This window comes from Dendrobates tinctorius, unplaced genomic scaffold (genome assembly GCF_039654945.1).
Source record: "Dendrobates tinctorius isolate UK_male_01 unplaced genomic scaffold, ASM3965494v1 ptg000087l, whole genome shotgun sequence".
NCBI lineage: Eukaryota > Metazoa > Chordata > Amphibia > Anura > Dendrobatidae > Dendrobates > Dendrobates tinctorius.
The window spans coordinates 8,359,058-8,935,773 of NW_027361755.1; the positions used below are offsets into that span (position 1 = coordinate 8,359,058).

The 576,716-nt window shown below is 44.4% G+C and overlaps 2 protein-coding genes across 6 annotated transcripts; both read right to left on the reverse strand.

Moving 5' to 3' along the window:
* Positions 1-9,130: 9,130 nt before the first annotated feature.
* Positions 9,131-10,646, reverse strand: LOC141098154 (speedy protein 1-A-like). Its single transcript, XM_073585729.1, has 3 exons — positions 10,259-10,646; positions 9,908-10,079; positions 9,131-9,538 (listed from the first exon to the last, which is right to left on the reverse strand). Exons 1-3 carry the CDS (start codon positions 10,327-10,329, stop codon positions 9,482-9,484), a joined length of 300 nt encoding a protein of 99 aa, XP_073441830.1. The 5' UTR covers positions 10,330-10,646; the 3' UTR covers positions 9,131-9,481.
* Positions 10,647-12,576: 1,930 nt separating this feature from the next.
* Positions 12,577-475,981, reverse strand: SCAF8 (SR-related CTD associated factor 8). Of its 5 annotated transcripts, XR_012234161.1 has the most exons (25): positions 475,651-475,981; positions 438,944-438,988; positions 374,243-374,326; positions 370,940-370,984; positions 369,545-369,706; positions 368,541-368,694; positions 356,698-356,828; positions 354,455-354,631; positions 348,811-348,875; positions 339,338-339,455; positions 328,863-328,991; positions 327,077-327,186; positions 326,446-326,639; positions 326,255-326,355; positions 325,509-325,622; positions 321,851-322,007; positions 320,514-320,668; positions 320,146-320,290; positions 319,779-319,847; positions 314,322-314,519; positions 308,492-310,136; positions 105,638-105,728; positions 55,725-55,804; positions 53,525-53,713; positions 12,577-12,765 (listed from the first exon to the last, which is right to left on the reverse strand). XR_012234161.1 is itself a non-coding variant. In XM_073585726.1 (21 exons), exons 1-21 carry the CDS (start codon positions 475,678-475,680, stop codon positions 308,506-308,508), a joined length of 4,014 nt encoding a protein of 1,337 aa, XP_073441827.1. In that variant the 5' UTR covers positions 475,681-475,981; the 3' UTR covers positions 307,873-308,505. The 5 variants fall into 5 exon arrangements, 2 of the variants coding, with proteins under 2 accessions (XP_073441827.1, XP_073441829.1); XR_012234162.1 differs by lacking the exon at positions 53,525-53,713 and having other exon boundaries at positions 12,579-12,765; XR_012234163.1 differs by lacking the exon at positions 12,577-12,765 and having other exon boundaries at positions 49,884-53,713.
* Between the last annotated feature and the right edge of the window lie 100,735 nt (positions 475,982-576,716).

The following is a 576,716-nucleotide window of genomic DNA, read 5'->3' on the forward strand; positions in this document are numbered from 1 at the left end:
TGCATTTCAATGGAGAAGGCCTGCTTGATGGAACTCATGCCGATTACATCGTACCTGATATTTTCAGTATTGCTTATTAGAATTGATTTACTGGGAAATTTGGTATCTAATAGTATAGTTAGTGCTCCCTTTTTATTAATCAATAGTTTTTAGCTGCCGTCATGAGAGCTCTATCCTTTTAATCTGTACCGCCTGGTGAATTAAACTTTTGAAGTCAAGTTGTCCTTTCCATTGTGAGTAAATCTGCAGTAGCATCTGATGATTATGATTCTAGAGTCCACCTGTCTTTCCTTAATCCAGAACCGAATGCATTTGGCTTCAAATTTCATGCTAAATTGGAAAAACAACAACATACTCTGTTTTTTACTTTTCTCTGCACCAAAGCCCTAATATCTTTCTAATTTGAACAGATAATATCACCTATATTATTTTTCAAGTTTAAAACAAGGTATTCAAAAATAGTCTTTTTTTGGTTATTTTTTATTTTTCAATTGTAGAATTTGTTTTCTATTGTCAATGCATGAATACGGGGGCAGTCATTTTGCTTAAACACACAGAAGCTGCAGAGAGAATGTAACTTCATTTTCTCTCTGTAGCTGCACTTACAATTAGTCTGCCGGACATTTTTTAAGAGAACCTGTCACGTCATGATAATCAGTGTATATAATGAACAAATAAAGAGGAAGTATATAAAGTTCCAGGTTTCAGCGGCCACGTGGTACTGCTCATTAAAGTCATGAATATGCGCATATTCATGACTTAAATGAGCAATACCTCGTGACCGCTGAATGCAGGAAGAACTGGGCCGCCAAGACCATGAAAGAAGCAGGGGTGCTGCAGAGACCGCGCCAAGAGGGGGTGAGTATGATCTCTGACACCCGCGCTCCCGCTCCCCCACTGACTCCTGATATATGATCCGAGTATAAGCCGACGCCGAGAGGGGCACTTTCAGCCTTAAAAATGGGCTGAAAATCTCAGCTTATACTCGAGTATATATGGTATATTATATTTTTATTCATATCCCTGTCTCTGAGCTGTTGCTAGAGACAAACATATCTCGATGAACACTTTCTGGCTTCATATCTATGAACATGTGTTCACCCCTCTCTTTTGTTATTTTCTTTCATAGGTAGATTCACATTTTTTATTTATTTGTTTGATTTCAGTATGATTTATCATTATGTCTCCTCATTCTCCAACACTAGATCTACAGGGTTAACATGTTCTGTGCTGCTACAGGCAGTCCAGTTTTTGGGCCTGCCCCTGATGCTCCCTGTATAGGGGGGTGGTCCTCACTAGGTCACCTCGCCCGGGATGGGCTGGTATCATGGCCCAGAGAGTCCACTCCAGGAGTCGTCACACGAACAAGGGTGGGTGGTTTTGCTGGGCGTAAAAGACTTGTTATGAAAAAGGTTGAGGTGTACCCAACAGGGGAACATATTTGCCAGCCAACACACTTAGTGTATGGGCATTACAAGTCTAGGAGACACGCTCCTTTTTAATGGGACATTTTTTGTTAAGAGGCCCTCCTACATTTTTCTTCCAAGGTGGGAATGGGGTTATTGGGGTGCATATGACTTGGTAGCAGGGCAGGCCTTGCTGTCAATACATAAGAAAAGAGTATGGAAGTACAAAATGAATAATGTGAAATGGATTTTCCTGGGCCCATCCAGTATGTGGGTTCAAAGGCTTATTTGGGTGCATATGACTTGGTAGCAGGGCAACAAATATGAACCTAGCACTCAACTTAAAGGTATTTGTAAGGCGGTTTATTGTAATACACGAAAAAGACGTTTCGGTCAATGTGACCTTCTTCAGTTACGTGTGGTTTATAGATTGTGTAGAGCTTATAGGCATCTATCAGAAAGGACGATGGTGCTTTAGGCATTGAGGAGAATGATCTCTCTAAGGTAATGAGCTTGTCAGTATATAGGAGAGGGGCAAACATGCCTCCAGATGCGGTCACATTGACCGAAACGCCTTTTTTCGTGTACTACGATAAACCGCCTTACAAATACCTTTAAGTTGAGTGCTAGGTTCATATTTGTTGCTTTAATGGTTTGGAAACCTAACCTTAGCACCATCTTGCGTTGTGCTCATGGTGTTTTTTCTATTGGTGGCAGGGCAGGCCTTGCATTCAATGCAGCATTTTTTAGGGAAGCCCTCATGGACATCTCGTGAAAGGGGTATTGGGATGTGTCGTAATTCTTGGCAGCCCATCCACTCACTGCATTGGATATAACAGTTTAGGAGACCCACTTTTTAATAATGGCCCTTTAAGCTGATTAATGCTGCCTGATGCCCCAGTAAAAATAAGCTTTGTGACTTTAAGAGTCCCTCTTTCATAAATGAAACAAGATATGTCTGCTTATTTGTAACACACCACATTGCCAGCTAGGGTTGGTAAATGTTATAATGACATTTCCCAGTGAATGCATTTGTTTTGGTTGAAAGCAATGCTAAAGTTGAAAAACACTTCAAAAACGCTGCGTCTGAACATAGCCCAAGTGGGGGAGGAACATTTTGGTCTGGGGTTAATTATTTTGCCTTATATACAAGTCATTAACCTGGAAAGGATGAACATTAACATATTTCCCAGCAAAATCCGTTTTGGTTTTGTTTTTGGTATGTTTTTTGGTGGAAAAATGGCATGAAACTCTGACCACATTGTTTAAAGCTGTGAACTAGGTATCAAGAATGCTTCCAGGAACGATCCCCATGATGTCCCTGTGTCATTTGAGCAGTGTTTCCATCATTTTCTGACGTTTTTAGACCTTAAAAGGACCAAAGGGGGGATTGCGGTAAAAATGCTCGGGTCTCCCATAGACTTACATTGGGCTCGTTGTTCTGTCCGAGTACCCGAGTATTCCAATTTGCTCGAACCGAGCAATGAGCACCCGAGCATATTGATTATCAGATTTCAACCAAAGTGCAGTGTACACAGAAATCTGTCAATCAGTGGTTTAGGCAGAGCTCAGCATTCAGATAACTGTTAGACCTCCATCAGATGAGACAGTGATTTTATCAAAATAACAGCAAGAAATCCAGTGAGTGGCATATTGCTGGAATAAGGGTCTCTGCCCCTGCATTATGCTGCTTTCAGATGGGGTAGAAAAAACCTGGCGACAGATTTCCTTTAAAAGGGGTTGTCCAGTATTGGAAACAATCTTTAAAGCTATAGCCTTATTTGAAACTGCAAGGTAGCTAGAGCCCTCTTAAAGTAAAAACACTCGTCCATATATACTGTATATTTATTTTAGTTTTATTTTTGTGAGGGATATTGTGTACCTGATTATTTTTTTACCAATATTCAATCTATATTTGTCATGATCCCAGTGCAGGTTTTTGAGCTGCACGTCAGGGGTTAATGTTATGAATGAGTCACCGGAGGAACACAAGCTAAGTCCAGAAAACCGGAGAGGTTGGTAGCTAGCGGATTGCAGACCCCTGATCCTATTCACCACAACTAACAGTAGCCGTGGGGGGTTCCTACGGTGCCCTAGACCCCTCGTCACAGCCGGAGAGCTACATAAGCCTAAAGAAAGAAAGGGGAAATCTACACTGCCCCAGAGCAGACCCCAAAGCAATAGACAGCCCCCAACATGTATTGTCGGTGAAAAACAGATGAAAACACAAACACAGACAGAAAGACAGGCTGAGCAAATGATGGGGCCCAACTAACTAGATAGGAAAGGACAGAAAAGATGCTGGCTGCAATCATGCAAAAAACCCTGCCAAAAATAATGTCCAACACGTCTGATAGAAAAGGCCCTGAAGTCACTAGACTTCAAAATCACTATATCAGCACTCAGGTATATTCTGAAGACAGAGCAAAGAGATCAACTGATCAGAGACAAAAATGGAGTTCAGCCCGTCCCAACCATTGAAGGCTGAACACAAACACTAAGTAAACAGACAAAATCTCATGGAAAAATAGCAGAGCAAAAACTTAGCTTTTAGTAGACAGGAACTAAACTGGATGCCAGAGCTCAGAGCAGAAAGGATCACCAGCAACTTTGCAGGGCGTCAGCTGCCTTATATCCACTCAGAAATTCCGGATGTCCAATCACACTCCACCTGTTCAGATGACAGGTTCTTCCCATCCAGATCAATTTCACTACCTCCTTTCACCAGCAGAGGGAGTTCATCAGCCATCAGAGGTGAAGGAGAAAATGAACTCATAACAGGTTAATGTCTGGAGCTCAGTGCAGGTTTTGACCTGCACACCTGGGGTTAATGATTGTGGCCTCTCTTTGATTCTGGGAGAGCTTCTTAAACCCCTGGGAAGCTCCAATCCCTGCCAGTTATACTTTTGCCTTTGACCGAGTGTGGTGACCTCTGTGTGCCTGTTCGTTGTTATAGCTTGTTTATATGGTTCTGACCCGGTTCTGTTCCCCGTTGTGAGTTTGCCTGTTGATTCTGTACTGTGCTACCCTCTCTGTGTATGACTCTTTGCCTGTGTTCTGACTACTCTTTGCTCGCCCCTCTTGTACCTTGCAGCTATCTCTGTGTATGACTCATTGGCTACGTCCTGACTATCCTCCCTGTCTATGCCCCTTGGTAACTTTGTCTCGCAGTTACCCTGCTAGGAGTTATCTTGCAGCTACTAGCTCTCTGGAGTTTAGGCCATGCCCCTAGTAGTCATGTGCTTCAGGTCCTGCTCTTCTGAAGTACGCATCTACTCGGCTGCTGCCCGCTCCAAAGGTATGTTTGAGCACAGTTTGCTTTACTCTGGACACGCGCACTGGCTCAGTGAGCAAGTTCAGTGTGGTGTTCCTGACAACATTCATGTGTATATGTAAAATTCTTATTTTGTAAAACTATAATTTTGAAGGGGTATGGGGGAGAAGCTGACCGAGATAATTTGTTTGCTGAGTGTACAAGTCTGATTACCCAAATAAGTCACCTTAAGTGTAAATTATATATCAACACCCAAAATTTCTCTTCTCATAGCGATATAAGATTTCTCAGTCTTTTGCATAGTGTAAGATTTTTATCCCTTTGAGAAAGAGTTTTAATCATTCAAAAGGGGATAATCAGAATAAGTCCCGACAATACTCAGACGTTTTGTTGGTGATTCTTTTTTCTGCTGTTTTCCTTGAGAAGATCTTCTCTGTCTTTAAGAAAGTCTGATGCTTGTTCTGCTGCTGAAAATGTTTGTGTTCTTCCTCCAGGTAATAACACTTTAAGATTCGCCTAGAATTGTAATGAGAAGCGGGTTTTCTTCTATACTAGTTCAGTGCATATTCCACTAAAGACACGTCTTTCTTTGTTACTTCCACTGAGTAGTCACTGAAAATTAACGTTCTACGTCCATCGAGCACCAGGGGTGGAGAGGATTTTCTGTACCTTTGTAAGATGTCCACTTTGTCTGCATAGCTCAGGTATTTCGCAGTACCAGGCCCGGGCTTATAAGCAGGAGATTCTTGAGGAGGTGGTGGTGGTGGGCCGACTCTGTGAGCACATTTCACCTTCAATGGTGTATTAATGCCCAGAGCGTTTGGTAGGTCTAGTGTGCATATACTTGTAAGCTGGCTACGGGTAATAGATTCTGGTAAACCCATGATCACAAGATTGCTTCTATTCTCCAGATCATTAAATGCAGCAAGATCACATCTTTAATATGCATTTAATTCATTTATTTGCTGATATAAATTTATTCAGATGAAAGTAAAATTCTCTCTCAAATTGGCACCGGCCGCTCCTGTGCAGTAGCATCTATTGGATCACCAATCTTGGTGGAGACAATTTTTTTTTCTCTAGCAAACCGCCGGCGTCTGCCTGCTGAATGTGAATTTTTTTTTGCAAAGCATATAGTCAGTGTGTAAAATAAGGGGCAGATCACTGAGGGATCAGTGACCTGACATAAGCCATCGGTATGAAAAGCTAAGAAGAGCACCACATGAAGACCTCCCCACAGGCCCACCCGGAGTGGAAAGAGATGAAAAACATTCTCCACAAGAATTGGCCTGTACTAAAAACAGACCCAATTCTAGCAGCACAATTACCAAAAAATCCCCTTATAACGTCCAGAGGGGTAGGAGTCTGAAGGACATGTTACTGAGGAGCCATTATACTGCCATGGTGTCCAATCCCTTCACCTCTTCCGAAAGTAAACCGAGACGGGCTGTTACCCCTGTGGTGACTGTCGGGCCTGTGAAAATATCATCAGGAGTACAGAATTTATGTCCTCTGATGGGTCGTTATCTTGACATTTTAAGGTTTTTCATGGATGTGATACGAAAAGTCTAAAGGTAAGGGGGATTGATTGTGTTAATGGGGGAATTAGGGGTTGTGATTTAAAACAGATATTGGCACAATTAGAATGCCAATGGATCAGTCATTTGGAATCCATGGCCCCCAAAGGCTTAACTGAAAAATGAAACTTTCTCCCATTTCTTTGAATAATCCATTAACATCAACAATGTCCATTGTATAGGGAATATTCAAGGTTCCTGATATCTCTGTGCTTTTATTTTAATTATGTGTGTTTTTTGTCTGTTTGTAGCTGATACATTATTGAAGATTTATCTTTTCCTTATGGCTATTCATGAAATGTATGTGTGATATGGGATTCTTGTGTGACCATCATATGAGGACCCCTCTGGTGTCAGGATGAACACTTATGAACATTCATCTTGAACGCCATATTATTGGTTGACACAGTAATAATAGTGTTGTTCATGTACTCTTGTATAATAATAATCTTTATTTTTATATAGCGGTAACATATTCCGCAGCACTTTAAAGTTTTTGCACATATTTTCATCACTGTCCCTGACAGTCTAAATTCCCTATCAGTATGTCTTTGGAGAGTGGGAGGAAACCGGAGTGCCCGGAGGAAACCCACGCAAACACGGGGAGAACATACAAACTCCTTGAAGATGTTGTCCTTGGTGGGATACGAACCCAGGACTCCAGCGCTGCAGACTCAGCTAACCACTGAGCCACCGTGCTGCCCTGTGATATGGGATTCTTGTGTGACCATCATATGAGGACCCCTGTGGTGTCAGGATGAACACTTATGAACACTTCATCTTGAACGCCATATTATTGGTTAACACAGTAATAATAGTGTTGTTCATGTACTCTTGTATATATAGCTATTAACATTTTTGCACATGTGCACCTTAATTACAGTCATATGTTAAAGTTTTGGCGCCCCTATTAATGTTAACCTTTTTTCTTTATAACAATTTTGGCTTTTGCAACAGCTATTTCAGTTTCATATATGTAATAACTGATGGACTCAGTTATATTTCTGGATTCAAATGAGGTTTATTGTACTAACAGAAAATGTGCAATGTGCATTTAAACAAAATTTGACCGGTGCAAAAGTATGGGCACCCTTATCATTTTCTTGATTTGAACACTCCTAACTACTTTTTACTGACTTCCTGAAGCACTAAATTGGTTTTGTAACCTCATTGAGCTTTGAACTTCATAGCCAGGTGTATCAAATCATGAGAAAAGGTATTTAAGGTGGCCACTTGCAAGTAGTTCTCCTATTTGATTCTCCTATGAAGAGTGGCATCATGGGCTCCTCAAAACAACTCTCAAATGATCTGAAAACAAAGATTATTCAACATAGCTTTTCAGGGGAAGGATACAAAAAGTTGTCTCAGAGATTTAACCTGTCAGTTTCCACTGTGAGGAACATAGTAAGGAAATGGAAGAACACAGGTACAGTTCTTGTTAAGCCCAGAAGTGGCAGGCCAAGAAAAATATCAGAAAGGCAGAGAAGAAGAATGGTGAGAACAGTCAAGGACAATCCACAGACCACCTCCAAAGACCTGCAGCATCATCTTGATGCAGATGGTGTCACTGTGCATCGGTCACAATACAGCGCACTTTGCAGAAGGAGAAGCTGTATGGGAGAGTGATGCGAGAGAAGCCGTTTCTGCAAGCACGCCACATACAGAGTCGCCTGAGGTATGCAAAAGCACATTGGGACAAGCCAGTTACATTTTGGAAGAAGGTCCTGTGGACTGATGAAACAAAGATTGAGTTGTTTAGTCATACAAAAAAGCGTTATGCATGCGCTGTATTCTTGACCGATGCACAGTGACACCATCTGCAGCAAGATGATGCTGCAGGTCTTTGGAGGTGGTCTGTGGATTGTCCTTGACTGTTCTCACCATTCTTCTTCTCTGCCTTTCGGATATTTTTCTTGGCCTGCCACTTCTGGGCTTAACAAGAACTGTACCTGTGTTCTTCCATTTCCTTACTATGATTCTCACAGTGGAAACTGACAGGTTAAATCTCTGAGACAACTTTTTGTATCCTTCCCCTGAAAAGCTATGTTGAATAATCTTTGTTTTCAGATCATTTGGGAGTTGTTTTGAGGAGCCCATGATGCCACTCTTCATAGGAGAATCAAATAGGAGAACTACTTGCAAGTGGCCACTTTAAAAACCTTTTCTCATGATTTGATACACCTGGCTATGAAGTTCAAAGCTCAATGAGGTTACAAAACCAATTTAGTTCTTCAGGAAGTCAGTAAAAAGTAGTTAGGAGTGTTCAAATCAAGAAAATGATAAGGGTGCCCATACTTTTGCACCGGTCAAATTTTGTTTAAATGCAGATTGCACATTTTCTGTTAGCACAATAAACCTCATTTGAATCCAGAAATATAACTGAGTCCATCAGTTATTAGATATATGAAACTGAAATGCCTGTTGCAAAAACCAAAATTGTTATAAAGAAAAAAGGTTAACATTAATAGGGGTGCCCAAACTTTTACATATGACTGTATATTTATTATATTATATATATTAATCTATTATATATTTAACATATTATATTTATATTATATATGTATTATATTATATTATATTAAATTATATTATTATTATTTATTATATTATATATATTTTAATATATTATATATTTAACATGTTATATTTAAATTATATATTTATTATATTTTATTATATATTTATTATATTAAATTATATTATTATTATTATTTATTATATATTTATTATATTATATATATTAATATATTATATATTTAACATATTATATTTATATTATATATTTATTATATTATATTAAATTATATTATTATTATTTATTATATTATATATATTTAATATATATATAAATATATTATATATTTAACATGTTATATTTATAGTATTTGAGGTTGAAGGGAGACTTTAAGTCCATCTAGTTCAACCTATAGCCTAACATGTTGATCCAGAGGAAGGCAGAAAAAACCCCATGTGGCAAACAGCGCCACATTGGGGAAAAAAAATTCCTTCCTGACTCCACATACGGCAATCAGACTAGTTCCCTGGATCAACGCCCTATCAAGGAATCTAGTATATATCTCCTGTACACCATACCAGCATACTTCTCTACTTTCTCCAGTTCTTCATCCGTCACGTCTTCTATCTGTTCTTCTAGGACCGTCAGCCATGTTTCTCTTCCAGCCATGTTCTTCTCCTTGTAGGTCCTGCAGCTCGGTTTCCAGGCATTAGAGGATATTCCTCTCTCTCTTCCATGCCCAGTGGTCAGGGTCTTCTGCCATGATCTAGAATAAAATAAGTGATTATAATCAGAGTGTAAAGGGTATATGTCACCATTAATCATAATCCAATTTGCATATATTTTAGGCCTGATGATACTGGTGTGATGACTGAAAATCCATGGCAGAATGACTTTAAAATCACTTATTAAAATTTTCTTGCTTGACATTAAAACAAACATGTCATGAGTCCAGCTATGGCTGCAGTCATAAAATGCTCTGCCTAATATCAGGCTTACATGACCATTTTGACGTGGATTTACAGAGTAAGTACAAGTGCCTCATCAGGTCTAAGGGATTTATTTAAGCATACTGTTTATATTGTGATCTCTATTTACAGATCAGCTTTATATTATTATGGTTTCTATTGCTCACCAGATCACACGTGTCCCGATCCACCCAAGCCTGGAATCCCATCCTGGTGAGCAGAACATTGCGGCATTGTAGCAGTCGGTCCTTCTTCATCCTCCACTTCCGTCCAAGGGCCCAGCGGTAGATCTCCTGTCGATATCGCACATCTTCTTGCTCAAACTGGTTGGCTAAAAACCTTGGAGGGAAGAGAAATGAAACCAAATAAATTACAATCCACTTCAGAAGAAAATACAGACAACAACAAATGCCGTTATCATGTATTTAGCCGAGTGGCAGAAAAGAGATTTTGGTTTTACAATAAAATAAAACAATGTTATTTATAGACGTGAATGTGTAATAATAAAAGAGACTCACAGAGCTGGAAAGAAGAAGGTTCCATATTCTGAAGATGGCAGTCCTGCTCTCCGGAAGTAAGCGACGACCATGGCGAGGAGATACTGGAGGGAGGAGAAGCCGAGTTAGAGTGATATATTATGCAGCACATATCTGTCAGTAGACTCCTAGGTTTGGTCATATCTGGCCACTATTACAGAAGAATAAGCCCTTTATTTCCCTATGATGGATCTTCTCAGATCTGGAGGATTTCTTATCCTTCACTACAATAATACCTTGTCCGAAATCTTAAGACAGCTGTCCCTGGCTAGAAAACATCTGATGTATTCTTCTTCTACAAAAATGAGAAAATAGAATTATTTCACTATGAGCTTTGTAATGAAATCCTTTTTAATGCTATTAATTCTAAATTAATGGGGTAGTAGGGCACCTCATCAATGATGGATTATCCTCAGGATCGCTCATCAGTGTCAGATTGGTGGAGATTTGGCGCCTGACACCCACTGATCAGATACTGAAGAATTGTCCTAAAGACATGCCATCAGTATTGAGGAGACACCAAAGCCCCGACACTGCTCACCACATAGTGTCTGCTGTATCATACTAGGTGTGATTATAAGGGGAGGAGGGAGAACACTTCCCTACATGTTTCTCCACCATAATACACAGAAAATAGATTAATATAGAAATACATGTCATATAATCTAACACTTTGTATCTGGAAACCTTGGAAGGTGCAATGAGTCTCACCAAGGAGTGCGGTGAAAGCTGCCCGCTCTTCCGGCTGGGGGATTTCATCTTCTGTCTTCCTTCTCTTGGCCTCTTCCTGGACAGCAGACCGTGATCTGTAATAGAAGAGGTAGATATTATAGTATTAGGCCTCACGCTCATGGCCGTACTGTGGCTACACATAAGTCACTGACATCCTGATGGGTGTTGTCCTCATGGGGATCTGACATTAGTTTTGAGCTGTACATGGGATAAATATGTGTAGTGGTGATGTGTAATGGTCACTATGGACTTTCCAGGGTAAGTGTATGGATTGTGATGACCGCAGTGATGGAACTTCATCTACTTACCACTCCTCTTCATACTGGGCGATCAGTTCTCTCTTCCGCTTCCTCATGGCCATTCTTACTCTTCTTCCTGGAAACTGCCATACAGCAAAAAGGAAAACCTGAGTATGCAGAGGATTGCGCTTTCTATAGGATCTCTTGTAGAGTAACGCTATCAACCTAATGTGTAACCAAAAACGTAACTGCCACGGCCTACATTACATGTGTTGCAGTATTGCAGCTTCTTGATTTGATTGGTATTTAGTTGTAATACCCAACATGACCCACTGGCAGAAGTGGCGCTGTAGCTAGTAAACAAAGCAAACCCTATTTTCTACTTAAAGCACCACTCCAGTGTTTTGTTTTGTTTGTACAGCTGGACTGGCACTTTAAATGTAAGCCACCTGACCACGTTCTTATTCCGACGGTGCTCCGCTCCTGTGGTGCCATCTTGTGCCTGTAACTTCTGACTGGCTGCAAGTGAGAAGTTATGTCACAAGATCTCAATGCAAGTCTATGAACGCCAGAACTAGGCTCTCATACAGATGTATTGAAAAGTAACCTCTGCGCCGCTCCATGTAACACTGGCGCTGATGGTAGGTCACTTTTCACCAGAGACTGATGGGATCAACACTGGAAAAGGATTAAAGTAGTGACAGATGAGGATGACGCAGGGTCCAGGAGAATCACATATAAGGCACCACTCCTGCGGTGCACTAACGAGAAAGAGAACCGCTGAAGTGGTGCTTTAAAAGATATATATATAATCGGTCATCTATGTCTAACCAGATTGATTTTATGCCCTATGGTAAGAAAAGACTACACATATCTACATTATACTGACTGCACTGTGACCCGCCATATAAACCTCTGCATATATCCGCTACCTCCCTGTATAGTAACTGATGAGCCAGTAACATATTCTTCATATCTCCACTATATGTATTATATAACTTTTATATACAGGCTAATAATGTCCATGCACTTCTAAATATTAGATCAGGGAATTTCTAGGAGAAATATATGGCCCCGTATTTTTCAGATTAATATTTACACATCATTATCCACATTGTAAATATTTACTCAGAATCCCCATATTTTATCCCATTCATCCGTTATCACCCCGTTATCTATATTTGGGTCTTTATGGTGAAATCATTTCCTTTTTTCTATGTGTTGCTTCCAGTATAGATCCCAACTGTCAGTATCCGGGATGAGATAATCGGCAGTTAACTCATCACACAATGATTCTCACCTCTGTAGAGCGGCCGGTGGCGGCTGTCTCCCCCAATCAGCAGGTAACGATCCGGGTATAAATGCAATAAAGTGTCGCTTCTAGGAATCATTAAGGAGCCGATCTTTTCTCTAACAGAGCAATCGCAGACTGGCACCAACTGACGTTTTTTTTCTTTCTTTGAATTCAAATCCTGCGATGTGATTGGTTGATGGTTGAGACACATGATGCATGCGGCGCTAAATTTAAAGAGACAGCGCATTCTAGTAATGTTATAAGGAGATGCAGTGTACGACTTTTATCTCTGTCTTTGTAGTTTCCCTCTTTATTCCAATTAGTGATATTTGGGGAAGTTGTCATGTTATTCCATTTATTAACTGATGTTTGGGAAATGGCAGCAGTGAAAACCCCATGTAATAATGATGATACTAAAGTCATGTGATGAGAGAAGTGTGATGTGTAGCATGATCACTAGATCGTCCAATGGAAAAGAGTAATTGTCATCTGCTTTCTTGTTCCCTGTAAAGTCATTATTTAAGCCCCTTAACAACAAGATCAATTTTCATTTTTGCGTCTTTGTTTCTTCCTCCACTTTTCCCAAACTCACAACTTTTTTATTTTTCTATCCACATAGCTATATGAGGGCTTCATTTTTTTTGGGGGGGAGAAGTTGTACTTTTGAATGACACCATTCATTTCACCACATAGTGTACAGGAAAACATAAAAAAATTCCAAGCGAGGAGAAATTGTAAGAACAAAAAAGGAATTCTCACATTGCTTTTAGGACTATAGGGTGCATTATACTGTATGGACTATAGGGTGCAATATTCTGTATGGACTATCTGGTACATTATGGTGTATGGATAATGGGGTGCATTATACTAAACAAAGGACTATGGGGTGCATTATACTATGCAGAGGAAAATTGGATAATAATAATAATAATTTTATTTCTATAGCGCCGACATATTCCGCAGCACTTTACAATTCAGAGGGGGTTTGTACAGACGATAGACATTACAGCATAACAATAGCCACATAGATCATAGCAGATACCAAGAGGAATGAGGGCCCTGCTCGCAAGCTTACAATCTATGAGGAAAAAAGGGGAGACACGAAAGGTGGGTGGTAACAGTTGTCTTCATTATTCAGACCAGCCATAGTCTTGAGTATGTAACAGTACGGACACAGAGAGATAATAGATGCATAAAGCATGTGGGAACATGATGCGGGGAACCTGGTTATGATAAAACTTTTGACTGGGCCACCCAGGGATAGTTAGGTTAATGTATTGAGGTGGTAGGCCAGTCTAAATAAATGAGTTTTAGGGCACGCTTAAAATTGTAGGGATTGGGGACTAATCGTATTGACCTGGGTAGTGCATTCCAAAGAATTGGCGCAGCACGTGTAAAGTCTTGGAGACACGAGTGGGAGGTTCTTATTATTGAGGATGCTAACCTCAGGTCATCAGCAGAACAGAGGGCGCGGGTAGGGTGGTAGACTGAGATGAGGGAGGAGATATAGGCTGGTGCTGAGCTGTAGAGTGCTTTGTGGGTGAGGGTAATACAGTAAGTTTGTACTGGATTGTGAAGTGGATGGGTAACTACTAACCAGTGTAAGGAATAGCACAAGGTAGAGGCATTGGGGTAACGATTGTTGAGGAATATGATCCTGGCTGCAGCATTTAAGACAGATAGGAGGGGGGAGAGTTTGGTAAGAGGGAGACCGATTAGTAGAGAGTTACAGTAGTCCAGACGAGAATGAATAAGAGAAAGAGTAGGAGTAGGAGTTTTTGCAGAATCAAAAGTAAGAAAAGATCGAATTCTGGAAATGTTTTTGAGATGCAGATGACAAGAGCGAGCCAGTGATTCGATGTGGGGGGTGAAAGAAATCTCGGAGTCAAGTATGACCCCAAGACAGCGGGCATGTTGCTGAGGAGTAATACTGGAACCACACACCAAGATGGAAATGTTGGGCATAGGTACATTAGTAGAGGGAGGAAACACAAGGAGTTCAGTCTTTGACAGGTTCAGTTTCAAGTAGAGGGAGGACATGATGTTAGAGACAGCGTTTAGACAATCACTGGTGTTTTCTAAAAAGGCAGGCGTGATATTAGGAGAAGTAGCGTATAATTGGGAGTCATCAGCATAGAGATGGTACTGGAAACCAAATCTACTGATTGTTTGACCAATAGGGGCAGTATACAAAGAGAATAGAAGGGGTCCTAGAACCAATCCTTGAGGAACCCCAACAGAAAGTGGAAGATGAGAGGAGGAGGAGCCAGCAAAAGATACAGTGAAGGAGCGGTCAGTGAGATAATAGGAGAATTAGCATGGAGTAGTGACCATTAGATTTAGCTGTTAGTAGATCATTAGAGACTTTATTGAGAGCAGTTTCAGTAGAGTGTAAAGAGCGGAAACCGGATTGTAGAGGATCGAGAAGAGAGTTATCAGAGAGATAGCGGATAAGATGGGAGTGGACCAGGCATTCCAGGAGTTTAGAGATGAAGGGAAGATTAGAGACAGGTCAGTATCCGATACTGTTTGATAATCGGACTGCTCAATACGGTGTATGGAGAAATGGAAATGTCCGTATATGTATTTACGGAGTCTCACAGACACACACTGACTCTGTGTAGATGTGACCGTAATAAGAACAGCAGATATCCGATACTGTTTGAGAATCAGACAGCTCAATACGGTGTATGGAGAAATGGAAATGTCCGTATATGTATTTACGGAGTCTCACAGACACACGCTGACTCTGTGTACATATGACCGTAATAAGAACAGCAGATATCCGATATTGTTTGAGAATCGGACACCTCTATACAGTGTATGTATGGAAAAATGTTAATCTCCGTGTATTTTTTTACGGAGTCACACACATATAGCATGTATTTGTCCGTGATACCAGCCGGTACACGGTAGTGTGTGAGGAGCGTACACCTCTATACGGTGTGTGCAAAAATTTACGCTCAGTAACTACTGTGCAGAAAAAAAGGAATAAAAGTATTTTTGCTTTGAAAAAAGCAGTCTGCACAGCAGGTAGCCTTATAAGGCAGCCTAATAACCAACAGCGCTGCTGCACACAAAAGTGTGAAAAAATGAACGCTTCATAACTGTGCAAAGAAAAGGAATAAAAGTTTTTTGCTTTTAAAAAAGCACTTGGCACAGCAGTGTGCAAACAGCAATGCAGCTATCAGGGAGCCTTATAAGGCAGCCTAATCACCAACAGAGCTGCTGCACACAAATATAGCCTCTCCTGTCACCGCACACTGTATTGTTGTGTTGTACAGTGAAAATCGATATCAGCAAAAGCACTTTTTTTTTTCTTTTCCTGCCTAAATACTCTCCCTATTGAGAACGAGCAGCAGCAACCTCTCCCTATGCTAAGGGTATGTGCACACGGTGCGGATTCTGCTGCGGATGCGCAGCGTTTCTGCAGCTGCGGGTCCGCAGCAGATTTTGGTGCATTGTACAGTACCATTGTTTTCAATGGTAAACTGGAAAACGCTGTGCACATGCTGCGGATTTTCCGTGCGGTTTTGCTGCGGTTTACAATCCGCAGCATGTAAATTCTTTTATTTAGAAATGCTGTGGTTTCACAACTCATCCATTATGAGGTGTGAAACCGCAGGGCAAAACTGCAGGTTAATACGCAGATAAACCACAGGACTTTAGTCCTGCGGATTTATCTGTGGATTTTACTACAAAATCCGCACCACCAAAAAACTCCGTGTACACATACCCTAAGATCGGCAGAAGTAAGATGCCGGTCGGCGGGCACAGCCTTTTATAGCCACTGTGACGCCACACAAAGCCAGCCAATCACTTGGATGCCCTTCTCTAAGATGGTGGGGGCCGCTGCCTATGTAATCGCGTTGCCCACAGTGTGCGTCCTTGATGATTGGCTGAGAAAATGTGCAGGAAGCATTGTGGGAAACGCGACTTTGGCGCTCAAGTCGGTGACCTCATGGCTGACCTCATGCTATTTTCGGATTTTGATCGGCGAAACCCGACTTTAGCCAAAGTCGGCGAATTCTGAATTTGGCCGACCCGTTTCGCTCAACTCTATTTATAGGTATATTTTTGAGTAAAATGTAAATTACTCTTTTATTCTATAAACTACTGACAACATGTCTTCGAATTTCAAAGCACCAAATTTTGTATTTATTTTCAGAAAATGAGAAATGGTCAAAATAACAAAAAATGCAGTGCTTGCAGACCTCAAATAATGCTAAGAAAACAAGTTCATAATCATTTAGAAACAACAATACTAATGTTTTAACTCAGGAAGAATTCAAAAATCAATATTTTGTTAAATAATCATGATTTTTAATCACAGCTTTCATGAGTCTTGGCATGCTTTCCACCAGTCTTTCACACTGTTTTTGGGTGACCTTATGCCACTCCTGGTACAAAAATTTAAGCAGTTCTTCTTTGTTTGATGGCCTGTGACTATCCGTCTTCCTCTTGATTACATTCCAGAGGTTTTCAATCGGGTTCAGGTCTGGAAATTGGGCTGGCCATGACAGGGATTTGATGTGGTGGTCCTTCATCCACACATTGATTGACCTAGCTGTGTGGCATGGCGCATTGTCCTGCTGGAAAAAAACAGTCCTCAGAGTTGGGGAACATTGCCTGAGCAGAAGGAATCAACTGTTTTTCCAGGATAATCTTGCATGCAGCTTGATTCATACATCCTTTGCAAAGATTAACCTGTCCAATCCCAGCCTTGCTGAAACATCCCCAGATCATCACCGATCCTCCACCAAATTTCTCAGTAGGTGCAAGACACTGTGGGTTGTACACCTTTTCAGTTCTCCGTCTATCCAATAGACGACCATGTGTTGGGCAAAGCTGAAAATTAGACTCATGAGAGATTACCTTACTCCAGTCATCTGTGGTCCAATCCTTGCCCTGCCTCTATGAGCCTGTTACGAACTGTTCTTGCCGTGCACTTCACTACAGCTGTCATATGCCATTCCTTTTGTAGGTCACTTGATGTCATCCTTTCGGTTGCTGAGTGACATTCTAATAAGACGACGGTCATCCCGGTCAGTGGAGAGTCGTTTTCGCCCTCTGCCGGTCTGTACCTTTGTTGTCCCCAGTGTGTGCTGCTTGACTTTGTTGTAATGGACTGCCATCTTAGAAATATTAAGGATGGAGGCAACATGACGCTCAGTGTATCCCTCTGCTAGTAAAGCAAGAATTGAGCCCTTTTTTTCTCACTCAAGACTTTTCCTTTCAACTCCTTTGGCATGGTTAAAATTATTTTTTCATTCCTATTACTTTTTGGATATTACTAACACTTGTTTTGCCATCCAGCTTGTCCTATTGCAAGTGGATTGTGAACACCACAGCAGGGCTTTTTATACTTTCCTTTGTTAAATAAGATTTGGTTCATGTCATCACCTAATCAGAAGGACATTAAGTAGAATGAGGTGTAGTGTGGTTGGAATTCAACTGACACTGGAATGGAATGGCTGTCACACATGTAGCGAAGCTGATATTTATAAAACTGTGCAGTGGTCTCTTAATTTTTGTCAGACCTGTATATATCACTCCGATTAATTGTGAAAAAAGTGACGGACTCTTTATTGGACCATGTGGCAACGTGTCAGATCCATAACAGAACATTTCTCTGATATGGGACTGAAATGTTGCCACATGGTCCAATAAAGAGTCTAAAAAAATCAGTTTCATTTTCCTCCAGAAAAGTGGTACGATTTTCTTCTCACTTGCTATTCGTGTGCGGTCATTTTTTGTTTCTCAGCAGTTGCTACAGTTCGATACACGGTGAGTCAGACCATTGAGGAGATGGAGAAATTAATTTTTCTTTTCTCTATCTCCTCCGCACCTGTGCTGCATTTCTCTGTTGCAAGAGCATAGGAGCACAGAGCACTGACATTCGGCTCACGCTCGCAGCAGAGCAAGAGCAGAGTAGCATTAGCATATCACATCCAATGCCATATGCTAGTGTAGTGATGGCGAACCACTTGGAGACCAAGTGCCCAAAATTCAATCCAAAACCCACTTATTTTTTGCAAAGTGCCCTGAATACTGAGGTTTTAGAATAGAAAGACAACTCGTACATTAGCACGCTATAGAGTCAATATCAAAGAGCTTGTAAGCGCTGCACTACAGTACAAGCCTAAGATACTAGCCACCAATTGAAGTGAAGGTCTGTTCTTGAAAATGGAGAGGATTTTTAATCAAAAGCAAAATTGCAATTGTAACCCTTTGTCATGATGAGAACAAACCCTTTAAGGCAGGAATATCAAACTCAAATACACAAAGGGCCAAAGTTAAATGCCTGCAGAAAGTTGCAGGCCAACCTTGATATTTATTAAAAATATTTCTACAATTGAGGTTGTTTTACCTTAAAATAAAACGACTAACTTTTTGAATTATAGTTTAATAATATAATATGTTATGTAATAGCAGTAATACTCATATGGCTCAATGGCCTAATTTACATATGTAATAGCAAAGGATGAAAAAACCTTGAAAAAAACAGATAAAGTATGATACAAACAAAAGTCCTCCCAAACACAGTATGATACACCCATAGTGAACGCCTCCACACGCACAGTATGATGACCCTACTGTACCCCCCCGTTTCCCCAACAAAGAATGGTGACCCTATCACAGTATGATTCTCCAACTGTAATCCCCACACATCCATCCATACAGAATAATGGACACATAAAGTCCTCCATACAGTGCAATGGCTCCACAGAGATCTCCATATAGTATAATGGTTCCACATAGTGCTCCATACAGCGTAATGGCCCCAAATAGTGCTCCATGCGGTATTATGGCCCCACATAATGCTCAATACTTTATAATGGTCTCATATAGTACTCCATACTGTATAATGGCCCCACACAATGCTCCATACTGTATAATAGCCCTATGTGATGCTTCATACTGTATAATGGCCCCATGTGATGTTCCATACTGTATAATGGCCCCACATGATGTTTCATACCGTAGAATGTGCCCATATAGTGTTCCATACAGTAAAATGGCCTCACATAAAAAAAAAATACTGTATATACTCGGTATAAGCCGTCCCAAGTATAAGCTGAGGCACCTAATTTTACCACGAAATACTGTGAAAACATATTGACTCAAGCATAAGCCGGGTATGCATTGTCCCCTAATCCCTATTCTGGCATAAATTGCTCCTTATCCCCAACCTTGTATGCATGGCTCCTTATTAGACATGAGCGAATAGTTCAATGTTCGGTTCGGATTACGTTCACCGATCAATTTGTCGTACATTCGCTGAACATAACGCCATTCACCTCAATGGTAGGCAAAAACAAACGCACGCACAACACCTTAGAATGGCTCCAAATGCTACCAAAACACATCAAATTAGGGATAGACACCAAGAACGTGGCCTCAGTTCACCCAGTACAGATTTTAGCATGGCACTGCAGCAATCAGCCAGGCATGAGGTATCGGGGTCTGGGACTGCATTTACAGCTTTCAATTGAACGTCACAGTAAGGCGAGGTGGATGAGGGATCAGTGTAGGGCCGCTTTGCTGGGACCCATGATACCACATGCAACACCTCTACCTGCTTTCATACTGAGCCACACTCAGGTGGCTCAATTATCAGTTTTTTAGACTACCATTGTCAGAAAAATGTAAGAATAGTAACACAGGTAGTTGAGTCCAAGGGAGTGGAGGCCTGACGGTGTCGGAGGCCTGCTGCTACAGGCAACACGCTTTAAGGAGACCCAACCAGGAATGTTCACATTTCCAAAAATCACTGACAGACACCACAAAAGTGGCATCAATTTCACCACAGTAGAAATAGTATAATAGGGACTGACAGTACTTCCAGTACAACCAATCAAGCAGATGGACACCCAACCAGTAGTGTTCACATTTCCAAAAATTACTGGCAGACACCACAAAAGTGGCATCAATTTCACCATAGTAGAAATGGTATAATAGGGACCAACGGTTCTTCCACTACAACCAATCCAGCAGATGGACACCCAACCAGGAGTGTTCACATTTCCGAAAATTACTGACAGGCACCACCAAAGTGGCATCAATTTCACCACAGTAGAAATAGTATAATAGGGACTGATAGTTCTTCCACTATACCCAGTGCGGCAGATGGACACCCAACAAGGAGTGTTCACATTTAAAAAAATGAGGGCCTTACACCACCGAAGTGGCATCAATTTCACCACAGTAGAAATAGTATAATAGGGACCGACAGTTCTTTCACTACAGCCAATAAAGCAGATGAACACCCAACCAGGAGTGTTCACATTTCTTAAAATTATTGTCAGACACCACAAAAGTGGCATCAATTTCACCACAGTAGAAATAGTATAATAGGGACCTACAGTTCTTCCAGTACAACCAATGCAGTAGATGGACATCCAATAAGGAGTGTTCACATTTTAAAAACTGAGAGTCTTATACCACCGAAGTGGAATAACTGTCACGAAAATATAAATACTATACTTGTCACTGAGGCATCTTCCACTAAAGCTAACCAAGCAGATGTAGACCAACCATGACTGTTCACATTTCCACAAATTTGTGCTAACATCAGCAGCAGCGCAGCCACAGCAGGCACAGAAGCCAAACTAAATATATCACAGAGTGCAGTTACATGACATTAATGCATCACACTAAAAAATGCAATGTCACCTAGTCTGTACAGTCTGCGATTGGGGTGCAAAAGTCCTTGGAGATCCATGACTTGTTCATCTTAATGAAAGTTAGGTGGTCTACACTTTCAGGGGACAGCTGGCTGCACTTATCTGTCAGGACACCACCAGCAGCGCTGAAAACACGTTCTGAGAGAACGCTGGCTGCCGGGCACGATAAAACCTCCAAGGTGTGTGAGGCAAGGTCAGGCCACTCATCAATTTTGAAAGACCAAAATGTGAAAGGGTCCAAACTCTCCCTGATGGTTTTGATATTTAGTTCTAGATACTCCTGCACCATCCTCTCCATTTGTTCACCACATGTAAGACTTGGATTCTGTTGTGCTGGTGCACGAGTTGGTCAAAAAAAAAGTGTCAAAGGACTCACAGAAATTGCTTATTTTACTTCCACAACTGCTGTTGCTGCTAATGTTTTGGCGTTGATGAATTGACGTGCCTGAGGTTGGAAGTATACAGCTGCGATGCGAAATGTGTGCTTCACTGCTGTCTTGGGGAAAAACTCTCTTAAGGTTGTGTAAAAGTGTGTTTCGATACTCCAGCATTCGCTGGTCTCTTTCTAGGGCGGGAATCATCTGACAGAATTTGGTTTTATAATGTGGATCTAACATAGTGGCAGCCCAGCAGTCAGCATTATTCTTAATCATGACTATACGGGGATCATGTTGCAGATAGTGCAGCAAGAAGGCACTTATATGTCAGGCTCTACCATGAGGTCCAAGCCCATGCTCTGTTGGTGGCTGGGTAACAATGAGGCTCATTTCCTCTGTCTCCCCGCCAACCTCGAACAACAGAGAGGGGAGGATTATGCTCTTCATCTGACAGGTGCTCGCCCATCACCTCTTCCTCCTCCATTTGTTCCTCAGATCTTGCGCCTTTGATAACAGTTTGCTATCACCAGCCCCCTCATTTACAGTAATCCACACTCCCTTGGCACCCACCTGTGTGACGACAGTCTTGAACTTAAAGACAATGTTATCTCTTCCGCATCCTCCTCTGCGTCCTCCACTTCTTCTGGGAACACCATCTTCTTCCACAGGCTATTCAATGTCTGCTCCAGCATATAGATGACCGGAATAGTGATGCTGATGATGGTGTCACCAGGGCTAACCTTCTTAGTAGCCATTTCGAAACTGTATGGATGGGTGCAGATGTCCTTAATCTGTGCCCACTCTGTAAACTTGATATGCGCCTCATCTGTGCTGTGTTTGCCCAGGCTATATGACATGACATACTGCGTCAGGGCTCGTTGCTGCTGCCAAGGTCGCTGCAACATGTGCAGTGTGGAATTCCACCGTGTCGGCACATCGCATATCAACCTGTTACCTGGCATGGACAAAGACATCTGTATCGATGCAAGTCAATGACCAAAGGGTTGCGAATGGCGGAAATGAGCACACAGCTTATGTGCTTTCTGGAGCAGCTCACCCAGGCCAGGATAGTGGTTGAGAACACGCTGTATCACCTGGTTGAGGACGTGAGCCATGCAAGGCACATGTGTGAGCTTGTCGCGCTGTAGGGCCGCCACCAGGTTCGCACCGTTATAGGACATGGCCTTCCCTGGATGTAGGTTCAGAGGAGACAGCCATTGATAAAATTCAGCCTGGAGAGCTGTCCACAACTCTTCAGCTGCATGACTGCGATCTCCAAGGCATATCAATTTTAAGACTGCCTAATTGCGGTGAGCCCTGGTTGCACAGTACGGAGATGGTGGGGGTCCGCTCTGCACTGTTGGAACGTGTGTCTCGTTAAAGCAGAGGTTGAGGGCGCAGGTAGAGGCCCTAGAGGAGATAGAGGAGGCAGAAGCAGTGGAGGAAGTGCTGAATGTAGAAGTTTGTCCTGCAAGCCTTGGGGATTCCAAGACTTGTGGAGCAGCACCTGTCCCCACAGCCACCAGTCAGCGAGATGTAACGCCCTTGGCCATGCTTACGCGTCCAAGTGGCTGTGGTGAAAAACACCCTGGCAGACAGAGATTTTGTCAAGGAATGGGTGATTTTGTCTGCAGCATGCTGATGTAGCGCAGGCACAGCTTTTTTAGAAACGTAATGGTGACTGGGAAATTGGTACTAGGGGACTGCGATGGCCATCAGCTTTCGGAAACCATCAAATCAACAAATTGGAGATGGTGGAGTTCAACCTCTTAGCTTTGTCATGTGTAGGAGGAAACAATCTTTTACTTGACCCCAACTGCGGAACTGTGGGCTGGCTGCAGTGTTGAGAGAGGGAGGAGTATGGTGAACTGGACAAACTGCTAAAACCGTGAGAGAGGTGCAGGAGGATAAGTTACTGTGGATTGAGAAACTTGTGGTGTGCTCGTTCTCTAAGATTGGTCAAAAACAGCAGGTATGTCCTCTTCCATTACAGCTGAAGGCAGCCTCTCAGTCAGTGTGACCGGAGTGGGTAAAGAACCCCAAGGTCCTGTGGTTGAAGACCTGCGTCTCAATAGCTGGCATGGTAACAGAGGAGGAAGAAGCAGCAGATGCGATTCATGAGGTGACTGATGGTTGTTGAGGTTCGCTGGTCCGCATTTTTTGCTCAGTGAGATTCCCACAGTAAAGCTTGTTGATTGTGCATGGTTCATACATGTAGTAATCAAATTATTGCACTTTTTATCTCGATTCAGTTGTTTTTGCAAAGTTGGCAGATTACATGAATTGGCTCATCCTTTCCAGTGTCAAAAAAGACCCAGGCTAGGCAACCCTTGCCACCACTGCAAGCTGCATACTCGCAGACGCTGCTGGTCAGAGGCACAGTTGTGGCTCATCGTGGCTGCATCACTATGTGTCTGAGACGGATGGTGCAATGTAACATCCTCAGATCCTCAGATTCTCAGATTACCTACTCAGCTGTGTGCCTCTATGTTCACGCCAACTGGGATCTAACACCTCATCATCATCATCATCCTCTGTGTTATCACATTCCTCACCCTTGGAGTCACCCTCCTCCTCTTCTTGCCCTGACAGCACAGTACAGTCCACATGAGCCTCAGATATCTGAGTCTTATTAGGATCACCTCCCCCCCCACAGGGGTTAATGTCTGATGACGCGGGTCGGATGCTGTTCGGACCGTACTTCGTCCTGCTCCAGATCCAAGCTAAAAAATTTTGGACATCGGTGCAGATTTCCTCCTCTTGACTCTGTGAAGCTTTTGAGTACACTTCTGATGAACCTGGTGTAGAATGTGTGAACAGCTCTTCATACTCACGCATCTGTGGTTCCATACAGTCAGTTGAATGGTTGGGTAGTTGGGACGCGAGGGAAGCAAGGGGAATTTTGGTGCCACAACTGTGGTGGACTGTACTGGGTGTGTTGTTGTGGTGATGGTAGAGGAGAGGCCTCTTGAAGCTGCACTTGCCATCCACTCGAGTGCATGCTCTTTCTGGGCATCATCAACAAGGTGTACCGCTGTGTGTCTGCCAAAGAAAGGTAGTGGTGCAGCCTGTTCAGTATCATAAGTTGTCAGTTGTCTTTGCATAGGACGTGATGCTGCTTCACTAATGCTTTCACAAACATTACCACCTACCCCACGTACACCCTAAACACCAAGCCTAATTCCCTTTCCACCACAGCCTCTCTTTTTCCCAGTCATGTTGCTTAGATAGTGTGGTAGGAGCAAAGTATTACCAACCAAAAATTATATTTTAAACTCTGCACCACATCTGCAAATAGCTGAATTTCAGCAACAGTAAATTCAAAGTTGAAATATGGCGTGCTGTATTGTGTTATTCACAGAAAAACTAACTGAGTGTAGATGAGACCTGTATGAGAAATAAGTTATGCTACAAACAATTTTAAAGTCAGGTTCCCTACTGTATGACACTAGGAACAGAAGAATTTTTTGGGGGCCTATAGATCAGGCCGTTATAAAACACTAGATGTTACAAACTATTTTTAAAGTCAGGTCCTTTACTGTATGTCATTATGCAAGGGGTACGTGGGGCTAGTTTAATGCCCTGCACTCCTTGCATATGTTCCTGATAAAAGCGGTATATTCCATATGTTGTGAAATGTTGATTTATTGTGTATTGCATTGTACCTATGTTTATGTGTTGCAAAGATATAGGGATAGTGTAGGACTTAGACCAGTAGGGGGAGCACAGTAGAATAGGATAGGGATTAGTTAGACCAATAGGATTTGTCTGGTTAGGAGGTTCTAGGGAAGAGTATTTGGGGAGCTTCCCGAAGTTAGTGAGTATGAGTCGGGAGCAAGGACAGTACAGTCGTGTCCGGGGGAACATTTAAGCAGCGGAGCCCAGCAGTCTAGGGCCTAAGAGTTGGCAGTCACACGGTGGTGGAGGACTATCAGGGCAGCATAAGAATGGTAGCAGCTAACTTCGTGGGAACAACCCTTAACGTCTGAAAGGAATGGAAGAGCCATCCTTCAACTTCACCTTCGGAGAGGGAAGTGGGAGTGAAACTCCTGAAGTAGGTTAGTCTGACCAGTCAGGAAGCTGCGATACTGGCGGACACGGTACAGAAAAGTGATATTCCTGGAGAAGTGAGGGAAAGTACAGGGAACGGAATGGTTATATTCTGCGAAGAATCTTGTGCTGTTTCTGTGACTAAACTGGACAAGCTGAGTAAAGTTGTTTTGCTGAAAATGAACTTGGAATCTTAGTATCATTGTGTGGTGCTAAAAGAAAAGGAGCCCTGGCAGTTTGGAACGGACCCTGACTTAAAAGTGAGTGGACTAATGTGTTAATGTGGCGGGGAGCCAGGGTGTGTCAGTACTGCCACCGTCAGCCACGACTACCCCCCTGGCCTCCGTTGCAGTTAATAACAGAAGAATTTTTTGTGGCCTATGAATCAGGCCTCTACAGTTTAATTTCAAACCAACCAAATGACAAAGTGTAATATGGCAGGTTGTCTTTCTTTATGCAACTGAAAAATTATACTTTTTAATGTGCCTTAGGTCTGCAGACAGGTTCATATCTCCATCACAAAATGACAATGTGGAATACAGCAGGCTATTTCACATTTAGCAACAGAAAAAAATCAAACTTTTTTTAATGTGCCTTTGGTCTGCAGGCAGTTTTAGGCCTCTTTCACACATCAGGTTTTCGCCGTCAGGCGTGATCCGGCGCTTTTGACAGAAACCGGATCCGGCGAAATGCAATGCCGGATCCGGTTTCCCCCCCATTGACTTGCATTTGCGCCGGATGGCCATGCGTTTCATCCGGTTTTCGCCGGATCCGGCAATGTGTCGCGATCCGGCGTCTGGAAAAAACGGCTACTGTAACGTTTTTTGTCTCCGGCGAAAAAGCCGGATCCGGCGCGTCCGGCTTTTTCACACAATGAAAGCCTATGAGCGCCGCAATGCGCCTGATCCGGCGAAAGCCGGATCCGGTGGCCGGATCCGGTTTTTTTGGTCTGAGCATGCTCAGTAGCTCTGCCCACAAGACATATATAAAAGCAAGACAGTGGGACCCACAGCCACACCCAACATGCCACCCAAGAAAGCAACCAAGCGCAGCAGGAGAAGGCAGGAGACCACTGCAGCACCATCAGCAGCACCACCACCCCAAATGGAGCAGCAAATGGAACATGCTGAGGAGGGGAGTCCAGCAGCAGATGAGAGACGGTAATTATCAAATCCCCCATTCCTCCAAACTAGGGCCATGGAATATCAAGATATTCATTGGCCCTTTGTTTCTCTTTATTCAACAGCCGCCCAAGAGATGCAGCAGCAGCAGCAGAAATGGCATCACTGGCAGCAGCAACAGCAGCAGCAATACCCACAGCCATGGAGTCTGGCCATCAACAGGACAGCACATCTTCTTCTGGGAGCCCTCCCTCGCATCGTCAGCGTTTGACGGTAAGTTTTTATTTCCAAAATCCATCATCTCTGTAATATATGTCTATTCATTGCCTTTTATTTCAAAACAGGAATCACAAGATGAAGAGGAGCTCTCAGAAGAAGAAGGAAGGGGTGGACAGACACCTGGAGTGGGCTCACAATTGGTACGTTTTTTGCATCAAACGCAGAAACACAACATCACACTACACACAACACATAGAAAACAATGTTCTGCAGACCACACACAGCAAACAAATGCCTACATCCAAAGACATAACATTTTTTGTTTTCTTCTCTAGTCTTCCCAATCTGGTGCTCGGCCAAGAGGTCCTCGCAGTGCCTCCCAGGGTCGTCGGCGACAGCAACGCGGCGGTCACCAGCGTGTAAGTATAAATATTTTTGCTTTGTTTTTTTGCACTTTTTATTTCATTTCTTTTGTGGAGGCTAATTATGTTATTTTTGTCTTTTTCTTTAACAGCCTTCACAGCGTGCTCCCGACTCTGACGGTGAGGATGGAGGACTCGATGTGGACCACCTCTTCGATCTCGTCAGAGAAAGGGAGCCGCTCTGGAATATGGCTTGCCGCCGCCACGCTGACCTTATCGTTACCCGACGACTCTGGGAGGAAATCTGTTCGCTCCTTGTGGGCCGCTGGGAGGACCTCGATGTTCGGGCCCAGATTAAAGAGCGTAAGTATATACAGTACCGGTTGCTTGATGTAAACCAGTGTTTCCCGAACTCCAGTCCTCGTGGTCCCCACGGATCATGTGTTCAGGATTTCTATTTACTATGGAAATCCTGAAAACATGACCCCTGGGGACCATGAGGACTGGAGTTTGTGAAACACTGATGTTGTATACTAACCACTCCTTTCTCGTTTCAGGGAACAGAATTGTGAATCGGTGGCGGTCCTTGAGGGATTGTTTCAAGAAGGAGTTCAATAAAGAGATGCGGGCCCCGAGTGGATCTGGAGGACGCAGGAGCAAGTACAAGTACGCACAAGCCCTGTCGTTCCTCCGGGAAACAATGGTCACTAGAAGGTAAATATTACACACCACATGTGAAAAAAAATGTTAGATGTAACTTTTTTTTTTCAGCCAGGGCCATACCATGTCAGTATTTTAATTGTTTTTTTTTCTCTTTATTCCACAGCACGGTGAGCAGCACTCGGGAGCCTGCCCGATTGGACCCTTCTGAGGCGATCCCTGAGGAGACCGGCACCGAGGGACACTTCGACCGCCCCGGTACATCTGCACCTTCCCAGCCTTCCCACACATTCGACCCATCTGTCCCATCCACCAGCACAGGAGCATCGTGGCCGCCTACATTACATGAAGCTGCTGGTGAGGAGATCGCTTTCCCTTTACTCCACCCTTCTGCCCCTGCCACCTCTAGTACACCTGCGGGTACTGGGCGACAGCGGCAGAGGGGTCAGGAAAAGAGTTATGCGCAAGAGTTCTTGCATCTGAATGCATCTTTCCAGAACTGTCTAAAAGTCTTGTCAGAGCAAATCTCCGCAGGCTTTCAGCAGATCAACTCCAGCATTCTGGAGGTGAAGACACTTCTGCAAACCATGCATTCAGAAGCAAGATCTTCGCCAAACCACATCTTTTTCAGGTCTGTTGTGGAGCGCATGGCAACACTATCTCCTACCCAGCAGATGCATGTAATGCATTCGTGCCACGGTGCTCTACAGCAGGTTACCTCCCAACCTCCACCTCCCACCACTGTAGTTCCTCCACCTGCACCCCCTCCAGCCACTTTCCATCCTCCCCCTCCTATTACATCTGCACCCCCTCCAGCCACTTTCCATCCTCCCCCTCCTATTACATACCAGCAACCTCACCAGTACCAGCAACCTCCCCAGTACCAGACATCTCCCCACTTCCAGCAACCTGCCCCGTACCAAACTCCTTCCCCGTACCAAACTCCTTCCCCGTACCAAACTCCTTCCCCATACAACTTTCCATCAACATCATCTGCTCCTACAGTCCCTGCCCAACCCTCCACTCCACCGCCCACCACCTCTTCTGCCTCCCACATGTCCACCCATTCTGTAGCTTTTTCCACACCTTCACCTCTAACTGTTCCTTCCCCACCACGATCCCAGTCCTCTCTCCACACACCCAGTGTCGAAGTGTCCCGCAGCCCCTCCAGCAGTATTTCCACCCCACACTACACAGATTTGTAATGTGTGATTTTTAATAAAAATGCCCATTGGGTTTAAAACCTTTATTAAAAAAGTTTTTTGCACTTTAAAAACATTTTACAAAAAAAAAAAAAATTTTAAATAAAAGTTAAATTATCGTTTCACAATGGTTGTCTGTCATTTCTTTCTGCGGCGAACTATGTTTAAAAAAAAGGTTAAATACAGGGTATTTCAAAGGTAAAAAGGTATTCAAAACCAGGTATATAACTGTGGGTAAATTTTAGCTTTTTGCCACAGTTGTGTTCCTGGTTGTGTTTGAAGCAAAGTATTTCACCTAAAAAGTTGTGTTTATTGTTGGTGATTTCCTAACAATGTACACAACTTTTGTTAAAAGGTGAAATACTTTGCATAAAACACAACCAGGTACACACCTGTGGCCTAAAGCTAAAAATAGTAAGACCATGACAAGATAGCCAACTTTGGTTGGCAAAGGTATATACTGTTGGTCCAGAAGGTACACAAGTTTGGTTAGGGCACAAATCTTTCACACTCTGTCATCCTGCCAGTGTACTCTGCCTTGAGGTGACATAAAGTATAGTGCAAAATTGTCCCTCATTACTGAAATCGTCACAGAACTTCTAGTGGTAATATTTCCAATGACAACATCCATCTTCGCCAGTAACTTGCTCTTCTCTCCAACCTGCACTTTCTTCTCTACAACCTGTCAAAGAAGGGCTGTAGGAACATGCTATATATAGTTTTCCAGTAGCCAATCCCGTTCGGAAGGCCACAAGGGTCAATTTTAAAAACCGGATCCGGCGTAATCCGTCGAAAAACGGATAGAAAAACGGATGAACCGGATGAGACGGATCCGGTTTTGTCTGTCAAGAACAAGACGGATCCGGCAGAAAACCGGATCCGGCACATCAGGTTTTACAAAACATTTGCCGGATCCGGCATTCCGGCACGACGCCGGATCTCGCCTGACGCCGAAAACCTGATGTGTGAAAGTAGCCTTATATCATCACAGCACTAAATGACAAGGTGGGATACAGCAGGTTATTTAATATTTTTTCACTAACTACATGTGAATTAGAATGCTATACTTGTTTATGAATCACAGTAGAAGCAGTGCACAACATGTGCCCTGCTGGCTTTCTTTGTGGACCTCTCTAATGTCCAAAAAAGAAAAAAAAATGCTGGAAGATAAATTTAACAGCCACACCGGACAATAGGTGGTACCTACAGTATCTGAATGATATACAACCACCTAGCTAACTAGCTAAAATCTGGGATACAGCAGGCTTTTTCACATTTACCTAGAGAAAAAATATTAATTAGACTGGTATACTAATGCACTGAGCACAATAGCAGCAGTGCACAACACAGGCCCTGCTGGCTTTGTCTGTCAACCTCAGTAATGTCCAAAAAGGAAATAAAATGCTGGAAGGCAAATTTAACAGCCACACTGGACATTATCTAGCTACACTATCTGACTGATATGCAACCACCTATCTAACTAGCTAAAATCTTGCTGTTAACAGTGGCCGCGTCAGGAGCAGCCTCTCTGCACTGTTACAGTGTCAAAATGGCGCTAAAACAAGATGTCTGATATTGCTATGGAGAGGGACATCTAATTTGAGTAGCCAATGACACAAGCTGTTGTGTCAGGACATTGTGGGTGTTTCCTGCTCCCTGATTGGCTAGCCGCAATGTGCACGCAAGTTAGGGGAAAAAAATGACCGCTGTGCTGTGCTTACAAGAACGACACACCTCTGAGCTCTGAAAACACCCTCCTGAGTGCTGAAAATATATTTTTGGCAAAGCAAATATTTTCCCGCACTTTTACAGAATGTTACCAATTTTTACCGATTTTATAAAATTTTCCTCGGGTTTCCGATCACAAATCCGAATGTGCCATATTCGTGCCGAATTTATGTTTGGTGATCGTTTTCCGAACAAATTCGCTCATCACTACTCCTTATCTCTATCCTTGTCTGCATGGCTCCGTATCCACATCCTTGTCTGCATGGCTCCTCATCCCCATCTTTGTCTGCATGGCTCCTTATCTCCATCCTTGTATGCATGGCTCATTATCCCCATCCTTGTCTGCATGGCTCCTTATTCCCATCCTTGTATGCATGGCTCGTTATCCCCATCCTTGTCTGCATGGCTCCTCATCCCTTTCTTGGTATGCATGGCCCCCATGAGAAAAGCATAAAAAAATCCTACTTACTTTCCCTGCGCGCCCTCGCAGCATCTTGTTCCTGTTACAGCATCATCTCCAGCCGAGCGATCATGTGTCGCCGCTCATTAAGGTAATGAATATTCACCTCTCTCCACGCCTATGGTAGTGGACAGAGGTGAATAGTCATTAGCGTAACAAGTTGGCACCCATGATAGTCAGGCAGCTGCTGGAAGCCGGTGATGGCTGCTGACACTGTGCATGCTTTAGCCACAGCCACCGGCTCCAACCTCCTGTGACCCGCTGCTCCGCCGCTCCCCCTACCCTGCTATCCTGAGGAGATGGCGCATGTGCCCACCGGGAGGGCTCTATGTGCCCCCTCTGGCACACGTGTCATAGGTTCGACGCCACTATGCTAGTGTGATTCCACCCAAATTCTGCGTACTTGTATTAAGCCCACGTTCTCACGTTCAGTATTTGGTCAGTACTTTGATCAGTATTTGTAAGCCAAAACCAGGAGTGGGACAATCAGAGGAAAAGTATAATAGAAACACGTCGCCAATTCTGTATTTATCACCCTCTCCTGGTTTTGGCTTATAAAGACTGATGTGAAATACTGACCAAATACTGAACATGTGAGTGTGGCCTTCTTCTGTATATATACACTACACAGTACCACTCCTCCTGTCCTGTATATATACACTGTAGAGGAACACTCCTCTTGTCCTGTAAATATACACTGCACAGTAACTTTCCTCCTGTCCTGTATATATACACTGCATAGTACCACTACTCCAGTTCTGTATATATACACTGCACAGCACCACTTCTCCTGTCCTGTATACATACAGTGCACAGTACCACTCCTCCTGTCCTGTATATATACACTGCACAGTACCACTATGTGGCACCCCATTAGTTCGGTTGCCACAATAGCCTTGCCTCCCTCCAGGGGGGAGTGATGTCATGCCTGGAAGCAAAGAAGGAATCCCCCTTACCAGGTAGTTCCAGCATATAACACAGTTCCTGCTCAAGGCCAGCAGAGGGAGCTCTAAACCCGACTTCAGGGGAACTGCTCTCTCTGGTCAGGAGAAGTTAGTGGTGTTAGAGCCTGAACAAGGTTGAGAGAGGACATGTGGAGAGGTCCTGGGAGCAGAGCTGTAGCTGAGCTCACCCCAGGCTTGCGCCAGTGACTGGGCATCGGAGCCTGAGGCTGTGTGGGTACTAAAGCCCCAGCAGCAGAATCTGAAGGGTGGCAGACCATAGATCCTCTGTCCCCTGCTGATACTCTCCGACACAGCAGCACGTGTGAGTTGGAGACATCAGACAGGAGCGACCCCTGAAGCAGGCTCCAGCTGCCTGTCATGCGAGTGGAGTTCCACCTAAGCATCAGACAGAAAGAGGGACTTGAATAGAGTATACAGCAGCAAGTACCTCAGAGAATAGCTCTAGAAAGGAGGCCTCACAACCCACCTGACTAGGGAAATTCCCAAATTGCTTCCAGGCTGACTGGCTCCAGAACTATCTGTAACCTGAGCCCTGCACTGTACCTGCATTGCTCAGTAAAAGGTAAAGGAAACTACACCCTGCTGTGTGCTCTGAATCATTCTTGCACCACACTCACCACCAACATCACCTTTAATATCCTAACTGCCCTAGGTTACAGCTCTACCCGTGGACAGTTTAACTATTTCTGCTGCCCTATCATCATCCCAGAGGATCTGCATTGCAGCATCGGTCCGCTGACCGAATACCACGTGTCGCGTCATGAACACTTTATTACAAACTTTATCCCTTTTTCACTATCTCCCCTTTTATTGGACGTCCAGGGCCACGGACTGGGTCACTGCTGCCGTGACACTGGCCCTTTAAGAAGCGGCCCTGTACCGAGTATCGCCACTGCCCTGGCAGGCGATCCAACTACTCCTGCACAGTACCACTTCCCCTGTCCTGTATATGCACTGCACAGTACCACTTCTCCTGTCCTGTATATATACACTGAACAGTACCATTCCTCCTGTCCTGTATATATACACTGCACAGTACCACTTCTCCTCCTGTCCTGTGTATATACACTGCACAGTGCCACTTCTCCTATCCTGTATATACACTGTATAGTACCACTTCTCCTGTCCTGTATATACACTGCACAGTACCACTCCTCCTGTCCTGTGTATATACACTGCGCAGTGCCACTTCTCCTATCCTGTATGGTACTGTATACTACCACTTCTCCTGTCCTGTATATACACTGCACAGTACCACTTCTCCTGTCCTGTATATATACACTGCACAGTATCACTCCTCCTGTCCTGTATATATACACTGCACAGTACCACTTCTCCTCCTGTCCTGTGTATATATGTGGTGCCCCTGAGGGTTCAGTCGCCACAGAGGTACTGCTCTTCCTCCTGAGGTGTGGTACCCCACCATCCAGGTAAGGTGGAGACACCTGACCACACTCCAACACCTGCACCCAACACCACAAAGTAGTGTAGCAAAGCACTTTCGGCGGCTCCCTGCTTGGAGTGTAGCATAGCATCCCTTGGTGGCTCCCTGCTTGGAACACGAAACGTGCTGGGAGGTGGGTGGAGTTTAGTTCACATAAAAGAGCGGGAAGAGTTGAGTCAGTCGTTCAGCCTTTCATTCAGTCAGTGAGTGAGGATGTAGAAGGACAGAGAGTGAGAAAGAGAAGATCCCCGGGAGAGGGATGGACGAAGGAAGTGCTGCAGCAGGCCACAGTGATCTGGGTCTGCTGGCACAGGAAAGAGACAGAGAAAGGAAGCTTGATTCTCCATTGGGAAGAAGGATTAGCACGGAACGTGAGGAGAATAAGAGAACAAGGGCCAGGGTTAGAGGAGAACCCTTTTCAAGTTCTAAGCTCAAAGCCGGGGTCCAGTCCCCGAGGTTGTACGGATACTAATGGTCCTGCAGCAGACACCGGAGGAACAGAAGTAGTGACCACTTTATTCCCACTCAAGACTTGGGGGCACAACAGCAACATATTAGTGAGCCGGGACTTAGTAGCAAGGAGACCCCAAAGCAGGCTGCAGCTGTCTGCCGTACAAGTAGAGTTCATAGGAACATCTGACAGGAGGAACTCCAGTGTAACTCAGTACTAGGAGTACTTAATTCAAAGGCGCTATAAGAGGAGACGTTCAGAAAAGGCACATATGTTGGCGGAGTGTTGGAAGGGAGTATTTCATCTGGCCTGGAAGTTGGCTGAGCTCCTGACCCGGAGGACACATCACGGATGCGGGCACCTGTACCTGCAACAGACTGTGAGTAAAGCTTTGGAACTACATGCCCTGGTGTCCTCCTCTTATTCCTGCCAAGCACTGCTACATCCCTTGCACCTGACACTACACCATCTACATGTCACTTCACCTACACTGCCCTGGGACTACAGCCCTGCCTGTGGAGGGCTATAACATCACTGCTGCACCACACCATCTGTCCCAGAGTATCTGTCTGCAGCGTCGGCTTACATCTCTATTGCCGAACACCACAGGTGGCGTCACGAATCACTCATCATAAGCACACTGAACATTTCCCTTTTACAATGGGCGTCCAGAGCCACGGGCCGGGTCCCAGCTGCCGTGACATCTCCCATTGTAGCTCATCGGGCCTGGTACCGAGTACCCCACAGCTCTGGGAGGGCGACCCATATACACTGCACAGTACCACTTCTCCTATCCTGTATATACACTGCACAGTACCACTTCTCTTGTCCTGTATATATACACTGCATAGTACCACTTCTCCTCCTGTCCTGTATATATACACTGCACAGTACCACTCCTCCTGTCCTGTATATATACACTGCACAGTGCCACTTCTCCTATTCTGTATATACACTGCACAGTACCACTTCTCCTGTCCTGTATATATTCACTGCACAGTACCACTTCTCCTCCTGTCCTGTATATATACACTGCACAGTATCACTTCTGTCCTGTTGTTGGAGAGGCGATATTGGTCTTTGGGAGGGTTAATATGGCTTTATTATTTTCAGTATTCCTATGGGAAAATAATAAAAAAAATATTGGAAAACCCATTCAAATGGATTATCCCAAGTAATCCCATATCCCGAGAACTTTGCAGTCACTTGGGTCCGACCGCTGGGACCTCCATGATCCCGAGAACCTGCGCTCTAAAGAGCACCATGTAAATTGACCTGTGGACGATCATGCGTACTCCGGCGCCATTCACACATAGCTTTTCAAATAATGCCTTTAAGGCTAGTTTCACACTTGCTTTTTTTTGCAGCGCGTTTTTCCCGCAAAAAAACGCATTGAAAAAACGCATACAAAAGCATACAACTGCTGCGTTTTTTTCAAGCATTTTTATGAGCATGCATGAAAAAAACGCAGCGTTTTTATGCGTTTGTATGCGTTTTTAGTGCGTTTTTACCGCGTTTGCGTTTTTTTCCAACATTAGGTGGCCCCTCACACTAACCCAAACCATGATTTTACTAACCCTAACCCTGACCCTAACCCTAACCCTAACCCTGACCCTAACCCTTAACCAAACCATACTTAACCCTAACCCAAACCCTAACCCTAACCCTGACCCTAACCCTAACCCTAACCCTGACCCTAACCCTAACCCTGACCCTAACCCTTAACCAAACCATACTTAACCCTAACCCAAACCCTAACCCTAACCCTGACCCTAACCCTAACCCTGACCCTAACCCTTAACCAAACCATACTTAACCCTAACCCAAACCCTAAACCCTAACTAACCCTAACCCTAACCATGACCCTAACCCTAACCCTAACCCTGACCCTAACCCTTAACCAAACCATACTTAACCCTAACCCTGACCCTAACCCTTAACCAAACCATACTTAACCCTAACCCTGACCCTAACCCCAACCCTAACCCTGACCCTGACCCTAACCCTAACCCTAAACCCCCTTAACTAACCCTAACTCTAACCCAAACCCCTAAATTCCATGGTTAACAAAAAAAAACGCATGTGCAAAAAAACGCATACATGAGCATGCCAGTGCGCACGTATGCGCATCCATAGGCTATAATGGCCATTTTTAGCGCAAAACGTGCGCATGCGCTTTTTTGCAGGGCCAAAAAATGCAACATGCTGCGTCTGGAAAATACAAACGCACACCCCAAAAAAACGCAGCGCATGAAAATCGCATACGTGCGCTTACCAGCGCGCAGGTATGCGCACCCATGTTAAATATAGGGGAAAAAACGCATGCGCACGTATGCGTTTTTTTCCAGCGCTAAAAAACGCAAATGTGAAACCAGCCTAAGAGGAGTGTTGAGGGGCACAGCAAAGTATAGCAAAATCCACTGATCGGGTGTGGAGGGAGTTTTATAGTATGTGGGCTGGGGGGGGTTTGTGTGGCAGTGCTGCTTTTTGTCCCAGTCCGGCCCTGGATGGCATATTTATAAGGATTGGCCGTGGACTAAAAACATGGAGAAAATTGTGAAGCATACAGCATCTCAGTGTAGAAACTAAATGTACATCTAAATGTAGACACTAAAACGGAAAATCTAAGAAAATACTAACATTTAAGCATATTGCTTACCCCATCTTCTTGGGAAGACAACAGAATTTGGATTCTAGAAACCGTTGTTTAGGAGTATTCAGGCAATATGGTAATTGACATTGTTTTTTGTAAAGTGTATCTCTATAAATAGTCCATATAGAGGAAATAACACGTTAGCGTTGTTTTCACAGATGGGCTTAATTCTTTGTTTTACATTTCACAAACATTTTAATAGTTTGTTAAAGGTAAACTGCTGATATAATACAATAATGGCCAATCCACATGACTATTTTTTTCCTATTTTTTCTATTTCTAGAACTAGTAGTAGAGCTTCAGCAGATAAACAATGATTTTATTAAAGCAGCAAGCAGTCCGTGACACATCGCTGGAATCAAGGCCTCTTCCTCATCATGCTGTTCACATGACAGATTCCTTTTAAAGGAAGCAAATCTTTACATTTTCCTAGGAAAACAATAGAAATGCAAACGCTTAAGGGCGCAGTCAGGCGGTCTTATAACTCAGATGATGATCGCATCGCAATGCACATACTGGCCGTCAGCTCTCCTGACCCGAGCGTGAGAGCATGTATTTCTCTGCAGCTGTCACACTTGGGTCACGAGAGCCGCCTGCCAGTCCGAGCATTGTGATGCGATCGCCGTCCTTGTTATATTGCTCCCTAATGGTTGCTACAAATGTGGTCGGGAAGCTTCCTTTTGGGACAACAGCCATAACAGAGGAAGGTAATGAAACCCGGCGTATGTGACATGTGGGCAACAAAAGGCTCAACAAATTGAATCTAATAGAATTAGTCACCCACATGAACACCACAGGACTATATGACCAGTTGTGATAAACAACAGCACACGGGGGGGGGGGACGAATCCAAACAACAACTGATGGTCCTAATAAAATTACTTTATTTCACGTAATGAGGCAAGGTACAAATACAACGTGATAAAGAGCATAAAACTAATAAAAACAGCGAATGAGGACACAGGGGCCCAAGTAGGCAGAACTGCACATGAGTACATTGAGAATTATTCTATAATCATATATACCCAGCAAGTAGTATTATATATTGTAGAATTCATGCTATACTAAAGGGTAGACAGTCTGAATAGTATGGAATCCAGGCAACAGTCAAAAATATACATATACACAATGTGTAGTACATGGACAGAAATGCAGATGGCAGACCCAGGGTCCCGGTGTCCTCCCTAACGCGCGTTTCGGAACACCTTCGTCAGGGGGCGCAAGGAATGGAGTGAAAAGCGCTGATTTTATAGTGGGCATAAACCGGAAATGGGACTGACGGCGAAACCGGAAGTGGTCACCGGTTACCAAGCCGACGCGCACGCTATTGCGTGCATACATAATGTGCATATGCGGCAGCAAGGTCCGTTGCCTGGGGGACACACACGCCTCTCCAGGCTTGACAGCAGGGAGGTGTGACGCCCAGATCTCGCCGGGCCCCACGAGACTGGACGTCCACAGCCCCCAGCGTCAGCACAGGAAGTGGCGAGGGAGCCGCACAGGCGCAATGGAGAGTAAGAACATCAATGCCACCATGTCAAAAAAGGGCAAATACACAGTTTTCTTCAGGGACATCCATCAATATGACGATATGGAATTTCTGTTCTGCATATCTACTTTTTATGCTGTGCTGCATATGTGTTTTGGATTAATTTATACACATGGATATTGGGCTGTCCCCCCTTTCCCCTTTCCCCCCTCCCCCCCCCCTTTTTCCCTCCCCCCCGCTTTTCGATCCAGCATCTGGTTTATTGTATAATATTATGCACAATGATTGTATAGAGATATTTCTATGTTCAGATTATGATAACACTACCTTGAATGTATTCAGTCTACCTTTAAATGAATATGTATATTTTTGACTGTTGCCTGGATTCCATACTATTCAGTCTGTTTACCCATTAGTATAGCATGAATACTACAATATATAATACTACATGCTGGGTATATATGATTATAGACTAATTCTCAATGTACTCATGTGCAGTTTTGGCTACTTGGGCCCCTGTGTCCTCATTCGCTGTTGTTATTAGTTTTATGCTCTATATAACATTTTATTTGTACCTTGCCTCATTATGTGAAATAAAGCAATTTTATTAGGACCATTAGTTGTTGTTTGGATTCGTCCTCCCCCCCGTGTGCTGTTGTTTATTACAACTGGTCATATAGTCCTGTGGTGTTCATGTGGGTGACTAATTCTATTAGATTCAATTTGTTGAGCCCTTTGTTGCCCACATGTCACATACACCAGGTTTCATTACCTTCCTCTGTTACTATCTTGTCATTGCTGTGTTTCGCACAGGTATCGGTGGTGTTAACATGGACTTCAGAGCCAAAGAAAAATGTTGGCTTGGACAAGTGGAACAGGTGTTTGGTACAAATACGGGGATTCCGCAATCAGATGATTCTAAAGTTGATGAGCTCTGTTCCTCGATCCAGGATTTATTGATCAACAGGACTATATTATGGTGGAACAGGGCGTTCCTTATCAAATACGTAACCAGTAACATGATACCAAGGGGGTTAAGGGTGAGAGTTATTCCCACTTTCCCCATTGAGGATGCACAGTTCATCACCAACTGGGAAGAAGCGTGTAATACATGTTCACAGACTCTGATGAAACTTCTTATCGGCCTCAATAATCAAAATATCAGTGAACTTGACAAGCTTATCGATACTGCTCAAAATGAGCTGCATTCTAATGCCTCTGCTGAGAAGATACGTCTTTTTGATGCCAATCTGGAAAAAATTCTTGACACCACGGTGAAGAAGATCCATGTGTCCCAATCGAGTAAGTTTGGGAGAGACCAGAAGGACTATCAACAACATATGGTATACTTGTGGAGGAAAAATAAAATTTCCCCACAATCATTACATCATGCGTCCTCTGTCACATCTCTTTCTTCTATGAGTGGTCAATCAGACACTTCATCTATCTCCATGACAACTAGATCGGGTGCTACTATGAATAGATTCCGTACTCGTAATTACCATCCATATAAAAGACGACAGTCGACTTCACCTGACCGCTCTACCAGAGACAATAAGGTGATTAATCTGAGTCATCATATTCTGTCACCTGCTGACATTTCCTTGTTAAATAGGGGGTTATCATTTTCGCCCACAGCTGGTTTTGACACCTTTATGGCTATTAAAGATTTACATCTATTTGCCAGATCCCTGCTGTTCAAGCGCCATTTTTTTGATCGTGATTCCCAATCTTCTCTTCCCACAGAGGAAGAACAGAATGCGGTGAGGATCCTGGAGGAGCTCGCCGGTGAAAACACCAGGGAGGGAGGTAAGATACCACCATCGATTAGACCCCGCTCCAGAAGGTTCCTCCCCCTTTCCACCTGCACGAGCATCGATATGTTCGTTCAGGTGGTAACACAAGATCTACTGAAAATTCCACAACGATTTAGTAGGGATAATTTGGATGGGGATGAAAGATCGAGGTTGCACCTCCTTAAAAACCTCCAGGATGTTGTACTGAAACCGGCGGACAAGGGTGGTAATGTGGTTATATGGCCTAAGACTCTGTATGAAAAAGAGACCTTTCGCCAACTTAACAACACAGTTTGTTACAAAAAACTGACATATAACCCCTTGTCCTCCTTCAGTTGTAAATTAGACAACATCATTAATCTATCTGTGGAGGACAACATTATTACTAAAAATCTGGCGGACGCACTTCGAGTCCATGAGCCTGTGATCTCGACCTTTTATCTCCTTCCAAAGATCCACAAGGATGCCAAGACACCGCCAGGTAGACCTATCATCTCAGGGCGGGGGGAACTTTCTGGAAAACGTGAATCGATGGATAGACTATCATCTTCAACCCTTAGTTGAGAACTTGCCTTCCTTCCTTAAGGACACCGGAGAGCTCCTCAAGAATGTGGATTGTCTGAATTTAGACAATGACACTGTCTTAGCCACAGCTGACGTCGAGTCGCTATATACTAGCATAAAACCTCAGGATGGCTTAAGGGCAGTGCACTTCTTTCTTGAGCAATCTGGATCCTCTTTGCATTTTGGTGAACTTATTTTGGATTTATTAGAATTTTCGTTAACTCATAATTTTTTCGTTTTCAAGGGGTCCTTCTACCTACAGCTCCAGGGAACAGCTATGGGAGTGGCCTTTGCGCCCTTCTATGTGAATCTGTTTCTGGGGCTGTGGGAAAAGGACCTCTTCCTGTCGGATCACCAGTCATCAATGGACCGGGTCCTACTCTGGACCCGGTACATCGATGACATTTTGCTGATCTGGCAGGGTTCTCCATCTGACCTTTCCCAATTTCTTTTGGACTTGAACAGCAATGATCTGAATATCCGGCTGACATTTGTACATGATAGTGAGAAAGTGGAGTTTCTTGACACTATAGTCAAGAAGGACAACTCGGGGATGGTACAAACAGACATCTACCGCAAACCCACAGCCACTAACTCACTTCTTCATGCAACCTCATGTCATCCAGGACATGTCATTAGGGCGGTACCTGTGGGACAGCTTCTTCGCTTGCGGCGAATCTGTTCCTCAGATTCAGATTTTGAAAAACAGGCTGAGGAAATGAGGAAGTGCTTTCTTGATAGAGGGTATAGCCGATGCTCTTTGAAAAAGGCATACAATAGGGCCAAGCATAGTTCACGTTCGTCTTTTCTATATAATAATAAGCGGGATATAACTCCTATGAAAGAAACTCAGGTTAGATTTATTACTGGTTATAACTCTCAAGCAATTAAGATCCGAGAAGTTCTCCAGAAGTCCTTGTCAATCCTAAAAGTCGATCCTATTCTATCTAAAATTATACCTGAGAGACCTGCGTTGACTTTTAGAAGAGCTAGAAATTTGAGGGATCACTTCACTCGTAGTCTCTATGCTGGCGAACCTAGGACCACGTTTCTGGATAGTAGGACCATGAGGCGTGGATGCTATCCATGTGGCCACTGCGTTGCTTGCCCAAACATGGATCGTGCCACCACCTTGTCTGAATCTAGTGGTAAGATTTATAATATTAAGAAATCTATCACATGTGATACACGGTATGTCATCTACTATGCTACATGTCCATGTGGCCTTATCTATGTTGGCCTTACTTCACGTCAGTTGAAGGTGCGTGTGCGTGAACATGTTTTGGGCATTGAGGCGTCAGCTGGCCAGATGCATGCATCCTTGCTGAAGACTATTCCTCGGCATTTAAAGCTTTGCCATGAAAGTAATGGGAGCCTGATTAGATTTAGAGGCATTGACGCAATTGATGTCAATATAAGAGGCGGTAAGTTATCCACTAAATTGGCACGTCTTGAATCCCGGTGGATTTGGACATTGAGAACTGTGCATCCTCTTGGGTTGAATGAGAATCTCAGCTTTGCCCCCTTCTTGGATTAAGGTTTTTATGGAACCCCACGTGTTGTATTGTCTTTATTGTTGTTTATTGATTTTATTTTTTTGTATCCATTTTTAACATATCATATTTTGCTTGCGGGCTATCGGTGGGATTTGTTGGTGTGGCTGGACATTGTTATGAAACTCTTTCTCCTTCAATGATGATGTGCCGTGGTTTATGCGGTTTTCTTCAGGGACATCCATCAATATGATGATATGGAATTTCTGTTCTGCATATCTACTTCTATTTTTATGCTGTGCTGCATATGTGTTTTTGATTAATTTATACACATGGATATTGGGCTGCCCCCCCTTCCCTCCCCCCATCACCCTTCCCCCCCCCCCTTTTTTTCCCTCCCTCCCCTCTTTTCGATCCAGCATCTGGTTTATTGTACAATATTATGCACATTGATTGTATAGAGATATTTCTATGTTCAGATTATGATAACACTACCTTGAATGTATTCAGTTTACCTTTAAATCTAGATGCTGTTCTGTGATAGTCATCACATGTGGGGGTTTAATCTTTGTGTATATATCACATTTATCTTTATATATATTATGGCACCACATTAATATAATGATATAGGTATTTTTTCTATCTCTAGTTTATGACAATGTTTTCTGATAATTTTTATATGTGGGGGAAGAATTTCTGTGTTTAAATTATGTTTAGTCATACAGTACAGACCAAAAGTTTGGACATACAGTACCTTCTCATTCAAAGAGTTTTCTTTATTTTCATGACTATAAAAATTGTAGATTCACTCTGAAGGCATCAAAACTATGAATTAACACATGTGGAATTATATAATTAACAAAAAAGTGTGAAACAACTGAAAATATGTCTTATATTCTAGGTTCTTCAAAGTTGCCACCTTTTGCTTTGATTACTGCTTTGCACACTCTTGGCATTCTTGTGATGAGCTTCAAGAGGTAGCCACTGGAAATGGTTTTCACTTCACAGGTGTGCCCTGTCAGGTTTAATAAGTGGCATTTCTTGCCTTATAAATGGGGTTGGGACCATCAGTTGGGTTGTGCAGAAGTCTGGTGGATACACAGCTGATAGTCCTACTGAATAGACTGTTAGAATTTGTATTATGGCAAGAAAAAAGCAGCTAAGTAAAGAAAAACAAGTGGCCATCATTACTTTAAAAAATGAAAGTCAGTCAGTCCGAAAAATTGGGAAAACTTTGAAAGTGTCACCAAGTGCAGTGGCAAAAACCATCAAGCGCTACAAAGAAACTGGCTCACATGAGGACCGTCCCAGGAAAGGAAGACCAAGAGTCACCTCTGCTGCGGAGGATACGTTCATCCGAGTCACCAGCCTCAGAAATTGCAGGTTAACAGCAGTTAAGATTAGAGAACCAGGTCAATGCCACACAAGAGTTCTAGCAGCAGACACATCTCTATAAAAACTGTTAAGAGGAGACTTTGTGCAGCAGGCCTTCATGGTAAAATAGCTGCTAGCAAACCACTGCTAAGGACAGGCAACAAGCAGAAGAGACTTGTTTGGGCTAAAGAACACAAGGAATGGACATTAGACCAGTGGAAATCTGTGCTTTGGTCTGATGAGTCCAAATTTAAGATCTTTGGTTCCAACCACCGTGTCTTTGTGCGACGCTGAAAAGGTGAACGGATGGACTCTACATGCCTGGTTCCCACCGTGAAGCATGGAGGAGGAGGTGTGATGATGTGGGGGTGCTTTGCTGGTGACACTGTTGGGGATTCATTCAAAATTGAAGGCATACCAGCATGGCTACCACAGCATCTTGCAGCGGCATGCTATTCCATCCGGTTTGCGTTTAGTTGGACCATCATTTATTTTTCAACAGGACAATGACCCCAAACACACCTCCAGGCTGTGTAAGGGCTATTTGACCAAGAAGGAGAGTGATAGGGTGCTACGCCAGATGACCTGGCCTCCACAGTCACCAGACCTGAACCCAATCGAGATGGTTTGGGGTGAGCTGGACCGCAGAGTGAAGGCAAAAGGGCCAACAAGTGCTAAGCATCTCTGGGAGCTCCTTCAAGACTGTTGGAAGACCATTTCCAGTGACTACCTCTTGAAGCTCATCAAGAGAATGCCAAGAGTGTGCAAAGCAGTAATCAAAGCAAAAGGTGGCTACTTTGAAGAACCTAGGATATAAGACATATTTTCAGTTGTTTCACTTTTTTTTTTAATTATATAATTCCACATGTGTTAATTCATAGCTTTGATGCCTTCAGAGTGAATCTACAATTTTCATAGTCATGAAAATAAAGAAAACTCTTTGAATGAGAAGGTGTGTCCAAACTTTTGGTCTGTACTGTATATATGATGGCACTACTTTTGTACTACTTGTAACCTGTTAAAATTATATAAAATATACTTAGCATTTGGCAATTTTTGGTTGCTATTTCTATCTATGCTATATCTATATATTTTTTGACATATCCTTCTTTTTTGAGGTGCTTCTAACTGTCCCTGATCACCTGTGGCAATGGATGTGTATTTGCCCTTTTTTGACATGGTGGCATTGATGTTCTTACTCTCCATTGCGCCTGTGCGGCTCCCTCGCCACTTCCTGTGCTGACGCTGGGGGCTATGGACGTCCAGTCTCGTGGGGCCCCGCGAGATCTGGGCGTCACACCTCCCTGCTGTCAAGCCTGGAGAGGCATGTGTGTCCCCCAGGCAACGGACCTTGCATTTGTACATTATGTATGCAAGCAATAGCGTGCGCGTCGGCTTGGTAACCGGTGACCACTTCCGGTTTCGCCATCAGTCCCATTTCCGGTTTATGCCCGCTATAAAATCAGCGCTTTTCTCTCCATTCCTTGCGCCCCCTGACGAAGTTGTTCCGAAACGCGCGTTAGGGCGGATACCGGGACCCTGGGTCTGCCATCTGCATTTCTGTCCATGTACTACACATTGTGTATATGTATATTTTTGACTGTTGCCTGGATTCCATACTATTCAGACTGTCTACCCTTTAGTAAAGCATGAATTCTACAATATATAATACTACTTGCTGGGTATATATGATTATAGACTAATTCTCAATGTACTCATGTGCAGTTTTGGCTACTTGGGCCCCTGTGTCCTCATTCGCTGTTTTTATTAGTTTTATGCTCTTTATCACGTTGTATTTGTACCTTGCCTCATTACGTGAAATAAAGTAATTTTATTAGGACCATTAGTTGTTGTTTGGATTCGTCCTCCCCCCGTGTGGGACAACAGCCATGCAGACCCATTTGATGCAGTGTGTGCGGGGTATGGTCTGAGTACTGACAAGCTGACCCCCCACTCCTTTAACCTCTGCAGCAATATGCTGGCAGCACTCATACATCTATTTTGAAAAGACAACCTCTTGATATGATGGTGCAATCAACTTCTTTGGTCGACCATGGTGACGCTTGCACATCCTCAGAGAGTTCTTCGCCATGAGGTGCCATGTTGAACTTCCAGTGACCAATATGAGAGAGTGTGAGAGCAATAACACCAAATTTAACACACCGGTCCCCAGTCACACCTGAAACCTTGTAACAGTAATGCGTCACATGACACCGTTGAAAGAAAATGGCAAATTTTGCAATTTTGACTTGGGGTGTACTTACTTTTGTTGCCAGTGATTTAGAAATGAATGGCTGTGTGTTGAGTTATTTAGGAGGCACATCAAATTTGCACTGTATACAAGACGTACACTGACTACTTTACATTGTATCAAAGTGTCGTACCTTCAGTGTCGTCCCATGTAAAGATATTAAAATATATGCGGTATCTATAAAACGTATATACACAGTAGTCACAGTATCACCTATAAAATGTATGTAGACTGCTGTACATACACTATATAAGTAATACTGTGATTATACACAACAGTACCACTTATATATTGTATATACAGCAGTCTATATACAGTGGGTACACAAAGTATTCAGACCCCTTTACATCGTTTCACTCTTTGTTTCATTGCAGCCATTTGGTAATTTCAAAAAGTTCATTTTTTTCTCATTAACCCCTTAATCCCATATGACGTACTATCCCGTCCATGTGCCCTGGGACTTAATTCCCAGGAACGGGATAGTACGTCATAGCGATCAGCGGTGCCCACGTGGTGAGTGCCGCTGATCGTGGCTGGTTGTCAGCTGATTATCACAGCTGACACCCGGCACAATGTGTCAGGGGCGGTCACGGACCGCCCCGACACGTTAACCCCTTGCACACCGCGATCAAACACGATTGCGGTGTACCGGGGGTTAAAGGGAAGCATCGGCAGGGAGGGGGCTCTCTCCGTGCTTCCCTGAGCCCCCCACGGTAGCGCAATGTGCAGCGCTGCTGCAGGGGGCTCCTTCCCTGCAGGCCCCCGAATCCAAGATGGCGACGGGGACCTTCGGGGGCCTGTAGGGAGCTAGCTTCCTCAGTGCCTGGAAAGCGCAGGCATGAGGGAGCCTTCTGCACTGCCTGTGACAGATTGATGATCTGTCACAGTGATCTGTGATGTGGCAGATCAGCGATCTGTCACAGGACAGTGATGTCCCACCTGGGACAATGCAATAAAGTTAAAAAAAAAAAAAAAGTGTTAAAATAATTTTTTAAAAAATCGCCAAATAAATTAGAAAAAAAAAAATATTCCCCCAATAAATTCATTTTTTGGAAATAAAAAAACCCAAAACAATAAAACTACACATATTTGGTATCGCCGCGTCCGTAACGACCTGCCCTATGAAACTGTCCCATTAGTTAACCCCTTTAGTGAACCCCTTAAAAAATAAAAATAAAAAAACGAAGCAAAAAATAATGATTTTTTATCATACTGCCGAACAAAAAGTGCAATAACGCGCGATCAAAAAGACGCATATAAATATCATGGTACCGCTGAAAACGTCATCTTGTCCTGGAAAAAAACGAGCTGCAATACAGCATCATCAGCGAAAAAATAAAAAAGTTAGAGCTCGCAGATTAAAGCGATGCAAAAATAATTATTTTTTATATAAAATTGTTTTCATTGCATAAAACCGACAAAACATAAAAAAACCTAAATGAGGTATCGCTGTAACCGTACCGACCTGAAGAATAAAACCGCTTTATCAATTTTATTGCACGCGGAGCGGTGTAAACGCACCCCCCAAAAGAAATTCATGAAACGCTGGTTTTTGTTCATTCTGTGTCCCAAAAATCGTAATAAAAAGCGATCAAAAAATGTCACGTGCCCGAAAATGGTACCAATAAAAACGTCAACTCGTCCCGCAAAAAATAAGACCTCATATGACTCGGTGGGTCAAAATACGGAAAAATTATAGCTCTCAATATGTGGTGATGCAAAAACTATTTTTACAATAAAAAGCGTCTTTTAGCATGTGACAGCTGCCAAACATAAAAACCCACCATAAATAGTAAATTAAACCACCCTTTATCACCCCCTTAGTTAGGGAAAAATGATAAAATTAAAAGAAAATGTATTTATTTCCATTTTCCCATTAGGGTTAGGGGTTAGGGCTAGGGCTAGGGTTAGGGCTGAGATTAGGGTTAGGGGTGTGTTGGGGTTAGGGTTGGAGTTAGAATTGGGGGGTGTCCACTGTTTGGGCAAATCAGGTGCTCTCCAAATGCAACATGGCGTCTGATCTCAATTCCAGCCAATTCTGAGTTGAAAAAAGTCAAATGGTGGTCCTTCCCTTCCAAGCTCTGCCATGCGCCCAAACAGTGTTTTATCCCCACATATGGGGTATCAGCCTACTCAGGACAAATTGCAAAACAACTTTTGGGGTCCAATCTCTCCTGTTACCCTTAGGAAAATAAAAAAATGGGGGCAAAAATATCATTTTTGTGGAAAAAATGATATTTTTATTTTCACTCCCGGGCGTTATAAACTTCTGTGAAGCACTTGGGGGTTCAAAGTGCTCACCACACATCTAGATAAGTTCCGTGGGGGTCTAGTTTCCAAAATGGGGTCACTTGTGGGGAGTTTCAATAGTTTAGGTACATCAGAGGCTCTCCAAAAGCAACATGACACCCCCAGACCATTCCATCAAAGTCTGCATTCCAAAACTTCACTACTTCCCTTCCGAGACCCGACGTGAGCCCATACAGTAGTTTTTGCCCACATATGGGGTATCAGCGTACTCAGGACAAATTGGACAACAACTTTTGGGGTCCAATTTCTCCTGGTACCCTTGGGAAAATAATAAAATTGGTGACTAAAAGATCATGTTTGTGGAAAAAATACGATTTTATTTTCACGCCCGGGCGTTATAAACTTCTGTGAAGCACTGGAGGGGTCAAAGTGCTCACCACACATCTAAATAAGTTCCTTGGGGGGTCTAGTTTCCAAAATGGTGTCATTTGTGGGGGGTTTCCACTGTTTTGGTACATCAGGGGTTTTCCAATCGCGACATGGTGTCCGATCTCAATTCCAGCTAAAAATGTCAAATGGCGCTGCTTCCCTTCCGAGCTCTGCCATGTGCCCAAATAGTGGTTTACCCCCACATGTGGGGTATCAGCGTACTCAGGACAAATTGAACAATAACTTTTAGGGTCCTGTTACCCTTGGGAAAATAAAAATTGGGAGTGAAAAGATCATTTTTGTGGAAAAATATGATTTTTTAATTGTACCGCTGTACGTTATAAACCTCTGTGAAGCCCTTGGGGGTTCAAAGTTCTCACCACATATCTAGATAAGTTCCTTGGGGGGTCTAGTTTCCAAAATGGGGTCACTTGTGGGGGGTTTCCACTGTTTAGGTACATCAGGGGCTCTCCAAACGTGACATGGCGTCCGATCTGAATTCCAGCCAATTTTGCATTGAAAAAGTCAAACGGCGCTCCTTCCCTTCTGAGCTCAGCCATGCACCGAAACAGTGGTTCCCCCCCACATATCAGGTATCAGGTACTCAGGACAAACTGCACAATAAATTTTGCAGTCCAATTTCTCTTGTTACCCTTGGTAAAATAAAAAAAATTGAACCTGAAGTATTTTTTTTGTGAAAAAAAGTTAAATGTTCATTTTTTTTTTAAGAATTCAAAAAATTCCTGTGACGCACCTAAAGGGTTAATAAACTTCTTGAATGTGGTTTTGAGCACCTTAAGGGGTGCAGTTTTTAGAATGGTGTCACTTTTGGGTATTTTCTATCATATAGACCCCTCAAAGTGGCTTCAAATGTGATGTGGTCCATAAAAATAAAATGGTGTTGCAAAAATGAGAAACCGCTGGTCAATTTTTAACCCTTATAACTTCCTAACAAAAAAAAATTTTGGTTCCAAAATTGTGCTGATGTAAAGTAAACATGTGGGAAATGTTACTTATCAAGTTTTGTGTGTGCCGTATCTCTGTGATTTAATTGCGAAATTTTCAAAATTTTCGCCAAATTTCGGTTTTTTTCACAAATAAACGCAAGTTATTTGAATGAAATTTTACCACTAACATGAAGTACAATATGTCATGAGAAAAACAGTGTCAGAATCGCCGGGATCCATGGAAGCGTTTCAGAGTTATTACCTCATAAAGGGACAGTGGTCAGAATTGTAAAAATTGGCCCGGTCATGAACGTGCAAACCACCCTTGGGGCTTAAGGGGTTAAATAATGTCAATACATGAAATAACCAAAACATGATTTTTTTTTTTAAGTATTTTATTATCAAAACAGAAGAATCACATAAACGTGCAACAAGTTGCTATTACATAGAAAAAAAGGAATACATGATTTGGAGTATTTGTATCAGTGCTATAATGAGTCTATAATTGAGAGTAAAAGGTCTCATCACATACAGTGAAGTAACACAGAGTGTTACTTTTCTTGGTTCCATTACATTGTATAAAAAGCTTGTATTTGACCGATTCATGATCAACACTAAATAACTCCCCTGAGGAGCTGCAGACTGTGCTCCTATGGATATAACATGTATCTCACTCCCTGACCAGCATGTTCAGACTGTGTTTAGCGTGAAAATGTGTCCATTTCAAAATGATTTGTCCAGTAAAGTGTAATGTTATGTTTTACACAGCAGAATAAAACGAGGCACAGTTTGAAGTAATCTGCAGTCATTACCTGTGTGATCAGGGTAAAATACAGCATAGTATAACAATGGATTTGTATTACCTGGCTCTGGAAATAGTACTTGGGTAAATGGCAAAAAGGGAAAAAGTGGATTGCCCTGTAGTAGATAGAAACTCTATCAACTTGAATGTAAATGTGTGCACATCTCTATATATAAAACTGAATGTATGTATGTATGTACAGTATGTATGTGTGTGTGTATCACCAACCAATCACGAAGCATCTTTCATTTCACCAGAGCTGTTCAAAAGAAGCTGAGCTGTGATTGGTTGCTATGAGCAAGTTTTATCACTTGACAACACCTCAGCAGACACTGACATGGTGGGAGAAATCTAGCATCCCCGGGAACGTAAGCTCCCAGCCATTATCTGCCCCCCAGAAAGGAGCACAAAGCACATGACAGAAATGAATCCCCCCCCTCCCGTGGATCATTGTTATGCAAGTTAGGGCAAATCCACTCAGTATTTGGTACTGACCCCATGCCTCTCTTAAAGGGATCCTCAGTATGGAAGTCAGGGCAATTGCCTTCAAATGCTCTGGTACTGACCCCAGGCTCTCTTAAAGGGTTCTCCTGTACGGAAGTTAGGGCAAATCCCTCAGTGCTCTGATTCTGACCCCAGGATTCTATTAAAGGGATCATTGGTATGCAAGTCAGGGCAAATCCATCCAGCGCTCTGGTTCTGACCCAAGGCCCCTCCTTAAAGGGATCCCCAGTATGGAAGTGAGGGCAAATCCAATCTGCACTTTGGTACTGACCCCAGTCATCTCTTAAAGGGATCCCCAGTATGGAAGTCAGGGCAATTGCCTTCAAATGCTCTGGTACTGACCCCAGGCTCTCTTAAAGGGATCTCCTGTGTTGTGAGTTCATTTTCCCCTTCACCATTGAGGTCTGATGAACTCCCTCTTCTGGTGAAGGAAGGTAGTGAGGCTGATTACCAAGCACCTGAGCAGGATGATGATGACTGGGTGACTGGAATTGCTGACTGGATATAAGGCAGCCGACGCCCTTCTGCCTTGCTGGTAATCTCTCTGAGGGATTCTAGGAGACCAGTCTGATTCCTGCTCCTCAAAAGCTAAGTTTTCTGCTCTGCTTTTTGCATTTGTGTTTTGGTTTTGTTTTGCCTTGTTTTTCTGGATTTCTGCTATTCCCTGCTGGGGTAGGCTGAATTCCTTTTTGCTCTGTCTTCAGAAAATACCTGAGTACTGATATAGTCTTTTTGAAGCCTAGCGTCTTCAGGGCTTTTTTCCCTATCAGTCTGTTGGCTCTTGTTTTGATAGGGTTTTGGCGGATTGAAGACATCAGCTTTTCTATCCTGTCCTATTTAGTTAGCTTGGGCCCCATCATTTGCTCAGCCTATCTTTCTGTGTGAGTGTTTTTTCATCTTGCTTCACCGTCATTATATGTTGGGGGCTGCCTATTGCTTTGGGGTCTGCTCTGGGGCAGTTTAGATTTCCCTTTCTGTCTTTAGGCTATTTAGTTCTCCGGCTGTGATCGAGGGGTCTAGGGCTCCGTAGGAACCCCCCACGGCTACTGCTAGTTGTTGTTGATAGGTTCAGGGGTCTGCAGTCTGATAGCTGCAAACTTCTCTGGTTTTCTGGACTTAGCTAGTATTTCTGTTTTTGCCTCCTACGGTGACTCATTCATAACACTCCTGTACAGAAGTTAGGGCAAATCCCTCAGCGCTCTTATTCTGACCCCAGGGTTCTATTAAAGGGATCATTGGTATGCAAGTCAGGGCAAATCAACTCAGCGCTCTGGTTCCGATCCCATGCTTTCTTAAAGGGATCTCCGGTATGGAAGTTAGGGTAAATCCCTCTGCGCTCTGATTCTCACCCCAGGCTTCTATAAAAGGGATCATTGGTATGGAAGTCAGGGCAAATCCACTCAGCGCTCTGGTTCTGACGCCAGGCCTCTCTTAAAGGGAGCCCCGGAATGGAAGTTAGGACCGTTCCACTCAGCGCTCTGGTTCTGACCCCAGGCTGACGGGATGATGTGGGATATTAAGGGCCATAGTCCAGTGGCTCTGGCTGACAGGATGATACAGGATATTAGGGGTAGTAGTCCGGTGGCTCTGGCTGATGGGATGATGTGCGATATTAGGGGTAGCAGTCCGGTGGCTTTGGCTGATGGGATGATGTGGGATATTAGGGGTAGTAGTCCAGTGGTTCTGACAGGATGATGTGGGATATTAGGGGTAGTAGTCCAGCGGCTGTGACGGGATGATGTGGGATATTAGTGGTAGTTGTCCGGTGGCTCTGGCTGATGGGATGATGTGGGATATTAGGGGTAGTAGTCTGACGGCTGTGACGGGATGATGTGGGATATTAGTGGTAGTTGTCCGGTGGTTCTGGCTGATGGGATGATGTGCGATATTAGGGGTAGCAGTCCGGTGGCTTTGGCTGATGGGATGATGTGGGATATTAGGGGTAGTAGTCCAGTGGTTCTGACAGGATGATGTGGGATATTAGGGGTAGTAGTCCAGCGGCTGTGACGGGATGATGTGGGATATTAGTGGTAGTTGTCCGGTGGCTCTGGCTGATGGGATGATGTGGGATATTAGGGGTAGTAGTCTGACGGCTGTGACGGGATGATGTGGGATATTAGTGGTAGTTGTCCGGTGGTTCTGGCTGACGGGATAATGTGGGATATTAGGGATAGTAGTCCTGTGGCTTTGACGGGATGATGTGGGATATTAGGGTGTGTGCACACACTGCGGATACTTCCCTAGTTGGAATGGAAACCGCTGTGCAGACGCTGCGGAATTTTCCGCTCGGATTATCTGCGGTTTCTAAACCGCAGAAAGAATTGACATGTCAATTCTTTCTGCGGATTCTGCAACAGTTTCCTATCTCCACCATTGTAGAGATGGTGAAACCGCAGGGCCAAACCGCAGGATAATCCGCAGATAAACCGCAGGTCTTTTGATCTGCGGATTTATCTGCGGATTTTTCAAAATCCGCGCAGATGAATCCACAGCAGATTCCGCAGCATGTGCACGTACCCTTAGGGGTAGTAGTCCGGTGGCTCTGGGTGACGGGACGATGTGGGATATTGGGAGTAATAGTCCGGTAGCTCTGGCTGAATGGGCGTTGAGGGATATTATAGAGAATGTGGCTATGCGGAGTGGGCGGGGCTCTACACTCAGCTTTATATATATAGATATAATCATTATAATTTGTTATAACTAACCGTAGTTAGTTACTATGCCCGGGCAGCGCCGGGCTCTTCAGCTAGTTTATTATAGAAATGATGAAACTAGTGTTGAGGCCTGCAGAATCACAAAGGTCTCCTTAGATGTAGTTACAGGGGGTTCATATCTTCCTGTGGCCTTCTCTGCATTTCACCTTGAAAAAGCAACAATTGAAACTTTTAAAGCAGCTGTAAAAATAGAAAAAGAAATAACATTGTAAAAATAGATCACATACTTTAGATTTCTGCATTTCAGAAAATGCATCCCAAAATTTACATTTGGACTATGTTATTTAATATAACAAATACAGAAAACTTGCAACTTACAGTTAGCTTCATTTCATGAAGCCATACCGTAGGGAGCAACTTCACCTCGAGAGGAAAGTTAAGAAGTATTCATAACATGTGAACTTTTACACTTTTCTCACGCTACTCTCACAAACGTAAATGCATTTTACTGGGATTTTAAGTGATATTCCATCAAGTAGTAAGTATCTGTGAAATGGAAAGGAAATTATACATGGTTTCGTAATTTAAAAAAAAATATAAATCTGAACACTGGGAAATCTGAAAAATGGTCCTAAGTGACCAATTGCCTCCAGAAGTCACATATTTAGTAACTTGAGTCCACCTGTGTATAATTTATTCTCAGTTAAAACTACAGCTGTTCTCTGAAGGCCTCAGAGTTTATTTGAGAACATTAGGGATCAAACAGCATCATGAAAACCAAGGAACTCACCAGACAGGTCAGGGATAAAGTTGCGGAGAAGAGTAAAGCAGGGTTAGGATATCAAAAATAGCTCACCTCTGAACAGCACACGGAGCACTGTTCCATCCATCATCCAAAAATGGAAGGATTATAGCGCATTTACAAACCTACCAAGACCTAGCCGCCCACCTAAACTGACATCCCCAGCAAGGAGAGCACTAATTAGAGAAGCAGCCAAGAGACCCATGGTCATTCTGGAGGAGCAGCAGATATTTAGAGCTCAGGTGGAAGAATCTGTCCACAGGACAACTATTAGGGAGCAGTCAGACAGCCGAATTACTTGCACAAGGATCACATTGAAATCCTTGGACTGGCTGTTGGCTCTTCTGACCTGAGCGTGACAGCTGCATAGAAATACATGCTGTCACGCTCAAGTCAGGAGAGCTGCCATCCAGTTTGAGGATTGCAATGTGATCCTCGTGCGAATACTGTGGTAGTCTCTCTGCACCCTAAGTCATGTACTCCAAAAATGTGGCCTTTATGGAAGAGTGAAGAAAAGAAAGACATTTTTGAAAGCAAGCCATAAGAATGCCATTTGCAGTTTGCAAAAAGCAATGCAGGGGACATAGCTAGCTAGAAGGTGCTCTGGTCAGATGAGACCAAAGTAAGACTTAGTGGGCAAAATGCTATACGTGGCGGAAAACTAACACTGCACATCACCTGCTAGGAAGTGCTGCTCTGAAGCTTGTGGGGTCCAGATAATTTCCACACCCCGAGACTCTCCAGATGATACAGAGATAAAGGTAACTCTGCTTGCAGCATCATAGAGCAGTCTGAGGCAGCAACATGGAGCACACCACCCCAGCTTGCAGGAAGCTGGGAACAAAGCAGTGTTGACAAAGGCACATGTTTGGGGCATACATGGGGTTTTATTTTGCTTAAGTCATTAGAACACATACAAATAAGAAACGTTTCTTACTACCTTATTAGAGAAATACGCTTCTTTCTTTTTCTGAACTGATCATTGGCTCTCAAAATTATTAATTCACAGGTAAAATCTGTCTTCAGTTAAAATAGGTTTTCCCATTACCGAGATAGATGACAGTTGGTGCTCATAAAGTTCTATGGAATACTGTAATGATGTTTCAGGAGAAGCAGAGAAACTCTGTCTGCCTCTAGCTCCTCCCTCCATAGACCATTACAAGCACTAACTGTTATCTTAGAAATGGGAAAACTTGTTTTCACTGATAACAAATTTTATGCATTAATTGAAAGTGAAAAATCAGTCCAGGAGGAGAAAGAAGCAGATTATTTTCAAGTGTATTATTGATTTCTGAAATAAAAGTGTAAACAACAGTAATTTTTTAAGTGATGTGCATGAAGCCTTAGATGTAAGACTGTACCCCATGAACCCTTTCATACTCAAAAAGAAGTTATCATTAGTTTAACAATTAATTACTTTTCTTTCTCCTGAAAAATGGAAATACCAACCTTTTCAGTGGATGCCCCCGCCTCAGATGTAATCTTCAAGCTTTTCATCACCCTTGTATAGCCAGTTTCTGTTCAGCTGCCTAGTAAAAATAAAAGAATACTTTAACACATAAGACTAATACACAGAATAGTCATACACATTAGACGAGTGTTGGCTGCACAATTAACCTGTGCCGGACTGTATATGGGGGTTTCCTGAGTGTCCCGATAACAGATGTTGGGGGAAAGAAGGATTTTCCATGCTGGTTTTAAAATGGCCAATCCTTTCATTATCGCAGGAGATAAGCAATCATCAGAAGTGTTAGGCAGTGGTTCAGCCCCCTCTCTACAGTGATAATAATAATCTTTATATAGCGCTAACATTTTCCGCAGCGCTTTACAGTTTGCACACATTATCATCACTGTCCCCGATGGGGCTCACAATCTAAATTCCCTATTAGTATGTCTTTAGAATGCGGGAGGAAACCGGAATACCTGGAGGAAACCCACGCAAACACGGGGAGAACATACAAACTCCTTGCAGATGTTGTCCTTAGTGGGATTCGAACCCCGGACCCCAGCGCTGCAAGGCTAGCCACTGTACTGCATACCTGTCTGAGACGAATATTAGGAATAGACCCCTTGGCACTGATTCGCCATTCAGACTTTTTTTAAAGTCACTTTTCTTTTTTTGTCTTGTGGTATTCATTGCCTTCTTCGGTGTCAAGTTCCTTAAAATGGCTCATGCAGTGCAGTTTATGAATTTTGAACTAGGTAAAAAATGTTTAATATTTTTGTCTTTAACCCCTTACCAACGTGTACATACAGGCGCTTCTTGCAAAATTAGAATATCATCAAAAAGTTAATTTCTTTCAATTCCTGATTTGCTGGTGTTTGTTCATTCTACCTCCCAAAAATCGGAATAGAAATAGAAATAAAAAATGTGCTCAAAAATGGTAACAATAAAATCGTCAACTCGTCTTGCAAAAACAAGCCCCCACATGACTCTGTTGACTGAAGTATGTAAAAATTATAGCTTTCAAAATATGGCGATGCAAGTTTTTGTAAAAAAAAGCGTCTTTTAGTGTGTGACAGCTGCCAAACATAAATAAAATGACATAAATGTGGTATTGCTGTAATCGTACTGACCCAAAGAATAAAGTCATCTAATCACTTATACCGCACGAGGAATGGCGTAAAAAATGGATAAGACCAATTCTTCACTTATTTTATTCGCCTTTGCAGCAGCTGCCTGGACACTGGCCATGAAATGGGAATTTGTCGTCCACCCATACACCCAGGTCTTTTTCAGTGACTGTTTTGCCCAGTGTTTTACAAATAAGCACATAATTATACATCTTATTTCTTCTGCCCAAGTGCATGACCTTACATTTATCCCCATTAAAGGTCATTTGCCTTTTATCAGCTCAAGCTTCTAGTTTACATAAATCTTCCTGTAATATAAAATTGTCCTCCTCTGTATTGATTACCCTGCAGAGTTTAGTGTCATCTGCAAATATAGAAATTCTACTCTATATGCTCCATACAAGGTCATTAATAAATATGTTAAAAAGAAGCGGGCCCAATACTGACCCCTGTGGTACCCCACTAAACCGCAACCCAGTCCAAGTGTGCTCCATTAATAACCACCCTTTGTTTCCTAACCATGAGCAAGCCCTTAACCCACTTACACATATTTTCCCTATCCCCATTGCTCTCATTTTATGTATCAACCTTTTGTGTGGCACCGTATCAAAAGCTTTGGAAAAGTCCATATACACCACGTCCACTGCATTTCCTTGGTACAGTCCAGAACTTACCTCTTCATAAAAGCTCATCAGATTAGTCTGACAGGAACGGTCCCTCGTAAACCCATGTTGATATTGGGTCATGAGGTTATTCTTCTTCAGATACTCCAGTATAGTATCTCTTAGAAAACCCTCTAGGATTTTACCCACAGTAGAGGTTAAGCTTACTGGTCTATAATTTCCAAGTTCAGTTTTAGTTTTTGTCCCCTTTTTGAAAATTGACACCACATTTGCTGTACACCAGTCCTGTGGTACAGACCCTGTTATTATGAAGTCTTTAAATATTAACAATAATGGTCTATCAATGACTGTACTTAATTCCTGCAGTACTTGGGGGGGGGGTGTCCCATCTGGGACTGGAGATTTGTCAACTTTAGTGATTTTTAGAAGCCGCCATGCTTCCTGCTGGGTTAAGCAGGTGACATTTAATGGAAAATTTTTGTTATCACTGATCATGTTATCACTCATGGGATTTTCTTGTGTAAATACTGTTGAAAAAAGTCATTAATCATATTGGCTTTTTCCTCATCCACAATTTCACCGAGACTATTTTTAAAGGGTCCAACACTATCATTTTTTTAGTTTCTTACTATTTATGTAGTTAAAGAATATTTTGGGATTATTTTTACTCTCTCTGGCAATTAGTCCATCTCATTCTTTGCTGCCTTGATCTGCATTTTACAGCATTTATCTAATTTTCTGTATTTATTTAAAGCCTCAACACTATCTACTTGCTTTAATTCTTTAAATTCTTTAAATGCTTTCTTTTTGTCACTTTTTGTCAGACGTCAAGGTTAGGACTCAGACGTCAAGGTTAGGACTCATACGTCAAGGTTAGACTTCAGAAAGGCAGATTTTAAGGGACTCAGAAAGAGAATCGGAGGGATCCAATGACTGGATATCCTTAAGGACAAAAATATCCAGGAAGGATGGGAAATTTTGAAAAATGAGATTCTCAAAGCACAATCATTAACAATTCCAAAAAGAGGGAAGAATAGGAAGCATTTAAGGAAACCAGGATGGTTGAACACAGAACTTAAACACATGCTAAAAAGGAAGAAAGAAATGTTTATGAAATGGAAAGAGGGAGGCATATCTAAAGAAGAATATAATGCTGTCTGCAGAACCTGCAGGGCACAAATCAGATTATTAAAGCTGACAATGAATTAAGGCTGGCAAGAGACGTGAAAAGCAATAAAAATGGATTTTGGGGATATATCAAAAGTAAACGAAAAGTCAAAGATGCTATAGGATTTTTACAGGATGAAAATGATGAAATGGTAACAAAGGATGTTTTTAAATTCCTATTTTGCATCTGTTTTCTCTCAGAAAAGGCCTGATGAAGTGAGCTGGGACTGGCTCAGGAAACGCGTTGGCAATAAAGATATCTTGAATTCTACCACAGCAGCGCAGTCTCTTATTGCTCTACCAGCCTTCTCTTTGTACCAAGTCCTTGGACCTCGTGCAGACTGCTGCAGCTGTTTTATGCGAATATAGGTGTTGTGACTCTCACAACCCCATCAGGTGAGCCTAACATTTGCTGTGCACTCATCTACTTTCCATACAGACCTACGCATTGGAAGCGCCCTGTCTCCCCTTTTTTCTCTAAGAAAGAAAATGTAACATCAACTGATCTTCATTGTCCTATTAAGGGAATAGAAGAATCCAGGATATCTATAAACAGAAAGATAGGGAGGAAGCACTTACCTAACATAAATTAATTCAAGTCTCTGGGTCTAGATGAATTACACCCCAGAGTACTGAAGGAGATAGCAGAAGAAATATTTGAACCACTCTCCATAAAATTTGAAAATTCTTGGAGAGCAGGAAAAATTCTAGAAGACTAGTGAAGAGCAAATGCTACTATCTTCAAAAAGGAGAAGAAGATGGACCCAGGGAACTATAGGCAGGTGAGTCTAACTTCTATACCAGGAAAGATCTTTGAACAAATTATTAAGCAACATGTATGTAAATACCTGGATAAGAATGAAGTGATTAAACAGTCAGAATGAGGTTGTAACTAATATGTCATGTCAGACTAACTTAATTTCCTTCCATGACAGAATCACTGACTGGGTGGATCAGGGAAATGCTGTAGATATAGTATATCTTGACTTCAACAAAGCATTTGACAAAGTATCTCACACCATCCTTATTGAAAAAATGTATAGAATGGACAAGGAAACTGTTAGGTGGATTCATAACTGGCTTAGTGATTGGACCCAAAGAGTGGTCATAAATGGCTGCACATCCAGTTGGAAGAATGTCTCAAGTGGCGTACCACAGGACTCTGTCCTGGGCCCTGTATTGTTCAACATCTTTATCAATGATTTAGATGAAGGAATTGAGGGTAAACTGACTAAATTTTCTGATGACACAAAGCTAGGAGGGATAGCTAATACTAGAGAAGAGAGAGGATTCAAAAAGATCTAAATATACTGGAGCAGTGGGCAGCAACTAACAGAATGGTTTTTAACAGGGAAAAATGCAAAGTACTACATCTGGGCAATAAAAATGAAAAAAGAATATACAGAATGGGAGGAATAGGGCTAAGCAACAGCACATGTGAAAAAGACTTGGGCATACTAATAGATCACAGACTGAACATGAGTCAACAGTGTGATGCAGCAAAAAAGGCAAATACAATTCTGGGATGTATTAACAAAAGCATACAGTCTAGATCATGTGAAGTCATTATTGCCCTCTAATCCTCTTTGGGGTCAGACCTCATCTGCAATACTGTGTCCAGTTTTGGGCACCACATTTTAAAAAAGACATCAACAAACTGGAGCAAGTTCAGAGAAGAGCGACCAGAATGGTAATCGATCTACAAACCATGTCCTATGAGGAACGGTTACAGGAATTGGGAATGTTTAGCTCACAAAAAAGAAGACTGATTTGCACAAGGAAAGACTAGAAACAATGGGAGGAAACTTAATGGGAGGAGACACAGACTACATATTAGAAAAAAACTTTTGACAGGGTGATCAATGAGTGGAACAGGCTGCCACGAGAGGCGGTGAGTTCTCCTTCAATGGAAGTATTCAATCACAGGCTGGACAGACATCTGGGAAGATTTAGTGAATCCTGCTTTGAGCAGGGGGCTGGACCAGATGACTCAGGAGGTCCCTTCCAACTATACCATTCTATGATTCTATGACTTATTGCACCCCTTACAGCTTTATTTAGCCACTAGCTGAAGAGCCCGGCCCATTGTAACTACGGATAGTTATAACAAATTATAATGATTATATATATATATATAAAGCTGAGTGTATAGCCCCACCCACTCCGCATAGCCATGTTCACTATAATATCCCACATCATCCCATCAGCCAGAGCTACCGGACTACTACCCCTAATATCCCACATCGTCCCGTCAGCCAGAGCCACCAGACTACTAATATCCCACATCATCCCGTCAAAGCCACCAGACTACTACCCCTAATATCCCACATCATTCCGTCAGTCATAGCCACCGGACTACTACCCCTAATATCCCACATCATCCTGGAATGGCCCTAACTTCCTTACCGGGGATCCCTTTAAGAGAGGCCTTGAGTGAGAATCAGAGCGCTGAGATGATTTTGCCCTGACTTCCATACCAATGATGCCTTTAATAGATGCCTGGGGTGAGAATCAGAGCCCTGAGGGATTTACCTTAACTTCCATACCGGAGATCCCTTTAAGAGAGACCTGGGGTCAGTACCAAAGCGCAGAGTGGATTTGACCTCACTTCCATACCGGGGATCCCTTTAAGAGGGGCCTGGGGTCAGAACCAGAGCGCTGAGTGGAATTGCCCTAACTTCCATACAGGAGATCTCTTTAAGAGAGGCCTGGGGTTAGAACCAAAGCGCTGGATGGATTTTCCCTGACTTCCATATCAATGATCCCTTTAATAGAAGCCTGGGGTCAGAATCAGAGTGCTGAGGGATTTGCCTGTTGTGAATTCTCTTGATGTGACTTCTGAGTCGGGGCTCCCTGTGGTGGTTACTGCGGATAGTGGAGCTGGCCGGGTTGACAGAAGTCTGCCACCTGACGACGATGATTGGAAATCAGGGGTTACTGACTGGGAGGATATAAGTGAGCAGGCTTCCCTCAGTTGCTGCTGGTGATTAGTTTCTTCCTGTGCATTTCGAGGTCTGCTGTCTCCTGCCTGATCCTGCATTTTTCAGTTAAGTTGTTCATTTGCTAATCCTTTGCATATGATCTGGTTTTGCCTCTTTTTGCTTTGCTGTGAGGGTTCAGCGTGTCCCCTGCTGGGGCAGTACTGGACCCCGCTCCATATGTTACAGCTTGTGTCAGTTTGTTCAGTCCCCTGTTGTATTAGTCTCTTTTGATTTGCTGCCGGTTCACACCAGAATGCTGATATAGTGGGGGAGAGGTCGTGAGACCTCAGTGTTTTTTGTACATCAGACGTGTTGGATTTTTTAGGGTTTTTGCGTGATTACAGACAGTGTCTTTCCTTTCCTATCCTATCTAGACAGTTTGGGTCCCATCATCTGCTCAGTCTATTTTCTGCCTGTGTTTGTGCCTCATCTTGTCTCACCGACAATATATGTTTGGGGGCTATTTCTTTGGGGTTCTACTCCAGGGCAGTTTAGATTTCACCTTTCTTGCTTTAAGCTTAGTTAGTTCTCCGACTGTGACGAGGCGTCTAGGGCATTGTAGGTATGCCCCACGGCTACTGCTAGTTGTGTTGATAGGATTAGGGGTCTGCAATCCGCTAAGTTACCAACCTTTCTGGTTTCCTGGTGGCCTAGCCAATTCCTGCCATCCTCCTCGGTGACCTATTCATAACATTTGCCCTAACTTCCATGCCAGAGATCCCTTACAGGCTAGTTTCACACTAGCGTATGGCCGAGGTGCAGAGGGCTGCGGGCTTCCTCTGTGAAGCTCCACCCCCTGCCGTGCCTCCTCCGTTCAGCCCCGCTTCTGTTGGCATGCGGCCTACATACCCTATCTTTAGCATTAGGTACGCAGGTCATGATGATGAACGTGGATGCTGCCGCATGCATCGTTTTGATGGTGCGGCGACTGAACCAAAATGCAACACATTCCGTTTGGTGCAGGTCACAGCACCGTCAAAAAGACGCAGTGAGACCATTCAAATGTCCATGAAATGAAGCCAGGTGAGTGAGAGAGGGGGGAGGAGAAGGGGGCTGGATGACAGTTCACAGCAGGGAGCAATTAACAGATCGCAGTTAATAGGACATTTGACTAGCATCAAAGCTGGAGAAAGAGGCAGAATAAGATGGAAGGATAATACTAGGTGTGAGGAGCATGGGCATATCAATATGCATACAGTAAGTTTGAAGTATGATACATGGTATTAAAGTCAGGGGAAAAAACAGAGTACAGCTGTACCAATTAAGAAACAGAGGGTGAGGAATGCATGGGGATTCAGGGGTGCAGTGGGTATTATGGATTAAGCGGGTTCAGACGTACCAGTTAAGAAATAGAGGGTGAGGAATGCATGGGGATTCAGGGGTGCAGTGGGTATTCTGGATTAAGCGGATTCAGACGTACCAGTTAAGAAACAGAGGGTGAGGAATGCATGGGGGTTCAGGGGTGCAGTGGGTATTCTGTGTTTATTCTATGATATTGTTGTTTTGGGTATTTTTTGTCATATAGGTCTTTCAAAATCACTTCAAATTTGATGTGGTTCCTAAAAATATGGTTTTGTAAATTTTGTTGAAAAAAATTAGAAATCGCTAGTCAAATTTTAAACCTTATAATGTCATAACAAAAAAAAATTATGTTTCAAAAATTGTACTGATGTAAAGTAGATATGTGAAAAGTTATTTATTAACTATTTTGAGTGACAGCTCTGATTTAAGGGCAGAAAATGTAAAAATGTGAAAAATACTTAATTTTCTAAATTTTCGCCAAATTTCCATTTTTTTCACAAATAAACACAAGTCATATTGAAGAAATTTTATAACTGAAGTACAATATATCATGAAAAAAAATCATCTCAGTGGGATCTGTTGAAGCGTTCCAGAGTTATTACCTTATAAACTTATTGTGAGAATTGCAAAATTTAGCCTGGTCACGAAGCTGCAAACAGCATTGGGGCAAAAGGGGTTAATTTGTACTTTTCTTTATATTCTTTTTTTGTATGTGTTCTCCTGTTTCTTAATTTATGTAATTGCGGCAGTGGTTTGTAGTTTCCAGATTATGATATAATATTTCTCAACAACAAGACCGTTAATATGAGGCATACAGGTAGGACTAGTGTAACATTTCTATTACTGGTATGCCCATATTAATAGGTCATATACATCCCGGGGATGACAGATTCCCTTTAAACTTTTCCTATCTGTAGTTTAGTTTATATCTCCACAGTGTGGCACCCCCTTAAATCTCCTCCCTCATTTCTGTCTATCGGCCTAGCCAATCGCTGCACTCTGCAAATGACTTTCTACTAAACTCTGCACTAATCCGTACCTACCACTCCAGACTCCACGACTTCTCACGTGTTGCGCCCATCCTCTGGAATGCTCTACCCCAAGAAATTAGGACCAGTCACAACTTGCACAGTTTTAGGTGCTTCCTCAAAACAAATTTGTTCAGAGCAGCCTATCACGTTCCCTAATCAAATTCATTTTATGTGTAAGTGTGTGTAACCCATTCACTATCTCTATCTATCTCCCACTCCCTCAAGATGGCTGGATCATCATTGTAAACACACACCTGTACTTTGTATCTTCCCCACCTCTTTATAGATTGTAAGCTCTCACGAGCAGGGTCGTTTTATTTTGCTTTAATTATTGTATTATTGTTAACGTTGTTACTTATGACTGTTATGTTTGGAACTGTAAGGCGCTGCGGAATATGTTGGCGCTATATAAAAAAAGATTATTATTATTATTGTCAGCTTAATCATCAATTGCTCCGTGTTAAAAGACTGCACAATTTTTGCAAAAATGTGCTCCAGTCCGCCACTGAAATTATTTTATGTATACCAGGATTTTTTTTGCAATTTTTTCATCACCTTGCAAAATGTGCCAATTTTTGCTTTTAAAGGGAATCTGTCACCCCACGGACCTATATGACCTATTAATATGGGCATACAGGTTATAGAAATGTTACACTAGTCCTACCTGTATGCCTCATATTTATGGTATTGTTGATGAGAAATGTTATATTCTTTCTTTAGGTTAATGATTTCTCCCAGGCTCTGGGGGGTGCTGTAATACTTACAGTACCTCCTCCCATTAACGTGAGTTAAAGCCCCGGAAGTCTGTGCCTACACCCTGCACTTCCTCAGAAATACATACCTTCTGTGGGCTCTGCATTCACGGATCTTCAAGGATCTTCTGCGCATTTGGAAATCAAGGTCCCAAAATCGGGAGGAAGAGTGGAGAGGCACACAATCCAAGTTGCTTGAGGTCTAGTGTGAAGTTTTCACAATCAATGATGGTTTTGGGGAGCCATGTCATCTGCTGCTGTAGGTCCACTGTGCTTTATCAAGACCAAAGTCAGCGCAGCCGTCTACCAGGAAATGTTAGAGCACTTCATGCTTACCTCCAAAAAGCTTTTTGGAGATGGAAATTTCATTCTCCAGCAGGATTTGGCACCTGTCCACACTGCCAAAAGTACCAATACCTGGTTTAGAAATAACATGATCACTGTGCTTCATTGGTCAGCAAACTCACATGACCTTAACCTCATAGAGAATCTATGGGGTATTGTCAAGAGGAGGATGAGACACCAGATCTATGATCTGCAAATATTATGTATCATCTGCAAGTATTGATATTTTACTGTGTAAACCTTTTACCAGATCGTTAATAAATATGTTGAAGAGAATAGGTCCCAACATCGACCCCTGCGGTACCCCATTGGTCGCTCTGACCCAGTTAGACAATATACCATTTCTAACCACCCTCTGTTTGTTATCACTAAGCCAGTTACTTACCCATTTACACACATTTTCCCCCAGTCCCAGCATTCTCATTATGTGTACCTACCTCTTGTGTGGCACAGTATCAAACACAAGATATACCACGTCCAATGACTCACCTTGGTCCAGTCTATAGCTTACCTCTTCATAAAAACTGATTAGATTGGTTTGACAGGAGCGATTCCTCATAAACCCATGCTGATATGGAGTTAAACAGTTATTCTCATTGAGATAATCCAGAATAACATCCCTCAGAAACCCTTCAAATATTTTATCAACAACACAGGTTAGACTTACTGGCCTATAATTTCCAGGTTCACTTTTAGAGCCCTTTTTGAATATTGGTACCACATTTGCTATGCACCAATCCAGTGGAACAGATCCCGTCACTATAAAGTCCCTAAATATAAGAAATAATGGTTTGTCTATTACATTACTTAGTTCTCTCAGTACTCGTGGGTGTATGCCATCCAGACCCAGAGATTTATCTATTTTAATTTTATTTAGCCAGCTCTTCTTGAGTTAGATTGGTGACCCCTAATAAAGGGTTTTCTTTGTCTCTCGGCATTTCACCTAGCATTTTATTTTCCACCATGAATACCATGGAGAAGAAGGTGTTTTTATTAGCTTTTTCCTCATCATCTACAACCATTCTTTCCTTGCGATTTTTTAAGGGGCCTACACTTTCACTTTTGATTCTTTTACTATTGAGATAGTTGAAGAACAGTTTGGGATTAGTTTTACTCTCCTTAGCAATGTGCTTCTCTGTTTCCTTTATGGCAGCTTTAATTAGTTAAATGGGGCTCCTTCTATTCCAAGCTCTGCCGTGTGCCAAAACATTGGTTTTCCTCCACATATGAGGTATCGGCGTACTCAGGAGAAATTACACAACAAATTCTATTGTGCAATTTCTCCTGTTACCCTTGTGAAAATAAATGGAAAATTTGGTACTAAAAAACATTTTTTGTGAGAAAAATGTGATTTTTTTTATTTCATTGCTCAATGTTATTAATTTCTGTGATGCATGTTGGGTTCAACATGCACACCACACATCTAGATAAGTTCCCTGAGGGATCCAGTTTCCAAAATTGTGTCAACTGTTTGGGGTTTCCACTGTTTAGGCACATAAGGGGCTCTCCAAACGAGATATAGTGTCTGCTAATTATTTTAGCAAATTTTGCATTGAAAAAGTCAATTTATGCCCTGCCGTGCACCCAAACAGTACCAGCATGCTGAGGAGAAATGACACAACAAATTTTGGGGTCCATTTTTCCATATTACTCTTGCATTACCCTTGTGAAAATAAAAAAAAATTGGGTCTAATGTAAATTTTTTGTGAAAAAAGTTAAATGTTCATTTTTTTATTCCAAGTTTTCAAAAATACCTGTGACACACATGAAGGGTTTATAAATCTCTTGAATGTGGCTTTCAATACCTTGAGGGGAGCAGTTTTTATGATATTATTATTATTATTTATTTATACAGCGCCAATTCCATGGTGTTGTACATGAGAAGGGGGTTACATACCAAGTTATAAATATCGTTAACAGTAAACAAATTTACAGTGACAGACTGGTACAGAGGGGAGAGGACCCTGTCCTTGCGGACTTACATTCTATGGGATAGTGAGGAAGAGACAGAAGGTTGGGGGTGCAGCAGCTCTGGTGGTTTTGAGGCGGCAGCTTGGGCAGTGGTGAGGCGGCAGAATGGTCATTGCAGGCTCTAAGCATTCCTGAAAAGATGGGTTTTCAGGTTCCGTTTGAAGGATCCGAGGGTGGTGGATAATCGGACGTGTTGAGGCATGGAATTCCAGAGGATAGGGGATATTCGGGAGAAATCTTGGAGGCGGTTGTGTGAGGAACGAAAATGTGTGGAGGAGAGTAGGAGGTCTTGGGAGGATCGAAGATTACGTGAGGGAAGATATAGGGAAACTATTTCAGAGATATAGCGAGGGGATAGGTTGTGGATGGCTTTGTAGGTCAGTGTTAGTAGTTTGAACTGGATTTGTTGGTGAATTGGAAGCCAGTGGAGGGATTTGCAGAGGGGAGAGACAGGGGAGTAGCGAGGAGAGAGGTGGATTAGTCGGGCAGCAGAGTTGAGGACAGACTGGAGTGGTGCAAGAGAGTTAGCAGGGAGGCCACAGAGGAGAGTATTGCAGTAGTCAAGGCGGGAGATAATGAGGGCATGTACAAGAGTTTTAGTAGATTGAGGGCTGAGGAAGGGACGGATTCTGGAAATATTTTTGAGTTGGAAGTGAAAGGAGGTGGCAAGAGTTTGGACGTGTGGTTTGAAGGAAAGGGCAGAGTCGAGCGTTACTCCGAGGCAGCGGATTTTAGGTGCGGGAGAGAGCGTGATGCCATTTACCATAATAGGTAGATCGGGTAGGGAAGATACGTGTGATGGAGGAAAGATAATGAGCTCAGTTTTGTCTACATTGAGTTTTAGGAAACAAGAGGTGAAAATGGAGGATATGGCTGAAAGACACTCCGGGATTCTGGACAGCAGAGAGGTGATATCTGGGCCAGAGAGGTAGATCTGAGTGTGGTCCGCATATAGGTGGTACTGGAAGCCATGGGACTTTATGAGTTGTCCTAGGCCAACAGTATAGATGAAAAAAGTAAAGGCCCCAGGACAGAGCCTTAGGGAACTCCAACAGAGAGAGGGCGGGATGAGGAGGTAGTGTGGGAGTGGGAAAACGCTGAATGTGCGGTCAGAAAGGTATGAGGCAATCCAGGACAGGGCAAGGTATTTGATGCCAAGGGAAGAAAGAATCTGTAGTAGTAGACAGTGGTCGACTGTGTCGAAGGCAGAGGACAGGTCGAGAAGGAGGAGGATGGAGAACTGTCTGTTGGCTTTGGCTGTGAATAAGTCATTAGTAATTTTGGTTAGGGCAGTTTCAGTGGTGTGGTGGGGGCGGAAGACAGATTGGAGGATGTCGAGGAGGGAGTTAGATGAGAGGTGGGAGGAAAGTTGAGCATGGACATGCTGTTCAAGGAGTTTGAAAGCAAACGGGAGCAGTGATATGGGGCAATACCATTAAAGTGCATTTAAAATCATACGCATTTCACAATGATTAAGGCGGCACGACCACGGAAACATGTATGATTTTAAATGCACTTTAAGCCTGTGACTGTCACTGGTATGAATTATCCATTTTTGTGTCTCTGGATATAAAGATGGATTTAGGACTTACCGTATATACTCCTGTATAAGCCGACCTGTGTATAAGCCGACCCCCCTAATTTTGCCACAAAAAACTGGGAAAACTTATTGACTCGCATATAAACCTAGGGTTATGGGTGGTCTAAGAAGATGCTCTATAGATAAAACCCCCCATATGCTGCTGCACAAGGGTTAATGCTGCCCCATAAGATGCTCCATAAATACCCCCATAATATGCAGCTGCACAAGGGTTAATGCTGCCCCGTAAGATGCTCCATAAATACCCCCCATATGTTGCTGCACGAGGGTTAATGCTGCCCCATAAGATGTTCCATAAATACCCCCATATGCTGCTGCACAAGGGTTAATGCTGGCCCAAGAAGATGCTCCATGAATACCCCCATAATATACTGCTGCACAAGGGTTAATGCTGCCCCATAAGATGCTCAATAAATACCCCCATAATATGCAGCTGCACAAGGGTTAATGCTGCCCCGTAAGATGTTCCATAAATACCCCCCATATGCTGCTGCCCAAGGGTTAATGCTGCCCCATAAGATGCTCCATAAATACCCCATATGCTGCTGCACAAGGGTTAATGCTGGCCCAAGAAGATGCTTCATAAATACCCCCCTAATATGCTGCTGCACAAGAGTTAATGCTGCCCCATAAGATGCTCCATAAATACCCCCATATGCTGCTGCACAAGGGTTAATGCTGCCCCATAAGATGCTCAATAAATACCCCCATAATATGCAGCTGCACAAGGGTTAATGCTGCCCCGTAAGATGTTCCATAAATACCCCCCATATGCTGCTGCCCAAGGGTTAATGCTGCCCCATAAGATGCTCCATAAATACCCCATATGCTGCTGCACAAGGGTTAATGCTGGCCCAAGAAGATGCTTCATAAATACCCCCCTAATATGCTGCTGCACAAGGGTTAATGCTGCCCCATAAGATGCTCCATAAACACCCCCATATGCTGCTGCACAAGGGTTAATGCTGGCCCAAGAAGATGCTCAATAAATACCCCCCATAATATGCTACTGCAGAAGGGTTAATGCTGCTCCATAAGATGATCCATAAATACCCCCATATGCTGCTGCACAAGGGTTAATGCTGCCCCATAAGATGCTCCTTAAATACCCCCATATGCTGCTGCACAAGGGTTAATGCTGGCCCAAGAAGATGCTCCATTAATACCCCCCCATAATATACTGCTGCACAAGGGTTAATGCTGCCCCATAAGATGCTCAATAAATACCCCCTTAATATGCTGCTGCAGAAGGGTTAATTCTGCCCCATAAGATGCTCCATAAATACCCCCATAATATACTGCTGCACAAGGGATAATGCTGCCCCTTAAGATGCTCCATAAATACCCCTTATTTGCTGCTGCAATAAAAAAATGACATACTCACCTCTCCGTCGCTGGGGGCCAGGTGCCGGTGTCCTGAGCTCCCGGCACAGCGATATTTACTATTTACCAGCCCCTGTTCCATCGCCGTGCACTGCTGTGTCTCCCGGGTCTCTGCAGTGACAGCAGACGGCGCACACTGACTACTTCATCGCGCCCTCTGCCGTCACAGCAGGAGGACCCGGAGACACAGCGGTGCACGGCAATGGAACCGGGACAGGTGAATATTACTCTGCCCCGTCATGCTCACCCCCTCCTGGCACAAGGTCTTCGCTGCAGTGGCAGCCCCTGCTTCTCCCTCTGTCATCTGCTTCCTGCATTCAGCTGGTAACATGGTACCGCTCATTAAGCTCATAAATATGTGCATATTCATGAGTTTAATGAGCGGTGCCACGTGACCGCTGAACGCAGGTATCAGACGGCAGAGGGAGAAGCAGGGGCTGCAGAGATGTGCCAGGAGTTTTGAGTATGGTCTCTGACACCCCCGCTCCCCCTCTCCTGCCAACCCCCGGTATGTGACTCGCTTATAAGCCGAGAGGGGGACTTTCAGTCCCCCAAAAATGGGATGAAAATCTTGGTTTATACACGAGTATATAGGGTATGTACTTTTTAATGAAAATGGAATAAAAGGTTTTTTTATGGATATCACCCTTGCTGGACTTCTGCTTCACCTTCATACTACTTGCAGCACTGCATGATCCACGCGGTGGGACTGGAGCGGAGGTGAGCTGATCTTTGTTGCTTCTTTTTTGTGCTTTTATGTACGCCTAAAAAGACATCATAGACAAGAAGACGTCCACAGTATCTTCTTCTTCATTGTAGGGAATCTACCGCTGAGGGTTCCCAGTGTTTCAGAGATTTACATGGAAACTCCAATTTAGGTGCTCAGCACAGAGTGCAGGATAAATGTAAGTCAAGCCTTACTGCGATATTTAGGAGGCAGAATGAACAAATCAACAGCAGGTGAAGAACTGGTTTTATTTATTTTTTACGCCGTTCCTCGTTCAGTATAAGTGATTAGGCAACTTCATTCTTTGGGTCAGTGCGATTACAGCAATACTAGATTTATATTGTTTATTTTTGTTTGGCTGCAGCCACACACTAAACACTAAAAACTAAACTAGTTTTTGCTTCACCATATTTTGAGAGCTGATACAGTCATGTGAGGTCTTTTTGTTTGGGGGCGAGTTGATGTTTCAATTGGTACCAATTTCAGACACATGACATTTTTTGATCGCTTTCTATTCCAATTTTTGGGACGCAGAATAAACAAAAACCTTTTGCTATGCTTTACAAATGCTCTGAGCATGGCAATGATCGGCCCCTCACGATGACGTCGCTGGAGCGCCAAATCGCAGAGCAAAGGAAGCTTCCTACTTTTGCATGCCTGCTAAATGCTGCGATCGATATTGACTGCAGTATTTAGGGGGTTATAGAGCCAGGAGTCATGCGGGTACTGCTCCTGCACTTAGTGCGGGGTTTCAGCTGTCAGAATCAGCTGACACCTGGCAGCGATGACGTATCCATACGCCCAAGGTCGGTTAGTACCAGGCGACCTGGAAGTATGGATATGTCTAAGGTCATAAAGGGGTTAAACGAAGAAAAAGGTGAAAATTAAAACAGACGAAAAACACCAAAAACTTACCAAAAAGTCTCAGATACAAAAATGAATAATGTGCTATGTTTCTTGAATGGGATATCCAAGAAGCTCACATTGATTTAAAGGGAACGTGTCACCTTGGAAAACACTACCTGCAGATATGGAGTTAATCTTCATGTAAATAGTGTTACAATGCTTTCTGGCCACCTTACTGAAAGTGTGGCTACCAAGAGAAAATGTATTTATCTCCTCCTAGGAGTCACTGCCTTTCAGGCATGGGGAGAGCGTGGAGCAAATACAGTTATCACTCACAGCACTGATTGCTATACTGTAAGCACATCCCAGAACTTAGGTTGACAGACAACTCTGCTGTGCATCTGCGCAGAACGAGCTGTGTCAGTGCTGGTGTGTGCTTACAGTCACCAATCACAGTATAGAGAAATGCATCCGCTGTATCCGCATAGCCCTATGACTAAAAGACGGCGGCTCTCGGAAATAAATAATTTAATTTTCTCACAGAGAATGCAGTTTCAATAGGTGGCCTGGCAGCATTGTTACACCATTTATCTGCAGACTTACCCAATAACTGCAGGTAAATAGCATTTTCCAAGATTATACGTTCCTTTAAATGGTCAGGTGTCCACATACTTTTCTGCTTCTAGTAGATTCTCATGCAAGTACCTGTTACTGATATCACTTGTATCAGAGTCTTCATGAAAGTTCGCTAATAATTGTATCACTTCCACCCATGGCATTGTTTTTCTACGCCAGTGTAGGGAAGGTGACCAGACGGACGGACTTGTCTGTAGGGAGAAGGGACGGTTGGTGCACTGTAGACGGATGTTTGTAATGACAAAAGGGAAACAGCTGGGGAAAACGGAAAAGGAGTGCAGTACCTCAGTTTGACCACAAGATGGCAGGAGGGAGCATGAGAACAGGACTTCACAGCAGCTTAAGGCTATGAAAACGCTTAGTCATGGGGGGCGGGGAGACAGAAACCCAGGAGGGAAATTCCAGAGGAGGGAGATATATAGGACAGGAGAGGGTTCCAGAGGGTTCCAGTCCTGGGAGGAGCTCAGGAGGAGAAGAGACAGTGAAGGAGAACGAACAGTAGAGGAGAGCTCGACCAGAGGACTGAGGAGAAAAGAAGTGAGGGGGGTGACCCCGTCGCGAAGAACCGCAGAACAGATGAGGCACCGAGGGTACCAAATTGACGATGACCACTGACTGGTGAAGCACTGGCGGTAGATAGGCCTAGGGCAGCTCCAGTGAAAGAGCCGCGATGAATGTCACTACGACAGAAGGAAGGTGCAGGTACCCGGGCCTGAGTACGGAGAGCTGTAAAGGTGCTGCGGTGTATTGCTACTGTCGTCAGAAGGATGGCCAATAAACTCGGACCTGTTGTACCCGAAAATCTGCCTCCGTCTCGTCTCTGTGTCGTCTGTGCGCGGTAAGCAGTGGACTACCCCCCCAATCTGGCCCTTACTATACCATGCCTGCCAAATCTCACATACTGTGGTAATTCTCATGAGAACACACTGAAACAAAGACATGCATTTCTGAACTCTGCTGTTTGCCTAAATATAAACATGACATGCCTATATTCACAACGGTATAAATAAACGAGCACTTCAGAGCTTTTTGGAGGGTCTTGGAGATTGCATGCCTGTTCTCTTACTTTGTTCTCACTGGCGTCACCCGAATCCAGAAACTTTGGAGATAAAAATGTTGTTTTAGGTTCTCCTTGGAATCACCATATTTCCAATCACCTGTGACAGGTTGTTCTATGTATGATCCATTTTGTGACTTGATTAATAATAATTTTTATTTATAAACTGCCAACATATTCTGCAGCGCTTTACAATTAAACAGTTCATATACACAACAGTCATAGATAGCAAAGCTAAAGGTGATAGAATAATTAAAGCAAAGATAATGACGACCCTGCTGGTGAGAGATTACAATCTACAATGAGGTGGGGGTGACACAAGGTACAGGTGCGTATTTACAATAATGGTGCAGCTAACTTGAGGGAATGGGGGGTAAATAAAGGCTGCAAGAGCTGGTCACAAGCCAGTATTTGTGGTGCTGTTGGGTGCGGTGGCGTTTGATGGTGAATTTTATTCAAGGAAGTAGAGAATAGGCTATATATAAAAGGAGTTAGATTAGTGAATGTGATAGGTCGTCATAAACAGATATGTTTTTAGGGCGCACCTAAAGCTGTGTAAGTTGTGGCTAGTCCTAATTTCTTGGGGTAGAGCATTCCAGAGGATTGGTGCAACTCTGAAGAAGTCTTGGAGCCAAAACTTGATTATATTTTTTCTTCCTTGTTTGCTTACATTGCAGCAGCTGGAACTACATCTCTGTAAGGCCGGGGTCACACTAGCATATGGCATCCAATGTGAGAGCATCAGATGCGATATGCTAATGACCCTAGGCTTCTGCTCTGCTGTGAGCCGAGCATCATGTGTCTGTGCTCTGAGCCTCTCACACAGAGAGGATCGAAGCACAGCTGCGGAGGAGGTAGAGAAACTAATTTCTCCATCTCCTCCATTGCTGACGTCGGCGTATAGCGCACTGCACTCAGATGATATCCGAGTGATGTGCGCTGTGTCACTCGCACCCATAGACTTATATGGGTGCGAGTGAGCCAAGACTCGGCCGAGTGTCGGTGACAATCGCAGCATGCTGTGATTTCACTAGGGTGCTGAAAACGGCCGAGGAAAAAAAACGTTTATGGGAGCTGCCCCATAGATGAATACTGGTCTGAGTGCTATGCGATGTTTTACCGCATAGCACTCGTCCGTATTCATCACAAGTGTGACCGCGGCCTAAAAATACCACTCCATCAATAAAAAGAACAAGAAAAATAAACTGGAATGGGACCCGTGCCTCAGTCGGTCCCTGAGCTCTGCACTATGTGCACCTAATATGTACTTTTTTTATCGAATAACAAAGGAAGAATTTTTTTTTGTATATCTAATTTTGGAATGCACAGTACAACTGCTGAAGTTAGGGAGTATATTTGTAATGTTTCATATTGCATATTACTGTAACTTTGACTTACATGTATTTTAATGTTTGTGCATGCTGATTGATGGCCAAAAGTCACTTAAGGGGGATGTCTCATCAGAAAATGACCTATTTTTAAATCAGGTGTCTGTGTCACATGTATTTTTTTAATCTTAGCAATGTTTTTTTTTCAGATCACAATCTGTCATAAAAGTAACATGAGAAATCATGGAATTTTCACATTGGCCTCTAGGGATCTGGAACAGTTTGCGGCCAGTTCCTTATTATCAGAGTCAGCAATGACAGGTAACACCTCTATACACAGCTGATAACACTGGATCTACCAGTTACAATGTCACAGCTGACCCTGCTCTCCCTCCCTACACAACATCAATTGTACTTGCTCATTAGATGCTTCAATACAAAAGATAGGCCAGAGGCAGTGTACTGCTGCTAATGTACATGTGAAATTCCTGCAAGAACCCCATTGGCCAGCGTGAAAATTGTAAGATTTCTCTTTTTTTTTTTCAATACAGATTGTGATTTTAAAAAAAGCCAAATAAAAGAAAAAATACATTTGGCTCAAAATCTTAAGTTAAACAATAGGTCATTTTCCGATGACACGATAAGTAAATTAAAGACATTTAATACAGTATATTCAGGCTTGAAGTTGTAATGATAATAATAATAATAATAATAATAATAATAATGTTTTAGAGATGTTAGTTACATTTATCTGAAAAGAACAAAATACCAACTTCAGGAGGGAAGAAAAGTCTCCTTCGTCACACCGCCATATTGGGACAGAGGATATTTTCAAACCAGTCATTTAGAAGTAAATGATTATACAGTAAATTGTCAAGGAAAGAGAATGGAGATTGCGTCGTCCATGAGTCAGAACATAGTGTGGAGTGTGGTGCCCACGCATGTGCCAGGAGAAGCAAATGATTCTTTTCAGTCTCGCCTCCCATAGGCGCTGTACCGTTCCCGGGATTAATTCTCAGAAGATTCCCGCTGTGTCTGTAGAGGGCATTTGTGCTGTGGGAATAACGTGGAGGTAGAGATCAACACCAAGTCCTTGTCCCTTGCGTCGCCTCCAGGTTTCATCCCATTTCTGTCTGATTTACTATCTCACTGAATGAAGTTCTTGCTATTTGCATCGTGTTCTGCACTGCCGCTCTATAACGAAGGGCAGATAATGTAGCAGAGCTCAGTAAGCGATTCAGTGCTAGTGTGCCACAAACATTAGATCGCCAATACAATATTGCTTTCTTAGCTCTTAGCTTTGCTCTGACAAGCACAGCTACCAGTAATTATGGGATTCAGGTCAGCCATAGCATTCTGTTCCTACCGTTAAACTTACACATCAGACCAAGGAGTTTATTTTTCCATCTGTGTAATATACACTATTTGTGATTTGGAAATTGTTAATAGTGTTAGTTTTAAAAAAAAAAGTGCAGTTTACAGATTATTGCCCAGAACTACATATGGGTGTGAATCTGTGTGGAAGAAGTGGCTCAAATATCCAGTGCTTTACAGCATTACAAATAGCGACATCTAATGGCCAAAAGTTGGTACTGCTGCTGAGAAACATGACCTGCATTTGGCATCCATACTGTTTCTTTATTCTAGACTTCAATATTACAATGTAATTATTAATGTCAAAGAGATTATACAAGAATATGTTATTGGTAGTGAGATATACGATAATTATTTATTCTTAAATAAAAAAAAGATTCGTAGACGTAAGTTTATAAGAACAGCTTTATTTAGCAAGTTTCTAGCACCTATTAATTCCAATGTTGTAATGAGCCAAGTGATTGTCTGCAGTGGTCACGTACTGTATGCTCGACATCAAATCTGCAGACTGTCAACAACGAGTGAGGACAGAGGCAGAGAGGCAGCGCTGGATGTGCGGTGGGTGAGGAAAGCTCACTTTATTATTTTTACACTGGGTAAGTCTGAGGAGTAAATAATAAGCCCTGGAAAACCCCTACAACCCTTTAATGACAGGACATTTTTCATTCTTGTGATTCCATTTTTTTTTTCACTTGTTATAAAAGGAATACCATTTTTTATTTTTGTGTTGACATGTCCCACAAACAACAAGCCTTCTTTTGTCTAAGTTGCTGCTTTTAACAAAGAAAAATATCCAAGTACAGTGAAACTGTGCCAAAAACATGCAATTCCGACATTGTTTTGTCAGTTTTATTTTAACACCATTCATTATGTAGCAACGATAACTTGGCAACATGATTCTTCACATCCGTAAGATAATGGTGACAGCGAACTTGTGCTTTATATATATAAAGGGCTCTTCAGCTAGTATATATATATATATATATATACTAGCTGAAGAGCCCGGCGTTGCCTGGGCATAGTAACCAACTGGGGTTAGTTATAACAAATTATAATGATTATATTGCACATAAAAACATTTCACATCATATATTCAACACTTTGCAGATTGCAAATATAGCAATATTCAGTAAATCATAGTGAGTACAGTTAATTCATTAAAGTTTAGCATAGGATATTAACATTACTGATATTTTAATCCTATTAATATATTCTTTTATCAGTATCACTGATCACTACAAGAAATCACGAATACAACATCACAGGCGAGGTATCCGCCAGACAAACGCCCTATATCACTAAGAATATTCCTCAAAATCCCTTCAATTAAAAGTAAGTATTGGTTTATAAACCCCCTCTTTCCCCCCCCCCTTTTTTTCCTTGTCCCTTGGTTCTGTTCTTTATATCTGCTCAGTATAGCGCGGTAAGGTATTTAATTATACAATTCTTTGGCTTTAAACAGGAATCGACACAGTCCTGTCTCCCTATCCGCTGCATCTGAGCTGTTTTGTGGCTGGGTAGCGCCCGTGTATATTTCGCTCTATCCGATTGATAGTATTTTATTTTCAACTCATTCAAGAGCCTTTTGATAAACAACATGTGTACCTGTGTATCTAACCTCTAACCCTATCCTGTGTGATAATGTCTGCTGAGCTGTGTACCTAATCCTCTCCTGTGTGATACTTTCTGCTGAGCTGTGTATCTAATCCTATCGTGTGTTACTGACTGCTCAGCCATGTATCTAATCCTATCCTGTGTGATACTGAGTGCTGAGCAGTGTATCTAATCCTATCCTGTGTGATACTGAGTGCTGAGCAGAGTATCTAATCCTATCCTGTGTGATACCGTCTGCTGAGCTGTGTATCTAACCCTATCCTATGTGATACTGACTGCTGAGCCGTGTATCTAATCCTATCCTGTTTGATACTGACTGCTGCGCAGTGTATCTAATCCAATCCTGTGTGATGCCGTCTGCTGAGCCATGTATCTAACCCTATCCTGTGTGTTACTGACTGCTGAGCAGTGTACCTAATCCTATCTTGTGTTACTGACTGCTCAGCCGTGTACCTAATCCTATCCTGTGTGATACTGACTGCTGAGCCGTGTATCTAATCCTATCCTGTGTGATACTCACTGCTGAGCCATGTATCTATCTAATACTATTCTGTGTGATACTGTCTACTGAGCTGTGTATCTAATCCTATCCTGTGTGATACCATCTACTGAGCCTTTATCTATTCCTATCCTGTGTGATACTGACTGCTGAGCCGTGTACCTAATCCTATCTTGTGTGTTACTGACTGCTCAGCCGTGTACCTAATCCTATCCTATGTGATACTGACTGCTGAGCTGTGTATCTAATCCTATCCTGTGTGATACTCACTGCTGAGCCATGTATCTATCTAATACTATTCTGTGTGATACTGTCTGCTGAGCTGTGTATCTAATCCTATCCTGTGTGATACCATCTGCTGAGCCGTGTATCTATTCCTATCCTGTGTGATACTGACTGCTGAGCTGTGTATCTAAGCCTATCCTGTGTGATACTGACTGCTGAGGTGTGTATCTAATCCTATCCTGTGTGATACTGACTGCTGAGCCATGTATCTAATCCTATCCTGTGTGATACTGGGCTCCCCCTGCAGTCTGTGTCAGAGGGTGGTCTGTGTTGGCATGGTAATAAATTGTTATTTCCAGCTTTACAGAAGGACGATAACACCATAGAAATGATAAGAATAATAGGCAAAATTGTTTGGTGAATTGGAACGCCCGGGGTTAAAATTTCACCTCACAACATAGCCTATGATGCACTCGGGGTCCAGGCGTGTGACTGTGCAAAATGTTGTGGCTGTAGCTGTGACGGTGCAGATGCCAATCCCGGACACACATACATACATACACTTTTTCCCCATTATGTACATAGGGGCAAAATTGTTTGGTGAATTGGAACACGCGGGGTTAAAATTTCACCTCACAACATAGCCTATGACGCTCTCGGGGTCCAGACATGTGACTGTGCCAAATTTTGTAGCTGTAGATGCGACGGTGCAGATGCCAATCCCGGACATACATATACACATTTTCCCCATTATGTACATAGGGGCAAAATTGTTTGGTGAATTGGAACACGCGGGGTTAAAATTTTGCCTCACAACATAGCCTATGATGCTCTTGGGGTCCAGATGTGTGACTGCGCAAAATTTTGTGGCTGTAGCTGCGACAGTGCAGATGCCAATCCCGGAAAATACACACACATATATACACACATTGAGCTTTATTTATTAGATTTTTTTTTTTTTTTCAAATTGAGGAAAAAGAATATTTTCACTCACGTTTTTATTAATTCCAATATGGGGTACATTACATGTGTCTCTAAGGCTAGGTACATTGATGGATACATACGCCGTTGAAGTATACGCCCAATACTTGTCACTGTCAGGATGAAAGCCGAGGTATCCATCCACTATAAGAACCAATTATGTGAAGAAACCAGATTATATCTTAATTACCCAGACAACTATGTTTAGCAAACCAAGAAGAATAGACTTTTTATCTGTATATCTGTATATTGGCATTTGGATTTAAGTGTTGATTTTTGGTGAGTCAAGAAAACAGACTCTTGTTTGTGTAAGCCTGGAAAATTGACTTGTAAGCTCATATTTGATATAAAATAGTGTGCTCTTGTCTTTGATGCACAGTAAGGTCTACTGATATGCTAATTATACATTGTCTAGCCCATATAGTTTGTTGATTTTTAAAACCAAGGAGGAAAATCTCTGCAAATAGATTACATAATCAAACAAAGCAACTTGGTCATTACCATCCTTCTCCTTATCTGTGAGGGTGGACTGAAGAACACTTCAGTAACTCTAAAAAGAGGTTACATGCCTCTGCATAAAGAGACTCAGAGACTGAGAGACTCAGAGAGAGCGACAAAGCTGGACATTCTGCAAAACATCCAAAGAACCAGAGACAGGAAAGCAGCCATTTTACATCATGGCTCCATCACGAGGGACACGGATCTATCATGCTACAAGAAACAACCAAGATGTTTTCGGCTCCGGTTTGAAGGATTCAGATCTGCTTCACTGACCATCGCTGAACCATGGATACATTTGGAAAAAGTCAGGAATGGGATCCACTGGTCGCCTGGCTCCATGGATATGTTGAGAGAAGCCAGGTGATGACTCTCGTGTCAACAGGCCTTGTAGCTTGTATGGACTCAATGGACTGTCATCTTCCTAAGCTTGCCGTTACCTCTTCTCTGTGTGTGTACCACAGGTGGGGTAGTCGACCCTGGGAGCTCTGACATAACATCTGCCATTATCCCGGCGGGTCAGCGGAAGGGTGAAACTCTGTAATGTGCACCATTTTGGGGAATTTTGCTGGGAGTCTGCTATGTGTTATCTGCCCATTTTTTTGTTCAATAAAGTATTTCCACACTGTTTTACCCTCACCCTGCATTGTATAAGTAGCGTTATGCCCACATTAACAGGAGAGCGGACATTTGGCAAGACGATCCCTGGTCCATGCAGTTCCAGCTTGGGCGCCCACTGGCCCCCCGTTTCCCCACAAATTATAAAGAAACATATACAGTAAGGCCCTAGGTATGGTACTGTGCAGCCTACAGCACTGTCCTATACAGGAAACAGACAGTACCCAGCGCATACTAGCCTTACAGAGGCCCAAGAACACCCTTTTGGCTGTTGTCTGATGAAAGGTAACATTACAGTATACAGTACGTTGGGAAAATCTCCTGATGTATAGTGTAGGCTTTGCATAGATGCAGCATGGACCCAGCATTCTAGGACAGCGTTCCACTCACTGCTGTTTAAACATTTAGGTGCTACTGTTAACCTCTATCAGCTCTCCATGACGTAATCTTGGGGTACCAATAAGTTACAATGGCAGATGGGAACCATCTACTATTCTGACCTTTTTCCGGCTCCCTTTTTCCTACCCCTTCCCCCATTTCCTATGTCCTTTCAGCATGTTCACACATATCACTTGTTTTTCTTATATTCATCACATCCACTGTCTTTTGTACAAGTCATATTACCACTTTTGCTCTTTTGAAGGTCGGATACACGTCACATATTACTTACCTTTTTTATTTCTTTTTTTCACCCTTCTAGCTTGGTCTATATTTTTTATTATTTTTCCTTTCGATTGGTGACATTGTGATAATGACCTCAGCGCCAGCCAAATACAGCAAGCCTATTAGACTATACCAGAAGCATGGTCTAAGAGGCTTCTGCCAGTGCAGCACTGACAGTTGCAATGCATTGCAAAGCTTGTGAATTGCAATGTATTATATCAGCGATCAAACAAATAAAAGTTAAAGTCCCATAAAGGAACTAAATAAAGAAGTAAAAAAAGTTAAAATATTTTTAGAAAACATTCAAATTATATCAATTAACAGGTATTTTTATGTATAAATAAAAATAAACAAAAAAAGTACACATATTTGGTATTGCCGCATCCGGGACAACCCAACTTATAAGACCATCACACTAGATAACCCTTTCAGTGAACACCGTAAACAATAAAAAAAGTGCCAAGAAGAGTATGCAAAAAAACTCATCATACCGCAGAACAAAAGGTGAAATTAAATGTGATTAAAAAGTTGAATGGAAATAAAAATGGAATCCCTGAAAATGTCATCTTGCCCCGCAAAGAATAAGCCACTATACAGCTCCACCAGCAGAGAAATAAAAAAGCTGACGCTCTCAAAATAAAGTCATGCTAGAACATTTTCTCTGTATAAAATTGTTTTTATTGTGTAAAAGCGGCAAAATATAAAAAAAAAATATAAATATGCAATCACGAATCATACTGACCCGAAGAATAAAGCAGCCTTATCAATTTATCATATGCTGAAGACCATAAAAAAAAAATTCTTGAATTGCTGGATTTTGTTCATTCTGCCTCCCAAAATTGGAATAGAAAGCGATGAAAAAAGTCATGTGCCCGAAAATGGTACCAATAAAAACTCATCCCATAAAAAACAAGCCCTCACATGACTCTGTCAACAGAAATATAGAAAAATTATACCTCTGAAAATATGGTTATGCAAAAACTTGTTTTTGTAAAAAAAAGCGTCTTTTAGTGCTTGACAGCAGCCAAACATAAAGAGCGATATAAATCTGATATGGCTGTAATTGCACCGACTCGGAGAATAAAATCGTCTAATCACTTACTGTATACCGCACGAGAAACAGCGTAAAAAAATAAATAAAATCAATTATTCACCTGCTGTTGATTTATTCATTCTGTCTCCCAAAAATCGCAGTGAGGCTTGGCTCACATTTATCCTGTGCTCTGCACTGAGAGATTACACCAGGTTTCCCTGTAAATCTCAGAAATACATGTTTCAGATAGAACCTCTGGCAGAAGATACGCTATAATGAAGCAGATGGAGACACTGTGGACACCAACTGACCTGTGATCCAGTGCTGTCTGTCTTTTAAAAAAAGCGCGATCAGGACACAGTTCTGTGCACCTTTGAAAAGAAGGACACCACTGAACAGGGGCCAGACGAAGTACAGAGTAACTCTGCTGTCTCATTATAGCGAATGTATCACTAGGGGATTTCATCTTAATCACGTAATTCAGAGATTTAGATGGCAACCCCGATATAAGTGATCAGTGTAGAGCATAGAATAAACGTGATCACAAATGTTATGGAATATGTTCCCAACAAAAGTTTCAACTAAAACCATAAAAAAGCAAGTCCCCACTCAGGTCAGTCATCTATCAATGGAAATATAGGGGGCTTCTACATTACTGGTAGCACAAAGGCTCTGGAATAACGCTATGGCTCCTTGCCCCCCAAAAGAAACAAGCAAATTCTTTGCTATCAAATCTAAATGCCCCACAGTGTGCCTAAACTACAATTAGCGTACACATGTTTGGCATTTCTATAGCGATTAGAGCCTGCTTAATTTACGGGTGCATGTCTCCAGAAGGACAAGCTGGGCACAATGTATGGGCACTACAACATAATAATAATAATAATAATAATAATAATAATAATACATTTTATTTCTATAGCGCCGACATATTCCGCAGCACTTTACATTTCAGAGGGGACTTGTACAGACGATAGACATTACTGCATAACAATAATCACATAGATGATAACAGATACCAAGAGGAATGAGGGCCCTGCTCGCAAGGTTACAATCTATGAGGGAAAAAGGGGATACACGAAAGGTGGGTGGTAACAATTGCCCTGATTGTTTGGATCAGCCAAAATGTTAAGTGTGTAACAGTACGGACACAGAGGGCTAATAGATGCATAAAGCATGTGGGAACATGATACGGGGAACCTGGTTATGGTAAAACTTTTGACTGTGCCACACAGGGATAGTTAGGTTAATGTGTTGAGGCGGTAGGCCAGTCTGAATAAATGAGTTTTCAGGGTACCCTAAAAATTGTAGAGATTGGGGACTACTCGTATTGACCTGGGAAGTGCATTCCAAAGAATTGGCGCAGCACGTGTATAGTCTTGGAGACGGGAGTAGGAGGTTCTGATTATGGAGGATGCTAACCTCAGGTCATCAGCAGAATGGAGGGCACGGGTAGGGTGGTAGACTGAATCAAGGGAGGAGATGTAGGGTGGTGCTGAGCCATGGAGTGCTTTGTGGGTGAGGGCAATAAGTTTGTACTGGATTCTGGAGTGGATGGGTAGCCAGTGTAAGGACTGGCACAAGGTGAGAGGCATCGGTGTAACGATTGGCGAGGAATATGATCCTGGCTACAGCATTCAAGACAGATTGGAGGTGGGAAAGTTTGGGAAGAGGGAGACCGATTAGAAGAGAGTTACAGTAGTCCAGACGAGAATAAATGAGAGAAACAGTAAGAGTTTTTGCAGAGTCAAAGGTAAGAAAAGGTCGAATTCTAGAAATGTTTTTGAGATGCAGATAACAAGAGCGAGCCAGTGATTGGATGTGGGGGGTGAATGAAAGCTCGGAGTCAAGTATGACCCCAAGACAGCGGGCATGTTGCTGGGGAGTAATAGTGGAACCACACACGGAAATGGCAGTGTCGGGTATAGGTGCATTAGTTGAGGGAGGAAACACAAGGAGTTCAGTCTTTGACAGGTTCAGTTTCAGATATAGTGAGGACATGATGTTAGACACAGCGTTTAGACAATTGCCGGTGTTTTCTAGAAAGGCTGGCATGATGTCAGGAGAAGAAGCGTATAATTGGGTGTCATCAGCATAGAGATGGTACTGGAAAACAAATCTACTGATTGTTTTACCAATAGGGGCAGTGTACAAGGAGAAGAGGAGGGGGCCTAGAACCGATCCTTGAGGAACCCCAACAGTAAGGGGAAGATGAGAGGAGGAGGAGCCAGCAAAAGATACAGTAAAGAAGCAGTCAGAGAGATAGGAGGAAAACCAGGAGAGAACGGTGTCCTTGATGCCGATGGAGCAGAGCATAGTGAGGAGGAGCTGATGATCCACCGTGTCGAATGCTGCAGAGAGATCCAAGAGAATTAGCATGGAGTAGTGACCGTTAGATTTAGTTGTTAGTAGATCATTAGAGAAATCGGATTGGAGAGGGTCGAGAAGAGAGTTATCAGAGAGATAGCGGATCAGACGGGAGTGGACCAGGCGTTCCCGGAGTTTAGAGATGAAGGGAAGATTAGAGACAGGTCTATAGTTAGCGGCACAGTTTTATTCGAGGGATGGTTTTTTTAAGTAGTGGATGTATGATGGCATGCTTAAATAAGGAGGGAAAGATACCAGAAGAGAGAGAGAGGTTAAATATTTTAGTCAGGTGAGGGGTGACAGCAGGGGAAAGGGACTGGAGCAGATGTGACGGAAATGGGTCACTGGTGCAAGTGGTTGGGCGAGAAGATGCAAGGAGCCTGCTTACTTCTACTTCTGTGACTGGTTCAAACTCAGAGAGTGAGCTAGATGCAGTGGGGGAGGGAGGACAGTGCATGGTATAAGATGATTGGGAGATAATTTCCTGTCAGATATGATCAATTTTTTCTTTGAAGTAATTGGCCTGATCGTCAGCTCGAAGCTCTGTGGTTAGGGCCTGCACTCTTGGGTTTGAGCAGGGAATGAAAGGTGTCAAAGAGACGTTTCGGGTTATTGGACCATGAGGTGATGAGGGTGTTGAAATAGGTTTGTTTGGAGAGGTGAAGGGCAGTGTTGTATGTTCTAAGCATGAACTTATAATGGATGAAATCTTCGTGTAGATTGGATTTTCTCCATAGACGTTCAGCACACCTGGAGCACCGCTGCAAGAAACGTGTTTGCAGGGTGTGCCAGGGTTGTCGCTGTCTTTGTCGTGTTGTTCTATGTATAGGAGGTGCAAAATCATCCAGGGCAGTTTGAAGTGTTTCATTGTAATGCTTCAGTGCAGAATCAGGACATGAGAGGGAGGAGATAGGGGCCAATGAAGAACATACTGGGCATTACAATGTACAGGAACTGCAATGGCAGATTTGCAATTTTCACTTGGCAAAATACACTGCTGCTTGTTTCTGGAAGACACCAATGGAGTCAGAGAGTTGTAATTTCCAAAATGGGCTCAGCTAAGGGGGAAGAATTCTGCTATTCTGGCACTTAGGAGCTCTTTATATGGAATCTGCAAACTATTCTATGATAATTTGTTCTCCAAGAATCAAATAGTGTTCCTTCCCTCCCGAGTCTAACCATGTGGCTAAGCAATACTGTACAGACCCATATGGGGTATTGCCATAATGTCACGACCCATAAGGGTAGGTCCAGCGGATGGCACAACAAACACCAATAATGGGGATGGAAAAAGGGAGAGGAAAGCACTAACAATAGGGAACGAGGGATGGGGCACCTCCTAACATAGCCTGTGCCTATCCCTAAGCTCCCCTAATGCCCAATGTGGGTCCTTCCCCCGCCGCTGTAACGTGCCTAGTCCCTAGCTGTCACCTCACTATACCATGGCTAGTGCACTGGCCGGCAAGGACACTAGCATCACCACTGCAGATTGTCTAAACACAGGGGGTAGTGGCAAGCACGAGACAGACAAAGACAGGGAACAAGAAAACAGATTCCAGCGCACCTGCGCCTTAGATTATAGGCTACAAAGTCAAGGCGAAGGTGCACTGGACCTCCCCTGGACCCAGGTGTCCTTTGCAATCAGAATATCCTTTATACCATTCAATGAATCTTGCCAACAGCGACTATATGAATAAGACCCTGTGAGGGTCGAAACATTGTGCTCTTGTCGCCTCACCATTTCCTCTATCCCTTCATCTGAATTGTGTTTTTGCTGCATTTATACAATAAAATTTTCACAAGCATCTATCAAGAGTGTGCGGTGATTTAACATTTCTCTACTATGGGGACTGCCATCCCACTTTACCAGTACCTCGGAACTCTCCAGGCAAAAGTGCTTGCCACACTACCTGTCTATTCCAAAATGGTATCAGTAAAAACATCCGCTCAGGGCGCAAAGAAAAGCCCTCACCCAGGCCCATATCCCAAAAATTGAAAACGAGTCTTAAAAAATGTACTGACTAGGAAAATCGTACTTCTCGGTCAATTTTATCATATAGTGAACATGGTAAATAATAAAAAAAAAATTTCAATGAACTTGATTTTTTTTTTCCTGTTTTAGGCTGAGTTCACAAGTGGCGTTTTTTTCACGTTTCCGCGGCGGTTTTAACCGCGCGATTTTGTCGCGAAAACGTGAAAAATAAGCATCCCATGCATTCCTATGGGATTCTGCAATGCTGTGCTAATGCTGCGGTTTTTACTGCGGCGGAATCGCTTCGCGGTAAAAACCGCAGCATGCTCATTAATTTGCGGAATTGCGGCGATCCCGCACCCATAGGAATGCATTGTTCCGCTTACTTCCCGCATGTGGCTGTGCACACCATGCGGAAAGTAAGCAGAACATTTGCGGATGGTACCCACGGTCCGGAGGAGAGGAGACTGTCCTCCGGGCTTTGGGTACCATATCCCTGTAAAAAATAGAATTTAAAAATAAAAAATATTGTTATTCTCACCCTCCGACGTCCCGCGCAGCCTTCCCGCTTCTCTCCACGCTCTCGTTCCCAGTAATCCTTTGCGAAAATGCCCGCGATGGCGTCCGTTCTCGCGGGATCACGAAGTCTCGCGGTCATTCGCGCGACGTCATCGCGAATTACCGCGAGACGTCGCGATCCCGCGAGAACGGACGTCATCGCGGGCATTTTCGCAAAGGATTACTGGGAACGGCTGCGCGGGACGCCGGAAGGTAAGAATAACACCATTTTTTATTATTTTTTACATTCTATCTTTTACTACTGATGCCGCATAGGCAGCCTCAGTAGTAAAAAGTTGGTCACACTCGTCAAACACTATGTTTGACGAGTGTGACCAACCTGTCAATCAGTTCTCCAAGCGATGCTAAAGATCGCTTGGAAAACGCTAGCATTTTGCAAGCTAAATACGCTTGCAAAATGCTAGTTTTTCCGCGGGAAAATCGCGGGAATTTAAAATGCGATTTTCGAATTCCGGAATTCCGGAATTCTCGTGGTAATTTCCGCGAGAGTTCCGGTACATGTGCACTTAGCCTTACAGTGCCCGACATGATACAATGAAAGGTGTCTTACAAGAGAACAACAAAAAATCCCTCATACAGCTATGTGGATGGAAAAATTAAAAAGCTATGGCTCTTGGAAGAAGAGGAGGGAAAAATGAAAATAAAAGATGGAAATCGGCCACAGCGTGAAGGGGTTAAGAAAAATATAGTCTTACACAAACTGAGGAAGAAGAAGAGGTGCTCTTGTAGGAAAACCCTCCATCCTGTTTAGTTTTTATGTTCACGTCTTTTATATGGCTTCAGATAATACTGGACAATACGATTCACTGATGGATCTGTCACAAGATCATTTCCACAATCTTATGGATCTCACTGGCTTATTATTGGGTCTCTTACATTCTACGACATCCTTAGTTTTTTCCCGGAAGTTTCAGATCATCAAACAAATTAAATTATTTGACAAAGATAACACATGTAAATACAAAATGCAGTTTTTAAATGAAAATCTTTATTGTTAAGGGAAGAAGAAATCCAAACCTACAGGGCCCTGTGTAAAAAAGTGATTGCTGTCATGATCAGGACATGGTTAATGTCCTGTTCTCTCAGGGTTAATTTTGCTGGCCTCCCTTTGGATCTGGGAGGGGTATTTATACTCACTCCAGACTAGGATTCCCTGTCAGCTATACTGTTGTTCTGACTGTGTGTCTGACCCCATGGTGTGCGTGTATACTGCATTGCTTGATTGCCTCCCATGTATGACCTGGTCTGTCCGCTCACTCTGTTCTCTGTCTCATGTTTTGGTACTATTGTCTTCTTCGTTTCTGACCTCCTGGCCTGGCTAGTGTTTCTCTGTTACAGTTTGGACCTATTGTACCGCACTGCTCGTTCTGGCTTTTTTGACCTCTCGCTTGCCTTCTGACAATCCCCTGTCTAACCCCATTGGTACCTTGTGATCTCGTGGTCCTGATCTTAGCTTGTTTGACTACTCTCCTGTGTTTATCGTCTCCTCTGCACCCCGGCGTCTGGCTCCGCCCCTGGCCACCTCCTACTCTGTCACATGGTTCAGGTCCTGGTTGTTACCTAGTTATTTACCCGGCGCTTTGCTCAGCTCCCTTGCTGCTGTGTGCAGATCTCCCCACAGCAGTAATACCCAGGAGTCGTGACATTATAGCTGACCTTACAGTCTTTCAATGGTGGTGGGGTGTTAGTTTGTTATGGATCCAGTACAAGCTCTCACGATACAGGTTAATGACCTCTCCCAGCTTATGCAGAAGCTGTCCCTGGAGCAGCAAGCCCTGGTCCACTAGCACCAGAGAGATGTGGCAGGTGCTTTACAGGGGTCTACTCCGTTGGGGTTCCAGGAGGGGGGCCCCACTGATATATCCGTAGCAGACCCCGAGCCACCTTTAAAGTTACCCCACAATTTTTCCGGAGATAAAAATTGTTTAGGGTCTTCAAGGAGAAATGCAAGCTGTTTTTCGAATTGCATCCCCGGGCCTCTAGAAATGAAAGGCAGAGGGTGGGGATCGTAATTTCCTTGTTAAGGGGGGCCCCACAGGCATGGGCTTTCTCTCTCTCTTCCTCTGCTTCTGAACGTATGTCTGTGAACCTGTTCTTTGAGGCTCTGGGGCACATTTATGATGAGCCTAATAGAGTGCGTCTAGCAGAGGATATGGTGATGAGTGTGACACAGGAAGAATGGTTCTGCTCAGAATTTAGACGTTGGGCAGCCGAAGTATCATGGATAGAGATGAGCGACTTTGCCTTTTCTAGGGTTGAGTCAGGTTTCATGAAACCCAACTTTCTCAAAAGTCAAGTCGAACGAAATCGGCCGACTATCAGGAAAAGTCGAAGGTCCGACTGAAACACGAAACGCAATACAAGTCAATGGGGAAGCAAAGTTGGCAGGGAGTGGAGGACAGTAAACACACCTACATGCCGGACCGCTTTCTTAAAGTGCACGAAAACTCTCTCTCTCTCCCCGGACGCTGCACATGTCATCTCGTTGCCCACAGTGTACGTCCTTGCACAGTGGCTGAAAACAGTCACGTGCAAGCATTCTGGGAAATCAGACTTTGGCGCTCGCTTTGCCGACCGCATGGCCGACTTCACGCTGTGGTCGGGTTCCGGTCGGCGAAACCCGACTTTGCCATTTGCGACTTATGAATCTGGCCGACCTGTTTCGCTCAACTCTAATCATGGAATGACAACACCCTGAGGGGATTGATCAGCAAGGGCCTGTCTGACCATCTAAAGGATAATATAATAATAATAATAATAATAATAAAAAATTTTATTTTTATAGCGCCGACATATTCCGCAGCACTTTACATTTCAGAGGGGATTTGTACAGACAATAGACATTACAGCATAACAATAATCACATACAGTAGATTATAACAAATACCAAGAGGAAAGAGGGCCCTGCTCGCAAGCTTACAGTCTATGAGGAAAGAGGTAGACACGAAAGGTGGGTGGTAACAGTTGCCCTGATTGTATGGACCAGCCATAATGTTAAGTGTGTAACAGTACAAACACAGAGGGCTAAAGGATGCATAAAGCATGTGGGAACATGATGCGGGAAATCTGGTCATGATAAAAATTTTGGCTGTGCCACACAGGGATAGATTAGGTTAATGTGTTGAGGCGATAGGCCAGTCTGAATAAATGCGTTTTCAGGGCACGCTTAAAATTGTGGGGATTAGGGACTAATCGTATTGACCTGGGAAGTGCATTCCAAAGAAGTGGCGCGGCACGTGTAAAGTCTTGGAGACGGGAGTGGGAGGTTCTGACTATTGAGGATGCTAACCTCAGGTCATCAGCAGAACGGAGGGCGCGGGTAGGGTGGTATACTGAAACAAGGGAGGAGATGTAGGGTGGTGCTGAGCTATGGAGGGCTTTGTGGGTGAGGATAATAAGTTTATACTGAATTCTGGAGTGGATGGGTAGCCAGTGTAATGACTGGCACAAGGTAGAGTCATCGGTGTAACGATTGGAGAGGAATATGATCCTGGCTGCAGCATTCAAGACAGATTGGAGAGGGGAGAGCTTGGTAAGAGGGAGACCGATTAGAAGAGAGTTACAATAGTCGAGACGAGAATGAATAAGAGAAACAGTAAGAGTTTTTGCAGAGTCAAAAGTAAGAAAAGGTCGAATTCTAGAAATGTTTTTGAGGTGCAGATGACAAGAGCGAGCCAGTGATCGAGTGTGGGGGGCAAAGGAAAGATCGAAATCAAAGGATGCTCTGGTACTTCATTCTCCTCCTGATACCCTGGAGGACGCCATGACGCAGGCGCTCCGGATGGACCGGAGACTCCGTGCTAGAGAAGTGATGCAACAAGAGTCTCCCATGTACTCCAAATTGTGTGACACTGCACCTGTATCTGAGCCCATGGGGATTGGGTCAGTCTCGGTTAAAGAGAAAGAGAGAAGGCACCGTAGAGACAATCTACTATGCTTTTACTGTGGAGCCTCTGGACATTGGAAAAGGAACTGCCCCTCCTGCCCTTCTTCAGTGAACCGTCAGAGAAACGACTGAGTCTGGGCAACAATCAAGGAGGTTGTTCAGACTACCAGGTATATTTTTCTCGCTTGCAAAAATTGTGCTCCAGGTGGAATTGGAACTTGCTGGAGGTCCTGTGGTGACCACCACCTTTGTTTCCTGTGGTTCTTCCATTAATTTGATTGATGCCCAAGTTGTGACTCATAATAAGATACGGACAGTCAGGCTGAAAGGTCCTGTTAAAATTGTGGCTGTTGTTTCATCCCCCCTTACCTGGGATGGAATTTGTTTCAGGACTGATGTCTTTTCTCTGAAAGTGGGTTCCACTCACGTGGAAAAATTAAGTTGTTTCATTATGAATAATCTGCCTACCGGACTAGTATTGGGGATTCCCTGGCTGCAATGTCACTATCCAGCCATTGATTGGGTGGCGGGGGAGATCACTCAATGGGGATGTAAGGATAACGGTCCATGTTGTAACCTGGGGCCTTTTGTTAATTCGGTAAAGTCTGTATCTGTGTCGTCAGTCGGTCTGGAGGGTATTCCGGAGTACCTGAAGGACTTTGAACATGTGTTTTCCGAAGATGTGTTTTCTGAAAGCGAGGCGGAGGCGCTTTCACCACATCGACCTTGTGATTGTGCTATTGATTTAGTCCCAGGAGCCAAATTACCCAAGGCTCATCTGTACAATTTGTCCGGACCTGAATGCCAAGCCATGAAAGAGTACATCACAGAGAGCCTACGCAAGGGGCATATTCGGCCCTCTGTCTCACCCATGGCAGCAGGGTTTTTGTTTGCGAAGAAAAAAGATGGCGGCTTGCGACCATACCTTGACTTTCGGGAACTGAATAAGATTACTGTGAAAAACACGTACCCTCTCCCTCTGATTCCCGATTTATGTAATCAACTCATGGGGGTCAAATGGTTTTCTAAGCTTGACTTACAAGGGGCTTAAAACCTTATAAGGATCCGGGAGGGAGATAAATGGAAAAAAGCGTTTCTAACGACCGAGGGGTTGTTTGAAAATTTGGTTATGCCCTTCGGTCTCACTAACGCCACTGCTGTTTTCCAGAATGTCATTAATGTTGTTTTTTGTGACCTGATTGCATGCTATCTGGTCATTTACCTGGATGACATCTTGATATACTCAGAGGACAGTCAGTCACACTTACATCATCTACATACGGTTCTTGTGAGACTCATGGAGAATCATTTGCACGCTAAGCTGGAGAAGTGTTCATTCTTTATGCAAGAACTGTCTTTTCTGGGTTTAATTGTATCAGGGGAGGGATTCCGCATGTATCCGGGAAGGTTCAGGCCATTTCAGATTGGGTGCAACCTCATGAGCTGAAGGGGTTGCAATGATTCCTGGGCTTCGCTAATTACTATAGGAAATACAATAAAGGGTTTTCGCAGGTGGTGAAACCCTTGACGAACCTCATTCTCAAAGGGGCGGATGTAAAAAATTGGTCCGTGGCCGCAAAAAATTCCTTCCAGACACTGAAGAAATGCTTTACTTCCAGCAACCGTGTTGATACAACCCAATCTGTCAAGACCTTTTATCGTGGAGGTCGACGTTTCGGAGGTGGGGGTGGGAGCAGTGTTGTCCCGGGGTCCGTCCACCCCTGTCTCATCCCATTGGTACCTCGTGATCTCCTGGTTCTGATCTTAGCTTATTTGACTACTCTCCTGTGTTTATTGTCTCCTCTGCATCCCGGTGTCTGGCTTTGCCCCCGACCACCTCCTACTCTGTCACATGGTTCAGGTCCTGGTTGTTACCGAGTTAGTTATCCAGCGCTTTGCTCAGCTCCCTTGCTGCTGTGTGCAGCTCTCCCCGCAGCAGTCATACCTGGGAGTCGTGACAATTGCCCACTAAACCTAATAACTGGTTGGGCCACCCTTAGCAGCAACAACTGCAATAAAGCATTTGCGATTATTGGTAATGAGTCTTTTACAACAGTCTGGAGGAATTTTGGCCACTGATTTCTGCAAAAATTATTTTAATTCAGCCACAATGCAGGGTTTCCAAGCATGAATTACCTTTTTTTAGGTCAGGCCACAGCATCTGAATAGGATTAAAGTCAGGACTTTGACTAGGCCACTCTAAACTATGAATTTTGTTTTTCTTAAGCCATTCAGAGAGGTGGACTTGTGGTGTGTTTGGATCATTGTCCTGCTGCATAATGCAAGTGCACTTCAGCTTGAGGTCACAAACAGATGGCCAGACATTCTCCTTCATGATTTTTTGGTAGACAGCAGAATTCATGGTTCGGTTTACCACAGCAAGTCTTCCAGGTCCTGAAGCAGCAAAACAGCCCCAGACCATCACAATACCACCACCATATTTTACTGTTGGTATGATGCTCCTTTTTTTAAATGCTGTGTTACTTCTACACCAGATGTAAAGGGACATACATGTTCTAAAAAGTTCAACTTTTGGTTCATCAGCCTACAGAGTATTCTCCCAAAAGTCATGGGGATCATCAAGATGTTTTCTGGCAAAACTGATAAGAGCCTTTATGTTCATATTGCTCAGCAGTGGTTTTTGTCTTGGAAATCTGCCATGCAGACCAATTTTGCCCAGTCTCTTTCTTATGGTGGAGTCATGAACACCGACCTTAACTGAAGCAAGTGATGCCTGTAGTTCTTTGGATGCTGTTGTGGGGTCTTTTGTGACCTCTTGGATGAATTGTCGCAAAGCTATTGGGGTAATTTTGGTTTGCCAGCCAATCCAGCCCGTGGAAGGTTCACCACTGTTACATGTTTTCACAATTTGTGGATAATGGCTCTCACTGTGGTTCGCTGGAGTCACAAAGCTTGAGAAATGGCTTTATAGCCTTTTCCAAAAATTGAAAATGAGTCTCAAAAATTGTGCTAATTAGGAAAATCGTACTTCCCAGTCAGTTTTATTATATAACCTTTTCCAGACCGATAGATCTCAATCACCTTGTTTCTCATTGTTCTAGAATTTCTTTGGATTTGTGACATGATGTCTAGCTTTTGAGAAGCTTTTTGTCTACTTCACTTTGTCAGGAAGGTCCTATTTAAGTGATTTCATGATTGAGAACAGGCGTGGCAGTAATCAGGCCTGCATGTGGCTTGGGTTATCACATCTCAGCTTCCCAAAGATGTGATAAACCACAGTTAATTTATGTTTTAAGGGGAAGAGGGAGGTAATCATTTTTTCACACAGGGCCCTATAGGTTTGGATTTATTTTTCTTTTAATAAACAAGACCTTCATTTAAAAACTGCATTTTGTGTTTACTTGTGTTATCTTTGTCTAATATTTATATTTGTTTGGTGATCTGAAACATTTAAGTGTGACAAACATACAAAAAAATAGGAAATCACAAAGGGTGGAAACACTTTTCCACACAACAGCAGATGATGAAAATAGAACAACAAGTACTCCACCTAACAACATATATTAATGAACTGTGCTAAAAGTTACAATTTGTATGTTATAATAGGTATATTAGGGTGATTTTTTGTTTTTGTGCTTTCATTTTTTTCCTCCCCATCTTCCAAGAACCACTTTTATTTTTCTATCAACATATTCATATGTGTGCTTGTGTTTCACTGGGCGAGTTGTTATTTTTAATGACATCATTTATTTTGCCATATAATAAACTAAAAAATGGGAAAAATCTAAATGGAATGAAATGATGAAAAAATTGCAATTCTGCCATATATTTTGGCGGTTTTGTTTCTAAGGTGTTTACCGCATGGTAAAATGATCTGGAAATATCATATTCCAGGTCAGAACAATTGCAGCAATGACAAATTTTCATATTTTTTAAGTGGTGAATAAAAATTCAAATGTTAGCAAAAAAAAACCCCCAACAAACAGGTTTCTGTCATCATTTTCTGAGACATTTTTATTTCTGGGTCAACATAGCTGTGTGAGGGCTTATTTTTTGCATATTGAGCTGGTTTATTGATACCATTTTGGGGTACATACAACATTTTGATAGCTTCTTATTACTGTATATTCTTTTAGGGAGGTGTGGTGCCTGAGTTTTTTCTCTTTACAGCATTTCATGTATGGGTTAATTAAATATTTTGACAGATTGAACTTTTAGGGTATGTGCACACATTGCGGTTTTTGATGCGTTTCCGTGGCGTTTTTGGATTCGCGGAATTGCATCAAATCCGCAGTGCAGAGTGCACACAATGTTAATCAATGGGAAATCCAAAAACGCTGTGCACAAGCTGCAGAAAAAAACACGCAGATTCATAGAGTTTTATTTTCCTCGGCATGTCATTTCTTTGTGCGGGACTGCAGCGTTTCTGCACCCATTGACTTGCATTGAGTCGGGCACTTCCGCAGCAAAACCGCAGGTCTAAAAAAGATCTGCCGTTTTGCTGCGGATGAAACGCTGCAGATCGGGAGGAGGGAAGTGTGTAGACGGAGTGTGTGCTGTGACTGTGTGCGTGTATAGTGTGTGGGCGGTGACTGTGTGCATGTATAGTGTGTGCGGGCTATGTGTGAGTGCGTGTGGGGGGGGTCTGCGGGGCTGTGCGGGGCTGTGCGGGGGTCAGCCGGGGCTGTGCGGGGGTCTGCGGGGGCCTGCCAGGGCTCTGCGGGGCTGTGTGCGAGGTCGGCGGGGCTGTGTGCGGGGTCGGCGGGGCTCTGCGGGGGTCTGTGCTGTGGTCTGCCGGGGTTCTACGGGGCTGTGTCTGTGTGTGTGTATGCAGGCATCGTCCAATGGGACTACAAGTCCCATCTGGCTATGCCTGCTACAGTGACTGACACATTAGCCAATGATGGGACAGTAGTAGTCCCATCATCCGGCTAATGTGTTGAATGTAAAAAAAAAAAAAAAACACATACACACATATATAGTTCATGCTTATCATCTACACCTAATCCCCGAAGCCCTCGCTCACCTGAAAAAAAATGAAAATAATAAACAAACAATATACTCCCTGTGTCCAACGTAATCCCATTACTAATGATTGTCCCACGACAATCGCCCGTGGAGAGCTGTCACGTTAGCTCTCCCTATTTTAATAGCTTGTAAAGCGGTGCTCCTGGTGTGCCGAACGTTTATGGAGAAAATCCAATCTACTCAAAGATTTCATCCATTCTAAGTTTATATCTAGAACATACAACACTGCCCTTCACCTCTCCAAACAAACCTATTTCAACACCGTCATCACTGTCCAATAATCCTAAACGGCTCTTTGACACTTTTCATTCTCTACTCAACCCAAGAGTTAAATACCAACAGGTCTGATGAACCCACATGGTTAATTAACCATGCTGTGATAGGATTATAATGGCCTATCATCAAATACCACATAACATACATATAGAAGATCAAAAGGCAAAATATATATAATTAGTACAATTTTTATTAGTACACAATTAAAATCACATGGCCAATTATTAGTGAAAAATACGAAGGTGCAATGGCTGACTTTACTATGCAATGGCTCCCTTTTGGTCACTATATGAGGGTCTGGCGGGGTGATACATGGATGTGAGCCAAACATCATTGGCAAGGTGTATAGGTTGATTGGGTGTTATTGTTGCGATACTTAACCCATTATGGGGGATTGTAGATAACCCAACTCCTATCTTTTTGCCCCTTTAAAAAGGGTGATGTATGCGGTATACCAGGTGGCACCAGATATATACACATCTACTGCTGTACTTGGATATTTTTTGCAGCAATAACCTCAGTATTAATGATTGTTTAATTCAACTTTATTTATTTCATTTTGCCGTCCGTATATGGTGATATATGTGGGGCACACAGTGGCGCCAGTATAATAGCACGGCCACCTGTTCTAGCATATATACTTATAATCTATTGCCAGGCATAAGTAAATTAATGTACTATAATCTGCATTATTTTTAAAAATATTCTGTTGTGACTTCCTGGACCTGCGTGTCCTTGAGAGTTGTGAGTTGTAAACATTTTTGCACCTTCATATTTTTCACTAATAACTGGCCATGTGATTTTAATTGTGTATTAATAAAAATTGTTCAACATATATTTATTTTGCCTTTTGATCATCTCTTCTATATGTATGTTATCAACCCAAGAGTACAGGCCTCAACCACGGAGCTTTGAGCTGACGATCTGCCCAATTACTTCAAAGAAAAAATTGACCACATCCGACAGGAAATTATCTCCCAATCACCTCATACCATGCATTTTCCTTCCTCCCCCAATGCATCTAGCTCACTCTCTGATTTTGAACCAGTCACAGAAGAAGAAGTAAACAGGCTCCTTGCATCTTCTCGCCCAACCACCTGCACCAGTGACCCAATTCCGTCACATCTCGTCCAGTTCCTTTCCTCTGCTGTCACCACTCACCTAACTAAAATATTTAACCTCTCTCTCTCTTCCGGTATCTTTCCTTCCTCATTTAAGCATGCCATCATATAGCCAGTACTTAAAAAACCATCCCTTGACCAAAACTGTGCCGCTAACTATAGACCTGTCTCTCATCTTCCCTTCATCTCTAAACTCCGGGAACACCTGGTCCACTCCTGTCTTATCCGCTGTTGTGAATTCTCTTACTTCTGAGTCGGGGCTCCCTCTGGTGGTTACTGTGGGTAATGGAGCTGGCCGGATTGACAGAGGTCTGCCACCTGATGATGATGATTGGAGATCTGGGGTTACTGATTGGGAGCAGGCTTCCCTCAATTGTTGCTGGTGATTAGTTCTTACTGTGCAACTTGAGGTCTGCTGTCTCCTGCCTGATCCTGCATTTTTCAGCTAAGTTGTTTATTTGCTAATCCTTTGCTTCTGATCTGGTTTTGCCTCTCTCGGCCTTGCTGCGTGGGTTCAGCGTGCTCCCTGCTGGGGATGTGCTGGACTCCGCTCCATATGTTACAGCTTGTGTCAGTTTGTTCAGTCCCCTGTTATATTAGTCTCTTTTGCTTTGCTGCCAGTTTACACCAGAATGCTGATATAGTGGGGGGAGGTCGTGAGACCTCAGTGTTTTTTGTACATCAGACGTGTTGGATTTTTTAGGGTTTTTGCGTGATTGCAGACAGTGTCTTTCCTTTCCTATCCTATCTAGACAGTTTGGGCCCCAACCTTTGCTCAGTCTATTTTCTGCCTGTGTTTGTCCCTCATCTGGTCTCACCGACAATATATGTTTGGGGGCTATCTATTTCTTTGGGGTTCTGCTCCGGGGTAGTTTAGATTTCACCTTTCTTGCTTTAGGCCTAGTTAGTTCTCCGGCTGTGTTGAGGCGTCTAGTGTTATGAATGGGTCACCGAGGAGGAAAAAAACAAAACAAGCTAAGTCACAGAAAACCAGAGAGGTTGGTAACTATGCAGATTGCAGATCCCTGATCCTAACCACACAACTAGCAGCAGCCGTGGAGCGTTCCTACGATGAACCTAGACGCTTCGTCACAGCCAGAGGACTAAATAAGCCTAAAGCCAGAAAAGGGGAAAACTAACTGCCCCAGAGCAGACCCCAAAGGAAAGACAGCCCCCACACATGTATTGACGGTGAAATAAGATGAAAACACAAACACAGGCAGGAAAATAGGCTGAGCAAACGATGGGGCCCAAACTAACTAGAAAGGATAGGAAAGGAAAGACACTGTCTGCAATCTGCCAAAAACCCTACAAAAATAATGTCCAACACTTCTGATAACAAAATTAACCCTGAAGTCACTAGACTTCTCCCACTATATCAGCACTCTGAAGTATTCTGAGACAGAGCAAAAAGAGGCCAATATAATAAGGGACAAAAAGCAAATTGGCAAATACAGATAAATAAGAGTGGAAATTCAGCACAGCCCCAGCCGGGGCTGGCTGACCACACAAAAAACTGAATAGACCAACAAAATCAAGTGTGAACATTAGCAGAAAAACTTAGCTTGAGCTGACTGGAACAGAGCTGAGAACCAAGACCTGACAAGCCAGAAGGAATCACCAGCACCAGAATAGGGCGTCGGCTGTCCTAAATCCAGTCTGAGATTCCTGAGGTCCAATCGTCATCCTCCTGAAGGAATCACCAGCACCAGAATAGGGTGTCAGCTGTCTTAAATCCAGTCTGAGATTCCTGAGGTCCAATCGTCATCCTCCTTATCAGGTGGCAGATCTCCACTGATTAAATCAGCCTCACTACCTCCTGTTACCACCAGAGGGAGCCTGGAAGGAGAACTCACAACTGGTAGACCAGAAAATGAACTCACAACAGTCTAGGGCATAATAGGTACGCTCCACGTCTACTGTTAGTTGTGTTGTTAGGATTAGGGGTCTGCAATTCGCTAATTGACCAACCTTTCTGGTTTCCTGGTGGACTAGACTATTCCAGTCATCCTCCTCGGTGACCTGTTCATAACAATCCACTATCTCTCAGATAACTCTCTTCTCGACTCTCTCCAATCCGGTTTCCGCTCTTTACACTCTACTGAAACTGCCCTCACTAAAGTCTCTAATGATCTACTAACAGCTAAATCAAATAGTCATTACTCCATGCTAGTTCTCTTGGATCTCTCTACAGCATTCGACACTTGTGGATCACCAGCTCCTCCTCACTATGCTCCGCTCCATCGGCATCAAGGATACCGTTCTCTCCTGGTTCTCCTCCTATCTCTGACCACTCCTTTACTGTATCTTTTGCTGGCTCCTCATCCCCACATCTTCCACTTACTGTTGGGGTTCCTTAAGGATCGGTTCAAGGCCCCCTCCTCTTCTCTTTGTATACTGCCCCTATTGGTCAAACAATCAGTAGATTTGGTTTCCAGTACTGTTATGAATGGGTCACCGAGGAGAAAAAAAACAAAACAAGCTAAGCCACAGAAAACCAGAGAAGTTGGTAACTATGCAGATTGCAGATCCCTGATCTTACCACACAACTAGCAGTAGCCATGGAGTGTGCCTACGATGTTCCTAGACGCCTCGCCACGGCCGGAGGATTACATAAGCCTAAAGCAAGAAAAGGGAAAACTAACTGCCCCAGAGCAGACCCCAAAGGAATAGATAGCCCCCACACATGTATTGACGGTGAAACAAGATGAAGGCACAAACACAGGCAGGAAAATAGGCTGAGCAAATGATGGGGCCCAAACTAACTAGACAGGAAAGGAAAGGCAAGTCACTGTCTGCAACCTGCAAAAAACCCTACAAAAATAATGTCCAACACTTCTGATAGCAAAATTAACCCTGAAGTCACTAGACTTCTCCCACTATATCGGCACTCTGGAATATTCTGAGACAGAGCAAAAAGAGACTGAACTAGTAAAGGACAAAAAGCCAATTGGCAAAATACTGATAAATAAGAGTGGAAATTCAGCTCAGCCCCCAGCCGGGGCTGGCAGACCACACAAAAAACTGAATAGATCAACAAAATCAAGTGTGAACATTAGCAGAAAAACTTAACTTTAGATGACTGGAACAGAGCTGAAAACCAAGAGCTGACAAGCCAGAAGGAATCACCAGCAACTGAATAGGGCGTCGACTGTCTTAAATCCAATCTGAGAATCCTGAGATCCAATCATCATCCTCATTCTCAGGTAGCAGATCTCCACCGATCAAACCAGCCCCACCACCTCCCATCACCACCAGAGGGAGTCCAGAAGGGGAACTCACAACTGGTGAGAATGAACTCACAACACAGTACCATCTCTATGCTGATGACACCCAATTATATGCTTCTTCTCCTGACCTCATGCCTGCCTTTTTAGAATCATAGAATCGTAGAGTTGGAAGGGACCTCCTGGGCCATCTGGTCCAACCCCCTGCTCAAAGCAGGATTCGCTAAATCATCCCAGTCAGATGTCTGTCCAGCCTCTGTTTGAAGACTTCCATTGAAGGAGAACTCACCACTTCTCGTGGCAGCCTGTTCCACTCATTGATCACTCTAACTGTCAAAAAGTTTTCTCTAATATCTAATCTGTGTCTCCTCCCATTCAGTTTCATCCCATTGCTTCTAGTCTTTCCTTGTGCAAATGAGAATAAAGTTGATCCTTCTACAATGTGACAGCCCTTTAGATATTTGTAGACAGCAATTAAGTCTCCTCTCAGTCTTCTCTTTTGCAAACTAAACATTCCCAAATCCTGCAACCTTTCCTCATAAGACAGGGTTTGCAGACCGGTCACCATTCTGGTCGCTCTTTTCTGAACTTGCTCCAGTTTGTTGATGTCTTTTTTAAAATGTGGTGCCCAAAACTGGACACAATATTCCAGATGAGGTCTGACCAAAGAGGAGTAGAGGGAAATAATGACTTCACGTGATCTAGACTGTATGCTTCTGTTAATACATCCTAGAACTGCATTTGCCTTTTTTGCTGCTGCATCACACTGTTGACTCATATTCAGTCTGTGATCTATTCGTATACCCAAGTCTTTTTCACATGTGCTGTCACTTAGCCCTATTCCTCCCATTCTATATATGCTTTTTTCATTTTTATTGCCCAGATGTAGTACTTTGCATTTCTCCCTGTTAAAAACCATTCTGTTAGTTACTGCCCACTTCTCCAGTTTATTTAAATCTTTTTGAATCCTCTCTCTCTCTTCTCTAGTATTAGCTATCCCTCCTAGCTTTGTGTCATCAGCAAATTTAATCAGTTTACCCTCAATTCCTTCATCTAAATCGTTGATAAAGATGTTGAACAATACAGGGCCCAGGACAGAGCCCTGTGGTACCCCACTTGAGACATTCTTCCAACTGGATGTGCAGCCATTTACGACCACTCTTTGGGTCCGATCACTAAGCCAGCTATGAATCCACCTAACAGTTGCCTTGTCCATTCCATACTTAGTCATTTTTTCAATAAGGATTGTATGAGAGACTTTGTCAAATGCTTTGCTGAAGTCAAGATATACTATATCTACAGCATTTCCTTGATCCACCCAATCAGTGATACCGTCATAGAAGGAAATTAAGTTAGTCTGACATGACTTATTAGTTACAAACCCATGCTGACTCTGTTTGATCACTTCATTCTTATCCAGGTATTGACTTACATGTTGTTTAATAATTTGTTCAAAGATCTTTCCTGGTATAGAAGTCAGACTCACCGGCCTATAGTTGCCTGGGTCCACCTTCTTCCCCTTTTTGAAGATAGGAACAACATTTGCTCTTCTCCAGTCTTCTGGCACTTCTCCTGTTCTCCAAGAATTTTCAAAGATTATGGAGAGTGGTTCAGAAATTTCTTCTGCTATCTCCTTCAGTACTCTGGGGTGTAATTCATCTGGACCTGGAGACTTGAATTCATTTAGGTTAGCTAAGTGTTTCCTCACTATCTTTCTGTTTATAGATATCCTGGATTCTTCTATTCCCTTAATAGGACAGTGAATAACAGTTGGTGTTACATTTCCTTTCTGAGGGAAAACAGATGCAAAATAGGAATTTAAAAGTTCAGCCTTCTCAACATCCTGTCTTACCATTTCATCATTTTCATCCTGTAAAAATCCTATAGCATCTTTGACTTTTCTTTTACTTTTGACATATCCCCAAAATCCTTTATTATTGCTTTTGACATCTCTTGCAAGCCTCAATTCATTTTCAGCTTTAGATAATCTGATTTGTGCCCTGCAGATTCTGCAGACAGCATTATATTCTTCTTTAGATATGCCTCCCTCTTTCCATTTTATAAACATTTTTTTCTTCCTTTTTAGCATGTGCTTAAGTTCTGTGTTCACCCATCCTGGTTTCCTTAAATGCTTCCTATTCTTCCCTCTTTTCGGAATTGTTAACAACTGTGCTTTGAGAATTTCATTTTTCAAGATTTCCCATCCTTCCTGGACATTTTTGTCTTTAAGGATATCCAGCCATTGGATCCCTCCAATTATCTTTCTGAATCCCTTAAAATCTGCCTTTCTGAAATCTAACCTTGACGTCTGAGTCTTCACAGGTCTTCCGCCTCTAGTTATCCAAAATTCTAAAATAGCATGGTCGCTACCTCCTAGGGTTCCAGCCACTTTTACCTCCTCAACCATTTCCTCCCTGTTTATAAGGATTAGATCCAAGGTAGCAGTTCCCCTTGTTTTCTCCCCTACCTTTTGGAAGATAAAGTTGTCAGCAAGAGAGGATAAGAATTTCCTTGACCTGTTAGTTTTGCCTGAGAGAGATTCCCAACAAATGTCTGGATAGTTGAAATCTCCCATGACAACTATGTCATATTTTTTGGAGAACTTGGCCATTTGATGCATAAAGAGTTCATCCATATCTTCAGCTTGCACAGGCGGCCTGTAGTAAATGCCTACAACGGTGTCCTTTCCATTGTTCTGTCCTTGTATTCTTACCCAAACAGTTTCCACCGAACTCCCAGTCTCTGAAGCTTCAATCTCTGTGCAGATATATGCGTTTCTAACATACAATGCAACACCCCCTCCTCGTTTATCAAGTCTGTTTCTTGCAAATAAGTTGTATCCTTCTAGTCTTGTATTCCAATCATGTGTATCGTCCCACCAAGTTTCAGTGATTCCAATGACATCATATTTCTTTTCCTGTGTTAGTAGTTCCAATTCTCCTTGTTTGTTGCCCATGCTTTGTGCATTAGTATAGAAACATTTTAGTTTGTGATTGGTTTCTCTTTCTCCAATATTGTTATTAATTAGATTCTTTCGTCTTTGTTCTTCCTTTCCACTTCTATTAGCAGAGTTCTCAATAGCATTTGTCAGGTGTATGGCTTTTTCTGGTCTTTTGCTTCCCTTCCCATGTTGTTCTAGTTTAAAGCTCTCCTTACAAGTGTAGCAAGGCGACTTCCAAATACATGCTTTCCAGTCTTCGTAAGGTGCACCCCATCTCTAGCAAGTAGTCCATCGTATAAGTAGTTCACTCCGTGATCCAGAAATCCAAATCGTTGCTGACGGCACCATCGACGTAGCCAGTTGTTCACCTGCAGAATCTTATTCCACCTCCTTGTTCCATGGCCATCCACTGGGAGGATGGAAGAGAAGACCACCTGCGCTCCCAGTTCTTTCACTTTCTTGCCTAAGTCTTCAAAGTCTCTGCAGATGGTTTCCAGGTCGTTTCTTGCGGTGTCATTTGTCCCCACATGTAGAAAACACCAGCGATTGTCTAAATGTTGTGTCTAACATCATGTCCTCACTATATCTTAAACTGAACCTGTAAAAGACTGAACTCGTTGTGTTTCCACCCTCCACTAATGCACCTATGCCCGACATTGCCATTTCCATGTGTGGTTCCACCATTACTCCCCAGCAACATGCCTGCTGTCTTGGGGTCATACTGTACTTGACTCCGAGCTTTCATTCACCCCCCACATCCGATCACTGGCTCGCTCTTGCTATCTGCACCTCAAAAACATTTCTAGAATTCGATCTCTTCTTACTTTCGACTCCACAAAAACTCTTACTGTTTCTCTCATTCATTCTCATCTGGACTACTGTAACTCTCTTCTAATTGGTCTCCCTCTTACCAAACTCTCCCCCCTCAAATCTGTCTTGAATGCTGCAGCCAGGATCATATTCCTCGCCAATCATTACACCGATGCCTCTACCTTGCGCCAGTCATTACACTGGCTACCCATCCACTCCAGAATTCAGTATAAACTTATTACCCTCACCCACAAAGCACTCCATGTCTCAGCACCACCCTGCATCTCCTCCCTTGTCTCAGTCTACCACTCTACCCGTGCCCTCCGCTCTGCTGATGACCTGAGGGTAGCATCCTCAATAATCAGAACCTCCCACTCCCGTCTCCAAGACTATACACATGTTGCACCAATTCTTTGGAATGCACTTCCCAGGTCAATACGATTAGTCCCCAATCCCTACAATTTTAAGCGTGCCCTAAAAACGCATTTATTCAGACTGGCCTATCGCCAGAACGCTTTAACCTAACTATCCCTGTGTGGCACAGCCAAAAGTTTTTACCTAACCAGGTTCCCCGCATCATGTTCCCACATGCTTTATGCATCCATTAGCCCTCTGCGTCTGTACTGTTACACACTTAACATTAACAATGAAGGCAAATGTTACCACCCACCTTTCATGTCTACCTTTTTTTTTCCTCATAGATTGTAAGCTTGTGAGCAGGGCCCTTATTCCTCTTGGTATCTGTTATGATCTATGTGGTTATTGTTATGCTGCAATGTTTATCGTCTGTACGAGTCCCCTCTGAAATGTAAAGTGCTGCGGAATATGTTGGCGCTATAGAAATTATTATTATTATTTATTATTATATTAATCCATAGATATATCAAAAGAGAGATATATCTATGGATATATCTATAGATAAATCTATGGATATATCTATATATATATCTATGGATAGATATGGATATATCTATAGATATATCTATCTATTTATAGAAATATCCATCTATCTATCCCATATCTATCTATCTATCTATCTAGCTATCTATCTACTGTATCTGTCTATCTATCTATCTATGAAATGGAGTGTGGGTTGCACAAATGTTAAAGAGGAGTTTGGACCAGAAATGTGTTTTGTTCTTTTTTATGTACACGAAGGCTTAGAATTTTTGACAAATTGCAAAACATTTTTCACCAATTATAGCGAAATATATGTTCTTTGTTTTTGCTGAACGCCCTTGTCTTGACCATAAGCTTTCTATTTATAATCATTTTGGGATTTCTGCACTGAGGCTGTAATCTTTCTAATATTATGAGTATTATAATTTATGACATCGATAAAACAAAGACATTATTCCAGACTTACATCAACCGTGTGATCACGTGTCATCCCTGCCATGTGGACGTCCATTCTCATCCCAGAATTTCACTTATTTCTTCCCAGAAACAGATATCACCTAATATGGAGGAAGAACACATTCCTTATTAAGATCACATCACGTGGCATGAGCTATGTAAGAATACATCTCTAACATCAGGCATAAAATGATTTGTTGTATTATTTTGTTTAAAACAACATTCCAGCAACATCCAACCAAACACTATTATTCTCTACCTGCTATATTTTCTTTTTGACTTGTGCAAATAAGTACTCATGTGTTGGAGAAGGCAAGGGCTACATGACATCTGTTACCATGACACAGATGGAACGGGCAATGTGTCGCTGCTACATCACAACAGAATTACAAGGGTCACAAGGCGACCACATTCACTTTGCATTGTGCTGCGATGTTAGCAGTGACACCTATCAAATAACTAAGATCACATTACCAACATCCAGCTATAAAAAAAGCTCAAAGGGTCATTCCAATCTCGTGAAGTGATGCCATACTTGCATGATTTGTTATACATTTATGATCAATGGATGTCTTGAATCCATACAAACTTTGTTAATTATTCTTTGCTTATATTGCACCATCATTTTTTGCAGCGCTTTCCATACATTCAGGGCAGGTTTTAGACAAAGTGGGGCCCTGGGCAAAAGTTTAAAGCCGGGCCTGAAATGCTCACATATTGCACCATCACACAGAAACATTTCTGTTGTATTTACAAGCACTAAGCTCATGTCGCTAAACGACCATGATCGACAATTTTGAAGTCGTTCAACCCTTGTTTCCTGGTCTCTTTTGGGTATGTGCACACGTTCTGTAATTGGAAGTGCTTTGAATGCAGCATGCTGAACAAAGGTGAATCCGTGCGGATTCACAGTGTCTAATACAATGTACGGGTGAAATTTATCTTGTGAAGACTCGCATCTTCCCAAGATAAATAGACGTGCTGCAGTCTGGAGAGACGCACCACATGTCCATCTCCACAGGAATCTGTGCACGCATAGTGGACATGGGATTTCTTGAAATCCCATCCACTATGCTGTAATATCGCACAAGTATGCAGCGTCCAACCCGCATTGTTTACTGACCGTGTGCACTTACCCTTACACTGGCTGAGAGAGAATGATTGGTACAGATAGTACTCAATACAGTATAATGCATGACCCATATAGTACATGTAGTAAAATGCACTCCACATGGTCCATGATAATGTATAATTCAGCCCCCCTCATAGAGCATACTGCGGCAGCCCTCAGAGAGTATAGTGCAGCCCCCCTCATAGAGTATACTTTAGCTCCCCTCATAGAGTATAACGTAGTCCCCTCATTAATATTATTATTACTAGATGGAGGCCCGATGCTATAGCATCGGGAGGGCACAGTGCTCTGCACGCGGGATTTCCGTTACAAACAGAGAGATTTACTCACCTTCCGACGGCCTCCCATCTCCTCTCCATGCTCCTGGCATCTTCCGGTCCCAGTAATGCTTAGCGCAAAGGACTGGAGATGACGTCACTTTTGCGAGAGCGCGACGTCATCAGCGGTCTTTTGTGCAAAGCATCACTGGGACCGGAAGATGCCGGGCGCGTGGTGAGAGGAGGGAAAGAGTCCGGGGGCCGTCGGAAGGTGAGTATATCAACATTTTTTTACTTTAATTCTATTTTTTACAGGTTTATGGTACCCAGGGCTTGGAGGAGTCTCCTCTCCTCTGGACCCTGGGTACTATTCGCACATTGAGCGCTGCGCCGGTCATCTCCCGGCTGCGTCGCAGCTGACCTCCGTGAGGCAGGAGATGACCCTCGGCAACTGTCGGGAGATCAGCGGCTAGCGCCGCAGATCTCAAGATGGTAGCGGTGGCGTGCGTCGTTCGAATGCCGCACCAATTCGCAGCTGGAGTGCGCCTGTCAATGATTGGTCGCGGTCGGCCGGGAGCGACCAATCAGCGATGTAGGATTTCCGTTACAGACAGACAGAATTAGACGATTATATAGTAGATTATTCATTTTTATAGCACCATTTATTCCATGGCTCTTTACATATGAAAAAGGGGCATACAAAGACAAGCACAATAAACATGAGCAATACAAGGCACACATAAGTACAAAAGGAGAGAGGACCCTGCCTGCGAGGGCTCACAGTCTACAGGGGATAGTGAGGATACACTAGGAGAGGGTAGAGCTGGTCGTGTGGCGGTTCAGTAGACTGAGGATCACGGCAGGTTGTAGGCTTTCTTGAAGAGGTGGGACTTCAGGTTCCTTTTGAAAGTTTCCGTGGTAGGCGAAAGTTTGGTGTGTTGGGGTAGAGAGTTTCAGCATATGGGGGAAGCACGGGAAAAGTCTTGTATGCGGTTGTGGGAAGAAGAGATAAGAGGAGAGTAGAGAAGTAGATCTTGAGAGGATCGTCGTTGCGTGTAGGTAAATACCAGGAGACCATGTCACAGATGTATGGAGGAGACAGGTTATGGATGACTTTGTATGTCATAGTTAGGGTTTTGAACTGGAGCCTCTAAACAATAGGAAGCCAGTGAAGGGCTTGGCAGAGAGGAGAGGTTGGGGGATAACGTGGAGGCAGGTGGATTAGTTGGGTGCAGAGTTTAGGATAGATTAGAGTGGTGCAAGAGAGCTAGAGGGGAGGTCAGAGAGAAGGAGGTTGCAATAGTCGAGGCAAGAGATGATAAGGGCGTGCACGAGCGTTTTAGTAGTTTCTTGGTCAAGGAATGTACGGATCCGGGAAATATTTTTGAGTTGGAGTCGGCAGGAGGAGGCAAGGGCTTGGATATGTGGCTTGAAAGAGAAGGTAGAGTCGAGGATCACCCCGAGGCACCGAGCATGCGGGACTGGGGAAAGTGAGCAGCCATTGATGTTGATGGATAGTTCTGGTGGAGGGGTAGAGTGAGATGGGGAAAAGATAATTTCTGTTTTGTCCATATTCAGCTTTAGAAAGTGAGCAGAAAAGAAGGATGAAATAGCGGACAGACATTGTGGGATTTTGTTCAGCAAGGAGGTGATGTCAGGTCCAGATACAGTTGTGGCCAAAAGTATTGACACCCCTGCAATTTTGTCAGATAATACTCAGTTTCTTCCTGAAAATGATTGCAAACACAAATTCTTTGGTATTATTATCTTCATTTAATTTGTCTTAAATGAAAAAACACAAAAGAGAATGAAGCAAAAAGCAAAATATTGATCATTTCACACAAAACTCCAAAAATGGGCCAGACAAAAGTATTGGCACCCTCAGCTTAATACTTGGTTGCACAACCTTTAGCCAAAATAACTGCGACCAACCGCTTCCGGTAACCATTAATGAGTTTCTTACAATGCTCTGCTGGAATTTTAGACCATTCTTCTTTGGTAAACTGCTCCAGGTCCCTGATACTAGAAGGGTGCCTTCTCCAAACTGCTATTTTTAGATCTCTCCACAGGTGTTCTACGGGATTCAGGTATGGACTCATTGCTGGCCACCTTAGAAGACTCCAGTGCTTTCTCTCAAACCATTTTCTAGTGCTTTTTGAAGTGTGTTTTGGGTCATTGTCCTGCTGGAAGACCCATGACCTCTGAGGGAGACCCAGCTTTCTCACACTGGGCCCTACATTATGCTGCAAAATTTGTTGGTAGTCTTCAGACTTCATAATGCCATGCACACGGTCAAGCAGTCCAGTGCCTGAGGCTGCAAAGCAACCCCAAAACATCAGGGAATCTCCGCCATGTTTGACTGTAGGGACCGTGTTTTTTTCTTTGAATGCCTCTTTTTTTCTCCTGTAAACTCTATGTTGATGCCTTTGCCCAAAAAGCTCTACTTTTGCTCATCTGACCAGAGAACATTCTTCCAAAACATTTTAGGCTTTTTCAGGTAAGTTTTGGCAAACTCCAGCCAGGATTTTTTATGTCTCGGGGTAAGAAGTGGGGTCTTCCTGGGTCTCCTACGATACAGTCCCTTTTCATTCAGACGCCGACGGATAGTACGGGTTGACACTGTTGTACCCTCGGACTGCAGGGCAGCTTGAACTTGTTTGGATGTTAGGCACGGTTAGGATGCTTGGCACAGTAGACACAGGAACATTCAGGTCTTTGGAGATGGACTTGTAGCCTTGAGATTGCTCATGCTTCCTCACAATTTGGTTTCTCAAGTCCTCAGACAGTTCTTTGGTCTTCTTTCTTTTCTCCATGCTCAATGTGGTACACACAAGGACACAGGACAGAGGTTGAGTCAACTTTAATCCATGTCAACTGGCTGCAAGTGTGATTTAGTTATTGCCAACACCTGTTAGGTGCCACAGGTAAGTTACAGGTGATGTTAATTACAAAAATTAGAGAAGCATCACATGATTTTTGAACAGTGCCAATACTTTTGCCCACCATCTTTTTTATGTTTGGTGTGGAATTATATCCAATTTGGCTTTAGGACAATTTGTCTTGTGTTTTTTCATTTAAGACAAATTAAATGAAGATAATAATACCAAAGAATTTGTGTTTGCAATCATTTTCAGGAAGAAACTGAGTATTATCTGACAGAATTGCAGGGGTGTCAATACTTTTGGCCACAACTGTAGGTAGATCTGCGTGTTATCGGCGTAGAGATGATACTGCAAACCATGTGACTCTATGAGCTGTCCCAGGCTGAAGGTGCAGATGGAGAAGAGAAGGGGCCCTAGAACTGAACCTTGGGGAACACCAACAGACAGGGGGCGAGGTGCTGAGTTGGTGTGGGAGAGGGAGACACTGAATGTCCAGTCTGTTAGATATGATGAGATCCAAGATAGGGCCAAATCTGTGATGCCAAGAGATGAGAGAATCTGTAACAAGAGGGAATGGTCTACAGTTTCAAAGGCAGAAGACAGGTCCAGGAGGAGGAAGACAGACTAGTGTCGCTTGTCCTTGGCGGTTAGTAGGTCATTGGTGACTTTAGTTAGGGCAGTATCAGTTGAGTGATGTAGTCAGAAGCCACATTGTAACCCGTCAAAGAGGGAGCAGGAGGAGAGGTGGGAGGACAGTACGGGAGAGGTGATATTGGGCGATGGCTGGACACAGAGGATGGGTCAAGGGAGGGCTTTTTGAGGATGGGTGTGATTGAGGCATGTTTGAAGGCTGAGGGGAAGACACCATTTGTAAGTGAAAGGTTGAATAGATGTATTAGGGTTGGGTGGAGAGCTGATCTTCTGTCATGATGGAGAAGCTGGTTTTGGAAGAACAGGGCTGAGCAGTTAAGAGCTTTCTCTGATGTTATCGATCTTCTGCTTAAAGAAAGAGACAAAGTCTTCAGCAGAAATGAGAGGAGAGGGAGGAAGTGCTAGGGGATGGAGTAGAGAATTGAAAGTGTTGAAAACCTTTTTAGGGTTGTTACACAGGTAGGATATGAGAAATGAGAAGTAAGTTTGTTTTGTGGCAGTGAGCACGGACTTGAAGATGGCGAGGGACTGCTTGTATCTGAAAAAGTGCTCGGCAGAAAGGGATCTCTTCCATCTCTGCTCAGCAATCCTGGAAGCCTGTCTCAGATCTTGGTCAGACTGGTCAGCCAGGGTTGCCTGTTGATTGTACGAGTGTTGGTGTGTGTGAGGGGGTGGCCGAATTGAGTGTTGCTGTTATTGTGGTGTTATAAAAAGTGTCAGAGGCATCTTTGTCATATAAGGAAGCTATGCCTGTAAGGGGGAGAAGGGACTTAGAGCGTGAGTGTAAATTGAGGTGTTTGAGATTTCTGCAAGGGTGAGTGAGTTTGTGGATTAGGGTTAGCACACTAGGATAGGAGAGGGAAGAGAATGTCAGTATGTTGTGGTCAGACAGGGGAGGGGTGAGTTATTGAGATTAGTAAGGGAATAGAGGCGGATGAAGATAAGGTCCAGCATGTGGCCATCTTTGTGAGTGGCCGTGGAGGACCACTGAATGAGGCCAAAGGAGGCAGTCAGTGATAAAAGTTTAGAAGCAGGTGAAGTGGAAGTGTCAATGGGGATGTTGAAGTCACCCATGATGATAGTGGGGATGTCAGCAGAAAGGAAATGAAGTAGCCAGGTGGTGAAGTGGTCAAGGAAGGTGGAGATGGCTAGCCCTGGGGGGCGGTAGATGACAGCCAGCTGGAGGTAGGAGGGAGAGTAGATGTAGACAGAGTGCACCTCAAACGAAGGAAGAGTAGCGGAGGATAGGAGTGGAAATGGGGTAAAGGAGCAGGTATCAGACAAGAGCAAGCCAACTCCTCCACCACGTTTGTTGCTGGGGCGAGGGGTGTGAGAGAGATGGAATCTGCCATAAGAAAATGCAGCTGGAGAGGCTGAATCAGAGGGGGTGAGCAAGGTTTCAGTGATGCCAAGGAAGGATCGTTTGTTACTAGTTAGTGTTAAAGAGGTCATGGAGATACGACAGTTTGTTGCAGACAGAGCGTGCATTCCGTAATGCCCTCATAGTGCATTATGCAGCCCCTCAGTGTATAATGCAGCCCCACACACAGTATAATACAGCCACCCACAGTATAATTCAGCCGCGACCCACAAACACACATATAGTGTATAGTGCAGCCCCCTACACACAGTATAGTGCAGCCCCCACACAGTATAGTGTAGTCCTACCACACACAGTATTGTGCAGCTCCCCACACACATTATAGTGCAGCCCCTCACACACAGTATATTACAGCCCCCCTACACACAGTATAATGCTGCCCCCACACACACAGCATAATGCAGCCCCCCTCACACACAGTAATGTGCAGGAGACAAACACACACACACTTCTCCTTGTTCCCTCGCTGCTCTGACTTCTGCAGTGCATCTCAGCGTCTCATCAGCTCCACTGCTGACACACAATGAGTCAGAGGCAGAGGGGGAATGATAGGAGAGGAATGCTCTCTCGTCCATCACCGCTTTGAATGCAGGGTGGGGGATGGGGGCAGCCGGGCCCCTCTTACTCACGGTCCCCATAGCGGCCACGTGTTGTGCCGCTTAGCACACCACGCTTAGCAGCATACCACTGGCTTGGGGACCCAGGAGGAGCGGGGGCCCTAGGCGGCTGCCTGGTCTGCCTGCCCCTAACGCCGGCCCTGCATACATTGTAGCCAAGGGGCCTCACAATCTAAATCCCTATCAGTATGTCTTTGGAGTGTGGGAGGAAACCAGAGTACCAAGTGGGAATCCATACAAACTCCTTATCGGTGTTGTCCTTGGTTGGATTTAAACCCAGGACCCCAGAATTGCAAAGAAAAAGTGCTAACCACTGAGCCACCGTGCTGTCTTGTTTAACACTACATTTCCCTCTAAGTTTTTCCAGCAGAGCAGCACTTCCATTCACTGGTCTCTGTGAAGAACTCTGGCTGGCCCCATTCATTCGAAAACAGCAGCACTACAGGTCCATGCACTACAGGTCCATGCACTACAGGCCCATGCACTACAGGTCCATGCACTACAGGTCCATTCACTACGGGCCAATGAACTATAGGCCCATGCACTACAGGCCCATGCACTACATGTCCATTCACTACATGCCCATGCACTACAAGCCCATGCACTACAGATCCATGCACTACAGACCCATGAACTACAGGCCCATGCACTACCAGGTCCATGCACTGCAGGCCCATGCATTACAGGCTCATGCACTACCAGGCCTATGCACTGCAGTTCCATGTACTACAGGCCCATACACTACAGATGACTGAGATGCTGCTGTGAATGAAAAAAACTACATGGGAAAGCAGTATACACCAGCGGTTAGGCTATTTCAGGATAGACACCAAAAGAGAACCAAAGAAAACGATTATGTAGCCCAAGAATAATGAAATAATATATACATTCTTTACTGACATTCAAGAATAAAAGAACAAGTTGAAAGAAAGGGGGGAAACCACAAAGTGCATATGTGCAATATACAGAGAACAAGACAGAGTGTGCTGGAAAAGGTCAATATGGATTATCTAAATTATAGTTAGCTAATAGCCATATTTAGTAAACAATGATCCAGACCAAATGCCCCATAGTATAGATCTCAATTATATGGTGATCACAAGATATCTTATTTATGCAAGAAAAGCACAACAGTGCTTATAAATGAGAGGATGCATATAATACAATAAAGTATTGATACACATACCTTACTTGAACACCATAGGAAGAGAGAAGGAGTGGGGCCCAGCAGCACACTCGTCACCCCGACACGTGTTTTGGCGCTGCCTTCGTCAGGGGCATCGCATAGAATATTGATAACCTATTTCGTTGATAGGCCATTATCAATATCAGAACGGTGGCAGTCTAACATCCAGCAACACCATCAATCTGCTTTCAGTCTTTCAGGAATTGCTGCCAAGAACTGCAGATCAGCCACTATCGGCAGAGGCAGCCACAACATTGAATGGAGCAGTCTAGTTTCATACATTGTATACATCAGGCTGCTGGAAGAGCCATTAGCCAATCAGCGAGAATGCTGGCCCTCCACTGATCTCTTACTAATAGCCTATCAATATCATGTGACCGTTCAATCAAAACAGAATGCAGCTTATTCTGGATAAACAGAATTTATAGCTTGTCAGTAATTCATAACGTTATATGTAATTTCCTCTCTCGAGTCTTATCACTTGCAGTCATGCAATGATTTAGTCAACGGGCCCCACAGAATGAAATCCATGTAAGTAAATGTGCCTATCCTGGGCAGCTTGTGGTCTCGGACCCATTCTGTCCACTTATGCCTCACACAACCAAGATAGGAAGATAAGACAAAGTTGAGCAGAAAAAGTATTGTAGTGGTGCATGAAATGTGATAGATTTAGTTAATTTTAGGATTTCACTTTGTGAGAAAATAGTGGCACACACCAAAAATTACATTTGACAGCTCTAGAGACTCCTCTTGGCCAAGCCTTTTTTGTTACACACACGTGACAAATATGGAAGAATTTTCACCAGATTCTTGACATAGTTCAAATATCCGAGTGAAGGACTTATAAAACAAGACACAACCTAAGAAGGGGACAATATCTGAGTTACAAGCACCATTGGGTAGTGAGGTCATGCCATTGCTGTGTTCTGCCATCACTCTTGTGATGCACCACAATCCGCACTGTTCGCCAGGGCAGCCATCAGGGCATTACTGCTCTTACAGCTTTATGGAAAGTGGTGAGCAGAAGGAAAAAGGGGGCCCCTCTTGTACTTCAGCTCACCGTGCCCCGGGTTTCACTTGCTGGAGCGGCGCCATTGGCGGTTCACATCTCAGCGCAAGGAGACTTGGAGCTCTCATGACCGTGTAGATCCAGGGCTCCCTCCACCTTCTCTGTGGCATGATGGTGAGTCTGAAGGTGCGTACGGAGTGTACGACTGCCAGGATGTCAGTTTAGGAGTGGAGCTGCAGGGGATCATATCAGAGGAAAGTATAGAAAACTTTTTTCTATAATAGAATTAATTATATGGTCTTGGGAAGGGGGATCAAATGATGAATTGGGAATGTGGGGGCAGAGCAAATTATGAATTGGGAGTGGGAGGGCAGAGCAAATGATGAATTGCCAGTGGGGGAAGAGCAAATGATGAATTGGGAGAGGGGCGCAGAGCAAATTTTAAATTGCCAGTGGAGGGCAAAACAAATGATGAATTGGTAGTGGAGGGGGGCCAAAGCAAATGATGAATTGGTAGTGGTGGGGCAGAGCAAATGATGAATTGGTAGTGGGAGGCAGAGCAAATGATGAATTGGGAGAGGGGGGCAGAGCAAATGATGAATTGGTAGTTTGGGGCAGAGCAAATGATAAAATGGTAGTGGGGGGCAGATCAAATGATGAATTGGCAGTGGGGGGTGGCAGAGCAAATGATGACTTGGCAGTGGGGGGGCAGAGCAAATGATGACTTGGGAGAGGCGGGCAGAGCAAATGATGAATTGCCAGTGGGGGGCAGAGCAAATGATGAATTGGGAGAGGGGGCTGAGCAAATGATGAATTGGGAGAGGGGGGCAGAGCAAATGATGAATTGCCAGTGCTGGGCAAAGCAAATTTAAGTGGTAGTTGGTAGGAAGCGCAAATGATGAATTGATAGTGGGGGCAGAGCAAATGATGAATTGGTAGTGGGGGCAGAGCAAATGACAAATTGGCAGCGGGGGGAAGAGCAAATGATGAATTGGAAGTGGGGGTAGAGCAAATATGAATGGACAGAGGACGCAGAGCAAATGATGAATTGATAGTGGGGGCAGAACAAATGATTAATTGGGAGTCGGGGACAAAGGACAGGAAATGATGAATTAAAGGTGGGGGGCGTAAATGATGATGAATAGAGGGTGGGAGAGACAGACAACATGACATAATAAATTGGAGGAGCGAGAGGTACAGAATGGGGGTGTTGAGGATGACGAAGTGTGACAGGAAATGAATTGGGGGAACGTACAGTTGCTAATTAATTTTAATATTTATTGAGTGAGGAAAGTGGCTATTTTAGTTAGTGGAGGCACAATGGTGGATTACAATTTATATTTCAAATGGTGGGTATAATGGTTGCATAATAATTAACTATTGTAACGGTCAACGTGGGACTGGACACAGCGCCTCCAGCAGGGCGAATTTATGACACACGTGACCCTGGATACAGCGCCTCCAGCGGGGCGAATTTAAATAATACCGGGACGTGCAGCCGGATACACCGCCTCCAGCTGGCGAATTTAAAAAGTACACGTAAAACTGGATACCCCGCCTCCAGCTGGCGAATTTAAATAATAAGGGGAAACACAGGAACAATTACAGTGGTGGGCCCTGTAATAGGGAATAGGGACATGGAAACCTCCTGAGCTCCCCTGAGGCAGCGTCCCTGCACTCCTTACATTCCCTATACAGGCTCCGAACCTGTCGCCGCACGCGAACCTTATGCCCTGACTCGCCCTGAACCTAGTCCCTCGCTAGGGCATTGGCCGATGCAGAAACTAATCCCACCACTGCACTAGATCACACATAAGGAAAGTCACAAACAGGGGAAATAGAACTTAGCTCTCTCTGTGCAAATGCTCCAGCACAGAGTCCAGCAACCGACTGCAGCCTTCCTCCTGAATAGCTGCCACCAAGTTCAGTCAGCGCTGCAAAGAACTCCCTTCTGTGACTCCTTCCACACCAGGACTCAGATTGAGCTGAGCAATCTCTCCAGCTCCTTCCACCACCAAGGTTGGTTGCAAATGAACAACTATCACCAACAATGATTGCATACCCTGAGCACACCTTTATAGGGTGTCACACCTGATCCATAATTAAGTGAACATTAACCTAAACCTAAGGTGCGATACCAATTCCCCACCACCGGGCAACTTAGAATGAACGACACCACGTGTGATAATTCTAATGGCCACTGGGGGCTATCACGACACACTTTGGAACCAAAGGAAAAAAAGTTCACTTAATGCATTTAATACCGCCAGATCCAACACTGGATCATGACAGTACCCCCTCCTTAATGAGGGGCCTCTGGACCCTCAAGACCACCCCTCGTTAGGGAAACCCCTACAGCGGGGACGCCCAGACCCTGAGTTCACCCCACCCTCACCTGAATTCAAATTTATGACAAACACGCAGCTGGTAATGGCAATAAAGTTAATTTTGGAGGCACCACTCATCTCCACAGCGCCGACCTGGGGAACGAGTTTATGTATGTGTATGTTTGTTTGTTATGAGCTGATCAGGCTCCACAACACACTTCCACAAGATGTTTTTTGGTGGCACCCATACACGCTCGTTCACACACAGGTCCGGACCTGAACGTTTATTGCACACATTCGTTTGTCATAAAACTTGGTGAACTCATACTGGACCTGATAACAGAGGCGTCCCCCTGTGTCACCACACTCACACCCCCGCATTACACCATAGGGTACACCACCCTCCAACCCTTTCCACCACGAGGTCTGCCCCTCACAGGGTTTGCTAGTGGCGAGGGCTGGAACTTGCCCCTACTCCCCACCGCACAATCGCTGCTCTCACTGGAGAGGAAGGGGTCCCCTGAAGAGAGATGGCAGAGACAGTGGTCTCAAGGCAGCAGCCCCCACACGACTGCCCCCAGCTGACTACTTCCCTAGCTCGCCAATCTATCCCCGGGTTGTGTTTTTTCAGCCAAGGGAAGCCTAAAACGATAGGTACTGGCATTCCCTCCAAGACGTAGCATGACAAGGACTCCTCATGATGTCCTATACGCAGATGGATGTTTTCTACGACTTGGGTAAGGCTCCCCTGACTCAGTGGAACAGAGTTAATGGCCTGGACGCTTATAGGTTGGGCCAGCGTCCTACACTTCAGGCCATGAGTCTGGACAAAACGAGCATCCACCAGACTGACTCCTGCTCCGCTGTCCACAAGCACCGGTACCACCTCCGGTACCCCGCCAGCTAACACTTCTGCTGACATAATACCTTGGGAGGGCAAAATGGAGGAAATGTACACTCCCTGGTTGCCTCCCTCCAAACGACCAGGGGTCTGCGGCTTCTGAGATGACACAGATATTTTGGCACGTAATGGGCACGCCTTAAGGAAATGACCAATCTGCCCACAGGAAAAACATGCCAACCCCACTCCCTGAACCGTAGGCAGGCCTGAACACAACCCAACACCTCCTACTTGCATAGGTTCGTCCGGAGACTTGGCACGCCCTGGGCAGATTCCCATGAAATGGCCCGGCTTCCCACAGGAAAAGCATACCCCCCCACCACGGCGAACCCCAGGCAACCCCCTATTTGTACCAACAACACCAGGCTGCCTGGGTTCCACCAACCGTACCGGGGGGTCCTCACCCCCGGAGAGGACTACAGGGGGCACATTTTGTGTATGTCTTTCCCTAAGGCGTCTATCCACCCGGATGGCGAGGGACATGGCGGCCTCCAGCGACCTGGGGCGGCGTACTGCACCAGAGTGTCCTGCAACTTAGGAGACAGACCCTGCACAAATTGACTCCTAAGTGCAGGGTCATTCCACTGAGTGTTAGTGGCCCATCTCCTAAACTCAGAGCAGTACTCCTCAGCAATCCGGGCTCCCTGTTTACACCTACGGAGTCGGGATTCCGCCAGAGAGACGCCATCAGGATCCCCATACACAAGCGCCAAAGCCGCAAAAAACTCGTCCACGGACTCTAAAGATGGTGAATCGTCCGGCAGGGAGAAGGCCCAGGATTAGGGATCCCCCTTCAAAAGGGACATAATGATTCCCACCCGTTGCTCTTCGCTCCCTGAAGAACGAGGGCGCAGCCTGAAATATAATTTACAGGCCTGCTGAAAAACCAAGAATTGATCTCTCCCTCCAGAAAACCGGTCTGGGAGAGATATCTTGGGTTCTGGCTGAGCCTGTGCCTGAATCAAACCTCCAAAGCCCACCAACAGCTGCAATTGCTGCACCATCTCACCGCGCAGCCCCCTAATCTCTTCAGTAAAGGTCTGCAGTACCTGGGTAAAGGTTTGCATTAGGTCCATAACTCAGCAGAAAAGAAAAAATGTTATGGTTGGTGATAATGTAACGGTCAACGTGGGACTGGACACAGCGCCTCCAGCAGGGCGAATTTATGACACACGTGACCCTGGATACAGCGCCTCCAGCGGGGCGAATTTAAATAATACCGGGACGTGCAGCCGGATACACCGCCTCCAGCTGGCGAATTTAAAAAGTACACGTAAAACTGGATACCCCGCCTCCAGCTGGCGAATTTAAATAATAAGGGGAAACACAGGAACAATTACAGTGGTGGGCCCTGTAATAGGGAATAGGGACATGGAGACCTCCTGAGCTCCCCTGAGGCAGCGTCCCTGCACTCCTTACATTCCCTATACAGGCTCTGAACCTGTCGCCGCACGCGAACCTTATGTCCTGACTCGCCCTGAACCTAGTCCCTCGCTAGGGCATTGGCCGGTGCGGAAACTAATCCCACCACTGCACTAGATCACACATAAGGAAAGTCACAAACAGGGGAAATAGAACTTAGCTCTCTCTGTGCAAATGCTCCAGCACAGAGTCCAGCAACCGACTGCAGCCTTCCTCCTGAATAGCTGCCACCAAGTTCAGTCAGCGCTGCAAAGAACTCCCTTCTGTGACTCCTTCCACACCAGGACTCAGATTGAGCTGAGCAATCTCTCCAGCTCCTTCCACCACCAAGGTTGGTTGCAAATGAACAACAATCACCAACAATGATTGCATACCCTGAGCACACCTTTATAGGGTGTCACACCTGATCCATAATTAAGTGAACATTAACCTAAACCTAAGGTGCGATACCATTCCCCACCACCGGGCAACTTAGAATGAACGACACCACGTGTGATAATTCTAATGGCCACTGGGGGCTATCACGACACACTTTGGAACCAAAGGAAAAAAGTTCACTTAATGCATTTAATACCGCCAGATCCAACACTGGATCATGACAACTATATACTCTATTAATGGTGTGTGCACGTCTGTATTCAGCTGTGTAGTGTAGTAGCTGGGGAAGAAGTGGGGAATGTGCTCTGGAAGCGGTGCTCTAGATAACTGTGTTTTTTTTATGTAGAGACAAGTACTAGCTGGAAGAAGTGATGGCGGTTTGCACTGAATGAAGAAGAAAAGCGAATATGAAAGACTTCAGCTAGAGACGTCACCGGTGAGTCAGTGTGTTATCTGTACACTGACATTATACACTGTACACTATATACAGAGCTCCTGTGTATGTCACTGGTGATCACTGTCTTACCTGTACACTGACACTATAAACAGAGCTCCTGTGTATAATGTCACTGGTGATCACTGTAGAGACGTCACCGGTGAGTCAGTGTGTTATCTGTACACTGACATTATACACTGTATACTATATACAGAGCTCGTGTATAATGTCACTGGTAATCACTGTATTACCTGTACACTAACACTATATACAGAGCTCGTGTGTATAATGTCACTGGTGATCACTGTATTACCTATACACTTAGATATACAATGTATACTATGTACAGAGTTCCTGTGTATAGTTGCACATATGGTAATATTAGTATTGTGGCTTTTTTTAGTAATGATCAGTATTGTACTCTTCGGTCACTATGTGGTGGTAATATGTGATTTGATCACGGTGTGAAGGCATTTGTCCCTTGCATGTGGTATTATTGGTCATCTTAAAAAAATGTATGTGAAACATTTCCTTAAAGAAAAATAAATAAAATATACCTAAAAAGAGTATTGGACATTTTAACAAATGTTTAATAGGGTCATGCCAAAATAGTCTACCTTGTCATGGTGGTGGCTTAAAAAATCTTTTGGCCAAAACAAAAGCTTCTGGCTATGTATGTGATCTGGTGTTCGAAGGGAACTGAAAGGGTATGTGCACACGTTTCAGATTTTGATGCGGATCCACATCCTTTTTTTAACTCTCTCTCTCCCTTAATGTGTGCCTGCTGAGGATGTGGTACAGAATTGGAGTATTTCAAAGAGTGAGTGGTGGAACTGTGGAAGGTTTGCGGGGACCGGGGTGGAGCCTGGGCGGAGTCCAGGGGGTCCAAAAATTTTACCAGTATAGGGCTCTGAAATTCCTAGTGGCAGCCCTGCTGTTCTCTGTTGTAGATCTGCCACAGATTTCACATTTTACATAATAAGGGTTATTTATACAAATATACCCAATTTATATAATCTAATACATTCATTTTACCACCTGGGCTTTATAGCCATGCCTGTGCAAATAGATTTACTAAGTTACTGATCAGTCTAATAAAATAGAAATATTTGATTAAATAAAAACTTCTATAGGCAATCAATCCTTCCATTTAGCATCTAGCTATGCAGATTCATTCATAATGAAAAATGTCCATATGTCCTAGAATGAGTCACACTGAACAAATGGAGATAGCAAAACAAAATCAAATTGGACAGCATGTGATAATGCCGAGTATAATATAATGTGTTCAGAGCAAATGGAAGGTTGTATGGCACAATCTGATGTGCGTATGTGGGAGGAAAGGATATGTAGGATGCAGTGCTACATTTAAAGAAGGATAAGAGTATGGAAAAAAGGTTCCAATTGTGTATGTGTGGGAGAAGGGAAAGCTACAGGAGAAACTGTGAATAATGAATAGAAATGATACAGGACTGAAAGAGTCAGGGTTCAGTAATAAGCTTGCAAACATAATACATACTGTATATTTTCGCCATTAATGGTCACCTTACAACCTGGAGCCTTGATCATAGTCACTGACACACTTAGGTGAAAGAAGGATTATTTTTCTCTCTCTCTTCAGCATATACTGGAAATATACAGTATATGTGTGAGCACCCAGGCAAATACATTGAATTGAAACTGCAGAACTATATGGTAAAAATCATGGAATTATGGAAATGACAGGATGGATAGACATGTTAAAGGAGTTGCCTTGGTCTAAAAGGACTTGTGACTCCTCACATGCATGGAATGCATGCTCTGAAGATTCTCCGATGTCAGTAGCGGGAATGGTAGTCACATGACCACTAGTATGTTATTTGCATACTCCCAGCCTAAATCAGACTAGACTATTTCCGGCATTCTCAATGCAAGGGTATTGCGTGAGGCTGGAAACAGTGCAGTCACATGACTGCTGTTCCTGGAGCAAACACCGGGGAATCCTCACAGTGCACAATGTGTGCACTGTGAGGAATCTCAAATCTGCTGCCACATAAAGTGACTGGAGACTTGTCATTTTAGACTGGACAACCCCTTTAATAAAATGCAAAAGATGAAAAAATGGACACAAAATTTTCAAAACATGTCGATTTATTTAGCATTGAATATGAGCGCCATGTTAAAAAAATAAATATATTATTGGTTGTCTGAGGAATGTCCTGCTATGCTGAATGTATGTGGGCACAAATCATTTAGAAATAGCCTACCATTGGTTCTGCAACCAAACCAATGTAACGAAGAGCTATTAGTGTAACTCAAAAAAAAGATTAGGGGGATCTGGGTACTTTACATTATGACACTCCAAACCATAATCCCAGAATGAAAACAGAGTCCTTCATGTTGGTCTCCTCATGGTGTTGCCCACATGGTCTTGTCAAATTTGAAGAATGGGGCATAGTGATTAGTGATGAACGAGCGTGTTCGCCACTACTTGGTACTCGCGAGCTTTGAGCATTTCCGGGATTACTCGGCGGGAACTCGGGTCTCCACCCAGCTTTTTTGGCGGACTTTACAGAACCAATTACGATGCAGGGATTGTCTGCCAGGCAATGAAATGACGTAGCCATCTTTGTTGTGGTCGTGCAGTGATTGGCTAGCCACACAGCATCATCAGGGGTATAAGAGACCGGACGCCGCCCTGCTCACCGCATTCAGCTCCGGATTGAGAGTGTAGGCTGAGCTGCTGCCTTGATAGGGTCAGAATTGGGGATTTATTATTGAGTGTGGAGTCTACCATCCTAAACAACTCATATCCAACTAAACCAACAGTCCTTCTAAGGGCTCATACTCACTTGCGAGAGACTGCCGCTGGCACTTGGACTGGAGCGCGTGGCTGCATAGAAATACATGTAGCTGCATGCTCTGGTCTGAGTGCGGGCGGCAGTCCCAGGTTTTCATGCGAGAGACTCGCACAATAATCGGGCAAGTCTCTCGCAAGCGAGTATGAGCCCTTAGGACTAATTCCTAGGTTCTAGTGTTAGGCAGGCAGGGTAGTGTACGTCACTGTATACACATCAGTGCAAGGCCTGCAGGCACTGTATGTGTGTACATACATATCATTGCATATATCAAGAGGGTCCTGTGTTCTGGTGCTGTTGCTGCTACCTGTGGGATATATTGGCCGTATATACCTAGCCCCAGGTGTAATTGGCTTTGAAAATTTTTTGGGCCAGGGCTAACAGAGCTTTTTTTTATTGCAAAGCAATCCAGAGCCCATTATTTTTTCCCTCCATCTGCCTTTTGACAATGCACAATATAGCCAGATCCTTTTCCTAGCACAGCGTGAAAATCCAGCAATTTTAAAGGGGTCCCAAACATCCCTTTTGAGTTTGCAGAGAAATATTTATTTTTTATGTGGTACGGTTGAGTAGTTTTTTTTTATTTGTGTATTTTTAGCCCTAAATTTATTTTTTTTGGCTGTCTGGCACTGTACTTATATACAGCACACTTTAGGCAAAAAATAAAAGAAAAAAAAACAGGCCACACATTTTTCGGTGTGGTATCTGCATGCCAGCTCATATTTGTGTGTGCTCAAAATTTGGCCAGTTTACGGCTGTTTTCTTTTTTTGTCTGGGGTGTCACTGGACTTATATACAGCAGTATTTACCCCAAAAATTAAAAAAAATACCGGCCACACATTTTTCGATGTGGTATCTGCGTGCCAGCTCATATCTGTGTGTGCTCAAAGTTTGGCCAGTTTACGGCTGTTTTCTTTTTTGGTCTCGGGTGTCTCTGGACTTATATATAGCAATATTTACCTCAAAAATAAAAAAAAATACAGGCCACACATTTTTCGGTGTGGTATCTGCGTGCAGCTCATATCTGTGTGCGCTCAAAGGTTGGCTAGTTTACGACTGTTTTCTTTTTGTTCTGGGGTGTCACTGGACTTGTATACAGCAGTATTTACACCCCCCCAAAAAAAATTGTCGTAGTGTTATCTCCTTGCAGCTCATATCTGTGCGTGCTCAAAGTTTGGCCAGTTTATGGCTGATTTCTTTTTTTGTCCAGGAATGTCACAGGACTTATATACAGCAGTATTTACCCCAAAAATTAAAAAAATACATTCCACACATTTTTTGGTGTGGTATCTGCATGCTAGCTCATATCTGTGTGTGCTAAAAGTTTGGCAGTTTATGGCTGCTTTCTTTTTTGGTCCGGGGTGTCACTGGACTTATATGCTGCAGTATTTATCCCCCCCAAAAAAAAAAAAAAAATGTTGTAGTGGTATCTCCGTGGCAGCTCATATCGGTGCGTGGTCAAAGTTTGGCCAGTTTAGGCTGGTTTTCTTTTTTGTTCCTGGGTGTCACTGGAATTATGCACAGCAGTATTTAGCATAAAAAAAATTATAAAAAACAAAAATACATTTGTAGTAGTCGTATCTGCATGCAGCTCATATCTGTGTGTACTCAAAGATTTGCCAGTTTATGGCTGTTTTCTTTTTTGGTCCTGGGTGTCACTAGACTTTGATACAGCACTATGTTACATTATTTTAAAAAACAGCCCACATTTTACAGTGGGGTATATCAGAGACACGCCTCATACATCCATGTCTCAAAAATTGAGGCATTTTTGGCCTAAATTCCCTTTTTTTCGCCAGTGTGTCACTCTCGTTATATCCAGAACTCTTTTGCATCCAATAAAAAAATATAATATTTTACAGTGTGGTATATCTGTGACACGCCTCATACGTCAGTGTGATTAAAATTTGGGGATTTTAGGCCGGTATTCCAGTGTTTTCCTGTCTGTTACTCCAGGTATATACAGCACTCTGTTGCTTTTTTAAAAAAAACAGGCCAAATTTTACAGTGGGGGATGTCGGTAAAAAGAATTTGGTTTAAAGTTGCTATGGCAGCTTCATGACTGTGCTAAATGCTTCAAATACTACCACCATCATCATCTTCCACCTAGAGGCAGTCACTGTGCAGATAGAAAGTCTGAGTAGCAGAGGGTGAACGCTTAGGCGCTGTTGTACTCTGTCTTGTACTCTGTCTCTGTATTATGAAGGCTAAATCTTCGTGATGAAATCATGCCTGGAAGAGCCAGAGCAAGATTACGTGGAAGTTCACGGGAACAGGACTCACAACAACTGAAGCCCGGTTTTCCTGGGCAGGATTCTGACAAGCCCTCACCTACTAATACTTAACTGGTTGGCCGCTGACGTTTAAAAGGAGTCCATGCATTGTCTAGAACTGAAGATAGAGATTTTGACATTTTGGCTGCATTTCAAGAGATGTCAATTGGAGAGTGTGGAGGTCGGAGATGTGACCTTTACACCACCACACGAGCTGCTGCCTCTCCACCACCCGGTTTGTCGCACCCCCCACCTTCTGTCTCTTTCCCATTCTCTGGCAGAATCAAAGTCTGCAAGGACAAGGTCCTCTCTCCTCTGTAACAATCTGTCATTGTAAGTTTTTTGGTTTAAACGATATTTATTCCTTTGTATGTAACCCTTTGTCATGTACAGCACCATGAAATTAATGGCGCTATGTGAATAACTAAATAATAATACTAACAATAATACTATATAGGTGACAATCCATCAAACATGTTATTGAAGGATTTTTTTTATGACAACTCTGTTCAGCTAGGCGCAAACTATGTCAAATTGGTAGCTATAGTAGGTGTTGGCACAGTGTCATGTTGACTACAGGCCCCAGAGGTTATGTAGGTCCCTAATCTCACCTCTACTTCAGCAGCATGATGAATTAGTTGGAAAAGCACGTGGTATTGGTGTAGCTGTTGTTGTTTTGCCAAAGAAACTCAATAACATCAATGAGGTGGTTAGCTGCACACGGAATGGAGAAATAATAAAGATGACAATTGACAAGTAGTTTCACATTTGAGGTAAAACACAATTCAACAATTTCCTTTAACTCTTACAACACAACACATTATATTCAAAAGCCTTGAAGAAAAAGAATATATTGTGAAGCTAATAGGTATGAATAATTAATAACACTAATGATGTTACATAATTCTAAACATACACAACCTGTGAAATTATTTTCCACCGAAAATTTAAAGTATCAGACTAGTGTCATCTTGTGGAATGAGACACAAAGCCCTTCAAATTGAAACTGTTGTGGATTTACTATAGAATTTTCTCTGGAAATTTGGAAGTACATGAGCTCTAAGCTGCTTGCATTAACCCCTTAAGCCCCAAGGGTGGTTTGCACGTTCATGACCGGGCCAATTTTTACAATTCTGACCACTGTCCTTTTATGAGGTTATAACTCTGAAACGCTTCCATGGATCCCGGTGATTCTGACACTGTTTTCTCGTGACATATTGTACTTCATGATAGTGGTAAAATTTCATTCAAATAACTCGTTTATTTGTGAAAAAAATGGAAATTTGGCAAAAATTTTGAAAATTTCGCAATTTTCCAAATTTGAATTTTGGTGCCCTTAAATCACAGAGATACGGCACACAAAAAACTTAATAACATTTCCCACATGTTTACTTTACATCAGCACAATTTTGGAACCAAATTTTTTTTTTGTTAGGAAGTTATAAGGATTAAAAATTGACCAGCGATTTCTCATTTTTGCAACACCATTTTATTTTTACGGACCACATCACATTTGAAGCCACTTTGAGGGGTCTATATGATAGAAAATACCCAAAAGTGACACCATTCTAAAAACTGCACCCCTTAAGGTGCTCAAAACCACATTCAAGAAGTTTATTAACCCTTTAGGTGCGTCACAGGAATTTTTTGAATATTTAAAAAAAATGAACATTTAACTATTTTTCACAAAAAAATACTTCAGGTTCAATTTTTTTTATTTTACCAAGGGTAACAGGCAAAATTGGACTGCAAAAGTTATTGTGCAATTTGTCCTGAGTACGCTGATACCTGATATGTGGGGGGAACCACTGTTTCGGCGCATGGCAGACCTCAGAAGGGAAGGAGCGCCGTTTGACTTTTTCAATGTAAAATTGGCTGGAATTCAGATTGGACGCCATGTTGCGTTTGGAGAGCCCATGATGTACCTAAACAGTGAAAACACCCCACAAGTGACCCCATTTTGGAAACTAGACCCCCCAAGGAACTTATCTAGATATGTGGTGAGAACTTTGAACCCACAAGGGCTTCACAGAAGTTTACAATGTACAGCGGTACAATTAAAAAATCATATTTTTTCCACAAAAATGATCTTTTCACTCCCAATTTTTATTTTTCCAAGGGTAACAGGACCCTAAAAGTTATTGTGCGATTTGTCCTGAGTACGCTGATACCCCATATGTGGGTGTAAATGACTATTTGGGCGCATGGCAGAGCTCGGAAGGGAAGCAGCGCCATTTGACGTTTTTGGCTGGAATTGAGATCGGACACCATGTCGCGTTTGGAAAGCCCCTGATGTACCAAAACAGTAGAAAACTCCACAAATGACACCATTTTGGAAACTAGACCCCCCAAGGAACTTATCTAGATGTGTGGTGAGAACTTTGAACCCCCAGTGCTTCACAGAAGTTTATAACGCTCGGGCGTGAAAATAAAAAAATCGTATTTTTCCACAAACATGATCTTTTAGTCACCAATTTTTTTATTTTCCCAAGGGTACAAGGAGAAATTGGATCCCAAAAGTTGTTGTCCAATTTGTCCTGAGTACGCTGATACCTCATATGTGGGAGAAAACTACTGTATGGGCACACGTCGGGGATCGGAAGGGAAGTAGTGACGTTTTGGAATGCAGACTTTGATGGAATGGTCTGCAGGTGTCATGTTGCTTTTGGAGAGCCCCTGATGTACCTAAACAGTGGAAACCCCCCACAAATGACCCCATTTTGGAAACTAGACCCCCTAAGGAACTTATCTAGATGTGTGGTGAGCACTTTGAACCCCCAAGGGCTTCACAGAAGTTTATAATGCCCAGGCATGAAAATAAAAAAATCGTATTTTTTCCACAAACATGATCTTTTAGTCTCCAATTTTTTTATTTTCCCAAGGGTAACAGGAGAAATTGGACCCCAAAAGTTGTTGTCCAGTTTGTCCTGAGTACCCTGATACCTCATATGTGGGAGAAAACTACTGTATGGGGACACGTCGGGGCTCGGAAGGGAAGTAGTGACGTTTTGGAATGCAGACTTTGATGGATTGGTCTGCTGGTGTCATGTGCGTTTGGAGAGCCCCTGATGTACCTAAACTATTGAAACTCCCCACAAGTGACCCCATTTTGGAATCTAGACCCTCCACAGAACTTATCTAGATGTGTGGTGTGCACTTAGAACCCCCAAGTGCTTCTCAGAAGTTTATAACGCCTGGGCGTGAAAATAAAAAAAACATTTTTTTCCACAAAAATGATATTTTTGCCCCCAATTTTTTATTTTCCTAAGGGGAGAAGTAGGACCCCAAAAAGTTGTTTTGCAATTTGTCCTGAGCATGCTGATACCCTATATGTGGGGGTAAAACACTGTTTGGGCGCATGGCAGAGCTTGGAAGGGAAGGAGCACCCTTTGACTTTTTCAACGCAGAATTGGCTGGAATTGAGATCAGACGCCATATTGCATTTGGAGAGCCCATGATGTGCCCAAACAGTGGAAACCCCCCAATTATAACTCCAACCCTAACCCCAACACACCCCTAACCCTAATCTCAGCCCTAACAGTAGCCCTAACCCTAGCCCTAACCCTTACCCTAACCCTAGCCCTAACCCTAGCCCTAGCCCTAACCCTAATGGGAAAATGGAAATAAATACGTTTTTTTAATTTTATTATTTTTCCCTAACTAAGGGGGTGATAACGGGGGGTTTGATTTACTATTTATGGCGGTTTTTATGTTTGGCAGCTGTCACACGCTAAAAGACGCTTTTTATTGTAAAAATAGTTTTTGCATCACCACATATTGAGAGCTATAATTTTTCCGTATTTTGACCCACCGAGTCATGTGAGGTCTTATTCTTTGCGGGATGAGTTGACGTTTTTATTGGTACCATTTTCGGGCACGTGACTTTTTTTGATCACTTTTTATTCCGATTTTTGGGATGCAGAATGAACAAAAACCAGCGTTTCATGAATTTCTTTTGGGGGGGTGCGTTTACACCATTCCGTGTGCGGTAAAATTTATAAAGCGGTTTTATTCTTTGGGTCAGTATGGTTACAGCGATACCTCATTTAGGTCTTTTTTATGTTTTGGCGGTTTTATGCAATGAAAACTATTTTATATAAAAAATAATTTTTTTTGCATCGCTTTATTCTGTGAGCTATAACTTTTTTATTTTTTTGCGGATGACGCTGTATGGTGGCTCGTTTTTTGCGGGACAAGCTGACGTTTTCAGCGGTACCATGGATATTTATATGCGTCTTTTTGATCGTGCGTTATTGCACTTTTTGTTCGGTGGTATGATAATAAATCATTATTTTTTGCTTCGTTTTTTATTTTTATTTTTTAAGGGGTTCGCTAAAGGGGTAAACTAATGGGGCAGTTTTATAGGGCGGGCCGTTACGGATGCGGCGATACCAAATATGCGCTGCACATTGCACTGCCGTGGGGGGCTCAGGGAAGCACGGAGGGAGCCCCCTCCCTGCCGATGCTTCCCTTTAACCCCCAGTACACCGCGATCGTGTTTGATCGCGGTGTACAAGGGGTTAACATGTCGGGGCGGTCCGTGACCGCCCCTGACACATTGTGCCGGGTGTCAGCTGTGATAATCAGCTGACACCCGGCCGCGATCAGCGGCGCTCACCACGTGAGCGCCGCTGATCGCTATGACGTACTATCCCGTCCCTGGGAATTAATCAGGATGACCGGTCTGCTGGTACCTGTGCTGCGCCAGTTCTGGACCTGTTTTGGCTGCGTCCCCTGTTTACTGGTGGAAGGAATAGGGGAATGGACAGGCCCCATTACACAGAATGAGGGGTTGTGTTTAGACAGGGAACAAGTCCGGAAGCTGAGGGGAAAAAAGAGAAGGAGTGAGTCCCCAGCTGTGACCATGTGAGCAGTGCAATATGCACCCGAAGCGCCGACACTGCGGCAAAATGCAGCAGACAAACCTGGTGACCTAGAGGCAGGGGGCCAGCTTAAGAGAAAGCGGGCAAGACAGCAATGATTTTTTGGTGTGGACAAGCTGCGCATAGGGGGCTGAGTAGTGTGCTCTGTCCTTAGAGCAGTGGCGCTGCAAAGGACTGTTCCCAAAAGCAGGGGACGGATTAAGACCACCAAAAAATCAAATATTATATATATATCGATTGATAAATAAATATATAAAAAATCTCAAGACAGGGAATTTAAGTTTTTTATAAATAATGCCTTTATTGAAAATATTGGCAACAAAAAAGTGCTTAAAAAACGAAGGAGTCTTGCGAAACACGCGTCAGGGCATGCATCCGCACCATTCCAGGACCGTCACCCTTATTAGGTAATCATACATGCTGCTTATGTTCACCGTTATTGGAGCCCTAATCTTATGCCTTACAGGCTCATGATTTGATTCAGTTGCTGGGACAGAGCAATAGTATTTATCTATGTTATATCAATTGTGGTGTATTAATTATTATTTATATGCTCTCACTGTAAACAATTTTAATTATTATTAATTATTTGGCTCACTGATATTTTAGCCCTAATCTTATGCCTTAGGCCTGTTTCACACTTCAGTTTTTTGACGTCAGTCAAAATCAGCCACTTTTAGAAAAAAACAGATCCGCCCATCTTTCAGCAGATCTGCTTTTTTCCCCCATAGACTTGCATTACCGGTGGATTTTGACTGATGTTCATCCGTCAGATCCGTTTTTTGACAGATCCGTGAAAATTTTAGCGTCTCCCGGGAGGAAGAGACCGACGATGTAACGTTTTTTTACAGCGACGGTCCGCTATTTTGTAGTGCGCATGTCCGGCAGATTTCCCCACCCTAAATACCGTTCTGGGAGCGCCGAAAAAAAATCTCTCTCTCTCTTCTTCCCGGACCGCAGTTCCTTTAAATTTCGCACACATACCGACTCCAGCGGATCCGTACACAACACAGATCCAGTGACGACCGTTTGGCCCACAACGGCAGCGGATCCGTTTTTAACAGCTCTGGCGGATTTGGCCTTCCATCAAGAAACGGAAATGTGAAACAGGCCTTACAGACTGAATATTCAATTCAGCTGCTAGGACAGAGCAATTGTATTTATTTATGGAATATCAAGTGCGGTGTATTAATTGTTATGATTTATATGCTCTTATTGTAAATAATTTTAATTACTATTAAATTAACTATTTGCCTCATATTTGTTTTACAACATAAATTTGCTTATAGCCTAATCAGCATGTAATGATCCCTTTAAAAGAAGCCTGGGGTGAGAATCGGAGCGCTGAGGGATTTACCCTAACTTCCATACCGGATATCCCTTTAAGAGAGGCCTGTGGTCAGTACCAAAGCGCAGAGTGGATTTGCCCTCACTTCCATACTGGGGATCCCTTTAAGGGGGGCCTGGAGTCAGAACCAGAGCGCTGAGTGAAATTGCCCTAACTTCCATACTGGGGATCCCTTTAAGAGAGCCTGGGACCAGAACCAGAGCGCTGAGTGGGTTTGCCTTAACTTCCATTCCGGGGATCCCTTTAAGAGAGGCCTGGGGTCAAAACCAAAGCACTGGATGGATTTGTCCTGACTTCCACACCAATGATCCCTTTAATAGAGGCCTGGGGTCAGTACCAGGGAATTTGAAGGCAATTGCCCTGACTTCCGTACCGGGGATCCCTTTAAGAGAGACCTGGGGTCAAAACCAAAGCACTGGATGGATTTGCCTTGACTTCCATACCAATGATCCCTTTAATAGATGCCTGGGGTCAGTACCAGAGCATTTGAAGGCAATTGCCCTGACTTCCATAACAGGGATCCCTTTGAGAGAGGACTGGCGTCCGTACCAAAGAGTTTAGTGGAATTGCCCTAACTTCCATACCAATGATCCCTTTAAGAGACTCTGGGGTCAGAACCACAGCGCTGAGTGAAACGGTCCTAACTTCCATACTGGGGATCCCTTTAAGAGAGGCCTGGCGTCAGAACCAGAGCGCAGGATGGATTTGCCCTGACCTCCATACCAATGATCCCTTTAAGAGGGAAGATGTGCCTATGGGATGGAGGATGTTTGATGGGGATATAGGCAGGTGGAGGTGTGTGCTCCCTGCTCCTTTCTGGGGGGAACAAAATGGCTGGGAGCTTATGTTCCCAGGGATGCTAGATTTCTCCCACCATGTCACTGTCTGCTGAGGTGTTGTCGTGGAGTGAGAAAACTGTTGCTCATAGCAACCAATCACAGCTCAGCTTCTTTTAAACATCTCTGGTTAAATGAAAGATGCTTAGTGATTGGCTGCATGGAAAACTGTTGCTCATAGCAACCAATCAGAGCTCAGCTTCTTTTAAACTCCTCTGGTGAAATGAAAGATTGTTATGATGAGTCACCGAAGGAGGAAAAAACAAAATACTAGCTAAGTCCAGAAATACCAGAGAGGTTGGCAACTATCGGATTGCAGACCCCTGAACCTATCCACAACAACTAGCAGTAGCCGTGGGGGGTTCCTACGGTGCCCTAGACCCCTCGATCACAGCCGGAGAACTACATAGCCTAAAGACAGAAAGGGGAAAAACTAAACTGCCCCAGAGCAGACTCCAAAGCAATAGGCAGCCCCCAACATATAATGACGGTGAAGCAAGATGAAAACACTAACACAGATAGAAAGATAGGTTGAGCAAATGATGGGGCCCAAGCTAACTAAAATAGGACAGGATAGGAAAGCTGCTGTCTGCCATCCACAAAAACCCTATCCAAAATGTGCCAACCGACTGATAGGAAAAACAGGCCCTGAAGTCGCTAGGCCTCAAAAGACTAAATCAGCACTCAGGTATATTCTGAAGACAGAGCAAAAGATCAACAGATCAGAGACAAAAATGGAATTCAGCTCACCCCCGGCCGGGGATGGCAGAATTCCCAAAAAAACAAGGCAAAACAAAAACAAAACTGAAGTGTACAAAGCAGAGCAGAAAAACTTAGCTTTGAGACGCAGGAATCAGACTGGTCTCCAAGAATCCAGCAGGATCACCAGCAAGGCAGAAGGGCGTCGGCTGCCTTATATCCAGTCCTCAATTCCAGCCACCCAGTCATCATCTAGCTGCCCAGGTGTTTGGTAATCAGCCTCACTACCTTCCTTCACCAGAGGAGGGAGTTCATCAGACCTCAACGGTGAAGGGAAAAATGAACTAACAACAGTACCTCCCCCTTGAGGAGGGGTCACCGAACCCTCATCCATGCCACCAGGGCGATCCGGGTGAGCCCGATGAAAGGCACGCACCAATCTTTCGGCATGAATATCAGAGGCAGAGACCCAGGAATTATCCTCCTGACCATAACCCTTCCACTTAGCCAAATACTGGAGTCTCCGTCTAGCTAGACGGGAATCCAGTATCTTCTCTACCTCATATTCCATGTTACCTTCAACCAATACAGGGTCAGGAGATGCCACCACAGGAACTACTGGTTCAACAAACCTCTTCAACAAGGACTTATGAAACACATTATGAATTTTAAATGTGACAGGAAGAGCCAACCGAAAAGAGACCGGATTAATAATCTCCAAAATCTTGTAAGGTCCAATAGATCTAGGCTTAAACTTAGGAGAAGCCACCTTCATAGCGATATTTTTTGATGACAACCAAACCATATCACCCACCTTAAACTGGGGACCAACGGTCCTACGCCGGTTGGAAAACCGCTGGGCCTTTTCCTGGGAGAGAGACAACTTATCCACTACTTGGTCCCAGATCTGGTGCATTCTCTCCACCACAGTGTCAACACATGGGCAGGCAGAAGGCTCCACCTGCCCTGAAGAAAATCGAGGGTGAAACCCAAAGTTACAAAAAAAGGTGACATCAAAGTGGCAGAACTAGCTCTATTATTTAAAGCAAATTCGGCCAAGGGCAAAAATGAAATCCAATCATCCTGATCGGCAGAAATAAAACATCTCAAATACGACTCCAAAGACTGGTTTGTTCTCTCCGTCTGCCCATTGGTCTGAGGGTGAAAAGCAGAGGAGAAGGACAACTGAATTCCCAGCTTGGAACAGAAAGTCCTCCAGACACAAACTGAACTCCTCTGTCAGATACAATGTTCTCAGGAATCCCGTGCAAGCGAACCACCTGTTGCAAAAACAAGGGCACCAACTCAGAGGAAGATGGCAACTTAGGGAGTGGTACAAGATGGACCATCTTAGAGAATCTATCACAAATCACCCAAATAACAGTCATTCTCTGAGAGACAGGCATATCAGAGATAAAATCCATTGAAATATGGGTCCATGGCCTCCTGGGCACCGGCAAAGGCATCAACAAGCCACTAGAGCGAGAACAAGGTTTAGACCTGGGAGCAAGTCCCACAGGACTGCACAAAATTCCTGACATCATGAGACAAGGTGGGCCACCAAAAAGACCGACTCACCACATCTCTAGTACCAAAAATACCTGGATGACAAGCCAATGCAGAGCAATGAACTTCAGACATCACTCTCTTCCTCCACTGGTCAGGAACATACAACTTTCCACTGGGACAACGCTCAGGTTTGTCCTCCTGAAACTCTTCCAGAGCACATCTCAAATCGGGCGAGATGGCAGAAAGAACTACCCCCTCGCCTAAGATGGTAGCAGGCTTAGTCACAACAGGAGAATCAGCAAGGAAACTCCTAGAGAGGGCGTCTGCCTTGACATTCTTAGTGCCCGGAAGAAAAGAGACCACAAAATCAAAACGTGTGAAAAACAAGGCCCACCTAGCCTGTCTAGGATTCAAGCGCTTGGCCGACTCCAGGTAAATCAAATTCTTGTGGTCAGTAAGGACCACGACTTGGTGTTTGGCTCCCTCCAACCAATGTCTCCACTCCTCAAATGGCCATTTCATGGCCAACAGTTCCCGATTCCCCACATCATAGTTACGTTCGGATGGGGAGAACTTTCGGGAAAAGAAAGCACAAGGATTCATTTTAGATGTCACAGGATCTTTTTGGGACAACACCGCTCCTGCACCAATCTCAGAAGCGTCCACCTCCACCTGAAATGGGAGTGAGACATCAGGTTGCCGCAAAACCGGAGCAGAAGTGAATCTTCGCTTCAGCTCCTGAAAGGAAGAAACAGCTTCCGGAGACCAATTCAGCACATCAGCACCCTTCCTAGTCAAATCAGTCAACGGCTTGGCAATACCAGAAAAATTAGCTATAAATTTCCGATAAAAATTAGCAAAACCCAAAAACTTCTGGAGGGCCTTCAAAGAAGTGGGCTGAACCCAATCATAAATGGCCTGTACCTTGGCCGGGTCCATTTCAATAGTTGACGGAGACAAAATAAATCCCAAAAATGAAATCCTCTGTACCCCAAAAAGGCATTTCGATCCCTTGACATACAGGGAATTCTCCCTCAAAATCCGGAACACAGTCCGAACATGTTCCACATGAGAGTCCCAATTCTTGGAGAAGATCAAAATATCATTCAGATAGATAATCAAAAATTTATCCACAAAGTCTCGGAATATATCGTTCATGAAGCACTGGAAGACAAAAGGGGCATTAGTGAGCCCAAAAGGCATCACCAGGTACTCAAAATGTCCCTCTGGAGTATTAAACCCCGTCTTCCATTCATCCCCATGCTTAATGTGAATAAGATTATACGCCCCCTGAGGTCAAGCTTGGTAAACCAGCAAGCACCTTTAACTCTGGAGAATAGATCAGAAATCAGGGGTAACGGATACTGATATTTAACAGTAATTTTGTTGAGGGCACGATAGTCAATACAAGGCCGTAATGAACCATCCTTTTTAGCCACGAAAAAAAAACCAGCATCTAAGGGTGAAGAGGATGGTCTAATATGACCCTTCTCTAATGACTCCTTAATATAGGATCGCATAGCCTCGTGCTCGGGTACAGATAAATTGAAAAGCCGACCCTTGGGGAATTTACACCCCGGGTTCAGCTCAATTGCACAGTCATAACTCCTATGAGGAGGCAAAGACGCAGACTCATTCTCACTAATTACATCATAAAAGTCAGCCAAATAGTCAGGAACATCATGCGACTGGGGAGAGGTGGAAAAAACAGGAGCATCACTAAGGGCACACCGACAACCCCAACTCACCACAGACAAAGATTTCCAATCCAGAACTGGATTATGGATTTGCAACCAGGGAATCCCCAGAACAATGGTATCATGCAAATTATGCAACACCAAAAATCTGCAATTTTCTTGATGGTCTGGGGCGACCCGCATTACCACCTGGGTCCAAAACTGAGGTTTATTCTTCGCCAAAGGAGTAGCATCAATACCCCTCAAAGGGATAGGCATCCGCAGAGGTGTCATAGGAAATCCACAACGTTTAGCAAAATCCAAGTCCATCAGGTTCAGAGCTGCTCCCGAATCCACAAAAGCCTTGGCGGAAAATGTGGACAAGGAGCAGATCAGAGTAATTGCCAGAAGAAACTTAGGTTGAACACCACCCACAGAAAACGTGTGTGCACAACGTTTCTCTCGTTTAGGGCAGACAGAAATAATATGCGAGGCATCTCCACAAAAAAAACACAGCTTATTACGCCTTCTGAACTCCTGATGTTGCTCCCTAGACAAAACTCTATCACATTGCATAGGTTCAGACATTTGTTCAACAGGTGGCAACACCTCTCGTGCAGTTTTGCGTTCACGTAAACGCCGATCCACCTGAATGGCTAATGACATAGAATCGTCAAGACCAGAGGGAACAGGAAATCCCACCATAGTATCCTTTACAGTTTCTGACAAACCCTTCCGAAAGAGGGCTGCCAAGGCACCATCATTCCAGGTAGTAAGGACCACCCACTTTCGGAATTTTTGACAGTACAACTCTGCTGAATCCTGACCCTGGCTTAATGCCATCAGGGTCTTTTCAGCCTGATCAATAGCATTAGGTTCATCATACAACAACCCCAAGGCTTGAAAAAATGCGTTCACATTATTCAGAATAGGATCATCAGGTTTCAAAGAAAACGCCCAATCCTGGGGATTGCCGCGCAGCAAAGAGATGACAATTTTAACCTGCTGCGCGGAGTTCCCCGACAAGTTAGGCTTCAAGGCAAAAAATAATTTACAATTATTCTTGAAATTCAAGAATTTAGACCGATCCCCAAAAAACACATCAGGAGTAGGAATCTTTGGTTCAGCAGCATGTGAATGAGCAAGATAGGTGGAAATTCCCCGCACTTCAGCAGCGAGCTGCTCCACACGATCAGACAATTGCTTCATCTCCATTGAGAGAAGAATTCCCCCTACGGCCTCAGAGATATAGAGGAAAAAATCTGCACGAAAAAAAAAAATTCTGACACACTTTTTTTTTTTTACAATTCTCTCCTGCTATTGAGTACCCTAGGATCTGCGGTATAGCTGGTGATTCTGTTATGATGAGTCACCGAAGGAGGAAAAAACAAAATACTAGCTAAGTCCAGAAAAACCAGAGAGGTTGGCAATTATCGGATTGCAGACCCCTGAACCTATCCACAACAACTAGCAGTAGCCGTGGGGGGTTCCTACGGTGCCCTAGACCCCTCGATCACAGCCGGAGAACTACATAGCCTAAAGACAGAAAGGGGAAAAACTAAACTGCCCCAGAGCAGACCCCAAAGCAATAGGCAGCCCCCAACATATAATGACGGTGAAGCAAGATGAAAACACTAACACAGATAGAAAGATAGGTTGAGCAAATGATGGGGCCCAAGCTAACTAAAATAGGACAGGATAGGAAAGCTGCTGTCTGCCATCCGCAAAAACACTATCCAAAATGTGCCAACCGACTGATAGGAAAAACAGGCCCTGAAGTCGCTAGGCTTCAAAAGACTAAATCAGCACTCAGGTATATTCTGAAGACAGAGCAAAAGATCAACAGATCAGAGACAAAAATGGAATTCAGCTCACCCCCGGCCGGGGATGGTAGAACTCCCAAAAACAAGGCAAAACAAAAACAAATCTGAAGTGTACAAAGCAGAGCAGAAAAACTTAGCTTTGAGACACAGGAATCAGACTGGTCTCCAAGAATACAGCAGGATCACCAGCAAGGCAGAAGGGCGTTGGCTGCCTTATATCCAGTCCTCAATTCCAGCCACCCAGTCATCATCTAGCTGCCCAGGTGTTTGGTAATCAGCCTCACTACCTTCCTTCACCAGAGGAGGGAGTTCATCAGACCTCAACGGTGAAGGGAAAAATGAACTCACAACAAAAGATGCTTCGTAATTGGTTGGTGATACACACATACACATACACATACACATACATTCAGTTTTATATATAGAAATTTAATTTTCATTTTTCTTTTTTGTATTTATATTGTGTGGCGCACCTTTTTTAAGCACTTTTTTGTTGCCAAGATTTTCAATAAAGGCATTATTTATAATAAATTTAAATTCCCTGTCGTGAGATTTTTTATATATTTATTTATCAATCGATATATATATATAATATTTGATTTTTTGGTGGTCTTAATCCATCCCCTGGTTTTAGGTTTACTATTTTTGAGTCGTTTCCACTCATTTTTTCTTTTAGGGTGGGCGCATAGAATTAATCTTTGTATATTTAACCCTACTTGTATATATAATTTTGCATTACATTGAATTTTAGGGTGATTTATTATAATATATATATATATATATATATATATATATATATATATATATAGTGCCTTGCGAAAGTATTCGGCCCCCTGGAACTTTTCAACCATTTCCCACATATCATGCTTCAAACATAAAGATACCAAATGTAAATTTTTGGTGAAGAATCAACAAGTGGAACACAATTGTGAGGTTGAACAAAATGTATTGGTTATTTTAAATTTTTGTGGAAATTCAAGAACTGAAAAGTGGGGCGTGCAATATTATTCGGCCCCTTTAACTTAACACTTTGTTGCACCACCTTTTGCTGCGATTACAGCTGCAAGTCGCTTGGGGTATGTCTCTATTAGTTTTGTACATCGAGAGACTGAAATTCTAGCCCATTCTTCCTTGGCAAACAGCTTGAGCTCAATGAGGTTTGATGGAGATCATTTGTGAACAGCAGTTTTCAGCTCTTTCCACAGATTCTCGATTGGATTCAGGTCTGGACTTTGACTTTGCCATTCTAACACCTGGATATGTTTATTTGTGAACCATTCCATTGTAGATTTTGCTTTATGTTTGGGATCATTGTCTTGTTGGAAGACAAATCTCTGTTGCAGACTCAGGTCTTTTGCAGACTAGAGAATGGTCCTGTATTTGGCTCCATCCATCTTCCCATCAATTTTAACCATCTTCCCTGTCCCTGCTGAAGAAAAGCATGCCCAAACCATGATGCTGCCACCACCATGTTTGACAGTGGGGATGGTGCGTTCTGGGTGAGCTGTGTTGCCTTTATGCCAAACATATCATTTGGCATTGTTGCCAAAAAGTTCGATTTTGGTTTCATCTGACCAGAGCACCTTCTTCCACATGTTTGGTGTGTCTCCCAGGTGGCTTGTTGCAAACTTTAAATTACACTTTTTATGGATATCTTTGAGAAATGGCTTTCTTCTTGCCACTCATCCATAAAGGCCAGATTTGTGCAGTGTACGACTGATTGTTGCCCTATGGACAGACTGTCCCACCCCAGCTGTAGATCTCTGCAGTTCATCCAGAGTAATCATGGGCCTCCTGGCTGCATCTCTGATCAGTCTTCTCCTTGTTTGAGATGAAAGTTTAGAGGGACGGCCGGGTCTTGGTAGATTTGCAGTGGTATGATACTCCTTCCATTTCAATATGATTGTTTGCACAGTGCTCCTTGGGATGTTTAAAGTTTTGGAAATCATTGTGTATCCAAATCCGGCTTTAAACTTCTCCACAACAGTATCACGGACCTGCCTGTTGTGTTCCTTGGTCTTCATGATGCTCTCTGTGCTTCAAACAGAACCCTGAGACTATCACAGAGGAGGTGCATTTATACGGAGTCTTGATTACACACAGGTGGATTATATTTATCATCATTAGTCATTTAGCACAACATTGGATCATTCAGAGATGCACAATGAACTTCTGGAGTGAGTTTGCTGCACTGAAAGTAAAGGGGCCGAATAATATTGCACGCCCCATTTTTCAGTTTTTCGATTTCCACAAAAATTTAAAATAACCAATAAATTTCATTCAACTTCACAATTGTGTTCCACTTGTTGTTAATTCTTCACCAAAAAATTACTTTTAATATCTTTATGTTTGAAGCAAGATATGTGGGAAAAGGTTGAAAAGTTTCAGGGGGCCGATTACTTTCGCAAGACACTATATATTGGACGTCTCTCCTAGTATTTTAGGTTTCTAAAGGACTGTTCCCGTAGTCTCCTGCTACTAAAAGCGGTACTGCCATTTAGCAAGGCGCCGTTTGCACAGTAACTGCCAGAGAGCGAGGAGCTGTGCGCTCCTTGACCGTGAGTACAGCGCATGTGCACAGTAGAGAAAGCCGGTTCATGCCACATGTCCAGCTTGGATAACCAATATTTATAGTGCACAGAGGAATGACAGAGGACAACATTGTTACAGTCAGCAAGGGACTCCCTTAGCATCTTCCAAAACATTGCATTCCTTGTGACAGTACCCTGCGCCTCTGTGTCAGGGTGATGAAACGGTCTGTTAAAACTCTAAAAAGAACTTTGCCACTGTTCCACTTCCTCTGCTGGATTGGAGTTGTGTCTCTCTCACCTGTACTCCTTGGTTGGCCAATGAACTGCGTCTTCTGCCATCAGCGTTTGAGATAGCAATTTTATTAATAATTCCGCTATAAGAGCCCTCTTGTACTGCAACATTTTAGTACACCTGTCTGCCTCAGGACTAAGAGATATAAAGTTCGCCGATTACTGTGGGTCTAGAAGTGTCACAAATCATTATTGCCTGTCTGTCATCCAAAATTTTGAGAGCTCGAGGGTCACGGGAAAGGCAGCGTAACATAAAGTCTGACCCAATGCATCCCAGACTGCTAACAGGCAAGACTTCCGTGTCATCACCAAAGGGACGACTGACCATGCTGTCCTCCTCATCCTGTCCTCAGGCCTACAATACTTACAATGAACCACAGTAAGATCAGAGTACAAACATCATTGTAAATACCTTCTTGTAAATACACCCCTGTATTTTTTATCTCCCCCACCTAATTTTAGATTGTAAGTGTCACGAGCAGGATTGTTTTGTATGGGTTAAATTATTGTTATCATTGTTACTTAGTGTCGATTTTAAGCTGTCACGAAAAGGGTAGTTTTATTTGGGCTTAATTATTGGATTATTATTATTGTTATTTAGGACTGTTGTGTTTGAAACTGTTAAACTGTAAATATGTTTTCGCTCTATAATAACTCTCAATATTCAAATTAGAACACAGATAAGCAGGATGGAGACCTTAATTATGGTGTCATTAAGGCCTCTTTCACACATCAGGTTTTCGCCGTCAGGCGCGATCCGGCACTTTTGACAAAAACCGGATCCGGCGAAATGCAATGCTGGATCCGGTTTCCCCCCCATTGACTTACATTTTCGCCGGATCGCGCCGGATGGCCATGCGTTTCATCCGGTTTTCGCCGGATCCGGCAATGTGTCACAATCCGGCATCTGGAAAAAACGGCTGCTGTAACATTTTTTGTCTCCGGCGAAAAAGCCGGACACGCCGGATCCGGCGTGTCCGGCTTTTTCACACAATGAAAGCCTATGAGCGCCGCAATGCGCCGGATCCGTTTTTTTGGGTCTGAGCATGCTCAGTAGCTCTGCCCACAGAACACATATATAAAAGCATGACAGTGGGACCCTCAGCCACACCCAACATGCCACCAAAGACAGCAACCAGGCGCAGGAGAAGGCAGGAGACCACTGCAGAACCATCAGCACCACCACCACCCCAAATGGAGCAGGAAAGGGAACATGCAGAACAACGCGAGGGGAGTCCAGCAGCAGATGAGAGACGGTAATTATCAAATCCCCCATTCCTCAAAACTAGGGCCATGGAATATCAACATATTCATTGGCCCTTTGTTTCTCTTTATTCAACAGCCGCCCAAGAGATGCAGCAGCAGCAGCAGCAGCACTGGCAGCAGCAACAGCAGCAGCACCACCCACAGCCATGGAGTCTGGCCAGCAACATGACAGCACATCTTCTTCTGGGAGCCCTCCCTCGCATCGTCAGCGTTTGACGGTAAGTTTTTATTTCCAAAATCCATCATCTCTGTAATATATGTCTATTCATTGGCTTTTATTTCAAAACAGGAATCACAAGCTGAAGAGGAGCTCTCAGAAGAAGAAGGAAGGGGTGGACAGACACCTGGAGTGGGCTCACAATTGGTACGTTTTTTGCATCAAACGAAGAATCACAACATCACACTACACACAACACATAGAAAACAATGTACCGCAGACCACACACAGCAAACAAATGCCAACATCCAAACACATAATTTTTTTTCTTTTCTTCCCTAGTCTTCACAATCTGGTGCCCGGCCAAGAGGTCCTCGCAGTGCCTCCCAGGTTCGTCGGCGACAGCAACGCGGCGGTCACCAGCGTGTAAGTATAATATTTAAATTAAATTTTGGTACACTTTTTATTTCATGTCTTAAGTGTGGTGACTAATTTTGCTATTTTTCTACTTTACTTTAACAGCCTTCACAGCGTGCTCCCGACTCAGACGGTGAGGATGGAGGAATAGATGTGGACCACCTCATCGATCTCGTCAGAGAAAGGGAGCCGCTATGGAATATGGCTGACCGCCGCCATGCTGACCTGATTGTTACCCGACGACTCTGGGAGGAAATCTGTTCGCTCCTTGTGGGCCGCTGGGAGGACCTCGATGCTCGGGCCCAGATTAAAGAGCGTAAGTATATACAGTACCGGTTGCTTGATGTAAACCAGTGTTTCCCGAACTCCAGTCCTCATGGTCCCCACGGATCATGTGTTCAGGATTTCTATTTACTATGGAAATCCTGAAAACATGACCCCTGGGGACCATGAGGACTGGAGTTTGGGAAACACTGATGTTGTATACTAACCACTTTGTCCTTTCTCGTTTCAGGGGACAGAATTGTGAAGCGGTGGCGGTCTGTGAGGGATCGTTTCAAGAAGGAGTTCAATAAAGAGATGCGGGCCCCCAGTGGATCTGGAGGACGCAGGAGAAAGTACAAGTACGCACGTGCCCTGTCTTTCCTCCGGGATACAATGGTCACCAGAAGGTAAATATTACACAACACATGTGAAAAAAAAATGTTTAGATGTAACAATTTTTTTTCAGCCAGGGCCATGCCATGTCACTATTTTAATTGTTTTTTTATTCCACAGCACGGTGAGCAGCACTCGGGAGCCTGCACGATTGGACCCTTCTGAGGTGATCCCTGAGGAGACCAGCACCGAGGGACACCTCGACCGCCCCGGTACATCTGCACCTTCCCACACATTCGACCCATCTGTCCCATCCACCAGCACAGGAGCATCGTGGCCGCCTACATTACATGAAGCTGCTGGTGAGGAGATCGCTTTCCCTTTACCCCACCCTTCTGCCCCTGCCACCTCTAGTACACCTGCGGGTACTGGGCGGCAGCGGCAGAGGGGTCAGGAAAAGACTTATGCACCAGAGTTCTTGCATCTGAATGCATCTTTCCAGAACTGTCTAAAAGTCTTGTCAGAGCAAATCTCCGCAGGCTTTCAGCAGATCAACTCCAGCATTCTGGAGGTGAAGACATTTCTGCAAACCATGCATTCAGAAGCAAGATCTTCGCCAAACCACACCTTTTTCAGGTCTGTTGTGGAGCGCATGGAAACGCTCTCTCCTAGCCAGCAGATGCATGTAATGCATTCGTGCCACGGTGCTCTCCAGCACGTTACCTCCCAACCTCCTCCTCCCACCCCAGTAGTTCCTCCACCTGCACCCCCTCCAGCCACTTTACATCCTCCCCTCCTATTACATACCAGCCACCTCCCCAGTACGAGCAACCTCCCCAGTACCAGCAACCTCCCCAGTACCAGCAACCTCCCCAGTACCAGACATCTCCCCACTTCCAGCAACCTGGCCCGTACCAAACTCCTTCCCCGTACCAAACTCCTTCCCCATACAACTTTCCATCAACATCATCTGCTCCTACAGTCCCTGCCCAACCCTCCACTCCACCGCCCACCACCTCTTCTGCCTCCCACATGTCCACCCATTCTGTAGCTTTTTGCGCACCTTCACCTCTAACTGTTCCGTCCCCACCACGATCCCAGTCCTCTCTCCACACTCCCAGTGTCGAAGTGTCCCGCAGCCCCTCCAGCACTATTTCCACCCCACACTACACAAATTTATAATGTGTGTATTTTAATAAAAATGACCATTTGGTTTCAAACCTTTATTAAAAAAGTTTTTTTCACTTTAAAAACATTTTACAAAAAAAAATAATTTTTAAATAAAAGTTAAATTATCGTTTTACAATGGTTGTCTGTCATTTCTTTCTGCGGCAAAATATGTTAAAAAAAAGGTTAAATACAGGGTATTTAAAAGGTAAAAAGGATCTCAAAACCAGGTATATAACTGTAGGTAAAAGGTAAATAAATTTTACCTTTTTGCCACAGTTGTGTTCCTGGTTGTGTTTGAAGCAAAGTATTTCACCTAAAAAGTTGTGTTTATTGTTGGTGATTTCCTAACAATGTACACAACTTTTGTTAAAAGGTGAAATACTTTGCATAAAACACAACCAGGTACACACCTGTGGCCTAAAGGTAAAAATAGTAAGACCATGACGAGATAGCCAACTTTGGTTGGCAAAGGTATATACTGTTGGTACAGAAGGTACACAAGTTTGGTTAAGGGAACAAATCTTTCACACTCTGTCATCCTGCCAGTGTACTCTGTCTTGAGGTGACATAAAGTATAGTGCAAAATTGTCCCTCATTACTGAAACCGTCACAGAACTTCTAGTGGTAATGTCATGGTAATCTTGCAAGGTGGTTTCTTCAGAGGTGTCCTCAATGGAAATGGGTTCCTTGCAGATAACAGAATTGTGGAGTACCACGCAAGCTTTGATCACCTCGTCCACAGTTTCTGTCTTGAGGTTGATCGCAGTCAATAGGACCCGCCATTTGGCTGTCAGAATACCAAAGGTACATTCAACCATTCTTCTTGCTCTTGTGAGGCGGTAATTAAAAATGCGTTTTGTTCTTGACAATCCTCTGCTACCGTACGGTTTCAAAAGGTGTTCTGACAGCTGGAAGGCTTCATCCCCTACACAGACAAATGGCATAGGTGGACCAGATGTTTGCGGCAGCGGTCTAGGGGATGGGAACTGGAAGGTGTTTCCATACAGTTTACGCCCCATGGCAGACAGTTTGAAAACTTGAGAGTCATTGGAGCGGCCATAGGCCCCAATATCAACAGCAATAAATTTGTATTCCGCGTCAGCGATGGCCATGAGGACAATTGAAAAATATTTCTTGTAATTGAAATATTCCGATCCCGATCCGGCTGGCTTTACAATGCGGATATGTTTCCCGTCCACAGCACCCAAGCAGTTCGGAAACTGACATATCTGTTGAAACTTTTCTGAAATTTCAATCCACCTCTCTGTTGTGGGCTCTGGTAAAAACTCTTCAGCTAAGGAGTCCCACAGTGCACGGCATGTGTACTTCACTATTCTAGATATGGTGGAAATCCCGAGTCTGTACTGGAAATGCAGTGACGAAAGTGATTCTCCAGTTGCAAGAAATCTGTGGGGAATTAAAAAACAATCAATTAGTTTAAAATCACAGAATTACATACCAAAACTCAGCTATAACACTTGGAGATGCAAACTACCACCAACAAGATTGCAGTGATAGTGTGCTCTGATGCGAGCATATCCAAGAAATGTGGCTTACCTTAAAGTCACCATCAGACACTCTGCGGGTGAAACAGAGAAGCGGCAATAGGTATCCGATTTTCTTATGAGGTGTGCAATGCGCTCCACCAAGTAATCAAAATTCTCCATTTTCATCCGAACATATCCAAAAAATTTATCCGGGTTTCGTCTAAGGTCCATGCAGAGTGTAGAATAGACCCCACGCGTCATTCTCTTGGCTGTGATGGGGTGGATCCACAAACGTCGTCTACGATGCCTGATGCGCTGCTGTCTCGCTCTCTCCTTCTCCAGAACAATCACCCTCAAACGATTCGCCTCCGCTGTAAAATCCGCCAAATTCTTCAAAATATTTCCAATCACAACATCCATCTTCGCCAGTAACTTGCTCTTCTCTCCAACCTGCACTTTCTCCTCTACAACCTGTCAAAGAAGGGCTGTAGGAACACGCTAGATATAGTTTTTCAGTAGCCAATCCCGTTCGGAAGGCCACAAGGTGCGATTTTAAAAACCGGATCCGGCGTAATCCGTCGAAAAACGGATCGAAAACCTGATGAACCGGATGAGACGGATCCGGTTTTGGTTGTCAAGCGCAAGACGGATCCGGCAGAAAACCGGATCCGTCACATCCGGTTTTACAAAACATTTGCCGGATCCGGCGCTCCGGCACGACGCCGGAACGCGCCTGACGCCGAAAACCTGATGTGTGAAAATAGCCTAACTCTCACCCTCTTGGTGGATTCCTCAAAGTTTTGAAGGATGGTACACATGTCAGACATCCATGTTCACACCTCAGATGTTATGTGTGAAGACAGAACTGAATACCGACAACCTTGTTGAAGCTGGTAGATTAGTCACCAGCTGCCATCTTCTGCTCAGAAATTCTTTCCTACATCTGCAGTAAAGAGTTCCAAGGCCAAGGGGCATCACACACCAGTCGGTGAGCCAGAAGCAGCAAGCGCTGCTGAATCACGGCAAGGGTGGATGAAGCTATAGCTGACTTTCTAAAAAAGTCACTTTTTAAAAAATATTGACCAATGGTTAAGTGCATGAGCCAGGCATGGCACGTGTGTAAGCTCACTTCGCCAAAGAGCAGCCACCTGGTTCCACCCATTGTCACACACAAACATGCCTGGCTGTGGGTTCACCGGTCTCATCCACCGATATGCCTGCTGTTTCAGAGCTGTCCACAACTCTTCGACATTGTGGCCTTTGTCACAAAAGCATATTAGCTTCAGCACAGCCTGTTCCTGCTTTGATTAGGCAGTGCTGCAGTGCTTCCAGCTTGTGACTGATGTGCTCATTTCAGAGATGGAGGCTGAAGAGGAGGAAGAGGTGCAGGAGCTGTAGACTTTAGGGGCAGCTTTGATTGACATAGGGTCCGCAATCCTTGGCATCAGGAGGAGGTGTTCCATCCCAAGGTCTCACTGGGACCCGGCTTCCACTTTGTTAACCCAGTATGCCATCAGCGAGATATACCATCCCTGCCCACAAGTACTTGTCCATGTGTCCGTGGTTAGGTGGACTTTCCCAGTAATAGCATTGTTGAGGGCTTGGGTAATGTTGTATGACACGTGCTTGTCTAATGCCGTAACGGCACACCGGGAGAAATAGTGGCGTCTGGGGACCGAGTATCTTGGGACGGCCACCACTATCAGGTTATGGACAGCTTCCATCTCCACGAGCCTAAAAGGCAACATTTCGAGCACAAGCAGATGAGAAATGTGTGAATTTAGTACTGTGGCCTGTGGGGCATTGGCTGCATATTTCTGCTTGCGCTCCAATGACTGGGGTTACACTGAAGGCTGCACTGGGACAAGGATCTGCTTGATGATGGTACAATTTCACTGTGGTCAACGACAGGTGCAGGGCAGGAGGCATCTTCACATCCACCGTGGACAGGGGATTGGTTTGCATGCACAACAGCGGAAGAAGCAGTGGTATCACCCGCAAACACCTAACACCTGTCACCTAAGCATATTTGCCTCAGCACAGTCTGTTCCCACTTTGATGAGGCAGTGCTGCAGTGCTTCCAGCTTGTGAGTGATGTGCTACCTTTTGGAGCTGGAGGCTGAAGTGGAGGCAAAGAAGGAGGAGGATATGCAGGAGCTGTACACTGTGGCGGCTACCAAGATTGATGTAGGGCACCCAATACTCTGTGTTTGTGAGGACAGCCACCATACCAAGATCTGAGTGAGTCCCGTTTTCCACTACATTAACCCTGTGTTCCCTCAGTGAGATGTATTGTCCCTGACCACAAGCACTTGTCCACGTGTTTGTGCTTAGGTGGACTTTCAAAGTAACAGCATTGTGGAGGGCACGGGTAATGTTGTGGGACACGTGCCTGTGTAATGCCAGGATGGCACACCGGGACAAATATTCCCGCATGTTCGGGGCCTCGGGGTGATCCTCGACTCTGTCCTCTTTCAAACTACATATCAAAGCCCTTGCCTCCTCCTGTCCATTACAACGCAAAAACATTTCCTGGATCCGTACATTACAAGAAACTTAAAAAATGTTTGCGCACGCCCTCATGATCTCCCGCCTCGAGTATTGTAACCTTATACTCTGTACCCTCCTATCTAGCACTGTTGCACTACTCAAATCTATCCAAAACTCTGCTGCCAGAGTAATCCAACTGTCCCTCCATTATTCCACATCCTCTCCTCTCTGCCATGCCCTTCACTGTCTTCCTATTGCCCATAGGTTGCAGTTCAAAACCGTAAACATGACATACAAAGCCTTCCCCAAACTGTCTCCTCCATACATCTGTGACATGGTCTCACAATATACGACTGGGTCATGACTTTTTCTACGCAAATACAGTGTGCCATCAGCAAGATGTACTGTCCCTGCTCACAATCACTTGTCCACGTGTCCAAGGTTAGGTGCATTTTCCCTGTACCTGCATTGTGTCATGATACCAGTGCTGGGTGACCGGCACTGCTGGGGTTAAGGTTCTGACCTCAGTGCAGACTCTCACCTGTACACCTGGGACCTATTATGGTGGCCTCTCATTGGTTCTGGGGAGGCTTCTTATAGCCTCAGGAAGCTCCCATCCCCCGTCAGTTATACTTTTGCCCTTAGCATTGGGTGGTAACCCCTGAGTGTGTTAGTGCTGTGTTCTGGATGCATGATTCTCTGTGTATGACTCGGTCTGTTCTCTGGATATTGCTTTGGATTCTGCCTGGTACCTTCTGCGTCTGTTTGGTTTTGATCTCTGCTTGGCCCTGACTATCTGTTCTGTCACATCCCTGGTACTTTACTGATATCTTGTGTATGACCTTTGGCTTTGTCTGACCTCCCATCTGTTTATCCCTCCTGTACCTCGCTAGCCTGTATTGTGCATGACCTCCGCTTTGCCCGACTTTGAGTTTTCTACCTTCTTTGAAAGCAGGACGTTAAGCCCTGCCCCCTTGCAGTCACATGACCGTTCACATGACCGTAGGTCCTGTGCTGGCTTGCTAAACTTCTACATTCAGGTCCTGTGCATCTTTATTTTCCGGCTGTTATTGTCCCCAGGGGTCCCTACGGTGCGGGTGAGTCCCTGCTTAGCGGAGGCTGTACGCCGGCGCTGTCAGGACCCTGACACATTGTTGATGGTACGGGTAATGCTGTGGGACACGTGCTTGCTTGTCTAATATCGTGACGGCAGACCGGGAGAAATAGTGCCGGGTGGGTACCGAGCACCTTGTTACGGTCACTACCATCAGGTTACATAAAGCATCCATTTCCCAAGAGCCTAGACTGCAACATTTCCAGCTCAAGCAGAACACAAATTTGTGAATTTAGTACTGTGGCCTGTGGGCCGTTGGCTGCGTCTTTCCGCTTACGGTCCAATGACTTGGGTATGGACAACTGAAGGCTGCGCTGGGACAAGGACATGGACGTGCTTGATTATGGTGCAATTTGGCTGTGGTCAACAACAGGTGCAGGCCAGGAGGCATCTTCACATGCACCGTGAACAGGGGATTGCCTTGCACACACAACAGCGGAAGAAGCAGTGATATCACACGCAGACACTGTTCATGGAGCCTGCTGTTCAACCAACAAAGTCTGTTGCTTTGCTGCCATGTACCTGATCATGCTGGTGGTGGTAAGGCTGGTAGTTTTACTACGAAATGTAAAGTGCTGCGGAATATGTCGGCGCTATAGAAATAAAATGTATTATTATTATTTCCCCTGCAGATGCGGCCATGGCCGGTGGTGCAAATGTCCTTTTTGGGGTTATCGGCAGAGTCTTTAAAAAACAAGAAGACTGGTAGGGGGACATTCATTGTCTCTCTCTACCGCACCACCTCCTCACCTCAACACTTGTCTTTCATTGTTCCCCAAGACTCTGTTCTAGGACCCCTATTTTTCTCCATCGACACCTTCAGCCTGGGCCAGCTGATGTAATGGCACAGTTTCCAATATCATCACTACGCCGATGACACGCAGATCTACCTATCTGTACCTGACATCACCTCCTTACTGACCTAAATCAATCGTCTTCCCGCATAATCATCCTTCTTTTCTGCTTGCTTTCAAAAAGTGGACATTGGACTTCTTGTTCCGGCGCCGCCATGTGCAGACGCATGTGAGGGAGCTCCTGCTGACTGCCGCAACTACTCTGTATTTACACAGAGCCCTGACTCACAAAAGGTACTGGGATAATCGTGAGACCATCCGGGACCGTCCGCAACATGGATCGGTTTGTCACGAGAGGCGCAAGGAAAGAGCAGACGGAAGAGGAGGTCGGAGGAGGCCTGCAAAGTGGGAGCACAGTAATGGCGACGGAGACACAGGCACAAACAGGGCAAGCACATTAGGAGATAGAACGGGAGGAGGAAGCCCCAGAGAAAGAAGGAAATTTCAGCCAGGGGGAGACAGTGGAGGCAAGAGGCACATTGGAAACGCAGCTACATGCTCATGGCTCATTAAACTTTAAACAGCTAGCAAAAGAAATGGCATCATACCTTGCTGAAGACTTTAAGCAGGCAGTGGCTGACATGACATGATCCAATCTACCACTAAAGAGCTGCAAAGCAAGGTGACTCATCAGGAGCAGAAACTGCAGGAAGCCGAGCAGAGAATTTCTGAGGCGGAGGACAAAGTTATTCAGCTAGAAAAACAAGTCAGTGACTTAAAGAAACAAGCCTCCTACACTGTGGATAAACTAGAGGATCTGTAGAATAGGTCCCGCAGAAGCAATCTGAAAATGATAGGCCTCCAAGAGACAATAAACACACAGCAGCTAAATGATATCTATGAGGTGGAATTGCCAAAAGCATTGGGACTGTCATATAACTGCAGAGTGGAGCATGCACACAGGATAGCCCCCCCCCCAGAGAGGCCTCTGAGACTGAGAGGGGCAGGAATAAACAGAATAACAAGGAAGCTCAGAGACCACGCCAGGCAGTGTTTGGAGACTATTCAGCAGAGGTGACACGGAAAAGAAGGGCATTCAGCGAAGCATGCACTCTGTTGTTTAAACGCAACATCAGATTCCAGCTGAACTACCCAGCAACGCTGCGTTTTAGGACAAGAGATGGTGTGATGAGGTTATTTACAGATCCCAAGGAGGCCATGAAAATTATGTCCCAGCATCAACCTTCATCTGGCCAACAATCACCTGAAAATACCAGCCCGCCGATAGAGGAGACAGAGGGAGATGCTGAGGACGAAAGGGGGAGACCCTATCTGTATAACCTGAGGTCGGATTTGTATTTGGAAGGAGATAATGAAAGAGAGACAATGGCTAAGGAACAAAGAACCCCAATGACAAGGGCGTTCAGGAAGAACCAAACAAGACAGAATACTAAATGATCTAATGCTTATGAGATTGTGTCAAGATATATCCTGGGGTCAGCATAAGTGAAAAATATGACTGGAATACCTCACATGATAATATGAAGATGGAAGGGAGAAATTTTTGTGGTCCAGGTTGAGCTACAGAAAGACTACTTACACTCCCAATCACCTAAAATAGGAAGACGTACAGTTATAAGGGATATCATCTGTGAACCACATGGTGGTGTACAAAACTTACAAATTTACAGGTATATTCACCTGACCGGGTCAATATCAGACGGAACTATGTATGTTCAAGGAAGACTACAGGACAGCTGGTGGAGAGATCCCCCCTTCTCCTATTTCTTTTTTTTTTTTCCCATCTTATTTCTTTTCACAGGTTCTGTTGGACTGAATGGAGAATTTGGGGTGCTGATTTAATTGGTCTGCAAGCTGATCATACTGGCTGACGGCGAATTTGTGACTTCCAGGTTTATGGACATTGTGAGGTTTTCACAACAAAAAGACATATATAAAGTTGGGATAATGATGACCAGATGTGATGTATATACTAGGTAGAAGACAAGATCTTCATTGAATGTTGATGGGAGTATTTTGTGTTAAATTAAGATATCTTCCAGGGGAAAGTATCATACAAATGCTAGGTTCACATTGGGAGATATTGCTTGGGGTGATGAAGGGGGTGGGAGTAAAGTATTTTTATAACTCTCTGACATCAAAAAGGAGAGATGGAGAAGGACTTTAAGATAATGTGGTTGTGAATATTAAGATGTTAGGAAATTGATATGATAAATTAAGGGAAATAGATGTTGATCTAAGATTTCAGAGTTTCAAGGTTACATGAGGGTCAGGGCTCAGATAGAGAATGGATATAAAATAGGTACAACATGATAAATATGGGATAATAGGCGGGCGAGAAATTGTTTCTCTTTTGGTTTGGATAATGGCAGACAAAAGAGGAGTCAACAAAGAGGTTGTTATATGGAGGGTGAGATGAGAAGGGGGGGAAGGGAGGGAAGGAAGTTAAAGTTCATGAGCCCACTGCTATTGTAATAATTAATTTATTACTGACTGAGAAGACATTGACTGGCAGTCCATACCTGAGAGGGAGAAGCTTCACACGTCCTCGCAGAAGAAACCATTTTGCAATTAAAAATGGTTAGATTAATAACATGGAATATAAAAGGGTTGCGCTCACCACATAAAAGGATGATGATACTTCGTCACCTGAAAAGATTGAACTCAGATATAGCCTTGCTTCAAGAGACACACTTGGGTAAAGAAGACTTTTTTAGAATGAAGAAATTATGGGTGGGAGAAGTTTATGGTTCCAGCTCGGTTGACAGAAAAGCAGGAGTCCTAATACTTATACATAATGCATTGGCACACAGTTTCATCTGCAGAAATGGACCAGGAGAGTAGGTTAATCCGTTTGAAATTAGAGATAAATAATGAAAGTATTACCCTGTACAATATATATGCCCCAAATATAAATCAAAATAAATTTTTTATGTCCTTACAGAACAAAATACTGGCTGATAGTGGCAACACCATACCGTATTTTTCACTTTATAAGACGCACCTTTGTTCCCCCAAACTTTTGGGGGAAAGTGGGGGGGTGCGTCTTATAAAGCGAATCTGTGTGCTGCTGTGCTATAGAGTGGGGGGGCGGCTCTGGCATGGAGTCAGGGGTGGGCTGGATGGGGGCTGCAGGGGGGGACAATGTGTGTCAGCAGGGGGGAATATATGGAGGGGGGGACAATGTGTGCCAGCAGGGGGGATTATAGGACCGGGGGGACAATGTGTGCCAGCAGGGGGATTATAGGACCGGGGGGACAATGTGTGCCAGCAGGGGGAATATAGGGATGGGGGGCCGAGTGCCTACCAACAGGGAGGCATATAGAGAGAGAGGGACCATGTGAGTGCCAGCAGGGGGGCATATAGTGACGGGGGGGCCATATCCAGGATAGGATGGGGGGCTATGTGCCAGCACAAGGGGGCCATGTGCCAGGATGGGGGTTATATAAATACTAGGATGAGGGACATATATATGATTTGTAAGACGGACACTGGCATTATAAGACACACCTCCATTTAACATAAAAAAAACATTTTTTTCTCTTTTTCTTCACCAAATTTGGGGGTGCGTCTTATAATCAGGTGCGTCTTATAAAGCGAAAAATACGGTAATCATAGTAGATTGTAATGAGGTGCTTAAGGAGGAAGAGGACGGAAAAGGGAGTTTAATAAGATTAAATCCAGGAGAAGGGAAGAGATATAGGGGGAAAACGGTTGGAAGATATGATATCGAATTGGCAGCTGAAAGATGCGTGGAGAACGTCACACCCTATGGATCGGGAATTTTCACAATACTCTCATGCACACAAGACATGGTCGAGAATAGACATGTTCTTTGTGTCAGATAAGATACTACACAAAATGTGTGATGTCAATATTGAGGACATGGTAATATTTGATCATAGTCCTATATCTCTAGACTTAGCTGATGCATATCAGAAAGGGACGGACTATTTATGGCGACTTCCAGGAAACATGACAAAAGAGCAAGATTTTGTGAAATAGATGGGGGAATGGTGGACAGAGTTTGCAATGTATAATGAGGAGCACAAATCTAACCCTAGACTATATTGGGAAACAGCGAAGGTGGTGATAAGGGGAAACATCATGACTTACACGCAGAGAATAAAAAAACGAATAAAAGAGCAGTACTTAGCAGCAAGCAGCGAATATCAAAAATATAAGAACTCACTACTGGATGAGGATAAAGATAATTGGATGCGGGCCAAAAAAAACTGTGAAAAATGGGTGGAAAAAAGAGCAATTATATAGAAATCACTGGGAGGTAGAATTAAATAGGTATGGTGACAAAGCAGGGAGAATACTGGCTAATTTGGCTAGGGGAAGATATGTGGGTACATCTATAATGGCAATTAGAGATAAAAAAGGACAATGACTGACTAATCCCAAAGATATAAACAGTGCTGGGCAAATTCTATGCTAGGTTATACAAGGATGAGGATCATCAAGATGTAGCGGGGGAGACATGGCTGGGTAGAGTTGATATCCCTAAACTGACGGAGGAGGAATTACAGGATTTAAATGGTTGCATCATGGAGGAAGAAATTAGTATGGCAATAAAAGGACTGGGGGCCAATAAGGCTCCAGGGCCCGATGGATTTAATGGTTCATTTTATAAGGTGCGGAGTGAGAAAATAGTTCCCACGCTTAAAGATTTATATAATCACATTTTGCAAGGGGAAGCTATGTCAGAAGGGATGCATACGGCCTACATAAAGTTTCTCCCGAAGGGAGGGAAGGATTTGGAAGACCCTTCGGGATATAGACCGATATCATTAATAAATCAAGATGTTAAACTTCTCTCAAAAATAATGGCAGACAGGCTGGCTAGGATACTGCCTAGATTGATAACAAAGCAACAAACAGGTTTTGTGAAGGGAAGATCAGCCGTTAATAATATAAGGAAAGCCATGTTATTGCTAGACAAGATTAGAGGGAAGCATTTGGATAAGGGAGAGGATTCAGCTATGGTCACACTGGACGCAGAAAAAGCGTTCGATAATGTGAAGTGGCCATGGTTGGGTCAAGTGTTGGATAAAATAAATCTGAAAGGTCCGGTTAGACAATTTTTGGCGGTACTATATCAGAATCGCAAAGCAAGGGTATACACGCCGGGGTTTCTCTCAGGCAGGCGCTGGGAAAGGTCAGAGAGGTCCAGCGCCTGCGCACGGCAGTACTTTACTCTGCCCTTAACAGGGCAGATAAAGTATGCCTGCACAGGAGCCGCAGCAGAAGTAAGAAGGAGGACGTCATCATCACTAGAAGATGGGAGGTGCCGGACCGGACCACGACACCCATCGGCCTGGACCGGACCCCTGTGTGAGTATAATCTAACTCTTTTTTCTTATCTTTCAGGTTACATCGGGGGCTTAGCTACAGCATTACAGAATGCATCTCATCGGCCAAAAATGAGGTGACAGATTCCCTTTAATGGGACACTTTTGGTTAAGAGGCCCTCCTACATATTTCTTCCAAGAGGGAATGGGGTTATTGGGGTGCATATGACTTGGTAGCAGGGCAGGCCTTGCAGTCTATGCATAAGAAAACAGAATGGGAGTACAAAATGAATAATGTGAAGTGGATTGTCCTGTACCCATCCAGTATGTGGGTTCAAAGGCTTATTGGGGTGCAGATAACTTGGCAGCAGGGCAGGCCTTGCAGACAATGCATAAGAAAATAGTTTGGGATTACGAAATGAATAATGTGAAGTGGATGTTCCCGTGGACATCCAGTACATGGCTTGAAAAGCTTATTGGGTGCATGTAACTTTGGGGCAGGCCATGCCTTGCATTCAATGCAACATTTTTTCAAGAAGCCCTCCTGTACCTCTCGTAAAAGGGATATTGTGGTGTCTCGTAATTCTTGGCAGCCCATCCTCTCACTGCATCGGCAATAACAGTTTAGGAGACCCACTGATTAATAATGACCCTTTAAAAAGATTAATGCTGCCTGATGTCCCTGTAAAAAATAGGCTTTGTGACTTTAAGAGTCCCTCCTTCATAAATGAAACAAGATGTGTCTGCTTATGTGTCACACACCACATGGCCAGCTAGGGTTGTTAAACGTTACAATGACATTTCCCAGTGAATGCATTTTAATTTGTTGAAAGCAATGTTAAAGTTGAAAAACGCTTCAAAAACGCTGCGTCTGAACATAGCCCAAGTGGGGGAGAAACATTTTGGTCTGGGGTTAATTATATTGCCTTATATATAAGTCATTAACCTGGAAAGGATGTACCTTAACATATTTCCCTGCAAAATCCGTTTTAGTTTTGTTTTGGTATGATTTATGGTGCACTGTTAAAAATGGCATGAAACTCCGAAAAAATTGTTCAAAGCTATGAACTAGGAGTCAGGAATGCTTCCAGGGGCGATCCCCATGATGTTCCTGTGTCATTTGAGCAGTGTGTCCATCATTTTCAGACGTTTTTAGATCTTTAAAGTACCCCCGTGGGGATCGCAGCAAAAATGCTCGGGTCTTCCATAGACTTACATTGGGTTCGTTGCTTGGGTCGAGCACCCGAGCATTCCAATTTGCTCGACCCGAGCAACGAGCACCAGAGCATTTTAGTGCTCGCCCATCACTAACAGTGATCCATTCTGTACTGCAAGTGAAATTAGATGTCACATACCAAGCCTAAGGCATCAATATCTACACAAACCATCAGAAGGTGTTTGCATAACACAGGGCTCTGAGCTAGACTTAAAGTTACAGTTGTTCCATTGACATTACGCCACCACTCTCCAAGGCTATCATGGTGCAGAACAAGACAGCAATGGAGGTCTATCCTGCTTTTGTCTTGGATGCAATGATAGCCATAAATTGGTCTGGAAACCACATCCGCAAACACCATGAAGAGGCTTTCATAAAGCTATGTGAAAGTGTCCCAAGAGCCGTTTTTCAAATCAAAACCACCAGGCTGCATGTTGCTCATGCTTTGAGCAACTTGCAAAGCCTAAACGTGTTACTATGGCCTGCGGCATCTCCACACTTGTCCTCCCTCGAGCACATCTGGTACAACAACGGGAGCTGCCAGCAACGGATCTTGATGATTTGCCTAAGTGCATTCAGTGTAGCAGAACGTTCCTCAGACAGCCATTAATAACCTCATCGATAACATGCCAAGGCATGAAAGTGATTGTATTTCTGCATGTGGTCGCTCATACATTCATTGAATGAACTGAGATGTGTTGAAAATGTAGTAATGAATATGTCTATCGATTCTGTACTTTCCGTCTTTTGCTTTTTGGTGTTGCAATTTCCATGTTGCGTATATAATGATGCTGAATCAATTCAGAAAAAAAACTCATGCAGAAAAATCCAATTCAACAGAAAAATGGTTACTGCAAAATGAAGTCCCCTTCCTCAGTAAAATCAGTAATGACCAGCATATACTTCGTTTTATAGCAGTTTGCTATGGAACACCACTTATAGACTCACAAAGCTTCAGATATTCCCAGGAGCCTTTTTCTCCATTTACAGATCCTCCATGCCATTTTAAGGTTCAATTATGAGTTATAAACAAGATCAAGCTAGGACCAATGAGTATTTCATTCATTTGCCCGAGTGGCAAGAGATTGTTTGCAGAAGAGATTATTCGTTTTGGGGTCTGGCCTGGAGCCTACATTTTCTGTCTGGGCCTGAGTTCATTTTGTGTGAGGAAAAGTTCATTTGTGCTAATTGTGAATCAGAGGAATTAGGGGAGTTTTTGGTTATGACTTCTACAAATAAGAGGGGCATTAGTTGATTTCACTCTTCAAACATAGCTAAAGGATTAGTCCTAAAATAAATAAACAAAAGTATCCTCAGTGACCAGCAAATCATACCCTTCTCTACTGATAGAGCAGAACTACTTTTTGTGAATAACCCTCTAGGTATGGATAGCAGTGTTAGGGCTCATACTCACATACGAGAAACTCGGACGAGTCTCGCACGTCAATACCCAGCACTGCTGCCAACACTTGGATCGGAGTGTACAGCTGCATTTATTTCTATGCAGCTGAACGCTCCGATCCAAGTGCCGGCAGCAGTGCCGGGTATTGACGTGCGAGACTCGTCCGAGTTTCTCGTATGTGAGTATGAGCCCTTAGAGCCACTTTTATCCTTATAAAGTAATTGATGACAATTGTACATGAATCCTTGCAATCCTTTTTTCGGTTTAGGTCCCTGTAGAACATTAAATAGAGGGGTTGTTCAGGTAAAAAACTAAACTTTTTTAAATGTGTTAAATGTGCACAGAATACTAAGCTACGGAACGGACTGACATAGTTTGCAAAACCTATAAACAGGCCAACACCCAGGCTCGGACTCGCCCATAGGGTAACAGGGGAATCCCCCGGTGGGCCCGTGCAGATCTTGTCCCCCAACCCCACTGTATGGGCATTACTTGGCATAATTCACTTGATTCACTCTGTACAGAAAAATGCAGCAACTAATCATACATTAACCAAACTACCCAGTTTATTATTATATAGAGATGTAATTAAATTTGTGAACGAGGGTAGTGTAATATTTGTATACAGGTGAAAAGTGGGCCCCCAAAGTCAATGTTACTGGTGGACCCTTGACAACCCAGTCCGACACTGCCAACAACCACAATGAATATGCTGATCAAATAAATGTATAGAGGTGGAAGGATGAGTAAGGAAGGTTCAGTGTAAAGATAATATAAATCATACCAGAGAAAAAGCACCAAAAGGAACCAGAGTACTAAAAATGTGAAACTTTATTGAGACAACAGTAAAAAACATATATTACATACTGTAAATGGGATAATGAAAGTGGTAAGCCAAAGGATGGAACCACAGAAATAATCAGGTGAACCCACAGGCAATGTAAACAAATCTATATATATATATACAGATTTGCTCAAAAGTGCATGGCATTGTGCAAAAATGAGTACCCATCAGTATAATATAGATGTAAATGTATCCAAATATAGAGGTACACAAAGGAGCAGAGAGCGTTTAAAAAGGCTGTTTACCGGAAATGAAAAACATTTGCCTAGCAAAACTGTAAGGAGAGAGTACATAGATGCCTATGAGGTTACCTGCAAGACTGTGGTGCCACCCTCTCCAGGGGGGCAGCCAGATCTACAGGCTCTGGTGACATCGGCGTCCCGTGTTTGCACCAGACCAGAGCAGTGTGTGAAGAGGACCACCTTACTGCTCACTTTAAAGAGAACCCGTCAGGATGATTTGACAATTTAAACTAATAAAATGGCTGTGTAGGGAATAGAACAACAATAAAAAGGATACCTATTTTGTATTAATCCAGTGTGCCAGTGCTGAGAAATCAAGCTTTGAAGTCACATGCAAATGAGTGTGCAAGTGCAATGGAGGTGTCAGTGCATTCTGAGTACATCAACAAGCTTGTAATGCACTTCCAGGCTAATTAGCTGGATTCTACAAAGCTTGATTTCTCAGTGCTGACACATAAGGTTACTGCAAAACAGATACCAGAACCTATGTGCAGTCATTTCAGTTTCATAAACAAAGTCATTCTGGCAGGTTCCCTTTTATTCGATAAACCAGCCCCTTTCTCTGTCAAAGTCAATCTGTACACAGAAAATGGGGCTGGAAGAGCTACTGAATTTAATAGTTAACTAGCCCAATATAGTTCGATATATGTCCCTGAGGACAGGACTTGCAATGATCCTCCGGCAAAGACAGCGTGACTTTAAAGGGAATCTGTCAGCAGGTTTTTGCTACCTCATCTAAGAGCAGCATGATGTAGGCAAAGAGAAACTGAATCCAACAATGTATCACTTAGTTTAATGGGTGCTGCTGTTCGGACACAATCAGAGTTTTCAGATCTAGCTTGTAGCAGAGCTGAGGAAGCTGCTCCCACCCACACCAGGCTTTCTGTGCACATGGTGTATAGAACGTGAGCTGCCTATCACAGGAAGAGGCAGAGTTGGGTTAGCAAGCACAAGCAATGATAATGTCATAGTGATAAAAAATTTGTTATAAGAAAACAGCACACAGCTTGAAAAGAGACATATTGATGAATTCTATGTTTTAACTAGAGACGAGCGACTTTGCCTTTTTTCGGGTGGAGTCGGGTTTCATGAAACCCGACTTTCTCAAAAATCGGGTCTAACGAAATCGGCCGATTATCGTGAAAAGTCGAAGGCCAACTGAAACACGAAACCCAATGCAAGTCAATGGGGAGCCAAGGTCGGCAGGGAGTGGAGGACAGGAAAGACACCTACAGTGCCCATTTCAGTGCCAAAAGCATCAATTCTTATTACTTAAGCTTGTCAACCTTAATTTACTTTATAATAATAGTTAGGCATTGAAAACTGGGGGTTATTTGGCTAAAGTTGTGGGGGGGTAGGGCTGGCTCCTGATTTTCGTGGGCCCTGGGCCAAAGAGTGTCATTGGGCTTGTTTAACACATGCCACAATTCATGATCCTCTGATACGGCAGAGAACTAGCGGTATAGTACAATGAAAAATACTTCACTTCTTACATCTCATGACTGATATCCATTTTAAATTCTCCAATAGCTCCAAAAACGGACAGTATATTACTCCATACAGTATTATGGCCACCGCATAGTGCGCTATACAGAGTAATGAGGCCCATATATTTCTCCATACAGAATCATTGGTCCCATATAATGTTTGAAACAGTATATGATGAGCTCCACATATTGCTACAGTATATGTTGGTCCCCATGGATGAAGCTCTACTGTGTTATGGGCCCAAATAATGCTCGATATATAATGGGCCCCATTTCTAATGCTCCAGTGCATAATGGGCCCTGTAAATGCTGCTCCAGTGTCTGATGTCCACCTTTGGAATGCTCCAGTGTATGGTGGGCCTCATATATCATTCTCCAGAATATAGTGCTCCCCAAAAATAGCTGTCCCAACATTGAAAACAATTAAATAAGTCTCCTCGCTAGGGAATCCCTGTACTAGTCTGGACGCCTCGTCATCCCCATCTTCCATCTCACTGCATTTGGACTGTTTAGGCAGAGGGTGTACAGATGTGATGTCATCGCACTCTCTGACCAGAATGTCACTGTCAGGAAATGCGGAAGACGTCACGGCGGTGGAGCAGGGAGAGGTAAGTATTTCAACTTTGCAAGTGCTTTGATCTTGAGCAAGCAGGGGGGTCCACTCGTTGGCGACGGCACTGGCAAAGGGCCCCTCATAGTACGGCAGTGTGTCTGACGGCGGGTGGGCCCTCCCGGTGGGCCCTCCCACCTGCAGAGACACTTTTGCGTACTATGAGGGGCCCTGTGCCAGTGCCGTCGCCCATGAGTATGCCTCCCTCACCTGCTCAAGGAACCTGCACTTTCATCTGCACCTTCCTCTTTGTCACCGTGTAAGGTGGTATAGTATGCAGGAAGGGGAACATGAGTTTCATCAGGGTCAGATTCTGGCTGTGTAGAGTGCGAAGGGAATGTAGTGGTCTGGGTCAATGTACCAGCAGAATCATCTAGCAGTGGCTGGGCATCAGTGCACTTGTGGCGCTCCCAGGAGTACGGTCGCCACAGTGGCATTACCTTCCTCCTAGGGAGTATGATGTCATGCTTGGGAGCAACGAAGGATCTCTCTAGCAGTTAAACCAACACACAACACAATTCCCACTCCAGGCCAGCAGGGAGAGCTCTCAACCTGACTGCTGAGGAGCTGCTCTCTGTGGTCGGGAGGAGGGAAGTTAGGGCAGTCTGTGAAGGGAAGGGGAAGTGTGTGGACGTGAGAAGGGGAGCTGGAGGATGAGCAGAGTTAAGGCTCACTCCTAGCTGGAGCGCATGGTCGGGATTCCGGTCTCCAAGTTTGTAGGGACACTGGCGGTCCTGCAGCAGAAACCGGAGGAAGTAGCAGCTGTAAATGCTCTGTTCCCAACTAAGGCTCGGAGGCCCCAGCAGCGACGTGTGTGAGCCTGAAGGAAAAGGCTATGGCTGCCTGCCATATGAGAAAGTTCCAAAAGAGAGTCAACAGGGGGAACTTCAGTGAACTCAGTACTGCGAGTACCTCAGATAAGCGCTAGAACAGAGGCCACACTACCTATCTGCATAGAGAGAATTCCAAATTTGCTTCCAGGCTGACCAACTCCTTCTCCATCTGTACTCTGGGTCCTGGAGGGCACTTACCAAGTACAGGTAAAGGAACTGCAGGACTGTGTCTGTCATCTTTCTCCTGCGCCTGGCGCACAGCTCTGCTACATCCTGCACTGCACACCATCTACCAACTCTTTCATCTGCCCTGCGACTACGGACCTACCTGTGCAGGGCTTCTACATCTTAGCTGCACCACAACATCTGTCCCAGAGAAGCGGCACTGCAGCGTGGGTCAATCTGATCAGAAACCACAGGTGGCGTCACGTATCATTCACCTATAAACGTTATTCACCCCTTTGCATGGACGCCCAGGGCCACGGAACGGGTCATCACCACCAACATGACACATCCTTCTGAGACACCGGCCCGGTACCGATTAACCCCACTGTCCTGGCTGGCCACCCACACTCCATGTCAGATTCATCTTGGACTGGGGAATTCACGATTTGACTTGATAACCCAGGCATGGTATGATAGAAAGTGCTACATGGACTAATGTGAAGTGTGGCCTGCTGCATCATTCACTTTTGGTGGGGGTGAAGGACACAAGGAAAGGGGGTCTTCCTGACCAGGAGCCAGCACTTGACGACTCAGTGCTTGCATTTTTTGAAACTTCAGAAGAGGAGGGCATATTTGATGGAGTCTGTTTCAGCAATGTAAGCCAAAACCAGTTCCTGATGCTCCGGCTTTAAAAGCGGTTAACCTACTCCCAGAAAAGGTAGCCTTGCAGGCGTTCCGGGGCCAGACCATGACGCAGGCTCAACACCTCCTGCCTTAGCTGCTATTGTGCTTTTGCCACTACCAGCAGATGCAACACCACCATCAGCACCAGCTGGCCCCCCACGCCCACGTCCGCGGCCTCTTCCACCAAACTTCAAAATGTTGCAGAACATGAACCCAAAATAACATCAGATATATGGTACTGTATCAGAAGCGTACAGCTCTATACAGTCAAAGGATGATTGTCAATCTCCCTATATATACCATCAGTCACACAGAGACGCTCACAGGCTCAGTATGGATTAGAAAAGAATATAAAAAGTAGAAAAAAGTGTACAGTATCATCAGATAGCAGGTATATATAGTATAGTCTAAATCTCCGTAGATATTTCAGGAGGCAGACACAGACGCTCTCAGGCTCAGTATGGATTACAACACAATATAAAAAGCCGTAAAACGGTAATGGATCTGAAGAGTACAGCTGTACAGAGTGTAGTGGTCATTGTTGTCAATCTCAGTATTTATTTCCACAGTCAGAAAATAACTCTCACTTAGTCAGTTTGGATTAGACCAGAATATAAAAAGCAGTAAATGGGTAACGTATCACAAGCCTAGAGCTGTATACACTAGTGTTGGGGTAATTTTTAAATGTACATCTAAATTGCAGGAGTAACTCACAGACTGTCACACGCTCAGGGTGGATCACACCACAATATAACAAGAAGATCCGCAAGAAATAATCACACATGTGGGACAATGTTCCAGGTGTCAATGATACACTTAGAGTGGTGGGTGGCGGACGACTTCCTGTCAGAAAGGGTACAGTATCACCAGATACCAGGTATATATAGCATAGTTTAAACATTAAAAATGTACGTCAATATATTCAGGAGTGGTGTTGAGCCACCCCGCTAGTGTTCCAGTTCGTTTTGGTTTGTCGAACACGAGGCAAGTTCGTCGAATGTTTGTCGAACAACGTCGAACACCATTGAAAACAATGGCAGGCAAGCACAAGCACATACAAACACATAGAAAACAATTACAAAACACCTTAAAAGGTGTCCCAAAGCAGACAAAATGCTCAGAATGCAAAAATAACATATGGAAAACGGCAACTACATATAGAAAAGCTGTGGAGGAGTAAAAGGAGGAGGAGGAGACACAGATATAGGCATGCCATGCCCTTATGAAGTCAAGAAAGGCTGGAATAAAATTGTAAAAATCTGAAATCGAAGACGATCATATACCGTCGGACTTCCCACCATAAATTAGGCCAACTGCTGATTGGGCGGCGTTATTCCCACGAACCTCCGAACAGCGTCCATGAAGGCAAAGTGTTTGGTTTCCGGGGGCAGTATGGTTGCAAAGTTGAACCTTAAAGGAATGTCCAGAAGGGCACCACCAGGAGTGGAGCCTGCGGCTTAATTCGATTCCATTCGGGAAACTTCAACCATGCCAGCTACAGAAAAGATTGACAGACTGCAAGCTTTGTTGATTCTGTGGGTGGTGGTGGATGTCCGTTTTTAGTTGTGCTAGCGATTTGTCAGCTTAATTCCGTTAACGAACGAGACTCCGGCATGCCCCCGCGGTATGCTTACTAGAGGAACACACGAGGCTCTGGCACGCAAGATCGATCAATAACAGGTCTGTCATGCCCTTACATGTCCGGGGCTGCATGCGCGCTACACTGAAAGGTCCAGCGTGTATCGCTTACAGGTGCAGATAACCCGCTGAACCCCGTTAGTGATGGGGATCTGGGATTACAATTCTTCCCCGCGAACGAGGATTTCCCAGTAAGTGCAGGTTTTCCGGAATTAGGCCTAATCGGCATTCCAGAAAAAAATGAAAGAATTAAGTGTCCAAACCACAGGTGCTGTAGGTTGCTTAGCAGCTGGGCTCCTATGCTGAGTAGCACGCAGTTCTTACATAAACAGGCGGCTTAGCTTGGTTCACTGGTGGGCTCCTCTGCTGAGTAGCAGACAGTGCTACAAGGCCTAAAAGGATTTTCTGGACAAGATGAGGTAAAAAATAATTAGAAACACACACGGTGTAGCTCCTTGACAGGTGTACTACACCGCTTGCTACCACACACCACTACTATGCCATGAAACAGTCTGTTAACATTCTAAACCATTATTAATGTGAAAATGAAGTTACGCTTTAGGTGAACGAACCGTTCTCGAACGGAACCTCGAACTGCCAAATTTTAAGCAAAGTGTTCGAGTTCGACGAATGGCTCGAACACCGCCCAAAACAGCTGGAATCTTAACTTGGCGAACAGGTTAACTCGAACACCGCTCATCTCTAATCAGGAGGCAGACTCAGACGTTCTGAGACCCAGTATGGATTCGACAAGATTGTAGAAGGTTGAGAAAGGGTACAGTATCACCCGATAACAGGTATATGTGTAGCATAGTTTACACATGAAAAACCTATGTCTATATATCAGGAGGCAGACTCAGAGGGTCTCAGGCCCAGTATGGATTTGACGTGATTGTACAAAGTTGAGAAAGGGTACAGTATCACCGGATAACAGGTATATATAGCATAGTTTAAACATTAAAAATCTGCATGTATATTTCCGGAGTCCGACAAAGACACTCACAGCCTCAGTATGTATTAGACAAGAATCTAAAAAGTAGAAAAAGGGTTATGTATTCGAAGCGTACACCAGTATACACTGTTGTGGTATTTTTCAATCTTCATATATATTTCAGTCTCAGTAAGACAGTCCAGACTTTCCACAAGAGGAAACGAGATGGATACAAGTACAGACGGAAAGTCGACTGATTGCAGAAATTTTGGAATTACTAATCATGGTAAAAACACCCGGGAGTATTCTCAGAGGCGATGCTAACCCTCAATTACTTTGTCTGTGGAGACAGCGAAAACAGTTCTTGTGAAGAAAGGTTTGCTGTATCGCAGTACCGTGGAACCCATCACCGTTACTCATCTCCATCAAATTGTTATCACAGGGACAGATGTAGACATTGTCCTCACTGCCTATCATGATCTATCAGGTAACTTTGGAGTGCAAAAGACACAAGCCACAGGCCGTAGGCGATTCTATTGGATTGGCATGAGAGGACACATTTTAAAATGTGGGCAGGAATGTCACACGTCTGTGAGTCGGAAAACCGTGAAAGCTGATGATAAACCACCACTGCATCTCATTGTGAGTCGACGTCCATTTGGAAGCCATTGATCATCTGAAGATAGAGCCCAGCAGGACAGGGCATAGCTACGTCTTAACCATCATCTATCATTACACCAAATTTGTATTGGCAGTCCCAGTGAAGTATTTAACAGGCCAGACTACTCAATGGTGGAGCAGGGAGAGGTAAGTATTGCAAGTGCTGGTGCCCTGAGCAAGCGGGGGGGCCCACTCGTGGGCGGCGGTACTGGCACAGGGCCCCTCATAGTACGCCGGTGTGTCTGACGGCGGGTGCGCACCCCCACCGTCAGAGAAACTTGATTCTACTATGAGGGACCTTTACCAAAGAGTGTGCCCACCCACCTGTCCAGGGCAACGGCACTCGCACGGGTGTGTGCGCCTGGTGGTGACCCTGGCCCTGTGGGGGGAGGCAGCCCGGTTAGGGAGGTGGGAAAAATGGCATATGTTGATGTTGGACATTCAGCAGCTGCAAATGGAGTAATTGGAGAAGTCCACGGAAGAGGAGGACAAAAGCAAGCCATTTTTCTGGCAACCTACGTGTCAGCAAGGGAGGGTGGGACAAAATCCTTTGAAACCCATGCATGGTTCATTTTAATGAAGGTTAGATCATCAACATTTTGGGTCGACAGACGGGTCCTTTTTTCTGTCAGGATTGATCCAGCAGCACTGAAGACTCGTTCAGATAACACACTAGCAGCAGGGCAAGCGAGCTCCTGTAAGGCATATTGTGCCAATTCAGGCCAGGTGTCAAGTTTACTGGCCCAATAGCCAAAGGGGAATGACCGGTGAGGGAGAACATCGATATGGGAGGAGGAAGTAGTTTGTAACCATAGTTGACAACTGCTGTCTCCTGTCACTTTCGATCGATGCAGTATTACCAGTTATGTGAGCGGTACTTGAAAAATCAGTCCACAACATAGTCATGAAACCCCTGTGTCCAACGCCACTTCGGCTGTGTGCACCACGAACACCTCTTCCACGTTGCCCCCTACAGCTCGTTGGAAAAACATCACCGCCGCTGTGTGCTGGGAATGCCTCAAGCAAACGATTTACCAGAGTTGCTTGTTTATTAGCCAATATTAGCTCTAGGTTCTCCTGTGGCATGATGTTTTGGAATTTGCCTTTATAGCGTGGATCCAGGATGCTGGCCAACCAGTAGTCGTCATCGTTCATCATTTTGGCAATGCGGGGGTCCCTTTTTAGGATCTGCAAAGCATAATCAGACATGTGGGCCAATGTTCCAGGTGTCAATGATGCACTGCGAGTGCTGGGTGGAGGAGCACTTTCTGGCAAATCAACATCCCTCCAGTCACGCACAAACCCTGTACCTGACCTTGCCACGCCAACATTTTTTCTTGAACCCTGAGAAGCATCCTCCTCCCCAAAATAATCATCCCCATCATCCTCCTCCTCTTCTTCCTCCACCTCGTCCACGAGACTTCTCTGAGCAGACAATGGCTGACTGTCATCAAGGCTTCCCTCCTCCTCTTCCTCCTCGGCTGCAGACGCCTGCTCCTTAATGTGCGTCAAATTTTGCATGAGCAGACGCATAAGTGGGATGCTCATGCTTATGATGGCGTTGTCTGTGCTTACCAGCCGTGTGCATTCCTCAAAACACTGAAGGACTTTACAGAGGTCTTTCAGCTTCGACCACTGCACATCAGACAACTTTATGTCTGCCTGCAAACTGCCTGCTCGTGTATCCTCCCACAAATGAACTACAGCCTGCCTCTGTTCGCACAGCCTCTGAACCATGTGCAGGGTGGACTTCCACCTTGTTGCAATGTCGATAATTAGGCGGTGCTTGGGAAGGTGGAGCAATCGCTGCAGCTTCTGCATATGACTGGAGTGTACGGGCGACTGGCGGATGTGCGAGCACAGTCTTCGCACCTTATGGAGCAGGGGTGTTAACTCCGGATAATTATTGAGGAAGCACTGCACCACCAGGTTCAAGGTGTGAGCCAGGCAAGATATGTGTCTGAGTTTTGAAAGGGCTATGGCTGCCACAAAATTCCGGCCGTTATCACTAACTACCTTGCCTGCCTCAAGATGTAGACTGCCCAGCCATGACTCAGTTTGTCGCTGCAAGTAGTCGGCTAGTACCTCCGCGGTGTGTCTGTTATTCGCCCAAACACATCATCTTCAACACAGCCTGCTGACGCTTACCACTAGCTGTTCGATAGTGGGACACCTTGTGTGCAACACTGGCAGCTGCGGATGGAGTGCTCGTGCGACTGCGCTCTGTGGACGAGCTTTTGCTTCTGGAGGAGGAGGAGGAGGAGGAGAAGGAGGGTCGAACGCCTACAGCCAACTGTTTCCTATACTGTGGGCTAGGCAGCACTGTCCCACCGCCGCTGTCCCCTGTGGACCCTGCATCCACCACATTAACCCAGTGCGCAGTGATGGACATGTAACGGCCCTGGCCGTACTGGACCATGCAGCTGTTGTGAGGTGCACCTTTCCACTCACTGATTGCTTGAGCGCATGGACAATGCGGTCTTTCACATGCACATCGAGGGCTGGGATGGCTTTTCGTGAAAAGAAGTGCCGACTGGGTACGTCATAGCGTGGTACTGCGTAGGCCATGAGCTCGCGGAAAGCTTTGCTTTCAACCAACCGGTAGGGCATCATCTGTAACGAGATTAGTTTGGCTATGTGGGCGTTCAAAGCCAGTGTACGCGGATGAGTACTTTCTTGTCCTACTCAGAGTCTCTGGTAGGGTGAGCTGGACTTGAGAGCTGCATATGGTGGAACTAGCGGTGGACATGGCGGACAGAGAGGGTTGGTGATGGTGATGGTGTTGGTGGTGTTGCTGATGGCCTAGATTCAGTCTTTCGTAGCAATAACATTGTGATTCCATGACTGCTTTGCCCTTGCGACGACACCTCAACATTTGCTGCTGGTAGTGTGCTAACCGGTGGGCTTACAGTGGGGGAAGCAATGTAGCGTTGCTGACTACCTTCATTCGGAGCAGGTGCACATGTGGTACGTGAGGTTTGGTAGTCCGTCCACGCTTGCAAGTGCATGGTGGTTAATGTCTAAGCATGCAACTGGTATTCAAATTTCTCAGATTTTTCCCTCGGCTAAAGGTCTTTGCGCACTTCTTACAGATAACCTTGGCCTGATCATTAGGATTTTGTTCAAAAAAGTGCCACACTGCACTCTTCCTACTATGGAAGACATTTTGAGACCTTGCACGCTGTGCTAATTTGACCGTCTGGCCAAGCTGTCCTGCAACTCTTTTGGTTTTTGTAACATGTTTTTGGATTGCTACGGTCATGCCAGATAACAGCTGTTGCGATGTCGTTGCCGACTGCGGATCCTCCTCCTCTGAGCTATTGGCAGCGGCACCCTCTTCCCCCAATGGATGCCAATATGGGTCAACAACTGGGTCATCCATCACCTCCTCTTCAATTTCATGTGCACCTTCCTCTGTGTCACCGTGTAAGGTGGTATAGTATGTGGGAAGGGGCACCTGAGTTTCATCAGGGTCTGATTCTGCCTCAGTACACTGCGAGGACAATGTAGTGCTCTGAGTGAATGTACCAGCAGAAAAATCTAGCAGTGGCTCTGCATCAGTGCACTCCATGTCAGATTCATCTTGGACTGGGGAATTCACAATTTGACTTGCTAACCCAGGCATGGTATGTGAAAAGAGCTCCATGGAGTAATCGGTAGTGTGGCCTGCCACATCCTTCACTTTTGGTAGGGATGAAGGACACAAGGAAAGGTGTTGTTCCTGACCAGGAGCCTCCACTGACGACTCAGTGCTTTTATTTTTTGAAACTTCAGAAGAGGAGGCGAGAGAGCTGGAGGCTGTGTCAGCAATGTAAGCCAAAACTTGTTCCTGAAGCTCCGGCTTTAAAAGTGGTTTACCTACTCGCAGAAAAGAGAGCCTTCGAGGCCTTGTGGAGCCAGACGATGATGCAGGCTCAACACCTCCTGCCTTAGGTGCTATTTTGCTTTTGCCACTACCAACAGATGCAACACCACCACCACCACCATCGGGACCAGCTAGCAACCCCCGCCCACTTCCATGGCGTCTTCTACCATACTTCCTCTTTTTTGTGAAAATGTACCCAAATACCACCAGCTATATGGTACTGTAAAACAAGGTAGAAGGTGTATCTACTATTGGTGAGAATTTGAATCTCACTATAGATTTGAGGACGCAGAACTATTGTCTCAGGCCCAGTAGAGATTACACCTCAATGTAACAGGCTGAAATTGTTTGGTGTATGACAAGGTGGAGGGTGTCTATAGGATTGGTGAGAATTTGATTCTCACTATAGATTTGAGGTCGCAGAACTATTGTCTCAGGCCCAGTAGAGATTACACCTCAATGTAACAGGCTAAAATTGGATGGTGTATGACAAGGTGGAGGGTGTCTATAGGATTGGTGAGAATTTGAATCTCACTATAGATTTGAGGACGCTGAACTATTGTCTCAGGCCCATGAGAGATTACACCTCAATGTAACAGGCTGAAATTGGATGGTGTATGACAAAGTGGAGGGTGTCTATAGGATTGGTGAGATTTTGAATCCCACTATAGATTTGAGGACGCAGAAATATTGTCTCAGGCCCAGGAGAGATTACACCTCAGTGTAACAGGCTGAAATTGGATGGTGTATGACAAGGTGGAGGGTGTCTATAGGATTGGTGAGAATTTGGATTTCACTAGAGATTTGAGGACGCTGAACTATTGTCTCAGGCCCAGGAGAGATTACACCTCAATGTAACAGGCTGAAATTGGATGGTGTATGACAAGGTGGAGGGTGTCTATAGGATTGGTGAGAATTTGAATCTCACTATAGATTTGAGGACGCAGAACTATTGTCTCAGGCCCAGGAGAGATTACACCTCAATGTAACGGGCTGAAATTGGATGGTGTATGACAAGGTGGAGGGTGTCTATAGGATTGGTGAGATTTTGAATCTCACTAGAGATTTGAGGACGCAGAACTATTGTCTCAGGCCCAGTAGAGCTTACACCTCAATGTAACAGGCTGGACTTGGATGGTGTATGACAAGGTGGAGGGTGTCTGTAGGATTGGTGAGAATTTGGATCTCACTAGAGATTTGAGGACGCTGACAATGATGCTCTCAGTCCAAGTATGGACGCAGGCAGCCTAATAAGCAAGACTGCTGCACACACAAAAGGGTGGAAAAATGAACGCTTGGTAACTGTGCAGAAAAGAGGAAGAAAGGTATTTTTGCTTTTAAAAAAGCAGTTTGCACAGCAGTATGCAAACAGCAATGCAGCTATCAGGGAGCCTTATAAGGCAGCCTAATAACCAACAGAGCTGATGCACAAAAATAGAGCCTCCCTTGTCACTGCACACAAAGTGTTGTGTTGTAAGTGGAAATCGCTAACAGCAGAAGCAGTTTTTTGGTTCTTCTTCCCTAACGCTCTCCCTTATTCTGAATCAGCAGCAGCAACCTCTCCTTAATGCTAATATCAGCAGAAGTAAGATGGCGGTCGGCGTTCACACCCTTTTATAGCCTCTGTGACGCCACACAAACCCAGCCAATCACTTGCATGCCCTTCTCAAAGATGGTGGTGACTGATGCCTATGTCATCGCGTTGCCCACAGCGTGCGTCCTCCATCATTGGCTGAAAAAGGGCGCAGGAAGCATCTTTTGAAACGCGACTTTGGCGCTCTGGTCGCCGACCTCGTGGCCGACCTCACGCTATGGTCGGGTTTCGTTTCATGAAACCCGACTTCAGCGAAAGTCGCCGACTTTTGAATATGACCGATCCGTTTCGCTCAACTCTAGTTTTAACCCTATACGTTATGCTATCCTCAGATACATAGCAGAAACTAGCAGACAAATTCCCTTTAATCAGTAGTCTCTCTTGAATGGATACAACTCATTTGTAAGTAACATGAGAAGGCATTAAAGGGGTTTTCCGTTCAAAATCGATGAGACCCATGGATCCCGCCAGCGTATGCACTGTGCATTATGGGGATCCGCTGGCTTCTAACCCCGAACCAGAGGGTATGTATGAGTTATACATACTTCTGGCCAGGGCCCGTGTAGTGGACGTGGTCTTGCTCGATACACTTGTATTAAGGGAGGCCGTGCCCCGTCTAGTGATGAGCCCATCTAATGGCCATGTCCAACTAGAGGGTGTGACCTCGCTCCATACAAGTGTATGGAAGAGAGGCTACACCCACTGGTTGGGAGTATATATAATGGTTACTTGTATTAAAGGAGGCTGCCCCATCTAGTGATGAGCCTGCCCAGTGGGTGTGTCCAACTAGATGGTGTGTCTGACTTGAGTGTGTGACCTCACTCCATACAAGTCTATGGAAGTGTGGCTGCGCCCACTGGTCGGGAGTATGTATAACGCATACATAATCTCCGGTCCAGGGTCAGAAACCGGCAAATCCCCACAGAGCACAGTGTGTGTGCTGGGGAATTCATAAGTCTGCACAGAGTGACCGTTTAAATTAATTTGATACAAAATGACACCTGAAATTGGGCTAATATGGATACCTTGAAGACTGCAAAAACTGAACTGTCAAGTTCAAGGAGAAAGAAAGATCCGACAGCGCCCCTTTGAGACAACTGTATAATAAAACAGCATATAAGCATTATTGCTTAGGCTAGGTTCACATTTGCATTGCAGCCTCCAAAGCAGATCTGTCACATTTACCAGAGAACACAATGCAGCACGCTGTGCTAATGTTCCCAGTGAAATAATAGATGCCATGGCCAAATCTTGATGGATCCCATTAGAATCAATTATTATTAATAGAATCAATGGGGTGTGTTGGTGGTCACTAGAGACCACCACGTGACAAGTCTGCGACTGCTAATAGTTATGTGTTTCTGTACCTAGCACAGAACAAATGATGAAGATCTGAACCTAGATTTATTTGCAAATGTTCACCGTGTTAGTTGAGCAGATTATGTTATCTATAAAGCCCGTCCGGCTTTCTTAGAAGGTGCTGTCTCTTCAGTCCAAGATCGATAACTCCGAGCTTTTTTCAATTTGCAGCTTCATTTTTCTCGTGTTCTATCTAGTTGTGACACATTATAAAGAGGCCTATTCTTAGGCTGCCACATGGATGTATAGGAAGGATGGCATGTGACAGAATGAAGATAATGTTACCGAAAAACCCAATGTGAAAATCCTCCTCTGGCACGCACAGGGACAGCCAAAGCGCTTTAATGATGCACATTTCATTTTAATTGGCACATAAGAATGGAGAAGGACCAGGTGCCGCTCCATCTGTGGTTACAGAAAACTGAAACAAGAGATTCAATGTGATGTAATGTAATAAAAGAATCTACACACTTGTTTATTACCGATTAAGCCGCATAATTCGCTTACACCAGGCTTCTTACACTTTGGCAAGGGTCCTTTTTTTGACCATTTGGTTTTTTGCTAAGATGAGCTAGTTTACCAAAACCGGGAAACTTAGCAAAATGAAGCTGCATGAACCCAGACAGGTTCACACGTGTTATCTATATAATGACCGAAGCATAGGATGCCTTAAACCACGTATAGTAGAAACAAACCAAACTCGTAGAGGGGAAACCATGCTTGATTGAATACGCCCCCGGAAGTGAGGTAGGACGCCCAATATGGCAGAGGGCCATTGAAGTGCAAAGCAGGCTGGCGGCATCAGGCTAAGTGCAGACGTACTTTTTAGCCCTGTGAATTTTTCCGCGCAGAATTGAAGAAATCCGCAGGTCAAATGACCTGCATTTTTCCTGCGGATTTCTTGTGGTTTTCTTGTGGTTTTTGTGCGGTTTTCCCCTGCGGATTTCCCCTTGCGGATTTGGAGAATGGAACAGGTGGAAAACCGCACAAAAGAAGTGACATGCTGCATATTTTGAACCATGGGTGAGATCCAAACCTTTAATATGCACTGGCACTTTTTGATTTTGGTATGTTTCTACTATACAAGGTTTAAGGCATCCTATGCTTTGGTCAGTATATAGATAACACGTGTGAACCTGTCTGGGTTGGTTGCCAATTGTCCCACTATTTTATAGAATTATTTAGTAAAAGTTAAGTTTTTCCATGTTCCTGAAAAACTAAACCTTTTAAGTGTAAACCGGGATTTACCAGTTGCTTTCTACCAAACCCCTGCAAAACGGGATTTGGGTGTTTGTGCCAACCGGCCATTCACTATAATGATGCAGACGGAGTTACAGTGTTCCCCGTCAAGCATCATATTCGTTTGCAAGAGAAGCAGCCAGCAAAACTTAGTTGACTACATCTTGCAGTATGCTTCCAATAGGCGTAAAAGGCCAAAAATAATGCACAACAGAGAACACTGTGACTTCATCTGCATCATTATGTTCAATGGCCGGTCGGCATATATGCCCGAATCCTGTTTGCAGGGGTTTGGACATTAGCCACAATGGAGGCACGGAACATAGTGGCAAACACTATATGTTCCCAGCCTTATCCTAAAGTGGTGCAGTATTATTGGGAAAACATTGTTCAAAGGGAAACTGTCAGCCGAATCATAGTATTGGGGAAATCCTCAGAGGGCCCTTGCCGAGGAGAGAGGGAAAAAAATATTTTTCGGACTATAAGACACACTTTTTTTCCTCCAAAAATTTGGAGGAAAACAGGGGGTGCGTCTTATAGTTCAGATGTACCTACTTTGGCTGTTGATGGTGAGAGCAGCAGAGCAGTGGGTTAAAGGAGGCAGGAGCCGGCTGCTGCGGTTAACACCTGTACCCACTGCTAAAGAGAAATTAATATTCAGTGCTCTCCACACCCATGGAACTGGAGAGCAGTGAATATTCATTCCCTTTAGTAGTGGGCACTCATGATCGCCCAGCCACAGGAAGGCTGCAGCTGAGGTTACTGTGGCCGCTATTAAAGTGAAATTAATAAACTGCTCCAAATGCTCATAGTCCCAGGCGCAGGAAGCAGTGAGTATACCAGCAGCTGTACCCTGCACGTAAGTAGCGCATGATGTCCCTCCCATGTGCTGCTTACAAGCATAAATCAGCTACTGGCATCAGAACAGGATGCTGTGAGGGAGCGCAGAGAAGGTAAGAAGAATGATTTATGTTTTTCTGATGGGTTCATGCATATCAGGATAATGATGAGGGGGCTAAATATACCTTGATTGGGTACATCTAAAAATCACTAAAGTTGACAAATCTCTGGGCCCGGATGGGATACACTCCTGAGTGCTGCAGGAATTAAATACATAATATGAGAACCATGGAGATAGGGGAATATATGTGTAAGTGGGTTAAGAGCTGGCTCAGGGATAGGAAACAAAGGGTGGTTATTAATGGAGCACACTCGAATTGAGTCACAGTAAACAGTGGGGTACCACAGGGGTCAGTATTGGGCCCGCTTCTCTTTAACATATTTATTAATGACCTTGTAGGGGGCATAGAGAGTAGAATTTCAATATTTGCAGATGACACTAAACCCTGCAGGGTAAATCAATACAGAGGAGGACAATTTAATATTACAGGAAGATTTATGTAAACTAGAAGCTTGGGCTGATAAATGGCAAATGAATGGCAAATGAGCTTTAATGGGGATAAATGTAAGGTCATGTACTTGAGCAGAGGAAATAAGATGTATAATTATCTGCTTAATTGTAAAACACTGGGCAAAACTGTCACTGAAAAAGACCTGGGTGTATGGGTGGATGACAAACGCACATTTAGTGGCCAATGTCAGGCAGCTGCTGCAAAGTCAAATAAAATAATAGGATGCATTAAAAAAGGCATAGATGCTCATGAGGAGAACATAATTTTACCTCTATACAAGTCACTAGTGCGACCACACTTAGAATACTGTGTACAGTTCTGGTCTCCGGTGTATAAGAAACACATAGCTGAACTGGAGCGGGTGCAGAGAAGCGTGACCAAGGTTACTAGAGCACTGGGGGGTCTGCAATACCAAGACAGATTATTACACTTGGGGTTATTTAGTTTGGAAAAACAAAGGCTTAGGGGTGATTTTATTACAATGTATAAATATATGAGGGGACAGTACAAAGACCTTTCTAATGATCTTTTTACTCTTCGATCTGTGACGGGGACAAGGGGTATCCTCTACGTCTGGAGGAAAGAAGGTTTAAGCATACTCACAGACACGGATTCTTTACTGTACGAGCAGTGAGATTATGGAACTCTCTGCCATGTGATGTTGTAATGAGTGATTCACTACTAAAATTTAAGAATGGCCTGGATGTCTTTCTTGTAAAGTATAATATTACAGGTTATATATACTAGATTCCTTGATAGGACGTTGATCCAGGGAGCTAGTCTGATTGCTGTATGTGGAGTCGGGAAGGAATTTTTTTTCCCCAATGTGGAACTTAGTGTTTGCCGCATGGGTCTTTTTTGCCTTCCTCTGGATCAACATATTAGGCTATGGGTTGAACTAGATGGACTTAAAGTCTTCCTTCAACCTTAAAAAACTACGTTACTAAAACTATGTTAGAATTGACCACATTTTTTTTTTTTTCCTCTTCTAAAACCTAGGTGTGTCTTTAGTCCAAAAAATATGGTACATATATATATAATACATTATTATTTATGGCGCAAGCCCTTTAAAAGTGCAAGGGCATGTGCCACGCTCAGGACAATGGCGGGCTGGGCCAGGGAAGCCAAGTAGGGGCTGAGTGCACAGCTAGGGGCCCTTTTGAAGTGCCTCTTTCTGTGTGTGTGTGTGCACATGTGTGTCTGCATGCCTGTGTCTATACACGTGTGGATCTGCACACACGTTTGTGTGCTTACGTTTATGCGCGCTTCTGCATGTCTGCGTGTGTGTCTTTCTGCATGTCTGCATGCTCTTCCAAAGAGTTATGATTAATTGGGGAAAGATGGGGGACAAATTTTAGAAGGCAGCATGGAGAGAATGTGTGGAGAAACAGTATAGTGAATGGGAGCGGGAACAGAATGGGGAAGTGGGATGTATGAGGAGACATTGTGGAGTGTGGAGGGGCATGCGTGAGAAGACTATTGAGGGGAATGATGTGAAGAGACAGCATGGGGGAAGAAAAGTGTGAGGGGACACAGAACAGATACTAGATAGTGTGGGGTGAGGTATAGAGAGGGGGCAGTATGGGGGGACAGTGGCACAGCAGGGAAGTAACAGTATGCTAAGGAGGGGTAGTGTGATAAAGAGGTTCAGTATAGAGACTAGACACCGGACACATAGAGACTGGCAGTATAGAGCATGTTCTAACTGAGTTTTAGAACATGCCAGGTGAAATAAACGCGTCCAGTTTTCCATTTTTTAGGCACCTTCCACACCCCGACTATACAGTATATACCATTATGTCACGACAATTGTCTTTGTCTTAAATGGCTCCAATAAAGACTTCATGATTTTATACTGTAGAAGCTGGATCTTTTCTACCCATACGAACATACAGTGAAGGAAATAATTATTTGATCCCATCATCAACTACAAAAACGCCAGACTGCTGTGATTGCCAGCAAGGGTTCTGCCACCAAGTGTTAAGTCTTGTTTGGCAGAGGGATCAAATACTTATCTCTCACTGCAAAATGCAAATACACTTATATAATTTATCCAATGTGATTTTCTGGATTTTATTTTGGATATTCTATCTCTCAATGTTAAAATTAACCTACCCTTAAAGTTATAGCCTGTTCATGTCTTTGTCATTGGGCAAACTTACAAAATCAGCAAGGGAACAAATAATTATTTCCTTCACTGTACAAAAGAGAGGACAGTGTGGAGGACAAGTACCATAAGTGGGGTAGAGTGTGAGATCATATTTTTTGCAGGGAGCATTATGAGAGTTAGTAGTCTATACAGCTGCTCAGTGTAGGGTAGATATTTTTATTCAGGAGCATTATAATGACACTGTTATCTTTAAGCGCATCGTGTGGAAATGTTTTGCAGAAGACTGGACAAGATGGAAGTCTGCAGAGACGAGCTGTAGATAAGAAAAGTCATGGCATCTGGACAAGATGGAGACTAAAAGAAAGAGAACAACTCTAATCAGAAAAGATGTCTCAGGTAAGATACCAGGATGTAAATGCTTATTTGTAATACTGCCTGCGTCTCGTCAGTACTGTGGATCCTGTATGGTCCGCAGTTTGATGGTGACTGGTAACAACTACCAGTATCTCCATTTTTATGGACATACTGGGAGTTGTCATTTTCATGCTATACAATGGTATATGGGGTTGACCTGGCATTACAACTGATGTACCATGTACTGATGGTGGTTCAGGTGATGTATTTATGTACTGATGTGTGTCTGCGTGCTTGTGCGTGTCATGTGCAGACATGTCTGTGTATCTGTAAGTATATATATTTTTGTAAGATGCATGTATGTATGCATTGTGGTGTAAAAACATTCATATGTTTGGCATATTTACTAAATCTGTAAGGGCTCTTTCACATGTTAGAGAATTCCTTTTGCCTTTCCATGTTTAGGAATAGACAAGTGAAATTTGCTAACCTTGACATAGCTTGCACCTTAGGGATGTGAATTTATGGAGTGAGTTCCCGAGCGGAGCTGAGTCTATACCAGGAAGATGATGGCTGTGATACATAGCTGGCGTCTGTGTGTAAAAGCAGTGATCAGAGCTCGCCTTGATTGCTGCCGTTTTAAGTATTTAAATGCCCTTGTCAATCGCTGACAGCGGCACTTAGGAAGCACAAAGGCCGATGCATGCACTAACCAACTCCCATCAGCCCCCTGTGACGCAGTTGTGGATTGCTGATGATTGCCATGTGTTGCTGCCATTATAGTCGTTCAATAAAACCCAGCCTGAGGTTGGGCACCTTATGCGATGTTACAATCAAGGTGGCGGGACGTTATTACAGCACGCTCATTTTGTAGTTAGTGGTGACTGTAATGTTACCCTCCTTGCATCGACCCTATGAAAGGAAGTGAATGGTGGCAATGAGAATAAAACCTAATTTACTTCCTGTAACCAACGCTTTCCCATTAAGTCAGCTAACCAGACTTTAAACCCTATTTACCGGCAAATTAACCACAAATCTGCGATAAATAGTGTTTCTTAAGGTGACAAGATACCATTAAAGGGAATCTCTCAGTACAGAATGGCTGTTCAAAAGATGTCCTGCTTGTTTTACCTCAATCGCCACCTCTCCCCTCTAATTTGATTGACAGCTCTGGCTTCATAGAGCCAGAGAAGGATGGAAATAGATGGAAACCAGCAGGTGGCAAGGTGTATGTAAATGACACACCAAGCGCCTGTGCTTGGTTTGAACAGTCATTATGTGCTGACAGAATCCCTTCAAAGAGGAGTCCAGTAAACCTGAAGGATTCACTCTAACTCATAACATTGTATATAATGCTCCCGGCATTATACAGTGGGGGAAATAAGAATCTGATACACTGATGATTTAGCAAATTTTCCCACCTACAAAGAACGGAGAGGTCTGTAATTTTTATTGTAGGTACACTTCACCGTGAGACAGAATCTTAAAAAAAATCACATTGTATGATTTTTCCATAATTAGTTTGCATTATATTGCATTAAATAAGTATTTGATACAATAAAAAACTGCACTTAACATTTGGTACAGAAACCTTTGTTTGCAATTGCAGAGGTCAGACATTTCCTGTAGTTTTTGACCACATTTGTACACACGGCAGAAGGGATTTTGGCCCACTCCTCCATACAGATATTCTCCAGATCTTTTCAGGTTTCGGGGCTGTGCTGGGCAACATTGATTTCAGCTCTCTCCAAAGATTTTCTATTGGGTTCAGGTCTGGAGCCACTCCCTAGTTGCCCTGGCTGTGTGTTTCAGGTCATTGTCATGCTGGAAGACCCAACCACGACCCATCTTCAATTCTCTTACTAAGGGAATGAGGTTTTGGGCCCAAATCTTGCGATTTATGACCCCATAAATTCTCCCTTCAATACGGTGCAGTCATCCTGTCCTCTTTGCAAAAAAGCAAACCTAAAGTATGATGTTTCCCCCACCCTGCTTCATGGTTGGGACGTGTTATTAGGGTTGTACTAATGCTTCTTCTTCCTCCAAACATGACAAGTGGAGTTAATACCAAAAAGTCCTATTTTGGTCTTGTAACGGTGACCAGGGAGGTAGTCGTGGCAGATGGTGGTTGCTGTGTCACACCCTGGTCTCCCACCATATTTATTTGATGTCTCTTTTGTAGCATACCTTTCTTCCCGCTTTCAGATCCATCAGGCTCCCTTCTGATCTGCTGAGGATTTCCTTCTGACGGTTTCAAACAAAGAGAGACAGAATCCAGTTCCAACTTCAAATAATCGATTTTACTAGGTTTCAATCTCAGTATGTCCAGCTCAGTCACAGAAGCAAGATAAGGTTCATCACAGAGTTCCCGATGCCACTGTTTCAGTTCCGGCGGCCGGCGGCACCGCTCCTCTACAGGTATGGGGAATTGGACGGTCCAAAATTCGTTGCCGACTCCCCTCAGCCTTCCAGGTGGGGTCTTTTCTTCTTTCTGCTGGCATCTCCATTTAATGCGGCCTATGCCACCACAGTGACATGTGCATGAATGGTCCATCGCTGCCAGTGCCATATCTCGTAATGTCACCGCGCAGCTGCACACGGGATTTTCTTCTGGACCCCACCCGCTCCAGGGTGGGGACACTTCTGACTGCTCCACCCATCTCCCTGAGGCCTGTTGCAAGGGGCAAGACCTCCTCTTCCTCCATCATGCCCACCATGGGCGGGCCGGGGGATGCATCTTAGGCGTACTACTTTGCCTCTGCCAGGCGGAATTTCGCGCCAACTTCAGGTCAGGACACCCACGAAGGTGGGGTTACACTTGTCCTCCATTTTTGCAACATTTTCTGCCATATTCAGAACCACCATCTTTGTCATAATCAGGGTATCAGTCACATCCAGGGTATCATTCACATTAAAGGCATCTTCACGCTTCAGGGTATCAGTCATCACGTTAAAAGCATCCCCACATTGCAAGGTTACCGGATCCTGTCGAACTACGCCAAGTGTAACGGTGACCAGGGAGGTAGTCGTGGCTGATGGTGGTTGCTCTGTCACATCCTGATCTCCTGCCATATATATTCGATGTCCCCTTTGTAGCATACCTTTCTTCCTGCTTTCGAAACCTGCAGGGTCCCCTCTGATCTGCTGAAGATTTCCTTTTGACGGTTTCACACAAAGAGAGACCGAATCCAGTTCCAACTTAAAATAAATGATTTTACTAGGTTCCAATCTCAGTACGTCCAGCTCAGTCACAGAGGCAAGATAAGGTTCATAACAGAGTACATCCTCTTCTTTCCCGTTGCTTTCCCTCAATTCTTCCGGAATGTCCCAGGGTTGTACTGACTCGTCCGGTACCGTACCGTTCCTTCTGGACAGCCTCACTAACTTCAGGGGTTCCCCTGTCCGTTTCACCCCAGACATAAGGGCATCTGCCCATGTAGTTGGCTGCCGCATATTGGAACTGCCCTGCATTCCTTTACTGCTGTGACTTTCAGCCCACAGGCCCTGGATGATTGGGCTACTTGCTTACTTGCTGAACATTACGTTGCCAACTGATCTGTCCGGGCTCTCAGGCCCAACTGACTAAAATGGGGGAACTCACTGACTTACCCACAGTTGGCCCCTCCTATGTTAACTATTTCCTAACCTAGTCTATGTGTGCTATTGTGTCCCCCTCTAGTGGGCTAACTTCATTACTACACTTTTCCTACATTTAATCACATGTACATTTTCTTATGCATAACAACATATATATATACAGTTGTGGCCAAAAGTATTGACACCCCTGCAATTCTGTCAGATAATACTCAGTTTCTTCCTGAAAATGATTGCAAACACAAATTCTTTGGTATTATCTTCATTTAATTTGTCTTAAATGAAAAAACACAAAAAGAATTGTCCTAAAGCCAAATTGGATATAATTCCACACCAAACATAAAAAAGAGGGCGGAGAAAAGTATTGGCACTGTTCGAAAAATCATGTGATGCTTCTCTAATTTGTGTAAATAGCAGCACCTGTAACTTACCTGTGGCACCTAACAGGTGTTGGCAATAACTAAATCACACTTGCAGCCAGTTGACATGGATTAAAGTTGACTCAACCTCTGTCCTGTGTCCTTGTGTGTACCACATTGAGCATGGAGAAAAGAAAGAAGACCAAAGAACTGTCTGAGGACTTGAGAAACCAAATTGTGAGGAAGCATGAGCAATCTCAAGGCTACAAGTCCATCTCCAAAGACCTGAATGTTCCTGTGTCTACCGTGCCCAGTGTCATCAAAAAGTTTAAAGCCCATGGCACTGTGGCTAACCTCCCTAGATGTGGACGGAAAAGAAAAATTGACAAGAGATTTCAACGCAAGATTGTGCGTATGTTGGGCAAAGAACCTCGACTAACATCCAAACAAGTTCAAGCTGCCCTGCAGTCCGAGGGTACAACAGTGTCAACCCGTACTATCCATCGGCGTCTGAATGAAAAGGGACTGTATGGTAGGAGACCCAGGAAGACCCCACTTCTTACCCCGAGACATAAAAAAACCAGGCTGGAGTTTGCCAAAACTTACCTGAAAAAGACTAAAAGTTTTGGAAGAATGTTCTCTGGTCAGATGAGACAAAAGTAGAGCTTTTTGGGCAAAGGCATCAACATAGAGTTTACAGGAGAAAAAAAGAGGCATTCAAAGAAAAGAACACGGTCCCTACAGTCAAACATGCCGGAGGTTCCCTGATGTTTTGGGGTTGCTTTGCTGTCTCTGGCACTGGACTGCTTGACCGTGTGCATGGCATTATGAAGTCTGAAGACTACCAACAAATTTTGCAGCATAATATAGGGCCCAGTGTGAGAAAGCTGGGTCTCCCTCAGAGGTCATGGGTCTTCCAGCAGGATAATGACCCAAAACACACTTCAAAAAGCACTAGAAAATGGTTTGAGAGAAAGTACTGGAGACTTCTAAGGTGGCCAGCAATGAGTCCAGACCTGAATCCCATAGAACACCTGTGGAGAGATCTAAAATGGCAGTTTGGAGAAGGCACCCTTCAAATATCAGGGACCTGGAGCAGTTTGCCAAAGAAGAATGGTCTAAAATTCCAGCAGAGCATTGTAAGAAACTCATTGATGGTTACCAGAATCGGTTGGTCGCAGTTATTTTGGCTAAAGGTTGTGCAACCAAGTATTAGGATGAGGGTGCCAATACTTTTGTCTGGCCCATTTTTGGAGTTTTGTGTGAAATGATCAATGTTTTGCTTTTTGCTTCATTCTCTTTTGTGTTTTTTCATTTAAGACAAATTAAATGAAGATAATAATACCAAAGAATTTGTGTTTGCAATCATTTTCAGGAAGAAACTGAGTATTATCTGACAGAATTGCAGGGGTGTCAATAGTTTTGGCCACAACTGTATATATATGTACTTACACATATACCAGCTGAAACCAGGATGTGCTTAAGGTGGATGGGGCATAAACCAGTCTGTGAAACCCCTTACAGTCTCATCTCCGATGCCTCCTCTGGATCATCCAGATGGTCATCGGCGAACTTCAAACAGGCCTCAACATGTGCTGGTGTGACCAGGGGGACCTTGCGTGACCTGCAAGATTATAATCAATGATGGCGTAGTGTGCTACTAACGGTAATGTTTGAGACTGTGGTCCCAGCTCTCTTCAGGTCATTGACCAGGTCCTCCCGTATAGTTCTGGACTGATTCCTGAAATTTCTCAGAATCCTCCTTGTTTCAGAAGGTGAGACCTTGCATGGAGCCCCAGACCAGATTGGCAGTGTTTCTTCCATTTAAAAAAAAAAAAACACTTTGATATAGTGCAGTGCAAATTATAGTTCTTTTGCACACTGTATAGCTTGCTAAAAGGCACGTTTTAGTGAGGGAGGCCAAAAAATGAACAAATAATAAAACAGCTTATGGTAGCTGATGTGTGGGTCCCTAGAGTCAATTCCCCTGGTGGGCCCTAGGCACCTCAGCCCGACCCTGGATACAAAAGTTCCATGTGCATCACTTGAATCTTGGATTTCAATTTACAAACTGAGACTATAACTTCCGCGTTGCCATGCCTGACGCCTTTAGCTGCAGCATGTATAAAATGGCCACAGGAATTTTTTTAACCGTTTTTTTACCACCCTCAGAAATTGAGTTGCAGATTGTTTGAATTAACTGGAAACATTGATTTCTTGAAATTTTACTCAAAATTCAATCCTCTGTGGATTGATCCGCTCATCTCTAGCAGCTACCTGGTACTAGCAAGATAATTTTCTGTCTTTCTGAGAGAGAGCTAATTTGCATGTTTTTTTTCCCAATGGAGCATTGCCAGTCAGACTCCATATTCAATTAGTTTCCATAAGAAGAACCAGCTCATCCTCCAAAAGCTTTCTTATGGTCATCTCACTCACTCTCCCTGTGAAACTCTGCTCTGAACAGATGAGGGGCAAATATCCCAAAACAGCTGTCTGTAGATTGATGCCTGGCTTGGCAAATACAGCAGGTGATAAGTATTGAATACTTTACCAATTTTCTAAGTAAATGTATTTCTAAAGGTGCTATTGATATGAAATTCTCACCAGATGTTAGTAAGAACCCATCAAATCCATAAAGGCAAAGAAATCAATCCATAGATGTCCATAACTTAAGTTATGTATAATAATGAGAAATTACACATGAAGAAAAAGTATCGCTTACTGAAATTTAATTAATGCTTTGTACAAAAGCCTTTGTTGATTATAACAGGTTCAAGATGTCTCCTGTATGGAGAAACAAGCCGCATACATTCCTCAGGTGTGATTTTAGCCCATTCTACCACATACTCTTCAAAACCTGAGGGTTCCATTGGCTGCTTCAATTAACTCTGAGCTTTAGTTCCTTCCATAATTTTCTATTGGATTCAGGTCAGGAGGTTGGCCGGGCCATTCTAACAGATTTATTTTCTTTCACTGAAACAAACTGAGAGTTTCTTGGGTTGTGTGTTTGGGACCATTGTCTTGCTGAAATGTCGACCCCTGTTACATCTTCATCATTCTGGTGGATGGTAGCAGTTTTTTTTTTCAAACCTGTTTTTTTACATTTGTCCATTTATCCTTCCTTCAATTATATGAAGTTTGCCCTATGCTGAAATACAGCCCCACACTTTTTTGCTCCCACCTCCATACTTCACTGTTGGTGTGGTGTTTTTGGAGTGATATGCAGTGCTTTTTGTCCTCCAAACATACACTATGAATTATGGCATCCAAAGAGTTACATTTTGGCTTCATCTAACCAAGCTATATTCTCCCAGTATTTAAGAGGCATGTCTAAATGTTGTTGAACAAACTTTAAATGCGCTGGAGTCTTGCATGGTGAGCATGCATACAGGCCATGGAGGTTGAATGTATTACTTAATGTTTTCTTTTAAACAATTGTACCTGCTGATTTCCAGGTCTTTATGTAGCCCTCCACAGGTGGACCTTTGCTCTTGGACAACTCTTCTGATCCTCTGACTGAAATCTTGTGGGCAGCACCTGGTCGTGGCCAGTTTATGGTGAAATGATGCTCCTTCCAAGCTGGACACATTGGTGTGAGCTTTGAGCCCAAGACCTTTAATCTCAGCTAATCCATAGGAACGCAGGCACATTAACTTTGCAGACTACCTAACCCTGCCCAGTGGTGCAACCTGGACCCATTTGAGCCTACTATTGTGGCTCAGGGTCCCAGCGACATTGTGGCCTACCTTAAGGTCTGAAGCCGTGGCCTCTCCTAAGGAAGCGAGGCTCATCTCCTCCCTGACAGTGATCCCACCCTTCTCCTCTTCTGCCGGCAAGATGGACCCGAGGCTCGGCTGTCTGCTGCGTGAGAGAGCTGCAACTACGAAGGCAAAATATCTCTGCTCTTTGCTGAAGGGGGGATTCCCCGCAGTCCTACCTCCAACAGGATGAGTGCTGGCTTTGGTGGACGTTGAGACTTGAATGGTTTGCAGGCATCCTGCTCCGATCGGATCCCCTCTCCTGCATGGAGTGCTCACTGAGGTGTGAAGCCTTCAGCTTAGAGGGGCACACCATAAGAGTCAATGTTGGCCCACCTAGCGCCCTGACTGTACCGCCAGGCCTGCTTTCTGCCTCCAGACACCTGGCACCATAAGATCATCCTAAGGAACCCCTAAGTGACTCCCCATGCTGACTGTTAGGTGTCGGGTTTCTCCCTCTGCACAGGAGTCTTGCCTTCTGCGGTCTCCCATTTAGTCCTGGCCGCAGAGGAGCCTGCTCAGCAAAGACATCGTTCCCGGCGCCTTGCTCAAGCTAGTGCTGTCAGGTTGGTTGCTGCTGCCATCCCTGATTCAGCTATTGCAGTCTGCACTAGCCAGCGGCGAGCAGCTCCTGGGACTAAGTCCCTTTTTTGCTCCACTGAGCATGCCCGTGGCTCAACCTCCCATTAGAGTTCAGGGGTCACATGCTCAGGTCCCATTCCTGTTCCGATTGGATCATCAGGAAGGTCTCGGAAGGACACTGCTATAAAAGGAGCGACCATGCGCTAGTATAGACTAATATTGTCAGTGGTATGTGTGATGATTGATGCATGAGACTGGTGACTGACTCCTTATGACTCCCTCCCTCTGGCTGTGCTTGTTATAGGGTTTAGAGTTAGAGTCAGCGCCAACGGATGGCTATGCTCTCGCCACCGTGCTCTTAAGTATCAGCACACACTAGCGTCCGGTGGTGTCGTCCTGTACATGACACTGCCGTACCGCGCCAAGCCACAGCACCCGCCAGTGCAGCGCCGTGCTCAAGTTGTTCACTGGTTATCCCAACCCTGGGCAATTAGTGGCGTATGCCAGAGCGGCGCCGTGCACACTTGCACGCTACTTGTATATTTATATCCCTTTCTTGCTGGCACCGCAGCAGCGGCGCTGAGTGCTGGTGGTCTAGAGGGACTCTATCCCTTGTCTCTGGGGAAAGGTCCTGTGACCGTTTAGTAGCACTCACCCTGCCGAGTCCTGTGAAGTTAACAGGCTCCGGCATTTGTTCCAGCGGCTCTGTGAAGTAACAGAGTTCGGTCCTGTACACACCGGGTCAGTGGTTACCACACTGGTGTTCAGTTAGTACTCTGCCATTACCGAGCAGCAGTATACCATCTCTGCACGGTGAACCCCGGGTTGCGATCGCACTTTCTTATATTTTATATTTAATGCGAACTGCAACCCTAACACTGACCCTCTAGGCCTGAAGCTGTGGAACCCCTAAGCTTCAGTTAGCACCTGGATTGGCACATCCATGCATAGTTCAGCACCATAAGAATAGAACACCCAAACGCTATATATCCTGATGGGCTCTGCTACCTCCTAGTGGTCATTCATTATATATATGTCATCAACTGTAAAATAAAAATTTCCAGCCTATAATCTCCTATACAGCCAAGACAAACACTATACTAACAGCTACCTTACAATTTGGCTATACTTTATTACTTCAGACCAAATCTCTTAATTTTCGTTAAATTTTAATGGGCTGAAACCCAATACTTCCGTAATGACGTAACCTTCTCCTTCCCACCATGTAAAGCACAACGTACAATATGCTTTTCCTCTAGCCCATTTAAGTTTTTGGAGGCCATAAACACCGGATTTTCCAATAAGTCATATCCAAACTCATGCAGAAGTCACGTCAAACCACTTCAGCAAATCCTAAACTCAGGAACCAGCCTCCTGAAGACCGAAATAACGGCATATCTCCTGGACCACTCTCCCCAGAGGAACCATCAAGCTCCTCTTCTCCAGATAGGGCAAATTCTGAATTAATTCCAGAGTCAACAACCAGGATCCCACTCACTTCCATGGCTGATCAGGCTGCCTTACTATCACTGTTTCAGTGTATCCTTCAAACTGAACTTTCTCAAAATGTCAGATAAATTGACTAGACAACTCTCCTCAAAGAACTGGGTTTTCATACATTAGATCTCGAAGACAAGATGGACTCCCCTGTTGTAACCTTCCATATTCATGAAAATCCGTCTTGTGGTTGTTGTTTAATCTTTATTTTCAGTTTTAAGTTAATGATATGCTCGTGCTTCGGGGCGGCATGTGGGGGGGTCTTCATGTGGTGCTCTGATTAGCTATTCATAATGAAGACTGCTGACTGATCCCTCAGCGTAATCGCATATGTACTGTGTATATAATTAATATGTTTGAGGTTATACTGATATTCAAGAAAATAAAATCCATTTGAAAATGGCTCTTGCCGCGCCTGCACAGTAGCAGCTATCAGTGATCCGATACCTGCTACTATGCATGCACCGGCGGCGCCATCTAGCTAGAGAAATTTCCTCCTCTAAAATGGCGCTGCTGGCGCATGCTCAGTAGCAGCTATCGGCGATCGACAATAGCTGCTATTGCGCAGGCGCTGCCATCTTGCTAGGGAAGAAAAAAAATTCCTCCTCCAAGATGGCGCCGCCGGAACCTGCGCAATGGCAGCTATTGGCGATCACCAATAGCTGCTACTGAGCAGGCGTTGCAATCTTGGAGGAATACATTTTTTCTATAGCAAGATGGGCTACCAGCGCATGTGCAGTAGCAACTATCGGATCACCGATAGCTGCTACTGCGCCGGCGCCATTTTCAATTTTTTTTTAATGAATATCAGAATAACCTCAAACACATTACTTACATACACAGTACATATGCAATTATGCTGCAGTGCAGGTGCCATAGCCGGTGCCTGCCTGTAGAAAAGTTTTTTTCAATATGTATATATAATATTCATTATGTAAACTAGGGGACAGGTCACTGAGGGATCAGTGACCTGTCAGCAGTCTTGAATATGAATAGCTAATCAGAGCAGCATATGAAGATCCCCCCTCCCCACACTGGCCGCCCAGGAGTACGAGCATTTCATTAACTGAAAACTGAAAATAAAGATTAAACAACAACCACAAGATGGATTTCATCAACCAAGGTATCAGTTTAATCAGTATAACGGCGCCGACCTGCCACTGTCTGTAAGTTACTCAGCATTATCCTGCTGACAGGTTCACTTTAACAACAAATTAGAAAATCGTGCCCATAGGAGCAGAATATGCATTAGAGGCCTCCCTGAGACAATCCTAGACCTCCAATCCACAGTCATGGCTTTATTCCAAGAACTTCTACCCAGAATCTCTCCACCTTTGCTCCCCTTTTTTCACCCTACTTTCCCTCAACCAAATGTTCCCAACCCTCAATCCCCTATCTAGCCTGAGAAAACAAAAAATAACCTTTAATTTTGACACGTGGACTACCGATTCCAAACATAGACCACATTTGGGGCATGTGTATGCGACCCAACTTATGCTTAAACCATGCCACTAACCATTTTATCACACAATGAGCGGAGCTTTAACTGCCCATAGAAACGAAACAAGGCTTATCACTACTACAGATCTTTACAAGATGATGTGATATGCCTCCAAGAGACACACTTTTCTAAAACATTCGACATTTACGTTTCAGAAAACGCAGATCAATCTCTTCGCTGGTCCTAACAACGTTTTCACACCCTTATTAACAAAAATAACTTCCACCCTATACGACGCCTGAAGTGACTCCCAGTACCACGTACCCCAATAAGACTGTGAAAAAAAACAGGACTCACATCCAATCCCAAAACAGATCACTAGCTTGTTCCAACAGCAACTTGAAGAGTTATATAAGGCTTCTTCCCCAGTCAACACAGAAAATAGAAAAGTTCCTTAGCACTATTCCCCTTACGGAGCTCAACACAAACATGATAGACTTTTTAAATCAACTCATCACCTCTTTGGAGATAAAAAACGGCTATCCAAAAACTTAAAATAATTAAAAAAAACAGGCCCACACAGATTTTCTGTGCTCTATTACAAAAAGTATGCCGCTGTCTTTACTCCTCTACTCACAAATTACCTCAACTCTCTGAGACGGACAAAAACTGGGGTCTGTCTCTCTTACAGCAGCAATATCGATGTTACCCAAACCAAGCACAGACTACACATTGTGGTCAAACTACAGACCAATTTCCCTGATCAATAAAGACCTCAAACTTTTAGCTAAAATTTTAGACCAATGCCTGAACTCTTGGTTGGGCTTACTCATACATATGGATCAAGCTGACAATATGCGACAGATCTCCTACTTCCTACATCACTGCAAGTAGCGTAAACTGGCAGGCATGATACTGTCACCCAACATTAAGAAAGCCTTTGATCTTGTCTCGTGGCCTTACTTGTTTGCAGTATTACGGAAATGTAACTTCGCTGATAAATTTCTCTCTTGCACCTTTACAGCCATCCCACAGCTTAAACTCGCAACAATGGTTTTACTTCTGTGCCTTTCCATATTAATAGAGGTACTCGCCAAGGGTGTCCCATATCCCTGCTATTATTCTTCCTCGCAATTCCTCCACTAACAATTTAACAATTCACCTCTGTCTTAACCCAGACCTTCAAGGTATGGAAAATGTGTCAATTCCCCATATACTCTTTATGTTCGCAGAAGACATCTTACTTTTTAACTGCCCCACAAACCTCCTTGCCTGCCATGCTGCAGGGTTTTACCAGACATTATAAGGGACTGGGTTTGGGCAGAGGGGGATATGTGACAGGGTCACTGACACTGTTTGTGAGGAGAGATATGTGTCACAAAGATTGCTTTCTTCCCTGATATGAAATCCATAAGCTTCTCTCTTACATGCTATGTGTTGAAGGCGTTAACCAACCATTATAAGGGACTGGGTTTTTGGTGAGTAGGCAAAAGATGGGCGAGACACCTACTCACCATACCTCCACCTCAAGGATGTTGCTGGGGAGTTAAATGTCCAGCCACTGTTTTTTTCTCTGTATTGTGTTTGGATAGGAAAGTCTCCAGACGTGGCTCCACGAAGATCAGAAGAAGAAGATGTAAGGTGGTCTGAGCAGGCGAACACCACAGAAAAAAGGACTTTGCTGTAAACTTATCTTTTATTTTTATGTTATGCCAGAAAGGCCATGTTTATTTTGTTAAACCCTGCCATGGTTTATGATGTCCCATAATAAACCAGCGGGTGACTTACCTAAAAAGCCTTCTAGTGTCTACTTTTGAAAGCAGCAGAGTGAGTAAACCCCTTATACTTGCTATGGCTCCTCTCAACCCAGTGCACAAAAATCTCCAAGCTCATTATAATATACTCACTCAAAATCTGGGACTCTTTTAAATATTCCTCAAACCACGTTTCACCCTTTTTACCCCTCGCCACGCTATAGAGTAACAAAAGTGGTTGCAACCAGAGACTTCCACTCCTGCCCAGATGGTCGAGCATGTGCTGAAGTACAGATTCATTCACTCCCTTCCAAGGCCAATATAAAACTGGGTTGCCCAGGGCGATCCTCGGAATGCAGACGACCTGGTTAGCTTAGTGGAGAGATACCAGTTTGTCGAGAAATCCCTTGGGAAATCAGAAATCACCACTTCCTTGTACTGCAATACCCAAAGAGAGGCGGGTTCACCATGGAGGGCATCTAGACCCACAAATAAGGGGCATACCAATCCCACTGAAGGGTCCCCTAAGGCTGTTATTAAGGACATGGTCTGTTGGCAATGTCACAATCCTGGACACGTAGCCGCCCAGTGTCATATGTCCCCTGAACCAATGTACTGCAGCCTAGGCCGGCATTGCTCCTATTACGCCCATCTGGCCTGCAGTTTGAACTGTCAACCCAATGAGGGTCCGCAAGCTTGTACCATGTCCGTCAATGGGGTACTGGTTCTTGGACTTTTGGACTCTGAAAATCTAGTGCCTCTAATGTCTAGTATGTCATCCTGTCATCCTGGGGCGGGATTTTTCATTATTTTGAAACTTGTGGCAAAAGGGGGCTGTATAGAGTGTCTCAAACAGAAGCCATATCCCTCAGCAAGAGACTCCATCAAAATCAAAGATGGAGGAGTTTCCGCTATGTGTCCTCGCTGAAGAGGGGGGATGAGATGGTGACAGAGGAGCCCAACTTCCCTGAGTTAGAAGTGCCTGAAGAGAACTTTGTGACTGGTCAAGCTAGGGACCTTACTTTAAAGTGGGCATTTGATAATGTTATCGTATGTAATGGGGTTACTCAAGAGCTGGGGGCTGATACCAGGTTCCCACACTTTGCAAGTAATGGTGATTTATTGAATCAGGTGTCTAAACTGAGGGATGTGAGATAGTGGAGCAGCTGTTGGTTCCAGGACCCTAATAGCGAAGGGTTTTGAACATGACCCATTTGCATATTTTGGGGGGACATGTGGGGGTATTGAAAACTCAGGAGAGTAATGCGGAGGTTCTATTGGCCAGGATGTGTATATGAGAATTATAGCAGGTCCTGCCCCACCTGCCAGATAACTGCTCTCTCTTCTCACTTCATAAGTCCCTTAGTACCATTACCTGTGATTGAGGTCCCCTTCGAGAGGATTGCCATGGACCTAAGTCTGCACAGAGGCATCAGTACATCCAAGTGGTAATGGGCTATGTGACCCGGTACCCTGAAGCAGTGTCACAAAGGAACTCTTCCGCCAAGAGTATCGCCCTGGAGCTTGTCCACATCTTTGCTAGGACGAGCCTGCCAATGGAGATTTTGATGGATCAGGGAACCCTTCATGAGCAAAGTGAAGAAGGAGTTGTGTAGAGTCCTCTAGATTGCCCAGCTGCGAACCTCAGTTTACCATCTGCAGATCGATGGCCTGGTAGAGCACTTCAATAAGACCTTTAAAGTCAATGCTCATGAAGGTCATTGAGAAGGACAGCCGAGACTGGAACTATATGCTTCCGTTTCTGCTCTTCTTCATCAGTGAAGTTCCTCAAACCTCCACTGGCTTCTCACCGTTTGAGCTCCTGTATGGTCGACATCTGCGAGGGCTCCCGGACATCGCCAAGGAAACCTGGTAACACCACACCAGAGTGTCATAGAGCATAGAATCATAGAATGTTAGAGTTGGAAGGGACCTCAAGGGTCATCGTGTTCAACCCCTGTGGAGCCTCTGTTTGAAGACTTCTATTGAAGAACTCATCACTTTTCATGGCAGCCTTTTTCACTCATTGATCTAATATCTAACCTGTATCTTCTACCTTTCAGTTTCATTTCATGTGTATATGAGAATAATAATTGTTATATCCGCTGCCGCCTCGCTCCCTGCTGCCGCCTCGCTCCCCGCAGTCGTCCCGCTAACCGATACTTACCCCTCCGCTTCAGCGCCTTGGCATCTGGTAGGTCGGGGGTTGCGCTAGGTCCCTCCCACGCTGTCGATCTCTCGGCCGGCGGCGGGTCTCCTTCCTGTGCGCAGGTGTCTTAGGAGGCAGCCACGTGCTTTGCCGGTCCTTTGACTATTCAGTGCTTCCGGGCCTATAGGCTTGCATTCCAGGGTATATCAGGCCGTCCTCCCTTAGTGGTGGCACCTGATTATCGTGTACCTATTGTACTTGCTACCAGGCTTTCCTCTACGTGTCCCTGTCCACCTTCCTTGTTAACCCTTTCCCTGTTTTGTCTTCCGCAGTCCCTGGTCTCGCCCTCGTAGCCTCCTGGTCCCCTGCATTTGACCACGCCAGTGGTCTCACAGCTTTCGGTTACAGCCTAGGGTTCCAGTCCTTCAGCTCCTGTCTCCTACCATCCTTCTCCTTGTACTTCCGCAGTCTCCCAGATCGTCATCCCTTCTCAGGATTCCCCGTGCCTGTGCAGTCCTCCCGGTCCCAGTCTCTGTTACCTCTGCCTGCGCCTGTCCAGTCGGCTCTAGCTCGTCTCCGTTTTTGTCCGTTTTTGGAGCCACCGCTTCACTGGAGCCGCCGCTCTTGGTACCGGTAGTCATGGTATTCAAATCTCCTGGGCCTGCCCCAAACAATCCCTGTATAGGGGTCGCGTCCACCTGGCTAGCTCACCCAGGGGAGCTTCGGTACCACGATCCAGAGGGTTCACTCAAGGAAGCCTGCCTCCCTAGGCGTGACAATAATCATCCCTCTACACTGACATCCCTTCAGATATTTGTAGACAGCTATTAAGTCTCCTCTTAGCCTTCATTTTTGCAACCTAAACCTTCCGAAATCCTTTAACTGTTCCTTGTAGGACATACTTTGCAGTCTGCTTACCATCCTGGTAGCGCTGCTCTGAACTTACTCCAATTTTTCAATGTCTTTTAAAAAAAATCTGGTACCCAGAACTGGACACAGTATTCTAGATGAGGCCTGACTAAGGAGGAATAGAGGGGGATAATTACTTCACGTGATCAAGACTTTATACTTCTCTTAATACATCCTAGAACTGTGTTTGCCTTTTTTGCTGCTGCATCACACTGCTGACTCATGTGCAGTCTGTGATCTATTAGTATACCCAAGTCTTTTTCACATTTGCTGTTGCTTTGTTCTATTCCTCCCATTCTGTAGATGCAATTTTAAATTTTCTTGGCCAGATGTAGAATCTTGCATTTCTCACTGTTAAATACCATTCTATTAGTTGCTGCCCATTGTTTAAGCTTATCTAAATCCTTCTGAATCCTTTCTCTGTCTTCTCTAGTTTTAGCTATCCTTCCTAGCTTTGCAACGTCTGCAAATTTGATTAGTTTACCTTCAGTTCCCTTATCTAGATCATTTATAAAAATATTGAACAACACTGGAGCCAGGACAGGGCCTTGTGGTACTCCACTTGAAACACTTTTCCAATTGGATGTGCAACCATTTATTACTACTCTTTGAGTACGATCACTAAGCCAGTTATAAATCCACCTAACCGTAGCCTTGTCAATCCCATACTTGATCATTATTTCAATAAGGATAGCATGAGATACTTTAACAAATGCTTTGCTGAAGTCGAGATACACTATATATCCACACAGTCAGGGATTCCATCATAGAAGGAAATTGCATTATTATGGTATGACTTGTTTGCTAAAAACCCATATTGGCTCTGGTTAATTACTGCATTCTTATCCAAGTACTTACATGCTGTTTAATAATTTGCTCAAATATTTTTCCTGGTATAAAAGTAAGGCTCACTGGCCTATAACTTCCTGGCTCTGGCTCCTTTCCTTTTTTGAAGATAGAGACAAAATTTGCCCTTCTCCAGTCTTCTGGGATTTCCAGAATGTTTCAAAGATTCTGGCTAGTGATTCTGCAATTTCCTCTGCTAACTTTTTCTGTACCCTAGGATGTAATTCATCTGGACAAGGAGTTTTAAATTCATTTAAATTAGCTAAGTGTTCCCTCACTTTATCTCTGTTTATGGATAGAGTGGATTCTTTTATGCCTTTGTTGGCACCATGAAGATCAGTTGATGTTACAATTGCTTTCTTAGAGAACACAGATGCAAAATAGGAATTTAAAAGTTTGGCCTTCTCAACATAATTTTTAACCACATTTACCAATTCACCCTGTAAAAAATTTATAGCATCTTTGACTTTTCTTTTGCTTTTGACATACCCCAAAATCCTTTTTTTTTGTTGCTTTTGGTCTCCCTTGCAAGCCTTACTTCACTACTGACTTTAGCTCTTCTAACTCTTGCCCTGCATTTCCTGCAAACAGCATTATATTCTTCTTTAGATATGTCCCCATATTTCCATTTGATAAACACTTCTTTTTCTTTTTTAACAAGTGATTAAGTTCTGTGTTCATCTACCTTGGTCTCTTTAAATACTTCTAATTCTTCCTTCTTTTCAGGATTGTTACCAATTGTGTGGAGAGAATTTCATTTAGCAAAATCTCCCATCCTTCTTGGACATTTCATTCCTTTAGAACATCCAGCCATTGGACCTTTCCTACCCTATTTCTGATTCCATTAAAATCTGCCTTTCTTAAGTCCAAACTTAAAGTCTGAGTTCTCGCTGGACATCCTACTTTAGTAATCCAGAATTCGAGGATAGCATGATCGCTGTCTCCTAAATTCCTAGCCACCTTTACTTAATCAACGATTTCCTCTTTGTTGGTAAGAATTAGGTCAGGTCCAAAATTGCAGATCCTCTTGTTCTCTCTTCGATCTTTTGAAAAATAAAGTTGTCAGCAAGAGAAGATAAGAATTTTCTAGACCCATTACTTTTGCCTGAGAGAGATTCCCAGCAAATATCTGGATAGTTAAAATCTCCCATGATCACTATGTCGTATTTTTTAAAAAACAGAGACATCTGATTTAAAAAGAGTTCATCCATATCTTCAGTCTGTCCAGGTGGCCTACAGTAAACACTTATAATAGTGTCCTTTCTGTTCTTCTCTCTTTGAATTGTAACCCAAACAGGTTCTACAGAGCTACCAGTCTCTGAAGCTTGGATCTCTGTGGAGAGAGACATTTTCCTAACATACAATGCAACACATCCTCCCTTCTTGTTAATCCTGTTTCTAATAAATACGTTGTAGTCTTCAAGGTCTGTATTCCAAACATGTGTCTCATCCTACCAATCTCCATATCTCTCTTCCTTTGTTAGTAGCTCCAATTCTCCTTGTTTGCTTCCCATACTCTGTGCATTTGTATAGACACATTTTACTTTGCAGTCTGTTTCTCTTGTTCCTCTATTTTCATTCACAGTTTGTTGTTTTTGTTTTTTCTTTCCATTTCTAATAGCAGGGTTCTCAAAACAATTCATTAGCTGCATATTTCTTCCTGACTGTATATTTCCCTTCCCATATTGCTCTAGTGTAACTCTATCCTGATGAGTGTAGCAAGGTGTCTACCAAATATGAGGTTTCCTGTTTTTGTAAGATGCAACCCATCTCTAGCAAGGAGTTCATCATACAGGTAATTCACTCCATGGTCAAGAAACCCAAAACACTGCTGATGGCACCATCAATAAAGCCAGTTGTTAACCTGTAGAATCCTGTTCAATATCCTTGGTTCATGTCCATCCACTGGGAGGATGGATGAGAATGAATGAGAAGATGACCTACACTCCCAGCTTCTTCATTATCTGGCCTAGGTCTTCAAAGTCTCCACCTAGAGTTTCCAGGTCTTCTCTTGCTGTGTCATTTGTTCCTATGTGTATTAATAGACAGGGGTAGTTGTTTTTAGCAGAGGAGTCTTGATACCCTATCAGACACATCTTTGATTTGGGCACCTGGAAGACAGCACACTTCTAAAGAAGTAACGTCCAGTCGGCAGATAGCGGCTTCTGTTCTTCTCAGTAGTGAATCCCCCACGACCACCACTCTACTTTTCTACTTTACCACAGTGCTTCTTTTTCTCCGCTGAAGAGCCTTCTGATTTCTTACTTGGGTGTTCTTTGTGGGCAAAGCACTTTTTTGATGTACATCTTCATAATTGTCCTGCATGAGAGCCTGATAGCAGTTCTTCATCAGTATGGGTGCTGACTGCCTCGTCATCCACCTGCTTCTTTGGGTCACATGCTTCCAATTATCTTCTTCTGTAGGTACATTGAAAGGTTCTTCACTTTGAACTTTCTAAATAGATCTTTCTACTCTGTCATTATCTTCTGCAGTAACACTGAAAAGTTCTTCTCTTGGAACAGTCTGAAGAGATTCTTCTGCTCTGTCAAGGAAATCATTATCTTCTTTTACGAGCTTCAGTGTAGCTTTTCTCTCCTGAAGACTTTGCAACTTTTCCTCTAACACAGTCACAAGGCTGCATTTCTGGCACGTAACGTTTCTCTTTTCCTCTGAGAAGTTTGTAAACATATAGCACACATAGCAGCACACCATATGGGTAGTCTCCTTCTCCATATTGAACCAAATTTCTGTGGCATCACCGTAAAGATTTGTGCGCAGTTAGCCAGTCCAACTATACCCAAAGATCCTCATACTCATGGCGACTCTTGGCGACTCTTCTCTCTTCCCAGAATGCACCAAGAATATGCAAATTATCTCTCACAGCCTTCAATTACTGGTTTGAAAATTTCCTTCAAGCAGCTCGATCAAGGTATATCATGAAGGTATTTCCAAAGATCCTCAGACTTGCGGCATGTGACCTTGCTCAAGCCATGGCGAAATCGGGAATCGCTAGAAGCTCCTTGCCTAGGAGCCCACCAGACACCAAAGTGAAGGAGGTCACAGTTGCAGTGACTCTAACAGTGGCCCAGAAGTAACAGTGTCGGGAAATGCTGCAGCAGAACCGTGACCTATTCTCGGAGTTGCCAGGACATACACAGGTGGTGGAGCATGACTTGCTAACTGCATGTAAGGGTGAACATCAAGCCCTATAGCATTCCCGAAGCACATCGGGAGACAATATCAAATGAGGTTAAGGGAATGCTAGGCTTCTGTGTGATAGAAGAGTCAAAAAGTGGATGGTCGAGTCCCAACGTCCTTGTGCCTAAGCTTGACAGTGAGTGGTGGTTTTGTAATGACTACGGCAGGCTGAACGAGGTGTCCAGTTTTGATGCGTATCTGATGCCCTGTGTGGACGAACTCATTGAGAGACTTGGACCCGTGAGGTACATTACAACCCTCGACCTGAAAAAGGGCTACTGGTAGATCCTCATGTCCCAGAGTGCCAAGGAGAAGACGGCCTTCTCGATGTCTGAGGGGTGTTTCTAGTACACCAGAATGCCATTCGGACTGCAGGACTCCAGCTACCTCCCAGAGGGCTATGAACCGGACCTGGCTCCACATAAAAAGTATGCATTGGCCTACCTTGATGACATTGTGGTCTTCAGCCCTGACTGGAGTAGCCTATCAAAGGTAAGTGTGATCCTGGATGCATTAAGAAAAGCTGAGTTCACCATAAATCCGAAAAAGTGTTCCATAGGAAACGAAGAGGCCAAGTACTTATGCTAGGTCATCAGGAGAGGCAAAATCAAGCCACAGGTAAACAAGATCGAGGCGATTCAAAAGTGTCCGCAATTGCTTTCCAAGAAGCAAGTGAGGGCGTTTCTTGGAATTGAGGTATATTACCGGCGGTTTATCCCAAGTTTCAGCATAATTGCCATGCCATTAATGGATCTCCTTAAAGGCACTAAGTTGACGATGGTTAAATGGACTACTGACACAGAGATGGCATTTCAAAACCTGAAGCAGGTGCTGTGTAAACATCAGGTTCTGGTTGCACCAGACTTTACCAAAGAATTTTTGTTCCAGACTTCAGAAGTTGGGTTGGGAGACATGCTGTAACAGGAAATAAATGGGAAAAGCACCCCATCCTGTATGCCATTGCTTAGGAGTGCTTTGTTATAAAATGGACCGTGGATACACTGAAGTATTACCTACTAGCCGTAGGTATAAGCTAGTATCAGACCATGCCCTTTTTGAGATGGTTAAGGGAAAAGAAGAGTAAGAATGCCCAGGTGACAAGGTGGTTCCTAGCCCTCCAAGATTTCAGATTCCACATAGAGCATAGACCAGGCAAGTTACATGGTAAATCGGATGGGGGGATCGGCTTATACACGAGTATATACGGTAATTTATGGACATCTATGGTTTTATTTCTATGACTGCGTTGATTGGATGGATTGTTACCGACATCTGGTGATAATTTCATGTCAATAGCACCTTTAGAAATATATTTACTTAACCCCTTCTCGACATGCGCTGTACTAGTACTGCTCTGTGGGAACTGCGTTCCAGCAAACCACAGTACTAATACGGTGGCAGGATCACGCAGCCTCACGCTCTCCCACCGGAACAATACGATGTGATCGCGTTGTTCCGGTGGTCTCCATGGAGACCCTCCAAGATGGCCACGGGGTCCTTCCAGGTCCTGCAGGGAGGTGGCTTGTGAGTGCCTGCTGAGAACAGGCGCCGGCAAGCCACCTTCACTGCATGTCAGATTGCTGATCTGACACTGTGCTATGCAAAGTGTCAGATCTGCGATCTAACATGATATAGTGATGTTACAACCTGGGACAATGTTATAAAGTAAAAAAAAATTGAATGTGTAACAATATTTTTTTGAAAACTCCCCAAACAAAGAAAAAAAAGAATAAATATTTTTCCAATAAATCCATTTATTTATGTAAATAAAAAAAACAATAAACGTACGCATATTTGGTATCGCTGTGTCCATAATGACCTGCTCTATAAAACTGTCCCACTAGTTATCTCCTTCAGTGAACACCGTAAAAAAAAATAAAGAGGCAAAAAACAATGCTTTATCATCATACCACCAAACAAAAAATGCAATAAAACGAGATAAAAAAGACAGATGTAAAAAAAAATGGTACCGCTGAAAATGTCATCTTGTCCCGCAAATAACAAGACCCCAAATGATTCTGTGGACCAAAATATAGAAAAATTATAGCTCTCAAAATGTGGTGATGCAAAAACTATTTTTTGCAATAAAAAGCGTCCTTTGGTGGATGACAGCTGCCAAACATAAAATCCCGCTATAAAAACCCACTACAAATAGTATATCAAACACCCCATTATCACCCCCTTAGTTAGGGATAAATAATAAAATAAAAAAAATGTATTTATTTCTTTTTTCCCATTGGGGTTAGGGTTAAAGTTAGGGTTAGGGTTGGGGCTAAAGTTAGGGTTGGGATTATGGTTAGGGTTGGGGTTAGGGTTGGAATTAAGGTTAGGGTTGGAGTTATAGTTAGCGGTGTGTTAGGGTTATGGTTAGAGTTGGGATTAGGGTTAGGGGTGTGTTGGGGTTAGGCTTGGAGTTAGAATTGGTGGTTTACACTGTTTAGGCACGTCAGGGGCTCTCCAACCGATCTCAATTCCAGCCAATTTTGCATTGAAAAGTCAAATGACACTCCTTCCCTTCCGAGCTCTGCCATGCGTCCAAATAGTGGTTTGCCCCCACATATGGGATATCAGCGTACTCAAGACAAATTGCACAACAACTTTTGGGGTCCAATTTCTCCTGTTACTCTTCGTAAAATAAAACAAATTGGATCTGAAGTAAATTTTTTGTGAAAAAAAATTAAATGTTCATTTTTTTTAAACATTCCAAAAATTCCTGTGAAGCACCTAAAGGGTTAATAAACTTCTTGAATGTGGTTTGGAGTACTTTGCAGTTTTTAAAATAGTGTCACTTTTGGGCATTTTCTGTCACATAGGCCCCTCAAAGTCACTTCAAGTGTGAGGTGGTTCCTAAAAAAAATGGTTTTGCAAATTTTGTTGTAAAAATGAGAAATCGCCGATTAACTTTTAAACCTTATAAATTCCTAACAAAAAAGTCATACTATAAGGCTTATTAGATAGTCAGACACAGACTTACAGTCTAGCCATTGATATGTATGTATCGTTTTACTGTGCTTTTTATTGTGCTTTTTTGTAACCTATCAATTTGTAGTTTATCAGTTATAGTAGTCTTGAAGAGTAGATGAAAGACAAGCTAAATTTTGTTTAATTAACGTAGTTAAAGCTAAATTTTAAACTGATGTGAAATGAGAATTGGCGTGACATTCATTTACCAATACACGGTAGTTCCTTTAAGCCCTGGTAGCCACTAATTAAAATTAGTGCTCCTTATAATAGAAAAGCTAGTTGAGGAAAGATAATTTAATATATCCAAATATAGAGTATTGATCGTGATGGCAGCGAAGATCCCAGAATAGAGATGAAAAGTGATACAGTAAATGGGTTTGCTTTTTTTCCCCTTTAAAAAGCCCCATATTTGTGTACTAGTGCTCTGTACTTATCCCCAGTTTAAAAAAAAACAAAGAAAAGAAAGTAATACTGCTGTGATAGATATTGCTTTAGGATGAAAAGCTGGCTAGCGGAAGTGACAAAGAAGGGGGTCTTTTTTAAATATGAAAATAATCTGTGCGCCAGCCCCCTTCACACACAGCTCCAGTCCCGTGCCAGCATAAACTAAGAGAGAACTTGCTGGGAATTGGGACAGTAACTTGTATCTGAAAATTGGGGCACATGTCAGATGAAAACAACAGCAGCAAGCTGCACATCTTACCAATATAAGCATTGCTAACAACATTTTTAGCTGAAAACCCCTTAAATTAAAAAAGAGAGAGCAGTTGTTGGCACAATCTATAAAGATTTGACCTTAAAAAAAATATAAATTTGTTTATGTATCCAAGTATATGGAGTATAGGGACCAATACATGTAGGCTCATATTGTGCTTTACACTTACGTCAGAGGCTCGTACGGGGCTGAGGCCCTGGTAACTGGGATTTGGTCGCATGTGCTGACAGGAGCCATTGACTGTAATTATGTGGACGGAGTCACTGTGCACTGAAACAGGCATAATTTTCAGTCGTATACGACTATTTGAGATAGGCTGCAACTCCAACATTACAGTCAATGGCCCCAATGCAGATACCTGTGAGGGTAAAATGTTACACGAACATCGCCTAAAGCCTGCCGCTGTGCATGCCAGTTTTAAGAAGAGGCTCGCTGGAGGAGGACGCGCCTATTTCATTAAGAGTTGCACACAGTTTAATGAATTAGGCGCATTTCTTTACTGCCAGTAATGATTGGAGTAAGTTACAGCCCTAAAATAGTATGACCTTCCATTACTTTGTCAGGCAAGCGTAGTCATGCCCCATTGCACCTATTCTACGTCCATAACGGTGTAGCTGGCCGAGACGCATGCATCAACACCAAGTGTCACAATACTTTTATGCAACTGAGTGGCACAAAAATGTAGCAAATTATTCAAATGTTTTACATACCGTACATATCTTAATTATCAGTGCCATTGTGTCAGGTGGAGATGGAGCTCTGATAGAGCTCTGCAGGAGCAGCCTAGGCAGTCATACTGCTACTTTGGCACCAGAACAGATCTGTTTAGCTCTGCATTTCCAGATCGTGCTAGTTGTGGCTAGTCATTATTGACAGAGGTATGTTTTTTAAAGTTTTCTTTCCAGCTGAGGAAAACCCATTTTATTGAAAAGACAGTTGTTAAATATATGTATACCGTATATAGCATATATATGTGTAACTGTAATGTGTCAAGAGTCATACTAACACAAAGGACTCTCAGAATTTATATTAGCAGTAATGAGATCACAAAGATATAACCAGGCTGTTTATTCAGTTATGTACATACACAGAAAAGGCATTACATGCATTACAATGAAGGCTAAAAAAGCAAAAAAGCATGATTCATATTAACCATCTTACAGCAAATATTCACAGGTTAAATGGCAACAAGATTCTTTAGAAATTAAATTTGCTAAACGACATTTTAGTTTTTGATTTAGAATATTTCTTATATTTTGTCACAACAAACTATTTTACCCAAGGTGCATATGATTGTGCAGGAGGGGAAGGAACGGCCGAGCTGACTGAGCAGAGCACATTTCTTTCTCTATACATATTAGAACAAATATTATGATTACCACATAAAGCGAATGTCTGAACTCAGACATCCTTTTGCTTTCTTTTTTTAATTGATAACCAAAATTAGGGGTTGATTAACTCCTTACTACAGAGGTCAAAGCTCTTTTTACGAATTGAGCTTCAAATACATTATCTAGACATAAAAGGGAACCTGTCAGGTGAGATAACACCGGCTTTCAGTCATGCCGTTGTGCTGGCGCGGATTCAGTCTTCACTCACTCTACTGAGATCAGTGATTGTAAACACTCCGACACATTGAATGATAGCCGGCTCCGTACTAATGAGCTGCTGTCACTCACAGTCGAGCGGCGTGTTTACAGCCATCACTGACAGTGGTGAGTGAGGACTGTAGCGCACTATCGATAAAGCAGCCGGACACCTTCATAACTCTACTAACCTGCAAGATAATCAACAGCTTAACAGTGTTATCTGGCCTGACAGATTCCTTAAGTTTTAAAATTATGTCTATTTGCAGCTACCACTAGGGGGAGTTCTGTCAGTAACTGCACTTGATTTATACATATAAAGGGTTATTCCAAAAATTGCATTATTTTTAACAAAGCACAGTAAATGCATACTTATTGTTCAAATACAGATTAAGCCCAACATAAAGTTTCTTCTTGCACCATTGTGACTTTTTTTCATCTCTACCTGCCCTTCTGTACATCCAGTTTCACATAAGACAATGAACTGTCCTATTCTTAGCTGCTAAGACTATATATTTCCAGCATTGCTTGCTTCTCCTCAGTGCTGCACACCCCTCCCGTGTGTGCTCATGGAGATAGTCCCATTTCTCAGAGTTATCTACAGTCATATGCAAAAGTTTGGGCACCCCTATTAATGTTAACCTTTTTTCTTGCACAGTGACACCATCTGCAGCAAGATGATGCTGCAGGTCTTTGGAGGTGGTCTGTGTATTGTCCTTGACTGTTCTCACCATTCTTCTTCTCTGCCTTTCTGATATTTTTCTTGGCCTGCCACTTCTGGGCTTAACAAGAACTGTACCTGTGTTCTTCCATTTCCTTACTATGTTCCTCACAGTGGAAACTGACAGGTTAAATCTCTGAGACAACTTTTTGTATCCTTCCCCTGAACAACTATGTTGAATAATCTTTGTTTTCAGATCATTTGAGAGTTGTTTTGAGGAGCCCATGATGCCACTCTTCATAGGAGATTCAAATAGGAGAACAACTTGCAAGTGGCCACCTTAAATATCTTTTCTCATGATTTGATACACCTGGCTATGAAGTTCAAAGCTCAATGAGGTTACAAAACCAATTTAGTGCTTCAGGAAGTCAGTAAAAAGTAGTTAGGAGTGTTCAAATCAAGAAAATGATAAGGGTGCCCATACTTTTGCACCAGCCAAATTTTGATTAAATGCAGATTGCCCATTTTCTGTTACTACAATAAAGCTCATTTGAATCCAGAAATATTACTGAGTCCATCAGTTATTAGATATATGAAACTGAAATAGCTGTTGCAAAAACCAAAATTGTTAGAAAGAAAAAAGGTTAACATTAATAGGGGTGCCCAAACTTTTGCATATGACTGTAGCTAATCTAAGTGTATTAAACAAATTCACCTTGTGCCTCTGTAAATTCTTTGATTCAGTACAGTCCCCTGCCTGACTAATTTTATCTTCTGTCATTTACATCTATTACATTAGTTATGTCGTTTTACATCATTTTCTAGTTTTAGCAGAGCCAAAATCTCCTGCACTCCTCCATAACGGTAGTGCAGACTTGTGTTTGCTATGTGCTGCTGACAGGTTAGTGATGTTACACTGCAAATGCTGTACTGTTGATGCACATAGCAGAAGATAATCCTTTGCAATAGTAAACTCTCAGAACAGGAAACAAACAGCTCAACTAATCTCAGCTCTCATTTCCCACTATATAGGTCATTCTGCAGTATCTTTATCCTTTCTGTCCTTTCTATATAAAACGCATCCTTAGTATATCCCTACTGTTTGTACCCTTGTTTATGCAGGCCATCCTGCAGTACATCGCTTTTTAGCTACCAGCACACAGACACCCCTTTCTGACATCATCCTTCACAGTAGAAGCTAGGTCTTAGGACAGTTCCAAGGGCAACTGGAGAGTAAATGGAGGGACATTTTTAATGAGTAGATATGTGGAAAACGGGACAGATTTAAAATAGGTTATACTGGCACAATGAATAAATATATGTGTACATTATTTTAAGACCACATTGTGATTTTGGGAATACACCCTTAAAGGATTATTCTGCGTTTTGCAAGTTATCACATATCTACTGGATGAGTGATAACTTGCTGATTGCTGGAGGTCAAACAGTAGAATGATGGCCACACATACAATCATTGTTTATGGGACTGCTGCATATAGCCAAGTACAGCACTCCACTATCTTTGTCAGTCCCATGCATTCCTCCTGATTCCTATGACAACACTTCTGGTCTATTCCTATCAGTCCCCTATGTACATTGCTATCAATTGTAATTTTCCTCTATGGTAGTGCATCTGATACTGCTGTTGCCCCATGGGACCCGAGAGTGCTCTTATCAGACAAGGAGGAAGATGCTTTACACAGGGCATTTGATCTTCAGAAAAGTATCAGTATACATAGGAACATCAACAGATTATAATAAATAGGTCAGTTTACATTCTTTGGTCCATACATTTAGAGAAAAAACTCCTAAAGAGTAAAGGTTTTAATTTTTTATTCCTTAAATGAATAGTAAACATGAAAATAAGCAACTTTGTAGTAAATGTTATCAGAAAAATCGTCTTCTCTTGGATTGATATTTCACTCTCAAAGAGATGACATTTGGTACTTTTACAATTCTATGGAGAGAGAAGCAGGGAGGTGCTAGAGACAAGCAGATATTGTAATGCAAGTTCTCCATAGAACTTTATCAGCACCAATTGTCATGTCCTATCTCTGTAATAAGAAAGACTGTATTGATTGAAAAGAGAATATTGAGAATGCTTGATCAGTCATGGAGGAGAAAAAATACATTTCTCTGATATGATATATTACAATGTATCTTATGATTACATGTACAAGTGCTCCATGGGGGGGTGAATGAAAACAAAAGTTACTACTTACAGCCATATGTTAAAGTTTGGGCACCCCTATTAATGTTAACCTTTTTTCTTTACAACAATTTTGGTTTTTGCAACAGCTATTTCAGTTTCATATATCTAATAACTGATGGACTCAGTTATATTTCTGGATTCAAATGAGGTTTATTGTACTAACAGAAAATGTGCAATCTGCATTTAAACAAAATTTGACTGGTGCAAAAGTATGGTCACCCTTATCATTTTCTTGATTTGAACACTCCTAACTACTTTTTACTGACTTCCTGAAGCACTAAATTGGTTTTGTAACCTCATTGAGCTTTGAACTTCATAGCCAGGTGTACACAGGTACAGTTCTTGTTAAGCCCAGAAGTGGCAGGCCAAGAAAAATATCAGAAAGGCAGAGAAGAAGAATGGTGAGAACAGTCAAGGACAATCCACAGACCACCTCCAAAGACCTGCAGCATCATCTTGCTGCAGATGGTGTCACTGTGCATCGGTCAACAATACAGCGCACTTTGCACAAGGAGAAGCTGTATGGGAGAGTGATGCGAAAGAAGCAGTTTCTGCAAGCACGCCACAAACAGAGTCGCCTGAGGTATGCAAAAGCACATTTGGACAAGCCAGTTACATTTTGGAAGAAGGTCCTGTGGACTGATGAAACAAAGATTGAGTTGTTTGGTCCTACAAAAAGGCATTATGCATGGAGGCTAAAAAACACAGCATTCCAAGAAAAACACTTGCTACCCACAGTAAAATTTGGTGGAGTTTCCATCATGCTTTGGGGCTGTGTGGCCAATGCCGGCACCAGGAATCTTGTTAAAGTTGAGGGTCGCATGGATTCAACTCAGTATCAGCAGATTCTTGACAATAATGTGCAAGAATCAGTGACGAAGTTGAAGTTACGCAGGGTAATGGATATTTCAGCAAGACAATGATCCAAAACACCGCTCCAAATCTACTCAGGCATTCATGCAGAGGAACAATTACAATGTTCTGGAATGGCCATCCCAGTCCCCAGACCTGAATATCATTGAACGTCTGTGGGATGATTTGAAGCGGGCTGTCCATGCTCGGCGACCATCAAACTTAACTGAACTGGAATTGTTTTGTAAACAGGAATGGTCACAAATACCTTCATCCAGGATCCAGGAACTCATTAATAGCTACAGGAAGCGACTAGAGGCTGTTATTTTTGCAAAAGGAGGATCTACGAAATATTAATGTCACTTTTATGTTGAGGTGCCCATACTTTGGCAGCGGTCAAATTTTGTTTAAATGCAGATTGCACATTTTCTGTTAGTACAATAAACCTCATTTGAATCCAGAAATATAACTAAGTCCATCAGTTATTAGATATATGAAACTGAAATAGCTGTTGCAAAAAGCAAAATTGTTATAAAGAAAAAAGGTTAACATTAATAGGGGTGCCCAAACTTTAACATATGACTGTAAATGATCCTAGGAAGTGACAAAACAGGCTAATCATTTTATTACATATAGTCCATCATCTTGAAGGAACCTCCAGCCTTTGAAAAGAAAAAAACAATAATCCTGTATAGAATCCCTTTGGTATTTAGAGATTTCCAGAAATCAGGCACATTTAGGAGTGTTAAATATTGGAAAGTGAGAATCCACCGAGATGTCAGAACCTCCTGTATAATGAAATAACATGGACAGTTTCACAAAGATTCTTCAAAGTCCTTTTCACAAAAGTTAAAACAGGTGAATGCATTTCATCCTCACTTAAAATGATACTCTCCTTAGTTAGTAGGGTACTTAGATACAAATAATCACATTGTCTTCCAAGTCACTCAGACTTCTCATGACTGATAACATAAAGGAAGAGAAAGCAGGAAAAAAAAAATCTAAAAATCAAGAGGGTGTCTGATCGGAAGAAGAAAAGTGATTGAGCTGCAGTGAGTAAAATATACAATTTCACCGTATGGAGAACAATCATGGAAAGTTGTGTTTGTGAAGAACGGCTACTTTTCCATGTGTAAGCATAGTCAAAGGGATTGTCAAGTGTCAAAGGTTATGTAAGGTTGCGTCTTGGGGAGAGTGACATAGCGGCTCTGGCGTGTCAATGTAAGGAGACTTATTCGCCGTGCAATGCTCCTCTGGGAAATTAAATATGCTAATTTCCTCTTTAGAGAGGAAGAGGACTCTATAGCACCACCACAGACATGTGAAATTAAATATGCTAATTGTCTCTTTAGAGAGGAAGAGGACTCTATAGCGCCACCAGAGACATGTGAAATTAAATATGCTAATTGTCTCTTTAAAGAGGAGAAGAGAACACTATAGCGCCACCACAGACATGTGAAATTAAATATGCTAATTGTCTCTTTAGAGAGGAAGAGGACTCTATAGCGCCACCACAGACATGTGAAATTAAATATGCTAATTGCCTCTTTAGAGAGGAAGAGGATTCTATAGCGCCACCACAGACATGTGAAATTAAATATGCTAATTGTCTCTTTAGAGAGGAAGAGGACTCTATAGCACCACCACAGACATGTGAAATTAAATATGCTAATTGCCTCTTTAGAGAGGAAGAGGACTCTATAGCACCACCACAGACATGTGAAATTAAATATGCTAATTGCCTCTTTAGAGAGGAAGAGGACTCTATAGCACCACCACAGACATGTGAAATTAAATATGCTAATTGCCTCTTTAGAGAGGAAGAGGACTCTATAGCGCCACCACAGACATGTGAAATTAAATATGCTAATTGCCTTTTTAGAGAGGAAGAGGACTCTATAGCACCACCACAGACATGTGAAATTAAATATGCTAATTGCCTCTTTAGAGAGGAAGAGGACTCTATAGCGCCACCACAGACATGTGAAATTAAATATGCTAATTGCCTCTTTAGAGAGGAAGAGGACTCTATAGCGCCACCACGGACATGTGAAATTAAATATGCTAATTGTCTCTTTAGAGAGGAAGATGACTCTATAGCACCACCACAGACATGTGAAATTAAATATGCTAATTGCCTCTTTAGAGAGGAAGAGGACTCTATAGCGCCACCAGAGACATGTGAAATTAAATATGCTAATTGTCTCTTTAAAGAGGAGAAGAGAACACTATAGCGCCACCACAGACATGTGAAATTAAATATGCTAATTGCCTCTTTAGAGAGGAAGAGGACTCTATAGCGCCACCAGGGACATGTGAAATTAAATATGCTAATTGTCTCTTTAGAGAGGAAGAGGACTCTATAGCGCCACCAGGGACATGTGAAATTAAATATGCTAATTGCCTCTTTAGAGAGGAAGAGGACTCTATAGCGCCACCAGGGACATGTGAAATTAAATATGCTAATTGCCTCTTTAGAGAGGAAGAGAACTCTATAGCGCCACCACAGACATGTGAAATTAAATATGCTAATTGCCTCTTTAGAGAGGAAGAGGACTCTATAGCGCCACCAGGGACATGTGAAATTAAATATGCTAATTGCCTCTTTAGAGAGGAAGAGGACTCTATAGCGCCACCACAGACATGTGAAATTAAATATGCTAATTGCCTCTTTAGAGAGGAAGAGGACTCTATAGCGCCACCAGGGACATGTGAAATTAAATATGCTAATTGTCTCTTTAGAGAGGAAGAGGACTCTATAGCGCCACCAGGGACATGTGAAATTAAATATGCTAATTGTCTCTTTAGAGAGGAAGAGGACTCTATAGCGCCACCACAGACATGTGAAATTAAATATGCTAATTGCCTCTTTAGAGAGGAAGAGAACTCTATAGCGCCACCACAGACATGTGAAATTAAATATGCTAATTGTCTCTTTAGAGAGGAAGAGGACTCTATAGCGCCACCACGGACATGTGAAATTAAATATGCTAATTGTCTCTTTAGAGAGGAAGAGGACTCTATAGCGCCACCACAGACATGTGAAATTAAATATGCTAATTGCCTCTTTAGAGAGGAAGAGGACTCTATAGCGCCACCACAGACATGTGAAATTAAATATGCTAATTGTCTCTTTAGAGAGGAAGAGGACTCTATAGCGCCACCACAGACATGTGAAATTAAATATGCTAATTGCCTCTTTAGAGAGGAAGAGGACTCTATAGCACCACCACAGACATGTGAAATTAAATATGCTAATTGTCTCTTTAGAGAGGAAGAGGACTCTATAGCGCCACCATGGACATGTGAAATTAAATATGCTAATTGTCTGTTTAGAGAGGAAGAGGACTCTATAGCACCACCATGGACATGTGAAATTAAATATGCTAATTGTCTCTTTAGAGAGGAAGAGGACTCTATAGCACCACCATGGACATGTGAAATTAAATATGCTAATTGTCTCTTTAGAGAGGAAGAGGACTCTATAGCACCACCACAGACATGTGAAATTAAATATGCTAACTGCCTCTTTAGAGAGGAAGAGGACTCTATAGCACCACCATGGACATGTGAAATTAAATATGCTAATTGCCTCTTTAGAGAGGAAGAGAACTCTATAGCGCCACCACAGACATGTGAAATTAAATATGCTAATTGTCTCTTTAGAGAGGAAGAGGACTCTATAGCGCCACCAGGGACATGTGAAATTAAATATGCTAATTGCCTCTTTAGAGAGGAAGAGGACTCTATAGCACCACCACAGACATGTGAAATTAAATATGCTAATTGTCTCTTTAGAGAGGAAGAGAACTCTATAGCGCCACCACAGACATGTGAAATTAAATATGCTAATTTCCTCTTTAGAGAGGAAGAGGACTCTATAGCGCCACCACAGACATGTGAAATTAAATATGTTAATTGTCTCTTTAGAGAGGAAGAAGACTCTAAAGCGCCACCACAGACATGTGAAATTAAATATGCTAATTGCCTCTTTAGAGAGGACTCTTTAGAGGACTCTAGCACCACCATGGACATGTGAAATTAAATATGCTAATTGTCTCTTTAGAGAGGAAGAGGACTCTATAGCACCACCATGGACATGTGAAATTAAATATGTTAATTGTCTCTTTAGAGAGGAAGAAGACTCTAAAGCGCCACCACAGACATGTGAAATTAAATATGCTAATTGCCTCTTTAGAGAGGACTCTTTAGAGGACTCTAGCACCACCATGGACATGTGAAATTAAATATGCTAATTGTCTCTTTAGAGAGGAAGAGGACTCTATAGCACCACCACGGACATGTGAAATTAAATATGCTAATTGCCTCTTTAGAGAGGAAGAGGACTCTATAGCACCACCACAGACATGTGAAATTAAATATGCCAATTGCCTCTTTAGAGAGGAAGAGGACTCTATAGCACCACCATGGACATGTGAAGAGGCATATAAACTATATGAGTTCTCTTAGAAAAAACAGGAATAGAACTTGTGCAAGATCGTCTGAATGAGCCCCATATGTGACTTGATTATGGCCACCCAAGCATCAAAACATGAGTTTCATCTGGCCAGTGAATGTGAAAATGTTCAAATCACTTTGATCATTAGCAATTGGTGTCTTGCTGCTGATCCAAAAACTGCATACAATTTGTTATGTTCAGAAACTGATATGTCTGTAATTATGTAATCCGTTTTGGGATTTATCTTCTCACTTTGCTGTTTCATGTAATATGCCCATTTCATACCCTGTGAACATAATTGTCTTCCCTGAAAAAGATTCTCTATTCTACAAATTTGAAAAATAGAATATAATATCATTTTCATCCATAACCCAAATGGTGACCTGATGTTTAGGCTGGCACATTTTGACATTAGATCTTCCAAATTAACTAGAGATCGGCATGGAGAATCACACTGTAAATATTCATGTCAATGGAAAACATGCATTTATCCAGACAGAGTGACAAACGGAATACAAGGCTTTGAAAGGAAAGTTCCCTTACAGATCTGCCCTGTACAATTACCAAGAGATTCTCCTATTTTTCTTTTAGCCTAGATGGGATCCGTTCTTTTTTGAGCCAGGCATAGCATTATAATGGCATTTAGCTAACCTTTTATTATATTTAGAGAATACGAGAAGATCTTTAGTTTAAAATGACAACAATGCCCAATATGTATTCATTGTGTATGGGAAAGGGAATGATTGATCTAATCATGACTACTGCTTTGACTGAATGTATTGAGGGGATTATATGGATTGGATTCAACAACCACATAACAAAATATAGAATTATAATCGAATATGGTTATTTACATTCTATTAGTACACTAGCTGCAGAGCCCGGCATTGCCCGGGCATAGTAACTAACTGTGGTTTGTTATAACAAATTATAATGATTATATTGCACATAAATTGTCGCTGTTGAACATAGCAACGCTCCCGCACTGGTACACGGAACACAACCGGCGCCATTTTGTTGAAGCAAAAATTTTTCAAACACAATATTAATCCCTTAACGACTGCCGATAGGACTTTTAACGGCGGCAGTTAAGGGGCCTTATTCCTCCTGCATCTCATGCTCCTTCTTTTTACCCAGCCTCTTCCTGAACCTCATGCTCCTCCTTTATACACAGCATTTTTCTGCAGCACAGCTTTTCTCCTTTATAGTCACCTACTCCGGCAGCACCTCACACTCCTCTTCCATATACAATTGGAAACACTTGATCTCGAGAGAAATTGCACTAATTGCAATAAGGCGTATCGTATAACCAGCCTACTTCTTCTGCAGCACCACACTTTTCTCCTTTAGACCTAGTTCACATGTTATTTGGTCAGTATTTTTACCTCAGTATTTGTAAGCTAAAACTTGGAGTAAAACGATCAGAGGAAAAGTATATTAGAAGCATGTCACGACCTCTGTATTTTTCTCCCACACATGGTTTTGGCTTATAAATACTGGGTTAAAATACTGACCAAATACTGAATGAGTGAATGTGGCCTTATACACAGCCTCCACCTGCAGCACCTCACTCTTCTCTATACACAGCCTCACACTGCAGCAGCACCTCACTTCTCTCATTTTCACCTCACACCTCTCATTTTCCAATCACTCCACTATTTTTCCCTCACTCCTCTCATTTTCCACTCACACTTCTTCATTTTCACCTCACACCTCTCATTTTCCCCTCACTCCACTATTTTCTCCTCAGTCCTATCATTTTCCCCTCACGTCTCTCAAATGTGCACAGCAACTTCCTGTTATGAGCACAGAGGTGTAATCTATGAGGCTCCTCCCTCACAGAAGCAACTCCATTTTCTAGACATGACAAAGCTAGATATGGCCTGTGCCTGCCACACACTGATACTCTGAAGGTGGCGTCCCTGATTGTAGCTTGCAGCAGCTGGGATGTCGCAGCCGGTGAGTTTTGCAGGGTGGCTTTCGAGGTGAATGTGTCTCCGCCCGTGTGCGCTAACAACATGGGCCGTGTGGACGAGGCTTTGCATGTGAAGTGAGTGTGGCTATGCAGAGTGGGTGGGGCTATGTGGAGTGGGCATGGCTTGATACATACACACACATACATACATTCAGCTTGATATATATAACTAGAGGGGGTACAAAAAATGTGAAATATTTATATATGTGCATATACCACATCAGATATGACACCACTTTATTACTGGTTCAACCTCTGATATCCCCTACTGATTCTAAGATTGAAGAGGATGCAGTGCTGGACTCCTTGAAGGGAGCATGACACCAGATTTTTCCTATATAAACTACATACAACACCATTAAGTTGTCTTTAGTAGAACTCCAGCAACCTGCTCATAAGTATCAGCTCCCCCATACATATAAGTATACCATATGCTAACTGGCGGGATCTGGGTCAATGAGTGTTGCTGGTCTGTCCTGATGGCTTATACTTTATCCAGAGAGTATGTTCAATTTGCACAGTAGAGAACAGGAGCTCCGCAGTTACACCAGACCCTGTGGGTGATGTAACAGGTGTCAGCCACATCAGGTAAGGCAGGAGGGCTGGCGATTGCAGGGACAGAGGATGCGCCATGCACAGTCTTGCGACACCCATCAGACTGGACTATGCTGATTAGCATGCAGCGCTGGAGGATTATGAAAGGTGTAAGAAGCATGTAGAAAGACTATATGAGTAAGTATAAATCCCTCAATGCCACAAAGGCACAACATTTGGAGCAATGCAAATTTGCACTTCAAATTGCAACTTTTGTCCTTTTGTCTTGAGATTTTTCTAAAAAAAAACTATGAACAACATGGAGTGGGGTCAACAGCCAGGACAAATTTACTATAATGTACACCAGAAAACTGACAGAGATCTGAGCCATACACATTCTCATTATGAAGAAGGCAAACAGCCGAAACGCGTTGTGTATATATTTTTTGTTTTATATCAGTTTGAATAAAATTTTACCTACAAGCAACCTGATGTTCCTGCACCTTAATTTCTCTTGGTGGCAAAGACAGCGCCATTACCTCGTACTCCTTTCTGACATTCTCATTATGAAGACCCCACTAATTTAGATGTAATTCACATTAGTTTACACCATTCAACAAATAGTATATTTCATTGAAAGTAAAATAAGTTAATAGAATGTGAATACAATTATCCTTTATTGTTTGATATTAAAAACATAATAATTTTTGTGTAAATGTTAAAACAGGTATGTTTTTGCACTATGTCCTTGCAATTTCTGCACATAGGATAATAGGAGTTAAACCACACATTGCACTATATATTGTATGTGTGGTTATAATATTCCACTAAGGCTGTGTGCACACGTAGCGATTTTTAAGCGTCTTTGCCGTGATTTTCGGCGCAAAAATGCTTAAAAATCGTGTACAGAACGCCCCCCATGCATTCCTATGGTATTCCGCACATGCTGTGCTAATGCTGCGCTTTTTTCCGCGGCGGAATCGCATCGCGGAAAAAAATCGCAGCATGCTCATTCTTTTGTGCGGAATCGCAAAGAATTGCCGCGATTCCGCACCCATAGGAATGCATGAGAATCGCTTACTTCCCGCATGTGGCTATGTCCACCATGCGGGAAGTTAAGCGTCTCATGTGCGGTTGGTACCCACGGTGTGGAGGAGAGGAGACTGTCCTCCAGGCCCTGGGTACCATACCCCTGTAAAAAAAAAGAATAAAAAATAAAAAATCGGGGTATATTTACCTTCCGATGTCCCGCGCTGCATTCCCGGGCCTCAGCGTTCCCAGTAATGCCTTGCGGCAAGGCCCTGTAATGATGTAGTCTCGCGTGACTCTAGCGGTCTCGCGAGATCGCTATAGCAACGCGAGACTATGTCATCACAGGTCTCGCAAGGCATTACTGGGAACGCTGAGGCCCGGGATGGCAGCGCGAGACGCCAGAAGGTAAATATACCCCGATTTTTTTTTTTTTTTTTAGCATTTTAACATCCTATCTTTTACTATTGATGCCGCATAGGCAGCCTCAATAGTAAAAACCTGGTCACACTTGTCAAACACTATGTTTGACGAGTGTGACCAACCTGTCAATCACTTTTCAAGCGATGCTTCAAATCGCTTGGAAAGTGCTTGAATAACGCACGCGAAAATCGCGGCAAATCGCGATCATAATCGCGGTAAAATCGCGGTGAAATCGCGCTGAAAAAAACGCGCGATTTCTGGGAAGGAGTCCGGTTTTTAGTGAGCGTTTTAAAACGCTACGTGTGCACATAGTCTAAATCTAGAAAAAAGGTGGCAGATAAATTATTGACTGGCCCTAGGGAGAGTAGCCAATAACTTCTTTAATTTATATTATATTGATTGGCTATTACGGTACATTATATATAATGACAGACAAAAGCATTATTTTCATAGCGTCCAATCCGCAGCAAATACTGACCGTGGAAACATATCCTAAGAGAATAGAATGAGTAAAATTTTCCTTTATTATTTGATTTCAAAACCATAATATTTGTGAAAATAAGTACATTTTTGCATTATGTCCTGGCAATTTCTGCAGTTTGAAGTGATGTTTGCACTGTGCTACGCAATTCGGATTACAGGTGTGATAGCCTTTAGGCTCCAATAAGCGAATGTTAAAATATACATGGTCTCTAATTACAACTGAGAAAATAAATCATATAGTGTGTCAGTTCATACACAGGAAGGAATAGATTATCCAACAATGAAAGATAGTGCAATAATTCGTAGCACTTTTGATTATACTAGGGGATAATCCTTATGGGGGTTAAAGCACATTGTATTATCCCAAAGAATTGGGTAATATTATACATAATTTATTAATTCACTTTATAGCTATTTTATTTCATGGATATTTACATAAATTAACCTTTGGTAAGGGAATCAATTGCAATACATTAAATTAGTCTGTCCTCAAGTGTAATACGCATTGTGTAGCAGAGTGCATACAGCACTACAAACTGCAGGAACAGCCAGGACAAAAACGTGCAGAAACATACTTATTTTCACAAATATTATGGTTTTGATTTCAAATAATAAAGGATAAATCTATTCACATTACATTCTCTTCTTTGCCTTTCCCTGAAATCTAAGCCAGCTCACAACTACAAGTTTCATACATAACAATCTTAATGACACACTTTAGCAGTATTTATTTTGTAATGACTAAAATACATGTCGGTTTTTTTCCAGTATTGCCGTCTACAGTTATGTGACTTACATATTAATACCAATGGAATGTTATTTGAGACTCAAAGCAAAGGAAAATATTAAATACATCTTTTTCATGGTAAGAAGATACAAGTAAATACTATACAGTTACATAGGTGCATAGCTGTTAAGTTTAATAGACCATGCCCACTAAATTCCACATTTCCTGGTCCAACACACATTTCCCACAAAGTGACAGTTAATCATAACCGAAGAATACAAAAAAACAAGCCTATAAAATGTCTCCTTCCTAACCTCAATTTTCCCTAATCATATCCTGTCTACATAAATCTACATGCACTGTGTGTCACCACACTGCAACTAACGAATATATGAATTCCAATATTACTACACATGTAAAAAAAGTAAGGTCCTTAGTTAACATTTTTTGTTAAAGAAATGAAAAAGTCATCCAACCACGACAAGGTGTACCTTCATTTTGGATGGTCCCTAGCTCCAATGACTCAACTCTTAATGTATCCAAACAGACCTTGTGTGACCTTGGAAAGAGATGGGCTATTATAGCTAAGCCCGGGCCCCGTCTGATCCCAAGGTTACATGAGATCTGTTTGGACACATGGCGAGGCGAGTCATTAGAGTTAGGGACCATCCAAAATGAAGGTACAACTTGTCGTGGTTGGATGACTTTTTCATTAATTTGACAACAATTTTCTAAGTACCTTACATTTTTAATCTGTATAGCAATATTAAAGTTCATGTACCATATTTATTAATTGCAGAGTGCTGACACATTGTGTACAGTATGTATATGTTTGTATATTGGGCACATTTGTGCACCTGGGCATTAACTTTATACTAAAAGTGTGTGAGCTAGATTTTTTATACTTTTTGTCATAATCCCATTTACATGACACGCTTGAGAATAAAACCAGTTTAAGCATTAATACACAATGTTCCCTTTCATCATAAGCTCACACATTTTCATTGCAGGTGTCTATCCTCTTCTTGCTTCTTCTCCTTTACTTGCCATATCTTAGACGCATAAACTAATAGTTTCCCTACAGCTTTCTCCCTTTTGTGAAACATGGGAAAAAGAATCGGTCAAATAATTGACAGAGACACACAATGTTCCTGTTTCTTCCATAAGGCAGTTACAATTTGTTACGGGCTGGTGGAACGCACCAAATAATAAAGATGGTATTTAGGTGCATTCACAGCCTGGGGTCCACCGTGCAGAGGTGTTAACTGCTGCTCGGTAATGGTGGACGCGATATGGCAGTATAATAACGGAACACACGGGGTTAACCTCACCCAATGTGTACAGAGGCGGACTCTGTTATCTCACAGAGCCGCACAACCACCAAATAATAAATGCCGTAGCCTGTCATTGCTCACAAAGCTCGGCAGTGTGAGCGCTAGGGTATAGTCACAGAACTCAGCCCTTAGACAGCAGGTCTGAAGTCCCTCTAGACCGCTAGTGCTCGGCACCGTGACTGTGATGCCAGAAAGGGTTAAATAAATCACACGTGCAAGTGTGCACAGTGCCGCTCAGGTAGACGCCACTAATCGCCCTGGGTTGGGCCAGATAAGCGCACAGGTTGCGCAAGGTGTTGCACCGGCGTAGCTGTCATTTGCCGCGGTTCGATAGTGCCTGCAGTGGGCGACGCCATCGAACGCTAGTGTGCAGACGGCTGGTATGCACTGTGGCCTATAGACTAGCCACTGACAGGCGCTGACTCGGACTCTAAACCCTACCAACATACGTATCAAAAGGGAAGGGGTTTCATAATGAGTCAGTCACCAGATACATGCATCCATCATCATACACACCAAACTATTTGAGTCTATACTAGCGCATGGCTGAGCGGCCATGCAACCCTTTTATAGCAGCGTCCTTCCGGGACTCTCCTGACCTTCCTGATGGTCCAATCCGAGCTGGAGAAGGACCTGAGCATGTGACCTCCGATCTCCAATGAGAGATCGTCCCACGGGTATGCTCAGTGGACCGAAAGGAGGACTTAGTCCCTGGAGTGGCTCGCTGTTGACCAGCCTGCGTTGCTATAGTTGGTCCAGAGGTGGCAGCAGCAACTAAACCTACAGAGCTGGTCTGAGCAGAGCGCCTGGATCGACGAGTCTGCTGAGCAGCCTCCTGTGCGGCCGGAGAGGAATGGGAGACTGCCGAATGCAAGGCTCAGGATTCCTGCTGTGCAGCGTCCGGAACCCGACTCCTAACACAATTATTGCAATACTGCCACTTGAGACTAGCTTAACAATGTTATTTTCGATATTGAGCCCTTTTCTCATCATGCATCGCCCGATCTGTCCCTGACAAATGCTGTTGCCATCATATGAACCACTTATGGTGGAGCTACCAAGTAATACAAAGACTCTGAAAGGCTGTCTTCAAAATACTCATATTGACTAAAATGGCCTTACCCAAATCCTCTGAAGAGGTCCTACTCCTTGCATTTCCTATGCCTCCTCATTTATATAAACATTGTATTATCTGCCACCTCTAACAAGCTACCAAATCGATTATTCTGCTTAAATGGGAGTCTACTGAACTCCCAACTATTGAAGATTGATTTCTCAAAATAGTAAAGACCCGAAGGTACACTAATTTTAAAATCCAGGAGAAATCCAACAGGCGTATGAAGACTCCATTGGCTATCTTTACACACAGCCTCCACATATTGTACTATGAAAAATTAAGTCCATCAAATCCATTATCATCAAATGGAAAGGACATGAAACCACAACTAACCTGCCAAGAGCGGGCCGCCCACCAATACTCTCAGCTTGGGCAATGAGAGCATTAATCAGAGAGGCAGCACAGAGACCAAAGATAACCCTGAAGGAGTCACAGAGTTCCCAAGCGAGAACGGAATGACTATAGAGGACTTAGAAAAAAAAAATTTTTTTTTAACTTTGCTACTTTAACTCGCTAAAGACTTTGCAAATTTTTGTTTTCGCAGTTTTGTTTTCTACTTTCTCTCTTCCACGAGACATAACTTTAATAATATTAATAATAATAATCTTTATATAGTGCTAACATATTCCGCAGCACCTTACAGTTTGCACACATTATCATCACTGTCCCCGATGGGGCTCACAATCTAAATTCCCTATCAATATGTCTTTGAAATGTGGGAGGAAACCGGAGGAAACTCACGCAAACACGGGGAGAACATACAAACTCCTTGCAGATGTTGTCCTCGGTGGGATACAAACCCAGGACTCCAGCGCTGCAAGGCTGCAGTGCTATCCACTGAGCCAACTTTCTTATTTTGCAGATGAATGTCACCTGAAGACTTGCATTATTGGGGAATGAATTGTAGTTTTGTATGACACCAATGACTTTTCATTTAATATCCTGGAAAAGGGAAAAAAAATTCTGAGTAGGATAAGATGGGAAAAAAAATTGGAATTCTGCCATTGTTTTTAGGTTGGTCACTCAGTGATAAAATTACTCTAAAACATGATTCTCCAGGACATTATGATTATTACTACTGATGGGTGAACCCCCTGGATGTTTGGACCCAGCAGGTACGGCTGAACATTTAAAAAAAAGTTTGGTTCAGGTACCAGAACAGTACCTAAACCCGGACCCCATTCAAATGAATTGAGGGCCACATCTATTGTTTGTCATGCTGTCATCTGCATAACAAAGCAGCAAACCACACATCTAGATCAGTTCCCTGAGGTGTCTAGTTTCAAAAATGCTAGGGATACTATTGAAGAGAAATAGTGCAATAGTGCATTATCCAGTGTAAGTATATCAATTTAAAAATAATGCACTCACCAGATGGAGCTTGTAATAAGCATGGAGGATTGGCTGCTGTAGAAACCACAGATCCACGAGGGACCGACGTCGAAGATGCAGGATAGGAAAAAAAGTGGTCAGACAATCCGCGCTGCGAATCACTATAAACGATTATTTTTACACTGGTCTTTATTCGACGTGTTTCAAAGTTTCACAGAACTCCTTCCTCAGGAAAAAAACACATACAAGTATCATGAAAAGGTCCTTAAATAGAAAAAACAGTATACTTGTCATTCACGTGCTCGGCGTCTAAGGCTACTTTCACACATCAGGTTTTCGGCGTCAGGCGCGATCCGGCGTCGTGCCGGAATGCCGGATCCGGCAAATGTTTTGTAAAACCTGAAGTGCCGGATCCGGTTTTCTGCCGGATCCGTCTTGTTCTTGACAGACAAAACCGGATCCGTCTCATCCGGTTCATCCGTTTTTCTATCCGTTTTTCTATCCGTTTTTCGACGGATTACGCCGGATCCGGTTTTTAAAATTGACCCTTGTGGCCTTCCGAACGGGATTGGCTACTGGAAAACTAGATATAGCATGTTCCTACAGCCCTTCTTTGACAGGTTGTAGAGAAGAAAGTGCAGGTTGGAGAGAAGAGCAAGTTACTGGCGAAGATGGATGTTGTCATTGGAAATATTACCACTAGAAGTTCTGTGACGGTTTCAGGGACAATTTTCCACTATACTTTATGTCACCTCAAGGCAGAGTACACTGGGATGACAGAGTGTGAAAGATTTGTGCCCTAAACTTGTGTACCTTCTGGACCAACAGTATATACCTTTGCCAACCAAAGTTGGCTATCTTGTCATGGTCTTACTATTTTTACCTTTAGGCCACAGGTGTGTACCTGGTTGTGTTTTATGCAAAGTATTTCACCTTTTAAAGGGAAGGTGCCATCCAAAAAAATTTTTTTCAGCAATTGAAAAAATGTAAAGAATTAATGTTTACATTTTCTTAAAAAATATTATCATTTGTTTTTGATTTTGCAAAATATGAAAAATAATTTTAAAAAGTTTGGCATTTCTACTTGTTAACACTAGGGGGAGCAGCTACTGAAATCTGGCACAAAAACCTATGACATCTAGGAACACAGTGAGCAGCCATTTTGATGGGGCCTGCAAGAGTTACTGACTGTCTTTGCATGTAAACTCTGGATCAGAACGGCCATCAATCAGCCTGATCCAGACTTTGCAGGCAAAGACCCCATTCCCCTCCTCAGATCCTGTCCTGGCAATGTGTGAAAGCGAGGCGACAGGCGCAGTCCGGGGTGACGCTGGGAAGCAGGATGGGGGAAATGTAGCCATACAGTAACGATAAAAATGAGACCCCTCTCTTCAGCTGCCTCTCCAGCCCTCCCCTGACTGCACCTATTACCCCTGACCCGTGTGCAGGGGCTCAGCCAGAACCACCCTAGAATGGGTCCCCTTTTAGCAGATAATACTGCCATAGTGTTCTCACATAATACCGCCATATAGATCATACACAATACCGCCATGTAGATCTCACACAAAACCAGCAGGGTGACAGCAGCACAGAGTATTTCAGGAGAGCAGTATCACACAGGATAGAATTAGATACATGGCTCAGCAGGCAGTATCACACAGGAGAGGATTAGATACACGGCTCAGCAGTCAGTATCACACAGGATAGGATTAGATGCACGGCTCAGCAGTCAGTATCACACAGGATAGGATTAGTTACACGGCTCAGCAGTCAGTATCAAACAGGAGAGGATTAGATACATGGCTCAGCAGACAGTATCACACAGGAGAGGATTAGATACACGGCTCAACAGTCAGTATAACACAGGATAGGATTAGATGCACGGCTCAACAGTCAGTATAACACAGGATAGGATTAGATACACGGCTCAGCAGTCAGTATCACACAGGATAGGATTAGATACACGGCTCAGCAGTCAGTATCAAACAGGATAGGATTAGATGCACGGCTCAGCAGACAGTATCACACAGGAGAGGATTAGATACACGGCTCAGTAGTCAGTATCACACAGGATAGGATTAGATGCACGGCTCAGCAGTCAGTATCACACAGGATAGGATTAGATGCACGGCTCAGCAGACAGTATCACACAGGAGAGGATTAGATACACGGCTCAGCAGACAGTATCACACAGGATAGGATTAGATGCACGGCTCAGCAGACAGTATCACTCAGGAGAGGATTAGATACATGGCTCAGCAGTCAGTATCACACAGGATAGGATTAGATACACGGCTCAGCAGTCAGTATCACACAGGATAGGATTAGATGCACGGCTCAGCAGACAGTATCACACAGGAGAGGATTAGATACACGGCTCAGTAGTCAGTATCACACAGGATAGGATTAGATGCATGGCTCAGCAGTCAGTATCACACAGGATAGGATTAGATACACAGCTCAGCAGTCAGTATCACACAGGATAGGATTAGATACACGGCTCAACAGTCAGTATCACACAAGACAGTATTACAGATATGCTCACACTGGTGAAACTTCCAGCCCCCCCATACACTAGACTATGGGCTGTATATGTCAATGTCCTCCTCAGACAGCCATAAAAGCTGTCATAAAAGGGAAGGTGTCAGATTACCGGAGATCACTGGGGCTGTGTGTGAGTGAGGAGGCGGAGACAGAGCAGAAGAACACAGTAGAGCAGGAAGCACAGGGCCGAGCCTGGAGTAGCAGGACAGAGGAGCATAGATGAAAGTCACCCGCACTCACCACTCTCCATCCTCCAGCTCCAGTGAGCGCTTCTCTCCTCTGCTGACCACCTTCTCCATTTCTTCAGCCTCTCCTCACAACACAGGACCCGTTATGCCACAAGTGGTCCTGTGATAGAGGGTAAGTGGAGCTCAGCAGATAGCACTGGGCTACAGTAAAATGGCGCCCAGCCACACCTACAGCAGTGAATGGTGCAGCCCACAGGGGCGTGCCCAGTTCACTGCTAATGAGGCTGCAATGTGGGGTCGGGAACCATCCGCAGTCTCCTATGTCCAGGGACGGCTTATTTGCAGACTGTATGAGTCCTCCACAGATCTGCAAATCAAGATGGCAGCGCCCAGTGGCTACATTAAACATTATTACAAACAAACCATAAATCCTGGTTAGTACAACATTTGCTGAAACAACATGTTTTGTTACTTACTATTTTTTTGCAAATTATATAAAATTGCGGCACCTTCCCTTTAACAAAAGTTGTGTACATTGGTAGGAAATCACCAACAATAAACACAACTTTTTAGGTGAAATACTTTGCTTCAAACACAACCAGGAACACAACTGTGGCAAAAAGCTAAAATTTACCCACAGTTATATACCTGGTTTTGAATACCTTTTTACCTTTGAAATACCCTGTTTTTAACCTTTTTTTAAAACATAGTTCGCCGCAGAAAGAAATGACAGACAACCATTGTGAAACGATAATTTAACTTTTATTTAAATTTTTTTTTTTTTTATGTTTTTAAAGTGCAAAAAACTTTTTTACTAAAGGTTTTAAACCCAATGGGCATTTTTATTACAAAAAAAAAACCATTACAACTCTGTGTACTGTGAGGTGGAAATACTGCTGGAGGGGCTGCGGGACACTTCGACACTGGGTGTGTGGAGAGAGGACTGGGATCGTGGTGGGGAAGGAACAGTTAGAGGTGAAGGTGTGGAAAAAGCTACAGAATGGGTGGACATGTGGGAGGCAGAAGAGGTGGTGGGCGGTGGAGTGGAGGGTTGGGCAGGGACTGTAGGAGCAGATGATGTTGATGGAAAGTTGTATGGGGAAGGAGTTTGGTACGGGGAAGAAGTTTGGTACAGGGAAGGAGTTTGGTACGGGGCAGGTTGCTGGAAGTGGGGAGATGTCTGGTACTGGTGAGGTTGCTGGTATGTAATAGGAGGGGGAGGATGGAAAGTGGCTGGAGGGGGTGCAGATGTAATAGGAGGGGGAGGATGGAAAGTGGCTGGAGGGGGTGCAGATGTAATAGGAGGGGGAGGATGGAAAGTGGCTGGAGGGGGTGCAGGTGGAGGAACTACAGTGGTGGGAGGTGGAGGTTGGGAGGTAACCTGCTGTAGAGCACCGTGGCACGAATGCATTACATGCATCTGCTGGGTAGGAGATAGTGTTGCCATGCGCTCCACAACAGACCTGAAAAAGGTGTGGTTTGGCGAAGATCTTGCTTCTGAATGCATGGTTTGCAGAAGTGTCTTCACCTCCAGAATGCTGGAGTTGATCTGCTGAAAGCCTGCGGAGATTTGCTCTGACAAGACTTTGAGACAGTTCTGGAAAGATGCATTCAGATGCAAGAACTCTTGCGCATAACTCTTTTCCTGACCCCTCTGCCGCTGCCGCCCAGTACCCGCAGGTGTACTAGAGGTGGCAGGGGCAGAAGGGTGGGGTAAAGGGAAAGCGATCTCCTCACCAGCAGCTTCATGTAATGTAGGCGGCCACGATGCTCCTGTGCTGGTGGATGGGACAGATGGGTCGAATGTGTGGGAAGGCTGGGAAGGTGCAGATGTACCGGGGCGGTCGAAGTGTCCCTCGGTGCCGGTCTCCTCAGGGATCGCCTCAGAAGGGTCCAATCGTACAGGCTCCCGAGTGCTGCTCACCGTGCTGTGGAATAAAGAGAAAAAAAAACAATTAAAATACTGACATGGTATGGCCCTGGCTGAAAAAAAAAAGTTACATCTAACATTTTTTTCACATGTGGTGTGTAATATTTACCTTCTGGTGAGCATTGTTTCCCGGAGGAACGACAGGGCTTCTGCGTACTTGTACTTGCTCCTGCGTCCTCCAGATCCACTCGGGGCCTGCATCTCTTTATTGAACTCCTTCTTGAAACGATCCCTCACAGACCGCCACCGATTCACAATTCTGTTCCCTGAAACGAGAAAGGAGTGGTTAGTATACAACATCAGTGTTTCACAAACTCCAGTCCTCATGGTCCCCAGGGGTCATGTTTTCAGGATTTCCATAGTAAATAGAAATCCTGAACACATGATCCGTGGGGACCACGAGGACTGGAGTTCGGGAAACACTGGTTTACATCAAGCAACCGGTACTGTATATACTTACGCTCTTTAATCTGGGCCCGAGCTTCGAGGTCCTCCCAGCGGCCCACAAGGAGAGAACAGATTTCCTCCCATAGTCGTCGGGTAACGATAAGGTCAGCGTGGCGGCGGTCAGCCATATTCCAGAGCGGCTCCCTTTCTCTGACGAGATCGATGAGGTGGTCCACATCGAGTCCTCCATCCTCACTGTCAGAGTCGGGAGCACGCTGTGAAGGCTGTTAAAGAAAAAGACAAAAATAACATAATTAGCCTCCACAAAAGAAATGAAATAAAAAGTGCAAAAAAACAAAGCAAAAATATTTATACTTACACGCTGGTGACCGCCGCGTTGCTGTCGCCGACGACCCTGGGAGGCACTGCGAGGACCTCTTGGCCGAGCACCAGATTGGGAAGACTAGAGAAGAAAACAAAAAATGTTATGTCTTTGGATGTAGGCATTTGTTTGCTGTGTGTGGTCTGCAGAACATTGTTTTCTATGTGTTGTGTGTAGTGTGATGTTGTGTTTCTGCGTTTGATGCAAAAAACTTACCAATTGTGAGCCCACTCCAGGTGTCTGTCCACCCCTTCCTTCTTCTTCTGGGAGCTCCTCTTCATCTTGTGATTCCTGTTTTGAAATAAAAGGCAATGAATAGACATATATTACAGAGATGATGGATTTTGGAAATAAAAACTTACCGTCAAACGCTGACGATGCGAGGGAGGGCTCCCAGAAGAAGATGTGCTGTCCTGTTGATGGCCAGACTCCATGGCTGTGGGTATTGCTGCTGCCAGTGATGCCATTTCTGCTGCTGCTGCTGCTGCATCTCTTTGGCGGCTGTTGAATAAAGAGAAACAAAGGGCCAATGAATATCTTGATATTCCATGGCCCTAGTTTGGAGGAATGGGGGATTTGATAATTACCGTCTCTCATCTGCTGCTGGCCTCCCCTCCTCAGCATGTTCTATTTGCTGCTCCATTTGGGGTGGTGGTGGTGCTGATGGTGCTGCAGTGGTCTCCTGCCTTCTCCTGCTTCGCTTGGTTGCTTTCTTGGGTGGCATGTTGGGTGTGGCTGTGGGTCCCACTGTCTTGCTTTTATATATGTCTTGTGGGCAGAGCTACTGAGCATGCTCAGACCAAAAAACCGGATCCGGCCGCCGGATCCGGCGCATTGCGGCGCTCATAGGCTTTCATTGTGTGAAAAAGCCGGACGCGCCGGATCCGGCGGGTACGGCTTTTTCGCCGGAGACAAAAAACGTTACAGTAGACGTTTTTTCCAGACGCCGGATCGCGACACATTGCGACACATTGCCGGATCCGGCGAAAACCGGATGAAACGCATGGCCAACCGGATGAAACGCATGGCCATCCGGCGCGATCCGGCGCAAATGCAAGTCAATGGGGGGGAAACCGGATCCGGCATTGCATTTCGCCGGATCCGGTTTCTGTCAAAAGCGCCGGATCGCGCCTGACGGCGAAAACCTGATGTGTGAAAGAGGCCTAACAGGTCACCTTATTCAAAGGATGTCAAAGTTCATTGCTTGAACACATGCTAGACACTTAATACACAAAATATATATACATTTCAGTTATAAAATTAGTAGCTGAAGAGCCCGGCGCTGCCCGGACATAGTAACTAACTATTATAATGATTATATCTATATATAAAGCTGAGTGCATAGCCCCGCCCACTCCGCACAGCCACATTCACTATAATATCCCACATCATCCCGTCAGCCAGTGCTACCGGACTACTACTCCTAATATCCCACATCATCCCGTCAGCCAGTGCTACCGGACTACTACTCCTAATATCCCACATCGTCCCATCAGCCAGAACCACTGGACTACTCCCCCTAATATCCCACAGCCAGAGCCACCGGAAAACTAATAATAATCTTTATTTTTATATAGCGCTAACATATTCCGCAGCGCTTTACAGTTTGCACACATTATCATCACTGTCCCTGATGGGGCTCACAATCTAAATTCCCTAGCAGTATGTCTTTGGAATGTGGGAGGAAACCGGAGTACCCGGAAGAAACCCACGCAAACACGGGGAGAACATACAAACTCCTTGCAGATGTTGTCCTTGGTGGGGTTCGAACCCAGGACTCCAGCGCTGCAAGGCTGCAGCGCTAACCACTGAGCCACCGTGCTGCCCCAACTAATATCTCACATCATCCCGTTAAAGCCACCGGACTACTACCTCTAATACCCCACATCATCCCATCAGCCAGAGCCACCGGACAACTACCACTAATATCCCACATCATCCCGTCACAGCTGCCGGACTACTACCCCTAATATCCCACATCATCCCGTCAGCCAGAGCCACCGGACTACTACCCCTAATATCTCACATCATCCCGTCAGCCAGAGCCACCGGACTACTACCCCTAATATCGCACATCATCCCATCAGCCAGAGCAACCGGACTACTACCCCTAATATCCCGCATCATCCTGTCAGCCAGAGCCACCGGACTACTCCCCCTAATATCCCACATCATCCCATCAGCCAGAGCCACTGGACTACTACCACTAATATCCCACATCATCCCGTCAGCCTGGGGTCAGAACAAGAGCGCTGAGTGGAACGGTCCTAACTTTCACATCGGGGATCCCTTTAAGAGAGGCCTGGCATCAGAACCAGAGTTCTGAGTGGATTTGCCCTGACTTCCATAACAATGATCCCTTTAATAGAACCCTGGGGTGAGAATCAGAGCGCTGAGGGATTTACTCTAACTTCCATACCAGAGATCCCTTTAAGAAAGCCTGGGATCAGAACCAGAGCGCTGAGTGGATTTACCCTGACTTGCATACCAATGATCCCTTTAATAGAAGCCTGTGGTGAGAATCAGAGCACTGAGGGATTTGCCCTAACTTCTGTACAGGAGATCCCTTTAAGAGAGCCTGGGGTAAGTACCAGAGCATTTGAAGGCAATTGCCCTGACTTCCATACCGGGGATCCCTTTAAGAGAGGACTGGGATCAGTACCAAATTGCAGATTGGATTTGCCCTTACTTCCATACCGGGGATCCCATTAAGAGGGGCCTTGGGTAAGAACCAGAGCACTGAGTGGATTTGCCCTAACTTCCATACTGGGGATCCCTTTAAGAAAGCCTGGGATCAGAACCAGAGCGCTGGATGGATTTGCCCTGACTTGCATACCAATGATCCCTTTAATAGAACCCTGGGGTCACAATTAGAGCGCTGAGGGATTTGCCCTAACTTCTATACAAGAGATCCCTTTAAGAGAGCCTGGGGTCAGTAACAGAGCATTTGAAGGCAATTGCCCTGACTTCCATACCAAGGATCCCTTTAAGAGAGGCATGGGGTCAGAACCAAAGCACTGGATGGATTTGCCTTGCCTTCCATAAGAAAGGCTTGGGGTCAGTACCAATGCGCAGAGTAGATTTGCCCTAACTTGCATACCATTGATCCACGGGAGGGGGGATTCATTTCTGTCATGTGCTCTGTGCCCCTTTCAGGGGGGCAGACAATGGCTGGGAGCTTATGTTCCCAGGGATGCTAGATTTCTCCCACCATGTCAGTGTCTGCTGAGGTGTTGTCAAGTGGGAAAACTTGCTCATAGCAACCAATCACATCTCAGCTACTTTTATCCAGCTCTGTTGAAATGAGAGATGCTTAGTGATTGGTTGCAAGGAAAACTGTTGATCATAGCAACCAATCACAGCTGAGCTTCTTTTGAACAGCTCTGGTGAAATGAAAGATGCTTCGTGATTGGTTGGTGATACACACATACTTACATTCATTTTTATATAGAGATGACTAAAATTATATTATAATGCAACATTATAATAATTTTTATAATACTGTGGAAGGAGTTCTGTGAAACTTCGGAACGCGTCAAATAAAGATCACTGTAATAATAATCGTTTATAGTGATTCGCAGCACGGATTGTCTTACCACTTTTTTTCCTATCCTGCATCTTCCAGTTTCAAAAATGGTGTCACTTGTGGGGGATTTTCACTGTTTAGGCAAGTCAGAGGCTCTCCAAACATGACATGGTGTCCGCTAATTGTTCCAGCAAATTTTGCATTCAAAAAGTGAAATGGCGCTCCTTCCCTTCTGAGCCTTGCCATGCGCCCAAACTGTGTTTTTTCCCTATATATTCACATATGGAGTATCGGCATGCTCAGGAGAAATTGCACAACACATTTTGGGGACCATTTTTCCTGTTACCTTGTGAAAATAAAAAAAATGGGTCTATAGTAAATATTTTGTGTAAAAAAAAAGTTAACTGTTCAGTTTTTTTCCACATACAAAAATTCCTGTGAAGCACCTGAAGGGATACAAAACTTCTTGAATGTGGTGTTGAGCACCTTGAGGAGTGTAGTTTTCAGAATGGTGTCACTTTTGGGTATTTGCTATCATATAGACCTGTGAAAGTCACTTCAAATGTGAGGTGGTCCCTAAAAAAATGGTTTTGTAAATTTTGTTGGAACTTTTAACCCTTATATCTTCCTAACAAAAAAAAAAGTTTCAAAAATTGTGATGATGTAAAGTAGACATGTGGGAAATGTTATTTATTAACTATTTTGTGTGACACAATCTCTCTGATTTAAGGGCATAAGAATTCAAAGTTTGAAAATTGCAAAAAAATGTTTTCACAAATAAAAACAAGGTACCGTATATACTCGAATATAAGCCGAGATTTTCAGCCCATTTTTTGGGGCTGAAAGTCCCCCTCTCGGCTTATATTCGAGTCATATACACTGGGGGGTTGGAGGGGGGGTGGGGGTGTCAGGTCATACTTACCCATCCTGACGCTGTCTCTTGTGTCCCTAGCTCCTCCGCGCTCTCTCTTCCTGCCTTCAGCGGTCACGTGGTACCGCTCATTAAAACTCATGAATATGCGCATATTCATGAGTTTTAATGAGCGGTATCACCTGACCGCTGAACGCAGTAAGAGATAGCGCGGAGAAGTTGGGGGCTCAAGAGACAGCGTCAGGACGGGTAAGTATAGCGATACTCACCTGTCCTGCGTCCATGGCTGCTTGCTGCTGTCTGTCATCGGTCAGTAACTTCAGACAGCAGAGGGCGTGGTGACGTGATTAGTGCGCGCCGCGCCCCCTGCAGTCTGAACGTCACTGACCGATGACGTGGCAGATAGCGGTGAGCAGCCATGGACGCAGGACAGGTGAGTATCTGACACCCAGCGACGGAGAGGTGAGTATGTCATTTTTTTTATTTTTTCATGCAGCAGCAGCGGCAGCACATGGGGGAATAATCTAAGGAGCTTCTTATGGGGTCAGCATATGGGGGAATAATCTAAGGAGCTTCTTATGGGGTCAGCATATGGGGGAATAATCTAAGGAGCTTCTTATGGGGTCAGCATACGGGGGAAATAATCTAAGGAGCTTCTTCTGGGGACACCATATGGGGGAATAATCTAAGGAGCTTCTTATGGGGTCAGCATATGGGGGAATAATCTAAGGAGCTTCTTATGGGGTCAGCATATGGGGGAATAATCTAAGGAGCTTCTTATGGGGTCAGCATATGGGGGAATAATCTAAGGAGCTTCTCATGGGGTCAGCATATGGGGGAATAATCTATGGAGCTTCTTCTGGGGACACCATATGGGGGAATAATCTATGGAGCTTCTTCTGGGGTCAGCATATGGGGGAATAATCTAAGGAGCTTCTTATGGGGTCAGCATATGGGGGAATAATCTATGGAGCTTCTTCTGGGGACACCATATGGGGGAATAATCTATGGAGCATTTCCCACCCTAGGCTTATACTGGAGTCAATAAGTTTTCCCATTTTTTTGTGGCAAAATTAGGGGGGTCGGCTTATACTCGGGTCAGCTTATACTAAAGTATATACGGTATATTAAAGAAATGTTACCACTATCATGAATTGCAATACGTCAAAAAAAAAAAAATTCAGAAAAAGTGGGATCCATTAGTGACACTAGTCAGAAGTGTAAAAATTTGCTTGGTCATTAATGTGCAAACCACCTTGGCGAGTAAAGGGGTTAAAAGATAGACAAGCTCCTGTAGTAACAGCCAGAGTCGGTGTCAGTGCCAATTCTGTCTGGTTAACTCTCTAGATAAGGCAGTCAATTGCAAAAGCAGTATGTAGATGGTGGTGAGAGGGAGGGGGCTTCCTCTTTAATGCCCTTGGCACTCCTGCAACTCAATGAAAAGGTGCTGACAGGATTTACCAATTACTGTGCCCTGCTGTTCATTCTGACACCCAAAAGTCAGAATAAGGCTAAGTTCAGATTAATCGTGTGCTCTACGCTGAGCACTTACATTGAGGATTTAATTTCATTCAGAAAAAAAACTTGATTCTGACAAAAACCTGACAGAACTATTCACTATAATGAAGCAGGAAGAGTCACTTTGGATTGTGTCTGGCACAATTTTGTGCACCTCTAAAATGATCGACACTGCTGGATCAGACGCCAAGTAGAGTCTTTCTGAATCATATTTTTTCTGGATGCAGACGAAAACTCTGATCTAAGTGCACAGTGCAAAGCACGGGATAAATGTTAATCTAGCCTTATGGTAAAATGGTACTTATAAAAACTTCAACTCATCCTGCAAAAAAGTCCCTACTCAGGTCTGTCACCTGCCAATAGAAAAATTCCATATATATATATATATATATATATATATATATATAATTGCCTTAAATTGTCTGTCATCCACTTCCGTCTGGATGTCCCCGAATCCCACAATCCACCGCGCCGCACCAGAAGTACGCCGACCGCCATATTGGAATACCCAAGTGATGGGTATTCCAATATGGCACCCGCTGGTGGTACCAGGCCCTTCCACAGTACCACCAGCGGGACACCGCAGGGACCCCCCGCCACTGGAACCCCCCCCGCTGCCGCTGCTGGACCCGCCGCCCAACCCGCCGCCACTGGACCCCCCTGCCGAACCCACCGCTGCCTGCCCACCCACCTCCATTCAGTCACAGCCAGCAGGAAAGACCGCGGCTTGCGGCCTGTGCTGGAGATGGGGTGCGGGCGCCCTCTGGTGGCGCCGCGCCCCATCTCCAGCACAGGCCGCAAGCCGCGGTCTTTCCTGCCGGCTGCCCGCTGCTGCCACTGAACCCCCCCCGCCGCTGGACCCGCCGCTGCTGGCCACGCCGCCAGACCCCCCCGCCGGACCTGCCGCTGCCTGCCCACCATGTACGTACACACACACACGTACTCACATACACACACGTACTCACATATACACACACGTACACATACTCACATATACACACACGTACTCACATATACACACACGTACTCACATATACACACACATACTCACATATACACACACGTACTCACATATACACACACATACTCACATGTACACACACGTACTCACATACAGACATGTACTCACATCTCCAGCACAGGCCGCGGTCTTTCCTGCCAGCTGTGACTGCACGGAGGTAGGTGGGCAGGCAGCTGCGGGACACATAGACACGTACTCACACACATGTACATACACAGACCCCACACACACACTTCCCTCCTGATGCAATAGCATCCGGCACACCTCTAGTTACATAATAAGCACTCACAAAGCTAAATCGAATTACCTTCCTTCTGAGCTTTGAAGTGTGCAAAAAACATAGTCAGTAACAATAAATGCACAATAAACCTACTATTCAGCCACCCCTAAACAGTGCTCACAAGCAGAAATGGTTGCAGTAGCCTCAGACATAGACTAATTATAAAACTGCCCTGTTTACTGATAAGTGCCATGCAACCCTGGATGGTCCAGATGTTTGGAGTAGTGAATGGTCACTATCACCCAACAAAGCTGCAACATCATCAAGGAGTTGGCGGAGTCATTTTTTGTGCCGGATTCATGGGGAGAGAGACGGTTGGCCCCCTTTGGATCTGTGAAGGTGTGATGTGGTACAATGTTTTTTCCATTTGATGATAATAGATTTGATGGTGCTCCGGGAGATCATCAAAGATTTGGATATTATTTTTATAACCCAAACCAGACTTGTATTTCTACACAACTTTGCCCTTGACTTGTTTGGAGATCTCTTTGGTCTTCATGGTGTTGTTTGGTTAGTGGCGCCTCTTGCTTAATGGTGTTGCACTCTCAGTGGCCTTTGAGAAAAGGTGTGTATACTGACATACCATGCGATACTTACATTACACACAGGTGGACTTAGTTTCACTAAGCATGTGAATTATGAAGGTAATTGCTTGCACTAGAAGTTTTTACGGGCTTTATCGTGAAAGGGGTGAATATATATGCAAAAAATATTTAAGCACAGGTTGTAAAGTAACAAAACAGGTAAAAATAGGAAGGGGGTAGAGATGAATACTTTCAAAATCCACTGTATTACTTGAAGTCACAAAGGGATCAAAGGTAAGTAATAACCAACTAAAGGTCTCCCATACATTAACTAATGTTAATATTCATGTGCCCACCATCATGAGCACATTGAACCATAGTGTACATGGCAGGATTGCAAGGAGAAACAGGGCCGTTTTTAGGGGGGATCGCCCGGGGCGCCACCCAAGCCAGGGGGCGCCTGCAGGGCCGCACCTATCATGAGCCAAGTTGAGCTATTTGCCTCAGGCGGCAGTGCTTCCTGAAGACAGGGGGCGGCAGAGCGGCCCCCCTGTCAGATAACGTGGTGCCGACTCTCCCTGTAACCCCTACTGTGTCACTTGTCTGACTCCGGCAAGGAAGTTTTTCTGTGGGCGGAGTTTGTGCTCTGTCCCGTTGTCTCTATGGAGTCTGCTCTGTGCCTGTATTGTCTATGGAAACTGCTCTGCGTTCCCGCCTTTCATCTTCCCCTCATCAGTATCTGGGTGAGTCCAGACATGGAGCATCGCTTACTGTATGCACAGTCCAGGCCCCAGTGTTGTGTATATACCCCAGTGTCTGTATATACCCCAGTGTCTGCCCCAGTGATGTGTATATACCTCAGTGTCTGCCCCAGTGTCTGTATATACCCCAGTGTCTGCCCCAGTGATGTGTATATACCCCAGTGTCTGCCCCAGTGATGTGTATATACCCCAGTGTCTGCCCCAGTGATGTATATACCCCAGTGTCTGCCCCAGTGATGTGTATATACCACAGTGTCTGTATATACCCCAGTGTCTGCCCCATAGATGTGTATATACCCCAGTGTCTGCCCCAGTGATGTATATACCCCAGTGTCTGTATATACCCCAGTGCCCCAGTGATGTGTATATACCCCATTGTCTGCCCCAGGGATCTGTATATACCCCAGTGTCTGCCCCAGTGATATGTGTATACCCCAGTGTCTGCCCCAGTGATATGTGTATACCCCAGTGTCTGCCCCAGTGATGTGTGTATACCACAGTGTCTGCCCCAGTGATGTGTATATACACCAGTGTCTGCCCCAGTGATCTGTATATACACCAGTGTCTGCCCCAGTGATGTGTATATACCCCAGTGTCTGCCTCAGTGATGTAAATACCCCAATGTCTGCCTCAGTGATGTGTATATACCACGGTGTCTGCCCCAGTGATGTGTATATACCCCACTGTCTGCCCCAGTGATCTGTATATAACCCAGTGTCTGCCTCAGTGATGTAAACACCCCAATGTCTGCCCCAGTGATGTGTATATACCTCAGTGATCTGTATATACCCCAGTGTCTGCCCCAGTGATGTGTATATACCCCATTGTCTGCCCCAGGGATCTGTATATACCCCAGTGTCTGCCCCAGTGATATGTGTATACCCCAGTGTCTGCCCCAGTGATATGTGTATACCCCAGTGTCTGCCCCAGTGATGTGTATATACCCCAGTGTCTGCCCCAGTGATGTGTATATACCCCGGTGTCTGCCCCAGTGATGTGTATATACCCCGGTGTCTGCCCCAGTGATGTGTATATACCCCGGTGTCTGCCCCAGTGATGTGTATATACCCCAGTGTCTGCCCCAGTGATGTGTATATACCCCAGTGTCTGCCCCAGTGATGTGTATATACCCGTATCTGCCCCAGTGATCTGTATATACCCCAGTGTCTGCCCCAGTGATGTGTATATACCCCAGTGTCTGCCCCAGTGATGTGTATATACCCGTGTCTGCCCCAGTAATCTGTATATACCCGTGTCTGCCCCAGTGATATGTGTGTATACCCCAATGTCTGCCTCAGTGATGTAAATACCCCAGTGTCTGCCCCAGTGATGTGTATATAGCCCAGTGTCTGCCCTAGTGATGTGTATATACTCCAGTGTCTGCCCCAGTGATGTGTATATACCCCAGTGTCTGCCCGTTATTTTGGGAGGCTTTGCTGATGTCACTTGTCATGTCCTGGTTGGTGGGGGGGTGAGTGATGTAATGGCACAGGAGAGGGTCGGAGGCTGCAAACAGAAGTCTGCGCCGGCTCCTATAGATGATAATGGACCATTACCGGCTCACAGATGTTCAGTGAGGATGGGAGCCACTCTCGTTATTCTCATACGTTATCATCCCAAATGAAAACCATTGTTTCCTAGAATAGAGATGGATGTCTTACATACAGTACATTGTTCACACACTGCAATCTTTGCAATTTGCAGATTGATAGCGCAGGGTCTGTGAGTCACTGTGTGTGTGAGGCCAGTTTCACATGTCATGATATTTCTAGTACCGGAAAAACCGGTATCGGAGATATCCGTGACTGAGTGTGTAAGACTTGTGGCACACGTGTGGCAACCGTGTGCCGCCCGTGTGCCACATCAGTACAACACAGGAGGCCGCTGGGGAAGAAGCGCTACAGTAAGCACTGTTCCCCGGTAGCGGGTGCTGAAGACGGCTATCATCATTCTCCTCTGCTCTGCCGGCGATCGGCGCGAGCAGGGGAGAATGATGAGCATTATATTAAGGTGAGAACAATGACAGCAAGTGGAGGCTTTTGGGACTATTACTCCTATCAACCTACACCTGCTGCCGCTAATAACAGTGACATGAGGACACGTTTATCTAAGTTTATCTAAAGTATTCAGCATGTTAATGTTCGGGGGGGGGGGTGCTTTTTGATGTTCGCCTTGTTGGCAAAATTCCCTAGAAACTGCCCTGAGGAGAGATCCACTGTTCTCCAAATTGAACATTGCTGCCTATCTGCAGTTTACTAAAGACGACCTGTGCAAGCCAAAATGCTATTGGAACAATGTTTTGTGGACAGATAAGACCAAAATAGAGTTTTTATTATTTAAATGAGAAGAGATATATTTGGAGAAAGAAAAATACTGATCTACAGCATTAAAATTTTTATATCATCTGTGAAACACAGCGTGGCTTGGGCCTACAGTCATATGTAAAAGTTTGGGCACCCCTATTAATGTTAACCTTTTTTCTTTATAACAATTTTGGTTTTTGCAACAGGTATTTCAGTTTCATATATCTAATAAATGATGGACTCAGTTATATTTCTGGATTCAAATGAGGTTTATTGTACTAACAGAAAATGTGCAATCTGCATTTAAACAAAATTTGACTGGTGCAAAAGTATGGGCACCCTTATCATTTTCTTGATTTCAACACTCCTAACTACTTTTTACTGACTTCCTGAAGCACTAAATTGGTTTTGTAACCTCATTGAGCTTTGAACTTCATAGCCAGGTGTATCAAATCATGAGAAAAGGTATTTAAAGTGGCCACTTGCAAGTAGTTCTCCTATTTGATTCTCCTATGAAGAGTGGCATCATGGGCTCCTCAAAACAACTCTCAAATGATCTGAAAACAAAGATTATTCAACATAGCTTTTCAGGGGAAGGATACAAAAAGTTGTCTCAGAGATTTAACCTGTCAGTTTCCACTGTGAGGAACATAGTAAGGAAATGGAAGAACACAGGTACAGTTCTTGTTAAGCCCAGAAGTGGCAGGCCAAGAAAAATATCAGAAAGGCAGAGAAGAAGAATGGTGAGAACAGTCAAGGACAATCCACAGACCACCTCCAAAGACCTGCATCATCATCTTGCTGCAGATGGTGTCACTGTGCATCGGTCAACAATACAGCGCACTTTGCACAAGGAGCAGCTGTATGGGAGAGTGATGCGAAAGAAGCCGTTTCTGCAAGCACGCCACAAACAGTCGCCTGAGGTCTGCAAAAGCACATTTGGACAAGCCAGTTACATTTTGGAAGAAGGTCCTGTGGACTGATGAAACAAAGATTGAGTTGTTTGGTCATACAAAAAGGCGTTATGCATGCGCTGTATTGTTGACCGATGCACAGTGACACCATCTGCAGCAAGATGATGCTGCAGGTCTTTGGAGGTGGTCTGTGGATTGTCCTTGACTGTTCTCACCATTCTTCTTCTCTGCCTTTCTGATATTTTTCTTGGCCTGCCACTTCTGGGCTTAACAAGAACTGTACCTGTGTTCTTCCATTTCCTTACTATGTTCCTCACAGTGGAAACTGACAGGATAAATCTCTGAGACAACTTTTTGTATCCTTCCCCTGAAAAGCTATGTTGAATAATCTTTGTTTTCAGATCATTTGAGAGTTGTTTTGAGGAGCCCATGATGCCACTCTTCATAGGAGAATCAAATAGGAGAACTACTTGCAAGTGGCCACTTTAAATACCTTTTCTCATGATTTGATACACCTGGCTATGAAGTTCAAAGCTCAATGAGGTTACAAAACCAATTTAGTGCTTCAGGAAGTCAGTAAAAAGTAGTTAGGAGTGTTCAAATCAAGAAAACGATAAGGGTGCCCATACTTTTGCACCGGTCAAATTTTGTTTAAATGCAGATTGCACATTTTCTGTTAGTACAATAAACCTCACTTGAATCCAGAAATATAACTGAGTCCATCAGTTATTAGATATATGAAACTGAAATAGCTGTTGCAAAAACCAAAATTGTTATAAAGAAAAAAGGTTAACATTAATAGGGGTGCCCAAACTTTTACATATGACTGTATTTTGCTGCATCTGTGCTAGGACAGCTTGCCATCATTGCTAGAACAATTCTGAATTTTATCAACAATTTTTAAGTCAAGACATCTGCCCATGAGCTGAATCTGAAGAGAACGTGGGTCATGCAGCAAGACAAAAACCCAAAGCACACAAGTTGCTTTACAAAAGAATGGTTAAAAGCGAATACAATTTTCAAATGATCTAGTCAAAGTCCTGACCTTAAACCTACAGAAATGTCGAGGAAGGACCTGAAGCTATCAGTTCATGGGTGAAAGCCCAGCAACATAGCAGAGTTGTAACTATTTTGTAGAACTTGTCCAAGCTGAAGTGTAGATCTAATCAACAATATCTGAAAATGTGATGTAGTTGTTGCTGCACAAGGTGGTCACACTAAGGCTATGTGCATACGTAGGAAAAGTGGTGCAGAATTTTCTGCACAAAATCCGCATCTCCTGGCAGGATCCGCAGCCGCGGATTTGCCGCGGAAATGATGCAGATTTTATGCGGATTTTCTGCAGTTTTTGCCACTGCGGATTTCTATCATGGAGGGGTCCAGAAACGCTGCAGATCCACACAAAAGAAGTGACATGCACCTTTTTTCAATCCGCAGCAATTCCGCACTGATTTTTCTGCACCATCTGCACAGCTTTTTTTTTTCCATTGATTTACATTGTACTGTAAATCACAGTGCGGATCTGCAGTGTTTCTGCGCGGATCCGCAGCAAATCTGCATCGTGTGCACATAGCCTAAAAGCAGAGGTACACTTACATTGACACACATGAGTTCATGATTCTTCTTGAAAGACAAAACTACTATAATAACAGAATGGATTACTTCTTTGCTGATGGCTTAAACCAATCTTCTGTTCTTCATTATTTGGTCATTAAAGAGGTTGTGTCTCTAAAGATACTGATAACCTAAAGATACTGATAAACTATCCACAGGATAGGTGACAAATGTCTAATTGCTAGGAGAGTCTTCCTCTTTACTGCACAACCACAGTGAAGGCGTTTGAATGTAGAAGTGGTTTTGCATCAGTGCAGCAATCAATTGTTATGGGGCTAACAAAAACACTGCAGCACAGGGACTACACTGATGAAGAACTGGGGGCTGAAGAACTCCCATGTTAGGGATTTGTGGAGATACCACTTTTATCAAAATTCAATAGGGATAGGTGATGCATGTCCTTCGCGATACAACCTCTAAATGATTCAATTTTGCTTGTCCATCAAATATCTAATGAACTCAATATCCAACTTTAATTTGAGATACACTCTTTGAGATGTGAAGCAATATACTTAGGCACTTAGAGAGATTAAGAAGTAAACAGAGTAAAAGTCAATTTTCTCCGATGTTTTTTGTTGTTCAAAGAAAATAATTATTGTACGAAAAATCCAAAGCCCAAAATTTCATCCTTGGTCGGCAAAAAAGTTGCAAAAGATGTAGGCACTTGATTTGTTCACTACATTTATATTAAAATATGTTCATTTTATCATGATCAAATAAAAGTGAGAATCATAAGTAATGAAGTAGCAAGTAAGAAACTAAAATATGTGTTGGTGAAAGAATAGTACAATAAAAAGTAGGTCCTAAAATTTGACCATTTTCTCCATGTTCCTCAAGGCAAATACACTTGTAAAGTACCTGAATTGAAAATACCCAACACACTTGGCCCCTTTACAATCCAGCACTGTTATGATTTGCTCTTTGAGGCATTGTTACATGTTTTATAGCCAGTGATGCACTATTTTTTAATACTGTTTTGTTTATGCCATGCATCCAGTTCAGACACCCTCTGGAGCATTCCATTGCAGCCTGTGCACCATGGTCCACACTGTTAAGGTATGTGCACACGCTGCGGATTCTGCTGCGGATCCGCAGGAGTTCTGCAGACAGTGTACAGTACAATGTAAGTCTATGGGATTTACAATCCGCAGTGCACATGCTGCGGTTTTTTCACTGCGGAAAAGCTGCGGTTTTAAATCCGCAGAAAGAATTGACATGTCAATTCTTTCTGCGGATTCCGCTGCAGTTTGCCACCTATTCCATTGTCCAGGTGTCAAACCGCAGGGGAAAACCGCTGGCCAATCCGCAGGAAAACTGCAGGTCAATTTATCTGCGGTTTTACCTGCGGATCCGCACAGAAAAATCCGCTGGTGAATCCACAGCGTGTGCACATAGCCTTACCATTCCTATGTTAATTTATGCCATCAGTAAAGGTGGTACTAGATGTCATTCTGCCGGAGGTGTTAATCAGAGGCGTCCATTACTTTGGGTACTTGACCTTGACTTTACAGTGGATGTTGGTTGCAGCGGCAAGAGTAGATGGAGGCAAGATAAGTCCATATAAAGCTGTATATTCTGCCGACTCTGGCAGTAAGCACAAGACCTGTTGTAAGACAATGTACTGGTCTGGGCCTACATAGCCACCAAGGGGCCTGCTAGTAGGCTGTGAGAGAGACGTAGTGGAGCGCTTTAAGCCTAAGACAAGTGGAAGCCAAACTGACGACAGTGTGAGGAGGATGTGAGAGAAAAATGAGTCCTAAAGCCCTTGGAGGGGTCACCAGGAGATTGAGAGCTGTGAAGTCTAGGGAGACTTTTGCAGTCGAGCCACTGGCTGTGCATTGTTCCAGAGCAACACAAGACACAAGTTGAGAATCGAAATAGGACTGGTTTAACCAGTTCCTGCTCAAGGCCACTTAGCACTACCTCTGTCTGCACCAAGGAGTTACTGATCAGCATCAATTACTTTACAGCTACTAATGACCCTTTTTTGACTAATATCTATAATGGGACATGCTAAAATCTGTCACCATGTTTTTGTAATCCCATCTGAGAATCAGGGCTGTGGAGTCGGTAAGCTAAACCTCCTACACCAACTCCGTGTAATGCTCGCACCCTGACTGGTTGGCGCGAGCGTGGGAGTGTGGCCCCACTGGACCACAAACCAGACTACCCAGGAAGGGACGTAGCTAAGCAGCTACCTTGGTGTTCACTGGAGCCTCTAATGGTGAGGTCAGGCTTGTGCGGCAGGTAGTTGCCAGTTACCACTCCAGGGTTGTGTCTGGCTGTAGCTGCTGATCTCACTGAGGGACTGGATACTGCGAGCAGGTGCGGGCTAGTACAAACAGACATGACGGGTACTCTAGCGGGCAAGGCCTGAAACACTGGCAGGCAGGTGGGCGCAGCTGAGACACTGGCAGGCAGGTGGGCACTGGCAGGCGGGCATGGGTGAGGCACTGGCAGGCGAGCACGGCTGAAGCACTGGCAGGCAGGCGGGCACGGCTTAGGCACTGGCAGGCAGGCGAGACAGGAACTGACTCGGTAGTGACAGGACAGAGACTCGGACGAGTAGTATATGTGAACAGGTAGGGGGCTGTTCACACAGAAGACGCAGGAACTGGTTAAGAAACCAGTACAGATGGGTAGGACAAGGATCCACGGAATATGGAACGGAAACAGAGCAGAACCGCAGGGTTGCGGAGCAGAAAAGAAGTGCAGGGAGCTAAGCAGGGTAGAACCGCAAGGCTGCGGAGAGGAGCTGCAGTTTGCAGCAGTAGGTTCTGCAGCAGCAAGTGCCACAGAGGAGAGCAAGCGGAACCGCGGGTATGCAGAGAGAAACTGGAGTTAGCAGCAAGGGGTTCTGCAGCAGCAGGTGCCACAGAGAAAGAGAGCAGAGCGGAACCCCAGGTATGCGAAGAGAAGCTACAGCAAGAGGTTCTGCAGCAGCAAGAGCGAAGCAAGACAGAACAGCAGGTATGTGGAAAGGAGCTGCAGCAAGAGGTTCGGCAGCAGCAAAAGCGGAGCAGAGCTGCAGTAGCAGCAAGACAGAGGGAGTAAAGACAAGAGTACACCAAGCAGGGAAGGAAAGGCCAAAGACTTGGATAAAACAGACACAGGTATAGGACAGAGTTCAGACTAGGCAACGTACAGGGCTAGGCACAGAGACAGGGATAAGACGGACACAGGCATAGGACAGAGTTCAGGCAAGGCAAGGTACGAGTCACTGCACAGGAACAAGGACACAGACCAGGATAATCTGCCTCCTGGTGGGCGGAACGAGAAATGCACAAGGCACAGAGACAGGGCTATAGAGACCAGGATATTCTGCCTCCTGGTGGGTGGAAAACATGACACAAAGCACATGGAAACAGATCTGGGTATGATTCCCCCAGAGCAGACAGAGACAGGACAGAACCTGGCAACTCAGCAGCTAGACACTGACTGAGCAAAGGCATTGCTCAGGCAGCTTCCACTGGGTGGAGCTGCCCTAAATACTAGAGGCCTCTTGGTAATTGGCTGGGAACACCATAGGCAGGTGCACACTGATTCTATAAGAACCAGAGAGTGCCGGCGTCACACCCCTATGCACACAGCCAGAAAGTATGCAGAGAACAGGCAAGAGGACTACAGCATAGAGCAAGCAGCAGACAGAACTCACAGCATGGCCCAGAGTAGTGTGTAAAGTAGGCGGGGGATGGGAGGCCATGTAGTGATGCCGGCAGGGTTGCTACACTCCGACTCCTCAGTTTCCATGACACCGACTCCAGCTCCCTCATACTAGGACTATGGAGTCAGTAAGACAAACCTCCAACTCCTCAATTTCCATGACACCGACTCTGACTCCGATTCCACCAAAATGGGCTCAGGCTCCAACTCAACGACTCTGACTCCACAACTCTGCTGAGAATAGCATGATATAAGGGCAGAGACCCTAATTCCACTGTTGTCTCAATTACTGGGCTGCTTGCTGCAGTTTTGATAAAAATCACTTATCTGCTGCAGATCTAACAAATTCTCTGAATGCTGCAGATCTACCAATTCTCTAAATGCCAAGCTGTGTATAACCCCGTCCACACCACTGATTGTCAGCTTTCTGTGTACGCTGTGCATAGGTAGAAAGTTGCCAATCATTGGTGGGAGGATTATTCAGAGCTCATGAAAATGGAGGACTACATGGCAGCTGGTTTACTAGTCGTCTAGTAATAATTCACTACAGATAAAATTGTGATTTTATAAAAAAAAAAAAAAAACTACAGCAAGAGGCCCAGTAACTCACACATCAGTGAACAAAGGGTCTCTGTCTCTATATTATTACTACTCTCAGAAAAACCTGGTGACAGGTTCACTTTAAAGGGAATCTGTCACCCTATTTTTCGACTATGAGCTGCCAGCATCGACATCAGGGGCTTATCTACAGCTTTCTGTAATGCTGTAGATAAGCCACCGATGTAACCTGAAAGATAAGAAAAAAGTTAAATTACACTCACCCCGGCGTCCTGTCCGGTCCGATGGGTGTCGCCGTCCAGTCCGGCGCCTCCCATCGTCATACGCAGGCGCACTGCTCTGCAGAGGTCCGGCGCCTGCGCACTGCAGTATTCTGCTCTGCTCTCAACAGGGCAGAGCAGTGCGCCTCCGCTGGAGCCACGAGAGGAAGGGAAGAAGAGGACGGCATCGTATGAAGATGGGAGGCGCTGGACCAGACGGCGACACCCATCAGACCGGACCGCCCCCCGGTGAGTATAATCTAACTCTTTTTTCTTATCTTTCAGGTTACATCGGAGGCTTATCTACAGCATTACAGAATGCTGTAGCTAAGCCCCTGATGTCGATGCTGGCAGCTCATAGTCCAAAAAAAGGGTGACAGATTCCCTTTAAGGAAAGCTCAACACAAGATTTCGGAGGCCAGTATTACTTTAGATTAAATCAGCACAGGTAATGGAAATATGGCCCGAGTTACATAGCTAGCCTTGATAGGCTACGGATAAAAATCTTCAATAAATATCATGAACCAGTTTGTTCCTCATCTACATGTTTTTCAGTAGGCTATACCTACTCCCACTCTGTCATCTACATTTTATGACATTACCATAGTGATTTTGCTGAAACCAGGTAAAAGACCCATCAGAGATTGACTCATAGTGGCCCATTTTGTTAGTTAAGGATCAAAATACTTTGACTAAAAATACTTGCCACATAATTAAGTTTCAAGACCAGCAATAGACCTTAAAGGGAATCTGTCACCCTATTTTTCGCCAATCAACTGCCAGCACTGACATCAGGGGCTTATCTACCGGACCCGGACAGCCCCTGGGTGAGTATAATCCAGCTCATTTTTCTTATCTTTCTGGTTACATTAGGGGCTTACCTACAGCATTACAGAATGCTGTAGATAAGACCCTGGTGTCAGTGCTGGCAGCTGATAGGCGAAAAATAGGGTGACAGATTCCCTTTAAACGTCTTAAGGGGGTTTTACACATAGCGATCTCGCTAGCAATATCGCTAAAGCGTCACTGATTTTGTGACGCAGCAGCGATATTGCTAGCAATATCGCTATGAGTGATACTTACCTCCGACCGGCTCCCCCGCTGTCTGTCGCTGATGGCGCGAGATCGTGCAGGTCCATTTCTCGTCAGGCGCTTCCTGCTGGGCTTCCTGATAGCGCCGACGAGCGACGCGTGGACGCAGACGGAGGACGTCATGGTCGCCGCGTCTGAAAGGTAAGTAACGACCGTTGCTGCATCGCTAGTGAAATCTGCCTGTTTGGCAGCTCACTAGCGACCATTTAGTGATGCACTAGCGATCCTGACCGGGTCATATCGTTGTCGGGATCGCTGGTGCATCGCTAAATGTAAAGGGGCCTTTAGTCTGCAAAGTTTTCTAAAACATCACTGCATAAAATCAAAGCTATGGAAGCAGCGATCCACCTTTCAAACACAGCTGGAATCGTCATGGAGAAGGAGCAGACAGTTTATTACTAGCTCTGCCTTCTCAATCCTTGTATACAGAAGCTAAAGAAGTGTTGTATATGCAGGAAACAGAACTGCTGATACCAAGAAGATGAACATTAAAATATTACAATGTTTAATTGCCTCCCAAAGGTCTTCAATGGCCTTATGGGGGGCACAAAGTAAAAAAAGAACGGTAAATAAATAAAAATAACAAGTAAAAAATAAAGAAAAATGTCACTGACAATCCAAATTAGGCTGTGTGCCCACGTTGCGTTTTTTAAGCGTTTCCGCAGCGCTTTTAGACGTGCGTTTCTGCCACAGAAACGCTTAAGAAAAGCATCCAATGTAATCATAATGGAATCCGCACATGTTGTGCTAATGGTGCGTTTTTTTCCGCAGCGGAAACGCTTAGCGGAAAAAAACGCAGCATGTTCATTAATTTTGCGGAAACGCATGCATACATACAATTGTATTGCAAAAACACATAGGTAAAAGCATGCTAAAACGCTTAACAAAAGCGCGTCATAAAACGCATGCGTTTTCCCGGGAAGAGGGTGTGCGTTTCCGCTCAGGAATATTCTGCTTCAGAAACGCTACATGGGCACATAGCCTTACTATTGCTACCTCTCCCCCGTAATAAAAAAAGTTTCAGATAAATAGAAATATTTGTTACAGAATGAGGAACACATTTTTAAGCGTATTTTAGTTATTCTTCATGGTTATAAAAAAAGAAATAAAATTAAAAAAAATGGGGAAAATAGACACTTATTACCTTTTATAGTTCCACTGCTGTCACCACCCCCAAAAAAAGAAGAGGAAACATGAATGAGACATAAAAATGGATCACGTATCCCGAAGAAAAAAAAAGTAAAAAACCTGACCTGAATATCTGAAAAAGAACACATTTTACAGCTTACATTTTACACACAGCGATACTGTCATGATCCAGGTTGGATGATGACAGTTAAAAGCACATGTAACCTTTTTTTTTTCCCCTTAAGCTGTGTGCTTAAGTTTGGTTATGCCTCCGGTGGCCATTAGAATTATTACACAGTGGTGTCTTTTGTTCTAGTTTGCCCCGGTGGTGGTTAGCGTTATTACACGGGAATCACTAACAGGTGTGATTCCTCTGGCTTAACTATAAAGGTGTGTCATGTGCTCTCACTGGTGTTGGTGATAATGTTCAACCATCCTTGGAGGAGAAAGGAGCTAGAGAGAGTTCCTTGCAACATAGTCAGAGTCCTGGTGTGGAAGGAGTCAGAGGGATTTCCTTGCAGCTCTGACAGAGCTTGGTGGCAGCTATTCAGGAGGAAAGCTGCATTCTGGTGGTGGACTCTGTTGCTGGGAGCAAGAGCAACAGAGCAAAGCTAAGTGGTGTTTCCCTGTTTGTGCCTTTCCTTTATGTGTGTTTCAGTGCAGTGGTGGGATTAGTCTCTGCACCGACCATTTCACTAGAAAGGGGTAGGTGCAGGGCGAGCTACATTATCACCAACCCTAACATTTTTCCCTGGTGGGCCATGGGCCAAGTGCAGACCGGTGAGCAGTTGTTGCTAGCCCTCACTGAGATTAGTGAGGAGCTGAATGATGCAGTTCAGCAGCACCTGCAACGGAATTATGGGTCTGAGGCCTACCCTCTGCCTCAACTAGAGGGTCCATATACGGCTTTAGCCAGGATGTGCCGTGGAGTCCCTGCTGGGGAGCAGGACTTGCTTATACAGGCGGACGAACCCAGGCAGGTGGGTGGAGTTGGTTTCCCCATGGTGCTGCCTGGAGTTCCCCAAGGTGAAGGGGTATGTCCCTGTAGTGAGCAGACTAATGATTTAGTCCTTGGCACTCATGCCGAAACTTCAGGTATATCAGAGAAGCCATGTCCCCCTGGTCGTGTGGAGGAAGACGACCTGGGAGTGTATATTTCCTCCTTGCCCTCAGAAGGTACTGTCAGCAGAGGTGATAGTTGGCGAGATACCTGAGGGCATACCGGTGTTTGTTAACAGTGGAGCAGAAGTCAGTCTGGTGGATGCTCAGTTTGTCCAGACTCATGGTCTGAGGTGTGAGACGCCGGACAAACCCATACGCGTCCAGGCCATTAACTCTGTCCCACTGAGCCAGAGGGGGTTAAACCAAGTCATAGAGGACATTGTGCTGCATAGTGGAAATCAACATGAGTCCCAGTCATACTACGCCTTGGAGGGAAAGCTAGCACCTTTTGTTTTGGACCCCTCTTGGTCTAAAAAATACAACCCGGTCTTAGATTGGCGGACTAGGGAAGTAGTCAGCTGGGAGCAGTCGTGTGAGGGCTGCTGCCTAGGGGCTACTGTCCCTGCCGTCTCTCTACAATCGTCCCCTTCCTCTCCAGTGAGAGCAGCGGAGATGCTGCACGAGAGTAGGGGCAAGGCTCAACCCTCGCCATTAGCCAACCCTGAGAGGCGCAGACCTCGTAGTAGGAGGGGTTGGAGGGTGGTGCTTCCCTTGGTGAATTGGATTATTACACAGTGGTGTCTTTTGTTCTAGTTTGCCCCCGGTGGTGGTTAGCGTTATTACACGGTAATCACTAACAGGTGTGATTCCTCTGGCTTAACTATAAAGGTGTGTCATGTGCTCTCACTGGTGTTGGTGATAGTGTTCATTTCAACCATACTTGGTGGAGAGAGGAGCTAGAGAGAGTTCCTTGCAGCACAGTCAGAGTCCTGGTGTGGAAGGAGTCAGAGGGGATTTCCTTGCAGCTCTGAAAGAGCTGGGTGAAGCTATTCAGGAGGAAAGCTGCATTCTGGTGGTGGACTCTGTTGCTGGGAGCAAGAGCAAAGCTAAGTGGTGTTTCCCTGTTTGTGCCTTTCCTTTATGTGTGTTTCAGAGCAGTGGTGGGATTAGTCTCTGCACCGGCCATCTCACTAGAAAGGGGTAGGTGCAGGGCGAGCTAGGGTTTAAAGGTATCCTGATCGGTGCCCGGTGCGGAACCGGCCTAGGGATCGTTAGGAGTGTAGAGACACTGACTCAGGGGAGTGCAGGAGGTCTCCACATCCCAGTTCCCTATTGAAGGGCCCTCATTTGTAATTGTTTCCCTGGTGTTTCCCCTTATTATTTAAATTTGCTGGAGGCGATGTATCCAGTGTCACGTGTATTTCTGAAATTCTCCTGCTAGAGGCGGTGTATCCGGCTGCACGTCTTATTATTTAAATTCGCCCAACTGGAGGCGGTGTATCCAGGGTCGCGTGTGTCATATAAATTTGCCCTGCTGGAGGCGGTGTGTCCAGTCACACGTTGACCATTACAGATACCAAACGTGTATTTTTTTAATTGCTTTATTTTTGATGGGGCAAAAAGGGGATGATTTTAATTTTGTTTTCTTCACCTTTTTCTGGATTTAATAGACCCCTTAGGCTATGTGTACACGTAGTTTTAGGTCCTGTGGATTTTTCTGCGAGGATTTGGAAAAATCTGCAGGTAAATTCTCAGGTCAAAAGACCTGCAGTTTACCTGCGGATTAGCCTGCGGTTTAGCCCTGCGGTTTCACACCTCTACAATGGAGGTGTGAAACCGCAGCGGATTCCGCACAAAGAATTGACATGCTACGGATTTGAACCTGCGGAAAAATCTGCGTCATGTGCACGGCGTTTTTCAGTTTACCATTGAAAACAATGGTACTGTACAATGCACCTAAATCTGCTGCGGACCCGCAGAGCCTGAAACGCTGCGGATTCGCAGCAGTATCCGCACCGTGTGCAACATGGCCTTAGGAGACTTGAAGCTGTGATCGTCTGATTGCTTGTGCTATACATACCAGTGTATCAGGATCGTAATGATAGGTGGGGGGTCAGCAGAAAACCCTCAGCTGTCATGACAATCCATCAGCAGGTTCAGCTGTGAGCCCACATCAAAGACCTGAGTCAAACTAGTGAATAAGAAAATCAGTCCAGTTGATCCAGAAAAGTAAGACTTGTGTCATGCGAATACATTGCAATTTTTTCACCTAGCATCTGTTAGGCGTCGGATTCCTGGCACTGCACAGCGGGAATGCAGAGCCAGACATCCTGCAGTCTCCCATTCTCCTCTGACCGCTTGGACTCTTGCTCAGCAATCACGGTGAGCCAGGCATTCTCCTCGGACTCGTTCTGTGAGCCTGGATGTTGCTGCCACCTCTGGTGCAGCAATGGTAGCACAACCTGCTTTGCAGGGAACTGCTCCAGAGGCTAAGTCCTCATGCCGTGCTACTGGGCATGCCCGCAACTTGTCCTCTCAGTGGAGAGCAGGGGTCACATGTGCAGGTCCTATGTCGGATCTGATTGGTCCGTCCCAATGTACTGGAAGGTCCCGTAAGCGCATGGCTATAAAAAGCCCGCATGGCGGCTCGGCCATGCGCTAGTGTAGCATATTATTCTGTGTGTGTATGGTGATGGATGTATGGACTGGTGTCTGACTCATTATGAAACCCCTACCCTCTGATATTACGAGTGGTGACCGAGTGTGAATAGTCAGCTCCAGGGTTGTGGCAAGCTACACGCCACTTGCTCCACGCCTACACTAGCGTCCGTTGGCGCCCGGTCCTCGGCGCCGACGCTTGCGGCTTTTCTCTGCCGCTGCACTGCAGTAACAGCAGCTATTGGTGTTCGCGGCTGCGACGCCACACGCAGGCCTCTGTGAAGCTAACAGGGCCCACGCCTTTTCTTTAGCGTTGGGGTGACGTTAACCCGAGCGCAATACCGCACCTACTAGGTGCATCTGCCATTGTCCAGCAGCGGTCTTGTCACCTACCGCACGGTGGACCCCGGGAGGTGAACGCACCTACTATTATTTATATTTGGTGCGTTCCGCCGTCCATAACATTACACTAGCGCCAGGGTCTGGCTGGCAATGGCAGACGTGCAGCAGCTGCAGCGCTACAATCGGCAGCTGGAGAGCAGGTTGGCGGCTATTGAGAGCACCAACTCAGCTGCGAATGCTGCTGCTCAGACAGTCGCCGAGGCTGTCTCACGTGCGCCCACACTTTTGCCCTTGCCGACAATGTCTCGCCTCCCGCTCCCCGATAAGTTTTCGGGTGATAGTGCCTCCTGTAGGGGATTCGTTAGTCAGTGCTCCATTCAGCTGGAGTTGCTGGCTGCACGGTTTCCTACAGAGCGGGCTAAGGTGGGCTTTATTGTCTCCCTGTTGTCTGGCCGGGCATTACAGTGGGCCACGCCATTGTGAGAACGTGATGATCCCGTGGTACAGGGAGCTGCTCAGTTCCTCGCGGCCCTGAAGCAAGTCTTCTTGGGACCACGGGTCACACACAATACGGCTCTCCAACTGTTATCTTTAACACAAGGGTCACTTTCGGTTAGCCATCATGTTGTCCGGTTTCGGACACTGGCTTCCGAGTTAGAGTGGCCGGACAAAGTGTTGGTCCCGGTGTTTTGGAGAGGCCTGGCTGAGCATGTAAAAGATGCTCTAGCTACTAGGGAAATTCCCACAAGTCCGGAGGAGTTGATCGCCGTTTCCACCCGCATTGATCTCCGCTTCACGGAGCGCGGGTTGGAACGAGCACAATCCAGACGTAGGGTTAATTTGGCTCCCACCTTTACCGAGCCGCTGATATATCCCGCACAGGAGCTCCCTTCCTCTGAGCCAATGGAGGTGTCTCGCACCGGCACTAAGTCGCGTCCGATGCGAAGCTCTGTGCGCTGTTATCAGTGCCGACAGTTTGGCCACTCGGCTGGCACATGCCCTCAGCGTCCGAAAAGACGACCACGTTCAGTGGCCGTAGGTGGTGGTCAATCCAAGGTGGGACCCTTTTCACCCAAACCGGTGTTCCGGGGTACTTTAGATAGTGGGTCCTCCACCTGGGAGGCAGAGGTCACCCTGGATTCCGGGGCCGAGGGGAACTTTATGTCCTCGACTTTTGCCCAGAGACACGCTATCCCTCTGGTATTACTCTCCCAACCTCTGACCATTAGGGTGGTAAATGGGGCACCGTTACCGTCTAAGGTGACCCATCAGACAGCCCCACTCGGACTCTATTTCACCCTCACATCAGGAGACTCTGTCCCTGCTTATTATGCCCAATGGCATCGATCAGGTGCTCCTCGGAGTTCCCTGGCTTCGTTGCCACTCCCCTCATGTTGACTGGGCTTCGGGGAGGATACTCTGCTGGGGCAAGGACTGTGAGGGAAGGTGCCTGAAGGGCAGCGTTCAGGTGGCTTCCACTGACGTGCCTGCGGATCTCTCTGCGCTCCCCAAACCCTACCATCAGTACGCGGACGTCTTCTCTATGAAGTCTGCGGAGACGCTCCCGCCGCACCGTTCCTATGATTGCCCGATTGATCTCCTGCCAGGCACAGAGCCTCCCCGAGGCTGTGTTTACCCGTTATCACTCTTTGAGACGGAGGCTATGTCCCAATATATCCGGGAGAACCTGGCTAGGGGTTTCATTAGAAAATCTGTGTCACCGGCTGGTGCAGGGTTCTTCTTCGTACAGAAGAGGAACGGAGAGTTACGCCCCTGCATTGACTACCGAGGTCTCAATGCTATCACGGTTAAAAACAAATACCCCCTACCGTTGATCTCGGAGTTATTTGACAGGTTGCGGGGGGCCCGGATCTTTACTAATTTAGATCTGCGGGGTGCATACAACCTGATCCGCTTTCGCGAAGGAGACGAATGGAAGACAGCTTTTAATACCAGGGATGGCCATTACGAATACCTGGTTATGCCCTTTGGCCTTTGTAATGCGCCAGCTGTCTTCGAAGATTTTGTCAACGACGTCTTCCGCGACATGCTCTCTACCTCGGTGGTGGTCTATCTGGATGACATACTCATCTTTTCGCCAGATTTGACCACCCACCGGAGACGTCTGCAGGGTCTTCGACCGTCTGCGGGCGAACTCGCTATTTGCCAAGCTGGAGAAGTGCCAGTTTGAGCAGGAGTCCTTGCCGTTCCTGGGCTATATCATCTCGGCCCAAGGGCTGGCCATGGATCCTGCCAAACTACAAGCGGTAATGGACTGGAAGGAACCCCATTCCCTCAAAGCGGTGCAGCGCTTTTTGGGGTTCGTGAATTACTACCGCCAGTTCATATACCACACTTTTCCACACTGGTGGCTCCTTTGGTTGCTCTCACCAAGAAAGGAGCTAACCCCAATGCTTGGTCAAAACAGGTCTCCAAGGCCTTCTCGGCTATAAAATCACATTTTGCTGGCGCTCCCATATTACATCGTCCCGATGTGGATAAGCCGTTTATCCTTGAGGTAGACGCTTCTTCCGTCGGTGCAGGAGCAGTCCTTTATCAAAAGGATGCTCAAGGTCGGAAGCATCCCTGCTTCTTCTATTCCAAGACCTTCTCACCGGCGGAGAAAAATTACTCCATCGGCGACAGGGAGCTGCTAGCCATGAAGTTGGCTTTTTCTGAGTGGAGACATCTCCTGGAGGGAGCCCGGTTTCCCTTTCAGGTATATACGGACCATAAAAACCTGGTCTATCTACAGATGGCCCAACGCCTGAATTCTCGTCAGGCCAGGTGGTCGCTCTTCTTTTCCCGATTCCGCTTCACCCTCCACTACCTCTCTGGAGAGAAGAACGTCCGTGCGGATGCTCTCTCACGTTCAGTGGTCTCGGCGGAAGAAGGAGAAGCTTAGCCTCGGTTAATTCTCCCGCCAGAGAGTTTTACGAACGTGGCTCCAGTTGCTCTCGAGTCGGTACCACCGGGCAAGACCTTGGTGCCTCCTCAGCTACGGCCGGAGGTCCTCGCCTGGGCACATGCCTCCAGGGTGGGTGGCCATTTTGGTAATAAACGGACCACCGAACTCCTGGCAAGGTCATATTGGTGGCCACATATGGCTCGAGATGTCAAGGAATACCTGCAAGCATGTGTTTCGTGTGCTCGGAACAGACCCTCTAGACAGAGGCCGGCGGGGCTGTTGTTTCCCCTGCCAGTGGCGGATAGACCTTGGGAGATGGTTGGCATGGATTTCATAGTTGGCCTGCCCAAGTTTGGTGGCAGTACGGTCATCTGGGTGGTCACCGACCATTTTTCCAAAATGGTGCATCTGGTGCCACTCGCACGCCTGCCTTTCGCTCGAGGTCTGGCCACCTTGTTCGTTAAGCACGTATTCCGTTTACATGGCATGCCGGACAAAATCGTGAGTGACCGCGGTCCCCAGTTTGCGTCACGGTTTTGGAGGGAGCTCTGCAGTTTACTCAGCATCGAGCTAAATCTATCCTCCGCTTACCATCCCGAGACGAATGGCTTGGTCGAGAGAGCCAATCAGACCTTGGTCACCTATTTACGGCATTTTGTCTCTGCCAGGCAGGATGACTGGGCATCCTTGCTACCTTGGGCTGAATTTGCCCTAAACAATGCGGTGGCTGATTCCACTGGTCAGACGCCCTTTCTCCTAAACTATGGTCAACATCCACGCGTCCCTGTCCCGATGCCAGTGTCCTCCCTGACTCTAGGGTGGCAGACTGGGCAGTGGAGGCCCGGGACATTTGGGATCGCACTCAGGATGCTATCCGGGCATCTAAAGAAAGGATGAGGGCGTCCGCCGACACGCATCGGCGGCCCGCGCCAAGCTTCTCCCCTGGTGACATGGTATGGCTCTCTACCCGAAATATTAAACTGCGGGTCGAGTCTCCCAAATTCGCCCCGCGATACATTGGACCATTCAAGGTCCTCGAGCGACTTAGCTCGGTGGTCTACTGCCTGGCTCTTCCTCCACATTTGGCCATTTCGGACGTGTTCCATGTGTCCCTCCTCAAACCAGTTCACATGATCCGGTTTTCTGAGTCATCTGCCGGGTCATCAGACTTATCGTCTGATGAGTTTGAGGTTAACGCCATCGTGGAGCACAGGTTTGTCCGTGGCAAAAATTTTTATTTGGTGGACTGGAAGGGTCATGATCCCGAGGCTCGGACCTGGGAGCCGGTGGAAAACATTCATGCACCGCTCCTGATCACGGCCATTGAGCGCAGTGAGGCTCAGAGGGGGGGGGGGGCAATGTTAGGCGTCGGATTCCTGGCACTGCACAGCGGGAATCCAGAGCCAGACATCCTGCGGTCTCCCATTCTCCTCTGACCGCTCAGACTCCTGCTCAACAATCACGGCGAGCCAGGCATTCTCCTCGGACTCGTTCTGTGAGCCTGGATGTTGCTGCAACCTCTGGTGCAGCAATGGTAGCACAACCTGCTTTGCAGGGAACTGCTCCAGAGGCTAAGTCCTCATGCCGTGATACTGGGCAAGTCCACAACTTGTCCTCTCAGTGGAGAGCAGGGGTCACACGTGCAGGTCCTATGTCGGATCTGATTGGTCCGTCCCAAAGTACTGGAAGGTCCCGGAAGCGCATGGCTATAAAAAGCCCGCATGGCGGCTCGGCCATGCGCTAGTGTAGCATATTATTCTGTATGTATGGTGATGGATGTATGGACTGGTGTCTGACTCATTATGAAACCCCTACCCTCTGATATTACGAGTGGTGACCGAGTGTGAATAGTCAGCTCCAGGGTTGTGGCAAGCTACACGCCACTTGCTCCACGCCTACACTAGCGTCCGTTGGCGCCCGGTCCTCGGCGCCGACGCTTGCGGCTTTTCTCTGCCGCTGCGCTGCAGTAACAGCAGCTATTGGTGTTCGCAGCTGCGACGCCACACGCAGGCCTCTGTGACGCTAACAGGGCCCGCGCCTTTTCTTTAGCGTTCGGTTGACGTTAACCTGAGCGCAATACCGCACCTACTAGGTGCATCTGCCATTGTCCAGCAGCGGTCTTGTCACCTACCGCACGGTGGACCCCGGGCGGCGAACGCACCTACTATTATTTATATTTGGTGCGTTCCGCCGTCCATAACAGCATCCATATGAAATGCATATGCAATGCGTTTTTAACATCAGCTTTTCCATACAGTAATTTCTGTCCTTTAACCTCTTAACCCCCAAGGGTGGTTTGCATGTTCATGACCGGGCCAATTTTTACAATTCTGACCACTGTCCCTTTATGAGGTAATAACTCTGAAACGCTTCCATGGATCCTAGTGATTCTGACATGGTTTTCTCGTGACATATTGTACTTCATGTTAGTGGTAAAATTTCATTCAAATAACTTGCGTTTATTTGTGAAAAAAAAACAGAAATTTGGCGAAATTTTTGCAATTTTCCAACTTTGAATTTTTATGCCCTTAAATCACAGAGATACAGCACACAAAAAACTTAATAAGTAACATTTCCCACATGAAAAATATTCAGGATTGAGAGTCCTCAGTAGTTGATACCTTTTAATGGCTAACTGAAAAGATGGTAACACATTGCAAGCTTTCGAGACTACTCAGGTCTCTTCATCAGGCTAGACTAATACAAAATCTGAAGTCACATATTTATGCACAATACAGCCTAGAAAAAATGCAATAGATAAGACAAGTGACGTGAAGCAGAACTATCAATATGGGAGAGGGAGAAACATAAATATAAACATGGGGCCAGTTCATAGATAAGGAGTCTGGATGTTTCATTTTCCTCTGATTGGGGTCTCCTAATGTGTTGTGATGCCCCCACACGGTTTTAAAAGGAAATTCCTTAATTGATGTAAAAAGACACAAATCCATGCAACACATTCATTCCAGCACTGAGAGTGTCAAAGTTCGTCACAAATTTGTACTCCCAAACTCGTCTCTCTCTCTGAGAATTGAAGTTACCTTTCAATACCAGTAATTTCATATCCACGCCTTTCCTTTTAAAACCGTGTGGGGGCATCACAACACATTAGGAGACCCCAATCAGAGGAAAATAAAACATCCAGACTCCTTATTTATGAACTGGTCCAATGTTTATATTAATGTTTCTCCCTCTCCCATATTGATAGTTCTGCTTCACGTCACTTGTCTTATCTATTGCATTTTTTCTAGGCTGTATTGTGCATAAATATGTGACTTCAGATTTTGTATTAGTCTAGCCTGATGAAGAGACCTGAGTAGTCTTGAAAGCTTGCAATGTGTTACCATCTTTTCAGTTAGCCATTAAAAGGTATCAACTACTGAGGACTCTCAATCCTGAATATTTTTCTATCTACTGGCTAACACAGTACAAAGATATACATCTTTCCTGTATTTCCCACATGTTTACTTTACATCAGCACAATTTTGGAACCAAAATTTTTTTGTTAGGAAGTTATAAGGGTTAAAATTTGACCAGCGATTTCTCATTTTTGCAACACCATTTTATTTTTACGGACCACATCACATTTGAATCCACTTTGAGGGGTCTATATGATAGAAAATACCCAAAAGTGACACCATTCTAAAAACTGCACCCATAAAGGTGCTCAAAACCACATTCAAGAAGTTTATTAACCCTTCAGGTGCTTCACGGGAATTTTTTGAATATTTAAAAAAAAAAATGAACATTTAACTTTTTTTCACAAAAAAAATACTTCAGGTTCAATTTTTTTTATTTTACCAAGGGTAAAAGGAGAAATTGGACGGCAAAAGTTATTGTGCTATTTGTCCTGAGTGCGCTGATACCTGGTATGTGGGGGGGAACCACTGTGTTGGCGCATGGCAGAGCTCAGAAGGGAAGGGGCGCCGTTTGACTTTTTCAATGCAAAATTGGATGGAATTCAGATCGGACGCCATGTCACGTTTGGAGATCCCCTGATGTACCTAAACAGTGGAAACCCCCCACAAGTGACCCCATTTTGGAAACTAGACCCCCTCAAGGAACTTATCTAGATATGTGGTTAGAACTTTGAACCCACAAGGGCTTCACAGAAGTTTATAACGTACAGCGGTACAATTAAAAAAATCATATTTTTTCCACAAAAATGATCTTTTCACCCTCAATTCTTATTTTTCCAAGGGTAACAGGACCCAAAAAGTTATTGTGCAATTTGTCCTGAGTACGCTGATACCCCATATGTGGGTGTAGACGACTATTTGTGCGCATGGCAGAGCTCGGAAGCGAAGCAGCGCCATTTGACGGTTTTGGCTGGAATTGAGATCAGACACCATGTCGCGTTTGGAAAGCCCCTGATGTACCAAAACAGTGTTAACACCATTTTGGAAACTAGACCCCCCAAGGAACTTATCTAGATGTGTGGTGAGCACTTTGAACCCCCCAGTGCTTCACAGAAGTTTCTAATGCCTGGGCGTGAAAATAAAAAAATCGTGTTTTTTTACACAAACATGATCTTTTAGTCCCCAATTTTTTTAATTTCCCAAGACTACCAGGAGAAATTGGACCCCAAAAGTTGTTGTCCAATTTGTCCTGAGTACGCTGATACCCCATATGTGGGAGAAGACTACTGTATTGGCACACGTCGTGGCTCGGAAGGGAAGTAGTGACGTTTTGGAATGCAGACTTTTATGGAATGGTCTGCGGGTGTCATGTTGCCTTTGGAGAGCCCCTGATGTACCTAAACAGTGGAAACCCCCCACAAATGACACAATTTTGGAAACTAGACCCCCTAAGGAACTTATCTAGATGTGTGGTGAGCACTTTGAACCCCCAAGGGCTTCATAGAAGTTTATAATGCCCGTGCGTGAAAATAAAATCGTATTTTTCGTATTTAGTCCCCAATTTTTTTATTTTCCCAATGTTACCAGGAGAAATTGGACCCCAAAAGTTGTTGTCCAATTTGTCCTGAGTACGCTGATACCTCATATGTGGGAGAAAACTACTTTATGGGCACACGTCGGGGCTCGGAAGGGAAGTAGTGACGTTTTGGAATGCAGACTTTGATGGAATGGTCTGCGGGTGTCATGTGCATTTGGAGAGCCTCTGATGTGCCTAAACTATTGAAACTCCCCACAAGTGACCGCATTTTGGAAACTAGACCCCCCACGGAACTTATCTAGATGTGTGGTGAGCACTTTGAACCCCCAAGTGCTTCACAGAATTTTATAACGCTCGGACGTGAAAATAAAAAAATCATTTTTTTCCACAAAAATGATATTTTTGCCCCCAATTTTTTATTTTCCTAAGGGTAATAGGAGAAATTGGACCCCAAAAGTTGTTTTGCAATTTGTCCTGAGTAGGCTGATACCCCATATGTGGGGGTAAAACACTGTTTGGGCGCATGGCAGAGCTTGGAAGGGAAGGAGCACCGTTTGACTTTTTCAACGCAGAATTGGCTGGAATTGAGATCAGACGCCATGTTGCGTTTGGAGAGCACCTGATGTGCCCAAACAGTGGAAACCCCCCAATTCTAACTCCAACCCTAATCCCAACACACCCCTAACCCTAATCTCAGCACTAACTCTAGCCCTAGACCTAATGGGAAAATGGAAATAAATAATTTTTTAAATTTTATTATTTTTCCCTAACTAAGGGGGTGATAACGGGGGTTTGATTTACTATTTATGGCGGGTTTTTATGTTTGGTAGCTGTCACACGCTAAAAGACGCTTTTTATAGTAAAAATAGTTTTTGCATCACCACATATTGATAGCTATAATTTTTCCATATTTTTACCCACCGAGTCATGTGAGGTCTTATTTTTTGCGGGACGAGTTGACGTTGTTATTGGTATCATTTTCGGGCATGTGACATCTTTTGATCGCTTTTTATTCCGATTTTTGGGACGCAGAATGAACAAAAACCAGCGTTTCATGAATTTCTTTTGGGGGGTGCGTCTACACCATTCCGCGTGCGGTAAAATTGATAAGGCGGTTTTATTCTTCGGGTCAGTATGGTTACAGCGATACCTCATTTATGTCTTTTTTTATGTTTAGGCGCTTTTATGCAATGAAAATAATTTTATATAAAAAATAATTATTTTTGCATCGCTTTATTCTGCGAGCTATAACTTTTTAATTTTTTCGGTGATGATGCTGTATGGCAGCTCATTTTTTGCGGGACAAGATGACGTTTTCAGCGGTACCACTGATATTTATATGCGTCTTTTTGATCGCACGTTATTGCACTTTTTGTTCGGCGGTATGATAATAAATTATTATTTTTTGCTTCATTTTTATTTTTTAAGGGGTTCGCTAAAGGGGCTAACTAATGGGACAGTTTTATAGGGCAGGTCGGTACGGGCGCGGCGATACCAAATATGTGTACTTTTATTGTATCTTTTTTTTATTTCCAAGAAATTAATTTATTAGGGAATATTTTTTTTTTTTAAATTTATTTAGCGATTTTTTTTAAAAATTATTTTTACACTTTTTTTAACTTTATTACATTGTCCCAGGGGGGACATAACTGTCATGTGACAGATCGCTGATCTGTCACATCATAGACCGCTGTGACAGATCAACGATCTGTCACAGGCATTCAAGCAGACTTCCTCATGCCTGCATTTTGCAGGCACTGAGGAAGCCAGCTCCCTGCAGGCCCCCGAAGGTCCCCGTCGCCATCTTGGATCCGGTGACCTGCAGGGAAGGATCCCCCGCCAGCAGCGCTGCACATTGCGCTGCTGTGGGGGGGCTCAGGGAAGCACTGAGGGAGCCCCCTCCCTGCCAATGCTTCCCTTTAACCCCCGGTACACCGCGATCGTGTTTGATCGCGGTGTGCAAGGGGTTAACGTGTCGGGGGCGGTCCATGACCGCCCCTGACACATAGTGCCGGGTGTCAGCTGTGATAATCAGCTGACACCCAGCCGCGATCAGCGGCGCTCACTCTGTGAGCGCCGCTGATCGCTGTGACGTACTATCCCGTCCCTGGGAATTAAGTCCCAGGGCACATGGACGGGATAGTACGTCACATGGCAGAAAGGGGTTAACGCTAGATTAGAAATTAAAAAAGCAATCTTATAGAGACTGGTAGGATAGACGTTCTGTAGATATTTAATGTCACAAACCCCCTACAAACCATAAACTAGCATCGTTTTAGTGCTTTTCGTGTGTCACTAAAGGGTGTATAGCTTTAGTAAACTTATTAAATAATTAATTGGAAAAAAATGGTATGGGATCCTAACCAACTGAGGGAAAGCAGACAGCTGGGGGGAGGGGCTGGTGTTATTATTCTGGGAAAGGGTCACTATCCATGGATCTTCCCAGCCTATTTACCCCTTCATGACCGGAGCTTTTTTGATTTTGTGGTTTCGTTTTTCGCTACTCTTCTTTCCAGAGCCATAACTTTTTTATTTTTCCGTCAAAATGGCCATGTGGGGGCTTAATTTTTGCGGGATGAGTTGTACTTTTTAACGACACCATTGGTTTTAGCATGTCGTGTACTCGAAAACGGGAAAAAAGGGTTAATATCAGCTTACAGCTGTTTGCTTAGCCTTTACTGGCTATTAAAAAGGGGGGATACCCCTAAAAATTACATGGAGTCCCCCTATTAGTAATAGCCAGTAAAGGATATGCAGACAGTTGAGAGCTGATATTAATAGGCTTGTAAGGGGCTATGGAAACTGGCTCCTTCCCAAACTAATAACACTAGCATTATTTGTTTTTAACACCCGTGCCTGTGCGGGGTCCCCGTCCTCATACTGTTGTGCCCGTACCTCCACAAGGCCCCTGGCGGGGTTCCCGTTCTCTGTCCGCCCTGCTCCTGCTTCCTGGCACATGGGCAGCACATCCCCAGGTATGAGACTAAGGCCTTGCGCGCGTGCACTCTCTCTTGGTTTCTTAGAGACAGCGCACATTTTTCAAAATGTGATTAACCAATGATATCATTGTGTGTAGTTCTTCTGGCCCCTCTGCCATAGAGTGGGCACCGGAGAAACAAGTGTTTCCTGTTGCTAGTTCCTGGCTCAGTGATCTGACGTTCCTGTGATCTGTTGTGCTTTGCCTGTGTCCTGCCAGTACTCAGCTAATGCTGCTTGTCTTCTTAGACTATCTTCGGCTTGCTACTCAATCCTCGGGACGACACCAGTGCTGCCTGTCCAAGTTCTATTCGGCTCAGACGTCCGTCTCTCCATTACCTACGATGACGTCAGTACTGCCTGCCAACTCCATCCCAGCCAACTACACCCCGCCTGTTGAGCTCTACACTATCTGTTATCCCTGTTTGGGCACCTGTTTCGCTGGGCCAGTTTCCACGTGTCTGGAGGTAGCACCTGTGTCCCTCGGACATTCCACTCTGATCCTATTTGAGGGGTCTTATTACAGGTGTCAGGGGTTCACATAGTCACACCCCCTTCGGAACCCCCCGGACCGTGGTCAAATGGTTCCACCAAAATAGTAATAAACGAATGTGCACTTCACCATCTGTGCCTCTGCTTTCATTCGTTACAATGTGCCATTTCTGGCACTTAGTCTCGGCTCTTCCTGATAGCCTTGGTGTGTTGGTAATATAGAGTAAAGATTTTGGGGTTGATGTCAGCTGTGTAATGTCCGCTGATATCAAGCTCAGGGGTTAGTAATGGAGAGGAATCTATAAAACACCCACATTACTAACCACAAAGTCAAAAGAAATAAACAGAAAAAAGTCCTTTAATTGTTAAACGTACTCCCTGATCCTCTTGCACCCACTTAATACCATTAAATAAATCAATCCAAAGCAGTCCACCGTAACTCCATAACAAGGAGGTCCCACAACGATCCCTGTCTCTGCTACATCCAGAGGATGTGCTGAGCGGTGACATCAGCAATGTGATCGCTCAGCACAGCCGCCGGAACACACCGAGTAGTGTGTGAATACAGCTGCTGTGACGAGCACTGACGTCAGTAAGATTATCGAATTTCACAGCCAACAAACTGCGGTAACCTTACTGACCTTACCGCTGGCAGCATGTGAACTTACTGTCGGTTCTCATGCTGCTAGCGGTGACATTAGTAAGGTTAACACAGACCATCGACTGTGAACTGCGATAACCTTACAGAAGTCAGTGCTTGCCACAGGAGCCGGATTCACACGCTACTTTTAGTGTGTTCCGGCGGCTGTGCTGATCAGTCACATTACTGATGTCACTGCTCAACACAGCCTCGGATGCAGCAGAGTCGGGAATCGTCATAGGACCTCCTTGCTATGGATTTATGTCGGACCTCTTTGGATTATTTTATTTTTTGATGCTATTAATGGATAATAGAGAGTCGGGAATGCTTTTTAGAATTAACGGACTTTTCTCTATGTATGTGTTTATTTCTTTTGACTATGGGTTTAGTAGTGGGTGTGTCTTATAGACGCCTCTCCATTACTAACCCCATGGCCCCTTACCAGCCTAATAATATCAGTGTGCAGTGTTCTGCTTAGCCTTTACTGGTTACTAAAAATAGGGAGGACTCCACATCATTTTTAATGGGTCCCCCCTTTTTAATAACCAGTAAAGGCTAAGCAGACAGCTGTGAGATGGTATTAACAGCCTGGGAAGCTCCATGTTTAATAACCTCCATCCCAGAAAAATAACACCAGCCCTCAACTGGCTGCTTTGCCTCAACTGGTTACTAAAAATAAGGTGGACCCCATGCAATTTTTTTTCATGAATTTTTTAGCTAAATATATTTACAGTAAACTACACATGCACTTACATATCTCACTGACATACATTGCCTTGCGAAAGTATTCGGCCCCCTGGAAATTTTCAACCTTTTCCCACATATCATGCTTCAAAGATAAAGATACCAAATGTAAATTTTTGGTGAAGAATCAACAAGTGGAACACAACTGTGAAGTTGAACGAAATTTATGGGTTATTTTAAATTTTTGTGGGAATTCAAAAACTTAAAAGTGGGGCGTCCAATATTATTCGGCCCCTTTACTTTCAGTGCACCAAACTAACTCTAAAAGATCCTTGTGAATCTCTGAAAGATCCAATGTTGTCCTAAATGACTAATGATGATAAATATAATCCACCTGTGTGTAATCAAGTCTCCGTATAAATGCACCTGCTCTGTGATAGTCTCAGGGTTCTGTTTGAAGCACAGAGAGCATCATGAAGACCAAGGAACACAACAGGCAGGTCCATGATACTGTTGTGGAGAAGTTTAAAGCTGGATTTGAATACAAAATGATTTCCAAAACTTTAAACATCCCAAGGAGCACTGTGCAAGTGATCATATTGAAATAGGAGTATCATACCACTGCAAATCTACCAAGACCCGGTCGTCCCTCTAAACTTTCATCTCAAACAAGGAGAAGACTGGTCAGAGATGCAGACAAGAGGCCCATGATCACTCTGGATGAACTGCAGAGATCTACAGCTGAGGTGGGACAGTCTGTCCATAGGACAACAATCAGTCGTACACTGCACAAATCTGGCCTTTATGGAAGAGTGGCAAGAAGAAAGCCATTTCTCAAAGATATCCATAAAAAGTGTCATTTAAAGTTTGCAACAAGCCACCTGGGAGACACACCAAACATGTGGAAGAAGGTGCTCTGGTCAGATGAAACCAAAATCGAACTTTTTGGCAACAATGCCAAATGACATGTTTGGCATAAAGGCAAACACAGCTCATCACCCAGAACACACCATCCCCACTGTCAAACATGGTGGTGGCAGCATCATGGTTTGGGCCTGCCTTTCTTCAGCAGAGACAGGGAAGATGGTTAAAAATGATGGGAAGATGGAAGGAGCCAAATACAGGACCATTCTTGAAGAAAACCTGTTGAAGTCTGCAAAAGACCTGAGACTGGGACGGAGATTGGTCTTCCAACAAGACAATGATCCCAAACATAAAGCAAAATCTACAATGGAAGGGTTCACAAATAAACGCATCCAGGTGTTAGAATGGACAAGTCAAAGTCAAGACCTGAATCCAATTGAGAATCTGTGGAAAGAGCTGAAAACTGCTGTTCACAAACGATCTCCATCAAACCTCACTGAGCTCGAGCTGTTTGCCAAGGAAGAATGGGCAAAAATTTGTCTCTCGATGTACAAAACTGATAGAGACATACCCCAAGGGACTTGCAGCTGTAATCGTAGCAAAAAGTGGTGCAACAAAGTATTAAGTTAAAGGGGCTGAATAATATTGCACACCCCAATTTTCAGTTTATGAATTCCCACAAAAAATTAAAATAACCAATAAATTTCGCTCAACTTCACAATTGTGTCTCACTTGTTGTTTATTCTTCACCAAAAATTTACTTTTGGTATTTTTATGTTTGAAGCATGATATGTGGGAAAAGGTTGAAAAGTTCCAGGGGGCCGAATACTTTCACAAGGCACTGTATTTCTATGTATCTATTCTATTTATCTATTCTATTATGAAATTAGGCTGTGGATTTAGTGTACTTGGCTGATAAAATGTCAGGTTTCCCTTGAGATGGGTGTGTAAAAATCAGACAGTACACGTATGGTGTGCAGTGATTTTTTTCTTGCACCCGTTGACTTGCATTGGAGAGTGTGATCTGATTCTAGCAGACAATCGCAGCATGCTGATTTTCTTCAGCCTGATCCAAGCTAAGAAAAAACTTGCAGATAATCAACGACTCATTTACTAACATTGGTCAGAGTGCAATGTGATGTTTTCCAGCATCGCACACGCACGATTTATACGCTCGTGTTGAGTGAGCACAATGTCCGGGACATGACATATAACATAAGTTTAGCTCATATGTCATGAATGGGTTTAAAGCGAATGTACAAAACCTTGCCTGTCAGGAATGGGGGTATACAGTTAGGTCCATATATTTGGACAGAGACAACAAAGGGTTTTCAACCAAGTACTAGAAATGAACATTTTATTTACAATTATTTAATCTGTGCAATTACTTTTGGTCCCTTTAAAAACAGGGTGGCACATGTTAAGGAGCTGAAACTCCTAAACCCTTCATCCAATTTTAATGAGGATACCCTCAAATGAAAGCTGAAAGTCTGAACTTCAACTGCATCTGAATTGTTTTGTTTAAAATTCATTGTGGTAATGTCTAGAACCAAAATTAGAAAAATGTCTCTGTCCAAATATATATGGACCTAACTGTATGGCCCAGTTTTGAACTGGTGAAACCATGGCATTGTAGATTTTGTACACCAAATTTACTTTTAAAAACCCCCTTTGAATATGCTGATTTTTTGTTATTTCCTCCCCTTCTTCCATGAGTCATAACTTTTTTAAGGTTTCCATCTATATAGCTGTATGAGTGCTTTTTTTTGTTGGACGAGTTTTAATTTTGAATGACACCATACATTTTACTAACATGAACAAAAAACTGGAGAAAAATTCCAAGTGAGGTGAAAATGTGGAAAAAAAATACAATTCCACCTTTGTTTTGGGGGATTTAGTTTTTAAGGCGTTCATTATGCTGCAAAAATGACTTGATACCATAATTTTCCAGGTCAGTATGAGAAAACTTGTATTGTTAACTTAATATTTTTAATATTTTAGTAGTGATAACAATGTGTTTTCACGTTTCCAATTTCTGAGACACTTATTATATTTCCAGAGACGGAGATGTGAGTGGGCTTGTTTTTTGCATGCTGAGCTTCTGATTTTATTGATATCATTTTGGGGTATAAATTACATATAGCTCATTTTTTATTGCATTTTTTTGAAGGAACAGCAGTGACTGAAAAATTGCAAATGTTATGTGACTGCAGACTTGTGAATCCTCATATTGTTCGCACTGCGTGCTGTAAGGATTCTCCAGTAACCACAATTATGTGATTTGCATATATGCGGTCATGTGCCAACTAGAGGAGCGCAGCCTCACTCAATGAAAGAGTATCGAGTGATGTCGGACACAGTCTAGTTGAGATGTAGCCATATGCAAAATTGTAAACTTTCAGTCATGACCACTACTCTCAGCACTAGAGGATCCTCACTGGTGCAGTGCGCTAGATGTGACGATTCATAAAGCTACAATCACATAGAGTTACTGCAGACTTGTAGCCTGAAGTCGGACATCATCTATAACTAGCTAACAGCAGCGATCACAGCTAGTGCCGATTGCTGCTTTGCAGGCAGATGTCAGCAACGTATTAGTCAGCTGTGTCTTCTCCGGAAACTTCTCAGTCTCACTCGCAGCTCCATCATGCTTTGACGGCAATCCAAAGCTCTGCCGTGGGTTCACCAATCAGTGTCGGCTACATTTTGAACTTCTTCCTCATCACTTCCCGTCGGACCAAACCAAGATAACATTCCTTATGTTGCACCTTGGAGAGGAGGCCCTGGTGTGATTGAACCCATTATGGGAGAGAGAGGACCCTATCATCTCCAATTTGCCCATATTCTTGGAGGTTTTTCGCAAAGTATTCGATGAACCTGGGAGAACCACCTCTTCAGCTTCCGCTCTTTCTCCATTTACGTCAGTCCAATTCATCTGTGGGACAATATACGGTACGCTTCAAAACTATGCCGTCCGAACTTAAATGAAGCTTTGGCGGCGACATTCTGGGAGGGGTTTTCCGGATACATTAAGGATGAGCTAGCTGGTCGAGACCTACCAACTTCCTTTGACAACCTGGTCTCCCTCGCCATCCGTATAGACCTTAATTTCCAGTGTGCTCGTGAGGTGGCACGTGAAAGAGGATCGCAGCACCTGGCTCCGTCCTTTCAAAGACCTCTTGTTCCTACACCCACCCTTGTCGAGGCCTCACCAGAACCCATGCAGGTCGACAGTTTTGCTCTTGCCAGGCAGCGACAGAGGGATCGCTGTGCTAAAGGCCTATGCCTGTATTGTGGAGACACAGACCATTTCATTCGCGCCTGTCCAGTGAAGACAAAAAACTCCAGCGTCTGGGGTCGGTAGGAGAGGCCTCCCTAGATGGAAAAGACACCTCTCTACCTCTGACTCTTACTGTGGCCGCGACAACCGATGAATCCCAGTTTATTGAGACAGCATACGTGAATTCCGGGGCAGCAGGAAATTTTATTCTCCAGGCTGTAGTGGATATCTTCCAAAACCCAGTTTGTCCGCTCCAAAACCCTTTGGTTATAACTTCTGTCGATGGGAGAACTCTTTGGGAGATGGTTCGTCTGGCTACTGAGCCGCTTGAGGTCCGTATTGGGATGCTTTATACTGAAAAGATAGTCTTTTAAGTTCTTTCTCACATGTCTCACGCCTTTCTCTTAGGTCTACCATGGCTACGACAGCACAAACCTGTGTTGGACTGGGCAACTTGAGAGGTGCTCCACTGGGGACATTCCTCTCATGAGAAGCGTCTGCTCCAGTACGTCCGGCTATGGTCCTGTCTTCTCCAGCATCGCTGCTCAGTTTGCCATTCCTTGCCGATGTATTAGACAAAAAGGAAGCAGAGTCCTTGCCGCCCCATAGGCTGTATGACTGCCCTATCGAAGTAATTCCCGGATATACACCCCCTAAAGGTTGAATTTACCCTCTGTCCTGTTGTGAGTTCATTCTCCCCTTCACCTTTGATGTCTGATGAACTCCCTCTGCTGGTGAAGAGAGGTAGTGAAATTGATTGGGATGGGAAGAACCTGTCATCTGAACAGGCGGAGTGTGAATGGACATCTGGAATTTCTGAGTGGATATAAGGCAGCCGACGCCCTGCAGGGCTGCTGGTGATCCTTTCTGCTCTGAGCTCTTGCATCCAGCTTGGTTCCTGTCTACTAAAAGCTAAGTTTTTGCCCTGCTGTTGTTCCATGAGATTTTGTCTGAAGCAAAATAAAGGATGGAATCTCCAGCGCTGGACTTCAGTTAAAAATACATCATTTATTGTAAATTCTTAAAATCGAACAGAAAAAAGTGTGGATAAGGACATACAGGCAGATGGGGTCTCTGGTGGTCTCCAACCAACGCGTTTCGACCTAGAGGGTCTTACTCATGGTTCACACTAGACCAATACTGACGACTACAAATAGTACAAAAACTAGTAAATCACAGGTGTTGGACAAAAGAATTAATGAAAATAGGGAGTATCCCTACCAGTTAACTCTTGCAAACACAGCCTAATGTGGAGCTGAAACAAAAACTAGTCGGTTATTCTGATAATTTTTGTGATTGTTATTATATTCTTATGATATCTTTTTATTAGTTTTTTTTTTTTTTTTTTCTTCCTGTTTTTCCGACTAGTTTTTGTTTCAGCTCCACATTAGGCTGTGTTTGCAAGAGTTAACTGGTAGGGATACTCCCTATTTTCATTAATTCTTTTGTCCAACACCTGTGATTTACTAGTTTTTGTACTATTTGTAGTCGTCAGTATTGGTCTAGTGTGAACCATGAGTAAGACCCTCTAGGTCGAAACGCGTTGGTTGGAGACCACCAGAGACCCCATCTGCCTGTATGTCCTTATCCACACTTTTTTCTGTTCGATTTTAAGAATTTACAATAAATGATGTATTTTTAACTGAAGTCCAGCGCTGGAGATTCCATCCTTTATTTTGCTTCAGTCAACACCCCTGATCAAGGTGACTCCGTGCGCAGGAGGATTATGGATCGCAACCGAGACTGGTGAGCTGACCTCCCTTCATTTTCCCTATCCTTCTATAATTATATTTATGATCTAGTCCTGCTCCCTTACTCTATAATTGTTGTGGACGCTTGTAAACACTAATTCTATGGACATGGATTTGGACAGAAATAGGCAGCATATCTTTGCAGCCATTTTTGACTCTACAGATGATGTTATTAATGTGAGCAGTGGGGTCTCTCAGGTAGAGTCTTTAGAAAACCTTTTTAATAAACTGGAAAATCGGAAAAATAAGGAAACCAGATTATGGTGGGACATGACCTCTCTAAAATCTTATCTGACGAAAAAACTTATCCCTAGGGGATTGAGACTGAATAAAAGACCTACCTTCATCTACTCAGACACTTTCAGATTAGAGTGGGAGCAGATTCTTACACAAAGTTCTTTCAAATTAATGGAGTTGATTATTAAATATGAGGAACTGGAGATGACTTGTGTTAAAGAAGAGATCACTAAGATGCAGACTTCTCTGAACAAACACAATAATGTGAAAGACTTTGACAAATTTAATTCAAGAATGGAAAAAAATCTTTCCAAACTGGAAGAATATATTGCAGATATAAAACGCAGTAAATTCACAAGAGACAAACGCGACTTTGAATTGAACCAGGTCTATTCCTGGAAGAAAAGCCGTCCTTTTCAAGAAGGTAAAAAATGATATCAGCATGGTTTTTCAGGCTTTCACCATAGAGATCGCAGGGTCAGCTTCACCAGGTCTCATGATTCAACAGTGTCTTCCAGTTCTAATCTGAATACGTCAGAAGAGTTCTTAGATGCTTCCTTCAACACTAATCATTCTGAGGATATCCGTAGTGATGGAATTATCGTAAGGAGATCAAAAAACGACGGAGAAGAGCGGGGAGGAAACATAAAAAGAAACTACCACTTCAGAAACAGGAGGAGATATCAACATGCCCTGTAATAAATCTTTCAAGCTATATCCTATCAGAAGCTCATATGACTCTCTTGAGCAAAGGCTTGGGATTTAGTCCAGTCAACAAATTTGATATTTATCAGACTCTTCTAGATGTGAATAAGTTTGCCAGAAATTTAACTTTGAAATGTCATTTTGACTACCAGTCCACCTCTTCAGAGACCTTGTCACTGTCTGGATCTACAAATATTCCTGAGTTAATTTTTCCCTATGGAAATTTTTCTTTTAAAGATCTTATAGGCTATTCCACTCTTAGAGACTTACAATCACATTCCTTACCAAAAAATAGGACTTTAAATGATCTCTTTAAAATGCCCAATCCAGGGTTTTATCCAGTTCAGTCCAGACCTGCTATTCTAGATATATTCCAAGAACTAATAGAGAAAGATTTAGTGGAGCTTGATAAAATAACAGAAATGACATATGACAATTTAACAGCACAAGAGAGAGCAGCTATGAAAGAGTTAAAAGATAATGCTGACATTCTGGTGGGACAGGCAGATAAAGGGGGTGGAGTAGTCGTGCTTAATGCTGGCCTGTATTATTCAGAAAATCTGCGCATTTTGAATGATTCTGCTACCTATTCCAAGATTTCTAGTGATCCCACGTCTAAATTTCAGTGTGATTTGTCAAAATTATTAAACGATGGTTTAGTCACAGGGGCCATAACACAGAAAATTTATGATTATGTTAATATCAAGAACCCTGTGATTCCCATTTATCATGCGTTTCCTAAAATCCACAAGGATTTGTTCCCCCCCCCCCTTTAGAACTATAATTTCGGGGATAGGGTCTTTTTCAGAGAAATTGGCAGAGTGGGTTGATCATTACCTACAACCTTTGGTCATTGATCTTCCAGGATATATCAGAGATACCAAAATGTTAATCTCTGCCCTGGATGATTATCATTGGTCACCAGAATATTCATGGATTACCTGTGATGTGGTGGGTTTATACCCGTCCATACCACACAATGTGATTATCTCTAGTCTCACATTCTTTTTGGACAAATATAGCACATATGTGATAGAAATTCAATCCTTCATTGTGGATGCAGTTTCCTTTCTTCTCTCACATAATTATTTTTCATTTGATGGAATTTTTTTCTTACAAAAACAAGGAGTAAGTATGGGGGGGTAAATGTTCCCCAGCTTTAGCTAATATTACAGTAGCTGTTTGGGAAGAGAAATATATCTTATGTAACAATAATCCCTTTTCACAAAATATACAACTATATGGCCGCTTTATAGATGACCTGATTTTGATTTGGAAGGGAGACATCTCAGGGATTAGTGATTTCATTAGCTATATTAATATGAATGATTTTAATCTTTCATTTACATTTACAGTGTCGGATTTTTCTATCAGTTATCTGGATGTGACTTTGTCTGTGAATTCTGACAGCCAAAAGGTCTGCGTTTTTCCTTTCAGAAAACCCACAGATACAAATTCAATTTTACAAGCTTATTCTTGTCACCCCAAGCACGTGGTTAAAAACATTCCAGTGGGAGAATTAATTAGGTTAAAAAGAAATTGTAGTTCACCTATAACATTTGCTAAAGAATCAAACAAAACCCTCTCTAGACTTAAGGACAGATGATATGCTAATTGGATGCTAAGGAAAGCTGATAATATTGTCAGCAGGATCGATAGACACACCCTGCTGAATGAATCTCCTTTGAGCCTTGTACACACTGGAGTTACTGCTAACAAGAAAAAGAATCGCACACGGGCCTCCTGTAATAATTATGACCGTCCTATAGTTAGTTTTTCTACCATGTACAGTCCACAATTCAATAAGATAACGGACATTGTCAAAAAATATTTACCTGTTTTACACAATGATAATAAACTTGGTCAAATTCTGGACAATACCCAGATACGATACATAGCCAGGAAAGCTCCTGCTTTGAGCGATATCTTATCCCCCAGTCTTTTTATCAGCAATAGGAGAACTAAAAATACTTGGTTGTCATATAAAGGCTTTTCCAAATGTGGACATCATCCCTGTAAAGTCTGCAACTACAGTCATATGTAAAAGTTTGGGCACCCCTATTAATGTTAACCTTTTTTCTTTATAACAATTTTGGTTTTTGCAACAGGTATTTCAGTTTCATATATCTAATAAATGATGGACTCAGTTATATTTCTGGATTCAAATGAGGTTTATTGTACTAACAGAAAATGTGCAATCTGCATTTAAACAAAATTTGACCGGTGCAAAAGTATGGGCACCCTTATCATTTTCTTGATTTGAACACTCCTAACTACTTTTTACTGACTTCCTGAAGCACTAAATTGGTTTTGTAACCTCATTGAGCTTTGAACTTCATAGCCAGGTGTATCAAATCATGAGAAAAGGTATTTAAAGTGGCCACTTGCAAGCAGTTCTCCTATTTGATTCTCCTATGAAGAGTGGCATCATGGGCTCCTCAAAACAACTCTCAAATGATCTGAAAACAAAGATTATTCAACATAGCTTTTCAGGGGAAGGATACAAAAAGTTGTCTCAGAGATTTAACCAGTCAGTTTCCACTGTGAGGAACATAGTAAGGAAATGGAAGAACACAGGTACAGTTCTTGTTAAGCCCAGAAGTGGCAGGCCAAGAAAAATATCAGAAAGGCAGAGAAGAAGAATGGTGAGAACAGTCAAGGACAATCCACAGACTACCTCCAAAGACCTGCAGCATCATCTTGCTGCAGATGGTGTCACTGTGCATCGGTCAACAATACAGCGCATGCATAACGCCTTTTTGTATGACCAAACAACTCAATCTTTGTTTCATCAGTTCACAGGACCTTCTTCCAAAATGTAACTGGCTTGTCCAAATGTGCTTTTGCATACCTCAGGCGACTCTGTTTGTGGCGTGCTTGCAGAAACGGCTTCTTTCGCATCACTCTCCCATACAGCGTCTCCTTGTGCAAAGTGCGCTGTATTGTTGACCGATGCACAGTGACACCATCTGCAGCAAGATGATGCTGCAGGTCTTTGGAGGTGGTCTGTGGATTGTCCTTAACTGTTCTCACCATTCTTCTTCTCTGCCTTTCTGATATTTTTCTTGGCCTGCCACTTCTGGGCTTAACAAGAACTGTACCTGTGTTCTTCCATTTCCTTACTATGTTCCTCACAGTGGAAACTGACTGGTTAAATCTCTGAGACAACTTTTTGTATCCTTCCCCTGAAAAGCTATGTTGAATAATCTTTGTTTTCAGATCATTTGATAGTTGTTTTGAGGAGCCCATGATGCCACTCTTCATAGGAGAATCAAATAGGAGAACTGCTTGCAAGTGGCCACCTTAAATATCTTTTCTCATGATTTGATACACCTGGCTATGAAGTTCAAAGCTCAATGAGGTTACAAAACCAATTTAGTGCTTCAGGAAGTCAGTAAAAAGTAGTTAGGAGTGTTCAAATCAAGAAAATGATAAGGGTGCCCATACTTTTGCACCGGTCAAATTTTGTTTAAATGCAGATTGCACATTTTCTGTTAGTACAATAAACCTCATTTGAATCCAGAAATATAACTGAGTTCATCAGTTATTAGATATATGAAACTGAAATACCTGTTGCAAAAACCAAAATTGTTATAAAGAAAAAAGGTTAACATTAATAGGGGTACCCAAACTTTTACATATGACTGTATGTGGTTAAAACCAGCAGATTCACTTCTAGTGTTACTGGCATATCATACCCTATTCAGTCTCACATAAATTGTAATTCAGAAGGAGTAATATATGTTATTGAATGCGTTTTTTGTAACCTACAATATGTAGGCTGTACAATAGGACCTCTTAAAAAGAGAATTAGGAAACACTTGTCAGAAGCTACTAGTAGTAATTATAATATTTCAGCAGTTTCTTATCATTGTAAAACTGTTCATGGAGGTAAAACTGATAGTCTCAAAATTATAGCAATAGAGAAAGTCTATAGATCTACTAGGGGAGGTGATTTCAGGAGAAAATTATTAAATCGTGAATCCTTTTGGATTTTTAAATTAAATACAAGAGTACCATTAGGTCTGAACAAACGACTTGATTTAATATTGCAATTAGATTGATATTTTCTTCTGTATATTTACATTCTACTTAGTCCTATTCAATTCTGGTTATTCTGATAATTTTTGTGATTGTTATTATATTCTTATGATATCTTTTTATTAGTTTTTTTTTTTTTTTTTCCTGTTTTTCCGACTAGTTTTTGTTTCAGCTCCACATTAGGCTGTGTTTGCAAGAGTTAACTGGTAGGGATACTCCCTATTTTCATTAATTCTTTTGTCCAACACCTGTGATTTACTAGTTTTTGTACTATTTGTAGTCGTCAGTATTGGTCTAGTGTGAACCATGAGTAAGACCCTCTAGGTCGAAACGCGTTGGTTGGAGACCACCAGAGACCCCATCTGCCTGTATGTCCTTATCCACACTTTTTTCTGTTCGATTTTAAGAATTTACAATAAATGATGTATTTTTAACTGAAGTCCAGCGCTGGAGATTCCATCCTTTATTTTGCTTCAGTCAACACCCCTGATCAAGGTGACTCCGTGCGCAGGAGGATTATGGATCGCAACCGAGACTGGTGAGCTGACCTCCCTTCATTTTCCCTATCCTTCTATAATGAGATTTTGTCTGGTTTGCTTAGTGTTTGTGTTCAGCCAGTCCTGGTTGGGACTGGCTGAATTCCATTTTCCCCTTTCCTTCTTTAGGCTTATGTAGTTCTCCGGCTGTGACAAGGGGTCTAGGGCACCGTAGGAACCCCCCACGGCTACTGTTAGTTGTGGTGTATAGGATCAGGGGTCAGGAATCCGATAGCTACCAACCTCTCCGGTTTTCTGGACTTAGCTTGTATTTTTGTTTTCTCCTCCTCTGGTGACTCATTCATAACAGAATCACCAGCCATACTGCAGATTCTAGGGTACTCAATAGTAGGAAAGAATTGTAAAAAAAAAAAAAATGTGTCAGAATTTTTTTTTTGTATATTTTTTCCTCTATTTCTCTGAGGCCGTAGGGGGAATTTTTTCTCAATGGAGATTAAGCAATTGTCTGATCGTGGGGAGCAGCTTACTGCTGAAGTGCGGGGAATTTCCACCTATCTTGCTCATTCACATGCTGCTGCACCAAAGATCCCTACTCCTGATGTGCTTTTTGGAGATCGGTCTAAATTTCTGAATTTTAAGAATAATTGTAAATTACTTTTTGCCTTGAAGCCTAACTCATCGGGGAGCTCCACGCAGCAGGTTAAAATTGTCATCTCTTTGCTGCGCGGCGATCCCCAGGATTGGGCGTTTTCTTTGAAACCTGATGATCCTATTCTGACTGATGTGAACGCATTTTTTCAGGCCTTGGGGTTGTTGTATGATGAACCTAATGCTATTGACCAGGCTGAAAAGGCCCTGTTGGCATTGAGCCAGGGTCAGGATTCTGCAGAGTTGTACTGTCAAAAATTCCGAAAGTGGGCGGTCCTTACTACCTGGAATGATGGTGCCTTGGCAGCTCTCTTTCGGAAGGGTTTGTCAGAAACCGTAAAAGATACTATGGTGGGATTTCCTGTTCCCTCTGGTCTTGACGATTCTATGTCATTAGCCATTCAGGTTGATCGGCGTTTGCGTGAAAGCAAAACTGCACGAGACGTGTTGCCACCTGTTGAACAAATGTCTGAACCTATGCAATGTGATAGTTTTGTCTAGGGCGCAACGTCAGGAGTTCAGAAGGCATAATAAGCTGTGTTTTTTTCTGTGGAGATGCCTCTCATATTATTTCTGTCTGCCCTAAACGAGAGAAACGTTTTGCACACACATTTGCTGTGGGTGGTGTTCAACCTAAGTTTCTTCTGGCAACTACTCTGATCTGCTCCCTGTCCACATTTTCCGCTAAGGCTTTTGTGGATTCGGGAGCAACTCTGATGGACTTGGATTTTGCTAAACGTTGTGGGTTTCCTATGACACCTCTGCGGACGCCTATCCCTTTGAGGAGTATTGATGCTACTCCTTTGGCGAAGAATAAACCTCAGTTTTGGACCCAGGTGGTAATGCGGGTCGCCCCAGACCATCAAGAAAATTGCAGATTTTTGGTGTTGCATAATTTGCATGATACCATCGTTCTGGGGTTTCCCTGGTTGCAAATCCATAATCCAGTTTTGGATTGGAAATCTGTGTCTGTGGTGAGTTGGGGTTGTCGGTGTGCCCTTAGTGACGCTCCTATTTTTTCCACCTCTCCCCAGTCGCATGATGTTCCTGACTATTTGGCTGATTTTTATGATGTATTTAGTGAGAATGAGTCTGCGTCTTTGCCTCCTCATAGGAGTTAGGACTATGCAATTGAGCTGAGCCCTGGGTGTAAATTTCCCAAGGGTCGACTTTTCAATTTATCTGTACCTGAGCATGAGGCTATGCGATCCTATATTAAGGAGTCGTTGAAGAAGGGTCATATTAGACCATCCTCTTCACCCTTTGGTGCTGGTTTTTTTTTTGTGGCCAAGAAAGATGGTTCATTAAGGCCTTGTATTGACTATCGTTCCCTCAACAAAATTACTGTTAAATATCAGTATCCGTTACCCCTGATTCCTGATCTATTCTCCAGAGTCAAAGGTGCTTGCTGGTTTACCAAGCTTGACCTCAGGGGGGCGTATAATCTTATTCGCATTAAGCAGGGGGATGAATGGAAGACGACGTTTAATACTCCGGAGGGACATTTTGAGTACCTGGTGATGCCTTTTGGGCTCACTAATGCCCCTTCTGTCTTCCAGTGCTTCATGAATGATATTTTCCGAGACTTTGTGGATAAATTTTTGATTATCTATCTGGATGATATTTTGATCTTTTCCAAGGATTGGGACTCTCATGTGGAACATGTTCGGACTGTGTTCCGGATTTTGAGGGAGAATTCCCTGTATGTCAAGGGATCGAAATGCCTTTTTGGGGTACAGAGGATTTCATTTTTGGGATTTATTTTGTCTCCGTCAACTATTGAAATGGACCCGGCCAAGGTACAGGCCATTTATGATTGGGTTCAGCCCACTTCTTTGAAGGCCCTCCAGAAGTTTTTGGGTTTTGCTAATTTTTATCGTAAATTTATAGCTAATTTTTCTGTGGTATTGCCAAACCATTGACTGATTTGACTAAGAAGGGGGCTGATGTGCTGAATTGGTCTCCAGAGGCTGTTTCTTCTTTTCAGGAGCTGAAGCAAAGGTTCACGTCCGCTCCGGTTTTGCGGCAACCTGATGTCTCACTCCCGTTTCAGGTAGAGGTGGACGCTTCTGAGATTGGTGCAGGAGCTGTTTTGTCCAAAAAAGGTCCTGTAACATCTAAAATGAATCCCTGTGCTTTCTTTTCCCGAAAGTTCTCCCCATCCGAACCTAACTATGATGTGGGGAATCGGGAACTGTTAGCCATGAAATGGGCTTTTGAGGAGTGGAGACATTGGTTGGAGGGAGCTAAACATCAAGTCGTGGTCCTTACTGACCACAAGAATTTGATTTACCTGGAGTCGGCCAAACGCTTGAATCCTAGACAGGCTAGGTGGGCCTTGTTTTTCACATGTTTTGATTTTGTGGTCTCTTTTCTTCCGGGCACTAAGAATGTCAAGGCAGACGCCCTCTCTATGAGTTTCTTTGCTTATTCTCCTATTGTGACCAAGCCTGCTACCATCTTAGGTGAGGGGGTAGTTCTTTCTGCCATCTCGCCCGATTTGAGACGTGTTCTGGAAGAGTTTCAGGAGGACAAACCTGAGCGTTGTCCCAGTGGAAAATTGTATGTTCCTGACCAGTGGAGGAAGAGAGTGATGTCTGAGGTTCATTGCTCCGCATTGGCTGGTCATCCAGGTATTTTTGGTACTAGAGATTTGGTGAGTCGGTCTTTTTGGTGGCCCGCCTTGTCTCATGATGTCAGGAATTTTGTGCAGTCCTGTGGGACTTGCTCCCGGTCTAAACCTTGTTCTAGCTCTAGTGGGTTGTTGATGCCTTTGCCGGTGCCCAGGAGGCCATGGACCCATATTTCAATGGATTTTATCTCTGATATGCCTGTCTCTCAGAGAATGACTTATTTGGGTGATTTGTGATAGATTCTCTAAGATGGTCCATCTTGTACCACTCCCTAAGTTGCCAAGTTGCCATCTTCCTCAGAGTTGGTGCCCTTGTTTTTGCAACAGGTGGTTCGCTTGCACGGGATTCCTGAGAACATTGTATCTGACAGAGGAGTTCAGTTTGTTTCTAGATTTTGGAGGACTTTCTGTTCCAAGCTGAGAATTCAGTTGTCCTTCTCCTCTGCGTTTCACCCTCAGACCAATGGGCAGACGGAGAGAACAAACCAGACTTTGGAGTCATATTTGAGATGTTTTATTTCTGCTGATCAGGATGATTGGGTTTCATTTTTGCCCTTGGCCGAATTTGCTTTAAATAATAGAGCTAGTTCTGCCACTTTGATGTCAACTTTTTTTTGTAACTTTGGGTTTCATCCTCGATTCTCTTCAGGGCAGGTGGAGTCTTCTGCCTGCCCAGGTGTTGACACTGTGGTGGAGAGAATGCACCAGATTTGGGACCAAGTGGTGGATAAGTTGTCTCTCTCCCAGGAAAAGGCCCAGCGGTTTTCCAACCGGCATAGGACCATTGGTCCCCGGTTTAAGGTGGGTGATATGGTTTGGTTGTCATCAAAGAATATCTCTATGAAGGTGGCTTCTCCAAAGTTTAAACCTAGATTTATTGGACCTTACAAGATTTTGGAGATTCTTAATCCGGTCTCTTTTCGATTGGCTCTTCCTGTTACATTCAAGATCCATAACGTGTTTCATAAGTCTCTGTTAAAGAGGTTTGTTGAGCCAGTAGTTCCTGTGGTGGCACCTCCTGACCCTGTATTGGTTGAAGGTAATGTGGAATATGAGGTTGAGAAGATACTGGATTCTCGTCTGGCTAGACGGAGACTCCAGTATTTGGTTAAATGGAAGGGTTATGGCCAGGAGGATAATTCTTGGGTCCCTGCATCCGATATTCATGCCGAAAGATTGGTTTGTGCTTTTCATCGGGCCCATCCTGATCGCCCTGGTGGCGTGGATGAGGGTTCGGTGACCCCTCCTCAAGGGGGAGGTACTGTTGTGAGTTCATTCTCCCCTTCACCTTTGATGTCTGATGAACTCCCTCTGCTGGTGAAGAGAGGTAGTGAAATTGATTTGGATGGGAAGAACCTGTCATCTGAACAGGCGGAGTGTGATTGGACATCTGGAATTTCTGAGTGGATATAAGGCAGCCGACGCCCTGCAGGCCTGCTGGTGATCCTTTCTGCTCTGAGCTCTTGCATCGAGCTTGGTTCCTGTCTACTAAAAGCTAAGTTTTTGCTCTGCTGTTGTTCCATGAGATTTTGTCTGGTTTGCTCAGTGTTTGTGTTCAGCCAGTCCTGGTTGGGACTGGCTGAATTCCATTTTTGTCTCTGATCAGTTGATCTCTTTGCTGTTTTCAGAATATACCTGAGTGCTGATATAGTGATTTTGAAGTCTAGCGACTTCAGGGCCTTTTTCCCTATCAGACGGTTGGGACATTTTTGGTAGGGTTTTTTGCGGATTGCAGCCAGCATCTTTTCTGACCTGTCTTATTTAGTTAGTTGGGCCCCATAGTTTGCTCAGCCTGTCTTTCTGTCTGTGTTTGTGTTTTCATCTGTTTTTCACCGACAATATATGTTGGGGGCTGTCTATTGCTTTGGGGTCTGCTCTGGGGCAGTTTAGATTTCCCTTCCTTCTTTAGGCTTATGTAGTTCTCCGGCTGTGACGAGGGGTCTAGGGCACCGTAGGAACCCCCCACGGCTACTGTTAGTTGTGGTGTATAGGATCAGGGGTCTGCAATCCGATAGCTACCAACCTCTCCGGTTTTCTGGACTTAGCTTGTATTTTTGTTTTCTCCTCCTCCGGTGACTCATTCATAACACTGTCCCCAGTTGAGACTCAAGCTATGTCGGACTACATTCAGGAGAATTTGGCCAAGGGGTTCAATCAGAAGTCCTCTCTCCTGCTGGGGCCGGGTTTTTCTTTGTTAAAAATAAAGGATCACTCCAACCCTGTATAGACTATCGGGGTCTCAACCAGATCAAGGTGAAAAGTAAGTACCCTATCACATTCATCCCTGAGTTGTTTGACCTATTAAGAGGTGCCAGGATCTTCACCAAATTAGATTTAAGGGGTGCTTACAATCTAATCCGCATTCGCCGGGGAGATGAATGGAAGACGGCTTTCAACACCAGGGACAGATATTATGAATACTGAGTGATGCCCTTCGGTCTCAGTAATGCACCGGCAGTTTTTCAAGAGTTTGTCAATGATATCTTCCAGTACCTGCTTTATTCCTGTGTTGTGTATCTGGACGATATTTTGGTATTTTCCACGGATCTGGCCTCTCACAGATGAGCAGTTCGGCAAGTTCTTCAGTGTCTTAGGGAGAATCGACTCTACGCCAAGTATGAGAAATGCGTTTTTGAACAGTTCACCCTTCCCATCTTGGGTTACATTATCTCAGCTACAAGACTCAGGATGGATCCTGCCCATTGGAGTCAAAACAATACAAAGATTCTTTGGCTTTGTTAACTATTATCGACAATTCATTCCTCACTTCTCCATGCTGTCGACAGTTCATTCCTCACTTCTCCACTCTGACCGCTCCCATCTCTGCTATGACCCGAAAAGAAGCTGATCCAAAGAACTGGTCCTCCGAGGCTGAGGAAGCCTTCCGCTCTCTTAAACGGTCCTTCTCCACCACTCTCGTTCTGCATCGTCCGGATTTGAACAAACAGTTCTTCTTAGAGGTGGACGCATCCTCATTAGGGGCTGGAGCTGTGCTCACTCAGAAATCTTCCTTGGGTCGCCGCGTGTCCTGCGGTTTCTCTCTAAGGCCTTCTCTGCTCCAGAGCGTAACTATTCCATTGGTGACTGGGAGTTACTCGCCATTAACATGGCTTTGGAGTAGTGGTAATCTCTGCTGGAGGATGCAGTCTATCTAGTGGTCAGCTACATGGACCGTAGGAACCTGGCGTACCTACAGTCCGCTCAGAGTCGTAATCCACACCAAGCCAGGTGATATTTGTTTTTTGCTTGCTTTAACTTTTTATTACATTTCAGGTCCGGTGACAAAAATGTCAGAGCTGATGCCGTCTCTCGCTCATTTCTGTTCGGGGACCAAGAGGAGGATCCTCAATTTATCATCAAACCGTCCAAGATGGTTACTGTCGTTCCAGTCAGCCTGTCGCGATTTCCTCCTGGAAAAACCCTTGTGTCTGAATCTGAGAAGCGAGTTTTGTCATGGGGCCACTCGTCCAAGGTGGCTGGTCACGTGGGACAAAGGGAGACACTAATTTTGATTTCTCACTTCTACTGATGGCCATCCATGAGGAGCGAGATCTATGCTGATTTGTGCCTGCAATAAGGTCCCCAGACGAATTCCTACTGGGTCTCTCCTGCCATTATCAGTGCCATCTGGTCCATGGCAGCACATAGCAATGGACTTCATTACAGATTTGCCAGTATCCGAGGGTTGCACCGTCATCTGGGTAGTCGTGGATCGCTTCTCCAAAATGTCGCATTTCACCCCGTTGTCTGCTCCTAAACTGGCTGACAGCTTCATCAAACATATTTTCCGCCTGTACAGATTTCCTCGTCACATTGTGTCCGAATGATGTTTGCAGTTCACTTCCAGATTCTGGCAAGCTCTCTGTAAACATCTGGATATTGTCTTGGACTTCTCATCCTATCACCCTCAGTCCAAAGGGCAAGTGGAGCGTGTCAACCAGGTCCTGGGCAACTACCTGCGACACTTCATCAATGCCCACTATAATGATTTGGTGAAATTACTTCCCTGGGCTGAGTTCTCGTACAACTATCATGTTGGTGAAGCCTCGGGAAAGTCTCCTTTCTACGTTATGTTCGGTCACCAACCAGAGATCCCCCCCCCACCAGTGAGGGTTCCATCTGATGTTCCTGTGGCAGATGTCCTCTCCAAGGATTTTGTAGTTGTTGGAGGACACCAAACCAAAGCCACTTTATAAGCATCTTCTGCCCCTATGAAGAGACATGCAGACAAAAGGCGTCTGGACCCTCCGTGCTTCTGCCTCGGCGACAAGGTATGACTCTCATCCAAGTACGTCTGACTGAAGGTTCCCTCTTACAAGTTGGGTCCTCGTTTTATCGGGATTTTCGAGGTGCTGAAGTGGATGAACGAGGTCTCCTATAAACTGAAGTTGCCTCCTTCATTACGGATTCCAAATTCTTTCCATGTATCTCTGCTGAAGCCGGTCATTCTGAGCCCCTTCTTCAAGGATCCCCAGTTGGAGGACACCAAAGCCACATGCCCGTGCCAACTGCCTCAGATGATGTTTTTGAGGTGGAGAACATCTTGGCAATGAAGGTGAGAGGCAAGACCTTCTTCTTTGTCGACTGGAAAAGGATTTGGTTCCGAAGAGAGATCCTGGGAGCCAAAGGAGAACATTCACTCTCCGATTCTCCTCCGGAACTTCCTCGATTCTTTCCATGTATCTCTACTGAAGCCGGTCATTCTGAGCCCCTTCTTCAAGGATCCCCAGTTGGAGGACACCAAAGCCACACGCCCGTGCTAACTGCCTCAGATGATGTTTTTGAGGTGGAGAACATCTTGGCAATGAAGAAGGTGAGAGGCAAGACCTTCTTCTTTGTCGACTGGAAAAGGATTTGGTCCCGAAGAGAGATCCTGGGAGCCAAAGGAGAACATTCACTCTCCGATTCTCCTCCGGAACTTCCTCGATGGCCTGAAGAGGAGGGGGCATAAAGGGGGAATTCTGTTAGCACCATGACGGATCCCTGCTGACAGGCAGTGTCTCCGGCGTGTCACTTCACTCACCCGGTCTGCAGGTGGTTCTTCCCTTCCCCATGCTCTGCGTGCTTCCAGCAGAGCTGCCAGCCGGGCCTAAAGACATGTCCTTAGAGCACACGCACGCCCCCACCCTCTTAAAGAGCCAGCGCGTGCACTTGCTATTCCATCCGCAGCCAATAACTGTGGGGCACCATGTATATATTGCTTCCTCCCCACTGGGGAGGTGCCTGAGCAACCTTCCTGTTCTGCAGTCTAAGTTGTGTAAGGTTGCGTACCAGTCCTTGCTGCACTCTGGCGCAGATCCTGCCTGCTGCACTCTGATACAAACTCTGCCTGCTGCACTCTGATACGGACTCTGCCTGCTGCACCATTCAGTCTGTCCAGCTGCTGAGCGTCCGTTGGTCTGTCCTGGAGTTGCACCTGGCGTTCATGGGGATCCAAGTCTAACCTCACCATCAGAGGCTCTTGTGAACAGTCCGATGCTCGCCTAGTCACACCCCTCCAGGCTCTCCGTGGTCTGAGGCACAGTGGTTCCACAAACCACGTTTATGACTGGATTACATGATTGTAATATTTTTTATTTTTCTTAGATTATTTTCCCACTGAATGAGGGCTTTCACAAGAAGGGCAGTGGGGGACATCACAAATGGATCTGTGGGCACATCACAAGAGGATCTGTGAGGGACACCACAAAGAGGGTCTCTGGGGGACACCATAAGGTCTCTGGAGGACATCAGAGGGTCTGTGTGGGACACCAGATGGTCTGTGGAGGACATCACAAGAGGGTCTATGGAAGACATCACAAGAGGGTCTGTGGGGGACATATATTGGGGGGCCATGGGCAACATTATACTGGGTGCTATGAAGACATCAATGTGTAGGGGGCTGTGGGAGACATTCTGGGGTTTGCTGCTACCATACTGTATTGGGGACTGTTGGAGACCTATATAATGGGGGCTGTAGTGCCCATGCTGTATGTTGGTGGACATTATACTGTATAGGGGCTGTGGTGACCATACTGTATAGGGGCTGTGGTAGACATCATATCATAAATTGGAGACTATTATACTGTGGGGACCATTATAATGTATTGGTTACTGTGGGCGCTATCATACTGTATGTGGGGGGCTGTGGTGGACATTATACTATGTAGACGGACAGTGTGAGGGAGGTACAGTATGGAGAGGACAGTGTGGTGAGCAATATTAAGTGATAGTGTGAAGAGGAGGCACAAAATGGATATGGAGAAGGGGTAGTGTGAACTGGGGGCACATTTACAGTATACAGAAAGGTTAACATGGTGGGGGGGACAGTGTGAAGATATAGAGAGTGTAAGGGAAAACAGTGGAGAGGGGACAGCCATGGTATAGGCCTTAGTAAAGGGTAAACGGTGTGATGGTTTTAGCCGATGACAGATAGTGAGGTGGTTATAGCTCATTAAGACGTGTGTAGCTCATAAGGGTAGACAGTGTGGAGGGCATATACCATAGAAAGCTTATATAGGTCATAGTATAGACAGATATTAAAATGCCCTCTGCTTAACATAACACTCTTATTTTTAAGGGCATCGTGTATGGATGTGCTACAGAAGACAGAAGAAGGAAGTCTGCAGACACGAGATTATGCTGTGAAAAGTCATCATGGCATCTGGACAAGATAGAGACGAAAAGAAAAAGAACTCCAATCAGAGAAGATGTCACCTATAAGGTATCTGGATTTAATTATTTACTGACTACATTTCATTAGTGCTGTGGTTCCTGTATGTTACACAGTCTAATAACTGAAAAACTCCCAGCATCTCCTTACCATTGTTAAGTATATACTGGAAGTTGTAGGTTAATGTTATATCTATATGGAGCTGACTTTACATTAAAATTGATTGCTGTACTAAGCTTGGTGATATAGTTATGTATGCAGTGGTTCTGTTGATGTATTCCTGTACTGATGGTGGTTTTGGTTATGAATTTATGTACTGATGGTGGTTCCCGTGCTATTTTTATGACTGTTGGTGGTTCTGATGAAGTATTCATGTACTGAAGAATTAATTTCCGGATGATAGTTCTAGTGCTGTATTCATGTACTATTTATGACTCTGGTGTTACGTACTAATGACAATTTTGGTTTAGTATTCATGTACTGATGATGGCTCTGGTGATAAGTACACAGCACCAGAACAATCATCATTAAATCACCAGAACCACCATCAGTACAGGAATGATACCAGAACCATGATCAGTACATGAATGTCACCAGAACAACTATCCACATAGGAATATGGCACCAGAACCACCATTAGTTTTGTTGCAAATTGTATTTGTCACATGATGGACGCAAAACCATCATAAGTATCCCTTTACATAAAATGAGGTCTGTTTAGTTTCCATTAAGGTATCTGCAAAATGTTGGACACCTCAGTTGAAAGCAAACAGCCCCCATAATAGTTAAGCGATATTAGTATCCATTACTATCTTTGGGTCTGACATTTAAAATATATGATGTTTCTTGTGTTGTGTAAATGGTCCACAAAACATAAATGATTTTATATCTAACTTAGCACTAGAGTTCGAGCCCTCTTCCTCTCTGAAGAGACAATTTGAATATATCTAACTTTGAAATTGCATTCCCTGTTGAGCCTTAAAATGCGCCATTTTTTTACCTTTGCTGGTATTTTTTGGTGAAAAAGGTAATTCTAATGTGAGTAGTCGTGAAAGCTTGTTACCTGATCCATTGGAAAAAGGGATGCATTAGGTATCCTGTAACCTTAGTTTCTGATCAAATCCATTGCTGTGGGGCTGTGGTACCAAAATACGTTTCCCAGGTTCTTATTCTCTTAAAAGCGTAACTCCATTCAATGTTTTTACACCTGGCTGCCACCAGAGTTTATAGCCGCTAATTGGTGGTAGTGTAGAATTTTGGACTTCCACCAATCTGATACTGATGACCTATCTTTCCTATAAATTATCAATATCTTCTGAAAAGACAACTCCTTTAAGGCCCTAATACACATTAGAGCTGTCCGAACACACTGACCACCTGTGGTGTATGGCAGCCTCTCTGCTTTGCCTCTGGGAAAGAATGATAGGGCATCTTTTTTTTTTTCAGAAGCAGTAAAATGCCTCCAAAGGTGTCGCTCCGCATGGAAAACACATGAAAGTTCATGTGTATGGGGAGTCAGGAGAGATATATGTAGTATGTCAGGTATCTCATGTGTTTAGTCACTTTAACTTTTACAGCATTACACTGTAAAAACTGCATTAGAGTGACCCCTGAAGGCTGCAGATGTAGAACATCTAAACGTCAGGGGGAATATATGCAATTGAAAGGAAAACGAGTTTGTCACCAGTTAGGCCATGCCAGTTCCATAGCCAATTATTCTAAAAATAAAAAATAATTTTAAGTGGGTCCGCCTGTATAGAGTCTGCCACCTATACACACACCTCTGTAAGTGGGAACTATTGGATGATGACTAGTAAACTATGGGTACAATGCTTATGGGGTTACCTTACTAACTTATTACAAATGCAGTCAGATATTTGTTTCTCTGAAACTCTCTGGCATTTCAGAGAAAATAATGTTTGAAAATCTGGCTGGGGACTAAAGGCGTAAACAAGACTAGTCTGATGGCACCGGATTTTCACTGCACCTCTCCAGATCACTTACAGATTTTTTCTGATGTACAGACCTGTCAATCACCTGACGTCACCGAATTGTGCAGCCTGGCTCCGATTTAAGCTGTCCGTAGTTTGGGAAGCGTGAATCAGCTGAATGATTCTTTTTTTAAAAAATAAAAAATTCAAAAAAAGCACAATGAAAGAAACTACTGTCAATCCTTAAAAAAATGCCCTGCCTCAGATGAAGTGAACTTAACTAGAGAATGCAATATATCAATAGCAGATAATGGAGGAGAAAAATATTTGGGTGAGGGGTTCAGCATGTTGATAAAATTTTATAAGAAACATTTCAGGGGCTGCCATATTAGAGATGTGCACTTCATTCATACATTGTCATTATGTGAGTTTTATAGACACTGCAATAAATTGGGAGTTGTCAAAAAACGTTTAGCCTATTTATGTGCTATGAAACATTTCAGTTTTTCGCTCAGGCTTTATTAATGAAGTGTTTGAAACTGAAACGATGACTGAATTAAAAAAAAAAAGGGATGCTAGGCAGTATCAGCTCTTCTTTCCCCCTAGATCAGGGATGTCAAGCTCAGAAAAAACAGAGGGACAAAATTAAAAGCTTAAGACAAAGTCGTGGGCCAACCCTGATATTAAAAAAAAATGTCTACAATTGAGGAAGTTTTTCCTTATCAAATATAACAATTAAATTTTTCTTATGGAAACAAACTTAAAGAGGTTGTCCCCTGAACAAAGTACATTTTAATTAATAGACCTTAGAATAAAATATTGGAATAATATGTTGCGTAAGAGCAGTAAAAAGCATATGGCTCAATTTAAATATGTAATAACAAAGGATAAAAACCTTGAATAATACACATAATAAAGTATGATGCCAACAAAAGTGCCCCCAAATACAGTAAGATACCCCCACAATGAATTCCTGCAGAGTAACCTCCACACGCACGGTATGATAACCCTACTGTAACTGCCTCCCAGAGGCATATCCAGGGGGAGGAAGCCGGGGCATGTGCTCCGGGTGCAGCCGACAGGGGGGCGCCAGATGCGGCGGTCCAAGGAGGAGACTCCCCGTCGGCGGCATTCTGCCGCCCCCACACTGAGATTCTCCCGTTCTCTGAGCCGGCTGTCAAACTGACAGCCGGCTCAGAGAAAGTGCTGTGCCAAGTCCCAAGGACTTGTACTAGTGCCTTCAGACGCTAGTACACTTGTTGATCTACTTAGCCCTGACGGCCGCCGGCACTTTCTGAATCAAACGCCAGCAGCATGATCAGGTCATATGATCTTGAAGTTGACGTCACTCGATGGCTCTTCAGAGGCGAAGACACAGGGCACAGGCAGCATTGCAGTTGGTGGTAAGTGCTCCAGCATCAGATGGGGTAATGGAGCTGAAGACACAAAAGAATAATGGTGGAAATATAAGGACATGCTCTGGGGGCTAGGAAGGAATGGTTGGGGTCGGGGACGCTATATGGAGTGAGTCAGTGGCAAGGGAATGCGTGATATTAGGGGATGGCTGCAGACACATGGATAGGGAGGGAGCAGGGTGAGTAAATTGAGGACAGTGTGTGAAGAGCAAGGCAAGAGGGCTGGATGAGTGCAGATATGCATGTGGTGGAGAAATATGAGGAACATATGGGGGGTAGGGGGCAGAAATCTGAGAACATTATAGGGGGGATTTGGCATGGTGATGGGGGAACATGTGTGTGGGGAGATTTAGAATTTAGAGTAGGGAAGGGGGGTTATTTAATGTGTGTGAGGGATTTGGAGTGAGGATGGGGGTACTTTGTGTGTGGGTATTTGGAGTGGGGATGGGAGGTACTTTATGTGTGGGGGGATTTGGAGTGGGGATGCGGGGTACTTAATGTGTGTGGGGGGATTTGGCATGGGGATGGGGGGATTTAATGTGTGGGGGGATTTGCAGTGGGGATAGGGAGGTACTTTGTGTGTGGGTATTTGGAGTGGAGATAGGGGGTACTTTATGTGTGGGGGGATTTGGAGTGGAGATAGGGGATACTTTATGTGTGGGGGATTTGGAGTGTGGAAAGGGGATACTTTATGTGTGTGGGGATTTGGAGTGGAGATGTGGGGACTTAATGTGTGGGGGGATTTGGCATGGGGGTAATTTAATGTGTGTGGGGGGATTTAATGTATGTGGGGGGACTTGGAGTGGGGATGGGGGATTTAATGTGTGGGGAGATTTGAGGACACAATGTATGTATGTATGAGGGCATGTATGAGGAAACAGTATGGGGGATGGGTGCAGACAGTATGGGGAGCGAATGGGTAAATGTATGTGGACACAGTGAGTAGCAATGGGAAAAATGTATGTGGACACAGTATGGGGAGTCAGGGGTATGTGTGAGCAGACAGTATAGAGAGTGAGGGGGTAAATATATGAGGAGGCAGTATGGTGAACAGGTGGTATGTTAGAGGAGACAGTATGAGGAGGGAGGGGAATAGTGTGAGGCGACAGTATACTGCAGATATTTTTATTTAGGAGCATTATAATGACACTTCCATCTTTAAGGGCATCATGTGGAGATTTGCTGCAAGGCAGAAGACCGGAGAAGATGGAAGTCTGCATAGACGGCTGTTGATGAGAAAACTCATCATTGGGTCTGGACAAGAAGAAGAAAAGAACGACTTCAGAGATGATGCCATCTATAAGGTATCTGGATGTAAATATTATTTGTGATACTATTTCTCATATTTTTATTTGTTAGGAGCATTAAAAGGGTTGTCCATGTTTGTGCTGAGTCTGCAGTCATTCTATGTGACTGCAGACTTCTGAATTCTCACAGTGCTCACTGCACGCTGTCAGGATTCTCTCGTGCCGGTAATTTACATACATGCGGTCACATGCTGGCTAGACATGTGTGGCCTCACTCAATGAAAATGAACAGAGCGAGGCCGGGCACGTCTAGTCGGAATGTGGCCAGAAGAATATAAATCACAGGCTTGTGCTGATATATGACCGTGCACTCTTGCCACCGGTAAGGGAGAATCCTAAAAGTGTGCTGTGTATTCGATGTGAGAATTCAGAAGCCTGCAATGTCAAGATTCAGCTCTGCAGGTTCCAGTAGTCATCACATGGACACTTCACTCATATGTGACTTTCATACTTATGAGGAAAAACACCGTGAGCACAACTTAAGTAATGGTGCTAAAGGTTAGTTTCCCAATCCAAGTAGTTATAAGTTATAAACCTAGCACTCAACTTTAGGAGATTCAGAAGAATATTTATTGTAGTACGTAAAAAAACGTTTCGGTCAAATTTTGACCTTCTTCAGTTACGTACTGTACCAAATACATGGTAATAGGTAATAAATCTATTGTGAAAATTCATGTGCTCTTAATTGTGGTGGTCCGTCCCACTGCCTGTTGTAGTATGCTTATAGAAGCCAGTAGATGGGGAAAAATATGCGCGTATGCTGTTCACTGGGGAGATCCGTCCCACAGCCTTGTGTTAGCCAGTAGATGGGGCAGGCCGTGCCTCCAGACACAGTATCCACCTAAACGTTTTTTTACGTACTACAATAAATATTCTTCTGAATATCCTAAAGTTGAGTGCCAGGTTTATAACTTATTTCATACTTATGGTCCTGCGACAACGAACTTCTCTTCCTGCTTCTTTCATTTTTTCACTGACCATTGAGAGCATTAGGGAGAACAGCTCGTCGGTACATGACTAATGGCCCCGTCACACTAAGCGACTTATCAGCAATCCCGACAACGATATCAACGTGTCAGGATCGTTGGTGAATCGCTATGTGATCGCTGGTGAGCTGTCAAACAGACAGCTTCACCAGCGATTAGCACAGCGACGCCGCGCGTGCGGCATCGCTGTGTTCAGCGCTGATTCTTGTCAAAAATAGAACTAAAATAAAAAATATTGTTATTCTCACCTTCCGAAGTCCCGCGCAGCATTCCCGCCTCCCTCCACGCTCCGGTCCCAGTAATCCTTTGCGAGAATTACCGAGATAACGCCAGTTCACGCGGGATCGCAAAGTCTCACGGTCATTCTTGCAAAGGATTACTGGGACCGGAGCGTGGAGAGAGGCGGGAATGCTGCGCGGGACGTTGGAAGGTGAGAATAGTAATATTTTTTTTTATTATTATTTTATCGCTGATCGCTGGTCTCCCGCCTGTCACACACAGCGATGCGTGCTGGCCAGCGGGAGATCAGCGACGAAAGAAATGTCCAGAGATTTCCCAGAGCGATCAGCGATACCGGCAGGGGGGCCGGTCGCTGATCGCTGTCACACACAGCGATCTCGCTGGTGAGATCGCTGTTGTGTCACAAAACTTGTGACTCAGCAGCGATCTCGCTAGCGAGATCGCTATGTGTGACGGGGCCTTAAGTGTGGAAATCGCATGTGTGCTTGGAGGGGGGGGGAGCGCCGAATCGAATTCTTGCCCCGGGTGCAAGAGACCCTAGAAACACCTCTGCTCCCTCCCTCAATCCCTCCCATGAAAAGACACATATAAAGCAGGATCCTAGAGCAACCAAAAAAACATAGAACAAGGATCCTTAAAACTTAAATTTTAATAAAACCAAGTTCAGATCATGTTCAAATTAAATTAGAACACAAAAAAATAAGGTGTGTGCCTAGTACACCCTATAGGGCCACTACTCTGAGCCCTGCCTGGCAGTGGAGGTTGGCACCCTAAGTTTCTGCGTTAGGCGCCCCCACTCCTCGGCGGCTCACCCTAATATCCCTCACAATCCCTCCAATGGAGACCCACAAAAATGTCCCAATACACCCCAATACCCAAAAAATACCCAATACACTTGGATTACGGCAACGCTCTATTAATTGGCCTCCCCGTTACTCGACTATCCCCTCGCCAGTCCATACTTAATGCAGAAGCCAGGGTCATCTATCTGGCTAATTGGTACTCGGACGCGTCCGCTCTTCGCCAGTCCTTACATTGGCTGCCCATTCATTATAGGATCCAATTCAAAGTACTTGTTCTCACCCACAAAGCTCTCCACAGTGCAGCACCCCCTTACATCTCCTCCCTCATTTCTATCTGCCTACCAGACCTCTGCGCTCTGCAAACGACTTTCGACTAACCTCTTCACTAATCTGTACCTCCCACTCCTGACTCCAAGACTTCTCCCGCTCTGCGCCAATTATCTGGAATGCTCTACCCCAAGAAATTAGGACTATCCACAATTTGCATAGTTTCAGGCGCTCCCTCAAAACACATTTGTTCAGAGCGGCCTATCACGTTCACTATTCAAAGTCATTCTATGTGTAAGTGTGCATGTGTAGCCCATTCACTATCTCCATCCATCCCTCACTCCCACTGTGCACTTTAAAAAATTTTTTTTACTGCCTTTTGCAAAAGAGACTATTGTTGCATTGTGCACTTTATTGCCTTACCAGCTCTATTATGGGTGGTGCTTGATTTGCATTTCATTTATTTACGGATCCCTATATTAAAGGGAACCTGTCACCCCACCCCCCCAGGCGTTTTTAACTAAAAGAGCCACCTTGTGCAGCACTAATGCTGCATTCTGTCAAGGTGGCTCTTTTAGTTGGGGTCCCTTCCACCGCTGAAAGAATAGTTTTTATAATTTGTCCCTCATACCTCTAGTTTGTCCGGGGGACTGGTCTTTACCCCCCGGACACAGACGCCTCACAGCCATCAGTCATTTCCTCCTTTCTTCTGGGCGCCGCCTCCTCAGCGTTCAGTTATTTATCCGGCGCCTGCGCTGTAATCTTATTTCTTGGGCATGCGCGGTTAGCGCTGCCCGTCCACTAACATCACATGATGTCTTCCTTCTCGCGCCTGCGTGGACGCGCGGCCCGAGATCCCGCCCCGCAGTGTGAATAAATCAGAAGAGACTACGTATATAGTTGTGTCATCAGCATAAAGATGATACTGAAAGCCAAATCTGCTGATCCTCTGTCCAATTGGGGCAGTGTAGAGAGAAGAGAAGGGGGCCAAGGACTGAGCCCTGAGGTACTCCAACAGCGAGAGGAAGAGGAGATGACGTGGAGCCAGAGAACAAAACAATGAAGGAGCGGTCAGAAAGATAGGAAGAGAACAAGGAGAGAGCAGCGTCCTTAATGTCTAGTGACTGGCGCCTAGAGAGTAGGAGATGGTGGTGAACAGTGTTGAAAGCTGCAGATAGGTGAAAAAGAATGAGCAGAAAGTGGTCACCTTTACGTTTTGCTGTCAGAAGGTCATTGGTCACTTTGATGAGTGCAGTTTCAGTCGAATGTAGGGGGCGGAAGCCGGACTGTGAAGGGTCTAGAAGGTAGTGAGTGGAGAGGCAACGGGTAAGGCGGGAGTAAACTAGGCGCTCCAAAAGTTTAGAGATGAAGGGGAGATTGGAGACTGGTCTGTAGTTTGTGCAGGATGGGTCAAGAGTGGGTTTCTTTAGTAATGGAGTAACAATGGCGTGTTTGAAGGAGGATGGGAAAATGCCCGAGGAGAGGGAGAAATTAAAGATTGCAGTTAGATGAGTTGTGACGACTGGAGGAGATGTGAGGGAATGGGGTCGGTAGTGCATGTGGTCGGACGAGAGGAGTCTGGAGACGACTTCTTCTGTGAAGGGATCAAATGTGGAAAGTGAGCCAGGGGAGATGCAGGAAGGGATGGGAGTCACAGCACTTGGTGGTTGGGAGCAGATTTCCTGACGGATATTATCTATTTTTTTATATAAAGTGGGAGGCCAGGTCATCAGCACAAATGTCTGTGATAGGGGCTTGTGCTTTTGGCCTGAGGAGGGAGTGAAAAGTGTCAAAAAGTTTCTTGGGGTTGTTGGCTAGTGAGATCAGGGTGGTGAAGTAGGTCTGTTTGGCGAGGTGAAGCCCCAATCAGGCTCTGTTTAAGAGTAGCAACATTCCAAAGCAATGCCCAATTGCACCACGGCAAATAGATGAGTATATACACCTTTTGAATTATTGCACAGTGCACTTTTTTTACTGCCTTTTGCAACAGAGACGATTGTATTGTTGCATTGTGCACTTTGTTGCCTTACCAGCCCTATTATGGGTGGTGCTTGATTTGTATTTCATTTGTTTGGGGATCCCTATATTAAGCTAATACTACTAGGCTAATGACATATACATCCTATTTACCCACATATATTTTGTTTGGCCTTTCTATTAACAAGGGAAGGTGCCAAAAGGGTATTTTTGTAATAATGCTATCGAGCATTACATATTAAGAAAGCATTTACCCAATTGGTTTACTTGATATTTTCTGAACAATTGAGACTGAGTTTTTATTTCTCACATTCTGTGTTTTACTATTTTTGTTGTGTTTTTTTGGGGGGCATTGGGGTATATTGGGACATTTTTGTGGGTCTCTATTGGAGGGATATTAGGGTGAGCCGCCGAGGAGTGGGGGCATCTACCGCAGAAACAGGGTGCCAACCTCCACTGTCAGGCAGGGCCTATTCTAGGGACTGCCTAGGGCTTACTAGGACTTCTTAATTTTAAGGAGTTCTAGGGACACCAGGGTGAGCTGTCAAGGAGTGGGGGCGCCTACCACAGAAACTTAGGGTGCCAGCCTCCACTGCCAGGCAGGGCTCAGTAAAGTGGCCCTATAGGGTGTACTAGGCACACACTTTATTCCTTTTTTATGTCCTAATTTAATTTGAACATGATCTTTACTTGGTCTTATTAAAAGTTAAATTTCAAGGATCCTTGTTGTTTGGTTGCTCAATCCCTCCCACAAAGGATGGTGACCCCATCACAGTATGATTCTCCAACTGTAATCCTCACTCCTTACAGAATAACAGCCACAAAACATGCTCCATACCGTATAATGAGCCCCTTATAGTACTCCACAAGATATAACGGCCAGACAAAGTGCTTCATACAGTATAATGGGTCCCACATAGTGCTCCATACAGTATAATGGGGTCCTGCATTGCCTTCCATACAGTATAATGGCCCCACAAAGTGCTTCATACAGTATAATAGCCCCACAGTGTTCCATACAGTATAATGCACCGCATAGTGATGCATATAGTATAGCCCCATATAGTGCTCCATAGTAGTTAAAGGGCCCCATATAGTATAATGGCCCTACACAATGCTTCATACAATATAATTGCCTCACATACTGCATCATACAGTATAATGGCCCCACGTAATGCTCCATACGTTATAAAGGGCCCCATACAGTAAAATGGCCTCACATAGTACTCAATACAATATAATGGCCTAACAGTGCTCCATACCGTATAATGGCCTCACATAAAAGAAAAAAAAAAAACAACTCACCTCTGCCCATTCCACCGCTGCTCCGGTCTCTTCAAATCCTCTGCACACCTCGGTACAGTGGACGTGTTATGACATCATCGTGCCCACTGCGCTGAGATATGAGAGGCAGAGAGGGAATGATGGGAGAGGGAGCGTCATTGCATTGAACTGTATAGGCATCCAGGATGCCAATATAGTTGAAAGTACGATGCTGGGTAAAAGTGCGTTGTTGGGTGGACCCAATATACTCACCCCGCGGGCCAGAGTTTGACATATGTGCCCTAGACCATCTGTTGTGGATGTGTTGGGAGCCCTCGATACATACAAAAAAAGTTAAGTATTAGATGTTTTTAATTCAATTTAATCTAATCTAAAAGTCCACTAAAGACATAAACAAAACCTGCATACCTATGGCTCATCTAGACAGACCGATCCAGGCTGTTGTAAGACATACAAACTGATCACCAGTCATAAGCCATCAAAACGCTGATGGAGACTGAACAATCAATAATAGGCAGGGACCACACATGCAAGAAATACAGCCGAGGCTTGCATGTTAATACCCGGGACTGCCGCCGGCACTCAGGAGTCGAGCATGCGGCTTTATGTGGCCGCACGCTCCGCTCCTGAATGCCGGCGGCAGTACCAGGTATTAACATGCAAGCCTCGGCGGAATTTCTCGCATGTGTGATCCCGGCCATACAAACATTCTGACCTCTATAGTATCATTTTATCGGCATCTATATGTGGCGATGTACTAACAATGATTATTTTCCTGCATGAATAAAGATCATCAAACCCAACAAACAAGCATTTTGCTGGGTGATTGCCGGTTTAGACAGATCGACTATTGGTTGTCTAAATAGGCCATTTCAGTCTGCAAAAAGTGATATGGTTCAGTTTCAGACTCAGGCAGTGAGGTGTTGAGGTTCTCATATACCTTAAAAGGGAACCGGTCACCCCCCCCAGGCGTTTTTAAGTAAAAGAGCCACCTTGTGCAGCACTCATGCTGCATTCTGTCAAGGTGGCTCTTTTATTTAGCGTCCCTTCCACCGCAGAAATAAGCGTTTTTAAAATTGGTCAGACATACCTGAAGTTTGACCGGGGGGCAGGTATTTCCCCCTCGGACACACACGCCTCACATCCATCAGTCATGTCCTCCTTCAGTCTTTGCTCTGCCTCCTCAGCGTTCATTTCAAATTCTGGCGCCTGTGCTGTACTATATTTTCTTGGGCATGCGCAGTTAGCGCTGCCCGAGCCCTGACATCACGTCATATCCTTCCTATCGCACCTGCGTGGACGCGCGGCCAGAGATCCCGCCCCGCAGTGTGAATAAATCAGAAGAGACTGCGGGGCGGGATCTCTGGCTCTGGGAAGACAGGTAGCAAAAACTAGAAACACAAAACCCTAAGGTTGTGAATGGGTTAACCCTTTCATGACCTTAGGATTTTCCGTTGATTTTACCATATCGTGTACTGGAAAACGGGGGAAAAAAATCAAAGCGCAGTGAAACTGCAAAAAAAAGGTACAATTTCACAGTATTTTTTTTAGTTACAGCAACCAAGAAAAAGTAATTCTGGAGTTTTGATTACGCCGTTTACCGATCAGATTAATTTAGTTAATATTTTTATGGACTGGACGTTTCAGTAAGCAGCGATACCAAATTTTTTTTTGTTTTATTTTCATTGGGGCAAAACGGGGGCAATTTGAACTTTTATATTTTTAAAAACTTATTTTTCTACTTTTTAGTTGATTCAATAGTCCCCTTAAGAGACTTGAAGCTGCGCTTGTGCGGGGTTTGTGACGCGCTTTCCGTAAGCGTGACTTAAACGTCGCCGTTAAGAGATTGGCAGCATGTTGTTAAGCGCTGCAGATGAATCACGATTCCGCCTATGGCTGTTAGGGTCACGTGACAGCTAATCAAATCAAGATGCAGACTCTGTGCCAGTGTCCGCATCAAAGGGAAGGACACAACATATGACGTATCTGTACCTCATAGGTTGTGAAGGGGTTAAGATATCTCCACAAGTGTTCATTGGGATTTACGGTACATCCGGACACTTTGATGGCCACTTCAGAACTCTCCAGTGCTTGTCACAACTCTGCTGTCCCAGGACTAGGGGCTCCTTCCCTGTCCCTACCACTAGGGGCGCCCTATATCGCCCTGTTCACTTGATTACTTCTGATGGTGAAAACGCCAGGGCCATATAACTTGCCTTAGATCCTGAATCCGCTCTCAGTCTGTTACCTTCCCCCACTCAGGGAAGAGGGGAGCAGTAGTGTACTGTAAAAAAACAACAAGCCTAACAAGGTAATACAAACAGGGATAAAGGAAAATACCAATCATACAAAGATACTCACACAAACAACAGATGTAAACACCTGGGAGTGGAGGATGGGGTAAAACCAAAGTTGAAGAAGGAGGGGAAATAGCACACATCCTAAACCAAGCAACAGTCTAAGAAAAATCCACCGGACACTTTCTCAAAAAACAACCGAAAACCACCATCTCCTAACCATACAGCATAAGCTATGTCTGGCAATTAGTGCATGCCAGGGCCCAGAATATAAAAGAGAGGGGAGTGGTCAACAGTAAACAGCTGACAGCCTTAATGCAGGAAAGTTTCCAAGGGCTCTCAACTGAGTAGATTATCCTCTGCATGGCTAAAAAGAAACCTGCACCGTTTTATATAAAGGTGAAGTGCTTCTAAGCAGTGCCGGAGTAGGAGAAATCAGACGCTGCGTGACAGTATCCCCCCTTCTACAAGGGACGTCCAGCACCTCAGAACAGGTTTTATGAGGGTGTGTCACGTGAAAAGACTGGTTCAACCTGGCCGCATGGATGTCAGATGCTGTTACTGAAGCGACAAACTAAGAATCAACGATTTTCGCTATTTGAAATTCTAAATTTTCATCCGCAAATGACCGGAGATGGCGTTTCAGTGATGGTACAGAGACTGAAATGTATTTTAGTAGTAGAGCGATGAAACACATTATGAACCCTAAAAGTGGGTGGCAAAGAATGGGGGAATGCTACAGGATTGACAACGGTCACAATCTTATAAGGATCGATAAATCTAGGACCCAGTTTCCAAGAGGGAACCTTCAACTCAATGTTCCCTGAAGACAACCACACCAAGTCACCAACACACAGGTCCAAACCCACTAAACGTCTCCGATCAGCCACGCTCTTATATTTGGACCCCATCTTCCTCAAATTATCAAGAACCCCTTGCCACGCAGATGTAATTGTTAATGAAAAACGTTCTTCAGGTATTATAGAAGAATGATTCCTATTAAATGAGGACGAAACCCGTATGACCAGAAGAACAGGGACTTACCAGTAGACTCATGACAACGATTATTTACCGCTAATTCAGATAGATGTAAGTAGGTAACCTAATCCTCCTGGTTATCAGACACAAATAACCTAACACAAATCTCAAGACTCTGATTAACCCGTTCAGTTTGTCCATTAGATTGTGAGTTCAAAACATCCTCCAAAATTTGGAAATAAATTGCAGAAACAATATCAGTAGGGATACCATGTAATTTTACACTCTCTCTGATGAAAATTTGTGCCAAAGTCTTGTCGCTAAGAATAGCGGGTAGCGCAATGAAATGTGACATTTTGCTGAATCTATCCACCACCAAAATTACAGTATTACTTGCCAACACGGGTAGATTGGTGATAAAATCTACCATTAAATGAGTCCAATGCCTATTGGGAATTGACAATGGTTGGAGACTCCCACATGGACGCGTATGAGAGGTTATTTAATGTGTACAGACAATGCCGGCGGCTACATACTCCTAAACATCATGATGAATCCCTGACCACCAAAAACGTAGAGTAAAAAGTGGCTTTATTACCAGGAAGTTCGGCCGAGACAAAATCATGATGTTCACTAAGAACTCTCAGCAGGAGATTCACAGGTGCAAACAGTTTACCTAACGGACAGGCACGCAAGGGCGTTCCCGAGCCTCAACAAGTTCTTTTTCAAAATCGGAGCATATAGACGCAATATCCATCCTTTTTGTAGTATAGGAATCGGTTCACAAGTCGGTCCCTTTCCTGGTCATAAAAGTCAGAGGTTTGGCCAATACCGAAGTTTTTGATGAACTTACAATAGTAAACCCAAAAACATTTGTAACGCCTTCAAATTCTCAAGACGATCCCAATCCAGTACCGCCCGATCTTTCGCCAGATCCATGCAAAAACTGGTGGCTGAAAAAAAATACCTTGAAAAGGGATCTCCTTTACCGAGAATATACATTTCTCTGGTTTGACAAATAATTTATCTCTGAGTATCTGTAAGACCTGCCTGACCTCTACCCGATGTGACTCAAGGGCAGGGAAATAAATTAATGTCATCAAGATAGATTACAACAAATCTACATACCAACTGACTAAAGATGTCATTTACAAAGTAGATGTCATTTACAAAGTGCTGAAAGATGGTAGGAGCATTAGTCAACCCAAATGGCATCACAAGGTTCTCATAGTGTCTCTGAGGTGTATTGAAAGCTGTTTGTACTCATCTCCCTTTTTAATATGAATGAGATTATATGCCCCCAGGATCCAATTTAGAAAATCATTCCCGGATGAGAGGGAGCAGATATGGATCCCGGACTGCGATCTGATTGAATTCTCGGAAATCTAGACAGGGGCATAACTGCCAGTCTTTCTTTTTTCAAAGAAAAACCCCGCAGCAATGAGGGATGAGGACGGCCTGATAACATCCCCGAAACCTGGGCTCCTTAGTTTTCTGGCAGCTGTTTGTTTACAATGAGATAGGGAAGGACATGCATCCATGAAATGGCCCTTTTTCCCTACAATAAAAACACTCTCCCTTTACGCTGAACTACAGTTTGATTCGTGCCGCCTGACCCAACTGCTTGGGTTCCTCAGTAGAGATGAGCAAATTTGTTCATTTTTTGTCCCCAAATCTGATTTTTACATATTCCTGCCATATTGGAACACTATTCGTGCCGAATGTACGTTTGATGATCGGTTCCAAACATATTGACTCTAATGATATTCGTCTGTGTTCGATGAATATTGCAAAAACAATATTCGCTGCCTATCATATTCGGAATCAAATCCGAACAAATTCGCTCATCTCTATTTCTCAGACAACGAGGGTTCCCTTGGCCCCGCACATGGGGGTGTCTCTAAGTCTCCGGCGAAGATGGTGATCCACCTGGATAGCCAGAGACATGGCTGCCTCAAGGGAAACTGGAGGGTCATATAGGGCTAAGGCATCTTTCACCTTTAGTGATAGCACAGACAAAACTGGCTACGGAGTGCAGGGTCATTCCACTTAGTGTCAGTGGACCACCTACGAAATTCGGAGAAATACTCCTCCGCCGGACGGTCTCCCTGCTGAAGCGGATGTAGTGTGGACTCAGCTAGGGAGACACTGTCAGCATTGTCGTATATACACCCCAGCGCCAGAATAAAATTCTTCACCATCCAGAGCAACTGGGAGTCAGATGGGAGAGAGAATGCCGAGGCTTGGGGGTCACCTTGAAGGAGAGAGATTATTCCCACCCTTTTCACATCGGTTCCTGAGGAACAAAGACAATACTTGAAGTATAGTTTTCAGGCCTCCAGAACTTGTCAGGGAAAGCGAACTTGGGCTCAACTAAGGGTTGCCTGGGAGTTACAGTCCCCAAACCTGATGTGTTAGGGTGGTTCAAAATGACAGTGCATAGATCTGCCACCTTCAGGCTTAGTTAATGCAGTTGTCCTGTCAAAGCAGAGATAGGATCAATAATTATTCAAAAACCAGTTTCGACAAGAGCTAATGTCACAACTCTTGTTGGGTGTGCTGGGACCAGGGGCTCCTTTCCTCTCCCTAACACTAGGGGCGCCCTAGCTTGCCCTATTCCCTGGTTTACTTCTGACAGTGAAGACGCCTGGGCCACGTACCTTGCCTTAGCTCCTGAATCCGCCCTTAGTCTGTACCCTTTTCCCACCCAGGGAAGAAGGGAGTAGTCATGTACCGTAATATACCAACCAGACTAACATGGTAATACAAACAGGGAAAAAGCAAAATGCCTATCATACAAATATACTCACACAAACAAGACAGGTAAGACAGGGAGTAGAGGATGGGGTAAAACCAAAGTAGGAGGAGAGGAATTAGCACACTCCCAAAACCTAGCAACAATCTCAGATAAATTCACCAAACGACCTCTCAAACAACCACAAACCACCATCTCCTAACCTTGCAGCATAAGCTAGCTTTGGCAGTGAGTGCTTGCCAAGGCCCAGAATATGTAAGTGAGGGCAGCGGCCAACAGAGAACCAGAGAACCTTAAAAGGGAACCTGTCACCTGTTTTGGCCGCTATAAGATGTGGCCACCGCTTTTCAGGGCTTATCTACAGCATTTTATAATGCTGTAAATAAGCCCCCGGTCCGACCTGAAAGATAAGAAAAATAACCTTTATTATATTCACCCGGGGGGAAAGGGGGTGCGGTCCGATGGGTGTCGCAGGTCCGGGTCTGGCGCCTCCCATCTTCTTGCGCCGCCGCCCACAAAGCAAAGTACTGCAGTAGGCAGGTGCCGGGAAAGGTCAGAGATGCCCAGCGCATGCGCACTGCAGTACTTTGCTCTGCCCTCAACAGGGCAGAGAAGTAAGCCTGCGCAGAGGTGCAATGCCTGAAGTGATGAAGCAGAAGCAAGCAGGACAGCATCGCAAGAAGATGGGAGGCTGTAGATAAGCCTAAAAGGAAGTGGCCGCATCATATATTGGCCAAAACTGCTGACAGGTGCACTCTAATGCAGGAAAGCTTTTAAGAGCTCTCAACTAAGAGTAATTCCTGCACTGCTAAAAGAAACGTGCAATGTTTAATATGAAGGTGAAGTGCTTCTAAACAGTGCAGGAGTAAAAGAAACAGACGCTTCTGGCTCCTCTCTGTTGCTGTAAACCTGTGACAGCTTTGTTTCCAACCATTTCTGGGTGCTTCTTGAAGTATGTTTGGGGTCATTGTCCTGCTGTAAGATCCATGACATAGAACACAAACCCAGCTTTCTGACACTGGGCACTACATTGCAACCCGAAGTTCTTTGGTAATCTTCAGATTTCATGATGCTTTGCACACGGTTAAGGCACCCAGTGCCAGAGGCAGCAAAACAACCTTAAAACATCTTTGAACCTCCACCATATTTGACTGTAGGTACTGTGTTCTTTTCTTCTCTCTCATTCTGTTTTCTGTAAAAAGTACAACGATGTGCTTTACCAAAAAGCTCCATCTATGCAAAAACTGAGTCAACTTCTCCCCTTTTTATTCACGTGTGATTTTCATATTCTCACACCTGTTAGGGTATATTCCCAAGGTCAGTAACCGGCAGCGCTTTGAACGCAGCACATGTCCGCTGCGTCCAAAGCACTGACGGCTTTTGAACACGGGCGATTCTGCATGTGTTCATTGAACTGTGCGGAATCACCACATCTTATCCTTTGCACTGGTGATATTTATCTTGCGGAGACTTGTGTCTCTGCAAGATAAATAGACATGCTGCGGTCTGGAAAGGCGTGCTGCATGTCCGTCTCCGCAGGGACGCTGGAGGCATCCGTGCACGCATAGTGGCCATGGGATTTCTTGAAATACCATCCACTATGCTGTAACATCTGGCGGATGTATGCAGCGTCCAACCCGCAGCGATTACGGACGATGGGAACATACCTTACTTGCCACAGAGGAGTTTGAATGAGCATCACATACTTGAAACAAAGTTGTTTTCCCACAATTTTAGAAAGGTGCCAACTAATCTGTCTGGTTCATTATGTCCAATTTGCCTTTTTTTTCAATACAAAGGAAATAAATATGTGTATAACAAAACATATGTAATTGCAATAATCTTCTGGGAGAATTACAAGGTTGCCAACACTTTCGGTCATGACTAAAGGTAAAGCCTTTCACTTTAATCCTGCCTGTGATGGCTGGTGAAAAGTGATCTCTACAGGACAGGATACGCCAGCCTATTAGAGGCCTGAGTAAAGACTGCATGACTTCAGGTTATTTTTTAAGTATTGATAGTGGCACAGAAAAAAATATCACCAAAAAAAAATAAAAATTATATATATATATATATATATATATATATATATATATATATATATATATATATATATATAAAAATTAATTAAAATTTTAATTTAAACAGTAGGAATTTTTATGCTGACACATGCCTTTTAGGACTAGACAAGATGCAATAGGTTGGAATACATGGTAGGTACATTTAGGAATTAATACCTCCACAGTCTTCATTGATATCAGTAAAGGGATTGGTGCCTGCGCTAATTAATTTCACCTGTATTAACATGAGTAAAAATTAACAACTTTGGAACCAATGGGCAACAAGAATAGGCACCATCCTATTTAGTGTGTGACTGTGATATTGATACCTATTGCTGCTGCCCAGCAGCCTCTATGTGGGGTGTTACGTGTAAGAACACAAAGCCACACAATTTACATTTTTAATAGATTTGTAGCAGTTTATTAAATGATTTGGTACTCTGTTTGAGACAAGAGAATTATAAGCTATTTGGGAGAACTAGGGTTGTTGCAGTACAAAAAATGTTTACAAGGATTGTGGGAAGTAATAGCCTATGTGGGGGATCTAGTATCTTAAAGGGGCTTGCCTTTCAAAAAACCTTTCTCCCCGAGCTGCAGGTTGGTTAAAGAAACAAAAATGAGTTTTACTCACCTTCCCCAGGTCCACAGTCTCTAACACTGCTCCCATTGTCTGTCTGCAGCTGCTCACGGAGTCTGCTATTGCCTGCAGCGCTGACGCCACATAAACAACGCTGCAGTCAATCAGTGAGCTTAGCGGTTAATGCCTAAGTAGACGGCACGAGCTGCTGAGCTCACCGACTGTCCACAGCTCTGTCGACAATAACAATCACTGGGACCAGCGGACTTAGCACTAGACTTGGGGAGGGTGAGTAAAGATCGAGTTTTATAACAAACTGTGCTTCCCTGAGGTAGTAGAAAAGCAGTTGAGGGCAATTTGCTTTTGGGTCTTGTTATTGGGGAAAAATAAAAAAAACCTTACAAGGCTGGAGGATTTGTTTAGCTGATGAACATACAAGCTTCTGTCTGTAGAGGCAATTTTTTCAATGAAACACTTTCAGCACACAATTATCACTTATCTAATGAAAAATCAGACTATCAGCCATTTTTCATTCATGGTAACCACTAAAGATAGGACTGCAAGAAAATTGTACCAGCCCTATCATACTAAATGTACAGTATTATGTGTCTGAAAGAGTCCAAAGAGTCACAACCAAACCCATTTTTCCACCACCACTGCATATTTCTACTAGCATTGCTAAATCACCTACATCTGTAACATTATCATACTCTCTAGTCTCCAAAGTACAGGTCTTAACCCTGATTACAAGTGCAAATCTGCTTGTCTTACATCTATTAGTATACTTCCTATTTATCAATAGTGCTTTATTGTGACAACTTTATCTAGAGATAATATGGAATTATCCTAAAAGAAAAAATAGTTAGAAAGGGAATCACATTAATAAGTGAAAAGGTAATGTAAAAATTATATTAAAGAGTCCTTGATATTCTTAAAAGGATGGGTCCACAATTATATATTACAACCACTGCATACAATGTAAAAATGAGAACTATTATCAATTTATAGGCTGGTAAAGGAAAAGCGATACAGGGAAGAATCTGACAAATATTTACATAGGTTGACCTGAGATCACAGCTGATGTGATATGTAACATTGGGTACATCCTTTAACTCATTAACGACCAGAGGTTTTCTTGTGCTTACATTTCCATTTTTTGCTCCCCTTGTTCCCAGAGCCATAACTTTTTTATTTTTTGGTCAAAATGGCCATGCGGGGGCTTGTTTTTTGCGGGATGAGTTTTACTTTTGAACAACACCATTGGTTTTAACATACAATGTACTGGAAAACGGGAAAAAAAATTTCCAAGTGCGATGAAATTGCAAAAAAAAAAAAAAAGGCGAAACCCCAGTTTTTTTTTAACCATGATCACTAAATGCTAAAACTGACCTGCCAATTTGATTCTCGAGGTCATTATGAGTTCCTAGACACCAAACATTTATAGTTTTTTTTACTTAAGTGGTGAAAAAAAATTCCACACTTTGTTTAAAAAAAATTGCGCCATTTTCCGATACCCATAGCGTTTACAATTTTTCGTGATCTCGGGCTGGGTGAGGGATTATTCTTTGCGCGCTTATCTGATGTTTTAAATTATACCATTTTGGTGCGGATACATTCTTTTGATCGCCCATTAATGCATATTAATGTAATGTTGCGGCGACCAAAAAAAACATAATTCTGGCATTTTGAATTTTTTTCTCCTTACACCGTTTAACAATCGGGTTAATTTTTTTTATATTCATAGATCAGGCAATTCTGAACACGGCGATACCAAATATGTGTACGTTTGATTTTTGGGGGTTTATTTTGAGTGGAGGGAAAGGGGGTGTTTTGAACTTTTATCTTTTTAAAAACATTTTTTATTTCTTTCGGCATGCTTCAATAGTCTTGATGGGTGATGAGAAGCTGCCATAATCCGATCGTCTCTGCTACATATTGGCAATGATCAGATCGCCTGTATGCAGCAGATGCTCACTTGCTATGAGCACCGACCACCAGGCGGTGCTCATAGCAATCTGACAGTGACAACCATAGAGGTCTGCTGGAAACCCTTGGTTGTCATGCCAACCCATCAGTGACCTGCGATCACATGACGGGGTCACCAATGGGCGAGATTTCCTGCGCACTTGCCGGAGGTGCGAGTTAAATGCCGCTGTCAGAAATTGAAAGCGGCATTTAACTACCTGCGGCTGTTGTGGGCACATGTCAGATGGCATATGCCCGGAAAGGTGTGGGTTCAGCGCCGGAGCCCGCACCAAACAGGGGGGAGTCCGACGTCGACCTACTATTACGCCTGATGTTGGTAAGGGGTTTTAATATCAAATTGTAGTAGATGACATAACAATACGGTATTATTGCATGTATGTTTTTTTTTCATATATTCAACCACAAAGTCTCTGATACCTGGACTTAAAGGCTATGTGCACACGTCCGGAATTCCCACGGATTTTATGCGTTTTTGCCGCGTTACGCAGCATGCTCATTCTTTTTGCGGAATCGCGGGAATTCCGCATACATAGAAATGCATTGGTCCGCTTACTTTCCGCATGTGACTATGCCCACTGAAGGAGAGGAGACTGTCCTCCAGGCTGTGGGTACCATATCCCTGTAAAAATAGAATTAAAATAAAAAATCTTGATATTCTCACCTTACGGCGTCCCACGCAGTGTCCCCAGGCCTCAGCGATGCTCCTGGCAAATCCCGTTCCCAGTGATGCCTTGCGACAATGACCTCGCGTGATGCTATGTCATCTGGGGTCATTGTCGCAAGGCATCGCTGGGAACGGGACTTGCCAGGAGCATCGTGACGATCGGGAATGCTGCGGGGGACGACGGAAAGTGAGAATATCACGATTTTTTAAATTATTTTTAACATCCTATCTTTTACTATTGAGGCTGCATAGGCAGCCTCAATAGTAAAAAGTTGGTCGAACTAGACAAACACTATGTTTGACGAGTGTGACCAACCTGTCAATCAGTTTTTCCAAGCAATGGTACAGATCGCTTGGAAAACGCTAGTATTCTACAAGCTAATTACGCTTGCACACCGCTAGTTTTTCGCGGAAATTACGCAAGCGGAATTCTAGCGTATTTCCCGTGGCACGTGTGCACACAGCCAAAAATTTATCTAAATTAATATTTTTATGTATAGTGTTTTATTCTCGACAAGAATTACAAATAACAAAAAACTAACCTAGACATGATAACTATGAAATATGACATCAATATCCCCCTGGTGGGGAATCTTCTAGAAGTCATCACATTTCATATGAAAGGATGACTTCATCTTGACAAGCGATTAAATCCTGAGCATTTGTAGCCGAATAGCACTTTTCTGCAATACACGACACAAATCTCAGCACAAAAGGTGCTACGTCAGGCAGAAACTGAATGGGGCATGGCTCCAATATTGTGGGATAAGTGAAGGCTCCAGAACTACCATAGGACCTCCAGTGATCAGAAATGATGGCATATTTATTTCATATATCAGAAAAGTTCTTCACTGGTAAAACCTTTTAATATGAGTCATTGATCAGCTATCCTAAGGTCAGATTACAATACTGGATCTGAGTCCAGTTTTCAGCACTCCTGCTATCAGCTGTTTGGGGTGTCTGCCCTTCTGACTAAGCCAAAGCTTCAGACTTTTTGTAGTATCTGTGTATGGCACTATATAGTTTCAGACCAGTGGACAAAGCTGCAATATAAGGCACAGACACTGACAGAAGTAGGGAGATGTACATGATAACCAATAATGGGCTGACTGCTGAGGGTGACACTCCCACAGATCTAAGCCTGATGAACAAATCATAAGCATAGGACATTTAATAAAAAAAAGAATAATCCCTTGGCTTCACAATAAAAGGTTCTGTAAGCACTTTCTCCATTGTTCCAATGATTAACAAAATGAGAAACTAGAACAAAATGATTTTAATAAAAACTATGCACAGATCTTGTATGAAGATGCATCTCCACGGGAAGTATCAAACCAAGTTTATGTTAATGTTGTCAATGTAGTCATACTCCCTTACAATAATCCTAAGTAGAAAACTGTATGTTCCAGATTAAAGAAGCACTCCAATGAATATTTTTATTTCTAATTCTGTGTATATGGGCATGTAATGCAGTGACGTCACCGTCAGTGGCTCATACAATGTAAGCCTATGGAGAGGCAGAACAAGGCTCCATAGACTTCCGGCTCACACATAGAGCGGTGAGACGGAGAGCTGGAATGGCGGTGACGTCACGGAGAAGATGAGCGGACCGGCACTGGATACAGGAGTAGGTGAGTATATTGATACACTCACACTACATGCCAGGGCTGAATTACTTCTAGACTTCATCTGCATAACACACCGTAAACAGTACAGCATTTCTAACGAAGGCTATTTACTATGGTTTCCATTAAATAAATCCGGTAAAACGTTAACCGATGTGCAAGAGTTGTAATCACAGCTGTCGCTTTATACCTCAGATGTAAAACATCCACTTACTAGGGTTTTCGCTCATGACAACAAAACAAAAAAAAAAGATGACGTTGTCAAGGCAATTTCTTTGCTGTGTGAAAGATCTTTGTAAAAAATGCCATTTTAAAAAAGAAGTAGAATTGGTGATCCATTATTCTGCTCTAAAAATAAGAGGCCAAGGTAAAAAGGTTTATCACTAAAGAATATTTCCAAAACATGCTGCATACGTTTCCGCAGCCATTAGTCACATCCATCTGCTTGAAGGACTGGAAAGCAACGTGTGACCACTTTCCGCAATAGCAGCATGGGAAGGATTACACCAACATGTATGATAGCAAGTTAAAAAAATACAATACCTGGAACACTGTTATCAAACAAAGGTTTTATTAGGATCTAAAAACAAAATGCACCCAACATTGAAACAGATTATTGTTTTACTCACTGCAGTACAAGAAACAAATCACAGACACGAAACTTTGGGTTATTACATGGATTGTGGTGTTCTTTACAAACCTTAGCATGTTTTCCTTGCATTTTGCATCTTAGTACTGCGATCTGCCAAAAACTCATTTGAAACCAACTTGCGGGAACATAAAAAGAATCACAGCTTTATCTAGACTGTAAAAATCAGCAGCAGCCTGAAATGCAGCCAGTCCCAACATTCAACCCACCAAAAGCTGTAAAATCTGGAACCTCTTCCATAGGAAGTCTCTTTGCTGGACATTTCATAAATACTTCAAATGATGATAAAAAGCACGTGGGGCAATGTTTGTGATTCCTAACATAAAAATAAAAAAATCCTCTACCTATCATCAAGTTCGGATTAAGATCAGTCTATACAAGTCAGTCGTACAGTTATTTAAGTGAAACGTGAACAGTTATATTAGATTAAACTTAAGTCAGGCCGACAAAAGGCAAACCGGTAAGGTCCAGTCAGCCATTTATCTATCACTTAGAGATGACAACTTTACAAAAGGTATCTTTACCTACTGAGTGATGATTATGTCCCCTCAGTCTCTGTGCTTTCAACCACTGGTTGACTCTTTACTTCAGCCTCCATGGCCTCGTTCTTTTCATTCATTTTGTCAGGGGTTTCCTTTTCACACAGTTTAGGATCATTCGCACTTTTAACAGTTTGTTGTTGACTACCAGTCTCTGGTATTTCACCGTTCATTGGAGACACCTCATCAGCTTTTTCCTTGGTGACAGTAGCCTCTGGGAAATATTCAAAATTGTGTGGCTGATGTGGCATCCAGTTGCTCGATTGTCTCTCTCTTCCAAATCGATTGCCATTCATTTCTCTGCGGAAACCAAATTCTCGATCATCCCTATCCCTATGTCTTTCCCAAGAGCGACGACGGTCGTCATAATCCCGGTGTGCATCAGATTCGAATCCTCTGTTCCAACCTGGTGCATTCCTGTGCTCATGCCGGTAATTTCCATGACGAGGTCTGTCGTCTGCGAACTGATTCGGGCCACCAAAATTAGGAAAAGGATGATGGGGTCTTTCATCAAAATCACCCCTATGGCCCCATGGTTTATCTGGAGGAAACTGTTCTCTTCTACCAATATCTGATGGCATCTGTCTTCCATAATGATCTCTTGAGTCTAAAGGAGGCCTTCCAAAAAGTTCTCTACCATCCATTGGTAAACGTCCAACGGAGTTTCTACCCTCTGGATTTGGGCGTCCATAATGATCTCTGCCATCCACATGAGGTCTACCAGGGTGATCCCTTCCCTCTAGGTGTGGCCTCCCAAAATGATTTCTACCCTCTAGTGGGGGTCTACCAAAAGGTTCTCTAATCTCAAGTGGTTGTCTACCAAAGGGCAGTATTAAATCTGCTGGCGGGCCACTGAAATTATTTCTGGGATCTAACTTTGGTCTTGTTGGAACATCATGATGATCAGGAGTATTTTTTAGCTTTCTTTCAAAAGAATGAAGATCAGGACCTCTCAGCTTTTCAAAAGAAGGCATTTCAGCTTCCCTTTCACCTTTATGGGAAGCTTCTGGAGATAAGGGTCCTACAATAGATCCTGTAACAAGTTTGTCCTGACCTTCACATGGATCAACAACAGCCATGTCCTGTGGTTCATGGTCATCCTCTACATGTCTAACATTAATATCAGTGTCCGCTCCAGAGCTTACAACTTCATTTGACTGGCTAGAAACTAATGGCAAGCCCTCTTTCTTCTGTTCACTGCCTGAGGGTTGACCAGCAGTCTCACGGCTGTCTGCAGGAGGAAAGCGATAGTCTTGATCTCGTTCTTGTTGAATGGTACTGCTTTGCACTGCGACACCTTCTTCTTGAGAAGGAAGATTATCATTATTTATTTTAGATGGAATAGTGGGACGGGGAAAAAGCTCTCCATGTGTAAAAGGAAGAGAATGTAGAGTAGGATCAATAAGAGCTGGATGAAGCATGCTCCTTGGTGGTGGAGGTGGGGGCATTGCTTGAGTTATTAAAGCAAATCTTGCTGCTGTTGGTTGGTGAAGTAACCCAGGACGAATATCCAAAAAGGGCATAGCTGCTATTCTTCCGCCCATTGTTAAAGGTGGAACAGCTGCTGTAATAGGAGACTGTGGTTGCACTCCTAAGATCCCAGCACTGCTTACCACTGTACTTAGTGTTGCTGAAAAAGAAAAAAAAAAAAAGTAGTTCAGTATAATGAAAAAAATACCAACTTTTATCTCAGTTAAGTTTTGGGTGTTGTATCCTGTGCTGAATGTATGATGTAGGGGCAGAGACCCCAATTCCCATCAACGTGTCACTTACTAAAGTAAAGTGCTGCGGAATATGTCGGCGCTATAGAAATAAAATGTATTATTATTATTACTGGGTTCCGCAGTTTTTATAAAATCACAATTTTATGTGCTGCAGATCTACCAGTTCTTTGAATGCTGAGCTCTGTATAATTCCAGACATAACACGGATTGACAGCTTTCTGTGTACACTGTGCATAGGCAGAAAACTGGCAATCAGTGGTGGGGGTAGGGTTATATACAGCACATGGATATGGGGAAATACATAGCAGTAAGTTTACTAGTAAGCCTGTTATAATCTCCGGATGATAAAACATTGATTTAATCAAAATAACCGCAAGTAGCTCAGTAAATGACACATTGCTGAAATCATGGTCTCTGCGTGTACATCATGCTGCTCTCAGATGGCTAAAACCTGGTGACAGATTCCCTTTAACTATAAATGTAAAAAAAATAATAATTGGACCACAACTTTATGTTTTCCTCTGGTACATAAAAAAGTTACATGTGACCTTGGCAGCACTGCAAACAACTCAACTTCACTGGGTGTTTGGCAAAGGATAAAAAGATATTATAAAGGGAATATGGAATAGGAAATCTGCCACCAGGTTGAGTCCATTACTGGGCTGCTTGCAGTACAGTCATGGCCAAAAGTTTAGAGAATGACACAAATATTAATTTTTACAAAGTCTACTGCTTCATTTTTTCTAATGGCAATTTGCATATACTCCAGAATGTTATAAAGAGTGATCAGCTTAACAGCAATTACTTGCAAAGTCAATATTTGCCTAGAAAATTAGCTTTATCCCCCAAAAAACATTTCAACATCATTGCAGCCCTGCCTTAAAAGGACCAGCTAACATCGTTTCAGTGATTGCTCCATTAACACAGGTGTGGGTGTTGATGAGGACAGGGCTGGAGATCAATCTGTCATGATTAAGTAAGAATGACACCACTGGACACTTTAAAAGGAGGCTGGTGCTTGGCATCATTGTTTCTCTTCTGTTAACCATGGTTATCTCTAAAGAAACACGTGCAGTCATCATTGCACTGCACAAAAATGGCCTAACAGGGAAGAGTATCGCAGCTAGAAAGATTGCACCTCAGTCAACAATCTATCGCATCATCAAGAACTTCAAGGAGAGAGGTTCCCTTGTTGCCAAAAAGGCTCCAGGGCGCCCAAGAAAGACCAGCAAGCGCCAGGACCGTCTCTTAAAAGTGTTTCAGCTGCGGGATCTGGCTACCAGCAATGCAGAGCTTGCTCAGGAATGGCAGCAGGCAGGTGTGAGTGCATCTGCACGCACTATGAGGCGGAGACTCTTGGAGCAAGGCCTGGTCTCAAGGAGGGCAGCAAAGAAGCCACTTCTCTCCAGAAAAAAACGTCATGGACAGACTGATATTCTGCAAGAGGTACAGGGAGTGGACTGCTGAGGACTGGGGTAAAGTCATTTTCTCTGATGAATTCCCTTTTCAATTGTTTGGGACATCTGGAAAACGGCTTATTCGGAGAAGACCAGGTGAGCGCTACCACCAGTCTTGTCTCATGCCAACTGTCAAGCATCCTGAAACCATTCATGTGTGGGGTTGCTTCACAGCCAAGGGAATGGGCTCTCTCTCAGTCTTGCCTAAAAACACAGCCATGAATAAAGAATGGTACCAGAATGTCCTCCAAGAGCAACTTCTCCCAACCGTCCAAGAGCAGTTTGGCGATCAACAATGCCTTTTTCAACATGATGGAGCACCTTGCCATAAAGCAAAGGTGATTAAATGGCTCAGGGAACAAAACATAGAGATTTTGGGACCATGGCCTGGAAACTCCCCAGATCTTAATCCCATTGAGAACTTGTGGTCAATCATCAAGAGACGGGTGGACAAACAAAAACCTTCAAATTCAGACAAAATAAAAGCATTGATTTTGCAAGAATGGACTGCTATCAGTCAGGATTTGATCCAGAAGTTGATTGAGAGCATGCCAGGGAGAATTGCTGAGGTCCTGAAGAAGAAGGGTCAACACTGCAAATATTGACTTGCTGCATTAATTCATTCTAACTGTCAATATAACCTTTTGTTACTCATAATATGATTGCAATTATATTTCTGTATGTGATAAAAACATCTGACAAACACACATAAAAACCAGAGGGCAGCAGATCATGTGAAAATATAATATTTGTGTCATTCTCTAAACTTTTGGCCATGACTGTAATGCTGAGAGCACCAATAAAAGGTCTGACAAATGTGTTGGTTTTAGGCTGTGTGCCCACGTTGCGTTTTTTAAGCGTTTCCGCAGCGTTTGTGCCGGCTCAGACGCTGCAGAAACGCTTACAAGATGCTTCAAATTACTTTGCATGCATTTTTGGCTTTTTGTGCCAATGCATGCGTTTTTAACCGCTCAGGAATCGCTTAGCGGCTAAAACGCAGCATGCTCATTAATTTCCGCATAGCTGAGCGTTTTTAGCATTCCCTCAATGTTCCCAGAAACCGCGTGTCAAAAATGCGCGGCTTTTTGGCAAAAAACGCGCAAGAATCGCACGGAAAAAGACGCGCTTTTTCTGGGAAAGGGGATGCAATTCCTGAGCGTTTCAAAACGCTAGCGTGGGCACATAGCCTTACTGTGGGCTATCTTATCCTAAAGGGTGGTGTTTTCTCTGATCCTATCAGTAGACATTTACCATACTAGTCTATACAGTTAGGGTCCCGTTACATATAGCGACGCACCAGCGATCCCGACAACGATATGACCTGGTAGGGATCGCTGGTGAGTCGCTACATGGTCGCTAGTAAGCTGCCAAACAGGCAGATCTCTTCAGTGACGCAGCAACGATCCAGCGATTCTCGGCGGTCGTTGGGACCTTGTCACACAGCAGCTTTTCTGACGACTCCAGCCTGCGTACCTGAGTTCTGCGTCGCCAACGAGGTCGCTCGTCGGCCTTAAACATAGCAATGTGCGCTGGCCAGCGAGACACCGACGATTAAAAAATGGCCCTGGACATTCGAGCATGATTAGCGATATCGCAGCGGTGGGGGGGGGGGGGGGCGGTCGCACGTAGCGAGATCGCTGTTGCATCACAAAATCGGTGACGCATCAGCGATCTCGCTATGTGAGACGGGGACTTTACTTCACTTTCAGAACAGCTGGAGGGAACACAGAGAACTGTATACAAGGCATTCGTTGTTATGGTGTGAAGTAGTCCCAAATTGGACACAAAAATAAACTATATAAAAGAGGAATTTTAATAGAGGAGTTGGGAAGATCACTGGTTAGCCCATATATTGAAGAAAGAAAAAAAACACCCAGAGATGATGGAGCGGCAGCCATTGTCAACAGGATCCAACATCATGCTAAAGAAAGTGAACCAACGGCTTCCAAAAGCACTGCTACGATACCCACAGCCTCCAACAGCAACGCAACCAGCTGAAAATGGAAACGATGCCCCTTCTGTCCAACATCAAGTAATCACAAAGCAAACGTGATATGTTGCAGTTGTGCAAAGTACTTATGCAAAAGACATGCAAACAGTAAATTTAGCACCGTGAGCCTTATTTACCATTTTATATAGAAAAAAATGAACTTATTTATTTTTTTAAATATATTTACATACAGTTTGATGTTATTAATTATAGTTTACAGTTATAAAAAAAATATTTTTTTTATGTGCAAATATGCAATATGCATGAATATTGCAATAAGGCGATGTAACATTTTTTGACCAAAAAAAATAAAAAATTAATATTGATTTCATATTTCATTTGTTTATGAACAACCATGTTCATAAACAGTATAATAATGCAACAGGTATTCAAATAAAATATTTAAATTATCTAAAAATCAAGACTTCAATAGGTCCGGTGAAAAATGACCAGAACATTATAAGTGTATAGTAAACCCGAACAGAACAGCAGGGTTTTAAGCATTGAAGACTTTGCCAAATGTTCTCTGTTTTCCATTTTTTGTTTAAAAAAAACTGATCCATTTAAAATGGAAAAAAAGGCTTGGGTGACCCTAGCCTAAGCGGTACAGTACAATAGAAAGCAATGTATTTCTGCAGACGTACCACTTGTAGCCGTTCTTTCATTTACAATGTCTTTAGGAGGTAGTCTTCTTTCTTCATTGTCGGCTTGAGTACTTAAAGAAGGATTAAAGACAGATGGCGCAGGTACTGAAGTGGTTACAACCGATGGTAGAGGCAGCATCAAACTGCTATAGGACATGTCTTTAATGCTGTCCGTCGTGGCCAGTCGAGGAATCAGGGCTGTATAAAAATAATTGGACATTTGTAACAGCTTTAAATATTGGGAAAAACAATTACATTTTCACAGAGCTGATCTGAGACTAGGTCGCACACCATAAGTTTCAAGATATTTTGGTAGTTTCAAATCCTTAAAGAGAATCTGTCAGTAAGACCAAGCACCCGAAGCCGTCTATATGGACATGTAGGTCATAGGAAGCGGAATAAAGTTATACCTAGATATCTGCGATCTGATGTCTTATTACACAGAGATCCACAATTTTCATATATGAGCTGTTAAGATCTATGGGCAAGATATAGATCTCTCTGAGAATTTGCCTCCAGACCTTATTTTAACCCCTTCATGACCGGAGCTTTATTCGATTTTTCCTTTTCATTTTTCGCTCCCCTTCTTTGCAGAGCCATATCTTTTTTATTTTACCATCAATATGGCTGTGTGAGGGCTTATTTTTTGTGGAACAAGTTGTACTTTTGAACAACACCATTGGTTTTACCATATCATGTACTCGAAAACGCGAAAAAAAATATGATATTTTGATTGCTTGTTATTGTATTTTAATGCAATGTTGCAGCGACCAAATAAAAGTAATTCTGGCATTTTAATTTTTTTTTTATTGCTACGCCGTTTAGCGATGAGGTTAATCCTTTTTTATTGATAGATCGGGCGATTCTGAACGTGGCAATACAAAATATGTGTATGTTTGTTTTTATGGTTTTATTTTGATTGGGGTGAAAGGGGGTGATTTGAACTTATGTTTTTTTTTTTTAATGTTTTTAAACACTTATTTTTTTTTTTTACTTTTGGCATGCTTCAATAGCCTCCATAGGAGGTTAGAAGCTGCCATAGCACGATCGCCTCTGCTACATAGAGGTGATGCTGAGATCACCTCTATGCAGCAGAATTACAGGCTTGCTATGCACGCCGATCACAGGATGGCACTCTTAGCAATCTGCCATCAACAACCATAGAGGTCTCGAGGAAACCTCTGGTTGTGATGGCAATGCAGCGATGACCCCCGATCACCTGACGGGGGTCGTCGCTGCGCGTATTTCCGGACCATCGTCCGGAAGTGCAGTTAAATGCCTGCTGTCAGAGTTTGACAGCGGCATTTAACTACTTAATAGGCACGGGAGGATAGCGATTCCGCTCGCGCCTATCGCGGGCACATGTCAGCCATTAAAAACAGCTGACTTGTTGTGGCTTTGAGGTGGGCTCACCTCCGGAGACCACCTCAAAGCGGAGGATATTACCAGCTGACTTACTATTCCGTCAGCTGGCAGTAAAGGGTTAAATGAAAGGGGTGTTACAGATGGGAGCCATGTAGATGGGAGCCATGTAGATGGGAGCCATGGAGAGCAGACTGTCAGCCATTACATGCCTCACATTGTAATGTTCCCTTTCATTTAAAATGAGTTTGGACAGGAGATTGCCAGGGAGATGTATGTGCAGCAACATTGATCTTAACAGCACATTTCCATAGAAAAAAACATGGATTTCTCTGGAATAAGACATCGGATCACAGATATCAAGGTATCATTTTATTCAGCTTCCTATGACCTATATGCCCATATAGACGGCTTAGGGGGGTTGATCATACCAACAGATTTCCTTTAAGGGGATGTCCTACAAGCAAAGTACATTTTAATCAATAGATCTTGGAACAAATAGATGAGTTTCATTTTTCTCCCAGTGCTGAGATAATCTAATAAATGTACCCCTGCTATACAATCTTATTTCCTATATCCAAGTATGCTCCAGTTCATGGACGGCACCAAGTAGTGCTTCTGGTCAGAGGGAAAAGCATAAGTCACATTTGATAAGTGAGTAAACAGAAAGAGCAGGTGCTTCAGAGCTGCTACTGAGTGTTTCTGACAAATCTCCAGCCCTTTTAGCTCATGATATATGAAGTTAGTGAGGTAGGAGCTCTATGTCACCGATTTGATTTTTGATGAACTCACAGGACTGCAGATATGGCAGAAATACTTCTTTATTACCTCAGAAAGTAGCACCTATAAGCCCCTGCAGTTTCATCTGTATACTCTCTTATAATAAGTGACTTATGCTTTTCCCTCTGGCACGGAATTGTGGTATGTGCTGACCATAAACTGGAGCAGCTCTGTATGGTAAGACACAGCCATTACACAGAATGTGGTAGGGGCACATTTATTTATAAGATCTCAGCACGGGAACATTTGTTTTAACACAGCCTATTGTGGAACTTTTTATTACTCTAAGATCAATTATAAAATACTTTGCTCATAGGACAACCTCTTTAAAGGGGTTTCCAGGCACTGTTGTCTTCTGAATTGGGAGAAATGGAATTGGAATAGGACACATGCCGTTAAAGCAGACTTGTCTGTGATATCATTTGATCACTTGTTCGATCAACTACAATACTACATTATTGAACTTATTGAAATCACAGTCTCCTATTTGGCAGTTGCGATGCCTTCAGATGGTGTCCGGCTGACGTATGGCAACCTGCTGCATAAAAGAAAGGGAGTGGTATAGGCATGTCAATGGAAGCCTGAGAAGGACTGCACACTTTAAATGCAATTTGCACTTAAGGCAGTTAAAAGCTGCAGTCGGAGTAGATCCTGAACCAGTTCCACACACTCCCCAAAGTGTATATCCATCATGTTAGATGAATGGGTTAATAAAAAGAAAAAAAAATATATGGGTGTAAATTTGCCTGGAGGAAGCCATCCAAAAAGACAGAACAAATCTAAACTGAGGTTTAGAAGTGCAAATAGTTTTCTAGAAAAATGCAAAGCCCCAACAGTATCCACCAAGAATTTGGATATTTTTCCTGGGTCACTATCCCATCATTAGTTAAGGATTAAAGGGAACTAGATAGCTGACACTTGCTGCCTGATCCACAGACAGCATGTATCAGAAAGTGGCTGCAGGATTTCAGCCAAGTATGTTTAACTTTGAAACAGTGCGGTGTTTCAGAAAAAAAACAAAGTTAAAAGCCACTGGGGACTGAGCAGCACAGAAGACTAGTCGAACAGGTAGATTCTCAGTGGCCTCTCCCCGACAGGTCTCTCCTTGCGTGCATATACAGGGAGAGACCCGTCATTCCTGGGCGGGGTGGACCTGCCTGTCCAACTAGTCTCCAGTGTGGCTCCATCCCCAGAGGCTATTAACCCCTTTACTCCCCCAGCTGTTTGCACCTTCATGACCAGGCCAAATTTTACAATTCTGACCAGTGCCACTTTATGTTGCAATAACTCTGGAACGCTTTCATGGATCCCGGTGATTCTGAGATTGTTTTTTCGTGACATGTTGTAAAATTTATTCAATATGACTTGCATTTATTTGTGAAAAAAATGTAAATTTGGAGAAAATTTTAAAAATGTTACCATTTTCATACTATTAATTTTTAAGCCCTTAAATCAGAGTTATGTCACACAAAATAGTTAATAAATAACATTTCGCATATGTCTACATCAGTACAATTTTTGAAATGTAACTTTTTTGGGGGGGCGTTATAAGGGTATGTGCACACGCTGTGGATCTGCAGAGGATTTGGCCCTGCGGATCCGCAACATATCCGCAAGCAATGTACAGTACCATGTTAGCCAATGGGATTTCAAAACCGCAGTGCCCACGGTGCAGATTTTTCCGCGCGGATTTGCTGTGGTTTTAAATCCACAGCATGTCAATTCTTTCTGCGGATTCCGCAGCGGTTTGCCATCTGTTTCATTGTCCAGGTGTCAAACCGCAGAGGAAAACTGCTGGCAAATCCGCAGAAAAACCACGGGTCACTTTACCTGCGGTTTTACCTGCAAATCCGCGTGGAAAAATCCGCAGGTGAAGCCGCACTGTGTGCACTCACCCTAAGGGTTAAAAGTTGATCAGCAATTTCTAATTTTTTCAACAAAATTTACAAAGCCATTTCTTTTAGGGACCACATTACATTTGAAGTGACTTTGGAGGGTCTATATGACAGAAAATACCCAAAAGTGACACCATTCTAAAAACTGCACCCCTCAAGGTACTCAAAATCACATTCAAGAAGTCTATTAACCCTTCAAGTACTTCACAGGAAATTTTACACTAAGAAAGGAAAAATGAACATTTAACTTTTTTCTTTTACAAAAATTTAAACCCAATTTTTTTAATTTTCACAAAAGTAACAAAATATGGACCACAATATTTGTTGTGCAATTTCTCCTGAGTATGCAGATAGCCTATATGTGGGGGAAAACCATTGTTTGTGCGCATGGCAGGGCAGAAGAGGAGCGCCATTTGACTTTTGAATGCAAAATTTGCTGGAATAAGTAGTGGACGTCATGTCGCATTTGGAGAGCCCCTGATGTGCCTAAACAGTGGAAACGCCCCCACAAGTGACATCATTTTGGAAGCTAGACCCCTCAGTGAACTTATCAAGATTTGAGGTAAGCACCTTGAAATACCAGGTGTATTACAGATGTTTATAACACTGAGCCGTGAAAATTAAAGAAAAAAATCACCCCCCTTCCAAATTTTCTGTTAATCCCAATTTTTTTTTATTTTCACAAGGTAACAGGGAAAATGGACCCCAAAATTTGTTGTGCAATTTCTCCTGCATACCTAATATGTGGGGAAAAATTACTGTTTGGGCGCACGGCAGGGCTCAGAAAGGAAGAAGTGACGTTTTGGAAAGCAGATAGAATGGTCTGCAGGTGTCGGGTCATGATTGGAGAGCCCCTCATGAGCCCAAACATTGGAGACCCCCCAAAAGTGACCCCATTTTGGAAACTAGAACCCTCAAGGAATGTATCCAGATGGGAGCACCTTGAACCCCTAGATGCTTCACAGAAGTTTATATGGTAGAGCCGTGAAAATACAAAAAACATTACATTTTTCCCACAAAAATGTTATTTTAGCAACAAATGTTTTTATTTTCATAAAAGTAACAGGACAAAATGGAACCCAAAATTTGTTGTGCAATTTCTTCTGATTACACCAATACCCCATAAGTGGTAAAAAAGTACTTTTGAGGCACAGTGAAAAGCTCAGAAGGGAAGAAGCTCCATATTGGAGTTCAGATTTTGCTGGACTGGTTTGACGGTGCGCTTGTCCCAATGGCACAATGGCAGAGCCCCTGATGTGCCAGAACATCAGAACCCACCATAAGAGACACAATTTTACAAACTATACATCTCAATGAATTCATTGTCCAGTTCACTTAAATGTCCAGACTTTTTATACGGACTTTTTTTTTTTTAAGAAATGTATTTCCATCTTCTGTACAATTTAAAATGCAGCCTTACCTGTTGGAATAGCTGAGCTCATAGAAGGTGGTGGAATATTGGGTGGTAGAAGAGGTGGCGGTATGAAGCCTGTAACGACATTGTGAACTTATCATAAAATGCTTCATGTGTGATCCAGCAGATTGCAGACATGATGACCTGTTTGTTACATTATTTCTGGTCAAAACTGTGCAAACAATAAACATGGTGATAGAGTACTGTATTGCATGCAAAGACTTCAAAAGGTCAATGTATACAAAACTTGAAAATAAATTATAATTAAATTTGAACTGTACATTAAATGAAGCCCAGAATTAAGACTTCATACCTACAGCTTTCTAGGTGCTACAATACAAACATATAATTTAAGCCTTTACTTTATGCTTACCTGGAGGTGGCTGAGAAGGGTTAAAGCCTGCCCGCATGAATGGAGGAGGGTGAAGAGCAGTATAGCCCGGTGGTGGCACAGACATTGACACAGGGAACGTTGGTGGTACCAAACTTACAGCTGGCACAGTTGGTGTTACAGGAATCTGTTTACAACATATTTAATAGGGATAAAAAAGTTATGTTCTGTAAAAGCATGATTAGTGCCAAAAGTGAGCAATATTTATAGGCTATTGGGTACATGTGGATGGACAGAATAATGGCAGGGGCAGGAAATGCAGAAGTAACACGCACGTTGTTATGTAATGTAAGTGTGTCAAGCAGACATAAAGCAGAAGAAGTAAATGACTAAGGCACCATTTGTTCTACCTGAAGCATTGCAACCGGTGGGTTATACACCTCGGTCTGTGTTGTTATTATTGATGTTTTGGGGACAATCGGACTCTGCACGGTGGTAGTAGGTACAGGAGCGGGTGCAGGTTCTTTTACTGCAACTGGCTCTGGGTTTTTCTGTGTCTGCCAATCTACAATGGACAGAAAGTATGAGGTTAGCAAAGATTCCAACACTCGCACAAATACTTTATTCCAAACCAGAGCCTTTTGTAAGAAAAAAACATTGGTTCCCATTCCAATGTCCTCCTAATCACAATCTTGTGTCTTTAGTCTAGAAAAAGCAGGGAAAACAACCAAAGGAAGAGCCAAAAGAATTCCTGTTGCCTTGATAGTGCTCAAATTGGTAACATACCAAGAGAATTAGTAGAGGGCACGTATACAGCAGGGTTTGGAGACCACAGAAGATGTTTGTTACGTTGCAGTGGGCAGTAATTCTCACCATTTAACACGTTAACTTATGACAACAATATGCAGAAATTCTTAAAGGTGACACTTTCATTGGTCAGTGTTTTGTTACATGTCAAGTTAATGTTTGCTGCATCAAAAGGCAAAATGTTCATGGTCAAATTAACCTTTGCAACATCTGTAGAACTAAGACCACAATCTCATAAATTCTAAAAAGTTCATATATCTAAGGGTTCTTCCCATCTCAGCCTGTCATGGCTGAGGAAGGATCTAGTAGCCGGCCACGAAAACAGACAAATACAGCTACACTGTTTCCATAACTCCCTTAGTAAAGAATGGCAGTGACAGTAAGGGTATGTGCACATGCTGCGGATCCGCAGCGAATTTGGCCTCTGCGGATCTGGAGCAGTTCCGCAGACAGTGTACAGTACCATGTAAGTCTATGGGATTTACAATCCGCAGTGCACATGCTGCTGTTTTTTCACTGCAGAAAAGCTGCGGTTTTAAATCCGCAGAAAGAACTGACATGTCAATTCTTTCTGCAGATTCCGATGCGGTTTGACACCTAGTCCATTGTCCAGGCGTTAAACCGCAGGTAAAACCACAGGTCAATTTACCTGCGGTTTTACCTGCGGATCAGGACAGAAAAATCTGCTGGTGAATCCACAGCATGTGCACATAGCCTAATAGTGCAGGAAAACAGGTTACTCTGTTGGCTTGATGCATGACTTGCGGACACAGCATAGGCTTCTGGGCTACGTTACTCCGTAACAGCAGTTGTAGTCCTCACTTCTTATGGTCAGTACAAAGACCCAGTTATTTGAGTCTTAGCCATAGAAGGAGATGGAAATAACCCTTTAAATAATTCACAATAAAAAAAAGAAACAATTTTAAATACTTAGCTTTACCATTATTCACAGTCTCCTGATCAATCATTCCTCCTTCTGCAAAGTCATCTAAGTCATCCAACTTGACTTTCTCCCAAGGTATATATGTGACACCAAGATCAACATCCCAGAACTGCTTGTACTCTGTTTTCACACCTTTATTTAAAGCCCAGGCAATCTAGGATAATGACAAAGTATATTTATTTTAAAATATTCATAAACAATTATTTAACCCCTTATTGCCTCAGATATTTTTTATTTCTGCGCTTTGGATTTTTTCTTTTCATGTTCCAAGAGCCATAACTTTTGGTTTTTTTCCTTCTTCATAACCGTGAGGGCTTATTTTTTGCAGGGCAAGTTGTAGATTTGAATGACACCATCTATTTTACTATATAATTTACTGAAAAACTTGAGAAAAAAATCCTAGCAGGGTGAGATGCTGAAAAAACAGAACGGTCACTGATTTTTATTTCACACAGTGTATAATCTGTAATACAAATGAAAAAATTACCTTGCAATATCAGTCTCCAGGTCTGAAAGATTAAAGTGATACAAACTTATAACTTTTTTTTATATTTATGGTTAAAAAAGTCAAAATCTTGTGAAAAAAATGGTATGTGTCTCCATTTTCTGAGATCCATAACTGTTTAATATTTGTGTCTATGTCGCTAGGTGAGGGCTTGTATTTTTGCTGGCTGAGCTGTAGTTTTTATTGATACAATTTTGGGATACATATTAAATACTTATTGCTTTCATCATATTTTTTGAGAAGTCTGGTATTTTGATTTTTTCTTTTCAATGTTTTACTTATGGTGCACAGACTTTTATATATACCGTATATACTTGTGTATAAGCCGAGTTTTTTCAGCACTTTTTCTGTGCTGAAAATGCCCCTCTTGGCTTATACACAAGTCAATTGTTCCAGAGTGCCGGCGGGGGTATGGGAGCTGCGGGTCACAGAGGCAGGGGCCGGCGCTGTGGCTAAAGTCTGTACCGCTGCTGTAATAGCGCACAGTGCCAGCCGCCAGCTTCCAGTACACATCATACTCACTTACCTGAGTGCCCTCACTGGCACTGTATCTCATTCGCCCCTCCACTCCAATAGGCGTGGAGTGCATTTTCATTACCTTAATGAGCGGGGCCATGTGATCGTTCGGCCGGAACAGCTGCTGGTGCCAGAACGAGGTGCAGTGCCAGCGAGGGCGCAAAGGCATGTAAATAGGATTTTTTTTTTTTTTTTTAACAGGAATCATGAATACAAAGATAGGGGACAAATACCAGGAAAGGGACGGCGGAGCCATGCCCACCCGAACAGGGACGGGGGAGCCATGCATACCAGGACAGGGACAGTAGAGCCATGCACTCCAGGACAGGGACGGAGGAGCCATGCATACCAGGACAGGGACGGGGGAGCCACAGGGAAGGGGGGGGGGGGGGGGGCTGGGGGTGTGGGGGGGAGCCATGCATACAAGGACAGGGACGGGGGACCCATGCACACAATGACAGGGACAAGGGAGCCATGCATACAATGACAGGGACGGGGGGAGCCATGCATACAATGACAGGGACGGGGGGAGCCAAGCATACAATGACAGGGACGGGGGAGCCATGCATACAATGACAGGGACAGGGGAGCCATGCGTACAATGACAGGGACAAGGGAGCCATGCATACAATGACAGGGACGGGGGGAGCCATGCATACAATGACAGGGACGGGGGGAGCCATGCATACAATGACAGGGACGGGGGAGCCATGCATACAATGACAGGGACGGGGGAGCCATGCGTACAATGACAGGGACGGGGGAGCCATGCACACCAGGACAGCAACGGGGGAGCCAATGCATACAATGACAGGGATGGGGGAGCCAAGCATACAATGACAGGGACGGGGGAGCCATGCATACAATGACAGGGACGGGGGAGCCATACATACAATGACAGGGGAGCCATGCATACCTGGACAGCGACGGGGGGAGCCATGCATACAATGACAGGGGAGCCAAGCATACAATGACAGGAACGGGGGAGCCATGATTACCAGGACAGTGACTGGGGAGCCATGCATACAATGACAGTGACGGGGGAGCCATGCATACCAGGACAGCGACGGGGGAGCCATACATACCAGGACAGCGACGGGGGAGCCATACATACCAGGACAGCGATGAGGGAGCCATGCATACAAAGACAGGGACCAGGGAGCCATGCATACCAGGACAGGGACGGGGGAGTCATGCATACCCGGACAGCGATGGGGGAGCCATGCATACCCGGACAGCGATGGGGGAGCGACGCATACCAGGACAGGGATGGGGGAGCCACGCGGACAGGGACGGGGGGCCACGCGGACAGGGACAGGGGGCCACGCGGACAGGGATGGGGGAGCCACGCGGACAGGGATGGGGGAGCCACGCATACAAGGACAGGGACGGGGGAGCCACGCATACCAGGACAGCGACGGGGGAGCCATGCATACCAGGACAGGGACGGGGGAGCCATGCATACCAGGACAGGGATGGGGGAGCCATGCATACCAGGACAGGGACGGGGGAGCCAAGCATACCAGGACAGCGATGGGGGAGCCATGCATACCAGGACAAGGACAGGGGAGCCATGCATACCAGGACAGGGATGGGGGAGCCATGCATACCAGGACAGGGACGGGGGAGCCAAGCATACCAGGACAGCGACGGGGGAGCCAAGCATACCAGGACAGCGACAGGGGAGCCATGCATACCCGAACAGCGACAGGGGAGCCATGCATTCCAGGACAGGGACGGGGGGAGCCATGCATACCAGGACAGGGACGGGTAGCCATGCATACCAGGACAGCGAAGGGGGAGCCATGCATACAATGAAAGGGACGGGCGAGCCATGCATACCAGTATTAGGGATGAGGGGACAGTGCATACCCGGCTTATAATCGAGTCAATAAGCTTACCCAGTTTTTCGTGGCAAAATTAGGTGCTTCGGCTTATACTCGAGTATATACGTTAGATTGGACACGATATTAAGTATGTTTATGTAACATTTTTTAATTTCTTTATTTCTAGAGAAGTGAAAAAGTTAAGTGATTAAACATTTTTTTTTTTTTTTATTTAGTTTTTAGTTCCAGTAGGAAACTTGAACCAGTGATAATTTGATTGCTTGTACTATATATACACTAAAAAACAATGGTAGTGTAGCATACAGTGAAATTGTGGTGGCAGAGCTTCATAGGAGGGCTAAGATGGTTGTTACGGGGGCCTTCAGCACCCATGTACAGGCAATGGTGTCAAATAGATCAGAGTAAGCGCCAGCTGTAATATAGCTACCATCTGCTTGGTATCAACAGGCTCAGCCCCTGAGACAACTTCATACAGCCCTTAAAAACCTACAGTAATAATAAAAACCTCAACAAAAATATACAATATAGGCAGTAAAGGTGTTAAAAATCTTTCAGCAGTTTGCATGAATCTTCAAGTAATTTCACAAGGATGACAACTTCTCTATTGGACAGGGCAATAAGGAAGAGCATATTTAAAATTGATTGGGGTCCAATATTTCAGCATCCCACTGTAAAACGCTTGACATTCAATTGACAGTTAAATTAAAAACTTATTTTGCTATATTGGGAAAACTATTACTGTAAATCATAAAACTTTGATAGGAAGATACCAATGCTACAGATCTACCTTGATAATTTTGGATCCAATCTTACAAGATCCTGAACTTAGCTTCTGAAGAGCTCGATAAGCATCTTGCCTGTGAACCATGCAAACATATGCACAACCACGGGGAGGAATCATCTGTTGAGGTAAATTAAAGGTTAAATCTGTAAATGTGATTGAAATGCAGTATCAGACACATAATTGGTCTTATTCTACAATGTAACACATATCAGGTTGGAGTGATATAATAACAATATTCTATATTACCTATATGGCTCACGGTCTTATCATTGCTTTCAACACAAAATCTTTTGTGGTAAGCTTTTTCCACTGGAAACTGCAGGGAGTGTGCACATAATATTTTAAACCTTAAGGCTATTCACTACTTTCTATCAATGAACTAGTTCTGCCACATCAAATCAATGGTGGTGCAACACCTTCATTGATTATCAGTGGCCTGATCTATAGCAGAACGGAACAGCTCTGTACCCTGTTTAGTGGCTGCTGACAAGAGCTGCAGCTCAGCTCCTATTCAATTGTTAGTTCATCAATGTCACAGTGGTGGACAACCCCTTTAAATCAACGTACACTTTTGAACCTATTTAGAGAAAAAATCCATAACATGCTATGCAAGTGTGTAAGGTTTAAAATGCTACTATTCTGTTTCGTACTGTATGTGCTACATTGCCAGTGTGCTTAGTTAACCATAAATTGCCGGATTTTCAATTGCTCAATAAACTTAGCAGCCAGATATTATACTGTCTACTTACATTGATAGATTCAATCTGCCCAAACTCTTCAAATACGTTGGTCAGATCTTGCTGAGTCGCCTTTTTGTCAACTTGTCCCACCCATAATGTTGTGCTGCACACTGAAAATAATAAAAAAAAGGTTTTAAGACCTTCAAATACTGACGTTGCTAAGTTCCTGCGTAGATTCTAAAACTAACTTTCAGACGTACCACTCAAAGTCTTGGATTGAATAGGAGGCAGGCCTTTTTTCAGTCTTTCTTTCTCTCGATCTCGTGCTCTTCGCTCACTTGAGTATGACCTTGAAGTCTTATGTTTTCTTTCCCTTGACCTTGACCGAGAACGTTTTCTATGTTTGCGCTTCCTTGAACCAGAACGAGATCTTGAACGCCTTTTTCTGGGTGATCTTGGAAAATATAAGAATTGAGACAAGTATATAATAAATGAAAACAATAGTTCACTGCTGTGAAAGCTGGTATACATTGTAGAAGCTTGCCTTTCCAATTTCTGAATGGATGCTGGAGCATTTCACACAACAGTAGAGAAACTGCTGCCCTAACATTCAATGTTATGTGAGTTACTAATAAAGAGTATTCACAATTTGTAATCCCGTTGCTAAATTTGTATCCTCCGCTGTGAGATGGGGAAGCTCGTAAAGAAATGAGTAGTGGTGATGAAGATGGCAGTCACGGGACGCATGCTATTACTTGTATATGTGCATGTTCTGGATGCCTGCTGGCGATACATTGTGTGTCTGAAGTCTCATTCACTCTACAACCCTTACAGAATGCCAAATTAATAAACTCAAAGTCTTATAAAGAAAGAAATGTCATTATATTTCACCTAGAGCGTGATTTGGAACGGGCCCTCGCTTTGTCATCTTTAATCATTTTCTTCTCTTCCATTTCAAACATCTCTTCAATTACATCTTGCATTTCTTCAATATCCATATCCTTACAACAGAACAGAAAAGTCTCAAATTAACATTTCCTTACAGCAACACTTCTTATTAACCCAAGAAATCAATGATTTAAATGTGAGGTTATTTGGTAGTAAAGATTAAGAGGTAATCCATCAATACTGGCTGTAATACACCAGTCCTCAATACTCAGTCACGATAGTAAGATGCCCCAAATGTTGGAAGAGGCAAACGCCTGTTTTTGATCAATTTGGCACGTCTTTCCGTTGTTTATGTGCCAGACACTGAAATCTGAGCCAGCTAGAAGTTAGTGTAAATTTCCACTCCAATTTCAGTCAATTTTTGGCAAAAATTATGGTGAATCTATTTGGCTGCTAATGGCCACACTCCTTCAGGTGATGTCGTGCCTACTTTTTGGAAACATGGCAGAGCCGACAAAAACTCTTAAAGGGAAGGTGCCGTGATTTTAATTTTTGTATTAATAATTATTAATTATACAATCAATTATTTTTAATACAAAATTAAATTAACTACTTTAATAGTTTATTATTTATTGACTTTTATGTTTGCCACGGGGGGCTGTCATTTTCATTAGTGTGGGAGTAAGTGTCTGGGCACAACACTTGCACTCCTCAACGGCAGCCATGGGCATAAGAGATTGCAGTTGGACACCGACCACATCTCTTACACTGAGGCTGCTCCTCCTGCCTCTTAGCTGTGATCTGGGCACAACCCCCTGGGCTGTCCAGGTTAACGCTCCTACATAGGCTGGTGACAGTGTGTGCATAGGTTTGTGTGTATTTGTGTTTACTTATCGACTATGAGGGTGTCAAGCTGAGTGTGAGTTTCAGCATGTGAATGTGAGAGCATCAGCGTGAGTGTGAGAGTCAGCATGTGAGCATGTCAACATGGGAGTCAGCTTATGAGCATCAGCATGTGAGTGAGTGTGAGCGTTAGCGTGTGAGCGTCAGCGTGTGAAAGTCAGTGTCTGAGCATAAGGGTGTCAGTGTAAGAGCATCAGCGTGTCAGCGGGTGAGTGTAAGCCTTTCCTTTGACGTCAGATGCACGGCCAGAAATCCTACGCCTAAGCATTCTGCCTGCCGCCTCTCTGCTGCACTGTTTCACCCTTCTCAGGGCGGTGACGGAGAGTCACTGTCACTTCCAGTCCGGTGTTCTCCAGTGCTCTGAATTGCATGTTAGGTGTGTGACTCTTCAGAATGCCGGAGAACACTGGACTGTGCAGATTAATAGCTAAAATCGCTCAAATGGAGTGACAGATTCCTTTTAAAAGCATCTTTTAAAGAATTTATTTCCGGTTAGCGTGCTGTCTGTATTAAAAACGACAAAAGCAAAGAAACGTCTATGTGCTAGTGCACAAGTGATTCTCTGCTATGTGAGGATAAGTTTCTTTTAATGTAGCCAAGTGCTAACATTGCTTAGCTGAAGAGGAGTCCGTTCAGAAGGCAAGAGTGCGAGGTAGTCAGAATCTGCACATTCCCATCGCGCTCCTGCTGCTGATGGGATAAATAGAGGAACCTAGAGGCAGGGATTTGCACACAATGATTGTAGGGATTTTGGACAGTTGCCTCCCAAATAACGTCATCTTCTAAACAGGAAAGAATGTAAAGGTGGCCTTTCCTACACAGTGTAACAGCACTGCCCCTTCCCCTCATCATGCAGTGAAGCACATAGAAGTGATGCAGCCCTTACCTCTTGTTGTAATGATAAAGAACTATGGAGCTGGGCCTCTTTCTCCATAAAGGCATGACTGTCATCTTGTGAAGGAGTAGCAGAATTTTCGGACTCAGACATCACATCCTGGCTCTCCTGAGCCATCATCTAGATATGAATGAGGACATTTGTTATGAACCAAACATTACTTTTCAGCACGCAAATTGCTGGTGTATAACAATTTACTCCCTCACTCCACAAACTAAGAGATTTAAGTGTCAGATATCTCCAAATGTATTTCTGAAAAAATATATTAACTCCTTCACAACCGTCAATGTAAATAAACGTCTGTGCTTGCTAAGCTTTGTGCAGCACCAATGCTTCTACATGGTCAGTGGTCTTGCAGCGCTCAGGATCTCCAGAGTCCTGCAAACACTGGGATTCCTGTGCTGGTTGATAGCTCTGATTGGCATAATGATTGGGACCTGAATGACTCAGAACCTGATGATATTAACCCTCTGTTATCTTCTAGATGCCATGATCAATAGCGATCGAGGCATTTAGAAGTTTGGGAGAGGGCCCCCTTCTATCACAGCAACATGATCACAGGGGAGCCAAGGGTTGTCATGGCAGTCGGAGGTCAAAGGATAACCTCTGGGTCTGCCAGCAAAGGTGGCTCTGTCAAACTCTTAGACAAACTAAATAAAAAAATAAATAAACCAATAAATATATATATATATATAAAAACAAAATTAACAAAAAGAAGTACACATATATGGTATCGCCACTTCTGGAACAACCCAATCTATACAACTGTCAGACTGGTTAAACCCTTCAGTGAACACTGTAAAAAAAACCTATGCTTTTTGATCATACTGCTAAACAAAAAGTGGAATAAAATGTGACAATAAGACAAATGTAAATAAAACTAGTACTGCTGAAAAGTTTTATTCCGCAAAAACTGGCCACCATACAGCTCAGTCAGGGGAGAAATACGAAAGTGATAGCGCTCAGAATAAAGCGATGCAAAAACAATTGTTTTTTCTATAAAATAGCTTCTATTTTGTAAAAGTGGCAAAACATAAAAAAATGATATACTGCAATGTGATATTGCTGTAATCGTACTGACCTGAAGAATAAAGCAATCTTATCAATTTTATCACACTATGAACGACATTGAAAAAACACTCAAAAATGCAAATCCTGAATTGCTGGTTGATGTTCATTCGGTATCCCAAAAATCTGAATAGAAAGGGATCAAAAAATATTATGTGCCTGAAAACGGTACCAATAAAAACATCAACTCGTCCCGCAAAAAACAAGCCCTCACAATACTCTGGAGGAAAAAATATAGAAAAATTATAGAGCTCAAACTGTGGCAATGCAAAACCTTTTTTTTAGGTGTAAAAAAAAAATAAAATTGACTTTTAGTGTGTAACAGCAACCAAACACAAAAAAAAATATAAATCTGGCATCGCTGTAATAGCACCGACCTACAGCATAAAGTCGTCCTATCACATATACCGCACGAGGAACGGGTTAAAAATTAAATACAATTCTTCACATGCTGTTGACTTTTTTATTCTTCTCTCAAAGATCGCAGTAAAGCTCGGCTCACATTTATCCTGCGCTTTGCACTGAGCGCTTACACTGAGGTCTCCATGTAAATCTCTGAAACACGTTGTTAAGATGGAACCCCTAGTGGAAGATTATCTTTAATGATGCAGATGGAGACACTGTGGACACCATCTGGCCTGTGATCCGGCGGTGTCCGTCTTTTTTTTAGGTGTGCATAAAAGTGTGGTTGGCCACAGTTTTGTGCAGCTCTTGAAAAGGACACCGCTAAACAGAGGCCAGACAGAGTCCAGAGTAACTCTGTTGCCTCATTATAGTGAATGGATCCCTCAAGTCAATCCACAAAAAAGCAAGTCCCCACTCATCCGTCAATGAAAATACATCTATTGTTCGCCCCCAGTCCCTCCCAAATCCAAATGCCCCCCTCCCTTTTGAGTTGAACAGGGTGCCAAATGCAGTGGGGAAAACAAACATTTGATAAGCAGCCAATTTTGCAGGTTTCCCCACCTACAAAGAATGGAGAGGTCTTTAATTTTTATCAAAGGAACACTTCAACTGTGAGTCAGAATCTAAAAAGAAAAAACAGAAAATCCCATTGTATGATTTTTAAACAATTAAATTGCAATTTATTGCATGAAATATGTATTTAATCACCTACCAACCTGCAAGAATCCTGGCTGTCACAGACCTGTTACTTTTTCTTTAAGAAGCCATCCTACTCTGCACTCATTACCTGTATTAACTGAACCTGTTTGAACTCGCTACCTGTATAAAATACACCTGTCCACACATTCAATCAATCACAATCCAACCTCTCCACCATGGTCAAGCTTCCTCGGTCTGGGGCTCCTTGCAAGATCCTGTAGGGTAAAGATGATTCTGAAAAAGGTCAGGAGTCCGCCCAGAGCTACACAGGAGGACCTGGTCAATGACCTGAAGAGAGTTGGGACCACAGTCTCATACATTACAGTAACACACTACACTGTCATGGATTAAAATCCTGCAGAGAACCCAAGGTCCCCCTGCTCACGCCAGTGCAAGTCCAGGCCCATTTGAAGTTTGCCAATGACCATCTGGATGATCCAGAGGAGGCATGAGAAAATGTCATGTGGTCAAATGAGACCAAAATAAAACTTTATGGTATCAATTCCACCAACCGTGTTTAGAGGAAGGGAGAAGGAGTAAAACCCAAGAACACTGTCCCAACTGTGAAGCACGGTGGAGGAAACATAGTAATTTGGGGTTGCTTATAATAATAATAATAATAATTTTTATTTATATAGCGCCAACATATTCCGCAGCACTTTACAATTAAGCGGGGACATGTACAGACAATAAATTCAATACAAGTTAAGACAATTCAAACAGTGACATTAGGACTGAGGTCCCTGCTCGCAAGCTTACAATCTACAAGGAAATGGGGGGACACAGTAGGTGAGAAATGCTTGTTAATTCAGGTCTGGCAATTATAATAGGGATTTTCATATAAAGCTGCATGATCCGGTCATCAGCCCGTGTGTTTAAGTGCAATAGACAAGTATCAAATGCAGTTATCATGTGCATGAAGGGTGTGGAGACAGATGAATAGTAGGGTGCAGATTCAGAATAATATTTGGAAGGAGGGAACAGGGCAAAGTTAGCTTGCTGAGTAGTTGATGTGGTAGGCTTGTTTGAAGAGATGGGTTTTCAAAGCGCGCTTGAATAGGTCAGGGCTAGGTATCAGTCTGATCGTCTGGGGAAGTGCATTCCAGAGAGCTGGAGCAGCACGAGAGAAGTCTTGGAGACGGAGGTGCGAGGTTCGGATTACGGGGGATGTTAGTCTTAGGTCATTTGTAGAACGGAGGGCACGTGTAGGGCGATAGACAGAGACGAGAGAGGAGATATAAGGCGGTGCAGAACAGTGGAGAGCTTTGTGGGTGAGAGAGATGAGTTTATACTGGACCCTGTAGCGAATAGGTAGCCAGTGTAATGACTGGCACAAGATGGAGGCATCGGTGAAGCGGCTGGACAGAAATATGACCCTGGCTGCCGCATTCAAGATGGATTGGAGAGGAGAAAGTTTGGTAAGAGGGAGACCGATCAGAAGAGAGTTGCAGTAGTCCAGACGAGAATGAATAAGAGCGACAGTAAGAGTCTTAGCAGTTTCAAAGGTGAGAAAAGGTCGGATTCTGGAGATGTTTTTAAGATGCAGGTGACAAGAGCGACTGAGTGATCGGATGTACGGAGTAAAGGAAAGTTCAGTGTCGAATATGACCCCAAGACAGCGGGCATGCTGCTTGGGAGTTATGGTTGAACCCTCCAGGGTTATTTCGATGTTAGGTAGAGTGAGGTTATTAGAGGGGAGAAACACAAGAAGTTCAGTTTTAGAGAGATTTAGTTTCAGATAGAGGGAGGACATGATGCTAGAGACAGCAGACAGACAATCCTTGGTATTTTGAATTAGGGTAGGGGTGATGTCAGGGGAAGAAGTGTATAATTGGGTGTCATCAGCATAGAGATGATACTGGAACCCAAATCTGCTGATTGTTTGTCCAATAGGGGCAGTGTATAGAGAGAAGAGGAGGGGGCCTAGGACTGAGCCCTGCGGGACCCCGATAGTAAGGGGACGAGAAGAGGAAGAGGAGCCGGAAAAAGATACAGTGAAGGAGCGGTCAGAGAGGTAGGAGGAGAACCAGGAGAGGGCTGTGTCCTTGAGGCCTATAGAGCGGAGCATAGTGAGGAGGAGCTGGTGATCCACAGTGTCAAATGCGGCAGAGAGATCCAGTAGAATCAGCAGGGAGCAATGACCTTTCGATTTAGCTGTTATTAAATCATTAGAGACTTTAGTGAGGGCAGTTTCAGTAGAGTGTAAAGAGCGGAAACCAGATTGTAAGGGGTCGAGAAGAGAGTTATCCGAGAGATAGCGGATTAGACGGGAGTGGACCAGGCGTTCCAGGAGTTTAGAGATGAAGGGAAGGTTAGAGACAGGTCTGTAGTTAGCAGTGCAGTTCTGGTCCAGGGATGGCTTTTTAAGTAAAGGGGTTATGATGGCATGTTTAAATGAGGAGGGAAATATACCTGAAGAAAGAGAGAGGTTAAATATTTTAATCAGGTGAGTGGTGACCACTGGTGAGAGAGACTGCAGGAGCTGTGAAGGAATAGGGTCACTGTTGCAGGTTGTAGGCCGAGCAGAAGCGAGGAGCTTGGAAACTTCTTCTTCTGAAACAGGCTCAAAGATGTCTAGTGAGCTTGAGGTGCGGCAGGGAAGGGGATCCAGGCACTGAGGAGATAGGGCTGAGATATCCTGATGTATGTGGTTGATTTTTTCTAGGAAATAAGTGGCCAGATCCTCACCGCTGAGGTTGGTGATGGGGGCCTGTACTTTAGGTTTCAGGAGGGAGTTTAAGGTTTCAAAAAGTCGTCTTGGGTTGTTGGATAGTGAGGTGATGAGGGTGGTGAAGTAGGATTGTTTGGCCAGATGAAGGGCAGAGTTATAGGTTTTGAGCATGAACTTATAGTGGATGAAGTCTTCTGCTAAGAGAGATTTTCTCCACTGCCGCTCTGCACAACTCGAGCAGCGCTGAAGAAAGCGTGTTTGCGTTGTGTGCCAGGGCTGCCGTTGTCTGTGTCGGGTCTTTCTGCGTATAGAAGGTGCTGCTTCATCTAGGGCATTCTTCAGTGTATTATTGAAGTGTGACAATGCTATGTCTGGACAGGAGAGGGTGGAGATGGGGGCTAAAGATGTGTGGAGATTGTCCCTAAGCTGTTGGGTATTAATGGTACGTGTATTCCGATAAGTGTGGTAAGTGGGGGTGTCCCGGGTGAGGAGACAATTCTTGACAGAGAAGGAAAGAAGGTTGTGGTCCGAGAGCGGGAGAGGCGAGTTAGTAAAGTCGTGCAGCGAGCCGGGACGGGAGAAAACCAGGTCCAGAGTATTCCCGTCCTCATGTGTAGGAGAATTAGTAAACTGTGAGAGGCCGAATGAAGAAGTTAGAGAAAGAAGATGAGAGGCAGACTGGGAGAGCGGATCATTGATGGGGATGTTAAAGTCTCCCATGATGAGGGTGGGGATGTCACAGGATAGAAAGTGAGTAAGCCAGGTGGTGAAGTGGTCTAGAAACTGGCGGGAGGAGCCTGGAGGGCGATAAACAACCGCCACTCGTAAGGAGAAAGGCGTCTGACGGCATGTACTTCAAAGGAAGGAAATGTAAGTGAGGGAACCGGGGGGATGACCTGGAAAGCACATTGTGATGAAAGCAGCAAACCAACACCTCCACCCTGTCTGTTCTCAGGTCTGGGGGTATGTGAAAATTTCAGCCCACCAAACGAGAGAGCGGCAGCAGCGGTGGTGTCTGAATGCTGGATCCAGGTTTCTGTAATAGCCAGAAGGTTAAGGGAATTAGAGAGAAAAAGATCGTGAATGTAAGTCAGTTTGTTACACACAGACCGTGCATTCCAGAGAGCACATTGGAAAGTGAGAGGAGAAGGCATGCACTGAATGTTAATAAGATTAGCAGGGTTTCTATATGCAGCTGGAGGAGAGTAACGTATGCTGGTGGAGGGAGGCCCAGGGTTGGGGGAGATGTCACCTGCAGCTATTAAAAGGAGAAAAAACAGAAAAAGCAGGTGGTGGGATGATTTGTATGAACGTTTGGAGTGCTGCATGGTGGTTTTGGATGGTTTGGTGTGGGTAAGAAATGTCAATAGAGCCTCAGAGTTATACATGGGAGAGGGGAAAAGGGAGGGGTGGATATGCAGAGAGTGCACAGAATGTGTAAAAGGGCAGGCGAGTTGTTAGAAAGCAGAGGTGAAGACAAAAAAGCAGCAGGTTGATATGATCAATGCATATGTAGTACGACTGACCAAGAAGCATGCGTGCATGAAAAATTTATGCACCTTACCTGTCTCCTGCCCTGTCCAACTGCATTGTCTAACTGCAAAACACTTGATCCTAACTGCATTGTCTAACTGCAAAACACTTGATCCTAACTGCATTGTCTAACTGCAAAACACTTGATCCTGTTGCACTTAATATCTGTTGCACGCGTGAGCCCGCACGCGTGCTATCCCAGCCAGAGCTAAATATATATGAAATGAAATGTCTGCTAGCTTCAGCCACCAAAAGGCCACAATCAGTAATTAACCAATTAGCACAAGGCCAGAGCAGGCATTACTATGCAGCATAAATAACTAATGCTGGACAAGGCCATCAAACAGAGAAAGGGAAAAAAAAACAAAAAAAAAAAACACCTTTCTACACTTCAAAGCACAAACCAAATAGATAAAAAAAGAAAGACCCACCACGGGAGTGATGGAATGAATTACCATAAAAATATCTGGCAATATATGATGCAGTTCACACTTGTCAGACAGCACACATGGATGATGGAATGAATTACCATAAAAATATCTGGCAATATATGATGCAGTTCACACTTGTCAGACAGCACACATGGATGATGGAATGAATTACCATAAAAATATCTGGCAATATATGATGCAGTTCACACTTTTCTGCATGTGTCGCAAGATTTTATCCAACAATCTCCTGCTCTCAGTAAGAGCATTGATGATGGGTCGTGGGCTGGGTCATCCAGCATGGCAATGATCCCAAACACACCTCACAGCTAAAGAGTGGCTCCGAAAGAAGCATTTCAAGGTCCTGGAGTGGCCTAGCCAGTCTCATGACCTGAACACAATAGAAAATCTTTGTAAAGACCTGAAACTCAATGTTGCCCGGCAACAGCCCCGAAACCTGAAAGATCTGTATGGAGGAGTGGGCCAAAACCCTGCTGCAGTGTGTGCAAACTTGGCCAAGAAATACAGGAAACTTATGACCTCTAATTGCAAACAAAGGTTTCTGCATTAAATATTAAGTTATGTTTTTCTACTGTATCAAATACTTAATTTCATGCAATAAAATGCAAATTATGTAAAAATCATACAGTGTGATTTTTCTGGATTTTTTTTTAGATTCTGTTTTTAAGAGTTGAAGTGTACCTACAATAAAATTTACAGACCTCTCCATTCTTTATAGGTGGGAAAGCTTTCAAAATCGGCAGTGTATCAAATACTTATTTTCCCCACTGTTAGGACCACATGTTTGGAATTTCTGTAGCAATGAGAGCCCGCCTAATTTACGGAGTGTGTGCGTCCAGCAGCACGAGCTGGGCACAATTTATGGGCACTACAATGGCAAATTTTCAATTTTCTCTCAGCATCGTCCACTGCTGATTGTTTCCGCGAAACACCCAAGGAGTCAAATCATCACTATTTTTGTTGATAAATTTGATATTTGTGATCATCCACCACTGTTGTCTTCCGTGGGTGCCCAGGTCTTTTTGCATTGATGAGTTCACCAGTGCTTTCTTTCTTTCTCAGGATGTACCAAACTGTAGATTTTGCCACTCCTAATGTTGTAGCAATTTCTCAGGTGGGTTTTTTCTGTTTTTGCAGCTTAAGGATGGCTTGTTTCACCTGCATGGAGAGCTCCTTTGACCGCTTGTTTCCTTCACAGCAAAACCTTCCAAATGCAAGCACCACACCTCAAATCAAATCCAGGCCTTTTATCTGCTTAACTGAGAATGACATAACGAAGGGATTGCCCACACCAGTCCATGAAATAGCCTTGGAGTCAATTGTCCAATTACTTTTGGCCCCCTTTAAAAACAGGGTGGCACATGTTAAAGAGCTGAAACTCCTAAACCCTTCATCCAATTTTAATGTGGATACCCTCAAATGAAAGCTGAAAGTCTGAACTTCAACTGCATCTGAATTGTTTTGTTTAAAATTCATTGTGGTAATGTCTAGAACCAAAATTTGAAAAATGCTGTCTCTGTCCAAATATATATGGACCTAACTGTATTTCAGCTAAAACTAAATATTTGTGGGAGTTCTGTGAAGCACCAGCGGGTTCAAGGTGCTCACCACACATCTAGATAAATTCCTTGAGGGGTGAAGTTTCCAAAATCGGGTCACTTATGGGGGGGGGGTTCCACTGTTTAGGCAGATCAGGGGCTCTACAAACACGACATGGTGTTCACTATCTATTCCACACAATTTTGCGCTACAAAAATCAAAGGGTGCTCATTCCTTTCCGAGCCCTGTTGTGCGCCAAAGCAGTAGTTTTACATCACATATGGGGTATCAATGTAATCAGGAGAAATTGCACAACAAATTTCCGTGTCCATTTTCTCCTGATACCCTCATGAAAATTGAAAATTTGTGGCTAAACTTTCTTATGGGAAAAAGTTAAATGTTCATTTTTTTTCCTTCCACATTGCTTTAATTCCTGCGAAGCACCAAAAGAGTTAATAAACTTCTTGAATGTGGTTTAGAGCACTTTGAGGGGTGTACTTTTTAGAATGGCGTCACTTTGGGTATTTTCTGTCACATAGTCCCTTCAAAGTCAATTTAAATGTGATGTAGTCTCTAAAAAATGGTTTTGTAAATTTTGTTGGAAAAATGAGAAATTGCTGATAAACTTTAACTCTTCTAACTTCCTAATATAAAAAAATGTTTAAAAAATGACTAGATGTAAAGTAGACATGTGGGAAATGTTATTTATTATTAACTATTTTGTGTGATATAACTCCTTGGTTTAAGGGTGTAAAAACTAAAAGTCTGAAAATTGCAAAATTTTCAAAAAAAATTATGATATTTTCACAATTAAATGCAAAAAATATTGACCTAAATTTACCACATAAAATACAATTTGTCACGGAAAAAAAATCTCAGAATCACTGTGATACACTGAAGCATTCCAGAGTTTTTACTACATAAAGTGACACGGGTCAGAATTGACGTCTGATCAGGAAGGTGAAAACAGGCTGGGGGGTTAATGTGTTAATGGATTAAAGGGGTATTCTCATCTCCAAGATCCTATCTCAATATGCAGAAGGTGTAATTGTAATAGTATTAGCAAATACCTGCAATTAGAAATGCAGTATAGTTTTTCTGATTCGCTATGTCTCTCTTCATGTGCATCATAAGTTGAGGATCCAAAAAAAGCACTTCTGAGCATTGGCGCTGCTTTAGTGATAAGAATTCTTCAGAAATCCATATAAATCTTTCAAGTTCTTTATTATATGTACTACAGAAACTACGCGTTTCGAGGTGACAAACCGCACCTCTTCTTCAGGTTACAGTACAGAGTTGTACATATAATAAAGAACTTGAAAGATTTATATGGATTTCTGAAGAATTCTTATCACTAAAGCAGCGCGGATGCTCAGAAGTGCTTTTCTTGGATCCTCAACTTATGATACCTAGTGGACGCTGTCCACCTGCACGAGCTCTGCAGCAGCTATATGACTGCAACAAACGTTGAGAGTGGTTGTGTCTGAACACAACCCATAAAGGGTGAGTACTCCAGAGAACTTTTATATTTTAATTGATTTATACCAGGTGAAGACCTATGTCTGCGCCCCCGCCCTTGTTTTCGCTCTTCATGTGCAGGCATTGCAGGACCTTAGGTATCCATGGTTATGACCAAGGATATAGTTAAGAGTTAGTTAGCAAGTTGTTATTGGTCGTAGCCATGGATTCCCAAGATCATGCAATGCCTGCACATGAGGAAAGAATCATAGCCAGCCAGAAGCTGAGCTCATAAGATGGTGCCACAGGACGGGAGTGGTGCCGAAAAATGGTGAAGATGTTGGAGGGTGAGTACATGAATAGGGGCAGGGGACTTACATTTAAAGCGCCACTCCAGCTGATAAAAAAAATGCTGGAGTGGTGCTTTCAATTTACGGTAAAGATCAAACAATGGAGACATAAATAAACTGAACAAAATAATAAAAGGCTGAAATGGGCTGATTTCCTCGGTTCACATTGTTTTCATAAAAGTATTCCTTTCCCGTTGAGTTTTTATAACTGGAAGTTCTGAACCATTATTGGAAGACCACATTTTACATGTCTTCTTTTCTAGTGAATGTATGACAACTTTCCAGACAATGTACCTTCGGTGTATGCTGCTGCTCCAGGAACTGATGACGTAGATGCTCTAGATTTTGCTGCTGTAAATGCTCCGCAAGCTGATGGAAAAGTGAATTGTTCATAGAATCTGGAACAAGGGGGCTGAAAAAGACAACAAATGTAGTCGACTAGTCCAGAAGCAGTATCTTGTAGTGTTAGGGCAACCTAACAAGCAGAACATGAATAAAGGCTGTTCTAAACACAAGCTTACATCCTGCAACTCTAATGATCGAAAGGTGAATCTGATGACAGATATATCCAGAAAGGGAAATTATAAAAAAGAGCTGTAAGACGTATTTCCATAATATAAAGGAAAACATGCATGTAACATACAATGTAAATGATAGCTTTACATAGTCTTTAACCATTTCACTATCAAGAAATTGCAACATAAAGTCATGACTTCCACTTAATGACCTGAGGTATTTTTGGTTTTGCATTTTTTGCTCCTTTTCTTCCCAGAGCCATAACTTTTTATTTTTTTTCCATCAATATGGCCACATGCGGGGGCTTGTTTTTTGCGGGACGATTTGTACTTTTGAAATATACCATTGGTTTTACCATGTCATGTACTCCAAAACGGGAAAAAAATTCCAAGTGCGGTGAAACTGCAAAAACAGTGCAATCTCACACTTGTTTTTTATTTTGCTTTTTTACTAGGTTCACTAAATGCTAAATCTGACCTGCCATTATGATTCTCCAGGTCATTACGAGTTCATAGACACTAAACATGTCTAGGTTCTTTTTTAGCAAAGTGGTGAAAAAAAATTCCAAACTTTGTTAAAAAAAAATAAATAAAATTGCACCATTTTCTGATTCCCATAGCGTCTCCATTTTTCGTGATCTGGGGTTGGGTGAGGGCTTATTTTTTGAGCGCCGAGCTGACGCTTTTAATGATACCATTTAGGTGCAGATACGATCTTTTGATTGCACGTTATTGCATTTTAATGTAATGTCGTGGTGACCAAAAATACATAATTCGAGCGTTGACTTTTTTTCTCGCTACGCCGTTTAGCGATCGGGTTAATCCTTTTTTTTTTATTGATAGATCGGGCGATTCTGAATGCGGCAATACCAAATATGTGTATGTTTGGTTTTTTTTTTAATTGCTTTATTTTGAATGGGGCAAATGGGGGTAATTTGAACTTTTATATTTTTTATATTTTTTTTTAATGTATTTTTATTCTGGGCGAATTTCCAGCACGATTGCCGGAAGCGCCTGTTAAATGCCGCTGTCAGAGTTTGACAGCGGCATTTAACGGGTTAAAGGGAATCTGTCACACTTTTTTGCATCCATGTGCTGCCACCACTAACATCAGGGGATTATCTACAGCATTACAGAATGCGGGACTGTAAAGGGGCGGGACTTCCGGTCGCGGCCTAGCTCCGGCACGGTACACAAAAAACATGGCGCCACTAACTGCGCAATGCCGCCTGACGGATCCAGCCACCCTCAGCCTTGCATGGGCGGTGACTTCCGCCGGCTGGGGGCTCCAGCCCAGAGATCTTTGCAGGAGCCCTCCCAGACCCTCTCCTCACCGATGATCCTCTTCAGCCTGAGCGCAGGTAGCAGGTATGTGAGGGGGCCTTGATAAAATAGGACGGTGCAGGCACCCTAGCTCCATCTAACCCCTTCTGGGGGTGAGGAGAGGGACCGTCCGCCACCTTGCAGCACCGCAGTCTAAGCATTGGTGGAGCAGTAGGGGCCGCACGGACTAGTCTTGTGCCTCTGTACAGCCCATGGTTTCAATACCTAGGGGTGGTCAGGGCTAAGTCCGGCATTGTGTCCCACGACGCAGGAGAGGATACGTGGAGGGACACTCGCACATGCTCGCCCGTTGTTGGTTTGGGGAAATCGGACCCTTTCAATAGGATCCGTTACCCCTGTCACATCTTCATGGAAAAAGACGAAAAAAGTCTGGAGAAAAAAAACAGACGTGTGCCTCCATGGACACTAAGCAAAAAAACTGATTTACGCCCGCAATAGAGGCGAGGATGTATACGGCGGAGGAGGAGCTAACCTCTTTTTTTCACATAGTGTCAGCCTCCTAGCGGCAGAAGCATACACCCACAGTATCTGTGTCCCCCAATGAGGCGAAGGAGAAAAACACGTTAGAATATACTCACCCGGGAGGCGGTCCGGTCCGATGGGTGTCGCGGTCCGGTCCAGTGCCTCCCATCTTCATACGATGCCGTCCTCTTCTTCCCTTCCTGTAGTGGCTCCGGCGCACTGCTCTGCCTGTTGACACCCATCGGACCGGACCGCCCCCTCCGGTGAGTATAATCAAACGTGTTTTTCTTATCTTTCAGGTTACATCAGGGGCTTATCTACAGCATTACAGAATGCTGTAGATAAGCCCCTGATGTCAGTGGCGACAGCACATAGTAAAAAAAAAGGGTGACAGGTTCCTTTTAAAAGCCGCAGGCGGTTCACTATTCCACTTGCGGCTGTTCCAGGCACATGTCAGCTGCTTTGAACAGCTGACATGTGCCGGGAAAGAAGTGGACTCAGCACCGGAGCCCACATCAAAAGGAAGGAGTCCGACATTGGCATAAATTTATGCCCGATGTCGGAAAGGGCTTTAACATTGACAACATCTAGAATATAGGTCATGGGCAAGAGTTTTGATGCTGACACAAATTTTGGTTTTCACAAAGTTTGCTTCTTCAGTTCTGACAGTGTAAATTTGCAAATGTTTGCAGGAAATATTTGGTGGTCTGCTCATATAGAAGAATATTTATAACAGCTCCTGTGGAAGCACAAATATTATTTCTGGTTCATCATGAGCCCAGGGCTGTGGAGTTGGAGTTGTGGATTCGGTGTTCATTTTGAGGGAGTCGGAAAAAAATGGATCGACTCCGACTCCAAAATTATCTAATAAATTGGGCACAGTTTTCGGTGCAATATGTGCTGTAAATGTTTTCATAAGAATTTGGGAAAGTTAAATGTCCTATAAATGTCTGTTCTATTCCTGTTCTAAGGATCTGGGCTTTTAGTTGAGATGAATCTGTGGTGTACTTTATGTACATGTTCATTAGTGAGGCAGGGCGGTTGTGGAGTCAGGGATATTCAGAATTCGGGAGGTTTGGCTTATCGACGTCATAGTACACTCCCTGACAGAAGTTATGTCGCTTATCCGTGTTATGTAAATAAAAGCTTATAACCTGACATTAAATTCATCCATTGGTTGTATAAATTATTCTTTTGAAAGCTGAAACCCTCCGAAATGTGGTTTAGGTTAAGAAAATAAATTGCCATCAATGCAGAAAATCGTAGTTACTTACCGATAATGGTATTTCTCCGATCCCATGACGGCACCACGGAGAGAGGGGACAGGAAACCTACTGATAAAAAGGCGGTACCTCTCTCCCGCATCAGTTGTTTTACAGAGCATTAATGGAACTTCAGCCTAATACTAACACAACACTTTAAGAAAAAAGAATTTCTATAATTATTAAACTGCGTAGAGGAGACACCACGTGACTTTCTGACTAAACTGTATTTACAATAAGTGCGCACCCCACGTGTGTAGGGAGGGAATATACGGGTGCCGTCATGGAATCGGTGAAATACCGTTATCGGTAAGTAACTACGATTTTCTCCTTCCCCCATGACGGCACCACGGAGAGAATTGCAGAGACTATCTATTAGGGGGGAGGAGGTGGCTAGGTCCAGCTGACAGTGGTTAAAGAAAGTTGAAGGAGAGGGCCAAGTAGCGGCTCTACATATCTGCTCAATGCAGACGCCCGCTCTCTCTGCCCAGGAAGTTGATACCGCTCTTGTGGAATGGGCCGTTATTCTGCCTGGGATGTCCGCGCCTTCTGACGAGTACGACAAGGTGATGACGTCCCTTATCCACCTCGCCAGCATGCTCTTTGATGCCTTTCGCCCTTTCTTTGGCCCCTGGAAGCAGACAAGAAGAGCCCTATCCTTCCTACACTCCCTGGTTGCCGCTAAGTATTCCACTAGGCATCTCCTGACATCTAATGTGTGCAAGGTCTCTTCTCCCTTGTTTTGGGGATTGGGCAAAAGGAGGGGAGGGAGATTTCCCAAGTTCGGTGGAATCGGGATGCTACCTTCGGCACATAGGCTGGGTCTGTTCTAAGTACCACCCTGTCGTCCAGAATCTGTGTGAATGGAGGAAAGGCTGACAGGGCCTGGATGTCGCTAATTCTACGGGCCGATGTGAGGGCTACCAGGAGGGAGGTCTTGAGAGATATTAATTTCAGCGGTGCTTTCTGCAAAGGCTCAAAGGGAGGCTGGGTCAGGGCTGAGAGTACGAAGTTTAGATCCCAGGGAGGGGTGTTTAGGGAAGACGCGGATCTGGATCTACTGACTGCCTTAACGAACCTGGACACCCAACGATACCCCGCCAAGTCACAGTTGTATAGGGCCCCCAGGGCTGCCACTTGAACCTTTAGTGTGCTGGTAGCTAGGCCTTGCTCTAAACCCCTTTGTAGGAACTCTAAGATGTTTGATATGGGTACCTTCCCCTTTGGACTAGCCTTTGAAACTGAAAGGAACTTTCTCCAGACCCTCCCGTACTGTTCGGCTTCCTGCTTCGCAGTAGCGTGGATACTAAATTTTGGGAGAAGCCTCTGTTGATTAATAGAGCCCTTTCAAATTCCAGGCCGTCATGTGTAGGTTCTCCACCTGAGGGTGCAGTACTGGGCTCTGGGAGAGTAAGTTCGGGATATCCGAGAGGACCCAAGGATCAGAGATCGACATTCTCCTCAGCCACGGGAACTAGTATTACCCTCGCTTTGTCCTCCCGAATCTTCCTCAGAACTGACGGAATTAAGGCTATTGGTGGGAACACATATGCAAGGGGGAAGTGCCAGGGTATCATAAGGGCGTCCAGGGCTAACGGGTCTCCGGATGGGTCTATGGAGCAGAATGTTTTCACTTTCCGATTCGTTTTGTTGGCAAATAGGTCTATGTTGGGTTATCCCCATAGCTGTGTGATCTGATTGAAAACTTTCTGGTTCAGCTCCTATTCGCCCTGTCTCAGCTGTGTGCGACTTAAAAAATACGCCATCACGTTGTCTGACCCTTTTATGTGTAATACCCACTGCCCTCCGGCGCGTGTGTGTCGCCGCTCCGCCCGAGCGTGCACACCACCACCGACTCCTAGTGGTGCATTGCGCGGGCGGCGGCTCTCCCAGCTTCCGGCCTGTGTGACGTCGCTGCCCCCCCGCGCGTGTGCACCACTTCCGGCTCCCAGTGGTGCATTGCGCGGGCGGCAGCGTCTCGCCCGGGACACTTGCGCCCGCTGGCGCTCTCCCACCCCGGTACCTCTCCGGCCCAGGGCAGCTTCCGGCCGCCATGGAGGACGCCTTTTCATCTTGAGGGAGGACGGATCTTCCTGCTGCCGCCTCTCCCCCCGCACACCGTGGAGGCCCGCTGACCCCAGCGGTGGCGCCTCAGGTAACCGCCCCAGCTGGGGCAGGGGGCTCCCGCTGCCATTCACCAGACTGGTCGGTCCCGGCATCCGGCAAGTCTGTAGGTTCCCTTATGGGGACAGGAAACCAACTGATGCGGGAGAGAGGTACCGCCTTTTTATTGGTAGGTTTCTTGTCTCCATGGGGCGGATCCCCTCTCTCCGTGGTGCCGTCATGGGGGAAGGAGAAATATTGATCATTTAATGGACACAGAATGGTCAGATTTTGCAAGACAAAAGTTTTGTCGCCTGGTCATATAATGCACCCAATCCTAGTTTACATCCTCACCTGTGCTCAGTAAATGATCGGTTAATTAGTGGGTGTGTATTAAAAAGAAACCCAGCACCCCAGACCTTCACTTGAGCTGCAACTTGAGCTCTGACAACATACCAAAAATCCACCCTGCGACCAAAGCCTGGATTATCAAGAGGCTGAAGACCAGATCCACTGCAGAGGTGGCTGGCACCTTTAATGTGTCTCAGCGTCAAGTACAAAGAATTAAAAAAAAAATCGAAGAGACTGGATATGGGTTTGACAAGCCCAGGTCCGGCAGACCCCGCAAGACAACTGCTCAGGAGGATAGCTTGTTGGTTAGGAAATCCAAAGCAAGCCCCTCTTCCACTGCAGCAGAGCTCCAACAGGCCTGGTCACCTCAAGACCCTGTGACAACTAGAACAGTTTGTAGGATTCTGTCTCGAAATGGCCTCCATGGTCGAATCAGTGTCCAGAAGCCAGCACTAAATGAAAGGCAAATAAAAAACTGGGTGGCATTTGCAAAGTCCCTTAGCCTGCTAAACAGATGGACCCTGGAAAAGTGGCAGAAGGTGTATTTTTCTGATGAATCTTTAGTAGAATTACACCACAGCCGCCGCAATTACTGCAGGAGACCTACTGGAGCCCGTATGGATCCAAAATACACCCAGAAAACTGTTAAATTTGGTGGTGGAAAGATCATGGTCTGGGGTTACATTCAGTATGGGGGTGTGCAAAACATTTGCAAGGTGGAAGGCAATATCAATAGCCTAAAATATCAAGAAGTATTAGCTACCTCATATATTCCAAATCATAAAAGGGGTCAAATTCTGCAGAAGGATAGTGCTTTATCTCATACATTCATCTCTACAACAAAGTTCCTCCAGGCAAAAAAGATCAAGGTGCTAAAAAACTGGCCAGCCCAGTCACCAAACATGAACATCATTGAGCATGTTTGGGGTAGGATGAAAGAGGAAGCTTGGAAGACAAAACCAAAGAATCTAGATGAACTCTGGGAGGCATGTAAAACTGCATTCTTTGCTATTCCTGATGACTTCATTAATAAATTGTATGAATCATTGTTGAACCGCATGGATGCAGTCCTTCAAGCTCATGGAAGTCACACAAAATATTAAATATAACTCTAATAGCACCACAACTTCATTCACCAATGTTATGCAACATATATTTGTATTTTAAGTTAATTATTTGTTTGAATATCAAATTACTTTTCTGTGGACTACAAAACTTTTGTCTTGTCAAAATCTGACCATTCTGTGTCCATTTAATGCAGGGCTCCCCAACTCCAGTCCTCAAGGCCCACCAACAGATCATGTTTTCAGGATTTCCTTATTATTGCATGTTGCTTCTCGATGAACCCACATCTTTCTTGGCACATGTCAGCTGTTTTGAACGCAATGCACCAGCGGCTATTAATCCGATAAATGTCGCTGTCAAACTCTGACAGCGGCACTTAACACGCGCTTCCAGCCATCAGGCCGGAAATCTGCCCATCGGTGACCCCCGTCACTTGATCGCGGATCACTGATGGATTGGCATGACAACCAGAGGTCTCCTGGAGACTTCAATGGTTGTCATTGCCGGCTTGCTGTGAGCGCCGCCCAGTGGTCGGCACTCATATCAAGTGAGATATTCTGTTACATAAAGGCGATTCAATCATCATCTGTATGTAAATTTTAAATATTACAAAAATAAGATGTAAAAGTTCAAAATCACTCCCTTTTCGTCCCATTCAAAATAAAAAAAAACAAAAACCAAAAAAAAACCAAACATAAACATACCGTATATACTCGAATATAAGTCGACCCCCCTAATTTTGCCACAAAAAACTGGGAAAACTTATTGACTTGAGTATAAGCCTAGGGTGGAAAATGCAGCAGCTACTGGTAAATTTCAAAAATAAAAATATAGATACCAAAAAAGTAAAATTAATTGAGGCATCAGTAGGTTAAATGTTTTTGAATATCCATATTGAATCAGGAGCCCCATATAATGCTCGATACAGTTCATGATGGCCCCATAAGATGCTCCATACAAAATACACCCCATATAATGCTGCACAAAGGTTGATAATGGCCCCATAAGATATAATGCTCCATAGAATAATATGCCCCATATGCTGCTCCATAAAGGTTATGGTCCCATAAGATGTTCCATAGATTATGCCCTATATGCTGCCCCATAAGATGCTCCATAGATGATGCCCCATATGCTGCCCCATAAGATGCTCAATAGATTATGCCCCATATGCTGCTCCATAAAGGTTATGGCCCCACATGCTGCTGCGAATAAAAAAAAAATGACATACTCACCTCTTGTCGCTGGGGGCCAGGTGCTGGTGTCATGAGCAGGCGGGGACACCGGTGCGTTATGGGGGACAGGTGCCGGGGTCAACACTGGCTCAGGCCCTGGCACCAGAGATATTCACCTGTCCCCGTTCCACCACTGCGCGCCGCTCTGTCTTCCGGGTCCCTCTGTCAATGACTGTTCAGGCAGAGGGCACGGTGCGCACTAACTACGCCATCGCGCCCCCAGAACTGAACGTCACAGACAGAGGACAGAGTGGCGCACGGCGGTGGAACGGGGACAGGTGAATATCGCATATACTTACCCCCTCCTGGTGCGGTCTCTGCAGCCCTTCTTCTCCCACGGTCTCCGGCAGCTCTTCCTTCCTTCAGCGGTCACGTGGTACCGCTCATTAAAGTCATGAATATGCGCATATTCATGACTTTAATGAGCAGTACCACGTGACCACTGAATACAGGCGCCAAAGACCGTGGGAGAAGCAGGGGGGCTGCAGAGACGCGCCAGAAGGGGGTAAGTATGATCTGACATCCCCACACCTCCTCTTCCACTGACCCCCTGGCGTATAGGACTCGAGTATAAGCTGAGAGGGGAACTTTCAGCTCCAAAAAATGGGCTGACAATCTCGGCTTACATTCGAGTATATACGGTATTTGATATTGCCGCTTACAGAATCGCCCGATCTATCAATAAAAAAGGATAAACCTGATCACTAAACGGCGTAGCAAGAAAAAAAGTAAAAATGCCAGAATTACGTTTGGTCGCCACGACATTGCATTAAAATGCAATAATGGGCAATCAATAGAACGTATCTGAACCAAAATGGTATCATTAAAAACGTCAGTTTGGCACACAAAAAATAAGCCCTCACCCAACCTGAGATCATACAAAATGGAGAAGCTAAGGGTATCGGAGAATAGCGCAATGTGTTTTTTTTTTTTATAACAAACTTTGGATTTTTTTTCAACACTTAATAAAAAATAACCTAGACATGTTTGGTGTCTATGAACTCATAATGACCTGGAGAATCATAATGGCAGGTCAGTTTTAGCATTTGGTGAACATGGTAAAGAGAAAAAAAAAAAAATTTGTGAAATTGCACTTTTTTTGCTATTTCACTGCATGTGGATTTTTATTTCTGTTTCCCAGTACACGATATGGTCAAACCAATCATTTCAATCAAAAGTACACCTTGTCCTGCAAAAAACAAGCCCTCACATGGCCATATTGATGGAAAAATAAAAAAGTTATGGGTCTGGGAAGAAAGGGAGCGAAAAACAAACGAAAAAACAAAAATGGGCTGTGGCGTGGAGGGGTTAATATAATCTGTTGTTTTCTTTTTTAACTGTAAAGCCACATTAGGTCTTCTATTTTCAGATAACATTGTAAATGCGTACGTTTAAAAAGTAAAACATTTTATAATAGCAAAATTCCTTACATTTGTGATGCATCCTTTTTTGAATCTTCATTCTCATCCCCAAAATCAAACCGATCCATAAGTTTCTGGTAATATAAAAATGCAAAGCAGAATTGAGACTTCATAGTCAAATATCTTATAGAGGTTGTCAACAGCAAGACAGACTAAGCCTAAACAACGCATAGCTATCTGCAAGTATGTAACTAAAGCTGTGAATACAAGCTCATGAGTCCCCAGACTTATGAACCCTTTATAGTTGAAGGGATATTCCTAGCTTCATAGATGGGTATTGTCTGATAATGCGTTTATCAAAGATAAGCATCAATACACCATAAGAAAATGTTAGTAATGAGAACCTATGATAGAAACCTATCAGTACGTACACACGGCATCAACCATTATAGAACGGCAGATGGCAATACAAACCAACCATGCCTAGAACAAGGAGGGTGTACAACTAAAACCCTATGCATATCACTGTCTGGGGTGAGTGGCTTATGGAAACAGGATGAGTATGAGTCTTTCATATCCTGTCCCCAGCTAGTATAGCACTGATGACCATGCTTGGTCTGGAATAACTTGCTCCAAACTCCCATTTGGTTATGAATTCACCCAAACCAAGGCAAACAGTGGCCCTCTGGCTGATCTAGTCGAGCCAGAGGAACGTGACAGCTATAGGGCTAAAACAATGGCCCACGGGTCAAACCATGCCCGCCGTCCATCTGCCGCCCACTGTCAGCACTATCTGCATTCTCAGGATGCAGACAGTTGTGAATACATTGGAGGAGGTCGGGCCATCAATCAGTGTGTGAGACAGCAGACATGATTACGTCACGTCATCAATCACCTGCTGAGACAGAAGTACTGGCGGAATGGGAGTGAGGAGAGTGTGTGGTGTTGCTCATGTGTATGGGACATTTGTATTATGTGTATAGAAGGTATTGTGGGACTCACACAATATCTATCTATATATATATATATAGGCTATGTAGGGCCTATGCAGTATGTTGGAGGCTAAGTGGGGAGGCTGACTGTATATTGGAGGCTATGTGGGGCTCATGCTGTATATAGGGGGCTAGTTGGGGGGTTTATACTGTATACTGGAGACTATGTGGAGGCCTCATGCTGGATATAGGGAGGCTATGTGGGGGCTCATACTGTATATAGGAGGCTATGTGGGGTGCTCATACTGTATATAGGAGGATTACAAATGGGTGTATCCAGCAACAGATCTGGGGAAAAATTTAGTATAGAAACAACAATTTAATGAAAAAGTTAACAAAAAAAAAAAAGGTCATGATAAAAAGTGCAGTTCCCTGGGATATGCACACACTGACGCGTTTCGAACTAATCCGTTCTTAATCATAGTATGATATGATATCCCAGTATTGGGTGCCGTTTTAATTAGTAGTGCTTCAGGAAATGACGTGAATAGATCACCATTTCATGAAGCACCCAAAAGGGGAGGTGATAGATCACGTATCTTAAAACATAAAGGAAGCATCATGGATCCTGAAATTAAATACTAGAACGCTGAATGGCATGAATATTAGAATGGATTTAATGTATATTTATTAATTAACTTAAAAAACAATAACTGCAAGATACAACTAAAGAATACTTTTGTTAGTGAATATTCATGTCATTTCCTGTAGCACTACTATTTAAAACACCCACTACTGGGATATCATATCATACTATAATTAAGAACGCACTAGTTCGAAACACGTTAGTTTGTGCATATCCCAGGGAACTGTGGAGGGCTCACACTGTATACTGCAGGCTATGTGGGGAGCTAATACTGTGTATTGGAGGTTATGTGGTGCTCATGCTGTATATCGGGAGGCTATGCGGGGCATAAGCTGTACATAAGAGTCTATGTGGGGCACTCACTGTATATCAGAGGCAATATTGGGCACTTGTTATATATAAGACGTTTTGTGGAGCACATGAAGCATATAAGATGTTATGTGAGGCACATGCTGTATATCAGAGGCTAAGTGGGGCACTCACTGTATATCAGAGGCTATGTGGGGCACATACCTATATATAATACGCTTTGTGGAGCACATGAAGCATATAAGATGTTATGTGAGGCACATGCTGTATACAAGAGGCTATGTGGGGCACGTGCTGTATGTAAGAGGCTATGTGGGTCACGTGCTGTATATAAGAGGCTATGTGGGGCACGTGGTGTATAAGAGGCTATGTGGGTCACGTGCTGTATATAAGAGGCTATGTGGGGCACATGCTGTATATAAGAGGCTTTCTGGGGCACATGCTGTATATAAGAGGCTATGTGGGGCACATGCTGTATATAAGAGGCTATGTGGGGCACATGCTGTATACCTTATAAGAGGCTTTGTGGAGCTCATCCTGTGCATGGGAGGCTATGTGGGGGATCATGCTGTATACAGGAAGCTATGTGGGGGATCATGCTGTATATAGGAAGCTATGTGGGGCTCACACTGTATACAGAAGGCCATGTGAGGTTCACACTGTATATAGAAGACTATGTGGGGCTCACACTGTATATATGGAGGCTATGTGGGGGCTCATACTATATACAGTGGGGAAAAAAAGTATTTAGTCAGTCAGCAATAGTGCAAATTCCACCACTTAAAAAGATGAGAGGCGTCTGTAATTTACATCATAGGTAGACCTCAACTATGGGAGACAAACTGAGAAAAAAAAATCCAGAAAATCACATTGTCTGTTTTTTTTTCATTTTATTTGCATATTATGGTGGAAAATAAGTATTTGGTCAGAAACAAGCAATCAAGATTTCTGGCTCTCACAGACCTGTAACAACTTCTTTAAGAGTCTCCTCTTTCCTCCACTCATTACCTGTAGTAATGGCACCTGTTTAAACTTGTTATCAGTATAAAAAGACACCTGTGCACACCCTCAAACAGTCTGACTCCAAACTCCACTATGGTGAAGACCAAAGAGCTGTCAAAGGACACCAGAAACAAAATTGTAGCCCTGCACCAGGCTGGGAAGACTGAATCTGCAATAGCCAACCAGCTTGGAGTGAAGAAATCAACTGTGGGAGCAATAATTAGAAAATGGAAGACATACAAGACCACTGATAATCTCCCTCGATCTGGTGCTCCACGCAAAATCCCACCCCGTGGGGTCAGAATGATCACAAGAACGGTGAGCAAAAATCCCAGAACCACGCGGGGGGACCTAGTGAATGAACTGCAGAGAGCTGGGACCAATGTAACAAGGCCTACCATAAGTAACACACTACGCCACCATGGACTCAGATCCTGCAGTGCCAGACGTGTCCCACTGCTTAAGCCTGTACATGTCCGGGCCCGTCTGAAGTTTGCTAGAGAGCATTTGGATGATCCAGAGGAGTTTTGGGAGAATGTCCTATGGTCTGATGAAACCAAACTGGAACTGTTTGGTAGAAACACAACTTGTCGTGTTTGGAGGAAAAAGAATACTGAGTTGCATCCATCAAACACCATACCTACTTTAAAGCATGGTGGTGGAAACATCATGCTTTGGGGCTGTTTCTCTGCAAAGGGGCCAGGACGACTGATCCGGGTACATGAAAGAATGAATGGGGCCATGTATCGTGAGATTTTGAGTGCAAACCTCCTTCCATCAGCAAGGGCATTGAAGATGAAACGTGGCTGGGTCTTTCAACATGACAATGATCCAAAGCACACCGCCAGGGCAATGAAGGAGTGGCTTCGTAAGAAGCATTTCAAGGTCCTGGAGTGGCCTAGCCAGTCTCCAGATCTCAACCCTATAGAAAACCTTTGGAGGGAGTTGAAAGTCCGTGTTGCCAAGCGAAAAGCCAAAAACATCACTGCTCTAGAGGAGATCTGCATGGAGGAATGGGCCAACATACCAACAACAGTGTGTGGCAACCTTGTGAAGACTTACAGAAAACGTTTGACCTCTGTCATTGCCAACAAAGGATATATCACAAAGTATTGAGATGACATTTTGTTTCTGACCAAATACTTATTTTCCACCATAATATGCAAATAAAATGAAAAAAAAACAGACAATGTGATTTTCTGGATTTTTTTTTCTCAGTTTGTCTCCCATAGTTGAGGTCTACCTATGATGTAAATTACAGACGCCTCTCATCTTTTTAAGTGGTGGAACTTGCACTATTGCTGACTGACTAAATACTTTTTTTCCCCACTGTATATCGTGGGCTATGTGAGGGCTCACAGTGTATATAGGAAACTGTGTCGGGGCTTATTTTGTGGATAAGAGATTATGTGGGGCTCATACTGTATATAAAGGGCTGTGTGTTGGCTCCTACGATATATAGGGGTTATGTTTTGGCTCATATAGTATATAGGGACTGTGTGCTGGCTCATACGGTATATAGGGGGATGTCAGCATATTTAATTCTGCTCAATATTAACTCCTTCAAGACCTTGTGATTTTTAATTTTTGCACTTTGTTTTTTTTACTAAGAGTTTGGATTTGAACTTATTGCTAGGATCCCGAGAGGTATACGTAGTAATGTCTGAGAGTTGTCTCCAAAACGCTTTTTCATAATATTCTCTTGTAAGTACAACTATATTAACCCCCTTGCTAGCCTGTCACACTACCACATCATTCCAATTTTTTTTTTTTCTTTCAAAGCGCTTAATTCTCCCTCACGCAAATTGGATTGCATTTCTGGATAAATTAGAGCTTCAATATCACATACTACTAGTTCGTGAAATAAATTACCAACGTTGCCAGATGCTACAGGTGGCATATAAATCGAAGTGACTCCTCCCAGAAAGGGTTAGGACAAGTCATTATCATTACTAGCCCCCTGTAGCTAATCCTGTATTGTTGATTCGCAATAATAATTCCACATCCTCTGCAACTACATTGCTGCTAGAATCGTGTATTCTGAAACCTAAGAGTAAGTTCACACTAGGCGTTTTTTTCAGGGTTCTAGACAACTTTCTGCAGTGGAAGAAAAAGGTTTCAATAAATGGACCTTTCTAATATCTTTAAGGACATCTATTTTAAACTGGACTGAATCAAATTTGTCACGGATACAAAAATTTAAACAAGATAGCCATGACTGTGTTTTTATAAAAATATGCTGCATTTCTGTAACATGGTTTTTGATTACAGTGACGTTGGAAATTAGAGGGGTACCTTTCAATATAGGGGGTCCATATCAAGCCGTACCGGGACCCGTTGAAGCATTATATTCATGCAAAACGGCTGACGTACACTGTATGACCTGCTCCCATATCCATGTTTTAACTTACCACAATAAAGAAGTTTTTATGAGATCCCGGAGTGCCACCTTTTCAGTTGGATTTAACTGGTTAACAGCCGAAGAAGGTGGCGCACCGCTCCACCTGCAGCTGTTAAAGGCACTTGATTGCTGATAAAGTCAGCTATCAAGTGCAGGGAATGACGTGGGCTCAGCGTCGGAACCCCCATGAAAATAGGGGATACGACCTTTAATGTAAATATATGGGAAAGATTGTGAAGGGGATAAGTGATGCATTTAAAAATATAAATATTTTATGGTGTGCTCCAGGATCAAGTGCCTAATTAAAAGGGGTCTCTTATAAAGTAGCCAAAATTAGTAAGGTACAGGATGGCGAATCTGACTTTGTCTTGTACATACACTGACCAGTCAATAGGAAACGTGCAGCAGTGGCACACAACATACCTTACTGAAAGATACACTTTGCTCCAAGGGGTTGAGAGCGTTTGAGGCAGCAGCTGCTGCTGTGAGCTGAGCGGTGAGAGCCTGCAATTGAACCACTAAGCCGGCATCCAGAGCCTGCAGTAGTGAGGGCTGGGGTTTCTGTTGCTGAACATGCAAAGACTGAACCAACTGCTGAAGCTGAAAAAAAGAAGAGGTACATAAAAATTGTTTCTTTTATCCTGGAGGTGATATATATATATATATATACATACACATATACAGGTCTGGCAAAAATGAAGAGACCACTGCACAGTTTTATAAAAATCAGCTTCTCTACGTGTCTGACAGCCATTCCATTCCAGTGTCAGTTGAATTCCAACCAGAGTACACCTAATTCTACTTAATGTGCTTTTGATTAGGTGATCACCTGAATCAAATCTTATTTAATGAAGGAAAGTATAAAAAACCCTGCAGTGGTGTTCACAATCCTCTTGCAATAGGAAAAGCTGGGTGGCAAAGCAAGTACTAGTAATATCCCAAAAGTAATGGGAGTCAAAAAATAACTTTTAACCATGCCAGAGTTGAAAAGAAAAGTCTTGAGTGAGGAAAAGAAGGGCTCAATTCTGGCTTTACTAGCAGAGGGATACTGTGAGCATCATGTTGCCTCCATCCTTACAATTTCTAAGACGGCAGTCCATTACAACAAGGTCAAGCAGACATTAGGGACAACAAAACTACAGCCTGGCAGAGGACCATAAGGATTGGACCATAGAGGACTGGAGTAAGGTAATCTTCTCTGATGAGTCTAATTTTCAGCTTTGCCCAACACCTGGTCTTCTAATGGCTAGACGGAGACCTGGAGAGTAAATTTGAGCGACTTTGGTCGGATTGGGTTTCATGAAACAAAATTTGTTTCAGATGAAACGGTCCGACTAGGGCAAAAAAAAAGTCAGAGTTTCGTCCGAAACCCGACCCCAATGCAAGTCAATGGGGATTAAAAGTCGGCATTGAGTGGATGAATGTCATCCGCTCAATGCCGACTTTTATTTCCCATTGACTTGCATTGGGGTTGGGTTTCGGACGAAACTCCGACTTTTTTTTGCCCCAGTCGGACCAGTTTCATCTGAAACAAATTTTGTTTCATGAAACCTGATCCGACCAAAGTCGCTCAACTCTACTGGAGAGGCGTACAAGTCACAGTGTCTTGCACCCACAGTGAAATTTGGTGGAGGATAGGTGATGATCTGGGGATGTTTCAACAAGGCTGGAATTGGGCAGGTTATTCTTTGTGAAAGACGTATGAATCAAGCCGCATACAAGGTTATCCTGGAAAGACAGTTGATTACTTCTGCTCAGGCAATGATCCCCAACTCTGAGGACTGTTTTTTCCAGCAGGACAATGCACCATGCCACACAACTTGGTCAATCAATGTGTAGATGAAGGATCACGACATCAAATCCCTGTCATGGCCAGCCCAATCTCCAGACCTGAAACCCATTGAAAACCTCGGGAATGTAATCAAGAGGAAGATGGATAGTCACAAGTCATCAAACAAAGAAGAACTGCTTGAAAAGTTTTCTACCAGAAGGGGCATAAGGTCACCCAAAAGCAGTGTGAAAGACTGGTGGAAAGCATGTCAAGATGCATGAAACCTGTGATTAAAAATCATGGTTATTCCATAAAATATTGATTTTTGAACTCTTCCCGAGTTAAAACATTAGTATTGCTGTTTCTAAATGATTATGAACCTGTTTTCTTAGCATTATTTGATGTCTGCAAGCACTGCATTTTTTGCTCTTTTGACCATTTCTCATTTTCTCAAAAATATACCTATAAAGAGAAAAATCAGACAAACTGAAAATTTTGCAGTGGTCTCTTAATTATAATGGTGGATAATTGCTTCAGTTTATCATGTGATTTAGTTTTAGATATTCTAAAACTGTAAATCACATGATAAACTGAAGCAGTTATCCACCATTATACTGCTCTGGCAAAAATTAAGAGACCACTGCAAAATTTTCAGTTTGTCTGATTTTTCTCTTTGTAGGTATATAAAATCAGACAAACTGAAAATTTTGCAGTGGTCTCTTAATTTTTGCCAGAGCAGTATAATGGTGGATAACTGCTTCAGTTTATCATGTGATTTACAGTTTTAGAATATCTATGATCACCATTACAGGACGCAGACAAAAGCTGCCAGAAACAAATAAAACATTATATGGTTCTTTTACGCATACTGATATGATGGCTAAAACATCATTACCTGCTGTCCTTGAGGACTTTGTAAAATCTGTGCAACTGCTGCAAGAGTATCTGTACTTGTTATCTGAGCAATCCATGGATCAGGAATGCCTGGAACTAGATTTGCTGGGGTAACAGGGGTTGCTGGAGTGCCTAATAACAAAAGCAAGATTGTGAATAAAACAGGGCTGTGGAGTCGGAGCTCATTTTGGTGCAGTCTGAGTTGGAATTGATATCAAATGGATCGACTCCAACTCCTAAAATATATAATAAATTGGGTAGGGTAGTTCAATGCAGTTTGTGGGGAATATTATTTTCAGAAGAATTTGTGAAAGCTATGAAATGTCCTATAAATGTCTGTCCTATTCATGATCTAAGGTCTAGACTTTTAGCTGAGATGAATCTGTGCTACAGTTTATGTTCATAAGTAGTGAAGCTCCTCCTCTACAGATAAGGGGAAAAAAATAACAAAACACACAGGGAAGGAAAGCCTGCATTCATCTCTGAACTTCTGGAGTGAACAGGAAAGCAGGATAAAGGTAAGTACTTCTTAAAGCATAGCTAAACTTTCAATAAACTGTGCATAAATCAATAGTCCAGTATATGTTGTCTCTGAATGCTTCATGTTTTAGTTTGTTTTTCCTCATAGCTCCTGTTTGGAGAAATTAGCTGCTCTGATGACTTATATACATTATACATTGAATATAAGGTATAAAACTGTTTTCTAAACTCGAAAATATAGTAACCGGATCGATGAGGACATTATATATATATATATATATATACACACACACACAGTATATATGTGTGTATATGTGTGTTCTGGACTATGATTCAGCACAAATATACTCCCGCTCCCTCCTCCCCTCTTCATAGACTGAAGAAATATGATGTGACGCATTTAGTGAGCTGTACCCTGAGACAAGCTTGACATTGAAAGTTCTGAGTAAAGCTATCTAACAACATATTTTACAAACTTTATGCTTATCATCTGTCCTATTGATCTCTGCAAAGATTGTTTTATTTCCATCCTAAATTATACAGTGCATGATTCCATATTCTTGAAAGAATTTCAATATACCTTATTATATTTACAGGACAAAATTATTTTAGAGTGGGTTTACATAATTACAAAATGTCTAAGAAGCATCTTATGAAGTCAGCTGTATTTGAGCATTTCACAGTGACTCTTAATGAAAAAAAAAAACATTTTGTGTGTCAGTGTATAAATGACCAAGATGAAAACAAATGCTATGATGCCAAAATCACTGTATACTCAGGCAGTGCTAAAAATGTTCCTTCAAGAGCTTCCAATCTAAAAAGACATTTACAGGGGTGAGGAGGGACGCTGTGGTCTTCACTGAGCAGTCACTTTCATCATTATATCGCTTCTGGTAATATGTACCTTTTATGTTTTATATTATATGTTGTTAAGCGTAGCTAATTTTGGCAATTTGTACCATTTGCCCTCTATATGATGATATATAGTTCTGTTAGCTCAGTCCATCTTTATCTAGCTATAAAACTTTGATGTTGCTGTTGACCCACTTATTTTTCAGATTCTAGTCCTAGACTTTAAATAAGTATAATCGTTATATGGGTTTGCAACGAAGCACATCATATACCATAGCCCATCATATACCATAGCCCAGCATCCCCCTGGTTAGGGTGTTCTTGTATTATATTTTATTTCTGTGTATTTTTAGAACTGTATCCCCTTTTTTTAAAAAAATATTGATTAATAAAGCATTCATATTTTATTTTTTACGTTTTGGACCCATTCATTTGGCAACTTTTTTTATGTAAGTCCAAACATCGTTATCATGTGTCACTTTATGTAGTAATACTCTGGCATGCTACAATATATAGCATTAATTTTGATATAATTTTTTTTTAGATACATCAAATTTTATGATAATGGTAAAGTTAGGTTGATATGTTTTGCGTTTATTTATAAAAAATATCAGACATTTGCCAAAAATATGTTTAAAACAATGCAAACAATCCTTTAATCCAGATAGTAATACCACACAAAAACATTAATAAATTAATTTCTGTCATGTCAGCTTTACATAAGCAAAATTTGTAAACAAATGTTGTTTTATTTTATTAGCATTTTAGAAGGTTTAAAAATGTAGCAGTAATTTATTTTTTTCAAGGAAATTCACAAAACTTATTTTTTTGTACCTGTTCAGTTTTAAAGTGACTTTGTGAGTGCTATATATTGGAAAACCCCAAAAGTGAGACCATTTTAAAAAATACACCCCTCAATGTATTCAAAATTGCTTTCAGGTAGTTCATTAACTCTTCAGGTGTTTTTCAGGAATTATTTGAAAGTTGCATAAAAGGAATGAAAAAGTGTATTTTTACCACCTAAACTTTGTTAACTTCTGAACAGGCCACCATACCTGATAGACTCTAAGGCTGTTATTTGGCTGTCAATTGTCATGGCAACCATCAGGACCACACGATCAAGATCTCAGGGTACCGATGGGGTTTAAGAGGAAGCCCCCACACTCTGTTAACCATCTAGATGCGGTAGTCACTATTGACAGCAGCATTCAAAGGGTTAAACGACCACAGGCAGTGCCAGCAGTGATCATGGCTGATGCAGCAAGTTGTCAGTTGTAGTGTACAGCCAACCGATACAGGATTGTCTCCCACCGGGGGATGCTAGTCTCATATCGCAGGTCAGTAAAAAGATGTATTGGTGGTCACTAAGAGGTTTAAAATTAAAAAAATAAGCTTTTATCTTCTGAAGTATGCTCCTTGATGTTATTCCGGCTGCAAGCTATATCCCTTCTCCGAGTGGCCGGGTCTGGGGTGAAGAATCACTGACAGGCTTCTGTGCCTTCAGGAAACTGGGAAAATGTGCTCACTGGGGGTGAAGAGTTGGGGCAATCCCCAATCCCCACAATTTTAAGCGTGCCCTGAAAACTCATTTATTCAGACTGGCCTACCGCCTCAACACATTAACCTAATCTATCCCTGTGTGGCACAGCCAAAAGTTTTTACCATAACCAGGTTCCCCGCATCATGTTCCCACATGCTTTATGCATCCATTAGCCCTCTGTGTCTGTACTGTTACACACTTAACATTATGGCTGGTCCATACAATCAGGGCAACTGTTACCACCCACCTTTCGTGTCTACCTTTTTCCTCATAGATTGTAAGCTTGCGAGCAGGGCCCTCATTCCTCTTGGTATCTGTTATGATCTATGTGATTTGTTATGCTGTAATGTCTATCGTCTAGACGTACAAGTCCCCTCTGAAATGTAAAGTGCTGCGGAATATGTCGGCGCTATAGAAATAAAATTTATTATTATTATATTATGATGACAGGTACTGCGCAGACTGAGCCAGCTGATCGGCCACTCGGAGGATGGATAAAGTCTGCAGTCGGAATAACGCCAGGGAGCATACTTCAGAAGATAAAAGCTGGTTATTTTTTGAATGGAGCATAATTTGTGATAAATGTAAATTACAACCACATTTATTTCCACCTTTTCTGCTGGGTTAAATATATTCTTTATGTATTTTCTTTAGCATTGCATCATTCCCCTGATGACGCCGCAAGGCGAAACATGTTGGGGGTGCTAATGGTTGCAATGTTTTAAAGAGAATATTACTGGTTCTAGTGCCTAGAAGTGGGGCACCAATATAGGATAGCTGCAGGAGGTTTGCTAATAAGACTGTAGAGATGAGGGTGGGTTTAACCTGTCAACTTGTAAGAGGGCAGCATCTTTTCTTAAAACTCAACTTTTCATTGCTCAACTGTTATTCCTACTAGAAAAATAATAAATTGACAACTGGGTGTTAACAATTGGGGATGTGACCCACACACTCTGGTAGTGCCAGATTGTGTAGGACCTTGCTTTTGGACAAGGACAATAGTTACTTTCAGGTATCAATTTATTTATACATTTCCAAGAGATGAAAATATGCCCCCGAATTATTGTCTCATGAGGAATGAGCGTATTAACTAGAAGACATGTGAGGAGAGCTGAAAGTGGCTTCTTACATAGGATGAGAGACTGAACATCAATAGCTACACAACAAGAAATACATCACGTAGTGAATAAGCACACCAGGAGTATAAAAATGTAAGACAAACAACCATGTACAAACAATGAAACCAATTATCCACAAATTGTACTGGATAATAGAGAAATGGCACATGGATACAAGGTAACAATATAATAGCTGTAACTCCCAAGCTAGGCAACCCTAATGAAAATACATACATATTTACATATGCAATAAGGACCACTGATAAGTAACCACTATGTAAGGTCTATAAAATAACACACTAAAAGGGGATGTAATAAACCATCAGAGTAGCCCAGGATCCATAATGAGTTGTCAAATAAATATAAAAGCATGTAATACATACACTCCCTGACAGAAGTTGTGTCGCTTATCCATGTTATGTAAATAAAAGCTTATAACCTGACATTAAATTCATCCATTGGTTGTATAAATTATTCTTTTGAAAGCTGAAACCCTCCGAAATGTGTTTAGGTTAAGAAATTAAATTGCCATCAATGCAGAAATATTGATCATTTAATGGACACAGAATGGTCAGATTTTGGCAAGACAAAAGTTTTGTCGCCTGGTAATATAATGCACCCAATCCTAGTTTACATCCTCACCTGTGCTCAGTAAATGATCGGTTAATTAGTGGGTGTGTATAAAAAGAAACCCAGCACCCCAGATCTTCACTTGAGCTGCAACTTGAGCTCTGACAACATGCCAAAAATCCACCCTGCGACCAAAGCCTGGATTATCAAGAGGCTGAAGACCAGATCCACTGCAGAGGTGGCTGGCACCTTTAATGTGTCTCAGCGTCAAGTACAAAGAATTAAAAAAAGATTCAAAGAGACTGGAGATGTATTTGACAAGCCCAGGTCTGGCAGACCCCGCAAGACAACTGCTCAGGAGGAATGTTTGTTGGTTAGAAAATCCAAAGCAAGCCCCTCTTCTACTGCAGCAGAGCTCCAACAGGCCTGGTCACCTCAAGTCCCTGTGTCAACTAGAACAGTTACATAGTAACATAGTTATTAAGGTTGACGGAAGACTTTAAGTTCATCTAGTTCAACCCATATCCTATCCTAACTTGCCCTCACATGTTGATCCAGAGGAAGGCAAAAAAACTCCATGTGCCAAACAGTAAGCTTCACATTGGGGAAAAAAATTCCTTCCCAACTCCACATACGGCAATCAGACTAGTTCCCTGGATCAACACAATATTAAGGAAACTAGTGTATATACCCTGTAATATTATACTTTTCAAGAAAGGCATCCAGTCCCTTCTTACATTTTAGTAGGGAATCACTCATTACAACATCATATGGCAGAGAGTTCCATAGTCTCACTGCTCTTACAGTAAAGAATCCACGTCTGTGAGTATGATTAAACCTTCTTTCCTCCAGACGTAGAGGATGCCCCCTTGTCCCCGTCACAGGTCTAAGAGTAAAAAGATCATTAGAAAGGTCTTTGTACTGTCCCCGCATATATTTATACACTGTAATAAGATCACCCCTAAGCCTTCGTTTTTCCAAACTAAATAACCCCAAATGTAATAACCTGTATTGGTATTGCAGACCCCCCAGTTCCCTAATAACCTTGGTCGCTCTTCTCTGCACCCGCTCCAGTTCAGCTTTGTCTTTCTTATACACCGGAGACCAGAACTGTACACAGTATTCTAAGTGTGGTCGCACTAGTGACTTATATAGAGGTAAAATTATGTTCTCCTCATGAGCATCTATGCCTTCTTTTAATGCATCCCATTATTTTATTTGTCTTTGCAGCAGCTGCCTGACACTGGCCACTAAATGTGAGTTTGTTGTCCACCCATACATCCATGTCTTTTTCAGTGACGGTTTTGCCCAGTGTTTTACAATTAAGCACATAATTATACATCTTGTTCGTTCTACCCAAGTGCATGACCTTACATTTATCCCCATTAAAGCTCATTTGCCATTTATCAGCCCAAGCTTCTAGTTTACATAAATCCTCCTGCAATATAAAATTGTCCTCCTCTGTATTGATTACCCTGCAGAGTTTAGTGTCATCTGCAAATATTGAAATTCTACTCTCTATGCCCCCTACAAGGTCATTAATAAATATGTTAAAAAGAAGCGGGCCCAACACTGACCCCTGTGGTACCCCACTGCTAACCGTTACCCAGTCCGAGTGTGCTCCATTAATAACCACCCTTTGTTTCCTATTCCTGAGCAAGCTCTTAACCCACACATATTTTCCCCTATCCCCATTGTTCTCATTTTATGTATCAACCTTTTTTGTGGCACCGTACCAAAAGCTTTTGAAAAGTCCATGTACACCACGTCCACTGCATTCCCTTGGTCCAGTCCGGAACGTACCTCTTCATAAAAGCTTATCAGATTAGTCTGACAGGAACGGTCCCTTGTAAACCCATGTTGATAATGGGTCATGAGGTTATTCTTCGTCAGATAATCCAGTACAGTATCTCTTAGAAAACCCTCCAGGATTTTACCCACAGTTGAGGTTAAACTAACTGGCCTATAATTTCCAAGTTCAGTTATTGTCCCCTTTTTGAATATTGGCACCACATTTGCTATACGCCAGTCCTGTGGTACAGACCCTGTTATTATGGAATCTTTAAAGGTTAAAAATAATGGTCTATGACTGTACTTAATTCTTGCAGTACTACGGGATGTATCTCATCCGGGCCTGGGGATGTCAATTTTAGTGATTTGTAGACGCCGCCGTACTTCCTGCTGGGTTAAGCAGGTGACATTTAATGTAGAATTTTTATCACTGATCATGTTATCCGTCATGGGATTTTCTTGTGTAAATACTGTTGAAAAAAAGTCATTTAGCATATTGGCTTTTTCCTCATCCTCATCCACCATTTCACCCAGACTATTTTTAAGGGGGCCAACACTATCATTTTTTAGTTTCTTACTATTTATGTAGTTAAAGAATATTTTGGGATTATTTTTACTCTCTCTAGCAATGAGTCTCTCTGTCTCAATCTATGCTGTCTTGATTTGTTTTTTTACAGAATTTATTTAATCTTCTGTATTTATTTAATGTCTCATCACTACCTACTTGCTTTAATTCTCTAAATGTTTTATTTTTATCTCTTCTTGCACCCCTTACAGCTCTATTTAGCCATTGTGGTTTCCTCCTATTTCTAGCATGTTTATTCCCATATGGTATATATTGTGCACAGGTCCTATTCAGGATGCTAATAAACGTCTCCCATTTTCTTTGTGTATTTTTATGTCTCAGGATATCGTCCCAGTTAATTGCACCAAGATCATCTCTCATCCGTTGGAAATTTGCTTTCCTGAAGATTAGTGTCCTTGTTACCCCTCTACTACACACCTTATTAAAGGATACATGAAAACTTATTAATTTGTGATCACTATTACCCAAGTGACCCCCAACCCTTACATTTGATATGCGGTCTGGCCTGTTGGTTAATATTAGGTCTAGCAGTGCCCCCCTCATGTTGGGTCCTGAACCAGTTGTGAAAGGTAATTGTCTCACATCGTTGTCAGAAACCTATTACCTTTGCTGGAACTGCAGGTTTCGGTTCCCCAATGTATTTCAGGGTAGTTGAAGTCCCCCATAATAATGACTTCTCCTTGAGTCGCAGCTTCATCTATTTGCTTTATGAGGATATTCTCTGTTGCTTCCATTATTTTTGGAGACTTATAACAAACCCCTATCAGTAATTTATTATTTTTCCCCCTCCCCTTATCTCCACCCACAGGGACTCTACATTTTCATTAGATTCATATATATTATCACGCAGGATGGGTTTTAAGGATGATTTTACATATAAACACACGCCTCCCCCTTGCATATTTGTACGGTCATTTCTGAACAGACTATAGCCCTGTACATTAACAGCCCAGTCATGGCTCTCATCCAGCCATGTCTCAGATATCCCCACCATGTCATAATTATGTTACAACAAAATTAATTCTAATTCCTCCATTTTGTTGGCGAGGCTTCTGGCATTAGTATACATGCACTTTATACACTCACTGGCCACTTTATTAGGTACACCATGCTAGTAAGTGGTTGGACCCCCTTTTGCCTTCAGAACCGCCTCAATTCTTCGTGGCAGAGATTCAATAAGGTGCTGGAAGCATTCCTCAGAGATTTTGGACCATATTGACATGATGGCATCACACAGTTGGCGCAGATTTGTCGGCTGCACATCCCTGATGCGAATCTCCCGTTCCACCACATCCCAAAGATGCTCTATTGGATTGAGATCTGGTGACTGAGGAGGCCATTTGAGTACAGTAAACTCATTGTCATGTTCAAGAAACCAATCTGAGATGATTCGAGCTTTATGACATGGCGCATTATCCTGCTGAAAGTAGCCATCATATGTTGGGTACATTGTGGTCATAAAGGGATGGACATGGTCAGCAACAATACTCAGGTAGGCTGTGGCGTTGCAACGATGCTCAATTGGTACCAAGGGGCCCAAAGAGTGCCCAGAAAAAATTCCCCACACCATGACACCACCACCACCAGCCTGAACCGTTGATACAAGGCAGGATGGATCCATGCTTTCATGTTGTTTACGCCAAATTCTGACCCTACCATCCGAATGTCGCAGCAGAAATCGAGACTCATCAGACCAGGCAACGTTTTTCCAATCTTCTACTGTCCAATTTCGATGAGCTTGTGCAAATTGTAGCCTCAGTTTCCTGTTCTTAGCTGAGAGGAGTGGTACCCAGTGTGGTCTTCTGCTGCTGTAGCCCATCTGCCTCAAAGTTCGACGCACTGTGCGTTCAGAGATGCTCTTCTGCCTACCTTGGTTGTAACGGGTGGCAATTTGAGTCACTGTTGCCTTTCTATCAGCTCGAACCAGTCTGCCCATTCTCCTCTGACCTCTGGCATCAACATGGCATTTCCGGCCACAGAACTGCCGCTCACTGGATTTTTTTTCTTTTTCGGACCATTCTCTGTAAACCCTAGAGATGGTTGTGCGTGAAAATCCCAGTAGATCAGCAGTTTCTGAAATTCTCAGACCAGCCCTTCTGGCACCAACAATCATGCCACGTTCAAAGGCACTCAAATCACCTTTCTTCCCCATACTGATGCTCGGTTTGAACTGCAGGAGATTGTCTTGACCATGTCTACATGCCTAAATGCACTGAGTTGCCGCCATGTGATTGGCTGATTAGAAATTAAGTCTTAACACACAGTTGGACAGGTGTACCTAATAAAGTGGCCAGTGAGTGTATATCTCTCTGTACCTCTATTCTTTCTTAAATTATTAACTGTTCTAACCCCACCCCCAATTTCTTTATTTGTGCCCAGGTCTCTATCTGCACTGTCTTCCCCTCCTATAAAAGGAATACCCTCCCCCTAGTCCCTAGTTTAAACACTCCTCCAACCTTCTAGCCATTTTCTCCCCCAGCACAGCTGCACCCTCCCCATTGAGGTGCAGCCCGTCCCTAGCGTAAAACCTGTAGCCAACTGAAGTCGGCCCAGTTCTGCAGGAACCCAAACCCCTCCTTCCTACACCAATTCCTGAGCCACTTATTAACCTCCCTAATCTCCCGTTGCCTCTCTGGCGTGGCACGTAGTACAGGAAATATTTCCCAAAATACCACCTTGGAGGTCCTTGCTTTAAGTTTGCAGCCTAATTCCCTGAAATCATCTTTAAGGACCTTCCACCTACCTCTAACTTTGTCATTTGTGCAAATGTGCACCATGACCCCTGGATCCTCACCAGCCCCTCCCAGTCATCTGTCAACCCGATCAGCGATGTGTCGGACTCGAGCGCCAGGTAGGCAGCACACCATTCGACGATCCCTGTCTTTGTGACAAGATTGCCCTATCTGTTCCCCTAATAATTGAGTCCCCCACTACCAGCACCTGTCTGGCCTGCCCTGCTCTCCTATTTCCCCCCTTACTGGAGCAGACACTCCTCCGGCTTTCAGAGGACATGCCTTGTTGCAGCAGTGCTACTCCTGCACTGACACTCCCCTCATCTGCCAACTTAGCAAACTTATTGGGGTGTGCCAGATCAGGACTAGCCTCCCTGACGCTCTTCCCTCTACCCCGCCTTCTGTCACCCAGCTTGCTGTTTCACTGTCCTGCAGCTCCTACCTAGCATCTCCCCTTCATCTATCCCATTGAGCGTCTGCTCAGTGAGCAGAAGACTCCTTTCCATATTGTCTATGGATCTCAGTGTTGCCAGCTACACATTTAGATCCAGTATCTGGGCTTCCAAATGCACAACATGCTCACATCTCGCACAGCAGTATGCACCCTCGACCGGCTGTTCAAGGATTTCATACATGCGGCAAGACGTGCACTGGATGGCATTGGCAATAGTGGAGCATATTCCTAATGGGGATTGCACCAGACAGAAAAGATAAGTAAAAATAAATAAGTATTAATAAAATATAACAGCAATTCAATAATTCCTCCCTTGGAAACTCCCTGAATCCAAAGTCACTGAATCACAAGTCACATACTTACCACAGTTCGCACTTACGCTCAGGTCACACTCAGCTCGTTCACACTCGCTCAGGCAGAAGATTTAAATAGTTGGGGTTTTTTTCCCTTTTACCAGCAAACCACCCTGCTGCTCAATGCACTTCCAAAAAAAAGGATTCTGTCTCGAAATGGACTCCATGGTCGACTCAGTGCACAGAAGCCAGCACTAAACAAAAGGCAAATAAAAAAACGTGTGGCATTTGCCAAGTCCCATAGCCTGCTAAACAGATGGACGCTGGAAAAGTGGCAGAAGGTGAATTTCTCTTATGAATCTTCAGTAGAATTACACAACAGCCACCGCAAATACTGCAGGAGACCTACTGGAGCCCATATGGATCCAAAATACACCCAGAAAACAGTTACATTTGGTGGTGGAAAGATCATGGTCTGGGGTTACATTCAGTATGGGGGTGTGTGAAATATTTGGAAGGTGGAAGGCAATATCAATAGCCTAAAATATCAAGAAGTATTAGCTACCTCATATATTCCAAATCATAAAAGGGGTCAAATTCTGCAGCAGGATGGTGCTCCAACTCATACATCCATCTTTACAACAAAGTTCCTCCAGACAAAAAAGATCAAGGTGCTCAAGGACTGGCCAGCCCAGTCACCAGTCATGAACATCATTGAGCATGTTTGGGGTAGGATGAAAGAGGACGCTTGGAAGACAAAACCAAAGAATCTAGATGAACTCTGGGAGGCATGTAAGACTGCATTCTTTGCTAATCCTGATGACTTCATTAATAAATTGTATGAATCATTGTTGAACCGCATATGGATGCAGTCCTTCAAGCTCATGGAAGTCACACAAAATATTAAATATGACTCTAACAGCACCACAACTTCATTCACCAATGTTATGCAACATATATTTGTATTTTAAGTTAATTATTTGTTTGAATATCACATTACTTTCTGTGGCCGACAAAACTTTTGTCTTGCCAAAATCTGACCATTCTGTGTCCATTAAATGATCAATATTTCTGCATTGAAGGCAATTTATTTTCTTAAGCTAAATCACATTTTGGAGGGTTTCAGCTTTCAAAAGAATAATTTATACAACCAATGGATGAATTTAACGCCAGGTTATAAGCTTTTATTTACATAACATGGATAAGCGACATAACTTCTGTCAGGGAGTGTACGTATAATGATAAATAGTACTCGCATCCAAAAAATGGAAAGAATAATGGCATACAATAGACCTACTAGACCTAATATGGGATCCATCGTGCCAAGTAGAATGCTGATTAGTGGGGATAGACCCTACATGTATCGCTGCTGTATAAATTAGCATCAGGACGCTGCGTACTGGAACAGTACACTAATAAAGACCTTACCTGGCGTGTTGCCAACAGCTGCGGCAGTACTAGGCAAGATAGGGGTGACTACGGGAGGAGGAATACCGGCAGCCATATCAAGCAGTGGTTGGATAATCTCACTCTTGAACACGTTATTCTTCTGCCACAAGTTCAGGACTCGTACAATCTTGCTCTGCAAGCACACATAACACATACATATCACAAGGACTTGCCAAAGAAACGTATTCGTCAGTATGGATCATCATGTGCAACTAATTCTCAATGCTAAATATTGTCCCATGTGCCTAGTGTTAACTGACCCTTAATATTTCTTACATGTGAACAGATAAGAAAAGTTTCCATCAAAAAACAAATCTAACTTCCATCAGTGAATAATGTAAGGTTTTGGAGGCGTCTAATACCCTTTTCAGAACATATTATGCCGGGTTTCATCCCTCATAGCATGTTCATTCATAGACAATGCAGCAGGCACAGGTTGTTTCCTCCGTCTGGCTCCACAACTGCATGCACAGGACATACAACTGTTCCCCGAAGATCCAATCGTTGTGTCATCAGTGGGCCTCCAGTGGTTCTGAAGTACTCCAGAACCATGACAGAAGCAAAGTTACAGTCAAGGGGACCAAGACTAAGTGCACACTGCATGAGTACCAACTAATGAGATATGCCCCCACTTGTGGCCACAGGGTCTGCATCCGGCCACCATCGGGACCCACTGCAAAAACCAGCCAACAAATAGTATACTATTCTGTGATGGACCTCCGTATCTGGTGAATATAGCAGCTCACTGGCTACAGGGACACAATTATACCTCCATCTATTGAATATGGCACTATTATATATAACTCACCTACATTATATGAATACACATACTTACCACTGAAAGCAATATGCCACCTATAGCAAACAACATTTGCTGAAAGACGTTAGATTTTCTCTACATGGTAATAAACATTTTAAGCTGTTCACACCATTAAAGAAAGTAAATTGCCTTTCAATCCATACAGTATCAAACGTATATATACCTTATCATCTGCTGGACAGCGATACAAATTCTGGAAAGTGCTAATTATGTTGTTGCTGAATCGTGGAGCAAAAACATCCTTATCCTGACCAAACTGATGCCTGGACTGCCGAACAATGGAGTCGATCACATAGAGACCTGGAACTTTGTATTCAGGTTTACACTGCAATTACACAAAAGTAGAGAGATCAGAAGAGGGAAGGAAACCTACAGGTCACAGCTCATTTATTTACAAGGTCTCAGCCGCATAAAACATCTCTTTATATTGTATTATTAAACAATTCACTGTGTGGAGACAGAACTCAGCCCAACTTATGAAGCACGTGACCCTCTTGCCAGGAGTTTGATGGCTCGCTCACACGAGCCTATACATCGGACGAGTGCTATCTGATGTTTTCTCCAACAGCAATCGGACCAATGTTATCCTATGAGACTGCAGATCAGCATTTTTTGTCATGTTAATTTGGAATGAGAAAAATTGCAGCGTGCTCTAATTTACAGCGGATGCCACTCACCCATTCAAGTCTACAGGTGCGTGGAAATCATTTGACTGCACACGCATGACATCCGAGTGCAGTCCAATTTCTGTGGACTCACACTAAACACAAATCAATTTGATCAAAGTGTCATTAACATAATCAATCTGATTCTCTCAGGAGAGAATATACGGTTGTGTGACCCTAAAACTGACAGCAGGATACTATGGTGAACCAGATGATAACATGTCCGTGGACCCGAAGCCTCCCCTGCAGCTTCTCCTGTGATCGCTCTATTGGAGCCACAAGTGCAGTTTTGTCATCCAAAACTAGAAGGGGATTGAAAAAAATAGGAAAGTAAAGAGATGGCGTTTCCTGCTGGCTACATTTCTGGTTGGGGATAAAATCAAAAACTCAAACTATATCTTCAGTGTCCTTATCTTGATTCATATTCTAAAAATAAAGGGTTTTTATGGCATATTGCGCTCTGCACCTTGTTGTTCCTTACAGCGTGCACTGGGGCTCCGTTCTAGCAGGGGTGGATCACATTAATGCGCCAGAACTGTCCCACATGGGGCAACCCCATTGAAGTTAAGAAATATACAAATAAAATCTTCACTATTTATTACAAAAGATCAGTTCATTTCCCTCCTCATCTTATTATCCTTCCTATGTCTAGCTGTAAGAAAACTCTCAAGAGGAGGCTGTGATAGGGGATGTTCCCATGGATATTTTTAAGCAAATCCACTTGAAAACCCACATTAGAAAAGGCTGTGTGAAGATACCCTTAGGCCCCCAACTTGGCTAGGCGCCATGCTTCAGCCATATACTGTCCAAAATCCAAGGATTGGCAGGATATTTCCCCTGTGTTCTCCGCAGGGCTGTTTGCTTCAGGAAAATGAAAGAAAAGCTAAAATTACCTTCTGGATAAATTTCTCAACACTCTGAACCACGTGCTTGTAGAACTAAAAACAAAACATAACAGGAAACAGTGAGGCATACATTTGGCAGGATATTTTTAAATGACCATTCAGAGAGATTCCTTTTCAACAGATTGGATAGGATGCTATTTGCATTAAAGCCTGAAGGTGGATGTTGGGAGCATTTCGCTATGCGCAGCCGTACCCCCTGGTGTTTCTGCACCCCACAGTACTGAGACATACCACTGACACCCTGCTACAATGGCTGGCCTGATCTCAGCACTCACATGGCGTGGTACAGAGGAACCACGGCACATCACTGATTTAAGAGGGATCCCTGTACTACTAAAAAACGCATTACTTATCCCAAGAGGTCATTAATTGCCTGCTTTATTCTTCATCCTGCCAGAAAATCAAAGTCGTATGTAACCCAAAATGAACACTATAAAACGTCCCTTGAGAAAACAAGCCCTAACACTAACAAGCCCTGAACACTATAAAACGTCCCTTGAGAAAACAAGCCCTGATAATGCTCAGTAGATAAAAAAGGTTTTGAATCTTAGGTTACGTTCACACACAGTTTTTTCAGAGGTTTTTGGCGTGGAAATTCTCCAAAATCCTACTAGAAAACTACTTTGAAACCTCTTGAAAAACTCTTCCACTTCATCTCTTGGGAAATCCAATTTAGGCTATGTGCCCACGTTGCAGAAATGCTGCGAAATTGTCCGCATTTCCGCAACTGCCTGCCGCATGCGCTTTCCTGCAAAACATAAGCATTTTTAGCTTGCAGAATGCTAGCGCTTTTCCAAGCGATTGGAAGCATCGTTTGGAAAAGTGATTGACAGGTTGATCACACACAAGCATAGTGCTTGACAAGTGTGACCAACTTTTTACTATTGATACTGCCTATGCAGCATCAATAGTAAAAGACAGAATGTTAAAAATAATAATAAAAAAAAAAAAATAGATATATACTTACCTTCTGTCAGCCCCCAGAGTCCTCCCGGTCCTCATTGGCGCTGCTGGCAACTTCTGTTCCCAGGGATGCCTTGCCCGAATGACCTCTGATGACACAGCGGTCTTGCGTGATGCTACGCCATCAGAGGTCATTCATGCAATGCATCCCTGGGAAAGGAAGTTGCTGGCAGTGCCGATGAGTGCCGGGATTCTATTTTTTTACAGGAATATGGTACCCAGGGCATGGAGGAGTCTCCTCTCCTGCTGACCCTGGGTACCATCCGCACATGAAGTGCTCACTTTACGCATGGTGGGCATAGCCGATGTGCTGCAAAGGCACCATATTACATTTTATTGCGCTCGGCGCAGCGCAAAAAGGGCGCATGCGCCGGCAAAACCATACCAGCGCACGGCCAGCGTACCCAACGCTAAATATAGGGTACGCTGATCGCATGCAGCGTCATGCGACCATAGGAGGAGCTGACCGGAGGGGGCGCCGCCGGGGGTGGAGCTTAGCGGCGCCGAGCACTGATAACGCAAGTGTGCAAGTAGCCTTACGGTGGCGGAATCGCCGCGATTCCACAGAATTAATGGACATGCTGCGGATTTTACTACTATGTGATTCCGCAGCAGAAAAATCCGCAGCATTGGCACAGCAACTGCGGAATCCCATAGGATTGCATTGGAATGTGTTTTGTTAGCGTTTTTTTAAGCGTTTCTGCAGCGGAAAAAACGCTTAAAAAACGCAACGTGGGCACGCAGCCTTACTGTTCATTTAAGGAGATTTTGGATCTTTTTTTTTCTCTTCAAAGCGGTTTTGAAAAACTCTTGGAGGGGAAAAAACAAGTGCACGTAACTTCTTTTAAGAGAATCCTGAAGAAAATATCTCCACCTGTAGACACTGTCTAATTAAAAGACTGCAAACAAAACTCTTCAGGATAATCTGTTCCAAAGTTTTCAAGCCAGGAAAAGAAAAAGTTCCCCCAAAAAGGAAGTTTACGAAAGTGATTTCTGCATGAAAACTTGTGGCTTTTGAACTCCTATCAAAAACTTAGTGTGAACATAGTCTTAGCATGCAGTACCACAAAAATTGTGTTGCAGCAGCAAAAAGCATTTAAAAAAACATTGCTGAAACAGTGGTGACCTGTAGAATAATTATGAATACTCAAAAAGTAAATCGAAATAATGGCAGTTTTTTTTTTACCCTAGAAAAAAATGAATAAAAAAAAAAGCATTCTGTATATTATATGTACCGCAATACAGGATCATTAAAAACTACAATTCTGCAAAAAAACAGGAAAGAAAAAATATTGAAAAAAAAAAAAACTAAAAGAAACAAAAAATGCACATTTAGACAATGAAAAGCTGCACATCTAAAACAATTTAAGGGGATGTGTGACTGTAAAATAATTTAGCAATGGAATGATTAAAAATAATAAACGGAGAAATTTTTCCCTTCCAGTGCACCTCTACAAATCCAGAGCGGTGATCTCCAGTGACGAATTCTAAAGGTATATGCCCACGATCAGGAACTGCTGTGGCAGCATAGCGCATGTCCACCGAGAGTGCAGAGTCACCTGCAGATCACTCGCGGACACTGACATGCGTGCGGCTTTCAAAACCACAGCAGAGAATAGAAATGACACCAACAGAATGTATTGGCTGTGGTAAAGCCGCACGATTCCTTGAACACATGCGGATTCATCTGTCTTCAATAGACACCTGCACTTTGGACGCAGCGAACATACGCTGCCTCCAAAGCACTGCTGTTCCGGATTGTGGGCACCCGGCCTAATAGTCACCAGACTGCATCCGCCAATCGCAGGACTCAGCAGGGATGGAACTTCCAAAAGTGGCAGACACTGTTTCTGGAGCCAGCGAAGACCTCAGAATCAGGGTCCACTGAATCCAAGGGGTAATGGAATGTGAGGAAAATCTCGATTTATTATTTTTAATCAATCCATTGCAAGAAAAATGAAAAAAGAATGACAGTCAGAGAAGCTGTTTAATAATCTTTTCATGCCATTGCCACGTCCGATACCTCGGGGACGAGACGTTGGACAGGCCAGGATTGCTGCTTGTCTGAAGTTTCTATATTCTCTTGGATGACCCTAGTAAGAGGTTAATATGAAAGAGAAGCCAAATGCTTGTGTACACGCACATGGCTCTTCAGGTGGTATACCGGTGTCTATGTAGCAACGTATTAAAAAGTGTGAAAAACGATGATCCATTCTAAACCTATAAATGAAACCGCCAGCAGTTCCTATAACACTAATGATTAATGTACCCTCTGAATCTGATCGAGGCAGGAAGAGTTCACCGAGTTCCCAAAATACAGTTTCTTACCTTTAACGCTTTAATTGCAGACTTTGTGATCTGAGTCATTTTAGCCTTGGAAATCGGCGGCTTGTAATCATTTAGCGAGTATAACTGTGAAGACATCAAGGAAGTCACAAGAATCACTAGGTGCCTAAGGAATTGTATTACTGAAAACAGAGGCGAGTCATAAAAGGAAGTTATCATCAGAAAATGGCAGAAAGTTTACATCTGGCTTGTGGGTTATATCCAGGGCTCCTTTTTTAATCCATACCACAATCTGCATTAAAAAAAAAAAACAACCGAAATCTTACAATTCTCACACTGGCAACTGGGGCTTTTTTTAGATTTTAACTCAAGGGTGGGCAATTCAATATCCTGAGGGGCCACGAGAGGCCGTGACTGTTGTGGAGGCTCAACCAATAGGCTGAAATTAATTCTGCTCAATAGTTATATCAGTTATAATTATGTTATACTAATATTAATTGTATCAGTTAATATTGAGATGAAATATGTATGTTGACATCACACTATATACCATGTGAGCCCCACACAGACCCTATATAGTATGAGCACCCACATAGCTCCATGTATACAGTATAAACCCCGACATTGCCCCCTATCACAGTATAAGCCCCCACATAGCCTCCTATAAACAGTACGAGCCCCCACAAAATTACATAGTATACATAGTTACATAGGATGAAAAAGATGTATGTCTTTCTCCAGTTGTACATTTTATCACTAAATCGTCTATAACCAGCAATGTTATGTGTATTGAGGAAATCGTCCAGCCCTTTTTATTTTTAGAGCTGTTATAGTGTCTGCCATTACTGCATCTTGTGCTAGGGCATTCCACAGTCTGACTAACTGTAAAGAACCCTTTCTTATTTTGCTGCCGGAATCACCTTCTTCCATCCATAATGAGTGCTCCCTGGTCCTTAACATGGTCCTTGGAAGGAATAAGTCATGTGGCAGTACGCTGTACTGGAAACACATATTTATACATATAAATGAGATCTCCTCTGAGGCGTCTTTTTTCTCAGCTAAATAAGCCCATCTTTTCCAACCTCTCCTCATATGAGAGGCCTTCCATCCCTTGTAATAATCTAGTTGCCCGCCTTTGAACAGACCCCATTTCTGAATATACTTTTTAAAATGTGAGGCCCAAAACTGGATCCCATATTCTAGATGTGGCCTCACCAGTGATTTATAATGGGGTAATAATACATTGGGATGACGGGATTTTCTCTCTCTTTTTATACACCCTAAAATCTTGTTTGCTTCTGCGGCTGCTGCTTGACATTGAGTGCTGCTGCTCAGCTTACTTGTAAGATCCCAGCAAAGAGCAAACAGACGAACGGCATACTAGGGCACACAAATCACCACATTAACAGACGGAGCTATTTATCGGAAGTATTGCGGTATATATTTCAGTCAAAAAACGGAGGTGCTTGCAAGAAAAAACATGAAAATTTCAATGTGAAGCGAAAAAAGGAGAAATATGCAGGACTCACCGATATAGCTGAAAAACTGTGCGTCTTTATTTCACATAAATTCCATCAATAGATATGTGGACATGCAGGACGTTAGAAGAATGCTAGAGGAGGGAGGTGCCGGACAACGGCCGTTTCAGCTTACTTGTAACCAGAATACCAAATTCCTTCTCCTGTTCTGTAGTCCTAGGTGCATTACTCTACAATTATCACACAGCCTCCCATAAACTGTATAAGCCCCCCATACAGCCTCTTATAGACAGCATGAGCTCCAACATAACCTCCTATAATATTATATATATATATCCACACATACACACAGTTTTGGCAAAAATTAAGAGACCACTGCACAGTTTTGAGCCCTGTCTCTAGGAGCCTGCTACGAACTGTTCTTGTCGTGCACTTCACCCCATCTGCCATTCCTTTTGTAGGTCACTTGATGTCATCCTGCAGTTGCTGAGTGTCATTCGAATAAGATGACGGTCATCCCGGTCAGTTGTGAGTCGTTTTCGCCCTCTGCCGGTCTGTATCTTTGTTGTCCCCAATGTCTGCTGCCTGACCTTGTTGTAATGGACTGCCGTCTTAGAAATTTTAAGGCTGGAGGCAACATGACGCTCACTGTATCCCTCTGCTAGTCAAGCCAGAATTAAGTCCTTCTTTTCCTCACTCAAGACTTTTCATGGCTAAAAGTTATATTTTCATTCCTATTACTTTTGGGATATTACTAGCACTTGTTTTGCCATAAAGCTTGTCCTATTGCAAGAGGATTGAGACCACCACAGCAGGGTTTTTTTTATACTCTCCTTCGTTAAATAAGATTTGGTTCAAGTGATCACCTAATCAGAAGCACATTAAGTAGAATGAGGTGTACTGTGGTTGGAATTCAACTGACACTGGAATGGAATGGCTGTCAGACATGTAGAGAAGCGGATTTTTATAAAACTGTGCAGTGGTCTCTTAATTTTTGCCACAGCTGTATATATTATATTATATACAGTACAGACCAAACGTTTGGACACACCTCATTCAAGGCGTTTTCTTCATTTTCATGACTATGAAAATTGTAGATTCACTCTGAAGGCATCAAAACTATGAATTAACACATGTGGAATTATATAATTAACAAAAAAGTGTGAAACAACTGAAAATACTTGTATGTCTTATATTCTAGGTTCTTCAAAGTAGCCACCTTTTGCTTTGATTACTGCTTTGCACACTCTTGGCATTCTCTTGATGAGCTTCAAGAGGTAGTCACCGGAAATGGTCTTCCAACAGTCTTGAAGGAGTTCCCAGAGATGCTTAGCACTTGTTGGCCCTTTTGCCTTCACTCTGCAGTCCAGCTCACCCCAAACCATCTCGATTGGGTTCAGGTCTGGTGACTGTGGAGGCCAGGTCATCTGGTGTAGCACCCCATCACTCTCCTTCTTGGTCAAATAGCCTTTACACAGCCTGGAGGTGTGTTTGGGGTCACTGTCCTGTTGAAAAATAAATGATGGTCCAACTAAACGCAAACCGGATGGCATAGCATGCCGCTGCAAGATGCTGTGGTAGCCATGCTGGTATGCCTTCAATTTTGAATAAATCCCCAACAGTGTCACCAGCAAAGCACCCCCACACCATCACACCTCCTCCTCCATGCTTCACGGTGAGAACCAGGCATGTAGAGTCCATCCGTTCACCTTTTCTGCATCGCACAAAGACACGGTGGTTGGAACCAAAGATCTCAAATTTGGACTCATCAGACCAAAGCACAGATTTCCACTGGTCTAATGTCTATTCCTTGTGTTCTTTAGCCAAACAAGTCTCTTCTGCTTGTTGCCTGTCCTTAGCAGTGGTTTCCTAGCAGCTATTTTACCATGAAAGTCTACTGCACAAAGTCTCCTCTTAACAGTTGTTGTAGAGATGTGTCTGCTGCTAGAACTCTGTGTGGCATTGACCTGGTCTCTAATCTGAGCTGCTGTTAACCTGCGATTTCTGAGACTGGTGACTCGGATGAACTTATCCTCCACAGCAGAGGTGACTCTAGCCGTCCTCATGTGAGCCAGTTTCTTTGTAGCACTTGATGGTTTTTGCCACTGCACTTGGGGACACTTTCAAAGTTTTCCCAATTTTTCGGACTGACTGACCTTCATTTCTTAAAGTAATGGTGACCACTCGTTTTTCTTTACTTTGCTGCTTTTTTCTTGCCATAGTACAAATTCTAACAGTCTATTCAGTAGGACAATCAGCTGTGTATACACCAGACTTCTGCACAACACAACGGATGGTCCCAACCCCATTTATAAGGCAAGAAATCCCACTTATTAAACATGACAGGGCACACCTGTGAAGTGAAAACCATTTCCGATGACTACCTCTTTAAGCTCATCAAGAGAATGCCAAGAGTGTGCAAAGCAGTAATCAAAGGAAAAGGTGACTACTTTGAAGAACCTAGAATATAAGACATATTTTTAGTTGTTTCACAATTTTTTTGTTAATTATGTAATTCCACATGTGTTAATTCATAGTTTTGATGCCTTCAGAGTGAATCTACAATTTTCATAGTCATGAAAATAAAGAAAACTCTTTGAATGAGGTGTGTCCAAACTTTTGGTCTGTACTGTATATATATATATATATATATATATATATATATATATATATATATATACATATACATACACACACACACATGCTGTAAAAACATAAAAAAGGAAAAAAAACACATGCCCACCTTGCTCCCGTTCCCCGACGCTCTGCTTTTTCGCAACCTAATGAGCATGTGCAAAGGTCATTGTGAAGGGGAGCAGGGTCAGCTGTGATGTCACCTATTGTATGAGTCTAAAAAGGTCCCAACTGCCAGGGTGAAAATGGCAAGATTAACATAATATATATATATTTTTTTTTTTTTTTTAAATAAAGATTGTGACATTTGAAAAAAATAAAAATACATGTTACACAAACGAGTGATTTAAACACTAGGTCCTAAATAAGATGGCAGATGCTGGGGGAAAATGGGGATTAGGCAAATTGGATTTCCTTTATTGCCCTCACACAGTGAATAATCATGAATGCGATTGACAATGCAATTTGCTTCAACATGGTTTCATAACTAGGCTACATACGAGTATATGTGCAGTCAGGAGGGATAGCTGTCTGTCGGTAACTATCCCGTGTATGGCTGGCTCAAAATAAGCAGTACCTTTGATTGTACAGGCACAATAGGTTATGTTTCTTCTTATTTTTAAAGGGGTTGTCCAGTCCAAATCGATAAGTCAGCAGTCACTCTTTGTGAATGCAAACTTATGAATCCCCCATCGCACACACTGGGCACTGCGAATATTCGCTAGTTTCAGAGCCGGAGCCAGAGGTATGAATGAGTTATACATACTCTAGGCTAGGGACCATTCAGTCGGTGCAGCCTCGATCATACACTGGTATTGAGTGACTAGCGAGCGTGGCAGTCTACAGTGTGCGGCCTCGCTCTATAGAAGTGTACGGAGCGAGGCCGTGCCCACTGGACAAACTCTAGCCGTGGAAAGTATAACACACACATACCCTCTGGTCCTGGTTCCCGAAACCGGCGAATCCCCGCAGAGCACAGTGTGTGCGCTGGGGGGATTCATAAGCTTGCAGTCACACAGAGTGACTGCTGACATCTATCTGGACCGGACAACCCTTTCAATTGCACCCATTTTGGCATAAACTAGAATCCTATCTTTCCATAATGACACATCATAATAGCAAAGGTCATGAAAATGAAATGCAGACGAATAAGTGCATGGGGGAAAAGTAAAAACAATAAATGAAAAAAGTGCTGCAATCCATCCTCAAAAAAAAATCATACAGCCACTGAGAGAAAAAGAATAGAGGGCAATATGGAGGCACAGAAGCCAGAGAAATATACCGGCCATAAGTTTTATTATACTTGTCCAGACAAATACAGACAGCATTAAAAACTTGAAAACATAGCAGCAGTATTATCAACAGGATACCCCTCTTCCACATACAATTAGTAAGCAATAAAAAAAGTATAGGGCGAGACCAAAACACTTCAAAAGCCAATATTATGTTCTGTTCATCCAATGTAACACATAAGCCCAACCACAAAACTGAGGCAGAGCTGTTCCTAAGGGTGTGTGCACACGTTGCGGATTCTGCTGCGGATCCGCTGCAGTTTCTGCTGCGTTGTACAGTATCATTAAAATCAATGAAAAACAAAAAACGCTGTGCACATGCTGCAGATTTTTCCACGCGGATTTGCTGTGGTTTTAAATCTGTAGCATGTCAATTCTTTGTGCGGAATCCGCAGCGGTTTGACACCTGCTCCATGACAGGTGTCAAACCGCAGGGGACAACGTAGGTCTTTTGACCTGCGGATTTAGCCAAATCTGCAGCAGAAAAATCTGCAGCAGAATCCGCAACGTGTGCACATACCCTTAAGGTGTAATATTAACCAAGCTCAAGGCAAAATATGCAACGATAACCTCTTAGGCTAGTTTCACACTAGCGTTTTTTAGCGCTGCGCTTCGTGCGCAATAGAATCGCATGCAAAAAACGCATCATGTGTTTTGTATGCGTTTGCTTTTTTTAGGCGCATGCGTTTTAACCAGTTTCTAGTCATGTTAACTCTTAAAACACATGCGATTTTAAAAGCAGGTGTGCGCATGTCCAATCACACGTCTGCGTTCCCATAGACTGTAATGTGATTTTTTTTTGTGCATGCGTTTTTTGAGATAGGTTGGACGGACCAAAAATGCAACAGGTTGCATCCGGCGCGCCAAAGCGCACAGTACAAAAAAGCATGCGCACGAAAACGCATACGAACGCATGCATACGCTAGACCATGCGCCCCCATGTTAAAGATAGGGACGCAGGCATGGACGCACACGAAGCACAGCGCTAAAAAACGCTCGTGTGAAACCAGCCTTAAAGAGGTCCTGTCACCAGATCCAACATCCAAGTATTAGCTCTTATTTTATTCCCCTGAGTAGTTTGGTTTTGTTTCTTTATAAATCCGCCATATGGTTCCAGAGGGCTTTTTTATTTAGTAAAGTGACTGCTATGAAGAGGCGCCAAGTCGTGACGACAATGCTCAACAGAGCAGCAGGGTCTCGCTGAGCGCAGCGTTAGACAGGGGCAATGATGAGCGCTATCATGAGTACCCAGCGTGACTAGCGGTCACTTTACGGCTATTCACAGACGCCGGAGACAGATTAGGCGGAACATTTTGGATAATAAATTGGTGATCGAGGGGACAGTCTCTTTTATTGGAGCAGTTCATAGTTCATATCTATGAACTGCTCCAATATTTAGGTTTCTCCCTCTCCCATAATGACAATTCTGCTTCACATCACTTGTCTTTTCTATTGCATTTTTTCTGTGCTGTCTTGTGCATAAATATGTGATTCTTCAGATGTTGTATTAGTCAATACCTGATGAAGAGACCTGAGTAGTCTCGAAAGCTTGCAATGTGTTACCATCTTTTCAGTTAGCCATTAAAAGATATCAATCATGACATCTAGAGGATTGGTGCACACAAAAATCAGTTGAAAAAAATGGTGGCTTCAGAAAAGATGATAATTCGATTCTAAATAAACTCCTTGTACTGCTATTTAGGTGTATGGTTGTCAGTTTTCTATGCATGTAACTAGAATATTTACTACTGCTAGAGCTCCCTGAAATGAGAGACTAGAATATAAGGCTGTGTGCACACGCTGCGGATTTTGCTGCGGTTCCGCAGCGGTTTTGGCCTCTGCGGACACGCAGCAGTTTCTGCTGCGGTGTACAGTACCATGATTCCCTATGGGAATCAAAAACCGCAGTGCAGACGGTGCGGAATTTTCCGCACGGATTATCTGCGGTTTTCAATCCGCAGAAAGAATTGACATGTCAATTCTTTCTGCGGATTCTGCTGCGGTTTGCCATCTCCTCCATTGAGGAGATGAAAAACCGCAGGGCAAAACCGCAGAGCAATCCGCAGGTAAAACCGCAGGTCTTTTGACCTGCGGTTTCACCTGCGGATTGTACAGAATCCGCACCTAATCCGCAGCATGTGCACACAGCCTAAGTGTAGCGAGCGCACACTACCAAGTCCACTGCATGGATTGCTTCACTGTCACAGCCACCAACACTGTTGCTGCAACATATACAACAACATTTGTATGGAGTTTTATATTTATTAACTTCAAAATGACATCCAGTCCAAACAGTTGTTTTTGCTTCAAAACAATGTCCAACAATGACACCCCCTCCTTCCATGCCTGTCAGATACTGCTCTGCAGAATTGTAGAGTATCACATCAGCGATCCGTCAGTATAAGGGTAATGTAAAATACTATATAAGGAAAGGGTTATTAAAAAGTATAAAAATATATTTAAAAAAAATCCCCAAATAAAGAACAAAAAAATATATATATTAATCCAAGTACACATATTTGGTATCGCCGCATCCGGAACAACCCGCACTATAAATCTGTCACACTACTTAACCCCTTCAGCAAACACCGTAAAAAAAATAAAAAAGAGGCAAAAAATTATGCTTTATCATCATAGCACCAAACAAAAAGTCCAATAAAACGCAATCAAAAAGATGAATGTAAATAAAAATGGTACCGCTGAAAACAATCTTGTCCCACAAAAAAAATCTGTCATACAGCTCCATCAGCGGAAAAATAAAAAAGTTATAGCTCTCAGAATAAAGCAATGCAAAAATAATTTTTTCTATAAAATAGTTTTTTACTGTTTAAAAGTGCCAAAACACACAAAAAATAAATAAATGTAATCGTACTGAATAAAGCTGCCTTATCAATTTTACCACACGCGCCACGGTATAAAAAAAACAAAAAACAATTCCTGAACTGCTAATTTTTGTTCATTCTACCTCCCAAAAATCGGAATAGAAAGCGTTTAAAAAAAATGTCACGTAGAAAGCGAAAAAAAAGCAATCACATGACAGTTGGCCGAAATATGTAAAAATTATAGCTGTCTAAATATGGGGATGCAAAAACTAGTTTTTGCAATAAAAAGTCTTTTAGTGTGTGACAGCAGCCAAAAATAAAAACCTGATATAAATCTGGTGTCGCTGTAATCGCACCGACCCGAAGAATAAAGTCGTTTAATCACTTATACCGCACGAAGAACGGCGTAAAAAATAAAGAAAAACAATTCTTCACCTTCTGCTGATTTTTTCATTCTGCCTCCCAAAGATAGCAGTAAGGATTGGCACACATTTATCCTGCACTCTGAGCTGAGCGCTTACACTGGAGTTTCTGTGTAAATCTCTGAAATACGTGATTCAGACGGAACCCACGGCAGAAGATTCCCTATAATGAGGCAGATGGAGACACTGTGAACGCCAAAGGACCTGTGATCCAGCAGTGTCCGTCTTTTTAGGCGAGTATAAAAGTGCGGTCGACCATAGTTTTTGTGCACTTCTGAAAAAGAAAATGCTGAACAGAGGCCAGACGGAGTCCAGAGTAACTCTGCTGCATCATTACAGTGAATGGATCCCTCGGGGGGTTTCATCTGAAGCACGTCACTCGAAGAGTTAGATGGAAACCCCAAAGTAAGTGCAAAGCAATAGAGCGCTGGTTAAATGTGATCCTAAATGTAAAAGTTTCAATTCAATCCACAAAAAAATCAAGTCCCCACTCAGGTCCGTCATCTGATAACGGAACTATAGGGGGGCTTCCACGTTACTAGTCGTACAAAAGATCTGGAAAAATGAAATAGCCCTCACCCCTCAAAAGAAATTCAGCAAATTCTGCACACCCAAATCCAATTGCTCAGCAAACTTCTGAGCCCCAGTGTGTCTAAACTACATTTAGCATCCACATGTTTGGCATTTCTTTAGTGATGAGAGCCTGCCTAATTTACGGGTCCGTGTCTCCAGAAGCATGAGCTGGGCACAATGTACTGTTCTCTACAACGTACTAGCCACTTCAACATACTGGTCACTACAACAGCAGTTTGTAATTTTCACTCAGTAACATCCACTGCTTCTTGTTTTTGGAAGACACCATGGAGTCAAAAGCGTCACTATACCTGTAGATAAATTCCCAAAGGGATATAATTTCCAAAATGGGGTCACATGAGGGGGATTCTGCTTTTCTAGCACTTAGGGGCTCTGTATATGAAGTCTGACAACTATTCTAGTTAAATATGCGCTCTAGAAGGCAAATAGCGCTCCATCCCTCTCGAATCTCACCGTGTGGCTAAGCAGTACTGTACAGCCACATACGGGGTATTTCTAGATTCAGCATAAATATATTGTGGGAGAAAGTTTTTTCTTCACTGCCCAATGGTATAAAACTCTGTGACACACCTGTGGTGTCAATATGATCACTGCAGCCCAAGATAAATTCATTGAGAGGTTTAATTTGTAAAATGGGGTCACTTATGGGGGGATTCTGCTGTTCTGGCAACTCTGTCAATGTGACATGGCACCTCAAACCAATGCAGCAAAATCTGCTCCTTCCCTTCTGAGCTTTGCAATGTGCCTCAAAAGTAGTTTTCGACCACATATGGTATCTGTGAACTCTGGAGAACTTGCACAACAAATTTTGGGGTCCATTTTCTCCTGATACCATTATGAAAATACAAAATTTTGAGCTTAAAAAATATATAAAACAATACACATCTAGATAAGTTCCCTGAGGGGTCAAGTTTCCAAAATGGTGTCATTTGTGGGGGGTTTCCACTGTTTAGGCACATCAGGGGCTCTCTTAGGCTAGTTTCACATTTGCGCTTTTGAGCGCAGCGACGGCCTGCGCACGCCCACCGCTAAGCCCCGCCTCCACCGGTAGCTCCGCCTACCGGCGCATGACGCTGCATGCGTCCTGTATCCCCTATCTTTATCACTGGGGGCGCAGGCCGTGCGCAGTATGCGTTTGGCGGCGCATGCGTCCTTTTCACGGTGCGCCGAGCGCAACCAAACTGCAGCAGGTTGCGTTTGGCGCTGGTCGGCGCACCGTGAAAAGGACACATGAGCCGCCAAACGCATACTGCGCACGGCCTGCGCCCCCAGTGATAAAGATAGGGGACGCAGGACGCATGCAGCGTCATGCGCGGTAGGCGGAGCTACCTGCGGAGGCGTGGCAGGGGCGGGGCTTAGCGGCGGCCGTGCGCCGGCCGTCGCTGCGCTCAAAAGCGCAGATGTGAAACTAGCCTAAACGCGATATGGCGTCCACTAAATATTCCACCACATTTTACATTCAAAAAGTCAAATGAAGCTCCTTCCCTTCCGAGCCCTGCCATGAGCCCAAACAGTGGTTTTCCCCAACATATGGGGTATCGGCATGCTCAGGAGAAATTGCACAACAAATTTTAATGCCCATTTATTTCTATACTGTCATTTACTATCATTGACGCCGGCCTGAGGGGTGGGAGGGATTATGAGCTTGGGTAGGGGTGCATAATTACTTTTGAATTCCATACACTTGACTAGCTGGGGCGCGACTGTGAATTGTCTGGAATTCACTGCAAGAACACAACAGGAGGTACAGCAATAAACGTTACACATTCTGAAAGGGCAGCCCAAGCCCTATTTTAGTATAACATTACTATCCTAGTAAAAAAAACACCTGACAGATTACCTTTAAAGAAACCCTCCCAAAAAGTTTTATTTTTCGCTAATAAGTCTGTGTATATGTGTATGTAGTTTAGCGTCACTCTATTAATATACTCACCTACTGCCATCTGCTCGGGGTCTCCGATCCAAAGGCAAAGGGGCTGTCAGCCCTCTGCCTGCACCCAGAAGGCTGCGATTTCAGGGACTAAAGTGCCGAAATGCTGTGCGCTGCCGATTGCTATGACGTACTATCCCGTCCGTGGTCAAATTGACCCAGGGCACATGGATGGGATAGTACGTCTAACGTCAGAAAGGGGTTAAAGAGAACCTGTCAGCTAATAGATGCTGCCCGATCCACGAGCAGCATGTATCAGGCAGTGGCTGTATCATCTCATGTACAGGTGCTTTTCACAAAACTAGAATATCATCAAAAAGTTAATTTATTTCAGTTCAATACAAAAATTAAACCTCATACAGTTAGGCTGTGTTCACACACAGCGTTTTTTTAGCGGTTTTTACTGCAGTTTTCGCTATAAAACCGCTAAAAATGAGCTTCCCAGTCATTTCTATGCATTTTGCACTTTTTTGTGCACATTGATGCGTTTTTTACCGCAAAAAAAAGCATCGCGGTAAAAAAAACGCAGCATGCCCATTAATTTTGCGGATTTTTCTGCGGTTTTGGCTTCTTCCATGCGGTTTGAAACCGCTGCGGAAAAAAACGCATCAAAACCGCGTAAAAAACACGCAAAAACCACTGCGGAAAAGTGCGGTTTCTGGGAAGGGATTCAGGTTTTTGAGCAGAAATTTTCTGCAACGTGTGCACTTAGCCTTAGGTCCACATATATTTGGACAGAGACAACATTTTTCTAATTTTGGTTCTAGACATTACCACAATGAATTTTAAACAAAACAATTCAGATGCAGTTGCAGTTCAGACTTTCAACTGTCAATTGAGGGTATCCACATTAAAATTGGATGAAGGGTTTAGGAGTTTCAGCTCCTTAACATGTGCCACCCTGTTTTTAAAGGGACCAAAAGTAATTGGACAGATTAAATAATTCTAAATACAATGTTCATTTCTAGTACTTGGTTAAAAACCCTTTGTTGGCAATGACTGCCTGAAGTCTTGAACTCATGGACATCACCAGACGCTGTGTTTCCTCCTTTTTGATGCTCTGCCAGGCCTTCACTGCGGTGGTTTTCAGTTGCTGTTTGTTTGTGGGCCTTTCTGCCTGAAGTTTAGTCTTTAACAAGTGAAATGCATGCTCAATTGGGTTGAGATCGGGTGACTGACTTGGCCATTCAAGAATATTCCACTTCTTTGCTTTAATAAACTCCTGGGTTGCTTTGGCTTTATGTTTTGGGTCATTGTCCATCTGTAGTATGAAACGACGACCAATCAGTTTGGCTGCATTTGGCTGGATCTGAGCACACAGTATGGCTCTGAATACCTCAGAAATCATTCGGCGGCTTCCATCCTGTGTCACATCATCAATAAACACTAGTGATCCAGTGCCACTGGCAGCCATGCATGCCCAAGCCATCACACTGCCTCCGCCGTGTTTTACAGATGATGTGGTATGCTTTGGATCATGAGCTGTACCACGCCTTCGCCATACTTTTCTCTTTCCATCATTCTGGTAGAGGTTGATCTTGGTTTCATCTGTTCAAAGAATGTTCTTCCAGAACTGTGCTGGCTTTTTTAGATGTTTTTTAGCAAAATCCAGTCTAGCCTTTTGATTCTTGATGCTTATGAGTGGCTTGCACCGTGCAGTGAACCCTCTGTATTTACTTTCATGCAGTCTTCTCTTTATGGTAGATTTGGATATTGATACGCCTACCTCCTGGAGAGTGTTGTTCACTTGGCTGGCTGTTGTGAAGGGGTTTCTCTTCACCATGGAGATTATTCTGCGATCATCCACCACTGTTGTCTTCAGTGGGCACCCCGGTCTTTTTGCATTGTTGAGTTCACCAGTGCTTTCTTTCTTTCTCAGGATGTACCAAACTGTAGATTTTGCCACGCCTAATGTTGTAGCAATTTCTTGGATGGGTTTTCTGTTTTTGCAGCTTAAGGATGGCTTGTTTCACCTGCATGGAGAGCTCCTTTGACCGCTTGTTTCCTTCACAACAAAACTTTCCAAATGCAAGCACCACACCTCAAATCAACTCCAGGCCTTTTATCTGCTTAATTAAGAATGACATAACGAAGGGATTGCCCACACCTGTCCATGGAATAGCCTTGGAGTCAATTGTCCAATTACTTTTGGTCCCTTTAAAAACAGGGTGGCACATGTTAAGGAGCTGAAACTCCTAAACCCTTCATCCAATTTTAATGTGGCTACCCTCAAATGAAAGCTGAAAGTATGAACTTCAACTGCAACTGAATTGTTTTGTTTAAAATTCATAGTGGTACTGTCTAGAACCAAAATTAGAAAAATGTTGTCTCTATCCAAATATGTATGGACCTAACTGTATATTATATAGAGTCATTACAAACAGAGTGATTTATTTCACGTGTTTATTTCTGTTAATGTTGATGATTGTGGCTTACAGCCAATGAAAACCCAAAAGTCATTATCTCAGTAAATTAGAATAATTAACAAAAACACCTGCAAAGGCTTCCTAAGCATTTAAAAATGTCCCTTAGACCGTTTCAGTAGGCTCCACAAACATGGGGAAGACTGTTGACTTGATGTCCAGAAGGCAGTCATTGACAAACTCCCCAAGGAGGGTAAGCCACAAAAGGTCATTGCTAAAGAAGCTGGCTGTTCACAGAGTGCTGTATCCAAGCATAATAATGGAGAGTTGAGTGGAAGGAAAAAGTGTGGTAGAAAAAGGTGCACAAGCAACCGGCATAACCATAGCATTGAAAGGATTGTTAAGAAAAGACCATTCAAAAATTTTGGGCAGATTCACAAGGAGTGGACTGCTGCTGGAGTCATTGCCTCAAGAGCCACCACACACAGACGTATCCATATACGGAAGAAACTAGTGCATGCTTCAGCTCTTTTTCTCATGCAGATTCAATCAGTGAAAGAGAAACAAAAATCTCTCATCTGCACTACCCCACTGAATAACATTGGTTCAAGTGCAGTACGTTTTTTCACAGACAGTACTTGAACCGAAAATACAGTGATGTGAACGAGCCCGTATTTACATATCTGTGTGACACATGCATGTACAGTCTAGTGTTTTCTCAGATAGCACACTGACCCATAGTTTCATTGATCCATACAGTGGGGGCAATAAGTATTTGATTCCTTACTGATTTTCTAAGTTTGCCCACTGACAAAGACATGAACAGTCTATAACTTTAAGGCTGTGTGCCCAGGTAGCGTTTTTTAAGCGTTTCTGCAGCGCTTTTTGACAAGCGATTCTGCTGCAGAAACGCTTAAGAAAAGCATCCAAATGATTTTTAATGAAAAACGCACATGTTGTGCCAATGATGCGTTTTTAACGGTTGCGGAATCGCTTAGGCTGGTTTCACACTTGCGTTTTTTTTCGCGGTATTTTAGCGCTAAATAGCGCATGCGTTTTTTTCCCTATACTTTGCATGGGATGCGCTTATGTGCGCATACACATGCGTTTGTACGCGTTTTTCCGCGCATGCGTTTTTTTGCGGTATGCGCTCGGGCGCACAAAATGCATCCTGTTGCATTTTTTGGGCGTCCGACTTGCCTCAAAAAAACGCATGCGCGCACAATGCGTTTTTTTACAGCAAGACACCCATTATAAGTCTATGGGTGCGCATATGTGCGCATTGGCATGCTTATGTATGCGTTTTTTTGCACATGCGTTTTTTTTGTTAACCATGGAATTTAGGGGTTTGGGTTAGCGTTAGGGTTAGTTAAGGGGGTTTAGGGTTAGGGTTAGTTAGGGTTTAGGGTTTGGGTTAGGGTTAAGTATGGTTTGGTTAAGGGTTAGGGTCAGGGTTAGGGTTTAGGGTTTGGGTTAAGGTTAAGTATGGTTTGGTTAAGGGTTAGGGTCAGGGTTAGTTAGGGTTTAGGGTTTGGGTTAGGGTTAAGTATGGTTTGGTTAAGGGTTAGGGTCAGGGTTAGGGTTAGTAAAGTCATGGTTTGGGTTAGTGTGAGGGGCCACCTAATGTTTGGAAAAAACGCAAACGCGGTAAAAACGCACTAAAAACGCATACAAACGCATAAAAACGCTGCGTTTTTTTCATGCATGCTCATAAAAATGCTTGAAAAAAACGCAGCTGTTGTATGCTTTTGTATGCGTTTTTTCAATGCGTTTTTTTGCGGGAAAAACGCGCTGCAAAAAAAAAGCAAGTGTGAAATTAGCCTTAGCGATTAAAAACGCAGCATGTTCATTAATTTTGCGGAATCGCATGCGATTCCGCATACCATCACTTATATGGGCAAAAACGCTTAGGAAAACGAATGCAAAAACGCTTGACAAACGCTTACAAAAACGCGTCAAAAAACACATGTGTTTTCCTGGGAGCAGGGTGTGCGATTTTGCTCAGGTTTATTCTGCTTCAGAATCGCTACGTGGGCACATAGCCTAATGGTAGGTTAATTTTAACATTGAGAGATAGAATATCAAAAATAAAATCCAGAAAATCACACTGTATAAATTATATAAATTTGCATTTTGCAGTGAGAAATAAGTATTTGATCCCCTACCAACCATTAAGAGTTCTGGCTCCTACAAACCAGTTAGATGCTCCTAATCAATTCGTTACCTGCATTATAGACAGCTATCTTACATAGTCACCTTTATAAAAGACTCCTGTCCACAGACTCCAGTAATCAGTCAGACTCTGACCTCTACAACATGGGCAAGACCAAAGAGCTTTCTAAGGATGTCAGGGACAAGATCATAGACCTGCACAAAGCTGGAATGGGCTACAAAACCATAAGTAAGATGCTGGGTGAGGTGAAAACAGTTGGTGCAATAGTAAGAAAATGGAAAAAATACAAAATGACATCGATCTGGGGCACCATACAAAATGTCACCTCGTCATGTATCCTTGATCAAGAGGAAGGTGAGACATCAGCGTAAAAATACACGGGGGGAACTTGTTAATGATCTCAAGGCAGCTGGGACCACAGTCACCAAGAAAACCATTGGTAACACATTGCGCCTTAAAGGTTTAAAATCCTGCAGTGCCTGCAAGGTCCCTCTTCTCAAGGCACATCCCACCAAGGACAACATCTGCAAGGAATTTGCATGTTCTTCCCGTGTGTGCGTGGGTTTCCTCCCACATTCCAAAGACATACTGATAGGGAATTTAGATTGTGAGCCCATCGGGGACAGTGATGATAATGTGTGCAAAGCGCTGTGGAATTAATGGCGCTATATAAATGAGTAAAATAAATAAAATGTGCAGGCCATCTTAAGTTTGCTAATGAACACCTGGATGATTCTGAGTGATTGGGAGAAGGTTCTGTGGTCAGATGAGACAAAAATTGAGGTCTTTGACATTAACTCAACTCACCGTCTTAAGAGGAAGAGAAATGCTGCTTATAACCTAAAGAACACCATCCCCACTATCAAGTGTGGAGGTGGAAACATTAAATTTTGGAGGTGTTTCTCTGCTAAGGGCACAGGACTACTTCACCACATCAATGGGAGAATGGATGGAGCCATGCACTGTAAAAACCTGAGTGACAACTTCCTTCCCTCCGCCAGGATATTAAAAATGGGTCATGGCAGGGTCTTCCAGCAAGACAATGACCCAAAACATACAGCCAAGGCAACAAAGAAGCACATTAAGGTCATGGAGTGGCCTAGCCAGTCTCCAGACCTTAATCCCATAGAAAACTTATGGTGGGAGTTGAAGCTCCGAGTTGCCAAGCGACAGAGTGAAAATCTTACGGATTTAGAAATGATTTGCAAAGAGGAGTGGACCAAAATTCCTCTTGACATGTGCGTAAACCTCATCATCAGATACAAAAAACGTTTCACTGCTATGCTTGCCAACAAGGGATTAGCCACCAAGTGTTAGGCTATGTGCCCACGTAGCGTTTTATTCTGGACACTAAAAACCGGACTCCTTCCCAGAAATTGCGCGTTTTTTTCCGCGCGATTTCACAGCGATTATGATCGCAATTTTTGCGTGCGATATTCAAGCACTTTCCAAGCGATTTGAAGCATTGCTTGGAAAGTGATTGACAGGTTGGTCACACTCGTCAAACATAGTGTTTGACAAGTGTGACCAGGTTTTTACTATTGAGGCCGCCTATGCGGCATCAATAGTAAAAGATAGAATGTTAAAATGCTAAAAAAAATTAAAAAAAATCGGGGTATATTTACCTTCCGGCATCCCGTGCTGCCATCCTGGGGATCAGCGTTCCCAGTAATGCCTTGCGAGACCTGTGATGACGTAGTCTCGCGTTGCTATAGCGATCTTGCGAGACCGCTAGTCACGCGAGACTACGTCATCACAGGGCCTTGCCGCAAGGCATTACTGGGAACGCTTAGGCCGTGAATGCAGCGCGGGACGCCGGAAGGTAAATATACCCCGATTTTTTATTTTTTATTCTTTTTTTTACAGGGGTATGGTACCCAGGGCCTGGAGGACAGTCTCCTCTCCTCCACACCGTGGGTACCAACCGCACATGAGACGCTTCACTTCCCGCATGGTGAGCATAGCCACATGCGGGAAGTCAGCGATTCTCATGCATTCCTATGGGTGCGGAATCGCTGCAATTCTTTGCGATTCTGCACAAAAGAATGAGCATGCTGCGATTTTTTCCGCGATGCGATTCCGCTGCGGAAAAAAGCACAGCATTAGCACAGCATGTGCGGAATGCCATAGGAATGCATGGGGGGCGTTCTGTACACGATTTTTAAACATTTTCGCAGCGTTTTCGCGCCGAAAATCGCGGCAAAAACGCTTAAAAATCGCTACGTGGGCACACAGCCTCAAGTCTTGTTTGCCAGAGGGATCAAATACTTATTTCTCACTGCAAAATGCAATTAAATTTATATAATTTATACAATGTGATTTTCTGGATTTTCTTTTTGATATCCTATCTCTCAATAAAATTAAACCTACCCTTAAAATTATAGACTGCTCATGTCTTTATTATTGGGCAAACTTACAAAATCAGCAAGGGATCAAATACTTATTTCCCCCACTGTACATTCAGTTTGCATAGTGCTAGAACCCAGATGCTGTGACAAGTGCTGACGTCATTAAGGTTATTGCAGTTCAAAGCCGCTGAACTGAGGTAACCTTACGGCTCGCAGAATGAGGACACAGGATGAGACCCCTCTGTGGCTGCTGCTCCAGTTTATGGAATTCACAGACTATGCACATAAAATCACTTTATTGGTATCAACAAAAATACAACAACAAAAAAAATCTCCCAAGAAAAAATACCATATTCAGAGTATTACAAAGCTAATAGTTCAAGAGGACAGAGCCATCAACCTATACTGTCCCCTAACCTTGTCCCTACCAGTCAGCGGAGATTGGCACCTTCTTGTACACAATTGGCGCCCCCACTCCACCTAAAGGTGATGACATATGTAGGGACAAACCATAAAAGGTTATATAATACAAAGTATCTAAGCCCTATTATTTGGACAATAGTTTCTACAGGCAATACTTCAGCACAAGGATGATTAAATTACAAATATATTCTGTATAAAGAAGGTGTAGGAGAGATTGCAGATACAAATACAGCTCTGGCAAAAATTAAGAGACCACCACATCAAATCCCTGTCATGGGCAGCCCATTCCAAAGACCTGAACCCCAATGAAAACCTCTGGAATGTAATCAAGAGGATGATGGATGGTCATAAGCCATCAAACAAAGAAGAACTACTTAAATTTTTGCGCCAGAAGCAGTGTGAAAGACTGGGGGAAAGCATGCCAAGACGCATGAAAGCTGTTTTTAAAAATCATGGTTATTCCACAAAATATTGATTTCTGAACTCTTCCTGAGATAAAACATTAGTATTGTTGTATGTAAATGATTATGAACTTGTTTTCTTTGCATTATTTGAGGTCTGAAAGCACTGGGATTATTTTTTATTTAAATTTTGACCATTTCTCTTTGTCAGAACAAAACAAAACAAAATGTATTGCTTGGAAACTCGGAGGCATGTTATCAGACGCTTATAGACTAAAAGAACAACTTACATTTTACTCAAAATCTACCTATAAAGAGAAAAATCAGACAAACTGAACATTTGAAAGTGGTCTCTTATTTTTTGCCAGAGCTCTATATCATTTGCAATTAATATATATCTCGCAACACTGGGACACATGTATATATTTTCACATGTATCCATATATACAATTTATAATCAAAAGATACCAAAATCATCCTATAGTAACATAAAAAGTGCAAAATAAACAGCACAGCAATAGGCATCAACAAGTAACATCTCAAAATTGGAGACTGCACCCGCTATCGCCCCAAAGGGTGTAATGGATGCACCATTTCTGGGGCTGCTGAGTGCTGGTCTTATTATGTTGGAAAGGGGCCAATATCCATGGCCCTTATCAGTCTGTTAACCCCTTCAAACCTCAGCCCTTTTTTAGTTGTTGCATTTATGTTTTTTTATTTTTCCATCAATATGGCCATGTGAGGGCTTGTTTTTTGCAGGACGAGTTGTGCTCTTGAACAACATCATTGGCTTTACCATATCATGTACTCAAAAAGAGAAACAAATTCCAAGTGCGGTGAAATTGCAACACAAGTGCAATTCCACAACAGTTTTTTGGATATTTTTATTACCATGTTCACCAAATGCTAAAACTGACCTGCATTATGATTCTCCAGGTCTTTATGAATTTGTAGATGCCAAACATGTTTAGGTTGTTTTTTTATTTAAATGGTGAAAAAAAATCCAAAGTTTGTTAAAAAAAAAAAAAACAAACCGCCATTTTTCGAGAGACCTGTAGCGTCACCATTTTTTGTGATCTCAGGTTGGGTGAGGACTTATTTATTTTGTGAAGAGCTGATATTTTAAATGATACCATTTGGTGCAGATACGATCTTTTCACAGCTCGTTATTGCATTTTAATGCAATGATGCGGCAACCAAAAAAAACGTAATTCCGGCCTTTTGACTTTTTTTTTCCCCTATGCTGTTTAACCCCTTCACTACCAAGGGTGGTTTGCACGTTAACTCCCGGGTCAATTTTTACAATTCTGACCACTGTCCCTTTATGAGGTAATAACTCTGAAACGCTTCCATGGATCCCGGGGATTCTGACATTGTTTTCTCGTGACATATAGTAATTCATGTTAGTGGTAAAATTTCATTCATATAACTTGCGTTTATTTGTGAAAAAAAATGGAAATTTGGCGAAAATTTTTAAAATTTCGCAATTTTCCAACTTTGAATTTGTATGCCCTTAAATCACAGAGATACAGCACACAAAAAACTTGATAAGTACCGTATTTTTCGGACCATAAGACGCACTTTTTTCCCACAAAATTTTGGGGGAAAGTGGGGGGTGCGTCTTATGGTCGCAATGCACGGTACCTGGTGCGCTGGTGGCAGTGGGCGAGGCTCTGCGGTGCGGTGGTGGCAGCGGGCGGCGCTCCGGTGTAGGGGCGGCGGCTCCGCCGGCGTTTCTTCGCAGCCCGGAGGCCCCCGCACACCCCTTGCTGGGCGCCGCCATGTTGCAGTGGCCTCCGGGAGCATGGACGCCGGCAAGATGGCCGCCGGTCCGGGGACGGCGCATGCGCAGCTTCAGATTTCGTCCCGAGATCTCGGGTGACGAGATCTCGTTGCCGAGATTTGAATCTCGTCCCCCGAGATCTCGGCACGAGATCTGAAGCTGCGCACGCACCGTCCCCGGACCGGCGGCCATCTTGCCGGCGTCCATGCTCCCGGAGGCCACCGCAACATGGCGGCGCCCAGCAAGGGGTGTGCGGGGGCCTCCGGGCTGCGAAGAAACGCCGGCGGAGCCGCCGCCCCTGCACCGGAGCACAGCCCGCTGCCACCACCGCACCGAAGAGCACCGCCCGCTGCCACCACCGCAAAGCCCACCTGCGCCAGCACAGCTGCCCCTGCGCCAGCACAGCTGCCCCTGCTCCAGCCCACCTGCCCCAGCACAGCTGCCCCTGCCACAGCTGCCCCAGCACACCTGCCCCAGCACACCTGCCCCTGCCCCAGCACAGCTGCCCCTGCCCCAGCCCACCTGCCCCAGCACAGCTGCCCCTGCCCCAGCACAGCTGCCCCTGCCACAGCTGACCCTGTCCCAGCACAGCTGCCCCTGCCCCAGCCCACCTGCCCCAGCACAGCTGTCCCTGCCCCAGCACAGCTTCCCCTGCCACAGCTGCCCCTGCCCCAGCACAGCTGCCCCTGCCCGAGCCCACCTGCCCCAGCACACAGCTGCCCCAGCACAGCTGCCCCTACCCCAGCACAGCTGCCCGAGCACAGCCCACCCGCCCCAGCCCCAGCGCAGCTGCCCCAGCACAGAGCCGCCGCCACCGCACGAGCCTGGACCACTGAATGACCCCTGTGACTACTTCTCCACCTGTGCCGGATCCCTTCCCAGGTAAGCTGAATTCGGACTGTAAGACGGACCCCCATTTGACACATTATTATTTTTTTCCCTATTTTCCTTCTGAAAATAGGGGTGCGTCTTATAGTCCGAAAAATACGGTAACATTTCCCACATATTTACTTTACATCAGCACAATTTTGGAACCAAAATTTTTTGTTAGGAAGATATAAGGGTTAAAAATTGACCAGCGATTTCTCATTTTTGCAACACCATTTTATTTTTACGGACCACATCACATTTGAAGCCACTTTGCGGGGTCTATATGATAGGAAATACCCAAAAGTGACACCATTCTAAAAACTGCACCCCTTAAGGTGCTCAAAACCACATTCAAGAAGTTTATTAACCCTTTAGGTGCATCACAGGAATTTTTTGAATATTTAAAAAAAATGAACATTTAACTTTTTTTCACAAAAAAATACTTCAGGTTCAATTTTTTTTATTTTACCAAGGGTAATAGGAGAAATTGGACTGGAAAAGTTATTGTGCAATTTGTCCTGAGTACGCTGATACCTGATATGTGGGGGGGAACCACTGTTTCGGCGCATGGCAGAGCTCAGAAGGGAAGGAGCGCAGTTTTACTTTTTCAACGCAAAATTGGCTGGAATTCAGATCGGACGTCATGTCGCGTTTGGAGAGCCCCTGATGTACCTAAACAGTGGAAACCCCCCACAAGTGACCCCATTTTGGAAACTAGACCCCCCAAGGAACTTATCTAGATATGTGGTGAGAACTTTGAACCCACAAGGGCATCACAGAAGTTTATAACGTACAGCGGTACAATTAAAAAATCATATTTTTCCACAAAAATGATCTTTTCACCTCAAATTTTTATTTTCCCAAGGGTATCAGGACCCTAAAAGTTATTGTGCAATTTGTCCTGAGTACGCTGATACCCCACATGTGGGGGTAAACCACTATTTGGGCGCATGGCAGAGCTCGGAAGGGAAGCAGCGCCATTTGATGTTTTTGGCAGGAATTGAGATCGGACACCATGTCGCGATTGGAAAACCCCTGATGTACCAAAACAGTGGAAACCTCCGACAAATGACACCATTTTGGAAACTAGACCCCCCAAGGAACTTATCTAGATGTGTGGTGAGAACTTTGAACCCCCAAGGGCTTCACAGAAGTTTATAATGCCTGGGCGTGAAAATAAAAAAATCGTATTTTTTCCACAAACATGATCTTTTAGTCACCAATTTTTTTTATTTTCCCAATGGTACCAGGAGAAATTGGACCCCAAAAGTTGTTGTCCAATTTTTCCTGAGTACGCTGATACCTCATATGTGGGAGAAAACTACAGTATGGGCACACGTCGGGGCTCGGAAGGGAAGTAGTGACGTTTTGGAATGCAGACTTTGATGGAATGGTCTGCGGGTGTCATGTTGCTTTTGGAGAGCCCCTGATGTACCTAAACAGTGGAAACCCGCCACAAGTGACCCCATTTTGGAAATTAGACCCCCTAAGGAACTTATCTAGATGTGTGGTGAGCACTTTGAACCCCCAAGGGCTTCACAGAAGTTTATAATGCCTGGGCATGAAAATAAATCGTATTTTTTCCACAAACGTGATCAATTAGGCCCCAATTTTTTTTATTTTCCCATGGGTACCAGGAGAAATTGGACCCCAAAAGTTGTCCAATTTGTCCAGAGTATGCTGATACCTCATATGTGGGAGAAAACTACTGTATGGGCAGAAGTCGGGGTTCGGAAGGGAAGTAGTGACGTTTTGGAATGCAGACTTTGATGGATTGGTCTGCGGGTGTTATGTGCGTTTGGAGAGCCCCTGATGTACCTAAACTATTGAAACTCCCCACAAGTGACCCCATTTTGGAAACTAGACCCCCTCGGAACTTATCTAGATGTGTGGTGAGCACTTTTAACCCCCAAGTGATTCACAGAGGTTTATAACGCCCGGGCGTGAAAATAAAAAAATCATTTTTTTCCACAAAAATGATATTTTTGCCCCCAATTTTTTTATTTTCCTAAGGGTAACAGGAGAAATTGGACCCCAAAAGTTGTTTTGCAATTTGTCCTGAGTAGGCTGATGCCCAATATGTGGGGGTAAAACACTGTTTGGGCGCATGGCAGAGCTTGGAAGGGAAGGATCACCATTTGACTTTTTCAACGCAGAATTGGCCAGAATTGAGATCCGACGCCATGTTGCATTTGGAGAGCACCTGATGTGCCCAAACAGTGGAAACCCCCCAATTTAACTCCAACCCTAACCCCAACACACCCCTAACCCTAATCTCAGCCCTAACCCTAGCCCTAATGGGAAAATGGAAATAAATACATTTTCTTTTAATGTTATTATTTTTCGCTAACTAAGGGGGTGATAATGGGGGGTTTGATTTACTATTTATGGCGGTTTTTATATTTGGCAGCTGTCATAGGCTAAAAGACGCTTTTTATTGTAAAAATAGTTTTTGCATCACCACATATTGAGAGCTATAATTTTTCCGTATTTTGACCCACCGAGTCATGTGAGGTCTTATTTTTTGCGGGACGAGTTGACGTTTTTATTGGTATCATTTTCGGGCACGTGACATTTTTTGATCGCTTTTTATTCCGATTTTTGGGACGCAGAATGAACAAAAACCAGCGTTTCATGAATTTCCTTTGGGGGGTGCGTTTACACCGTTCCGCGTGCGGTAAAATTGATAAAGCGGTTTTATTCTTCGGGTCAGTACAGTTACAGCGATACCTCATTTATGTCTTTTTTTATGTTTTGGCGGTTTTATGCAATGAAAACTATTTTATATAAAAAATAATTATCTTTGCATCGCTTTATTCTGCGAGCTATAACTTTTTTATTTTTTCGCTGATGACGCTGTATGGCGGCTCGTTTTTTGCGGGACAAGATGACGTTTTCAGCGGTACCATGGATATTCATATGAGTCTTTTTGATCGCACGTTATTGCACTTTTTGTTCGGCGGTATGATAATAAATCATTAGTTTTTGCTTCGTTTTTTATTTTTAATTTTTAAAGGGGTTCGCTAAAGGGTTTAACTAATGGGACAGTTTTATAGGGCAGGTCGTTACGGACGCGGCGATACCAAATATGTGTACTTTCATTGTTGTTTTGTTTTTTTTATTTCCAAAAAATGAATTTATTTGGGAATATTTTTTTTTTCTAATTTATTTAGCGATTTTTTAAAAATTATTTTTACACTTTTTTTTTTTTTTTAACTTTATTAGGTTGTCCCAGGGGGGACATCACTGTCCTGTGACAGATCACTGATCTGTCACATCACAGATCACTGTGACAGATCAGCAATCTGTCACAAGGCATAAACGCAGACTTCCTCATGCCTGCACTTTGCAGGCACTGAGGAAGTCAGCTCCCTACAGGCCCCCGAAGGTCCCCGTCGCCATCTTGGATCCGGTGACCTGTAGGAAAGAGACCCCCGCAGCAGAGCTGCACATTGCGCTGCTGTGGGGGGCTCAGGGAAGCACGGAGGGAGCCCCCTCCCTACCGATGCTTACCTTTAACCCTCGGTACACCGCGATCGTGTTTGATCGCAGTGTGCAAGGGGTTAACGTGTCAGGGGCGGTCCGTGACCGACCCTGACACATTGTGCCGGGTGTCAGCTGTGATAATCAGTTGACATCCGGCCGCGATCAGCGGCGCTCACCAAGTGGGAGCCGCTGATCGCTATGAGGTAATATTCCGTCCATGTGACTTAGGGCCCAGGTCACATGGACGGAATATTACGTCCAATGTAAGAAAGGGGTTAAACGACTGGGTTAATTCTTTTTATAGCTTGATAAATCGGGCGATTCTGAACATGTTGATACCACATATGTGTATTTCTTTTCTTTTTTTTAAATTGTTTTATTTTGAATGGTGGGTGATTTGAACTTTTTATAAGAAAAAACAAGGAAAGACCTTCCCCCCGGCCACCCCGAAGCACAAACATGTTCCTCATCATAGAGACAGAGAGACAGACTGTGCTTTGGGGTGACCTGTGGTCAGGTCTTTCCTTGGTTTCTCTGGCTTAGAGCAGGAAGATAAGACTCTGCCTACAGTCCTGTCCAGGAGCACGGGCATCTCATTAACGGAAAACTTCTAACACATATTACACAAGACTGATTTATTCACCCCAGGCGTCATTTTAGTATAAGGCTGAGTGCAGACGGAGTTTTGAGCCCTGCGGATTTTTCCGTGCAGAATGGAAGAAAACCGCAGGTCAAATGACCTGCATTTTTCCTGCGGATTTCTTCCATTTTTCACGCGGTTTTCATGCGGTTTTCCATTGCGGTCTTCCCCCTGCGGATTTGGTAACAGGGGAGATAGAAAACCGCACAAAAGAAGCAACATGCTGCGGATTTTGTACCGCAGGAAAATCGCGCGGAAAAATCCGCAGCGTCTGCACAGCGTTTTTTTTTTTTCATTCATTTTAAAGGTACTGTACATCACAATGCGGATATGCAACGTTTCTGCGCGGTAAAATCCGCTGCGGAAACGCTGCAAATCTGCATCGTGTGCACATGGCCTAACAGCAGCACCATGACAGTGTCTGTAGGTTACTTAGCAAAATCCTGCTGACAGGTTCTCTTTAACCCCTTCACCCCCAAGGGTGGTTTGCACGTTCATGACAGGGCCAATTTTTACAATTCTGACCACTGTACCTTTATGAGGTCATAACTCTGGAACGCTTCTATGGATCACGGTGATTCTGACATTGTTTTCTCGTGACATATTGTACTTCATGTTAGTGGTAAAATTTAATTCAAATAACTTGCGTTTATTTGTGGAAAAAAACGGAAATTTGGCAAAAATTTTGAAAATTTCGCAATTTTCCAACTTTGAATTTTTATGCCCTTAAATCACAGAGATACGGCACACAAAAAACTTGATAACTAACATTTCCCACATGTCTACTTTACATCAGCACAATTTTGGAACCAAAATTTTTTTTTGTTAGGAAGTTATAAGGGTTAAAAGTTGACCATCGATTTCTCATTTTTACAACACCATTTTATTTTTAGGACCACATCACATTTGAAGCCACTTTGAGGGGTCTATATGATAGAAAATACCCAAAAGTGACACCATTCTAAAAACTGCACCCCTTAAGGTGCTCAAAACCACATTCAAGAAGTTTATTAACCCTTTAGGTGCGTCACAGGAATTTTTTTGAATATTTAAAAAAAAATGAACATCTAACTTTTTTTCACAAAAAAAATACTTCAGGTTCAATTTTTTTTATTTTACCAAGGGTAACAGGAGAAATTGGACTGCAAAAGTTATTGTGCAATTTGTCCTGAGTACGCTGATACCTGATTTGTGGGGGGGAACGACTGTTTCGGCGCATGGCAGAGCTCAGAATGGAAGGAGCGCCGTTTGACTTTTTCAATGCAAAATTGGCTGGAATTCAGATCGGACGCCATGTCACGTTTGGAGAGTCCCTGATGTACCTAAACAGTGGAAACCCCCTACAAGTGACCCCATTTTGGAAACTAGACCCCCTAAGGAACTCATCTAGATGTGTGGTGAGAACTTTGAACCCCCAAGGGCTTCACAGAAGTTTATAACATAAAGCCGTACAATTAAAAAATCATATTTTTTCCACAAAAATGATCTTTTCACCCTCAATTCTTATTTTTCCAAGGGTAACAGCACCCTAAAAGTTATTGTGCAATTTGTCCTGACTACGCTGATACCCCACATGTGGGGGTAAACCACTATTTGGGCGCATGGCAGAGCTCCGAAGGGAAGCAGCGCCATTTGACGTTTTTGGCTGGAATTGAGATCGGACACCATGTCGCGATTGGAAAACCCCTGATGTACCTAAACAGTGGAAACCCCCCACAAATGACACCATTGGCTGGAATTGAGATCGGACACCATGTCGCGATTGGAAAATGACACCATTTTGGAAACTAGACCCCCCAAGGAACTTATCTAGATGTGTGGTGAGCACTTTGAACCCCCCAGTGCTTCACAGAAGTTTATAACGCCCGGGCGTGAAAATAAAAAATTCGTATTTTTTCCACAAACATGATCTTTTAGTCACCATTTTTTTTTATTTTCCCAAGGGTAACAGAAGAAATTGGACCCCAAAAGTTGTTGTCCAATTTGTCCTGAGTATGCTGATACCCCATATGTGGGAGAAAACTACTGTATGGACACACGTCAGGGCTCGGAAGGGAAGTAGTGACGTTTTGGAATGCAGACTTTGATGGAATGGTCTGCGGTTGTCATGTGCGTTTGGAGAGCCCCTGATGTACCTAAACTAATGAAACTCCCAACAAGTGACCGCATTTTGGAAACGAGAACCCCTAAGGAACTTATCTAGATGTGTGGTGAGCACTTTGAACCCCCAAGGGCTTCACAGAAGTTTATAACGCTCGGACGTGAAAATAAAAAAAATCATTTTTTTCCACAAAAATGATATTTTTGCCCCCAATTTTTTATTTTCCTAAGGGTAACAGGAGAAATTGGACCCCAAAAATTGTTTTGCAATTTGTCCTGAGTAGGCTGATACCCTACATGTGGGGGTAAAACACTGTTTGGGCGCATGGCAGAGCTTGGAAGGGAAGGAGCACCATATGACTTTTTCAACTCAGAATTGGCTGGAATTGAGATCAGATGCAATGTTGCATTTGGAGAGCCCCTGATGTGCCCAAAGAGTAGAAACCCCCAATTCTAACTCCAACCCGAACCCCAACACACCCCTAACCCTAATCTCAGCCCTAACCCTAGCCTTAACCCAAGCCCTAACCCTAACCCTAGCCCTAATGTAAAAATGGAAATAAATACATTTTTTTTAATTTTATTATTTTTCCGTAACTAAGGGGGTGATAACGGGGGGTTTGATTTACTATTTATGGCGGTTTTTATTTTTGGCAGCTGTCGCACGCTAAAAGACGCTTTTTATTGTAAAAATAGTTTTTGCATCACCACATATTGAGAGCTATAATTTTTCCGTATTTTGACCCACCGAGTCATGTGAGATCTTATTTTTTGCGGGACGAGTTGACGTTTTTATTGGTACCATTTTCGGGCACGTGACATTTTTTGATCGCTTTTTATTCCAATTTTTGGGACGCAGAATGAACAAAAACCAGCGTTTCATTTATTTCTTTTGGGGGGAGTGCGTTTACACCGTTCCGCGTGCGGTAAAATTGATAAAGCGGTTTTATTCTTCGGGTCAGTACAGTTACAGCGATACCTCATTTAGGTCGTTTTTTTTTTGTTTTGTCGGTTTTATGCAATGAAAACTATTTTATATAAAAAATAATTATTTTTGCATCGCTTTATTCTGCGAGCTATAACTTTTTTATTTTTTCGCTGATGATGCTGTGTGGCGGCTCGTTTTTTGCGGGACAAGATGCCGTTTTCAGCGGTACCATGGATATTTATATGCGTCTTTTTGATCGCGCGTTATTACACTTTTTGTTTGGCGGTGTGATAATAAATCATCATTTTTTGCTTCGTTTTTTATTTTTATTTTTTAAGGGGTTTGCTAAAGGGGTTAACTAATGGGACAGTTTTATAGGGCGGGTCGTTACGGACGCGGCGATACCTAATATGTGTACTTTTATTGTTTTGGTTTTTTTTTTATTTTCAAAAAATGAATTTATTGGGGAATATGCAAAAAAATGCAATCCCACAGTTGGCTTTCTTGCTAGGTTCACTAAGGCTATGTGCACACTTAGGAAAAGTGGTGCAGAATTTTCTGCACAAAATCCACAGCCGCGGATTTGCCGCTGTTTTTATGCGGATTTAGTGCAGTTTTGCCGCGGAATTGATACGGATTTTCTGCAGTTTTTGCCACTGCGGATTTCTATCATGGAAGGGTCCAGAAACGCTGCAGATCCGCACAAAAGAAGTGACATGCACTTATTTTAAATCCGCAGCAATTCCGCACTGATTTTTCTGCACAGCTTTTTTTTTCCATTGATTTCCATTGTACTGTAAATCACATTGCAGATCTGCAGCAAATATGCATCGTGTGCACATAGCCTAAATGCTAAAAATGACCTACTATTATGATTCTCCAGGTCATTACGATTTCATAGACACCAAATATGCCTAGGTTCTTTTTTAGCTAAGTGGCGAAAAAAAATTCCAAACTTTGCTTAAAAAAAAAAATAAAAATTACGCCATTTTCCGATACCCGTAGCATCCCCAATTTTCGTGTTCTCAGGTTGGGTGAGGGCTTATTTTTTGCGTGCCGAGCTGATGTTTTTAATGATACCATCTTGGTGCAGATATGTTCTTTTGATTGCCCGTTACTGCATTTTAACGCAATGTCACAGCGACCAAAAAAACGTAATTCTGGTGTTTTGTATTTTTTTTCGCTACGCCGTTTGGCGATCAGGTTAATCCTTTTTATTGCTGGATCAGGCAATTCTGAATGCGGCGATACCAATTATGTGTATGGCTGGTTTCATACGTGCGTTCAGGAGGGCTGCCTACTTCCTCCTTTCTTCCTCCCTGAAGCTCCGCCTACTTCTGTATGCGTCCTGCCTTTCCCTGCGTACCTATCTTTAACACTGGGTACGCAGGGGGCACTTCCTCTCATTTCCTAAGGACAAAGTGGGCACTTAGAAGAGGCGAGAGCTGCTACCGCTCACTGACCTCCACCGAGTGTCAGTCACGTCTGTAGGAAGTGAGAGAGAAGAAGCTGCTGATTTGTTGCTGGGCTCATGTGACATTACATTCTCTAGCCTTGGGAGAGCCAGTGCAATCTTTGCAAGAACTGCGCCCAGGCAAGACTGGAGTATAACCTGTTTACTAGGGGGAATATGGCAATTGACAAGGGGGTTGTCCGAGTAGTGGACAACCCCTTTAAGATCCACTTAATAGGATAATGATGGGAAGATAATTATAAGTACTGCAGAGTATGGAACAAGCCACCAAACAATTTCATGCTGTAGTCCCCTAATGAAACTAAAAAAGATTTACTAAAGTTTACATTAAAAAAAAAGGTTAAAGAGTTAGGCTACATTCCCATGCTGAGCTTCCTTTTTGCAGAATTTCTATACCCAACATGTAAATTAGGTTACTTGTGTTTTTCAAAGTGGTTCTGAGGGTGTTCTGTACATCTGTTTTTATCATGTATTGGACACAGAGCTTTTTTGTCTCTTTTTGGTGTGTCATGGGTTAAATGGAACCTGTCAGCTACTGCGTGCCCCAGAACTACCAGCGGTTGTGTCTACATAGCTAAATATCCTGCCTACCAATCCCTTCATTACATTACGAACATAAACAGATCTTTAGAAAAAGTATTTCTAAAGTCCATTGAATATGTAAATGAGTGCTTTGAATTGTCAATGGGGCGTTAGTGGGCCCTGTGGAAGTGGAACATGACAAACGTGCTGGCATCATCACCAGCACTATAGAGCCTCGCGCATGTGCACGGCTTCTTTCCCTTACTGCATTGATCCTCTGAAGTCGGGTGTAAGCGTGCCGGCTTCTGTCGCGCACGGAGCATGATCGGGGTGTGATAACATGCTAAGTAGTCAAGGGCCTCAGTTACATCTCATAAACAGACCTTAAAAATACTTTTTGTAAAGATCTGTTTATGTGTTGTTAGGCAGGGAACTTAGCTTTTTAGGTGGTTCGGGGGGCACCTGACAGGTTCCCTTTAAAAAAAAGCTGCTTTGTTATTCATACTTCCTAGCAGGAGACTTTGACAAAACTTTATTGATACAATCATGTGCGGGTTACATGTGTTTTTTTTGCCTGTGGATTTTCCACAGCTAGTGCAATTTTTATCTCAAGAGAAATTGACATGTTGTGAATGTGAAGCAAGCTCCACAGGACAGTTTACGGTGCATAAAAGAGCACAGAGGGAAGGAGATTTCTTACAGGGTGGAGACACCCAAAGACCAGCACGTTCAGTCATTTTTACCGGGCAAGACAACATTTCCTGTAAATAAAGTGGTTTACAATTGTGCTATCTAGTATACTGCCTATTAAATGCAGATACGGTAGATTATTGACACAACAGTGATCATTTCATGCACAGACCGCCCCTGGGCTCTTTCTAGGTCTTGGGTTTGCTATTCTCCAGTTGAGCCACAGGGAAACTCAAAAACACACATAAACGGGGAGCCCCTGTTGGCCATACCATTAGAAGTGCCGGCGATCACAGCGGTACTAGTAGAAAGGTTATCAAGATGCAGGATTACACTAGCGCAGTTCGGGACACTCATGTGGGCATATTCTAAAGAGCTGCCAATCACAGTACTGTAGGCCCTTAAAGGGAAGGTGCCATCCAAAAAATTTTTTTCCAGCAATTGAAAAAAATGGAAAAAATTAATGTTTACATTTTCTTAAAAAATATTATCATTTGTTTTTAATTTTGCAAAATATGAAAAATAATTTTAAAAAGAGCAGCTCGGTCTCCAGCAGCTCGTCCTGGTTCCTCTCCTACAGCTGGTATGTGCAGAGTGAACATCCAAGCCGTTATGCTGGAACATTACAGCATCCAGGGCTTGCACCAGAGTGTAACTGGAAAGCACTGGGCTCTAATAAGATGGCGCCTGGCCACACCTACAGCTGTGAATTGAGCTGCCCACAGAGGCGTGCCCAGTTCACTCCTGATGCTGCTGCAATGATACAGATAGGTGTCGGGAGCCGACTATTGTCTCTTATGCCCAGGGACTGCCGTAAATAAGCATGGAAAGTGTCGTTCAGCAGCCAGCAAGGTAAGATGGCAGCCCCCAGTGGCTGCATTAATACCGTACAAAAAACAAACCATACACACCACTGAGTCAAGCTTAGGGGACAATATCTTTTTATACTATTTTCTTTTTTACTTTAAATTATGAAAAAACACGGCCCCTTCCCTATAATGACCAAAGTCTGACCAGTTTCAAATAATATATACAATAATAATAATAATAATATATAGATTTTTAGAGCAGAACAAATACATCACCCCTTCATCTGTCTCATTCAATTCTGATTACAGCCACCAAAAATCAGTATGGGAGCCATGTAAAATCTCTGAGGAGTGTATATTCCAAAGGTTATTTTTAGATTTTAAACCCCTGCTGTCTCACCCTTCTATTGGCTTACCCCCCTAACAATTGTTGCAGCGGTACTGCCCCTCACTACTGCAATCACACGGTGGTACATAAGTAATCAGAGCAGTGTTTGCTCCGTCCACCAGTAGTTGTAGTTATTGTCCCAGTAACCATGGAATTCCACTTTCCCAGTAGTCACAACACTGCTTCTTTCCATTCCACAGTAGTAAATCGGCCATCATCCCCACAGTCCCTACACTTTTTTTGGCAATACTAATGTAAAAAATAATGCACCGGCCACTGAATATACAAGTTATATACAGAGTATCTGTCATGGACTGGCCTTCTCTGAATTGGGGCATCTACTAAACACTGTAAGATCGTCTGCATCAGTCCAGGTGACATTTGCTCCTATATACAAACTAAACATGTAAAAGAAGAAAAACACCTTGTACTATAGAGATCCCTAGAAAACAATGTGAAGGACAGAACTGATGGTACAGTTAGACAAGCGGATATGTGATGTGCCCCCGATCACCATATAAACAAGCAAAATGCTCGTTTGTCAGGCGATCACGCCGCGTTTGCCGACATAGAAATCAATGTTATTGGCAACATAGTGGCCGGTGTTAACGGAGAATGTGCTACTGACTACATAATGCTGCATGCGGACAGAAGCAGCAACAATTGTTCTGTTTTCAGCAGTTTCCGCCGGCCCGTGTAGACATGTCAGTAACAGAGAGCCGCTCGACATACATAGATGAATGGCGCTTGTTATGGGGCTGAGACTGGCCCGTCTAAATGTACCCTAAGAGGGGCAACTAAAGAGTGACAGAGAGTAGCTAACAGTCCTAAGGGAAGGGGCTCCTGAATGGATGCTGTGGGTAGCAGCTGACAGCAGACACACCTGACAAACATAAAAGGGCTCCAGGTTAACCCCTTAATGTCGCAGATACACCTTTTAACGACGGCAGTAAAGGGTACTTATCCTTCAGTGCCGCTTTTTAACGGTGCTGAGAAATAAGGGTATAGCGCCGCCCAGCAACAGAAAATCTCCAGGGTCTCGGCTACCGGGGTTTCTGAGGTCCTGGAGAACATGATCAAGGGCATCTTTAACGGTTCCCTGTCATGTGATCGCAAAAAAAAAAAAAAGTAATTTAACATTCATTTCTCTCTGCTCTGATATGATCAAGCATTAAAAGAGAAGAGAGAAATGGGGTCCTCGACCCACCCGGTCCCTCCTGCTCCGTCCCTCAGTGTCATCTTCCTGGAAAAAAATGACATGCACCCGCTGGGATCCACTGGCCGGTACCTGCCAACAATAGGGAATTTTTCCTGTTGGTTCCTTTTGATCACTGTAACAAATAATTAGTAAATCACCCCTTTAGTTAGAAAAAAAATTCTAAAATTAAAAAATTTAATTTTTTCCATTCTTTGCAGTTGGGAATAGGGTTTGGGTTGTGATAGTGTTAGGGTTGGTGTTAGAAGTGGAGTAAAAAAAAAAAAAAATGCTGAAAATATGGTTAGTGTTGAGCTTGGATTCGAGTTTGCATCGCGTGCTCTGGTATGCAATGCGTGTCGGGGATACTCACATTTTCTTTGGGGGGGAGTTTCTAACAGCCGCAAAACATGCGGGGTAGGGACTCGAGCATGTCACTCAACACCCATGATATTCAGTGCATAGCCAAGCACCCGATGCATACTGGAGTAGCGAGCACTTGTGTTCAACGCTAATGATGATGATGTATTCACTATGGCGAATCAAATTCTGTAATGTACCTGTGGGATCAAAATGCTCACTATACCTCTGGATAAAATCCTTGAGAGGTGTAGTTTCCAAAATGGGGTCACTTATGGGGGTTTTCCACTGTTTAGGCACATCAGGGGCTCTCCAAACGTGAAATGGCGTCCGCTCTTGATTCCAACCAATTCAGCGTTCAAAAAGTAATACAGTGCTCCTTCCTGTCCAAGCTCTGCTGTGCCCCCCAACAATGGATGCAGATTTTAGAATGGTGTCAATTTTTGGTATTTTCTGTCGAATAGGCCCCTAAAAGTCACTTCAAATGTAAGGTGGTCCCTAAAAAAATAAATGGTTTTGTAAATTTTTTTGTAAAAATGAGAAATCACCCTTATAACGTCCTAACAAAAAAAAATTATCTTTCAAAAATTGTGCTGATGTAAAGTAATTTCCGCATTGTTGACCGTTTTTAGCCTTTTCCAATGTTCCCAGAAAACGCGCGTCAAAAACGCGTCAAAAACGCGCGTCTTTTGTGCAAAAAGCGTTTTCTGGGAAGGGGATCAGTTTCCTGAGCGTTTAACAACGCTAACGTGGGCACATAGCCTGAGGAGTGTATATGACAGAAAATACCCAAAAGTGACACCAATCTAAAATCTGCACCCTTCAAGGTGCTCAAATACGCATTCAAAAAGTTTATTAACCCTTCACGTGCTTCACAAGAATTGAAGCAATGTGGAAGGAAAAAATGAACATTTAACTTTTTTCACAAAAAATTTACTTTGGACACAATTTTTTTAATTTCTCAAGGGTATCAGGAGAAAATGAGCCACAATATTTGTTGTGCAGTTTCTCCTGAGTACGATACGCCACGTGTGGAGGAAGACCACTCTTTAGGCGTGCGGCAGGGCTCAGAAGGGAAGGAGCATCATTTGAGGCATTGAACGTAAAATTGGCTGGAATTGAGATCGGGCGCCGTGTTTGCATTTGGAGAGAGACCCTGATGTACGTAAGCAGTGGAAATTCCCCACAAATTACATCATTTTGGAACCTAGACCCCCCGAGGAACTAATCTAGATGTGTGGTGAGCATTTTGAATCCCGAAGTGCTTCACAGAAGTTTATAACGTAGAGCTGTGAAAATAAAAAATCTTATTTTTCCACAAAAATTATCTTTTTGCCCCCAATTTTTTATTTTCCCAAGGGTAGCAGGAGAAATTGGAACCCCAAAGTTGTTGTGCAATTTGTACTGAGCACGCCGATACCCCTTATGTGGGGGCAAACCACTGTGATCGCCTTACTGCGATCTTTGGGAGGCAGAATGAACAAATCCACAAAAGGTGAAGAATTGGTTTTATTATTTACGCAGTTCATCGTGCCGTATTAGTGATTAGGCGACTTTATTCTTCGGGTCGGTGCGATTACAGAGATACCAGATTTATATCTTTCTTTTTTTTTATATATATATTTAGCTTCTGTCACACACTAAAAGATGCTTTTTTTTTTGTAAGAAGTTTTCGCATCACCACATTTTGAGATCTATAATTTTTCCATATATTGGCCCACATGTGAGGGCTTGTTTTTTGTGGGACAAGCTGACGTTTTTATTCGTACCATTTTCGGGCACATGACATTTTTTGATTGCTTTCTATTCTGATTTTTGGGAGGCAGAATGATCAAAAGCCAGCAATTCATGAATTTATTTTTTTTTTTTGGGGGGGGGGGGCCTTTATACCGCTGTGCGTGTGGTAAAATTGATAAGACAGCTTTATTCTTCGGGTCAGTACGATGACAGCGATACCTCATTTATATCATTTTTTTATTTTTGGCGCTTTTACACAATAAAAACTTTTGCAGAAAAAATAATTGTTTTAGCATTGCTTTATTCTGAGAGCTATAACTTTTTTATTTTTCCACTGATGGAGCTATATGGCGGTTTGTTTTTTGCGGGACAAGATGGTGTTTTCAGTTATACCATTTTTATTTACATTTGACTTTCTGATTGCGTTTTATTCCACTTTTTCCAAGCAGTATAATGATAAAGCATAATTTCCTACTTTTTAGTTTCTTTTCACGGCGTACACTGAAGGGGTTAACTAATGTGACACTTTTATAGAACGGATTTTTACGGAAGCAGCTATACCAATCGTGTACTTTTTTGTTTATTTAATTTTTTTTAAATAAAAATGTGTATTTATTAGTGGATTTTTACTATTATTGTTTTTTAATATGACGACCCCTGGTCACCACGGCAACAATCGGGCCCCGCGAGGACGTCGCAGGGATGCCGATCTGAAGGCACAGCGATCTGGGTGCGAGGACCGACGGCATGGGTCCACGCACCCGTTGCCATGCCTCTCAGATGTCACAGACAGCTGTTGGCACTGAACTACCACTGCGTGTCTAAACTCAGTGGTAGTTTAAAAGCATGCAGAAACAGTCCGTCCTGGTGCGGGAACTTACACCCGGCCATGACAGACTGTGTCTGTCAATGGACGTTAATTTCCATGTATTTTTTTTCATAAATACCGTAAATGCAAGTCATATCAAAGAAATTTTACCACCATCATGAATCACAATATATCACGAAAAAAAAAAACTTAGAATCAGTGGGATACATTGACGTGTTCCAGAGTTATAACCTCTTAAAGTGACAGTGGTCAGATATGTAAAATTTTGCTTGGTCATTAAAGGGAACACCTGTCAGCAGGGCAGGATTGTGCATAGTAACATACACACAGTGTCAGGTCGGCGCCGTTATGCTGATTACAATGAGACCTTGGTTGATGAACATGTCTTGTGGTTGTTTAATCTTTATTTTCAGATTTCAGTTAATTATATACTTGCGATTCGGGGCGGTCTGGGGGATGGGGTTCTTTACGTGGTGCTCTGCTTAGGTATTCATGCTGATGGCTTATGACAGTTCAGTGATCCACCTGCCCCTATTTTACAAACTGACTATGATATGTACGGGCAAAAAAGAAAAATCACCTTCAGCAGTTAGGCGCCTGCGCTGAAGCATCTCGCATCTGTAATGTCCATGTAATTATTTTATTTGCTGCTATAAATTTATTCAGAAAAAAAATAAAAATCTGTCTCAAAACCGTGCCGGCCGCTCCTGCGCAGTAGCATCTATCAGCGATACGACACATGCTACTGCGCAGGCACCGTCGGCACCATTTTGAGATGGTGACGGCCATTTTTTTTCAATACATATTATTTTCAGCATGTAAAATAAGGGGCAGGTCAGTGAGGGATCAGAGCAGCACATGAAGACCCCTTCACAGGCTGTTCCGTAGCAGGGGAATCTCGTCAAATGAAAATAAAGATTAAACAGCAACCACAAGATGTATTCATCAACCAAGGTCTCATTGTAATCAGTATAACTGCGCAGACCTGACACTGTCTAAGTTACGGTGCACAATCCTGCTGACAAGTTCCTTTTAGGGTGTGTGCACACGTAAGTGTTTGTTTCGTGTTTTTTAAGCGTTTTTACCGGCAAAAACGCTTACAAGAAGCAACCCATTCATTTTAATGAATTCCGCACTTTTTGTGCATATTGATGCATTTTTTCCCGAGAAAAAAAAGCATCGCGGTAAAAAAAACGCAGCCTGCTCATTAATTTTGCAGAAAAATCCGCATTTCTAACTATATTCTATGAGACTGGGGATGCTCCGGAAAAAAATGCATAAAAAATGCGCAAAAAACACGCATTTCCTGGGAAGGAGTCTGGTTTTTAGTCAGGAATTTTCTGCATACGTGGGTACATAGCTTTAAGGTCAAAATTTGCTCAGTCCACTAAGAGTTTAACACCTTCATGACCAGAGGTATTTTCGTTTTTCGCTCCCCTCCTTCCCAGAGCCATAACTTTTTTATTTTTCCGTCAATATGGCCATGTGAGGGCTTGCTTTTTGAGGGACAAGTTATACTTTTGAACGACACCATTGATTTTACCATATCGTGTACTGGAAATCAGATAAAAAATTCCAAGTGTGGTGAAACTGCAAAAAAAGTGCAATCCCACAGTTTGTTGTTTTTTGTTTTTTTTTTACCATATTCACTAAATGCTAAAACTAACCTGCCATTATGATTCTCCAGGTCATTACGAGTTCATAGACATCAAACATGTCTAGGTTCTTTTTTATTTAAGTGGTGAAAAAAAAATCCAAACTTTGGAGAGAAAAAAATGCGCCATTTTCCAATACCTTCAGCATCTCTATTTTTCGTGATCTGGGGTTGTGAGGGCTTATTTTTTTGCGTGCCGACCTGACGTTATTGATACCATTTTGGTGCAGATACGATCTTTTGATCGCCTGTTATTGCATTTTATTGCAATGTAGCAGCAACCAAAAAAATTCTGACGTTTTCAATTTTTTCCTTGTTGTGCCTTTTAGCGATCAGGTTAATCTTTTTTTATATTGTTAGATCGGGCGATTCTGAGCGCTGCGCTACCAAATATGTGTATATTTCATTTTTTTATTGTTTTATTTTGAATGGGGTAAAAAGGGGGCGAGTAACTTATATTTTTTTAATATTTCTAAAAACATTTTTTTTTACTTTTTGCATGCTTCAATAGTGTCCATGGGAGACTAAAAGCTGCAGTTGTCTGATCACCACTGCTACACAAAGGCGATGATCATATCACCTGTGGGTAGCAGAAATGCTCACTTGCCCGGTGGTCGGCGCTCATAGCATGCTAGCTATGACAACCATAGAGGTCTGCTGGAGACCTCTGGTTGTCATGCCAACCATCGGGGTGACAGGGTCACTGATCGGCAGGTTTTCCGGCCATGCTTCCGGTAAGCACGAGTTAAATGCTGCTCGCGCTTACCGGGTGGATCGCGATTCCAACAGCAGCTGTCAGAGGCGCATGCCAGCTGTTCAAAACAGCTGGCATGTGCCAGGAAAGATGTGGGCTCAGCCCTGGAGCCCACATCAAAGAGAGGGATTCTGATGTGGGCGTACTATTACGCCTAACGTCAGAAAGGGGTTAAAGAAAAACACTGGCTCCAAATCTATAAAGTATTGAAAACAAATATTTTATGTAAACTCAAAAACACACACACACACTGTATATATATATATATATATATCTATATATATATATATATCTATCTAATATATAAAGCTGAATGTGTGTGTATGTCCGGGATTGGCATCTGCATCGTCGCAGCTACAGCCACAAAATTATGCACAGTCACACGTCTGGACCCTGGGAACGTCATATGCTATGTTGTGAGGCGAAATTTTAACCCCGCGCATTCCAATTCAAACAATTTGACCTACTATTCTTATCATGTCTATGGTGTTATTGTCCTTCTGTAAAGCTGGAAATAACACAATTTATTACCGTGCCAACACAGACCACCCTCTGACACAGACTGCAGGGGGAGCCCAGTATCACACAGGATAGGATTAGATACGTTTCAGCTTGACAAAGACGGGTCACCGCTGAAACGTTGCCATCTGAGGATCAGTAAAGTATCCACTTTTTTCACATTTAATTTGAGTGCTGCCTATTTTTTTCCTTATATATCTCGTGTTGGAAGATACAGTTATTGCTCGTTCGCACCATATGCCATAACAAGAATCAAACTTACAAGGAAATAGCAGGCTAAGGTGGAACAGAAATGTGGCAGCAAATAATAAAGTCACATTCACTTTTAACCCCTTCATGACAGAGCCCTTTTTCCTTTTTTGCTCCCCTTCTTCCCAGAGCCATAACTTTTTTATTTTTCCGTCAATATGGCCATGTGAGGGTTTGTTTTTTGTGATACGAGTTGTACTTTTGAAAGACACCATTGGTTTTACCATGTCGTGTACTCAAAAATGGGAAAAAAATTCCAAGTGCAGTGAAATTGCAAAAAAGTGCAATCACACAGTTGTTTTTTTTCTTTTACCATGTTCATTAAATGCTAAAACTGAACTACCATTATGATTCTCCAGGGTCATTACGACCTGTAGGTCTCCATTTTTCATGATCTTGGGTTGGGTGAGGGCTTATTTTTTTGCGTGCCAAGCTTACGTCTTATTGATACCATTTTGGTGCAGATACGATCTTTTGATTGCCCGTTACTGCATTTTAATGCAATGTTGCGGCAACAAAAAACATAATTCTGTATTTTTGACTTTTTTTCTCTTTATGCCGTTTAGCGATCTGATTAATTATTTTTTTATACTGATAAATCGGGCGATTCTGAAAGCAGTGATACCAAATATGTGTATGTTTGATTTTTTTTATTGTTTTATAGTTGAAGAGCCCGGCGCTGCCCGGGCATCGTAACTAACTGTGGTTAGTTATAACAAATTATAATTATCCTCCATCCCATAGTCCCGTGCCCATATACCCATCATACATATCCACCATCTCATAGGCCCGTGCCCATATACCCATCATACATATCCTCCATCCCATAGTCGAGTGCCCATATACCCATCATACATATCCACCATCCCATAGGCCCGTGCCCATATACCCATCATACATATCCTCCATCCCATAGGCCCGTGCCCATATACCCATCACACATCCTCCATCCCATAGGCCCATGCCCATATACCCATCATATTCGCCATCCCATAGTCGAGTGCCCATATACCCATCACACAGCCTTTATCTCATAGTCCCATGCCCATATACCCATCATACATATCCTCCATCCCATAGTCCAGTGCCCATGTACCCATCATACATATCCTCCATCCCATAGTCCAGTGCTCATATACCCATCATACATATCCTCAATCCCATAGTCCCATGCCCATATACCCGTCATACATATCCTCCATCCCATAGTCCAGTGCCCATATACCCATCATACATATCCTCCATCCCATAGTCCAGTGCCCATATACCCGTCACACATCCTTCATCTCATAGTCCCGTGCCCATATACCCATCATACATATCCTCCATCCCATAGTCCAGTGCCCATGTACCCATCATACATATCCTCCATCCCATAGTCCAGTGCTCATATACCCATCATACATATCCTCCATCCCATAGTCCCATGCCCATATACCCGTCATACATATCCTCCATCCCATAGTCCAGTGCCCATATACCCATCATACATATCCTCCATCCCATAGTCCCGTGCCCATATACCCGTCACACATTCTCCAACCCATAGTCCCATGCCCATATACCCATCATACATATCCTCCATCCCATAGTCCAGTGCCCATATACCCATCACACATCCTCCATCCCATAGTCAACCATTATGACATCATAATGAGCGGCGGGGCTTGCAACCTATGATGACATCAGCGTCGCCATGGAAACCATTATGACATCATAATGAGGGTCGGGGCCTGATATGCACACACTTTTTCCCCCATTATGTAGATAGGGGCATTATGACATCATAATGAGGGGCGGGGCTTGACGCACACACACTTTTCCCCAGTATGTAGACAGGGGCAAAATTGTTTGGTGAATTGGAACGCGCGGGGTTAAAATTTCGCCTCACAACATATCTTAGGACGCTCTCGGGGTCCAGACGTGTGACTGTGCCAAATTTTGTGGCTGTAGCTGCGACAGTGCGGATGCCTATCCCGGACATACACACACTCACACACAAACATACATAGATACACACTTTGAGCTTTATATATTAGATTTTGAATGGGGCAAAAGTGGGGGATTTGAACTTTTATGTTTTTATATTTTTAAAAACTTTTTTTTTACTTTTGGCACGCTTCAATAGCCTCCGTCTAGACTAAAAGCTGCCATAACCTGATCAGCTCTGCTGCATACAGGCGATGATCAGGTCGCCTCTATGTAGCAGAATTGCTGACGCTGACTTGTTTTGAGCGCCGACAACCGGGCGGTGCTCATAGAAATCTGGCTGTGACAACCACAGAGGTCTGCAGGAGACCTCTGGTTGTCATGCCGGACCCATCGGTGACCCTCGATCACTTAACAGGGGTCACCGATGGGTGGATTTCCAGCGCGATTGCAGGAAGCACGCGTTAAATGCCGCTGGCAAGGTTTGACATCGGCATTTAACGTGTTAACATCTGTGTGTGCATTGAGATCCCACCTGCGTCTGCTCCAGGCACATGTCAGCTGTTCAAAACAGCTGACATGTCACGGAAAACAGCTGATATGTGCCGGATAAGATGTGGGCTCAGCGCCGGAGCCCACCTCAAAGGAGGAGACAAGACATGCACAGTACTAGTACCTCACATGTCGTGAAGGGGTTAAAGGGGCTGTACACTACCAAAAAATGTAAAGCCAATCACTCAATCCAGTCACGTGCCTCAGGTCAGTGATTGGCTGCAGTGGTCATGTGTTGTTGACAGGATGTCTCAATTACAGCCTTGTCAACAAAGACCTCTGGGGAGGCAGAGCAGGGCTTTACCAAGCAATGGTTACTTCCTACCTTTGAACCATTTTCTTTTTAAATGTCCCCTTAAGGCTATGTGCCCACGTCACGTTTTTCAAGCGATTTTTTTTCCTGAGCAGAAACGCATGCCCTTGCCAGGGAAAACGCATGCGCTTTTTGACACAATTTTTTTTATGCGATTGTCAAGCGCTTTGCCAGGCGTTTTCCTAAGCGCTTTTGCCCATATAATTGATGGTATGCGGAATCGCCTTAATGAACATGCTAAGCGATTCCGCAGCGGTAAAAAACACACCATTGGCACAACATGTGCATTTTCTATTACAAATGCATGGAATGCTTTTTTTAAGCGTTTCCGCGGCAGAATCACACGTTTAAAAACGCCACGGAAACGCTTAAAAAAACGCTACGTGGGCACACAGCCTAAATGCGGAGATCCATTATATGCCAGCTTTTTCTGATCATTCATTAACAGGAACTCTTTAACCAGAGGCGATGGCATTAGGTAAAATAACATGCTGGAATAAGGATTTCTGCCCTGGAACTGGCCATGAGTTTTCCTTTAGCTCAGGGCCCAAATTACCTGCACCAGGACTCTGTCCCAGAGCCCCAGGCATTAGTTCTTGTACTCACAACACAGGACACCCAGAGATGTGTGCATTTCCAATAGGTAAAAACAAAAAGGAATATGTCAGCAGGTTTTTGCTATGTAATCTGAGAGCAGCATGATGTGGGAACAGAGAACTAGATTTTATCATACCTGTTGCATCCAGTAAACTAAGTGACACATCGCTGGAATCAAGGTCTCTATCATGACATCATGTTTCTCTCAGATGAGGTAAGAAAACATGGTCCTAAACAAAAGACTTATCACATCACATACATGACTCCACATGAGGCGCACTGGGCCAGAATCTCTCTCCTGGCACTTCTGATAAGTGCTCACTGAGTAACGGCAGACACAATATACGCTAAATTCACAACACATTTGAGGTGTCTTATTTGCACTGAAATTTGCTCAATGTATTACACTAATGCAACTATAGACTTTTCTGACCAAATGTCTGCCAAAGAGGTGCACCAAATCAGGAAACTGCAGCAAAACGGCCCTGAAACGCATGCATGCCCAACATGGAGAAGCAGACATGAGAAAGTCAGTCTCACACCATCATAAGGGTCTACCGTAGGCCGCTGTCACCCACATGCGCTAGGAGGTGACATTTTGCAGATGGATCACACAGCTGTAACAACGAATGTCGCTTTTCACATGCTCAGGAGGCAGGTCCTGCTGTGATCGGTGTGGTGGCTTAAACTTGAGAAGCATAATGGATGGCACACGGATGGCACCATCAGTTCAGTGTACAGCGGCTAAAAGAACGGAGAATTTTTTTCTTCATGTGAGAAAAACGGGTGTCACGGAGGTGGAGAAAATGGCAGATGGATCAAAAATGGACCCAGCAGACTGAAAAATAAATGGCCCATTTTTCATGCACAAGAAAAAAAACTACCGTGTGAAACAAGCCTCATCCAGACAACCATATTTCACAAATGAGTACCTATTACAGTCTATGGGGCTGTCCACATGGCTGAGGATTTTTGTTGCCGGAGTATCAGCCACCAAAATATCTTGGATCAAACTCTCTGATGCAAGCCAATGGGTCCGTGAAAAAAAATCAAGAATGCCACAGACCTGCTTTTCCATGTTCACGTTTCTTTGATAGTAGAATCTTGGGAGCCATTCTTGTACACAAAAAAAATAAAATCTGGTGAAAACTGACAGATAAAAATCCATCTTTTTTTGCATACAAGAAAAATCACTGATATCTAAGAGTATATGCACACTATCAGTAAACGCTGCGGGTTGGACGCTGCGCACTTGTGCAATGTCCAGATGTTACAGCATAGTGGATGGGATTTCAAGAAATCTCATGTCTATGGTGCGTCCAGAGACTGACATGCGGGGCGCATCTCCAGACCGCAGCATGCCTATTTACGGGATATTGCGGAGACGCGAGCCTCCACAAGATAAATATCACTCTTAAGGCTGTGTGCACACGCTGCGGAAAAGGTGCGGATTCATCCGCGCGGATTTTGTACAATCCGCAGGTGAAACCGCAGGTCAAAAGACCTGCGGTTTTACCTGCGGATTGCTCTGCGGTTTTGCCCTGCGGTTTTTCATCTCCTCAATGGAGGAGATGGCAAACCGCAGGAGAATCCGCAGAAAGAATTGACATGTCAATTCTTTCTGCGGATTGAAAACCGCAGATAATCCGCGCGGAAAATTCCGCACCGTCTGCACTGCGGTTTTTGATTCCCATAGGGAATCATTGTACTGTACACCGCAGCAAAAACTGCTGCGGGTCCGCAGCGGCCAAAACCGCTGCGGAACCGCAGCAAAATCCGCAGCGTGTGCACACAGCCTTACAATGTATTGGACGCAGTGATTTCGCACAGTTCAGTGAACACAGCGGATTCACCTGTGTTCAATAGCCGGCAGCTCTTTGGAAGCAGCGGACATGTGCTGCTAATTCCTGATCATGTGCACATACCCTAAATGAGACCTTACATGTGATCCGGATTCTTTGCACTGGTGGCAGTCACACACGACACACTTGCCACTGACTTCAATGCAAGAGACTTGTGGGCAACTTGGCTTAATATTTACAGCATAATCAGAGCTCTAATATAGTGTATCACTGGCAAGTACTGCTGTCACACGTCATGTCTCTGTCCCCATGTTCTGGCAACCTAATCTGGGAGAGGTAGGACACTCATATGTCACTTACTGGGCTACATGCTGTGGTTTTGGTAAAATCCCGGTTTCGTCAGCAGGAGATAGTCACTATACGATTAGTAAACCTGCTGCCATGTAGTCCTCCTTATTTATGAGCGCTGTATAACCCTGTCTCCACCACTGATGGGAAGCTTTCTGCCTATGCACAGTGTACACAGAAAGCTGCCAATATGTGGTCTGCAGGGTTATTCGGCACTCAGCATTCAAAGAACTGGTAGATTTGCAGCAGATAAACCAGTGATTACATCAAAATAAGTAGCCCAGTAAGTGATACATTGCTGGAATCAGGGTCTCTCTTTCTCTACATTATGCAGCTCTCAAATGGGGTAGTAAAAACCTGGTGACAGATTCCCTTTAATGTTATGGACAAGAATCTTGTGACACAAAGTGTGTAGCTCATGACCTACAAAGGCCAGTTATGAAGAGGATTCATTAGTTTGTGAGGATCCTTCCTAAATATCTATTGTTACACCCTAATCACGTTTGTTATTTGCTTTATTACACAATCCCCTACAGTTGTCTCCATCTAATGTGTTTTTATTGAATTAGCTGCTGCAGCGCTGTGCCCTGATGGTGTCCCCCAATAAGTGTGATAGGCGCTGTGGGCAGCCCCTGCCTCCTATGCCATCCAGGGGCTATGGGCCCATGTAGCGTTTTAAAACGCACAGTGAAAACCGGACTCCTTCCCAGAAATCGCACGGTTTTTTCAGCGCGATTTCACCGCGATTCTGTTCGCGATTTTCTCAAGCACTTTCCAAGCGATTTGAAGCATCGCTTGGAAAGTGATTGACAGGTTGGTCACACTCATCAAACATAGTGTTTGACAAGTGTGACCAGCTTGTTACTATTGAGGCCGCCTATGCGGCCTCAATAGTAAAAGATAGAATGTTAAAAATGATAAAAAAATTAAAAATCGGGGTATATTTACCTTCCGACGTCCCGCGCTGCCATCCCGGGCCTCAGCGTTCCCAGTAATGCCTTGTGAGACCTGTGATGACGTTGGTCTCGCGTTACTATAGCGATCTCGCGAGACCACGTCATCACAGGACCTTGCCGCAAGGCATTACTGGGAACGCTTAGGCCAGGAATGCAGCGCGGGACGTCAGAAGGTAAATATACCACGATTTTTTATTTTTTATTCTTTTTTTTACAGGGGTATGGTACCCAGGGACTGGAGGACAGTCTCCTCTCCTCCACACCGTGGGTACCAACCGCACATGAGACGCTTAACTTCCCGCAGGGTGGACATAGCCACATGCGGGAAGTCAGCGATTCTCATGCATTCCTATGGGTGCGGAATCGCGGCAATTCTTTGCGATTCTGCACAAAAGAATGAGCATGCTGCGATTTTTTCAGCGATGCGATTCCGCCGCGGAAAAAAGCGCAGCATTAGCACAGCATGTGCGGAATGCCATAGGAATGCATGGGGGGCGTTCTGTACACGATATTTATCCATTTTCTCAGCGTTGTCGCGCCAAAAATCATGGCAAAAACGCTTAAAAATCGCAACGTGGGCACACAGCCTTAGGGATTAGTTATATAGGGAGAAGTGCAGGGTATGGTATGATGAAGAAAATTACTTAAGTTGTTAGGGTGGAAAACAGATATTTAGAAAGGACTTATTAGTTGCTGGGCCAACCCTTTAACTGCCGCTTTCAATCTGTGACAGAGGCACTTACAGGGTGTGCACGAAGGAAGCGTGTGCCATTTCAAGCAGCCACTGACCCCCTTATAACACGATCCCACATATACAGTTCCAACAACTGAAAAATGAAAAAAATATTATGAGTCTTGAAAAATCGTCTTACAAGCAAATTTTCATCACTTAAATAAATACAACTATATAAGTTAGGTAATACTGGAATCTTTCTGACCTGGACTGCCAGGTCATTTTTACAGTTCAATAAACATTGTAGAAACAAAATTCAAAACAACTGCACATATACATTTCTTTTCACAACTTCAGCTCACTTGGCTTACTTTTCCCCATTTCCAATACATTAAATGGCAAAATTAATAGTTTCCCTTAAAAAGGCAACTTGGCGAAGAAAAAAAAACAAGTCTTCAAACAGCTAGGTGGGTGGTAAAGCAAAAAAAAAAATAAGGGTCTTGGGAAAAGTGGAAGGAAAAAACTAAAGCAAAACAAAATTAGTAACTCATCCAGTCAGGAAGGGGTTAAAAGGTGAAAAGCCAAAAACCAATTAAGGTCCCCCATACATACAGGTGCTTCTCACAAAATTAGAATATCATCAAACACTTAGTTTACTTCAGTGCTTCAATACAAAAAGTGAGACTCATATTATATAGAGTCATTAAAAAACAGAGTGACCTATTTCACATGTTTAGTTCTGTTAATGTTGATGATTATGGCTTACAGCCAATGAAAACCCAAAAGTCATTATCTCAGTAAATTAGAATACTTTATAACACCAGCTTGAAAAATGATATTAAAATCAGAAATGTTGGCCTACTGAAATGCATGTTCAGTAAATGCACTCAATACTTGGTCGGGGCTCCTTTTGCATTAATTACTGCATCAATGCGGCGTGGCATGGAAGTGATCAGTCTGCTGCACTGCTGAGGGGTTATGGAAGCCCAGGTTGCTTTGATAGCAGCCTTCAGCTCATCTGCATTGTTTGGTCTGGTGTCTCATCTTCCTCTTGACAATACCCCATAGATTCTCTATGGGGTTAAGGTCAGGCAAGTTTGCTGGAGAATGAAATTTCCATCTCCAAAAAGCTTGTCGGCAGAGGGAAGCATGAAGTGCTCTAAAGTGTCCTGGTAGACGGCTACGCTGACTTTGGTCTTGATAAAACACAGTGGACCTACACCGGCAGATGATGTGGCTCCCCAAACCATCACTGATTGTGGAAACTTCTCATTAGACCTTAAAGGGAATCTGTCACCCTTGTTTTGGACTATCAGCTGCCGGCATTGACATCAGGGGCTTATCTACAGCATTCTGTAATGCTGTAGATAAGCCCCCGATGTAACCTGAAAAACACGTTAGATTATACTCACCGGAGGGGGCGGTCTGGTCTGATGGGTGTCGCAGTCCGGTCCATGCCTTCCATCTTCATACGATGCCGTCCTCTTCATCTCTTCCTGAAGTGGCTCCGGCGCAGGCGCACTGCTCTACCCTGTTGAGGGCAGAGCAGAGTCCTGCAGTGCGCAGGTGTCGGGAGAGGTCTGGCGCCTGCGCACTGCAGTATTCTGCTCTGCCTTCAACAGGGCAGAGCAGAGCACCTGCGCCGGAGCCACTACAGGAAGGGAAGAAGAGGACGGCATCGTATGAAGATGGGAGGCTTTGCACCGGACCGCGACACCCATCGGACCGGACCGCCCCCTCAGGTGAGTATAATCTAACATGTTTTTCTTATCTTTCACGTTACATCGCGGGCTTATTTACAGCATTACAGAATGCTGTAGAGAAGCCCCTGATGTCAATGCCAGCAACTGATAGTACAAAAAAAGGGTGACAGATTCCCTTTAAGCAGCTTGGATTGTGTGCCTCTCCACTCTTCCTCCAGACTCTGGGACCTTGATTTCCAAATGAAATGCAAAATTTACTTGCATCGGAAAACAACACCTTGGACCACTGACAACAGTCCAGATCTTTTTCTCCTTGGCCCAGGTAAGACGCTTCTGGCGTTGTCTATTGGTCATGAGTGAATTGACACAAGAAATGCGACACTTGTAGCCCATGTCCTGTGTGTGGTGGCTCTTGAAGCAATGACTGCAGCAGCAGTCCACTCCTTGTGAATCTCACCAAAATTTTTCAGTGTTCTTTTCTTAATCTTTTCAAGGTTGTGGTTATGCCGGTTGCTTGTGCACCTTTTTATACCACACTTTTTCCTTCCATTCAACTTTCCATTAATTCGATTGGATACAGCACTCTGTGAACAGCCAGCATCTTTAGCAATGACCTTTTGTGGCTTACCCTCCCCCCTTGTGTCTTCTGGACATCTGTCAAATCAGCAGTCTTGCCCATGATTGTGGAGCCTACTGAAACAGAATAAGGGACCTTTTTATATGCTTAGGAAGCCTTTGCAGGTGTTTTTGTTAATTATTCTAATTTACTGAGATAATGACTTTTGGGTTTTCATTGGCTGTAAGCCATAATCATCAACATTTAACCCCTTTGTGACATATGACGTACTATCCCGTCCCGTTCAAGGGGGCATCCTCTACGTCTGGAGGAAAGAAGGTTTAAGCATACTCACAGACGCGGATTCTTTACTGTAAGAGCAGTGAGACTATGGAACTCTCTGCCATATGATGTTGTAATGAGTGATTCCCTACTAAAATTTAAGAATGGTCTGGATGCCTTTCTTGAAAAGTATAATATTACAGGGTATATACACTAGTTTCCTTAATATTACGTTGATCCAGGGAGCTAGTCTGATTGCCGTATGTGGATTCGGGAAGGAATTTTTTTTCCCCAATGTGAAGCTTACTGTTTGCCACATGGGTTTTTTTTGCCTTCCTCTGGATCAACATGTTAGGGCAAGTTAGGATAGGATATGGGTTGAACTAGATGGACTTAAAGTCTTCCTTCAACCTTAATAACTATGATACTATGTGCCCTGGGCCTTAATGCTCATGGACAGGATAGTACATCATAGGGATCAGCTGCACTCACAGGGGGAGCGCAGCTAATCGCGGCCGGGTGTCAGCTGATTATCACAGCTGACACCCAGCACTATGTGCCAGGAGTTGACACGGACCACCCCCGGCACATTAATCCCTGGCAAACTGTGATCAAACATGATCGCAGTGTTCCGGGAGCATAGGGAAGCACCACGCAGGGAGGGGGCTCCCTGCGTGCTTCCCTGAGACCCTCAGAACAACACAATATGCTCGTGTTGTTTTGAGAGCCTCCTCCCTGCAGGACCCCGGATCCAAGGTGGCCGGGGGTACTTCTGGGTCCTGCAGGGAGGTGGCTTCTCAGTGCCTGCTGAAAGCAAGGGCAGAGAAGCCTCCTGCACTGTCTGTCACAGTGCAGGGCAAAGTGTCAGATCAGCCATCTGACACTATAATGTCCCACACTGGGACAATGTAAAAAAGTTAAAAAAATAAAAATAAAAAAAAAACATGTAAAAAGAATTTTTTGAAAATTCCTAAGGAAAAAAAATCCCAATAAATTCATTTCTTTATGTAAATAAAAAAACAAAAAGAACACGTTTATCATCGCCGCATCCGTAAAACAAGGCAAAAAACAATGCTTTATCATCATGCCGCTGAACAAAAAGTGCAATAACACGCGATCAAAAAGACGGATATAAACATGGTACTGCTGAAAACGTCATCTTGTCCCTCAAAAATGAGCCGCCATACAGCATCATCAGTGAAAAAAATAAAAAAGTTATAGCTCGCAGAATAAAGCGATGCAAAAATAATAATTTTTTTTATATAAATCTGTTTTTATTGTATAAAAGTGCCAAAACATAAAAAAAAAAATATGTGAGGTATCGCTGTAATCGTACTGACCCGAAGAATAAAACAGCTTTATCAATTTTACCGCACGCGGAATGGTGTAAACGCCCCCACCCCCCCCAAAGAAATTTATGAATTGCTGGTTTTTGTTCATTCTGCGTCCCAAAAAATGGAATAAAAAGAGATTAAAAAAAGTCATGTGTCCGAAAATGGTACCAATAAAAACGTCAACTAGTCCCGCAAGAAATAAGACCTCACATGACTCTGTGGGCCAAAATATGGAAAAATTATAGCTCTCAAAACGTGGTGATGCAAAAACTATCTCTTGCAATAGAAAGCGTCTTTAAGGCTATGTGCATACGGTGCGGATTCTGCTGCGGATCCGCAGCATTTTTGGCCCTGCGAGTTTGCAGCAGTTTCTGCTGCGTTGTACAGTACCATTGTTTTCAGTGGTCAAACCAAAAACGCTGTGCACATGCTGCGGATTTTTCTGCGTGGATTTGCTGCGGGTTACAATTCAATGTCAATTCTTTGTGCGGATTCCGCTGCAGTTTCACACCTTACCCATTGTGAGGTGTGAAACTGCATGGCTAAACCGCTGGCTAATCCGCAGGACTACGTGTGCACATAGCCTTAGGGTCTGACAGCTGCCAAACGTAAAAACCCGCCACAAATAGTAAATCAAACCCCCCTTTATCACCCCCTTAGTTATGGAAAAATAAAATAAAAAAAAAAATGTATTTATTTCCATATGCCCATTAGGGTTAGGGCTAGGGTTGGAATTAGGGGTGTGTTGGGGTTAGGGTTGGAGTTAGAATTGGGGGGTTTCCACTGTTCAGGCACATCAGGGGCTCTCCAAACACAACATAGCGTCTGATCTCAATTCCAACCAATTCTGCGCTGAAAAAGTCAAACGGTACTCCATCCCTTCGAAGCTCTGCCATGCGCCCAAACAGTGGTTTACCCCCACATATGGAGTATCAGCCTTCTCAGGACAATTTGCACAACAACTTTTGGGGTCCAATTTCTCTTGTTACCCTTGGGGAAAACAAAAAACTTACGGACTAAAAGATCATATTTGTGGAAAAAAATATGATTTTCTTATTTTATGGCTCTATGTTATAAACTTCTGTGAAGCACTTTGGGGGTTCAAAGTGCTCACCACACATCTAGATAAGTTCCTTGGGGGGGTCTAGTTTCCAAAATGGGGTCACTTGTGGGGGGTTTCCACTGTTCAGGCACATCAGGGGCTCTCCAAAAGTGACATGGCATCCGATCTCAATTCCAGCCACTTTTGCGTTGAAAAAGTCAAAAGGCGCTCCTTCCCTTCCGAGCTCTGCCATGTGGCGAAACAGTGGTTCCTCCACACATATCAGTTATCAGCGTACGCAGGACAAATTGCAAAATAACTTTTGCAGTCCAATTTCTCCTGTTACCCTTGGTAAAATAAAAGAATTGGACCGGAATTAATTTTTTTGTGAAAAAAAGTTAAATGTTCATTTTTTTTTAACATTCAAAAAATTCCTATGAAGCACCTGAAGGGTTAATGAACTTTTTGAATGTGGTATGAGTACCATTAGGGGTGCAGATTTTAGAATGGTATCACTTTTGGGTATTTTCTATCATATAGAAAGTGACTTCAAATGTGTTTGGTCCCTAAAATAAAATGGTGTTGTAAAAATGAGAAATCGCTGGTCAACTTTTAACCCTTATAACTTCCAAACGAAAAAAAAAAATTTTGGTTCCAAAACTGTGCTGATGTAAAGTATACATGTGGGAAACGTTACTTATAAAGTTTTTTGTGTGCCATATCTCTGTGATTTAAAGGCATGAAAAATCAAAGTTGGAAAATTGCAAAATTTTTGCCAAATCTCCATTTTTGTCACAAATAAGCGCAAGTTATGTTAATTAAATTTTTACCACTAACATGAAGTACAATATGTCACAAGAAAACACTGTCAGAATCACCGGGATCCATGGAAACTTTCCAGAGTTATTACCTCATAAAGGGACAGTGGTTAGAATTGTAAAAATTGGCCCGGGCATTAACATGCAAACCACCCTTGGGAGTAAAGGGGTTAACAGAAATAAACCCTTGAAATAGATCACTCTGTTTGTATTGACTTTATCAGTGGTGGCGAACCTGAGGCACACAGCGCCCTCTCTGTGGGCACACAGGCCAGGCACATGCCGCACACTTCTCTTGCTCAATTGTATTCCTGTCTAAAAGACGCAAGGACATTTAAACAGTGCTGTGCCAGGACTGGGTCAGAGGAGCACCTGTCAGCCCCTGGTGCGAGGTGCAGCAGTGCGATGACTTCATCACGTTACTGACCTCATCACACTGGTCCTTGCACCGGGGCCACAGAGAAGCAGAGACAGCTCGGGCCCTGGTAAGAGCTCCAGGAGGAGCTGAACAGTGAGGCAGAGTGTGGAGCTGGGGGGCTGAGTTATTCAATGGGACAGTGTGTATGTGTATATATTGTGCAGAGGGGCAGTATGTGTGTATATATTGTGCAGAGGGGCAGTATGTGTGTGTATATATTGTGCAGAGGGGCAGTACGTGTGTATATATTGTGCAGAGGGGCAGTATGTGTGTATATATTGTGCAGAGGGGCAGTATGTGTGTATATATTGTGCAGAGGGGCAGTATGTGTGTATATATTGTGCAGAGGGGCAGTATGTGTGGATATATTGTGCAGAGGGGCAGTATGTGTGGATATATTGTGCAGAGGGGCAGTATGTGTGTATATATTGTGCAGAGGGGCAGTATGTGTGTATATATTGTGCAGAGGGGCAGTATGTGTGTATATATTGTGCAGAGGGGCAGTATGTGTGTATATATTTTGCAGAGGGGCAGTATGTGTGTATATATTGTGCAGAGGGGCAGTATGTGTGTATATATTGTGCAGAGGGGCAGTATGTGTGTATATATTGTGCAGAGGGGCAGTATGTGTGTATATATTGTGCAGAGGGGCAGTATGTGTGTATATATTGTGCAGAGGGGCAGTATGTGTGTATATACTGTGCAGAGGGGCAGTATGTGTGTATATACTGTGCAGAGGGGAAGTATGTGTGTATATATTGTGCAGAGGGGCAGTATGTGTGTATATATTGTGCAGAGGGGCAGTATGTGTGTATATACTGTGCAGAGGGGCAGTATGTGTGTATATATTGTGCAGAGGGGCAGTATGTGTGTATATATTGTGCAGAGGGGCAGTATGTGTGTATATATTGTGCAGAGGGGCAGTATGTGTGTATATATTGTGCAGAGGGGCAGTATGTGTATATATTGTGCAGAGGGGAAGTATGTGTGTATATATTGTGCAGAGGGGCAGTATGTGTGTATATATTGTGCAGAGGGGCAGTATGTGTGTATATATTGTGCAGAGGGGCAGTATGTGTGTATATACTGTGCAGAGGGGCAGTATGTGTGTGTTTTGCAGAGGGGCAGTATGTGTGTATATATTGTGCAGAAAGGCAGTGTTTGTGTGTGTGTTTTGCAGAGGGGCAGTGTGTGTATATACTGTATAGCGTACAGAGGGGCAGTATGTGTGTATTTTGCAGAGGGGCAGGCGTGTGTATTTTGCAGGGGGACAGTTTGTGTGTGTATATACTGTATAGCGTACAGAGGGGCAGTGAGTATGTGTGTGTGTATTTTGCAGAGGGGCAGTATGTGTGTATTTTGCAGAGAGGCAGGCATGTGTGTGTATTTTGCAGAGGGGCAGTGTGTGTGTGTATATACTGTATACCGTGCAGAGGGGCAGTATGTGTGTATTTTGCAGAGGGGCAGGCGTGTGTGTATTTTGCAGAGGGGCAGTGTGTGTGTGTATATACTGTATAGCGTACAGAGGGGCAGTATGTGTGTATTTTGCAGAGAGGCAGGCATGTGTGTATATTTTGCAGAGGGGCAGTGTGTGTGTGTGTATATACTGTATAGCGTGCAGAGGGGCAGTGAGTATGTGTGTGTGTATTTTGCAGAGGGGCAGGCATGTGTGTGTATTTTGCAGAGGGGCAGTGTGTGTGTATATACTGTATAGCGTACAGAGGGGCAGTATGTGTGTATTTTGCAGAGGGGCAGGCGTGTGTGTATTTTGCAGGGGGACAGTTTGTGTGTATATACTGTATAGCGTACAGAGGGGCAGTGAGTATGTGTGTGTGTATTTTGCAGAGGGGCAGTATGTGTGTATTTTGCAGAGAGGCAGGCATGTGTGTGTATTTTGCAGAGGGGCAGTGTGTGTGTGTATATACTGTATAGCGTGCAGAGGGGCAGTGAGTATGTGTGTGTGTATTTTGCAGAGGGGCAGTGTGTGTGTATATACTGTATAGCGTACAGAGGGGCAGTATGTGTGTATTTTGCAGAGGGGCAGGCGTGTGTGTATTTTGCAGGGGGACAGTTTGTGTGTGTATATACTGTATAGCGTACAGAGGGGCAGTGAGTATGTGTGTATTTTGCAGAGGGGCAGTATGTGTGTATTTTGCAGAGAAGCAGGCATGTGTGTGTATTTTGCAGAGGGGCAGTGTGTGTGTATATACTGTATAGCATGCAGAGGGGCAGTATGTGTGTATTTTGCAGAGGGGCAGGCGTGTGTGTGTATTTTGCAGAGGGGCAGTGTGTGTGTGTGTATATACTGTATAGCGTGCAGAGGGCAGTATGTGTGTATTTTGCAGAGGGGCAGTATGTGTGTATTTTGCAGAGGCAGACATGTGTGTGTATATACTGTATAGCGCGCAGAGGGGCAGGCGTGTGTGTATTTTGCAGAGGGGCAGTGTGTGTGTATATACTGTATAGCGTACAGAGGGGCAGTATGTGTGTATTTTGCAGAGGGGCAGGCATGTGTGTGTATTTTGCAGAGGGGCAGTGTGTGTGTATATACTGTATAGCGTACAGAGGGGCAGTATGTGTGTATTTTGCAGAGGGGCAGGCGTGTGTGTATTTTGCAGGGGGACAGTTTGTGTGTGTATATACTGCATAGCGTACAGAGGGGCAGTGAGTATGTGTGTGTGTATTTTGCAGAGGGGCAGTATGTGTGTATTTTGCAGAGAGGCAGGCATGTGTGTGTATTTTGCAGAGGGGCAGTGTGTGTGTGTATATACTGTATAGCGTGCAGAGGGGCAGTGAGTATGTGTGTGTGTATTTTGCAGAGGGGCAGGCATGTGTGTGTATTTTGCAGAGGGGCAGTGTGTGTGTGTATATACTGTATAGCGTACAGAGGGGCAGTATGTGTGTATTTTGCAGAGGGGCAGGCGTGTGTGTATTTTGCAGGGGGACAGTTTGTGTGTGTATATACTGTATAGCGTACAGAGGGGCAGTGAGTATGTGTGTGTATTTTGCAGAGGGGCAGTATGTGTGTATTTTGCAGAGAAGCAGGCATGTGTGTGTATTTTGCAGAGGGGCAGTATGTGTGTATTTTGCAGAGGGGCAGGCGTGTGTGTGTATTTTGCAGAGGGGCAGTGTGTGTGTGTATATACTGTATAGCGTGCAGAGGGGCAGTATGTGTGTATTTTGCAGAGGGGCAGTATGTGTGTATTTTGCAGAGGCAGACATGTGTGTGTATATACTGTATAGCGCGCAGAGGGGCAGGCGTGTGTGTATTTTGCAGAGGGGCAGTGTGTGTGTATATACTGTATAGCGTGCAGAGGGGCAGTATGTGTGTATTTTGCAGAGGGGCAGGCATGTGTGTGTATATACTGTATAGCGTGCAGAGGGGCAGTATGTGTGTATTTTGCAGAGGGGCAGGCGTGTGTGTATTTTGCAGAGGGGCAGTGTGTGTGTGTATATACTGTATAGTGTGCAGTGGGGCAGTATGTGTGTGTTTTGCAGAGGGGCAGTATGTGTGTATATATTGTGCAGAAAGGCAGTGTTTGTGTGTGTATTTTGCAGAGGGGCAGTGTGTGTGTATATACTGTATAGCGTGCAGAGGGGCAGTATGTGTGTATTTTGCAGAGGGGCAGGCGTGTGTGTGTATTTTGCAGAGGGGCAGTGTGTGTGTGTATATACTGTGTAGCGTGCAGAGGGGCAGTATGTGTGTATTTTGCAGAGGCAGACGTGTGTGTATATACTGTATAGCGCGCAGAGGGGCAGGCGTGTGTGTATTTTGCAGAGGGGCAGTGTGTGTGTATATACTGTATAGCGTACAGAGGGGCAGTATGTGTGTATTTTGCAGAGGGGCAGGCATGTGTGTGTATTTTGCAGAGGGGCAGTGTGTGTGTATATACTGTATAGCGTACAGAGGGGCAGTATGTGTGTATTTTGCAGAGGGGCAGGCGTGTGTGTATTTTGCAGGGGGACAGTTTGTGTGTGTATATACTGTATAGCGTACAGAGGGGCAGTGAGTATGTGTGTGTGTATTTTGCAGAGGGGCAGTATGTGTGTATTTTGCAGAGAGGCAGGCATGTGTGTGTATTTTGCAGAGGGGCAGTGTGTGTGTGTGTGTATATACTGTATAGCGTGCAGAGGGGCAGTGAGTATGTGTGTGTGTATTTTGTAGAGGGGCAGGCATGTGTGTGTATTTTGCAGAGGGGCAGTGTGTGTGTGTATATACTGTATAGCGTACAGAGGGGCAGTATGTGTGTATTTTGCAGAGGGGCAGGCGTGTGTGTATTTTGCAGGGGGACAGTTTGTGTGTGTATATACTGTATAGCGTACAGAGGGGCAGTGAGTATGTGTGTGTATTTTGCAGAGGGGCAGTATGTGTGTATTTTGCAGAGAAGCAGGCATGTGTGTGTATTTTGCAGAGGGGCAGTGTGTGTGTATATACTGTATAGCGTGCAGAGGGGCAGTATGTGTGTATTTTGCAGAGGGGCAGGCGTGTGTGTGTATTTTGCAGAGGGGCAGTGTGTGTGTGTATATACTGTATAGCGTGCAGAGGGGCAGTATGTGTGTATTTTGCAGAGGGGCAGTATGTGTGTATTTTGCAGAGGCAGACATGTGTGTGTATATACTGTATAGCGCGCAGAGGGGCAGGCGTGTGTGTATTTTGCAGAGGGGCAGTGTGTGTGTATATACTGTATAGCATACAGAGGGGCAGTATGTGTGTATTTTGCAGAGGGGCAGGCATGTGTGTGTATTTTGCAGAGGGGCAGTGTGTGTATATACTGTATAGCGTGCAGAGGGGCAGTATGTGTGTATTTTGCAGAGGGGCAGGCGTGTGTGTGTATTTTGCAGAGGGGCAGTGTGTGTGTATATACTGTATAGTGTGCAGTGGGGCAGTATGTGTGTATTTTGCAGAGGGGCAGTGTGTGTGTGTATATATACTGTATAGCGTGCAGAGGGGCAGTATGTGTGTATTTTGCAGAGGGGCAGTATGTGTGTATTTTGCAGAGGGGCAGTATGTGTGTGTATATACTGTATAGCGTGCAGAGGGGCAGTATGTGTGTATTTTGCAGAGGGGCAGTATGTGTGTATTTTGCAGGGGGACAGTTTGTGTGTGTATATACTGTATAGCGTACAGAGGGGCAGTGAGTATGTGTGTGTGTATTTTGCAGAGGGGCAGTATGTGTGTATTTTGCAGAGAAGCAGGCATGTGTGTGTATTTTGCAGAGGGGCAGTGTGTGTATATACTGTATACCGTGCAGAGGGGCAGTATGTGTGTATTTTGCAGAGGGGCAGGCGTGTGTGTGTATTTTGCAGGGGGACAGTGTGTGTGTGTATATACTGTACAGCGTACAGAGGGGCAGTGAGTATGTGTGTGTGTATTTTGCAGAGGGGCAGTATGTGTGTATTTTGCAGAGGGGCAGTATGTGTGTGTGTATTTTGCAGAGGGGAAGTGTGTGTGTGTATATACTGTATAGCGTACAGAGGGGCAGTATGTGTGTATTTTGCAGAGAGGCAGGCGTGTGTGTATTTTGCAGGGGGACAGTTTGTGTGTGTGTATATACTGTATAGCGTACAGAGGGGCAGTGAGTATGTGTGTGTGTGTATTTTGCAGAGGGGCAGTGTGTGTGTATATACTGTATAGCGTACAGAGGGGCAGTATGTGTGTATTTTGCAGAGGGGCAGGCGTGTGTGTGTATTTTGCAGGGGGACAGTTTGTGTGTGTATATACTGTACAGCGTACAGAGGGGCAGTGAGTATGTGTGTGTGTATTTTGCAGAGGGGCAGTATGTGTGTATTTTGCAGAGAAGCAGGCATGTGTGTGTATTTTGCAGAGGGGCAGTGTGTGTGTATATACTGTATAGCGTGCAGAGGGGCAGTATGTGTGTATTTTGCAGAGGGGCAGTATGTGTGTGTTTTGCAGAGGGGCAGTATGTGTGTATATATTGTGCAGAAAGGCAGTGTTTGTGTGTGTATTTTGCAGAGGGGCAGTGTGTGTGTATATACTGTATAGCGTGCAGAGGGGCAGTATGTGTGTATTTTGCAGAGGGGCAGGCGTGTGTGTGTATTTTGCAGAGGGGCAGTGTGTGTGTGTATATACTGTGTAGCGTGCAGAGGGGCAGTATGTGTGTATTTAGCAGAGGGGCAGTATGTGTGTATTTTGCAGAGGCAGACGTGTGTGTATATACTGTATAGCGCGCAGAGGGGCAGGCGTGTGTGTATTTTGCAGAGGGGCAGTGTGTGTGTATATACTGTATAGCGTACAGAGGGGCAGTATGTGTGTATTTTGCAGAGGGGCAGGCGTGTGTGTATTTTGCAGGGGGACAGTTTGTGTGTGTATATACTGTATAGCGTACAGAGGGGCAGTGAGTATGTGTGTGTGTATTTTGCAGAGGGGCAGTATGTGTGTATTTTGCAGAGAGGCAGGCATGTGTGTGTATTTTGCAGAGGGGCAGTGTGTGTGTGTGTGTATATACTGTATAGCGTGCAGAGGGGCAGTGAGTATGTGTGTGTGTATTTTGCAGAGGGGCAGGCATGTGTGTGTATTTTGCAGAGGGGCAGTGTGTGTGTGTATATACTGTATAGCGTACAGAGGGGCAGTATGTGTGTATTTTGCAGAGGGGCAGGCGTGTGTGTATTTTGCAGGGGGACAGTTTGTGTGTATATACTGTATAGCGTACAGAGGGGCAGTGAGTATGTGTGTGTATTTTGCAGAGGGGCAGTATGTGTGTATTTTGCAGAGAAGCAGGCATGTGTGTGTATTTTGCAGAGGGGCAGTGTGTGTGTATATACTGTATAGCGTGCAGAGGGGCAGTATGTGTGTATTTTGCAGAGGGGCAGGCGTGTGTGTGTATTTTGCAGAGGGGCAGTGTGTGTGTGTATATACTGTATAGCGTCCAGAGGGGCAGTATGTGTGTATTTTGCAGAGGGGCAGTATGTGTGTATTTTGCAGAGGCAGACATGTGTGTGTATATACTGTATAGCGCGCAGAGGGGCAGGCGTGTGTGTATTTTGCAGAGGGGCAGTGTGTGTGTATATACTGTATAGCGTACAGAGGGGCAGTATGTGTGTATTTTGCAGAGGGGCAGGCATGTGTGTGTATTTTGCAGAGGGGCAGTGTGTGTATATACTGTATAGCGTGCAGAGGGGCAGTATGTGTGTATTTTGCAGAGGGGCAGGCGTGTGTGTGTATTTTGCAGAGGGGCAGTGTGTGTGTGTATATACTGTATAGTGTGCAGTGGGGCAGTATGTGTGTATTTTGCAGAGGGGCAGTGTGTGTGTGTATATATACTGTATAGCGTGCAGAGGGGCAGTATGTGTGTATTTTGCAGAGGGGCAGTATGTGTGTATTTTGCAGAGGGGCAGTATGTGTGTGTATATACTGTATAGCGTGCAGAGGGGCAGTATGTGTGTATTTTGCAGAGGGGCAGTATGTGTGTATTTTGCAGGGGGACAGTTTGTGTGTGTATATACTGTATAGCGTACAGAGGGGCAGTGAGTATGTGTGTGTGTATTTTGCAGAGGGGCAGTATGTGTGTATTTTGCAGAGAAGCAGGCATGTGTGTGTATTTTGCAGAGGGGCAGTGTGTGTATATACTGTATACCGTGCAGAGGGGCAGTATGTGTGTATTTTGCAGAGGGGCAGGCGTGTGTGTGTATTTTGCAGGGGGACAGTGTGTGTGTGTATATACTGTACAGCGTACAGAGGGGCAGTGAGTATGTGTGTGTGTATTTTGCAGAGGGGCAGTATGTGTGTATTTTGCAGAGGGGCAGTATGTGTGTGTGTATTTTGCAGAGGGGAAGTGTGTGTGTGTGTATATACTGTATAGCGTACAGAGGGGCAGTATGTGTGTATTTTGCAGAGAGGCAGGCGTGTGTGTATTTTGCAGGGGGACAGTTTGTGTGTGTATATACTGTATAGCGTACAGAGGGGCAGTGAGTATGTGTGTGTGTGTATTTTGCAGAGGGGCAGTGTGTGTGTGTGTATATACTGTATAGCGTACAGAGGGGCAGTATGTGTGTATTTTGCAGAGGGGCAGGCGTGTGTGTGTATTTTGCAGGGGGACAGTTTGTGTGTGTATATACTGTACAGCGTACAGAGGGGCAGTGAGTATGTGTGTGTGTATTTTGCAGAGGGGCAGTATGTGTGTATTTTGCAGAGAAGCAGGCATGTGTGTGTATTTTGCAGAGGGGCAGTGTGTGTGTATATACTGTATAGCGTGCAGAGGGGCAGTATGTGTGTATTTTGCAGAGGGGCAGTATGTGTGTGTTTTGCAGAGGGGCAGTATGTGTGTATATATTGTGCAGAAAGGCAGTGTTTGTGTGTGTATTTTGCAGAGGGGCAGTGTGTGTGTATATATACTGTATAGCGTGCAGAGGGGCAGTATGTGTGTATTTTGCAGAGGGGCAGGTGTGTGTGTGTATTTTGCAGAGGGGCAGTGTGTGTGTGTATATACTGTGTAGCGTGCAGAGGGGCAGTATGTGTGTATTTAGCAGAGGGGCAGTATGTGTGTATTTTGCAGAGGCAGACGTGTGTGTATATACTGTATAGCGCGCAGAGGGGCAGGCGTGTGTGTATTTTGCAGAGGGGCAGTGTGTGTGTATATACTGTATAGCGTACAGAGGGGCAGTATGTGTGTATTTTGCAGAGGGGCAGGCATGTGTGTGTATTTTGCAGAGGGGCAGTGTGTGTGTATATACTGTATAGCGTACAGAGGGGCAGTATGTGTGTATTTTGCAGAGGGGCAGGCGTGTGTGTATTTTGCAGGGGGACAGTTTGTGTGTGTATATACTGTATAGCGTACAGAGGGGCAGTGAGTATGTGTGTGTGTATTTTGCAGAGGGGCAGTATGTGTGTATTTTGCAGAGAGGCAGGCATGTGTGTGTATTTTGCAGAGGGGCAGTGTGTGTGTGTGTGTGTATATACTGTATAGCGTGCAGAGGGGCAGTGAGTATGTGTGTGTGTATTTTGCAGAGGGGCAGGCATGTGTGTGTATTTTGCAGAGGGGCAGTGTGTGTGTGTATATACTGTATAGCGTACAGAGGGGCAGTATGTGTGTATTTTGCAGAGGGGCAGGCGTGTGTGTATTTTGCAGGGGGACAGTTTGTGTGTGTATATACTGTATAGCGTACAGAGGGGCAGTGAGTATGTGTGTGTATTTTGCAGAGGGGCAGTATGTGTGTATTTTGCAGAGAAGCAGGCATGTGTGTGTATTTTGCAGAGGGGCAGTGTGTGTGTATATACTGTATAGCGTGCAGAGGGGCAGTATGTGTGTATTTTGCAGAGGGGCAGGCGTGTGTGTGTATTTTGCAGAGGGGCAGTGTGTGTGTGTATATACTGTATAGCGTGCAGAGGGGCAGTATGTGTGTATTTTGCAGAGGGGCAGTATGTGTGTATTTTGCAGAGGCAGACATGTGTGTGTATATACTGTATAGCGCGCAGAGGGGCAGGCGTGTGTGTATTTTGCAGAGGGGCAGTGTGTGTGTATATACTGTATAGCGTACAGAGGGGCAGTATGTGTGTATTTTGCAGAGGGGCAGGCATGTGTGTGTATTTTGCAGAGGGGCAGTGTGTGTATATACTGTATAGCGTGCAGAGGGGCAGTATGTGTGTATTTTGCAGAGGGGCAGGCGTGTGTGTGTATTTTGCAGAGGGGCAGTGTGTGTGTGTGTGTATATACTGTATAGTGTGCAGTGGGGCAGTATGTGTGTATTTTGCAGAGGGGCAGTGTGTGTGTGTATATATACTGTATAGCGTGCAGAGGGGCAGTATGTGTGTATTTTGCAGAGGGGCAGTATGTGTGCATTTTGCAGAGGGGCAGTATGTGTGTGTATATACTGTATAGCGTGCAGAGGGGCAGTATGTGTGTATTTTGCAGAGGGGCAGTATGTATTTTGCAGGGGGACAGTTTGTGTGTGTATATACTGTATAGCGTACAGAGGGGCAGTGAGTATGTGTGTGTGTATTTTGCAGAGGGGCAGTATGTGTGTATTTTGCAGAGAAGCAGGCATGTGTGTGTATTTTGCAGAGGGGCAGTGTGTGTATATACTGTATACCGTGCAGAGGGGCAGTATGTGTGTATTTTGCAGAGGGGCAGGCGTGTGTGTGTATTTTGCAGGGGGACAGTGTGTGTGTGTATATACTGTACAGCGTACAGAGGGGCAGTGAGTATGTGTGTGTGTATTTTGCAGAGGGGCAGTATGTGTGTATTTTGCAGAGGGGCAGTATGTGTGTGTGTATTTTGCAGAGGGGAAGTGTGTGTGTGTGTGTATATACTGTATAGCGTACAGAGGGGCAGTATGTGTGTATTTTGCAGAGAGGCAGGCGTGTGTGTATTTTGCAGGGGGACAGTTTGTGTGTGTATATACTGTATAGCGTACAGAGGGGCAGTGAGTATGTGTGTGTGTGTATTTTGCAGAGGGGCAGTGTGTGTGTGTATATACTGTATAGCGTACAGAGGGGCAGTATGTGTGTATTTTGCAGAGGGGCAGGCGTGTGTGTGTATTTTGCAGGGGGACAGTTTGTGTGTGTATATACTGTACAGCGTACAGAGGGGCAGTGAGTATGTGTGTGTGTATTTTGCAGAGGGGCAGTATGTGTGTATTTTGCAGAGAAGCAGGCATGTGTGTGTATTTTGCAGAGGGGCAGTGTGTGTGTATATACTGTATAGAGTGCAGAGGGGCAGTATGTGTGTATTTTGCAGAGGGGCAGTATGTGTGTGTATATACTGTATAGCGTGCAGAGGGGCAGGCATGTGTGTGTATTTTGCAAGTGATGTCTGCCTCAGCCCCAGGTTAAATTACTGTGTTGGCACTTTGTAATAAATAAGTGGGTTTTGGGTTACCGATGGGCACTCGGTCTCGAAAAGGTTCACCATCACTGCTCTTTTTGTATTGAACAACTGACATAAATTAACTTTTTGATGGTATTCTAAATGTATGAGAAGCACCTGTATAAGATAGAAATGGGAAAACCCTGTGATTCTGGTCGATTACGGTATATATTGTGATAGGGGGCCTCCCGGCTCACCCCAAAAAGATGATGTTGGGGGAGAGAAGAATCCAGCCTTTGGAACTTCAATCAAGAGATACTTGTGTCCAACGAGAACACAGGATGGCTGAGCTGATGGTTCCTGTATATGGGGGAAGTCTGGAGAGAGAGCGGTCTCATCTGCCATCAGTGACCTCAGGACACACAACTGCTAGAGATCTACAGTACCATCAGACACATAAATCTACCACAGTTTTTGCACCTTTTTCACTGTACCACAATAGTATAAAATAGCCAAAGAACGTTTGCCATCATTCTAATTTTAGGATGCAAAAGTCATCGTACAAACATTAAGTAGCTACACACACAGCAGATATATAAGATCCAATGATGCACAACTGAGCAGTGTGAATTCTAGAGCTCTCACATAGAGCGCACTGACAGCTAATCAGCACACTGATCGACCTCCAGAGCCACACAACAACATATCATGGAGCAATAGCAAGAGAGTCTACACAGAACATGACATGCAAAATCATTTCAGTTACAGGTTTCTCAGAAAATATTCAAACCTGACTAGAACGATATAGGGGCACTTCTATACCCTGATGTCGGCCCTGAAAAAAATGACAAATTGTATTAGCCACAATAACTTTTGGAAATTATGTTTACCTTGTTCCACCAAAAATAAATAGACTACGTTTACATCTGCCTCATGGTTTATATTCAGAATGGGGTGTCATATACTGACTTATCGCAGGGATCCATTGGGGTTATGTTATGGGGTGTGTCTCCCATGGCAGTGAGAAGAGAGCCTTTGCTTAGCGTCATTCCATAATAAAAGATGAAAGGATTTTCCATCCCTTTTTAAAATACATATGGCCTGTGTGTTGTAAACACTAGCACATACTCACCTATGCCACTCCTTCTCACAGCAGTACTGTGGGGGTGAGGAAACAGAGGGCTCACTCTGGTAGTCAGTTTGGATCCCTATTTTGGGGCCACAGTCATCAAACATTTAAAAGGGTATTGCCATCTTCAAAATCCAATCCAAATATGTAGTAGCATAATAATAATATTAGCAAATATCTCCAATTTCGCTGTCAGGCTGAGTTCACACGTCGCGTTTTTTGCGGCGGTTTAAACGCGCGATTGTGTCGCGAAAACGCGAAAAATAAGCATCCCATGCAATCCTATGGGATTCCGCAATGCTGTGCTAATGCTGCGTTTTTTTCGTGGTAAAAAACGCAGCATGCTCATTAATTTAGCGGAATCGCAGCGATCCCGCACCCATAGGAAGGCACTGTTCCGCTTACTTCCCGCACACTGTTATTCTCACCTTCCGGCGTCCCGCGCAGCCTTCCCGCCTCTCTCCACGCTCCCGGTCCCAGTAGACCTTTGCGAGAATGACCACGATGACGTCGAGATCTCGCGGGAGCGCGACGTCTCACGGTCATTCGCGATGACGTCTAGGAAGCGCGACGTCTCACGGTCATTCGCGATGACGTCTAGGAAGCGCGACGTCTCACGGTCATTCGCGCAAAGGATTACTGGGACCAGGAGCGTGGAGAGAGGCGGGAAGGCTGCGCGGGACGCCGGCAGGTGAGAATAACAATATTTTTTTTAAATTATTTTTTACATTTTATCTTTTACTACTGATGCTGCATAGGCAGCCTCAGTAGTAAAAAGTTTGTCACACTAGTCAAACACTAGTGTGACCAACCTGTCAATCAGTTCTCCAAGCTTGCAAATCGCTAGTTTTTTCCGCGGGAAAATCGTGGGAATTTAAAATGCGATTTTCCTGCGGAATGGAATTACGGAATTCTCGCGGTAACTTCCGCTACGTGTGCACATAGCCTTACTTATCCTGTGTGCAGGGCATTGCAGCACTAACAGCTGTCACTTAATGAGTGGCTGTAGACATGGATACCAAAGCTACAGCAATGCCCCGTACAATAACGTAGCAAATCAGAAGAACTATACATTTCTAATTGGAGGCATTTGCTAATATTTTTATTACATCTACGGTAATACATATTGGGATAGGATCTTGGAGATGAGAATACCCCATTAACTCTTACCCTGTAAACAGTTGATAAATGTAGTTGGTGGGAAACTGCTTTACTAGGCCAAAAATGCTGAGCTGGTTGAGCTGCACTCAAAATAATTAATCTCCCATTGCAACTGAAGTACGTATATTAGTAAAATGTACACTTTCTAATGTGTGCAATACAGCTCAACACAACTAGAAGCCAAGCTTACAAATTCTAAAGGAACACTGGCTCCATTACCAGGATGTGGCATAAAGAGTATCTCATCACTAGCTGCCACCACAGGCGCCCAATGCACACATGAGCAGTTCAGCTACTTGGTTTTCATGTCTGCCCTTCTCTAGCTCCTGGAAACCCAGAGCTCTCAACCACTCAAGGAAGATGAGTAGGGAAATAGATAGACAACATGTAGCTGGGAAGTTCCACTGACCGGCCACACCAAAAGGTGTACCGAAAGTCTGTGCTTAACAGTCATCTAGTGCAGACCGGTTCCCTTTAGTGTATGTTTCCACAGGGCGTATTCCTTCAGTATTTGCTGCGTCCAGATGTTACAGCATAGTGCAGGGGATTTTATGAAATCCCATCTCCACTATGCATACAATGACGCAGGTGGAAGACACGCGTAACCGGACATGTGGTGCATCTTTATAGGCCGCAGCATGTCTATCTTGCAGACGCTCAGTCTCTGCAAGATAAATATCACAGTCTAATGTATAGGATCACCATGCGTACAAAAGGGGGCAGCGCTTTAGATGAGGCGGGTATCTGCTGCGTTGAAGTGCTGCCAATACTGACCGTGGGAACATACCCTAAGGAAAAACAGCCTCTTGCATTTACACACAGAAGCTTCAGGCTGAGACACCAGAGTTGGATCAGCTACTGACTGCCTTAGCAATAAGTGACCTATCACACAAGTTAGAAGGCAGTACCCCTTATAAAGTGCAGACCTGCCCCCCTGTAGCAATCTGTGGTTAACTCTGGACTGTGACTGCTCCCTTAGGCTATGTGCACATGTTGCCGATCCGCAACAGATTTTCCGCGCACAATCGCTGCCGATCCGCAAGTGATTTACGGTACAATGTAAAAAAAAAAAATAGCTGTGCACATGCTGCAGAAAAAAACGCACGGAATCCGCAGTGGATTATTTTAAGCAGCATGTGAATACTTTTTGCGGATCCGCATGCGTTTTTACACTCATTCCATTATAGAAATCCGCATGGGTAAAAACACAAGCCAATCCACAAAGAATCCGCAGGAAATCTGCACAAAAAACGAAAAAAAGGCGCAGATTTTTACCGGCGGATTCTGTCAAGAGATGCAGATTCAATGCAGAAAATTCTGCACACAAATCTGCAAAGTGTGCACATAGCAAATAAAAGGGGATATAGTGGGAGACCAATCAATATTGCATAGTTGGTACATACACCACCCCCTGACGAAGGCAATTGGCCGAAACGCGCGTTGGGGGAAGGGCAGCTACCTCTGGCGTGTAGGAGCATTTATAACTCCACAGGTATAATTATTCATTAACCCCTTCACCCCCAAGGGTGGTTTGCACGTTCATGACCGGGCCAATTTTTACAATTCTGACCACTGTACCTTTATGAGGTCATAACTCTCGAACGCTTCCATGGATCCCGGTGATTCTGACATTGTTTTCTCGTGACATATTGTACTTCATGTTAGTGGTAAAATTTCATTCAAATAACTTGCGTTTATTTGTGAGAAAAACGGAAATTTGGCGAAAATTTTGAAAATTTCGCAATTTTCCAACTTTGAATTTTTATGCCCTTAAATCACAGAGATAAGGCACACAAAAAACTTGATAACTAACATTTCCCACATGTTTACTTTACATCAGCACAATTTTGGAACCAAAATTTTTTTTTGTTAGGAAGTTATAAGGGTTAAAAGTTGACCAGCGATTTCTCATTTTTACAACACCATTTTATTTTTAGGACCACATCACATTTGAAGCCACTTTGAGGGGTCTATATGATAGAAAATACACAAAAGTGACACCATTCTAAAAACTGCACCCCTTAAGGTGCTCAAAACCACATTCAAGAAGTTTATTAACCCTTTAGGTGCGTCACAGGAATTTTTTTGAATATTTAAAAAAAAATGAACATCTAACTTTTTTTCACAAAAAAAATACTTCAGGTTCAATTTTTTTTATTTTACCAAGGGTAACAGGAGAAATTGAACTGCAAAAGTTATTGTGCAATTTGTCCTGAGTACGCAGATACCTGATATGTGGGGGGGAACGACTGTTTCGGCGCATGGCAGAGCTCAGAATGGAAGGAGCGCCGTTTGACTTTTTCAATGCAAAATTGGCTGGAATTCAGATTGGACGCCATGTCACGTTTGGAGAGTCCCTGATGTACCTAAACAGTGGAAACCCCCTACAAGTGACCCCATTTTGGAAACTAGACCCCCCAAGGAACTTATCTAGATATGTGGTGAGAACTTTGAACCCACAAGGGCTTTACAGAAGTTTATAACGTACAGCGGTACAATTAAAAAATCATATTTTTTCCACAAAAATGATCTTTTCACCCCAATTTTTATTTTCCCAAGGGTAACAGGACCCTAAAAGTTATTGTGCAATTTGTCCTGAGTACGCTGATACCCCACATGTGGGGGTAAACCACTATTTGGGCGCATGGCAGAGCTCGGAAGGGAAGCAGCGCCATTTGACGTTTTTGGCTGGAATTGAGATCGGACACCATGTCGCGTTTGGAAAACCCCTGATGTACCAAAACAGTGGAAACCCCCCACAAATGACACCATTTTGGAAACTAGACCCCCTAAGGAACTTATCTAGATGTGTGGTGAGAACTTTGAACCCCCATGGGCTTCACAGAAGTTTATAACATAAAGCCATACAATTAAAAAATCATATTTTTTCAACAAAAATGATCTTTTCACCCTCAATTCTTATTTTTCCAAGGGTAACAGGACCCTAAAAGTTATTGTGCAATTTGTCCTGAGTACGCTGATACCCCACATGTGGGGGTAAACCACTATTTGGGCGCATGGCAGAGCTCGGAAGGGAAGCAGCGCCATTTGACGTTTTTGGCTGGAATTGAGATCGGACACCATGTCGCGTTTGGAAAACCCCTGATGTACCAAAACAGTGGAAACCCCCCACAAATGACACCATTTTGGAAACTAGACACCCTAAGGAACTTATCTAGATGTGTGGTGAGAACTTTGAACCCCCATGGGCTTCACAGAAGTTTATAACATAAAGCCATACAATTAAAAAATCATATTTTTTCCACAAAAATGATCTTTTCACCCTCAATTCTTATTTTTCCAAGGGTAACAGGACCCTAAAAGTTATTGTGCAATTTGTCCTGAGTACGCTGATACCCCACATGTGGGGGTAAACCACTATTTGGGGGCATGGCAGAGCTCGGAAGGGAAGCAGCGCCATTTGACGTTTTTGGCTGGAATTGAGATCGGACACCATGTCGCGTTTGGAAAACTCCTGATGTACCAAAACAGTGGAACCCCCCACAAATGACACCATTTTGGAAACTAGACCCCCTAAGGAACTTATCTAGATGTGTGGTGAGCACTTTGACCCCCCCAGTGCTTCACAGAAGTTTACAACGCCCGGGCGTGAAAATAAAAAATTCGTATTTTTTCCACAAACATGATCTTTTAGTCACCATTTTTTTATTTTCCCAAGGGTACCAGGAGAAATTGGACCCCAAAAGTTGTTGTCCAATTTGTCCTGAGTATGCTGATACCCCATATGTGGGAGAAAACTACTGTATGGGCACACGTCGGGGCTCGGAAGGGAAGTAGTGACGTTTTGGAATGCAGACTTTGATGGAATGGTCTGCGGGTGTGATATTGCCTTTGGAGAGCCCCTAATGTACCTAAACAGTGGAAACCCCCCACAAATGACACCATTTTGTAAACTAGACCCCCCAAGGAACTTATCTAGATGTGTGGTGAGCACTTTGACCCCCCCAGTGCTTCACAGAAGTTTACAACGCCCGGGCGTGAAAATAAAAAATTCGTATTTTTTCCACAAACATGATCTTTTAGTCACCATTTTTTTATTTTCCCAAGGGTACCAGGAGAAATTGGACCCCAAAAGTTGTTTTCCAATTTGTCCTGAGTACGCTGCTACCCCATATGTGGGAGAAAACTACTGTATGGGCACACGTCAGGGCTCGGAAGGGAAGTAGTGACGTTTTGGAATGCAGACTTTGATGGAATGGTCTGCGGGTGTCATGTTGCCTTTGGAGAGCCCCTAATGTACCTAAACAGTGGAAACCCCCCACAAATGACACCATTTTGTAAACTAGACCCCCCAAGGAACTTATCTAGATGTGTGGTGAGCACTTTGACCCCCCCAGTGCTTCACAGAAGTTTACAACGCCCGGGCGTGAAAATAAAAAATTCGTATTTTTTCCACAAACATGATCTTTTAGTCACCATTTTTTTTATTTTCCCAAGGGTACCAGGAGAAATTGGACCCCAAAAGTTGTTGTCCAATTTGTCCTGAGTACGCTGACACCCCATATGTGGGAGAAAACTACTGTATGGACACACGTCGGGGCTCGGAAGGGAAGCAGTGACGTTTTGGAACGCAGACTTTGATGGAATGGTCTGCGGGTGTCATGTGCGTTTGGAGAGCCCCTGATGTACCTAAACTATTGAAACTCCCCACAAGTGACCCCATTTTGGACACTAGACCCCCCACGGAACTTATCTAGATGTGTGGTGAGCACTTTGAACCCCCAAGTGCTTCACAGAAGTTTATAACACTCGGACGTGAAAATAAAAAAATCATTTTTTTTCCACAAAAATGATATTTTTGCCCCCAATTTTTTATTTTCCTAAGGGTAACAGGAGAAATTGGACCCCAAAAATTGTTTTGCAATTTGTCCTGAGTAGGCTGATACCCTACATGAGGGGGTAAAACACTGTTTGGGCGCATAGCAGAGCTTGGAAGGGAAGGAGCACCATTTGACTTTTTCAACTCAGAATTGGCTGGAATTGAGATCAGACGCCATGTTGCATTTGGAGAGCCCCTGATGTGCCCAAACAGTGGAAACCCCCAATTCTAACTCCAACCCGAACCCCAACACGCCCCTAACCCTAGCCCTAACCCTAGCCCTAACCCTAACCTAACCCTACCCCAACACACCCCTAGCCCTAACCCTAGCCCTAACCCTAATGGAAAAATGGAAATAAATACATTTTTTTTATTTTATTATTTTTCCCTAACTAAAGGGGTGATAACGGGGGGGTTTGATTTACTATTTATGGCGGTTTTTATGTTTGGCGGCTGTCGCACGCTAAAAGATGCTTTTTATTGTAAAAATAGTTTTTGCATCACCACATATTGAGAGCTATAATTTTTCCGTATTTTGACCCACCGAGTCATGTGAGGTCTTATTTTTTGCGGGACGAGTTGACGTTTTTATTGGTACCATTTTCGGGCACGTGAAATTTTTTGATCGCTTTTTATTCCGATTTTTGGGACGCAGAATGAACAAAAACCAGCGTTTCATGAATTTCTTTTGGGGGGGTGCGTTTACACCGTTCCGCGTGCGGTAAAATTGATAAAGCGCTTTTATTCTTCGGGTCAGTACGGTTACAGCGATACCTCATTTAGGTCGTTTTTTTATGTTTTTGTCGGTTTTATGCAATGAAAACTATTTTATATAAAAAATAATTATTTTTGCATCGCTTTATTCTGCGAGTTATAACTTTTTTATTTTTTTGCTGATGATGCTGTGTGGCGGCTTGTTTTTTGCGGGACAAGATGACGTTTTCAGCGGTACCATGGATATTTATATGCGTCTTTTTGATCTCGCGTTATTGCACTTTTTGTTTGGCGGTATGATAATAAATCATTATTTTTTGCTTCGTTTTTTATTTTTATTTTTTAAGGGGTTCGCTAAAGGGGTTAACTAATGGGACAGTTTTATAGGGCAGGTCGTTACGGACGCGGCGATACCTAATATGTGTACATTTATTGTTTTTTTTTTTTTATTATTTTAAAAAAATGAATTTATTGGGGAATATTTTTTTTTTTTTTTACTAATTTATTTGGCGATTTTTTTTAATTTATTTTTACACTTTTTTTTAATTTTTTTTTACTTTATTACATAGTCCAAGGTGGGACATCACTGTCCTGTGACAGATCGCTGATCTGTCACATCACAGATCACTGTGACAGATCAGCAATCTGTCACAGGCAGTGCACAAGGCTTCCTCATGCCTGCGCTTTGCAGGCACTGAGGAAGCCAGCTTCCCCAGGCCCCCGAAGGCCCCCGTCGCCATCTTGGATTCGGGGGCCTGGAGGATAGGAGCCCCCCGCAGCAGCGCTGCACATTGCGCTGCCGTGGGGGGCTCAGGGAAGCACGGAGGGAGCCCCCTCCCTGCCGATGCTTCCCTTTAACTCCCGGTACACCGCGATCGCGTTTGATCGCGGTGTGGAAGGGGTTAATGTGTCGGGGGCGGTCCGTGACCGCCCCTGACACATTGTGCCGGGTGTCAGCTGTGATAATCAGCTGACACCCGGCCGCGATCAGCGGCGCTCACCACGTGGGCGCCGCTGATCGCGGTAGACGTACTATCCCGTCCCCGGTCATACGGGCCCGGGTACCGTGGACGGGATAGTACGTCTCATGTCAGGAAGGGGTTAATATAGCTTGGTTGTTGGCAGCAACCTCTCCGTTTTTTGATTATTCCATGATTATCTGTGGTGATTTTTATCTCCGAACTGCGCCTTTATATGCTCTCAAATGTTAAGGGGTACATGTTTATGATCATAAGATCTTAATTTTATCTGTGTGTAGCAACCCCTGATGGACACTATTGCACTTTGCACTTTATTGTTCATTAATTATACAGATTGTGTTTTGTGGTTGCACATATATTGCACTTTATTTCTATTTGGTATGTTGTTGTGGTAACACATGTTTATAATCACATTTTTTCATGACACTATTATAATTTTTATGCAACACTATTGTATCATGAGCATCTCATGATTTTGTACACTGTTTTCAGTGGTCACAATAATTTAAGAATTTACTTGCAATTAATTTTTGATATATGGGATCCTACACATATTTGTAACCTCTTTTCAAAATTATGGTTAGTTGACCTTTCAATTTTTGAAATTATATGATCATGTATACTTGATGCTTTGCCAATTTATTAATTAAACCTTGTTTTTATGGTATTATCAAATAATAAATATAAATAAAAATAATTTTTTTATTGATAGGACTATGGTCATGTGTTGTCGTTTTATTTTAAAGTGTGCACATAGTCTAACAATGTACCTGTCAGACATTTAGTAGGGGTACTTTTGGATTTGGTTGATATAAACTAGAGTTGGGCAGAATTGATGACGGTATCCTCGACTTCTCGCATAGTCATTATTGTGTTGTGAAACATGTGACATCGCGACAGACTGACTAATCAAAATAAGAGCCACTGATGCCACCAGATAAGAGGCTCCTGTCCAGCAATCACTAATCACTGGTGCAGCGACTGGACAGGTCCTGGGAATCAACTCACACCCCACTCTAGTATACGCAAAAAAAAAAATCAATCAGCTGAATAACTTCCACTATAGAATAATCTGCAGAAAGTGCACAGCTAGTAGCTGATGGGCAGCTGGAACCCATAGTGTCGGCAATCATTCTAGTAATCGTAATGCATGCATTTTACTGGCATGTAACCTGCACTTCAGCCAAGCGGGAGGTGCTGTGTGTCCTTCCCATTAGGGCCCTTTCAGAGGTCACTATCTGGCATTGTGTAGCATCACTATTTATAAGACAAACCCCAAAATCTTTTTATTATAGTTTATCTTTGGGTATCCCTTCAGGATTTGGCTTACTCATGCTGATGCAGAATACTAACCAAATTCTGATGTGAGAACCTTGCTCTCAGCATAGTGCTTCAGGAGCATCTCTCCAGTCTTTCCACTTCCTTCTTCAGGCTTGTGTCAGACGGCCATAGATCTTGTCATCCGAGAGGATCAGAGTATGATCCAAGTGTCAGAATAGTATGATCCCAATCTCTCAGATGAGAGATTCCCATATACACTTGTGCATAAGCCGACCCCCCTAATTTTGTCACAAAAAACTGGAAAAACTTATTGACTCGCGTATAAGTCTAGGGTGCACAGTCAGTGGCCCAAGTTTTGCTGCACAGTGAGTGGCCCCAGATAATGCTGCACAGTGAGTGGCCCCAGATAATGCTGCACAGTGAGTGGCCCCAGATAATGCTGCACAGTGAGTGGCCCCAGATAATGCTGCACAGTGAGTGGCCCCAGATAATGCTGCACAGTGAGTGACCCCAGATAATGCTGCACAGTGAGTGACCCCAGATAATGCTGCACAGTGAGTGACCCCAGATAATGCTGCACAGTGAGTGACCCCAGATAATGCTGCACAGTGAGTGGCCCCAGATAATGCTGCACAGTGAGTGACCCCAGATAATGCTGCACAGTGTGTGGCCCCAGATAATGCTGCACAGTGTGTGGGTGGCCCCAGATAATGCTGCACAGTGTGTGGCCCCAGATAATGCTGCACAGTGAGTGGCCCCAGATAATGCTGCACAGTGAGTGGCCCCAGATAATGCTGCACAGTGAGTGACCCCAGATAATGCTGCACAGTGTGTGGCCCCAGATAATGCTGCACAGTGTGTGGCCCCAGATAATGCTGCACAGTGAGTGGCCCCAGATAATGCTGCACAGTGAGTGGCCCCAGATAATGCTGCACAGTGAGTGGCCCCAGATAATGCTGCACAGTGAGTGGCCCCAGATAATGCTGCACAGTGAGTGGCCCCAGATAATGCTGCACAGTGAGTGGCCCCAGATAATGCTGCACAGTGAGTGACCCCAGATAATGCTGCACAGTGAGTGACCCCAGATAATGCTGCACAGTGAGTGACCCCAGATAATGCTGCACAGTGAGTGGCCCCAGATAATGCTGCACAGTGAGTGGCCCCAGATAATGCTGCACAGTGAGTGACCCCAGATAATGCTGCACAGTGTGTGGGTGGCCCCAGATAATGCGCACAGTGAGTGGCCCATAATGCTGCACAGTGAGTGACCCCAGATAATGCTGCACAGTGAGTGACCCCAGATAATGCTGCACAGTGAGTGGCCCCAGATAATGCTGCACAGTGAGTGGCCCCAGATAATGCTGCACAGTGAGTGGCCCCAGATAATGCTGCACAGTGTGTGGGTGGCCCCAGATAATGCTGCACAGTCAGTGGCCCCAGATAATGCTGCACAGTGAGTGGCCCCAGTTTTGCTGCACAGTGTGTGGCCCCATCATGTTGCTGCTGCTGCCTCCGTTACAAAAAAAACAACAAAAAAAAAAAAAAACTGTATACTAACCTCCTGCTGCCCATCAGCGTTGCCGGCTCTGGAATGGGGACAGGTGAATATGGCTCCCCCCGTTCATACTCACTCCCTCCTGGCGCTCATCTCTGCAGCATAGCCCCTGCTCATTCCATGTTCTCAGTGCTGCTGCTCTTCCTGCTTCAGCGGTCACGTGGTAACGCTCATTAAAGTCATAAATATGCGCATATTCATCAGTTTAATGAGCGGTACCACGTGACCGCTGAAGCAGGAAGAGCAGGGACGCTGAGAACATGGAGCAAGCAGGGGGGCTGCAGAGAAGAGCCAGGAGGGCGTGAGTATGATCTCTGACACCTCCGATCCCCCTCGGTATATGACTCGTGTATAAGCCGAGAGGGGGACTTTCTGCCCAAAAAAATGGGCTGAAAATCTCGGCTTCTACACGAGTGTATATACGGTAGCTGTTTTCGAGCACATATGGGTGCACTCAGGAGAAAATTAATAATAAATTGTAGGGTCCACTTTCTCCTTTAACCCTTTAGTAACAGAGCCAATTTTGTACTTAATGACCAAGCCAATTTTTAGGCCGAGTTCACACGTAGCAGTTTTAAACGCACGATTTTGCCGCGAAAAATAAGCATCCCATGCAATCCTATGGGATTCCGCAATGCTGTACTAATGCTGCGTTTTTTCCCGCGGCAGGATCGCTTCGCGATAAAAAACGCAGCATGCTCATTAATTTAGTGGAATCGCGGCGATCCCGCACCCATAGGATTGCATTGTTCCTCTTACTTCCCGCATGTGGCTGTGCCCACCATGCGAAAAGTAAGCAGAACATTTGCGGATGGTACCCACGGTCCGGAGGAGAGGAGACTGTCCTCCGGGCTGTGGGTACCATATCCCTGTAAAAAATAGAATTAAAATAAAAAATACTGTTATTCTCACCTTCCGGCGTCCCACGCAGCCTTCCCGCCTCTCTCCACGCTCCCGGTCCCAGTAATCCTTTGTGAAAATGACCGCGATGACGTCGAGATCTCGCGGGAGCGCGACGTCTCGTGGTCATTCGCGATGACGTCACGGGAGCACGACGTCTCGCGGTCATTCGCGCAAAGGATTACTGGGACCGGGAGCGTGGAGAGAGGCGGGAAGTCTGCGCGGGACGCCGGAAGGTGAGAATAACAATATTTTTTTTACTTTTTTTATTATTTTTTACATTTTATCTTTTACTACTGATGCCGTATAGGCAGACTCAGTAGTGAAAAGTTGGTCACACTCGTCAAACACTATGTTTAACGAGTGTGACCAACCTGTCAATCAGTTCTCCAAGCGATGCTCCAGATCGCTTGGAAAACGCTAGCATTCTGCAAGCTAATTACGCTTGCAAAATGCTAGTTTTTCCGCGGGAAAATCGCGGGAAATTAAAATGCAATTTTCCCGCGGAATGGAATTCTGGAATTCTCGCGGTAACTTCTGCAAGAGTTCCGCTACGTGTGCACATAGCCTTACAATTCTGACCACTGTCACTTTATGACGCTACAGGTCTGGAACGATTCAACGTATCCCACTGATTCTGAGAATATTTTTTCATGACATATTGTACTTCATGTCAATGATAACATTTCTTCAATATAACTTGAGTTTATTTATGAAAAAAAACAGAAATTTGGCAAAAATTTTGAAAATGTTGCAATTTTCAAACTTTTCATTTTTGTACCCTTAAATCAGAGTGGTGTCACACAAAAGAGTTAATAAATAACATTACCCACATATCTACTATGCATCAGCAATATATACCCGTGTATAAGCCAACCCCCCTAATTTTGCCACAAAAAAACTGGGAAAACTTATTGACTCACGCATAAGCCTAGGGTGTAAAATGCAGCAGCTACTGGTAAATTTCAAAAAAAAAAAAAAAAAAGATACCAATAAAAGTAAAAGACATCAGTAGGTTACATGTTTTTGAATATCCATATGAATTTGGAGCCCCATATAATGCTTCATACAGTTCATGATGGGCGCCATAAGATGCTCCATACAAAATACACCCCATATAATGCTGAACAAAGATTAATAATGTCCCCATAACATGCTCCATAGAATATCCTCCATATGCTGCTCCATAAAGGTTATGGCCCCATAAGATGCTCCATAGATTATATTATACCCCCATATGCTTCTCCATAGATTATGCGCCCATGTGCTGCCCCGTAAGATGGCCCATAGTTTATGCCCCCATATGCTGCTCCATAGTTTATGCCCCCATATGCTGCCCCATAAGGTGCTCCATAGTATACCCCCCATATGCTGCCCCATAAGGTGCTCCATAGTATACCCCCCATATGCTGCCCCATAAGGTGCTCCATATTATACCCTCCATATGCTGCTGCTGCCACCGCAAATAGAAAAAAAAAAGAAATAATTACCTTTCCGTCGCGGGGGACCAGGTGCCGGGGTCACCGCTGGCTCAGGACCCGGGCACTGGCGATACTTACCGATCCTCTGTCCATCGCTGCGCGCCCCTGTGTCTGCCGGGGCCCTCTGTCAGTGACGTGCAGGCAGAGGGCGCGCACTGACTACGTCATCGCGCCCTCTGCTTGAACATCGCAGCCAGAGGACGGAAGACAGCAGAGCAGCGCACAGCGATGGAGCGAGGACAGGTGAATATACGTATACTTACCCCCTCCTGGCGCGGTCTCTGCAGCCCCGTTCTCCCTGTCTCAGGCTCCTTCCTGCAGCGGTCATGTGGTACTGCTCATTAAAGTCATAAATATGCGCATATTCATGAATTTAATGACCGGTACCACGTGACAGCTGCAGGAAGGAGCCTGAGACCTGGTAGAAGTGGGGGGGCCGCAGAAACTGCGCCAGGAGGGGTTAAGTATGATCGGACACCCCCGCTCCCCCACAGACCACCCCCGGTGTATGACTCGCGTATAAGCTGAGAGAGGGACTTTCAGCACAAAAAAATGGGCTGAAAATCTCGGCTTATACACGAGTATATACGGTACCCAAAAGTGACACCATTCTAAAAAACTGCACCCCTCAAGGTGCGGCAAACCACATTCAAGACATTTATTAACCCTTCAGGTGCTTTACAAGAACTAAAGCAGGAAAAATGAACATTTACTTTTATCACAAAAAATTTACAAAACAGTGGAAACCCCAACAAATGACACTATTTTGGAAACTAGACCCCCCCCAAGGAACTTATCTAGCTGTGTGGTGAGCACTTTGAACCCCCAAGGGCTCCACAGAAATTTATAACGCCCGGGCGTGAAAATAAAAAAATCATTTTTTCCACAAACATGATCTTTTAGTCCCCAATTTTTTTTATTTTCCCAAGGGTACCAGGAGAAATTGGACCCCAAAAGTTGTTGTTCAATTTGTCCTGATACCCCAAATGTGGGCGAAAACTACTGTATGGGTACACGTCGGGGCTTGGAAGGGAAGTAGTGATGTTTTGGAATGCAGACTTTGATGGAATGGTCTGTGGGTGTCATGTAGAGCTTGGAGAGCCTCTGATGTGCCTAAACAGTGGAAACCTCCCAATTCTAACTCCAACCCCAACACACCCCTAAGGCTGGAGTCACACTAGCGATAAAATCGGACGAATGCAATGCGATAAAAAAAAAAAAAAAAAATCGCATTGCATTCGTCCCAATGTTATTCTATGGTGCTGCTCCCATCATGCGTTTTTTTATCGGATCTGTTCCTCGGACCGAAGACAATCGCAGCATGCTGCGATTGTCACCGATTTTCGGATCGGACTGGCCAATGCAAGTCTATGGGGGCGAGAAAAAATCGGATTACAAACGGACCAGATGTGTGACTTGCGATAATATCGCACCCGGTGTCCTTTACAAAAAGCCGGCAATTCTTTTAACAATACAGTAAAATCACACTGACCGGTTAAATACAGAAACTAAAGAATAGATATAGCTATATATATATATATATATATATATATATATATATATATACACATATACCGGGTGAGTCATAAAGGACGGACGTTTTTAAACTAATCATAAAATCGTTAAATATTTATTAAATATAAATGTATTCACAGATTTGGTTACGTATACTAATAGCATTTGACAAATTCAAGTGTGGAAAACAACATCTGCCATGTGGTGGCCATTATCAGTGATGCATTTCCAAAGGCGTTCTTGGAAGTTGGCATCAACACGTTCCAACACAACTCTGTCGATTTGGGCAACTTCCACTCGAATAGCTTCCTTCAGTTCTTGTAATGATCGAGGCTTAAGCTTGTATACACGTGATTTGAGGTGACCCCATAAGTAATAATCGCACATGGACAGGTCTGGGGACCTAGGAGGCCAATTAATATCGCCAAACCTGGAAATGATGCGACCAGGGAAGAGAGGGCGAAGAACGTTCATTGTTGCTCCGGCTGTGTGGGCCGTTGCCCCATCTTGTTGAAACCACACACTAGAGATGGGGATATGTTGCCGTCGTAACTCAGGAACAAAGAAGTTATTTATCATGGCAATATAACGTTGTGAGTTCACGGTAACAGTATTGCCATTATCGCCTTCGAAAAAGTACGGACCGATCACGCCATATTTGCCCATAGCGCACCACACCGTTACCTTAGGGCTGTGCAGCGGTACGTGCCGTTCGTGGAGCCCCCGGTGGTCGTTTGTTCATTAGTGTACCTCGTGTACGGAGTGCTTCAACCCAACGTAGGATAGTGTTACGAGCGGGAACAGCTTGATTTCTGTGAATATTGAAATGACGCCGAAACTCACGCTGAACGGCTGTGATACACTCATTATTCTTGACAAAACTGTCGTACGCAAAAACGCGATGTTCTATCGTCCACGGCACCATAGCTTAAACTGAAACTAAAATAAAAACAATGCTTTCACCTCACAAACATAACCCCGCCTCCCGCACATCTCTACCTCCACCTGGTGGTGAGTTATAGCCACTTCAAATACATCCGTCCTTTATGACTCACCCGGTATATATAAGAACAAAAAGGAAATCCAGCAAGAACTCAGCAAACCAGGGTTGGAGTAAAATGATGCTTTTCTTTATTTCTTCAACAAGGTAAAAAAACGACCCACAAGGATCAGAAACCAGAGTGCATGGCAGAAATAAGCGCAAATGGGACTACGTGTTTCGGCGGCCTAATCCGCCTTCTTCACGGTCCAAACCTAATCTGCTCCTTGTATGTGGAGCCATATAAAAGGCAATCCTGAATAAAATTAGTGCAAATAATTACAAACATATGTGCAGAAAAAGGGTTTAACCAATTCGCTACGGAGGATTAACTAACAGCATTGCTACAAAATAGACAACTTTTTCTTATGTAATAAAAAATACAAATAAACGTCCTAAATAATGACATAATATATAGGATGATAAAAAAAAAAAAAAAAAAAAAAAAAAAAAAAGAAAAAAGATTGTATTTGACATAAATAAAATAAGCTCCGCTGAAACCTCAATAATGTAGAATAATATCTGTACGGCTATTAAATCCTAAAGGAGTTCTTGTACCCATTTCAATTGATTATTTTTTTTTTTTTCTTTTATCATCCTATATATTATGTCATTATTTAGGAAGTTTATTTGTATTTTTTATTACATAAGAAAAAGTTGTCTATTTTGTAGCAATGCTGTTAGTTAATCCTCAGTAGCGAATGTGTTAAACCCTTTTTCTGCACATATGTTTGTAATCATTTGCACTAATTTTATTCAGGATTGCCTTTTATATGGCTCCACATACAAGGAGCAGATTAGGTTTGGACCGTGAAGAAGGCGGATTAGGCCGCCGAAACGCGTAGTCCCATTTGCGCTTATTTCTGCCATGCACTCTGGTTTCTGATCCTTGTGGGTCGTTTTTTTACCTTGTTGAAGAAATAAAGAATAGCATCATTTTACTCCAACCCTGGTTTGCTGAGTTCTTGCTGGATTTCCTTTTTGTTCTCCTATTGAAGGATCTACTCCTAATCCAGTCCGTGCAGGTACTTGATTACCAGGTGGGAAAGACCCATGAGTCTCATTGCTGCAACTGGACACTGACACATATACTCTGTTGTTGGAAGGAGATTTGTCCGTGCTCGCTCTATGGAACCCTTTATACAGTTTGGCAAGATTTTTATGTGGATTTAGACTTTCAGCTTGTTGCCATCTACTGTTACAACGTTGGACACTCAGGACAATACGGTACGTCTTAATAAATTGGCATGTATTTTCCAGGATGACTCATCTTCAGGGGATACCATACAAGTGGATTCTGATTCCATGCTGAATAAGCTGGATCAACTATTAAAAAAGGAACAGAAACTTTGGTGGGATCATAACTCTCTCAATGGTTATCTGGAGAGAAAAATGATCCCCCGTGGACTGCGTTTGAATAAACAATCCACAACTTCTTATGGTATTGATTTCCAGACCAATTGGAATAAGGTTCTAAGTGAATGTTCAATAAAATTAATTGAACTGATTATAGATGAGGAATCTAAAGAGCTGGATAAACTGAATGTTGAAATTGAGATGGTGAAAAAGTCTGTTAATGATTTGCCTATATCAGACAATAAAACCAAGTTCTTGGAAAGAATGCATAACAACTTAAAAAGAAGGGAGAACTCCATAGTATCCACCAAAAAAAGAAAGTTTATAAGAGATTTGGAGGATTATAAGAGTAATAAAGTTTACAACTGGTCGCATTACCCTCCTTCTATACTCAAAAGAAAAAAATCTTGGTTTAAAAAATCCAAAGTTTCCTTCAGCAATTCCTCTGCTATTTCAGACACCTCATTTGGAGAAACTTCTGATGAACTAACGGACTCTTCTATTTCCTCATTACCTATTGATCAGAATATAAATAAAAAACATTATAAAAGAGATTTTTTGCAAGAAGGAGCCATGCCAAAAAACGATCGAGGAGGCGGGGTGGCAGAAAACACAGGGCCAATCGGCTCGGGGTGGCAGAAAACACAGGGCCAATCGGCTCGGGGTGGCAGAAAACACAGGGCCAATCGGCTCGGGGTGGCAGAAAACACAGGGCCAATCGGCTCATGTCTGAGAACAAGGAAGCGGAAAATATGAACATTCCTATCTTTAATCTATCGAGTTATATTCTTACAGAACCGCAGATATCGTTGCTATCAAAAGGATTGGGTTTTTCACATTGTAAAAAATTTGATCTTTATGACACTATAGTAGATATTAATAGATTTGCGCGGAACTTGACTCTGAAAGTTCATTTCAGCAAAGAGGCTGTACAATCTGGTTATGATTCTGCTTTACCTGCTACCAGTATTAATACTGATTGTTTGTATTTTTCTGATCAATGTACCCTGCAAAATCTTAGACAAATGGATAGTGATAATAACATATTAAGTGAGGTTATTTAAATAATGTCTTTAAAACATACAATACACAGTTTTATCCAATTAAATCCAGGCCACCTTCTTTAGATTTTTTTCAGGAAGCTACAGAGAATGAACTGGTTTCATTATATAATGCTGAGGGTTCAGCCCGGGTTAAATATAACTTAAGTATAGCTGAGCACAGGGCGATCCGGGAGTTGAGGGCAAATGGTGACCTCCTTGTCACTTCCGCTGACAAGGGGGGGGCTATTGTGATCCTCAATTCGGGACTTTATAAAAAAATGAATCTTTCCAGTCTAGAAGACACTAATGTTTATAATGAATTACATTCTAATCCGACCTCCTTTTTCAATCTAAAATTGTCCCAGCTGCTACAAGAGGGTGTTAATGAGGGTGCTATTTCTGATTTTGGCGTTGTAGGGGTTAATTTAAGGGGTTAATTCGTTGTTAAAAATTACCGGGACTCCCTGCAGCCTCAGTGACGTCAGCGGGAGTCCCTGCAATTTTATACAACGAATTAACCCCTTAAATTAACCCCTACAACTCCAAAATTTTACCCACAAACCCTCATCTAATTACTAGTGATAGACATCTAAAAAAAAAACATGAAATGAAATGGATAACTGTATACAAACCATGTGTCATTTCATGTCGGGTTGGGGAATGACTTTACAAAAGCCGGCAAATGTTTCAGCGGCTATACTGCTATGAAGAACTGTATGAATTAAAAATATACTGTATATTTAAATGTGTCTCTATGACATATATATATATGTATTCTATGTGTCTATATCTATTTTTTCGTTTGTGTTTGAAAACCTGGCATTGGGCTCCATTATATGTCCATTTTGCTAGCCTGCGAGAAAATCTCGGCAGACGGATGTTAAACGGATGCGTAGATGCGATTAAAATTGCATCATCACACGAAATTTGGCTGACAGACGGATCCCTGGTGAAGAAACCTTTGTGCGATTTCGGTCCGTCAAAATTGGACCGAATTTTTTATCGTTTAGTGTGACTCCAGCCTAACCCTAATCTCAGCCCTAAAAGGAAAATGGAGTTAAATATATATATTTTTTAATTTTATTATTTTTCCCTAACTAAGGGGGTGATAACGGGGGGTTTGATTTTCTATTTGTGGCAGGTTTTTATGTTTTGCAGCTGTCATACGCTAAAAGACGCTCTTTATTGTAAAAATAGTTTTTGCATCACCACATTTTGAGAGCTATAATTTTTTCATATTTCCATACCGAGTCATGTGAGATCTTATTTTTTGCGGGACGAGTTGAGGTTTTATTGGTACCATTTTCGGGCACGTGACATTTTTTGATCGCTTTTTATTCCGATTTTTGGGACGCAAAATGAACAAAAACCAGCATTTCACGAATGAGTGTGTGGGAAACATCGGCTGGCCCACGGATAACATGTGCATGCAGCCCGATTTCTACAAACTGACAAAATGGAGACGCTAGAGACATTTTTCTACATCTTCTCTTCATCTGAGAGAATTGGACTATACTATGATCACACGCTGATCAGAGTGTGATTTCAATAATCGTTCCGATTCTCTCAGAAGAGAGAAAAGATGTTCCTCTGGACCTGCCCATAATGAAATGCAGTACTGCTGACTCAGCCCAGAATACTGCACACTGCGATATATGGAAGAAATCGTGCACTTGGACATTACTGGATGTGTGCGCTGTCTGCTGAGCACACTAACCAAAAAGATGGCCACCCGAAAAAGCCCTTGGCCCCTGAGCCTATACACCAGGATACATACGTACAGACATACATTAAAGGGTCCAAAAACATAACTTCGTAGTCCCTCTGTGTTACTGCACACTTATGACTCCTCCCAGGGCATGCACAGGGCGCGGTGGGGATTCCATAGTTTCAGAGCTAGTACCTGAGGGTATGTATATGAGGTATACATACTCCTGGCCAGGGCCCGTCCTGTGGGCACGGTCTCGCTCCATACACTTCTACGGAGCCAGGCCAGGCCCTATAATTGGCCATATCACTAGACTGGATGGGTACTGTAGACATACAGTATCATTTTGGACCAGACAACCCCTTTAAACGGTTACTTCCTACAGTTGCCACACAGTGGCTTCTTTCTCCCATTGTACAAAATAAAAAAAGTCAATGCACATGTCTTTCCCTGGATGCCATTGTATTCAATAGCTCAGTCTACTTGAATATTGTATACTTTTTATCTGTGGTATTTGATCAGATACCACACAGGGCGAGTACACATTTAGGGATCATTCAGCACACTGATCCAATAGTAACCTGTGCTTGCCAAAGATGTGCATAACGCTGCAGCATGCACGGGTCAGTAACAGGCAGCTCCTGCTTCTGGGTGCCTACTTCAATACAAGCAATGGAGATTTTCTACACCTTAACCAGATGCTATGGAGAAAAGCTGTAGCAGAAATTACACTGTATTTCCACCGTGGATTTCACTATGTCTGATGCAGAGTTAAATCAGAGCTACACCAGCAGTATTTCTGCAACAGGGCTGCTAAACACAGAGAGTGGCTGCCAAAACTGTATTACATTGAATACAGCGGTGATCGTCACTATATGGGACCATGATCGTCATGAACATCAGCTCTGGATTCTTCCTAATAGTGTATTGGTTAATATTGGTTAAGAATCAGCTCTGTTCATTGTTATAAGGTATATCAGTGGTTTCATGTATAAATCGCGAGCTCTTAAGATTACGTAGATCTACAGCTTCTATTACAAATTTGGGCTATTGCAAGTTACATACCCCCACCTCCGCTAAAATACTACTCAAATATACTAAAAGAAGTATGTTTTCCTTCTAGACAAAATGAAGTGGATATAAAATCTATAAAAACACTAGTCCATGTTCTCATCATCTTCTGCCTCGATTACTGCAACCTCCTGCTTTGTGGCCTCCCCTCTAAGGCTGTGTTCACACGTAGCGTTTTTTTCGCGGCTTTACGAAATAAACCGCGTCAAAAACGCTTAAAAGCTTACCATTCATTTAAATGAATTCCGCAATTTTTGCGCAAATGTATGCGCTTTTACCGCGAAAAAAAAACGCTTTGCGGTAAAAAACGCAGCATGCTCATTAATTCGCGGAAAATTCCACATTTTTAGCTATTTTCTATGGGTCTGGAACCGCGCGGAAATAAACAGCAAAAAGGAGATTTTTGTGTACTCACCGTAAAATCTCTTTCTCTTAGCCTTTAATTGGGGGACACAGAACCGTGGGTGTTATGCTGCTGTCCACTAGGAGGCGACACTATGCATAATCTGAAAAAGATTAACTTTGGCTCCTCCTCTGCAGTATACACCCCTGGACGGCGTCAGCCTTCTCCAGTTTTGTGCAAAAGCATTAGGAGGAATATACCAGAAACATAACCATGCCTGTAAAAAAAAAAGGCTACTATAAACAGGCTCAAACAACAATATGAGAACCCAACCGTAACAACGGCCCGCAAGGGCTACAGGGTAGGAGCTGTGTCCCCCAATTAAAGGCTAAGAGAAAGAGATTTTACGGTGAGTACACAAAAATCTCCTTTACTCTGTCGCCTTATTGGGGGACACAGAACCGTGGGACGTCCTAAAGTAGTCCCTGGGTGGGAAGCAGTGGACGAATATTGTGCCGACAGTCCCCTAGACTTGGAGTACTGCCGCCTGCAGGACCCGTCTACCCAGGCTCGCATCCGCTGAGGACTGGGTATGCACTCTGTAGTGTTTTGTAAATGTGTGCAGGTTAGTCCAAGTGGCTGCCTTACACACTTGATGTGCTGAGGATTGATGCCGAATGGCCCAAGAGGCCCCTACCGCCCGCGTAGAGTGTGCCGTGATACCGGCCGGAAGAGGAGAATTGTTGAGGCGGTAAGCCTCTTGAATGGTGGACTTGATCCACCTAGCAAGGGTGGCTTTGGAAGCCGGTAGGCCCTTGCGAACGCCTTCTGGAAGAAGGAAAAGTGAATCAGACTTCCGGAAAGGAGCAGTCCTAGACACGTAAACACGCAATGCCCTGACAAGGTCAAGCGTATGCAGAGCCTTCTCTACCCTATGAACGGGAGCCGGGCAAAGAGACGGTAGTGATATTTCCTCATTGAGGTGGAAGCTGGACCCGACCTTCGGAAGGAAGGATGGTACTGTACGGAGAACCACCTTGTCCTGATGAAAAACCAGGAAGGGTTGTCTGCAGGAAAGAGCTGAAAGTACAGACACCCTGCGTAGCGAGGCGATTGCCACCAGGAAAACCACTTTCTGCGATAGAAAGCGGAGTGAGACCACCCTAAGGGGTTCAAAAGGAGGTGACTGTAGTGCTGTCAAGACCAGGTTGAGGTCCCACGTCTCCAACGGACGTTTGTAGGGGGGAACCAATCGGGAAACCCCTTGGAGAAAAGTCTACACTTGCGGCTTGTTAGCAATACGCCTCTGAAAGAGCACTGAAAGCGCTGAGACCTGGCTCTTCAGCGAGCCCAGGGATAGCCCGGCGTCCAGGCCTGACTGAAGGAACCCGAGGGCCTTTGGAAGAGAATAGGGAAGTGGAATCTGCCCACGAGAGTCGCACCATGTGAAGAAAAACCTTCCAGGTACGATAGTAAATCCTGGCTGAAGTTGGCTTTCGAGCCCTGATCATGGTTTTAACAACGTCCGGTGAAAAACCTGCTTGGGTCAAAACCCAGGTCTCAATGGCCACTCCGTCAAATTGAGAGCCCCTGAGTTCTGGTGGAAGAACGAGCCTTGTGACAGGAGGTCGGGACGTGTGGGGAGACGCCAGGGAGCGTCTGCTGTGAGTTGCACGACGTCGGCGTACCATGTACGCCTGGGCCAGTCTGGAGCGATCAGAATGGTGGGAACACCCTCTTGTTTGATCTTCCTCAGGACTCTGGAGATCAGGGGGAGGGGTGGAAAAATGTACAGAAGCTGGAACTGGGTCCAGTCCTGAACCAGGGCATCTGCTCTGAGCGATCGCGAATCGCGCGTCCTGGCCATGAAATTGGGAACCTTGGCATTGAGATGGGATGCCATCAGATCCACGTCCGGGGTCCCCCAACGATGACAGATCTGACCGAAGACTTCGGGATGGAGAGACCATTCCCCCGAGTCCATTCCTTGTCGGCTGAGATAGTCGGCTTCCCAGTTGTCCACGCCCGGAATGTGGACCGCGGAGAGTACCGACCTTGCATCCTCCGCCCACTGTAGGATACGCTTTACTTCGGTCATCGCCTGGATGCTGCGGGTGCCGCCTTGATGGTTCACGTATGCCACTGCCGTGGCATTGTCCGACTGTACTCTGATATGAAAGTCTGCCAGCAAGTGATGGAAGGCTTGCAACGCCAGGAAGATGGCCCGAATTTCCAGGATGTTGATGGGCATGGTCGATTCCCTTGGTGACCACCTGCCTTGCGCTCTGTGATGTAGGTGCACCGCGCCCCAACCCATAAGGCTTGCGTCAGTGGTCAAAACCTTCCATTGACCGGAAAGGATTTTCCCCTTGCAAGCGAGGTTGGCTTGAGCCACCCGTGCAGGGACCTCCTGGTGTTTGCTGATAACCGGAACTCCCTGTCGAGGGAGAACGGATTCCTGTCCCAGGACTTGAGGATGGCCAGTTGAAGGGGTCTGAAGTGAAACTGGGCAAATGGTACCGCCTCCATTGCTGCTGCCATCCTGCCAAGTACTCTCATGGTATACCGGAGAGATCTGGGGGACTTGCGGAGGAGTGTGTGAACTCCCAGACGGAGAGCCAGTGCCTTGTCCCTGGGGAGGATCACCAGACCCTTGGAGGTGTCGAATAGCATCCCCAGGAAGGTCAGAGACTGACTCGGGGTAGTCGAGGACTTCTGTAAATTGACTAACCATCCCAGGCGCGTCAGAGTGTCGATCGTGATCGAGACGTTGACCTCGCCGTCCTTGAGGGTGGAGGCCTTGATGAGAAGGTCGTCCAGGTATGGAACGACTACTATGCCTCTGGAGTGCAGAACATCCATGGTAGCTGCCATGACCTTTGTAAATGTTCTGGGGGCCGTGGCCAGACCGAACGGGAGGGCCACAAACTGATAATGGTCTTGGTTGATTGCGAATCTGAGAAACCTCTGATGGGAGGGAGCAATTGGTATATGCAGGTATGCATCCTGTATGTCTATGGAGGCAAGATATTCTCCTTTTTCCATAGACGCAACGATTGACCGGAGGGATTCCATGCGGAAGTGACGAACTCGAACGTACTTGTTGAGTTGCTTGAGGTCTAGTATGGGTCGGACGCTGCCTCCCTTCTTGGGCACCACGAACAGGTTGGAGTAGAACCCTCGGAAGCGCTCTTCTGCTGGGACTGGCACTATGACTCCTGCTCGCAGGAGGGAAGAAACCGCTTGACGGAAGGCCTGAGCTTTGAGCGGGGATTTTGGAGGGACAGATGGAAAAAAAACCTGTGCGGTGGGCTGGTAGTAAACTCGATTTTGTATCCTGAAGACACTATTTCCTTGACCCACTTGTCTTCTGTAATAGGCAGCCAGACCTGCTGAAAGAGTAGCAGTCGTCCGCCAACAAGTGGGGTGTCTTCGAGAGGGCATGAGTCAGGACGAGGGAAAAGTCTGAGGTTTTCCTCCTTTAGGTTTTGCCTGGCTTGCCTTTGATTGCCAGTTCCTGTCCGGCCTCTGTGCCGCCGTGTGTTGTCCCTGCGGGGGGAACGATTACGGTTTTGTGCTGGGCGTGAGACGGACCAGCCCGAAGAATTCCAAAAGGATTGGAAACGAGATTGATTACGCCTTTTAAACGTGCGTTTTGGTCTTAGTTGAGGGAGGGAAGTACTTTTGCCCCCGGTAGCATTGGATATCATTGTATCCAGCTTTTCACCGAAAAGACGGCCACTGAAGTACGGGAGATTTGTTAGGTACTTTTTTGAGGCCGCATCCGCTTTCCATTCTCTTAGCCAGAGAATACGCCGGATTGTAATGGCGTTTGATGCTATTCCCGCTATTCCTCTTGCAGAGTCCAACGCTGCAAGGACCATGTAATCTGCCACCACTGCAATTTGCACCGCCTGGTCCGCCATCTGAGGATTTGAAGCTTGAAGGCCCTTTTGCAATAGAGCAGCCCAAGCCATGATGGCCTTGGCTGCCCAGACTAAAGCAAATGCGGGAGCCAAAGAGGCACCTGCCGCTTCAAAGATTGAACGAGCCATGCGTTCGACTTGTCTGTCTGCTGTGTCCTTGAGGGTTGATCTGTCCGGCAGCGAGAGAAGCGTTTGTGCTGCCAGCCCAGAGACTGGAGGGTCCACTTCAGGCGGATCTGTCCAATCCTTGGTGTCTTTCTGTGGAAAGGGGTATTTTGCTTCCAAATACTTGCGATTGGCGAATTTCTCAGGCTGCGAAAAATGCTTAGAAAGGATTTTTTGGAATTCCGGGTGATTAGGGAAGACCTTCGATGGTTTCTGAACACTTTCAAAGGAAATGTTGTGTTCTGGTGCTTCCGGGGTTGGATCTGAAATGTCCAGCACCCGAAGGATGGAAGAGACGATATCCTCAACTATCGCAGTATTGCTAGGGGGACTAGGGAGCAAAGCGTTCTCTGTTTCGTTATCTGAATTGGAGTCACATATGCCCTCTGAGTCCTGCGCATCGCTAAGGAGCTCCCTAGCGGGCGAACTAGAGCGGAGGTTTCCCGTAGTCTGGGATCATTGTGGAGATCCGCATTGTCCTTCTCTATCAGGGGACGGCCTCGGTGACCTGAGGCCACTGTGTCTTTCCCTGGAGGGGGAAGACCTATTGCTATGTGAGGACACAGCTGAACGCGACCTGTGGGTCCGCTTACGCCTCGAACTGTCGGAAGCGCCCTGATCATGAGACCGGACGTCCCTTTGCTGGGTAACGTTCATAGCCGAGACATGACCCTGCAGAGCCTGCAGTAATGTAGAGGTCAGGTTATCTATAGACTGTGTCATAGACTGCGACATCTGAGTTGTCCATTCCAGCGCAGTAGCGGTCGCAGAAGCGTTGGTAGGGACTTCTTGGGGTTCTGCTCCGTTTTTTTTTTTGGGTACAGTCCCGGCAGTGCGGATACGTGCTGCCGCTGGGGAGAGTGCAGACTGCATAAAAGCAGTCTTGCCTGGTTCTTTTCTTTGAGCCCGACATAGTACCTAGGCTGATTAATAGAGACCCTACAGGGGTATCTACGCAGAGGAAAAAGGAGTAGGAGAGCGCTATAGGTTATAGGAATTCACAGCTGAGTACCAAGGACCTAGCTGTGATCTTACCCCACCGGTGCTCCCCTTAGGTCCAGCGCTGATAAGCCCCATGTCCTGTGCCCCCCGGAGACTCTGTGCTGCCTTCCTCCAGGTGCAGCAAGATGGCCACCGGATTCTGAGGTGGAGAGGGAAGGGGGCGGAGAGCTGGAAAAGGGCGCGCTGGGCCATGTAAAAGCGCGCCCTTCCTGCCTCGATCCGCCCCTTCTATGACACTGCAGTGTCATTTTCGTCATCCGGGGGGGCGTGCCAGGGGCGGGCCGGGGGGGCGGGGAAAAGGCGGCGGCTTCGGCTAGGCCGAAGCCGCGGTCTAAATTAGAGGCCTGATGCCCAGGAGGGGGTCGGATTTGCACCGGACCCCCCAGAATGGGCGACTGGCTAGCGGTGGGGGCAGCAGTGCTAGCGGTTCCTGTGTGGGGGGTCCCTGGAGCGCCATGGAGCCACTGCTGCTGCAGAGGCAGGGGCGCAGAAAGCCCTGTCTCTGCTGTGCCACGTCTGCCTGCACCCTCCCCCGGCCCCAGCAGAATCCCACAGCTGGGCTGGGGTCCCTGGTGCAGAATGCTGTCTGTACTCGGACCCTACCTGCAGCGTCTCAACCTAATGCCCCCTGCGGGGGATTAGGGAGGGTGCGTCTGTCACCGTCAGGGGGTCTTCATCCTTGCCTCAACCTCAACCCAGACCCTGAAGGGGGTTGGGGAAGGAGGGGGGGTCTCAACTTCGGACCAGTACCCGAGGGACTGGGGAAGGAGCGACATGGGGGACCGCCATCTCTACTTCAACTGGGCACCCCTAAAAAGGGGGCCAAGGAAGGAGCCATGCCGGGAGTCTCGCTGGAGACCCACTTTTCTTCATCTGTTCCGACGAAAGGAAAAAAAGAAAAAAAGGTGTGCCTCCTTGCGACACTAAGCAAAAACTGGAGAAGGCTGACGCCGTCCAGGGGTGTATACTGCAGAGGAGGAGCCAAAGTTAATCTTTTTCAGATTATGCATAGTGTCGCCTCCTAGTGGACAGCAGCATAACACCCACGGTTCTGTGTCCCCCAATAAGGCGACAGAGTAAAAACTCGCGTTTTTTGCGCAAAAACCACACGGAAAAAACCACGCGTTTTCTGAGAAGGATACAGGATTTTATGCAGAAATTTTCTGCATTTTTGATGCGTTTTTTTCCCGCGCGTTTTCTGACTCATAGAAAATAGCAAAAACGCGGACTATTCCGCAAAATTAATAAGCATGCTGTGTTTTTTTACTGTGAAGCGTTTTTTTCACAGAAAAAAACGAATCAATGTGCACAAAAAGTGCGGAATTCATTTAAAATGGGATGCTTCTTGTATGCGTTTTTGAAGCGTTTTGACCGGGACAAACGCTTCAAAAATGCTTATGTGGGCACACAGCCTAACACCCCTTCAATCTAACCTAAACTCTGCTGACTAAGGCTGGCGTCACACTGCGTTATGGCAGTCTGTTAGACGGACTGCGTTACATCGCGGTATAACGCGAAGTAATGCAGTCCATTAACACTGCCATTAACCCCCATTATCGGGCGCATCGCAATGCATGCCATAAAGCGGCATGCACTACCGATGTGCTGTCATTCTGTGACGGAGCCTCGGACGCGGGCTGCAGCGTCCAACGCTCCGTCACCGCTTGCGCAGATGAAGCATCTGCGCTAGTGGTATAGCATAGCGCGATCGCGTTATGCAATATTGTTAACGTAGCCCGTCAACGCTATGCGTTGAACGGACTGCTTTAACGCAGTATGAACCTGGCGTAATCCACCTATTCCCCAGCCTCTACTCTCTGTCAATACCTTCACTGTCCTCCCATTGCCCAGAGACTCCAATTCAAAATCATAACCATGGCATACAAAGCCATCCACAACATGTCTCCTCCATACATCTATGACCTAGTCTCTCGGTAGTTACCTGCACGCAACTTCTGATCCCCACAAGATCTCCTTCTCTACTCCCCTCGTATGTTCTCTTCCCACAATCGCATACTATATTTCTCCCGGGCATCCCCCCTACTCTGGAACTCTCTACCCCAATATATCAGAATCTGGCCTGTCGTGGAAACCTTCAAAAGGAACCTGAAGACCTACCTCTTCTGACGAGCCTACAACCTGCAATAACCCATGTTTCACCATAACACTGCAGAACCAGCTCTGCAGTCACCTACTGTATCCTCACCCGTCCCTTACAGACTGAGTCCTTATGGGCAGGGGTCCTCGCACCTCCTGGACCAGTTGGTGACTCGTTTTGTTCAAGATTACTGTACTTGTTTTTTTGGTGTGTCTACCCATTTTCACATGTAAAGCGCCACAAAATAAATGGCACTATAATAAGAAATAATAAAGAGTGAGACAGAATGGTACAGACTCCTTGAGCGCTGACGATATCAAACATAAACTGTACTAAAGAAAAAAAAAAGGGACACCAAGTGCAAGAGGGTCTTATCCAAGGGAGAAAAGAGGAGTTAGATGATTTGAGGAACTGCTCACCTGTCAGGGTTGTGTTAACCCACAACATAGGAATCAGGACAAATCAGCTCCTTCTATGTGTTTTGAAGTAGGTAGATCTACTATTGTGGTTCTCCTGGGCAACAAGTTAGTGCAATGTCAAAACTCATAGAAAATAACCCGTTTGACCTTACCATCGGTTTCCTGTATCTACATCAGTGTGGACTATCACCCTCATTTTCCTACCCCTTGATAAATTGTACACTACTTTTTTAAATTTTATTTGCTGCTGTTCGGAACGTTTTAAAATTCTAAACCACTGCGTTAGTGTACGCTGACATGAGATTGATTTGTAGAAAATTTTATATAATATGGTACCACCTCGATGGATGAAACCTCACTAAAATCACTATCTCATGCTGCGGACACTCATTGCCAATTTCCCCTTGGCAAATATAGTGACAACACCTTACAACAATAACCCTTTAGGCTGGGTTCACACGTGGCGTTTTTTTTCGCGTTTCCGCGGCGGTTTTTACAGCGCAATTTTGCCGCAAAAACACGAAAAATAAGCATCCCATGCATTCCTATGGGATTCCACAATGCTGTGCTAATGCTGCGGTTTTTACCGCGGCGGAATTGCTTTGCGGTAAAAAATGCAGCATGCTCATTAATTTTGCGTAATCGCGGCGATCCTGCACCCATAGGAATGCATTGTTCTGCTTACTTTCTGCATGTGGCTGTGCACACCATGTGAAAAGAAAGCAGTACATGATTTGCGGATGGTACCCACGGTCCAGAGGAGAGGAGACTGTCCTCCGGGCTTTGGGTACCATATCCCTGTAAAAAAGAGAATTTAAAATAAAAAATATTGTTATTCTCACCTTCCGACGTCCCGCGCAGCCTTCCCGCCTCTCTCCACGCTCCAGGTCCACGAGAGTTCCGCTACGGGTGAACCCAGCCTAACACTTGCATTGTCCCCTGTTGGCGATCTGCTGTGAATGGGCCCATTAATCGAACACGGACTATGTTTTATATATTTGACCAGAACCCGATTTTAGGGCTCATACTCACGAGAAATACGAACGAGTGCAATCCGTTAAAAAAAACGGATTGCACTCGGACCAAAGTTATTCAATAGGTGACATCTCATTTGCAAGTTTTTTCTCAGCCGAAATCAGACTGAGAAAAAAAAAAAAAAATTGCAGCATGCTGCGTATTCTCGGGAGAGATACAAGTCAATGGGTGCGAGAAAAAAATCGGCCATCACTCGCACCATGCGAGTGCTGTCCGATTTTTACGCACCGGTGTCCTTTGAAAAGCCGGCAATTCATATATGGCTATACAGTAAAGTCACACTGACATGTTATTATACAAAATATATAATACATGTATACACATAGGAGTATATATATCAGTGGCACATAAAATATATATATATATATATATATATATATATATATATATATATATATATATATATATATATATTTCATTGAGAGATACATAGTAGAATAGCCGGTAATTCATTTGTCGGCTTTTGTAAAATCATTGCGGAAGCCGACAGGATAGGAGACATGGTTTACATACAGTAAACCATTGCAGAGCAGTTAGATTTATGTCAGTGACTAACAGTGTTAGTAGTGTCTATGTGTAAAATTTGGGAGCTGTATGTATTTAATAAAAGAATGTATTCACGGGAAAAAAATTGCGTGGGCTCCTGCTCAATTTTCTGTGCCAGAGAGGGAAAGCCAGTGACTGAGTTTCACCTGCAGAACCAGTCGGACGATTATAATCACGATGATCGCCCGCAATCTTATGTAAAACAGCTATTTTCCTTCAAGATTACATGATTATACAGGGAACCAGTAAAGACGGCAGCGGCATATGGCTGTTATGGTTATGAGCCGCAACATGACCACTACACATGAACACTGTCTTAGGCTAGTTTCACACTAGCGTTTATGAGCGCAGCGACGGCCTGCGCACGGCCGCCGCTAAGCCCTGCCCCCTGCCGCGCATCCGCCGGTAGCTCCGCCCACCGGCTCATGACGCTGCATGCGCCCTGCGTCTCCTATCTTTATCACAGGGGGCGCAGGCTGTGCGCAGTATGCGTTTGGTGGCGCATGCGCCTTTTTGACGGTGCGCCGACGCAACCAAACTGCAGCAGGTTGCATTTGGCGCAGGTCGGCGCACCGTCAAAAGGACGCATGCGCCGCCAAACGCATACTGCGCACGGCCTGCACCCCCAGTGATAAAGATAGGGGACGCAGGGCGCATGCAGCGTCATGCGCCGGTGGGCGGAGCTACCGGCGGAGACGCGGCAGGGGGCGGGGCTTAGCGGCGGCCGTGCGCAGGCCGTCGCTGCGCTCATAAACACTAGTGTGAAACTAGCCTTAAAGGGGCTGTCCAGTCAAAAAAAAAAAAATTTTATCTATTGGATGTGATCGGTGGAGGTGTGCCAGTGGGACCCGCACCAATCGGCAAAATGGGGAACTTTTAGGCTGAGTTCACACGTGGCGTTTTTTTCGCGTTTCCGCGGCGGTTTTAACCACGCGATTTTGCCACGAAAACGCGATAAATAAGCATCCCATGCATTCCTATGGGATTCCGCAATGCTGTGCTAATGCTGCAGTTTTTACCGCAGCGGAATCGCTTCGCGGTAAAAACCGCAGCATGCTCATTAATTTGCGGAATCGCGGCGATCCCGCACCCATAGGAATGCATTGCTCCGCTTACTTCCCGCATGTGGCTGTGCACACCATGCGGAAAGTAAGCAGAACATTTGCGGATGGTACCCACAGTCCGGAGGAGAGGAGACTGTCCTCCGGGCTTTGGGTACCACATCCCTGTAAAAAATAGAATTTAAAAATAAAAAATATTGTTATTCTCACCCTCCGACGTCCCGCGCAGTCTTCCCGCTTCTCTTCACTTCTATGTTTGATGAGTGTGACCAACCTGTCAATCAGTTCTCCAAGCGATGCTACAGATCGCTTGGAAAACGCTAGCATTCTGCAAGCTAAATGCGCTTGCAAAATGCTAGTTTTTCCGCGGGAAAATCGCGGGAATTTAAAATGCGATTTTCCCGCGGACTGGAATTCCGGAATTCTCGCTGTAATTTCCGCGAGAGTTCCGGTACGTGTGCACTTAGCCTTACACCCGTTAGAATGGAGCAGCACTGCGCATGGTCAATCAATGGTTCATCCACTCAACACCCCAGAGAGAAGAAATGGAGTGGCGGTCTGATCTGAGGCTCCATATTGTAATAGAAGTTGCCCATTCTGCAGATAGGTGTGAGTCCCTGTAGGCCGAAGGCCTCACCGAGCAGACAGTTATCATCTGACCTGTGGACAGCTCATACCTTCCTTAACCAGACAAACCCTTAAAGTTCTGGTAATGTAAGAAAGTTGGTAGCTCCAGCTCAGCGATCTGTTTCCTGTACAACCCTCTTCTCTACACATAAGGCATGTCAGCTATCAAGTTCAAAGTGATGAGAAAAGTTTTTCAATCCAGCACAGCAAAGTAAAAGCAAACAATACTTTACTGTTACTTCATTAAGTTAGTTGCATAGATAGAAATTTCGCTTTTTATCAGTTTAAGCTGGAGGTGCATGGTAACTTCAACCAAAGATTGCTGTATTTTGCTTCTTTGTGCTAGTGGATGAAGTCTTAACTCATTTTCACTGGACAACCCTTATAGTCTTATGTGTATGAGCACCATGGACATGACATTCTGAACAGATGTCACCAAATGTAGCTCGATTTGCCAACGGTCTGCAGATAAAATCTTTCTTAGGCTATGTCCACACGGTCAGTAACCGGCAGTGCTTTAGATGCAGCACATGTCCGCTCCGTCCTACTGAACGCAGGTGATTCCATATGTGTTCATTGAACCGTGCGGAATCACTGCGTCCTATACATTGTACTGGAGACTCGCGTCTCCGCAAGATAAACAGACATGCTGCGGTCTGAAGAGACTTGCTGTAGGTCTGTCTCCGCAGGGAAGCCGGAGGTGTCTGTGCACGCAAAGCGGACATGGGATTTCTTGAAATCCCCTCCACTATGCTGTAACATCTGGAAGCTGCGGGTTTTATGCTGCGGCAGTACACAGCATCCAACCCGAAGCGTTTACTAACCATGGAAACATACCCTTATACTTCTCTGTGCTGGTGTATGAAACCATGGCGACAGGAGGAGTAAAGCAGAAAGACACACATCCTCCAGAATACAAGCAGACTTAGGCTGGGTTCACAAGTAGCAGAACTCTGGCGGAAATTACCGCGAGAATTCCGAATTCCATTCCGCGGGAAAATCACATTTTAAATTCCCGCGGAAAAACTAGCATTTTGCAAGCGTTATTAGCTTGCAGAATTGCTAGTGTTTTCCAAGCGATCTGTAGCATCGCTTGGAGAACTGATTGACAGGTCGGTCACACTCGTCAAACATAGTGTTTGACGAGTGTGACCAACATTTTACTATTGAGGCTGCCTATGCGGCATCAATAGTAAAAGATAGGATGTAAAAAATAATTTAAAAAAAATATTGTTAGGGTCCCAGTAATCCTTTGCGAGAATTACCGTGATGACGTCCGTTCTCGAGGGATCGCGACGTCTCGCGGTCATTCGCGATGACATCGCGCGAATGACCGCGAGAACGGACGTCATCGCTCACAAACAATTACTGGGACCGGGAGCGTGGAGAGAGGCGGGAAGGCTGTGCGGGACGTCGGAAGGTGAGAATAACAATATTTTTTATTTTACATTCTATTTTTTTTACAGGGATATGGTACCCAAAGCCCGGAGGACAGTCTCCTCTCCTCCGGACCGTGGGTACCATCCGCAAATGTTCTGCTTACTTTTCGCATGGTGGGCACAGCCACATGCGGAAAGTAAGCAGAACAATGCATTCCTATGGGTGTGGGATCGCCGCGATTCCGCTAAATTAATGAGCATGCTGCGTTTTTTACCGCGAAGCGATTCCTCCATGGTAAAAACCGCAGCATTAGCACAGCATTGCGGAATCCCATAGGAATGCTTATTTTCGCGTTTTTGCGGCAAAACCGCCGCGAAAAAACCGCCACGTGTGAACATAGCCTTAAAGGGGTTATCCACCACTCGGATACCCTCTTCTTAAGGGCACCTGTCAGCTCATACATACCCAGTCTGGTATGTTTGACTCTGAAATGTTATGTTGGTTCAGAGAAAACCACTTAATAGCTGCTGGGAACCTGAGCCATGCGGGTGACTAGTCACAAAGGCGAGTCCCGGCGACTACTCCCCGCCCACTGACAAGCCTCTGCCTGTGTGCACATACACACACAACATGGTGCGAGCAGTGATTGGGGGGAGCTGGGAGACCCATGTCAGAAACTGTAGAGAATCACACTAAGAATTTCAGATTAATGCTGGTTTTTATTAAGCCTATGCTTAATAAAAACCAGCATGGTAAGGAGACAAAAAGCGACAGGTAGTGCCTTTAGGGATTGACTTTGACCCGTCCAGGTTCTGTTCCAATTTGTCGCTGCGTTCTGTACGGGCAGAGATATGCAACGCTCCAGTAGATTCTCTGGTCCCCTACGTGTAGGCCGAGGCTCGTCACTGCCAGTGGGTGGAGACAAGCCGCCAGAGACCTGCCTGTATGACTAGTCCCCAGCGGCTAGTAAACGGCAGCGTGAGAGAAGCCGCCAGGGACCCTCATGTATGACTAGTCCCCAGCAGCTAGTAAACGGCAGCGTGAGAGAAGCCGCCAGGGACCGGCCTGTACTACTAGTCCCTAGCGGCTAGTAAACGGCAGCGTGAGAGAAGCCGCCAGGACCCGCCTGTATGACTAGTCCCCAGCAGCTAGTAAACGCCAGCGTGAGAGAAGCCGCCAGGACCCGCCTGTATGAATAGTCCCCAGCAGCTAGTAAACGGCAGCGTGAGAGAAGCCGCCAGGACCCGCCTGTATGAATAGTCCCCAGCAGCTAGTAAACGGCAGCGTGAGAGAAGCCGCCAGGACCCGCCTGTATGACTTGTCCCCAGCGGCTAGTAAACGGCAGCGTGAGAGAAGCCACCAGGGACCCTCATGTATGACTAGTCCCCAGCGGCCAGTAAACGGCAGCGTGAGAGAAGCCGCCAGGACCCGCCTGTATGACTAGTCCCCAGCAGCTAGTAAACGGCAGCGTGAGAGAAGCCACCAGGGACCCTCATGTATGACTTGTCCCCAGCGGCTAGTAAACGGCAGCGTGAGAGAAGCCACCAGGGACCCTCATGTAGAACTAGTCCCCAGCGGCTAGTAAACGGCAGCGTGAGAGAAGCCGCCAGGACCCGCCTGTATGACTAGTCCCCAGCAGCTAGTAAACGGCAGCGTGAGAGAAGCCGCCAGGGACCCTCATGTATGACTAGTCCCCAGCAGCTAGTAAACGGCAGCGTGAGAGAAGCCGCCAGGACCCGCCTGTATTAGTCCCCAGCAGCTAGTAAACGGCAGCGTGAGAGAAGCCGCCAGGACCCGCCTGTATGACTAGTCCCCAGCAGCTAGTAAACGGCAGTGTTAAGAGACAAACATCACTGACTGTGATCAGACCTCCAGTGGCTAATGCAAGATGCGCAAAGTTTGGGCTTCAGGTGACAGGTTCCCCTTAAATACTATATTCCACCTTAAGCCTCATACCCATTGGCGATAAAAAAAAACGGTCCAATTTCTGGACTGGAAAAAAGGGTGGAGAGTTATGCCAGTGTCATGCGATTTCTAAGCGATTTTTTATTGTTCCATCCGTTTTTTTTCCCAGCCACTCTTTTTCTACAGTCATTTACAGGACCATTTACAGTGTTCTATACCACAGAATGGTGATGTATCTGTTAAAGACGGATGGAAAATGGATGGTCCGTTTTTTTAATCGCACCCATTGACTTCTACTGCCGAAAATCGCAGCATGCTGTGATTTTTTTCTCAGACCGATTTGGCTGAGGAAAAAATTGCAAGTAAGATGTCACCCATTCACTAACATGGGTCAGAGTGCAATCCGATTAAAAATTGGATTGCAATCGTCCGATTTTATCGCCAGTGAGTATGAGGCCTTCCATATCGGCGTCAGTCCAGCAGCTAATGGCAACACTCACACCTCCCGGGACAGCCAAGGTTCGTAATGGGGGTCCGACTGCCGAGAGATACCGAGAACCAGGGCGCCGAACAGCCCAGTGTGACTGGTCAGACAAGCGCCCCAATCATTCGTAATGGGGGTCCGACTGCCGAGAGATACCGAGAACCAGGGCGCCGAACAGCCCAATGTGACTGGTCAGACAAGCGCCCCAATCATTCGTAATGGGGTCCGGGCGCTGTGACCTGCACCACTCCTGGAAGAATGAAAGGAACAGATGGGCGCCACTGCTCTCAGATGGGCGGGGACGTTACCCCATAACCTAAGGGTGATTGGGGGGGGCAAACTGGAGAGCCCCCTGGAAGGGAACAGCAGAGGCTCTGCAGTGCTAACACTTGGCAGCCCAGCGACCTGTGCAGAGGCAGAGTGCAGCCCCTGCGGCCTGGCAGTGCCGTGCAGCGGGCTGGGGAGAGCGGCCGGGCCTGTGCACCGCGCACACTCAGCCCTTGCACCACACAGCCCCGCTCCCGGGGGTCGGCGTCATGGCGGCAGGAGACAATGCTGTGGTGCAGGAGCCCGGCCTGAGCGCGGACACGGAGGGGAGTGGGCGCCCCCGCACCAGGCCTCGTGTGCACTGCCGCACCAGGCGGGATTCCGACACCCCGTTATATGCCTGCCACTGAGGGGGGGGGAAGCACAGGGAGGAAGCGCTGATCCGAAGGGCTCGATGGCTACAAACCTCGCTGTTAAAGGTTTTGACGGCCTCCATGTTGTCGGCTGATGTAGGTTCGCCGTGTTGTTTGGAGGCGGTGTCGGGGAGAGACGAGGAGGAGGAGGAGAGAAGGAAGTGCCCGGCAGGGGGCGCTCACAGCCTCGGCCTGTGCATTCACAGTGTGCGCTGAGGAAGCTGTAGGGCCGGGGTGAGCGCCTCAGCGGGATGTGCTCTGTGCGTAACATAGGCTGTGAATGGCGACTACAGCGGGAGATGCAGCGCCCCGGTACAGGCTGTCCGGGCGGCATTACCGGCCTGCGCACGGGACACAACACGGCCGTTATCAGAGGCCGCCAGCTAAGGGCAGGTGTGGCCGGCCAAGCACAGCACTTCCTGCCTAGAGGAAGGGCAGCGCCGTCTAGTGGCCGCTAGAGAGGCTTTTAACTTCGCTTGGCGTCTGTGGATGTAAGGGGCGGCCAGTGACAGCTTGGGGCCCCTGTGCGAGAAATGTGCCTGGGCCCCGCTCTGCCCGGGGTGTCGCTAATGATGGGTACAATCTGGCCATGGGCCCCAGAGCGAGATCACCGCACTGCAAGCAGGGGTGTACCTAGAGTTGTCAGGGCACCATAGCAAAAGTTCTAGTTGGGCCTGACACCTCTGATATATGTTTTTACTAAGATGGGGCGATTTATATCTCTGGTAGCCAGTACAGGCTTATTCCCAATCCCGATGGTAAGGGATAACTTACTGCCATTTGGGGGACTGACCACTGGGACCCCCATCAATCCTGAGAACAGGACTCTACAGCTGAGCAATGAATGGACTGGAGGGTGCAGGCTTCACTTCTGCTCTATTCATTGTCTATGGAACTGATGGAAATAGCAGCCGAGCTTATACACGCGCGTCTCAATAAATTACAATATCGTCAGTTTATTTCAGCTCTTCAATACAAAAAGTGAATCTCAGATATTATATTCTATAGAGTCATTACAGAGTGATCTATTTCACATGTTTAGTTCTGTTAATGTCGATGACTATGGCTTACAGCCAATCAAAACCCAAAAGTCATTATCTCAGTAAATTAGAACACTTTATAACACCAGCTTGAAAAAGGATTTTAAAATCCAAAATGTTGGCCTACTGAAATGTATGTTCAGTAAATGCACTCAATACGTGGTCGAGACTCCTTTTGCATCAATTACTGCATCAATGTGGCGTGGCATGGAGGTGATCAGCCTGTGACACTGCTGAGGTGTTATGGAAGCCTAGTTTGCTTTGATAGCAGCCTTCAGCTCGTCTGCATTGTTGGGTCTGGTGTCTCTCATCTTCCTCTTGACAATACCCCGTAGATTCTCTATGGGGTTAAGGTCAGGCGAGTTTGCTGACCAATCAAGCACAGTGATACCGTTGTTTATAAGCCAGGTATTGGTACTTTTGGCAATGTGGACAGGTGCCAAATCCTGCTGGAGAATGAAATTTCCATCTCCAAAAAGCTTGTCGGCAGAGGGAAGCAGGAAGTTCTCTAAAATTTCCTGGTAGACGGCTGCGCTGACTTTGGTCGTGATAAAACACAGTGGACCTACACCAGCAGATGACATGGCTCCCCAAACCATCAGCAATTGTGGAAACGTCACTCTAGACCTCAAGTAGCTTGGATTGTGGCCTCTCCACTCTTCCTCCAGACTCTGGGACCTTGGTTTCCAAATGAAATGCAAAATTTACTTTTATCTGAAAACACCACCTTGGATCAATGAATAACAGTCCAGTTCTTTTACTCCTTGGCCCAGGTAAGATGCTTCTGGTGTTGTCTATTGGTCATGAGTGGCTTGACCCACGGAATGCGACACTTGTAGCCCATGTCCAGGATATGTCTGTGTATAGTGTGTTATGAATGGGTCACCGAGGAGGAAAACAAGACCAAGCCAAGTCACAGAAAACCAGAGAGGTTGGTTGCTACGCGGATTGCAGACCCCTGATCCTAACCACACAACTAACAGCAGCCATGGAGCGTACCTACGATGATTCTTGATGCCTTGTCACAGCCGGAGGACTAAATAAGCCTAAAGCAAGAAAAGGGGAAATCTAAACTGCCCCAGAGCAGACCCCAAAGGAATAGACAGCCCCCACACATGTATTGACGGTGAGACAAGATGAAAGCACAAACACAGGTAGGAAAATAGGCTGAGCAAACCATGGGGCCCACACTAACTAGACAGGAAAGGAAAGATACTGTCTGTAATCAAGCCAAAAAACCCTGCAAAAATGTCCAACACTTCTGATAGCAAAAAATACCCTGAAGTCACTAGACTTCTCCCACTATATCAGCACTCTGGCATATTCTGAGAACAGAGCAAAAAGAGGCCAATCTAATAAGGGACAAAAAGAAAACTAGCACATACAATGACATAAGAGTGGAAATTCAGCACAGCCCCAGCCGGGGCTGGCTGACCACACGAAAAACTGAATAGACCAAGCCAAATCAAATGTGAACATAAGCAGAGAACAACTTAGCTTGAGAAGGCAGGAACTGAGCTGGAAACTAAGACCTCAGGAGGCAGGAAAAAATCAGCATGGGAATAGGGAGTCGGCTGTTGTGAGTTCATTTTCCCCTTCACTACTGAGGCCCGAGGAACTCCCTCTTCTGGTGAAGAAAGGTAGTGAGCCTGATTGTCAAACACCTGGGGCTGATGATGATGACTGGCTGAGTGGAGTTAATGACTGGATATAAGGCTGCCGACGCCCTTCTGGCCTGCAGGTGATTTCTCTGTGGACTTCTAGGAAACCAGTCTGATTCCTGCTCATCTAAAGCTAAGATTTCTGCATGCCTTTTTGCATTAGTGTTTTGTTTTCCTTGCTTTTCTGGATTCTGCCATTCCCTGCTGGGGTGAGCTGAATCTCCTTTTGCCTGTTGCTCTGTCTTCAGAATATTCCTGAGTACTGACATAGCCTTTTTTGAAGCCTAGCGTCTTCAGGGCCTTTTTTACTGTCAATTGTTGGCTCTTATTTTCATAGGGTTTTTCACGGATTGCAGACAGCAGCCTTCCTGTCCTTTCCTATCTAAGCTAGCTGGGGCCCCATCTTTGCTCAGTCTATCTTTCTGTCTGTGTTTTGTTCTTTCTTCTTGCTTCACCGTCATTATATGTGGGGGGCTGCCTTTTGCTTTGGGGTCTGCTCTGGGGCAGTTTAGAGTTTAGAGTTTAGTTTAGAGTCAGCAGTCTTCCCCATGATTGTGAAGCCTACTGGACTAAGGGACCTTTTTTAAACACGTAGGAAGCCTTTTGCGGGTGTTTTTTAATTATTCTAGATTACTGAGATAATGACTTTCGGGCTTTCATCTTCAACATTAACAGAAATAAACACTTGAAATAGATCATTCTGTGTGTAATGACTATTTAATGAGTTTCACTTTTTGTATTGAAGAACTGAAATAAATGAACTTTTGGGCAATATTCTAATTTAGTGAGAAAACACCTGTAGATAATGAAGAGAGCAGAGGCCAAGCATGCACAACTCTACTCCATTCAGGACAAGATTGCAGACCCCTGTTCTCAGAATGTCAGGGGGGGGGGGGTTTGGTCAGTGGTTTGATCCTATAGCTCGGAAATAACTTATTTGGTGACTAACACCATACCATGTTCTGCACATATACTGCTCTGCCGGAACTGCGATCCCACAAATAGAAGTATATGTGCTGTGCATTGACAGGCTGACACCCTGTATCAATGCCCCCGGTTGGTGGGTGTTTACCTCCTTTGGTGCCGCTGCCAATAGTAACAGCGACATCAAGGTGATCACAGGGTGGATTTTTTCATTCTGCCTCCCAAAGATCACTGTAAGGCTCGGCACACATCTATACCGTGCTCTATGCTGAGCGCTCAGTTTTGCTCCACAATCCCCAGAGCCCTTCCCCCTAACTGCCCAGCCCTCCTCCTCCAAAACCAACTTCTCCACCATTACAGAAGATTGAGACTCTACTCTTAAGATCACATCTCACCACCCTGCACTTCACCCGATCCCATCCCACTTCATCCCAACCCTAACCCATCTGTTCAACCTATCACTAACAACTGGTGTTTTCTCCTCAAGTTTTAAACATGCCTCAATCACACCTATCCTCAAAAAGCCTCTCTTGACCCATCCTTTGTATCTAGCTATCGCCCTATATCACTTTTCCCCTATGCCTCAAAACTACTGTAACAACACATCCATCTAGAACTGTCCTCCCACCTCTCTTCTTGCTCCCTCTTCGACCGCTTACAATCTGTCTTCTGGCCACACCACTCCACTGAAACTGCCCTAATTAAGGTCACCAATGACCTATTAACCGCCAAGGCCAAGCGACACTACTCTGTCCTCCTCCTGGACCTGTCCTCTGCCTTTGACACAGTGGACCATTCCCTATTACTACAGACCCTCTCATCTCTTGGCATCACAGACTTGGCCCTATCTTGGATCGCATCATACCTAACAGACCAGACATTCAGCGTCTCCCACTCACACACCACCTCCTCACCGTGCCCCCTATCTGTCGGAGTCCCACAAGGTTCAGTCCTAGGGCCCCTGCTCTTCTCCATTTACACCTTCAGCCTCAGACAGCTCATAGAATCTCACGGCTTTCAGTATCCCCTCTGCTGATGACACACAGATCTACATCTCTGGACCAGATATCACCTCCCTACTAACCAGAATTCCTCAATGTCCGTTATTTTATTCTTCTCTGCTAGATTTCTAAAACTTAATATGGACAAAACAGAATTCATCATCTTTCCTCCATCTCACGCGACCCCCCCAACAGACCTCTCCATCAAATGGCTGCCCACTCTCCCCAGTCTCACAAGCTCGCTGCCTCGGTTTTATCCTTGACACTGATTTCTCTTTCAGGCCACATATACAAGCACTTTCCACTTCCTGCCGACTTCAAATCAAAAATATTTCATGGATCCATACATTCCTCAACCAAGAATCTGCAAAAACCCTAGTCCATGCCCTCATCATCTCCCACCTTGACTACTGCAACCTCCTGCTCTGTGGCCTCCCCTCGAACACTCTCGCACCCCTCTAATCTATTCTAAACTCTGCTGCTCGACTAATCCACCTGTCCCCCCACTATTCCCCGGCCTCTCCTTTCTGTCAATCCCTGCACTGGCTCCCCATTACCCAAAGACTCCAGTTCAAAACCCTAACCATGACATAGAAAGCCATCCACAACCTGTGTCCTCCATACATCTGTGACCTTGTCTCCAGGTACTTACCTGCACACAACCTCTGATCCTCACAAGATCTCCTCTACTCCCCTCTTTTCTCCTCTTCCCACAATCGCATACAAGATATCTCCCGTGCATCCCCCCTACTCTGGAACTCTCTACCACAACATATCAGACTCTCGAATACCATGGAAACCTTCAAAAAGAAACTGAAGACCTACCTCTTCCGACATGCTTACAACCTGCAGTAATCACCGATCCACCAAACCGCTGCATGACCAGCTCTACCCTCACCTACTGTATCCTCACCCATCCCTTGTAGATTGTGAGCCCTCACGGGCAGGGTCCTCTCTCCTGTACCAGTCATGACTTGTATTGTTTAAGATTACTGTACTTGTATTTATTATGTATACCCCTCCTCACATGTAAAGCACCATGGAATAAATGGTGCTATAATAATCAGTGTGATCCATTGAAATGTTTCAGAGTTATGACCTCCTAAAGTGACAGTGGCCATAATTTAAAAAATAGCCTAGTCAGGAAGGTGAAAACAGGCTTTAGGATGAATGGATTAACTCCTTAACGACTGCCTATACGCCTTTTAAGGAAGGCAGTTAAGGATACTTATTTCTCATCGTCGCTTTTTAACGGCCCTGAGAAATAAGGTTATAGCGCCCTCAGAGTCGGAAAATCTCAGGGGTCTCGGCTACTAGGGGCAGCCGAGATGCCAGAGAACATGATTTGGGGTGGTTTTTACCATAAACCCCCCTTTATCACCCGCTTAGGTAAAAATAATAAAATAAAAAAAAACTATTTCCATTATTGTTATGGTAGGGGTTTAGGGTTGGGGTGAGAGCTAGGGTTAGGGCTGGATTTAGAGTTGGGGCTAGAGTTGTGTTGGGGTTAAGGTTTTCTTGGGGTTAGGGTGGTGTTGGGAATATGGTTAGAGTTATGGTTATAGTTAGGGGTGTGTTGGAGTTAGGGTTGAAGTTAGAATTGGTGGGGTTCCACTGTTTAGGTACATCAGGGGGTCTCCAAATGCAACATGGCGCCAATTCCAGCCAATTTTGCATTAAAAAAGTCAAATGGTGCTCCCTCCCTTCTGAGCCCTGTCATGCGCGCAAACAGTGGCTTTCCCCCACGTATGGGGTATTAGCGTGCTCAGGAGAAATTGCTCAACAAGTTTTGTGGTCCATGTTCTCCTGACACCCTTGTGAAAATAAAAAAAAATGGTTCCAAAGTAAATTTTTTGTGAAAAAAGTAAAATGTTCATTTTTTCCTTCCACATTGCTTTAGTTCTCGTGAAGTATCTGAAGGGTTAATAAACTTCTTGAATGTGGTTTTGAGCACCTTGAGGGGTGAAGTTTTGAGAATAGTTATAGTTAGTTATTAAGGTTGAAGGAAGACTTTAAGTCCATCTAGTTCAACCCATATCCTATCCTAATTCACCCTAACATGTTGATCCAGAGGAAGGCAAAAAAAACCCATGTGGCAAACAGTAAGCTTCACATTGGGGAAAAAAATTCCTTCCCGACTCCACATACGGCAATCAGACTAGCTCCCTGGATCAACTCAATATTAAGGAAACTAGCGTATATACACTGTAATATTATACTTTTCAAGAAAGGCATCCAGTCCCTTCTTAAATTTTAGTAGGGAATCACTCATTACAACATCATATGGCAGAGAGTTCCATAGTCTCACTGCTCTTACAGTAAAGAATCCGCATCTGTGAGTATGCTTAAACCTTCTTTCCTCCAGACGTAGAGGATGCCCCCTTGTCCCCGTCACAGGTCTAAGAGTAAAAAGATCATTAGAAAGGTCTTTGTATTGTCCCCTCATATATTTATACATTGTAATAAGATCACCCCTAAGCCTTCGATTCTCCAAACTAAATAACCCCTAGTGTAATAACCTGTCTTGGTATTGCAGACCCCCTAGTTCCTTAATAACCTTGGCCGCTCTTCTCTGCACCCGCTCCAGTTCAGCTATGTCTTTCTTATACACCGGAGACCAGAACTGTACACAGTATAGTATAGTGTGGTCGCACTAGTGACTTATATAGAGATAAAATTATGTTCTCCTCATGAGCATCTATGCCTCTTTTAATGCATCCCATTATTTTATTTGCCTTTGCAGCAGCTGCCTGACACTGGCCACTAAATGTGAGTTTGTTGTCCACCCATACACCCAGGTCTTTTTCAGTGACAGTTTTGCACAGTGTTTTACAATTAAGCACATAATTATACATCTTGTTTGTTCTACCCAAGTGCATGACCTAACATTTATCCCCATTAAAGCTCATTTGCCATTTATCAGCCCAAGCTTCTAGTTTACATAAATCCTCCTGTAATATAAATTGTCCTCCTCTGTATTGATTACCCTGCAGAGTTTAGTGTCATCTGCAAATATTGAAATTCTACTCTATGCCCCTACAAGGTCAATAATAAATACGTTAAAAGAACCGGGCCCAAAACTGACCCTTGCAGTACCTCACTGCTAACCGTGACCCAGTCCGAGTGTGCTCCATTAATAACCACCCTTTGTTTCCTATCCCTTAGCCAGCACTTAACCCACTCACACATATTTTCCCATATCCCCATTGTTCTCATTTTATGTATCAGCCTTTTGTGTGGCACTGTATCAAAAGCTTTTGAAAAGTCCATGTACACCACGTCCACTGCATTCCCTTGGTCCAGTCCGGAACTTACCTCTTCATAAAAGCTTATCAGATTAGTCTGACAGGAACGGTCCCTTGTAAACCCATGTTGATATTGGGTCATGAGGTTATTTGTCTCCAGATACTCCAGTATAGTATCTCTTAGAAAACCCTCTGTGGATACATCCGTCATGATCACGTATACAGCACCCCTGAGGTAGACTCAACCACAGGGATGGCGCCTACACCGCTGACGAGCATGCGTCGCTTTCATGGAAGACATTCCGACTGGCTCCGTCTGTCACTATCAACTCATGGTGGCGAAGCAGTTAGCGCTTGCTTCATTGTTGCCTTGGGTCTGACGACCCGGGTTCGAACCCCGTCATGGCTGGGAAGTGATATGTATTCTGTGGACTTAGAAAATGTTTTACCTGTGACAGACTTCCAGGCAGGGGAGATGCTCAGGAGATGTACCGAATACATTGCCAGGAAGGCGGTCCGTTTTTCATAAAGAATACGCCCGCTTGGGTGCTGGATCTCCAGAAGGCGACAATGGAGATCTTGGTGGCGGCAGACGGACAGATGTAGGCCGTGTTTTGTGCATGCCAGCCCCGGGACGATCCCTCCAGCTAGGAGTTCCGCCTACCGTTTGGTCCGCGTCTCCTAGGGGACGCTTTCTGGTTGGCTGCCCGAGTCAGGTGCACATTCCTGGGTTACTCGAGCCACGAATCCTCCCGCTTGGGTGCTGGATCTCCAGAAGGCGACAATGGAGATCTTGGTGGAGGCAGACGGACAGATGTAGGCCGTGTTTTGTGCATGCCAGCCCCGGGATGAGCCCTCCAGCTAGGAGTTCCCCCTACCGTTTGGTCCGCGTCTCCTAGGGGACTCTGGTTGGCTGCCCGAGTCAGGTGCACATTCCTGGGTTACTCGAGCCACGAATCCTCCCGCTTGGGTGCTGGATCTCCAGAAGGCGACAATGGAGATCTTGGTGGCGGCAGATGGACAGATGTAGGCCGTGTTTTGTGCATGCCAGCCCTGGGACGAGCTCTCCAGCTAGGAGTTCCCCCTACCGTTTGGTCCGCGTCTCCTAGGGGACTCTTTCTGGTTGGCTGCCCGAGTCAGGTGTGTTCTTATCGGGAGAGTTGGAAGAGCCGGACAAAATTGCAGACAGTCCTTCTCGAAGCTGAGGTTGAAGTTTATTCGGAGATACACAGCAAAACAGATACAGAATAACAGAGGAGTCGGAATATGCGGGCAAAAACAGGAATGCAGACAGGCAGAGATTCGCTAGGAAGTCTGGCGATGATAAGGCCTCGTACTAGATCATGGTGTGGCACGACGGTATGATGGCGATGGAATGGCAACAAGCAACAGTAACAGGAGCTTCTTATACATTACACAGGTCAACGAAAAAAAATTTTTTTTCTGGTGTCCAAAATATTTTAATGAATTTGGGGTATTTTTGGGGTGCTGATTCTGAATATGTCATCAGTTTTGCCAGATTGGCTCAAGTTTTTGAGATTTTTGGTATCTTATTTATAGCACTTGTTGGTAAATGCGACGCATCATCTCATTAATTTCTTTGGATTAGTACTTGAACTGAGCAGTTCTCAATATAGTTTTGTGTTAATTAGTGTTCTAAAAGTTTGTTCATAGCTTGATTTTTGCACTAACTTTATGTTGTTGTCTGTTTTCCAGTGAAAAGCATGAACTCATCATGAAGAAGTTGTCTTAACGATCCAGACTCATTCTGTTACATTTGTGGTGAATATACACTGCCAAAACATAGAAGAAACATAACACACTTCGTAAAAAAAGTGTATTTTGCCTATTTTGGGGTTATGCTTGGGGACCAAGACAAGTTTTGGGCACCACACATAGTGTGCAAAGCATGTATCGAATTATTACGAAAATGGAGCAAAGGACAAAGAAAAAGCTTCAAATTTGGTGTTCCAATGGTGTGGAGAGAGCCAAAAAATCATCATGATGACTGTTATTTCTGTGCAGTGCAAGTGCAAGGATTCAATAAGCATAAGAAACGAAAATGGGAGTAACATGGAATCTGCAAGAAGGCCTGTCCCTCATTGTGAAGATGTGCCTGTACCTGTGTTTACCATAAATAACAGTCATCATGATGATTTTTTGGCTCTCTCCACACCATTGGAACACCAAATTTGAAGCTTTTTCTTTGTCCTTTGCTCCATTTTCGTAATAATTCGATACATGCTTTGCACACTATGTGTGGTGCCCAAAACTTGTCTTGGTCCCCAAGCATAACCCCAAAATAGGCAAAATACACTTTTTTTACGAAGTCTGTTATGTTTCTTCTATGTTTTGGCAGTGTATATTCACCACAAATGTAACAGAATGAGTCTGGATCGTTAAGACAACTTCTTCATGATGAGTTCATGCTTTTCACTGGAAAACAGACAACAACATAAAGTTAGTGCAAAAATCAAGCTATGAACAAACTTTTAGAACACTAATTAACACAAAACTATATTGAGAACTGCTCAGTTCAAGTACTAATCCAAAGAAATTAATGAGATGATGCGTCGCATTTACCAACAAGTGCTATAAATAAGATACCAAAAATCTCAAAAACTTGAGCCAATCTGGCAAAACTGATGACATATTCAGAATCAGCACCCCAAAAATACCCTAAATTCGATGAAATATCTTTGGCACCAAAAATGCTGTTGACCAGTGTCAGAACAAAGAAAGCTGCATTTTGCCGCAGAGGGCATTAACATTATAATTCTAAGGCGTTTTCATGGTAATCTACAGAAACGTGGTTTAGAACAGAGAATATCATGACATAATACGAAGATATTAATTAACATTTCTCCAAGCAACACTAAAACCCATAAGTCATTGGTATCTATGGCTACTGTCCTAAAATCTCATCATTGTCTCCAATCTATGTCCATAAATTCTTACATCCTGACATTTTAATGACTTTACTTTTCGCTACCACACTATCACGTATAAGCATATTGACCATATATTTGGTGACCTATTCCCCTATTGATCCAATCTTCCTCTATGCACATCTACTGAAGTTGGTAAGAGACATGATCTCATTTTCCATCCTCCATTTAGTACATTTTATTAGCTCTTTTGTAAAAGTTGAATCTTCTCTAACTTTCGACAAGATGGCTGCTAGAGACAACATGGCCGCTCAGGATATTATGGCTGACCATTCTCTTACAAGTCCCCCTCTTGTACTCTATCCAGAGTACAACATACAGTACTGTAATATTCATGGGTGAATTATTGAAAATAAGAATATTGAGGTAATTCAGCACTTTATGCACATGTGTGTAAGGCAAAAGTCCCTAAAAATAGCACAAACACATAATAAAAAAATAATTCAAATAGTTCCGAAAAAAATAAATTACACAATAGTCAAGTCTTTTGATCTTTTTCTTCTCATTCTTTGTCTTCTGGATTTTCCTGATCTTCTCCCCCTCTCACACTATCAGAGTCCCACTGTATAGTGTGAAACATCTTCTCCTGATCATCCAATAGGTTCATGGTCGCAGGAGTCGAATATGAAAATCTTCAGCGGACCTGGAGAAAATAGAAAAAAAGAGTGGAGTATCAGTCCTTTCCAGAAATCTCAGTAAAATAATCAAGAAGTCTACACTGATTGATATGAACCATTTTAATCACCTCTTTAGCTTGAAAATTTGAGCAAAGACTTAATCGTTGTTGGGATGTAAGGCGCTAGCCCGTCCCCTTCAATGGGCAGGGACTCAAGGGAATTGAACAGAGATGAGTCTCCATCCTTCTCCTGTGCTTTTACGAGGTTTTGAAGAGGAGAACAGACAAGGGGGGCTCTCGGGGTTTTGTAGTGACTGCAGCGATGACTTCTTGGGGATATTCGTCATCGCCCGTGAGTGCAGCTTCCTTGGCTGCGTGGTCTACATATGCATTGCCAAGGATGTGGGGATCAGGAATCAGCCTCTGGTGTCCTTTAATTTTACAGAAGGACCATAATTTTGGGAATTCTTTGCCCCGCTGCTCAATTTGTTTAAGGATTTCGGCATGCTGCAAGGGCTTGTTTTGTGAATCAACCATCCCCCTGAGGGCCCATAGATTGAGATACAGAGTAAGTGACGACACGACATATGCGCTATCACTAAAGATATTTATTGGCTCTGCACACACGAGATTGACCTGTAAAGCTGCCTCCAATTCAGCTCTTTGAGCTGAGAAATGACCAGGGAGTTTATACTGCAGCAGCAGTGGCCTAGCTGGGAACCACACAGCGAAGCCAGTGACGTAATGCCCCTCATGCCAATATCGAGCTCCGTCGATATAGGCACAAGGGATTCCCTCTTGAAAGTCTGCTCGGAAGGGAGAGGGAGTAACATTAGCCTGTTCAATTTGACAATTGTGACTTTTTCCTGCATATTGCATCCTCTGAGCTAAATGATATTTCTCACCTACTTCAACTTGTAAGTCTCTAGTCTCAAAATCAATGATCCTTTGGGCCATTCTCTGTGAATTAATACCTGAAGCTTTTCCTTTCAGCAAAGTTTTTAAGGTGACATGCGGGTTTTGTAAAATTAAAGGAGCAAATCCCACTATATGTCTCACTTGACTCATAGTCCAGTGCACGCCCAGTAGGTGCTTCATGCACTGAGTGAATCCTTTTTCCACGGGGGTAAGCAACCTAGAGTAATAACCTAAGGCATACAACTGACTAGATACCTCTGGGCTTTCTTTGGGCCATTTTTGTAGAAGCACAGAAGAAATAGAGATATCACCAGTGTGAGTCTGAATGTAAAAAGGCTGGGAAGGGTCAGGGTTAACCAATGCAGCAGCTGCCTTAAGGGCGCGCTTCAATCCCTCAAAAGCCTGTAAGGCGGCTCCTTCTACAGTTACAGGGGTAAAATCATCATCACTCAGCATTTTTCAATAAATCATACAGTGGTTTAGCCATATGGTAAAATCTTCAATAAATTCTCTGGAAAAATTAATAAGACCTCAAAATTTTCTGAGTTCAGTAATATTAGTTGGTAGGGGAACAGCTTGAATAGCTTTAACCCTGTCATGCATGGGTTTCTTTCCTTCTGCTGAGACAGACACACCCAGAAATTTAACCTCTGATTTCATCAATTATACTTTGTCTAGACTCATTTTGAGTCCTGCATCTTGTAAATCCTGACAAACATTTCCAAGGGTCTCTTTGTGTTCACATTCATCGACAGTTTGAATCAATAGATCATCCACATACTGTAAGACTTTGTCTATGTAGCCAAGGGGTTCTAATACTTGAGCCAATGCCTGATGGAAATACACAGGAGAATTGTGAAATCCCATGGGCAACCGCGTGAACAAGTATTGCACATTCTCAAAAGTGAATGCAAAGCGGAGGGCAGATTCAGGTGTTAGGGGTACTGAGAAAAAGCCATTTGCAATGTCTAAACAAGAAAACACTTTACAATCACTCCTCAGCTGTGACATAACTTCAGGGGCAGATGCAACAAGGTGGGCTGCTGAGGGAGTGTACTTATTTACAAGTCTCAGGTCTACTACCATTCGAAAACTGCCATCTTCCTTTTTTACAGGTAGAATAGGACTATTACATGGAGAATTACCCTTCACAACAACACCTTGCTTCTCTAATTCACTGACCGCAACCCTTATGTAAGGGATGGCGTCCTCAGGAATACGGTACTGACGCTGGAAAGGTGGCAGTTTTTCACCATCAATTTTAACCTGAGTTTGCATTAACCCACAATCAGTTTTCTTTGAGATCCACAATTCAGGGAACCTTTGCTTCAATTCATTTTTTAAAGCATCATTGTCAGCATTTTCAACATTTTCACCAGTACATGCTCCAAAACTAGCAATGGGTAATTTATGACTCTCCTCCTCCACAGGGACAATTACAGAACAGATAGTGGCTTCTTTGTTACATAAATCAACAACAATTCCCATTGCTCCCAAAACATCAGTTCCCAAAATAGTGTGTCGTAACTGTGGGTTTACCCAAAAAGCGCATCGAAGACCCTTTTGCTTCGATCCCCCTGTGTCCTGAAATCTCAGGTTTACTGGATGACTTTTTACTGCCTCAAATCCTACCAACGTGGTAGTCTCAGGCAGTCCAGGGGGTGACTGCAATTTGTGTCTTGTTACTGTAACTGAGGCTCCTGTATCGATGAGGATGTCTTCCCAAGGCAGCCCCTCTATTCTCCCTCTGACATAAGGTCTACCGTCCCTGCCCAAGGAAAGGGGGGCAAGGAGGGTAAGGGGAACAGGGGGAGCACTCCATCAATCAGTGTTACCTGCCGTGGAAAGCCCGAAAAATCCATCATCCCCATCTGGACACGGCTTCCGTCCAACAGCTGCCACCTCCGCCCCAAAGAGAACTTTAGTCAGGGTCCTGTCCTCATGTTCCCGCAGCTCCTTAATCAGCGGAGCATAGGGACGAGGAGGAGTGACCCCTCCCTGAATAGCATGAACCTCCGGGTGCGGATAAGTGAAAGCTATTGGGGAGGGAGCAGGAGTACAAGGCTCCTGTGAGACTGGGTTAACCATTTGAAGACCGTTGTACTGCTGATACTGCCTAGGGTCACTCACTGCTGGATACGGAGGTCTAACTCCGAAAGGTGGTCTAGAGAACTCCCGGGTCTGTTGGGGGTTAAATGGTGCCCGGGGTTCTCGGGGTACAATCCCTGGCACAAGGTTGGGACAAAAATGTCTAACATGTCCTAGATGTCCACGAAAATAACACAAGGGGGACCTCTCATGGGATCCTGTGGGGGCTCTGCCGAACGGGACCTGCCCATTCTCGGCAGCTGCGCATACCCCCCCGGAACTCCTGGCCTCCCTGAATCAACAGATACACCCCGAGGTGAATGGTATGCAAAAACATTGGACTCATCACCCTTCACCTCGGACTGCATCGTCCTAACAAAACACTCCCTTACCTTCCTCCCAATTAGGCAAATTTTTAATAAATTTAAGATGGATCAGGAACATTTGGCCAGGGATTTTTTTTCTCGGGGTTGAAGCAGCATCACACCTAACCTAGGATCTGCATGTGCTCGAGCTGTTGGGACACTATATCTTGTTATGTACTACTTCACTCATTCTCCTAACTCTCTTCTCCAGTCTATACCTGTATTTACATCAGCACTGTGTCTCGAAGCTGCAGTGTCCATCTGTGACATAACTCTAAGCTGCTGCTGCTCGCACCTCTCCTCTCTGTGCTTCCATGCTAGCTCCAGCATCTCACTCAGCTTTTCTAATCTCTCCCTATACGCTGCCCCTGCCTGGGTGACCCCATATACATACTGTGGTGTAGACTGTTTATCAAGAGCCTGATCAAAGGTTATGACTGTCTTACACAAAGCCGCTACCTGGCTGTTACTTTTCCCTAGCGAATTCTTTCTATCTAGTTCCCTGTTCTCTGTCGTAAACCATCGCATACAATTTAGCCACGTGGTTTCCACATTAACCCCCTCCAGCTGGGGTGTGCCAGCATATTTCTCTGCCTGCTTCCGTAACCACTCCATATTTACAGTGGTCTACAAGGACGAGTTTTACTCTGTTCTAGTATCAACAAATGCAATTTAAGCAAAGTTAGACACTCACACCTCTCTCGAATGGAAGACCTCCTGCCGGCTGTTTGGGGTCGACCAGATATCAAAAGAGGTGCAGCCGTGATTCCAGCCTCACTCGTTAGCTTGCCAGGCATCTCCCCACGCCCTTTTAAAGCTTCTTGCTACCGGGCACAAAAAAGTTCTCATGTCCTTGTAGATAGCTTCTTCTTAGTTACTCATCTTTTTATAGTCTTTTTCTTTGTCCGTGGTTTTCTTATAAAAAATCAGGCAGGCGGTCTCGGAGCGATCACGAGAGGTTCTCCTTCAGGCTGGCTTCCTTTGATCGGTTTCACGTGTGGCCACACGCGTTTTTTTTATTTTTTCTTCACTCTTCCAACCTCAAACTCTCATCTGCAACTTCTTCCACAAAGGTTCTTCTGGAGGCCGCTCTCCGGAGCCGCTCCTCCTGGCTGGCTCGCCACTTGTAAGAAAATGTTCTTATCGGGAGAGTTGGAAGAGCCGGACAAAATTGCAGACAATTCTTCTCGAAGCTGAGGTTGAAGTTTATTCGGAGATACATGGCAAAACAGATACAGAATAACAGAGGAGTCAGAATATGCGGGCAAAAACAGGAATGCAGACAGGCAGAGATTCGCTAGGAAGTCTGGCGATGATAAGGCCTCGTACTAGATCATGGTGTGGCACGACGGCATGATGGCGATGGAATGGCAACAAGCAACAGTAACAGGAGCTTCTTATACATTATCAGAACAAAGAAAGCTGCATTTTGCCGCAGAGGGCGTTAACATTATAATTCTAAGGCGTTTTCATGGTAATCTACAGAAACGTGGTTTAGAACAGAGAATATCATGACATAATACGAAGATATTAATTAACATTTCTCCAAGCAACACTAAAACCCATAAGTCATTGGTATCTATGGCTACTGTCCTAAAATCTCATCATTGTCTCCAATCTATGTCCATAAATTCTTACATCCTGACATTTTAATGACTTTACTCTTCGCTACCACACTATCACGTATAAGCATATTGACCATATATTTGGTGACCTATTCCCCTATTGATCCAATCTTCCTCTATGCACATCTACTGAAGTTGGTAAGAGACATGATCTCATTTTCCATCCTCCATTTAGTACATTTTATTAGCTCTTTTGTAAAAGTTGACTCTTCTCTAACTTTCGACAAGATGGCTGCTAGAGACAACATGGCCGCTCAGTATATTATGGCTGACCATTCTCTTACAAGGTGCACATTCCTGGGTTACTCGAGCCACGAATCCTCCCGCTTGGGTGCTGGATCTCCAGAAGGCGACAATGGAGATCTTGGTGGCGGCAGACGGACAGATGTAGGCTGTGTTTTGGGAATGCCAGCCCTGGGACGAGCCCTCCAGCTAGGAGTTCCCCCTACCGTTTGGTCCGCGTCTCCTAGGGGACTCTTTCTGGTTGGCTGCCCGAGTCAGGTGCACATTCCTGGGTTACTCGAGCCACGAATCCTCCCGCTTGGGTGCTGGATCTCCAGAAGGCGACAATGGAGATCTTGGTGGCGGCAGACGGACAGATGTAGGCCATGTTTTGTGCATGCCAGCCACGGGACGAGCCCTCCAGCTAGGAGTTCCCCCTACCGTTTGGTCCGCGTCTCCTAGGGGGACTCTTTCTGGTTGGCTGCCCGAGTCAGGTGCACATTCCTGGGTTACTCGAGCCACGAATCCTCCCGCTTGGGTGCTGGATCTCCAGAAGGCGACAATGGAGATCTTGGTGGCGGCAGACGGACAGATGTAGGCCGTGTTTTGTGCATGCCAGCCCCGGGACGAGCCCTCCAGCTAGGAGTTCCCCCTTACCGTTTGGTCCGCGTCTCCTAGGGGGACTCTTTCTGGTTGGCTGCCCGAGTCAGGTGCACATTCCTGGGTTACTCGAGCCACGAATCCTCCTGCTTGGGTGCTGGATCTCCAGAAGGCGAAAATGGAGATCTTGGTGTCGGTAGATAGACAGACGTAGGCCGTGCCCGGCCGGAACAAAACACCCGTTCCTTTCGGCGGGACAACTATGAACGAGGTGGAGCACTTTGGCCGCAGCCGGGCTGAGAACTCCCGACCCCCAGCTCAGACCCACACAGAGTAGATTCAGAAGGGGGCTTAATGGTCGGTTGGTGGGCTTAATATTCGCCCTGTAGCGGTCGGTTGGTGGGCTTAATATTCGCCCTGTAGCGGTCGGTTGGTGGGCTTAATATTCGCCCTGTAGCGGTCGGTTGGTGGGCTTAATATTCGCCCTGTAGCGGTCGGTTGGTGGGCTTAATATACGCCCTGTAGCGGTCGGTTGGCGGGCTTAATATACGCCCTGTAGCGGTCGGTTGGCGGGCTTAATATACGCCCTGTAGCGGTCGGTTGGCGGGCTTAATATTCGTCCTGTAGCGGTCGGTTGGCGGGCTCAATATTCGCCCTGTAAGCGGTGGATGGAAGTCAGAGCGTGAAATATATGTCTGAGCGTGTCCCAAAAGAGGCCCCAAACTGGGGGTAAAATTTCTGGATCCTGGGCGGAAGGTTGAATTTTGGGTGAAAAAACGAATTTTGGGACTTAGAAAAATTTCGAGATGAGACAGACTTCCAGGCAGGGGGCGCCTCAGGAGGTGTACCCAGGTGGCTTCCAGGAGCCTGGGTACACTTTTCAGAAAGAACCGTTGGGACTTAGAAAATTTTTCAGGATATTTGGACTTAGAGCGATTTTTGGATTTTTGTGCAAAAATCGAATTTCCCCTTCTCCCACCACTCTGGGGCGTCAATATGTTGTGGGGACCCGAGGGAGAGTGCCCTAGATGAGGGTAGAATGTGTGGTTTTTGAGGGGAAAGTCGAATTTTGGAAGAAATTGAGTTTTGAGGACAAAAAAGTTTCTTGAGGACAAAAAAGTGTTTTGAGGACAAAAAAGTTTCTTGTGAACAAAAGTGGCAGTGACAGACTTCCAGGCAGGGGAGCCTCTCTGGAGGTATACCGAAAACAGTTCCAGGAGCTGAGGTCATTTTCTTACATTTTTTGTTCGCTCAAAATTTTTTTGTTTTTGAGCTCTAAAAAGCTGGTAATTTCAATTAGCTCAAAAATTTCACGTGTTATGAGCTAGTAGATGTTAGAGAAATACATTCTAGGCAAAAAATTGCGGAAAAAAAAACCTAAGTGAAAAAGAACCAGAATGAGGAATTTTCTGGCTGCCGCATCCACCCTACAGTGACTGGAGGTCGGGTACATTTCCGACTTCGTCCCCTTAAAGTGGGGACGTTGTCCCGCAATGCATATACATAGTAATGCACACCTGCGGCAGAATACAGGAGAGAGTGCTCTCTCTCTACCCCGATGGATGGCGGTTGTTTCTCTGGTTCCCTGACTCGGGTAAGCGACTTGGAATGTGGTCCCTCTTGGTATGGAAGTTACACACTCCGGCTTGGACTGAACTTCCACAGCTCCTGGAGGGACTTTTGCTGGTCGTGAGTCCCAAGTGACAGAAGCAATCTCGGGGTTACTGAGCCTGACCTGACCCTCCACGGTGGTCCCTGGTCCTCTGAAGGGTGATGGCTGTCGGGGCAAATCTGGAGTCCTCATGGGAAGGGGGGCTCTGGAAGGAGGACGCCCTTCTGACTATGTCCCCTCAGAGCAGGCTCGATGGTTCTCAGTCCTTGTCTTTGGCTGGTGGGCCATCCACAAGACAGAGAAGCCATCCTGGGGTACCTGACCAGACCCTCCCCGGTGGTCCCTGGTCCTCTGAAGGGTGATGGCTGTCAGGGGGGCAAATCTGGAGTCCATGGCGAGTTTGGGCTCTAGAAGGCGGATGCCCCTTCTGATTATGTCCCCTCAGAGCAGGCTGGCTGGCTCATGGTCCCCGGCTTTGGCTGGTGGTCCATGCCCAAGCTGGAGAAGCAATCCTGGGGTACCTGAGCTTGACTAGACCCTCCCTCGGTGGTCCCTGGTTCTCTGGAGGTGATGGATGTCAGTGGGGGCAAATCTGGAGTCCTCGTGGGAAGGGGGGCTCTGGAAGGCGGACGCCCCTTCTAACTATGTCCCCTCAGAGCAGGCTCAATGGTTCTCATTCCTTGGCTTTGGCTGGTGGGCCATCCCCAAGCTGGAGAAGCCATCCTGGTGTGCCCGACCAGACCCTCCCCGGTGGTCACTGGTCCTCTGAAGGGTTATCGCTGTCAGGGGGGCAAATCTGGAGTCCATAGCCGAGTTTGGGCTCTGGAAGGCGGACGCCCCTTCTGACTATGTCCCCTCAGAGCAGGCTTGATGGTTCTCAGTCCTCGGCTTTGGCTGGTGGTCCATGCCCAAGCTGGAGAAGCAATCCTGGGGTACCTGAGCTTGACTAGACCCTCCCTCGGTGGTCCCTGGTTCTCTGGAGGTGATGGATGTCAGTGGGGGCAAATCTGGAGTCCTTGTGGGAAGGGGGGCTCTGGAAGGCAGACGCCCCTTCTAACTATGTCCCCTCAGAGCAGGCTCAATGGTTCTCATTCCTTGGCTTTGGCTGGTGGGCCATCCCCAAGCTGGAGAAGCCATCCTGGTGTGCCTGACCAGACCCTCCCCGGTGGTCACTGGTCCTCTGAAGGGTTATCGCTGTCAGGGGGGCAAATCTGGAGTCCATAGCCGAGTTTGGGCTCTGGAAGGCGGACGCCCCTTCTGACTATGTCCCCTCAGAGCAGGCTCGATGGTTCTCAGTCCCCGGCTTTGGCTGGTGGTCCATGCCCAAGCTGGAGAAGCAATCCTGGGGTACCGGAGTTTGACTAGACCCTCCCTCGGTAGTCCCTGGTTCTCTGGAGGTGATGGATGTCAGTGGGGGCAAATCTGGAGTCCTCTTGGGAAGGGGGGCTCTGGAAGGCGGACGCCCCTTCTAACTATGTCCCCTCAGAGCAGTCTCAATGGTTCTCAGTCCTTGGCTTTGGCTGGTGGGCCATCCCCAAGCTGGAGAAGCCATCCTGGTGTGCCTGACCAGACCCTCCCCGGTGGTCACTGGTCCTCTGAAGGGTGATCGCTGTCAGGGGGGCAAATCTGGAGTCCATAGCCGAGTTTGGGCTCTGGAAGGCGTACGCCCCTTCTGACTATGTCCCCTCAGAGCAAGCTCGATGGTTCTCAGTCCCTGGCTTTGGCTGGTGGTCCATCCCCAAGCCGGAGAAGCGATCCTGGGGTACCTGAGCTTGACCAGACCCTCCCTCGGTGTTCCCTTGTCTTCTGAATGGTGATGGCTGTCAGGGGGGCAAATCTGGAGTCCATGGCCGAGTTTGGGCTCTAGAAGGCGGACGCCCCTTCTGACTATGTCCCCTCAGAGCAGGCTGGATGGTTTATGGTCCCTCCCTCGGTGGTCCCTGGTTCTCTGGAGGTGATGGATGTCAGTGGGGGCAAATCTGGAGTCCTCGTGGGAAGGGGGCCTCTGGTAGGCGGACCCCCTTTCTGACCTTGTCCCCTCAGAGCAGGCTCGATGTTTCTCAGTCCGTGGCTTTGGCTGGTGGTCCATCCCCAAGCTGGAGAAGCGATCCTGGGGTACCTGAGCTTGACCAGACCCTCCCTCGGTGGTCCCTGGTTCTCTGGAGGTGATGGATGTCAGTGGGGGCAAATCTGGAGTCCTTGTGGGAAGGGGGGCTCTGGTAGGCGGACGCCCTTTCTGACCTTGTCCCCTCAGAGCAGGCTTGATGGTTCTCAATCCCTGGTTTTGGCTGGTGGTCCATCCCCAAGCTGGAGAAGCGATCCTGGGGTACCTGAGCTTGACCAGACCCTCCCTTGGTGGTCCATGGTTCTCTGGAGATGATGGATGTCAGTGGGGGCAAATCTGGAGTTCTCGTGGGAAGGGGGACTCTGGTAGGCGGACGCCCCTTCTGACCTTGTCCCCTCAGAGCAGGCTTGATGGTTCTCAGGTAGTAGGATTTGTTACCTCCGGATCGATTTCCATACTGCCTCCCTGCTCATTCTCTGATGTACTGGTTGAAGGCATCACTGGTGACTGATTGTCGGCTTCATCCTTCTTTCCTGCATTTACCACCAACTCGTGGGCATGACACATATCTGTCAGAGTCTTCTCCCGGTAAACTCTCTCAGCCATGTCGTTTGTATGTGCCAAGTAGCGTGCAAACAGTCGCTTTTCACAGTCAGTGTATTGGGAAGTTGTCCAGGTTTCACATACCCGTCGTACTAGGTGGCTAGTGATGTTTGGGAGGTTGTAGCTATGGAGGAAACCATAATGTCAGTACCTGTTTCTACATATGGCCATGCATCATTCGGCCGTCTTACCTCGAATGGTATTGCCTGAGGCCCACGGATGGATTTGCTATGGCCTTCCCCGTACACGTCACAAAGAAATTTGTGATCTTCCTTTGGCCAGCGGTATAGACAGGTCGGACATGTTCTGCATACACTTTGAACCACTGAAAAAGGAAAAAGAGAGGGGTTTGCTCCCCATGTGGAGTGAGGTTGCCTGGGCTCCCTGACTGGGAGAGTCCCTTACCGATTCTTCTTCCTCTGAAAGTACGAACACTCCGACCTGAGTGGTGGAACATTTGTGAATCTTCACACCGACAACTGTCATCCGTCTGCCGTGGTACATGTGATGGATCCTCTCGGTCCACTCTGAAACCTGAGGTGGAAAGTTATTGAACTGGTGCATGGGAGACCGCTGACCCACAGGGTCTGACTACTTACCGTCATGTTACGGATGACACCTGGTCTCTGGAGATTTTTCAGAACCAGCAGGGCCTGGAGGTAGAGTGCAATTTCCCGGCGTTCTTCATTTGATCCGCCCTCTTCCACAGCGGCTATGCTGGCTAGAAAAGTTGGCCTTGCCTCCTCCAGAATAATCTGGCAGTCAATGGGCGATTTTAGCGGCTTCCTCAGTAGATCGTACCTGGGGAAAAAATAAGAGGAATTATTGAACATACATGGCAAAAATCAAGCCGCATATGGGATATTTTGAAGGGTGTTTACCGCTTACTAACAGACTCCTTGCAGGCGCCCTTGTACAACGTCTTCTGTAGGTCCTCAGTATGATTCATGAATACCTCACAGGCCTTGTAGAGTTCTGGCTTTTCTATTCTCAGTCCCGTGGCCCTCATCTGATAGACAGTGAATCTCCGTATATGCTTCAGCATTCTGAGGGAGGTCTGTTTCGATAGCTGGAGGTTTCCGAGTTTTTCAAAAAATTCATTGACTTTATTTGGCTTCAGTAGGTACTCCAGGGTTACTCTTCTCGGGTTCACAAAGAAGAACCTGGAAACGTTTGAGACCTCCTGTTGGCAGTTTGGGACCCCATGTGTAATGGTTAGGTATGAGCGGAAACCTTTGAACATAGCGTCGTTCATTGAGTGTCGCTTATACAAGCCGGCCATCTTTGTAGCGGTGCGATTTTTGTCCTTCCACTGCCTTTTCTGAATTCTTAAATCGCTACCGTCAGTGACCTCCTCATCTTCCATGGGGTCAGAACAGGCCCCTGTGTGGGCAGTCTCTGAGCGAGGGCTTTCTTGAAAACTTTCCACAGGCCGTAAAAGTGAAGCCTCATCCGATGCATCTGGCTCTGCCAGGGGCTGGGGGCTGTCTGCAGGCCATAAAAGCAAAGGGATATCGATCTCATCTGAATCTAGCTCTGCCAGGGGCAGGGGGCTGTCTGCAGGCCGTAAAAGCAAAGGAATATCGATCTCATCCGAATCTAGCTCCATCAGGGGCATAGTGCCTGGGCAGAGCTCCAAATTGGCTGGTGGTACCTGAGCGGGCCCTTCAGAGCTCAGTGGCGGGATTTGATGCTCAAACCTAGGCTTGTTGGCTATTAAAAATCCGCGACCTTCTAAGAAGGATACAGTCTCCTCCAAGGACTGGAGAGGCTTGAGGTCATTGAAGCGGATAGTTGTACCTCTTTCGGCAATGCATTTGAGCTGAAACTTGGCTGATGCAAGGGCAGCTTTTATATCAGAATCACTCTGGGTCCTCAGACATACCCTCCTAAGATGTGTGGATAGGTATTTTGTTGCTCTGTGGCATACGGGACATGTAAGTGGTGTCCGGGGGTGACTGCGGGGATACAAGCAATAGAACCGGTCACCTTCCCTGCAGGTATGTCATATGTCTATATGTGGTGGACGAATGTCTTCTACTCACCGCTCCATTTTGAAGTGTCTCCAGCATTCACATGGAGCATAACAGTCCGGCAACCCGTGCGCACCTCGGGGTGTGAGTCAGCCACACGTGAAAGACGCCAGCGGAGGTGATCAGAAATAACTTGCCGGAAATCCGCATACCTCATCACGGGGGGCGAACCAGCCACATGGTTGACGCCTCTACGGATGCCGAGCACCAATAGTGCTGGGGCAAAGATCCCAGCTTCGAGCCGTCTGTCATGATCACTTCCGTGACATCACGGCGGTGGACACATCCCAAGCGGTGGCGCCTATTCTGTTGAGGATCATCCATATCGTTTCTGTAACGATCCCTCCATTTTACCCACAGATTTTACCCACAGTTGAGGTTAAACTTACTGGCCTATAATTTCCAAGTTCAGTTTTTGTCCCCTTTTTGAATATTGGCACCACATTTGCTATACGCCAGTCCTGTGGTACAGACCCTGTTATTATGGAATCTTTAAAGATTAAAAATAATAATAATAATAATCTTTATTTATATAGCGCCAACATATTCCGCAGCGCTTTACAGTTTAACAGTTTAAAAACACAAGCCATAAATAACAACGTTAAAAATACAATAGTTAAAGCAAAATAAGGCGAAATAAGATGACCCTGCTCGTGAGAGCTTACAATCTACAATGAGGTGAGGGAGATACAATGTACGGGTGTGTATTTACAATTGTATATTTACAATGAAGGTCCAGCCATCTTGAGGGAGTGAAGGATGGATGGATATAGTGAATGGGCTACACACGCACGCTTACACATAGATTGACTTTGATTAGTGAACGTGATAAGCCGCTCTGAACAAATGTGTTTTGAGGGAGCGCCTAAAACTATGCAAATTGTGGTTAGTCCTAATTTCTTGGGGTAGAGCATTCCAGAGGATAGGAGCAGCACGGGAGAAGTCTTGGAGTCGGGAGTGGGAGGTACGGATTAGTGCAGAGGTTAGTCGAAAGTCGTTTGCAGAGCGCAGCGATCGGCTAGGCCGATAGACAGAAATGAGGGAGGAGATGTAGGGGGGTGCCGCACCGTGGAGAGCTTTGTGGGTGAGAACAAGTTCTTTGAATTGGATCCTATAATGAATGGGCAGCCAGTGTAATGACTGACGAAGAGAGGACACTTCAGAGTACCGATTAGCCAGATGGACAACCCTGGCTGCTGCATTAAGTATGGACTGGAGAGGGGATAGTCAAGTGACGGGGAGGCCAATTAATAGAGCGTTGCAGTAATCCAAGGGGGAGTGGATCAATGCTACAGTGAGGGTTTTTGTTGTTTCCATGGTGAGAAAAGGGCGGATTCTAGAGATGTTCTTTAGGTGTAAGCGGCAAAATAATGGTCTATCTATGATTGTGCTTAATTCCTGCAGTACTCGGGGGTGTATCCCATCCGGGCTCGGGAATTTGTCAATTTTAGTGATTTTTAGATGCCGCCGTACTTCCTGCTGGGTTAACCCCTTCACCCCCAAGGGTGGTTTGCACGTTCATGACCGGGCCAATTTTTACAATTCTGACCACTGTACCTTTATGAGGTCATAACTCTGGAACGCATCCATGGATCCCGGTGATTCTGACATTGTTTTCTCGTGACATATTGTACTTCATGTTAGTGGTAAAATTTCATTCAAATAACTTGCGTTTATTTGTGAGAAAAACGGAAATTTGGCAAAAATTTTGAAAATTTCGCAATTTTCCAACTTTGAATTTTTATGCCCTTAAATCACAGAGATATGGCACCCAAAAAACTTGATAACTAACATTTCCCACATGTTTACTTTACATCAGCACAATTTTGGAACCCAAATTTTTTTTTGTTAGGAAGTTAGAAGGGTTAAAAGTTGACCAGCGATTTCTCATTTTTACAACACCATTTTATTTTTACGGACCACATCACATTTGAAGCCACTTTGAGGGGTCTATATGATAGAAAATACCCAAAAGTGACACCATTCTAAAAACTGCACCCCTTAAGGTGCTCAAAACCACATTCAAGAAGTTTATTAACCCTTTACGTGCGTCACAGGAATTTTTTTGAATATTTAAAAAAAAATGAACATCTAACTTTTTTTCACAAAAAGAGAACTTCAGGTTCAATTTTTTTTATTTTACCAAGGGTAACAGGAGAAATTGGACTGCAAAAGTTATTGTGCAATTTGTCCTGAGTACGCTGATACCTGATATGTGGGGGGAATGACTGTTTCGGCGCATGGCAGAGCTCAGAATGGAAGGAGCGCCGTTTGACTTTTTCAATGCAAAATTGTCTGGAATTCAGATCGGACGCCATGTCACGTTTGGAGAGTCCCTGATGTACCTAAACAGTGGAAACCCCCTACAAGTGACCCCATTTTGGAAACTAGACCCCCCCAAGGAACTTATCTAGATATGTGGTGAGAACTTTGAACCCACAAGGGCTTTACAGAAGTTTATAACGTACAGCAGTACAATTAAAAAATCATATTTTTTCCACAAAAATGATCTTTTCACCCCAATTTTTATTTTCCCAAGGGTAACAGGACCCTAAAAGTTATTGTGCAATTTGTCCTGAGTACGCTGATACCCCACATGTGCGGGTAAACCACTATTTGGGCGCATGGCAGAGCTCGGAAGGGAAGCAGCGCCATTTGACGTTTTTGGCTGGAATTGAGATCGGACATCATGTCGTGATTGGAAAACCCCTGATGTACCAAAACAGTGGAAACCCCCCACAAATGACACCATTTTGGAAACTAGACCCCCCAAGGAACTTATCTAGATGTGTGGTGAGAACTTTGAACCCCCAAGGGCTTCACAGAAGTTTATAACATAAAGCCGTACAATTAAACAACCATTTTTTTCCACAAAAATGATCTTTTCACCCTCAATTCTTATTTTTCCAAGGGTAACAGGACCCTAAAGGTTATTGTGCAATTTGTCCTGAGTACGCTAATACCCCACATGTGGGGGTAAACCACTATTTGGGCGCATGGCAGAGCTCGGAAGGGAAGCAGCGCCATTTGACGTTTTTGGCTGGAATTGAGATCGGACACCATGTCGCGATTGGAAAACCCCTGATGTACCTAAACAGTGGAAACCCCCACAAATGACACCATTTTGTAAACTAGACCCCCCAAGGAACTTATCTAGATGTGTGGTGAGAACTTTGAACCCCCCAGTGCTTCACAGAAGTTTATAACGCCCGGGCGTGAAAATAAAAAATTCGTATTTTTTCCACAAACATGATCTTTTAGTCACCATTTTTTTATTTTCCCAAGGGTACCAGGAGAAATTGGACCCCAAAAGTTGTTGTCCAATTTGTCCTGAGTATGCTGATACCCCATATGTGGGAGAAAACTACTGTATGGGCACACGTCAAGGCTCGGAAGGGAAGTAGTGACGTTTTGGAATGCAGACTTTGATGGAATGGTCTGCGGGTGTCATGTTGCCTTTGGAGAGCCCCTAATGTACCTAAACAGTGGAAACCCCACACAAATGACCCCATTTTGAAAACTAGACCCCTAAGGAAATTATCTAGATGTGAGGTGAGCACTTTAACCCCCAAGGGCTTCACAGAAGTTTATAATGCCCAGGCATGAAAATAAAAAAATCGTATTTTTTCCACAAACATGATCAATTAATCCACAATTTTTTTATTTTCCCAAGGGTAACAGGAGAATTTGAACCCCAAAAGTTGTTGTCCAATTTGTCCTGAGTACGCTGACGCCCCATATGTGGGAGAAAACTACTGTATGGCCACACGTCGGGGCTCGGAAGGGAAGTAGTGACGTTTTGGAATGCAGACTCTGATGGAATGGTCTGCGGGTGTCATGTTGCCTTTGGAGAGCCCCTGATGTACCTAAACTATTAAAACTCCCCACAAGTGACCCCATTTTGGACACTAGACCCCCCACGGAACTTATCTAGATGTGTGGTGAGCACTTTGAACCCCCAAGTGCTTCACAGAATTTTATAACGCTCGGACGTGAAAATAAAAAAATCATTTTTTTCCACAAAAATGATATTTTTGCCCCCAATTTTTTATTTTCCCAAGGGTAACAGGAGAAATTGAACCCCAAAAGTTGTTGTCCAATTTGTCCTGAGTACGCTGACGCCCCATATGTGGGAGAAAACTACTGTATGGACACACGTCGGGGCTCAGAAGCGAAGTAGTGACTTTTTGGAATGCAGACTTTGATGGAATGGTCTGCGGGTGTCATGTTGCCTTTGGAGAGCCCCTAATGTACCTAAACAGTGGAAAGCCCCCACAAATGACCCCATTTTGAAAACTAGACCCCCTAAGGAACTTATCTAGATGTGAGGTGAGCACTTTGAACCCCCAAGGGCTTCACAGAAGTTTATAATGCCCGGGCATGAAAATAAAAAAATCGTATTTTTTCCACAAACATGATCAATTAGTCCCCAATTTTTTTATTTTCCCAAGGGTAACAGGAGAAATTGAACCCCAAAAGTTGTTGTCCAATTTGTCCTGAGTACGCTGACGCCCCATATGTGAGAGAAAACTACTGTATGGACACACGTCGGGGCTCGGAAGGGAAGTAGTGACGTTTTGGAATGCAGACTTTGATGGAATGGTCTGCGGGTGTCATGTTGCATTTGGAGAGCCCTTAATGTACCTAAACAGTGGAAACCCCCCTCAAATGACCCCATTTTGGAAACGAGACCCCCTAAGGAACTTATCTACATGTGTGGTGAGCACTTTGAACCCCCAAGGGCTTCACAGAAGTTTATAATGCCCGGGCATGAAAATAAAAAAATCGTATTTTTTCCACAAACATGATCAATTAGTCCCCAATTTTTTCATTTTCCCAAGGGTAACAGGAGAAATTGGACCCCAAAAGTTGTTGTCCAATTTGTCCTGAGTACGCTGACACCCCATATGTGGGAGAAAACTACTGTATGGACACACGTCGGGGCTCGGAAGGGAAGTAATGACGTTTTGGAATGCAGACTTTGATGGAATGGTCTGCGGGTGTCATGTGCGTTTGGAGAGCCCCTGATGTACCTAAACTATTAAAACTCCCCACAAGTGACCCCATTTTGGACACTAGACCCCCCACGGAACTTATCTAGATGTGTGGTGAGCACTTTGAACCCCCAAGTGCTTCACAGAATTTTATAACGCTCGGACGTGAAAATAAAAAAATCATTTTTTTCCACAAAAATGATATTTTTGCCCCCAATTTTTTATTTTCCTAAGGGTAACAGGAGAAATTGGACCCCAAAAATTGTTTTGCAATTTGTCCTGAGTAGGCTGATACCCTACATGTGGGGGTAAAACACTGTTTGGGCGCATGTCAGAGCTTGGAAGGGAAGGAGCACCATTTGACTTTTTCAACTCATAATTGACTGGAATTGAAATCAGACGCCATGTTGCATTTGGAGAGCCCCTGATGTGCCCAAACAGTGGAAACCCCCAATTCTAACTCCAACCCGAACCCCAACACACCCCTAACCCTAATCTAAGCCCTAACCCTAGCCCTAACCCTAACCCTAGCCCTAACCCTAACCCTAACCCTACCCTAACCCTAACCGTAATGGAAAAATTGAAATAAATACATTTTTTTATTTTATTATTTTTCCCTAACTAAGGGGGTGATAACGGGGGGTTTGATTTACTATTTATGGCGGTTTTTATGTTTGGCGGCTGTCGCATGCTAAAAGACGCTTTTTATTGTAAAAATAGTTTTTGCATCACCACATATTGAGAGCTATAATTTTTCCGTATTTTGATCCACCGAGTCATGTGAGGTCTTATTTTTTGCGGGACGAGTTGACGTTTTTATTGGTACCATTTTCGGGCACGTGACATTTTTTGATCGCTTTTTATTCCGATTTTTGGGATGCAGAATGAACAAAAACCAGCATTTCATGAATTTCTTTTGGGGGGGTGCGATTACACCGTTCCGCGTGCGGTAAAATTGATAAAGCGGTTTTATTCTTCGGGTCAGTACGGTTACAGCGATACCTCATTTAGGTCGTTTTTTTATGTTTTGTCGGTTTTATGCAATGAAAACTATTTTATATAAAAAATAATTATTTTTGCATCGCTTTATTCTGCGAGCTATAACTTTTTTATTTTTTCGCTGATGATGCTGTGTGGTGGCTCGTTTTTTGCAGGACAAGATGACGTTTTCAGCAGTACCATGGATATTTATATGCGTCTTTTTGATCGCGCGTTATTACACTTTTTGTTTGGCGGTATGCTAATAAATCATTATTTTTTGCTTCGTTTTTTATTTTTATTTTTTAATGGGTTCGCTAAAGGGGTTAACTAATGGGACAGTTTTATAGGGCGGGTCGTTACAGACGCGGCAATACCTAATATGTGTACTTTTATTGTTTTTTTTTATTTTCAAAAAATGGATTTATTTGGGGGAATATTTTTTTTTTTGTAATTTATTTGGCGATTTTTTTAAAATTATTTTAACACTTTATTTATTTTTTTTACTTTATCAAATAGTCCCAGGTGGGACATCACTGTCCTGTGACAGATCGCTGATCTGTCACATCACAGATCACTGTGACAGATCAGCGACATTGCGACATTGTGCTGCCGTGGGGGGCTCAGGGAAGCACGGAGGGAGCCCCCTCCCTGCCGATGCTTCCCTTTAACCCCCGGTACACCGCGATCATGTTTGATCGTGGTGTGCAAGGGGTTAACGTGTCGGGGCGGTCCGTGACTGCCCCTAACACATTGTGCCTGGTGTCAGCTGTGATAATCAGCTGACACCCGGCCGCGATCAGCGGCGCTCACCACGTGGGCGCCGCTGATCGCGGTAGACGTACTATCCCGTCCATGGGCATAGGGGCCCGGGTCCCATGGACGGGATAGTTCGTCGGATGTCAGGAAGGGGTTAAGCAGGTGACATTTAATGGAGAATTTTTATCCCTGATCATGTTATCCGTCATGGGATTTTCTTGTGTAAATACTGTTGAAAAAAAGTCATTTAGCATATTGACTTTTTCCTCATCCACCATTTCACCCAGACTATTTTTAAGGGGGCCAACACTTTCATTTTTTAGCTTCTTACTATTTATGTAGTTAAAGAATATTTTGGGATTATTTTTACTTTCTCTAGCAATGAGTCTCTCTGTCTCAATCTTTGCTATTTTGATTTGCTTTTTACAGAATTCATTTAATTTTCTGTATTTATTTAATGCCTCATCACTACCTACTTGCTTTAATTCTCTAAATACTTTATTTTTGTCACTTATTGCACCCCTTACAGCTCTATTTAGCCATAGTGGTTTCCTCCTATTTCTAGCATGTTTATTCCCATATGGTATATATTGTGCACAGGTCCTATTCAGGATGCTAATAAAAGTCTCCCATTTTCTTTGTGTATTTTTATGTCTCATGATATCGTCCCAGTTAATTGCACAAAGATCATCTCTCATCCGTTGGAAATTTGCTTTCCTGAAGTTTAGTTTCCTCGTAACCCCTCTACTACACATCTCATTAAAGGATACATGAAAACGTATTATTTTGTGATCACTATTACCCAAGTGACCCCCAACCCTTATATTTGATATGCGGTCTGGCCTGTTGGTTAATATTAGGTCTAGTAGTGCCACCCCTCTTGTTGGGTTCTGAACCAGTTGTGAAAGGTAATTGTCTCTCATAGTTGTAAAAACCTATTACCTTTGCTGGAACTGCAGGTTTCTGTTCCCCAATGTATTTCAGGGTAGTTGAAGTCCCCCATAAGCCTGAGTTCACACGTGGCGTTTCTGCGGCGATTTTAACCACGCGATTTTGCCGCAAAAACGCGAAAAATAAGCATCCCATGCATTCCTATGGGATTCCACAATGCTGTGCTAATGCTGCGGTTTTTACCGTGGCGGAAATGCTTCGCGGTAAAAAACGCAGCATGCTCATTAATTTTGCGGAATCGTGGCGATCCCGCACCCATAGGAATGCATTGTTCTGCTTACTTTCCACATGTGGCTGTGCACACCATGCGAAAAGTAAGCAGAACAATTGCAGATGGTACCCACAGTCCAGAGGAGAAGAGACTGTTCTCCGGGCTTTGGGTACCATATCCCTGTAAAAAATAGAATTTAAAATAAAAAATATTGTTATTCTCACCTTCCGACGTCCCGCGCAGCCTTCCCGCCTCTCTCCACGCTCTCGTTCCCAGTAATCCTTTGCGAAAATGCCCGCGATGACGTCCGTTCTCGCGGGATCGCAAAGTCTCGCGGTCATTCGCGCGACGTCATCACGAATTACCGCGAGACGTCGCGATCCCGCGAGAACAGACATCATCGCGGGCATTTTCGCAAAGGATTACTGGGAACGAGAGCGTGGAGAGAGGCGGGAAGGCTGCACGGGACGTCGGAAGGTAAGAATAACACCAATTTTTATTTTTTTTTATTAATTTTTACATTTTATCTTTTACTACTGATGCTGCATAGGCGGCCTCAGAGGTAAAAAGTTGGTCACACTCGTCAAACACTGTGTTTAACAAGTGTGACCAACCTGTCAAACAGTTCTCCAAGCGATGCTACAGATCACTTGGAAAACGCTAGCATTTTGCAAGCTAATTACGCTTGCAAAATGCTACTTTTTCTGCGGGAAAATCGCGAGAATTTAAAATGCGATTTTCCCACGGAATGGAATTCCAGAACTCTCGCAGTAATTTCCGCGAGAGTTCCGCTACGTGTGAACTTAGCCTCATAATGACTTCTCCCTGAGTCGCCGCTTCATCAATTTGCTTTATGAGGATATTCTCTGTTGCTTCCATTATTCTTTGGAGACATAACAAACCCCTATCAGTAATTTATTATTTTTTCCCCCTCCCCTTATTTCTACCCACAGGGACTCTACGTTTTCATTAGATTCATATATATTATCATGCAGGATGGGTTTTAAGGATGATTTTACATATAAACACACGCCTCCCCCTCGCTTTTTTGTACGTTTCATTTCTGAACTGACTATAGCCCTGTAAATTAAAGGTACTGTCACACTTAGCGATGTACCAGCGATCCCGACCAGCGATATGACGCGGTCAGGATCGCTGGTACATCGCTAAGTGGCGCTAGTGAGCTGCCACACAGGCAGATCTCACCAGCGACATCGCAGGGGTCGGGGGTCGCTACTTACGTGTCAGACGAGGCGATCCTGATGTTCTCCCGCCCGCGTCCACGCGTCGCTCGTCGTCACAGCAGGAAGCTGACGACGAGAAACGGCCCAGGACGTTCTCGCGCGACCAGCGATAACTAGCGGGGGGAGTAGTCGGAGGTAAGTATCAGACATAGCGATATCGCTATAACGTCACAAAAACCAGTGACGTTATAGCGATATTGGTAGCGATATCGCTTAGTGTGACAGGCCCTTAACCGCCCAGTCATGGCTCTCGTCCAGCCATGTCTCAGATATCCCCACCATGTCATAATTATGTTCCAACAACATTAACTCCAGTTCCTCAATTTTGTTGGCGAGGCTTCTGGCATTTGTATACATGCACTTTATGTATCTCTCTGTACCTCTATTCTTTCTTAAATTATAAACTGTTCTAACCCTACCCCCCATGCCACCCCCACCCTCAATTTCATTATTTGTGCCCAGGTCTCTATCTGCACTGTCTTCCCCTCCTATAAAAGGAATACACTCCCCCGTCCCTAGTTTAAACACTCCTCTAACTTTCTAGCCATTTTTTCCCCCAGCACAGTTGCACCCTCCCCATTGAGGTGCAGCCCGTCCCTAGCGTAGAACCTGTAGCCAACTGAGAAGTCGGCCCAGTTCTCCAGGAACCCAAACCCCTCCTTCCTACACCAATTCCTGAGCCACTTAGGAATTGTGTCACTTTTGGGTATTTTCTGTCATATTGACCCCCTAAACTCACTTCAATTGTGAGGTGGTCCTTGGAAAAAATGGTTTTGTAAATTTTGTTGGAAAAATGAGAAATCGCTGGTCAACTTTTAACCCTTATAACGTCCTAACAAAAAAAAATTATATTTCCAAAATTGTGCTGATGTAAAGTTGGCATGTGGGAAATGTTAATTATTAACTATTTTCTGATATGACTGATTTAAGGGTACAACGCAAGTTATATCGAATACATTTTACCACTAACAAGAAGTTCAATATGCCACGAACAAACATTCTCTGAATCAGTGGGATCAGTTAAAGCGTTCCAGAGCCATAACTTCATAAAGTAAGAGTCAGTGATAAGCGGTCATAGAGGAGCGCTTAGGAAGCAACCCAGGGGCAGACAAAGATGTCGGGTCTCCACCGCAGCTCCAGCCGAAAACCTCCAATGGAGGATAGGAGCAATGAGAAAATGGAAACGGTCTTAGGAGCGCAGGAAAGAGACTCAGACAAGAGATGGGTTTAAATCACAACGCGTTTCAACGGAGGATCCGTCTTCATCAGGTGGAAGTTTAACTTCATAAAGTGACAGTGGTCAGAATTGTAAAAATTGGCTTGGTCATTAAGTACCAAATTGGCTTTGTCACTAAGAGGTTAAAGAGTCTGATTGGTTTTGTTATTCTTTACAATTACAGCATCCTACATGAAGCAAAAACAAATATGTTCACATATATATATATACTAGCTGAAGAGCCCGGCGCTGCCCGGGCATAGTAACTAACTGTGGTTAGTTATAGAAAATTATAATTATCCTCCATCCCATAGTCCCGTGCCCATATACCCATCATACATATCTACGATCCCATAGGCCCGTGCCCATATACCCATCATACATATCCTCCATCCCATAGTCGAGTGCCCATATACCCATCACACATCCTCTATCCCATAGTCCCATGCCCATATACCCATCATACATATTCTCCATCCCATAGTCCCATGCCCATATACCCATCATACATATTCTCCATCCCATAGTTCCATGCCCATATACCAATCATACATATTCGCCATCCCATAGTCGAGTGCCCATGTACCCATCACACATCCTTCACCTCATAGTCCCATGCCCTGCCCATATACCCATCATACATATCCTCCATCCCATAGTCCCGTGCCCATATACCCATCATACATATCCGCCATCTCATAGTCCCATGCCCATATACCCATCATACATATCCTCCATCCCATAGTCCCATGCCCATATACCCATCATACATATTCTCCATCCCATAGTTCCATGCCCATATACCCATCATACATATTCGCCATCCCATAGTCGAGTGCCCATATACCCATCACACATCCTTCACCTCATAGTCCCATGCCCATATACCCATCATACACATCCGCCATCTCATAGTCCCGTGCCCATATACCCGTCATACATATCCTCCATCCTATAGTCCAGTGCCTATATACCCATAACACATCCTCCATCCCATAGTCCCGTGCCCATATACATATCCGCCATCCCATAGTCCCGTGCCCATATACCCGTCAAACATATCATCTATCCCATAGTCCAGTGCCCATATACCCATCACACATCCTCCATCCCATAGTCCCGTGCCCATATACATATCCTCCATCCCATAGTCCAGTGCCCCATAGTCAACCATTATGACATCATAATGAGCGGCGGCAGGGCTTGCAACCTTTGATGACATCAGCGTCGCCATGGCAACCATTGTGACATCATAATGAGGGGCGGGGCTTGATACGCACACACTGCTTCCCCAGTATGCAAATAGGGGCATTATGACATCACAATGAGGGACGGGGCTTTACGCGCTAACACTTTTTCCCCAGTATGTACATAGGGGCAAAATTGTTTGGTGAATTGGAACGCGCGGGGTTAAAATTTAGCCTCACAACATAGCTTAGGATGCTCTCGGGGTCCAGACGTGTGACTGTGCCAAATTTTGTGGCTGTAGCTGCGACGGTGCGGATGCCTATCCCGGACATACACACATACACACACACATACATACACAAACACACTGACTCACACATACAGTTGTGCTCAAAAGTTTACATACCTCAGCAGAATTTTTTGCTTTCTTGCCCTTTTTTCAAAGAATATGAATAACACCAAAACTTTTTCTCCACTTGTGGTTAGTTGTTTGGTTGAAGCCATTTATTGTCAAACTACTGATTTTTCTCTTTTTACATCATAAAGACAACCCAAAGCATCAAAATGACCCTGATCAAAAGTTTACATACCCTGGTGATTTGGCCTGATAACTAGGGATGAGCGAGCATAATCGTGGGTATTCGGTACTCGGAACATAGCGAATATTTCACTACTCGCCTCGCACTACTCGAATCTCCCGCCCAGCATTTGCCAATCACAGTAATGCCGCAGCCTTCTTGGTTGTGGGCAGCATTACTATTATTGGCTGGCTGCCCAGCGTTATAGGCTATGAGTCATCATAGTCTGGCCCTATCTAAGCCCTGCCACTGCCATTTTCTGCACATTGCATGCAGAACACAGCTAGTGTAGGGAGAGTATAAGCAGCTGCTAGGGAGAGTTGTGTTTGTTTATGCAATTCATCCAGAAATCCTCTGTAAAACCCAAAAGCTCTTTTCAGAGCTGAAAGTATAAGGTCAGGGACTGAGTAGTGACAGTTTTCCCAGCTATTTTTGGGTTCTCTTTTACCCCTGCAGGGCAGTTTTTTGTGCTGTTGCGGTGCTGTGTTCACAGCGAATAGGACGCACACACGGTACTGTACAACTGACATGCAGCCAGCACCGCTGTCTTGTGTGGTGACTGGGGTGCGTAATCTTGCCTTAAACCTCAGGGCAATTTTTTTGTGCTGTTGCGGTGCTGTGTTCACAGCAAATAGGACGCACGCACGGTTCTGCACAACTGACACAAAGCCACCGCCTCTGTCTTGTGTGGTGACTGGGGTGCGTAATATCGCCTTAAACCTCAGGGCAATTTTTTTGTGCTGTTGCGGTGCTGTTTGTAAAACACAAAGCAGTACAAAGCTGTAGTGCTACCTTCCACAAAGCACTAACTGCATCTTGTTCCCCAATATCTGCATCTGAACATCTGCAACTATGGCAGAAAAATCCAAAATTCCTAAAAAGGCTGTTGTGAAGGGATAGGAACGTGGACGTGGTGTTGTCATTGGTGCCAAACAAGGCACAGAGTCTGGGAGACCGAAGAAGGTTGATGCATCTAGGTTCCTGGCGAAATTTCCTGGTCTGGAACATAAACGGGTCTGGAAGCCAGAAGAACAAGAGCAGATACTGTCTTGGATGGCTAATAAAGCCTCAACGAAATGTTCTAGCAGCACCCAATCGTCTATGACAAAACAGTCTACTGTCCATACAGAGAACGCTGGGTCATCCTATTCTCAACCTGTTCCTAGTTCATCACCCGGTCAGGAGTCACAGGAAACATTTGACCCCAACCTTGGTCACTCCGAGGATCTGTGTAAGGTTCTCAGTCTTTTTTGACATGTTTTTGAAATTCAGTTTTTTTCCCTTCAGCCAATTTGCATTCTGTCCTGCTGCAGCTATCTTGCCTTCAGTTACTATGGAGTTCCAGCTTTCATGTTCCCACCCTGATTCTCTCCCTCTTGCCTCTTAAGCAGCCTCAGCTGAGCAATCAGTGCTTCAGAATAAAGTCTGCAGTCAGCCTTTGACCTGGCTCCTGGAAATCTTGGACTTGGTACTCCAGCCATATCCTGCTGAGGAACTCTTGAACACTTGTCGACTCTGGAAACCTGCTGTTTGATAAATCCACGTTTGCAAGGGAATTACGGTAACAGAGAAGAGATCCTGAACTGTTGTGGAAAGTAACTGCTGGGCTTAAAGTTACTCTGGCCTGCTGTGTCTCCTGCCTCTGTACCTGCAAACTGTGTGAACCTTTTTTGCCTACTTGTATGAAGTAATACAAGTCCTTCCTAATCAAACCTGTGTCTCATGTGTGTTTTCCTCGCACCCAAGCACAAGACGCTATATGAACTGTACACCATACATCACAATCTGTTTGGTCGATTTCCTTTCGTTCCCTCTGGGCTTTCACCGCGCGACATTGAAGAGGAACGTGAGGAGGTATCGTCTGTTGATGGCCAAATATTTGAAACCCCACGCCAGAAGAAAGCCACTTTCATCCACGTGATATACCAGGTGAAGAGGTGGAGGCTGATGGTGATGACACACAGTTGCCATCTGGCCAGTCGCCAATATCAACACGGAAAGAGGATGACATGGACGACGAGGTGGTCGATGATGAGACCACCAATCCGACCTGGACCGTTGGCACGCATAGCCAGCACAGCAGCACAGAGGAAGAAGTTGGATACGTAGCACCAACAAAGGCACCAAGGGCTACAGGTTTGAGCAGAGTGCGAAGTGTGCCAACTGTTGCCAAGAGCAATTCCTCTGTGCCCCAAGTTAAGGCAAGTGTGCTTTCAGCTGCTGTCTGGAAATTTTTTTCCAATAGTCCTGAACAAAATGTTGTTTTCTGTAGCATCTGCCACACGAAGATGAGGAGAGGCCAGGGCAAAGGCAACCAAAGCACCACCAGTATGCGGAAACACATGGCAGCCAAGTACCCTAGTCGGTGGATTGAATAACTGGGTACCAAATCAGTGTCTGCGACTGCGGGTCAAACCACTGCCATGTCGCCTGTGATATGTTCTTTCCAATCTGCTGGGCAGGAAGCAGGTGATCATCATACCTCTTGCTCACAAGCTGCGGTGCACAGACACAGACCACAACAAGCTCATCCGCTTGTTTGTCCCAGGAAAGCGTTCAATTGTCCGTGCCCCAGATGTATGAAAGGAGGCGTAAATACCAAGCCACGAACCCACAAGCACAAACACTGAACGCGCACATTGCCAAGTTGCTAGCCGTGGAGATGTTGCCGTTTAGGCTTGTGGGGACACAGTCTTTCCGTGATCTTTTGGCTGTGGCTGCCCCACGATACTCGGTTCCCAGCCGGTACTATTTTTCCTGCTGTGCCGTCCCCATGTTACACCAGCACGTCTTAAACAATCTAAAGTGTGCTCTCACCAACCGGGAAGGTCCACCTTACTACAGATATGTGGACAAGTACTTGTGGCAAGGGTCGATACATCTCTGTCACGGCACACTGGCTCAACCTGGTGGAGGGTGGGACAAAGTCTCAAACTGGACCATCACATATCCTACCCACGCCACAAATAGCGGGCCCAACCTCAATCAGGGTTTCCACCTCATCATATACGTCCAGTCTCCCCTCTTCCTCCTCCTCTGCCTCGTCATCCTATGCTGAATTACCCTCCACATCACTCCCAAGTTGGGAGCTGTGCAGCAGCGCATCGGCAAAGCGGCAAAACGCTCTGCTGAAGCTGATCTGCTTAGGTGAAACACCACACACTGCAGCAGAGCTGTGGCAAGGGCTAAAACAACAGACCAAACAGTGGCTCTCCCCACTACAACTCCAACCTGGTCTGGTTGTCTGCGACAATGGGCGTAACCTGGTGGCGACTTTAAAGCTCGGGAAGCTGGTACACGTGCCGAACCTAGTGGTGCAGAAATTTATAAAAACATACCCTCACTTGCCGTACCTACTTGAGAAGGTGCGCTGTATTTTCGCCCATTTCCGCCATTCCTCAACCGCTGTTGCCGGTCTTGCAGCGCTTCAAAAGCAATTTAATTTGCCAAACCACAGACTCATTTGCGACCTGCCAACACGGTGGAACTCAACATATAATATGTTGGCGAGGGTAAGTGAGCAGCAGAGGGCACTTTCTGAATACCAGCTTAAACATGCCCGTCACACTACACTGAGACTCAGCCAAGACACATAACAACTGTCGAGTGGGTGTGGATCGCTGATATTTGTGAGGTGCTTGATAACTTAGAGTACTGCACCAAGCTTGTGAGCGGTGATCAGGCTATTATCAGCGTAACCATCCCTATGCTATATCTGCTAAAAAAATCGCTGCAGAATGAAAAAATGGAATCTTTGCGTGCCCAGCAGCTGGGTATGGAGCAAGATTTCACAATGGGCGATCCTACCCAGCCCAGCCAATATCATCAGGTAACATTGGGTGATGAAGATGATGATGAAAATGAGGAGGGAGAGGACTTCTTTTTCAGTGGTACCGAGGGGACACCTCATGTTACAGAGGGGAATCCCAACCCCAGGTTCATGTCTGTCCAGCATGGGTGGGCTGGAGATGAGGAGGTGGAGGAGGAGAGTCAGTGTGAGGAGAGGATGGGTATTGGTCCTCCTTCTGGGGTCACAGAAGATTTGCCTCTTTGCAGCTTGGCACACATGGCACACTTCATATCTGACTATCTGTGCCAAGACCCTCGCGTGATCCACATTTTCAATAGCATCCTATACTGGTTGGCCACCTTTCTAGACCCACGGTACAAGGACAAATTTCCTTTGCTACTGTCGCAGTCACCAAGGGGTTTCACAATGGAATCCTTCAAGAAGGCCGTTGTCGATCATTTGATGGCAATAGCACCCTCAGACACCACTGCTAGCAGAGGTACCAGCGCTGTGCAACAGCATGCATTAATGGGGAGAGACACGCCAAGCTGGTCCAAAAGAGGTGGTGGCAAAATGTCCACAAATTGGGCCATCTTCAATAAACTGGCTCATCACCAAGTACTAGCTGGAACAGTAGCAATGTCAAGGAGGGAGAAGTTAAATAAGATGGTCAATGACTATCTAAGTGACCATACCTGCGTCCTTCCTGACGCTTCTGTCCTGTTTAATTACTGGGTATCCAAGCTGCATAATTGGCCAGACCTCTCCTTATATGCCTTGGAGGTGCTAGCTTGCCCTGCTGCTAGTGTCATGTCAGAACGTGTTTTCAGTGCCGCTGGGGCTATCATCACAGATACACGCACACGGTTGACTACACAGAATGCAGACAGGCTGACTCTGATAAAATTTAACAAGGACTGGATTTTGCAACAGTATTTAAGCCCTCCAGATGACAGTATCCCAACCTAAAGTCACCCAAAACGTTATTTTTTTTTTTTATATGGTGATCACGTCCATCCCCTTTTCTTCTTCTTACACATGTTTTCAAATCCGGCTTCTGCCACATGTACCTCATGGTCAATAACAATAAGCTAAAAACAATGTTACAAAATTAATATTTCCCATCGGAGGCACTTGTGATGAGAGTGAGACCCTTCTTCCTTCATCAACCATGGTATCATGCCCCTTGGGCTAATTTTTGGAGACACTATGGCTATGCCTGGACACTGGGCACTGCAGCTACTATGCTATTAGTCCTAGCTGCTTTATCATAATTGTTTGGCCCTTCAGACTTGCCTTGCTTCCTTCATCAACTATGATACAGCCCCTTGGGCTAATTTTTGGAGACACTATGGCTATGCCTGGATACTGGGCACTGCAACCTCTATGCTAGTAGTCCTAGCTTTGTCATAATTGATTGGCCCTTCAGACCCGCCTTGCTTTCTTCATCAACCATGATACAGCCTCTAGGGCTAATGTTTTGAAGACACTATGTCTATGCCTACACATTGGGCAGTGGCAGTGGAACATCAAGGGCAGTAGTCCAAGCTTATTTGTAACATAGTAACATAGTAAGGCTGAAAAAAGACATTAGTCCATCCAGTTCAGCCTATAAAATTCTGTCAGAATAAATCCCCAGATCTACGTCCTTCTAAAGAACCTAACAATAACTGTAAGATACAATATTGTTACTCTCCAGGAAGACATCCAGGCCTCTCTTGAACCCTTCAACTGAGTTTGCCATCATCACCTCCTCAGGCAGGGAATTCCAGATTCTCACTGCCCTATCTATAAAGAATCCTCTTCTATGTTGGTGGAAAAACCTTTTCTCCTCCAGACGCAGAGAATGCCCCCTTGTGACCGTCACCTTCCTTGGTATAAACAGATCCTCGGAGAGATATTTGTATTGTCCCCTTATATACTTATACATGGTTATTAGATCGCCCCTCAGTCGTCTTTTTTCTAGACTAAATAATCCTAATTTTGCTAATCTCTCTGGGTATTGTAGTTCCCCCATCCCCTTTATTAATTTTGTTGCCCTCCTTTGTACCCGCTCTAGTTCCATTATATCTTTCCTGAGCACCGGTGCCCAAAACTGTACATAGTACTCCATGTGAGGTCTAACCAGAGATTTGTACAGAGGCAGTATTATGCTCTCATCATGTGTATCCAGACCTCTTTTAATGCACCCCATGATCCTGTTTGCCTTGGCAGCCGCTGCCTGGCACTGGCTGCTCCAGGTAAGTTTATCATTAACTAGGATCCCCAAGTCCTTCTCCATGTCAGATTTACCCAGTGGTTTACCGTTCAGTGTGTAATGGTGATATTGATTCCTTCTTCCCATGTGTATAACCTTACATTTATCATTGTTAAACTGCATCTGCCACCTTTCGGCCCAAGTTCCCAACTTATCCAGATCCATCTGTAGCAGAATACTATGCTCTCTTGTATTGACTGCTTTACATCTGCAAATATCGATATTTTACTGTGCAAACCTTCTACCAGATCGTTAATAAATATGTTGAAGAGAATAGGTCCCAACACCGACCCCTGCGGTACTCCACTGGTCACAGCGACCCAGTTAGAGAATATACCATTTATAACCACCCTCTGCTTTCTATCACTAAGCCAGTTACTTACCCATTTACACACATTTTCCCCCAGACCCAGCATTCTCATTTTGTGCACCAAACTCTTGTGTGGCACGGTATCAAACGCTTTGGAAAAATCAAGATATACCACATCCAATGACTCACCTTGGTCCAGTCTATAGCTTACCTCTTCATAAAAACTGATTAGATTGGTTTGACAGAAGCGATTCCTCATAAACCCATGGCGTTAAACAGTTATTCTCATTGAGATATTCCAGAATAACATCCCTCAGAAACCCTTCAAATATTTTTACCAACAATAGAGGTTAGACTTACTGGCCTATAATTTCCAGGTTCACTTTTAGAGCCCTTTTTGAATATTGGTACCACATTTGCTATGCGCCAGTCCTGTGGAACAGACCCCGTCGCTATAGAGTCTCTAAATATAAGAAATAATGGTTTGTCTATTACATTACTTAGTTCTCTTAGTACTCGTGGGTGTATGCCATCCGGACCCGGAGATTGTAAATCTATGACGTCCGTCTGGTGCGAGTCTGAGCTGCAAGTAAGACAGCACCCCGAGGAACCCTGAGACCCTTTACCCCTATACAGGGATCTGGAATTACAAAAGAGCCCAAGAGGTAGCTGCTTATAAGAGCAGCGGACAAGAGCAGGACGGTCGCCAGAAAGGGATTAATAAACGGGACCGAATTCATAGTCAGGAGTCCAAGTCAAAACCAGGCGAGCAGCAGAGGTACAAAATCAGCAGGCTGAAGCAGAGTCAAAATCCAGGCCAAGGTTCCTGTTCCAGATCGTGTTTGTAGAAAAAAATATGATTTTTTATTTTCACGCCCGGGCGTTATACACGCCTGTGAAGCCATTGGGGGTTCAAAGTGCTCACCACACATCTAGATAAGTTCCTTAGGTGGTCTAGTTTCCAAAGTGGGGTCACTTGGGGTTTCCACAGGGCTTGTCAAATGCAACATGGCGTCCGATCTCAATTCCAGCCAATTTTAGGTTGAAAAAGTCAACCGGTGCTGCTTCCCTTCTGAGCCCTGCCGTGCGCCCAAACAATGTTCCCCCCCACATATAGGGTATCAGCATACTCAGGACAAATTGGACAACAACTTTTGGGGTCCAATTTCTCCTATTACCCTTGGGCAAATAAAAAAATTGTTGCTTAAAGATTATTTTTGTGAATAAAAAGTTAAATGTTCATTTTTTCCTTCCACGTTGCTTCTGCTCCTGTGAAGCACCTGAAGGGTTAATAATCTTCTTGAATGTAGTTTTGAGTAGCTTGAGGGGTGCAGTTTTTAGAATGGTGTCACTTTTGGGTATTTTCTGCCATATAGACCCCTCAAAGTGACTTCAAATGTGAGGTGGTCCCTAAAAAAAAATGGTTTTGTAAATTTTGTTGTAAATATGAGAAATCGCTGGTCAACTTTTAACGCTTATAACTTCCTAATGAAAAAAATGTGTTTCCAAAATTGTGCTGATGTAAATTAATTAGACATGTGGGAAATGTCATTTAGTAACTATTTTGTGTTACATAGTTTTCTGTTTTAAGGGCATAAAAATTCAAAGTTTGAAAATTGCAAAATATTCAAAATTTTCGCCATATTTCCGTTTTTTTCAAAAATAAATGCAAGTTATAGCGAAGAAATTTTACCACTAAAGTGAAGTACAATATGTAATGAGAAAACATTCTCAGAATTGCCTAGATCCGTCGAAGCGTTCCAGAGTTATTACCTCATAAAGGGACAGTGGTCAGAATTGTAAAAATTTGCCCGGTCATTAACGTGCAAACCACCCTTGGGTGAAAAGGGGTTAAAAGGTAACTCCAAGTCTCAGAGAGACAGGAGGGTCTTGGAGTATAAAATTTATGACAACGTTTGACATACTCAGTGCAGGAATTAATGTGTTGCATGGATTTATGTCTTTTTACATCAATTAAGGAATTTGCTCTTCAGACCTTCTGGGAGCATCACACACCAAAGAACCAGACCCCAATCAGAAACATCCAGACTCCTTATCTATGAACTGTTCCAATATTTAAGTTTATCTCTCTCCCATAATGACAATTCTGCTTCACGTCACTTTTCTCATCTATTGCGTTATTTCTGTGCTGTTTTGTGTATAGATATGTGATTCTTCAGATGTTGTATTAGTTAGCCTGATGAAGAGACCTGAGTAGTCTCAAAAGTTTGCAATTTGTTATCATCTTTTCAGTTAGCCATTAAAAGGTATCAACCACTGAGGACTCTCAATTCTAAATATTTTTCTATCCACTGGCTAACACGGTACAAAGATATATATATTTCCTGTATCTACATGTCTAACAGCCATTCAATTCCAGTGTCAGTTGAATTCCAACCAGAGTACACCTCATTCTACTTAATGTGCTTCTGAATAGGTGATCACCTGAACCAAATCTAATTTAACGAAGGAAAGTATAAAAACCCTGCTCTGGTGTTCACAATCCTCTTGCAATACGACAAGCTGGATGGCAAAACAAGTGCTAGTAATATCCCAAAAGTAATAGGAATGGAAAAATAACTTTTAACCATGCCAAAGGAGTTGAAAAGAAAAGTCTTGAGTGCGGAAAAGAAGGGCTCAATTCTGGATTTACTAGCAGAGGGATACAGTGAGCATCATGTTGCCTCCATCCTTAAAATTTCAAAGACAGCAGTCCATTACAACGAGGTCAAGCAGCAGACATTGGGGACAACAAAGCTACAGACCGGCAGAGGGCAAAAACGACTCTCCACTGACCGAGATGACCTTCATCTTATTTGAATGTCACTCAGCAACCGCAGGATGACATCAAGTGACCTACAAAAGGAATGGCAAATGGCAGCTGGGGTGAAGTGCATGGCAAGAACAGTTTGTACCAGGCTCCTAGAGGCAGGGCTCAAGTCATGTAAAGTCATGTAAAGCTAGAAAAAAGCCTTTAATCAATGAGAAGCAAAGGAGAGCCAGGCTGAAGTTTGCCAAATACCATAAGGATTGTACCATAGAGGACTGGAGTAAGGTAATCTTCTTTGATGAGTCTAATTTTCAGCTTTGCCCAACACCTGGTAGTCTAATGCTTAGACAGGGACCTGGAGAGGTGTACGAGCCACAGTGTCTTGCCCCCACTGTGAAATTTAGTGTAGGATCGTTGATGATCCCGGGATGCTTCATCAAGGCTGGAATTGGGCAGGTTAATCTTTGCGAAGGACATATGAATCAAGCGGCATACAAGGTTATCCTGGAAAAACATTTGATTCCTTCTGCTCAGGCAATGTTGCCCAACTCTGAGGACTGTTTTTTCCAGCAGGACAATGCGCCATGTCACACAGTCAATCAATGTGTGGATGAAGGACCACCACATCAAATCCCTGTTATGGCCAACCCAATCTCCAGACCTGAACCCCATTGAAAACCACTGGAATGTAATTAAGAGGAAGATGGATAGTCACAAGCCATCAAACAAAGAACTGCTTACATTTTTGTACGAGGAGTGGCATAAGGTCACCTTAAAGCAGTGTGAAAGACTGGTGGAAAGCATGCCAAGATGCATGAAAGCTGTGATTAAAAATCATTGTTATTCCACAAAATAGTGATTTCTGAAGTCTTCCTGAGTTAAAATTAGTACTGTTGTTTGTAAATGATTATGAACTTGTTTTCTTAGCCTTATTTGAGGTCTGTATGCACTGCATTTTTTTTGTTATTTTGACCATTTCTCATTTTCTGAAAATAAATACATTTAGTGCTTGGAAATTTAAAGACAATTTGTCAGTAGTTTATAGAATAAAAGAGCAATTTACATTTCACTCAAAAATCTAATATATAAAGCTCAACGTGGGTGTGTATGTATGTATGTAAGTATGTATGTGTGCATGTATGTATGTGTGTGTGTGTATGTCCGGGATTGGCATCCGCACTGTTGCAGCTACCACCACAAAATTTGGCACAGTCACACATCTGGACCCCGAGAGTGTCCTAGGCTATGTTGTGAGGCGAAATTTTAACCCCGCGCGTTCCAATTCACCAAACAATTTTGCCCCTATCTGCATAATGGGGAAAAAGTGTGTGTGTCAAGCCCCGCCCCTCATTATGATGTCATAATGGTTGCCATGGCAACGCTGATGTCATAATGGTTGGCTATGGGATGGAGGATGTGTGATGGGTATATGGGCACTGGACTATGGGATGGAGGATATGTATGACCGGTATATGGACTCGGGACTATGGGATGGAGGATGTGTGATGGGTATATGGGCATTGGACTATGGGATGGAGGATATGTATGACGGGTATATGGGCACGGGACTATGGGATGGAGGATGTGTGATGGGTATATGGGCACTGGACTATGGGATGGAGGATATGTATGATGGGTATATGGGCATGGGACTATGGGATGGAGGATGTGTGATGGGTATATGGGCATGGGACTATGGGATAGAGGATGTGTGATGGGTATATGGGCACTCGTGTGGGGAGGCCCAAATAGAACTTTTGCTATGTGGCCGTCTGAATGCTATGTAAGCCTCTGCTTGCAGGGCAGTAATAATGAGGGTGATCTGGCTTGTTTCTCAGAGCCCGAGGCTCCAAGGGTCTCATTGCCAGATTGACCTCATAATAAGCAGCGTACCGGGCAGGGAAGGGGACCAGGACACATTTTTTGCACAGGGGCCTCAAGCTGTCAGTGTCCACACCTGGCCGGTGCAGTAACTAAACCTGCGTTTGAGGCAAGATGGGGACAGATGGGGCAGGATGGAGACAGATGGGGCAAGATGAAGACAGGGCAGAATGGGCACACATGGTGCAGGATCGAGGGGAAGGATTTAGAGCAGTGGGGATGGATGGAGACAGATGGGGCAGGATCATGGGGCAGGATGGAGACAGATGGAGTAGGAGGGAGACACAGGTGCAGGATCATGGGGCAGGATGGAGACAGATGGGGAGATATGGAGACACATGGTGCAGGATCATGGGGCAGGATGGAGACATATGGGGCAGGATCGTGTGGCAGGATGTAGACAGATGGAGTAGGAGGGAGACACATGGTGCAGGATCATGGGGCAGGGTGGAGACAGATGAGGTGGGATGGAGACAGATGGGGCAGGAATGAGACAGATGGGGCAGGATGGAGACTCATGGTGCAGGATCATGGGGCAGGATGGAGACACAAAAAGCAGGATCATGGGACAGGATGGATACCATGGAGACATATGAGGCAGGATCATGGAACAAATGAAGCATGATCATGGGACAGATGGCGCAAGATCTCCTGTGTTTAACGGCACTTGTGGTGATATTAGTATTCTGTTTTTTCATTAATGATCAGTTTTGTAGTATTCCGTCACTATGTGGGGGTATTATGTGGTCCGGCCATGGTGTGGTGATATTTGTTCCTTATATGTGCTATTTGGTCACTTTGTGGTGGTAATATGTTGTCTGGTCATGGTGCAGTGGGATTTATCCCTTGTATGTGATATTATTGGTCATTTTAAAAAAATGAAAAATAAATAAAAATATACCTAAATTCTATTGGATATTTAAACAAATGTTTAGAAAGTTACAGTAGAGTAGTGCCCAGCCAAAAGAGTCTACCTTGACATGGTGTCAGATTAAAAAATCTTTTAGCCAAAACAAAAGCTGCTAGCTATGTGTGATATGGTGATGGGAACTGTTAATGTGTGATTAGTGAGGATGTGGTGCAGAAATGGAGTTTTTCCAAGAGAGGGCAGTGGGACTGTGGTAGGTTCAAGGGGTGAAGCCTGGGCAGAGTCTCAAGGGGGCCCCAAAAATTTTGACAGTATGGGGCCCCGAAATTCCTAGTGGCAGCCTTGCTGTTCACAGTAACAGTAATTTTCACCAGGTGCGCCCAAATTTTTCCATGCCACTGTATTTATTAGTAGAGATGTCATCATATGCTGCATGTCACTTCTGTTCATGAAATGGCATTTGATGGATGAAAATGTGACCAGACCAGTCCTTTAACATCCTCGAATTTAAAAGCCGCTTTCCCATGTGAAGTGATTTTTCATTGGAGGCCATTGCTGGACAGGTCTGCTCACATGCTCCTACAACAAAAGCTGTTTTATGGACAGGTAACCTGTGCAGCCTGTTCCAAACACAGTTTTTAAAATACATATAAAGTGGACAACCCCTAAAGGTATACATTGTGGCAGTATGTATTTTTGCTATATAAAAAACAAACACATTTGCCTGTTGCTCAAGAGTAATGAAATGCAGTGTGTTGAGGTAGTATTTACAATGTAAAACAATGCATAATAACAAATGGGCTGTAATATGCGGCTTATATTTCTATAGCTGCAGTTTGTTTCAAGGTTTGAAGCATTTTTTGCCTTTTTTACCAGTTTAGTACAAGAGAGCAGCATAATTCCTGCTAAAACTTAAAATACCAGTAGAGGGCATCATTGTACAATTGTGTTCATTCTGTACTGTTAGCTTGTATGGTTTTCATTATTTCATCTTTGTGTTCTCTGACACTTAGTGATAGAAATATTTTTAAATTTTTTGCAAAAAATTGTAATAATGTAAAGATAATATCTGGGTACAGTTTTGCAGAATATCGTGTTACTACACTGCTCAAAAAAATAAAGGGAACACTTAAACAACAAAATATAACTCCAAGTAAATCAAACTTCTGTGAAATCAAACTGTCCACTTAGGAAGCAACAATGATTGACAATCAATTTCACATGCTGTTGTGCAAATGGAATAGATAACAGATGGAAATTATTGGCAATTATCAAGACACACTCAATAAAGGAGTGGTTCTGCAGTTGTGGACCACATACCACATCTCAGTACCAATGCTTTCTGGCTGATGTTTTGGTCACTTTTGAATGTTGGCTGTGCTTTCACTCTCGTGGTAGCATGAGACGGACTCTACAACCCACACAAGTGACTCAGGTAGTGCAGCTCATCCAGGAAGGCACATCAATGCGAGCTGTGGCAAGAAGGTTTGATGTGTCTGTCAGCGTAGTGTCCAGAGGCTGGAGGCGCTACCAGGAGACAGGCCAGTACACCAGGAGACATGGAGGGGGCCGTAGGAGGGCAACCACCAGCAGCAGGACCACTCCCTCCGCCTTTGTGCAAGGAGGAACAGGAGTGTTACGGGCTGGCGGAACATACCAAATAATAAAGAAGGTATAAGGTGCGCCGGACCGCCAAAAAAATGTCGTAGCCTGTTTATGCTCACAGAGCTCGGCAATGTGAGCACTGGTGTATAGACACAGAACTCTACCCCTGAGACACTGGGTTAGAGGCCATCTAGTCACACCAGCGCTCGGCACCGCAACCGCAATGCCTGAACAGACCCCTATAGGATGCTGTGCCCTTGTAGAAGTCACAGGGTGCAGCTAAACGTTGCTTACTGCACAGCACAGCTCTGGCAGACGCCACCAACCAGCCTAAACTCATGCCTGGAAAGCGAATAAGATGCGCATGGCGCCGCACTAGGCATCCATCATCACACACATCTCTACCAAATACAGTGTATACTAGCGCATGACCGACCGGCCATACAAACCTTTATAGCAGAGTCCTTCTGGGACCTTCCTGATGGTCCAATCTAAGCTGGAGAAGGACCTGAGCATGTGACCTCCAATCTTCAATGAGAGATCGTCCCATGGGCATGCTCAGTAGACCGAAAGGAGGACTTAGTCCCTGGAGTAGCTCGCTGCTGACCAGCATGAGTTGCTATAGCTGGACCAGAGGTGGCAGCAGCAACAAAACCCACAGTGCTAGACTGAGCAAGACACCACGATCGACGAGTCTACTGAGCAGCCTCCTCTGCGGCCGGAGAGGAATGGGAGACCGCCGAAGGCAAAGCTCGGGATTCCTGCTGTGCAACGACAGGAACCCGACACCTAACACAGTAGGCCAGTCTGAACAAATGCATTTTGAAGGCACGCTTAAAACTGTGGGAATTGGGGATTAATCGTATCAATCTGGGTAGTGCATTCCAAAAAATTGGTGCAGCATGGGAAAAGTCTTGGAGACGGGAATGAGAGGTTCTGATTATTGAGGATGTTAACCTCAGGTCATTAGCAGAACGGATGGCACGGGTAGGGTGGTAGGCTGAGACAAGGGAGGAGATGTATGGTGGTGCTGAGCCTTGGAGTGCTTTGTGGGTGAGGATAATAACTTTGTACTGGATTCTGGAGTGGATGGGTAACCAGTGTAATGACTGCCACAAGGTAGAGGCATCGGTATAACGATTGGTGAGGAATATGATCCTGGCTGCAGCATTTAAGACAGATTGGAGAGGGGAGATTTTGCTAAGAGGGAGGCTGATTAGAAGAGCGTTACAATAGTCCAGACAAGAATGAATAAGAGAAACAGTAAGAGTTTTTGCAGAGTCGAAAGTAAGAAAAGGTTGAATTCTAGAAATGTTTTTGAGGTGCAGATAACAAGAACAAGCCAGTGATCAGATGTGGGGGTGAATGAAAGCTCGGAATCAAGTATGACCCCAAGACAGCGGGCATGTTGCTGGGGAGTAATGGTGGAACCACACACGGAGATGGCAATGTCAGGCAAAGGTAGGTTAGTAGAAAGAGGAAACACGAGGTGTTCAGTTTTTGACAGGTTCAGTTTCAGATAGAGGGAGAACATGATGCTAGAGACAGTGGTAAGACAATCACTGGTGTTTTCTAAAAAGCCAGGCGTGATATCGGGAGAAGAAGTGTATAATTGGGTGTCATCAGCATAGAGATGGTACTGGAAACCAAATCTACTGTTTGTCCAATAGGGGTGGTATACAAAGAGAAGAGGAGAGGGCCTAGGACTGATCCTTGAGGAACCCCAACAGTAAGGGGAAGATGAGAGGAGGAACCAGCAAAAGATACAGTGAAGGAACGGTCAGAGAGATAGGAGGAGAACCAGGAGAGAACGGTGTCCTTGAGGCCGATGGAGTGTAGTATAGTGAGGAGGAGCTGATGAACCAGTGTCGAATGCTGCGGAGAGATCCAAGAGAATTAGCATGGAGTAGTGACCATTAGATCTAGCAGTTAGTAGAGCATTAGAGACTTTAGTGAGGGCAGTTTCAGTAGAGTGTAAAGAGCGCATACTGGACTGAAGAGGGTGGAGAAAAGAGTTATCTGAGAGATAGCGGAAAAGACGGGTGAGGACCAGGTGTTCCAGGAGTTTAGAGATGAAGGCAAGATTAGAGACAGGTCTATAGTTAGCAGCACAGTTTTGGTCAAGGGAGGGTTTTTTAATTAATGGATGTATGATGGCATGCTTAAATGAGGAGGGAAAGATTCTGGAAAAGAGAGAGAGGTTGAATATTTTTGTTAGGCAAGAGATGACAGCAGGGGAAAGGGACTGGAGGAGATGTGACGGAATGGGGTCACTGGTGCAAGTGGTAGGGCGGGAAGATGCAAGAATCCCAATTACTTCTTCTTCTGTGACTGGCTCAAAATCCGAGAATGAGCTAGATGCAGTGTGGGAGGGAGGACAGTGCATTATTGGGAGATAATTTCCTGTCAGATATGTTCAATTTTTTCTTTGAAATAATTGGCCAGATAGCGCGGAGATCTGTGGTTGGGGCCTGCACTTTTGAGTTTAGTAGGGAATGAAAAGTGTCAAAGAGACGTTTAGGGTTATTGGATAGTGAGGTGATGAGGGTGTTGAAATAGATTTGTTTGGAGAGGTGAAGGGCAGAGTTGTTTGTTTTAAGCATAAACTTATAATGGATGAAATTTTCGGGTAGATTAGATTTTTTCCACAGACGTTCGGCGCACCTGAAGCACCGCTGCAGGAAACGTGTTTGCAGCGTGTGCCATGGTTGTCAACATCTGTGTCGTATTGTTCTATATATAGGAGGTGCAATTTCACCCAGGGCACTTTGCAGTGTTTCATTGTAATGCTTCAGTGCAGAATCAGGACATGAGAGGGAGGAGATAGTGGCCAATGATGACTGCAAGTTCTTCATAAGTTTCTGTGTGCTAATAGCTTGTATGTTTCTTTAAGTGTGGAAAGTCGGGGAGACCTGAATGGGGTGGCAGTTCTTGATACAGAATGAAAGAAGGTTGTGGTCAGAGAGCGGGAGAGGGGAGTTTGTGAAATCATCCACTGAGCAAAGTCGGGAGAAGAACAAGTCGAAGGAGTTTCCATCTTCATGTGTGGGAGAGTTAGTATGCTGCGAGAGGCCGAAAGAGGAGGTTAGAGATAAAAGGTGAGAAGCAGATGGGGAGAGGGGAAAAGCAATGGGGATGTTGAAATCACCCATGATGATGGTGGGGATGTCACAGGAGAGAAAATGTGGAAGCCAGGTGGCAAAGTGATCCAGGAACTGATGAGAGGGGCCAGTAGGATGATACACCACCGCCACTCGCATGGAGAAGGAGATCTGGAGTCTGACAGCATGGACCTCAAAAGAAGGGAAGACAAGTGAGGGTACTTGAGGGATAACTTGAAAGGTACATTTGGGTGATAGGAGCAGACCAACGCCTCCACCTGCTCTGTTGTCCGATCTTGGGTATGAGACAAGTGTAGTCCACCATATGAAAGAGCAGCAACAGCAGTGGTGTCTGACTGTTGGATCCAGGTTTCAGTAAGAGCCAGAAGGTTAAGAGAATAGAAGGAACCTCAATGAACACGTCCACTTGGTGCCATTGCCAGGCCACACCCCCGCAATTTGATTTTTAATCGGATTGCATTTGTGCATTTTCAAGTGGGAATGAGCCCTAACCTGAAAGATCTGGAGAAGATCTGTATGGCGAAGAGGGCCAAAATCTCAGCTGCAGCGTGTGCAAACTTGGCCAAGAAGTACAGGAAACATCTGTCCTCTGTAATTGCAAACAAAGGTTTCTGTACCAAATATTAAGTTTTGTTTTCCTATTTTACCAAATACTTATTTCATGCAATAAAATACAAATTACTTATGTAAAAATCATACAATGTGATTTCCTGGATTTTTTTTCAAGATTTAGTCTCTCACAGTTGAAGTGTAGCTACGTGTTAGGGACGGCGGAACGCACTAAATATAAAATAATAGAAAGTGCGTTCGCCGCCCGGGGTCCACCGTGCAGAGGTGTAAAACTGCTGCTATATAATGGCAGATGCACAATATGGCGGTATATCACACACGGGTTGAACGTCACCCAGTGTGCACTGGGCGTACTCTGTTAGCTTCACAGAGACGCCTTAGACATAAAGATAAGTATTGAGCCTGTTGGACTCACAGGTCTCAGAGAAATGCACACACGGTATATGGTCACAGGAGCTTGGCCCAAGGCAGAGGGGCAGAGTCCGTCTAGACCTACCGTGCGTGCGGCGTCGCTACTGTGGATGCCCACAGGTGCTGCAGACTGCAGCGCAGCTACTGACACAGCCGCTATGCGACAGTACCCAGGAGGGGCGCACTGTCGGATGCTAGTTAGGTGATGATATGCACTGTGGCCTGTAGCGTACCTCTGACTCTATGACTAAGTCCCTATCCACACACGTAATATCAGAGGGAGGGGAGTCTTAATGAGTCATTCGCAGGTTCATGCATCCGTCAATATTCACACATGTAGCAAGTAGAGTCTATACTAGCGCATGGCCGAGTGGCCATGCGAACCTTTTATAGCCGGGACCTTCCAGAAGTTTCCAGATCCCTGAGATGGACCAATCAGATCACGAGAAGGACTTGAGCATGTGACTCACGATCTCCAATGGCATGCCCAGTAGCGCAAGTTGAGGACTTAGCCTCTGAAGTAGCGTGCTGCTGAGCAGCCTGTGCTGCTATTGCTGGCCCAGAGGTGGCCGCAACAGCCAGACCCACAGAGCTGGTCTGAGCAGGGTGTCTGGAATGCTGGGATTGCTGTGCAGGCTCCTGAGCAGTCGGTGGAGAATGGGAGACCGTTGAATGCAAGGCTCTGGATTCCTGCTGTGCAGTTGCAGGAACCCGACGCCTAACACTACGATAACAAATACAGATCTCTCCATTCTTTGAAACTAGGAAAACTTACAAAATCACCAGTGTATCAAATACTCTATGTGCTAGACCACTTCTGTAATACACATCTCCCTTCAATGATGTGTCCGGCAGCCATCTTACAATTACTAAATCGATCTCTTAGACCTTATGAAGCTGGTGTATATGCTGGGAAAATCCATGTCAGAATGGCTAAGCAAACATTTATAAAAGTTTAATTGAATCTCTGTCTGATTGACAGCTCATCACTATGAGATTCTGTCTCTCGCAGTTGAAGTGTACTTATGATAACAATTACCGACCTCTCCATTCTTTGTAATGACAGTGTATCAAATACTTATTTTCCCCACTGTATGTATCTTATTTATGCTTATATGCATGGGTGTATCATTTGTGTTGATGTGTAAATTCCAGTGTACTATCTGTCAGAGTCCTCAGGCTTAAAAAGACTGCCTCAGACAGACTTGGAGTGATCCACTCTGTCTGGAAGATTCCAGAGGAACTATACGGAAGAGTGAACAAGAGGCAATAGATGTAAAGGTGGCATTGAAACGCTGCCGCCCCGCATGGACTACGCCAAAATTCGGGGCCTCACAGCTAACAAAGTGGATGCAGAGGGGAATGGCACTGGCCTGGGTGTGACAGCCGCTGTATTAGCATGTACATAATTTGTTATATTGTTACTATTGTGATTATACATGTAAATGTACAGTTGTGTAAAAAAAGTGTTTGCTCGCTTCCTCATATCTACCAAAAAGTCCTGAAGGAGAATGTCCAGACATCTGTTTGTGACCTCAAGCTGAAGAGCACTTAGGTTATGCAGCAGGACAATGATTCAAAACACACAATCAAGTCCACCTCTGAATGGATTAAGAAAAACAAAACTAAGACTTTGGAGTGGTCTAGTCAAAGTCCTGACCTTAATCGAATTGAGATGCTGTAGCATGACATTTAAAAGGTGGTTCATGCTCGGAAACCCTCCAGTGTGGCTGAATTACAACATTTCTGCAAAGATGTGTGGATCAAAATTCCTACACAACTTTGTAAAAGCCTCATTGCCAGTTATCGCAAACTCTTGATAGCAGTTGTTGCTGCTAAGCGTGGCCCAATCAGTTATTAGATTTAGATGGCAATCACTTTTTCACACAGGGCCCTGCAGGTTTGGCTTTCATTTAACCTGAATAATAAAGACCTTCATTTAATAACTGCAAAAACATTTTCACACAACTGTATGCACGGTTAAGTAGGTTGGTTAAGTAGGTTGGGGGACTGATTGAATGGGGGTGGCACAGACACAAGATCTGCTCTGAGGCCCTTCACTACTAGTGTCAGCCCTTGGCTAGTCATTTCTTCTTGTCTTCAAAAATGTTCCTCCAAATATTAATAAGGTTATGCAAGGTTTACAATATAACAGCACAATGAGGGAAAATGAGCCATGTGCTAATTCCTTTCTTGGAATCTGAACTTATATAGTGCAAAATACCCCAAAGTTGTAATCATCTCAAGAGACAGAGAAAACTTATACATATGGAGCTAAGACTACACATCTGGTAGATCACTATGTGCTTATTAGACTATTCTACGTTTTATTGGTTATTTCTGATAATGATGAATATGCTAGTACATGGCTGTTATACATTCCAGCACATACATACTGTAGACTTTATTGGCATCCTTCATCACAAAACGTCTGGTAATCTGGAAACAAGAATGGTACAGCTCAAATTCACACTTTTAGAAATCATTCCTGTTAGTAGATTACTCATTACAACAGCTGAATTCCTTATTCCTCGTCGCTGTTTTAAAGTGACAGTGAGAAATAAATAAATAGCATCCCCCAGTGTGCGAAAATCCCATGAGTGACACCTGCTTACACCCTTGTCATCAACTTTGACTGGTTATGAAGTCGATTGGAGCCAATTTAACCCTTTTAACGCACCTGTCATTTGTGACAGGAGCATATAAGTGGTTAAAAAAGATTTAAGGACCCCCTTCTAACACTATCTGTCCTCATAATCATAATTGTGGGTGCCAACAGATGCCATGGCATCCTGAGGTCATCTGATGACATCTGGATACTGTGACCTGTTAGACAAAGGTCATAAGTTATAAGCTAGAAACAAGGGCTAAAGCCCCCGTTACACATAGCGATATCGCTAGCAATATCGCTGTAAAGTCACCGATTTTGTGACGTAGCAGCGATATTGCTAGCGATATCGCTATGTCTGATACTTACCTCCGACCGGCTCCCCCGCTGCTCATCGCTGATCGCGCGAGAACATCCTGGACCATTTCTCATCGGGCGCTTCCTGCTGGGCTTCCTGTGGCGCCGAAGAGCGACGTGTGGACGTGGGCGGGAGGACGTCAGGATCACCGCGTCTGACAGGTAAGTAGCGACCCCCGACCCCTGCTATGTCGCTGGTGAGATCTGCCTGTGTGGCAGCTCACTAGCGACCACTTAGCGATGCACCAGCGATCCATATCGTTGTCGGGATCGCTGGTGCATCGCTAAGTGTAACGGTACCCTAACATGATGCGTCAGTGCACAACCGACAGTGCTCAGGCACTTCAGTATATGAGAACAGCCATCAAAGTAAAAAACAATCAAGTCCTACAGTGGAAACAAATAAAAAAAATTATATATATATATATATATATATACACACAGTATATATATACTTTTTTACACCAGGTATTTACGCTCTGTTATTGATGTGTTTTACTGTGGTATAGTCAGAAAATCGTTTGAGAGAACAATTCATGTTTATATTGTCTGTGCTAATATTATTGTCTATCACAGTGCAATCATATTTGTATAGGGATCTACACTATTATTCATACATTTTTGTATGCAAATTGTCTCTTCAGAGAGGAAGAGGACTACAATTCTAGTGCCACCTATTGAAAGTAGCATTCCTATAAGTCAATATCGACCCTTTAACGAGCTTTGTCACATGGCTTAGGATAAAAAACAAACCAGAATCTGAATTTGCAGACAATGTGTTTTGGGGTACTTCCCGTCATCAGTGTAAAGTGATTTGGCTAGGCGAGAGGCGTCTGACCGGGATCTCTTAGGCTAAAAGTGAAACCAAACTCTCAATTTGTAGACACTGCTTGGCAAGGTTCGTTGAAAGGTCGATATTGACTTTTAGGTTGACTTTTAGGTTCGCTGCTTCAAATAGGTGAGTTCTAATCCTCTTCCTCACTGAAGAGACAATAAGGCCGGTTTCACATTTGCGGTTGTGTCTGCAGCGTTTCGGACGCATACATCCACATGCGTCCTGTTTTCATATCTTTAACATGGTATACGCAGGGACATGCGTTTGTATGCATTCGCCCGCTTTTGCTTACGCATGCATCGTTTCGGGTGTGCAGTGGGGCGTGGCTAACGCAAAATGTTGCAATTTTTGTGGAGTCAAATTGCCGCGGCCATACGCATGCAGACGCTTGCGGAAGGAGTGCGTCAAAACAACGCATTACAGTCTATGGGAACAAATGCGTATGCAAGGACATGTCCAGGAACTGGTTTTAGCCACCCCCCACACAAAGATGTATAAAAAGAGGGTGTGGGCACTTGAAGTCCAGTACTCTCCAGACTGTGGAAGAGATTGGAAGACTCCAGACTGTGGAAGATATCTGTGAAGACTCAGAATTTACCAAAATGTGAGTATACAAGATAATGTCTGTGTGCCTGATTTTCTTCCAGCAGTCTGTAATCATTTCTGTCTCTTTTTCTTGCAGCATTAATCACCATATCACCATGGCCTCAAATCCAGAGCACACTGAACACACTGGACAGGAGAGTGGAGTGAGTACATTTGCAACTGATTGGTAAGTATTCACTGTCACTTTACATATGTGGCAAAATCATGTATTTTCTTTAACAGACCACTTCAACAAGTGCAGAGGAGCAGGAGCAGCAGACTCAGGCCGAAGTTCCGGTGGCAAGATGGCATGTAGGTTTTTTTTTTCTTGACTGTTATAGTTTTTCTTGACTGTTTTTCTTTCTCTTTTTTTTAAACTGTTTTATCTTTCGAACATTAATTTCTTTCTTTCACTTCTAGGTTCCACAACGGGAGGAGGACTACCTGGATAACGACCTCCTGATCACATTAGTGCAGGAGCGAGCTGCGTTGTGGGACACTCGGGAGTAGCAGCACTAGGACAACGTGGTGATTAGGCGGCTGTGGAAGGAGGTGGCCCAAGCGATGATGAATGACTGGGACAATGCCACGTCACGAGTCCAAAAGGAATTTAGTAAATATTGCAATGTGGTCTGACACGGCAGTGAACCTGTAAGGCCGGGATCACACAACCGTGTGTCTTCTGTGTTGTCCAATTTGTCTCTCCCTTCCAATGTGTCTCTCCCATCCCATGCTTCCACTCTTAATGTGTCTACTTCCATCCTTGACCTCCCTTCTTTATTTTCACGACGCAATGATATAAACTTCTAAAAAGCACCTAGGGGCTCAAGATGCTCACTACACATCTATATAAGCTCCCTGAGGGTTCTAGTTTCCAAAATGGTGTCTGTTCTGTCCTCACTAATTGAAGCAGACTTCATGTAGCTTAAACAGGCAACTAAACCGCTATACCGGGATCCAATAAGGAGACTGTCGGTTGAATCTGTATTTTATTGAACGTGGTGGTGTTTTGATGCAGTGAAACTGCAAATAAAACATATACATACACTGAGTAGGGATGAGCGAGTACTAAAGTATTCGGACTCGATATACTCGTACCGCGTATACCCTAATACTCGGGTATTCGGTACGAATAGCGAGTCCAATGATAGTCAATCGAAAATGCGAGTAATTGTCTGCTGGACCCTTCAAAGTGGTCTGGGGGCTGAGGAAAATGCTAAAAAATGTGTAAATGTTAAAAAATGTATGCTGTAAACAAATGTATATAACATGGGGGCACCTGGTCAGGGGCTGCATGATTGTTTTTACCCCACTGCTTCACTAGAATGTACAAACACTAAAGTCCTTTTGTTTTTTGCTGGAAGAGCGGGACTCGTACGCCACTTACGCAGTGCCAGTGATATATCAGAAGTACCGTAAGAGCGAGTGATGATAGAGGCAATCTGTCCTAGGGGTAGGGGCTGTGTTATGGTTACTGCAGGAAGAAGCCACCCATCATCATCATCATCACAAGGGATTCACAATTATAAAGCTTGGACTACTGTCCTTGTTGTGCCACTGCTCAATGTGTAGGCATAGATTTAGTGTCTTCCAAACATTAGCCATAGGGGCTATATCATGGTTGATGAAGGAAGCAAGGCAGGTCTGAAAGGCCTAACAATTATGATAAAGCCAGAACTACTAGCATAGAGGTGGCCATGCCCAGTGTGCCACTCCCCAATGTGTAGGCATAGCCATAGTGTCTCCAAAAATTAGCCAAGGGACTGTATCAAGGTTGATGAAGGAAGCAAGGCAGGTCTGAAGGGCCAAACAATTATGATGAAGGTAGGAGTCGGACTACTAGCATAGAGGTGGCCGTGCCCAGTGTCCAGGCACAGCAATAGTGTCTCCAAAATTTAGCCCAAGGGGCATGATAGCATGGTTGATGGAGGAAGAAGGGTCTCACTCTCATCACAAGTGCCTCCGATGGGAAATATTAGCGTAACATTGTTTTTAGCTTATTGACCATGAGGTACATGTGTCAGAAGCAGGTTTTGAAAACATGTGTAAGAAGAAGAAAAGGGGCTTGTTCAACTTCTCCCTCCTTGACATTGCTACTGTTGCAGCTAGTCCTTGGTGATGAGCCGGTTTATTGAAGATGGCCCAGTTTGTGGACATTATACCACCACCTCTTTTGGACCTGCTTGGCGTATCTCTCCCCATTAATGCATATGTGACGCCCATGAGGGTTCAGTCGCCACAGAGGTACTGCACCTCCTCCTGAGGTGTAGTATCCCACTCTCCTGACCAGCCTCCAACACCTGCATCCCACACAAATACAGTAGTGTAGCAGAGCAACCTTCATGGCTCCCTGCTTGGAACACGAAGAGTGCTGGGAGGTGGGTGAAGCTTAGACTGCACAAGAGAGCGGGAGAATATTAGGAAATAGGTCAGTCTGTGAGAGAAGATCCCGAGAGAGGGATGGAGTGAAGGAGGTGCTGCAGCAGACTTCAGTGACCTGAAGCTGCTGGCACGGGAAAGAGAAATAGAAAGCCTGATTCTCCAGAAGGAAGAGAGTTTAGTACGGAACATGAGAAGAGAACTAAGGACTAGGGTCAGAGCAGAACCCTTACTGAAGTTTGAAGCGCATGGCCGGGGTCCGGTCCCCGAGGCTGTTTGTGAAACTAATGTTCCAGCAGCAGACACCGGAGGAATAGGAGCTGTGACCACTCTATTCCCACAAAAGACTCGAAGACACGGTGGCAACCTATGTGTGAGCGGGGACATGACGGATGGAGTCTCCGAAGCAGGCTAGTCACTTGTCATGCGAGTAGAGTTCCAAGGAACATCTGAGAGGAGGAACTTGGGTTTAACACACAACTACAAGTACTTCAGTATAAGCGCTAGTGAGGAGACGTTCAGAACAGGCACACGAAAGGGAGAGCTGTAAAGGTTAATTCCGTCTGCCTGGGAATTGGCTGAGCCCCTGATCTGGAGACTGCAGCATTGAAGCGGGCACCTGTCTGTGCCAAGAACGTGAGTAAAAGAACTGGAACTGCATTCATCTGTCTCATTGCCTTCTTCCTGCGCCAACCCACTCAGCACTGCTACATCTCTGTGCCTAACACTGCACCATCTCATTCTCCTCACTATCTCCTCATCTTCACCAACCTCATCTACTCTGCCCTGGGACTATAGCCCTACCTGTGGAGGGCTACAACAACATTGCTGCACCACACCATCTGTCCCAGAGAAGCAACCTTGCAGCGCTGGTCAAACTGACCAGAAACCACAGGTGACGTCACGAATCATCTCAACGACTTTATCCCCATCACTCTACCCCTTTTACATTGACCGCCTGAAGCCACGGACCGGGTCATTGCCACTGTGACATCCCCATTGAAATCAACGGGCCCGGCGCCGAGTACCCCACGGCCTCTGGGGGCGAGTCAATTTTGGCATCACGAACAGGATGACGAAGCCCGGTACCACCGGGTCCTGTGTGCTGAAGATTTATTGGACTTAAAATTGCTGAAAATTTGCAAAACAACCAAAATTATAGACTTTAAAATGGACTGTCAAAATGGCCGCCGGTGTGGTGAAGAAGGGCGTAACAACATGGGTGGCCCTAAGAAAAGAGCGCAAACTGTCCTGGGCCTCCCCTGCCTGAACTTCTATGCAACAGCAACATGGCCCACTCCCAGAGGGGTTCGTATACTGGCTTGGTATGGAGGCAGAGGAAGAAGACGCCACCCCAGGAAGGAGGAGCAAAGCTCTGTGGCAGAAAAGGAGCCCAGGAAGGAGAGGGAACACCAGGACGCCATGTTGGAGGAAGGACGGAGGCCTGAAGAGTGCGAGGAGGCTGAGCTTGTCTTCCCCGGCGCACTAGTCGATGGCTCCAATCCTACTTCCACGATAGACCGCCAGCGGCTGGAGGAAGAAATTGCCCAGCTGACCCACCGTCTGCGGCTGAAACAAGAGGCTCTGTGGACCATGAATCTGCAGCGCGCCTAGGAGGGGCCAGCGCCGACGGTACCTCCACCACCGGTACCCGTCACAGCTGCACCAGCCTCATCGCCGGCACCATCTGCTACCTCCGCGGCATCTGTAACATCGCCGCCAGCGTTTGCTGCCGCCTCCACCCTGGCACCACGGCCGGATGTCGCTGCCTGCCAGGAGGAGTTACCCGAGGGCCTGGGAGCTGAAGAGGAGATGGTGACTGCGCTCCTGCCTGGACCTAGCGCTGCCGCGCAGGTCCCACCGGAGGCCCCTGCAGACTCGGAGTCAGCATCCGCTCCACCACCGTCACCGCCCGCTGACCAGGCAGCTCCAGTAACCACCGCTGCCACCGGCTGCCATCCAGTGCTCGCACCGGAGTCGGAACCCCGCCAGGAGGCGCCAGGTATGACCGCTGCCCCTGCAGCTGGGAAGGCCTCGGGGTGCCCGGCTGCTACAACGCCCGGGCAGGTTGTGCTGGACCTAGTCTGGGACCAGGATACTACCCAGTAAATAAACGGTACAGAAGCATCCGGAAGGACGCAGGTATGGTCACTTAGTCATTGACCATCTTGTTTAACTTCTCCCTCCTTGACATTGCTACTGTTGCAGCTAGTCCTTGGTGATGAGTCGGTTTATTGAAGATGGCCCAGTTTGTGGACATTTTACCACCACCTTTTTTGGACCTGCTTGGCGTATCTCTCCCCATTAATGCATATGAAGCGCCCCTGAGGGTTCAGTCGCCACAGAGGTACTGCACCTCCTCCTGAGGTGTAGTATCCCACTCTCCAGGTAAGATGGGAACACCTGACCAGCCTCCAACACCTGCATCCCACACAAACACAGTAGTGTAGCAGAGCAACCTTCATGGCTCCCTGCTTGGAACATGAAGAGTGCTGGGAGGTGGGTGGAGCTTAGACTGCACAAGAGAGCGGGAGAATATTAGGAAATAGGTCAGTCTGTGAGAGAAGATCCCAAGAGAGGGATGGAGTGAAGGAGGTGCTGCAGCAGACTTCAGTGACCTGAAGCTGCTGGCACGGGAAAGAGAAATAGAAAGCCTGATTCTCCAGAAGGAAGAGAGTTTAGCACGGAACGTAAGGAGAAGAGAACTAAGGACTAGGGTCAGAGCAGAACCCTTACTGAAGTTTGAAGCGCATGGCCGGGGTCCGGTCCCCGAGGCTGTTTGTGAAACTAATGTTCCAGCAGCAGACACCGGAGGAATAGGAGCTGTGACCACTCTATTCCCACAAAAGACTCGAAGACACGGTGGCAACCTATGTGTGAGCCGGGACATGACGGATGGAGTCCCCGAAGCAGGCTACAGTCACTTGTCATGCGAGTAGAGTTCCAAGGAACATCTGAGAGGAGGAACTTGGGTTTAACACACAACTACAAGTACTTCAGTATAAGCGCTAGTGAGGAGATGTTCAGAACAGGCACACGAAAGGGAGAGCTGTAAAGGTTAATTCCGTCTGCCTGGGAATTGGCTGAGCTCCTGATCTGGAGACCGCAGCATTGAAGCGGGCACCTGTCTGTGCCAAGAACGTGAGTAAAAGAACTGGAACTGCATTCATCTGTCTCATTGCCTTCTTCCTGCGCCAACCCACTCAGCACTGCTACATCTCTGTGCCTAACACTGCACCATCTCATTCTCACTATCTCCTCATCTACACCAACCTCATCTACTCTGCCCTGGGACTACAGCCCTACCTGTGGAGGGCTACAACATCATTGCTGCACCACACCATCTGTCCCAGAGAAGCAACCCTGCAGCGCTGGTCAAACTGACCAGAAACCACAGGTGGTGTCACGAATCATCTCAACGACTTTATCCCCATCACTCTACCCCTTTTACATTGACCGCCTGAGGCCACGGACCGGGTCATTGCCACTGTGACATCCCCCATTGAAATCAACGGGCCCGGCGCCGAGTACCCCATGGCCTCTGGGGGCGAGTCAATTTTGGCATCACGAACAGGATGACGAAGCCCGGTACCACCGGGTCCTGTGTGCTGAAGATTTATTGGAATTAAAATTGCTGAAAATTTGCAAAACAACCAAAATTATAGACTGTAAAATGGACTGTCAAAATGGCCGCCGGCGCGGTGAAGAAGGGTGTAACAACATGGGTGGCCCTAAGAAAAGAGCGCAAACTGTCCTGGGCCTCCCCTGCCTGAACTTCTATGCAACAGCAACATGGCCCACCCCCAGAGGGGTTCGTATACTGGCTTGGTATGGAGGCAGAGGAAGAAGACGCCGCCCCAGGAAGGAGGAACAAAGCTCTGTGGCGGAAAAGGAGCCCACGAAGGAAAGGGAACACCAAGACACCATGTTGGAGGAAGGACGGAGGCCTGAAGAGCGTGAGGAGGCTGAGCTTGTCTTCCCCGGCGCACTAGTCGAAGGCTCCGATCCTGATTCCACGATGGACCGCCAGCGGCTGGAGGAAGAAATTGCCCAGCTGACCCACCATCTGCGACTGAAGCAAGAGGCTCTGTGGACCATGAATCTGCCGTTGGCCCAGGAGGGGCCTGTGCCAACGGTACCTCCACCACCGGTACCCGTCACCACTGCACCAGCCTCATCGCCGGCAGCATCTGCTACCTCCACGGCATCTGTAACATCGCCGCCAGCGTTTGCTGCCGCCTCCACCCTGGCACCACGGCCGGACGTCGCTGCCTGCCAGGAGGAGTTACCTGAGGGCCTGGGAGCTGAAGAGGAGATGGCGACTGCGCTCCTGCCTGGACCTAGTGGGGGCGCGCAGGTCCCACCGGAGGCCCCTGCAGACTCGGAGTCAGCATCCGCTCCACCACCGTCGCCGCCCGCTGACCAGGCAGCTCCAGTAACAACCGCTGCCACCGGCTGCCATCCAGTGCCTGCACCGGAATCGGAACCCTGCCAGGAGGCGCCAGGTATGACCGCCGCCCCTGCAGCTGGGAAGGCCTTGGGGTGCCCGGCTGCTACAACGTCCGGGCAGGTCGTACTGGACCTAGTCTCGGACCGGGATACTACCCAGTGAATAAACGGTACAAAAGCGACAGGAAGGACGCAGGTATTGTCACTTAGATAGTCATTGACCATCTTGTTCAACTTCTCACTCCTTGACATTGCTACTGTTGCAGCTAGTCCTTGGTGATGAGCCGTTTTATTGTAGATGGCCCAGTTTGTGGATATTTTACCACCACCTCTTTTGGACCTGCTTGGCATATCTCTCCCCATTAATGCATATGTGGCGCCCCTGAGGGTTCAGTCACCACAGAAGTACTGCACCTCCTCCTGAGGTGTAGTATCCCACTCTCCAGGTAAGATGGGAACACCTGACCAGCCTCCAACAACTGCATCCCACACAAACACAGTAGTGTAGCAGAGCAACCTTCATGGCTCCCTGCTTGGAACACGAAGAGTGCTGAGAGGTGGGTGGAGCTTAGACTGCACAAGAGAGCGGGAGAATATTAGGAAATAGGTCAGTCTGTGAGAGAAGATCCCGAGAGAGGGATGGAGTGAAGGAGGTGTTGCAGCAGACTCCAGTGACCTGAAGCTGCTGGCATGGGAAAGAGAAATAGAAAGCCTGATTCTCCAGAAGGAAGAGAGTTTAGTACGGAACATAAGGAGAAGAGAACTAAGGACTAGGGTCAGAACAGAACCCTTCCTGAAGTTTGAAGCGCATGGCCGGGGTCCGGTCCCCGAGGCTGTTTGTGAAACTAATGTTCCAGCAGCAGACACCGGAGGAATAGGAGCTGTGACCACTCTATCCCCTGAAAAGACTCGAAGACACGGTGGCAACCTATGTGTGAGCCAGGACATGATGGATGGAGTCCCCGAAGCAGGCTACAGTCACTTGTCATGCGAGTAGAATTCCAAGGAACATTTGAGAGGAGGAACTTGGGTTTAACACACAACTACAAGTACTTCAGTATAAGCACTAGTGAGGAGACGTTCAGAACAGGCACACGAAAGGGAGAGCTGTAAAGGTTAATTCCGTCTGCCTGGGAGTTGGCTGAGCCCCTGATCTGGAGACCGCAGCATTGAAGCGGGCACCAGTCTGTGCCAAGAATGTGAGTAAAAGAACTGGAACTGCATTCATCTGTCTCATTGCCTTCTTCCTGCGCCAACCCACTCAGCACTGCTACATCTCTGTGCCTAACACTGCACCATCTCCTTCTGCTCACTATCTCCTCATCTACACCAACCTCATCTACTCTGCCCTGGGACTACAGCCCTACCTGTGGAGGGCTACAACATCATTGCTGCACCACACCATCTGTCCCAGAGAAGCAACCTTGCAGCGCTGGTCAAACTGACCAGAAACCACAGGTGGTGTCACGAATCATCTCAACGACTTTATCCCCATCACTCTACCCCTTTTACATTGACCGCCTGAGGCCACGGACCGGGTCATTGCCACTGTGACATCCCCCATTGAAATCAACGGGCCCGGCGCCGAGTACCCCACGGCCTCTGGGGGCGAGTCACATGCTGTTGCACAGAGCTGGTATCTCAGCTAGCAGTGGTGTCTGAGGGTGCTGTTGCCATCAAATTATCAACAACGGCCTTCTTGAAGGATTCCATTGTGAAACCCCTTGGTGACTGCAAAAGTAGCAAAGGAAATTTGTCCTTGTACCGGTGGCAAACCAGTAAAGGTGGCCAACCAGTATAGGTTTCTGTTGAAAATGTGAATTATGCGAGGGTCTTGGCACAGACCGTCAGATATGATGTGTGCCATGTGTGCCAAGCTGCATAGAGGCAAATTTTCTGTGACCCCTGAAGGAGGAACAATACTCATCCTCTCCTCACACTGACTCTCCTCCTCCACCTCCTCTTCAGCCCACCCATGCTGGACAGACATGAAGCTGGGGTTTGGATTCCCCTCTGTTGCATGATGTGTCCCCTCGGTACCACTGAAAAAGAAGCCCTCTCCCTCCTCATTTTCATCATCATCATCTTCATCCCCCAGTGTTACCTGATGATATTGGCTGGGCTGGGTAGGATCACCCATTGTGAAATCTTGCTCCATATCCAGCTGCTGGGCACGCAAAGATTCCATTTTTTCATTCTGCAGATATTTTTTCAGCAGACATAGCATAGGGATGGTTACACTGATAATAGCCTGATCACCGCTCACAAGCTTGGTGCAGTACTCAAAGTTATCAAGCACCTCACAAATATCAGCGATCCACACCCACTTGACAGTTGTTTTGTGTCTTGGCTGAGTCTCAGTGTGATGGGCATGTTTAAGCTGGCTGTCATGTCGGACACTGTTCACACCAGGGTGTCCGGCAGACAGCGGTAATACCCTGTTGGGTATTCTGTTCCAGTCGGGATAGGGTTAACCAGGTTGTCATGCTGGCTGAGGGCTGGGCCACGCCCTTGGTCTTTAAATAGTTTGTCCTGACTATGGGCGTCGCCGACTATAGCTTTAGCCTAGTGCTAGCAATACCGGTCAGCAGTGGTGGTGTTGGAGCGTCTGATATCTGGTGCAGTATATCCTTCAGTGGTTCTTTCTCCAATCTGTTATATATATATATATATATATATATATATATATATATATATTTGGTTGCCCTTGCACATTATTGTATTCCCTTGTGTATGAACTGTGTGGTGTTTCTTTTACCCCTGTCCATACGTATTTGTGGGGTCTGGTGTCTGGTCCCCTCACTGGGTGGAGGGAGGTGGGTTCAGCTTAGGGCTGGACAGGAGACAGGGACAGGGTGGAGGCTCAGGCAGGCACACCTTCAGTGTAAACCCTGGGTAGAGGGACAGACAGGGTTCCCCTAGTCTGAGGGACATCACAGGGGTCCCGGGGTTTTTGCCTAAAGTAACCTAGGCATACCATGACATTATAGTCGGCCCAAATAATAAAGTGAGAGAAAAAAAAGGTATAGATAGGGAATATAGGGGTTACTTACTATGGATCCTATACTTTCCCTAACCAAGCAGCTGGAGGCTCTATCCATACAGGTCACTGAACTCAGGGGGGCGGTCCAGCAACAAGGCCTGTCAGCTCCTGCAGTACCTGCTGAGGCTGCAGCCAGGGCAGCTGAGCCCAAGTTTCCCCTTCCTGAACGATTTGCTGGTGATCGTGGTAAGTTCACGGTGTTTCGTGAATCATGCAAATTGTATTTCCGTATGCGTCCACATTCCTCAGGTAATAAGGGTCAACGCGTGGGCTTGGTGATTTCTTTGCTGAGTGGTGATCCACAGGCTTGGGCCTTTTCACTCCCTTCAGACTCACCGGCATTTGAATCTGTAGATTTTTTTTTCTCTGCTCTGGGTTTGATCTATGACGATCCGGATAGATTAAACTTAGCAGAGTCTAAGATACGCTCACTACTACAGGGTGATCGACCAGCTGAGGATTACTGCACGGAATTCCGGCGCTGGGCGGTGGACACGCAGTGGAATGACCCTGCGCTTAGAAGTCAATTTTTGCATGGGGTTTCTGGAAGGGTTAAACAGACTCTCCTAATGTACGAGACTCCCGCCTCTCTGGAGGCTGCAATGGCACTTGTAGTACGCATAGACCGACGTCTCCGTCAGGGGGCGCTGGTTTCGTTGCCTCCGGGAGGTGGGGGAGTGGTCGGTGAGGTTGCCGCGGGTGAATCCGTGGAACCCATGCAGATCGCTGGTATAGCACAGTCACCGAGTAACAAGCCTAAACGTCCTTGGCACAGAAGGCAGGGGCTCTGTTTTTTTTGTGGCAAAGGAGGACATTTTATTAACGCTTGCCCCCTGGTACCTAAGAAGGGCGCGCCGGCGGAAAACTGATAGGCTCAGAGGGTTTGGAGGAGTCTAGTCTGAGCCTTTGTGTATCCTCCGTCATGGTTTCCCAGTGTATGCTCCCTGCTAGGGTGGTACTTGGGGGGCAAATGCTCTCTATTACAGTATTTATTGATAGTGGCTCAGCTGCCAATCTCATTGATGAGAGGTTCGCGCATACAGCGGGATTTCCGGTGGAGAAATTGCCGAACCCCATCCGGGTGGTTACCATCAATGCTTCCCCGTTGTCTCAAGGGGAGATCACAGAGTGTGTGTTGGATATACAACTCCACATCGGAGTATTACACTCAGAGCGGGTAACTTGTAAGGTGCTTAGTAACTTACCGGCTCAGATGGTTCTGGGCTTTCCATGGTTGTCAATGCATAATCCTGTTATTGATTGGAAGACCCAGGACATAATTCAGTGGAGCAGGGAGTGTCAGGAGAGGTGCCTGGCTACATGTATTTCCGCTTTGACCCCCAGTATCCCGGAGCCGTTGCTGGATTATGCGGATGTATTTTCTGAGAAGGGTTGTTCGGAACTACCACCGCATCGCCCCTATGACTGTGCTATTAGGTTGAAACCAGGGGCCAAGTTACCTAAAGCTAGAATGTTTAATATCTCAGGTCCCGAGAGGCTAGCTCTCAAGGAATACATTGCGGATAGCCTGAGCAAGGGTCATATTAGACCTTCCTCTTCTCCTCTGGCTGCTGGCTTCTTCTTTGTTAAAAAGAAGGATGGCGGTTTACGCCCGTGTCTGGATTTCAGAGAACTCAACCAGATTACGGTCCGTGATCCTTACCCTATGCCACTTATACCCGATTTATTCAACCAAGTGGTTGGTGCCAGGTGGTTCTCCAAACTGGACCTCAGTGGGGCGTACAATCTTATAAGAGTCCGTCAGGGGGAAGAGTGGAAGACGGCGTTCAATACCCCTGAGGGTCACTTTGAGAGTTTGGTAATGCCGTTTGGGTTGACTATGGCACCGGCGGTCTTTCAACACTTCATTAATGATGTCTTCTCTCAGTTGTTGGGGAGGTTCGTTATAATTTATCTTGACGACATCCTCATTTTCTCTCGCGACCATGATACACATATAGAGCATGTTAGACAGGTTCTGCAGTTGCTCAGAGAGAACAGGCTCTATGTCAAGCTTGAAAAATGTGTGTTTTTCGTACAGGAGCTACCGTTCTTGGGTTATATAATCTCCGCCTCAGGTTTTAAGATGGACACCGCAAAGGTGCAGGCGGTACTACATTGGGATCGGCCTGATAATCTTAAGGCGCTTCAGCGATTTCTTGGCTTCTCCAATTACTATAGGAAATTTATTAAGAACTTCTCTATGATTGCCAAACCACTGACTGACATGACTAAGAAGGGTACCGACTTTTCTGACTGGTCTGAGCCTGCGGTACAGGCGTTTGAATTCCTCAAGAATAGTTTTGCCTCAGCGCCCATTCTGGTGCAGCCCGATGTCTCCTTACCGTTTGTCGTGGAGGTGGATGCGTCGGAGGTTGGAGTGGGGGCTGTACTGTCTCAGGGCCCTTCTTGGGCCAAGTTGCATCCGTGTGCCTTCTTCTCCAAGAAGCTGTCGCCTGCGGAGCGTAATTATGATATTGGCAACAGGGAACTATTGGCTATCAAATTGGCATTTGAGGAGTGGCGACACTTCTTGGAGGGGGCTGTTCATCAGATTACTGTGATAGCCGACCATAAGAATTTGCTTTATTTAGAATCTGCTAAGCGCCTGTCCTCCATACAGGCTCGCTGGGCATTATTCTTCACCCGGTTCAACTTCATTGTTACCTATCGACCTGGGTCGAAGAATGTTAAGGCAGACGCTTTATCCAGGTGTTTTCCTGGTGGAGAGTTATGTGAAGAGCCGGTGCCTATTCTCCAAAAGGGTGTGGTGGTATCTGCCATCACGACAGAGATTGAGGCAGAGATTGCGGAGGCTCAGGAGGTGGTACCGCCGGGGTTGCCTGCTAATAAATCTTTTGTGCCGCTACATCTACGCTCTAGAGTGTTGGGCGAACATCACGACACGGTACTGGCAGGTCATCCAGGGGTTAAGAGCACTCTGGAACTGGTATCGCGTCGTTTTTGGTGGCCTAAAATCCGGCAGGATGTGGCCTCATATGTGGCTGCCTGTACCACGTGCGCACGGGCCAAGACTCCTCGTTCCCGTCCCGCTGGTAGCTTGCAGCTTCTCGGGGTGCCCAGTAAGCCATGGACTGAGATTTCCATGGATTTTATTACTGACTTGCCCGCCTCGGCAGGGAACTCAGTCATTTTGGTAATTGTTGATAGGTTCTCCAAAATGTCACATTTCGTTGCTTTACCGTCTTTGCCCAATGCTAAGACTCTTGCTCAGATATTTATTCGCGAGGTGGTCAGACTTCATGGTGTCCCGTCTGACATTGTGTCTGATCGAGGTACGCAGTTTGTGGCAAAGTTTTGGAGAGCTTTTTGTTCTCGCCTTGGAATCAAATTATCTCATTCATCGGCTTTCCACCCTCAGTCGAATGGACAGACTGAGCGGATGAACCAAAACCTGGAGCAATACTTGCGCTGCTTTATTTCCGACAATCAGGAAGAGTGGTCAGCGTTTCTTCCTCTGGCAGAATTCGCAATAAACAACCATTGCCAGGAATCGTCTGGGGAATCTCCTTTTTTTTGTGTGTATGGTCAACATCCTCAATTTTGCACCTTGCGTCAGGGGTGCTCAGTTGGCGTCCCTGAGGAGGACCAGTTGGGAGCTCAATTGTCGTCTGTTTGGAGGAGAGTCAAGCAGCGCTTGTTGAAGGTGGGTTCCAGGTACAAACGGGTGGCTGACTGCAGACGTGTGCCAGGTCCGGACCTGTGTGTGGGTGATTGGGTGTGGTTATCTACTAGGAACATTAAGCTCAAGATACCGTCACTTAAGTTGGGTCCCAGGTTCATTGGCCCATTTAGAATCTCCGCAGTGATCAACCCCATGGCATTTCGTTTGGAGTTGCCGGCTGTGTATAAGATTCATAATGTATTTCACAAAGCATTGCTAAAGAAGGTCGTGGGTTTGGTGGATGGTTCCCCCGGGCCACCACCTCCCGTCTTGGTGGATGGCGCGTTGGAATTTGAGGTGTCCAAAGTGGTGGACTCTAGGGTTGTGCGTCGCACTCTACAGTACCTGGTCCACTGGCGTGGCTATGGTCCTGAGGAGAGGACATGGGTGCCGGCCTCTGACATTCATGCTGATCGACTGGTTACTATGTTCCATCGTCGCCATCCGGACAAGCCAGGTCCTCGACATGGTGAGGTTCCGGAGGTCCCTCGTAGAAGGCGGGGTACTGTCATGTCGGACACTGTTCACACCAGGGTGTCCGGCAGACAGCGGTAATACCCTGTTGGGTATTCTGTTCCAGTCGGGATAGGGTTAACCAGGTTGTCATGCTGGCTGAGGGCTGGGCCACGCCCTTGGTCTTTAAATAGTTTGTCCTGGCTATGGGCGTCGCCGACTATAGCTTTAGCCTAGTGCTAGCAATACCGGTCAGCAGTGGTGGTGTTGGAGCGTCTGATATCTGGTGCAGTATATCCCTCAGTGGTTCTTTCTCCAATCTGTTATATATATATATATATATATATTTGGTTGCCCTTGCACATTATTGTATTCCCTTGTGTATTAACTGTGTGGTGTTTCTTTTACCCCTGTCCATACGTATTTGTGGGGTCTGGTGTCTGGTCCCCTCACTGGGTGGAGGGAGGTGGGTTCAGCTTAGGGCTGGACAGGAGACAGGGACAGGGTGGAGGCTCAGGCAGGCACACCTTCAGTGTAAACCCTGGGTAGAGGGACAGACAGGGTTCCCCTAGTCTGAGGGACATCGCAGGGGTCCCGGGGTTTTTGCCTAAAGTAACCTAGGCATACCATGACACTGGCATTCAGAAAGTGCCCTCTGCTACTCACTTACCCTTGCCAACATATGATATGTTGAGTTCCACCGTGTTGGCAGGTCGCAAATCAGTCTGTGGTTTACCAGCGCTGCGAGACCGGCAACAACGGTTGAGGAGTGGCGGAAATGGGCGCAAATACGGCGCACCTTCTCAAGTAGGTACAGCAAGTCAGGGTATGTTTTTATAAATTTCTGAACCACTAGGTTCAGCACGTGAGCTATGCATGGCGCGTGTACCAGCTTCCCAAGCTTTAATGCTGCCACCAGGTTATGCCCATTGTCGCAGACAACCTGACCAGGTTGGAGTTGCAGTGGGGAGAGCCACTGATCGGTCTGTTGTTTTATTCCTTGCCACAGCTCTGCTGCAGTGTGTGGTGTTTCACCTAAGCAGATCAGCTTCAGCAGAGCGTATTGCCGCTTTGTCGATGCGCTGCTGCAAAGCTCCCAACTTGGGAGTGATGTGGAGGGTAATTCAGCATAGGATGACGAGGCGGAGGAGGAGGAAGAGGGGAGACTGGACGTATATGATGAGGCGGAAACCCTGATTGAGGTTGGGCCCACTATTTGTGGCGTGGGTAGGATATGTGTTGATGGTCCAGTTTGAGACTTTATCCCACCCTCCACCATGTTCAGCCAGTGTGCCATGAGAGAGATGTATCTTCCCTGGCCACAATTACTTGTCCACGTGTCTGTTGTAAGATGGACCTTCCCGGTTACGGCGTTAGTGAGAGCACGCTTTAGATTGTTTAAGACGTGTTGATGTAACGCGGGGACAGCACAGCGGGAAAAATAGTGCCGGCTAGGAACCAAGTATCGTGGGGCAGCCACAGCCAAAAGATCATGGAAAGACTGTGTCCCCACAAGCCTAAATGGCAACATCTCCACGGCTAGCAACTTGGCAATGTGCACGTTCAGTATTTGTGCTTGTGGGTGCGCGGCTTGGAATTTACGCCTCTTTTCATACATCTGGGGCACGGACAATTGGATGCTTTCCTGGGACAAACAAGTGGATGAGCTTGTTGTGGCCTGTGTCTGTGCAACCGCAGCTTGTGAGCAAGAGGTATGATGATCACCTGCTTCCTGCCCAGCAGATTGGTGAGGCCGTATCACAGGTGACGTGGCAGTGGTTTGACCCGCAGTCGCAGACACTGATTTGGTACCCTGTTGTTCAGCCCACCGACTAGGGTGCTTGGCTGCCATGTGTTTCCGCATACTGGTGGTGCTTTGGTTGCCTTTGCCCTGGCCTCTGCTCAGCTTCCTATGGCAGATGCTACAGATGACAACATTTGGGAAGAGAGAAAAAAAAAAAAACAGCGAGTAGATCGCAGACTAAAATATAACCTTTAATCCATTAGATTAAAACATGAATGGCAGAGGATTGCCGTTTTTTTTTCTCTCTTCCCAAGTACGTTTGCTCTATGGAACCGTGCTGAGTGCCAGCTACTTAATGAAGACTTCACAGAAGGGTGAGCTGACTATAGTTCAATTTTTTTTCTCAGATGACAACATTTGGTTCAGAAGGACTATCGGAAAAAAATTTCCAGACAGCGGCTGAACGCACCCTTGCCTTGAATTGGGCCACAGAGGGATTGCTCTTGGCAACAGTTGACACACTTCGCACTCTGCTCAAACCAGTAGCCCTTGGTGCCTTTGTTGGTACTACGTATTCACCTTCATCCTCTGTGCTGCTGTGCTGGCTATGCATGTGTATTGCCAACTGTTTAGCAATAAGGTTCAGATACGGCTTTAAAGAAGGCACCACTTGGTCTAGTGACCACACTATATCAAAGCATATAAACAATATATTACAATATGTAGGCTATAAGATATCCATACTTTTATTAGCACCACAGCATGCCAACGGCCCAGGTCGGATCGGTGGTCTCATCATCGACCAACTCGTCGTCCATGTCATCCTCCTTCCGTGTTGATATTGGCGACTGGACAGATGGCAACTGTTTGTCATCACCATCAGCCTCCACATCTTCACCTGGTATATCACGTGGATGAAAGTGGCATTCTTCTGGACGTGGGGCTTCAAATATTTGGCCATCTTCAACAGACGATACCCCCTCACGTTCCTCTTCAATGTCACGCGGTGAGAGGTCAGAGGCAACGAAAGACAATGGACCAAAGAGATCCTCAGAGTGACCAAGGTGGGGGTCAAATGTTTCCTGTGACTCCTGACCGGGTGATGAACTAGGAACAGGTTGAGAATAGGATGACCCAGCGTTTTCTGTATGGACAGTAGACTATTTTGTCATGGACGATTGGGTGTTGCTAGAACATTTCGTGGAGGCCTTGTCAGTAGTGTTGAGCATTCCGATACTGCAAATATCGGATATCAGCAAATATTCGCTGTATCGGAATTCCGATACCGAGTACCGATATTTTTTCAATATCGAATACCGGAATCGGAAGTTCCCATAATGCAATGAGCCTCTGTTGTGGCTGTGATTGGCTGCTGAAATGATGTCATCATGATGCGCGGTCTGTGCGCATCATGATGCGCGGTCTGTACGGGCCTGCCGGGGGTCTGTACGGGCCTGCCGGGGGTCTGTACGGGCCTGCCGGGGGTCTGTACGGGCCTGCCGGGGGTCTGTGCCGGCTGCCGGGGGTCTGTACGGGCCTGCCGGGGGTCTGTGCCAGCTGCTGGCGGTCTGTATGGGCCTGCCGGGGGGTCTGTGCCGGCTGCCGGGGGGTCTGTGCCGGCTGCCGGGGGGTCTGTGCCGGCTGCCGGGGGGTCTGTGCCGGCAGCCGGCGGTCTGTACGGGCCTGCCGGAGGTCTGTGTCGGCTGCCGGGGGTCTGTGCCGGCTGCCGGCGATCTGTACGGGCCTGCTGAGGGTCTGTGCCGGCTGCCGGGGGTCTGTGCCGGCTGCCGGTGGTCTGTAATGAATGCTGTATGGCAAAAGCTGCGTGGAAACTTTCTCACACAGTAATGCCAAAAGTGAGACTAAGGACTGTTTTTTTTTTTACAGTGGCGGAGGAATACAGTGCAGAAGGATACCTACCTCCCGTCATTGGATTCCTGGAGCCCCCTAGAGAGCGGTCGCATCAGCTGATGCTGCTGTTCTGCACGGGAGATCGTCGTGGGACACTCGTGGATTTCTGCGGAACAGGGAGTATTTGGTGGCTTGTTTTTTTTTCACAGATGACACTGGCTTCGGGGAACAATGTGACAAGTAATGGTGAGTATGTACTCTGTTATATGTACTGTATGTCTATATGTATGTATTGTATGAATGTATTGTATGTAGTATGTAGTATGCATATAGTATGTATGTAGAATATCTGTAGCATGTTTTATGTATGTTGTATGTATGTAGTATGTATGTAGTATGTATGTATGTTGTATGAATGTTGTATATATGTAGTATGCATGTATGCTGTATGAATGTGGTATATATGTAGTATGTTGTATGTATGTATGCTGTATAAATGTAGTATATATGTAGTATGTATGTAGTATGTATGTCTGTTGTATGTAGTATGTATGTTGTATGAATGTTGTATGTATGTAGTATGTAGTATGTATGTATGCTGTATGAATGTAGTATGTATGTATGCTGTATGAATGTAGTATGTATGTAGTATGTATGTAGTATGTATGTAGTATGTATGTTGTATAAATGTTGTATGTATGTAGTATGCTGTATGAATGTAGTATATATGTAGTATGTATGTTGTATGTATGTAGTATGTATGTTTGTGGTTTGTTTTTTTTACATTCAACACATTAGCCGGATGATGGGACTACTACTGTCCCATCATTGGCTAATGTGTCAATCACTGTCATTGTAGCAGGCATCGCCCGATGGGACTTGTAGTCCCATCGGACGATGCCTGCACACACACACAGAACCCCAGCAGGCCCGTACAGACCCCCGGCAGCCGGCACAGACCCCCGGCAGCCGGCACAGACCCCCCGGCAGGCCCGTACACACCGCTGGCAGCCGGCACAGACCCCCCAGCAGCTGGCACAGACCCCCGGCAGGCCTGTACAGACCCCCGGCAGCCGGTACAGACCCACGGCAGGCCCGTACAGACCCCTGAGAGGCCTGCACAGAGCCCGCCCGCACACACAGACACGCACAGTGTCCGCCCACGCACTGCCCACACTCTTCCCCCCTCCCGAACTGGATGTACAAGGAAAGAAAGGTTTTTTTTTTAAATCCGATATTTCTGTCCCATTGACTTGAATGGGACTTCCGGTATCGGAATCGGCGATACTCGATACTTTTTGTGTATCGGGCTGATCCAATCCGATCCGATATTTCTGGATATCGGATGGTATCGCTCAACACTACTTGTCAGCCATCCAAGACAGTATCTGCTCTTGTTCTTCTGGCTTCCAGGCCCATTTATGTTCCAGACTGGGAAATTTCACCAGGAAACTAGATGCATCAACCGTCTTCAATCTTCCAGGCTCTGTGCCTTGTTAGGCACCAAAGACCCCATGTCCAAGTCCCTGTCCCTTCACAACAGCCTTTTTAGGAATTTTGGATTTTTCTGCCATAGTTGAGGATGTTCAGATGCAGATATTGGGGAACAAGGAGCAGTTACGGCTTTGTGGAAGGTAGCACTACAGCCTTAGGCTGAGTGCACACGTTGCAGAAAATTTCTGCACAAAAACCTGAATCCCTTCCCAGAAACCGCACCTATTTTTCCGCGGCGTTTTTTGCGCGGTTTTGATGCGTTTTTGATGCGTTTTTTACCGCAGCGGTTTCTAAACGCATGGGAGAAGCCAAAACCGCGGAAAAATCCGCAAAATTAATGAGCATGCTGCGTTTTTTACCGCGATGCATCAATGTGCACAAAAAGTGCAAAATGCATAGAAATGACTGTGCAGCTTATTTTTAGCGGTTTTATAGTGAAAACCGTGGTAAAAACCGCTAAAAAAAGCTGTGTGTGAACACACTGCTTTGTGTTTTACAAACAGCACCGCAGCAGAAGAAAAAAATTGCCCTGAGGTCTAAGGTGAGATTACGCACCCCAGGAACCAAACAAGACAGCGGTGCTGCCACTAAAAAATTGCCCTGAGGTTTAAGGCAAGAATACGCACCCCAGACACCACACAAGACAGTGGTGCTGCCTGTGTGTCAGTTGTGCAGTACCATGCGTGCTATTCGCAGTTTGCTGTGAACGCAGCACAGCAGCAGCATAAAAAAACTGCCCTGAGGTTTAAGGCAAGAATACGCAACCCAGACACCACATAAGACAGTGGTGCTGCCTGCGTGTCAGTTGTGCAGTACCGTGCGTGCGTACTATTTGCTGTTATGTGAACGCAGCACTGTAGCAGCACAAAAAACTGCCCTGAGGTGTAATGCAAGAATATGCACCCCAGACACCACACGAGACAGTGGTGCTGCCTGCGTGTCAGTTGTGAAGTACCGTGCGTGTGTACTATTTGCTGTAATTATGTGAACACAGCACGGTAGCAGCACAAAAAACTGCCCTGAGGTTTAAGGCAAGAATACGCACCCCAGACACCACACAAGACAGTGGTGCTGCCTGCGTGTTAATTGTGCAGTGCCGTGCGTGCGTTCGTACTATTTGCTGTTATAAATATATGCGGGGACAATACAAATAAAATTTAAGAAGGGACTGGATGCCTTTCTTGAAAAGTATAATATTACAGAGTATAAATGGGTCGCCCTCACCCAGGGCGGCGGGGTACTCGGAGCCGGGCCCGGTGGATTTCAATGGGAGTTGTCACGGCAGCTGTGACCCGGTCCGTGGCCCTGGGCACCCATTGTAAAAGGGGGGTTAAGTGATGTTGGAATAAAGTTTATGAGTGAGTGATTCGTGACGCCACCTGTGGTGTTCGGCAATGAAGATGTTAAGCCGACGCTGCAGACAGATCCTCTGGGACAGATGGTGTGGTGCAGCAATGATGGTGTAGCCCTCCACAGGAAGGGCTGTAGTCCCAGGGCAGAGTAGATGAAGAAGATAGGTGTTAAGGGAGAGAGTGTAGTGTCCGACACCAAGATGTAGCAGTGCTGAGTGGGTTGGCGCAGTAATAAGCGGAGGACACCAGGGCATGTAGTTCCAAAGCTTTACTCACAGTCTGTTGAGCATACAGGTGCCCGCCTCGGTACCGTGTCCTCCAGGTCAGGGGCTCAGCCAACTTCCAGGCAAGATGAATTACTCCCTTCCAACACTCCACCAACATATGGGCCTTTTCTGAACGTCTCCCTTTTGCGCCTATAGTGAAGTACTCACAGTACTGAGTTACACTGGAGTTCCTCCTGTCAGATGTTCCTATGAACTCTACTTGTACGGCAGACAGCTGTAGCCTGCTTCGGGGACTCCTTGCTACCAAGTCATGGCTCACTATCGTTGCTGTTGTGCCCCCAAGTCTTGTGTGGGAATAAAGTGGTGACAACTTCTATTCCTCCGGTGTCTGCTGCAGGACCATTAGTATCCATACAACCTCGTGGACCGGACCCCGGCCTTGCGCTGTGAACTTGGGAAGGGTTCTGCTCTAACCCTAATCCTTAGTCCTCCTCTCCTTACCTTCCGTACTAATCCTTCCTTCTTATGGAGAGAGTCAGGCTTTACATCAATGTCTCTTTCCTGTGCCAGCGGACCCAGGTCACTGAGGTCGGCTGCAGCACTTCCTTCATCCATCCCACTCAGGGGATCTTCACTCTTCCACTGACTCTGTCAGACTGACTAAATCCTAAACTCTTCCCACTCTTTTGGTGCCAACTAACTCCACCCGCCTCCCAGCACGCTTTGTGTTCCAAGCAGGTAGCCACCAAAGGGTGCTTTGCTACACTACTATGTTGTGTGGGATGCAGGTGTTGGAGCGTGGTCAGGAGTCTCCACCTTACCTGAATGGTGGGGTACCACACCTCAGGAGGAGGTGCAGTACCTCTGTGGCGACTGAACCCTCAGGGGCGCCACATATACACTAGTTTCCTTAATATTGCGTTGATCCAGGGAGCTTGTCTGATTGCCGTATGTGGAGTCGGGAAGGAATTTTTTTCCTCAATGTGAAGCTTACTGTTTGCCACATGGGGTTTTTTTTGCCTTCCCCTGGATCAACATGTTAGGGCAAGTTAGGATAGGATATGGGTTGAACTAGATTGACTTAAAGTCTTCCTTCAACCTTAATAACTATGTTACTATGTTACTATTATGTGAACGCAGCACGGGAGCAGCACAAAAAACTGCCCTGAGGTTTAAGGCAAGAATACGCAGCCCAGACACCACACAAGACAGTGGTGCTGCCTGCGTGTTAGTTGTGCAGTACCGTGCATGCCATTTGCTTTGAATGCAGCATGGCAGCAGCACAAAAAACCTGCCCTGCAGGGGTAAATGTTACCTAAAAAAAAGTTGGGAAAATGGTCACTACTCGGTCCCTGACCTTATACTTTCAGCTCTGAAAAGAGCTTTTGGGTTTCACAGAGGATTTCTGGCTGATTTGAACCAAAAAATACAATTCTCCCTAGCAGCTGCTCACACTCTCCCTACACTAGCTGTGTTCTGCATGCAATGTGCAGAAAATGGTGGCGGCAGGCAGGGCTTAGTGCCAGGCTATGATTGATGACTCATAGGAAGCTGGGCGGCCAGCCAATCATAGTAATGCCTCCCACAACCAAGAAGGGTGCGGCATTACTGTGATTGGCAAATGCTGGGTGAGAGAATCGAATAGCGAGGCGAGTAGTGAAATACTCGCTTTGGTTCGAGTACTGCGAGTACCGCAATACTCGCCGAGTACCGAATACCCATGAATATGCTCGCTCATCCCTGACACTGAGTCAATACAGGGTACATCAAGGATACATATACATAATACATTAATAATCAACATCTGCACTACTAGCTGAGTAGGGGGAAACTAACTGAGCAGGCTGATCTGAGACAGGAATTAGACATAGGAAGCGTGAATACCTACCAGCGATGCTGTCGCAAAGGGAGAAGAGAAATTAGATGTTTCCAGGATGCAGGCTGAGAGAAATTGGAGAACTGGAGGGAAAATGGGGGCTGGACTAACCATGATCCTTTGCAAACTTACCAGGGTGCCTTGCAAACTTTCCCAGAATACATTGTGAACGGAGGGATAAAATAGAAGCAAAAATGAAAGTAAAATAGAATAACACTGCGGTTATGACTCTGGCCACTAGATGGAGCCAGAAACTTTGAAAAAATTAAATCTATGGAAGAAACTGAACATTCTGCATGTTCACAGCAAATCATTGTAAATATTATCAAATAGACAGTCAAAGGTTGTGAATTAAATGTCGGAGACAGAACAGTGTCATTTGTTGGGGGTTTCCACTGTTTAGGCATATCAAGGGCTCTCCAAACATGACATGGCATCCACTATTATTCCAGCAAATTTTGCATTCAAAAAAGTCAAATGCCACTCTGAGCCCTGCCATGTGGCCAAACAGTGGTTCCCCCCAAGTATGGGGTATTGGCATGCTCAGGAGAAATTGCACAACAAATTTCGGGGCACATTTTTTCCTTATACCTTTCCTTAACCTCAACTGTGGGTAAAATCCTGGAGGGTTTTCTAAGAGATACTATACTGGAGTATCTGGTGAAGAATAACCTCATGACCCAATATCAACATGGGTTTACGAGGGACCGTTCCTGTCAGACTAATCTGATCTGATAAGCTTTTATGAAGAGGTAAGTTCTGGACTGGACCAAGGGAATGCAGTGGACGTGGTATACATGGAGTTTTCAAAAGCTTTTGATATGGTGCCACACAAAAGGTTGATACATAAAATGAGAAAAATGGGGATAGGGGAAAATATGTGTAAGTGGGTTTAGAGCTGGCTCAGGGATAGGAAACAAAAGGAGGTTATTAATGGAGCACACTCGGACTGGGTCACGGTTAGCAGTGGGGTAACACAGGGGTCAGTTTTGGGCCTGCTTCTTTTTAACATATCTATTAATGACCTTGTAGGGGGCATAGAGAGTAGAATTTCAATATTTGCAGATGACACTAAACTCTGCGGGGTAATCAATACAGAGGAGGAAAATTTTATATTACAGGAGGATTTATGTAAACTAGAAGCTTGGGCTGATAAATGGCAAATGAGCTTTAATGGGGATAAATGTAAGGTCATGCACTTGGGTAGAACGAACAAGATGTATAATTATGTGCTCAATTGTAAAACACTGGGCAAAACTGTCACTGAAAAAGACCTGGGTGTATGGGTGGATGACAAACTCACATTTAGTGGCCAGTGTCAGGCAGCTGCTGCAAAGGCAAATAAAATAATGGGATGCATTAGATGCTCACGAGGAGAACATAATTTTACCTCTATACAAGTCACCAGTGCGACCACACTTAGAATACTGTGTACAGTTCTGGTCTCCGGTGTATAAGAAAGACATATCTGAACTGGAGCAGGTGCAGAGAAGAGCGACCAAGGTTATTAGTGAACTGGGGGGTCTGCAATACCAAGACAGGTTATTACACTTGGGGTTATTTAGTTTGGAAAATCGAAGGCTTAGGGGTGATCTTATTACAATGTATAAATATATGCGGGGACAATACAAAGACCTTTCTAATGATCTTTTTACTCTTAGACCTGTGACGGGGACAAGGGGGCATCCTCTACGTCTGGAGGAAAGAAGGTTTAACCCCTTAAGCCCCAAGGGTGGTTTGCACGTTCATGACCGGGCCAATTTTTACAATTCTGACCACTGTCCCTTTATGAGGTAATAACTCTGAAACGCTTCCATGGATCCCGGTTATTCTGACATTGTTTTCTCAAGACATATTGTACTTCATGTTACTGGTAAAATTTAATTTAAATAACTTGCGTCTATTTGTGAAAAAACAGAAATTTGGCAAAAAATTTTTAAATTTCGCAATTTTCCAACTTTGAATTTTTATGCCGTTAAATCACAGAGATACGGCACACAAAAAACTTGATAAGTAACATTTCCCACATGTTTACTTTACATCAGCACAATTTTGGAACCAAAATTTTATTTTGTTAGGAAGTTATAAGGGTTAAAAATTGACCAGCGATTTCTCATTTTTGCAACACCATTTTATTTTTACGGACCACATCACATTTGAAGCCACTTTGAGGGGTCAATATGATAGAAAATACCAAAAATTGACACCATTCTAAAAACTGCACCCCTTAAGGTGCTCAAAACCACATTCAAGAAGTTTATTAACCCTTTAGGTGCGTCACAGGAATTTTTTGAATATTTAAAAAGAAATGAACATTTAACTTTTTTTCACAAAAAAAAACTTCAGGTTCAATTTTTTTTATTTTACCAAGGGTAACAGGAGAAATTGGACTGCAAAATATGTTGTGCAATTTGTCCTGAGTACGCTGACACCTGACATGTGGGGGGAACCACTGTTTCGGCGCATGGCTGAGCTCAGAAGGGAAGGAGCGCCGTTTGACTTTTTCAATGCAAAATTGGCTGGAATTCAGATCGGACGCCATGTCACGTTTGGAGAGCCCCTGATGTACCTAAACAGTGGAAACCCCCCACAAGTAACCCCATTTTGGAAACTAGACCCCCCAAGGAACTTATCTAGATATGTGGTGAGAACTTTGAACCCACAAGGGCTTCACAGAAGTTTATAACGTACAGCGGTACAATTAAAAAATCATATTTTTTCCACAAAAATGATAATTTCACCCCCAATTTTTATTATCCCAAGGGTAACAGGACCCTAAAAGTTATTGTGCAATTTGTCCTGAGTACGCTGATACCCCACATGTGGGGGTAAACCACTATTTTAGCGCATGGCAGAGCTCAGAAGGGAAGCAGCGCCATTTGACGTTTTTGGCTGGAATTGAGATCGGATACCATGTCGCGACTGGAAAACCCTTGATGTACCAAAACAGTGGAAACCCCCCACAAATGACACCATTTTGGAAACTAGACCCCCCAAGGAACTTATCTAGATGTGTGTTGAGAACTTTGAATCCCCAAGGGCTTCACAGAAGCTTAGAACATACAGCTGTACAATTAAAAAATCATATTTTTTCCACAAAAATGATATTTTCACCCTCAATTCTTATTTTTCCATGGGTAACAGGACCCTAAAAGTTATTGTGCAATTTGTCCTGAGGACGCTGATACCCCATATGCGGGGGTAGACCACTATGTGGGCGCATGGCAGAGCTCGGAAGGGAAGCAGTGCCATTTGACGTTTTTGGCTGGAATTGAGATCGGACACCATGTCGCGTTTGGAGAGCCCCTGATGTACCTAAACAGTGGAAACCCCCCACAAATGACCCCATTTTGGAAACTAGACCCCCTAAGGAACTTATCTAGATGTGTGGTGACCACTTTGAACCCCCAAGGGCTTCACAGAAGTTTATAATGCCCGGGCATAAAAATAAAAAAATGGTATTTTTTCCACAAACATGATCAATTAGTCCCCAATTTTTTTTATTTTCCCAAGGGTAACAGGAGAAATTGGACCCCAAAAGTTGTTGTCCAATTTGTCCTGAGTATGCTTATACCCCATATGTGGGAGAAAACTACTGTATGGGCACACGTCGGGTATCGGAAGGGAAGTAGTGACGTTTTGAAATGCAGACTTTGATGGAATGGTCTGCGGGTGTCATGTGCGTTTGGAGAGCCCCTGATGTACCTAAACTATTGAAACCCCCCACAAGTGACCCCATTTTGGAAACTAGACCCCCCACGGAACTTATCTAGATGTGTGGTGAGCACTTTGAACCCCCAAGTGCTTCACAGAAGTTTATAACGCCTGGGCGTGAAAATAAAAAACTCATTTTTTTCCACAAGAATGATATTTTTGCCCCCAATTTTTTATTTTCCTAAGGGTAACAGGAGAAATTGGACCCCAAAAGTTGTTTTGCAATGTCCTGAGTAGGCTGATACCCCATATGTGGGGGTAAAACACTGTTTGGGCGCATGGCAGAACTTGGAAGGGAAGGACCACCATTTGACTTTTTCAACTCAGAATTGGCTGGAATTGAGATCAGACGCCATGTTGCATTTGGAGAGCACCTGATGTGCCCAAACAGTGGAAACCCCCAATTCTAACTCCAACCCTAACCCCAACACACCCATAACCCTAATCTCAGCCCTAACCCTAGCCCTAACCCTAGCCCTAACCCTAGCCCTAACTGTTATGAGCTCATTTTCTCCTTCACCTCTGATGTCTGATGAACTCCCTCTGCTGGTGAAAGGAGGTAGTGAAATTGATGTGGATGGGAAGAACCTGTCATCTGAACAGGTGTAGTGTGATTGGACATCCGGAATTTCTGAGTGGATATAAGGCAGCCGACGCCCTGCAGGGTTGCTGGTTATCCTTTCTGCTCTGAGCTCTGGCATCCAGTTTACTTCCTGTCTACTAAAAGCTAAGTTTTTGCTCTGCTATTTTTCCATGAGATTTTGTCTGTTTACTTAGTGTTTGTGTTCAGCCTGCCCTGGTTGGGATGGGCTGAACTCCATTTTTGTCTCTGATCAGTTGATCTTTTTGCTCTGTCTTCAGAATATACCTGAGTGCTGAAATAGTGATTTTGAAGTCGTGACTTCAGGGCCTTTTCTATCAGACATGTTGGACATTATTTTTGGCAGGGTTTTTTGCATGATTGCAGCCAGCATCTTTTCTGTCCTTTCCTACCTAGTTAGTTGGGCCCCATCATTTGCTCAGCCTGTCTTTCTGTCTGTGTTTGTGTTTTCATCTGTTTTTCACCGACAATACATGTTGCGGGCTGTCTATTGCTTTGGGGTCTGCTCTGGGGCAGTTTAGATTTCCCCTTTCTTTCTTTAGGCTTATTTAGCTTTCCGGCTGTGACGAGGGGTCTAGGGCACCGTAGGAACCCCCCACGGCTACTGTTAGTTGTGGTGAATAGGATCAGGGGTCTGCAATCCGCTAGCTACCAACCTCTCCAGTTTTCTGGACTTAGCTTATGTTTTTGTTTTTTCCTCCTCCGGTGACTCATTCATAACACCTAACCCTAGCCCTAACCCTAATGGGAAAATGGAAATAAATACATTTTCTTTTAATTGTGTTATTTTTCCCTAACTAAAGGAGTGATAACGGGGGGTTTGATTTACTATTTTTGGCGGGTTTTTATGTTTGGCAGCTGTCACACGCTAAAAGATGCTTTTTATTGTGAAAATAGTTTTTGCATCACCACATATTGAGAGCTATAATTTTTCCGTATTTTGACCTACCGAGTCATGTGAGGTCTTATTTTTTGCAGGACGAGTTGACGTTTTTATTGGTACCATTTTCAGGCACGTGACATTTTTTGATCGCTTTTTATTCTGATTTTTGGGACACAGAATGAACAAAAACCAGCGTTTCATGAATTTCTTTGGGGGGGTGCGTTTACACCGTTCCACGTGCGATAAAATTGCTAAAGCCCTTTTATTCTTCGGGTCAGTATGGTTACAGCGATACCTCATTTAGGTCTTTTTTATGTTTTGTCGGTTTTATGCAATGAAAACCATTTTATATAAAAAATAATTATTTTTGCATCGCTTTATTCTGCGAGCTATAACTTTTTTATTTTTTCGCTGATGATGCTGTATGGTGGCTCATTTTTTTGCGGGACAAGATGATGTTTTCAGCGGTACCATGGATATTTATATGCATCTTTTTGATCGCGCGTTATTGCACTTTTTGTTCGGCGGTATGATAATAAATCATTATTTTTTGCTTCGTTTTTTATTTTTATTTCGTAAGGGGTTCGCTAAAGGGGTTAACTAATGGGACAGTTTTATAGGGCAGGTCGTTACGGACGCGGAGATGCCAAATATGTGTACTTTTATTGTTTGTTTTTTTTATTTCCAAAAAATGAATTTGGCGATTTTTTTAAAAATTATTTTAACACTTTTTTTTTTTTTTTAACTTTATTACATTGTCCCAGGTGGGACATCACTGTCCTGTGACAGATCGCTGATCTGTCACATCACAGATCACTGTGACAGATCAGCGATCTGTCACAGGCAGTGCAGCAGACTTCCTTGTGCCTGCTCTTTGCAGGCACTGAGGAAGCCGGCTCCCTGCATGCCCCCGAAGGTCCCCGTCGCCATCTTGGATTTGGAGGCGTGCAGGGAAGGAGCCCCCCGCAGCAGCGCTGCACATTGCGCTGCCGTGGGGGGCTCAGGGAAGCACGGAGGGAGCCCCCTCCCTGCCGATGCTTCCCTTTAACCCCCGGTACACCGCGATCGTGTTTGATCGCTGTGTGCAAGGGGTTAACGTGTCGGGGGCGGTCCGTGACGCTATGACGTACTGTCCCATCCCTGGGAATTAAGTCCCAGGGCACATGGACGGGATAGTACATCATATAGGATTAAGGGGTTAAGCATACTCACAGATACGGATTCTTTACTGTAAGAGCAGTGAGACTCTCTGCCATATGATGTTGTAATGAGTGATTCCCTACTAAAATTTAAGAAGGGACTGGATGCCTTTCTTGAAAAGTATAATATTACACGGTATATACGCTAGTTTCCTTAATATTGCGTTGATCCAGGGAACTAGTCTGTTTGCCGTTTGTGGAGTCGGGAAGGAATTTTTTTCCCCAATGTGAAGCTTACTGTTTGCCACATGGGTTTTTTTTGCATTCCTCTGGATCAACATGTTAGGGCAAGTTAGGATAGGATATGGGTTGAACTAGATGGACTTAAAGTCTTCCTTCAACCTTAATAACTATGTTTCTGTGTTACATTTTTTCCTTATACCTTTGTGAAAATAAAAAAATTGAGTCTAAAATAATTTTTTTTCTGAAAAAAAATTAAATGTTAATTTTTTCTTTACACATTCTAAAAAGTCTTGTGAAGCACCTAAAGGGTTTATAAACTTTTTGAAAATGGTTTTGAGCTCGTTGAGGGGTGAAGTTTTTAGAATGGTGTCATTTTGGGGTGTAATCTGTCATATAGACCCCTCAAAGTCACTTAAAATGTAATGTATTCCCTAAAAAAAGATTTTGTAAATTTTCTTGAAAAATGAGAAAGCGCTGGTAAACTTTAAACCCTTATTAAACCCCTTATAAAAAAATTTGTTTCAGACATTGTGCTGATGTAACGTAGACATGTGGGAAATGTGATTTTTTTTTAACTATTTTGTGTCACATAACTCACTGATTTAAGGGCATAAGAATTAAAAGTTTCACCAAGTTTCAGTTTTTTTCACAAATAAACGCAATGCTATAATGAAGAAATTTTTTCCACTCTCATGAAGTAATATGTCACAAAAAACATTCTCTGTATCTGTCGGCTAAATTGAAGCATTCCAGAGTTATCATAAAGTGACACTGGTCAGAATTGTACAATTTGGCATTGTCATGAAGGTGAAAACAGGCTTAGGGGCTGAAGGGGTTAATATTCACGTTTGTACGATCTGCAAGGTACTCCCTCACCATCTTCCCAAACATTGCACTTCTTGTGACACCACCCCTTGCCTCTGTGGTGGCACAATGTGAGGGTCTGAGAAAACTGTCAAAGAATTTTGCCATTGTTCGTCTGCCTGAGCTGGATTCGAATTCTGTCTCTCTTGCTTGGAGTCCTTGGCTGTACAGCAAACTCTGACGTCTGCTGCCAGCGTTCTCACATGGGAATTTTTTCAGTAATTCCGCTACAAGGGCCCTCTGGAACAGCAACATTTTTGTACAGCTCTCTGCCTCTGGAAGAAGAGATTGAAAGTTTTCCTTGCAGTGTGGGTCTAGAAGTGTCACCAACCAGTAATGAGTGTCCCCAAAAATTTTTATAATGTGAGGGTCACGGGAAACATAAAATCAGCCTTGCATGCCAGACTACTAACATTCAAGACTTCCGTGTCCTCACCAACAGGACGACTAACCGTGGTGTCCTCTTCATCCTCCTCCTCCTCCCTGTCCTGAGGCCATCCCCTCTGAACAGACGGCATGACAGCTGTGCTTGTAGTACCATCTATAGCACTTGAAAGTAGCTCCTGTTCTTCCTCTTCCTCCCCATTGTCTACCAATCCACGTTGCGACGACATGAGGCTGGGCTGAGTGTAATCACCCTGTATGGTTCCTTGCTCCATGTCCTCGTGCTCTGCCTGCAATGCATCATCTTTAATTGTGAGCAGAGAGGTTTTCAGAATGCTGAGAAGTGGTATGGTGATGCTAATGATGGCGTCATTGCCGCTGACCATCTTGGTGCAGTCCTCAAAGTTCTGGAGGATGGTACATATGTCTGACATCCATGTCCACTTCTGAGGTCTTATGTGTGGAGTCGCAACTAAATATTGATGGCCTTGTTGATGCTGGTATTCAACAACTGCTCTCCTCTGCTCACAAATCCTTTCCAACATATGCAGTGTAGAGTTCCAACGCGTGGGGACATCACACACCAGTCGGTGAGCCGGAAGATGCAAATGCTGCTGAAGTCCAGCAAGTGCGGCTGAAGCTGTAGCTGACCTTCTAAAATGGGCAGACAGATGGCCTACTTTCACTAGCAGATCCGGCAGCTCAAGGTAGCTTTTGAGAAAACGTTGAACCACGATGTTAAACACATGAGCCACGCAAGGTACGTGTGTGAGCTCACCTAGCCTCAGAGCCGCCACCAGCTTCCGGCCATTGTGACACACGACCATGCCTGGCTGTAGGTTCTGCATTGTCAGCCAAATATCTGACTGCTCTTTCAGCGCTGTCCACAACTCTTCTGCATTGTGCGGTTTATCACCTTGCAGATTAGCTTCAGCACAGCCTGTTGCCGCTTGGCTGAGGCAGTGCTGCAGTGCTTCCAGCTTCTGACTGATTTGTTCATTTCACAGATGGAGGCTGAAGAAGAGGAGGAAGAGGAGGATGTGCAAGAGCTGTAGACTGTGGGGCCTGCAATCCTCGGCGAGGATGTGTTCCATGCCAAGGTCTGACAGGGTCCCAGCTTCCACTATATTAACCCAGTGTGCCGTCAGTGAGATGTACATCCCTGCCCACAGGCACTTGTCCAGGTGTCAGTGGTTAGGTGGACTCTCCCAGAAACAGCATTGTTGAGGGCACGGTTAATGTTGCGGGACACATGCTGGTGTAATTCAGGTACGGCACAACGGGAAAAATAGTGGAAACTGGGGACTGAGTACCTTGGGACGGCCGCCGCCATCAGGTTGCGAAAAGCTTCCATCTCAGCGAGCCTAAAAGGCATCATTTCAAGCACAAGCAGACGAGAAATGTGAGAATTAAGTACTGTGGCCTGTCGGTCATTGGCTGGGTATTTCCGCTTGCTTTCCAATGACTGAGGTATAGACAACTGAAGGCTGGGCTTGGACAAGGACGTGAACGGGCTTAATGATGGTGCTGGTTGACTGTGGGCAACAACAGGTGCAGGGCCCGAGGCATCTTCACAGGCACGGTGAACTGGGGATTGGCTTGGACGCAAAACAGTGGAAGAGCAGTGCTGTCACCTGCAGACTGTGTTCCTGGAGCCTGGGGTTTGGCCCTTATACCCCTGATGATGCTGTGCGGCCAGCCAATCACTGCACGACCACAAGAAAGATAGCTGCGGCATTTCATGGCCTGGCAGACAATCCCTGCACTGTAATTGGGTCTCTAAAGTCCGCCATAATTGCTGGGTGGAGACCCGAGTTCCCGCCGAGTAATCCCGGAAATACTCGGTGAAGACCCGAGTTCTGGCCGAGTACACCAAGCACAGTGATACTAGGGCGAGTACGGAGTAGTGGCGAGCACGTTCGCTCATCACTAACCCTCACCTATCTAGCTTTTATCACCTATCCAGCAGACAGGTAAAAAATGCTTTTGATGCCATTCCACAAATGTTTCCTGTATTATTGCTTAGAATAATTTAAAAAAAAGGATATTAATGCTTAGTTTCTCAGTGTTTGCTAAAAGAATACACTTTTGGCACACATAAAGTGATTGTAACCCAATAGTTAAGTTCAGCACATACCACAAAGACCATGATTCAAACGTGGTGTGAATACAGATTTAACTATTAATTCTAATTACATGTACAGTCTATAATAGTGTTGAACCAGCATGACTTTATGGTTGCATTACAAGTTTTGATAGTAAGTACAATTTACCAGATATTTTTGTGAATAAAGCATGATGCACATCTTTAAATAAAAAGCTCTTTCCTACACTTGAAAACATCTTCCATACTTAGTTATGACTTATGGTCTATGTACAACGTATTTACCAATTTCAGCAACAATCATACACTGATGTACGCTAAAGAGGTTTAACGATTATTGTTTAAAGCACCACTCCAAAGTTCTTTTTTATTGCAGTGCTGGAGTGGTGCTTGTAATCTAAGGTCTTCATATGGTATCACCACTGCTTCCGTCAATATTCAGCAGTTTGTGACCTGCCAGATTGCTGTAGTTGTTTCATGGAGGGAGACTGAGGTCACAACTCAATATAAGACTATGAGAGCCTCTTTCTGACTCTCAGACTTGCAGTGAGAGTTTTTGATGTAACTTTTGACTTCCGGACAGTCAGAAGTTGCCATCACAAGATTACGCCACGGAACCAGAGCGACACGGAAAAAAGGTGACGGCGACAGGTAAGCAATGCATAGAACTATAGGCAAGCACCTTACATTAGAAGCACCAATCCAATGCTGAAAAAATATTGGAGGTTCTAAAAAAGCTTGAGAAACAGCTTTTCTATACTTTATATGTATAACCCTGACTTTGCTAATGACTTCTTTAATGAAAGAGGAGCAAGAGATTACTGATTTGAAAATTGACACCCAGTCTTCATCACCCTACTATTAAGCAATCCAAGGCTACTACAATAGAAGTTCACATCTAAGGGCCCCGTCACACACAGCGAGATCGCCAGCGAGATCGCTGATTTCGTGATGCCACAGCGATCACGCTGTGTGTGACATGTATCAGCAACCGGCCCCCCTGCCGGGTATCGCTGATTGCGCTCAAACGTCCAGGGCCATTTCTTGATTGTTGGTCATCTCCCGCTCGCCAGCACGCATCGCTGCGTGTGACAGCGAGAGACCAACGATCAGCGACGCTGGGAGCTGGTTTCCAATGTAAACAGCGGGTATCTAACATCCGCGTGGCTCTTAGATACCCGCTGTTTACCTTGGATACCAGCTTGCTCGCTTGTCCTGATCGCTGGTGAGTCTGTCTATGTGACAGCTCACCAGCGATCAGCTAACTATGTCCCAGCGATCCCATCCATGTCGGATCGTGGGTGGGATTGCTGGGACATTGATGCGTATAATGGGGCCTTAACCCTTATGTAGGAGTAAGAAACTTGTAGTGGGATTGTCTATAATTACCTCTGCATGTAATATTGTGGAAGATGACTACAGACTGTAACAAGTCACCTCTATAATACTCATGAGTCAGATATCAGACAGTGACTACTGGGAAATAAATGCAACACCACTGATACATTGAACAAAAATACAAACATACAAAAAAGGCATAGCTAATTTTAGAAGAGCATGAATGTTCGGGTTCACTGAATATACAGTCAGAAGTCAGACCTTGAACTTGACCCCAGTCCTGAACTCAATAGAAGTCAATGGGGACTGTGAGAATCATGTGGGAATAGTGGATGAGGGCAGGTATATCTCGCCCAGATACCTTTCCTATGTGGCCTAGTCTGGTCAGTATCTCACCTGGTGACTAATGAATAATGGGAGGCGGATATAAAAGGATGCCAGGTGGTTATGTGAGTGTCTCAGCCTGGGAACACAGAGAGCCTGTCTGTGTGAGAGACACACGTGAGTGAAAGCAGTGCCCACTGCAACTGTGGTTTGGCTGGACGGGAGAAGCCCGCCAGTTGGTAGTTAGGTTGTACCTTGTTTAGTTAGTGCCAGACAGGCAAGGATTTGTTTTATGTTTTATTTCCTTTATGCATTGCTTTCACCTTTAATAAACCTTAACCAGTGTCAGTTATACCCAGATCCCGGCTGAGCGCCTGAGTTTCATGCTGAACGCACGTGACTTTTGACCCCAGCAAAGGCGATCCCGGAGTGTTTTATCACATTGTGGTGGAGAATGCGGGCATCACGTTGGAAGCATGAGCATGGAGGATGTGGTGAAAGTGCTGGTACAGTCCACCGCCGTGCAGCAAGAAGATAATCGGGTGATGATGGCCCAGCTGAAGGAGTTGGTGGACATGACAGCTACCGATCGTTCGCTTCTCCAGCAGGTGGCGTAGCGCCTGGCAAGCTTACCTGAGGTTAACTTGGAAGCCGAGTCGAGAGTGATTCACGTGAGTCGGTACTGGCAGAAGATGACGACCGAAGATGACGTCGAGGCATACCTGACCACGTTTGAACGGACGGCGGTGCGAGAAAAATGGCCGAAGGCACGATGGGCTGGGCTGATTGCCCCGTTTCTTTCCAGTGAGGCCCAAAAGGCTTATTATGACTTAGAACCTGAAGCCGCGCAGGACTTTGACAAACTGAAAGCCGAGATCTTGGCCCGGCTGGGAGTGATGACCGCCGTCCGTGCACAGAGAGTGCATCAATGACTTATCAGCCGGATTAACCACCGTGGTCACAGATGTTCGACTTGATCCACGTGATGAAGAAGTGGCTACAACCCGAGGTGCTGACAGCGCCAGAGATAATCCATAGAGTCGTCATGGACAAGTACCTGAGAGCTCTACCGCCAGCCCTGAGGAAGTGTGTAAGCCATGGAAATCCTATGACGGCAGATCAACTGGTGGATCTGGTTGAACTTTACTCCGTGGCGGAAGGACTCCGAGTCGACGCTACCCCTCCTCGTTCTTCATCATCTCCGCGTGGAACCGGTAAGACTGTTCCAGGGAGTAGGGGAGAAGGAAAAATCCCTAAGACAGTGGGGGAGGAAACCGGGACTGCCCGCAATGCGGGGCCGAGAGTAACAAACTATGGTCTAAGCAAGGGGCCCGTTAGGTGTTTCCGCTGCCAAGAGATGGGCCACATTGCTGCGAACTGTCTGGTCACTACTGAACCCATGCAGTGCGACGTCACAGACTCTAAAAACCGCATGTCTATGGTTGCACGGGTAGTGAGTGTGAATGCCGGTCAAAAGGATGTGGAAAAACACTTGTGTGATTCAACTGTTGATGGCAAAAATGTGGTGGCATTGTTAGACTCGGGAAGTGTGGTGACTCTGGTGAACGCCAGTCTGGTGTCAGCCCCGACTGGACCATCAGACAAATTTTCTGTAACGTGTGTGCATGGAGACACCTGTTCGTACCTCACCACGGTCATATGCATTACTACTTCCTATGGGTCTGTGCAACATAAAGTGGGACTCGTCCCTGCGTTATTGCATGATGTTATCTTGGGCCGGGATTTTCCCCACTTCTGGCAATTGTGGGAGAATCAGTTGATGCCCTCGGGTAATAGTGTACATGATTCTTCTCCCAGGGCGCGTGTGGGTCCCGAACCCCTGGAAGAGGTCTCCCCGGAATACTCGGGGGAAGAGTCTGCTGGAAATGACCTGCAGTTCCCGTTTTCAGTCATAGCGGGTGATACGGAGGAGACCAGGGAAGAGGAGGCCGACAGCCGTCCACCTCCCCGTTTGTCGGATTTGGAAGTTCAGAAAGATGACTTCCAAAGCGAGCAAATAAAGGATCCTACCCTTTCTCAGGCTAGGACAAATGTAAAAGTGATAAATGGGGTACCCGTAGAACCTGGCTCTAGGCTGACATATCCTTACATGGTCCTGGAGAATGATTTACTATATCAGAGAAAAAGGGGGAAGACACGGTGCAACTATTAGTCGTGCCAAAACCCTACCGGCGGCAGGTGCTGGACCTGGCCCACAGACATGTGATGGGAGGTCACCTGGGTGTCCAGAAAACCACCGAAAGGATATTACACTGTTTTGTTTGGCCAGGCATGCATCACGATATTCATGCATATTGTGAGTCTTGTCCTGACTGCCAAGCCTCTGCACCTAAGCCCCGGTTCTGTAGCCCCTTGGTACCCCTACCTATTATTGAGGTCCCGTTTGATAGGATTGGGATGGATTTAGTTGGGCCCCTTCCACGGTCTGCACGTGGACACCAACATATCCTGGTCATCTTGGATTATGCCACTCGTTACCCGGAGGCCATCCCTTTGCGTAATACCGTCACCAAGACGATTGCCAAGGAACTGGTGCATGTGTTTAGTCGGGTCGGTATACCAAAACAGATACTCACCGACCAGGGGACTCCCTTTATGTCCAGGGTAATGAAGGAGCTCTGCCGGTTGTTACAAATCGAACCGTTACGCACATCCGTGTATCACCCTCAAACAGACGGGTTGGTCGAACGGTTCAATAAAACTCTGAAGAAGATGCTGAGCAAGGCGATAGACAAGGATGGGAAGAACTGGGACTATTTACTTCCGTATTTGCTTTTTGCCATCAGGGAAGTGCCCCAGTCTTCCACGGGGTTCTCACCTTTCGAGTTATTGTACGCCCGACGTCCTCGCGGACTGTTAGACGTTGCCAAAGAATCCTGGGAGGGTCAGGTCACTCCGTTTAAAACGGTGATAGATCACGTATCCCAAATGCAGGACCGTATTGCGGCTGTTATGCCTATCGTCAAAGAACACATGATGCAGGCTCAGGGAGCCCAAAAAAGAATCTATGATAGGGGCGCCAAGATCCGTACGTTTGCACCCGGAGATAGGGTGTTGATCCTGGTCCCCACGGTGGACAGTAAGTTCCTAGCAAAGTGGCAGGGCCCCTTTGAGATTAAGGAAATAGTTGGTGAAGTAAACTACAAAGTATACCAGGCAGGTAAACGGAAACCGGAACAGGTTTATCATGTAAATCTGATAAAACCCTGGAAAGATCGGTCTGCCTTGTCAGCGGAGCTGGTCCGTCCCGTCTGCTCACATACCGTACCGGAGGTACGGGTTGCAGAGACTCTCTCGGAGCGGCAAAAGACTGAGGTCAGGCAGTTTTCTACTTCACAACCAAAAGTTTTTCTCAGAAAAACCCGGGCAGACTACGCTAATGAAACATGACATCGTAACGGAACCTGGTGTCACAGTTCACGTGAAACCCTACAGAATTCCGGAAGCGCGCCGTGAAGCCGTTTCCCGAGAAGTGAAGGCAATGTTAGAGTTAGGTGTCATTGAGGAGTCGCACAGTGCTTGGTCCAGCCCGATAGTGTTAATTCTTAAACCAGACGGCACAATCCGGTTCTGCAGTGACTTCAGGAAACTGAATGCGGTCTCAAAATTTGATGCCTACCCTATGCCCCGGGGTCGACGAGTTAATAGATCGATTAGGAAAAGCCCGGTATATTACAACCCTAGACCTAACAAAGGGGTATTGGCAGATCCCTCTGGCGGAGGCTGCCAGAGAAAAAACGGCATTTGCTACGCTGGAAGGTCTATTTCAGTATGTGTATATGCCGTTTGGACTGCACGGAGCACCGGCGACCTTCCAGAGACTGATGGATCGAGTCCTGAGGCCACAGAGGCAGTACACTTCGGCCTATTTGGATGACATTGTCATTTACAGCTTGGACTGGGAGACTCATCTCCAGAAAGTACAAGCTGTGATTGACGACCTGTGGGAGGCAGGTCTAACCGCGAACCCCAAGAAATGTCACATCGGGTTAGAAGAAGCCCAGTATTTAGGGTATGTAATTGGGAGGGGTGTTGTTAAACCCCAGGTTGATAAGATTCAAGCGGTTCAGGATTGGCCGCAACCTGTCAACAAGAAGCAGGTGCAAGCCTTTCTGGGGATCGCCGGCTATTATCGCCGGTTCATACCCAATTTTGCAGCCATCGCTACCCCCCTGACGGATCTTACCAAAGGGAAAGACTCCATCATGATTAAATGGAATTTAGCGGCTGAAGAAGCCTTCCATTGCCTAAAACGGGCACTTTGCTCTCAACCCGTACTGGTGACTCCGGACTTCCGCAGCAAGTTTGTCGTACAAACGGATGCCTCTGATACCGGTATCGGGGCCGTACTGTCACAAGTGAGGGACGGAGTGGAACACCCAGTCCTCTATCTCAGCAGGAAGCTGAATAAACATGAGCAAAAGTATGCGGTAGTAGAAAAAGAGTGCCTAGCCATTAAGTGGGCTCTAGAGGCCCTCAAATATTACCTGGTGGGCAGAAAGTTCACGCTGATCACTGACCATGCCCCTCTCAAGTGGATGCACTTGCACAAGGAACGGAATAGCCAGGTGACCCGGTGGTTCCTTGCCCTGCAGGCCTACACTTTTACGGTGGAGCACCGCCCAGGGGTACAGATGGGGAATGCAGATGCCCTGTCCCAAGTGCACTGTTTGGCGGGTGTCATTGCTCGACCAGAGTGGTCTGAGCAGGGGGGGATATGTGAGAATCATGTGGGAATAGTGGATGAGGCCAGGTATATCTCGCCCAGATACCTTTCCTATGTGGCCTAGTCTGGTCAGTATCTCACCTGGTGACTAATGAATAATGGGAGGCGGATATAAAAGGATGCCAGGTGGTTGTGTGAGTGTCTCAGCCTGGGAACACAGAGAGCCTGTCTGTGTGAGAGACACACGTGAGTGAAAGCAGTGCCCACTGCAACTGTGGTTTGGCTGGACGGGAGAAGCCCGCCAGTTGGTAGTTAGGTTGTACCTTGTTTAGTTAGTGCCGGACAGGCAAGGATTTGTTTTATGTTTTATTTCCTTTATGCGTTGCTTTCACCTTTAATAAACCTTAACCAGTGTCAGTTATACCCAGATCCCGGCTGTGCGCCTGAGTTTCATGCTGAACGCACGTGACCTTTGACCCCAGCAAAGGCGATCCCGGAGTGTTTTATCACAGGACCCAAACTTTGGTACTTTAAAATGGCCATAAAATGGTCGTAGTTAGGGCAAGGGGGCTACAAAAGGAAGCTAAATGGGGGCAAGAGCAGGACAATTGCACTTCAAACAAATGTGGATAGAGAGATGACTTAAAGGGGTTCTGTCACCATAGCAATCATGGCACAATAGGAAGTAAATGATTATTGGAAAAAAATTAACAGTGCCCTCACAGAGACTGAGGATTGCTACTGCCAGTCCAGTTAAAAATTTCACCCACAGAGCATTATTCCACATTTATCTCACAGATGCTAATAAATTCACCCACACAGCATCTTTCCACTTTTCCCTAAGAAAGCTGATTAAAAATTTCACATTCAGACAAAGGGGCACAGTACCCCCCACAGCTCCAAAATTCCAAAATGTGTGCTCCGGTATGTTACAAATGCCGCTGATGAAAAGCTGTTAGTGTGATCTTGGATCAAGCTGGAGGTCCGTAGCGAGGCTTGCTACTGGCAGTCCAGTTAAAAATTTCACCCACAGAGCATGGGGCAGAGTACCCGAGAGAAGCAGCTTACAAATTTCACCCACAGTGCCATACTTTTATCTTCAGTAGAGCAGCCACAGATAAAAAGCTTGTAGTTTGATTCTGGATACAGCTGCTCGTCTGCCCTTTACCGTTGGATGCCTCCCAAGGCTGTTGCTTTAGGTTCTCAGGAGCCCGAAGTGTTTCCCTTGAAAAAATTAGTGTTCAAAGCTGGCAACCACGCCTGAACACTTCAGCTAGGGATAATGGAATTGTATTCGGTTTCTATTTTTCTGTTTGTTCAAACTGGGGCCATGATTAATAGGGTACCTGGTGGAACATAAAGTAAAGAAACTGGAGGCACTCTCAGCCATCAAATCTCAAATCACCCAAAGGCAGGGTTGCAGAGTAAACACGGGTAACAGAGAATCAGGGTTCTATTCTGGAAAGGCAGCTTGAGAAATGAGCACCACATACAAGGCAGCAGTCAAACAAATTAACCACTTCTCAACTGAGTCAGTAGTGGAGTGGTTGTGGAAAATATTCAGACCCTTTTAACCTCTTTACCCCTGAGGGTGGTTTGCATGTTAGTGACCAGGCCAATTTTTACAATTCTGACCACTGTCCCTTTATGAGGTAATAACTCTGGAACATTTGCATGGATCCCAGTGATTCTGAGAATGTTTTCTCATGACATATTGTACTTCATGACAGTGGTAACATTTCTTTGATATGAATTGTGTTTATTTATGAAAAAAATGGAAATTTGGCGAAAATTTAGCAATTTTCCAACTTTGAATTTTCATGCAATTAATTCACAGAGATATGGCACATAAAATATTTAATAAGTAACATTTCCCACATGTCTACTTTACATCAGCACAATTTTAGAACCAAATTTTTTTTTTGTTAGGAAGTTATAAGAGTTAAAGGTTAAACAGTAATTTCTCATTTTTACACCACCATTTTTTTTAGGGACATCACATTTGAAGTCACTTTGAGGGGTTTGTATGATAGAAAATACCTAAAAGTGACACCATTCTAAAAACTGCACCCCTGAAGGTGCTCAAAACCACATTCAAGAAGTTTATTAACCCTTCAGGTACTTCACAGGAATTTTTGGAATGTTTAAAAAAAATTAACATTCAGATCCAATTTTTTTTATTTTAACAAGGGTAACAGGAGAAATTGGACCCCAAAAGTGGTTGTGCAATTTGACCTGAGTACGCTAATTCCCCATATATGCAGACAAACCACTGTTTGGGTGCATGGCAGAGCTCGGAAGGGAAGGAGCGCCGTTTGACTTTTCAATGCAAAATTGGCTGGAATTGAGATCGGACGCCATGTCGCGTTTGGAGAGCCCCTGATGTGCCTAAACAGTGGAAACCCCCACAAGTGACACCATTTTGGAAACTAGAACCCAAATGAACTTATCTAGATGTGTGGTAAGCACTTTGAACCCCCAAGTGCTTCACAGAACTTTATAACGTAGAGCCGTAAAAATAAAAAATAATATTTTTTTCACAAAAATGATATTTCACCCCAATTTTTTATTTTCCCAAGGGTATCAGGAGAAATTTGACCCCAAGAGTTGTTGTGCAATTTGTCCTGAGTATGCTGATACCCCATATATGGGGGTAAACCACTGTTTGGGCGCATTGCAGAGCTCGGAAGGGAAGAAAGACCGTTTGACTTTTCAATGCAAAAACTAGACCCCCTAAGGAACTTAACTAAATGTGTGATGAGCACTTTTAACCCCCAAGTGCTTCACAGAAGTTTATAACGTAGAGCTGTAAAAATAAAAAATCATATTTTTTCACAAAAATGATCTTTTCGCCCCCAATTTTTTATTTTACCAAGGGTAACAGAAGAAATTGGATCCCAAAAGTTATTGTGCAATTTGTTATGCTTAAACTGATACCCCATATGTGGGGGTAAACAACTGTTTTGGCGCATGGCAGAGCTCAGAAGGGAAAAAGTGCCAGATTTTACTGTTATGGTTTGCAGGTGGCATGACCCACTGGGAGACACCATGAGGTGCCAAAACAGCAGAACCCCCATAAGTCATGAACTACACCTCTCAATGAATTCATCTAGGGGTGCAGTGATCATATTGGTACCATAGGTGTGTCACAGAATTTTATACCATTGGGCAGTGAGGACAAAATAACTACATTTTTACCACCAAAATTTTGTTTTAGCCAAAGATTTTACATGTTCACTCAAGAAGTGGGTAAAAATGGCACTATATGTGGCTGTACAGTGCTACTTATCCATGCGGAGAGACTCGGGAGGAATGGAGCGTTATTTGCCTATTCAAGTGAATGGGTCTGTGCACCTGCCAGTGTGTTTCCACAGACCGTGTGTCCATGGGCAAAACACGCTGACATGTCCATTTTTTAACGTCAGCACCGGCCATAAAATGTCCCGCACATGTGCATACACATAACACACGGTTGTCATCCATGTGACATGCATCGGTGCCAGGGAAGAAGCATTATAGTAAGCGCTGTTCCCCGGCGCCGGGTGCTGAACGGCTCTCCTCATTCTTCATTGCTCTGCCGGTGATGGGTGCGAGCATGGGAGAATGATGAGAGTTACATTTAAGTAATAAAAGAGACAGCAGGAGGCAGCTGATGGGACTATTACTCCCATCAGCCTACCCCTGCTGCTGCTAATAACAATGACAGCAGGAGCGGTGGATGGGAGTATTCTCCTGCCACTCTGCGCTGTAAATACGGTAATTAAAAAAAACAAAAACTTTTTTTGATAACCAGCCAGACAAAGCTCACAGCTGGGGGCTGCAACCCTCTGCTGACAGCTTCAGCAAGGCTGGTTATCAAGAATAGAAGGGTCCCCATGCTGTTTTTTTAGTTATTTAAATAAACAATTAAAAAAATGGTGTAGGGCCCCCCATATTTGACAACCAGCCTTGCTAAAGCTCACAGCTGGGGGCTGGTATGCTCAGGCTGGTGAGGGGCCATGGATATTGACCCCCCCAGCCTAAAAATAGCAGCCTGCAGCTGCTCAGTAAAAAAAGCACATCTTGCCTTCCCACTTGCCCTGTAGCGGTAGCAAGTGGGGTTCATATTTGTGGGGTTGATGTCACCATTGTATTGTCAGGTGACATCAAGCCCACGGCTTAGTAATGGAGAGGCATCTATAAGAAACCCTTCCATTACTAATCCTATAGCTGTATTGTAAATAAAGACACAGCCATAATAAAGTCCATTATTTGAAAAAAATGACAGACTCTTTTAATAATCTTAATTAAACCATACTTACAACCTTGCCTAATTCTACCAAAGCCCTCGATCTCCTGTAGTAAAAGTAAAATAATAAAACAACAATATACCATACCTGTCCATCATTATGTCCATCGCAGTAATCCATGTCTGGGGGATAATTAGTTTTCAACCTGGATGGTGCCAAGATGAGACTGTCCGGGTTGAAAACCACTGGTGAATTAGCTGCTGGGAATGCAGCGTCAGTGACTGGTGGTGACGTCATAGAGGTTACCTTCGGTCACTGGGCTCCGTTCCCAGCTGGGCTGAGATGGGATGAGATCTGGTGAGAGCCCCGCTAGCCTAGTGAGCGCTCACGACTCACGGTGCT

Bases quoted from the DNA above. Each gene is read 5' to 3' on its own strand.
- LOC141098154 (XM_073585729.1), bottom strand. From the start codon at position 10,329: ATGGTCGTCGCTTACTTCCGGAGAGCAGGACTGCCATCTTCAGAATAT. The intron at 10,080-10,258 runs GTGAGTCTCTTT...CTTCCCTCCAAG, and splicing joins ACCTTCTTCTTTCCAGCTCT to GTTTTTAGCCAACCAGTTTG. The intron at 9,539-9,907 runs GTGAGCAATAGA...ATTTTATTCTAG, and splicing joins ATCGGGACACGTGTGATCTG to ATCATGGCAGAAGACCCTGA.
- SCAF8 (XM_073585726.1), bottom strand. From the start codon at position 475,680: ATGGAGGCCGTCAAAACCTTTAACAGCGAG. The intron at 325,623-326,254 runs GTAAGTAGACAG...TTACCTCAACAG, and splicing joins GGCAGATTGAATCTATCAAT to ATGATTCCTCCCCGTGGTTG. The intron at 310,137-314,321 runs GTACGTCTGCAG...TTTCTTTTTCAG, and splicing joins TGAAAGAACGGCTACAAGTG to CAACACTAAGTACAGTGGTA.